The sequence below is a fragment of the Amblyomma mixtum genome, chromosome 3 (assembly GCF_055824585.1).
Source record: "Amblyomma mixtum isolate Tamu chromosome 3, ASM5582458v1, whole genome shotgun sequence".
NCBI classification, from domain to species: domain Eukaryota; kingdom Metazoa; phylum Arthropoda; class Arachnida; order Ixodida; family Ixodidae; genus Amblyomma; species Amblyomma mixtum.
Genome location: NC_143014.1, coordinates 221,126,118 through 221,658,480, shown reverse-complemented (window position 1 = coordinate 221,658,480; position 532,363 = coordinate 221,126,118). Strand labels below are relative to the sequence as shown.

At 47.3% G+C, this 532,363-nt stretch overlaps 4 protein-coding genes and 1 pseudogene across 9 annotated transcripts; 4 read left to right on the top strand and 1 right to left on the bottom strand.

Annotated features, from left to right (window-relative positions):
• Nucleotides 1-45,568: 45,568 nt before the first annotated feature.
• LOC149353759 (uncharacterized) lies at nt 45,569-319,525 on the bottom strand. 2 transcript variants are annotated; one of them, XM_089577404.1, is made up of 4 exons: nt 319,299-319,525; nt 154,950-155,012; nt 154,632-154,784; nt 45,569-45,701 (listed from the first exon to the last, which is right to left on the bottom strand). In XM_089577404.1, the coding sequence occupies exons 1-4, from the start codon at nt 319,342-319,344 to the stop codon at nt 45,580-45,582; spliced, it is 384 nt and encodes a 127-aa protein (XP_089433530.1). In that variant the 5' UTR covers nt 319,345-319,525; the 3' UTR covers nt 45,569-45,579. The 2 variants fall into 2 exon arrangements, with proteins under 2 accessions (XP_089433530.1, XP_089433532.1); XM_089577406.1 differs by lacking the exon at nt 45,569-45,701 and adding an exon at nt 139,244-139,927.
• On the top strand, nt 134,181-134,899 carry LOC149353761 (uncharacterized; annotated as a pseudogene).
• On the top strand, nt 172,489-299,823 carry LOC149353760 (acyl-CoA desaturase-like). 5 transcript variants are annotated; one of them, XM_089582815.1, is made up of 7 exons: nt 172,489-172,535; nt 194,561-194,603; nt 244,395-244,577; nt 278,497-278,695; nt 279,284-279,414; nt 295,538-295,743; nt 297,723-299,823. In XM_089582815.1, exons 1-7 carry the CDS (start codon nt 172,504-172,506, stop codon nt 298,180-298,182), a joined length of 1,254 nt encoding a protein of 417 aa, XP_089438941.1. In that variant the 5' UTR covers nt 172,489-172,503; the 3' UTR covers nt 298,183-299,823. The 5 variants fall into 5 exon arrangements, with proteins under 5 accessions (XP_089438941.1, XP_089438945.1, XP_089438944.1 ...); XM_089582819.1 differs by lacking the exons at nt 172,489-172,535; nt 194,561-194,603 and adding an exon at nt 209,483-209,497; XM_089582818.1 differs by lacking the exons at nt 172,489-172,535; nt 194,561-194,603 and adding an exon at nt 216,437-216,545.
• A 30,152-nt stretch (nt 319,526-349,677) lies between the features above and the next one.
• On the top strand, nt 349,678-370,983 carry LOC149353758 (acyl-CoA Delta-9 desaturase-like). Its single transcript, XM_089582814.1, has 6 exons — nt 349,678-349,848; nt 359,672-359,906; nt 362,888-363,018; nt 364,667-364,872; nt 366,580-366,850; nt 369,125-370,983. The coding sequence occupies exons 1-6, from the start codon at nt 349,840-349,842 to the stop codon at nt 369,302-369,304; spliced, it is 1,032 nt and encodes a 343-aa protein (XP_089438940.1). The 5' UTR covers nt 349,678-349,839; the 3' UTR covers nt 369,305-370,983.
• Nucleotides 370,984-443,659: 72,676 nt separating this feature from the next.
• LOC149353757 (stearoyl-CoA desaturase 5-like) lies at nt 443,660-465,167 on the top strand. The gene is made up of 4 exons (XM_089577401.1): nt 443,660-443,873; nt 447,404-447,534; nt 461,905-462,110; nt 464,601-465,167. Exons 1-4 carry the CDS (start codon nt 443,660-443,662, stop codon nt 465,112-465,114), a joined length of 1,065 nt encoding a protein of 354 aa, XP_089433527.1. The 3' UTR covers nt 465,115-465,167.
• The last annotated feature ends 67,196 nt before the right edge of the window (nt 465,168-532,363 follow it).

Here is a 532,363-nt window from a genome sequence, read left to right as displayed (position 1 = left end):
CATGCCTTTATTTTTACAGAGCGCTGAATAAATCACACGCAAAAAACCATGTCACGCATGCCTTATATATATGGAAATTAAAACTGTTATGCCTGTACTTAGGAGCACAAAGTAGGAACACAAAGGCGAGAAGAAAAACTGTTCTGGTTACTTTTTCCCACTTTTTCTCTCCTTTCAGAAACTCATTGCGCGTCTCCGTGCTTCTGTCCCGTGATCTTCATATTTTTCCTTTCATTTGATTAGCGGCCGTGCTTTCATGCGTCAAAGTTATTCGCATCCACTGTTAACTTGTGATTTAATTTATAATTATAATTTTTTTGCCGACTTTCCTGCTTCTGGTGACGCTTTTCTGCAACCTCGGCGCTATTTCGGCGACTTTTCGCACCCCGAGGGCAGGTCAGAAACTTTTTTGGCTACATTTATGTTTTTTGTGGCCGTTTTCTGCGCTTAGGATGTCGCAACCCTACTTAGGCTCCTTCGAGCCGAGCGATAGCTTCGCCCACAATGGCCACGAAGATGCGGTTTCTGACGCATGTGCTGCTCCAGTGGCAGCGCAGCAAGTGGTAGCCGGGGGTGAACTAAAAGTTTCGCCAAAGTTTGTTTAGGTTCGCCTCCCTGTTGTTCCTCCGTCTTGGCACCAAGGTTAGCCCCGGCGCGCCTACAACATGCGCCAAGAGCATTTCGTGCTTAATATTCGTAAACTGGAGCTTAAACGTCATTTGCGAAATAATCAGTCAGCGCAAAATAAGTCTTTACAGGAATTCGCGATTTTTCATAGCCTCACATCTCCCGCCTCAAGTTTTCTTGCTTTCCTTTACTTCCTCATTGCATCTGTATTTACTCTCCAGCCATCGAGTTCTCCTACCGCACGTAATATCGACACTGCACCGATATATGCACATGAATGCTGTTGCCGCCTGGTCTTCTGCGTGAGGAGATGTGCGCGCCGCCTAGTTGCAGCTCGTTGAAGTTCGAGTAAACGTTGCCTTGAAAAAACGCCGGTAGATGGCAAAATGTTCCCGTTTTTACTTTTTTGCGGAATTTTGAGTGTTCAGCCAAGCACAATGGATCCCCCTTAAAAGAGCAAGTATAACTATAGTTCGCTATAAGTATAACAGGGGCTCGTTGGTATATAATAAATATTTTTAAAAAGGTTTGGTTATTAACATTACCACTGGTTATCAACACTTAGCCTAGGCAGTGACATCGTGTCTATTTTCACCTTGGTGTCTACGCTTCTGCTCCAAGTTAACCTAGCAAGGCACAATGTTTTACTTTGCGACAACATAGCAACGAATACTCAGTAAGCATTTAACCGAGTCGATTCATCTAACGCCTGTTTTATGTTGTCTTTACTGCTATGTCCGTACGAGAAAACACATCAGGTACTTCCCTATTCGTACTGTACTGCACGGCTCAGCCGAGAAGATTCTTGATTGCCGTTACCTTTTACCTAAGTTTGATTCTATAACGATAAGGATCACACAATTTAATTTCGTTGTCTGGTCGCAATAATTCTAGCCCGATTTAATTTGGTACACCAGACGTGAATTTCGTAATGGCATATATTTTTTAAAGCTTTAACAGGCGGTAGTGAGTTTTATCCCCCTGTCGACTGATCCTCTGAAGAACCCTTCATGATCTGAAGAACAAATGAAAGCCTTCATGCAGGTTGCAGAGAGTGCCCCATGAATACTGAGGAATACAATTCAAAGCACTTCAGACTCAACTACTTTGAGGAACAAGGATGCTATGCAAAGCATCTGTACGGAATCGCATTTTATAAAACCGGTTGTGAATTTGCATCATATACTGGCTTATAAAATTTGAGGGGACACTTAAGCTCCGTCTTAAGGGTATGACGCGATAGCTTAATGGGTTAATTTCCTTATATGGAGAAGGTCATTCTCAAATTTACATTGATAGATCCCTAAGAGTCCTCACTCCCCTCCTAGGCTGCTCCTAGGCAATGGTGCAGCGGTTAAGTGATGCGGCACTGCTGTGCAATGGCATGTGCTCCCAGGTGGTGGGCCTTGTGCGGCCAAGATTGCTCTTCCCGAGCGACCAATCATTAATTTAGCTGCCACCTGCCACGGTGTGCAGTATCCTCACTATCCGTTGGGCAGGTTGTGATGATGCCGCAAGGTCACGTGACCGAGGTGGCCCACCTGCCTCCTAGGCTACTCTCTGGTGACCCTGGTGACCAACTGTCAGAGTTATGCTCGTGCTTTTTTGGCTCACAACGCCGATGCCGACAACACCGATGCCGGATTTTCTGCACAAAAAGGCCTTTAACGTTACCGCGTTAAAACCTAAGTTCGTTCTTGTAATGTCACTAGCCCAAATAGCGCAAGCCAGCCTGGGGTAAATTATATGTATTCTCTGACCAATAAACATGTTCTCCACTGTCTCTGACAGTCCACGTTAGAATGCATTTCAAAGCTGTTTGTATGATCTTCATGCGACGGGAAATGAAGCGGTGACATCAGAAGATTCGTTTCAAAGCTGTGATTGCAATTTTTTGATTAATTTAATTAAATCAAACTCGAAATGTTTGCAGTATCATCATCAGGAACAATGTCTTATAATCAGGGGTATTTTTAGGCAATCCTCCATGAGTGCTGATAACTGTTCCACTATGTGTTTTTATGTAATTTGCATGAGAGATATCTTTAAGGAATTCCCATGAGCGCTGATGGCTATCAAGCTCGAAAAAGAAAAGACAAAATATCAGGCTCCCTGTCGATTTGAACAGGGGATTACCGGCTCGCCTCCCGTATTTACGAATCAAGTTTGTTCGAAGATGCCAAAAAATGCTGTGATCCTACAGAACTTCGTGCCACTACCAGTGCCCTAAGCTCCGTTAAACTCAAGAATTAATTTGAACTTAACCATAAGCCGCCATCGTGCTCTAGGTAAGCAAACTTTGTAGTTGTCTAATGACTAAATAAATACGCCGAGCCCGCACTTGACGTCCAATAAGCTCCCTCCAGCCTCACGTCTTTCCTAAGACTTGCACACATTGTCGGACCTCAACCTTAAATTTCGTGCGGCATAACCCGAGTCTTACGCTGGGGAAATGGTTTCAGAAAAAATTAAAATAAATCTCACTGTAGTTTCGCATACCCGAATAGCTATAGCATAGCAACAATTCAGAATTGTTAGTGCATGTTTGGAAGTGGACGCATTAAGCTTGTTGACGAAATAGAACCTCACTTGCAGGAACCTTGCAGTGAAAGCGCCCCTGAAGTGTAAAGGCAGAGCACTAATTCGTCGTAAAGGTTGGCGGTCGCTCATACTTTCGCGTGTGGATAATTAATTCACCTGTATCGGTGAACACACCTTTTCATCGTTGGAATCAGATACATGAACGAGCTTGCGTATTAATTGTGTGCTACCGACAGTACATCGCCAGAGGTTTAGTCGGAGTCGCCAGACATCGCCATATTTCTTGAAGGGACGTCAAAGTCTGCCTGGAGAGAGCAACGCATGGCTGCCCAGGGCAGGTGCGTGGGTACACTTTAGAACGCTCCACCAAACAGGTGGACCTGGGGCCACATTTTTGGAATAATTTTTTCTTTGTTCTCTTCTGTTTATTGTAATGTGAGTGAGATGTATTTTACTCTCATTTCCCCTGTCTATTACCTGGTCCGGATGCCAACTTAACAGAGCCCTTCTGAATAGCGCTTCCCGAAGACCATGGCGACTTGTTGCAACGGCACCTGAGAATTAGTGAAATACCACTTAAACGAGCGTCACTTGGACTAGCTGCTTAGATACGCGAGCGTTTGCAATATCTCAGCTACAACATGACTCTGTCCGTTGCAGGAAAGTTTCCGCAGCACAGAGCGCCTTTCACACCGGCGAACATTCTGGAAAAGTCTAAAGTAATAATTGAGGGTCAGAATGCATAACTTCGGCAGGAACACGGGAAGTTCTGTCCTCAAAATTTGCGAATACTACTGTAGCTGCGAAGCTGCACAACTTGAGACAGTTCGCAACACCATGTTTCACTTGCGAAACGGTGGCCTGCCAGGCTTGGGTTTTATCACCATGGCTACGCTTTTGGCTTACTCAAGAGGCGCTAATGGGCTTAAGAAGCTGAAAGCCCTTAGCGCTTACCAGGTATTGTGCCAGAAAAAGTACATAAAAACTGAGCAGCTTGCTAAGTTTATGACGGTGGCAGTACTGAATGGCGAAGTTATGCGCCAAGTACTACATTTTACTAAAAGTGTTAAGTGCAGACTACATGCGTGGAACTTTTAGTTTTGTGAAATACATTCCTTGAGTAACAAAATGAATGATAGTTATTTCCACATAACTGCAGCGTAAAAAATGACGAGCACAAAAGAAGAAGCACCTACGACACAGACAAACGCTGCACGCTGTGCTTCTTCCTTTGTGCTCGTCATTTTTGACGCTCCACTTATGTGGAAGCAAAGTAACCAACTTGCTCAAAAGCTCGTTTTGCTAGTTATTTATTTAGGATCATCAAAATCTACCAATGGTAGCTCCTTGTAGGAGCACGAACTTCCATTCAAATGAAGATTTTTTTTCCCGTAAGGTATTTTGCTGCGGTATTTGGCTAGAATGCTCTCCGTAATGGGATCAGCAGGCACTTATCGGCAGCAGCTTTTCTTCTGCTGCCTGGCTGCATAACCCGCATGTATCAAACTCGCAAAAAAAAATGAACGTCAACGAGTTCAATATAACGTGGAATTCGATCAGTGGTTTGAGAGCCCACCTATGTATGTGCAAGCATCTGCGTGACCGTACAACAGGTACCAAAGACTGGAACGCCGCATATTCGCCGCATATGAATAATAAGTTAATAATGCAGACGCGGCTGCAGCTTTAGGAATTATAGAATCAGACTAAAGAATTGGGGAAAGAGGAGAGGAAGAAATATTGCGGAATCCGATTTTATCGGACCCGGATATTTCTAATTATTGGCTATATCGAACACACACAGTATCCGCTTCAAAACCCTGTGTAAAATAATAGAAGAGTCGCGCCCTATATCGAACTTCAATTCCACCGATCATTCGATATATCGAACTGCCCGCCGCTCCCCTGCAAGTGGTGCTTCTCCTAATAGCGCCCTTCCATCACTTTTTCTCGCGAAGACGGGTCGGCTCCGCAGCCTAGTGCATCTGCTAGCGCCGCTAGTGCTGTGAAACCGTTTGACGAGGTTAACGTGGGTAGTGCGTTCGATCTCTTGCACTCATTTTCCCCGCCTCGTTGCTGTCATGCGGTGGAGTCTGCGTAAGTATACTAGAATCCAGCGGCAGCCCTCGACTGAGATGGTTTGCTCGCTTTGCTACCCAAAATGTTGCAGAAACCAACTGTACCTTAATTTTATACTAAGCGATTGTTCCATTTATACTGTACCGGTAACAGGATTAGGCATCTTATGACGCCAAGCAAATGATGTGCTGCCAGCACGGCATCGGCTGGCATGTCGCCGCCAGTGACGTGTCGGCGCGTCACTGGAATAGCACCTGGAAATTCGGACAACTGGTTCCACAAATTACCAAAGCCCGCGACGGCTTCGTCGTGCTCACCCGACAAAGCAGACCCGCTTGTCGGAAGCAGTTGCGTATAATTCCGTTTTCGACATCATTCCACGACCTGCTCAGCATAGACAGGGTGCCTAAGAGGTCGGTTTTTTAGGTCTCTTGCACTTCTCAGGTTTCGCAGAAGCCGTTTAATAAGACGTTTCCTACAACGAACCTTCACCACACAGATTATCCCCTGGTCCAAGGGTTGAAGCCCACACGTAGCGTTGCTGAAACAAGCACTGCAGCAGTGGGCACAGCCGTTGTCTACGATGAGGCAGACATTGAATAACCATTAATACGCAGCTGCCTCAACATCTTACGCAGCTTCAAGTACACGTCTGGTGCTGCAAGCGCCGGGTCTCTTCTCCGCTTGAGCCCGAACATAAGTCTTGTTCTTCAAAATGCTTCTCAGAGGGCTTCTTGGAATCCTGTACGCCGCGGCGACTTCGGATTTCTTCTGACCTCGTTCAACTCGCTTGATAATTCCACTCACATGTAAAAGTAGAGGTTCTGCCATTTTGCGGCTGCCAACGCGCGCGCCCGGATGCCACGAAAACAATGGGAAATCGTCAAAGGCAGCACGACACAGTGGCGCCTGACGTGTGCACTGCGTGACAACGCGGGCGCAAAACGCATATTCTGGTACGCTAGGAACGTGGCCCCAACCCCACTAGAGAGAAATGGGAGGCGGCCCTGCTTGGCTGTCAAGACCTCAAGACCCAAAAGGCCTTGGTTCAACGGAAGCGGGCGGCGTTGCTTGCCAATAGGGCCCCGGAATAGGGGCTCCACGTAGCATTGTGAGAAGGGGCTAATAGCGCCCTACCCCAATCACTTCTCTATAATTATTTAATGGTTTATAAACGTTTTTCACCACCACCCGCCGCCTACGTACTGAAAATCCGCGTCATCATTGGTCTGCGTGCTATACGTAGCACCATAGCACCCGCAAGTTCATGCGGGAAAGCTAACCTCCGGAGGTGTGTTCAGGAAAAGTCAGCTTCCTGAGTCTACCGTATTTGTCCCAAGTTCGAACTACCTGCGGAGAAGCTAACCTCCAAATGTGTGCTGAGGAAAAGCCAGCTTCTTGAGCCGCCCTGTGTCGCTCGAAGTTCAACCTATCGGATGTGACGGCTAATTTTTGTACGATGCAGCCGTACATTTTCGTATGCATTCACGTCGTAGCTATACAGTGCTCAGAAATTAGTCGACATAAAGAATAATTTGATTTGACCGTTCGTTTACGTTTGAACTGTATATTAACGATATCGCAAGCGCTTTCGAGTTCACTAAATCCGGATTATACTGTATGATGGAGTAGACAGGGCACTGCAGCCTGTCTCTGAAAGCCTAATAACTCTCATGATAAATATGTCTTCTAGTGTGCCTTGTATTCTCGATGGCACGTTTGTGGATAGTTTATAGAGCCGCAATGACCTTATGTCGAGGTTATATTGCCGAAGAGCTTTGCAATGTTTATTTTTTCATGCTCAAAGCCGCCGAAACGCCGCTTATTCACTTTGTTTGTGACGCTAGATGCAACCATATTTATCTGAAATGATTGTAGCCGCCGAACAGCTTTTACACTGTTCGACATGGTCGCAGATGCTTTCCGTGCCTTACGATGAAAGTTCTTGGCTGTCTTTAAATTAAGCGCGAAAGACAGAGGTGCTGATTATGTTCTTCGATGACCTCAGAGCACGCGTGTTTTGATCGCCGCCGCCAGAGTTGGTCTTCTTTGCGGGCGCAAGTCAGCCCAAATTTTAAGTGACATGTCGCTCTGCTCGCCTCCTCTCCACAGTGTTGTCACCACCACGTGACATGTGATGGAGAGACACACGCAGAGACACACGTTGGTATTTTCTCCTAATAGTGTTCGTACTGGTTAAGCAGTAAAACGGCGAAAGGTGTATGAACCGCACCAAAGCTACTTGGACGCATTAAAGATTTTTAAACCTATCTGATGCAGTGACGATTATCACGAACATTATATATATATATATATATATATATATATATATATATATATATATATATATATATATATATATATAATGAAGAATGGTTTATTGGCACGTTGAAGCGCCGGCAACGAAGACCCGGGTGCAAGTCGTCTAGGAACCAGCGAGGCGAGAGCCCGGCACACAAGCGGCAGTTCTCCAGCACGAGCCTTTCACGGGCGGCGCTAGCGCTTCGTCGTCGTTGGTGGCGGTGCTGAATCATCATCTTCATTCCAACTGCCCCGGCGGAAAGAGGGAGCCATCCTGGCGACTCAAGGCGAGGAGACGACGAGAGGGCTGTAATAAGGCTTCAAGCGGCTGACATGAACGACGTCGCGACCACGGCGGCGATGGTCCAAAGAAGGTGTCACCGGTTCGATGATATAGTTCACTGGTGACGTACGCTCTAAGATGCGGTAAGGACCAATGTGCTTGGCCGAAAATTTGGACGCAGCCGGGACAGAGAGCCAGACCAATGATCCAGTGGAGAAGTGTGTAGCGGGCGTGTCTTGGTCCGACTCATGTTTCCGGAGCCCTTGACGTTCGGCGGTAAAGGAGCGAGCCAACTGGCGGCACTGCTCAGCATGGCGGGTAATGTCAGAAATGGAAGTATATTCTGAGCTGTCGGGGTTGTAGGGAAGGATTGTGTCAAGCAGACAGGAAGGCTCGCGCCCAAATAAAAGAAAGAATGGGGAAAAGCCGGTGGTTGCCTGGGATGCGGTGTTATATGCATAGGTGACGAACGGAAGGACTTGATCCCAATTAGAGCTGTCGGAGCTAATGTACATGGCGATCATGTCCCCAAGAGTACGGTTGAATCGTTCGGTGAGGCCGTTGGTTTGGGTGTGGTAAGCGGTAGTGGTACGGTGGACTGAGTGGCACGCATCGAGAAGCTCGCGAACAACTTCAGACAAGAAAACACGGCCGCTGTCACTGAGAAGTTCTCGCGGAGCGCCGTGACGCAGCACGAAGTGATGAAGAAGGAAGAAGGCGACGTCGCGAGCAGTAGCCGCAGGTAGGGCAGCGGTCTCAGCATACCGAGTGAGGTGATCCACGGCGACTATAATCCATCGATTCCCGGCGGTCGTGAAGGGGAGCGGCCCATATAGGTCGATGCCCACACGATCGAAAGGGCGAGCCGGGCACGGTAATGGCGGTAACGGGGCAGTCGAGGGTCGAGGTGACGACTTCCGCTGCTGACAGGCTGTGCAGGAGCGAACGTATCGACGAACAAAGTTGTACATGCCCCGCCAGTAGTACCTCTGGCGTAGCCGCTCGTAGGTTTTTAGCGATCCAGCGTGAGCGCTTTGAGGGTCGGCGTGGTAGTGCGCACAGATCTCAGACCGAAGATGGCGGGGAATCACGAGGAGCCACTTTCGGCCGTCCGGACGATAGTTGCGGCGGTACAGGAGATCGTCGCGGATGGCGAAATGGGAAGCTTGGCGACGAAGGGCCCGAGGGAAGGAGGACGTAGAGTGTGCACGAAGGACATCCAGCAAGGAAGAAATCCATGGATCCTGGCGTTGTTGATTGGGCATGTCGATAGCAGTGAGCGCTGCGAGTGGGGAATCAGACACGAGGGAAGAGGGCGCAGGAGAGGGCAGTGGCGAGCGTGACAAGGCGTCGGCGTCGGAGTGCTTGCGGCCCGACCGGTAGACAACGGTAACATCGAATTCCTGAAGACGGAGTGCCCAGCGGCCAAGGCGTCCGAGGGATCTTTGAGAGAGGCCAACCAACACAAGGCGTGGTGATCAGTAACGACGGTGAACGGGCGGCCATATAAGTAAGGGCGGAATTTTGTGAGAGCCCACACTACGGCCAGACACTCCTTTTCAGTCACGCTGTAGTTCGACTCTGCTTTGGTGAGAGCACGGCTGGCGTACGCAACAACGCAACAACACCTCCACCAAAATATATATATATATATATATATATATATATATATATATATATATATATATATATATATATATATATATATATATATATATATATATATATATATATATATATATATATATATATATATATATATATATATATATATATATATATATACACACACACCTTGGGCCCGCAAATGTTTTATGGCAGTAGATATTTGCCAGCATGCGTCATCAAAGTTTTCCCTTCCGGGTCGCTAAGACCTTTCGCTTGTCCTTCTTTGGTAATTAATTTGGGCGGCTGTTAGGAGCCTGCTCACGCAAGCTATTTCAAGTTGTTTTTTTAAACAGGATTTCTTTGGACATGTTAGCGCAATCTGCCCCTAAGGAGAGGAAAAAGGAGGTAGATAAAGCATGCCTCATGACAAGGCCTACACCCCAGGTTACGCATGACGGCACCGGTGGCTGAACATCAATACACGTAGACAACTATCTAAAAGGAAACAAGATTATTTTCAAAGCATATACACACTCTATACTGAAAATATTTCCAAAGCTAAGCTTACCCGTTTAACGTGCCCACTTCATACTATAAAATATTTGCAGAGCTAAGCTTACCCGTTTAACGTTTTATTCAGCGAAGCTAATCTAGCTCTATTTTTATTTTATTGGGGGTTTAACGTCTCAAAGCAACTCAGGCTATGACGGACGCCGTAGTGAAGGGCTCCGGAAATTACACCCACCTGGGGTTCTTTAACATGCACTGACAACGCACAGTACACGGGCCTCTAGAATTTCCCCTCCATCGATATTCGTCGAAATTCGACCGCCGCGGCCGGGATCGACCCCACGTCTTTTGGGTCAGCAGCCGAGCGCCATAACCACTGAGCCACCGCGGCGGCTACTAATGTAGCTTTATTTTAGCCATTTAGCTCTGCATTTGGCTGTGTAATCCACATTGTTAGCTGTAAGAGAAAGCCTATGCGTATCCTTGCGAATCAGCGAAACCTTATCTGGTCACCGGTCGCCTCTCACTCTTCACTCTTGCCCTCTGCCCCAAACGTGGAGAGGGGATTTCTTCCTTTCTCCACTTTGCCACCCGCCAACCGTGGCGGGTTGCGGCGACCTACCACGGTGACAGGTGGTAAATAAGTTAAATGATATTGTGTTAAATTAAACAATTCACTAGGAAATGAACGTCATACGGTTGTGTGTGCTCTGTGTGTCTTCTTTCTCGTCCGTCGTCTGCCAGCGCTGCGTTTCAAAAGAATGCTCTACCAACTCGTCCAGCATCGTACCTTGCTCATACGGCTGACGCTCCTCCCTCGACGCTGCGTCCTCGCCAAGCGTTTTCGCATGCAGACTATAATAGTACGGGCTCTTTACTTCCATGCCAACACGTGCAAGATAAAGCATTGCTATCTCTATGTGTTGCCACTTTGCTTACACCTCTTAGTAGGCACCTGGTGGCTGTTCATTCAGTTCACGTAACTGCAGCTCGCATCGGTCCTTGGATGCATATGACCCTTTGCATCGCAATGACACAGATTCCCTTGCGGCACCACGTGTGTCCCCTTTTACCCAAACCTGGATCACGTAGCCGTTCATCCAGTTTGTGCTCTTCCGAAAGGGGTGTACGTGCACACGAATCGTGAGATATATTTTGAGACATGGCACTACATTTGTCAAAGGAACGAACTGATACCTGTGCTACACGTAGACGCTCAAACGACATTTGAGTCGAAGGACATTTGATACCCTTCATGACATTCGGACTCGACCGAATTCCGCAGTGTGGTCCACGACGATTTGCGAATCCAGTTTGAAGCTTCAGCTTTCAGTCGCTGAACTGCAACGGCGCTGCTGTCACCGAGTTTAGCTTCTGCTTATTCGCCCGTTTTGAGCGTGCACAACGACACAGCGACAACGTCGGCGATGGGTGGGCTGTCGGCAGATGCAGTTGTTGGCGCGCTGGCCTGACGCAATAAATCGACGACGATGACAACCGCACTTCCAACGACCCGATATCATCGTGTGAAACGTTTTATTGCCAGTTACGCCGACAAATACGGTAAGCAGGCCATCGACCGACCTATCCGCGACATAGGGGCGGCTAAGCGAAAACTTTACACCGATGGAATGACAGCCTCAAGAGCTGCGCTCGTTTCTATCTTACACGTACTAGAAATAGGCGAAACGAGTGGGTACATTTCTGATGTTCGCAATTCAACACTTACTAGGAATAAAGCCTTGCCAATTTTAACGCAATAGCGTTAAAAAGCTCGTGTCGCAGAAACTCGATTGTTGTCTTCGGAGTCGTTGACTGCGAGCGAAAATCCAAGAAAAATCCTCAAACAAGAAACTTAGAAGGCAAGTTGGGCACCTAGGTCACGAAGCCTTGTTTCGTCCTCACAACCGGCCGTCCAGACTTTGAGCAGACTGCGCACCGAGGCAGGCGGCAGTGATATCAATCCTTATTCGCGATAGGTTGCCTCGGTCGCGCAAGCCCAACCAGTGGCAGCATCTACCATCGTAGCACCACTGCACCACTGTGTCACTGCGCCAGGAGTGGTATGAGCACTCCCAGAGTGACCAATTACGCATACAGGGGCATTAACCCATTAACGCTTACGCGTCATACCCTTATGGCGGAGTACTCCTGATTTTTGTGCAGCAAATTAGGCCACTTTATTGTTGCAGTTGGTCTCCCAGCGTAATTCTGGACAAAGGAATTTAAATTCAGCCACTGGTCGCATCGAAGAAACTAGATGCAACGAGCGAGAAACACCGGTCCTCTTCAATGTCAACAACTCGCCTGCGAAGCGTCCCCGCGGCTGGCATTCGCATTCATGGGCGCTTCTTGCAGACATCGCACAGCGTAAATAAGTAAACGTACAAGCTGAGAACGTCCAGAGGAGGTTATTTAACCTAAATAACACGCAGAATACTTTTCATGCCGAATGAAATCGCAATTCCTGCTTGTACACTTGCCGTCAAAAGTAAATGGAAGGCGACTTTGTCAAAAAAGTTTAATTTCTTCAAATCTAAAGCATAATGGTTCATGCTTATTGGTGCACAGTGCAATACGCAAAATCACAATGAAGCTGCACACGTGTATTCAAGGATGCATGAATTGGGGGGCCAATGATTAAATTTTTTCGTGAATATTGCCTTCCATTTACTTTTGACGGTGCACCTGTACACATGCAGCTATGTAAACAAAAGCATAGTGGAGATGGAGTCGTCGCCATCAGCGCATTCCTTTAAGAATTTCGCGCTCGCGCTGAATCGTGTAGTATTATCTCGAAATTTCCATTTAGCGTATGCACAGACTCTTTGATGAGTAAGCAGGAAAAAAAAAAAGCGACCAGAATACATGGTCTGTTCTGAAAGTAGTAGGACTCATTTTTTTTTAACAAAATTTATTCAAGAGAATAGTACAAACGATTACAATTTTTCAAGGTAGCGCCCTTCCGCACCTACACGCTGGTGCCAGTGAGTTTTACAGTTTTCGTACGCCTCCAGGACCGCATGGACCGGAATGCTGTTTAGCTCCCTCGTCACGGCCTGTTGAACCACCTCTACCGGTCCGTGATGTTTCCCCTCGAGCGTCAATTTTATTCTCGGGAACAGAAAAAAGTCTGGCGGGGCCAAGTAGAGGCTGTAGGGGGGCTGAGGCAGCGTTGCCGCCTTGTGCTGGGCAAAAAAACGGGGTCCTCATTCAGATGATGAAGGAGGACCTTTTCCTCCTCTGACAACACTCCCGGCACCAACTTCGCGCACGCTTTCCTCATGGATAAGTTTTCTGTCACGATCCCAAAAACTTGGGTTTGAGGAATGCTCAAGTCATCAGCAATCATTCTGATACTCATTCTACGATCACTGTTAACTAAATGTTTCACTAGTTACACAGTTTCGTTGATCTTGCTGGTAGAAGGGCGTCCGGAGCGGTCGTCTTCCTCCTCTCTTTCCTTACCTTCTCGGAAAAGCTTGTGCCACTCAAAAACACCTGATCTACCTATGGAAGCGTCACCGTAGGCCTCCTTAATCATGTTGAGAGTCTCTTTGCCCGTTTTACTAAGATTTACGCAAAATTTGATCGCGTATCGCTGATCCAGTAAACGCTCGACGATTCTGCGTGACGAGACGTTTCGACAGGGGTTCGCAGTACAAGCGACCTGCTCTCTTCAACGGCTGAGAGCCGACTGCCGATTTTCCCCAGCATTCCCAATATCCCCCTTCAACGATCCTGCACGCGCAGACCACCTCTCGTCCGCCCGTTCGCCCAGGAAAAAACCAGTCCTACTACTTTCAGAACAGACCCTGTATATCTAAACCTACCGCCACGGCACCCGAGGGACTCTATAGCGTTGTGGCTGCTGGCGGTGCAAAATGAAGACGGTGGACGGATATTGGTCGGTACGAACAATGACGCATCGTGACGTTCTAATGTGTGAAGGGGGATCGGCCGACTGCCGCGCATCAGACATCCGCCGAGCATGAGCGTCGGAGTAGTGTAAAAGGCCAACTGAACCGTTTTGGCATGCGCTGTCTGCCGACTGAGATCGGCTTAAGCAAGCCGCTGGGTTTCACAACTCGGTGCCTACCCTAGCTCGCTTGGCTTTTCTCGGCATAGCGCTGTACCGGCCAAGTTTGATGGAATTTCGAAAGGCGTCGGAATGCACAACATGTGTAGTACGAGACCAGACTCCGTAGCAGTGTGTGTTGTGGCCCAAGTGAACCAGGGCTGGTGCTCTTGCATGGTTCTGACGCCATACCTCAGCCTGGTGCACGTAAACCGAAACCGATATCGCTCAGTATAAATAACCGCTTAATAAATTATTTACCCCGCATATATGAATATCTAAGCCGGCATTATGCGTTATAAAAAAGTCCACTCAAAATATACCTTCGGTGTCTTCATCTTTTTAAAATAATGCGTAGTTAACTAAGGCTATCATCGAGGAAAGACGCCGCTCAACGCTATCGGTAGTCGGCACTCTAAATGTTTTCACTTGCAGGCTATGTAGCACGTGCTCTTTCATTCCATGCCAACGCGAGCAAGATTGGACGCTGATATCTCAGTGCCTGCTTGTAAACATCTGCTGTCCGTTTCTTCAGCTTCAAATAATCGTCACTAGCACCGCTTTTGGGTTCATGCGACCCTTTTTGAAATGTTTGCACTTGTAGGCTACGTAGCACGTGCCGTTTCATTCCATGCCAACAGGAACAAGATTGAATGTTGATATCTCAATGCGTCGTGGTACGCATCTGCTGTCCGTTTATTCAGCTTCAAATAATCAGTGCTACCATCGGCTCTTGCGCGCATGCGACCCCTTGAGCCGGAATGGCACAAAGCACTGGTGGCGCCACGTCCATCCCCTTTTACCAAAAATTAGCCGCTGCGGTGGCTCAGTGGTTATGGTGCTCGGCTGATGACCCGAAAGACGCGGGCTCGATCCCGAACGCGGCGGTCGCGCTTCGATGCAGGCGAAATTCTAGAGGCCCGTGTACTGTGCGATGTCAGTGCACGTTAAAGAGCCCCAGGTGGTCGAAATTTCTGGAGCCCTTCACTACGGCGTGCCTCATAGCCCGAGTCGCTTTGGGACGTTAAGCCACCATAAACCATAAACCATTTTTCAAAACATTGAATCAAATCAGGGTTGCCGTTCATCCAAATGCATACGCTTTAGAGATGTTCGCATGCACATGAACGCGCGGCATATAATTTGATAAATGGCACTACATTCTCCAGAGGAGAGAATTGATACTCCTGCTACACGTAAGTTGAAACGACATTTGACGAGAATGATATTTGGTACTCGGAATGTCGCTTGGACTTGACTCCACTGTGCTCCGTGACGATTTCCAACAGGAGTTCGAAACTTCAACATTCTCAGCAGAAGCCGTCGCTGACGCACTGGTCAGTTGTACTAGACCGGCGACGACACCAGCACAGCCAATAACCGCATTTCGTCGTAGTGTGACAAATTTAACAGCTTGAGACGCCGAAAAAATCCGCTTAGCGGGTGGTAGCACGACCCGTTCTCGCAAGATCGGCGGTTGAGCAAAAGTTCACGCGGATGAGGTCACGGCCTGAATAGGTGCGCTTAGCTGTAATTTATTAGTACTAGGAGCGTGCGAATCAAGCACCTGCATTTTGTATGTGAACACTTGAACCATGAAGGGCCGAAAACTGTTTCGGAATTCTACAATTTGTTCGATAATGACCCCCTTCCGCGACAAGTATAAGCCTAGCGAACCCGAAGAATTCACGTGTGCAATTTCTGGGAGTTTGAAGAGTGAAGTCACAAGCTGCAGCCAATGCAAATGTTCATGGAGTGCAGTTACGGGAGCAGTGACCTGAAATCAACGATTGCTTGCATCGCTGCGGGATCATAAAATCATAAAATGGGCATAAGGCAAGCGTAGCAGGAGCCTTTGTCCTGCAGTGGGCGCTGCCAAGTTCCTCATTGGATGCTGATGACGAAGCGCTGCTGCTGCGGTTCATAAGCACGCGCCAGAGGGTGTGTGTGTGTGTGTGTGTGTGTGTGTGTGTGTGTGTGTGTGTGTGTGTGTGTGTGTGTGTGTGTGTGTGTGTGTGCGTGTGCGTGTGCGTGCGCGTGCGCGTGTGTGTGTGCGCGTGCGCGCGTGCGTGTGCGTGTGCGTGTGTGTGTGTGTGTGTGTGTGTGTGTGTGTGTGTGTGTGTGTGTGTGTGTGTGTGTGTGTGTGTGTGTGTGTGTGTGTGTGTGTGTGTGTGTGTGTGTGTGTGTGTGTGTGTGTGTGTGTGTGTGTGTGTGTGTGTGTGTGTGTGTGTGTGTGTGTGTGTGTGTGTGTGTGTGCGTGTGCGTGTGCGTGTGCGTGCGCGAGTGCGTGCGCGTGCGCGTGCGCGCCAAGCTGCAGGGAGCTTGGCGCTCCCGACTTCCATCAAATCGTGACACCCCATAGCGATGCACCACGCGACAATCGCACCGCAGCGCGGGCAGGGCCGTGGTTGAGTACATAAGTACAAGACACCGAAGTACAAGAATTGAGTACAAGAGACTGAAGGCCACCTTCTCACATCATCACGTGGTTTCACGGTGCTGGCGCTGCCAACACGCGCTAAAATTGACTGACGACAGCCATTAGGAGAAACACCACTTGCAGGGCCGCGGCGTTGCGTTCGATATATCGAATGACCGGCGAAATTGGAGTCAGATATATTGTGCCTCTTTCCTATACTTATGCACAGGACTTTCAGTAAATAGTCTGCGCGTTTGATATATTCAGTAATTCGAAAAGTCAGGGTTTGATATATCCTGGCTCGACTGTATGAATGATGAAATAATAAATTATTTACCGCGCATGTATTAATCCAGGAGCCTGCATCATGCATTCTCACTCAACACTTGAAACAAAGAACGCCCAAACTAAATATTCATTGTCTCCAGCGCTTGGAAGTCACGGGAAGTTCACTAAGGCTACCATGGAGGAGAAATGTCGCTCGTAGTTTATGTCGTCGGCGTCAAGTGTTTTCACCTGTAGACTACAGTAGCACGTGGTCTTCCATTCTATGCCAGCACTAGCGAGGTTAAACGCTGATATCTCAATGTTTTGGCGTGGTAGTTCAGCGCTGAGGGCACGTGGCAGTAATTCGCGGCGACTCGCCACGCGATGCCGTCGCATGAGCTTACGGGTGGAGAGACGCTGTGGCTCATCGCGCCGCTCATGTTGTACGTTTGACGAAAATTTCGTTCATTGGACGGAAGTTCCTCGCGTTGCTAGCCAATAACAGAAAGCGTTTCAGGTGCAGTCGCGAAGAGAATAACTTGCAACGGTCTGGCGGCCACCTTCTGCTGGTTTGCGTTCGGTATAAAATGAATACGCCGTTCTGCACAGTACCAGGCACGCGGGCACGCTGCTCGGCAGCTATATAGAGAACTTTGCAGCAGCTCCCGACACGCATTGCTTCGTGACATCCTTGTACCACCTGATGAGTTTTGGAAGTCATGCTGCGTGCTAGTGCATATGCGATCTCCGATCTTTTCTGCTGACCACATTCGTTTCTCTAGCAAACAGCGAGAAATCTGCCAACGCCCGCTTCGTAGCTTAGATTCTCAACGAAACAAACTGATACCCGTGCTGAATGTAGGCGTTCAGACGATGATTGAATGGCATTTGGTACTTTGAATAGAATCCGAATTTGACCGAGTTCCGCGGTGTTGCATGACGGTTTCTAAGGGCAGTTGGAAACTTCAACCCTGGCTCGCAGGTGCCGTTGCTGACTCATTGGTCTGTCGCAGTGCCAGCAAGGCTAATGACAGCGTATCGTCGAGGTGTGACCGGTTCTATTTATTGGCAGTTACTGGCACTGACGCCGAAAAAATCCTCCCAGCGGACAGTATCCCCACCCGTTCTCTCCAAATCGGTGGTTGAGCGAGAACTTCATGCCGATGCGGCGACCTCTTGAATAGCTGCGCCTGGCTCTAACTTTCTCGTATTCAAAATAAGCGAAACGAGCGGCTGCATTTCTTATGTTTACACATCAACACTCATTTGTGATGAAGGCTTGCCAACTATTTTATTTTTATGGTGGTCCTCTTCACCAACGGGTAGGCCTATAGTGAGTCCGCAAGGCTCACGAGTGCAATTTCTCCGATTGTAGAGAGTAAATTCACACGTTTTAGCCAATTCAAATGGCCATCGAGTGTAGGTAGGGTGCAATGACTCGAAATAAACATTTGCTTACATCGCCGGACGCGCATGCAATGCAGAAGTCGTTGGTGTGATCCTGTCTGCCGAGCAATGCTGGAGGCATCCGGCAGCAGTCATGGGCGTCGCTCTTGGACAAAAGATCAGGCCATTTTAATTATTACAAATGGCGCCCACACACTTCTGGATAAAGCAATTTAAAATCATATATTGGTCACACAGGCTAAAGCAGATGCAATGGGAAAGAAAGCTAACTCCCCCCCCCCTTCGAGAACTGCCCACTCCACGAGGGTGACCCAGAAATCTGCTCCTGCATGAAGCGTTTCCTAGGCTGGCACTCACATTCATCGGAGCTCCTACAGAGTCATCGCCCTGTGTAAACAAGTAAACGTACAACCTGAGCAGAAATTACGGAGACCACTTAAGGCCACTTACTTGCTGTGAATGCGAAAGCATTTGTGTATCATCGTGGACTAGTAGTTAGCTATATATTTGTTCGCTGGTTAGTAACTAGTACTAATGTCTGAAAGACATTTAGGATAAAGACCTTTAGGATTAAGACCTTTAGAGCGAATTCCTTTATGTCAAACGTATTTACCCCAAAGGCCGCCGAAGTAAAGGCCTTTATCATGAAGACCTTCACCGTAGAGGCATTTGACCTAAGGCTATAAGGTGTCTGTGTATACATTTTATCCTTAGTTGACCATATGAACTTGCAAACTTACGTCATCGCCCTGCTTTTGAAACGCCAGTCTGGGAGCATGGTGACGTCATTGGAGCTCTCGGACCATTTCGTCTGGACAACAATGCCGGGTTCCGTTGCCGATGAGCCGCATAATGTTTTCGCATTAAAAGAGAGAAGATTATTCGGCCTAAGTAAAACGCAGCTTGAGTTTCATGGCCAACGAACTCACAGTTGCTGCCTGTACATATGCAGCTATGTAATTGTAACCAAAAGCCTCCCCAAGGTGCAGGCGTAGTCATTGGCGCATTCATAGGAGCATTTCGCGCGCGCGTAATAAAAGCTGAATAATGTGGTAGTATCTTAAATCATTGATTTAGCCAATACACGGGCTCTTCGGTAAACAAGAATCAGAAAAAAAGCAAACAGCAGATAAAATAATCAAGCTCCACGGCATCCGGGGGAGTCTCGCAGCGCGGCTGCTTGCTGTGCTAATTGAAGACGGCGGCGGATATCTCTCACTACGGACATAGTGTTCCTGTGTATGCTCCCGCGGGGACAATATACGTTAACGCTATACGGACAGTGAGGCATCATGCCGTTGTAGTGCGACGAGGTGATCAGACGACTGCCGCGCCCCGGCTTCGGGCCACCGACTCCGACGTTAGCCATGCATGCGCTCGGCATAGCGTGAAAAAAAAACGAAATAAACCCTATTGGCATACGCGATCTGCCGACTGAATTCAGATAAATCGATTCGCTGGATTTAGGACCTCGGGGCCGTCCCTCACTGGAATGGCTTTTGTCAGCATATCACTGTAGCGACCAGACTTGCGGCATTGCGAAAGGGGCTGGGATCTGCATTATGTATAGTACGATAGCAGACGACGCAGCAGTCTGTGAGTCGCAGCTTTCGTGGACCAGGGTTGCTTCTCTTCCATGGTTCTGACGTCATAGCACAGCCCGTCGTTCAGAAACCGGAATCAGAATCGCTCAGTATAAATAGCGCAATAATAAATTAATTACTGTGCATATATGAGTCCTGGTGCCGCATTCTATACGCTTTCCATTTTCCGTTGTTCATTCCGCGTCCGTTAGGTCGTATGTTAGTGGCCACTCAGATATGTTCGCGGCTTTCAAGCGTCTCGGGCAAGCGTGATTCGGACATTGGGTGGTTGGCGACCGAAACTTACCATTGGCTGAAATTGGATGTAAAATGCAGCCATTGGTGAGGCGCATCGCAGCGCTCTGTCAACAGCAGCGACCGGACCTCACCAGTGGCTGATTTTGGCTGCCATACACAGCAACACGCTACGTTTTGGAGCAAAGAACGCGCAGAAGAAAAATTTGGCGTGGGCTCCTCTTTTAAAGTAACGCGTAGCTAAAGAATGTTGTTTTGAGATCATTGAGGAAAGACGTCGCTCGGGTTTATCTGACATCACCCTTAAGTATGTGCACGTGGAGGGAAAAATATAACACGGGGTGTTTTATTCCATGCCAACACGAGGAAGTTTAAATACTGATATCTCAATGTTTTTGCAGGTGGCTTATGCCTCGTTGTACGCATCTGCTGTCCGCTGGTTCAGCTTAAAATTATCGGCACTCGCATCGGGCCTTCGAATGATGGGCCCTTGCACCAATATAAGCTAATATAAGATAAGCTAAGTATTTCTAACTACAGACCGATTTCAATTACTTCTTCTTGTTGTAAGTTAATAGAACACATAGTCTCTGGGTACCTTAATTCGTTTCTAGCTGAAAATAACATTTTATCCCCTTTCCAACACGGCTTCAGAAAGGGTATGTCCACCGTGACGCAGTTGGTTTCAACAGTTAATGAATTCCAAGTTGTTCTTGACAAATCCGGGCAGGTTGATGTTCTTTTTTTAGACTTCCGCAAAGCTTTTGACACTGTTTCTCATGGCAACCTCATTTCTAAATTAGATGGTATTGGAGTCCCTACTTATCTTGTCAACTGGATTCATGCTTATCTTAAACATAGGAAACAATACGTAGACGTTAATGGCTGCAGGTCTAACGATCTTCCAATTACTTCAGGTGTACCTCAAGGCAGCGTCTTAGGGCCACTACTTTTCCTAATCTATATAAATGATCTGTCTGCTTCCATCCCAGGAAATGTCTCTTTAAAGCTTTTTGCAGATGATTGCATACTTTTTAAGACCATAAATAACCAGAACGATCACTACAGCTTGCAAAATGCGCTTCTAGCTGTTCATCAGTGGTGCGTAAAATGGGATATGCAACTAAACCTTGATAAAACTATTCTCTTACGCATTTCGCGCAAAAAACATTTTAGTTCTTTCTCTTACACCCTGCAGAATCATGTAATCCACGATGTTACACAATATAAATATTTAGGGGTAACGTTAACTCATGACTTAACATGGACTTCACACATTGCAGACATTTGCTCCTCGTCTTTTTCTAAGCTTTGCTACTTAAGGCGGAAGCTTAAAGATGCCCCAAGTAAAGTTAAACTCCTTGCATACTCAACATTCATTAGGTCCAAATTAGAGTACGCTTCGGTAATAAGGGATCCATTCATAAAGAAAGACATATACAAGATAGAGATAGTGCAAAGGAAAGCGGTTAGGTTTGCTTATAACAAATACAGGAGGTTAGACTCACCTACAACACTAATGAAAACCAACCATATTCCATTACTTGAAGTACGCAGAAAAATTTCCCGTCTGTTGTTTCTGCATAACCTTTTAACACATAAACTAAGCATACCCCGTCCTATAATTCTCAAACAATTGTCGCGCCGAACACACCATTCAAGAATTCATTTGCTTGAACTCATTTTTGCAAACACTGACTCATTCAAGCACAGTTTTTTTCCACGGACTGTTTCCGACTGGAACTCTCTTCCCGAGGCCATTCTCCAGTCCTCAAATTTTAGTAAAGCTCTTGAGAAGCATTTTCTCGAGTGAATGAGCGTTGTATTTTGTTATTCTGCTCATTGTTTGTAGCCCCATGTATTTTCTTAGTATTTGTCATTTTCAATGCCTTGTATAGCCCCTCCTGCATGGGCCCTCCTGCATGGGCCTGCAGTATTTTGAAATAAATAAATAAATAAATAGACTGGCGTGTAATCGAAGCAGCGTACTTTTTCATCAAACTGCCTACTCTTTTGAGAGGCGCGTACGTGCACTGGACTGGGAGACATACTTTTTTAAACATGGCACTAGACATGTCAAAGGAACGGAGTGACACCCGTGCTGCACGTATACGTTCAAACAACATTTTATTCGAATGGCATTTCATATTCCGAATAGCATTTGGACCCGACAGAGTTCCGCTGAGCTCCCCGAGGCTTTCTAAAGGCAGTTGTAAACTTCTACATTCACAGTTTGAGATTCCGCCCTTGACGCACTGGTCGGACTGACAAGACCAACGCGACACCAGCACAGCCATGACCTCACACCATCGTAGATTGACAGGTTTTACTGACAACGACGCCAAAAAATCCAGTCGGTCGACTGCCGCCGTACCTGTATTCGGCAAATCGGCGACTGAGCGAAAAGTTCACGCCGATGAGGCGCCCGCCTGAATGCCTGCGATTGTCTCTAACATTTTACGTGTTCACACTTCAACACTCACCAGCGATAAACACTTGCCAAAGTTTTTCCATTTAATCGATGACCGCATCTTCGCCAACCTGTAGGCCCAGCGTGCCCGCAGGGTTCCCATGTATACGTTTTCTGCGAGTGGGGTGAGTGAAATAACAAGTTTTAACCAATGAAAAGGACTATTGAGTGTAGTTATGGCAAGAGTTAACTGAAATCGACGATTGCTTCTATCGCAGGACGCCCATACGGACAGTCTGCCCAAAGTTTCTGCAGTGCGTTCTCAGTGTGCTCATTAGCGCACAATCGTAAGGCGACGCATATACTGTGTAAACTTTTGTTCATCAAGTAGCAACGCTGTTTTGTGGCCTACGGGTTGCGCGACGGCCCGCAGTCTGGAAGTCCCGGATTCAATTCCCGGCACCTTCGGAAGAAATTTGGCTTTTCTTTGCCGGATCAGATGAGTTTTGGGGCGCCACTTTTTCTGAAAATCGGGTTTCCATGCCGATGAGCCATATAATGTTTTCGTATTAAAAGCAGCCAAAAGAAGCTTCCTGAATAGGGAATTAGGGCTGTATAGCTCGTCCAAAATAATGAAATAAATATGAAGAGTGATTAGCATTACTCTAACGCATAAACATTTTGTTTTTCATCTTTCAGGTTAAACTGGTAACCTGATAGCTTGCATGCATGCAGTATTATTGGCGACGACAGTGGCGCCACAATGCCTTAGTGTGAGATCATAGAATCTCTCGACCGCGATCGAGTTTGCCGTGTAGCAGCGGCCAAGCCATTTCTGGTTCGGTATAGTAGTGAGCATCTCGAAGGCTCTCAATTCAATAGCCTGTGAAAGCGGCCGTGTGACAGAAGAATGTGAGTGCTGCTCGCGTTCTTGACTAGACCCAGCGGTGGCGTGACAGTTGCCGCTCAATGTGGCCAAAGGGAGGCTGTTGTAAGTTTGCACTGCACGGCTCCTCAGCCTTGAGTTGACTAATCGCCACCAGGAAAGGAATAGATGGAAATGTGAAAGGAAAACTCGTCCTGATTGTGGAAAAAGCGCGCGAAGGAGCTAAGGGCCATATTCTATAAGTTGTTCATTTTTCGCTGTCCATTTCGCGTCCATTCAGTTCTCTGTATGTGGTCACTCAGATATACCCGCTGCTTTCAAGCGTCTGGGGCAAGAGACACGGCCATTGGTTGGTTGCCAACAGTACCTTACCATTGACTGAAAATTGAGCCAATATGCAACCAAAAGTGGGTTGCATCACAGCGCTCTGTCAACAACAGGCGACCGGAGCTATCCACCGGCTTCTACTGGCTGCGAGATGCAGGAGAACTTTTTCGGGGTCTCCCCCTTCTATTCGTTCAGCGAAGTTTAAATATTGCGTCTATCGCTCTCAAAGTTAAGGAGTTGTAAATATACTTCCTCTGTTTTCCTCTGCTCAACCGCCATATGGCATCTTCGTCCTCATTCCTGCAGGGGAAACCTGCCTTGCTTCTCAAGCCACTGCTACGTGCTAAGGCGGGACAGGTCGCAGTTGGGCCACCAGGAAGCTACAAGGCTCATTCCTGGAAGTAAGAAGCTTCTTTTTTAAGGCTTCAAATATAAGGCCTGTCATTTTAGGTGCACTGCTATTGGCCTGGTGACGAAGCTTTCAATCGGTGGTAGTCAAACGCGGAGGTATGAGGGTGTTTTCAGATAAGATCACACAAAGGGTGGGCGGTCGACACCTCCAGTTGGCCTAACATTTTTATGTCATTGCATGGTGGTTAGGAATAGATATTATTTAAACTTTCGAGCGCCACTTAGCATACCAGAGGCGTTTGTAATTTGTTGCACCAAAAGACACAAGTAAAGAAAACTATACACCCGGATTCATCTGTATAAGGTTCTCAGTTCGGAGGAGAGTTGCATGTAATGATTATGGTGTACTGTAGAGCTGAAGTGTCGCTCTCGATGTTGGTTCTTGCAACGCGCTGATTAAATTTTGTACCTTCACAATTGGCTAGCCTACACGCTCTTGCAACGTTACTTGACCATTTAAGAGAAAGTTGCCTTTATGTTGCACAAATCATTAATTGAGCTTCGGGCGCGGTTACTTTAACGCTTGTTTGTAGCGTTTCAGAACCGTTAGCCAAAAAAGAGATTACATGGCAACTGCCCCACTTTTTGAGAGTTCCGCGATATTCAGATATTCGAATTTATATTGGCTGCAGGTAAAGCAAGCGAATATTTTAGCACTACCATTTAAAATGACGACGTAACCAATGATTAAATTTCAGGTTTCTGCTTAGAGCACCGGAGAAGTGCGGAGGAGCTGAGTGTGAAGGCACGGACGCTGATTTCAAATTTCCTCTGCCGTCAACCACACCCTGCCGTGCGTCGTTGGATGCAGCCAAACAGCGCCGGGTGTCCGTTGCCTTCGTTTGCTTTGTTTTTTTTTTTCTTTAAAGCAAACGTTTATGCGTTGTAATTGTACCAGTACCGTAGATGACGGTATCATGCGATCCCTCCTCCCCATTGCCGCTCTCCTCTGCGGAGAAGCCTGCAGGTCATTGTGATTTTAATCGGCGATTACGCCACCATTTAAAACGCTAGCCCAAAATGACTTCGCATTCTTTACTTGCAAGTTTTGCACAACTCATCCTTTTAAGCTCGACGGTTTCTGAAGCCTCTGTAGTTGCCCGTTGCGAAAATGTATAAACGTTTCGCCGAAACAAAAAAGTAACGTGCTAATATTTCGATGGTAAGTGGTAATGGCATCGCGAAGGGCCCGCATTGCATTGGTACTAGTTTGGCGGTGAAAAGGCAGAACTTAAAGGAAACGCTGGCTTTCACGTTTCGACTTTTGTCCCTGTGGAAAGCCAACTCGCTAGCTCCAAAGGGAAACGAGCGTAACGTTCCTGTTTGCTCCTGATAGCGAAATAGGAGAAAAAAAAAGAAGGGTTGAACTAAAAAAGAAATAGTACTCAGAGTGGGAGCATTGTTACGAAAGCTCTGTTCATGTGGCCTACGGACACATTCGCGCTCAAACTCTCACCCATTGTTCTGCAAGGTGTTGCACGATCATTTCGCTTCTTTCATTGGGAAACCACAATTCCGATGGGTGAACCCCGAGCAACATTTTGCGATGTTTGTATGCTCGCAGTGTTTGTGGGTTTGTGAGAATTTAAATAAATAAATAGAGCTACACCAAAATATCTATGACTAGGTACCAGCTGACCACGCCTCGTGTTAAACTGCAACGAACTCTCGCGCTGTGCATTGCCAATCGTCTTCTTCGTCAACTAATACTGCTATGAAACTAATATTCGCGCTTTGAGCTACGTGGCGTTAGTGACAGAGGTCTGCGCTGCGTGTGTTGGCGTGCGCAACGTTGTGCAAGAAACGCGACACTGGAGCAATACGCGTTGGCGTTGATAACATTGCTAGAGGAACGCGATACTGGAGCATAGTCCGCCGGCGTAAAATGGGTAATCTGCCATTTCCGATAAAAAGTTGAAGACGCTCATAACCGGCTTTCTGATCCAGTGGATAGCTAAATCGCGCTTTCGGGTATGTGGCAGTGGTGCCCGCCTGCAAAGCACTGTGCTTTCGCACAATATTTCGGGCTTAGCAATGCCAAACCGCCGGACATTTTTTTCGCGATTACTCATTGGCGATTTGCGCATGCCCGCGCTCACACACGTATTTTCGCATGCAGGATAAAACTTGCAACTTCATCTTTCTCAGGCCCGCTTAGGCCATTTCGCTGCCAACGTATGCGTGAGAGATGTGTGCTAAGCTGTGAAGCTCCAATCCAAACCTATTTATTTCAACATCTTCAGACAGTGATGTCGCGGACAGTGGACAAAAAAACTTAAAGTAGGGCTCGACCTGCAGCGTCCACTGACCGCCTACTTGACAACGACACAGCAGTGCAAATAAATATTTCTTACAAACAAAGCAGCAAAATGAGGAACAAAAGAGATACAAACGATAGATGAGCAACGCTTTGCACACGAGAAATCTGAACAGAAACTCAACGGCATTAACACACCGGACGACAAATCTATACACATTGCCAATAAATATGTGCAAAGTAGCATACGTACAAAGGCCAAAATGTCGTAAAAGGCAAAAAAAAAAATATCTGTTTATAATCAATGATTAAGTTTGGAAGCTGGAAGCCCAGGATCTGATCCCCATAATTTGTGCGTATGCATGGAACCTCCCAAAGCTCATAAAAGCAAGTGTCCCGAATGTTTATACTTGGCTTTAGAAGAATATGCTCTGAAGACATGTTTATCTTTCTAATCCCGTTTCATAACGCTTTCTTAGACAATGCTGATAAAGTTCAGGGAGCGGCACAAATTCTAATTCCCTGAAAAGTCGTTCGGAATGAGTCAAATATGGAAAACTCATGATTTTTAGAACTGCCTTTCTTAATATATGTAATTGATTTATGTTGGCTAAAATGGTCGTCCTCCAGACTAAATAACACTAACTGATTATCGACATGAAGAGCGACTTACAATGAGTTTTACGCTTCTACAGGGAGGCAATGCCTCATGCTGGAGAGTACTTCGAATGCTGAAGATATTTTTCACCCCATCTTGTCTACTCGCGGATCCCGCGACAGGATGCTGTTAAAAAAGTACTCCCAAAAATTTAGCAGCAGGCACAAAATTTCAATGATCAAGTTGTCAAATTGCAGCTCCTATTGCAAATGTATTTAGCGGTTTTTAAGTTCGTAAACGACAGCAGTTGTTGCGGTTGCATTCACGACAGGAGCATTTGCGGTCGACCAAGTCGATAGCTTCATTGGTAGAATGTTTGCTTTCTTAACATCATCACTGCCACCTCGCGCTGTAATTAGTAGAGACATGTCATCAGCACAGACATGTCATCAGCATCTTAGCTGAGCTGTCAATATTAACGAGGTCATTCATGTAGATACAAAAAAATAACGGCTCAAAAATGCTTCCTTGTGGCAATCCTTGCATTATAGATCTTAAACTTGAGGCATAACTGTTAATAACTGCTTTCTGTTTGCAGTACTGATGGTAAGATATGATTAGATTAAGTAATAAGCCGCTTCTCCCCCAACTCTCTTCCGTAGCCGCAAATCGGGAACGCCTTGTGTTCTGTGCGCTCACGTTCTTTGCCACCCTTCCGTTTCTGCTTATAGTGTTGGAAATAAATGCTCAATTGATAGTCAGCGCTCCTCCGTGTCTGTTACTGTGTCCCGTCTCTCCCTCGTTGTATCACTTCGCTATGCGGCATAATGTCCCCTTTCTTCATAGAATCCACGAGTGAGACCAATGAAAACGCTCTTTATAGCCGCAAGGCCCTCACATTTTTCGCTTTTGGAGAGAAAGCGCTGTGAGGCTAAACGAAAACGACCAGCTAATGCAGCAGAAAAAGCCACGAGAGGGGGGTCTTTCTCAGTTGCCCAGAAAAGGAAAAAAAAAAACAGGCAGCCAAAGTGAAGGAGTGGAAACCTGCAAGAGAAAATGGGCAGAGCGCGCATTAATATCGCCTAAACCAAACCTTGGAAGGAGGACCTTCGACGGGATTTTAGACGTTTCAAACGCTGCAACTTTTACACACAGATCGGACAAACTATTGAAGCAAAAGTTCTTATAGTTAAAAAGTTATGCGTAGACTACGCCTTCGCAGCTGTCAAACCCCCGCCCAAAGTGATGGTGCACGTTCCGTACTTCAGTTAGAAAGTTGCGTGCTTCAGTAAGAAAAAAATAAAGCTGTGGCAGTGCCTGGATGGTCTAAGGCATCAGAAAACAAAGCTGTCGCGATGCGCCGGCTCTGGCTCGAACCTGCTTGGGGCTATAAGTAGGGGAACTTTTTACATCTTCCTCACATTCTGACGAAAAGCTTCTTGTTTAGGTTTGGGCGATAGTCGCTTGAGTTTGCCGAGAACGGGAGCTAAGAGCATTTTATGCTTAAACATCGCTCCCCCTCTCCTACCCCGCCACCTTTCAACGTTATTGCATCTAGTCTCCGGACCACATGAATTCTATGTCTCAGTCCTACATGGCCCATATCTGCAGTGAAATGTTTCCCAATAGCGATTCATTTGATTCCTTGCGTTTTCTAGGTAGATGATATACAATTTCGCAAGGGTAGGTTTCCGGTTGTTTTCCGTCTTCCTCAAGCGAAACACGCCATACGGAAAACGTACATGGAATGGTCGGAATGCGTGCGGAGTCCGTATGACGTCCGACACAGCATGCGGAAACCATGGTGAAATTGCATGGGAACCCTAAGGGGCTAGATACGAAAATCTTTCAAATTTCCGCATATTTTGCATATCAAGCGCACTCCGTTTTCCTATAATTCTACATGCGCCGTTCGTAGAGAGTGTTTTGAAATATTTTTCTCTACAAGATAATATGACGTCGACGACGACGTCCTAGAAACCTTCAAAAACGAAAGGAAAAAATATTAAAAGTTAAAGAATGGGCTTCCTTTCCTATTTTATCCTATCTATATTATTCCGCTCTCTCAATCGGCGAGAATGCAGCTAATTGGCCATTTTTCATTAATAGTTCTTTCAGTTTAATATAAGGATGTTTGTAGTATTATCTGGCCACGCGCAAGGAGCATTTCTTGGCATTTCGCCCATTTCAAATTCTTGGTTGTTCCCTACCACACAAAGTACTACGCTCCGACGAGCAAAATACGATAGCAATCAATGCTCGATTCAGTTCCCTTGAGCTTACGCGCTGCATTTGCCTTCAACTACTTGTGTCAGTAATATGGACAGCTGTTTACATCAAAGCAGTCATAAAGAAATTCGGCTCAAGTTTGATTTCTTTTCAGCCCCTCTTTTCATCCAGATTTTACACAAACAGGACGCAATTTTTACCATCTGTAGCGTGAAACTGCCTCTTTCTCTCGGAACTGATAGATCAGTGTCCTTATTTTTACCCCTTGCGGCGGCGAGAGTCATTTTGGCGCGCATACATACCACACAGAAAAAGATAGAAAGAAGCGAAAAAATAAACTAGAGGGCACAATTAAGCTCCGCCTGGAGGGTATATGTCGCGATAGAGTTAATGGGTTAATGCCCATAAATGCGGAATTGGTGATCTCCACTTTACTTTGATAGATCGCCGGGAATACTCATGCCACTCCTGGCACGGCGGTGCAGCGGTTAAGCGTTGCGCCATTGCCCCGGCAGGTGGCTTTTTCAAACACAGCCACCGGTGGGACTTCCCGTGCTCTTCCCCTACCCCAGGGGCTACCTGCCACGTTCGGTAGATGGAGACTCCACACAGAAGTAGTTGATCTGATGACATCACTGCCAGCGTGGTGACGTCCCTTCCCTTCAGCCAACTGGCAATTTCGAGTATGCTGACCTCACATCTCCCCAGCCAATGGGATTTCGCCATTCTGGTGACATCACGACGACGTCACTGCCCCCCTGCCAATCAGGATTTTTCTGGTCTACGCCGGACGATTGCTGCCGGCTTTTTGCTCCGGTGAGGCTTTTATTGCATAAAAGCAGCTTCAACCTTGTAGCTCTAATAATCAGTCACATTTTTTTTTTCATAACTCAAGCATATAAGGTGGTCTGCATGAGCTGCTCTGCCCCGTGGAACCCATGAACAACTGGTCGCGGAAATCCAAGAGCTTCATTACTGTGCCGTGAATAACGTACACGATATTGTCTGCCACTGGCTAACAGGACACAGCGGCGTCACAGGCAATCGTCACGCGGGCGAGGCTTCTCGAACTGCCCATCACGACGGCGATTGAGTGTCGATCCCAATTTCGAGAGTAAACGCAGCGAGTGGGCTTCGAACACTTGCGCGGGAGATCACGCTTGCCTCGTGGAATTACGGCCAGTTTCCGAACCCAAGGCAACAATCCTTGGACAGTGACCTGAAGCTTCGGCTTCCGCCCAGCCTTCCACGACGTCAAGCAACTTTTCTGTGTCGCCTGTGGCTTGATATCTATCGGATTCGCAAACCGTTACTTCTTTGTTATCGGTATGGCTGACAACCCTGCATGCGCCGTCGGCGGGTGTGACGAGACAATAGCACACATTCTCTGTGCATGCCCTGCTTACATTGCCGAAAGACAGTCTCTGCGCCGTGCACTGGAGCGCTTTGATCATCGCCCACTGATGGAGATGAAGATTCTCGAAGAGTGGCTGTGGCGATCGTCAGCGATGAAGCCCTGCCATGTACTTTCTGCCTGTCCGCCTTCTCTAGGTCCTCCTCCTCCCCAAGAATACAAGGAGTTTTAGGCTGAGTATCGAGCACTAGTTTGAGAAATTCGCATAAAACCTCACAGAGCAATGCAAAAAATAAAGAGGGTGAAAAATATCTGCTTATAAACCTCGCTTTCAGATTAAAATCGCTCGTAAGACAGTACAAAACGACAGAAAGATCAAAATGCGATTTCTTCTGTACAAACAATGCACCACCTGACCTCGTATGGCTGTGGAAGGAGGTAGTATATATTCATAAAACAACGCTCCAGTAGTAGCCCAGGTCTTAAAGGGTATCTGACGGCCTTGATAACGCACATAGCGTAGCGAATTGAGCTACGTGCTTCCTAGCTCATTTCACTCGAGAAATGCCAGCTTTGGAGGCAGATGCGACGTCTGACCCCTTTAGCGTGACGGTCTACGAGGCGGAAAATCATTCGCCACCTTACGCTCTGATGGCAAGCAGCAGCATCCAACTCCGGTTGGAGCAGAGCGGTAGTCATCAAAAACAGATCTACTTCAACACAACGATCATTCGCCACGGGCGGCCAACCTCCCGTGACGTCGCGGTGAGCGCGAGAGAGAAGTCGTGCATCGGGTCTGCTCCCCATGTCGGGTTAAACTTGGACTTATTGATGCGCCTATTAACGAAAGCCATAAAGGAAAAAGGCATATCGTCCAACGACCATGAAACGCACTAAAATACAATAAAGGAAGTTGTGATTTTCAGACAACCATGGTGGAGGCTCTGGAACAATGTTGCCGTCACAAAAAGCACAGGGATGTGTGCTTGAGACCTACCTCGCCAAGTTCACGCCTCATCTGTAAGTAACTCCGCAGCGGGTGGCTCCGACTCCAATTCCCACTAACCACCGGCACCGAAATCTCACTGAAGGTTTCGCTTTAATCGAAACGCAATTTTTCCGTCGTAGAATAGCATCACTGATCGCGTTGTCAGTCAGTCAGCAGCGCAACGCACAACCATATGGCAACCCCGCTTGAGACTACAGAGGTTGGAAAATACTACCTGCATTTTAGAATAACCGAACCAAAGAATGTCACTTGCACTAAGTAAAATTGTAGAGATGTTTTCTTGCTCTGGTTCGCCACCTGTCTCATCGTTCATATATTCGCGAGAAATCCTCTTTCTCGCTCGTTTGTTCCAAACTTGGATTGTTACGTGCATTTTTCAGGACGCAGGGCTATCGTCACTCCACAACCAGCCGTTGTGGCTCCATGGTTAGGGCGCTCGGCTACTGAGCCGGGGTACCCGGGTTCGAACCTGACCGGGTTCGAACCTTCCAAACGAGGCGATACGTAAAAGGCGCCCGTGTGCTGCGCGATGTCAGTGCACGTTAAAGATCCCCAGTTGGTCGAAATTATTCGGGCGCCCTACACTACGGCACATCTTCCTTCCTTTCTTCTTTCACTACCACCTCCCTCGTTTCCTTAACTGCGAAGTTCAGGTGTCCACCGAGGAGTGAGACCGTTACTGCGCCTGTCATTTTCTCAAAACTATACATGTATATACCAAATGTCCCAGCTAAACGCAACCAAGCTTTTAAAAAACACCGAGTGTCCTAGCGCGTGAAACCAACTGAGGGTTGTTTAGAGTCGGGTGACCTAATCCGCAGTATTTTTCGTTCTTCAAAGTTAATTACTTTTCGGTGTGTCGCGCTACCACTCGGTGAAATGCCTAGCGGTGCCACAGTAGAACCGTACCTGTGGCGCCCTTTTTATTTATTTTTTTTTCAGCGATCAAGATACCACGGACGGCCGGCGCTTGCTCTGGAGTGAGACTGATATCGCGCCAGAGCGTTTAGGCGAGAAGGAGCGCGACGCATCAAGCCGAGCCATCTGACATGCTTGACGATAAAATGGGGCACCGCCACGTTTGTCTCGATCCCAGAAGGCTGTCGCTAGATGGCGTTCCAATGCAGTTTTCCTGTGCTCCTCCGCCGGCTGCGTGTTGTATACCACTTTTGCTCACGACTGTACCTCATATGGATCAATATTAAAAGGTTAAATTAAATAAAGAAACTAATAAATTTCTTTATTTTTTATTTTACTCGGCAAGCTTATATTACAGAAATTGATGGCCTCCAACATCGAAGGTGAGCTGTGTTTTTAAATTTTCTTGATCGGCATTATGGTTCGAAATATCGAACGTCAAAAATGCGCATTTGGAAGCTTGTTGAGCTGGCTTTCACGCATTGCATATTCATAAAAAGGTGTCTCTCGCGCTTCTTATGCGCCACATACAGGCGAAGTTGGTATATTTGATGATAAAAAAGAAGTTAACTTCATTTCGGCGGCAACAACACGTGCGGCAAAGCCATTTTATAATTAGGTAATGCGGGAAAGCAAACTCAAATAAGATTTCAAATACGTATTTTTGTCGTTCGATGTTTTGGACCACATTGACGATTAAGAAAATATAAAAACAAAGCTCAGCTTTGAAGTGTCGACGTCCATCAACTGTGCAATATAACCTTGCTTCGTGAAATCAATAATAAGGAAATCTATTGGCTAATTTACATCAATTATCGCCTAAGTAGTAATCCATATGAGGTAAGTACATAATGTCCGCCTTGTTGTACACAGCAGAACGTGCTGTTGGGCGAGTTGGTTTGAGATGAGTGTAGCAACCGGCCCCGAGGCAAGGACGAAAAAATTTTTGCACGACACACGTAAGGCGCACTACCAACTGGAAGTTTATTTCTTGTAACACAGATTATATATCTGCGGTCAGGCGATGCACACGAAGAACAACTCGTATCACGTGAGAACACGCGCCGTTCATGTACTGTACCCCAGAAACGCTAGCTCCTTCGCCGATGAAGACGCTGAGGGGCTACTAATGCAGCACTCGCCACGCTTCCCGACTTGCAAAGCTTTAAGAATTTCCCTGGTTGCTTGGTTCTTAGCTCTTTTTAGTACGTATGTGTTCTTGAAATGCGCAATCCAGCTCAACAGACCACACCGATGTATCTCTCGCAGTTTTTTTAATAATGATAATCTGTAACGATTTTAAAAAATCACCCTGTATAATAGTCATACCTTGCCGGTACTCACCTCTGGGGCATAACCGTGGACGCTAACGAAAGCAATATAAATTATATTCTTGAGGGTGCAACGCAAAGGACAGGGACGTCCGTGTATTTCACGCTGCTACCCTCAATATTGCATTGCCAAATTGCCCGTTGAGCAATTGTATTAAATTATATGTAAACAGCGGGGAGAGCCATGAAATAAATATTATAGGAGTGGCGTTAGAACACGAAGACAGGGTTGAGATGCAACGCGAGTTAACGATATCCTAGCTGAAATCAAGAAGCGGAAAGGGCATGAACGGGGCATGTGATGCAAAGGCAAGATAACCGATCGTCGGTTAGAGCGGCAGAGTGCATTCTAACGAAAGACATGTATAGCAGGGGTGCAACAGAGAGTCGCCTGCTGGAATGAGATTAGGAAGTTTACGGGAACAGCTGGCGCAGGACAGAGTTCACTGGAGATCAGCAGGACATGTATTCCGCGTACAGTAGATGCAGCTGGGCTGCTGCTGCTGATGCTGTTATCCGAAAGCTTATCCTTCTTTGATTTAATACAATATATGAGCCTCATTTTGTGGTGAAAATAGGACTGCTGTGATACTGTGACCGGCTAAGTGAGCGTTGCAATCCGGACTTCTAAGAGAATGGTTTGTGTACCTATGTTTGAAAAAAAAATAGCCTCCACACGTGTTCATGACCTCCTGTCACTTCTTTATAGACACACACTGCCAAAAAATAAATAAATTCCCGAAACACCAGCGTCAGGAACTCTATTAACTTTATACTAGTTTCTTGTCCATACAACTTCTAGAAAATATATACTAGCATTCTTGTGTCAGATGTCGAGGACCTGTCAAACTCTGCGTAGCTATTTCCCTCCGCTGCTTTTCACACCTGTGGGGAGGAATTGCTTAACTTACTTATTTCTTTTCTCTGATTACCTTTTACCCATGCGTACCAGACTATACGTTATCTCGAGACATGCAAACCGCAGCTTTCAATTTTTAGGGGGGGGGGGGGGAAATAATGTTAATAAGGCAATAAATGACGACATTTTATTATGATACCGCCGGAAATTTTCGCCGCCTGATAATTTTATTTATTTTATTATTTATTATTTCAAAATACTGCAGGCCTATGTGGCCCAGGCAGGAGGGGCAAACAACCTAACAACACACAAAAGAAACGAAAAAACAACACAGCATCATTCGGCGATAACAAAGGGAAGATAAAAACAACGGTATTAAAAAATATAAAATGAGACAACTTAACCAAGGAAATGTTCTTCCAATGCGTTGCTAAAATTGCTGTTTTGAGAAAGGGATTCTGGGAGTATGTTCCAATCGGAGATGGTTCGGGGGAAGAAGCTATACTTAAATGAATTTGTTCGTGCGAAGATAGGCTGATAATAACGATTCTCAGACTGTAAGGGACGCGGTTCTTTGCGGAAAGGTAATATTTTTGTTCAAAATTATACCGCAAATGCATATCCACCAATTATAGTGTTCTTTACTCAGTCGGTTTTCTGCTGTTTCCCGCTATGCTGTCATCCAGGGTCGAACCTATTGATCCCCCGCAACCACTAACGACACGAGAGACAACTACGACCACAAACGCACCACCACCTGAACAGAGATGAACCCGGCCGGTGGCGACACCTGCCAACTCTTTTCCCCGCCTCTTCCACAAAATATCTACAACACTATCCTATACCCTTCCTGCTGCCCCTCCTAATAGGCTAAACCAAAACTGTGCCACTCTACTTGGGAGTGCCCCAAACCCCCAAACCAACCTCCCAACCTCAACCCCAACCACACACCTTCAGATTGGGAAACTGCTCTGACCAGCACCAACTCGCAAGGACAGCGACGGGTTATCAAGTGGGCTTGCATGATCACGGTGTGAAATGGGAGGAATTCACCAACACTTCGTTTTGAATACAAGCTTTTCATTCCTCGCCCGTAATCGAATGAAACAGAACAATCGTTGTTCTGGGCACATTTTTTGTCTGCATGGCCGAGCAACACATTTTTAGCTCTCTTATCTCTAGTCAGGCATAATTTTTCAAGCGTGCCAAAAGCTCGTGAGAAAATAATAAAAAGTAACTCGTATTTCTGCTCCCCTGAAGCTGATTTCGCGCTATGTGGGACAGCTTGATGAAGGGTTTCGAATTAGATCCGACCGCCTCGACTTCTAACACTCCCAGAAATCTCGGTACACGAGTGTTTGTGCATTTCGCCTTCATCGCAATGCGGCCGCAGCGACCGGGAATCAAAAGCGCTCTAGCCTGTTTAGCAACAGGTCGCGCTACGGACGTACAGCCACCACCGCAGGGGGTGCGCGAGAGAGAGCGAAACCAACTGCCACGAAAAGCGCCCACACTCCCTCTGCTTGTTTACTTGCTGACACAATGCTCAAGGCGCGTTCTCCTGCCTCGCTATTCTAGCACTGTAATGCGCCGTCATCGCAGCCGTCATGGCCGTCTCTACGGCAGCCGCCGTTGAAGACCTGGACGCAAAGGGTGGCACGGCGACGACCCCACCCACAGGGAGGATGGTTCCTGAGGACGATGCAAACTAGTTTCGTGGCTCCAGAGGACGGGGCTAGACAAATTCCAGAACGATTGGTCTCATGCCCCCGTTACGCAACCCTTCTCGGTTATCTTGGACACGTGCTTCATTAAAACAAAAAAAACAAAAATGTGAGCAGTAATTAGCGAGAACGCTCCCGCGTCTTCATAAGTGGGTTGCGCAAACGGGGCCTAATCTCTATAAAATCTCGTTGATGGTAATCTCGGGGGGAGGGGGGATACGAGAACAGAAATGTAGGAAAAGAAAAGAGCTCCGGATTGCTTTTCGGGTCGCTTGGCTGTTTCGTGCGCTCGGTAACGAGTAGGTTGCTACTCCATTCGCACAATCATTACGCAACTGAGCCGAGAACTGGATCAAAACTATTTTTCGCTATGATTAGTGCTGCGCCTGTTTGCTTAACTGAAGTCACGACTGCGAATGCAACAGCGTGGCCGTAATTATATGCCGGTACCTCTTGAATCTCTCCAAAAAAGAGCGTCACGGTGTTCTTTGTAATCGCAGCTATATCGCCAGTGTAACGTTGTCTAAGTCTATCTTGTACTTGCAGTTGTTGTTGCTGAAAATTTTTTCTGTTTCCCTCTTTCCCAGAGTTTTGGATTTTCGTGTCCCAGAAACGCACTTATAGCAGTGCATCATCGCTGTACGTTAGCTGTGTTGTTTGTCACGCAGTTAGCTTTGTTCTGTTTCGTACATGTCATTGAGAGGGACTGCCGCCATGGTAGAATTTCATGAATAACCGACTTCCTTCGTTTGGTCAGTACGACTTCGCCTTGTCCATCCCTTAGCGAAAACTGATACGTTTGTAATATGCGGTGGGATATTTATATTGTATTTTAAACATATTTTGTATTCATGAATGCACTAAAAATAGGTAGGAAATAGGCTCCTGAAATTTCGTGCTTCGTATTCGAAATATGTTCTTAAAATTTCCCAAAAATACCTCATTTAAAGCGTACTTTGAGCATGTTTCAAATAAGTGAAAAATTATGTATGCGGTTTTAGCGTCTTGTGAATGCATTAAGAGTGCACTTTCGTAAATACGACATTAATTCGTCCGAAGTATTTTTCAACTCTAACACACGGGCAGTCCTTTCGAATGTTTTTCAGCACACTTCTAGATGTCGTAGAACAGTGTAGCGCTCAAAATTGCGTTTTGGGAAATGGCATTTGTGTGTTGGCAATGTATTTTAAGTGTACCTTTGTAAATACTCAATTAATTCGTACAAAGTATAGTTTAATTCTAACAAATGGCCAGTCCGCGTAAGCATATTTGCAACATACTTGAAGATGCCATTGAACAATTTAATGCTCGAAATCGAGTTTCCGGAAATCGCAATTCGATGTTGGCAATGTATTTTAAGTGTACTTAGTTAAATACGAAATTAATCCGTCCAAAGTAAAGGCAAATTCTAACAAATGAACAGTCCGCGTAAACATATTTGTATAACACTTCAATCTACCCTGGAACAACCTGGGGCTTGAAATGACTTTTCAGGGAACAGTGAAAACTCTCCAATTCCTGTAGTCCTTTCGTTTATGGTAACTTCTAACAAAAGGCAATCACCAGTTATTTACAATACGTGTGGAGAACGTGATAGCATTATACCGGCAAAGGTGTCTTGGGTACTTCCGGCCCCTAATATGCCAGCGAAAAGGACCCCGACTGGCAAGGCCGACCGGCTCCCTTACACGCCCCTGTATTTCTTGGTTGACAGTTCGACTCCTGACCTATGCCTGACGCAAGTTTCGACTAGCAGTTCGGTTCTAGAACGCCCCCAGATTTGAACGCGACCTGTAGGACACTTGTGCGACAATTTTGGGGCCCACACTCTTTGCGGAAAAAATGCCTACCGGGCAATATAATGCGTCGTCTCTCGATGTGCCGGTATATACCGGGTGCCCCAGCTAAATGTAACCAAACTTTTAAAAAAGGCGAAGTGGTCTAGTCCAGTGAAACCAACTGAGGGTTGTTCATAGTCGCGTGGCCTAGTCTTGAGTATTTTTCCCTCTTCAAAGTTAATTAATTACTTGAGTTTAATTATCTAACTTTTTAATTATTCACTTCAGGAAGAAAGTGTCAATACAAAAGTTTTAGATCGCCTCGAAAAACCGCTAGTAGTGCTGTTTCCGTCAAGCTACGATTTAAGTAGCTTCATTTATTGGCCTTAAAAGAAAGTTTTCACGTGACCACCTACTCGCTCACTTCTCTGTACCAATGTGCATGCAAAGTCTCATCGAGGAGAGGACTTGCGAAACAACGAATTTTATTCTTTAAGGCGCGTTTTGGGACGTTGAAGTGGCACAGTTGTCATGTGGAAGCTTTTTCTTATTATGCGGGCTATGGTTAAAGGCCGGTAAACTACTTTACGTAAATATTACGTTGCTGCAAATGTCTCAGTAAGCTGCTTCTCAAAGCGATCTACAACTTTTCCATTGACACTTTGTTCCTCAAGTCCATAATTAAAAAGGTAGTTAATTAGGCTTGACTAATTAGTCAACCTTGAGGAACGAAAAAAATACTGCAGACTAGGTGACGCGACTCTAAACAACCCTCATTTGGTTTCAGACGGCTAGGACACCCCGTGTTTTTTAAAAGCTTGGTTACATTTAGCTGGGACACCTGGTATAAGGCGTGCCAACTATGGCACTTGTCAGAGCACTTCTTGTCTGCAGTGTCTCTTTCTGTCGGCATTTGCTGTGTGGAGACATCTTTCCCGTTCCAATTCCGTCACGTGACCATTCAATGTCGTAGACCTCTTGATTGATGGTTACCACGCGTCTTCTCAGGGATGGGTTCTTTATGCTTATCGCATATAGTCGGGTCAGTCATTAGTTCTGCTAATGACAAAATTAACCCGTCTCATCCCGTGGAGCCGACTAATAGATGTATTTTAAGCTCAAGTGAATATATTTTTGATGTATTAAATACATATTTTAGTCTACATTTAATGCAATATAATGTATTTAATGTCTATTTTTAGTGTATTTTAATACATTGTTAACATAGCAACCGGGAAAAAGTGTATTGTTGACGTATTTGTAAGAAAGTTCAAAATAATATTCCTAGTAAACTTAGAAAGCATTCGTATTGCAGTTTAAGCACAGGGACAAAAAAAACGAAATAAATACGAAATTAATACAATATGTTCGAAATGCGTTTTTAGCACATCCTTTTCGCTAAGAGCATCTTTAATTCTTTCAAGTCACTGCATGAAATGCTGGTATGCGTCTTTTATTTTCGTCACAGCTGCTCACTTTTTTGGAGCGGTCATTGCAGAAGCTGCATCATTTGTGCCTTTGTCCTTTTCTTGAGGAAAACTGTCTTTGAGACACTAAGTACGGTAGCTTATTTCATGGCCCTTTGTTCTTGACAGTAGCGGTGAGTTACATTTCGCTCTTCTACACAGTCAGTCTCTGGGTTTCTAAAGGTTTGGTTTAGGGGGGTTTAGCGTCCCAAAGCGACTCAGGCTTCGAGGTACGCGATTGCGAAGGGCTCCGGAAATTTCGACCACTTGGGGTTCTTTAACGAGCACGAACATCGCACAGTATATTTTGACGTGCATTTTAACGCAGCACTTGCGGTGTAGAACACGGCAAGTGCTTTATTGAAATCAGACAGGATTTTACCTTATATCTGAACTCCTTGAGCGAATGTAATGACAGTATTTCTGTACGCAGCTGGTTAAAATTAAAGGAGAGATAAATCATTCGCCACCTTTTTCCGTAATTGTTATCTATCCTGAGAAAGTTCAATAAATCTATCTTTCTTAGTACTTTTGACCTATTTTCGGGATGTTTAAATTGATTTGAGAAGCAATTTCTACTAATTACGACATGTATAAATAAGTCGTGAAGAATGTATACATCAGCTGCAAGCATCTCTGTGGCGGTACCAAGGCCTTCAGTAGATGCGCCAGGCAAAGTATTAGCTGAGGTTCCGTGCAGTCATCTATCGATATTACTTTTCATTTACAACGCGCCCGCGCCATAACCAGTGACGCCACTCTTTAAACAGACTCGACTGTAGCCTTAAATACAAGCTGGTGCAACCTCAATGGAGTACCCTTTTTTATAAACAAATGACGAGGGGCTCAACACGGGCGCCCAGAACATGTTGGCGTCAAAATGTATGACCAGAAATTTGGTTGTTTCAGAGAAGGGTTTTGGCATCTAGAGCGCAAAGTACTGTGCATAGTAACAGATTCATTTAAAATCACCATTTTGTAAGGATCTCTAAATGAAACGAGACCCATCTTCTGCTTGTTAATTTAAATCAAAATGTCCATTTATATGCCCTCTGCAGCCTTATTCTACGGCACATGTCAAACAAGCAAAGACATGTCATCAGCGTACCGGTAAAGTATACAGCATTCAGCCTGAGGTCTCCTAAAATCTGAAACGGCAGCGTCAACTATGTATCTGAAAGCATTTCTTATTTCGTTTTTTTCTTTTTGTTTTCTTTGCCCTTTTTTTATAGGTGGATATTCCCCGTTTTTGTATTGTAATTACATGTATCGTTGCGAAATTTCTTCTTGAATGCCTTATTATATATGAATTTTTCCTTCGATTCGTTCTTGTTCCCCCTTGAGTTGAGCTGTTGTTAGCTACCTGTTCGGTTAGCCTTGGAATTATTCATCTGGCCACTGTGTTCCTCTTTGCCATCAGCCGCCGCGGTGGCTCAGTGCTTATAGTGCTCGGCTGCTCACCCGAAGGACGTGGGTTCGATCCCGGCCGTGGAGGTCTCATTTCGATGGAGGCAAAATGCTAGAGGTGCGTGCACTGTGCGTTGTCAGTGCACGTTAAGGAACCCCAGGTGGTCGAAAATTCCGGAGCCCTTTACTACGGCGTCCCTCAAAGCCTGAGTCGCTTTGGAACGATAACCACTATATTTACAATCCCTCTTTGTCGTTGATTGGTTTATTGGTTTATTGGGGTTTACGGTACCAAAGCGACTCAGGCTATGACAGACGCCGTAGTGAAGGGCTCCAGAAATTTCGACCACCTGGGGTTCTTTAACGTCCAATAACATCACACAGTACTCGGGCCTCTCGAATTTCGCCTCCACCGAAATTCGACTGCCGCGGTCTGGATCGAACCCGCGTCTTTCGGGCCAGCAGCCAAGTGCCATAACCACTGAGCCACCGCGGAGGCTCTCTTTGCCATTGACTAGCCCAGACTTCGACAGCAGGGTCAGAAGACAGTGTTGTTTGTTCGCTATGAACACTGACGTCACAGGCGGCGGCTGCCGATTATGCAGGGTAAAAATACAAACCTAAAACCATGGCTGCAAAATATAGCCTATGTATACCAAGAAAAACATCCGCACTTTTATCCCGTATCAAAGCTTCACCAGGCGTAGACTGGTTTGCGGCATAAAGAAGTCGGCCGAATGCTGTATAAGCGATGATACATAGCCAACACGCCAGATTTCCTCTTGCGCAAAGAGGTGAAGTTTCAAATAGATCGAAATCGCACGTGCCACTCTGGCCCACGCACCTTGCTTTAACTATACTGCTTCGAAAGCAGCCTCTCCGGATGCGATGGGCGAAGCCGCAGAAGTAGCGGGCGGGTGACTGAGCGCCTTCGCGCCATCCTCCACTTCATCGACCGACTACGTGTCGCGAGACACCCGTAGGCCGTGAGTGTTTACGTACGAGCGCATGCCTGCGGGCCTTCATGAGTCGAGTGCTTGCGTCAAAACACGCCCGCAGACATATTGTGCGCGCTTCTTTTTGTAGCCCTTCCTTCCTCGTGTTTACAGGAGCTGCACCAAGGTCTGCATCACTGAACGACCTAATCGAATTTCAGTGATCTTCGGCTAATGTTAATTTTGAACGTGAGCAAGGCGCTGGAAAATAAGCGGAAAACAGCGTCGCTCGATGAATAGCTCTTGAGTACGCCTGTAAGCGTAATTCTGGCCTTTGACGGAACTTCCTGCTTCAGCTGCGGTCGAAAAGGAATACGTCCCGCTTTCTTGGAAGTTGGTCCACGTCATATGATAGTGGGTGCCTTTCTTGTGTTGTTAGTGGGAGTTGACAGTGGTAGTGGAGAATGCCAGTGGCATAGTGGGTGCTGTAGAGAGGGTGCCACCTTCCGTCCCCTAGTCCGGGTGTGCCTACGAGTACGTATACTCCTAGAGAAAAGGGAATGGGCGCGAGGGGATACTATGCATCAACCGCTGTTGCATCTTCACACTTGGGGAGGTGAAAGTTCCGAGAGTATTTGCCATTCTCACCCGGTCAGGGGCTGCCGCGGTGGCTCAGTGGTTATGGCGCTCGGCTGCTGACCCGAAAGACGCGGGTTCGATCCCGGTCGCGGCGGTCGAATTTCGATGGAAGCGAAATGCTAGAGACCCGTATACTGTGCAATGTCAGTGCACGTTAAAGAACTTCAGGTGGTCGAAATTTCCGGAGCCCTTCACTACAGTAGTGTGGCTTTTTGGGCTTGTTGGTACATAGTTCCAATACACTGTAGCGCAGCAAAAGACGAGGACACAAGCCTGAGTCGCCTGAGTCATAGCCTGAGTCGCTTTGGGACGTTAAACCCCAATAAACCAATAAACCCATTCCCCTTGTCAGGAGTAGGAAGCATCCTATACCTACCATGTCAAACGAGTCGAGACAGGCAGCGCCAATTCCTCCATTAGCGGCAGGACGAGAGCCCGCTGGAACTTCGTATCGTTGTCATGGCATAGTGCGTTTGAAAAGCGACGGCATCATGCTCCCGCTGCCATGGTTTGAGGGTGATAGGAGGGAGCACAGCGCGGTCGGGGTACGCAGATTGTATCATGGAAAAAATATAGCGCACTCAGGACAACGGACAAGGAAGACCAAACAACGCCAGCTTGGTCTTCCTTGTCCGTTGTCCTGAGTGCGCTATATTTTTTCCATGATGTTATACCAACGAGCTCAAATGTCGATTCTACTTCAGTACGCAGATTGCTTGCTGAAATGATCTTCCCTTGTTTGATTCTCTCCCCCCCCCCCCCGCCTCAAACTGAAGGTGATTTATGACGTTGTATTTCGTTCTGATTCGCATTTGCCGAAGTCCGTCAAAAGGGCTAGTGCTAACTGCCTGTCTCTAAGCAACACATGGGCTGGTTTTTGAATGGCAACGGATGTTCGTTTTTTTTTCTTTCTCAGAATACACAACCATTAAACAGACAGAGAGTGCACTATGAGTTTGCGTTATTACTGCGTCACCGTAGTGAGATACTCAACACGGCGAGGTGCTTCTATGTTGACTGTAGGCACTGTAATAAACTTGGTCGACTTAGTACGTTTTTTGAGAGTCCTGACATCGTCACTTCAACAAATCTGCTAGACCAACTTCTGGCCACTTGGGCTACTTCGCAGGTTTGCCAGAATATGCCAGCTGTTCCATTGGTCCAACCTTGCCCCAGTTGTCAAATGCTATGTCCACAGCTGTCGGCAATGTCAGCGCGGTAAGGCCCGTTCTCCAAGCCTCAGGGCCTCCTCCAACCTATTGCACCATCGCGTCCTCCGTTCGATCAGGCCGGCATGGACCTTCTCTGCCCTTTCTCTTTGTCCTCGGGTGGAAACCGGCGCACCACCATTGCTACTGACCTCACTCGATACGCCGAAGCCAAAGCCTTACCTCGTGGTGCAGCGTCCGAGGTTGCAGATTTCTTCATGAACTGGATTGTACGGTTGCCCATACACCTGTCTATAACACTTTAACAGAGCGCTCTGTATTACATTTCGGACAATCGCCGCAGCTAGCGTACCCGATATATCTTTTAAAAGCACGAGGAGTTAAACGCTACCCACGGGAGTGTGCATGCGCGATAAGGTGTTGCTTCGAGCCCTAGCGACTCGTAAACGACGCAAGTGCACTCCATGGTGCGCCGTTCGAGCATTCTAGACAGGTGTGTGGACGACCGTACTTCGACACGGCGTCCCGACCTACGTCATTACCGACAGAGGGTGGTCTTTAATTTTACTTTCAATTTTTCAACTCAGCGCTACAACCCACTGCAAACTACTGCTTACCACCTGCAGCATATGGGCTGACAGAGTGGCATAATAAAAACATAGCGGACACGCTGGCGATGGATTTCGATGCCCAGCATAGTACTTGGTACGTGATCCTGACGTACGGTACATTCGCCTATAATACGGTAGTCCAAGAGAAGACTGTTTCACCCCGTTTCCGCTCGTCTCCGGCAGGAAGGTTCAGACGACGCCCGCCGCTAAGCTCCCTTGCGCAACCGATGACCAACTTTCGGCCGACGCTGAGCACTTTGCCCAAGATGCCGAGCAGGCCCGTCAACTCCGAAATCCGGCACCGAAATCTCACTGCAGGTTTCGCTTTAATTGAAACGCAATTTTTCCGTCGTGGAATAGCATCACTGATCGTGTTGTCAGTCAGTCAGCAGCGCAACGCACAATTGTATGTCAAGCTCCTCTTTCACGCTCGTTTGTTCTAAACTTGGATTGTTAGCTACATTTTTCAGGACGCAGGGCTATCGTCACTCCGCAACCAGCCGCGATGGCTCCATGGTTAGGGCGCTCGGCTACTGAGCCGTAGTACCCGGGTCCGAACCCGACCGCGGCGGCCGCGTTCCAACGGAGGCAAAACTCAAAAGCCGCCCGCCTGCTATTCGATGTCAGTGCACGTTAGAGATCGCCAGGTGGTCGAAATTATTCGGGCGCCCTACACTACGGCACATCTTCCTTCCTTTCTTCTTTCACTACCACCTCCCTTCTTTCCTAACTGCGAAGTTGGGGTGTCCACCGAGGAATGAGACAGTTACTGCGCCTTTCATTTTCTCAAAACTATGCACGTATATACCAAATGTCCCAGGTAAATGCAACCAAGCTTTTAAAAAACACGCTGTCATGTCATGTCTATTCCTTGTCACCACTGACGTGACAATATATGATGGATATGTGCGTGTTATCTAGCTGCTTAGAAATATTACTCCACAGGTATCATATTGTTATTTACAACGTATGCCCGTTGACACAAATACAAGCCTTGCTACAATCTCTTAATATTTTAGCAACATCTGCTCCGCAACGAACTATACCGGGAGTCACTGGCAATCTAGACAGCCAGTTTCTGAGTGACCTTTGTGTTGGCAACACAAAAACATTCGAAAAGTAGAGGTACGCTTTCGTGCCATAATAATAATCATTCAAAGCAAACTCCTTCAGCCCTGGAGACCACCTTCTAATTGGTTCCTGCGGCCCTGCATCCCCACTTGACCAGCCAAAAATTTGAAAAACTCGGGTCTCACGAGTGTTTTGAACATCTACAATGCTTTCCTCTTTCTAGTCTGTCTGTTTACTTTGGTTCCGTACACCATTCAGTGCTCTGCGGCACCTTTCGGTTTCCCTCCTTAGGCGGCCCCGCGTTCCAATGCTGCTGGTGAGACGAGCTTCTACTTCTCCGTCCTGCCTCGGACCCTGCAACGGAATGTTTGCGCATTAGTCGACAAAGGATTGCGGCGCGTTCGAAAATAGCAAAGCAATAATACCCCGATTTCGGTACGGTTTAGTTTTCCGCTGTTCTTAGTCCACCAACACCCTCTTATAGCCCCTCATTTCCTGCTCGCAGTGAGAGACGACCTCTTTTTTTTTATCGTTCTTCCGCAGATATGAATTTAATCTTTCCGACGCGGGTTGCATTCAAGCACCGGCAGCCTTGCAATGTTCGTCGTTTCGCAACCACTCCCGATGCTTACCTGAGTCACGCAACCGAAATTAGCCGGAGTTTTCTGCCCCTGACCATATTACGTTTGTAGAACTATTCGATCTGTTTTAATATCTCTTGCACTCCGTGACAACCATCCCGTGAAACTGCAGCGTACTACGTGGCGTCTCGTCTTCGCGTTCAAAGAGCGGCGTTGTTTCACCTGTGTATAGCGCCGGAGGTCGTAAACCTACACAAAAAGCGCTGGTGGCTCACAGATGAACACTGCAAGAGGTCAGTGTCGTGGGGGCCATATTCCCTGAAACTGGGCTGTAGTTACAAATGGTCGCCAGGAAATGCCCCGGCCGCCACCAATCCGTCAGCACAAACCGGAACAATGGAAAACAGCAAAACAACGCAAACAACAGTTCGCCATCCCTGAACGCAAGTATAAACGAGCGGCCGTGTTGAAATTACAGAAATGCTCTTCTTCGCGTCGATCTTGCTCAGTCCTGCGTGCGGAGGGCAGGAACCTTTGCAGTGACGTAACGACTCCTGCAGGGGGTGTTTTGCGACAAAGGAGAAAACAAACCGAGTCCGAGAGACTTTTGGAGTGCACAGTGTATACGGGCATAAATTGGCGCCCCAGATCAGTGACCCGCCCGTAATGCAGGCTGCGCAATCGCTACGCTGTGAACTACACGCCTCCGTCACCTTGGACTATAAGGCGGACGCCGGCTGACACACAATGCCGCCGAAGGGGCCGCTGCGCACACGAACCGCGAGCACGGTGCCGGGACAGCGGCTGCCGGTTCGCAGCGAGTTCGTCGGCCCCGGAGCGGAAACGGGGTGCGGAAATGCTGAACTGGTTTCCGATCTGCCTGCGCAAGCGTCTCGGCCACAGTGAGTGTGTCAGGGACGGCGTTTGGGTAACCAGGTTAAAAGGCGCCACCGTCGCCGCCGCGTGTGAGCGAACGAAGACGCGACGCCCGCCGGCCGCACCGTGGAGCGGGTCGATGTACCACGGTGCTTGTTTTTGTCGAGTCAACGACAGGGCGGTATTTACAAGCCCAGATGAAGTCTGCGGGCTGCGCTAGCGTGGCGAGTTTTCCTTCTCGCGCGTGGATACGGGATGAGTGAGTATAGCGCAATATAGCGGAGGTGTTTATCGGACTCGTAAAAACACACTATGCCCTTCCGCGGAGAGGTTATTGCTTGAAAATGAAAGGCCGATGTTGTAAAAGCAGTGCGCAAGCAGCAAGCAGGAAAATAAAAAAGTCAGCAGGAAACGCGAAATAAGGAAAGAGTGTTTGCTTCCAATGCGAAAAATATCATGACGCAACAGGAACAACAAACACTAAACGTTCGTTGCGTTGGCTAAGCACGTCCGAAGCATTCGACCGACATTTGTTCGCGGCAACTTTAGAGGTGTCGCCAGCAAGCAAAATGATTGCTTATTAGCTTTTCCTATCGTGTAGGCCTTTGTTGATGTTTTTTTCTGTATTTCCTTGTTTTGTTTCTGCGCTTGTATTCAATAGCACTTAAAATGCTTGCCGGCACATCACCTGCAGGGAAGCAAGGATTTAGCTAGCGTACGCAAGTACTTGTCTCAAATTGCTATCACCTGATTATACACACACTTGCCGCACTGTTCCCGGCATACTTTAAAAAAAAAAACGTGACGTGCCCGGTTTCCTTCTTGTCTATCTTCCTTTAATTTATCATAGTGTCAACAAATAGGGCCGAACACGTCTAGTCTTTGTAAAAAAAACTGCAGAATTGCAAGGCGCACAGCCTACTCAAAGAAATTGCATAACCATTGCAATTCTTCTTGGCCCGTGCATGAATTTTTCTCCAAGTACATTTATTTGGAAACGCTGTCAAGTTTGTTCATTGCAACAAGAAAACAAGAACTTGCGTACTTTCACTTTCATACAATTTCCAGACATAGTTAGTCGGCAGTTTTTTTTTCTCTTCATATCGTAATGAAGAAAAAAAATTTCACTGTGAATTCTTAGCCATATAATCTGTTTGCCAGTAACAAGTAAGCCAGTAAAACGAACATGCTTAAAGAAATATTTTTTGCCCATTTTACATATACTACGCCCGATACATTTAACATCTTTAAATGTTACATTTAGCATACATTTTGACAAATTGAAAATTGGTTTTGAGGAAAGGAAATGACGTGTCCACATACTTCGGTGGACACCCGAACCGCGCCTTGAGGGAATGCATAAAGGAGGGAGTGAAAGAAGAAAGGAGGAAAGATGTGCCGCAGTGGAGGTAATGTTAAAAATGTTAAAATGTAAAACGTAACAGACACTTTACATTTTAACATTTCTAACGTTCTACATTTTGGCATTTTTTACACTGTTGTTCGAATTGCGCTATGCCTCATACCGGACACCAAGTGTTAAGCTGGAAGTAGGCTTTTGGTCACAATTAAAGTTTGTTGCGAGAAAGCCAGAGCTCAGCGAATGTGTCCTATACAGCGTTCCAAGTTACTTCATTCCAAAAACCAAGTGGACTTCTGCGAGTGACCCCGCGCTAGCCACATACCCATAAAACATAGGTTTGTGGACGATTTCTAAGCCCTCCTGTCGCACATAACGTGAACGTCACTGTTGAAACCCCACCAGTTCTTTGTTTATAAATGCGTATTACGGTCTTCAGCATATAGGAAGTGGTACATGTCCCTGGCCCACCCCGTGAGATAGGAACTGTTTTCTAAATATACATGTATGAATGCTGTGCATCAAACTTAGCTTGCACGCTGGTCTAAAACCCGCAGATTACGACAACAGAATGGGCGTAAGGTGAGTAATATTGCCACCACCATTCCTTACGGCCTCGCATCGACGGCTGATGCGTGATTGGAGGGAACGTTCATTTATATTTGGCGTAACAATGGCTTTAAGTTCCGCAACAGATGAGCGATTTTTACTCATGTATTATGAGCAGGGGAAAACGTCTGTGTTTCTAATATTTAGCTCCTGAAGGCGAGCTTCATCACTGCTTCAGCAAGAAGGAGCCGAAACAATAATAAACGCATTCAATTGTTTTAGGGGGGGGGGGGGGGGGGAGTTTGTAGATGGGTAGGGATTTGAGGGTTATGAGAGGGGTCATAACTGTCACTTAAACACTCTGTGGACAACGTGCATCCCAAATGCTGTTTACATATATATATATGAATAATTAGGCTAGATAAATGAATTAACTTTTCAAATATCGCTTGAAACGTTCAGGCGTCAATAGGAAAGTTGTGGAGCTCAACAAATATTGCCCAACCCAGGCACTCTAAATGAGATAAACTTAGCGTGGCCGTTTTTATTCGGGAAAAACTAAAGCCTGCGGAGTTTAAACAATACCAAGTGACAGCGTGCTCCGTGCGCCCGGATGCGCCGCGATTACAGCGCTCTCCTCCATACTTCGTAAAAAATGTCTCTGTCTGCGCGCCTTTCGTGCTGCCCAAGACTGCGCTTCGCGTTGTGCTTGGTTCCAAGATGAGCGCCAGTGGGTACGGGAGGCAGCTGAAAGGAGGCGCGGCTCCCGTTTTTCAGCGTAATTCACGCGACGTTACCAGGCTTGTTATATGCGTCGTTGCTTGTTGGGGTCTTGCTCCCAAATTCGAACTCATTAGGTTGTCATCGTTCCTACGCATGCATTCTGCTAACGTGAGAGGGCAATTATCGCCGCAGAAACGGGATGAGCCGCGCTTTCTTTCAACTGCCGCCCGTACCCACTGGTGCTTATCCTGGAACCAAACGCAACGCGAAGCCCTGTCTTGGGCAGCTCGAAAGGCGCGAATCCAGTGATGTTTTTTACAAAGCACGGATGAGAGCGCTGTAATCGCGGCGCATTCGGACGCACGGAGCGCGTTTCGCGTGGTATTTTTTAAACGCCGCAGGCTTTCTATATTCCCGAATAAAAACGGCCACGCTAAGTCTATCTCGTTGAAAGTGCCTGGACAATATTGTGGAGCTCCACAACTTTCCTATTGACGCTAGAACATTTCAAGCTATATTTGAAAAGTTAATTTATTTACCTCGACTAATTATTCAAATAGGACGAGCGAAAAAAAATGGTACTGTAACTTGAGATAAACCCTAACAACATCCACACGATTTCAGTTCTGAAGAACGCGTGTTTTTTTTTTTTTTTAAATCATGGATCAAATTAGCTGGGGCACCCTGTATACACTGCTGTGTTGCCTAGCATGCTCCGTCATCGAACGCGCTTCTTGTTAGACGTAAGCCGTCTGTCCGCGGACAGTCACCATGTGAACACACTTTAGTGAGAAGTGATGTCAGTGGTCAGCACAAATATTACCTACTGCATTTTGTAGTGATAGCCGTTAATGACTCAGCTCCCGAAATTGTGGCCGCATCGTCGCCAGCGTCAGCTGAGAGGAGGAAAGAGCGAGTGAAGGCGCACACAGTAGGGGCAAGAAAGTTGCGAGAATGGCAGGCGAAGACGCTGCCCATTGGTCGTCGCTAGGCGCCTGCGAGCTCTTCCATATTGTTCTTTTTCTTCGTCAGTGGTTTGCGTGAAGCGCCTCCGTCGGCGCTCGGCGGCCGCCTGTGACAGGTTCTATGGCACGAAAATTTAACCGTATGTCTTAATATTCATATTAGCATCTAAACAAGGAATTGTTGTGCTTTGCTGCTCTTTGGCGGTTTTTAAGCAAATACTTCCTTTTTCAGCAGATCTGTAAACATCTAAATACGGAATTTCAGTACTATAGGTGCAAGTTTTCGCTTCGCGACGTCGGTCTAAGCAGGGTGAGAGGGAGTTGCACCGATGCGCGTGCAAGTATTTTGAAAATTGGAAAATTGTAAGATACTCTTTTTGAAATATTGAAGGCTGTGCTCCATTCTTCTGATATGTAGCAAAAACTTTCTTCTAAAGGGTTTCCATCGATCGCATCGAACCCTTAAGACTGTCATAGAAAACCAATGGGAAACGCTTTTTACAGCTACAAAAACTTCAATAATAAAAAATGCAAGCCTGCAGACGTGAGATCTGTGGATATATTGATTGGCATTGGCATGGATCATTGCCACTTGTTCAAGAAAATTACGACAAAACAACAAGAGTTTTCGGAAACATGTCGGCTAGTTTGAATGGAATGCATCTTCAAGCTACACGTCTCCATGGTGAGGCCCAATAACACTCGACATTGAAAGCTGTAGCTGGTTCACCAAGACTTTTGCAATATGTTATAGTCTACATTAGGTAGCGTAATTGACCTATAGCCTCTTACATGCCGATTTTTTTCTTTATCAGTGCTTTTTGGCATCGGTTCTTTTCTTGTGACTGACTGAAGCTGAACTACAATATGCAGACCGGTCGTAAAACCTGAAGCAGAACAAGGCTTAGGTACGATTCAAAAGCGTTGTGAAATTCTTCTAAGAGGCCTTGAGGCCCAGCCGTCTTTGAAAGTTGCAACTTATCAACGGCATACTCTATTTTCTGCTAGAGTAAAAGGGTCATTTATTGTCGAGCACTCATCGTCTGAAAGGGCCTTCACAAGGTAGACAAAATGCGCCACCTTATCAGCATCAACGGTGGAAGAGGTGGTCAGTAAACATAGACGCGTTGTATTTCTTGAATTCTGACGTGAATTCGTGCTTGCTACCCATGCGCCACCACAGTAATGGGCTGGTATGAGCCTGACAAACCGCATCACGGCGGCGCTCATGAAGCAAGGTCTGAGGCGTCGTATGATCCAAGTGCAAGGCGTAATTGGTGCGGGGCCGAATACGGACAGGCCTATGGCGTTCCACGTCAAACTGCTGAATCTAGCAGTTAACACCAGCGACGATGTCCTCTCATTATGAGCCAGGAGCCTCACATTCAAGATAGTGAAGGCTATAAAGGGTCTCCAGTAACTGCGGCACTTCAGCATTTTGAAACTGGTTACACAACCGATTTCATTTCCTGTGATTCAGATTTCCTGCTTAAACATATCTCAGCCTGCATTTAAATGCGCGCTCCCGGAGAAGCTTCACTCGAAAACTGAATTTACGCGCGCTCTAAAATCCCCATCGCCGATCAGCATAGCACTGAGCTTCTAAAGAACTTATCGTGGTTTGAACATTAGGACGGATGCGTTCACGAACAGACAAAATAACAGTGGCGTGAACAGTGGCTTTACGCAACACGAGACGCGTCAGGTAAGGAGAGCCGAAGATACGTAGAATTGGTCCAGACGGGCATTCGAATTTTCTTTTATACGTCTGTAAGAGCAGGACGTCGACCTATTCAACCCAGTGTCTGGTAGTCTTGCAATTTCGGGGATACAAGATAGCACTGTGCGATTCGATCGCTACTTATGCTTTGTGCAGGACGGTAACGCACGCATTCAAAGTCACCCATCAAAACAACGTGTCGTTCAGATTCAAGAAGACCACTTGAGCTTTCAAATACCACTATTTGCTTTGCCCTATCATTAAAAGCGTAAACGTTGGTCAAATGCCACAACAAGTGATACTTTCGACAGCCGCAACTTATGAATCCCGGTCCGTATCTACTCGACATAAAAGGTCAGATTAGGGGATGCTCTTTTTGAGGAACAGAAGACAACGCTTACAAAAATGGTCTACAGTCTATAGACTTCTAATAGACTCTATTGCCTTCCTGAGATATTTCGTTTTGTCCATTCATAGTCTATAGACTGCCAGTAAAGTTTCACAGGTTCTTTATCTTCTTCCTCGCACCAGGGGTGCCCCGCCAGAGACGGTTGGTTTAACTCGAAGACTGAAGCTTATTTCTTCGCACCATGGGTGCCCCGTCAGAGACGGTCTCAAGATGTGTTGACACGCAGGGATAAGAAAGGGAATAACTGGAGATTTATATACAAATATTTACAGAATATACAAGTTAGATACAACGGCAAAAAGACAAACAACAAAAAGGTGGATCTGGCTAACACTAGGGGAGGCCCCTACTCGGCGTTGCCGAAGATGCGTAGCATCTCACCTTAGCCCAGAACCCCGCTTCCGGCTCCGGGGCCCAGTTTTAAAGCCCTAAAGGCCCGGCCCACATTCCGTAGCACCCAATCATTCTACATTCTTCATATCATTGGCTAATCGAGAGCATGGTCAGCCCTCCAACTACCGTAGGGTAACACCCTTTCCAGAAAAACAAACGCACGGTCGTGCCAGCATGTGCGGAGTAGAACGTTCTCTCCACCACAAAATAAAAATAAAAACAAACACAAATACACATTCGTGCCAGAACGTGCGCGAATCGGTTCCGCGGGGCGGGTGGACACCCGTACTTCCCGGCGCGTTCGCGAGCGGCCGCGTTCCAAGAAAGGAGACGCTCCGCTTTGAGTGCCCCCAGCCGCGTTCCAATAACCCCCGCGAACGCTACCGATCCCTTACACTGCCTATAAAGAAAAGTCTACTAAACGTGTATGACCATCAATCTATATATTGTCTATAGACTGTACATTGCATTTGTATCGCCTGTAGACTGTTCCCTATGATTTCTTTATTGAGAGTCTGTAGAATCTATAGACTGTCTAAAAAATGTTTTGTAAGGAAACCCGCTGAAAGACCCGCAGAGAGTGACGCGCAAACATTCTAATCTGCTTAAAAAGGCCGCATCACTCTCTACTTTGGTCTCCTGCATAGCGACAAAGTTAACCCGACTGCCCGAGAACAGCCAGTGCCGTTGTGCCCATTTTTGCCGAGTACAGAGTCCATAGACGCTCAGTGTAGCGAAATTCAGTGGCTGGGCGCCCGCCATTGTTCATCAGTGGCGATTAAATGACGCATCCATGAGGTCGGGGCAGCACCCCCCCCCCCCCCCCCCCCCCCCCTCTCGTTGATTTCGAGCGTCGTGATGCCTTTTTCATCATACCCAACAATTCTGGACAAAACCGTTTTTGAACATGAAAGAGTTTATGAACGCAATTTTTTTTTCATATTATAAGATTTCACTCTAACAATCAATATATCCGCAGATCTTCCGTCGATAGGCTTGCATTTTTTTTTGTTATTAACGTTCTTGCTATCGTCAGAAGCGCTCCCCATTGTTTTTCTATGGTAGTCTTAACTGCTCGATGGGAGCGGTGGGAAAACTTTAAAAGTAAGATTTTCCTACTCGTCGGAACAATTTACCATTACTTTCAATATTTCCATAACAGTACTTTACAATTTTTTAATACTGAAAATTTTTGCGCGAGAACGTTGGACTGTAATGCTTTGCGCTGAGGCATACGCCTGGCAGGGAGGACATCCTCCGCCTCCTCTTGCGTAATTCTTTGCAATAAAAATACTGAGCAGCTAAACTAGCACTAACATCGAAGATTCACATAACAGTAGCCCTGCGAAACGGAGTATTTAGACTGGTGTTCCGCGCCGAATATGGATGGTCATGGGGAATTTAGTGGAAGTGTTTTCCTTGAAAAGAGGCGTCGCTCGTTTTTGCGAAACGCTTTTCCTGATATGGTCGCTGTTTTAAAAAAGATTTATGAACACCCTCGAAGGGCATAAATATATTCACTTCACTACGTGCTATAACTGTTTTCTGCTATAAATTCTTCCACAACTTTACAGAAACCAACCAATTAATTCCACGTATCCATCGCATTTCCCGCCATAACCACCCGAACGCTGTTTACCCTGAACGTGCCCATACCACCACATTCCAGCAATCATTTTTCTTAAAGACTGCCCGTGACTGGAATAACCTCCCTGCTGAAGTGGCCACCATCATGATTCACCGACTTTTCAAGAACACCATCGAGGAAGCGCATTCATCAATGTAATTTTTGTCCATTTTCTTATTAATGTATAATATTTTTTTTTCGTGTTATCCCCACCCCTCATGTAATGTCCCGAAAGGGACCTTTGAGGAATAATAAATAAATAAATAAATAAATAAGTAAACATTGCGAAAGTTAAAAAATAGTCCCCTCTCGAGCTCTTATGGGCAAGTGCATACCTTCGGTGAACGGTACTTATTAAGAGCCCTTGCTCAGCTAGGTCACTGTTTGCCTGCGGCTCGGAAGGAGATCTGTTTATTTACATCCAACACATTGAGCGATGGACGCGTTTTGGGAGAGATTCAGCTCATAGGGCACCACATAGCTCCATTGCATTATACAAGCGAGGAAAGTAAACATCCTCGAGCTACTTTTAGCCCCAGAGAGGGTGCGCTGGCAGTTCCAATGTGTGTCGAAAGATACGTTTCCCTCCTTACGCAATTTTTGTGGAGTAAACAGCTGCTAGAGAGGGTGCAGCAGCCGGTCTACTCTTTCCGAGAGAACCAGTTCTCTTGGAGTGTGGGTCAACAGCAGAGCAATCGTCATTTGGCGGAAACTTGTGCCAAGCATTTTTGGCGTCGAATGTACCATTTTGTAGACTAACAGCGACCTCCAGAGCTTTTTTGAGAGTTACAATTAGCAGCATGTTCGAGACGAATCAAGGCTCCGCAAGCGGTACGTGAAAGAGCGCTGCGAGAATGCTCTCGCCAAAATCAGACAAGAAATTGGCGACAACTACATTAGGGTGTCAGTAGCTGAAACCACAGGCGCTAGCGGACGCTTCAGCCGCCAGCAAGCTCTCAAAAAATTTCCCTCGAATCTCTGACTAGGGGAAAAGAGGCTGCAAAAAGTAGCATGAGAACGCCTGCGTAAACTGCGCCGCAGGAGTGGTTTACCACAAATCGTTAGCATGTGGCAAGTCCCACATAGGACACACTGGGCGCTGTAGTAATGACGGACTACAAGAGGATGCCAAAAATCTACGAAGGAAAGATAAAAATGCTCATCTCTGGGCGCATTTTACTTCGTATACGTTAGCGCGCGTAGAGAAATATTTCAGGAGACGAAGATTCTAGGCGGGCGCGCGAATGGAAAGGCTAAGCTTCTGCTAGAAGCTTTTCATAAACAAATCTATCTGCTGACTGTATACGCTCTCTTTCGTCAAACCTTTATTCGAGAGTGCGGCTTTTTGAATACTACTTGTTGATAATGCGGTCGAGTGGCATGTATTTAGCGTTTGTTTGTTTTGTCTCTCGCTGCGCTTGGCCCATCTTTGCGTATATGAGCACTTACTGTTGCTGGCCTCAACAAAACAGTTGGTAGTAATACCTGCGAGCGTCTTTGTTTGTCTTCATTTATTGTCTTTTTTTTTGCTTAAGTATTTCTAAAAGTGGACAGTTGGTTTTGTTGCGCCTTGGACGGTATGTGGTAAACTTCATTATCGGAACAATGAGCCCTGATGAAGCTCGACGCAGACGTTATCGAAAAGGTGAGCCATTCAACTATAAAACGTTTCTTTTGATTATTCTCTGCAGCTTTCGTGGCTTGTAAATATTTAGTGCAAGAAGGCACTTATGTTCGCCACGTAGGGAGCGCCCCATGTCTGCAAGGCAGGAAACGAGGAAACGGACTGACGCTTTTGTATAATTAGATGGTTCATCTGACCAGCACTCTTTATACAATGCGTAGTATCCCGAATGAATGGGCTCTTTTTTCTTCAAGCTGATGTTCTAGTGTCCAGCACAAAAGAAAATTGTGCCTTAAATCCCTGTCAAGAAATGCTGCCTTCCCTGCTACGTCACTTTATTTTCTTTTTTGCGTCGACAGCCTGGTTAGGCTTGAGGGCAAACATTGATAAACGCAGCAACATACTATTCGCGGCATCTTATGTGGTAAAACCTGTCTTTCAGAAAATCAAGGATCAAGCCGTGTGTGTGGGAAGAAAACAAAAGACATGTTCAAACAAGGGAACGTGAAAAGCGGCCTGGCGTGCTTCAATGCGAATTTCTCTGCAATAAACGAAAGGCTAACATTGTTGAAAAAGGTTGGAATTTTGATAGAATTATTGAATACAGTCGAACAAGTATAAGCACCACTTAGAGGACTAGAAAGGAAGGACGCTAATGCTTTTACAAAAAACGTAACAATTGGTAGAAAGAAAAGGGGGCCTTGAGACTATCCAAATTAAGGTTGGTTTGGTTCGTTTATGGGGTTCAGCGTTCCAAAGCGACTCAGGCTATGAGAGACGCCGTAGTGAAGAGCTCCGGAAATTTCGACCACCTGGGGTTCTCTAACATGCACTGACATCGCACAGTACACGGGTGTCTGGAATTTCGCCCCCATCGAAATTCTAACCCGTATCTTTCGAGTCAGCAGCCGAGCACCATAACCACTGAGCCACCGCCGGCGACGCCAAACTAAGGGTGTTCGACGCAGAGACGATACGGCCATGGCCCGAACCCCCATAAATTCTCATGTTTTAAGTTTCCGCCACTAACCTCATATTACCTAGAAAAAAAAACTTAAAAATTTGAAACCTACGCTCACTGAAAAAAGAAGGTGCTTCAAGTTGCACATCTTGAGAGTGACTTTCATGTGGCATGCTTCAAGGACGGCGAACGCTCCGTATTGGACTAGCCGATCGTTTATTACTCTGTTTTGCTAACAGCTCGAAGCAATCGAAATGAGCGATTTTTGTTTTCTTATTAGACTTTCAGTTTTCAGTGGCTGAAAGTATTTTTTAATAGAAATGCCTACATCATGTTTTCGGATAATAAACATCGAGTATTACACAAGGCGCCCATATTTGGCTTATAAGCGCCTACATTCAGATATCTTGCGGCCTAAATGCGTGCCTATTTTGGTTTCATTATTGCCCAGATTTCCGGCCCCTCGTGACAATATACCCTGCTGATGAACAAGCGTTACGGAGCCCTAAAGACCAGGAAAGAAGAGGCGAGCCTGCGCGGCGCATAATGCCAGCCCAGTAGCCGTCGGCCTTGAGACACTGCAGTATGTGCCACCGAAGATGGGGCAAGGCGGCTCCAGTGTCAAAGCCCTGCAGTGCGCGCCACAAAAGCTGAAGCAGGGTGTCGTAGGAGCCAAGCTGAATTCGAAGAAGCCATGTAGGTGCTTCACAAGCAGTTCAGGAACAATTCGTTTAGTTATATACAGTGGCTCTCGTCGTGATCGTCCATGGTTCCGCACCTCACACCGTTGCCGCCCTGCCGCGGTGGCTCAGTGGTTACGGCGCTCAGCTGCTGACCCGAAATACGCGGGTTCGATCCCGGCCGCGGCGGCTGAATTTCGATAGAGGCGAAATTCTAGAGGCCTGTGTACTGTGCAATGTCAGTGCACGTTAAAGAACCCCAGGTGGTCGATATTTCCGGAGCCCTCCACTAAGGCGCCCCTCATAGCCTTAGTCGCTTTGGCACGTTAAAACCCAATAAACCAAACCAAACCAAATCACACCGTTGCCATCAACTTGGCACTCTACGCTCCCAGAGGCGCTCTCGACTGTCAACATCGCCATGTCCAAATTGTCCACAAGCTCTAGCTGAATTTCTCGTTTCATTACCGTAACCGCGGCGTTAATTCTTCAGCACCTGTCTTCAACGAGCACTATGCCACCAAACAGCCAATTTGAGTTGTATAACTCGAAAGTGTCATGGTACAAACATCTCACGTAATCAAAAAGGAGGAGATGTGCGCCTTTTTATTCATGACCCGCACCTTTAAATGAAACCGCAGCAGCTACGGCGCGTCGCCACTTGCCGTTCGCAGTGCCGCAACAGCTGATACCACGGAAATGCCTTAAAAAAAAAATGTGCCGTGCATGGCACTGGATATGTGCCGAAGCTGTCGCTGCTATCGTCTTCTACTCCATCTGCATCCACTGCTGCTTCAAAATACCGCGCTCTCACGTCTAGCACTCGGGCGGACAGCAGAAATTATGAGCGCCTTAATTGGACGCTGCAGCACAGCAGCCGTTTTCGTCAGCGTCTTAATCGGAAGGAAACATTTTGCACGCATTGTTGAGCAATAAACTGCCAGTGTGTTTGGTGACCTCCTTCCCGTGTTGCCGGTTTGCACAGGGAGGCACGGCACAAACCGGGAGAGGTTCACTCACACCGCCTGTGCACACAGGCGCGGATGTGTAAACAGATATGGCGACCTCCTCCGCTATCTAGAAGCCGAATTTCAGCTTCGGGGCCGGCTGCGAGCGGCTGCGTCGGAGGGTTGGGCCACGGTGACCGGGGCAGACGGTACCCCCTTGATGCCGGCCACGGCGTAGCCGACGGCGGTGACTTTTGGGTCATGCGGCCCGCCGCGCGGCCGCCGAGCTGATTCCGGAAAGGGTTATTCGCGGCCACTGTCTCCACTGCAGTGATTGCAGGCAGTAGCTAATCGAGGTAGCCCTGCTTTTTCCTTTCTTTTTTTTTGCAAAGTGCTATAGACACAAAATTTTTGCTTGCGTGTTTTCTTCTTTCAAACGACGCGCTAACATTGGTATACACGGAGCACTCCGCGGTCTTGCTTAAGACCCTTAAGACCCCTAAATAACTTGTTATTCAATTGCTTCTCGATGCTGTTTCGGTTTCGGTTTCATCAACCGAACGAAGGGTGTGGCGTGAAGTTAATGTTTAAGTCGCGCGAGGCGCAAAAAAAAATGACAACATATTTCGGATACGTCGTTTGTTGTAATTCTAGCTATTCAAGCAGCCTGAGTTAAGTGTCGTAGTTAGTTAAAACAACGTATCAGCATTTATATTGCCGTTTCTGTCCTGTGTCACATGACTTAAACATCAACTACACGTCACAGTCATCGTTCGGTTGATCGAACCGAAACAGCATGAAAGAAGAAATTCAATTGTATACTATTTAGCGGTCGTAGCGAAAATGACGCGGTGACCCATGCATTCTAATATCTAAAACATCATTTGAAAGAAAACACACAATAAAATTAGGTGTCTATAGTCCTTTAAAGGACGCCACGAATGACTTCATCCAATTATTTTTTTTTTCAGTAAAACTTGATTATTTTGCTCTGTAGTTCAGTTGCCGTTTGTCCACCCGCAAACGCATTTAACGGCGATGAAACCGCATTTTAAAATCTTCCCGCCAGTCGATTCAAACTCGTGACTTTCTTGCCGAAAAGGACAGGTTGCCATCGGTTTGAAAGGGATTGACGTTGTAGCGCATAGCCTCTGGATCCGATGCTAAATTTCCGCGTCGACGTACGCATTTTAGCTGCGAAAACGGCCGGTGGTGTAAACACCTGCTTTTTGTTCCGTTTTTTTTTTTTTTCTAGCTTATGCAAGCTCCGCTTTCGGCGAGTGTGGTCTATCTGTGATCGAAACACGCACCCTCTTTATATAGGTCAACTTCTATTTGTCCTCATTGTCCGTTTAAGCCAGTTTTCAAGAAGAGGCGGATCAAGGTGAACAAAACACATCTGCATACGGGAAGTACTTTGGCTCTCTGATGCAGCCATCGATAACTGGTCGCTCTCGTGTCGTGAGATTAGAGTTCCAACTTCACAACCTACATTTACTGAGCGGGAAGGGGGCCAGCGTGAGGTGTCCATGGAAACAACATCGTGATTATCCTTTCCTACTGCTCATCTCCGCAATAAAGAAAATCACCATCTTTAAACACCTTGTTTTACCCGGTATGCGTACCACCTAAAAAAAGACGCTTTCCCGAAAGTGTCACCGTAAGACATAATTACGCCTAGGAAGACTGCCAGGAAAGCCACATGTAGCTTTGAGCGCTTCCTCAGCGCACAAACAAATCCTAAATCAAGCTGTTTTCTTTCTTTTCTTCGCAGCGCGTTTTATAAGAGGCTTTCTAGGGTGCTGAATAGTAAACTCCAGGCTTGTTGCGTGCACTTTAAAGTATACAAAGTATCGCCCACCCACTTCAAGTAAGGATAGGATTCAAAGACTGATGTGCAACTACCCCCTGCCTACCATCCTTTGCTCAACTTATATTTATTTTAATACGTTGGCATTGGGAGCCCCGGTGTGAAGAAAAAGTCTCCTCCGGCGTCCAATGACGTAGCGCAATCTTCCTTTCCACATGCAACGGTTGAAGGATGCCAAAGTGGAAAGAGGGAAATCTCCCTCACCAATTGTAGGGGAGAGCATCGAGAAGCCGGATGGTGGCTGCCACGGGAAGAACTGGCAATGACTCAGCGAAGAGTACAAAAAAATTCAGGGGGGCACTTTGTTGACCTGAAGTGCGGTGAGGCGAAAGCCTTCAGCGCGGTGTTGCTGCTTGTGTCACTGACGTGTGGTTAAGATGTTAGGTATACAATTGTTTGTGAATCTCAAATGCTGGAGACACTGGAGGGCGTTTGGGAGGCATCCGGCTGGTTCGACGCCTTTCTGCAAACACTCTCTAGCGTCCTAGACAAGGCGAACTACATATCCGTTGGCAGGAAGTAGAGTAGCCATTAGCACGTCCGGCTGAAGAACTGAAGGATGGTGGCTCGAATCCCATCGTCCACAAAGGCTTCTTTTCTGGTCTGACTAGAAAAAGCGTGACACCTCTGCTGACAACCTTCTGTCGACAGCCTTCTGTAGACAACGATGAGGCATTAAAGGCTTTTCCCTTAAAAAAGTAACTGAGCAAGGAACCTTTAATGAGTAAAGAAATACATAGCAAAATATAAAAGAAAATTTCAAGAGAAGATAACAGGTTAACGAGAAGCAATGCAGAGCAAAAAGAAATCCGATTGCTAACGCACCGTCACGTATTATGATAATTAAGTGCTCCCATAATTTTTATTTTTATTTAGATCACAGCGTTAGCCTGTCACAGGATCTAAGCTTGGCTACGCCTTCCGGCTGGAACGTAACTTAGGTACGTCGAGATTAAAGGCGTTTTTTTTTTTTGTCCAAGAAATTTACTCTCTAGAAGTGCGTGTTTTAATTTACTTTCGACAGACTGCCGCGACTTTATCTGCTTAAAATTTCAGCATTCTAATTTCACACACCTGTCTATGGAACTCAGCAAAGCCGCATATAACTTTCCAGCCCACAACCATCGAAGAATGGATAGCATCAAAGAACCGCAAAGTGTCAGCGATACAATGGTAATGCGATACTCGGTACGTCTGACAAGCAGCAAAGTCTGCAGGGCCCTCGGGAGCCGCTATTCATGCAGGTTTCATCGTGCTGAAAATGGCGAAGGAAGAGGGTGAAGGAGAGGCATCAATCGCTTTCTTCTTTTTTCAGCCGACCCTGGCATCGCGCAAGTACTACGGGGTTGGTGTTCGTCGCCATGTCTCCCATGCTATGGACCGAGATCGGCAAAAAGTGGAGTGGATGGAAAGACTGGGGGAGGGGTGCGCGGCTTTGCTTTCCTTGCAAAATAAAGCTTCATAGCACAAGAAGTTACGAGAGTGTTGTGTCTGCAAATGCACTTTGTGTTTTCGGTTTTCTGTTGTGTGCATGCGAGTACTGTACATATCCAACTGCTGCGACTGCACCTCAAGTTCGAACTAATACAATGCGGTTTGCGGCAACTTTGAATCAAGAAACTACGCTTAGTTGCACAATGGCACCTGCAGGGAGAGTGGTAGGAAATTATACTGCACTGAAAGCATCGGTCGTATTTCGGCTTGATCGACGCATTCAGTTAATCTCAAGGGAACGCGGTCTGTACCAAAGCAGCTTTCTGGTGTGTCCTCCCCCTCCGCTAGTGTTTGTTTCCACATCGTTTCCTTCCGCCTTTTCCATCATTCCCTGTCCTTCCCGTGGGGGTCTCTAACGAATACTAACTACCAGATGCCTTCTTAGTTCTCCCTCGTTTTTCGCCCCGCTTTTGTTCCCCTTCTTTGCTCCCCGACCTTAATGGCGTTCTGCTTGGCCTTGGCCCGCGTTCGTTCGCCGCCTCACACCGCTGTGCCTCTATAGATAGGTGCCGAATTTCCAGTGCAAAAAGACAAGGCCACAAGATACGAAGTGGGCAAAACGCAGCACTACAGGGCTCCGGAAATTTCGACCACCTGGGGTTCTTTAACGTGCACTGACATCGCACAGCACACGGGCCTCTAGAATTTCTCCTCCATCGAAATTCGGCCGCCGCGGCCGGGATATATATATATATATATATATATATATATATATACACGCGGGTTCAATCCCGGCCGCGGTGGCTGAATTTCGATGGAAGCGAAATTCTAGAGGCCCGTGTACTGGGCGATGTCAGTGCACGTTAAAGAACCCCAGGTAATTTAACAAAACTTCTGTTTGGGCTAGATGGTGCATAGCTTATATTGAAATGAATTCAAGCGCACAGGAACACGCACACAAGAGGAGGAACACACAGGACAGCGCCTGTCCTGTGTGTTCCTCCTCTTGTGTGCGTGTTCCTGTGCGCTTGAATTCATTTCAATATAGAACCCCAGGTGGTCGAAATTTCCGGAGCCCTTCACTACGGCGTATCTCATATATATATATATATATATATATATATATATATATATATATATATATATATATATATATATATATAGGTGGCGAAAGCATGAAGTACTTGACTGCTTACAAGAGTATATAGCGAAGTATACGCTTCGTTAAAGGAGACATATTTAGTCGAAGTAATTTTACTTTGTTAATATATATATATATATATATATATATATATATATATATATATATATATATACTGATTGTCCCCTTGAAAATCCTGTGTAAAAGTATATGAAAGTCGCGCGTTATATCGAACTACAGTTTTTCGGTCGTACGATATATACCGAACTGTGCGCCGAGCCCCTGCAAGTGGCGCTTCTCTTAACGATACTCTTCGATCAATTTTCGCGAGCAAAAGCTGGTTGGCTGCGCGGCCTTGGGCACATGCTGGCGGCCCTAGCGCTGTCAGGTGGTGGGACGAGCTGAAAGCAGGGTGTGCTTGAGGGCTGCCGTCGACCTGTTGTACTCATATTCCACGTCATATCGGTCTCATGCGGTGAAGCCAACATAACTTTAGAAAGGCTAGCGGCTCCCGCCTGCCGTGCCTCGCTCGCTTTTCTACCGAAGGCTTCGCGGAAATCAGCTGCAAGTTAATTTTAATGAGCGAATGTTCCATTCATAGCGCACTCTTACCAGAATTATACTTCGCATGACACGCAGTCGCTAGATCCAAAGCACCATCCGCACCACGCCTATTTGCTGCCTTGTTTTATGTATAGAATTATCGGTATATCAAACTATTTTTTACGTTCCCCTTCGTGCTCGATATATCAGTGTTGGACTGTATATCAAGCAGTATATCCAGGAAGATGTAAGCCTCTAATACACTCATGTACAGTCTTTGCCAAAAGTAATCAGGCTGCATGTTTTGTTTCTGATTTGTGTAGTACAGCTCTCACGGCTTCCCTAAAGATCAAAAAGTTTTTTGAAGGTGAGGACAGGGGTTCTCCTTTGCATACAGAGATTTAGAGCTCGAGGGCTGTCATAATAGCTCTAATATACGAGAATCAAACCGTGCAGCCTGGTTACTTTTGGCAAAAGCTGTACACCTTGATTGCTTTGAAGATTGATATGGGTATGCATGTGCAGTGACCATCATCATTGGCAGAGAGAAAATGGTCCTCATCTGCGCCTATGTGTAACTAAGGAAGGGGAATGAGGGGCTCGTTATAAATATGAGAGAAGCCAACAGCCACAGAAACCAAGGAGCACAGGGGATTTTTTTAATTAATTTATTTTTTTTTGGTGTTGATCAAGTAAGAATATTACTGAATATGTTGTCGCTTAAAGCTAATTGATTAGAAAAGCAGAAGAAAAAACAACCACATGCCGATGAACACTCTGAAGGTTAGATTATTTGTAAACATACATACCCCCGAAAGCAGAAGGTTTAACAGCCGTCGCCGTAGCTCAGAGGTAGAGCACCGGAAGCGTAATTCGGAGGTCGTGGGTTCGGATCCCACCGGCGGCATGTGGTTGTTTTTTCTTCTGCTTTTCTAATCAATTAGCTTTAAGCGACAAAATATTCAGTAATATTCTTACTTGATCAACACCACAAAAAAAAATAAATAAATTAAAAAAATCCCCTGTGCTCCTTGGTTTCTGTGGCTGTTGGCTTCTCTCATATTTATAACGAGCCCCTCATCCCCTTCCCTTGTTTGCTTAATTGCTTATCGAGGGCCTCGGTTCTGGCAGCCTTGACGCCATAGGAAGCATAAGAGGGTTCTCACACAGCTTCCACCCTCGCCGTTCGATGGCGTTCTACGTCACACCAGCGGTAACTCAGGACGTTCCACGTCCGCCGCTTACGAACGTGGGTGGCGCTGATGAACACTCTGAAGGTTAGGTTATTTGTAAACATACATACCCCCGAAAGCAGAAGGTTTGACAGCCGTCGCCGTAGCTCAGAGGTAGAGCACCGGACGCGTAATTCGGAGGTCGTGGGTTCGGATCCCACCGGCGGCATGTGGTTGTTTTTTCTTCTGCTTTTCTAATCAATTAGCTTTAAGCGACAACATATTCAGTAATATTCTTACTTGATCAACACCACAAAAAAATAAATTAATTAAGAAAATCCCCTCTGCTCCTTGGTTTCTGTGGCTGTTGGCTTCTCTCATATGTGTAACTAGGGTCGTCAAGAAGTGCCGTTGTGAATTTCTTATCTTCATTAAGGTAATCTCTTGGAGAGGTAACTTTCTTTGCGTGTGTAGATTTTAACATCGAAGCTGTCGCCGAACGGCCGAAGGCATGGTGGGGTAGCGGTTGGCTCATCGACTATGTTTCAAAGACTTTCAGCGTCGCTATGATTAATCAAACCTCAGGTCTACGACGAGTTCGGGAAGATGTATAGACTGCGCCTTCGCAGGAGCCAAACTGATTCCCGAAGTGAGGCTGAACATTTCATAGTCCAGTTACCATATGTAGTTTTCCTTTGCGTGAAACAGTTCGAATTTCAATGAAAAAAAAAAATAAAAGAGGGAAAGGTGTAAACTGAAATGCGTGAGTAAACAACATGCAACAAACCCAATGGCCCTCCATAAAACTTTTCAAATGTTTCTGCTGCGCAAGTGGATTCAGTCGAAAACTTCGACATTAGCATGTTGAACATTACAAAATATTTCAAGGTGTCAGGCGCAGTCAGCCAAAGTAGCGCAACTTCGTCCTAGGTTCACGCTAAGCGCACGGTTTTGCAACACGTCGAACAAAATCGCACAAAATATCGCCGCACTGCATTTCTGCGTTAGTAGCATTCAGTGGGGCGAAGGCCTGCTGCATTTTTTTTCTCCTGCACATGTTTACACGACTGAGCAAAGCTTCTAAAAATTAACAAGCAAGCGTTTGCACTCAGACGAAGAAGCAAATCCTGTTTCTTTATTAATCGCATGGCGGAACACTGACGGAGAGATTCGGGATGCATAGCGCCATAAAGAGCATGAGTTAGATCGAGGAAATTCAACAGGGCACATGAATCGCTATACTCATGCGACAGTTGTTCGATTAGTGTGACTACATAACGCAACTGTGTAAAGCTTTAGAGATTAAAACTTACAACTTTTACAGCACATCGCGGCTGAATTTCCTGGGAGTCGCGAGGAAACGTCACGTTTTCATAGGGAAATTCTTATTCCGATGCTTACATGCGTCTGATGCAGTACCTTCATTTGGGCTGAGCATGACAGGCGTTTTAGGACGTGAAATCTGAAGCCATCAAGCGTGTAATATAGGCATATAATATCCTCAGTTGCATCCCAAGATACGGGGAAGCTGTGCAGCTATAACGCATTCATTTAAAGAAGTTCACTGCCTTCTAATAAGAGATCGAATGTAGGAGAGTAGGGAGATAAATGTGCGACAATTATTTTGAAGCTACGCTTCAAACTTTCGACCTGCGTTGGACGGGCATTGGTCTTAGTCTTGAAGACAGTGCGTTGTTTTAGTGGGAAAGCACCACTTTACCAGGTTAAACCAGCTCACCGAGTTTTTGTGAAACTTGACCTTGAGAACAGCGAATAAGTAGAAGAAACATTGTCGCGACAGGAATTGGAACCCGCGGCAGCGCGAAGAGATCAGCTTTGCAGGTCACTGCGCGAGGGAACTACGCTATCGCCGCAGACGATGACGCCTCGGGTTAAACTGCAACAAAGCCTCGCGCTGTGCATTGCACATCGTCGTCTTCAACAACTAATACTGCTATCGAACTAGTAACGTCGTCAGACGTGCCTACAACCCTGCATAGCAAAACCATGAGCCAACCAGGCTAAACATATGCTTTCGCATGTCTAGTCGATTAAACTACATTGAAACCCGACAACTATCACTTCAACGGTAGCTTGTCGATAAGGGGAGTGTTCCCAGTTTTACGGTCATAATTCTTTTTTTCACGCACAGAGTGTCTTCTTGTGGCTAACTAAATTGTTCTGGCCAGTACCGAGTTTTTTTTTTTTTTTACATCAATCCATAAGGCTTCGGAAAGTGCTCTGAGCTGTCGCAAATCATGCAATACGTAATAATTCCGGGACGTTGTAATATTCCTGGTATTACCCTTTCCTGTCTGGCGGGAGACTAGGCCTGATGCTCTTACGCACGTTATCTGACGTTGTCGGCATGTATGCGCGTATTCAGAGCTATCTGACGTCGCCAGCGTGTATGCCCGCATTGAGTGTCGTAACATCTTCACGCAAGGGATATCCTCAAGAGCAAACTAGTTCCCATTTTAATGCCGGATAGCCAGGAAGAGAGGGGGGAAATGGGCCGAATATTCAGATCAACGCAGCCTTGATCACGTATGCATGAGGAAGTGGCTGGCAGAGTCCGCTCCCAGGGCCACCCTCGGGCCACGTGGCAATGCCGAGCGCTCCTCTTTCCTCGACACGAACAGGTCTGGGCCTTGCTCGAAGGGTTGAGCGCGTTGTTGCGCTCTACAACAGGCGTCGGCCGCAGCTCGGACGTCAGTGCGCTTTAAGAACACCGCCGTTGAATACTGCTTGCTGACTGCGTGGAAGCACGCGGTAAGCATTAAAGAAAGGAAGCGCCCTCGATAAAACGGGCGCAGGCGAAGTTGCCAATGTTTTACAGATTCACTGCTCCGATAGGAGCTGGACTACAGTGAAGAGAGAAACACTAAAAGAAGTAGTTTGCGATAAACAAAAGGTTAAACGCTCAAGCTAAACACGTTATCGCGAACTGTGTAACTATTCTGTAATGAAAGCAAGGAGACCGTCATTAATACAAATGCGTTGATACGCTGAGAACGGCTTTTTCACTTGTCTGCTACTATACATGGATACAACTCGAGAACGCAGCGGTGACCCTCGAAGAAGGCCCTTCAGCCAGTGGCATCGGCTGGTTCTCCTGAAGTCGTAGTTAATCCCCTAGCGTTAATCCCAAGGGAATGGCAAGTGCTTCCATGAAATGGGATTAACAGTGACGTCATGAGAATCGGTGGACAACAATGGCTGAATGGCGTCCTTTGAGGGGTATTTGCCACTGCCTTCTTGACTCGTGTCCCAGTATAGGAATCGAAAGTAAATATCCCAAAAATGCCGCAGAAAGATTACTATTTTCGGTGATGTCACAATGCGGAAGAATATTGCAGTACTATTTGCTGCGACATCGAAAAATTATAGCATTATCATTGCCTACAATATGACATTTGTGTCGTAATTCAAGAACGTACGGTCGCGATGAAAACTTAACAGGACGAGCGTTCTCGGGCAAGAAAATTTTATTATACCTCCTCCTCCTCGCGACCCACTAACGTGGTATTTTTACCAGAGGATAAAGCATGGCCGTTTCCTTCTCACTCATCACATTTCAGGCGACTGGATTACGTGGCTGCAACGAAATAATTTCTTTTTGCACGTATTGGAGTCCAGTGAAGTTTTGATGGCGATATTACATTGGTGAGCACTTCGCGCGGACTGTTACTGAAAAAATGAAATACCATGCTTCAACGGAGGAGGCCAAGCGCATATGCATTCCGCTTCAGCTGCCTCCGGTGCTAGAAGGGCACGCTCCCAATGAAGGAGACAGGCTACGTTTTCCTCACGCTCTTCGTGAAAGCCTGAAAAACTGCTTTCTGTACCTACAGTCAATAACAAAGGTTTGCTTCAAGCAGGGTCATGTGATATTCCATTTCATTTGTTTCATTTTATTTTGTTTTATTTTATTTTATTTGAGCTCTCTTACCCCAAACGGTGGAGGTCTAGCTTAAAGCTGCCGTAACGCAATTTGAGAGGCTCCTGACGACCTTTCCCTTATTGGTGACTTGGCGCCACACGTTGCAGAAAATAAATTAGTATGAAAGAGATTGTATCAAGATGAGCACAATAACGTTCATCATATCACCTCTCAGCTGCAAGGAAAGTAATTAAAACGTCGCTTAGAGGTAGTGTTACATGATGGATCGTACAACATCACTGACTTCCGATAGTGTCATTGTTTACGCGTCCGTGCTATCTTCTAGAACACCGTGAACAATGGACGAGAAGACTGAAGCGACGGTGAAATGAATTTTCATTGAGGCTGACTCGCGCCCACAAAAAAAAGCAACACCTTGGCGGTGGGGTTAGCAACAAAGCCGCTGTGGGGTTGTCGGCCATGCTCAATTTAAACCTGCCAAAGAACCTTCGAGATAAGACGTCAACAGTAAAAACGACATTTTCAAATGACATAGAAGCAATCACGTATGGCTGCGATCATTCAAGATAAACCTCACAGCATCTAGCGTCACAAACAAATTAATGAAGCACGATCAAACAGTACAAATTTTCGCGGCAATATGGTAGCTTAGGAAACCTGCTTATAGTCATTTGATCTTTTGACCAAACATGGCACTAGCAATGTGCCATGGCATATTTTAGGTGCATTTCAAAACACATTTTTATGTAGGCTTATCAAAAGTTATCTGTGAGTTTCAGAAAGAGCAGTAGGTGCGGAGTGACGTTGGCTTGCAGAGATAATACATTTCAGACACGCCGCACTCCCCAAAGATGTCTTCTTCTTTCGAATTTTACGGTACATTGGCAATGATGAGCGTTATCTTTTTCTGATATTTTGTTAGCACTGGGATCTGTTCCTGTTTCTCATGTGAGATTATGATCGCTACCATCAGCGGCGGCCAGCGTATTATACATTGAGTGCTCGACTGAAGTGTGCAAAAAGCAAGCAGTTGCGGCTTAGTGCGCCAGTGATATGATTCCGGAGGATAAAATCCACACGTGTCCCATTCTCATAAAAAATGTTTGTGAATTGTGTTCCATTTGTCTCCACAATATGTGCAACCTTCATAGTCTAAATTGAACACGGTGTCATGATTGAATGGAGTATAAGTACCTCTCGTTTTACGAATTGATGCTTTAATGCTCGAATTTAGATTTCTCGCATGTCGGTTGTCAGTTTATCTTTATGCTTCGTTCTTGCTCGACGATCGTCATTCACAACTACCATAGAAATGGTAGCAATATTCAGCACCCTTTATTCAGGTGGCCAGGAAAAATCGCAGGGTCTTGGTACTACAATTTTCGCACAATGTTTTTGTCTTTGATGTGCCAGTACCGAGACTCTCAGGTTGTTTATGGCACATCAAAGACAAAAACAATGTGCGAAAATTGAGCAAAAAGATACACAGACAACGCGGAGAACAGGAGATTCAACTTTCAAGACGGTAATGAACATCAGCCGTCGCCGAAGCCCGTAGATGAATACAAGATTGGTTTGGTTTATTGGGGTTTAACGTCCCAAAGCGACTAAGGCTATGAGAGACGCCGTAGTGGAGGGCTCCAGAAATTTTGACTACCTGGGGTTCTTTAACGTGCACTGACATCGCACAGTACACGGACCTCGAATTTCTCCTCCAAAGAAATTCAGCCGCCGCGGCCGGGATCGAACCCGCGTCTTTCGGGCCAGCAGCCGAGCACCATAGCCACTGAGCCACCGCGGCGGCAGATGAATAAGAGACTGAGAAGCAAGCAGAGGCGCACGAAGTACAGTGCAGCAGAAACCGGCATCCGACCAGAGCTTAGCGCAAGGCGTAATAAAAAGATAAAAAGGAAAAAAGAAGCACGGATCGTGTTTAGTTGGCAAAGCCGGCTAAAGTATCGCACTTTAAATTTTATGAGAGAACATATCCAAACTGTAGGTGTAAATACTGTATCAGACCGGTTCTATCAGGGAATACCACCACTAATTCTTTAGGAATAGGCTTTTCGAGTTAATACGATGGCCTCCGCGGAATATTAGTACCAGTATTGGCGGGCGTCATAAAATAGGTGAATCACGTTAACTAGCGAGAGGTTAGCTAACTTTAATAGTTAGTTTTCTAACTGTTCCTAAGTAGCGCATGGTTGCAATCGGAGACTTGTCGCGCTCCATAATTATTAGCCATATAAGTCATTAAAATTTCGAAAAAGTGATTACCCTCGTCGCTATGCCTCAACAAATGTTGGCAATTTCTCGCGGAATTCGAAAATCGCCAGCCGGCGATGCCCACATAGCGACGCTCATGAAATCATGCCACTCCATGGCGCACATTCCACGTGACATTCTCTGTGCCTCCCGCACTGCGGTATACTCACCACTGGTCGCTGCCCCAGCCAAGGCGGGGGCAGGAAATGTCACGTGGTTCTTGCCCCATGGAGTGACGTTCAATGCTGGCCGTCACTATGCGCGCAACTTTGATGCGCGATTTTCGAAATGAGTCAGATATCGTCAAAATTTATCACGGTAGCGAGTGTAACCACGTTTTCGAAATTCTAAAAACGGATATCGCTATTCCAAAAGACCGGCTACAAATCTCCAACTGACACCCGACGCCAACTTGTAATAGTAAACAAATCGATATTAGAATTTAATTGATCAGCTTAATACTTAACGTTATTCACTTGCTTTCTGAATTTCGACAACACAGGTATTACAAGCCATCTGCTTACCTCAAAAATGCTATTCTGGAAGTTTAATGGCGGGCCTACCTGAAATACGTATTGGTATACATATATGAAGGTTCAGTGAAAGAGTCGAGGGTGAAAACCGTAATTTACGAAGGGTTCATTTGATCGAATGTTTCCGCGTGCCACGCGAATGTCAGCGAGCCTATGCAGGCAATCGCGCAATACGTCACCATGAAAGAGTTTGTGAAGGAAAATGAACATCGGCTGGGATTCGCTCTCAGAGCTGAGTCCGGATACACGTCAAGGAAGACAAACCGTGTCATATGTGTCCATTAAGGTGACGGAAGCCGTCCTTTGATAATAATAATAATAATAGTCTGGTAACATGTAACAGGTAACTAATAATGGTAGTTACCTGTCTGCCTCACGCACATGCATTGCGGGCCACTTCGGGTGACCCGGTCAGGACCTGGCTAAACGGCTACAGAAGAGGTTTTCGAATTCTGCGAGCTCAAAGGGATCTAATGCGTGAAATTTGCAGGTACAGCATCCGAAACCTTTTTGTGCTAGCATTTCAGATGGCGGCGGAATTTGCGAATAAAGTCTGGACGGCTTTCCGGATTCTCCGTATCACACTGCGCCAAGGGGGGTGGGGGGGTGGGGGGAAAGAGGGGGCATGATGACGCCATCTACGGCGGCGGTACATTTCCAGCGCAGACGCACCCCGCAGCGCGTTGTTACATGGTATCCGATGACGCACGGCAGGGCATAGGTGAAGGCAGCGGAAATTTGAAATCATGCCATCCATGACGTCATAACCGCGCTTTGTGAGGAGGAATCTAATTTTGGAGTCACCGATTACGTCACCATTTTAAATGCTAGAACAAAAAAAAACTTGGAATACTTTACCTACACCCTACATATATTTCAATTCTTGTATCTAACGGAATTCTCAGAAACCGGTACACCTTCCCTATAAGGCAGGGGCCTGAAATAAAAAATGTTATGTGGGCCGCATTGAGAAGATTTCGTCTCCTGCGGGCCAGAAGCTGAAAAATGACAAATGTATGGGGAGGGGGTCAATTACAACGGCGTTTTTTTTTTTTTTTTTTTGGGGGGGGGGGGGGGGGGGGCTAGGAAGGGGAGGGGTTGCGAAGAGCGTCAATCTTGCAGTGTGTTACAAGAAACTACGAAGGCAATTGGCCTTGTCAAAAAGAAGTTTTATTTTTTAATGGCAGCAATTACGCTTTAATTCTAAGCATGCTGCTGGCTTGAAGTTTGAAAAAGCTTAGCAGCAACAGGGAAGGCAATGTCCGGCGTTAGGTCTTCCGCGGAGACGATTCGCATGGTGGCTCTGAGGTGGTCGTCGGTCATCCATGAACACAGAACAGATTTCTTCACTTTCTGTGAAAGAAAGGGCGCTCGCACAAGTGTGCGCTCCCGAACATCACAGTGATCTTTCTCGCTTGGTGTCGCAAAGTTGGAAAAATTCTTATATGGAAAGCGTAAAACTCCGGGACACCTGTCTTCAAACTTCTGCCGTAATGTGGTGTTGCCTGAGTTTCAATCAGCTACATGTGCAACTCAGGCTCAGCATCGTAGAATCGCACAGCGAAGGGTACAGAGAATATCTCTAACTGTTTGGAGGTGCTGCCGATGTCTTGAAACAGAATTTTGAATTCTTCCTCGTGACTGCGGAGCAAATCTGCGAAAACACCGCAAGATACTTGGGCAACGTGTCCTAGACACTTGAGAGTTTGAAAATTGTCCAACTTGTTCGCTTTTATCTGGCGCTGCCAGAGTTATAATTTGGCCAGAAATGCGCGAAAGTCCTCGCCCATTTTCGTTATGATTTTCTGTTTTCCCTGAAGGCTTACGTTTAAGACGTTCAGGTGATCGCATATGCCTGCGAGAAATGCTACAAGGCCCATCTCAATTGACTGCTCAGCAATTGACTTACTTTTCTTCTTCATGAAGCTGTCCATATCCTCTATAAGGTCAAAAAATCTTCTTATCACTTTTCCGAAGCTCAACCTGCGCGCGTCCGTGTGGTACAGGATCTCATTATGATTGCGTTCGTCCTCTTGTAAAAGAAAGGTGAACTTATCGTGGTTGCGCGCTCTTGAATGAATGAAGTTCACTGCGCCGAATATACAATGTCCACGACAGATTTCATGTTCAGTGTCTTGCTGCGTTGTGCTTGTGTTCAGTCACTCCAACCCGTTCAAGGCTCACTCGCAAACTTCCTACAAGACCGCTCCTGCTTCCGACCACGAAATGATGTCCGGCAACCGTAGTGGCGCCTTTCATGAGAACAATGTCCAGTAGTTTCCTTTTTTATTAATACCGTAAGCCTTCACAGGCTCATACAAGTGTGGGAACAAAATCCTAATTATACAGATAATTTGCAATACCTCCTAGAGAAAACAAAAACAGAACAGCAAGGAACACTGATAATTATACAGCTATTTAGGAAATGACCTGCGAGTACACGCGCATGAAACGCACTCTGTGAATTGAACCTTTGCAGCCACTAATCATAAATGCGGCTGCTCACAGTGTTGCAGTTTGCTGGCCAAAAAATTATTTCCATCTTGGCAGCAAATTCATCTGAAGATATTGAGGTTACAATATCAGGTGGTAGCTTGTTCCACAATTCTATGATGATAAATGACCTGTCTACGCCCCTACGCCCCTGATGAAGATGGCACACTGGGCGTTATTTTTAATGTCAGCCCTTTCGTCAATGGCGAGAGAAAATCCTTCAAAATCCCGACGTCGGTTCATTCAACCGTTTTCGATATCATGGTTTATCTCAGGAATTCTTTCAGCAACCGTACGAGGTGAAAGGCTGATCTTTTCGAATTCCTTCTTAATGCTGGGACAGAGAACGCCGGTGGCTTCAAGCGAGCAGTTTTTCATTTGTTTAACGGTTGCTCTCCGGTTCAAGCGCGGCGTCTCGAGTTTTATTGATGAGCGATTCCTAAAGAAGACAGCTCGGCACTTCACCGCAAGGCACTTTAAAACATCCCTGCTTCCGAGCGCATGTTTTTACGACCATGGAAAAGTGGCGCCCGGAGCAAAGTCGGGGCAGACAAAGACGGGGCCGGGTGGCGGCGGTGATCACGCTTTTAATCGTGTACCTTGCTTTACATCAGACTGTGGGCACGAGGGGCAAGCTCAGCGCTTGAACCGCGTCTGTCATTTGAACGCAACGGGTGGCTGCCCAGAGGAAACCTGGAAACAGTCGGACGGAAGAAAGCGCGGAGGCAAGGGAAGCCGCAGGAGGCGAAGCGAGAGCCCGCGGAGAAAGTAAGCGAGCTCGCGGCGCGTGCCGCGTTCAGGGCCACGCTCGGGCCACGTGCCGGTGCGCGACCATCCTCTTTCCTCGACGCGACAAAGGCTAGTCAGGCGCAGCTCAGCGCACGCGCGTGCGTGCGTAGGTCCGTGTTCAGTCTGTGCGTGCGGACGTCGGAGGGAATCAATAACGCTGTCCCACGGCCGTTATGAGGCGGCGCGCCGCTTAACGGCGCGTCGCATGTGCGTCATCGGCTGTTCGATTATTGCCAGGCACTATGCGGAGTTGTGCGTAAATCGGGAGGTGATGACATGTGTGACAAGCCAAGGAAGGAGGGCTGACCAGCGCTTCTGCACACGCCGCTGGTCACGCTGGCGCGCTCCCCTGTTCCAGAAACTGGAAGACTCCGGGGAATTTCGCGTTTTCCTCGCTCTGCAGCTCCGTCTACTCCGCACAGGGTGGTCGGAGCGTTTCCCTTGGAGCCCAAGGCATACTTCGGAAAGTGGTGATAGCGTAGCTTGCGAGGAAATGTGGAAATTGGAGGGAAAATAGTTCGGAACCACTATTCGCTTAAACCCACGAAGCGGACGCTCACGTGCAAGCGAGGCTAATGCTTATGAAGCAGTCGTTTTTCAGCATCTGCGTTGTTAGAGAGAAAGTCGCATGTGCTTTTGTAGAGCATACAAAAGTGTGGGCAGAACAAACGAAGAACATTGGCTGATGCCTGACATACAGGAATAGAGGCGTTGCATGTTTTCTGCCGTTCTTTTGCCAACAAGGTGCGTTGGGCTTTTCTGTTACAAACAAGAAGATAATGCATCATTTTCCTCTGGAGCTGTGCCAAAGTTCCTTCAGGCTATCTTTCTGAGAAGCGCCGTTTATAGTAACATCTTGCATCCATCCAATTGTAGACATAATTGCTCGCGGCGCTGGGAATCAACACTTATTCATTTTAACTCAGGTGGAGTCATGGTGCGCGTGATGGTTCACTGCTGATGCTTCTGTACTGCGGCTTGAACGGTATTGCTTAATAGGATAGACGGGTATAAAATTACTTTGGAGAATACTTTAGGTAGCAATGCGTTATATCTTTTTCGAGTTTAAATAGTACAGCCGGTAAATTCATTATGCTCGAAGTCCCGTTTGCTGCGCCATATATATACCAGAAATAGTAAAAGGGAAGGCATGTACTCTAACTGCACTAGACAAAGTGGTATCAAGTATAATTAGGAGCTCACAAGTGCCTTAATAATTTCAGTCAGCAGCATAGGCGAGAAAGACAAGTGTTCCTTGAAGCATTGTATCTCACCGGCGCTTGAATTTTATATCAACACATATCACAAGCGAACATGACAAGGCCTGAGGAAACTACAAAGTTATCAAAACATCCTGATGTTACCTAAATATAACTGCTAAGTGATGCCATGGCTCTTATCAACTGTTATCGAAACTCACCTGCTTGAAACAGAAATTAATAAAGGTGGCACTTGACTACTACAACAACCGCTAAATTTGAAATCTTTAGGTTCATCTCAGGGGAACATAGATTTGTAAGTCAGTTGCGTAGCTTCAGACGCTTTCCCTCTAGACCAGAAGAGAACAGATTTTATTTTGCGGGGTCCATTACGCAACCTACAGACTGACGCACTCATCTGCATGGGCTCTCAGCCGACGAGGTTTTTTAGGAGTTAATTACAGAAATGCAACATCAGCAAATTCAATAAAGCCAAAAGGCAGTAACTTTTATAACAAGAATGAGTAATGGTTCTGCGTTAATGTGCGTCCATTTACTGCGCAAGTAATGTTGACAAGGCTCGCAACGCTGTATGGATTGGTACTTCACAATAGCGCTCGCAGAAAATACTGACCGAAGAGCATACGTGTCATATGGTTCCACATTTTTACTTTAAGGTTATTTCTTCTTTTTACGTCCAGTTCTCATCAGTTAACATATCACTGACAGTGCAAAGCTCTTGGCCCTCATTAAGAGGAAGCAGTGAATTATTAATCATGCTATAGGTATACCAGTTGTTCCTTGTTCGATTCGCGCTGTTTTCGAAGGAATGCAACCGACTATCCAAGTTTGCAAAAACACGTGATTGCAAGAAATGTTACAATTTTAGACTTTTATCTTGCCAATAATATTTAGATCTTCTACGTTGTCTTGTGTATAGAAAAAGCGCTTTCATAAAGATTCTTATTGCACGCAAAGTCGGCATGGAGAGCGTTCTGCCCGCCATATTTCTGAGCTTACATTTTCGGCCGTACACTGTAGGAGCGTAAAGAGCAAAACCGTTAAATTCGCTACTCTTGCCGCTTCCGCTAAACCAGATGTGACTGTAGGCACAGAATCATGGCTCGATGATTCTGTTTTCAGTTCCGAAGTTTTCCCGCCTGGTTTTCATGAGTACCGTTTCGACCGCCGTTTACTTGGCGGTGGTGTCTTCTGGTCGATTAGTGCCTTCAGTTGTCTTCTCCGGTTATTCCTACTCAATGCGCTGAATCTGTTTGGTGCAACATCCGTCTTGACAATGGGCAGTCACTAACATTTAGTCATTTTTACCGTCCTCCCGCTTTCACCTCCTGTGAGTTATATAGATTACTGTCTGACTTCTCATCTACAATAAATAATGACTATATTATCCGCGGCGACTTCAACAAGCCTGACGTCCAGTAATGGACAATAAGCCTGTCCTTAGTAATTTACCAGCGCTTCTTCAGCCTTTCCCGAGTTAATAGGGCCAAATAATCTGAACAAGTTTTCACTGAGCTTACTAGGCCCGGTCGTAACCACTCTTGTGTTCTAAACCTGTTTTTTTTTTTTTCAAACCGGGCGTCGCTTGTGTCTGACATCTCTGTCATTCCGGATATTAGTGACTACGACTGTGTTGTTGCCCATGTTCGAATCACGTCATTCACGTTCCACAACATCGGCCGAGGAAGGGTTACTGTAATAAGGCATTTGGAAGACAATAGTTTTTTTGCTGAATCCCACGTTCGGCACAATCCTTCTAATTCAGTTACGATCAATTTCGTTCACTGGGCCTCGATGTACAAATTGGCTGCATATTTCTAGACTTAAAAAAGTTTTTGATTCTTTTCTCCATGTTTTGTTGTTGCATAAATTATCTTTCTTTGGTCTTCCCCATTTGCTAAATAATAGAATTCCGTGTTATCTACAGGATCGCATGCAACGCGTTGTAACTAATGGCTCACAACCTGATTATCTTGCGGTTATTTCGGGAGTTCCGCAAGGGTCTGTTTTAGGACCCTTGCTGTTCCTGATGCACATTAATGATATTTTTCATGATATCTCATAAAAAATACGTCTGTATGGAGATAACTGCGTAATTTATGACTGCATTAAGTGTTCCTCGGACCATGATTATCTGCAACAAAATTTGGACTGTATGCAGCGCTGGTGTGTTAAGTAGTAAATGTCTCTGAATCTCTCTTAGTGTCAACTTTTCTCCTTTACACATAAACGTAATCAATGCCTGTTTAAGTATACATTAAATACTGCACAGCTGTTACTAGTGAGTGAGAACGAATACCTTGTGGTTTATTTTTTATCTAAAGTAACTTGGACTAAGCATGTTGAATATATATTAGCAAGAGCTTGCAAAATACTAAGTTTCGTTAAACCTAATTTCAGAAAGCGCCTCCCAAAATTAGAGAGCTCCTTTACTAACGTGAGATTTATATTGCAGTACGCCTGTGTGGTTTGAGACCCACAAATTAAAATTCGTCTCGACATGCTTGAAAGAGTACAAACCCGTGCAATTCGATCTCTTTGTAGTAATTATAGCTTTACGTCTAATGTTATATTACTCAAGGATGGGTTATGAAGGGAACTATTAAGGAGGTGCAGAACGAACTTGCGGTTAGGAATGCTCTTCATTTGACATAGTTAGAGTAGATAGGAAAAATTACATTTTGCCACCTCATTTTACGTCCAAGAGGCGCGTGATCACCATTCGAAAATAACGGAATTCAATTGTTGTACCAATGTTTTTAATTAACCATTTTTTGCACACACCATCAGTGAATTGAATAAACTACCACAGATAATCACCTAACGCTAGAGTGAAATACTTTCTAGGACTCTATTGGAAGGCTTATAACAGCTTGCAAGGGGACATTTTTTTTGTTGCTATTTGTTAATTTTCTTGTTTGTTCACTATAAAAAACACTATTCATATGTATGTATGACCGCTGACCACTCTTGTGTCCCCCCTCCCTCCCTCATGTAATGTCCCTACGGGACCCTGAATGGTTAATAAATGATGATGACGATATTTTCGTTTTTTTTTTTCATTGCTATGCCATTATATTTTTCCTGGTCTTGCTTTCATTACATCAGCCTCATTCGAAATCATATGTATTTCTTCCACCCCTGCAATAATGCCTGCGGGCGCCGGAGGTATTGTAAATAAATAAATAAGTAAATAAACAAATAAATCTATTGATTGATTGATTGATTGATTGATTGATTGATTGATTGATTGATTGATTGATTGATTGATTGATTGATTGATTGATTGATTGATTGATTGATTGATTGATTGTAGCTGCTTATGAAGTAAAAGTATAAATAAAACTGGCACTTAGTGGACAGGCTGTAGCACAAGGTTAAATAACGGTACAGAATGGCACCGAATTTGGCAGAACATTTATGCAAAAAATGAAGGCAGTGAAGAGATGTTTCTCAAAAGTAAGCCGTTTCATTTTAACGGACGAACTGAACGCTTCATTCTGCTTCTACACAATTGCGTAATTAGCTTAAATCAGGCAAAAAAAGAAAAAAAGATGAGTTAGCGTTCATAGAATGACACAGTCGAGCTTGCCGCATACAGGAGGACGCAGTTTAATTGCTTTTTTTTTTGCCGACGACACATGTGCGAACAGCACCCGGTTTGGAAACAAATACTCTGTTCATGTTGTGACTGTGAGAGATTGGAAAAAAATTAAAGAAGAATTGGCTGTCACTAATTAAAAATTTGTCTTTCTCGCGAGCGAGCCAAAAGCAAACTCTTTTTGTTTCTCTTGAAGCTATTACCCAAAGCAAACGGAACCCTCGTGTAACTAGGAAGCGCCAGTGCTCTCTGTTCATTTACGGGACTTCTAGAAATAATTTCCTGAATGAAACTCTGACCGAGCAAGCCATTCTGCGAGACACACCTACTGCTTAATTTTCTGGACGGAAGCACCGCAATGTTCGTCGGAAATGAGTAGCGCTTATTAAGATGCCTACCCGAGCCGGCAGGTGCCTTCTAAGCCGCAGCGCTCGTTAATAAAACGCAGAACAGCACTGAGCTAGCGCCGGCGTGCGGCTTACTTTATGACCTGCTGCACCTGGCACAAGCTTCTTAATGTGCTGCTTGCATAAAAAGAAAGTGTGTAACGTTGCTCGCTCCCATTAATCGTAAGCAGCCAGAATGACTGCAGTGCGCTTGGCCGTTTTGTTTCGGCGATTTGATGGCGGAGTTCGGCAACATTCGGGCTTTGAACAATGTTCTTAAAATAAAAAGGACAGAAAGTGAAGCTTGCTAACTTGCTAATTTCATGCTAACTTAACGACTGAACTCTCGGCGCCTTAACTACATTGTAGCACCTCGTCACGGCCACGATAGTGGTTTAAGTAGCCACAGAGGGGCTGTTTTTATATAGATAGATATGCTACTTTTGTCGTATTAAGCAGTCATTTTCATGCTTATAGAAAACATCAAAAACTTGGCACTGCGATGTAGTTTAGTTGACGTGGTATGACCTGCGTGGTTCACGTGGCATGCACGATTCTTTCTCCCGACAGTACATAAAGTTGTGATTACAATCAATCAGCGTTGTATCCTTGAATATTCAATGGACTGTTTAGATCGCTTGAAGGTAATGCATGAGCGCATCGGCGGGTGACTTTCTTCAGGATGAAATTTCCCCGTGCAGCCTCAGTCGTTCTTTTTACAATGCTGAGTTGCTTCAAAATGCCTACACAAAAAGAATGGTTTGCTACACATACCGTTCAATGAATGACCGAATTTTGAATATTATTACATCTGGCCAACCGCCTCGGTAGTAAACGTCTAGTTTATGTGTCTATAAGGTCGCGATGTGGCTGGAACACCACAGTTTTCATGCTCCCCAATTTCTTCGAAAGTTTGTTCATGGGTATGCTTTGACTCGTTTTTTTATTCAAGCGAAGAGAAACACGTTATCCGAATTTACGGCAGTATTTCAAGAAAGGCACGCTTCTCAGGAAGACAGTTACAAATATGAAACGCAGATGGGGAAAAATGCCGAATTGAGAAGCAACCGCGATGAACAATGTAAAAGTGCAAGGGTGACAACTAGCCGAAAAGTACAATACGTGCTTGCCTTCCGTCTGAGCTCCTTGCATTAGCGGAGACACCTTACAAAAAAATTGGCAGTGGTTTAGCTCTTCTATGCCAGGATATGCGCACGTGAGGTGAGGGCGATGTGTCCACATCTCGCTGGACACTTGAACCAGAGGGAAGGCGCATAACTGCCCTCTTGGAACAGTGGACACTCCAACCGTGCTTTAAGCTAAGTGGCGGTAGTGACAGGTGTGCGCGGCATGCGTTAGCATTGACGACGTTGTTCCAGAAACGCGGCGCTGAAGCCACAGGTCGTCGGCGTTCGTTGTGTTCATTGGCGTTGGCTTTGCCAACGTTTTGCACTCCGATAATTTTAAAGAAAGGAAGGTGAGCGCGCGCAGTGAGGCACGCCAGCTGTGCGTAGTGACGTCACTTGCTCCTCGCGCATGCGCAGCATGGCTCTCCAAGAACCATGCGAAACTGCTATACCTCGGCCAGTGTAGCTAACGCTAGAAAATTTTCTGTCCTTCTGATGTCGTACTGTTGATGTCCTGATGATGCCGTGCTGAGATGGCTGGTGCCAACTCGGCCGGCTGGATAGCTCCGTCTTACGGTCGCATTACCTGTCTTTAGAAGAGGCGCGTCTGATTGGTCGGAGAGCTCCATTGCAAATGCGTCATATAAATGACGTAACTGTTGGTCATTTTTCGCGGCCGGTTCGTATGCGGAAAGGTATCGGGGTTTCATTTGCGATTTTCTCAGCAACGCAGCCACCTGTCCGAGCAGAAAAACATGCCGGGGGTGGTCCCGAGAAATAATCTTAATTATGATAATTATGATACTGTCCTTTAATGTCCCTTTAGAATGGATGCTTACGTGTTTCATGCTAGCTCATGTATGGCTCCGCTGAGTGTGTGTTTTCGTTTCCTTGTTTTGCGAGTATGAGGGCTTTAAAAGGACCATGAAATGGTACAGTTCGGTGTCTGCATTGTGCTGATCTTTTTACTTCGCGACTGTGCGTATTGTGATTAAGAAAAGCGCATGCGCAATCGGTATTCTATCACTCGTCATCGCACCGCACAAATTTTCAAGCTAGCTTCATTAAAGGGAGACTGAAGCACTTTTTTTGAAAATCGGGCTGGCAGCGGCATCCTATAGTTTTTCATGCTGTATACTAGAATATCGCATCCAAATAAGGCAAAAGCAAGCGCGAATTGCCTTTTTTAGCCGAAATATGCGGCCTGTGCCGCGGGGCACGCCGCGCGGCGCGCCGCCGCCCGTGATTGGTCAAGAGAGGTCGTGACGTCACTTTGAGGACTGGAGAAGCTGCCGATGCGGATCCGGCGCTGCGTTGAGTGCAGATCGCAGCTTTCCGTGTCGTTGTAAAAGCGAATATGGCGACTATTTTTTTTTTACTGACGTCCGAAGAAAAGGATACCACAGTTTGCTCATTCCACGTATCGCCTGAAACCAAAAAAGACACAAGCAAAAAATTCTACGCCTAGCACATGCATACGCCAGCGTCAAAGACGCGATGCAGACCATGCGTAAAAGGTGCCAGAACAACCTCGGCTCGTATTCTCGGAAAGGAAGGGGTGCGAACAATACTTAAGTCAATTACCACCACTGGACGCCTCCTGGCTCGCCCGGAAGAGCGTCATCCTAAAGAAAAGGCCCAAAGCACTGTGTACAAAAAATCCTGTTCTCAGTACCCGGCGTTGCAGGTTGGGGCAAGAAAGTATTTCAAGGAAACGATGAAGGAGCACAAAGTTGGTGTCAAAATTAGCGAAGCGCAGTGGCCAAGCACTGCGAGGCATGTGACCACAAGATAGTGACGCAATCACTGTGCGCTAGAAACCAAGCCAAATACGCGCACAAGGCTGCTGCTTCACTCGTGGCGCGTTCAGCAGATGCCAGAAAATATTAATCGCTGCCTCGGAAACGTTCGCCCTTCCTAGATTTGCAGTTTAGGTTCAGTGAAGTAGTTGCCAACTATATGTGTGTTTAAAAGCCAAGCTAGCTGCAACTTGATGAAGAAACCGAGTAAGGTTGCGGTGTTTTTTTGCAAAAACTCGGTTGGCATTCATTTCTCTCATAAGTTTGCATCCGAAATCAACGTCGAACGCTTTCATTTTAATTGCTTAGCTGCGATTAAACGAGATGCCGCATATGAAGAGCTTCAATGCTTGCTTGCTTTGCTTTATTGTGCTTTGCTCTGCTTGCTTGCTTGCTTGCTTGCTTGCTTGCTTGCTTGCTTGCTTGCTTGCTTGCTTGCTTGCTTGCTTGCTTGCTTGCTTGCTTGCTTGCTTGCTTGCTTGCTTGCTTGCTTGCTTGCTTGCTTGCTTGCTTGCTTGCTTGCTTGCTTGCTTGCTTGCTTGCTTGCTTGCTTGCTTGCTTGCTTGCTTGCTTGCTTGCTTGCTTGCTTGCTTGCTTGCTTGCTTGCTTGCTTGCTTGCTTGCTTGCTTGCTTGCTTGCTTGCTTGCTTGCTTGCTTGCTTGCTTGCTTGCTTGCTTGCTTGCTTGCTTGCTTGCTTGCTTGCTTGCTTGCTTGCTTGCTTGCTTGCTTGCTTGCTTGCTTGCTTGCTTGCTTGCTTGCTTGCTTGCTTGCTTGCTTGCTTGCTTGCTTGCTTGCTTGCTTGCTTGCTTGCTTGCTTGCTTGCTTGCTTGCTTGCTTGCTTGCTTGCTTGCTTGCTTGCTTGCTTGCTTGCTTGCTTGCTTGCTTGCTTGCTTGCTTGCTTGCTTGCTTGCTTGCTTGCTTGCTTGCTTGCTTGCTTGCTTGCTTGCTTGCTTGCTTGCTTGCTTGCTTGCTTGCTTGCTTGCTTGCTTGCTTGCTTGCTTGCTTGCTTGCTTGCTTGCTTGCTTGCTTGCTTGCTTGCTTGCTTGCTTGCTTGCTTGCTTGCTTGCTTGCTTGCTTGCTTGCTTGCTTGCTTGCTTGCTTGCTTGCTTGCTTGCTTGCTTGCTTGCTTGCTTGCTTGCTTGCTTGCTTGCTTGCTTGCTTGCTTGCTTGCTTGCTTGCTTGCTTGCTTGCTTGCTTGCTTGCTTGCTTGCTTGCTTGCTTGCTTGCTTGCTTGCTTGCTTGCTTGCTTGCTTGCTTGCTTGCTTGCTTGCTTGCTTGCTTGCTTGCTTGCTTGCTTGCTTGCTTGCTTGCTTGCTTGCTTGCTTGCTTGCTTGCTTGCTTGCTTGCTTGCTTGCTTGCTTGCTTGCTTGCTTGCTTGCTTGCTTGCTTGCTTGCTTGCTTGCTTGCTTGCTTGCTTGCTTGCTTGCTTGCTTGCTTGCTTGCTTGCTTGCTTGCTTGCTTGCTTGCTTGCTTGCTTGCTTGCTTGCTTGCTTGCTTGCTTGCTTGCTTGCTTGCTTGCTTGCTTGCTTGCTTGCTTGCTTGCTTGCTTGCTTGCTTGCTTGCTTGCTTGCTTGCTTGCTTGCTTGCTTGCTTGCTTGCTTGCTTGCTTGCTTGCTTGCTTGCTTGCTTGCTTGCTTGCTTGCTTGCTTGCTTGCTTGCTTGCTTGCTTGCTTGCTTGCTTGCTTGCTTGCTTGCTTGCTTGCTTGCTTGCTTGCTTGCTTGCTTGCTTGCTTGCTTGCTTGCTTGCTTGCTTGCTTGCTTGCTTGCTTGCTTGCTTGCTTGCTTGCTTGCTTGCTTGCTTGCTTGCTTGCTTGCTTGCTTGCTTGCTTGCTTGCTTGCTTGCTTGCTTGCTTGCTTGCTTGCTTGCTTGCTTGCTTGCTTGCTTGCTTGCTTGCTTGCTTGCTTGCTTGCTTGCTTGCTTGCTTGCTTGCTTGCTTGCTTGCTTGCTTGCTTGCTTGCTTGCTTGCTTGCTTGCTTGCTTGCTTGCTTGCTTGCTTGCTTGCTTGCTTGCTTGCTTGCTTGCTTGCTTGCTTGCTTGCTTGCTTGCTTGCTTGCTTGCTTGCTTGCTTGCTTGCTTGCTTGCTTGCTTGCTTGCTTGCTTGCTTGCTTGCTTGCTTGCTTGCTTGCTTGCTTGCTTGCTTGCTTGCTTGCTTGCTTGCTTGCTTGCTTGCTTGCTTGCTTGCTTGCTTGCTTGCTTGCTTGCTTGCTTGCTTGCTTGCTTGCTTGCTTGCTTGCTTGCTTGCTTGCTTGCTTGCTTGCTTGCTTGCTTGCTTGCTTGCTTGCTTGCTTGCTTGCTTGCTTGCTTGCTTGCTTGCTTGCTTGCTTGCTTGCTTGCTTGCTTGCTTGCTTGCTTGCTTGCTTGCTTGCTTGCTTGCTTGCTTGCTTGCTTGCTTGCTTGCTTGCTTGCTTGCTTGCTTGCTTGCTTGCTTGCTTGCTTGCTTGCTTGCTTGCTTGCTTGCTTGCTTGCTTGCTTGCTTGCTTGCTTGCTTGCTTGCTTGCTTGCTTGCTTGCTTGCTTGCTTGCTTGCTTGCTTGCTTGCTTGCTTGCTTGCTTGCTTGCTTGCTTGCTTGCTTGCTTGCTTGCTTGCTTGCTTGCTTGCTTGCTTGCTTGCTTGCTTGCTTGCTTGCTTGCTTGCTTGCTTGCTTGCTTGCTTGCTTGAACACGTCGAACCGAGTATAAAATCACTAACCGAGCCTTGCTGAGCACGTCTCAGGTGGTCTAGCCGCACCTAAGCTGAGGAGAGCGACACATGCTTAAGCCTCTATAAGGTTTCTTCAGGGGCTAAGTGAGCATGTTTCTACTTTTAAAAGAGGCGCTTCTTCGGAATGGTGACACGCCTCTCATGCGCGAGAAAATCGAAGGAACTGTGTCATGGTTCAGCCGCGCCTTTTCGACAGAAATCTCCGGAGGTCACATTAGGGACAAATGTAGCCGCTCTTACGAAAGTGCTTCGAGCAGAGTAGGCTTGCTTTGGTCAGCTTGAATTCTTTGTCACAGCAGCGAGCGCTTGCGCTGCGAGCTTTTGATCTTGCTAAAAACAGTGGAAGACGACACAGTCTCGGCCGTATTTGTTCATGGACACGAATGCAGAGTAGTACCTCATGTTGAATCTGATTCTCAAGGTCGGCTGACACGCTTTGTACGTCACAACGCACGCAGCACGAGAAACAACGCGCGCTGAAAGCTCGCTCGGGTGCGCCGAAGTATCCCCGGCTCCTCAACGTGACGTCACGTTGGCCGACATGGACGACGTTTCCCCCTCCGCTGTTCTCCTCTCCTACGCTCGCGCGGGGCGCGGGAGATTTGAACATCGCGCTTTTAATTGGTGATTGCGCCACTGTTTTAGCCAAAATCGAAAAAATAATTTCACAGATGTGATCGGCAATGACACTACTTCAAAACCCTAAAAAATTAGCTGATTCGAAAACCGCCTCGGTATCCCTTTAACACCGAAGATATCGGCGAATAAAACTGATGTTCTTCCTCGTCTTCCTCAACTCATACAAGCCGACGCGAAAGAAAACAAAAAGAAAACGGCCAGGACTTCACCCGACCGAGCCCCATCCCGCTACGCCCTTTGGGCGCACCCGATGTCGTCAGTGGGCTCCCCGAGACTGCTCACTGACGTCATCGGGGTAGGGGACGCGCGGTGAGATTTCGCCCTAATCGGCTGCCAGCTACTGTGAGCAGCGATTTTCAAAAATGATTTGTAAATTATAGGATCCACGCAGAGCTTTTAAGTTTGACTTGGATACCCACAAAGACCAAGTCTACAGATCTGTTGCACTTGAATATATGATCATAGAAAACATTTTAAGGTCCCTTTAAAAACAATAAAATGTACGGGATAGATAACATTCGACTTCCTCTCACTGGACTGAGGCAAAAGCAGTACACCTGAAATCTGTATGCAGATGAGAACTCGACCGAAAGTGTATAACTAATCACTATGGAAGATGGAAATTTTTTTCTGCAGACTTCTCATATGCGCTTAATAAAAACTAAATCTTAAAATTTCACCTCTCCTCCTCACATAATAATTGGCGCCTGAAGGGATTAAACTACAGCTGGGAATTCACTTACAACTCATCTACTCTCCACTTTCATGTCCAACTTGTCAAAGCTTGATTTGTGGCGAAAATTGAAGGCTGTCACAGATGATTCCTCTTCAAACGGTACAAGACGGGCAGAGTCAGTTTTGATGTTTTGTTTATTAGGCCCCGCCTTGCTGCTTCAGCGTCTCACTAGAACATGTAGGCGAGAGAAGTGGTGCATGGTTTAAAGAGCAGAAAAACACACTGACACGACAAACACAGAGGCGAAAGAAGCATACACGAAGATCAATGTCGCTTTATTCCCGGACCAGGCCAGCAAATACACCTACAAGGTAAAAGAGCACTTGCTGGTGGGCTTGTTACTTTTGGTTCATAATTAAATAGTTTTTAGGCGCAAAAAACAGACAAGACACATAGGTAGGTGACAGGACGAAGCGCCAACTTCCAACTGATTTTATTGCATGCATGAAATGTACTTATATAGCTTGTCGTCACATGCGCAGGAGGGTCACCTAAAGCTCAGGAACGACATGATAAGGCGCGCTCCAGGAATTCCTTTTCACAGTTATACAATACAACTGAAGAAATTCCTGGAGCGCGCCTTATCATGTCGTTCCTGAGCTTTAGGTGACCCTCCTGCGCATGTGACGACATGCTATATAAGTACGTTTCATGCATGCAATAAAATCAGTTGGAAGTTGGCGCTTCGTCCTGTCGCCTACCTATGTGTCATGTCTGTTTTTTGCGCCTAAAAACTATTTGATTAGGTACAAGCCATACGAAGAAAGAACTGCCACAGCCAAAGCACCGTCACACGAACTACTCCAGCAACAAAATCTCCTATCTAAAGAGCACCGCAAACGTATCGCTGACTCATTCGGTACCTCATTGGCTTTGTCATTAAGCTGCTGAAGCCAAGGTGTAGGTGCTGTATCCTTGCCGTGGCGGCCGCGTTTCGATGGCGACTAAACCCAAAAGACGCTCTTGTGCGATGCGACGTCAGTGGACATTAAATAGCACTAGATGGTCGGAATTAATCCGGAGCCCGCTACCACACCGAGCCCGCATATCCCCCGTGCAGCTTCGGGACATTAAAGGCAACATGCCACATTCTTCTCATGAGGCTCCCTTGCCAAGATTAGGGAACGAGAACGTTAATAGAAACCCGAATGCGGCAGCAGGGCTGGCCTGGCCGCAAAGCCTCGTTGATAGACTCAGGACACTTTCTCCATGCGTCGACTTTTCAAAAAACGCGCGCCACTGGGAGCCAAACGACCATTGTTTGCGTGCTCGCGTTCTCGCAAGGCTCCCGTCATAAATCTCGCCCCCGTGGACCGACGCCAGCGGGATGCGCCGATAATGTCCGGATAGTCCTCGTTATTAACGGCGTGGGGGCTGCCTGCTTTTCTCCGAATGAGAGTGGGGCGCCCCGCGCGCTTGAGGAAGTCGTGTGGAAAGATCACGCGACACGATGAGCAGCAAATCCGGCGCACCAGCTGAACGCGCGAAGGCACGTCATGGAAACATAAGGGGCACCATCCAATTTCCTCTTGGAATGTGACAGCCCGCAAGGAAAGGAATTAGCGGACGCTGCGTGACTCGCAGCGCCGTTTGTCATCAGCGTAAATGACGGCCACCGTGAGGGAATTTATGTGCCTTGCCCTCAAGGAAAGTACGGACTGATTTATAAAACGGGTGTTTTCACATTCATGTGGCCACCAAGAATTTTAAGCGTACCACCACTTTCCGGCGTCTTCTACCCTGCATTTCGTATTCTTTTTTTATCATGTGTAAGCTGTTACTTTCAGCTCAAATAGTCAGCAACCGATATCCTGCCAGAGGTGTTTATAAACAACACTGGACGTCAACAGGGATTTCAGCGTTCTCAGAACAATAAATTCCTGCGGGCAATTTCACGGTTCCAATTTTCTTTAAATTCAATTAGATTAGCAGAAAAAACGTAATAAAAATGAATGTGTAACTGCCTGAGAATGTAGTAATCACAAAGTGAACAAAGGAGGGAAAACCCTTTTCTTCGTCTTGAAAAACTCGACAAGTTTGGGTCATTTCTCGGCCATTCAAAAAAAAAATCGTATGGTTCAACTACTGCTGAACCTGGTCAGAGAGCGAAAGGTATGGCGTATCGGGCAGCTATAGTCGTCTTGGCGTCTGTAACGTTGAGTGCGTTCCGGACACTGGGTAGGCAGCGCACCCACCCTGCTACCCTGGCAGGTGGCAGTTAATGGTTGATCGCGAGACTTTGCTCACCCAATGAACGCTGCGGCCTATTCCAGCAGTGGAGCGTGTCTGCCACAACGTTGTCAGCGCTAAGACATGCAGCCCACATCTCTCTCTCTCTCATCACCCTATGTACAGGGCTAGTCAAAAGTTTCCAGGCCACATGGTCCGCTTTTCATTGGTATATCCTGGCACCTAAGATTCCGATAAAGCTATCAAGGTTCTCGTATGGTAGAACGATCCTTCTTCTATTCTCTACAGAAATTTTGAGCTTCGAGGGTACCTAAACTGCCCGACTATGCTGGTCAAAAGCAAACCCTGTGGCCTTGGAACTTTTGACTGACCCTGTACATACCTATAAGCGCGATTCAGGCGTCCACTGACCCAGGGAGCCAGTTATGCGCACTTCCTTTCCTTAAAATCATCACAGTGTAAAACGTTTTCAACGCCAACGCCAATGAACACAATGAACGCCGATGGTATATGGCTTAAGTGCCGCTTTCTGCCACAACGTTGTCAATGCCAACGCATGCAGCGCACATCTGTCGCTACCGCCACGTAGCTTAAAGCACGACTGAGGTGTACACTGTTCCAAGAGGGAAGTTACGCGCCTTTCCTTTTCTTTCCAAGCTCCCGCTCCATTGGTTTCGTAGCTTAAAGCGCGACTAAGGGGTCCACTGTCCCAGGGGGCCAGTTATGCGCCTTTACTTTGCTTTCGAAGCTCGAGGTCATTTGAAGGTCAAATTTGCACGGTCCACGGTTGAAGCCCGAGGTCCCGTAGGGAAGCTTTCGCTTCAAAGACGCGTGCTTGCAGAGAGCGGAAACCGAAATACTTACAACAAATCACGCCACACCGTGACGCACATCCCACGTGGCAATCCCTGTCCCCCCCCCCCCCCCCCCCCCCATGTCCTGCGGCGCTCCTTTCTTTAGCCACAGCGACGAGGGTAATCGCGTTTTCGAAGTTCTGAAGACTGATATGGCTATTTAACGACCGGCTACAAATCTCAAATTGCAATGATGTGCCGATCGGTAATAGTTAAAAAGTTTAGTATTAGAATACAGTCTATCCTTCTGCTAGTTAATGTGACTCGCCTGTTTTGTGACGTCCGCCTCCACTTGTGCACCTATGCTGCAAAAAGCGCCTCTTGGCCTGAAAAAAAAACTATTTTTAGAAACCAGTGGTTGCCTGCCTGAAACGCCTGGTATACTGTATATTCTTTTCGCTTTATATATCAAGAGCCAAGAATTTGATTTAAAAATATGTAGCCTGCCTCGTCGTCCACAGCACGTGTAAGCATGAAATGTATTTCGAAAAATATGTGGCACTTCTAGGACAGCTCATACAAAATGGTAGCCATGCACCGGTACAGTCCGGGACCTATCGCTGCTGAGCATGCCCTCCCTCCGCCCACTTCAGTTCTTCGAGCGGGACAGCGTGCATGGTCTCCCTGGCTGCTTTCGCGGCTTAAGGAGCTTCAGTCATCAGCCGCTTTTCTGAGCTGGACTTTGTGCTCGGTTTCCTTCGCCGGTCAGGGTTCTCCACTATCAGCCGTACTCAGCCGCTTTGGCTTTTCGGGAGGGCCAGCTCGCTCGGCGTTCTTCGATATGCCATTGCGCTCTCCTGCTTGTTATCCTCCTTAGTGACGAGTATGGCCGCCTTGGTCGTTCTTTCACCTTCCTGTGCGGCTACATCAGACTACCATAGGCGACACAATCAATCCTTTCTAGATGTTTCAGCACAGCTGGCTCCAAGCATTTGGAAGCGCAGAAGGAATGGCTGAAAGATGAGGAAGACGACGGTTTGCAATACACAGCGCGAGAGGCTGCCAGTTGGAACAGACCGCGTGAGAAGCGAGCTGCGGCCGAGTGGTCGGAAAACGAAGCTGATCTCCTTGCTATGGCGTTGTTTCCAATCCCACTCGGGCTCTAGGCCGTTTACAGCGTGCATTTTGCTTTGTGCGACATAGGTGGCGCCACAAGGGTCTCCGCCTTCTCTGGACTAGTTTTTCTGTAATGTTCCAAGAGAGAAAAAAAAAATAGCAGCGCCTAGTTAGACGTGCGGCTGTGCGTGGTACAAAAACAAAAGAGAAAGAAAAACCAAAAGTAACGCAGCGCTCGGCACGTAGAAGGGGCTCGTGCTCTTATCGCGTCTTTTACGTTAAACTCATAAAAATGTTATCTGACCTTGTAGAGTATTAACGAGTTCAAGATATGCTCAACAAAACCATGCCAGCGCTATAGAAACCGTAAGCGCCGACTTCGTCCAAGTCCCGAAGTGCGCGCCCGCAAAGCTCACCGAAACACGGCGAAAACAAGGCCCTGGCCTTGCCTTGGGCGCAACAGAATGAATCGCCAACAACGACGCGGCCCCGAGTATCGTGCTCGAGAAGCAGAGGGCGCCCGGTGAAGACGGCACGCGACTCATAATTGCGCCTACACGCGTGCGTTAATGTCCGTCCAACAAGCCATTTGGCTTTGCATGTACTTTTTATGGCAGACTTTGGTTCATGATGGACTTCAGTCATGAAAGTCTGGTCGGTTCTTTGTCTCTGGTAATTAAGATGACATGTATTCTATGTATGTTCACCATTTCCTTTCCGGAAAATGTGCCCTGCACAGCGCGCCGAAATCCGCTGAAACCATGAAAGCCCGCAACGGCGGAAGGATCACATGACCATATATGGAAGCGTCCATACCTTCGCGCTGTAAAGCGTGTAGGATGTAGTAATTATTGTGCTGCTGGCTACCATTTTGACGAAAAAGTTTGGAAGTTTTCGGATGGGTTGGGCTTGATGTTCGGCCTCAGGTTCGCTGTGGTTCAGGGGAGATGTTCGCCTGAATTTGCCTCTAGAATTGGAGCTGAAAGCACTTGATGCTTAAAAACTAGTGGCTAAATTTAGAGTTTGAAACTGAAGCGCTCTTACTGGAGGCTACCAGGAGCAGGCAGCGATAAGTATGATAGATCACATGCCTGACATTAATCAAGTTTTCCCGCCAAACACGAACACAGGTCTTGCCCATCTTTACTCCTCCAAATTTTCATATCTGTAGCAGAACTTTGATGTTTGTTTTCCGCAACTTTGAAATTTGCTTGCTCGTAAGGAGTCCAATATGTGTAGTCGTCCCTCTAACGCGAAGAGGCGTGAAGACGTTACGCTGTTTAACAAATGCTGCGCGTACTGTACGGTACCTTCGGACACCTTTCCTCAAGGGGCCGTCACAAAGCACGAGGCGGCCTCAAGAACTCTTCACACACTGAACAGAGCACATAGCTAGCCATGTGAAAGTTGACCCGCCATAGCCAGACGTGATTTGATGTGCGTGATGCCGGTGTAAAGATGGACAGCGTGGAACCTGCGGGAGGAAAGAACCTTAAGAGGACTGGAACCCAGAATTAGCGCATGGAGGAAAAATTAACGACCACGAATCGCTTCCACGCGTACCGTTCCAATCACGCCGCAAGGCCTTCGGCTTTCGAGAGAAGGAAGTCGAGAGGTACACTCTGCCTCCTATCAGAGTCCGGTGACGCTAGTCTGCATCGTGCAATTAGGCACAGTGTCCTTCATTTTGCCGTCACAGAGGGGAAAAGGAAAAGAAATGAGGATTCTTAATGAAAAAAAACGGGTGCTGTTCTCTTCCTCGTTGAACAACGAAGGCGATCTTGAACGCCCGGCGCTTAGCGATTTTAGCTCTTGCGCGGTATAACAGAAAATTCTATTTTCGCTTGCCGCTTCGTTTAGTTCGTGCCTATTTGCCACCCTTCGTGCAGGGTTCCATCTTCGTCTCGAGTGGGTCGTTTTATAACTACTTCTAGTCTCTACTCCTTTTTTTTTTTGTCGTGACATGAAAATAAAGCCTTTTGCAGACATTGGGACGTCATAAATGACTTTCGCGAATCAGGCGAGCTAACGCCAACGATGAAATAAGGGAGTAATTACTCGTTAGTATCCATATGAGCCAAGGCATGCGGCTACAAAGGAAAGCTATTCAGTTTTCGCAGAAACTGCGTTGTTGAATGAAAATTCGCAGTGGTCCAGGAAGGAACCCGAGACGTATGGGTAACTACTCCCTTATTTTAATTCGATAGCGTTAAGGCTCCCGTTCTCAGGCGTCTTCGGTGTCGTCGTCTGCGGGGTTGTGAGCGAAAACTACAGATTTGGCAACCTTGCTATCGGATTGTGGGCACACTGCCCACTGCGGCATGTGGCAGTTAAATTACAACAATGATAGGTCGCGAAGGGATGAAGTGGCATAAGGACTTCCTGCGACGTATATGAATGTGAAGTATCATACATTTTATGATATCTGTATTACAATTGTATGATTTTGCAAAAATGAACTACATAGGTAATGACATTTGTATGATAACCTACATGAGGTTATTGCATCACACAACTTTTTTCAGTAGGGGGAGAATGAAAAACTCCGCATGTATGGGCATGTAGGCAGAACCTAGGCGACTAAGAAGGAATACTTGCACGGGAGGGATCGCGAATGCCATCGCATTGCTCTATTAAGTGTATACGTTAAGCGTTATGTCATGGTAAAAGAGAGAACAATGTCCCTGTCTTCGAAGCGATACGCAGAGATGACCCCAGGCCGACGAAGGGACCCATTAACACTATCACGCCATGCGGAGCTCTAGTCTGAATGTAGAATGACATTTATTTTTTCTTTGGTTATATGTATGTCATACGATAGTGTTTCAGTCTGTATTTTGTATTGCATTTTGTATTGTATTTTGTATTGCAATTGTTTCATTTTACACCGACAAATATGTATACTTTTTTTTCTCCTGAATAGTCAGTAGACATATTTGTATTCATTTTGGGATCCACGACTAGCCTCTGGCTAAGGACCTTTGGGTGTCATTATGTAATTACATGTGTACTTTCATTCTACACCGACAAATATGTATATTTTTTTTCTCCTGAATCGTCAGTAGACTTATTTGTATTCATTTTGGGATCCACGACTAGCCTCTGGCTCAGGATCCTTGAGTGTCTTTATGTAATTACATGTGTACTTTGAAATAAAGAAAGAAAAAGAAAGAGAAACTGTCCCCTCAAGTTTTGAAATCTACTCCACCTAAGGGATTCCCCTAAACACATCAGACGAACGACATTGATACGTGGCAGGCACGTTGGTTTCAATTTTATCATAACGTCCCCGTTTGTTGGCGCCTAAAGAGAACCCAATGACGGCACAATAAGTGAATGAATGATGGTATCTTTATTTAGAGGGGGTGGCTCTTAACCCACCTTTTCCCAATCTTCCCTACAATTAGAAAAAAAATTCAGGGGCACTTTGACTGTCTAAAGTGCGTAGAGGCGAAAGCGTTTTCCGCACCACTTTGGCTGCTTCTGTGGCACTGGTGGCGTCACATGTAATTGAGTACTAATTACTAAGTGATGACAAATTACTAATTAATGGCTAATTACTGATCAATGCTTGAATACTAATTAACTGCTAATTAATGACACTTAAGCTTCGCCTTTAGGAGTGGAACGCGACAGCGTGTTGTAGCGCTGCCACTGAACGCTACCACCCGTTTGGGGCGATGCCTTGCCGTTTGAACGCAACGGTTTTTGAGGAAAGGAAATGGCGCAGTAATTCTCTGTCATCTCGGTGGACACCTGAACCACACCGTAGAGGAAGGGAGGAAGTGGGAGTGAAAGAAGAAAGACAAAGATGGCCCCTAATGAAGAAAATGAAAATTGTATTTGAGGAAAGGAAATTACGCAGTAACTGTCTCACATATCTCGGTGGACACCCGTCAAAATTCAGGGGGGGGGGGGGGGGGTCCACTTTTTTGGCCTAAAGTGCGGTCACTGATGTGTGGTTAAGATGTTAAGCTTCGCCTCTTAGTGGAACGCGGCAGCGTCTTGCAACGCTGCCAGGGAGCCCATAGAACGCCATCGCCCATTCGATTCTACGCCTCGCTCGTCGGTAAATTGGTTTTTGAGGAAAGGAAATCTGTCTCTCATATCTCGGTAGACACCTAAACCTCGCCGGAAGAGAAGGGAGGAGGATGGCAGTGAGCGAGGGCACCGTATTCACTAGACGCGCCTTTGTTCATTCCAAACCATCGAGCTGGCATGGCAGGCATTCGATTGTGTTTCGCACGATATCCTGTTCTGCATACTCGACCATGTGAATTTAGGGTCCATTATTTGTGAGGGAGTGGCCTTGGCGTACCGGAGCTGCACGACAAGATTAATTGTCAATAAGAGTTTGGGGGCCCCCATTAGCCTGCAGCGTTCGGTGCGCCAGGGTTGTCCCCTCAGCCCTCTTCTATTCTGCATTTACATTGAAGCGTTGTGTTTGAATATCATGGAAAGTGAAAAAATTCGAGGATTCCAGCTACAGGCAGCAGAAGTTAAGCTGCTGGCTTATGCGGATGATGTCGCGGTGTTCACAGTGAACCGGGAAGGTATAACCGAGGCCGTGGCATGCGTAAAAGAATTCACCAAGATCACCGGTAGTAAAGTGAATTGGTCAAAGTCCCTGGGGCTTTGGCACGGAGAATGGCCAACGAAGCCCGGCAATTTTGCAAACGTGTCCTGGGTGACGACCCCTGTAAAGTACTTAGGCGTTCCACTGGACGGTTATCGCGATAGCGATTCGTACTGGAAAGCACAGACGCAAGCCACGCGTGAAAAGGTGGAAAGGTGGAAAGGGCGACACCTTTCAATTTTCGCAAGGGCCACAGTGTGCAATCTGTTTTTTATGTCTAGGCTGTGGTACGTGATGCAAGTGTTGCATTGAGCAAGGATGAACGTACAGAGACTGCACCGGATCTTTGCCGTTTTTGTGTGGGCTGCGGACTGGGAACGCTGTAGCCGGACCAATTTGTTTAGGCGGGTGAAGGATGGCGGCCTGAGTCTGGGACACTTATTTCTGCGGCAGATTGTAAGCAGATTTTGTTTTGTGCGCGATGTAAGCGATCCGTTTTTGCGCACTGTGTGCCAATTAAGGCTCGGAAATGCACTGCCGGACTTTGTTGTCAAAACCGAAAGTTTCTCGGGACGTATTTTTGGTTACTTTAGAGAGGTTGTCGCGAGTGTTCGATTCCTGTCTGTTCGATTTTCGTATGAATATTTATCTTCTGTTAGCAGGAAGAAGTTGTATAAAGATTTGTGCGATGTAGTTCTTCCACAACCTATGTACAGGGCCTTATACAATGGAGGCCAGGGACGCGACGTACTTAAGCGTGTGAAGGCGATGCAGGTGCCGCCAAGTGCAAAAACTTTTTTCTTTAAATTACATACCGGAACACTACCAGTAAAGGAATTCTTGGAAAGGAAGCAGTTATTTCTACCTTGGGGATCACATTGTTTAATTTGTAAACAACCAGAAACAATAGACCACGTTTTTTTGCACTGTTGGGAGGGGGTATACTTTTGGGACATCTTGCAACGGACTTTAAAAAAGGAATTTCCGCTCGACGCTCATGGTATTCGGTACTTGCCTGTAGAGAGTGAGGATGGGACACCATCCGACCTCATTATGCTAATGGGCCTCCATTGTATTTGGCGCTCCAGAATGGCAGGATATCATTGCGATCCTGATGCACGGCCAGCACGGATCTATTTTCGGGAGTGCATGCATAAGTATATTGAAGTTCAGAAACTTGCTCCTGAGTCCTGAAGCTCCCGAGTGGCTCGAAAGAGTCGAGCCTTTGGTGACGCTTAAGGAGTTTTAATATGATGAAGCCACGCACCCCCGGGCGGATAGTGTTGTTAATTATTGCTCATTGAGCTCTGTAAGTGTATTTGTGTACTGTGGTTCTTGCCGAAGTCAGGCAATAAATAATAAAAAAAAAGCTGGCATGGCGGAGTGGATAGCATGCTCGTCTCGCACTCCGAAGACCGGGGTTCGATTCCCGAGCTCGACCAATTTCCTTCTCGGTTTTATTTATTTATATGGCCTGACTAGAAAAGTTAATTAGGCTAACTGGGTAATTAAGAAATTAACTAAGTTCCGTCCCACTTACTTGGAGCATCGCTCTATGATCCCTTCAATTGGTTGCATGGTTACTAGCCAAAGCACAATTGGCTTCGTTTGAAATTGGCGCACTGTGACGTCAACACCGTTTCGACCAACTGAAAAGCGTGACATTTCTGTCGACAACTGCTGCTTACAACGATGAGACTTAAAGGCTTTCGCCTTCAAAAATCAAATTTTGCTCTCGGCTGTTCAACAGCTTAGCTGATTGATTTTTTTTTTTTCGCCTTTCTCAGTACTCTACAATACGGGATTATTGGAAAAGAATCCGCGAAGTAGGGTGATGAGCGCACGTTGTACGACAATTTCCAAGAGTTTTGCCCTTGAGATATAGAGTAACCATACGTTTCTTTTAGGATAATCGCAAGGGTACCCACTTGATTAAAACGGCACACATTTCGTGAAGATATTTGTGGTGTTTATCTCAGCAATATCGCAGTTTCGCGGCATTCGTGGTTACTGAAGTCAGTTTTGATTTACGAGCCTTTTATTTAGCGAAGCACCGGTCGCATCGCATGCGATTTGTTCGCCGTTGCGCCCGTTTCGGCAAGCGCAACCGGCAGGCTGCAAGATTCAGCGTCTGAAGATTCCTTCAATGTTTTCCGCTTGCAATTTAATCCCAAGCGCCGCTATGGTCTATAAGGATGTTTAGAAAGAAACTACGAGCTGTACGGAAATTAACTGCTTTAAAAAGGTGCTGAATTAAATTTTAAGCGGGAAGAAATCCCATTTGTGGCTGGCTACTATTCGTCTTCAGAAGCGCTGTGCTAATGTAGAATCTATTCCCAAATCTAGAAATCTTGTCTACATATATCTTCAGTAATTGCGAACGTGCACGAGACGGCTTATGGTAAATATTTGGTTACGTATGCAGCGAGAATTTGTGTGGAAGTAATATGCAGTGGAAATTCTATTTAACGAAGTGAAAAGCTGCGGCGAAATATTTAGTTCAGTCGAGAAATTAGTAAAATTGAAAAAGGCATTTTTCGACCCTTCGAAATCTAAAATTGCAACATATATAGCGGCACCCAAACGCTACCACGGCATCGGATTTGCCGTTAACCCTCGCCGGTGCGCATCGAACGTCCTCAAAGGCGTCCCCAATCGCATGTGGGTGAAAGTGCCACCTGGTATAGCGGATCCTTCTGAGGCCGTGGTTCCGTGCAGCATCGCAGCGTGCAGCCCCGTCAAAACAAAGCTATGTCCGTATCTATGGCGCCTAGATGTTACCGCTGGCTCGCTACCGACAAGGTTTGAGACACTGTGGGCACAATAAGTCAGAAATAAGCACTTTTTATTTTTACTCATTGCTTCCCGGAAAAAACTTCGGGTTGGGTGGTCGAGAGTGTTTCGTTATTTCGGGTTGATGAAAACCTCAAATCCTATAGGCTCATGCAGGGGTATCAAAATTTGTTCGTTAGATCGAGAAGTTCGTAAAATCGGGTTTTGTTAGATCAGGTTTTAACTGGCGTTTTCACGTTGTGGTCGTCAACGGTACAGCGCGGCCGACTTCCCTACCAGTCAGCGAAGCGTCCGTGAAAGGGCAGGCCAGCCGAAGAAAGTCGACGTTAGAGTGAACGAAAAGAGCTTTATGCACCCTTCGAATCGTTTCCTGGCAGTGCAAGCATATGTGGTCAAAGAGCCGCTCACTGTAATTCTAACTAAGATACATACCATGAAGTACTGCTGCAATGGCAAGCTATTCTTGGTCTCAGAAAATCAGTATAGGAACCAGCACGGGCAGGGCAAGCAAACTATTTCTTTTAAAATAATGCTTACAAAATAATCGCGCAGCCAACGCATCATCGAGCGAGTGACTTTACTTAAGAAGTTTCGAATAGGAAAATTCGCGACTACTCTCGTATCACACAAGCTTTCACCATCCTCTGCTCGGAGATATATGCTTAGGTAAAACCAAGAAAATGAAAAAAAAAATTAGGTTTCATCAGGCAGACTTCCGTAAATCCACTTGACCGCATAGCAAGTCGGAGCTATAAGGATGCATTGCACGAACGCATGCATGCAGTCCTGGTCCCCAGAAGACGTCTGGCGCGGCATGGCAATGAGAAGCTTCCTTTTTGCCTTTTTTCGCGAACGCCTGTCGGCTTGTGCTTTGCACCACCGAGTGCTTCTCTCCGAGGTTCATTCGTGTTGCATTGCCGTTGCGAGTTCTTAGGTTGAAAGTATACGCGCTGCGTGTTCGTTCGTGCAATGTGGCACTGGAAAAGAAGCATTACATTCGATACTTATGTCTTTTAACAGCATGTTTTTCAACACCCAATGCATCTTAATCGCAGTAGATTGTGTTTTGAGAAAACACAAAAAAAGTTCAGTGGTGGCTACCATTAAGCCGGAAGTGTGCCTGAAGTCACGCGCTTTCGCAAGGACTACTGGGAGACTTTGGCCGACGGTGCAGCAAATAGCAGCGCTAGGCGCAGCGGCGTCGTCTCCTGCATTGTCTGCTGCGCATGCGAAAGCACGCTGAGACGGCGGCCAAGTAGTGGGGGCGCAGGGGGGAGCCAACTCCAAAAAATATGATGCAACCGCCTCTCCTAAGTTGTTTCCTTCGTCCATGCGCGAGGCCATGGAGCACTGCGAGCAGTGTGACGCAAGCGTCACGTGTTCTAATCTCTGCCGGCAGTACTATTTCAATAATATAGAGTCGGTGCTCGCAACGCGCAAGGCTAACAGGCCTGTATCTTGGTCGGCAACGAATGCCGCGCAGTGTCCATGCTCCTGGTGCTATTTGCCAATCGATCTCGAACCCGGTGAGTGCCGCCAGACGTCACAGGCGCAGTTCTGAGCTCTCGTAGGACCAATCTAGACAAGTGTGATCCACTCTGGTCATTACTTACATGGCAGCACAAAGGTGCGGCACTGGTCCCGACAGCGTAACGAGTTATCGAGATGGGCTCGCTCGAACGACGGAGGCCCGAACGCTGCGCCTCTGTATCTCCTCTCTCGGACCTCCGGGTTTGCCTTTTTACCGTCGGCGGCTGACGACGGTTGCGTCGCCCGCTCCGCCAGATAGGCGGTTCATGCTGGCTCGGGCATGTCCGAGTGTGTTGGGTCGTGTTGCCGCCTGAAGTTGGGCAGTGAAGCGAGCTTGCGCTGGAACGATGAGCTCGGCGCCTGGCTTCAACATGATGCTAGCGAGAAGACCTTTTCGTGAAAAAGCTCCTGCACAAAGGCACCCCCGCCATCAGGCAATGCGCCAGGAAAACGGGCTGCTTCCATGTAGTTCAGATGCCGGTAGCGCTGGTTCGCCAGGCCTATCCAGGTTCTCCTATGGTGTTCGGCGGAGAGGTAGCTCCGCGTTCTTTGTCGTCTACAGACCCACTCGTCAGGCCAGGATCACTGCTCGCCACTTGATCAGGTGTCTCGGCCCGCTTCGGTTGGTTCCGGCGCCTTTGCTTCTCGGCATCGGTCATTGTTGATCGTCCAGCGCCTTGCGAGGAAACGACCGACAACAGGCAACCCCAACACAAACAAGCGTCCTCTGTAACCCGCCAGAACACCACACTTCATCATAAAAATTCCCCTAGCTATATCTCTGTCCCCTTTTTGCTCCCTCTGCGACAAGAGACACATGTGGGATACCAGAACTAGTTAAGTGCGGGCACAAACGACGTGTCGTGACATAAGACACAGAGAATACTGAATAAAAATGGGTTTTCTTCAAATCACTTCGACAAGAGGACGCTCAGGTCAGGCCGCAAATGAGGTCCGTGAATTTTGCCCAAGTTGTCTACGAACATAACTATCTGTTCGCGAAGTAACGCAATGCAACTGCGCGAAACTCGCGAACTGCTTGTCGAAGGCATCAATGCCTCGAATGCATGACAGCGAGTCGGCGTCCGCGTTAACTTGCCTCTAACGAACGTTGAACGACCTCTGCTACGGCGGCAGCTAAGGTCTCTGCCTATTACACACTTGCTGCGCATGTCTGGTTCTCTCTACTTGTCCTTCCAGTTTCTACGCGAGGAACAAAACGAGAACAAGTTGCTTTCTCTTACTGACGACTTGTTCATTTCCTTACGCTTCGCGCGCCAGTCGCAACTTCTCATTGTAAGTGCGAAACTCTTCCGATGGGGTCGTTGTTTCTTTTTGTTTGTTAGTGGTGGCAGGTGAGACCTTCCATGAGTGTTTGATTCCTTGTGCACCCATTTTCCTTTTCGCACTTTGTGAGATTCGCACCTATCATGCCTTTTGATTTTACGACTCCTGAATAGCACTCTTTCAGCTCTCGGCTTTCCGCCGCGATACCTATGGTTGGCCGAGTGCTTAGACTGTTTCTTCTTGCCAATAATCGCGCTGCCCTTGTCACTACGACCCAGTAGAATGTTATGATTTACCTCTAGGCACGATGCCATCGCCACGCACATATGATCACCTCTGATCCTAACCTGAGCTGTCAGGCTGGCTTCATGACTGGTGACGTTGTGCCTACGCTTTCTGAGCTTGGTTTTCTTTCGGGGGTAGCACCTTTCCTCCTGTCTGTCATCTTGCGCTGACAGCTCTCTTTCTTGTGCTTGTCTATCACCTTCCGGTGATAGTTTACTTTGCTGAGCTTGCTTTTCCTTTCCTTTCGAAGGCAGCTCTATTTCTTGTACTTTCCTTTTATCGTCCGGTGGCAGCACTATTGTGCTTGCTTCTTTCTCTTTGGGAGCGGATGTTACTTTTGTAGTGAGACCGCAACAGTTCCTGTTGTGTGGCAATATCATTTTTTGTCAGCCAATTCACTGGTGCTACCTGGCTCAGACACGTCTTTGATGCCTTTCCTATCATCCTCCAACCTACATTCTTCCTCCTGAGCGTATCTGAGCGCAGTTTCGTCCTGGTATTCGTGAACAGAATGAGTTGCCGGAAAGTTCTGTACTCCACTGGCGTCCAGTACCTGAGTTTTCTCAGGCGCCGGCGAAGCAGTGCTTTCGGCTGGTATGAACGCAGCTAGGATGCTGACTTCCTCCACTTGACGTGTTTCAACCAAATGCGAGTGAATGTTGCCTTTCCTTTCAATTTGAGCTATTCTGTTAGTACTACTACTTCCCGCAATGTTAATGTGCGCGCAGTGTTACGAAAGGTCCCGACTTGCCTCGCATCGTTCGTCGCGAGTATTTACGCTTTGTTAGTACGGAAATTCGCTGTCTGGACAAGGCGCAGAAGATAAATGCACGGAGCCTACAGGGGCTCATTATTTTGTAGCGTTATGAACATTGCTGAAAAGAAAATCTCAACTGCCCCAACCAGATCTTTCTTTTCTATACTTTGAGTGCAGTGCCCCAGTGAACGGCAGTGTGAGAGTGCAAATGCTTAAGTGATGGCTTTATAAAACGAAAGCTTTACTGGCCTAGACAAGCCAAGGCCATCGGTGCCGCAGTTTTACCTTCAAGTGGTGGAGCGGTGGAGTTGTGGCAGCCACGTGACATATCTTCTCTCACTCCCTCCTTTACCCCTTTACTTCAGGCGCAGTTCAGGTGTCCATCGAGATGTGAGACAGACACTGCGTCATTTCCTTTTCACAAAAACCAATTTTCAATTTCATCTAATTCTTACTCTCTTCTTTCACTCCCTCCGTTATCCCTACCCTTTAGGCGCGGCTCGAGCATCCACCAGTATGGGACAGTTACTGCGCCATTTCCTTTCCTCGAAAGCCAAACCAAACAAAACAAGTGGGCCGCCGGCGTTCATTGGGTTCATTGGCATTGGCGCTGACAACGCTGTAGAGTCCGATGATTTTGACGAAAGGAAAGGCGTGCAACTGGCTTCCTGGGCCTGTGGACACCTCAATCTCGCTTTGATATGCGTGGCGTTGGTGTCCGCCTGCAAAAACCTGCTTTCGCTCAATAATCCGTGCTTATCAATGCTAATCCGCCAGCTATATTTTTTTTTTGTCATTACATCTTTCGAAAGGGCCAAGGTGCCCAGTCGATGTACCTTACCATTTGCCGTATTGCATAAGTAGTTTGAAAAAACTCTCTTTGAGACTTGTTCAAGCCGCAATCAACAGCTTTCAGCCATCTGAGTACCGGTACGTGCAGTTGCCTACAGACCTATCTATAGCGCTCGAACTCCGTGCCGTATGCGCTCCGCAGCGCGCAGAGCGACGTCCAGGTGCAGCGCCTGGTTCGAGACAGCGCATGACGGATTCTCAGACCATATACTCAGAGATGCGCTATCTCGAACCAGGCGTTGCCGCCAGACGTCGCTCTGCGCGCTGCGGAGCGCAGACAGCACAGAGTTGTAGCGCTCTAGACAGGTCTGCGGGCGGCTGTACTAACGGTTTATAGGATGTGAAGTCTTCGTAAGACACAAGTCACCACACCATGATAAACCATCACACGTCTCAAGAGCCCCATTATTTTAAAGATAATGGCGACCAGAATAATGTACTGGAAGCTCCCAAGATTTCTAATAAACTCCACTTTCCTGTGCACCACTATGTACAGAAAAGGACAATAAAATTTTTTTTTTGTTTTTTTCTCGGTTTTGTGCACAATTCTTACGGACGACCCGTTTTATGGACGCCTGATATGGGGTACCAAAGTAATGAATAAATTGTAATTTGTGGGGTTCAACGTCCCGAAGCGGCACATGGGCTATGAGGGACGCCGTAATGGGGGCTCCGGCCGCCGCGGCGGGTATTGAACCCGCAACCCTGGGTAAGCATGCTGGGGCCGAATCCACAAGACGGTTCGCTTTGGAACCAGCTCAATTCTCCGCGATTCACTTCGCGCGATTGGCCGCGTCGTTACGTGACGTTAGCCGGCGTGACGACACGTGGCGACGCGTCCAATCGCGTGCGGCGAACCGCGAAGAAGCGAGCTTATTTTAGATCGAACCGCCTCGTAGATTCAGGCGCTGATCTCACGCTTTAGCCACCGCGGCTGACCGAACCAAAGTGTCCATATTCAATTGAATTCAATTTTATTTCCTAGAAGGTTCTGGTCAGGTGTCTGGGCCAAAAGCTGTGAGTGAACAGTTGACGAGTCCCAGGCAGCCATTACAAGGCATAACAGCACACATTAAAAGAATATTCATACACAACGAGAAGCAAATATTTCGACACATATCTCAAACGCAACGAAACAGGATCATTATTGCAAGTAAATGCAAAGCACATCTAGGTGCACTAAAACATTAAAATATCAACTCAGTAAGCACAACTAACTAGCAGGAAATATGAACACAATAAACTTATCAAGGACAACAAAACATGCACACTCAATTAACGCTTTAAAGGAGAAACTCTAAAACAAACTGTGTAGAATATTAGGAAAGAACTGCTCAACCGAGAGAAAGAACATCGGGTTATATCATTGCAGAACACCGACGCAGTGCATCTTTAGTGGATCTATTTATATCTTTGTATTTATTTAAAATTGGGGAAAGATTACATTCTAGTGTTAGTCCGTGCGTAAAATGGTACTAGCCATTTATCCACGTTGGGCGTGTTCACCAGATGGACATTTTCTTTCAGTGGCATAGTACCTTCTACCATTGATCTGAAGCTGGAAAGTAAATAATATGGCAACAGAATTCGAAATTCATACATGTTTTGAATCCTTACTACATTATACGTCTATAGAGCTTGTCGAGTATGTCCTAAGTAATCAAGATTCGCAATATGACGAATGGGTTCATTTTGAAGCAGAAAAGTTTTCTCTGTGTTCGTTTTAGTAGTTGTTAGCCAAACTAAGGAACAGTGATTGATGCATGAAATAAATAGCACATTATGTATTTGAAGTTTTATTTTAGTAGCGAGAAATGTACAACAGCAAAAAATTGCCCCTGTAACTGATGCGAGATTATTAGGTAACTTCTGAGCATGCAAATCCCAAGTAAGTTTAGAGGAAAATATTACCCCAAATAGGGTGTGTTCGAGTACGATTTCAATTTCTTCACCGGCACATGTAGTAGCACCGTCCGGCCGGATGGCCTTGTTTTTTGTTCGAAATACCACCACCTTTGGCTTTGTACGATTCATTTTAACCCACACCACCTTTTTTAAGCCACACTGGCGCCACACCATTGAAGAAGGGGATTGAGGTAATTGGTTGCATTTGATCATAAGTTTATTTACATCTACGCCAGAAAATAGTGCTGCGCAGTAATCTGCACATATAATGAATTTTATGGTGTTGCAATGTTTACTATGCTGTTTATGTGCACATTGAATAGTAAGGGGCCTAGCATACTTCTCTGCGGCACACCTCTGATAACTGGTAATGAAGACGGTTGATCGTTGGCAAAATATACGCGTGCTGCCTAACAGTTAAATATGATTCTATTAAGGATGGTATCTACCTCTACTGCCGTACACTGAAAGCTTATGAGTTGGAATATAACGGTCCAGAGAATCGAAAGCTTTACTCTATGAAAAGGCTAGGAGTTATTAGTCTTCTTTCCAAATTTTGCAGTCCGTTTTTAGTTCCAATAATGATAATTCAGTGAAGCGCCCTTTTGTGAAGCCGGACTGTGCATTAGAAATCAGGCGGAACTTTTCGAAGGATTTGTTAAAGCGGTCATATATTATCTTTTTAAACCATTTCGTAAACGTAGGTATTTGGATATTGGGCGGTAATTTTTTGGTCAGTTTTTATCCCCACTTTTCCATACCACCAATTCCCGACACTTTTTCATCGAATTTGGGAATTCCCTAGGTTCAAGAGAAAGAGCCAATATATACGCAAGTACCATGGTGTTAGGTACTCTGTAACATATTCGGAAAGTTTGATTTGAAAGTTATCAATATCAAGAGCTTTGCTTTTGTTAAGTGACATAAAGGTTCTGCAAACTTTTGCGTCATGTGTGAGTGAAAGAAATATGCTTCCAGCGCATGAGCACCATAAATCTTCTATTATTTGGGAATTTTTATGTTGCAGTGCGGCTCCAATGAAGTGCTTTTTGAAAAAATCCGAGAGCTCGACCGGTAGTTATCTGGTCGTAGTGAGTTATTTGTTCAGGAAATACATCCTTCCTGTCCCCAGCGAGAATATTACTGATTAATTTCCAGGCAGCAGCCTGCTGTTGTTTACTAATATTTGCAAATAGATTTTCAAAGTAAGCGACCTTCGTAAACCGAAGCTCAGAGTTTAGCTTGTTTCTGACCACTTTGAAATTTTTAAAAAAAATCGGGACATCGCGTTCTTAGAAAAGTATGAAAAAGTGTATTTTCTCGCTTTATACTCTTTAAATGGTCGGTTGGTTGTTACCCACAAATTTGTTATCTTCTTACATAGATTAAAATTCATGATATTAAAGTGTCAGGAATATATTTGGGAAAATATCGCGAGAAATCATAAGTATGCATCGTTTACATTTGACTTATGCACAGAAGACCAGTATTGGAAGCTAATGTCTACTTCAAAAGCCTCTAAAGCCCACTGGGGCATATATCGGGTGGGTATTTATTCAGAACGTTTTTTTTATTTTCGGTAATTAATCATAGAACATAAAAATTGGGCAGTGATCACTAACGTCTGATGTTATAGTACCGGCACTAAAAACAGAAGTTTCGGAGTTCGTTATAAACAAATTTAAAGCAGATTAAGTATACACAGTAACACGAGTCGGCGTATTAATTAAATTACACTTGTGAATCCTAACGACTGAAGTTGAGTAGTAAAGTCAATGACTTATGCAAAGCATTTATATTGAAATCACCTCCACATGTTAGCTGAAAATTATTACTTCGAACATATCCTAGGAGGAGGTCAAGAACTTTCATAAAAGACTCCATGTTTCCATTTCGTGGGTGATGCGCAACCGTGATAACTTCTGGCCATGTTTTACTGCCAGAAATTCATAGTTGTTGGTAATTTCAGAAAATTCAGGCTGCATTTCACAAAATTTACATGTTTGCACATCGAGCACTATACCACCTCCTATTCGAGCGTTAAGATTATTTGCCAGAACTCTTATACCCATTAAGATGAAGCATATCATAGTCATCATAGTACCAAGTCTCTGAGATCATTACAACAGTATATTTAAAAGGAAATTGGCTTAACAAGTATATGATGTCACCTTGTTTGATATGTACAAAACGAGTACTGATGTCCAAAACTGTTTGAAGAGAGGGTGGTTAAAGAGGAATACACTCAGGCAGGACCAAGCTATGAAAGTCCATTCTGAAGCAAGAAAAAAAAAAGAAAAAAGAAGCTGTCCTGGCACTCATTCGATCTTCACAAGTGATTTTAACAGCTTCAGTTTTTTTTCCCCCCTCAGCAAAAATTTTTCTATTCATGGTTCGCACTGACTTCCATTTGTACTCATATGGAAGTCAGGCGAGGCACGGCTGTATTTCTGGGGTTTCTTCGAAAATAGCCCGCAAGGTGAACTATTGCGCCCACTATGCTTCTAAGCACACCCTAGTTTCTGTCTTCAACATTAACGCCTGGTTGGTGGTGTATAAAAATGCTTGTTTCACTTGCGAACTCCTCCCAGCACGCTGAATCAATCCTTGCTAATAATCGATGCGACATCGCATCCTTCTTCCTCCTACCAACAAGATCGCGCAAAACGATCACCGTTAAAACTTCACGGTCATTCGGTCACCCTCACACCGTTTATGCAAGCGCATGGTGGCACAGAGCCCGTATCGTGGGCTGTATAAAAATGAGGAAGAAGAGAGAAATTGAGGTGCACCTGGCTTGTGATGCAGGAAGCGCTGCCTGGCACGCGAGCGCCTGCAACATATCAACGCAAGTTACAACCGCCCAACGATGAGGAGACTCCAGTATACGCCGCGATTGACGTCAATGAGGTGGTGCTTCGGGCACGTATTCTGTTTTGATTACAATCACACCACAGCCTATCCTGCCCCATTTCCGGCTCGTTATCTACTGCCTGTGAAGAAACTAAGAGGCTCCTTGGCCACGCAAATTTTTACTTCACATCCTAAAAACACGTAGATCTCCTTTTAAGAGTGTGCGATGAGGGACTAGTTGGTATGACATGATTACAAACCATAAAACTGAGCAGGGGACAAGACACTGTCCTGTTTGCCCAAAAATATCCGGATCCGTCAGGTGTAGCTCCTTTCCAATGTACTACCAGGCAATAATAAAACGCGAACACCGCCAGAGAACAAAACGCATTATTTTTCACCCTTCTAGGTTCAGCTCTAGAGAGGCGTTACTTAAATGGTGTTTTTAAGTGAATAGTTCTATGAAGAGTATATCAAACAACCTATTTCACATTCATGTCGCGTGGATCGCGTGTATGGTATGCATTGGGGAGTTCGCATATCAAATTCTGCCTGGTGGTAACTGGCCTCGGACATCTAAGCTGAAAGGAGGTACTCTCTCACGCCTAACTTTGACTAGAAGCACACCAAAAAAAAACTGAAAAATCGTGGCAGGCAGCCACTGCGACAATACGGCCGTGATTTGCCTGTTCGTTTCAACGGGAAGCTGGCAAACTCTGCTGAATAAGTTATGCGCAGCCTGATTTATGCCCTCAGTGTTGTTGAAAGAGGGCTGAAGTGGGTGGATCCTTGATGGAAGGGTGTTTGCGCCATCTTTAACTCGGAGTAATTTGGAGCGCGATGGAAATAACGAGCAGTTTTAGTGGGTTCCAGTCGCAATTTTCTTGCGTGCTTTTTTGCAGTGACACGCAGTGACAGTTCGTTTTGGTTTTTGGTTGCCTCAACAAATTGTCTGCTCTTAATTAATCATTCCTCTCATTAATTTCATTTCCAAGGTTCTTAGTTGTGCTCCATAGTAAAGACTATTGTAATTGCATTATTATTGCTTGACTCTCTTGTAACATATGTAAGCACCTGATTTCAATGCTTCAGTGGCATTCGTACTTGAAAGAATTAGTGCTTTTTAGTGCGCTAGCACTTTTAGTGGCCCTTTCCAGCCTTTAGCCGTTGTCTCTCTGTCCGTCCGTCCATCTCTCTGTCCATCTGTCTGTCTGTCTCTCGGTCCGTCTGTCTGGCTTTCGGTCCGTCCGTCCGTCCGTCTGTCTGTCTGTCTCTCGGTCCGTCTGTCTGTCTGGCTCTCTGTCCGTCCGTCCGTCTGTCTCTCTGTCCGTCCGTCTGTTCGTCTGCCCGTCTGTCGGTCCGTCCGTCCGTCCGCCCGCCCGCCTGCCCGTCCGTCCGTCCGTCCGTCCATCCGTCCGCCTGCCCGTCCGCCCGCCCGCCCGCCCGCCCGTCCGTCTGTCGGTCCGTCCGTCCGTCCGCCCGCCCGCCCGCCCGCCCGCCCGCCCGCCCGCCCGCCCGCTCGCCCGCCCGCCCGTCCGCCCGCCCGCTTGCCTGCTCGTCCGTCCGTCCGTCCGTCCATCCGTCCGCCTGCCCGTCCGCCCGCCCGCCCGCCCGCTTGCCTGCTTGTCCGTCCGTCCGTCCGTCCGCCCGCCCGCCCGTCCGCCCGCCCGCCCGCTTGCCTGCTCGTCCGTCCGTCCATCCGTCCATCCGTCCATCCGTCCGCCTGCCCGTCCGTCCGTCCGTCCGTCCGTCCGTCCGTCCGTCCGCCCGTCCGTCCGTCCGTCCGTCCGTCCGTCCGCCCGGCCGGCCGCCCGCCCGCCCGCCCGCCCGCCCGCCCGTCCGTCCGTCCGTCCGTCCGTCCGTCCGTCCGTCCGTCCGTCCGTCCGTCCGTCCGTCCGTCCGTCCGTCCGTCCGTCCGTCCGTCCGTCCGTCCGTCCGTCCGTCCGTCCGTCCGTCCGTCTGTCTGTCTGTCTGTCTGTCTGTCTGTCTGTCTGTCTGTCTGTCTGTCTGTCTGTCTGTCTGTCTGTCTGTCTGTCTGTCTGTCTGTCTGTCTGTCTGTCTGTCTGTCTGTCTGTCTGTCTGTCTGTCTGTCTGTCTGTCTGTCTGTCTGTCTGTCTGTCTGTCTGTCTGTCTGTCTGTCTGTCTGTCTGTCTGTCTGTCTGTCTGTCTGTCTGTCTGTCTGTCTGTCTGTCTGTCTGTCTGTCTGTCTGTCTGTCTGTCTGTCTGTCTGTCTGTCTGTCTGTCTGTCTGTCTGTCTGTCTGTCTGTCTGTCTGTCTGTCTGTCTGTCTGTCTGTCTGTCTGTCTGTCTGTCTGTCTGTCTGTCTGTCTGTCTGTCTGTCTGTCTGTCTGTCTGTCTGTCTGTCTGTCTGTCTGTCTGTCTGTCTGTCTGTCTGTCTGTCTGTCTGTCTGTCTGTCTGTCTGTCTGTCTGTCTGTCTGTCTGTCTGTCTGTCTGTCTGTCTGTCTGTCTGTCTGTCTGTCTGTCTGTCTGTCTGTCTGTCTGTCTGTCTGTCTGTCTGTCTGTCTGTCTGTCTGTCTGTCTGTCTGTCTGTCTGTCTGTCTGTCTGTCTGTCTGTCTGTCTGTCTGTCTGTCTGTCTGTCTGTCTGTCTGTCTGTCTGTCTGTCTGTCTGTCTGTCTGTCTGTCTGTCTGTCTGTCTGTCTGTCTGTCTGTCTGTCTGTCTGTCTGTCTGTCTGTCTGTCTGTCTGTCTGTCTGTCTGTCTGTCTGTCTGTCTGTCTGTCTGTCTGTCTGTCTGTCTGTCTGTCTGTCTGTCTGTCTGTCTGTCTGTCTGTCTGTCTGTCTGTCTGTCTGTCTGTCTGTCTGTCTGTCTGTCTGTCTGTCTGTCTGTCTGTCTGTCTGTCTGTCTGTCTGTCTGTCTGTCTGTCTGTCTGTCTGTCTGTCTGTCTGTCTGTCTGTCTGTCTGTCTGTCTGTCTGTCTGTCTGTCTGTCTGTCTGTCTGTCTGTCTGTCTGTCTGTCTGTCTGTCTGTCTGTCTGTCTGTCTGTCTGTCTGTCTGTCTGTCTGTCTGTCTGTCTGTCTTCTGTCTGTCTGTCTGTCTGTCTGTCTGATGGCAGCGCCTGCCATAAAAGGGCAGTGGCGCGTCGCTTAAGCGCTGCGCCAGGATTGGTAGGAAGACTCTCAGGGATCTATGAATGGAGAGGTTTACCAATTCCGCATAATTGGGCATTAACCCAATATCGCTATCCGGACAACTGCCATCCGTGAACACGGGATCCGATCACCGGATCGGAAGTGTAAACCGAACTGCTGGCGCACGTAATTCGCACTTGGCCTAACTACGCAAATCGGCCATCATTTGTTTATTCCTTTTATTGGTCTCACGGCTACTGTCTTGCACTTATTCGTTCTCGTGTTTTTTCTGTCGCTTTTCTCGTTTTTTTTTTCTTTTTTCATGTGAATAGCGCTTTCTTTGTGTAGTTTATTTTCATCGTTTATGATTATACGTCTGCTGATGTAAAGATGGCTTTTTATCCCATTATTTGATAAAGAGATCAAAGACCTTAAAATTGGATCCGGAATGTGCAAGTTGCTCGCGGAAGAACGTTATTGACTTCAAGGCGTTTTGAAATCAAAGAACCATGGGACCATTTTCTTGTTTCTCATGCATTTCAACTTAATGACGCACTGAAATATAGCCTTCTTTTAGTGCTAAGTGTCAAATTTCGAGGTCAGGCTTTAGTTTTACACTTTTAAGTAAATTCCAGTGCATATATAATAATGTTCATTGTGTTTAATGCTTTGCTCTGCCGCTCGAATTCCCTTTCCCTTCATAAATGTAAAGATTTCCGGTCAGCGGCTGCATTTGGATGGAACTTAATCTCGCAGTCAATTACGAAGGTGAAATCTTTTGCGGCCTCAACCGAGCTATGCCACATCGCTAACATATAAAATATTTTGTGGATAACTCATGGCAACAGTGCTTCCATGAGCACATTATGTTATCACGCAGCAGATAGCTCCTTCAATCGAATGCATTCTTTGGTCTTCAGCTGACAATCTGTGCAGAAGAGCAAAAGCAAAAGAATCGCGAAGGTCTGCCCCTGATATCAGGCGCCTTATGCTTAATTAATCCTTTGCTATGCATCTGCATGATTCTGAACGCTGTGAGCATGTTATCTTGATTAGTGAAAAACAAGCGCTACGTCATTTGTGGCTGCAACACACAGCAGGCTAAATTGTATCTTTTCCATGAATACCTTTCTGCCGATTATTACCATATTAGAATGTTCTAAACTATAGTGCAGCGCGTGCCAGGTGTTTTTGTTTTTTGCACGGGGCTAATGCATATTACGCTGTAAGTGTGCCTTATGCTTGTTCAACAGTTATACGAGTGCATTCACAGGCTTATTTTATACTGCTTTGGAAATGTTTTTTTTTTCTCGTATGGGTTACATCCTCTGATTTGAACATCCTGAAAGCCGCGGGAGTCAAAGCGGACGAAAGAAAGCGTATGGCCAAATGGTGTCCTAAAAGCATCGGTCAGTCGATGCGGGAGTGGTCTGTACAGTGAGATGGGCTCTTGCAATTCTTTAATTAAGTTGTTTCTTATTAAGTTTATTTTTTGTTTCCTGTGGTACCGGCGCGATGATCATGGTGGTACAGCGGCTGTGCCACAGCGCTCTGCGAATGAAGGAGGGGGGGGGAAGCCGGGAAATGCCTGAAGATGAACCGTCACATAACGAGCAGCGCCACGTGCATCCAGACCCACGCGCGACGCTCGTCCGCTGCGCTAAGTGCTTCTAGCGCGCAACGGCAAATAATTACATTAAGCAGGCGGGCGACTCTCTCGTTGTGTAAAATAACTGAACAGGCCAGTTAATTAGCCGCGGCAGCCGCGTCTCTACACTGCGCAGTACTTTGGACCTGGTGGACTTCGACAATGACTTTCTTAACACTGCTGCCTTACGACGCAAACTTGATCGCGAATCAACGTCGCGGTTTTTGTTTTCTTTTGAATTTGGTTTGGTTTGGTTTATTGGGGTTTAACGTCCCAAAGCGACTCAGGCTATGAGGGACGCCGTAGTGAAGGGCTCCGGAAATTCCGACCACCTGGGGTTCTTCAACGTGCGCTGATATCGCACAGTACACGGGCCTGTAGAATTCCGCCTCCATCGAAATTCGACCGCCGCGGCCGGGATCGAACCCGCGTCTTTCGGGGCAGCAGCCGAGCCCCACAACCACTGAGCCATATCGGCGGCTATTTTGAATTTCACCTCGAAAACAGCATTAGCGCTCTCCTGAAGGAAAACATTGCTGGTAGTTTAGCATTGCTAACCATGATATATTGTGCGAAAGCAGGTTTTTGCAGGCGGGCATCAGCGTCATGCGACTGAAAGTGGAATTTTCTATGTACATGAATTACGCCACCATGTGCATAGAACATAGATTCTTTGTAATAAATACCATGTTTAAAAAAAAGCGGTGATAGCATAGTGCTCTCGTGCAGTTTCCAGCGAAGCTGATCCTTCGCGCCGCCGCGGGTTCGAAACCTAATCGCGGCAATATTTATTTCTCCAGGTTGGCCAAGGTCACCCTCATTGAAAATCTCGCTTATTTCCGCCATTTCCTGCATCACGTGAATAACTTCAGAGGGTTCACCACACACCGGTACTTTCCAGGTTATAAGGCCAACAGTGTTTTCACACCAAATAAGAAAGAGATATCTCATCTGATATATGTACACGAAAATAGTCTCACCGGAGGCGTTCAGTTTTAGTGCGAAAGTACTACTTCACGAGGCCTAACGGACTCACCGAATGGAACCTTGACCTTGAGGGGGACATTGACCCTTACAGGAATAAAATAAATAATGCCATGACTGGGTGTAGAACCTGCGGCGGCGAGTACTATGCGATCGCTGCAGCCAACAACGCCTCGTGTAAAACTGCAGCATACTCTCACGTTGGGCATTGCACATCATCATCTTCATCAACTTACATCTGCGGCGCAAACACATACCATCAGCTTAACCTCGATCACAACTTGAGTCTGATGTTGTCGCCAGACGTACCGATGATCCAACCAAGCGCGCCATGATGGAAAGCTAGCCAGGCCCGTCAAACGTATCGGAGGAGGAGTTGCGCCGAGTACGCCGCATTGATGTACAGAGGGAAAGAAGACGGCGTCAACGTGTGCTTGCAGATGTCCATGACGTGGCTGAACGCAATGAAGAATTTGCGAATAAGCGACTAAAGCGTCATGCCGCGCTAGCGTCCGAAACACCAGAACAGGCAGCCATTCGCCTTGAGAAACAACGAAAGTAAACGATCAAGACAACAGTTACTGCGCGAACCGAACCACTGAGGAACTGAACGAACGCCAGGTACCCTAAAGCGCATCCAAAGCCAAACTTAGAGTAAACCAAAAACAAACCAAGCCAAACCGTGCTTTCGCGCGTCTAGCACCATTTAACCTTGGTTGAAAGTTTGCTAATTTTTTTTTAATCCAACCGATCTACCGCAGGATTGCAGAAATCTTTGCAGGCAGACAGGGAATCCGAGAACCAACCGGCCCGTTCTAAGTCAATTTATTTCAAAGGCTGGCGCGTAATATTACGGTAGCGCACACGCGTAACCTCGGCATTCAATATTATCCGCGTTCAGCCCTGCGAGACAGCAAATATGCCGTCACCGAAACCAAGCCTGAAGTCGCACCCCACTCGCACGGTCATACCATTCCATATGGAAGGTCGCTAAAGGGGTGTCTAACCAACCGAGATACGCAGGGGCGAGGAGAGAATCGCAAGGCAAAGAGCTGAGTCGAGTAGGCTGGCCCTGACCTCGGTGCCGACAGGTCAAGAGCGACCTCAAACAACGGCGTCGTGTCAGTGGCGGTCGCGCCAGGAACGGGGTCACCCTCGGGCGGAGAGAGCGCGGCGAAGACTACGCGACGGGCGGCACGTGCGGATCGCGCGAACGCGCCGCCGAAGACGCCCACCGTTAGGAGAAGGCCTGGCCCACATCGCGCCCAGACTTCAGTTTCTTGCGTTGCCGGATGCGATGCAGGCGCAGGGACAGCGCGTACGCTTCCTCGCCTCTCGCGTCGCCTCCGTGCTGTCAGTCACGAGTGCTCCTAGGGAGAAGAAAAAAACGACTACTCCCGGCGGGGGCGACCGCAGGGGTCGACGAACGAGTACCGTCACCAGAATCGTGGCCCGTTCTTTGACCCGACTGGATGAAATCCGGTTCCTCAGTCATTGCGAGGTCAGCCCTGCAACCCGGCGCTCGATTTGCAAAAACCAAACGAAATACTAATAAAAGGCACAAAGCCCTCATTGCTGGAAGGAGACTGATAAGTGCGTGAATTTTTTTCTGTTCAGCGAATGTAGTGCAGCTTAAATTTTGTTTTGCCGGGTGTAAATATTGCATACATGCATAATACGTGAACTTGGCGCAACGCCATTCCTAACGTGTGGTAAATTTGCGGAGAGATTGATTAAGAAGTGAAACTTTTTGCTTCCTAGTTGGTTCATGGCTCTAAATGGGCTTTGTGTTTCAGTAAGAGACGGCGACGGGGAGAACAAGGTACACAAGAAGCCAAAGGTGAAACTTTCAACTTTCGTGAAAATTTTGAAAATTCAAAAGTTTTTCAAGTACATTCACCTAGCCTGTTCCAGTATTTTTTCTCTTTGTTTTCCCAGTCACCCTAGGAAGGAATCATCTCCGACGACTGAAAAATGGGGTAAGTCGTACCTGTCCACAAAAAAGTGCTACAGATTGACGTCTTTATTATACTCGCATTTAATTGACAAGAGTGCCCTGCAAGTACATGAAACACGCCATTTACTTTCAAATCATGCAATTCTTAGATTTCGTTAACTTCTTCTACCCCTCGTAGCATGATCGCGAACAGAAACACTGACGATGAAAGAATGCGGTTCAGGAGCTGTGCATGCGACCGACTCGAACAGCTTCAATGCAGAAGACAGCTTTGCCGTGTTTAAAAGTTGATTTTCAAATCCTTTTTTTTTTATTCGCCACTCAAATAGCCATTTATTCCGCTCTTTGAGGACGGATATTTGCACTGAAGGGCTCTTCTGCTGCATTTAGGACATTTTTCATGTGTGTGAACACCAAATAAGCAGCGCTGTGTGGTTCCTTGTTGACACCGTTGAAAATCTCCTTACTGAGCGCTTGACATTTAACTTCCTACCCTCGAGATGAAACTCTCTTGACGGCCTCGCATTTTTTTTTTTTAGCTTAAGGTAGTTCGAGGTTGCCGTGCGACACAGGTATAGCATCTTAAAGGCGGCCAGCGGAAAATTAAGATCAGCCTCGGAGTGGTCGCCCTCGGACTGCCGCGCCAGGAGCCAACAAGGAGACCCTTGATACACTCATCAAAGAATACAGGAGAGTAAGAATAAATTGAACAGCAGTAATACATAAACTAGGGCACAATGCACTTCAGGAGCTGATTAACGTAGGTTACCGGAGAATTTGTGCCAGCTGTGTTCTACGTCTATTCTACGTCTACCGTCACTTTGAGAACTTTTGCAGTGATTTAGAGAAGAAGTCGACTTCCTACTGAGCATTTTGAGCGGTGTTAAAAGCTAGCTTCTTCGAGCCTCAGACCAAACGGTGAAGCGTGGAATGACAGGACTCAAGCTCTTGGATTGCAGAAGCATAGAATGTCACCACTCAAGCCTTCAGATGGCGCAGTCGTCGCGCGTGGCGCGATTAGCGACTTGCAATGAAAGTCATGAGTCACCGTGATGATGTGTGCCCGCATGCTGCTCGCTTGATAGTGAAAAAACTTGACCTAATCGGGCTGGAAGTTTTTCGACACGGGCCTTACAGCCCTGCTTTGTCTCCTTCTGGCTTGCACATGTTCGGATATTTGAAGGATAAAATGCGAGGGCACCGATCTGAGACATCCAAGGCGATCCTTGTACCACTGCGTCGGTGGCTTTACAAGGCTTGAACTGAGAACTACTATATACTGGAAGCGTATTTTAAAGTTTTCCGATCGGTAAGAGAAATGTCTGCAGTGAAGTAGGGAGTATGTGGGAAAATGAAAGCCTGGAAAATAAAGTAGCGCAGTTTCGTTTCCAGTAACACAGTGTGATGATTTGTAAAGAAGTGTTGTTCAATATGTTATGTTATGCTGCCAGTCAGACACGAATTTCAAGCATAATTGTTCCCGTCAACTAAAATATAACAATTATCTTCGTAATCACTGCAGTAGTAAGCGTGCATATTGCTATAGAAAACTTGAACCAGCTGATTCCTAGTCTACTCTTTTTGGTAGAATTTCGCAGCACATCCATGTTCCGAGATGCCTTTTATCAAAGTTTCCCGATCAACATGCATAATTACTCATGCAAGACGGTAACTCCTTCCCGCTTTGACGGAGCTCCTGCGTAGTTCTCTTTTAATAGGAGGAAGTGAAAGAGGAACCGTTCGCAGTTTTACCTCTTGCTCTACAGCGTTGGCTGACACAATGTCATTTGCAACAGGTGCGTCACACCGGACCGGAGTTTGGCTGCGGTCGTCCCTGTCTTGCGTGCGTAATTAAGCATATTGACTCGGAAATCTTGAGGCGGAAATCTCAGCGCAACAGCACGCTACGAGAATTCTACCGAAAGGTACTTGCAAGGTTTAGTGCCGCCTATAATTTCTAACGACAAGTATCCATGCGAACTTACGTGCATGGTTTTTCAAACTGAACGCAAATAAAAACGCAGCTGAAATGGTAACGAGACCCATTATAGAAAAGATTTCAAGGGAAGATAAATGGTGATCTATTCAACGTACTATAGATATGGCCACTAGTATAGAAAGGGAGTAGAACCTCAACTTCGGCAATAAATCGCAAGGTGTCCAGCAGGATTCTCCCTCAAGAACGAACCTGGCTCTCGAATGCGTCTATTGCAACATTTTTTTGTTAGCTTTCGTGCCCACTCTCCATTTGAGCATTGCGCTCGAACCTCGAACCTGAGCAAACCTCGAACGCATACATAGTATGCGTTCGAGGTTTGCTCATCGAAGTTGAAAGCTGCGCCCCTCTGCCATTGTATCCACTCTCTCCTCTACCGTCGCAAAAATCTTTTAGAATTCATCGGAGTACTCTTCTTCGATAAGGACTTACTTAATGGCTTCCCTGATGCAAGAAGGGCACGGTAGCTTAGATACTCTCCCCTGTCGTTTTCTGCATATGCTTACACGACAGTGCGCCCTTGAAAGACTTTCTTTTTTGCACGTGATGTTGTTTTTTTTCGCCGCTCTGCGCAATTTTCTCTTGATAAAGCTTTCCGTTTTTTCTTTTACCGCATGAATTTGTTACCTTGGGAACTATAGCGAACCTTCAAAGTAGCTGCCGAGACTTCTTTAGTTTTCATTGCCATTTCCTTCTCTTAACTTCGACGCGCTCACTAAGAAGCGACTTTATAGGGTCCACGCATTTCGCCGGCATTAGGAGTCGTGCATGACCTTGCCTCCGAACATATACATTCAGGTGTCCCCGTTACAGTCGTGCGCATTGCAGCATTCACAAAGGTGGCTTTAAGGGAGCAGGGAAGAATAAGGAATTGGGGACATGGAAAGGAACTATAAGGGCCCCCCTCAGGGGCTTCAGCGCAGCCCTTGGCATCTGCACAATATAGAACATTCCATTCGTGCAATACATTCTGCTGTGCTTTTTCTGTCAGCATAATGCAGTCTTGGGCTATGTTCATCGAATTTCTTCTGACCAGTGGTAAAGTGAAAATTTCCGGTAAAAGAAAAGAACCAGTCAACTCATGAAGGTGAAGTGACACTGCACGTTTACTCATGACTCCTCTCCTCCCGACTGCTTTTCACAGCTGTGTAATCTATAATGGTTTACCGCTTCTGTAAACTTTGACCAAACAGCTGTAGCTCAGCTCAGCTTCGATGGCATATGCGTGCCTCTCCTCCCTTCGCTCTCCCATTTCATTTTCGCAGGAGTTTTCGGTTGCGACAGACTACTATACGACACCGACTACGACTCCGTGTATCCGGGAGTTTTCCTGCATAGCTGCCGCTCTAAGTAAAAGAAAGCAAAGGGCCGTATTTATTGTGCCGCTCCTTTAGACACGCTTGGTTTCTTTCTATTCTTTTAGCATCTTCGTGCCTCCCTGATACCATGGAGAAGCACGAACTGGGCAAAACGCACCGGCTGCATATCTCTGCGGACTGCGCCTTGCTCGCTCTCCAACCAAGTGTAATGGATTGTGAAAGCCGCGGCGAGCTGTGCGCTCGCCTGTGGAGCAGGCACGCTCCAGTGAAACAAAATCGACCCGCGATGGGCGTGTGACGGCGCCGCCTTCTCTCGGCACGCGTTCGCGACATCCATCCGGACGGCTGGATGGCGAAAAGCGCACCTCAGAGCTCTGTCACCAGCTCCCCGCATCCGGCACTAGCCCGATGCAAGCGCTTAGTACAGTTCACCAGCCGTGGACACTGAACGATAACGCGCAAACAAGAAGGAAAGGAAAGCGCGAAGAGAACAAGCAACGGCCTACACTTATGCAAACGGCGACCCTGGGCGAGCCTCGCGGCGCCCCGACAGTCGCAGAAAAGCGAACGAGCGTGCAGGCCTACTCTACTGCGCCTGTTGTACACCAGCACTGATCCTACACACGTGCCTCGAGATGCGGCAGCATTTATATTTCTCCTTACTGCGAAAAAGGTTTTCCTCGTTCCTCCCTTAGCTGGAAGCCATCGCTGCCTCCAGTGAGCGAGTGCCGTGTACGTAATGTTTGTTTTTTTTTCTCCCCTCTCAGGGCTTAATACACTTTCCAGATGCGTGAAAGACTTAGTCCTGGAAGTGAACGCAGCTGTCTGAAGTATATGGCGCAAAGCGTGAGAGTTGACGATTAAGGTAACATACAACGCCGCCGCCCTGTCGCGTTGGATTATATTCCTCTTCTTTTTCACATCCGTCCAATAAGGTCGCACCATCCAGCCCAGACTTGTACTAATTTACAGCGCAACTGGGTGGCAAGCTGGTGGGTCCACAAGCACCGACCAATACGTAATGCCTTCGATATTCATTCGATAATTACACAAAAGATTACGCGAAACAATTTATGACATGAGATGGGGGAAAAACGTAAAGAATACCAACTGTGAGAACGTGTCCGAGGTCACTTCGCGCGGCACTAACAGCAAAGGGTGGACATATGAGCACTACCGAAGTCATGTTTACTGGATAATCCAGAGGTGGGTCGTAGAGCGTATTTATAGGGAATGCGGTAGAACTTACAATAAATAATCGCGAGCGCTCTCACGAGTGTGCTCGTGAGAGCACTCACTTCAATGTCTGTATATCCCTTATGGATTCAAGGCCACCTAGCCAGTGTTGTTTTTGTACAGTAAGTGAACGCTCGAGCTTTCGCTTCTTACATGCTGCGATGCTGATGTCGCTTATGTCGGCGAAAGTTTCGACACATAGGTATCATTGTGAAAAATTCTTCGGGAAATGATGCGGCCCTGTTCAGAAGTATTTTTTTTTGCTAACGTATTACTGATCCGGTAAACTCCAATAGAAGAACTGAATATTTTTAGTTTAACTATGATTGATTCAAAACGTGCTAATTCGAAGACGATAGGGTTAATTTCCGAATTGCAAGCCTATGGGAGTTCAGGCAGGTGATCGCTTGGAGGCGATAGCGAATATGAATCCCTAAATCCGTTATTAAGTTGACTGTATATAGCAATGAATCACAATAGGCTCCTGAAGTTTCGCAGCATGACGCATTGCACGGACCCCTCTCTATGCTTCTTCTCTGTGATCCTGCCGCAATGTCTCGCTGACTATGGTGTTCTGTTAGAGCCCAGAGTAGCGGGATCGAATCCCAGCCGCGGCGGCCGCATTTCGACGGAGACGACTTGCAAAAACTCCCCGTGTGCTGTGCGATGTTAGCGTGCCTTAACTAACCTAAGGAATTAAAATTAATGACGATCCCCCCCCCCCCTACATGGCGTCCCTCTTATAGCTCATAACGGCGTAGTTTGACAGATTGATAGAAGGTACGTTTGAAGCGCAGTCTATCCTCAGTCAGATCTCCAAGTTCTATAGATTGTTAATGATGGCACTTAAGAACGAGTTCGAAAATCCTTAGGGCTAACCCGATGGACACATCCTAGGCGTGCGGGCGGAGCCCCTACGCGCAGGGGCGTACGCTGGAGCCTGTCTGCGCATGAGCGACGCGCGAGCAGTCGCGAGTGAGGACCAGATATCTGTGCCTGCGCACAAGCGCTGGCGCATGCGTCGGAAGCGGGGCCCGGCTTAAAACAATCGGAAGACCGCAGGGCTCTCGGGAACTCTTCTTCATGGCTTGAAGCTCTTTCATATTCCCCCAAGTTTTCTTGGATTCCTGGCAGCTCCCCAACTATCTTTTGTTCACGACTAGACATTCTTTCAGTCGGCTCGAGAGGGGAGAGAGCCAGCACCAGGAGCATGGATATGCATGCCCCTTTTCGACGACCATCGCGGCGCGGTACTGGGCGCACAGGCGCTCCGCACGTACTCCGAAGAAGTGTTCATCGAGTTGCCGCTTTAGCTTCGCGCACTGGACGCTTTTATCAGTCATTGTCTACACGCCCTTCAGCCATATTTTGTGTCCACGGCTTTTACGATTCGCCAACCCTGGAAGGCATACACGAGGAAAAAAGTTGCACAAGGCTGCGATTTCAGACCTTGTTACCTGATGTACAGTCGGCATTATAGGCTGATATTGAAACGCATGAGGAAAATACACCAGTATTTGCTAATGTAGGAGATTTCAGGGGGTGCATAAACAATCTGTAACACAAGTTGCCTTTCCTTTATCTGCAATACAGGCTTTCGCTGTCCTCGAATGATCGATGACGCAGGGTCAGTCCTGGTGCAGCACAGCCAATCGTCCCAGGAAAATCGTGCGGCGTTCTCAATTGTTCTTTTTTTTCTACAGTGCGCTAGTGGACAAGTGGGCACGCTCTCCCTTCCTGTGCTCAAGTGTTTAAGGTTGAGCATTTTCATGTGCTATGGACTTTTATGGTCGTATTAGGTCATTCAAATCCCATTGCAATAAGCCACCTCTTGTGCCCCGAAGCTTTAGGCTTGCGGGTTCAAGCTGATTCCAGGCTTTCATGGCCCAGGTAAATACGCTTTAAAGACACAGTGCTTATCGAATTTTAGCTTTACAATTTACGTCGCGCTCTTGGGGAAAGCTTCCACTTCCTCTGTATGTACTGTAAAAGTACCACTTTTAGTAATCTCATCAAGCTTTTCAAGCGCGTGCAAACAAAAACATTTCAAGTCCATTTCTTTTAGAGTGCATCAGCCAGGTCCCGTGGCGTGTGCTTAGCAAACACTACATGCATGGTGGCTTTGCCTAACACTGGCCCTGAGAAATAGGCACTCAGTCAACAGTTCTGCGCTCAACGTGGCACCAAGCGCGAAGACAGGTTTGCGTAACCTGGTCGAACAAACTGTTTAAGCAGTCTCATGGCTCGATAAGTGCGTGGCTGTCCCTAACACGTTTCCGTAGTCAGCATCTCACCGGACTACACGGCAGCTTTACGGCATCTGAAATAAAATAACAAGCGGGTGAATGCTCCTCCTGCGGTTCAGAAGTGCCCATGCGCTGAAGGCCCCAGTGTAAACATACGCCAGGACCGGTTGTTCGTGGAGGAGTTAACCGGTTTCTGCTTGAGCACGCCAGCAAACTTTTTCGCCTTCGCAGCTTGTGTGGTGAAGCTGACACGTGCTCTATTCTTAAGCAATGTTTTTCTACGATGCGGGTCACAAAGTCTGCGCTTATCAGCAAAGAACGCTTACCTAAAACAACAATGAGTGGAAAAGCCCGACGTAAATATTATCGCCTCGCCTGCGTCTTCTACGTAACCCCGGGAGTTAATTTATGCGCAAACGCGCACTAAGAACACGCTCTCTCGTTGGCCGGCGCTCGCATCTTCCAATGTTGCAGATCTGCGACAAGAATTTTAAACAAAGTTGCAAAGCTCCTGTGGCCTCCTGTAACATTGCGAGCCTGCGAAGTCAGTCATTGCACTCTTAATCTTGGTTCCGCGTGGACTTCCTTTCTTCCACATAAGCTCCCTTTAAAGCCCCTGCTTCACAAATTTTATGTGGAACGAAAATTATTTTAGCATTTTTAAGCACCAGCGTCCGTCCTCCTTAGGTAAGTGAAGCTTAAGTTGAAACCGTTGATTTAAGTGGAACAACCAACTTGCCGTTTTTACACGATACAGATATGCAGAATCGGATTCCAGTTCTTCACGAAGCGTTCCGGATAAAAGTAGGCCACTGCTTACGTCCCTAACATCCGGGAGTCAATGGGCTGAAGGTGTGTTCAATTTCCAAAGTCTCTTCAGCGGGCCAGTGCAAGAAGGCGCGCTCGCGCGGTGACGTTTCTCACTCGTACGCTCCGAGTAATAAATGTTGTCTGCCGGTCGATAGGGTCTTACGGGAAAGCGACAGCTTTTTCTGAAGAAATAGTACTCCGTGCGTATTCACAAGTGCTGTGTTTTTTTCTTTTAAGCGAGAAGCCTCTTAGCAACTCCCGGCCGATCAACAGCGACTTTAAGTCTAATACCTGCTCCCAACCGAACGCAAGATTCGACAGCGTAGAAACGAGTGAATTGGCAGCGACTAAGGGGTGCCGAATGTGACTTTCTTATTCTTTTGATAGCAAGCGCTTTGTTTTCTAAGCCCTCGATGAACTACAGGAACGTATGCTGTTTCGTTTCGTATGTTAAGTTCTGTGTTTTGCTATGTAGGTTTTCATGAAGCTTACCGCACATCTGTCTCTTTCTGCAGGATGGATGGTCCGGAGAAATACGCATCGCTTGTGCGACTTTCAGGAAACAGATTGCACCTTTTTTTTAGTTTAAGCTGGATGCTACTCTTAACTGTCATGAAAACCAAAGAAGGTGTTCTCCTGCGTTCTGGATGAGCATTGACCACTCCTAGAATGTACTTCGCAGAAAAGTCACCGATATTCCTTTTCAATAACGCGGTTCTGCGAGTTCGATTATTCACATCTGCAACGCTACTCGGCTTGCACCACGCAGTGCAATTATGAAAACTTTAAATGTGCCGACGGATTTCAGAAAAGAGAGTCGTGATTTTTGCGCTAAAATTTCCTTATACGGCCGAGTTCAATAAAAACATCTAGGGCAAATAGGCAACCCTCTGCATCCCGTAGAATGTTCCAAGAGCGCCGTTTTAGGAAGAAAGCCTTGTTCCTAACTGACAATAAATAAAAAAAACCTCACTGCCGCTCTTTGTCAAAGTTCTTGCGAAACTTAGCATACAAGGTACTCCTCATAGTGATCATAATGATGATTTCATGGCGTAATAGCTGCTTTCTCAAAGAGCGCCATGACACAAGGTGTTTTCGTTTACACAATTCGGGGTTCACGACCCATTTTTCAAAAATATCGCCCCCCCCCCCCCCCCCCACAAACCCCTCACCCCCTTTCCTCCGCGACGAATGACATGCTGACAAAAAAAATGCATTCGGTGCAGCTTTATTATTGCATATAAATTCTGAGGTGCGCATATGCGCTGTAAATTTCCTCATCTGTCATCTAAACAATGCAATGAAAGATTTCAATCGAAATGTACTTTATCTTTGTACTTCCGTTCCTACTTTTCGCGTTCAACTAAGACTGGTGTGTAATACGCGTAATATCTTGGAGTGTAAATAAAAATCCATTCCTTAAGCCCTTAAATGTAATGAGCGGTAGTCAGTGTTCCTTTTCGTGAGGAATTTCTGATATACAGGCATGCATATAAGATGCATATACGCAAGCACAGCTCTTAGGCGCCCGTTCCTGGTTTCCGCGTCGTAGTCGTCGGCGTCAGTGTTGTCCGCGTACCCAGTTGTCCAAGCAGCAGAGCGAACGCCGCCTGTAAGGCGGCAGCCACGCGTAGATCCCGTAGGGTGGCTAGCAGAGTAACATGCCACCCCACCTGCCATCAATGAAGAGCTGCGCTCAAATTTCGCATCACCGGCTATCGTAACTGTTTGTCAGTTTTTTTGCCTTCTCTCTCAGTCGTCTAGGGCACGTAACCATACACCCTCCCGTTACAAAGGGAACGGCGACAAGCCATCATCATTATCGACAATAAGAAAATCTTGGCATGCCAAATGGAAGCGTCGGCTCAGTATGACGACCTTTATTTACTCCTAAAAAGGTCCGTAAATTGCACAGGTTAACACGCTAACTTCACGAACAGGAAAAGAAAATAAATTTGAGCTCGGACTGTCTTACAGGTCGCCCAACGACAGGCATGAGCCACCAACATGCGATTAAAGTTACAGGCACAGCGCATCGCATATTGCTGATGCGGTGGCACCGTCAGAAACACGCCACTGGAGACAGAGGCTGTTTTTGCGCCCATCGCAAGGACGAGCGCAAGAACGCAATATATGGGGTAAATATAAGAGAATATTTGCTCATTAGGATCCACAGAAGCAAAGCCGTAAGAAACTTCATAGCTGAAGAAAAATTCACGCTGGCCCAGAGATAGGATCCAGCACCACACCTTGTCTGAGGAAATCGCGCTATGAACTTAGCTAACCAGGACTGTTAGCGTACTTCAGGGCGAAACTGAATTGATCAACAGCGCGAAGTGGAGCGGGGTTAGTCATTCTGCTTACGGGCATTTAATTAATTAATTTATTTATTTATTTATTTATTTATTTATTTATTTATTTATTTAATAAATAATACTATTAATCCTCATTTGAGGCTCGTGACAGGGAGGGAAAAGAAACAATTCGATCAAAACACTAATACATCCTAAAGCCTCAAACATAAAACATTGGAAACACGACATTCAAATGCTGTTACACTGGAGTTAATGGAACAGAAAGCAAACAATAGACACGAATACTTCAATGCGACACATATGAAACAACCGGACTGATTAAAACATTGGTCAAGACTTGCTTCGAAGGCTGTCCTACTAGTACTACGTACAGCATGATCAGGCAGTTCATTCTACATCTGTGTCGCACCGGGAAAAAACCCACGGACGTCAGGGCGCGCGAAGCAAGGATAAATGATTCAGTCGCCGGAAGATGCAGATACACGTTCTTATTCATTTTTTATTCCCCATGCAGTCTTTGATATAAAATATTGAATCGTTGTTTTTTCTCCTCGTTTCTAGCAGCTCAGGGTTACATAACTTCAACATTTCGGTGTCCAAATCGGTCCTCCTATACCGTCCACAAATAAATCGAGCGGCAAATGTATGCATCTTCTCTGGGTAAGCTTGTAGCGTCTTTTGGTGAGAATTCCAAGTGACTGAAGCATACTGCAGAATTGGTCGAATGAATGTTTGAAGCCAATAAATTGACGTCCTTGGGTGCCCTTGGCTGCGTAGGCCTTATTAAACACAGCTTCTTAAACGCTGCTGATGACACAGGTTCAACATGCGTACGGCAGTTTAACTTATGGGCAATAGTTATGCCTAAATATATAAAGCTTCTAACAGTTTCCATGGAATAGTGCCACGAAAGTGAATTCTTTTTCGCGGTAATATGTATGAAAGCGGTTTTACCATAATTTATTTGCATTCCCGATTTCTGACACCACTCATTTAAAGCATAAAGATACTGGTTAATTCTAATCTGGTCGTCCATAGAAATTACTGATCCATAAATTGAACAATCACGAGCAAAAAGCTTGATTTTTACAGCTAGTTCCACAGGAGTCACCACGTCATTGATGTAGAGCAGAAAAAGAAACGACCCAAGTACAGACCCCTCAGGCACGCTAGAATACTCACCTAATAAACCAGATTCACAGCCATCAATATGTGCAACTTGCTTACGGCTAGTCAGATAACCTTAGTTATACGTGGTATTGGTTGTAGGTAATTGTTATACAGGTGAGCGCGAAAAAATAAGCGAGATGTGCTCGCTTTCTTTTTCATTCTATTAACATTTTCCAGACAGCCTAATTGTCCGGGCTCTGTAATTTATGGAACAACGAACCAGTGATATGCGAACGCGCGCTACACAAAAGGTGGCGGCACAGTGGGGCTCAGTGCTGATCGCCGTATCGACTTTCTCTCGGAATCTTTTTTCAATCTATCTTTGAAAGGGGGGGGGGGGGGGCGCAGGAAACCTTTGTGCAGTAGCAGTGATAGCAACCGTCGTACTTTGAGAAGGCTCGAAGGCGCCAAGGAAAATTCCCTCAAAACTCTTCCAGGTTCTCTTTTCCCGTTTAACCAAAACTTGCACTGCGAATTTTCCGAAGGAAACATCAGCGGGCCACGGACCCCACCTGAAATTTTACTCAGCTGTGTGCAGGTTTGCTGTGAGTCAGAAATGGCAGTTATGCAAGAAATTGGCAACGCATGGCGGGCCTTGGTCATTTGCTGCATATATTTGGGCGGATTTATCAGACGGATGCGACTTTCCTCGCCCAAGGGACTCATTGTCGTGCGTCGCTGAAGAGCGACCCAACAGCAGGCGCGCGAAACTCCGCAAGTGGTTCACTATCAAGCCACGGTAATGAAATGATGCGGTCGCTAATGCCGCGGCATCTTAAACTTGTCTACAGACACACGCACGCACACGAAGGCACACAAAATGACACGCCATGCTGCGCCGTTTTTTCACGGTTGATAGGGCCTAAACACGTTAGTTGGGCGAGAAAATGAATGAATTGCAAATTTAAACAACGTTTTAGACCTTTACAACTGCATTGGTCTCTTCACGGTGGGGTGTTTGTGTACATAGGGGGAGGCAGCTTAAGACCAGAGCTATTTTGTAGTCTTTCTTTTTTTTTTCTGGTTAACATCCCTGCCTTTCCCTCTCTCTCTCTCTCTCTCTCTCTTTTTAATTTTTGTCGCAGGACAAAGGTTGCCATTTTGAACACGATGACTGCCCGCGCGTGTTTCTGACTACATGAATCTATACCAATGGTTCAGGAAGCCCTTTTTGCAAGACTAGTTGCGGTGTTAGTAAACCAAAAGGGCATTTAAACGCCTCCGTTGGCGCTTTTTTCTGCAATGTTTTTCTAAGGCACTGCATTTATTGTCATATGGTGTATTGAGGCATGAGATAACATCAGCAGATCGCTTGGAGCGCTGCCAAGTGAGTCCAATAAATGCTCCTTTTGCACTAACGTTAAAAACGAGAAAAGGTTGTCGTTTAAAGGCCGACTTCCGAGGGGCGAACTTTCGCCGCGAAATACTCGCTGCGAAAAATTTAGCACGACGCGCAGTCGCGAATTCGTGGCCCGGTCCGCCATGCCAATGAAGACGGGGCGAAAGCTGCCGCCGCGGTGGGACTGGTCCACTATTACGGGACGCTACAAGCTGCCAGCGCTGCTGCCAGACAAACAAGGCAATGTTATCAATGTTATCAACAACCAACTAATGTACAAATTAGAGTTTAAAGAAGTATTATTCATATAAAAATTAATAAAAGACGCAGTAAATGGATCTTTTGGTCAAAAGTGCACGCACATTTTAGAGTGCACGTGACGGGAAACATATTTGTTCTGCACCCGCCGAAGTGGCTCAGTGGCTACGGCGCTCGGCTGCTGGCCAGAAAGACGCCGGTGCGATCCCGGCCGCGGCAGCCGAATTTCGGTGGAGGCGAAATTCTAGAGGCTCATGTACTGTGCGATGTCAGTGCACGTTAAAGAACCCCAGGTGGTCGAAATTTCCGCAGCCCTTCACTACGGCGTCCCTCATAGCGTGAGCCGCTTTGGGGCGTGAAACCCCTGTACACCAATAGACATTTGGCATGCAACCCTCCAATCCCGCCAAAACGCAAGGTGTCTGTCGGTTCGACCCCTACGTCTAGTTTCAGTCAATTTGGTCTGTCAGCAGACCAAACATAACGATGCTATCACGATATAAGCTTCTCCTTTTGAAGAAAAAGCTCCCTCTTCTGAAAAAGAAGTAGGCTGAAGAACAACAGTGAAGGAACAGATTGTGGGTGGGCCAAGCGTGTGAGAAAAGGAAATTCGAGGGGGAATACAATACTGCGGTTAGTCGACGAGGTGACGCTGAGTAAACATACGTCACTGTAAGGATCACGCTCGTCACAGGTAAACACTGCGTTCCGCCATGCGCTAATCGGCAGCATATAGTGTTTGTATGCTAATACCGTCCGTTTCCCGTAGGCGGCACATTCCTTACGCGGAAACTTCAGTGCTTGTGGCTGCTTGTTTAATGCTTTAATGTGTACCCTTTACACCTAGGGCCATAAGTCTGATAGTCAAGGGCGCCTCGAAATGCTTGATTATCATTGCGGAAGAGGCTGGTTGCCTCAGGAGAAAACTAAAAAAAAGTCCCCCCCCCCCCTCCCCCCTTTCTCAACAGCTACGAATTCAGGTTGCGTATTTAAATTGGCGATCTGTAGTACGTTTTCTTGTTCCGCGAACCATGTTCAGGTTCGAGTGGGCGATTCAAATTCAGATCACTCCCCCGGTGGGACCCTCCGCCTTAGCCCGCGCAGCAAGGAACATTTTCTTTTTTTCCGATCGTTGATTTGAATTTCCTTACACCGCGGCGAAATTTTCGCCTCTTTGCGCATTCAGTGCGCTGCGCGACAACGCCGATGGGAATATGCCATTAAGTCGCGGCCCTTGGAGCGGCCTCTCTCCCAATCCCCGCTTCTCACTTTTCCCATCAACTCAAAACTGCACAATGGGGTGTCCATTGTGCTGAAGAAGAAACTGATCAGGTTCCGAAGCTTCGTGTTTTTTCGTTAAAAATTTTGGTTCGAGATAACTGCTTCCCCCTCCCTCCCAACCGCTTTTCCTATAACGTGCTCACACTGGCAGGCACCGGATGCTCCACTTAATTTCAGGCCACTAGACCTATGTGCATGCAGCGCCAGTCAGCGGCCGGAGCACAGCAAAGTGCCGCACATTATGGTTGCAGATCTGGATTGTATTGTTTTACACATTTAAGTTTTCTCTTTACAATGTATTTCTGGTATTAAACGGCCTCTTCAGTGGGAGTCCAACTTAGAATGCCCATATTGGTCCTCCATCATTTGTCTAATTAGATAATATTAATGAAACCAAATGGAATTTCTCAGATAAGGGCGCATGACTGGCTGCTCTCATAAATATTTAAGCGTGGATTTTGGCCGTTTATGCTGCCCAAGTACTTCAGCCTGAAATCTGCCACTAATAACATGAAGTGCTTATTTTTCCCCAGTAAGTATTAAAATAAATGATTAATAACTCATCTGCATCACCAAAGCACAGGCATACCGCTACAAAGGAAAGCTATGCAGGTTTCATTAGCACATGCTTATCACCTCTTCGCCAACTCATTAGCTTGAGTGTATGCTAAAGAATCATTGCATTTCGCCACCTCCATTATACTTATATTACAAAGTGTATCATTATTAACAAGGACACGCTGCTCACAGTCCTGCTTGCAATTAGATAACTCACAGCAAGCACAGCTGAATATGCAAGACAGCCGTCTAGTCAGGCATGAGCTACTAAAAAAATTTCAAACTTTTTTTACGATTTATTATAGCGCAATTTTGGGAAGTTAGCTATTACGGCCAATATGAAAGCAAGTGATTACGTGCAATTTCATTGGATGCGGGGGTAGAAGGGCACTGGGCATGTCCTTTGGCAACATTATGAGACTGGCTGTATGACAAGATCATAGTAGTACTATATCACGTCTCCATGCTAGTGAATGTATTGAGTGGTTGATTAGGCATTCATTCAGATATCATGATTCTCTTCCACATGAAGGAAATGAAAGCGGACACGCATCTATTCTTCAATACTTCGGAATGGTGCTGACCAAGTTTGACGAATTGCAGAAATTTGTTCGAGCAGATCAAACGAGGCAGCACTTGTGCCGTCAGTCGATATAATCTGAGGAGCGGCCAGCCGTTACTTTTAAGTGTGACCGCAAACCAGTGTATTTGTCTTGGGCACTCATGCCGACATTACACATTCCAAACTAATTTCTTGCTCTTTCATGCAGGTGCTTGGCACCTGGCAGTGCACTCAAAGACGGCGCAATGTTATTTAGAATGTCGTCTGAGAAAGGCCGAACAGTAGTACGCAGCACATGCAGGGTGATTTGGAAGCGTCTGAAGTCAGAACATCTTTCTGTAAGTACAGCACTGTTCATGTACTAGAGACTAGAGAAAAGGGCATGCACAGAGCTGCCTACACCTGTTTCCAATACAATGTTTGATTCACTTGTTCATCTGCGTCTCCTTCAGTATGTATCTAGTAGTTCACAACGTGAAGGCGACCTAGGTGTGGATTTACACTTAGAAGCAAGCGTTTATACATTTAAAGTCCATAGTCCAAAGTCTATAGACTGTCCATAGTCGTCTGTCAACAGAGTCTATAGACTTTCTATAGGCATATCCTATGACTAGTCTATAGGCAACACAAATCCTATCGACAGTCTGCAGACATTGTATGGATTTATTGCCATAAACTTTTAGCAGGCTTTTTTCTCTGGATAGGTTATAGACTGTGAGTAGACAAAATGAAATATCTACAGTAAGGAGTCTATGAGAAGTCTATAGACCATCTATAGACCGGTTTTATAAGCGTGGAGAGCACTGTGCTATCATTTGCTAGACCATCCGGGTCCTCAGTGGAGTTGGTCATGTGGGCATCCGAAAAAGAAGCACCAACATGAAAATGCAAACCATAAGAAATAGGAAAAGTATAATAACGTCTAGGTAGTGCCCTTAATTGAGCGGCAATTATGAAATCTTTAGTTTATCTCCTTACCTTCCTTTTCACAGTACATCTCCAACAGGACTGACGACGCAGTGGATTGCTCGTTTTGGCTGCTGCTGTCCTCAGCTTTTCTCCTCGTGCTAACCCGAAACAAAGCAGAAGTGCAATCTTGTAAGAAAAAAAACTATTTCATTTATTACATTATATAATTCTAATTCATTGCATCTCAAAATATTATTTTTAATGCAAAATGATGAGTTTTGGCATTGCTTTCAAAAGAAACATACAAAATATGCATTTACTCTTCAATATGTGCATGGTCCTTCAGAATCAGTAATATTTTAAAGTAACGCCAGCGTTTCTCTTTGAGGTCCCTTCTGGACCGGAACCACTACCAGCACCAGCCTTCCAGGTTTTATGTTTTTCCACGAAAGGATCCTTTCGCCCTTTTCAGAGGGAACGATCGAGTCTACAAAGAGAATGGAAACCATGGAGTAGCTATAAAGAAGCCCAGAAGAGTGCAGTAGGTAATGTAAAACTAGAATTCTCATGCGAGAAAATATCACGCAGACGAGGACACGGCAGGTTCAGTAGTCTGATGGAAAATAGCCTCACCAGCTAGTCACCACAGCACACTCTTCCTTTAATTGATTATTGAGGAAGTATTTTAAATTAACGTGGAAAGCTATTGTATGAGCTGCACCTCTTGGGACTACCTGCTATTGTTATCTGATGCCTTCGGTTGTATCTCACCAACTGACAATAGCTTGTCGAGATCCATAATTCAGTATCTAATGACTGACACATTGCATCTGAAGTCCCACAGGGAAGTGCGCTCGGACGGTTAGTGTTTGTCGCTTATGTGGATGATATAATCTGTGATTGATGCGTATGTACTTATTAGGCTGTTAGCATATGCCTGTGTAAGTTCTAAATAAACTTCCTAACGATACTAATGTACAGGAACACATACATTTAGGAATAAGTGATCAATGTTCATATGGTGGCATGGAACGCGACCAAATTGTATTGCATATCACGAAAACAAAATCATCAATCAAATGTACTCATTTCCTTCAATATCAAGCTGTATTGCAGCAGACAGCCATATTTACATGGGTGCTTAACATGGGCATCAAATATTTACACTGTTTGCGCTACCGCTCTCTGAAAGTATATGGCTCCTAAAAGCAAAGCACAAGGCCACCACATCCAATCAAATGTCAGATTGCAATGCCAGCATCAGCGACCAAAAAATAGAGCTGTATTATGAAACTCGCACACAAATCTCTCCAAGTTGAGCAAGTAGCGAGGAAAGTAGTGAGGTCAGTTTTTCGAAAGCAGAGGAGTAAGGCTTCAATTAAATTACTGATGTGGCATCACTGATGTAGTGATGAGTGACACTAAGGCAAAACCCATCATACACATCAAATCTCATAACCTCTATACACAACAAGAGCTTGTGAAGTAGTTTACTTCGTAAGACAATTGAGGAGTGGGGAAAAAGTTTGCTATCTGTATGAGTGTTCTAAACAAATTTTCAGAGCCAAATAGAAAAGTCCTTCAATTACTCTTTGTCATCTGTAGCTTTCTTGACTGCAGCTTTTTACTGGTGCACATTTTTTGTTTGTAATGCCTGTCCTACTTAGACAAAGTCTGACATACACGCGCAATTAAATAAACGCTTCGGATGACTGCCCTTATTTAGTGAGACCTACAGTTATGGCGCACACTGCTGCTGTACACACTTGCGATCAACAATCCGTAGCCGCGCAGTACAAATCTACCGCAAGTCTTCGACACCTTTGTCGCTGCCTTGTGAACTCGTAAAAACGGTGCATTCGCGGAAGCCATCACATCGCTCTGCTTTCTCATTTTACACTGCCGCAAAAGTCTGTCAGCAAAGAAAACCGGACAGGTATACAAGAGAATCGTCTTTTCGTCTTTCATCACAGGGAGCACTGAGTAACCTACGGTCAAACATTCAGAGAACAATTCGAGAGATGGTCGCACTCTGTGACGGAAACGTGTGACGTGACATTTACAATAATCTACACGCGATGGCTACACGAGTCGGTAGCTTCCGTGGGAATCGTAAACGGCCGGGCTGGTCATAAAATTTAAAGGACACTGGGAAAGAACACACATAAACATCTCGAAAGCGTTCGCTTCCAGCATTTTCCTCGTTTTGCGAGTTATACTAACAATGGTGTGTCGTATCGTATCACGATGTCTGCTCGTGGCTTGTCGCGTTCGACATGCCTTGCTGCGCATGTGCCGGCAGCTCACCAAATGTAATTAACACCGTGCAGACGCCATGCACGGTTGTTGGTTCGAGGATGCCAGTGAGCACCTCGTAACAAAGCTTCCCGTTCCCTGGCCGGCGTATGGTTACAAGCGGCGATGAGGATGGGATGGATGAGGACAACCAGAATGACCGCAAGCGTCGGGAAGCTACCGGAGTTCCAGCCGGAAAGTGGCAACTTCGAAGTGTACCTGGAACGTTTCGAATTTTTTGGTGCTGCCAACGACATCAAGAATGACAAGAAACTGCAAGTTTTCTTAACTGCTATTGGCGAAAAAGCATACGTCACGCTACGAAGCTTGCTGTTTCCGGCGATACCTTCTAAGTCTTCATTCAGGGAAGTGGTAAGTGCTCTAAAGAAGCACTACGCACCCAAACGCTCACTTGTCATTGAACGCTATCGGTTCATCCAGCGCTAGCAAGAAACCCATGAGACCATCGCGGACTTCATTGTCGAATTGAAGAGACTAGCTTCAGCCTGCGAATTCGGCACGTTTCCGAGCGAAGCTCTGCGGGTCAGCTCGTCGCGGGATGGCGTTCCGAAGCCATACGGTGCCGACTGCTAGCCCTTCCTGACGATGAGATAACATGGGACCGAGCGTGTAGTGTGGCCATAGCATTGGAAGCAGCAAGCCAGAACACCAAAGACATGCTGAAATCGCCGAACAACAGAACAGCTTCGTCGGACAGCACCGAAGTCTACCGGACACGAGGGGCAGGGAAGCAGCTAAAGCTGATAACAGAGAAACGCCTGTCAAGGAAAGAGGCAGACAGAGTCCAGTTCGGAAGACGTCACATGGGACGAAAGCTCCATGTCACCGATGTGGAGGTGAACACTAACCTGTGAGTTGCCCTTTTTTAAACAGCCAGAGCAAGAAGTGTAAAAAGAAGGGACACGTTGCAAAAAAGTGCAGAACTAAAGTAGTGCACTCTGTAGAGCCGGATGATAGCAGTACTGAGCTACTGACTTTGTGTAACACTACCCAAAAAGCTGGTGCACCTGCTATTGCCATTATGGTTACGATAAACGGCAAAGATATTCCCATGGAAATTGATACAGGAGCAGCTGTCTCAATCATGTCGGAAGTCGAGTGGAGGAAAAACTTTCCTAATGCCGGTTCAGGACAAGCCAATGTGAAATTGGTGACATACAACGGCATGGCTGTGCCTGTTGCTGGAGTTATGGACGTCAAACTGCATTATAAATGTCAGGGTTTCGAGCTGCCTCTAGTTATTGCAAAGGAAACGGAGGGCGCGAGATTGCCCACGTTATTCGGCCGAGGCTGGTTTTCCCAGATTAGGATCAATTGGCACGGGATCACGTCTGCGCAGACAGTGGAAAGTGACACGCCCCTCACAAAAAAATATAGCCATGTGTTCGACTCAGGTTTTGGCGCTATCACGTGTTTCAAAGCTAGCATTGTCTTGAAAGAAAATGCGGGCCCAGTTTTTGGTAAAGCAAGGCCAGTTCCTTACGCTTTACGCGAGCAAGTCGAACAGGAATTGGCACATCTAGAGTGCGTGCGTGTATCGGGGCAGGCACAGCACTTGGGCAATGCCCTTAGTCATAGTTCCTAAAAAGAACAGCAAGGAGCTTCGCCTTTGCGGCGATTACCGGGTACCCGTAAACCCAGTAATTAAGGTGGACCATTATCCCTTGCCGCTGCCTAAGGATATTACAGTGTTTCTGTTCTTGACCTGTCTAAGGCATATCTCCAGCTCGAGCTAGACGAGCAAGCTCAAGAACTGCTTACTGTAATGATCGGAGGCCCAGCCAGCGGAGAACGGCGAGACAGTCAGGCGTCATCAGGTATGCGGCCAAAAGCGCTGCTGTTTCTCGGAGAAGACGCAAGGAAAAGCTGGCCTGGGGGCGGCTTCTGGCGGCGGCGTTGGCGTGGACAAAAGCGTCTAATACCTTCGCCGGGAGGGCTGAGTGCGGCGCTTCTCCTGGACTGCCCGTGGACTGACCGACGAGACCCAGTGGCGACGACGGAGGGGCGGCGGCGCCGCTAACTCATTACCCGCGTGCGCCCTGGGCAGCAGACAAAGCAGAGGGGCGACACGGCTAATTTGTCCCTGAAGAGGTCACCGTTGTGAGCGGTCAGCGCTCGCGTCCCCATCGATCAAGCTCATCACTCAGCAGCAAACGACCTTTGGGCCTGGGAAAACAGTTCGCGACTCAGAGACGCCAAGTTCCTCCTTGCCCGTGTATGTGTGTGTCTGTGCGGTGTGCGCCGTCACGTGGGGAGGGCGGAGCCAAAGAAGACGCTAGCAGCCCATTGGACGCTCAACCCGAGATCAGATTCCCTACCTGGGTACCTGGGGAATCTGAACTGCATTTAAGCAGCAATCTGTGGGGTGCCAGATCATCCTCCCCCATTTTCTGACTTTGGTCTCCTTGCTACTGTCCAAAATGTAAAATAAACCTTCAAGCTTGAATATTCCTCCCGAAGGCTTCCCTCCGTAGTCTGCCTGCTTCGCCCCAATGCGGTGAAGACCCTGGTCCCGATCCCCGAGCACATCAACTGGTTGGCAGCTGTGGGATGGTCTGCGCGGCGTCCTGGCTCCGGTATGGGTAAGTGCACGGTCTTGTCTCTTTTTGAGTTTTGCCAGGTTGTACATCTTTGGGATTTGTAAACCTAGGTAATGGAATGTGGCTCCAGAGATTGCCTGGGAATCTTCTCTGACCACTAGTAGAGACTAGCCGTCGCTTGGGGAGCAGACATGGACTGGAAAAAGCTGCGCAAACCGGACCTGGTTTTGATATGCGGGAAATTGGGCATCGATTGTGGGTCTATCCGTAGGAAACCGCTCTTAATTGAGGCAATTGAGGCAAGCGGTGCAGACGCGGAGGAGATAGTCGGATGTTGGGAGTACATTCGGGAGGAATTAGAGAAGGCACGGGAACAAAAAAAGCGAGACGATGAAGAAAAGAGGAAGCTTGAAGAGCAAATGGAGATCGAGAAAAAACGGCTCGATGAAAAGCGGGAAAGGGAGCTGCGGGAAATCACACGTCAACTTGACCTCGTAAGAATGAAAATAATTCGATCTAGGTTAAGTGTTTTCCGAACAGGCGGTAATATCGGGACTTTCCTTGAAAAGTTTGAAAGAATTTGTACGGAGGAGCAGCTGGACCAGGGTTATTGGTCAATAATGCTGCTGGGTGTCCTCCCGTGTGAAGTCGCGAACATATTAGCGCGCCTGTCGGAAGAGGATGCGAAAAACTACGCGAAAGCGAAAAGTGCGCTCCTCCGACGCTTTGGAATTCCCGCAGAGGTCGATCTCAAAGGAGAAATTGACGGGGGTCAGGTGTACCACGAGAGTGTCGGAGACCGACTTAGGAGCACCGCTCAGTCGCTGGAAGACACGACTGCTGCTCAGAGGTGCCGGGATAGGGCAGGCTTTGTCCTAGAAAGAAAGGCTACTTCAGCAGCAGGGACCGATGATTTCGGTCACGAAACTAGCAAACAGTGCAGATCCGCAAGCCGCGAGGGCTCGGGGGATAGAGTAAGCACTAAGGCTAGGAGTGAGAAAAAGTGCCGATCCGGAAGCCGTGAGGGCTCGGGGGATAATCAGGACACTAAGGCTGGCGAAAAGTGCATATCCGCAGGCCGAGAGGGCTCGGGGGATAATGTAGGCACTGCTAGCAGTAAGGAAAGGTGCAGCGCGGCGGTTTTGAGCCCAGAGGAGCGTGCACTTTCCGGGAAGAAGGCGGCCGTCTCTAACCCTGAGGCAGATGCTCTGTTGATAAGTGAGGTAGATTGCTGCGATCGAGAGGGTAGCACACACGACAAAAACGCTACGTTAGGTAAACAGCGTGGTTCAGGTCAAGTTGCAGGCCAGAGCGTTAGTGTCGTAGGCTCGAACAGCAAGCCTCGAGAGAGCACATTATGCTCAGGAGAGAGTAAAGTGCCGATGAGACAGTCAGATACTGCAACATGCAGTGACGCGCCGAAAGCACGAGCCCATTGTTCAAAATCAGGTGGGAAATGCGGCTCGGTGCTGCGTCAGAGAGAAGACGCGGAGGGTGAGGACACCGCTAGAAAAGGAGGCGCGCAGGGCCGATCTGCTAAGGCAGTTTTCAGAAGGCGGCTGCGCGCAGGGAGAACCAAGCGAGAGCGTGCTCTCCTGAGAACAGACACAGTACGGGCCAAAGACACTGGAAGGCTAAAGGCCAGCCAACAGTGTAATCGGCCGAGACGGTCACCGCGGCACGCCAGATGCGACAGGCACCGCACGAGGGCCAGAATGACTCCGGGAGTTCAGAAACAGCGAAAGCCACCTGACCCATTGTGGCGACGCTGCCGTAGTTCTTGCGGGACGAGCGAAGCTTGTAGCAGGCCACTGAGAAGCAAGCATAGCTACCACCCGAAAGAGCGCAGCAGAACGCGTTTCAGTGTAAGGCCATTCTTGAATCGAGGGGGGAATGCTCGTAGGCATTGCTTTCTTAGATCGTCCCCCTCCCGCATTCTGTTCAAGTCCTGCTCAGGTGGTGGAGACGCGCGACCGGGGCGCGGAACAAATCAATGTCGCGTGGCGTCTGGAGCCCGAAGAGGTGAACGCGCACTTAAGCCCTTCGGCTTTTGTCGGGTTTTGGCGGCCAAAACTACTGTTAGTCTGCGACCGCGCCGAGCGCGGCTGAAGAATAGGACCGTTCGCGTCGCGACGTTGGTAGTTAGCAGATTCCGAGAATGAGTCTCTGCTGTTTGCTTTTTCTTTCTTTGCTGCTGCCGAAAAATTTTTGAGCACATGTAGTTTTTGGATGCTCGTTTTTAAATTTTTGCAGCAGTGGTCTTGCATTACTTTTAATGCTAATTGTTTGAGAATGCACAGGTAGTGCTTATGTACAGCAGCGTCCGCTGTCACGCGGAAATGCTGGAAAGACGGGCCACTGTAGGACACTGGCATAAGCGCCGGGAGCAACTTTGTTTTAAGGCATTAAAGAGATTAATGACTTGGGCTCCGATATTGAGGAAAGCTTTGCCAGGCTGAGCAAAAGTGACGGCACTATGCAGGTTCGTAATTCTAGTGGTAATTACGAATTGAACTCCATTACAAAGAGGGCGAGAAAACTGAAACGCGAGGGCCTCAGCACGTGTTTTCTCCGTGGCCCTATTGGAAGTGCTTACAGTTCCCGAGAAAAACAGTTTGATTTGTTTTCTCCGCATTTGCATCTCTGAAGCGTCACCGTCTTGTTCTCTTTGTCGTCTAGTTGGAGCGGTTTTCTTTGTTCAAAATTCGGAAGCGAGTGTCTTCCAGTACAAAAGAAAACACAAAATTGGCTCAACTAGGTCCGATAGGCCAGCTTTCCAGGCATGCGCTTTCGAGCGAGGGCTGGGGGTGTATCAAAATTTACAGCCTTTGTCTAACCTTATCCGAAAACCTGGCAGTTCTCTGAGGCTGGCCGTGTGCTGCCCTGCTGGAGGTATGGGCTTAGCGTAGGCCTGATCACTAATGCTCCGTTTCGAGGACCACTGCAAGATGTGCAGGGCTTCCTGGCCGACCTGTCGAGCAGAAGGACTCGGACACTGACGTACATTCGTGGTGCACCGATCAGCTGCAACCACTTCGTGACGTCTTCTTGGCGGCGGACGGACTGTAATGATCGGAGGCCCAGCCAGCGGAGAACGGCGAGACAGTCAGGCGTCATCAGGTATGCGGCCAAAAGCGCTGCTGTTTCTCGGAGAAGACGCAAGGAAAAGCTGGCCTGGGGGCGGCTTCTGGCGGCGGCGTTGGCGTGGACAAAAGCGTCTAATACCTTCGCCGGGAGGGCTGAGTGCGGCGCTTCTCCTGGACTGCCCGTGGACTGACCGACGAGACCCAGTGGCGACGACGGAGGGGCGGCGGCGCCGCTAACTCATTACCCGCGTGCGCCCTGGGCAGCAGACAAAGCAGAGGGGCGACACGGCTAATTTGTCCCTGAAGAGGTCACCGTTGTGAGCGGTCAGCGCTCGCGTCCCCATCGATCAAGCTCATCACTCAGCAGCAAACGACCTTTGGGCCTGGGAAAACAGTTCGCGACTCAGAGACGCCAAGTTCCTCCTTGCCCGTGTATGTGTGTGTCTGTGCGGTGTGCGCCGTCACGTGGGGAGGGCGGAGCCAAAGAAGACGCTAGCAGCCCATTGGACGCTCAACCCGAGATCAGATTCCCTACCTGGGTACCTGGGGAATCTGAACTGCATTTAAGCAGCAATCTGTGGGGTGCCAGATCATCCTCCCCCATTTTCTGACTTTGGTCTCCTTGCTACTGTCCAAAATGTAAAATAAACCTTCAAGCTTGAATATTCCTCCCGAAGGCTTCCCTCCGTAGTCTGCCTGCTTCGCCCCAATGCGGTGAAGACCCTGGTCCCGATCCCCGAGCACATCATTACTATAAACACGCACTTGGGCCTTTTCAGGTTTCGTCGCTTGCCGTATGGCGTAGCTTCTGCACCTACAGTGTTCCAAGCAGTCATGGACCAAATACTCCATGGTATGCCGGGTACGGCTTGCTACTTGGATGACTTAGTCATCACAGGCGAGAACTACAAGCAGTGCTACGAAAGAGTAGGGCAGGTTCTCCGGCGCCTGAGCGAACACGGTGTGCGAGTGAATAAAAAGAGTGTGCGTTGTTTCACCAGCGCACAACGTACATGGGACATGACAATGGTAAGGATAGGTTGCATCCCATGCATGAAAAGGTGGTGGCCGTTAAAAATGCGCCCAAGCCGACCAATGTGACCCAGCTGAAGGCCTTTTTGGGCATGGTCAATTTTTACGCCACATTTTTGCCAAGGTTGGCAACGGTCCTTGAACCACTGCATTACTTGCTCCGTAAAGAAAGCAAATGACAGTGGTCGTGTCAGTGTGACGAGGTTTTCACATTATGTAAAGAAATGTTGCCTGATGAAATGTGTTGCAGCTTTCCGGTGTTAAAAAATAAATTCAGATTACATGTGATGCTTCTGAGTACGGGCTGGGCGCAGTACTGTCGCACGTCGTAAATGGCAGTGAAAAACCAGTAGCTTTTGACTCGCTGTCGTTGTCTGCATCCTAGCGGAACTACAGCCAAATAGAAAAAGCCCTAAGCATTGTGTTTGCAGCGACCTTTATGTACCTTTATGGACGAGTGTTTACGTCTTGACTGACTATCAGGCGCTCACTACTCCTTTTGATCCGAAAAGACAGGACAATGCTGTAGCTACTGCAAGAGTCCATCGTTGGCTCGCATTTTTGGCCAACTATCGCTACCAGATAAAACATAAACAGGGATCTGCTATCAGTCATGCGGACGCATTGTCTGGCTTACCACTACCAGACACAGGGGACCGGTGTGATGAAATCTTTTATTTTTCGTCTCTGAATGAGTTACCACTGACGGCAAAGGATGCGGAACGAGGATGTGAAACAAGGAGACAAGGAGAGATGAACTACTCAGCACTGTTCGGGAAAGGATATGGCATGGATGACCAAAAACTGTCTGATGAGCTGAAATCATTCTGGACGCGCCGACTGGAGCTGAGTATAGACGAAGGATGCCTTGTATGGACAAACAGAGTGGTCATTCCCGAGTCGTTGCAGAGTCTTGTGCTGGGTTTGTTGCATGAGCAACATCTGGGCATTTCTAGAATGAAATCAGTAGCGAGATCCACAGTATGGTGGCCTGGCATTGATGACGCTCTCGAGAGAATTGTGCGGAATTGTCAAATATGTCAGTCAGTTCTCTCCTCCACACAGCCCATACCTTTGACACCCTGGCAACTGTGTGAAAACCCATGGGAACAAGTACACTTCGACTTCGCAGAAGAAAAAGGGAAATTGTTCCTTGTCACGACTGATGCTTATTCCAAATGGTTGGAGGTCAAGGTATAATGACAGTGACAACTGCCACTAAAACGGTAGACTGTGTTCGTTCGTGGTTTGTGTCACATGGATTGCCTGTGGAAGTAGTAACCGATAACGGTTCGCACTTTCGAGCCGCTGAATTCCAAGATTTTCTTAAATCAAATGGAGTTAAGCACACACTCACGTTACCCTACCACCCACAGTCGAATGGAGCGGCAGAGCGTGCGGTGCAAACAGTGAATAAAGCATTGCTTAATAAGCAGCTGCTTGAAAACGAAGAAAGAGGCACTTTTAGGTCGCTGCAGCCCAGAATTGATAACTTCGTCTTCTCTTACCGAACTACAACTCATACCTTCACGGGAAGAACACCAGCAGAATTATTTCTGCGAAAGAAACTGCGGACTCGCCTATCGTTATGGAGGCCAAACACGGCGGAGGCATTCAGTGCGAAGGCTGACAAAATTAAAACATCTGCTGATAAACGCAGAGGTGCGTAGCGAGTGTTTGCTGTTGGTGATCGTGTGTGGGTTCGCTCTGGGCGTGATAATGTGGTGAAATGGTGGCCTGGAAAAGTTACACGAGTGAAGTCGCCGTCAACGTACTTGGGCCCCGCCGCGGTGGCTCAGTGGTTACGGCGCTCGGCTGCTGACCCGAAAGACGCGGGTTCGACCCCGGCCGCGGCGGCTGAATTTCGATGAAGGCGAAATTCTAGAGGCCCGTGTGCTGTGCGATGTCAGTGCACGTTAAAGAACCCCAGGTGGTCGAAATTTCTGGAGTCCTTCACTACGGCGTGCTTCATAGCCTGAGTTGCTTTGGGACGTTAAACCTCAACAAACCAAACCATCAAGTGCACGATCGAAAGTTAAATCAGACGTGGAACTTCCGCATGCATCAGACGTGGTGCCTCATTCACCCGGCACAGGACAATCGGCTGAGCCATCCCAGTCTACCCGACCAGCACAGCGAGCAAGCGGCGAGCAACCGGTGCCACTAAGAAAGAGAACCAGGGAGCGGCGTCCACCCCACCGTTTGACTTATACTTGTTTATAGAACTGTAAAGGGGAGGAAGTGTCGTATAGTATCGCGACGTCTGCTCGTGGCTTGTCGCATTCGGCATGCGTTGCTGCGCTTGCGCCGGCAGCTCACCAAATGTATTTAACCCGTGCGGATGCCATGCACGGTTGTTGGTTCGAGGCTGCCAGTGAGCACCTCGTAATAAAACTTCCCGTTCCCTGGCTGGCGTCTGGTTACAACAGATGAAATGCGCTTCATTCCCAGCCGACTAAGAATTCGCTAAAAATACCCGCCGCGGTGGCTCAGTGGTTACGGCGCTCGGCTGCTGACCCGAAAGACACGGGTGTGATCCCGGCCGCGGCGGCCGAATTTCAATGGAGGCGAAATTCTTCAGGCCCGTGTACTGTACGATGTCAGTGCACGTTAAAAGGCAACTGCAGCACTTTTTTGAGAATTTCGAGATATTCAAGGATTTAAATCTATATAGTCTGTAGGTAAAGCATGCCAATTGTTTTTGCACTAGCATTTAAAATAGTGACGCAATCGACGACTGAATTTTCCGTTTCTCCTCAATGGACCGGAGGAGTGCAGAGAAACTCAGCGTGACGTCACGGAAGGTATGATTTCAAATTACCGCTGTCGTCAGCCACAACCTGCCCTGGCTCGTTAGAGGCTGCCAAACAACTCTCAGCTGGGTTCGCCTTCGGTAGCGTTGGTTTTTTTCCTTCACTGTGCGTTGGAAATGTATCGATACCTTCGATGACGTCATCATGCACCCCCCACTTGGCGTTGTGCGCTGCGGAGAAGCTTGAAGGGCGTCCGGATTTTAATCGGCGATTACTTAACTATTTCAAGTGCTAGCCCAAAAAGACTTCGCATGCTTTACCTGCAAGTTTCACACAAAAATTATGCAGTTTCCCTTTAAAGAACCCCAGGTGATCGAAATTTCAGGAGCCCTTCACTACGGCGTCCCTCATAGCCTGAGTCGCTTTGGGACGTTAAACCTTAATAAACCAATAAGGATTGGCTAAGAAGGAACAACTCTTCGCAATAAGTTGTGTTCAGTCAGCTCTACACGTTTAAACTGCCAGAGCGCTCGATGTTCTTTAAGAACGACGGCATCACAGAATAAAAAAAAAATCGTGAACTTTTGGATTCCGCCCAATCTCGTTGAGGACTCCGATCTAAGCAATCTGCTTATTGGTATAGTCTTCATAATCGGACCTCCCACAGTCCCACAGAATCCATCGTCTCTTCAATGCGGATATGAGCAGACCGTTATATTCGGCTGCCTGCGCTTTCTTTATTTTCATGGCCATGGCACTCGATGCCCAAGTCTTCCTTGTTTGACATTATCACTGACAGATCAGACAGTGAAGTCAAGGCAAGTAAGGTTGCCGCGCCAACTGCGGAGCCGGTCAACCGGCACACCGTCCTGGAAGCCATACGGTCTACGACTCTTGATTGGTTCGTTCGCAGAACAGCTTCCAACCAGCGGCGGACGCAGAGCCAAAATGTCTGACCAGGCTCGATCGATCGAATGCGAACAAGACTTGTTCGTGCACCGCGCGTAAACCGCCGGGTGAACTTGGTATTTAGATGCAGCTTTTCGTTCCATGGAGGTCGGCCTTAGTATTTCGGCCTTCAACGCACATCAGTAGTCATTCGTGGAGAAGAGATTGGATCTCTCTCGAGACGTTAACACTTCTTATTTAGGTCTTTACAGGAGCCCTTTTCCCTCCCCTCAGAAATGTGTATACAGCCATGTAAACACTACAGGGTTATAGTCGAGTATGATACCTCTAGTTTAATCAGGTATGGCCCACTTTATAAGCACTTTCAAGTCTTCGAAAGCAGGCTTCTATTTCGAGGTTATGGCCATTTCATTTGTAATCTGCATTTCTTCTAGAAACACAGAAAAACAATTCCTCTCACGCCTCTGGTCATTTGATTTATTACGATTCATTTAGCCTATGTTGTGTTTCTCCGTTGTGTAGTTCTTAGCAGTGGCTTAATGCACTACAAATATAATTTCAGGCTTCCCTGTGTTATTCAGATGTATAATCAGTTTGTCGCATATGATGACAGCAATATACTGTACATGGTCATGTAGGCATTGCTATTAATTGTCAAAAGATTCCATGGCGTTTGAACACTGGGTTCGCAATACTAATTTGACAAAATTTCTATAAACCAAGAGAAACCATCGCTTTATGGACAAGGTCGATGTAAATGAGTTGAACACCACTCAGCAGTGTTGAAGCACTAAGCACTAATGCCCGAAACGTCGCAAACCCGATATGAGGAAGGTTAACTACTATACGCGCTGGCCGTGCCCTCAGAGCAGTGGAGTAAGGCCGTTAGAGCAGAAGCTCTACTTCGATACCAAAGCTACAAAAGTCCGCTCATCGCTGAAGCCTTGGCCATGACCTTGAATAAATAAAATAAATAGTACCGCGACTGTGATTCTGAACCTGCTGCGACGCGAACAGATCAGCTTCGCTGGCCACTGCACGAGAGCACTATGCTGTCACTGCAGCCGATCACGCCTCGTGTTAAACTGTAACACGCTCTAGCGCTGTGCATTGCAGTTCGTCGTCCTTATCAGTTTCCATCTGCGGCGCAACCAGATAAGATAAGATCAGATCAGCTTAACCTCGATCAGAGCTTAACCTAAGTCTAATATCGCCGCCAGACGTGCTGACAACCCTGCAAAGCAAAACTATCGGCCAATCAGTAAACGCATGCTTTCGCACGTCTGGCTTCACATCGTTAGATAGCTCTTCTACTGCCTAGTTTTAAATTTTGATTGACATCTGGCTACGGTCCTGTGCAATTATTTTCAGCGCTTGAGAAAAATGTTTCGCTCAGAAATCATCCTATACCTAGGTTTCTTCTCACTCAACCCTTCCTTTGCTATGAGGTTATCGCATTTCTTAATTTATTATCAATATGAAGGATTCTAAAAAAGGTGCGATTGAAGAACCGGAGCGAAGGGATAGAAAAATAACATAGATCACAAATGTGAAGCACGCACTAGGTGGAAGTTTTTTTCTTTTTTCTAAACATGACCACAGTCACAGCGCTGGGCTCGGAATCGATTAATTACGCTGGTTGGAAAGTTCCTTGTACCTCACAATACATATTCCTGCTATAACACACACACACACGCACGCAGAGACCTTCTTAATTTCCTTAGTATTGCAACTCGTCAATTCTGCCATGTTTTTGCAAGATCCGTTGGGGGGTAAAAAATAAGGGGGAATGGGAAGCACCGAGAGAACGGAAAATGAACGAAGAAGGATGTCTCAAGGAAGGTCATCTCCGCATGCAAAGTGTGTGCTTTTGAGGAAGCGAATTCTTAGATCCCCGCTACTTGCCAAATGCACCGCAAGGACATATTGAGAGACGCAGTTCTGCAGCAGTTTTTAAATCCGATTAGGACATAGCTAATGGGCCGATCACTTTTTCCGCGCTCCGCAATGACGTCCGATGCCGATCGGAGTACGTACATATAGCAGCGAGGCGTTCGCCTCCTCTGCTGCTTCCGAAAGTTGAATTCAGACCCGAAAATGCTTGCAGAGGACTCCCCTTAACATCTCGTTGCCGGTGCAACACCCTGTACAGTTATGCAGCTATCGCACTCAGGCTGGCCTGTTGAAAAGATTCAACCTTCCCGGAAGCACTGCTAACGTTGTTATTGTGGTAGATTTTTCGTGTCCTGCCCATAAGCAAATAAATTTGGTTTAGTGTTGTTACACGTCGTCCTGGGACCGCGTTTCTAAAAGGAAGAAAGTTGGCAAAAAAATAATCAAAAAGGGAGGACGTGCGAAAGGAGATAACAGAATCTTAATTCGAAAGAAAAGTGGAGTAGTTGGCATGCCAAGAACGACCCGCCGGCTACGGCGAGTGAAGCAAAAATGGAAGGCTTTAATGAAAGAAAAAAAATGTTGCCGGACAGGGAAGAGAAGCAGCAGGTGCACGGCCGTCGACTGTCTTAACACCTCCATTTATGCTCTCCGTTCTTTAGAGTCTCTGCAACCTAAGCACGCTGACAGAGTCCAGTTAATGAAATGCATGTTGTGTAGGAACTTACCGTTGCTAAACATCAGATAGAAAACGATCCTCGCATGTATATGAGGCCGCGTAAGATGTGTTGGGCGTAATCTTGGTAAGGATAATGTCTGGTTTTTATTCGAGCAAAGGCAACTCGGTCAATCAGCGCCTTGCTTGGCGTGTTTGGCCTGCTCGAGGTGTGATGGAAGAACCATTTTTATAATGGCATCTTCGTCAAACTTGCATCGGAGTTTCCCTGAAACCAATGCGGTGCGCAGTGACTCGCCGTACAGTGGAGTCCTATGCGCGCCGGTTAAATTATCGATGATATAATGGAGCACCAGTGCGCACAGGCATATTTTGTCGAAGATGCTATAAGCATTCCAGAGCAGAGAATCCGGTCCGCAGGGCAAGGGAAAGCTTATTTGTACTCACTGTAAAGCCATGTGGTACTTTGTGGCACTGGGGATCGAACCCTACACCTCCCGCATATTAGGTGGATGACTGAGCCACTATAGAGCTCCGCTGCGCACTGGAAATCTGTAGAAAAAATAACTCCCCTTTGTAATAAGCCGAATAACAAAACTTCTCTACCACGAGAAGCGTGCGATGCACCGATTACGATCATGCATATCAAGCGAGGCACATTTGGCACGATTTACGAAAGGGGTACCGGATTGAGAAAAGTTATTGGTTTTCTTTATTTTTTTTTTCTTTGCGCTCTCAGCGAGGCGTGCGAGGACCGTTGCTCAAGAAGAATATGGCGGTCGCTTCACGCCGCCCCGCGTGACTGCATGCAGATGCGCGGTGATGGCACAGGCCAGCCTTTTGAGCCGTCAAGCGCTGGGCGTCTTTCCCCTTGCAATGCACTCCCTGCCTTGAGCTGTGCAGCTTGAGTCACACGAGCATGGGTGCGTCACTTTCGATTCGTATAAGCGGGGCAACAGAACACGCTCGTGTCGTGGTCGCTCGCCGACGTGGGCACTTTAGTCTACCTCCAGCAAAAAAAGAGAGAGAGAGAGAAAGAGCAGCAGCTGCAGCTTTTTTCGGCTAATTAATTCCCTACCCACTGCCCGCTTTTGGACCACCGATGTCCACTGCCAGATTTTCTGCATGCTACTCCGGCTCACTTCCCAATGATTTGTTCTCATGTTGTATTCTTCCCTTTCTAGCCGTGATTTAAAGTGGCTCGTGTTTATTTCGATCATCGGAAGCCTGTCCTGTAACGTCAACCAAGTTTTAAAATGCACTGGGTCATTGCGAGACAATTAAGCCTCGTTAGTATTCTCGGAGGTAACTATGGGCCTCAAAGAGTATTCTTACACATTAAATAGGCAAATATTGAGCTCAGAATAATGAATTAGATATCAACTGCTAGAATTATGTCAAGAGAGTCGCAAACCGTCAAAAGGAAAATTACGCAGCGCCGTATTAAAACCGCAATTTTGTTCATGATTTTGTTTGTTTTTTCGGCGCCTTCTGGTCCCCCCGCAGTACCCCGCAGATTGCGACAACTCGAGCGTGCTAATTGTACAGGCGCGGCCATAAGTAAACGGAGCACGCTATTGCGTTCAAAGTGCAATCACGCTTTCTCCATTGGTAAAGAAGAAGCGTTGTTTGTCTACAAGAAAGCCCACAAACCTCATCTGCAAGGATGCGCGTACCACTGCTGAAAATTTCAATTAGGTGACGCGTGAAAAATATTCCAAGACAGTTGCGTGCTCCGCTTACTTTTGTCCGCGCCTGTACCTGCGGCTGCGCCCTATTGGGGACGCAGATGTACATACGTCGCCAGGCATGATGTTTTTTTTTTTCTCTCTGCATCTACTCGTTTACGTGAGTTACAGACTATGCATGTGCATTCAACAAAATTAATTTGATTTGGTCTGAACGTCCCAACTGTGAAGCAGTGTTATGAGAGCGGACGTTATGTTGGGCTCCGGTATAATTTACGCCACCTGGCGTTCTTTAATGAGCACTGACCTCGCACAGCACACAGGCGTTATTGTAATGCCCCCGCAAAAATGCGGCTGTAGCGAATGGGGTACGATACCTCTCCCTCAGCAGCACATTGCCTTAGCCACTGCGCCACAGCAGTTGTTTTTACTATTTGCAACCGATCAGATTGTGTAACGAGCTCAGTAAGCCAACACAAGCAGTTGAAGATTGCGTCAGGAAGCTGGCATGAAGATATATGCCGGTTGCCGCTTTGAAGGGGGCGGTATTACGTTAGCCAGACGGGCGTGAGCGTTCGATGGATTTCTGTGTGAGTCAGGCGCGAAGATGTACCGCTCTATCTCAGGATTCCTCAATATCAACAGAATTATTCTAGATGCATTGAAGGATCATGGTGTCAGCGAGTGCATGGCAGTGAAAGAGACATGCCTCTACTCCTGGATGCCCTTCGGCACCGGCGAGCTCTGCCGCTGGGCAACGCTGTCGCTCCGGCTGCTGCGGTGGTGGCGGGCTCAAAACTTTTAGCAAAGACCGCACTTAAAATTGAACAGGTGCTACCCACGGCGCCTAATAGCACACGCCTCGGTCGGTTCTCCAAAGGCTTCCTTATTACTCTATTGTGTTCTCGTTTTTCTTGGGGCACATTGATTGGAACACCCTTGCATATTCTCTCCCACGATTTGTTTTCCCTGCTCTGGTAGTTGCAGCTGGCGCCGCAAATCGCACGCCGAATTCTCAAAAGCTGCACGTGTGTTAGAAAAGAGCGTGATTGGCAGCCACTTGCGCAGTCGTACGAAGGTAAACCCCGATTCCTGAAAGGATGCAGTCCCGCTAAGGTAACGAACCATTCTTCCGTAAGGCATACTTTGACCACTGGGCCCCTGGTTTGCTGTCACGAAATGCAGCCCCAGCTTCCCTGCCAACAAATAAGTGAGACAAACGAAAACTAAATCTGAATGGACAGCCTCTATAGGGATCACGTTAGTAAAACAATCACCACTGCGCATTCTCAGATAGCATTTTTACAGATGAACTTTTTTATGACTTTTTTTTTACGTTACAGTGCACTCGCTGGCTTACGCATGATCTTGAAAAACCAACTAAATCAGCCCTTTTACTGCGTTGGTAAGGTATGTTGTGTACGCAGATTTTAGCGGCCCGACACTCCACGTTGGGTAAGAGAGACGGCTACTGGTTAATTTTGGCCCCTTACGCTGTCATGGCACAGCACACGGGCATTTTTGCATTACGCCGCCCGCGAAATGTGGGCGTCAGGCCCAGATTCGATCCCGTGACCCTTTGCTTAGCAACAGAGTACTATCACCATTGAGCCATCACGATGCGTGTTTTTTTTTTTTTTTTACAAAATGCGAAACCTTACGAATGTAATGCAATTATATTCCTCTCCTAGGCCGTGACCTACAGGGGCAACGGAGGTTGAGCATTAGGCATATCTTCTTGCCACGTTCAGTCAGTAGGTGTGGTCCTTTGGAGCCTGCCTTGCATGGAATGTATCAGCGCTCACGGACGAATGGTGAGTTCAATGCCATAAGAAAGAAACAAACGAAACATAAGCTTTCGCTCATCTAAACAAAAAAAGGAAACCGAAAAATTACTCTTTACTGTACGTAGCAGGATTGATGTGCCCGTTAACCTTCTTATCTCCCAAGCTCTCGGTCCTTACGCTATCTGAAGCACGAAAAATGCGAGGTTAAATAAAATCCATTCCCAACTAAGTTGGCAGTCGCTCAATACACTGCTGTCATCAGTTACATACACTTACAACGTCCCATGAGCGTTTTTGCTGAAATTGGCAGCGGTATTGCCATTCGTGGAATGTCAACTCCTGCCGTAAGTTCTTCAGTAGGGAGCGGCGACTACCTGTTAACGTGGCTTCAATTTGTCTTCGCTCCAAATTTTTCTAGGACAGTGGGACGGCAAAAATTATTGCGGAAAACAAACAACTGCGGCGAGAGAGAAAAAAATGGGGGGAGTTGCGACGGTTGCCGTATGCAACGTCAAGCGTCGCAAATAATTCTACACCATTCGCCCCATGCGTCAACCGCCGTCGCTCCTTGGGAAAAACGGGCCGACGCATCTCTCACAGTCAGTGCTAACGAGAGAGAGAAGTTCCCCGGCCGAAGACACATGTGTACGAGGGCACCACCAATCGTAGATAAGTCGAGAAACTCGTCATCGAATCGTTTGTTTGCGCATTCACGTGTTAGGTGATTTTTTTCTCACAGGCAGCGCAGCCTGTGGAACGCGGGAGACTATCGCCTCCGCCGGGAACATTATTTGCCGGATCGCTCGCGCATGGAATACTTATTTCCCCTCTCTGAGAAAGGAATCAAACGGTGCAGTCAACTCTTTCTTTTCTTTCCCTTCTTGTCTGCTTGCCGAAGCATGTTTAGAAACGTGTGAGGAAAGAGTGAACACTAATTACGGGTATGCACGCTCAACTTAAATTTCTATACAAGTATCCGTTTTGCCTGCTATCTCTGTTCCTATTTTCTTTTTCATGCTTCAACGTCAATGCCGCTGTTTGCCCCCCCCCCCCTCCCCCCCCCCTCCCCAGGAGTCCAACGCCCCCCCACCCTAGGAGTCCCACAATGACTCGAGTAACGGAACAGAAACATTTCACGTGCACGCAACGGAAAATATGGGACGTGCCTGTTCAGCATCCTTGCTCAAATACAGTGAGCATCCATTGGGTTTTGCCCAGGAACCGGCAGCGCATTGGCGTGATAAGCACGCACCAAAAGCGGGGCGCCGAGCGAGGATGATCCTACAAGAGTTAGAACAATGCACAGCGAGGCCGCCATCAAATTTCCAATTCAGTAAGCATAAGCACGAAGGACAAACAAAAAAAAATTGCCAAAGGAGGATGGGGGGCAATTCTTTCTCCTATCTTTTCGTCGTAAACTACAGCTTGTTCGTATTCCTTGTAGATATAGGGGTCCCATCTGGAGCCTGCTCTGGTGCGTTTGATCCTTGAGGGCTGCGGTGTGAATTTAGCACGTGTTGGTGCTCCAAGCTACGCCCTTGGATAAACTGGTGCACTCCGCTGATCACCAGCTGTCCCCAAATTACCGAGTACCTCGCTTTAATTTCTTTCTTACATGGGGCTTATCCAGGGACTCCGGAACGATTTTGGGAGTGGAAGAGAGGGGGGGTGGGGGGGGGTGGGGTGGCAAGTATCGTCTTTGCTTCAGCATCATCATCATCAGCCAGACTAGACCCACTGCAGGGCAAAGGCCGCTCCTATATTCCTCCGTTTAACCCGGTCCTGTGCTAGCCGCATCCACTTGACTCCTGCAAACTCTTATTCTTATTAATTATTAATGTTTTAATTCATTGTAGCCGTTTCAATTTTACATAATTGCATCCTCGCTTCATTAGTATTAAAAATGGTTTGAAATTTCATAATTACTCAAAACCTGCGCAGACCACGCAAGTGAGTAAACGGATTCGAAATCTGCGAAAAAAACATTTTTAATATTTCTGACTTCGCGCTCGCACTGAAGCAAATTTGAACTGATATATTCATGCAATTAGACATGAAAGTATGCACTAGGTACAAATCTATAGTATCGCAGACTGACGAGCTTCAAGGCTAGCATGACAAGAGGACGTTGGGCAGGAGAGGTTTTCAAAGGAGGCCGAAGGTTGCTGTTCGTTCTGCAGTTCTAGATGCGCACTCTTTCATAACGGCACCCAACTGCAGGTCTGCAACTCTCTTCCTGTACACGTGGAGGAGGAGGAGGTGTGTCAGCCTCCTCTGCGTCATTCGTTTGCGCAGATATGTTTTTACTCTCCTCAGAGCACTGAAAGATCACTCTCCTCAAGCAGCTGACGCAGGCACAGGAAACACGAGTTGCAGATACCGGACAACCTGTTCCATCGTATTACGCATGTCTGCAGACTTCCCCTGCAGAATTTGTAAAATGCGTTCACTTGCGACCGGACTCTCGTCACGCAGGAGCGTTGGGAGAAGCACGTGTTGCGCTGAAGGCCGGCTGATGTCAAACCCTCTAGCGTGTGCACCTAAAAGCTCATTTAGGTCGTTTGACGCGAAGTTTCGACCTTCAGCAGCGTCAGTCAAAATGCGCTCGAGGCTAATCAGCTGCTCCATGTGAGGCTGTTCAAATCGCCATCGGACCTCAGTGGTAATACGATCGATAGTGGCAAGAAACTCTTTTCTCTGTAATGACTTGCCGTCAAGCGCTGCAGGCTCCTCAGGCTTGTCTGTGAATTGAAGCTTTCTGTGGGGCTGCGAAACTCTGGGCCCTGGGCCCTCGATGTTCCTTTAGACCTAACTCTGTTGCTCTTGAGTTCGTCCGCTGCCACAGGACGTCAAATGAGGCGTCAGACCGCAGCCCTAACAAGCAGTCACAAAGAGCTTCTGCTGCTTCTTTTGCTCCTGCAGCGCGGTAAACTGGGTGTTGAAGCATCCTCGCTAATTCCTCGTACGAGCCAAACAGGGCTATAGAAAGGTTGATGCCCCAATAAAGTTTCGAACTTCTTTAATACTTTCTCATATCCTTTTAAGGCTGTCTTGCCGGTGCCACTGAGAGAGCTTTGAGCTTGCCCCAGTTCCTGCTAAATTGCCTGCACCCTTTCATAGTTCTCAACGAACCTTTCCATTGATTTCACTTTCACTGTCCACCTCGTTGGACACAGTGGTAGCAGTAGGGTAACAATCTTGCTCACCGGCATCATTACCCGGGGGAAGTACAACGCTCGAATACACAGTCTACCTGTTCTTCGATTCGAGTATTGCATTGCAAACATCCTTTACAATGCTGAGAGCATCGCCCATGACATCGCAGTTCCTTGCGACCTCCTGGAGTGCAAAGTCTAGGCAGTAGTTACTGCAGTGCACAAATATTGACCGTGGTTCAGATTCCGTAATCCTTTTCTGCACGCCAGGAAATCTGCCTGTCATGTTCGCGGCCCCGTCAAAACAGTGCCCTCTTAGGTTCTGAAAGTCCAGGCCCAGACGCACAACCATGTCCCTCAAGGCTTTATACAGCGTCTCGGCTCTGCTGTCTGGTGCATTGTATATGCCAAGAAATTCCTCACGAACTCACAGTGTTATCCCGTCTACCCAACGCACACAAAATGTGAACTGCTCATTGCCTGTTACGTCGGTCGTACCGTCAGCAATCCATAAAACGGACTGCATCTCATGTCTTTGATGAGCCTCCCTGAACGCTGTGCGCCATAATTTCTATGAGCTCGTTCTGTATGTCGCTTCTCAGCCACCTATCTCGCTTCTCCAGCCATTTCTTCAAAGCAGGCACGTCTTGCGATCGTTCATCTAGCAGATCAAGGAGGTTGCCTTCGTCCTTCGTTTGGCCTTGTAAAGCTTGGCCTGAGCGGCATAGGTAACGCACCGAACTCACTATTGCACGCAGTGCCTTCCTGGCTTCCTCCTCCTGCTGTATGCTGCTGTGTTGCGATAATAGCTGTACTACACGCATTCCTTTTTCTTTCGACAGTTGGCGGCTTGTTGAAACGCAGTGAAAAAGGGCTCTACTCACGACACTGAAATTTTTCAACAGCCTTTTTCCAATTACTGAACCCGTTGTGAATGAAGCACAGTTCCATTGCTGTAACGTTTTCTCCTCTTTCCTTGAAAGCCATTTAACACAAATTGCAAAACACGACCTCGCGTTCGTAGTCGTACGACAGCCACGTGAATTTCTCAAACCATGCATATTTACGGGACTTTCCGGTCTGGTTCGTTGGAAATTTGTAGCTCTTTGGCGGCAGTGATCTAACATCCGGGGGCGTGTCGTCGTGGCTTGAGATTTCCATCGGAGCACAGTCTGTTGCCAAGAGGGGCTCTCCACCTTGTGCTACGGTTGCTGGGATCTCTGTAATAAGTGAGATAAAATGTATTATTAGCCGATCAACAATGTATGAATCCTTCTTTCAAAACAATAACTATAGCAATATATGCAAAACATACATTACACGCAAAAAAGTTCATGTAAGGCACATGAAGAGCAAGCCGGAAATAAAACATTACAAAAACGTACTGTCAATATTTGCTGCTCCTATCGCACGCTCATCTGGTTGACTTTCATGAGAGGTGCTTCCCGCTGCCAACCAAAATACAGATACGAAGGGCATTAGAAACACATCAATAATCAAAGTGGTGACAAAAAATGTGACGCAATATATCTGGTGCCACCTCGCTTCCATGGCCTAAACGTTTCTTCTCAGGCACGAAGAAGTTGTTGATCTTCTTTTGAAACCCAGATACCTTCCGAGGCAACGACATTGTAAATCTGCTGCTATTAAAAAATACACTCAAGGGATGAGAGACGTGCAAGTAGACCGCTTTACATTTCGCCACCGCCGTGCGGGATCAACGCGGCTGCAGTGGACGCAGGAGTATCATTCCGAGCAACGGACAATTCGCTTGGCCGACTGCCGCCGAGAGCCGTCTTGGGAATCGTGTCCAGACAGATCCACTTGCTACGTGTCGTCGTGTGCGTGCGTGCGTGTGTGCGAACGCTTGTGGGAGCACGGCGCTTGGGGAGAGAGTGTTCGCCCCGGGCCGGATGGATCCGAATCACGGCGCCGCCAGGTCTGAGTCAGCGACGCTTGCCATGAACATGACCGCTGGTTCGACACGTGCGCGTCTTCGGAACCTTCGGCCTTTACCTTTGAAGGATGCTGCCGGCGCAGGTTGCCGTCGAGACACCTGCTGTGTGGGCGTGTCAGATTTCTCTCTGGGCCAGCTTCTCTTGCCGCTCTTACGAGATGCAGTATTAAATCTTGTTCTTGTTAGACGATGCCATCATCCTTTGCCGGAACCTGCGGATGCTCTCCGCGGGACACCGGACCGCCAGGTCAACGCTACCCTTGGGGCTAGCGTGCGACAGCGGTGGGATGTCGCAGGCGAACCCCATGTAACAACCGGTATAAGTCTACGTTTGGTACGTCTATTTCCTTAGATCGAAGCGGCGAGTACCGCCGATCGGGCGAACCGCATCAGCTACCGAGAAAGATCCAGGAGGGCGGGGGGGGGGCTGCCCTTTCTGGAAAAAAGTTGAGGGGGCGGCCGCCCCCCCGGTTCCGGAGTCCCTGGGCTTAACCTCCCAAAAACGACTCATTTATGATGGACGCCGTAGTGGAGGGCTCCCGAAAATTTCGACCACCTGGGGTTCTTTAAACGTGTGCCGTGAGATCGAGCAGAGTCGCCACCTCACGGCGCAGGGGCGAACCCTCCACAGTGTGGACACCCCCTCGCGTCCTCTGCTATCTAGCAGTGTTCACGTGCGCGCGTACGGCAGACATTCCTCGTGACTGTTGTTTGTTGCGCGGCTTCACAGCACTCTTATTTACATGTCTACCTCTTGCGCCGCAATAAAGACAATAATTATTTATATCCAGTACGTAATGCTGGAACATGATATCCTCCGTCGGTCTTTGGCACTGCAGGTTGTCTGCCGCGGGGCTTCTTAAACACAGCCACGATGGCGTGAAGTTGCGTGTCATACCACAATGAGCTGGTGGCTTCCTTCCGCGCAACTGAATGCAGCCGCCCAGCGATTGTACATTGCCGCCAGCAGTTTGACCTGGCCGTTTTGTGCCCTCAATCAAGTTTTTTTTCGTCTCGCTATCTTAATCGGTTTCGCAAGGCATTTATATAATTTTATTACTGGTAAACTTTAAGCTAATTGCGCATGCGCGATGATACCACAGTGAGAAAATTTTTTCCCAAGAAAACTGCGAAAACGTTTGAGGATCCACATCATGCCCAGCAGTTAAATGAAACAGTAAATATTACCTGGTCAAACTTGACGAAGGCACGCCTTTGTCGGTCAAGTAACGTTGGTACTCGGCTAAGTGCGAGAGTTCTCCCGTCTAAGCTCGTTGCTCCTGACAAATAAAAATTATGATAAGAATAGGAGCCACAGATGTACTACATCACTCTGTGGAGCGGAATATAATAGCACTGAATATCATACGCGCTTCACTATCTTTCCTTTCATACGTGGCGGTGTTTACATCGCGAGGGGCAATACATTGAATCGTCGCACGAACACGAAGACAATCAATTTTTTGGAGCAGCGAATTAATATGTGGAAGGTTGTATTTTCTTCACTTGTTTCCCAAATATCTCCCAAATTACGCCCTGTATAAAACTGGCACTACCGATAATTACAGTGCTAAAAAAATCTTCATTCTCTCAAAACTCCTTTCATACGCCACACTCGCATGCAGTGATCTGCAGTGTCTTCGCAGCGACTAATTCGTAACTTGCACATCAACATGTAAAAATTTAATCGCTGAAGCTCCTGTCGCACGGCCAAACAGTCGTTTTAAACAAGCGACACTCACGTTCAGAGTCATTCGCACAGCGTCACACGATTAACTTTATTGAAATTGGGTGCAAAAATCATAGCCTCGCATATAAATGACTTGCCACATAACATTTCTTCTAACATTCGTCTTTACGCTGATGACTGTGTTTTATACGAAGTAATTAATGGCCCCAATTATCACCGTCATCTGCAAGAGTCATTTAATAGGTTTTGTAGTTGGTGTAGCGCCTGGCAAATGAGAATTAATTTTGATAAAACCGTCCTCATGTCTTTTTGTAACAAGTCTTCCGTTTCCCTTTTTAGTTACTCTTTCAATGGCCGTATGGTAGATAGGGTTTCTCAGTATAAATAACTTGGTATCATATTCACGCATAACGTGTCATGCTCTAATCACATTGATTACGTGTGTAATAAAGCACTAAAAAAACTAGGTTATCTACGACGCACGTTACCCAATTCACCAAAAGACACAAAGTTACTGCTGTATAAAACTTTAATCCGCCCTTTTCTTGATTACGCAGCTGTAGTGTGGAACCCGTACAAGCAGTTTGAAATTAACATGTTAGAAGCAGTCCAGAAAAAAGCTGTGCTTTTTATATGTCATCGTTATGATCGCGATTTCTCACCCTCTTCTACACTTCTTTCATCGAATTTAACTACGCTCTCCGCCCGTCGCCACACTGAATCCCTAAAATTCTTACATTGTATCTTCAATTCCTCGGTAAGGCTCTCAGATAACCACTACATTAACTTTGCACCATTATCATCTACAAGAAGTCATCACGAGCTAAATTTGACTACCGTATTTTGCAGGTACTAATTTGTTCAAATTCACTTTTTTTTCCCCGTTCATTAGAAGCCTGGAATTCTCTACCTGGGTCCATTCGTTCATATCCAGTTCAGAGTTTTATAACTGCCATCGGAGACGCATAATAGCTGACTATTCCTACCGTGTCATTAAGAGTTCCTTTCTTATTTGATACTTTTTTTGTGTGTTTTGAACTTTATTGTGCTCACTTTGTACATTGTTGTATTAACAGCAAATCTTTTCGAAACATTTCATGTTCGCAATTTCTTTCATTCATACAATTATAGTTTGGCTCTTCACATTTTTTATAAAGTCAAGCATGACTTTAGCTCTTTTTCTAATACTTATAATTCAAGAAACGTTCCGTATGGTCTACGTTCCGTTGTCCTATCTACTGCAAGACCCAGAACAAATTATGGTAAACAAACAACCGATTATCAAAATATAACATTGTGTATGCCTACCAGTCTCTTATTCAGATTGCTTTAGAAAGTTATAGTGTGTCTGTATTCAAGAAAAAACTGACGATTATTTCCCCCCCCCCCCCCGGTTAAATTTAGGTAATTCTGTATACATATTTTTTTTTTTTGAGTGTGTGTTTGTGTTCTGCTTTTTTTGAATGTGCATATTATGAAATGTTTTGTTTATTGTAAATTGATATTTATTATTGTCTATCATTAACTATTTTCTAATGTGATCATGTTTGCTCATTGTTGTTTATCTTTTGTCCATTCGGCCCCCGTTTCCATGATGTGCGATCGGGGTGTAGGCCTTGTCAGGAGGCATGCTTGGTCTACCTCCTTTAGCCTCACCTCGAGGGCATATTGTGTATAATATGGCCAAATAAACATACTACTACTAATACGTAAAAAAACTACAAGGGACACTTCAGCTCCGCATTATGGTTATGGCATTAAAACATTATTGGGCTGGTGCCCGTATGTACAAAATTGGTCATTCTCTACCTCACATTCACGGGTCCCTGGGAATCACATACCACTCCTTGCACAGTGGTTCAGCGGTCGAGCGATGCGCAACTGGCTTGCGATGGCAGGTGCTGGCACCAGAGGGACTTGTGTGACCCAGGTTGCTCTTCTCGAGCAACCTCTCGCGACCAGCTATTAATTCAACTGCCACCTGCAACGGTAAGCACTTCGCTCACAATCTGGTGGGCCGGTTGTGATGGCGCCACAAGGTCACGTGACCTAGGTGACCCACCTGGTTTACTTCTCTGCGGATTCTTTTTTGTGTATTTTTCGCTAACGGTCAACGACGTCGACAGCGGACGCTAGCGACGACGCCAGCTTTTCTGAGACACAGGTTCCTTAGCGCTGTCGCGTATACAATGTCCAAAACCGGCCAGGTCCACTTCTGTACCCATGACCGGAGAGCGGCCACGTAGGTCATTATGGACAAATCAGACTTAGCAGCCCAGTGTCCCTGACCACCCATATCGGTCATTCAAATTAGCAAAGTGCGCTGCCGGACTAGTTAGTAGGCTGTTTGAAAAAACATGGGAAGGAAACCAGCTGTTGCGTACTTGTTTAGCATGCACTCGTCTTCACTGATGACTAGAAGCGACAAGCATGGAACCATGTCGTCAAAAAGAGTAGCGTTGTCTGGGCTGCGCTTGCATGTCCACTAGGACGGTGCTAATTCGGACAAATGAAGTGTCTGTAAAGTGTCTCAACCTGATGCGTTGTCAACTTCACGTCAAGTTGTTACCTGCGGCTTTCGTCTCCGGTACTGCGTCGACTGGATGTCAAAATAAATGTTATCTCTTTTCCAATTCCACTTCACTGTGATGATTGCAAGGTTGGCTTGAGTAGAACATTTTGCTTTCTACCCTTGCGCATCGCCTCACTTAAGGAGTCGACCTATATTCGTGGTCGACCTACATTCAAGGACATGAGGTACTAAGGCAGCGTCACTCGAAAGAAGCATTTCAAAGCAAACAGAATGTTTCACCTAAATGAGATCTGTTGTCTCACTACTCAAGCTCACAGGACTTTACCTACCACAGTTAACGTACGATCTTGTTGACGTGTCCGTCCAGCCTGGAGTTAGGTAAAATAGTGCATCGTAAACATCATCCACGGAACTCCGATCACTTACAACTCTACAAAACAGCGGCAATTTTAAAATATTAAGGCGGAAGCCTTTAATGCCTCATCGTTGTAAGCAGGAGCTGTCGACAGAAATGTCACGCTTTTCAGTTGGTCGAAACGGTCGTGACGTCACAGTGCGCGAATTTCAAACGGGGCCAATTGTACTTTGGCTACTAACCATGCAACCAATTAAAGGGATCGTATAGTGATGTTCCAAGTAAGTTTGAGTTTAGTTAATTGCTTACTTAACCAATTAGTCTAATTAACCTTTCTAGTCAGACCAGATAAATAAAGAAAACCGAGTAGGAAATATGCCGAGCTTGGGAATCGAACCCCGGTCACCGGAGTGCGAGTCGAGCACGCTACCACTCCGCTATGCCAGCTCGATGGTTTGGAATGAACAAAGGTGCGTCTAGTGAATATGGTGTCTTCGTTCAGTCCCATCTTCCTCCCTTCCCGTTACGGCGAGGTTTAGGTGTCCACCGAGATATCAGAGACAGATACATTTCCTTTCCTCAAAAACCAATTTACCGACGAGCAAGGCGTATTTGTCCGCGTTTCAGATTGGTCCAAATTGTCGTGACGTCACAGCTCGCATTTTGACGGGTGTCCACTGAAATATGTGAGGCAGTTACTGCTCAACTTCCTTTCCTCAAATACAATTTTCGACTAGTGTCTACTGAGATATGTGAGACAGTTACTGCGTAATTTACTTTCGTCAAATACAATTTCATTTTCTGCATTACGGCCCCTCTTTCTTCTTTCACTCACACTTCCTCCCTTCCTGTACGGTGCGGCTCAGGTGTCCACCGAGATGACGGAGATTTACAGCCACATTTCCTTTCCTCAAAAAGCGTTGCGTTCAAAGGGCAACGCATCGCGCCGAACGGGTGGTGGCGTTCCTTGGACTCCGTGGCAGCGCTACAACACGCTGTCGCGTTCCACTCCTAAAGGCGAAGCTTAAGCGTCATTAATTGACATTAATGCACCAACAAAATGTACAGTGAACAATCGCGTAGCAGAATGCAGCACTCAGGCTTTCGCCTTTCACCACTTTAGCCGCTAAAGTTCCTCGTAGTTTTTACGTCCATACCAGGGTCGCCGCTTCTTCGCGGTCCAGAACGGCGAGGAAGTATCGTTCACTGGGTGGAGAATGAGTAATGTACAGTAACGAGACCTCTGTCGCGTAAAAGGTACTAGTGACCTAACGAAACTATCGCTAAAATAAGAGTTGTGATATCCACCCCAGATACCCGAAATCACATTCTGTCTGTGTTCTCTACACGTAGCGCCGTTGCCTACGAGAGCGCCACTGTGAACTGCTACGTACCACTGTTAATAGAGGGTTTTATCATAGCGTAGACGTATACCGGATTACCGGACGCCTCCTGCGCACGAGCAGTGGCAAGGACGGGGCCAGGTGGGGCCACTGCGCGTTCGCAGCCAACGTCCGGTAATAGGTCTACTCTAATACCCCGGTATACGTGCACGCTAATACCCGTCTCCGGTATGCTGAAACCCTCTACCGACAGCGTCGATGACCTTGAAGGTGTGAAGGTGAAGGTGAAGGTGTGACCTTCCTTCTGAAAACAGTTCAAAAAATGAACAGGCACAACAACAATGGCAGCACTAAACAGCACACACCCCGCCGCGGTGGTTACGGCGCTCGGCTGCTGACCCGAAAGACGCGTGTTCGATCCCGGCCGCGGCGGCCGAATTTCGATGGAGGCTAAATTCTGGAAGCCTGAGTCGCTTTGGGACGTTAAACCCAACGAAACAGCGCAAGACGTATCTAATTTCAAGAGCAAGAAGTAAGGCGCCTAAAGCTTTTTTGATGAAAGTAAATATGCGTATTTCGCTGAGTCCACTTGATAAGATGCAGTTCAGGGTGGTCAGAATTAGACTTTACAATTTGTTTTTTTTTTTTGTCAATAAACGATGACGGAGGCAATCGCCGATCCCGGAAGCGGAAGGAGCACCGCCTGGTACGACGTCACTGGTCCCGCCCGGTTCGCGGACGGCGCAGGCTTCGCAAACGAAATATCGGCGAGCGCCTATTCCCTGCAGGTGCAAGTCAAGGGTGCGGTACCTATCTCGCTTCTCGCTCACTTTGTGTTTTCCTAATCGTATAACCATGTGTGAAAACAGCTTTCGTGTATTGTTGATTGTTCGCTTTTTGTTTTAATCCAGAAAGTCTCACTTTCAGCCCCTTGCATATGCCCCATTGGACTGAACCATCTTACTGCATAACGGAGCGACAAAGCTTAGACACACTATCTCACCATCTTCGCTTGTGGCCTCAATTTTACTCCAAACAAAAACATAAATTTCTCAAAAACTCCAGTTATGCACCCGTTCACGCCGGCAGGGGGAAGGCCTACCACAACATGCCAACATTTTTTTTTAAACCAGTCTTTAATAGTAGACCGGCCGTTTTAGCTGGGCAATGCTCAATGACGTCAAACACAACTTCTGTTTAGCGAAACAGTGCACTCATTTTGTAGGTTCAGTAGTCAGCACCAAGCGCGCCCTGTTTGCGGACCTTCAACGGGGCTCTGCGTTTGCGGCAGACAATGTCAATCAGCTCCACAGTGAGCATCCCGTTGATCCTCTTCACTCGCTACCGTTCTACTCAAGTGCTTTGAATGCGAAAGCTTTGTTTTTGTTTATTTTGATATGCTTTTATCTTTATTTTCAATTTCCTTTTTCTTTCTTTTCCTTTTCAACGGCGCACCTACTAATTAGCATACAGTCGTATGGGAACGCATATACACTATGTTCACCTTTGTTCGCCAACAAGCAAAGCGGTTTTGTAGCCTACGACTTGTGTGCTCGCCTCGCAGTCTAAAAATCCTGGGTTCAATTCCCCGCACCTTCGGAAGAAAGTATTTTTCTTTGATACCCCGATGACGTCATTTGGGATTTTCGGGACCACTGCTGCTGGTCAACGCCAAAAACGCCGGGTTTCGATGCCTAGGGGCCATATAATGCGTTTCGCGTTTAAAAGGTAGCCTCCAAGGAGTTGCATGCGTGCTCGCTGGCCGTCGTCATCGTGCTTCCAGGTGAACCGTGCGCGCTCGCGGGCCGGCGACGTTCGCAGCCTTCGGGCCTCGTCCGAAACGGGCCCATCATGGCCGGACTCGCCGCTCGAGCCAGGCCGTGATAGGACATCACAATGCACTATGACATTACAGCGGCGCCGCAGCGCCACCTCGCTTCGTCAGCAGCCACGAGGCGCATCCGTTCGCGTTGTACGGGCCGGGATACGAGAGGAGCAGTTCACCGCAGCCGGGAGTGTTTCAGTCGCGGTCACGCACCGTGAAATAACATCCGTTTCGTGGGCCCGGCAAACTTCGGGAGTGGAGTGACATGCCAGGCCATCTTGCGCTCGTGTGCGGCATTGCGCTATGCCTGCGAGGAAAAGGTGCACCGCCGCTGAGTCCTCCGCGAGCCCCATACTTGTTTCGGTAACCGTCCTCGGGAGGAAGTGCTCGAGTGCCTTCTGCTGGCCGCAGTCTGAAACGCACGCTAAACGCCGCGAATCCATGTTTGCGTTCTGCAGGCAGCCGTTATCCACATGCAGCCGGTGCGGAGCCGTACCGACGCCTTCGGGCTGCGCACGCGCTGATAGGCGAAGCCAAGTTGCAGGTCGATCAGATGCGCGCATCGCTTGCTGGCACAGTGCGGCCGCTTAGCGCGTGGCTGAGGAGACGCTGCGCTTGAGCTGCTCATTGATGTTCCGGTCACTGGAACCGTAAGCTGACCGCGTTCCCCGCAAACGCCGCTATCTTTTTTGCGAACCACGCACACGAAGATGCAATCCTCAACGTTGCTTGAATTCCGAGCGCTGGCAGCGAGACTGCGAGCAGCGCGCATCTCGGCGGTGAACCCTCGAGTTGATACACAGTCCCAGGTGACGCTGCGGCCTCGGCAGTTTTGGACGAGACTGGCCGCATGAACCAAAGTGGCTGGTGCGCTGTAACACGGCTGCCGTCGCCAAATATCGTTCCCGAGATACCGAGGTGCACCGGCCTCCACATATTTGCGCAGGCCGCTTCTCTATAGCGCTCCGCTCAATGACACGCTGTGTTTTTTGCTTATCCGAGGTTGCCCTATGTCTACGTAACTTCTGGATTCACCGCACCAATGGCGAACAGAAACTCTCCAGCGACCAGTAGCAAGTCGGTGACAATGAACGCGGCCCATTAATTGATTGCTGCCTGAGAGCGAGCAGTCACGAAGCTGGCCGTCCATCGGGCGATAAAGCTCGCCGATACAGGCGAGCCCTCCCTGTTGGGCAATCTGAGCCACCACGCACTTGCCTGTGCAAGTATTTCTTTGCAAGACGCCTGTTTCTTTGCGCCGAATTCTGCCGCTGCGATAAGCGCGCAGGTGTGAAGAGCTTTCTACGAATGGAACGCGATATCACAAGGGCAAGGCTTTGCGTGTATTTGGCACCGCATGATTCCTCTTCGAAGGTTGTTAATACAACGAATGCATTCAAATAAGGTATTCCACGGTACCTTCATTAAAAGAAAAAATTCGGCCGAGACACTTAAGACTGCTTAGGTGGGGCAATGCGAAAGCATTACTCTCCCTGCACACACACACACGCGCGCGCGCGTATGACAACGGTTGCGTCGCAATTTTGGTGCGAATGTTGTCGCGAAAACTGGCGCCACATTGAGGTCTTCCAGCGGGGAGCATATATCAACGAACGACATGCATACGATTGTCTGAAACGGCAGTGCTCAACTTGCTTTGTGCGTTACGGCTGCTTGATGACGTCACCTATTTTTCTTGCCATCGCTGAAATTTTATCTACCATCTGCGAGTACACACACTAACACACACACGCCACCGGCTTCTCACGTAATGGTACTATGTTTTCGCATTGAAACTTGCACTGAACTGCCGAAGCATGCGCGCAATTTCTCGAAGGCCCTACGCTGGTGTTATTGCGTCTAAATGGTTGACGATGGTACAGGCCTTCCGGATATTGCCAGGAGCACGGAATCGTACGGCCAGCAGCGCTTGCAGCACCGTGTTGTGATAGCCACATGCGTTATCGGCCAGATTATGGATGCGCAAAGCGTGAGCCGGACCGGACAGCGGTGATGAGCTGAAAGAGGGTCCTCCTTTTCAGAGAAAATGTTCAGAAAGGGAGAGTGGCAAGCTTGTACTTTCGGTGTAAACATTTCAGGACTGGCCCTCGTGACATTAAGAAAAATTCATATTATACTAATGTTAGTTCCACCTTAGAGTGATGCTGCCCCCGTCTGAGATCCAAATTCTATTACTCTAGTAAAAAGAAAAAAAGAATTTGTTCAAAATAGGGCCGATCGCTTCGGGACTTACTCTTACAGATCGGATGCCAGCTCTACCGCACTGAAGAAGGCACTTTCATGGCAGGCTCTTGAAACACGCCGTTCCTTATCCGGGCTCACACTGCTGAAGCAAATGCAGCGAGGAAAGGTTTCCGTTGATCGCAGTCTACCTAAAGCCGCCCAGGTTAACCTCGACCAGAAAAGACTATAGCTGTAAAATACTTGAAATAGCTTGCCGCACATCTGAATACAAGCCGTCGTTTTTCCCGAGTACAATAAAACAGTGGAACCGCCTGCCACCAGAATGTATCGTTTCAGCCGCTCACGACACTTTTTCCAGATCTGCTGAGCAGCAGCTGCGAGCTCTAGTGTGAAAAGTGTATTCCTGTTTTTTTTTTCTTCTTTATTTCTTCTTTAGTAGGCACGTACGATACTGCTGGCACGTCATCAATGTTCTTACATTCCGATGGCATATTCTTTTGTTACAGCTTATCGTAATTCATATCTTTTCCTCTTTTGCCTTGAGAATTGTACCATTGTTTCGTATGATCAATCTCACCTATTTGTAAAAAAAAAACCTTTGTAATGCACTCAGGGCACTGTATGTCCATGAATAAATGAATAAATAAATGCCGATTATAGAGTGTGCCAAATTTTTTTGGTCGATTTTTAGAGTTCCTTAATTTTTTTTCTAAAATTTCGCATTAGTGGCGTGCAGAATATTTTCATGCTCAACTTGCAGCTCTTTATATAAAAATTGCATAAGCTGTAACACCAAGCATCTAATGATGCACTCTGCAAAAGCTTCACTGAATAATATAAAATTCATAGACATATATATATAGCGGATACGCACATTTTATTGCTTAAATTTCAAGAAATCACATAAACATGATAACTTTGGGCGGTTTTTTTTTTATTCAGTCCAGATGCTGCATATTATACGGATAGTTATAAGAACTGAAAACATGTTATTTATGGTTTATTGCTGATGCATTAGTTACAGTACTTCTAAAGACACCGATTTGTGCGCACGCTGCAGTTCTTGACAATTTTTTGTTATGAATAACTGAAAAAAAATGTTGTAAGGAATTGCTTCAATATTTTTACAAGACATTTCTTAATTCAAGAAATCTGGTGCATTCTAATAGAAATCTCATAACAAAAAATAAATTATATCCATAGCCAGTTCACATTGCGTTGGATGTGCCGTTATCTACTATACGATTTAAGTTCATTGATGTATCCTTTATAGATAAGAAAATATTATTGTTCAGACTTGAAGAAACAACAAAACAACACAGTTTTAATGAAGAATAAAAAACATTTTAATACTATAATTTTCCTTCCAGGTATTCTGCGTTATAAGATTATTCAAAAACATTTCAAAATGCGGCATAATATGGCTGGCAGATAAACTACATCTGATGAGGTCCTTCTGCACCGTTCGACACACCTTGTGGCTGTAAAAGACCAGTTTTCTGCAACGCGCAGAAAACACCGGCGGTTTCTATGTCACATTGGCAGTCTAGAGTTGAATAAATGTAATATGCGAAATCCTCATAACTGGCGCAATATCTTAAAGTACTCCGTAGCATACAGTCACTGCTTCAGTTACCCTATGCTTATGAGGGCATTCAGATTTCTGCCACTCAAAACGCGCAGGACAACACAGATTCAATGAGAAGCTACCGCCTTGTATGAGTAATGCGGATTGCCCACCTCTTAGTGCGATGCTCGTGGCGGTAGTATGCCTCTCGCACCGAATTCCCGGTTACCTATAGAGGGTGTACACGTGACGTCACAGGCTCCATTTTGTTGTCCATAGCGTAGGTTCAGTGGTGCAGGCTGGAGAAAGTGGCGTTACGCCTCCGAGACACGCGCCCAGCCTTTCTCTGCGCTCCATGGGCAGCAAAATGGCAGACAATGTGACTTCGCTGAGCAGCCCCACGCGGCCTCTCTGTGCTAGAAACAAGGGCGGACGCACCGCACTGCGGCGACAGGAAAAAAATAAATGGAGCAATAAACATACTTTTAATGTTTATGCACATTCGTATAATGCAGAATTCCTGCACGTGTTAAGAAAATAGTATTAAAAAATTGGCTCTGATTTAGCTCTGGTTAAACCTGGAGGATTGCGAAAGCAACATTTGCGCGTAGCCATATATTGTTGCGTAAGCTACATTGCCCTCAGTCTCGCCGTTTCGCGTGCTCTTACACGACCATGCTGCGCATGCGCGATGAGCAAGTGACGTCACTACGCACAGCTGGCGTGCCGGCGGCCCCGGCACACTAGCTGTGCGCCGTTACTGCGCATCGGAGAGGAGAGAGAGAAAGGCGATGGAGAACGCGCGGCAGCGGCGGCGGCCCCGGGACGCTAGCTATGCGCCGCTACTGCGCATGCGCAACTGGCGAGCGTGGCGGCGGCACCTCTGAGTCACTCGCGCACCGACGGTGGCGGTGCGCCAGCTGTGCGCCGTGTGACGTCACTGCTCCTCGCGCATGCGCAGTATGGCCTTTCCTCGCCTCCGCGAAATGGCTGGGCGACTAGCGTAGTGTTGCTTTCGCGACAAAATGCTTTTTCTAATCGTCATCCAAAATCTTTGCTGCTCTGTCGTTTCTTGAGGTTCGCGCAGTAACATTTCGTTATCCTTAAAGAGTATTGAATTTTATATCGCTTAGCAGATACCTACGCATACACCGCAGTGCCGACTAGTTCATTTATTTCTTTAGATAAATGGTAGCAATGTCAACAGAACAAACTTCCTGTGTGCCAAGTTTCCGAAAAGTTGGAAAAAATAATAAAATTTAGAAAGCAACAAGAATAAGTGGATGCACTAGACGGTACATAAAAATGCTCTCTCCAATTTTTCGAGCATTTATTAGCAAGATATATTAAGTTCTTCACACCAAAAGTTTTTAGAAAATGCAACCTGCGCGCAAAAGGGTATATTTAGAATGCTGCATCTACTCAGCCAGAAATATTGAACAACATGTCATTAATGGTACAGACATTCAGATAGTATGCAATATATGCACTGCATATAAAATTATTTTCAAAAATTTACTCGCAGTCTAAAAGCATTGCGGTTATATGCTTTTCTTCAAGTCAGCGTTATCATATGCCTGTGTATAAATATATGGCTATTAATTTTGCATTATTCAGTAACTAACTTTGCGTAGAATGCATAGTTAAATGTTTGCCGTTTTAGTTCATTTATTCATTTATTATAGATAAAGAGCTCCGATTTTGAACAAAAACGTTCCGTGTGCCATTTTTATCAAATTATGGAAAAAAGAAGAATCTTTAAACATCGTATGAATTAAGTTCTTGAGCTCTACAGCAGTCAGAAATATTCTGCAGAAAGGTTTAGGGAGATACTCGTAATATTTTACGAAGATTCGTAACCAAAGTTGGCAAAAACAGCGGTGCCTTTATGCACGAGAGTCCACCTCGTGACGATCAGGAATTTTCTATGTTTTGAAGTATATTCTTTAACACAGAGATAGCTGCAGGTCCCTGCTTTCCTATAACTAGGCAGTGACACTCAAAATAATCACGTAAATGTAACATTTGACCAGCCACCTACTGCAGGATCTTATCTGAAATCACCCGACCACGAGTAGACATTTCGAGACAGCGCTCTCTATGTCGTCTGCATTCGTCCTCTTCTCGTGCGTCGCGCCGAATTCGGAGAAGTTAACGGGCCAAGATGCCCAGCTATTTTTTCTAATGCCGTGTAGTGCAGTCCTCAGAGATCCCTGCTTGGGAGCTGTTTTTGAGCACCGCAGTTTGCAATCAATTCACCGTTACGCAGTTGCGTTGGTCAAATTTTCCTCATATAAAAGAAGCATTGATGAGAATTTTTTATTTACGTATAATGAATTACTTGAAAATCGCGTAGCATAAAATTCAAAACCAGAAAAATGATGCAAAAAGTACCTCCTGAAGTCGCACACGACAGAAGGTTCGATATAACTGACGCGGTTGCTCAGTGGTTACACTGCTCGGCTGCTGACCCGAAACACATGGGTTCGATGCCGGCCGCGGCGGTCACATTTCGGTGGATGAGAAATGCTAGATGCCCGTGTAGTGTGCGATGTCAGCGCACGTTGAAGAACCCCAGGTGGTCAAAATTAGCCGGAGCCCTTCACTACGGCGTTCCTCATAGCCTGAGTCCCTTTGGGACCTTAAACCCCATAAATCATGGACCAAAGAAAGATTGAACGATTGCCCAGCGCAAAGTACGATAATCTAGTTGCCACCCTCTTATCAATGGCAAAGTTGTTCGTCCACATGGACGATGAACCTCGTTCTGAACATGCTAGAAAGGTAATGAGCAAATAAAATGGACTGCATAGCGAAGAACTGATAATATGAGTAAGCAAAAAGTGAACACTAAAATGAGCAAATACGCATAGCGTCCATGTAGTAATAAACAGCGAACTCAGAACAGTTCACAAAAGGCTTGCAAATAAATAGCTTACCTCAGTGAAGCTGCTCGGTGCATAATGCACTAAAAGAGATTGTGCTGTGTGTATTTGAGATCCGACGTTCATGCCAAAAAGACACATCATGTAACATGACCAACAAAAATACCTTCAGTGGTTCAGGGTAACAAAAAAGAATTTGGAAATTTGGAATCACCACTTCGACGGAACGTCCATAAAACAACTCATGATGTACAAAATTTTCTCACTCAAAATCTGGAGATGTCACATGCAAGCGCGGCAAAAGCTAATGGCATCTTTCACGTCCAGCTTCATGAAGATTGGCATCGATATGTCTACACGCATTCACCACATATACACAGTTATAATGCATATTCGCACTTCGCATCCCCGAACTCCAGACCACGCCAGACAATGCAAGTACTGTGCCGATCCTGGAATTTTCTTCGTCCTGAACACAAATAATTTTCATATATCATTTCCCCTGGCATCACCAACGCAATGTAGGGTCATTCATTGTTGTTGCAGGTATACTCGTAGATAAGCCGGCATCACAAGGTCTGACGGCCAGTCTACCAAACAGTCGTTCCGAACTCATATCCCGCATCAACTGCACAGACGTCCCGAGAAAGCTTTCTGACTGCGCTGTAATGAGGCCCGCTCAGCGCCACCTCTGAGGAGAGCGACATTAAAGCAGCAATTGCTATCATTTCCAGAAACCAGACTTTAATGTCAGACCGTAATATCGGTGAGACTTAAGCTTGTTGGCTCATACTTTGTGAGGTTGCAGCGCATCAGAAAATTAGGTCCATCGGCCTCCGTTCCTTGTTTTCTGATCTGCCACAGCCTCGCAATGTAAAGTCGTACTGGCGCAGTGAGATGCCAGTAAAACACAGATCACTCTAAGTTTCTTCGTGTGCAGTGCACTCTTCGGACCGAAAGATGTCGATGTGCTCGCAAAGAAATAGCGTCAATAGCCGCGACGAGAACTGTACCGGTAGTATGGCAAAAACCAAAACACACGCGCAGGCAACGAGAACGCAGCACGCAGACAAAAATTCACATGGCATTTGAAACTATCTCTACTACAAGGCAAGTAGCCGCAACGTCGAAGTCACAAGGTTTACAGAGGCAGGCCAAAGCCAGCATAACTGCCGTTGTTATAAAAGGCGCGAACAAACAGACAAATTGTTTTTGCAGTAAAACAAGCAGTGCAATTTTTCAAGCACGTGAACGTAACTAAAATGCATTGAGAAAACAGTAACTTATTTAATATTTTACAGGTTGTTACCAGCAAATATCTGCTAAAAATAGCTTTTCTCACTCATATTTATGACCTGAATTCATAGCTAAGCTTCAATCATGCCGGTAAGGCGGCTGTCGTTGGCGATTGGTTTAGGACCACATTCGGGCTTCCAGTTCTTGACCATTTAAAATCGCCTTACCTAATATCCGGCCAGACCTAGATTGAAGAGCGAAGGCTGCTAGCAGATGACGTCATCACGTGAATTACAGCGCCATCTGACAGAGATTTACCAATCCTGTCAAATGTGCCTCGCATGCGGACGTAAAATAGCCAACGGTATAGACGCGGCAGTCAGCACTGTATTGGTTGGAAATAAGTTAAGGGCGAAGTACGCGAGGGTTGGTCCAGGAGTGAAGGCGTTCTTGGTACATGACACTGTCTGCAATAATGGATCCATTAGGGAACTTCAAGGGGGACAGGAAAAGATCCTTGATGCATTGGGAGGTACAGCTCGCAGCCTTGCACGATATTCCGCGAGAGGACGTCGCAGTGATGTAGCGTCATACCTTGCACGAGTGTAGAGCAGCTCTTGGGCGTGCAAACACAAAAAGCCAGAGACGCTCCTGGGAAGGATCAGGAAAGTTAGCAAGGCTTTAGTGTGCGTTTCATTCAGGAGCTGGATATTGGTTTGTGAGAGTGCCTGATCGTTTTGGTTGAGAAACCTGTTGTGAGATGGTCAAGTGGAGAGAACCGGCTGTGTCCTCATCCGCTAGCGGGGATATTGCGGCGATTGTGTACGCTGTAGTATGGGCTGAACAGGCGGCCATTCGCGGGGCGGCTATTTGTGTCGTAGATAACTACCCCGTTCTTTTTTGTGTTCATTCTTTTTTTTTAAAGATCGCTCTTTTTGTCGCCGCTGTCTCATTTCCTTGTCATATCTTCACCGCCGTGCGGCGGCGAGTTATCTTGCGGATGCTCTTAGAAGGCCACTAGATCTTGCGCTAACGAATCGCACGCAGGCAAATCTCCGACGTCCGAGGCTGTTCGCGACGCTGCATGCGCGTTATCGGCAAAGCCTATAGTCATATATGCACAAACCGTGGTCTATGTCCATGGCCATGCTGATTTCCGCGACTGCAAAGTTTTTGTGCTGCTATCGCCGCAGTAAAGATGTTTTCTTCCGTTCGAGGGCACGAGTTCGTCCAATAAACAGTTTCCTGCCCGAGTCTTTTTCCCTCCTCCCTGCATTTCTTCTTGCCGCCACCACTGCTTGACCATATTCACCTCATCGGCCGGTTGCTTTTGGGGGTATGCGATGCAGACGGCTCGTGGTGTATGTGGGGCTCGGTGAGTACTGCGTCGGTTTTTGTACTATCCTCCAAGTACTGGCGTGAACAGGGCCTCATGTTCATGAGCAGTACTATGGACTTCTTTCTGAATTAGAGGACCGGGCGATCCTTCCTTGGTCCAGCTCGTACCGTACGCCCGACTGCCAAAGTCCGATTAGTGCAAATGTTGCGAAGGAAGTTGATTTCCTCGTGTTGTTGGTATTTAGGAGGGACGGAATGCTTGGTATCGTAGCCTACTATTTAAGGGTGGCAGTGACACAGCGCAGGCACAGTCTTCGCTTTGTCACTGCCACAAATGCAGAATGCACCTTTCTGTTGCTGGATGCCTGTATTGGTTGCAAACAAATTCTCGTTTTTTTTTTTTTATACGACCCCTTTTTCGCTAGAACTTCCCGCTGGCTGCACATCATAAGCTTTGGACATTCAACACGCAGCGTTTACACGTGCTCTGCGGAAATATTGTGGTGGAATAGCATGATTCCACGCATGTCGCACTGATTCTATGCACAGTGCTTGACGAAACTTCTGAAAGTTGTTCCGGAAAGTGTGCCACTACTCCTAGAGGCGCACTCCTACTCCTGGTAACCTACTCAAAGGAGTAGGTTACGTGCCTTTTTTTACTGCAACACGTCAGTTTCCCAAAACAAAGCAGAAAATTCACTTGAAAATTGGCATGCATGTCGCCATAATTTTTTTCGAGCAATAACGTAAATTGTAAATTGGGCTGTTTAATCTCTCAAAGCAGCAGATGAGCTTCGAAGGACGCAGTGATTGAGAGCTCGGAATAATTTAGAGGAGCTGGAGTACTTTAACGTGCGCTCACACCTCGCAGCACGCTGCTGCTTTTGTATTTCGTATCCATCAAAATACGACCGCAACAGCCGGGATTGAACCCGTGACCTTGGGATCAGCAGCCAAAGCCCGCAACCGCTTAGTCACCGGGACAATTAATCGATAACGCGTGTAAGTAACTGTCAAGGCTCTTAATTGGGCTTGTTATTCACTGATTTCAGGCATAGTAACTAGCGCGAAAAGACAGAGACATATGAGAAATGACCGACACGCGCTAGTGCCCATAAACTAGCGTGTGTCCTAGGACTTGCTTGGGCTACCGGGTGTCCTGTCATTTCGCCCCTGCCTGTGTCTTATTGCGCTAGCTACTATGCGTGGACGTGACAGTAGAGAGCGAGTGAGAAAGTAGAACTTCTGTTACAGGGCACTCGCTCTTACAAAACGAGCTTTGAGTTTGCGTTTATATTTTTCTGAGGCTTTGTTGACTCAAAGCTTTTTTTAACTCCAATCAAACTGCGCTTGTGAACATTACAACGAAGTATGTATTGAGTATCTGTTGAGATCCAGTTGTGATGGTGGTGTTCTAGCTAAGACTGACGTAAAAAAATGAGCAGTAATCTAGATGCACTTGATGTAACCCCAGTCTTACGATGTACTTTATGCTTAGTGAGAACGCACCATCAGTTAAGATTCTAGTAAACCACTAAAAGACTCCCTTTCACAGGAGAAAAAAGTGTCGATGCTTGCACCCGCAGGCCTACGTTCCGTGGAGGATTCGTATGTGCGCTCTTTACTGTTGGCTTTATTTTGGGTGTTGTTGAAGGAATCAAGGTATTCAACTTACAGAACGTCGTATGATAACCTGATTAACTGTATGGGACGCAGAATAAACAAATAGCCACAATAATAATTTAGATAACTTTGCTGACTGGCAGTTTATTCCCTGCACCCATCAAGACTTCCTTGTAGTGGAGAATATAAGGATAGAACTGTGGTATACCTTCATCAATGAATTTTATGTGCAGTGACAGTTCTCAAGAAAGTCCAACAAATGTCTATGATGAAACAACAAAGTTTCAACGCAACAGCACTAAAAAAATTTTCAAAGGTATTTCAGTGCCCATTATTCAAGTGATCTCAGTGCGCCCTCAGTGTGCCATCAGCACAATGTAGTTAAGGACATTTTAAACGAATAAGAAAAAGGAGTCTTGTCCCTTCAGTGACCCGATCTTTACCTTATTATAATGCTTCAGCCTGACCGGACGGTACTCCGTCGAACGTTAGACTAAAGAATATGCTACTGCAGCGGCCCACCGCCGAGGACACGGACCCGGTGAGACTCCCCTGATCTCCCCTGAGACGTAGTTGGTAGGGGCGGACTACGCGCAATGGGAAATTGGTGGCAAGAACAAGGGTATAGGTTACTGGACTTGGGCTGGAGTGGGAGTGTGGACTGCGCGGTATTTTCTAAACGATTTTGATATAGCCGAGCTCCTTTGAAAACCTCTGTAGGGTATGAGCATGTTCTATGACAAGGAAAACATTATTTCAACATGATCTCTCAACGCTGACAATTACATCGCAATTATTTCTCAACAAAATTTTTTTTAGGGTGCGTTGTCCAAGCACTGAGTAATATTTGTTCAGAGTAAAACGGAGCTGAAGAACAAAGCAGCACGTGTGGAACGCCAACAGCTATCTCGTTAGGTCTCTACAGATTGCTTATTGGAGACATCTGTTGTTATCTCTACGGTCATGTTCCTTGTCGCGCGGCTAACACAGATATTGCCCTTGTTTATTCCACCGCTGATGTCAATCGTTATAATTTGGTTTAACGCTCCTTCTCGATCCTTTTCATCTCTTCGCGCCGCGTTCTGGCCAGGTTTCTTGTTTGAAGCAACCCGGCTCCGGTATCATGAGTAACTTGGCGTACGAGACTAGCCAGTGCGCTAGTTTTTGTGGCTGCTCTCGTCGTCGGCAACCTTGCGAACCTGATTTTGACGCACTGCGAATGTATGCCGCACAAGCGCCCCCAGGAGGACGCAAAAGAAAAACCGGAATAAGTTCGCGGCTTTTTGCCAAGCGGTTATCTCCCGATCCAAATGCACAGGTAAAAGCGTCCCTGTGGTACTTGAAGGCAGGCACACAGGTGATGGGGAGGGGGGATCACAAGACATAAAGTGACCTTGGCCACCCACGAAATGTTCAATCTCGGTGATCTGCTCGCTATCTCGCTGCGTAATCTAAATAAATTGGCCGCCATTCACCTCCACGCGCAAACGCAAACGAACAACTCTCCCAAAGCGCAAAACTGCGTCAGTGTTTCGACGTGTGCGCGAAATTTCTGGCAACAGATCTTCGTTCGCAACGAGGCTTGCACGTGATGAGCTAAGCCATGTGGAATCCTTCGCTTCATTTCAACGGATTGTGGGCGCTTGAATTTACAGCCTACCACTCAGTTGGAAGATCTAAGCATTCGTTTGATTATGGCCGCGTATGAGCAGTAATTCACAAACACCCAGGTTGCATTCTGTAATTGAATACATGCTGCCTGGAATTCACTTTTGATTGCTTGCTGCAGCCCTACCTAGATTCTATAGTATACGTTTGTGCCTAAGCGTTTCGTTTTGCCGAACGAGTATAGAGTATCACGCCAATTGCTTTAATAGTCCTTGTACAACGTCATGTCACGTTTATAAATGCCATGATGCAAAAAAAAAGCATATGGAGCTACGGCTGCTAGAGCAGAGCTCCGGTCTTTGAATAGGGAGGTTGACGCTTTCATCTCCGACTCGACCAGCAGTGCGTGGTGTTCTTTGCGTGATCACCACGTGATCACCGTGGGCGGCATTTTCGAGCGCCGCAGCCAAAGCTTGGATGAAACCATCGGAGCCCCGCCCGCAGACATTTCGTGCTTCAAGAGGCTCTAAACGGACCTCTCTGGCGAATGCCCAAATGCACAAACATATTTCCTCACGTTGAATGAGAGGAGTCTTGCAAAGAGATCGCTTCTTTTACACGAAGTCTACTCTTTTGGCTTGACTTCATTCGCTCGCCTAGAGTGGCTACTGGATCGTAATCTGTAATTAACCGTCCGCCATGTCCGAGCACAGTTCAACAGCTCAGTGAAAGCCAGCGGGGCGGTCTCTGTGTAGGCTATGGCTCGTTTCCTCGGCACGCTTCGGCGGCTGGGTCGTTTGAAAACTGTCATTTAAGTATTTCTATAACGCATAGCATGTTGAAATATTTGTGGTTATGTCATCATTTTAGTCCAAAAAGCCCGTTAATTGTGTTTATCAGTATCATTATAGAAAATGAAGTAACAGCCCTTCTACGCAGCGCGGTTCCTCTGCAGAGCCTCGGCAGAAATTGAAGTGTCGTTGAAGTGGAAACTTTTGGTTTCATAACTGCCGTTTAATGTATTATAGTGTCCAATGCAATGAAACTTTTCATGCATCTGTAGTGGACTTAGCGGCCAAACCTGGCTAATTAATGTTTAATGTATGTCTTGGAACCCAGGCGACAGCCACTGATCAAGCGCATCGTCCCCTGGAGCCGTCAGAGCCGGTATTTAGAAAGCTGCATAGTGATACCGCGAAAAGCCTGCTTTTTGCTGGTTGCGAAGACAGAAGACGAGACAGATCCTACAGCAATGCACGTTTCCGTTTGGATTGTGGTCTGCAGTGCAGCATAGTTTTATTGGGGTTAGCTTTTACCGATTTTTGCAGGTAATATTCTTGTCACCCATTTTTGAGCAGTCCCCCTATAGTAAGTGAAAAACAAGTAGTATTGCCGAAATAATTCCACCTGCGAGAACATTAGACAAGCGTAGGTGTATGCAGAATCGCAAAGCGTATTGATATGCAAATTAAAACTTATTCTTGGGTGAATTGATCCCAGTCTTGTAAAAAGTTTTGATGCCGGGTTGATGCCGGGTTGAAATAGTTGCTGCCGGTCTTGTAAAGCGGACACATACCACGAGAAAAGACGGCACACACAGACACACGCACGCACGCACGCACGCAAACACACACACACGTGAACTGTTATCCCTTTTTGCCGTCTTTCTCACGCAACACTTCGGCCTATATAAGGTGTGACTTTACGCCTATAAAACCAGTTGTAAGTTCGCGCTTGTGCGTGTGTGTAGTCTTTCGCGTGGTCTGCGTTTGTGCTAAAACGTTATGCGTGATTGTTGCGTACATTCCATCTGTGTTCATAATTTTTACGCTAATGCACTGCTGTTTGTCATATCTACGCAAACTAGCCAGCTAGTAGAGCGGATAGTCAGACAAGTAGTTAATAAGTGATGATGAACCAACAGCGCGAAAGATAATTGAGAGGAAGAGGGCAGGGACACGAGGCTAGCGCTGACGCCAACAACCGTACTGTCCACAAGCAATGGGCAGGCAGTCAAATCTTTAAAATAGCGAGCTCGTCACCATCTTTCATATGCAGGCATTCGGCAAAAGCTTCATGGAATGTCCAGCTGACGGCTGCAATGAGTCACGCAGGAGTTCAGTTTTGACAGGACACAAGCTTCTCTTAAAAGCCACCACCACATGCACATAACGCCCAAGCACGCACGCACACACGCAGACGCACACACACACAAACACACACCAGGTAAAGCAATGCCACTCAGGCCGGATTAGTTAGGTGGAAGTTAGCACACCACAAATATCCCGATGCAATAAAAGTACACTGGAGCCCCGTAAAAGTTGGCACAACTCATAATGAACCAACAGCGCGAAAAACGACTGAGACAGAGAGAAGGGGGACAGAAGACTAGTGCCGACAGCCGTTGAACTTGACTCAGCATGATTCACTGACTGACTGGCGGACTTTTACTATCCTTGACACGCTGATCCTGGACTAGCCATGAACTAGCCAGTTTGGGAAGCCAGCTCAAGTTCCGTGGGTGTCCTCTACAAGTATCTGTCTTTTTCGCGTTGTTAGTGTATCGTGATAAAAAGAAGGACCAGGCATACTGCGTCATGTCCGTGTCGCACGAACGAATAGCCCTTCGAGTAAAAGGCACCCTCATACGCAGAGCCCGTGTTTCAAGACCGCATCAGAACTACAGGTAAAGTTGCGCTTGGCCCTAACTGGAGGCATTCGTTTTGATGACCACAAAAAAAGAATAGGAGGAATTCTTCATGCACAGTGCGCATCGAATGTCGCGATCTTTCATGAGCGTCATGAAGTGATACGAGGTTGGTGCTCTTTTGCACAGGATGGGTGAAGCGAAGTTTGAAAGAAAGAGTGCGAAAAGGGGTAGAACGCCTAATAACATTTTGCTCTACAACAAAACACGAGGGCGTATGAGACAGCGTTGCATAGAATGCAAGTGTGAACCCATTTGCAAGAATGCTTCAGTTGCTTTGAAGCTCTTTAGTCAGGTATGTCTGTAGTAAATGGGGGTGTTTTACGTCGACAAAAAAAAACGCGAATTAGTGAATTCGACGAACATCTATCCCTTTTTCAGAGCTATAGTACATACTTCCAGAGCGTTATATAACACTGAAGAAAAAAAAGAAAAAAATTGCTACATTGTGCAGCATTTTACTGTCATTCATCTATTGCCTAACATATGCTGAATTGTTTCATTTTTGTTTTACTTACATCGACGCTGCCGTGTGTGCAGCTGAGCTGTACATATTGCCCGGACATTTCTTTCAACAAAAAAAAAAATAGCTTTGAGCACTAGCGCGGTCTCTGTGCCTTCTCCTCTTTCTTCTCCGGCTAATGAACTCTCGTGCGCCACACTAGTTACTCTCTCCGCTAGTGCGTTGGCTTCTCCCACAATCACCAGTCAGCGAAATCCAGGTCATCTAGGTCTTACTGAAACGATGCGTGCCATCACGTATTGAGCTCAACTTTACGCTCGTTACTGTACTCTTCGCATTTTTTTTTTCTTTTCTGCGATGAATTTTAGAACATGGTTCTCACGTTGGTTGACACTCACCTTCTGCCGGTCATTCACTTCACGCGAACGTGTTGTCGCCGGAGTCTTTCGCGGCGCCTCATTGGTAGCCTTCACGCTCAAAATGGTGTACCCTCGGGCGCCACGATCGCTGACACAAGCTCATAAATTTTGTCCCTGTAACGCCGGCTTCTTGGGTGCGGGGTTTGGCTGACCCGCATATCAGCCTTCGGTCGCACGCGCTGTTCGACGCGCCAAGCCACGTCCAACAATGTTTCACACGCTTTTCATCTGGAGTCAGTGAGTGAGCGATTCACATCGCGCCTCGAAGGGCCGCCTCTCAAACTTGCTGACGCGAAGCTGGCAAGCGGGAAAGTGGCGCGACACGTGCGAAACAACAATGTCCGTCAAAAAATTTGGTGCACACCTATCCAAAGGCCTGAGGGACCCACTGTGTTTCCACATGCTTACTGCTTGGTTGCTACAAGCACTTGCAGAAAAGTGCAAAGCACCGTTAGGGTACGAGCTTTCTCAGTGATGGTCGTCTGTTTCCATGTTTCGACACTAAACGAGTCCTAAACGATTAGGTGCGCACTGAGCAGGAAAGTTACAGGCGGCGCATAGTCGGCATTATCGACTTCCGTGGTTTCTGCGTGCGCAATGAAAAACTACCCTGAACCTCAGGACAGCATGCAGGGTAACCACGCCGGTGTGACATTGGGTGGCAAGTACGACGGGTTGACTTTTAGAGGCAAACCGGATTGAAAGAATCAGTGCGGAATTCCCCGCAGGAGACAAGGTCACGAGGCGCAGAAGGCAAGGTTACGAGGCGCCTCCTTACGCTCGGTTGTCAGAGTATGCAGGCAGTAATGGTCAAGGCTCGGCTACAGTGTACGGGAACTTCGCAGTGATTGCACCGCAGGCGACTTTCCCTGCGGTGCACAGTAACGGCGCTATCGTTATCGTGTGTCGCAACCGAAAGCTCTGCGCGTTTACCTGCTGGTGTCAGACACAGTAGCGCGGGTGGACCCAGCAGCGAGCGCTCGTTAACTTCGAAGAAAGCCGGTCATAAAGCTGTTACGGTAAAAATAAGAAGGCTCCAAAAACGCATCTTCTGCGCGATCGCTGAGCGCTGCATGCTCTCAGAATATGGGACAATGATTTCCGGTTGTTTCTTTCTATAGTAGAAGCATCTTACCGGACTAGAAAGGTTAAAGCTGCGCAAAAGACGAGGACTAGGCAACGAGGGACACACAAAACACCACACGTGCAGTTTTTTTTCTTTGTTCCTGGTTGGCTGTGTCCTCTTTTGCGCAGTCTTAACCTCTCTGGAGCTATAAGTCAACTAGCCCGCAAGAACGACCTACTTACCTGACTACCTTGGCAAAACACCATAGATGCGCACTCGTAAAGAACTTGACTCACGTCTCGGTTGTCCACTCAGTCTGTAATACTTGCACAGAATTATGGGTCGATTTTATATGCAACACAGCTGTACATTATTTTTTTGTACAGTTATTTTCTAGACAAGCTCATTTTATTAAATAGAGTCGTTACTGGCTACCCCATTGTGTCTTCTGCAGTAGTTCGCTTTGGCGAGGGCAGAATGGCTACACATCTCACTCTAGGAAGGATACATTTAAAGTGCGCTTACGCAATAATAATAAATTATTTCCTCACTTTCTACAACATATCAACTTTGCAGAGCTCACGGCAGCCATTGTTGAGCTATAGGATAGAACAAATTCAAGATCAGTGACAGAGATTGTTGACCTATGGTGCGGTTAACCTGGCCTACGATGATGACGATGATGATTGTGGTGGTATTGGTGGGGGTGGCGGTGATTGTCGACCAGAGGGCATTTGTTTTCCTCACCCTTGTAAGAAGCTTAAACCGTTAATCATCGAAGGCACGGTTGAAGTGATGGTAGTTGCGTCTAGTTCCTCATTTCAGCTACTGTTTAATATATATGCGACCCGATGGACATCGGCGATTGTGGCGATTGTTCTTCTTAGTTTTTTTCCTCCTTCGAATGGTTATTACTCACTGTGAGAAGGTCACATCCTGCAAGACTAGCGCTTAATGTGTTTCCATTTAATGCTGTAATTACGTTGGTCGTCCTTGATTGCGGCCCAAATACACTATACGTTTGCATTTTTTCATCCTCTCGAATACGCCAGCCTTCGAATCTCAGTTCTTTGTCCCAGTATGGAAAAATGCCAAGCATTGCAAAGAAGATGCTTTGAGGGGAAAACAATTGAATTATATTTTTATTACCGAGAAAAACGGGTGCCGCAAACGTTCTCAATCAAGTGCGCATCGGCTAATAAATAAATAGAGGAGAAAGCTGCGCCAGCCGACAAAGACAAACATTAAATGCGGCTTTCGATCGTCGATCCCAGTGAGTAGCGTGAGAAACGGCGTGTCGCAGACGCCAAACTAATTCAACACCACGCCGGGTTTTTTCGCAGTCGCGTCGTCGGGTTACTTAGCGCAGTGGGTCACATACTTCGGCGCGCAACGTAATAGCGGCGCTTCTGAGAAATTTCAAGGGTCGGGCGCAAACAACGGAAAGCGGGGAAAATAAAGAACTGAGGGACAACGACCGCGAGCTTTCGCAAGTGCATGAGTTGTTTCCTGCACGCTGGGAACTCATGGCGCAATCCGCGCTTCGACTTTTTCTTTTTTTTTCTAGCCACTGTAATGGGTTATCCTACTCGTGACTTTTCTGGTTCTTTCGTGTACCTCTCGGCCACGTTAACACATTATTCGTAAAGCATTAAATGCACATCGGTCGCTTTTTTGACGCATTTGTCTCAATTTCTTTCGTACTCCAGTAATTACAACGCTGCCGAGATGCACTCTACGAGCGCTTTTGCCCCAGTACAAATCATCCCACTTTCTTTCTCCCAGCACCGTTTCAAAGCGTCAATAAAACGATTTCTTTCATTGTGGGGTCACATTCATTATGCAAGATTTTTTTTCTTTCTGCTGATGCGCCCTGCCACTGTTCGCGCCGCCAACCCTTCGGGCGTTGTCCTCTGTATGCAGCGGAAGTGTTAATATGGGCTTATTAGTCCACCATAGTGCTCCTCCCAGCTCAACTCCATTGTGTACGGTATACCTGTAGAGCAACGTAGTTTAACGAAACTGGCCTTTAGCTTTCCTAGGCGTATACTGAACATCGCTCCCTGTTGCTCTGGCATGCAGCTAGCGCATTTTCAGTGGGCTCAGCTGTTTTTACAAACAGGAAAGAGAAAAAAAGTTAAATAATATTTTCCCTCTACGCAGAAACGAAGCAGTTAGTCGCAGTTATAGTCGAAGTTATAGTGCTTGTTATGAAAAAAAATTTCATGTAACAGCTCCGGGATCGTGCGATCAATCACCGTGCGACTGATAAAGATGGAGCATCGCAGTATACACCAACTGGACAAGGGGAATTGACCATTTGCAACAACGGGGTTCATATGCCCCCCCCCCCCCCGTCGCCCCCCCCCCCCCCCCCCCCATAGCAGAAAACAGCGAAGGGGTATGATCACCTTTTTGAAGCGAAAGCTTCGCTACGCGACCTTGTGCTTCGATCGCCGGGTGCCTAGTTTTCACCTCCAAATCACCTTGAGCTTCGAAAGCAATGGTAAGGTGCATAAGTGCCCCCCCTGAGATAGTGGACACCTTAGTCGCGCTTTAAGCTACAAAACCAATGTAGCGGGAGCTTGGAAAGCAAAGGAAAGGTGCATAACTGCCCTCTTGGAACAATGTACACCTCAGTCGTGCTTTAGATACGTGGCGGTAAAGACAGATGTGCGCTGCATGCGTTGGCATCGACAACGTTTTACATTCCCATGATTTTAAGGAGAGGAAGTGCGCATAACTGGCTCCCTGGGTAAGTGGACGCCTGATTCGCGCTAATAGGTACGTGGGGTGATGAGCGAGAGAGAGAGAGATATGGGCTTCATGCGTTAGCGCTGACAACGTTGTGGCAGACACGCGGCACTGCTGCAATAGGCCGCAGCGTTTATTGGGTGAACAAACTCTCGCGATCAACTATTAACTGCCACTTATCAGGGAGGTAGGGTGGGTGCGCTGCCTATCCAGTGTCCAGAACGCACTCAACGTCACAGACTCCAAGCCGCTTATAGTTGCCCGGTACGCCATAGCTTTCGCTCTCTAACCAGGTTGAGCAGTAGTTGAACCGCAGCTAATTTTTTTTTTAGTCCCGACATACGAGGGGGTACCCAAAAGAAACCGGACTAATTTTTTGAATCGGCACAGCTTCTGTGGTACCGCGTTTTGGCACTAGGAGTGCATAGAACGAACATTTCAGAGTCAGTAAGCCGAGTGCCGTCGCTGAAGGAGGTCAGACTAGTTTAGGCAGAGTTTTAGAGGGACGACTGTTTTGTGTGAGTGTCGTTTTTGCAATGGCTGATTTTCGTGAACAGCGTGCGCCGGTGAAATTCTGATTTTTGCTCGGAAAAAGTTGACTGGAAACTCTTGAAATATTCAGAAAGACGTTCAAGGACGATGCTATGGGGACAACTCAAGTGTTCCCGAATTAAATCCTGAATCAAAGCAACAGTCATGCCAATGGAAAACTTCAAATTCACCTCGCCTCAAGAAAGCTCGTCAGGTGAAACCAAACCTCAAAACAATGTTGATTTGTTTTTTCGACGTGAGAGGAGTCGTCCATTCAGAATTTGTTCCGCAGGATCAGAAAGTTAACCAGGCTTTCTGCTTGGCTGTTTTGAAAAGATTAGGCAACAGTGTTCGGTGGAAGCGGCCTGATTTGTGGCAGACGTGGTTTTTCCACCATGGCAATGCCCCTGCTCACACAGCCCTGTCTGTACGACAAATTCGGACCAAACATGGCATGACCTCTGTTCCTCAACCATCATACTTACCCGACCTTGCCACGTGCTACTTTCTTTGTTTCGTAGAATGAAAACACAGGTGAATGGAAAGCGTTTCGCTGATTTTGCTGAGGTGAAGAAAATAACGACGGAGGGACTGTCAAGCATCACAAAAGATGAATTTAAACAATGTTTTGAAAAATGGAATGAAAGATTCGACAAACGTATCATTGTAAGTGGAGAGTACTTTGAAGGATATTGAAAGTCTGTGCTGAAAATGTGAACAAATAAGTTCGAACAAAAATAAGTCCGGTTTCTTTTGGGTACCCCCTCGTACTGCGCCGAAAACGGGTAACAACGCCATTAACTGCGCCAAACTCGGCTTGACGTACTTACCACGTAGAAGACAATCAAGAGAACTCTGGGGCGCTGCTCTAGCGATTCAGCTTAGTAATTTTGACGTAATAATAATAATAATAATAATAATAATAATAATAATAATAATAATAATAATAATAATAATAATAATAATAATAATAATAATAATAATAATAAAAATAAAAACTTTATTCACACCAAAGAAACAATACAAGACGCGGACGCGCCAAAGCCTCAATTGGGCTTGTAGGGCGCCGTCCGGCAGCAGCAACAACCTCTGTTACCAAATCAATTCTTTGTTTTGTGTACATTAAAACATATGCACTAGAGCTGTTCAAGCTCGGCAATAGCATCACGTAACTGTCTGCGAGTGTTCAAGTTGAAAGCATTATCAGGCATCTCATTGAATATACATGGGATATAATATGACCTCATAGACATACCAAAATGAGTTCGCACTGCAGGGACAATATATCGAGAAACTTTTCTTAATGGGATTGGTTTAACGTTGTGGAACCGAAATTCAGAGTTCCAGAAATATCTGAGTACAGTGATTTGTTTGAACACAATGTCAAAGGAAGGCAGACCTGAAGAAAGGAATACACTTTGCTGTTTATGGGGTATTGAATAGATGACACTCTTAGCCATATTCTTGAGAATACGGTTTATCCTATTTTTCCATGTTGCAGAACATTTGAAGAAACAGCACATGCCATATCTCAGCAGAGAATACCCCAAAGACTGTGCAATTAAACGTCTTATGGCAAATGGCAGGTAGGCCCTTAGAGCATAGAGCAAGCATGCGACGCCTCTAAGCTTCTTACTGAGGTCTGCCATGTGCGTGTTCCAGGATAAATCACTGTCCTGAGCGGTTATACCACCGGCCATGGCTCGTAAGGTGTGACACGTTTGGGCATATCAAGACATGCCTCCAACACCCCGGGGCGCTTCAGAAAATGCGGGTCTGGAACATGTTCTCTTTCGCGCGGATGTTCGGTACAGGAAAACTGGGCTGTCCTGCCCGGTTACACGAGGCCCTATTGTCTGCCCCTACTCTAAGTTGTTCTCTTCCTCCTCTCCCACTTGCGCTGCCCAGGGGGCACTGCGATCGTTTCGCTGCGCAGCCATCGGACGGCCGCCAGCAGGGTCGCCACAAAAGCGCGACCACATTCTCAAGCTGAGGGAAGCGCTCCTGACTGGTTGCATTCCTCGATTTGGTCACGAGACGCACGCGCTACGCGTGGCTTCGGCAGAGTGCGCACGCTCGTACCCCGATATACCGGGTGCTTCACCTAAGATGATCTGTCATTTTTAAGAATAGGCTTTTTCAGTTAGGAGAGCGCTTTTTCCGTCAAGCATTCCCAGCAGTGTAGCGCATTAGAATACGACTAGGATGTGCTAACTAGCAGACAGGTTAACTAAACTTTAGCAGCTAACTTTTTTGCTTTTACTCTTAGTCTCCTTATTTATTGAGAGGCGTGCAGCCCATCGTAAGTAATATCCGTATAAGTTTTTAGAATTTCGAAAACACAGTTGCCCTTGGCGCTGTGGCCCAACAAATTTTGCCTTCATCGCGCCGAAATACATGCACTTTCTACAAGCTTGCAGGCAAAGCAGCCCCTCCGGCGCACTTAACTCGTCGAAATAGCCAAAATTTTGTGAGCGACAGCACCGAAAATAATCGCGTTTTCGAAATTCTACAGAGCGATGTGGCTGTTACCAACGGCCAGCTACAAATATACTGTATAATCGCAGCCATGCATTTAACTGTAACAATTGAAAAGTTTAATATTAGATATTACATAACCAGCTTAACAGTTAACCGGATTCACCTGTTTTCTGATATCCCCTAACACTGCTATTACAATGCCGCAGACGCCTTTTCTATACCAAAGAGAAATATTTTTAAATACTCTGGCTCACCTGCGGTGAATCAGCCAGTGCATACAATGAATCTATTTTTTTTTTAACAGCTTTCTCAGGAATAGTAGGAATTATAAAGGTTTGACTCTGTACAACGTGAAGTTGTTTTGCCACTTCATTTTACTTTAATACGTTAAACACCCTCGTTAGAGGGTATTGCATAAGGGATGGAGTACGCAGAAATGAAAAACAGAATACCACAGATAGTTCTCAAGAAACTTATACAAATAGAAGATTTTCATCGCGCAAGTACATGTGAACAGCTTATCGCTTACGGCAACATTCCAGAGCATAGCGCTAAAAAAAGAAAAAACACTCCATGCAGTATAAAAGCTCTATCCCCCTACAATCCTTCCGATATTCCACCTGTTCGTACCGTAGTCCCTCGTGGATCTGGCGCCCAACATTTACAGCATTGCTCTCGCGTGATAATAACCTCTTGTGTCAGGCCCTGAAGTAATTAGGAGGGCAGGGAAAAGGGTAAATTTTCATGCCACGCCTCAATGCTCCTATTCCGTCCCTTTGCAGTGAGATGGGAATGGATAGCAGAGTGAGCACGGCCTCTCAAGACTTTGCTTCCTCTATGCTCCCAGAAACGATGCAGCCGTACTCTCCATATCAGTCCTCAGTGCAAGAGCATCGTAGTCGCAACCTCCACAGGCTCAACTCTCTTATAGAGAGTATTCACCGTTGTCGCAGTGGCCGCCATTTTTTTGTACGTGGCACACGGTGAAAGGCCGCACGCGCGTGCTTATTATATATTTATCGCTACCTGCTCCGACTTGTACTGCCGAAGCTGTGCGCTGGACAACAAAATGGCCTCCGTGATGTCAGCGTGTGTACCTCCTATACAGGGCATCAAAGCAAAAAAACAAATAAGAAAGAAAATGTGAAATAAATATGGTCGTATGGTGTTTTGTTCTACAAAACACTAAATACATTACCATGGTCAGCCGACGGCCATTTTCGCGCCAACACCGGAAAGACTGAACTCCGCCTTTCGAGTACAGATTCTTTGGAAGGGTTCTTTAGTTTGCATGGGGATAGACGCAGGACATGAACAGCTGATGCCGAACAAACGCTATTTATTTGTCCTTTCTTTTCCTTTCCGGAAACTGAACCTCGTGAGTTCACTCGGCAATAAACCAGTGGCGTAGCTTCTTGTTTTGAATCTGCGCTCCGTAAATTCTAGGCATGAGACTCATAAAAACGCAACTCGCGCTAGTAGCCCGCAGTATATGAGACCAGCGCACTCTGACTCAATCCAGGTAGCACATGGCCTTGGCATTCGGCCTAGATGCCATGCACAGCTAATGAATTCTTCGTATAAAGGTATTCAAAAAACGAATTCCTGAGCGCCGGAATGGCAGTAACAGATGTGGGAACACCTTGTAACGATGTAACCGAAAGTCGCTGGCTGCTCGAAAGCAGTGGTTACATTCTGTAGTTTGAGGATGTCCTAAAATATTGCATAATTAAAGACCCCAGCCTACATTGCATAAACACAACAGGCTTAGTCCAATCGGAGCATAGAAGAGTCCGTCCATGGAAGGGAAATTGACCGTTTGACAGCCAGAGGCGAAAAATAAAAGAATATGTGTAAATGCTACAAGTAGCGGCAAACCATCACTCCGGGGTGCGGGCCCGGGCAGACACCCCTGATCTGCCCCGGGAAACGATGGATGGGGTGGGATGTGGGAACGGGATGTGGGCTATCAGGGTGCTGTTATGAGTCTTAGGGTTGGAATGGGGATAGCGCGGTTTTATTTTTGTTTGTTCAAATGATTCCTACATAGTCCAGTTCCTTCGAAGGTCTCCGTAGAGGGCGAGCACTCGCTATCAACCAGACGTGCGGCCCTCGGCCTCCAAGCGAACTTTCATACCACAATAAAGGTTTGTCGGGGTCTCCTACCTCCGAGACAGGTAAACTTAGGGGGGGGGGGGGGGGGGGGGCGACGACCAATATCCCTTCCCCCAAGCCAGGTTCCGCCACCCCGACCTTCCGCTTGTACTAAAAGAGCAGAGTTTTCGCGCCACCTGCTTGGTGCTTCCGCTCTTACTCCGAGGTACTCGCTCGCAGCGGTAACCATTTCATGGTGTTCGCGTCGTCTCACCAGCAGCGTTTGCCGCTGACTTAGTATGTAAGACACCTACCTCCAGTATCCAATAGGCTGACGTCTCAGTTTATGTCCGCAGTTCACACTTCAAGTTACTACAAGGTCGTTTTGCGTGATCCCCCTTTCTCCACCTTTTATTTAGACCTGGATGTTCTTCTGCGATTCCGTCAGGTCTGCTAACCATTACTTGGCGTACAGGAAGATCATGCAACTTTGTTCTTTTTGACGTTTCGAACTTGTGCTGCCCTTTTGAACCGGATTCCACGAGACCAGTCCGGACCCCTCCGGAGTTTGCCCGCGCACGGGCAACGGGGTACTACAGTGTTCTAGAACACTGTAGGGGTACGTCGGCTACTGCACGCTCGTAATGCCGCGGAAAGGACACTGCAACTTCCCCTGCGGATTCGCAACTCGTACAGAGTGGGGCCCGGCACACCCACTCACCCACTCCGTCCCCTAGCATTGTTACAGGACAAAGCCTCGCATCCGAAACCGCGTTGGCCCAAACATGCTGACGGGTGTGGCCTTGAGCAAGCCGCATAGTTGGATTCACCCCCCTCCGGTTACAGAAAACTTAGATCAACCTTGACCTCCGACGATTTTGCATAATGAAATCACCTTCACAGTACTAATCCCCGGCGCAGTGGCCTAGTGCCAGTACGAGATCGAGGTTTCGTTTCACGGCCACAGCGGCCTCGTTTCGATGGCTACAAAATGCAAAAAGACGCGTGTACCGAGGCTTTTATGGGAGCTGTATGAAAACGAAATAAGAACGAATCAGGCGCCTGTCAAGACAGGTGAACCGTTATAGGATGAAAATCCATTAGCGCATTAATTTATTTTTCTTAGTCCTGCCAATGTTATCCTTGAGGGTGGAAGCGGTGGCTAAAAGGTGGTGTATACTGCCCCTGGTTTTAGTGTGTGTGTGTGTCTTCTTTCGAGCCATTTCTTCTCTCTGTGAAAGATGAGTCGCGCAAGATCAGGCAACGCACTATCTACCCTATATGAAGCGGACCTGAATAGTTACTTCCCTTTCGAAGCAGACAAATAGGCAGCTTTCCCGAGAAAGGAAGCTTTAATAAGCAACGCGCCATACAATTAACCGCACAAGAAATTGTGACGAACATCAGACGGTAAACACGTTTTGCCTATTTCGAAATAACGAATGAATTGAATAAATGAAATAGGAAAAAGTAGAAAAATGACAAAACGCGAGGTCTCCGGTGATGTGCCACACGCGGTCGACCCAATTAGAGTGCACGAATTCGTTACGCTGCGCTTGACGCCATAAATTTAACTCTGCGGCTCGTGATACAAAGTTATTTATTCAAATCCGATAATACTTTATGCCAGCAGGCACACTGTCGCAATAAAAAAAAATGACAATTTTGGGGGGATAAAAAAAAAAGAAACTTTCTGTGCCCAACAAAATGGTCAAATGCTAGTGGCGCAGCATTTCCACCGGAATTACATAACATAAGAAACATGTCAGACCGAGAAGTTCAGTTTATAGGCCCTTTTAGTGCCTCTAGCTATCAAGACCGTGCTTCAAAGCGTCGTGACGTATTGCCCCGGACTATGCTGTTAAATTTATCGGAATGTATATAGCCTTCGCTTCTTCCTTTTGACTTAACCAAGGAATTTTTGCCTGTGCTGCTCAGCAAGGAGAAAAAAAATAAGGAGAAAGATAAATGTTTGCGATCACATTCCGGGCCCGCGCAAGGGCAGCTGCTTACGTTCAATGACGCGAAAAAAACGCACCCGTCTCGTTACACTACGGAAGGACTTCGGGCAGCATGAATGAGCTCACGGAGGAAACGCTGCGAAGCGTTCGCAGGAATTTCAATGGCGGGGCATGCGTCTCTCTCGAATATCAGTGTCCTCGCGACCCTGTTTCATTAAAGATCGGATGCCGAGGCTGCTTCCCCCAATGCCACCACCAATAAAACGAGCTAGCTTGGTCGCTTCTGTTGGTCGCGATCGCGGCCACGCTCGATGACACTCAGATGTCGACCTTCCCCAAGAGTGAGGCCTCCGTGCATAAGCGGTGATAAACCTCTGCTGACGGTAGGTTATGAAAGCCCTCCCGCATCGTTTCATTCTCTTGCACTGAGTGTGTGCATACTTGCACATACAAAACTTGGGGCCGCACCTCTGTGGCTGTCTCGCCTCAGCAATACTCTCTATGCTTGCTGCGCTGGCGCCGATGACAAGATTCCATATGGCCGCGTTGGCTAGGAAAGTAGTTTGACGGCCTTCACGTAAACTGTGCCAGTGTGAGCTGGTTGCACTCCCTAGTTGAAAGCGATCCCAATGGAAACTCCTCCACCGCGACCTTTTTTTAGCTATTGTTGAGTGCGCCCGAGGGTCTCGGCAGCTGGCTGGATTCCATACTATGTGTCTCTTTTGGCGTCAGTCAAGGCCTCATTTTACGCTATGGCTCTACATCTATACACTTTAGGGGGTTTTACCCAATGGTCCCCGACTGGGGGGGCACTGTGGCCTTTGAGGGCCGCCGTGCGCAAAACTCGACTCTTATTTCGATTGCCTTGAGCATTTCAGCGTGCCCGTAAGTGTTGGTGCGCCGTCTTTGTTTCATTTTCCGGCGTGCCGAAACGCGGTCTCCGCTATCGCAGATCGAAACCGCGATTTTTCCGATCTCCTAGAATGATGCCACGTCCGCTTTTCCTCCGCCATGAGTGAGCCCTACAAACAAAACACGCTTGTCTCGGTAGTTGGAGGGGAGGAACCACTAGTTCAGCTACTATTTGACTTGGAGCCCACCGCCCTACTTCTTTGCTCAGTCGAAGGACCTGCAGCAGAGTGTTCAAGCAAGCTTAAGTGCGAGCTGCGATTGGGGCTGAGATAATCGGTCATCGGTTCTTATCTTGTCGACGACAGCTGTGTCGTCGTTGATGCAAAAAATAAGAAGGCAACTATGCCCAGTTTTTTTTTACTAAATACTTTAGCTAGATTCATCTAGCTAGCAGTGTTGCTATAGTGGTTAACGAGATTGCTACTACCGCAGTATGTAAAATCCTTGACGTACATAAATACTCGCCCCAAGTGACCCGGTAATCGACTGTGTGATCGTTATCAGACTTGTCAAGGTTTCTTTCTGAATGTCACCGCTCTCGCACTGCCAGCCCGCTAATCAAAACAGCTAGGTATGAGACATACTGGGAATCCCTCAGCAGTCTCAGATTTGCTGATGGCCCAGTCCTGCCAGGTAACTTATCAGGTAAACCAGAGTACGTGATTGAGGTTTTAAACAAGACTCAATGGTACGCTTAAATAATCACATGAATAAAGATACGGCTTAACAAAGGTACAGCAGCTCACGCTACGTATAGTGAGGTACTCAAAGAAGTGAATCTATCACGACCCCTGTAGAAGGGCAGCTTGGACAGGTTTGTAATGCATGTGGTGTCTCGTCAGTGTAGTGTCGGCAATGCTGAGGACACGTGGCATTCGTTGCTCGCTCCACCAGTTTCCGTGTTCCCAGCCTGCTTCCTCTTGGATGCCGCTCGTAACAAAAGCCAGAGACTGGATGAAATAATTATTATTTTAGTGATATATAGATTTTGGAAGCAAGCAACTTACAGGAGCATGCAATTCAAAGAAGAAGCCTGGCCCCAGTGATCTCCACTTATTTTTTGGAGGAAATTATTGCTGCCGAGGTTTTGTACCGTACTGGAGACACTGCCAGGTATTGCTTCACGGAGTTGTCATGTGCGTGTGAACCTCGTGTCAGTCGTAAGGAGGAAACACTTCGCGCAGAAGCTGGGGCGAAGGACTCGGCGGGTAAAGGAGCGGCCAGGACGGGAAGAGGTGCAAGCGGAGCAAGAGCCATTTCGCCCACATAAATGTTTCCTGCAGGAGCAATGGTCCGAGGACAAACTCCAAATCCCGAGGTGCGGGCGCCCGAGAAGGCAAGATCCTCAAGTGCGCGCTCGCCGAGTGTGGAAACCACCCTTGAAAGGCGCCAGGATCCTCAAGTTCATCAAATGCCTGCGGTAGTGGTGCATCCGTCATAACCACGTCAGATGGACTAGCTCAATCAGAGATCCCAGAGCTATCAATCGTAAAAAAATTCATCCCAAAAGCACACTCGCAAAACTTACTGGCGTACTAACCGTAGTACCCCGAATGTATAACTGCTATTTAAATTTTTTGTCTGATATATCTACCTAATTTCCTAAATTTCTAAGCTGCATTAAATTTTATACCACTTAGGTCCACCTCAATGCGATGAAGCTTCCCAGCGATGTAGTCGACAACGTTCTGTTAGGATGACAGTAGGAAGGCGTAGCATTTTTTCCTGCACGCCACACGACTACCTTCGAAAAAACTGGTGAAAGCTTATCAGATGATATGAACACTTGTGAACAAAGAAATATTTATGTATTTCAGTGTCACCCGCTGCATCTTTGCCTGTTCGCTCCGCTAAGCAGCAACAGAGTTTTTTTATGTCATTTACATTTAAATTACCAAGTCATGCGCCTCGCATCATCTATTGGAGTCGTTCAGAAACTGATGCAACCCTTTTGTAAATATGTTTTAGTATCCTTGCGTTAAGAGACTGAAATCGAAAGAATAGCGTCGTATTGGCTCACAATGATATTCTAGACAGTCGTCTTCTTCAGCACGTTCATCGTTGCCAGATAGTTAATCCTAACCGCACTAGATTGGCACATCTTCATAATCTACCATTACATATAATTTCAACTAATTAAGGCACTCTATCAGTCAGCTTCGTAATGATTATAATATGGAACTCCTTACCGAAAGACATCGTTACCGCTGTTTAAAAAATGTTTTGTATTTTTTGATGGTTTTTATACAATTCGTGCGATCTGGATAAATAACTTTTGTCTTGTTTCTTTTCGTACTTCACAAGATTACAGTCTGCTGCCATTTGTAGCTTTCGAATAGGGTTCTTCATCTGTTCGTGCTATAGTCGGATACAAATCAAGAACGAAACGGCCGATGCCCCTCAAAGGAGATCATGCAGCCGATGACGCCGATCGATTCTCCTCGCCTCCTTCTCAACAGATCTCTTTGGATCTGCTAGCGTGTAATCGCAGGGGGTGGCAGATGAATTGGGGATAACCACGGCTTAATCGGACAAACCGCAGTGCCAAGAAATTCGGTCGACGCCATTAGCTGGAGGGGCCTCCTTTGAGGGACCTCTGCCCCTTCGTTCTTGAGTTGCGTCCAATTACAGTACACATCGAAATTCATCTTGGTTGATAGCTGTTTTACAGTTTTTCTCTTATTTATCAGTTTTATACTGTTTATATGATTTCAGTTTGCTACCTAGCCCTTTAACCTGCGCTTATGCGTTTTTCTGTTTTCACTTGTCATAAAAGGTCCCACTGCAGCCATATACACGGCACCTCTTGCTCTAATGCTTTTTAGCATCCTATATATATATATATATATATAAATATATATATATAAATATATATATATGAAACAAGTGGAGCCAACAGCTGCGTGCGAAGTAATATGCTTAGCACAACCGTCTGTTCGTTTTTATGGGAGCAAAAAACACAAAGTCTAAAAGATGATCTCTGTGTACAGAATGTTGGTGCACAACTCGGATTTCGTCATGAATCGTTTCAACACCTTTAAGCGACTCTCTCCGAAACAAACTTCGAAAACAAACTCAAGAACACCACCACCACAAAAAAAAAGCCGCTGATGCGCAGCTGTAGCGCAGTGCCTATGAGGTTCAACTGCTGAGCCAATGGTTGCAGGTTTGATTCCCCGCCACAGCGCCTGCATTTTGATGGAGGCGAAACGCAAAGGCGCCCTTGAAATGACATTTCGGTTCCCGTCGAGGAAATTAATCCACAGCTTTGCACTGGGGCGTGCCGAAAATTTCTTTGGCACATAAAAATCAATAGCTACTTTTCGAATTGGACGTCGACTAAGAATTGGGTTTTACTTGTAAGCATGAATACTCTTTTTGTTCCCGAGCATGCAGTTATCAAACTAAGAGTGATAATAATTATGTATCCGTACTACTTGCAGGTGCGAGGCAAGGAATATCAGCGACTTTTATTCTCCGTGTGAGGTAAGGTTTTGTTGTTTTTCTTATTTCTTTTGTCATGCCAACCAATGTACCAGAACAGTTGGACGTCACCGGGCGTCACATGATCGTATTACCGAAGATGTCTATCAGAAAAGGGTTATTTCTTCGGCGGGGTGGAGGCCCCTGTTTGAAAACTAACGGCCCTATAAAAACATGTCCGAGTAAAGACAGAGCGTGTTAAGCTAGTGCCTTGTGCTGGGAGAGTTGCGGAAACAGTACAAAATACTTGCGAATTCAATAGGTACGTGCTCTGTTTGTCACTCCTGTTGTGACGATTCCTTCTTGAAAGTGCAGCACCTGTCTTTAGCAAAAATGCTATTACGCAGCTCTGATCCAGAGTGTACTCTTCCTTAGATTAACAGCAGCCTCTAGCTCTTATTTGTGTAACCAGATACTTTGTGTTCGCACCAGAGAATTTACTTGAGCGCACATTGTATATTCAGTGCGTGTCTGTCGATGACCACGCTTGAAACTTTCCAGAAATGAAACATGAATGAAGCCATTGCTTTCTCAAATAAATTTATGCCTTGCTATCTTAGTGAAAAAAAAAGAAGATAAGAATTGTAAGAACTGCAACAGGAGGTTGCGCTATTGATTGAACAGAAAGTGCTAGTGGCTCTTCTCGGAGCGGAGAAATCTGATTCCTAGTCACTCTGTCGTCACGTCTTTGGCACGTTAAGCCTCCGAGAAGGGCTGCATATCGAGCAACAACTCTACGAGCCCCTCTGCGTTTGCCATCAAGCGTCGACGGTTGTGCCAAAACATGCCCGAGATGGAGGTCTCCCGGTCTCCATAGGAACTGTCCCGCTGTAGACGTTTCAGAGTAATCCTGTACGCGGCGCCTTACATACTTGCTCACTCTAGTCACGCGGAGATAAGGAAAGTATCGTCTTATGCTCGTAACAACTGCAACTGTTTTTATTTGTGCATCTGCGACAGCGTAACCAAGGACACGGCCTTCCTTCTCGTCTCCTTTACGTAAGATGAGATGCGGGGGCATTCTTGAATTCCCGTTATTAGTGACATCGAAACACAGTCGGCCGATGGTCACAGAAACCTTGGTCAAAATGCTAATGTCATGCGCGGACTTTATTAAGCCTGCTCGAATTGCGAAGCGAGACAGGCATCGCGTGATTGATGACAAACGTTCCAAATTTAAGAAGCACCCTCCGAGGTGACTCGGTGGCTAAGGCGCTCAGCTACTCAACGCCGATTCGAGGTTTCGATCCCGGCCTTGGCTCAGGAATTTTAATGGAGGCGTAATGTAGAGAAGGCCGTTTATTGAAATCTCGCCGCACGTCACGGAACCCCGGATGGACGAAATTAACATGGCGCCTTCCGCTCTAAGACGGCTATTCTAACCGTCACTTTAGCGTTATGGTGTGAAAGCCATTGAACCATTGAAGCGGCTGTTATCTAGAAGCAGAATCAGAGGCGAGAAGGAATAAATGTTACTCTCCCCCCTTCTTAGCGTAACATGAAGCAAAAGCACAATAGTTTTCCGCCATAGAAGCTAAGGCCTCGCAGGCATTTCGGAGTTTTCGCGAAGATGTACGAGAAATTATCCAATAATCACACCACCGTTTCTAATACCCATTGTCTTGCCTTCCACATCACTGCAGATTCTACTTTTGCCTCCAAGCAGGAAACTCACAAACACTAAAAGCCATTTTTCCTCATCCCCTCGGCGGCGTGACTCATCAGGGTTGCAGTGAGCACGTATACAACGTCGCTGCAAAGGACCGTAGTATCATGACACCGTGGAACAGCAGCGGTTATCCATAGGCAAGAACGCTGCATTCGATTTGTGGTGCGTTCATAGAGGCAGAGCGGCAGGTCATCACTAAGCGGAAAAAGGCGTTCACACGCACCGACGTCGCGGGTTTCGTTATTAGTATTTCTTTTTCTCAGTCTCTGCGGCCGCTATTCTTTTTTTTTTTCTTTTTTTTTCTCATCATGCGAAGCAGTATCGATCAATAAATTTGATGCAGGCGTGGGCAACCTCGGCCATTTTTTGTCCTTCTGTACCATCGCGCATCGAATGCGCTCGAGCGCTTATGCGACCGCCTTCCCGATCTGCCTTCAGTCTTCCGAAAGCTCGAGAAAATACGTGGGCTCACTGTGCACTATGCAGCGTCTCTAGAGAGATACTCACTTGCAGATATGTGTAGTTGGCAGCAACATGCAAGTCAACGGTGAATAATAATAATAAGCAGCGTGAGGCGCAGAACAACTCGCTCACATGACTTTTTTGCCTTGTCTTTCGCAGTTAAATCGCGTGGAGGTACAGAGTATTAATGGCAGGTTAAGTAGCTTTCGCTATTTTATGATCATCTCACGTGACCTCGAGTTTAATCTGTTTAATGGCAAACATTCAGCCTCGATCAAAATGTGCCTAATTGTATCTAATCTCAGTTCATAATTTGATAATTGTGGTGCAGAATTATTCGATTAGTGTACGAAACTTGTAGCTTTCATTGAACTCTGAAGTTGCTAAACCAGCTTAAGTTCTTTGCGTTTACTTTTTTTTCTGCGCCAAATCACTAGAAATATACGGGATGTAAATATGCATACCGCTTCTAATAGAGGAGGGGATGCTAGAGAGTGCAACGGTGTTGAATTGGGACGTCTTCTAATGAGATTAATCAATCTAAACAGATTGATGAATAAAACGTAAAAACGGTGAAAGTAACAATGCCAAGTTATAGTAACATAATTAGTCAGAAACCACATATTGAACCGTAAATAGAGTATAATTGATACATCGAAAACAGCATAAGCAAGCAAAATAGAAATTTAGTGGTAACACACCAGGGTTTGAGGAAAATGTATCAATTAGGTGCTATTCTAACAAACCGTAATTAAATACTAACTTTGGCAATGAAAACGCAACAGTTGAATGGCAAAGTTAATAGGAACTTTTGAGAACAGCTAAAAAAATTCATGAAGTGAGAAGCACGTAACGTTTAAATGAGTAATGTTGTTTGTTTGTTTTTTTCTCACAATGAATTGTTGCAGGCAATGGTCATTAGATGCTGGCTAGCCAAGCGCTACATTTAACGAGCTTACCCGCTATAAAGAGGGTGCATGGGGACTACCGATTGTTCCATGTAATGATTGTGAAGGCTTGGTTCTGAATATGCTGAAGAGAAGATAGATGTCAGTTATAGGTCAATTTAAAAAACGTCAACAGTAATCTAGGTAAACGATTCTGCTCAATTTCACGTTCTGCACGGCATTTAATAAAGGGTATAGAATTCCTGAATGAAAAATGGCCAACAATGATGAATATTGAGTTGTGCGCCGTCCTAGAGATCACACTTAGAATTTGTTTGCACGAGAAGTGAGCGCCGGCGACACGGCACGTGGTATATCCCCGAGCAGTTCGTCCCGCTAAACATCTGGAAGACCAAAACAAGACATTCGAACAACTACGGCGTGCCACACTATCAAAGCAGTTTTCTTCACCACTTTAATCCGTCCTTAGCGAAGGTTACCGTATAGTTCCGCTTGAATATCACTTACATGACGGTCACAACGTACGCGTTTGCGACTCTGCCGCGTGGTCGTGTCATGTCTTATGCAACAGGAGGACGATCCGGGGCTGCGGCGCTTGAGTAAGAGCGACGCTGCCTGAGACGCTGATTTATTAAAAGAAGGCCCGTCTGCAGCATCTCATTTCCGTGAATCATCTGTGGCGCTAAGAAGTCGACATGTTGTGTGGACTTACGCCGAACTTCCGAGGCGTACAAACTTTGCCCCCCATACGTTACGCAAACAGCTCGGATGGCTGAGCGTCAAGGCTGCAGCAGTGTTCGCTGTCGTCGCGAAGGAAGTGAAACTCTGACCGCGTCCTCTCGCTAAGCCACGTTGCCGCAGGTTACTCCACCGACCTGCAAAGCTGGAGCGGTTCAAGAGACAGGCCGAATAATGAGCATACCGCGAGGCCTGTTTCGTTTGACAGCTGGTAGATGAAATGCAAGCCCCGTAGTTCATAGACCGCATCCGTGCTGAGTCACCGATGTTTGCCAACTTTTGCTCTAGAAACTGAGTTGCGCAACCAAAGATTATGGCGCACAGTTCATCATCAACATCACCACCACCACCGTCATTAACAACATCGCCATCTTTCGTTACGTCCAATGCAGGACAAAGGACTCTCCCGGTATTCTCTAATCATATTGCTACAGCGCCTAAAATTTTGGGGACTAAAAAGTTCGAGCATTCTGATTACATCACCTTAATTCTACTTCTGTTTATCGAGCCAACTGTGGAGAAAACGAGCTGCGTAAAACCCGTCATCAAGTGCTTTTACATGAAAAGAGCTAGGACTGGGGCTAGTTAGTGTTTCTTCTTAATAAGGGAGTAGTTACTCCTTGGCATCCACTCAAGCGCAGCCATACGGCTACAAAAGAAAGCTATACAGCTTTCCCAGAAACTTCGCAGTTAAGGAAAAATTTGTCCTGGTCCAGGGTTCGAACCCGGGTCCACCGCTTCATCGGAGCAGTCGCTCTACCAACTAAGCTAACCGGCACTTTTTTTCTTTATTGTCTGGGTTTGGCTCATGACATTGCACAACAAAAATACACATAACGCTATATACATACGACACTGTCGTGGTCAGCCAGCATGAGACTGGCTTCGTCAGCTTAAAATTCCCGCAACATACACAACGGCTCTAGTCTTGAGAGCCACTCGGGAGGCTCCGCAGCTGCTTTTTGGATTGCAAGAAACCAGTCCATGCTTTCCCGAAAATAAATTCGGGCCGGTCGTGCGTCTTTATCACAATGGTAGCCTGCCATTCTGGAGCGCCATATACAGTGGAGGCCCAAGAGCATTATGAGCTCTCTGGTGGAACTTTTGGTTACTACAAAGAGATTGTAGCAAGCGTTCGGTTTCTTTCGGCACGTTTTTCCACCGATTATTTGTGGAAAAGTAAAAGGAAAAAGTTGTACAATGATCTTTGTGATATTGTTTTCCCAGAGCCCATGTACAGGGCCTTGTACAGTGGAGGCCCGGGAGGGGATGTTTTATTAAAGGGTGAAGAAAATGCAGGTGCCACCAGGAGTAAAGACTTTCTTTTTTAAGTTACACACCGGGACGTTACCAGTTAAAAAGTTTCTAGAGGGAAAGGATTTCTTTTTACCGTGGGGATCGAACTGCTTAATTTGTAAACAGCCTGAAACAATAGACCATGTTTTTTTGCATTGCTGGGAAGGGGTTTATTTTTGGGACGTGTTACAAAGGACCATAAAGAAAGAGCTACCACTTGACGCGCACGGAATTCGCTATTTAAGCACTGATAATGAGGATGGGGCACCTTTTGATCTAAGCTAACCGGCACGGCAAGCTTGCGGTAGGGCGAGAGCCAATGGATTAATAACTCGAAGTGGGAACAATGTTGGTCAAATATTTTAGGGAAAGCCCCTAAGGCTGAACAGATTTGTAATAAGGAAGAAATTACTCATTGGCATTTACTCAAGCGCAGCCATACGGTTACAAAGAAAAGTTATCTTATGGTCCTCGTCCAGAGTATTTGTGGGTTCCTGCCACCTAGCCATGTCCACGTTTTGAAAAAATTAGCTGATTTTTGTGCGGGAAATATATATTACCGTCTATGATGTACGCTACACACTGGTTGGTGAGCTCCGGATCGATTTCTATAACACAGGGTTCTGTAAAGGTGCGCCGAAATCTCCCTCTGGACGCAGACGCTTTTGCACAAGAACACGTTGGGTGGTTCATCGCAGGACTAGTGCCACCCCCAGCACTTTAGAACTCTGAAAGGGTGAGGGGGCAAAGCTCTCGCCCAAATTGCAGGGCACAGAATTGAAACCGGTAGTTTTGGAACCCTAAAGCAGGAGAATAAGATACATGTCCAGAAGCATGACCGGCGCGCTGCACAGGTGGCCGCTTGCGAACTGCCTCCCCGCTGCAAGCAGAGACACACGGAGCGACAAGCACTTAAGCTCCGCCAACAGGCGGTATCCGGCGGTATCCGGCGGTATCCGGCGGCACCGCCAACAGGCGCTGCTCCCTGGCTGCCCTGGCCTTAGCTAAGCCTAACCTGTTTCGGATCGATGCCGCAGCTGACGGCGCTTCGGGACTGGCCAGCGGTGCATAATAAATATATTAGTATTGTCATCGCTTTAATATGAACCCCGTCTCAAAATTAAATAAATATATGGTCGATTTCTGCGACGCCTTCAGCAGAGGAGCTAGCAGACGCCAAGCGAAGCCGCACCAGGCAGCAGCAGCAAAGCGGTTATGGGAAGGCATTTTCTTGCGTTGCAGTTATCACTTCTACCAGCAACCGAGCACTGGCCAACGATGCTCAAAAATGACTCATTTTTTGCATACCTCTATCCCAGGGCTTGTAATGAACACGAACAAACAATACTATAGTCGGATACAACCCAAGAAGAGAAGCGGCTTTTGCCCGTCAAAGGACCCCATTCCAACCAAAGGCGGCGGCCGATTCGCATTTGCCTGCTAGCCCGAATTGTGCAAAAAACGGCGTGACAATGTAGGGAGAGGACAATCCGACCATGAAAGGAGTGGACTAATCCCTATTCATCGGCCACTTCCTGTATTGCCGCGCTAGCAGGGCCATGAGAATCAGCCGACGCCATTGGCTGGAAGGGGGTCCTTTGACGGGGAAAAGCCGCTTCGCTCTTGGGTTGTATTCGAATATGATGCATTTTGTCAACCGCCGGAGCGGCGCGCCGGATGCGGTGGGCCAACCATATCTAATCGGTTCGACGCGTGCGGTAATCGCCGGTTTGCCGGTGCGGAGTCGCAGCGTTTGCCAGACATGTCACCACCTTAAAAGGGCGGTACCTAAGTTCCGATGTTTATGGCGGCATAGTACTTTTCGAAAATGTATTGTGAGGTGAGTCTTTGTGGCGCCCAGAAATCGGGAAAAATCTGATTTCACTCGAACAAAAGGGGCCTACGTATACGTATAAGCGATTCCTTAATTTTGAATTGCGCATTCTTCGGTCATAGCGTATTCGGGTTTTGATACTCCCGAGGCAGAGATGCAACAATGCATTCAGTTCAGCTGTGCGTCATATTAGTAGGTTGGGTGTTGTTTTTGCGCACTCCTTCTGTGCGTGGACTGATTTCAAAACTGCTGAAAAAGCTGGCGCCAATCCTAGATGACCTGACGAAACGGCTAGTTTTAGGCCACATATTGAGCCCTTCATGCTTTAAAAGATTGAGGGTTTTTAATTATTATTGGACCTCGGGATGTCCTTACATCCATATCTGTAGTTTCTCTGAACCGTTAAACGTACACGTATTTTAGGTGAATTGGCTCGTTTCGCCAAGGAGCTACACAGCTACAAAAATAACCCGAGGGAAAATAATGTGAAGGGGGAAAAAAGAGAGAAACAGGTGGAGAGAGAGAAAACTTGACATGAGAACGTAGTGGAAAGATGAGGGTGCTTTATGTTACGGTGCTTTCAGATTGCGCTAATTTTGTGACGATCTGTAACACACATCGTATGCATAGCACTGCCGATCTACAGCGTCGGGAACAGTGAACTGCCTGGGGCGAAAATTTCGAGGTCTGGCTGCCCCATCTGCTCATATAAAAAGCTATGCTCCTCCGTCACATTCAGCAGGCACCTTTAGTGAATAAGACGTCCCCAGCGGAAAAGCTAGGCAAAAAAGAAAAGTTTTAAAATCGCCATGTCAAGGCCGGATCGTAGATGGTAAGAGCCTTGCTTTCAACTTTATGAGGCAAGCCACAATGAAATGAATTCTCGAGACTCTTGGTGGAAGGAGGGGGGGGGGGGGGGGGGGTGGTTAGGCAGCCATTTTTTTTTATGTCCGCATTAGTGATGTCATTTTATGTCCGCATCAGACCTAAAGTAGTAGCAGTAGTGCTGTAGTAGTGGTAGCTGCTCACTGCAAAAAAAAAATGCAAAAAAAAGGGAACAGTTGATTCCGGTCATGGCCCTTGCTATCAATTAGCTTAAGCCCCCGAGCTGCGTCTGGCCTAAATAAAGGGACAGGGCGAAGATAGCAAGAAATGCAGAAAGGAGCGATAGCGTGAAAGGACTGCATAGAGATTTGTGCACTAGTTAAAAAGTACAAAAAAGTAAACAAGTTCAAAAGCGTACTTGCATTCCAGGGAAAATCATTAACGGAGACGTTTAAGGACCCTTGAGTAAGGAGATAAGGGGGCTATCGCTGTGACTGAGCGAACAATGTAGTGTTAACCGGACGATGAGGCTGAATGGTTGGAAGCAGCCACAATGGCGGTTGGGCCTCTAGCAATGTCGTATGTGCACTAGGCCATTTTCGGATGACGAGTAGGATTTGGCAACTTATCTACGCAGTTATACCAGGCGTATCAGCGAAGTTGAACCAAAATTTCTGAAAATATATGCTTTTTCAGGTATGAAGGTGGCTTCTGCGGCACAATAATACCTGCGTTGGTGGACAGCAGAAAACATGTAAATAATGTTAACTAGTTAACCGCTCAACTAATTTCTGATAATTAACTTTTTGACTGTAACAGTTATGTTATCGGTTCTAATTAGAGACCAGTAGCCGGTCATTAGTAATACTCATATCAGCTTTTAGAATTCCTAAAGCGCGACTACCCACGGTACTGTGGCTCGACAAAAATAGGCTTTTTTTTTTCTTTTAACTAGTTGCCTGCACCGGAATGGTTGCTTTGCCTGCATGCTTGTCTAAAGCGCATGTATTTTGGCACGATGTAGTCAAATTTTGTTTATCCATAGCGCCGAGGATAACCGCATTTTCGAAATTACAAAACCTGATATGGCTATTACTAACTACCGGCTACAAGTCTCTAATTGCAATGAATAGCCTAACTGTTATAGTTTATTTATTTATTTATTTATTTATTTATTTCATTACCCTCAGGGCCAGAGGGCATTACAGAGGGGAGTGGATTACACACGAAAGTGAAACAAAAAATACAGCTGTAAATACACTTAATAATTAGACATAAATGAAGCTCACAGAAAAAAAAAACGAACAAACAGGTTACGTCAAAACAAGTAAAAAATTAGCAGCGCATATTGCAGAATGAAAACAACAACAAAAAGCAACAGCATACAATAAAAACAAACGACAAGAGAAATCACGTTCAAAAGGCAGTAACATGCGCGCATATAAAACAAGTTAAAAAGTTAAATATCATAAATTCGTAAAGGAGCTAGCTAGTTGACATTATTTAGACGTTTTGTGAGGTCCGCCACCGCAGGTATTGTTGGGCCGCAGAAGCCGCCTTCATACCACAAAAAGCCTATTTATAAAAATTTTTTGTTCTCCTTCGGTGAAAGACCTGCTATATTTGCGAGTGGTGAAATTATCACGAAGCACCGACACAAAGCCTATGCATGGTTCGCTACGAAAGATATAAAAAAAACATCATTAATATATAAAATGGTAGTTTGGCTTTGCTAATTTACAGTCCCTCAATTTTTTTTATATATAATAGGATTTGGCTTTAAATACGTCCCATTTACGGAGCAGCTCGGGGTGGCAGCGCTCAAGTCTTCTTCCTTCGCATCTTACTAAAACCCCAATCACATGAGAAATATATTTTCCAACCTTATTTAACGCATTCTAAGGGTTCATACCCAACAATTATTGACACTGCATTTTTGAATGGGAACCAGTTTATGAACGCATTTTTTTTAGATATTGTAAGATTCCCTTAAAAAAAAATTGTGATGAGTTTCTGATAAAAAGTGAATGATTTCAGACATCACACTCATCACGTATTCCTGATGACTTCTGGGTTGTGTTTCTGACGCAAGGGTGATGAAAATTGACCACCGATTTTCTGATTAAAAAGTGATGTGAAATTCTCATGAATTTCTTTTGCATAAATGCTGAATTCATGATGCATTGAAACCAGTGTTATGGCCCCCCCCAAAAAAAAAGAAACGTCGTGAATTCCATTTTCTTTACCGGCTTTTTAACATCACACAGAAACCTCGGCGATGAAGTTCTCTTCCACTCCATTAGACTATTATATGTGCTACTTTCGCTGAAACGTGGAACAGCCCAGGACCGTAATCGGCCAGTCATTGCTGAAAACAGCTTCCATCGACCATTTCAAAAGGAGCGAGTAGCAAGATCAAGAGGATAAGGCATTACAAACTCTGGAACTACATGCCACACTTCCTCACAGCGCGGACTTACTCTTATATAGTCCCAATAAGAAGCCCCCTGTCAAGTGTGAGTTACGAGCTGTTATTAAGCTGAGTTTTCTAAGATAATCTTGGCGTCATAACCGCAATATCCGGCAGTTACAAATGAAGAGATTAAACTACACAGTTTTTTTTAATTGATATGAACCATTACTGCACCAGAAATTTAAAAAAGCATCTCGGGTTGTGCGGGAAAGAGATACTGCTCTGATGTCTTCACGCATCCGAAAAACTACCTTTTTTTTCCATCAAGAAAGTTCATACCAAAACACATCAAGAATTTATGTTGCCAGTCCGGTCCCTAAAAGTGAATGCGAAAATTCATCAAGCATTTATGATGTAAATCTGGTACAAAAATTTAATGCAAAAACTCAAGAATTTATGATGTTGGGCTAATTGTGTTGACTCACCACGATTATATCATAATGATCGCAGAAATTCAATACCCATTTGCACTATAACAATCAATATATCAGTAGATCTCCCGTCTGCAGCCTTTCATTTTTTGCTATTAACGTCCTTACTATCGCCAAAACTTTTTCGGAAACATTGCAAAAGAAAGATTTCGCTACACTTCGGAAGAATGGACCATTCCTTCGAATATTTCCATAAAAGTACCTTACAGTTTTCTAACTCTCAAAATTTTTGTCCGATAATGTTGGACATGCGACACATGGCGGAGAAAGTTGACACCAAAGTGGCTCGCAATGAAAAACGCAAATGCTCCACGAAATCGTCGAGGAAAAAATTACCATTTCCCCTCAAACAAAAACGGCAACTCCTTCTTCACCAATTTATGTTTAACACGATAACGTTCTAACGAATACTTTATGAAAATTGCTGAGATTTATTTCAGCAATTTCAGCAATGTTGAAGGCTATTTATAAGCCTTGAACGCGTTCGGATGGAACGGGCAGACTTTTGCTTTGTCATTGTTGAGCTTTTTGGGCACCGACAAGGTACCCGCATCTGACCGGCCAGCAAGAAACTTCAAATGACGGAGCAGACCACCGATGACGCGGAATTCTGGAATTCCTGCCGCGGCTTAGCCTCTCAGGTGAACCTTTCATGCTCAGATGGGTCCACTGATAGGTGATTTGGCACACCCCGCACGCTCTTGTCTCTCACCGATCTTCGATAGCGTTCACTCCAGAGCATCTAACCTTTTTCGAGCTACCGGACGATCTTCATTTTCCCTGCAAAGCCACACGCGCTGCACGTTGCCGTGTCCTTTGCGGCTTCCGTCTCGTCGATCAGGCAAGTAGGCCTAATGCGATACCGTCGAGATGAACGTGACACCGCTGAGGACGCGGAATCGTGGGGCGCATTCGCAAGAGCGAGGCCGCTGGCGTCCACTCAGACATGCTTTCGTGACGCCTATCGGTGCTGGTCGTATACACACGCGGAAGCACACTCTTGTGGCGCGCCTATAAGCGCGCTGTTAGTGCGAATCAGCAGGCAAGACCCGGTGGAGGCACAGTTTATTTTTTGTTGTTGTTGTTGCGCTCATTCTGCCCTGCCGACTCCGCGCGAAGCCACCACAGCGCGCGAATGAGCGGAGACAAGCGGTGGAAGCCGGGTGCTTTTATTCGCGCAGATAAGGCGGGAAGAGTGGTTACCAAAAGAGCCTGCTACTGTCAATCCACGTTTACAGAAATGAACGCTGCACCAAAAAAAGAAAGTGGAGACAGTAGATAGGACAGAGAAAGTAAAAAAAAAAGCAAATAAACCAATAATTGTGACGAGTGCATTAGCACGCAAGTGGGTCGTACTCGAGACGCGTGTGCGTGGACTTCTTCTTTTTGCCTATTTTGCGGATACCTGTCTTGTGCTTCCGATACCTCATTCAAACATATCAAGAAATAGAGAAGTATTGCCTCTTCGTCAGAGAAAAGTGTGTAAGGTAACACTTCATTCCGAAAGCTGCTCTTATCTGTTGCCCTTCTCTATGCCAGTGGTATTGTATTCTTTCGTACGCAAAAATATGTTGCATAGAATGCAAAAACGAACCTAGATATCTAGCAGTGTGATCCAATAGCGGTATTCGACGAGACAAAAATGACTCCGTTGAATTAAGTTGTCCTTCCATCAATATAGCCTAGCAGAAATGTGACTTAACATTTTAAATGTTAACTCAAAGGAAGTCGGGTTTACCTCTTCGGTTCCAGCAGAGCAGAACAAAACGAAGACCAAGGTATGTCGGCAATTTTGCCTTGCTTGGTATAGCGGCGACATCCGCGCTGATTTCATCTGTCATACCTGCGACACTGCCATCTATGCACGGAAGACTGTTCGCTTCAACTACATATTCGCAACAAAGGCCCTGAAAAATCCCACACTTCTCTCTCAAGCTCTCCCTCCAAACCGGTGCCTGAACTGTCGCGTTTGCCTGTGGAATCGTCAAAGCTCTACAGCAGAACCGCATGCAGTCAGTCGGTCGAAGCAGACTTTATGGATAGCTCGGTGGTATCCAGCCTTGTGCGACTCTTGTCGGATGCCTGCGATCTCTTTACGCGCACCTCGCCTTTTAACTCTTCTTTCAGAAGCAGTAATTGTGTAATTTAGCAACTGTTGATACACAAGGGAAATAAACTATATATGCTGAACATTTCCATTCTCCGTGTATAGTACTCTGTCAGTTTTATTTTTTGCGTTTTGTGTTTCGGTACGAGTTATCACTCCTTTTTGTTATTTTTTTATTGATATGTTTATTCTAATTAAGCAACGGTTCCTCAGGAGTTTTATTCGTTTCTTTTTTTTTTTTGCGTGCATGTGAAGCCACTTATTCGCTCTATTTTTCTGCTGAGTCCACAATAGTATTTGGTCGGCTGCGGTGCGGTTATGTTGCATGCATTTCAGGTACTGAGGCCTGGTGAGGCGTCATAGCGTGCATTTCGCTGCTGTTATTTGTGTATGTTTCGAACAATTGTGTGATCTGATTCTATTTAATAAAGCTGTAAGGGGCCTGTAAAGTTCAATGAATAAATTAACAAATAATTAAATTCATGGCAAAGCTCCAACCGAACACTGACGGATCGCGTGGGGGGTGGGGGATGCCAAGAAACTGTTACAGAAAAAAAAAATCTTTAAACGGAGCGACAGTGTGCAGTGAGACGCTCTCCGGTGTATGGGCAGAATTTAAGCTTAATTTAAGAACTTATTGGTGTACGAGCAGAATTTAGACCTTATTCGTTCTTTTCGTTCTTGTGTCGCGTTTAACGGTACCGTTACAGAGCAATTAGTCTGCCATATGAAAATAAAAAATGAATTATTAAATCCTGGAAAATTCCAAAGCATCACTATACGTTTAGAATGGACACGCGGTACGCGAAAAAAAAATGGGAAGAAATCAGAAGCAGGTAACTGCGAACTATTGCGGCGTTTCACAGAACTCGTTAGGCGACTAAACAAAGCGATAAGGCGCCCAGGCACGAACGCCCTCACTTCGTCCTCCTTTCTCGGGCGGTGAACGTATCAGAACGACAGGGTCGGCGACAAGAGCGGATGCAAGAGCGCAAGATCCAGGAGGCCCTAGACGTCTTTTCCAAGGTCACGTGGTCCACCGTGCCCGAAATTCGACGTCAGGCCCCGCGGGGAGCGACCAACGCATGCGGCGTCAGCATAAGGAGACGCCTGCTATGAGACGGGGGAAGAGCGCGGTGAGAGGGGGGGGGGGGGGGGGTCGCATCTTACTGGGTCACGGCGGCCTGCGGCGGTAACAGCACCACGGCAGCGAAGATGGGAGGCAGAGCGCATTCTTCCCAGTCACTGCGGGAGGGGCAGCGCACTGAAGTTCCCCCCTCTCCCTCCCCGCTCTCGGTTAAGGCATATCAGACGCCAGGTGAACAACTCGGCAGCACCGCCGCGTGCTCACCGACAGAATTCGGGCAGCGCCCAAGGCTGGCCCGCGGAGCTCCCCAGCCTGAGGCAACGGCGAGGCAACTTGTTCGCCGTCATACTCGCCGAAATGAGGCAACGAACTATCGCGCGAGTGCGGAAAACGGGCGGCGGAGACGGCGGCACGCGGCGAGGGGGCGAAGCGGACCGTTGAGCGACCCAGACCCAGTTATTTTGTGTTTGCATCCGCACTGCGGCCCCCCTCTCTCTCTCGTCTCTCCTCTCGCTCTTCCTGCATTCACTTCCCCTTCTCTCCGCTCCGGCCGGCATCTTCCGCACGGGGCTACGAGGCCACGCATCGCCGCCTCCCGCATCCTCTCTCCTCTCCCTCCTCTTCTGCTCTCTCTCCCCCACTCTCACGTAATCTGGGCCCCTCGCCCCTGTCCAGTGCAACGCCGTAGCCCTCCCTCCAAAGAGGCTAAGGGGGAGAAGAAGCCACCCGTTGTTAGGTCATAACGTCAGCCGGTCCTGGCCAAAAACGCAGTCGAGGCCCCACAAAGAAGAGCGTGGCTCCTTCGCGCAGAGACCAGCGCAGGCATTGCGCCGCCAATCTGTCCATGTGCCATCATCCCGGCCGCACCTGAGTTCCGCGACGACCCGCCCACTTCCGTCTTCTCATCCGAGGAGTTCTCTCGCGGGCCGAATTGTTTCGTATTGCCCAGTGGTGACTCGCCGGTGACGAGCGCGAGCCGAGCGCCGTACCCCTTCTCCAGCACGGAACTGAAAGCAGCGCCGCTAGGCCAAGATTTGCTCGAGGACTAACCACCCGCATCCGCCCAGGTGAGGGAGGCCTCGGCGGCGTTCACGAATCTCCTTCAATGGGAGCTCACTAGTGCCTTCTCGCGATACCAACGCGCGTAGCCCGTCATGCTGGTGAGACGCTCTGGGGGAGCCTGAAAGGGGCGGCCGACTTCGCATTCCTGTTTCGTTCCGGCATGCGTCTTACGAGGGATGTGTGGGCGCATGCAACTGGAGCAACCTACAGCCTCGGTTTCCTGCGCATAGTTACTTGTGTCCACGTGTGTTTTTATGTAGCCGACTTTGTTCATCCGTGCCCTGTTTATTCGCAGCATCCGATGCGACCTCGGATGAGGCTCCTTCTCTTCCTAGTGGCATGTCTACTGAGCGCTCTGAATCCGCTACCCAGTGCACAAAATGCTGCATCCTTTTACCGTTTGTGCTGTTCACCTGTGTTCGACAGTAACAACTTTGGCTAATGCAATCTGTTCAGACAGCACGTCTCGTTGGAGATAAAAAAGGAAAATTTTTTTATCTCCAATGACATCGTCATTAAGCGATGAAGCAGTTGTGAGCCAGGTATATCTCCGAGTAGATTCTCTGGAAAGTTGTTTCATAAATTCTGCCCCCTTGATTTTGTATGCATGCACAGATGTAAAGTTACTTTCTGCTGCCCGTTCGAAAGTGTGGCGCTAGGGTCGTTGGGAGCGGCACAGTGGGCTTTCCAAGTGGTTTTAGAATGACCGCGAGATGTGCACCGGCTCATCATAACTCTTTCCCGGAAAGTGACTTTCCCTTTCTGTCATTTCAGTTGCCTGATATTTTTTTTTTTAAGTCGTTGATGAAGCCTTATTATTTATTACTTGAGCGTTTTGGTAGGTCGGGCATTACGGTGTACGGGATAGCAGTGAGTGACGCTCGCGGAGAAGAAACGCTCTGAGTTACGCGTCTATTCACGCGTGAAGAATGAAATACTGCGTGAGACTCATTGTTTCGCTGTAGGTCCAGTGGCTCCAATTCCCCCATTTTCTTCCTCGCGATAACAGAAATACGGCGCGCAAACTACGGCTTCATTAATCTATTGCTCCTTAAGAGATGATGATGAAAGCAATGAATGTGACATCCCAGAGCTTGTAGGTTTTTGAAAGGTGGTATGCAGGAAGGATTTTCCCTTGCGGTTAATCCTTCGTATTCATGAACGCGAAGCTCAGAAATAGGTATGCCAGCGCTGAAAGTGGTTGAAGCAGCACGTGACGCAGCTGTCGAGCAGAAGTAGATGGCTACAATTTCAAAAACTTAAAGCCACTGCGAACCTATGGAAAAACAACCCTGTTTCGTTAGCGAACTATAAGTACTATGTGTTCGGCGAGGCGTCACCAAAAGTACGCATTTATATTGGTTCGTGAATTCGACGCTGCCATATGGTGTGCTAAGGTTTCCCTTTGGTTTTCATGTTTACCTGAGCTTCAATGTCTTGTGCGTTGTAGATCACACTGTTAACCAATTCGCCACTTTACAGCGAAATCTGCATGAATTCCCCCCCTCCCCCCAAAGTGTTTATGGAGTTTGTTTTCAGCTTTCGTGTGGCACTACGAACCCCCCTACAGGTTTCGACGCGGGCCATAGATAAGGGTCACGTGAGCCGAAGATCAAGCCGGCGTATTCGCGCATCCGCAATATGTGGTCACATGTTTCGGAGGAGAGGAAAAGCGGAAGGGGACAATGCAGTAATCATAGACATGACTGAAAGGCTCAGAGTTTAACATCTATTGGCACGTCGGCACGCAACTATGCCTTCGTGACTGCCGCGTGACTTTCCCGTCTCCCAAGTATCCAGTAGGATATCAGCTCAGTTACCCAATTATGAATCGATCGCAATTACGAGACCGCTTGGAAAGGCGTTGAGCCCTTGGAGCACTACCAGTGCGGCTTGATAAATGGTCAATTGGCATTTTTTCTTGTTTTATGTGTGAAAGTAAAAGTGTGCGCTATGAGGCAACACCGTAGCTCCTGGATACTTCCCGCCACCGGGGCTTCTCCGATGTGCGCCACGATCTCGGTGCAGGGGCGTTTTCGCATTCCGCCTCTATCGAAATGCGTCCGCCGCCGCCGCCGAGATTCGATCCTGCCAACTCGTGATCCGCAGCCAAGCGCTTTCCAGGCGCCTAGCCACCGCGGAGGTTCTCGAGTCTGGCTGTAAATCGCGACCGTAAGTAGTGCAAGGCCGCAGCGGAACGCGTTTGGAGCTGTGTGCAATCAACAACCTTAACCTACCGCAAACTCCGCAGTATGAGTGTCGTATTCACGCGTAGGGCTCGTCTAGCTGCTCTCGATGTCCCAGTGCATTTACCTTGGCATTGTCAACAGGCCCAGAGGCGGCTTCGTGGCCTTGATATCATTAGCGCACCGCGTGCCTATTGTTCTTGTCCTTCGAGCTAAAAAAAAAAACTGATAACGGAGCGGACGCTGCAGTTCAAAGCAGAAAAACAAATTTGAAAGGTTTTGCATCACGGGAAAATTCCACTTTGCAAAAGTCGCCAGCAGGAGACATTTGCAGCGGCAACATTGTATGCACGGTCCACTGAAGCGGACGACGCGTCCAAGTACACAAACACACAGCGCGCGGTAGCTGGCGCTCACGCAACGGGCCTCCTCCGCGCGTCCCCGCAAGCACGCAAGTTACACAACAACACGCGGGCTAATGAGCGCACAAAGACACGCGGGTGGGGGAGGCCACGACGTCTGCGAACAGTTGCGGCCATCCCCCCACCCCCCAGCCGCCGCCATGAGCAGCTGACCTCGAACTCTGCGCCGCGGAAACAAAGGGTCGATTGTGGCGTCGCGTTCACACGTTGACCTCCTCCTGCGGCGGGTTACATAACGGGGAGGAAGAGCCCGGACAGACGCGGAGGCGCCGACCTATGAAAAGCAACGAAGCGCCGCTCCACGTATGCGAAACGGGTTGTAGTGACACGCACGGAAGCCGCCGGCTGGCCGACCGGTCAGATCAGCGATGCTCGTGGGGTCCGCAGGGGGTGGCGATGCTTTCACGGAGAAAATCGAGCGCTCACCTGTCCGCACGCTGGGAAGTGACGGTCACATTATCGCAGCGAAGCGTCGCTTAGAGGTTAGAAAGGCGCGTTTCAGCTATCTCCATTGCAATAATAGTCTCCTCCTCCGCAATACTCCCGCCGTTGTGCATCTCTCGGAAGCCAGTACGAAAGCCTCCCGCATGGTGGTGGTGGTGTTCGTCTTGTTAGTAAGGTTGGCGGACTGTGCCCACGATAATTATGTCGGCCATCGTTCACCTTGCGCTCTATATCCTAAAGAGGATTACAACTTCTGCCGCACCCTGAGAGGTGTACACTAGCTCAGCAGATGTAGCTTTCGGTAAAAGGTCGATTAGTGGCGGAGCCAGCGTGGGCATTGTCAGTTCGTGATCCTTCAGGAAACACAGCCCGGGCGACGATGTCCAAAGAGGCGCCCCACTCTCTCAGGTTGCGCACCAGCGTTTCAAGCTCGTCGCAGTATAGCATGGGCGCGATAAACGCAAATGCTGTACGTCTCCCACAGCTGTAATCCTTCTGATTGGAAGTGTGATCCACTAGTTTGATCTTTAGCTCGAGGGCAGTAGAAATCCCTGGTGTTCTAGCGTACGGAGATCATTTCAAAAGCCCTGCACATCGACGGCGTATGGCCCATAGTTTCCTTGACGGCATTGCTGAGCGTTTAGAGGGTTGTCAGCAGGCTCCACGCGGTTCCCATTTAACTTGCATAATCAGAAAGACTGCTCCTATAGGATGGAAATTGGCAGCAGTACACATATAGCAGGATATTTTGCGGCAGTTGAGGCGTAACGAGTTACGGCGGACCCCACTTTTACTACGCGAAACGTGTGGCGTGTTCCAAAGGCGGCTCGAGAGAATCATCAGCTTTTGAGATAAGCGTGCCTCAGTTAACAAGCAGGGAGCCGTTCGGAAAGCCACGAGGGAAGCCTTGCCGTGCTTATGGCATGAATGGCTACGTGTGTCTTCACCATAAATGCATAATCGAAGTGGGTCTTTAGTCTCTTTAGCAGGTGGTATGTTATGCGGGGATCACCGTCCCTGAAGTTGCGCGTCATATGAGGGACCCCGTAGTGGAGAGCTACACGGCTTGATTTCGACCACCCGGGGTTCTCTGACGTGCACTGACATCACACAAAAAATTACGAGGACACTTTGGCAACTGAAGTGTTGAGAGGCGAAAGCCGAGAACACTATGCCATGACGACTTCCGGTGGATGTTGCGTCACACCGTTCCCGTGGCTATATCGATAACCGAATTATACATCTTTCGGGGATCTTATGTGTTAATTACGCTTAATTACACGTTTTTCCGTCTAACCTGACACAAATCTGACGTTTTTCCGACCATTGTGTGGCGATCTTTTGACTATGCCGCGACGACTTCCGGTGGATGTGACGTCACACTGTTCCCGTGGCTATATCGACGTCCTCGCTATTTCGACGCAATGTTGACATTTTTGACTAATTAATTAGCTAATTACTCTACAGTCATCAAACGTGGCTTCTAGGTTCATTTTTTCCTCCTCTATCTGCAGCAACCATTCGTTTTCTATCTTTCTTAGTTTCCGAGTTAACACGAGTTAAACGCTGCCAAAGGTGTGACGCCCTTTGCTAACGGACGACAGTATGAGCAAGTAAAGGCTTTCGCCTTAAAACACGGGCGTTTTTTTATATCTCCTCCATCCACATGAGGCCTCCGTATCCGTGGTTCGACTGATTCCGCAACCTTGGGTCTCTTTCGCAGTAGTCATGATACAGAAGCAGCACGTATTTCCAGGTGCCGGCGCTTTTTCAGTGCATCTCGCGTCAGTTAACGCCTGTACAAATATCGGCATTCGGGATCAGTATATCTGCGCGCAAGCATTTTTATCTTTTTTCGCCCTTTGGGGCAATTTCTATATATAGCCCGTACGTAAGCGTGTGTCACGAATAGCACTAGCGGCATTTGATCATGCTAATCTCGCAAAGAGTTCTATTTGAACATTTCCCTCGCAGTGTGAGTTGCTCTCTCTCCCTCTTTGGAATCTTCGCTCCAATCGACGACCGCTGAGCGCCAAATTGTTATCAGACGACAGTTGCCTGCGCAACTGCATAATCGCATTTTTTTTATTCTCTTCGGGAATCCCGTTGCTTGAGGAAAGGACAACGACACCCTGGGAAGATTGGGGTCGCAGAACTTGAACGGATGCCAAATGAGTATACAACGCTTCGTACCTACAAGTCGTTGTCCCTCTTTTTTGTGTCACAGTAGAATGTGCATTGTCTACGACACAGAAACGGGGTATTTCTTTAAGTCACGGGAAAGATATGTGCACGGCGTTGCTGGTAGAGTTATTTGGTAAGTTAGAAAAAAAAAAAAGGAACTATGGACGCTTAAGAGTGGGATGCAAAGCTTCTATTGCAACTTCTGTCTGTGTTTGCGGCAGTTTCTCTACAATTTTCGGCCCACCAACCGCCATGTTCAGACTACTACAGTCGGATACGTCGGCATGGGCGTCCGGAAGGGGGGGCAAGGGGGGGCGGTTGCACCCCCCTGGAATTGCAGATATTATTTATGCACTAGTAGAAAACAATACACAGCTTGATTAGCACTCTAAGGTGATATTAAGTTATCGGATTTTGCTTATTGAGTTCAATTCTTTGTTCATTAATAAATTCTAATGTTTGTTCTTCAAGCCTAGCACTAATTTTCAGCTTCTAATTTTTGTTTCATGTGCCCAGTTTAGACAACAAATAGTTCCTTTTTGGAGGTAACCTACCGCCTGCCCTATACCCGGCCATCGGGTGCACCCCCCTGGAAAAAGTTCTACGGACGCCCTTGTACGTCGGATACAACTTAAGAACGCAGAGGATTTTCCCCGTCAATTGACTCCCTTCCAGCCAATAGCGTCGACCGAATCTCACGACCCTTCTAGTGTGACAAAGCAGGGAGTGGTAGATGAAAGGAGATAATACCTTCCCTCTATATATGGTCGGGTATAGACCCTTCTCTGCATTTCGGCGTCGCTCCCCGCAGTGTCACCCTAGCAGGGTCGTGAGAATCGGCCGACGACATTGTATGGAAGGGGGATCGTTTGACGGGGAAAAGCCGCTGCGTTCTTGAGTTGTATCCGACTATAGATGTAATAGCAGGTATTTTGCTCTGTTGTGACGAGGCCAACATTTGCATAATTACTTTATTTTCGATTTTTGATTTCGATTATCTCGGCTGCTGTCTATAAACAAGACTGCTTACAACCCAGTGTGCAGGTTGTGATGACGTCACAAGACCACGTGACCTCTCGTGTCCGATAAGCGAATTTCGTCTCGGTCATCGGCGGTGTTTTAGTGTGACGGTAACTTTAATGCTTTCGCATTAAAAACATTAGACTAGTAATGCAAGAGCCAGGTTAGTGCAGTGCGTAGGCACTGCGCCGTTGCATGTTGGTACTGCTCCTCTGACTGAGGTCCTCTCACGGTCACAGGAGTCACAGAGCGCATGTGTTCACCTAATGTGCCGCCACGACCAGGTATCGGATCCATCACCTCGTGCTCATAATTTGGATGCCACCGTCGCTCAGCTGTCGAGTTCGTGGAAAATAAATGAATCTGCTACCGTTAGGCGCCTCGTCGTGATGTGTAGCGGACCGTTAGCAACAACCACTTTAGTGTTTGGCCATTCAGTTATGCACTTCTCCTCGGTGCTGAGCTGGCATAGAATGCTGGGTTTCCTGGGGCCGAAGTGCGCACTCAACCACAGCCGTGAGCATGCGTCACTCAGCGGCCCGACGGCGTGAACTGGCATCGTTTTTGTGTCGTTGCTTATCACCTTGCTCGTTTCGTGGTGGGGTGGCGACGACGTCGAGACTCCTCGCCACAAAAGAGGGCGCGTGTGCTCGTGGGTGTGGCTGTGCGCGCCCTCCGGCCCCGCGGTTCCGGTTTAACGCCAGCTGAGAATTCCTCGCACCACAGCATCGATCACAACCCTCTTTCCCGGAAATATAAGAACCGATGTGGCCGTTACTTGCGGCCAGCTGCGAATCGTAAGTGTAATATTTAACAAGGTAACTATTAGCTTTTGGTTTGGTTTATTGGGGTTTAACGTCCCAAAGCAACTCAGGCTATGAGGGACGCCGTAGTGAAGGGCTCCGGAAATTTCGACCACCTGGGATTTTTTTAACGTGCACTGACATCGCACAGTACACGGGCCTCTAGAATTTCGCCTCCGTCGAAATTCGACCGCCGGCGGCCGGGATCGAACCCTCGTCTTTCGGGTCAGCAGCTGAGCGCCATAGCCACTGAACCACCGCGGCGGCACTATTAGCTTTTAGTTAACCAGCTTACTCACGAACAGTTCTAGGTTGTTTTCTGACGCAAGTCGGTGCTCATATTACTGAGAAACAATGTTTTCAATTACGAACTGTATTTTTAAACACTACTGAAAGTCTTTACTGAAACATCCGGCATATTTCATATCGACCACCGATCAGTGCGGGTCGAAGAGATTAACAGGATTTCCTAAATTTCATGAGTCTCAGACAGAAGTACATCTTGCTAACTGCCCCAGAAAGAAAAAAAAACAATAATTCGTCCCTGCACATTGTGTCGACGTGAGATTTCTTATAATAAAAAAAAAATGGAGGAGCGGGGGGGACTGGAAATCCGAGCAGGTTATACTTGCGGTTTGGGACCGGGCTACTCACGGGCGGCTCCGACGACCGTGCGAATGCTTTTGTGCCCGCATGCGACAGATGAGTTCTGCCGCATGTTTTGTCTCCTCGCTAAATCGCAGCTTTCCCACCGTGCTCGCTTTCGTTTAATGCACCGAACGTCCTAGCGGAGATTCGCGGCCGTTCGTGGAGAGCAGTTTCTCTCGCCGATGCTTATCAGTGGGCCCGCAGGCCGTAGCGCATGCGAAGAGCGCTAAAGCCGGCTGCGGTTGGTAATTGCACGCCTGCGTATGCGCGTTACGCGTCTCGCTAAAGCCTCGCTAATAAACTCTCGCCGCGCGCGCTGAATGCATGCAAGTAGTGAAATCAACGAGGAAGGGCGTTGCAGTTTCGCAAGCGTACTCTTCTTGGTCAGCGTTTCTTAACGTTGTCGAGCGCAGTAGGAAACAGGCGTGGTTATTTAACTGAAATATACGCTTCCGAGCGCGTGCGAGCGCGTGCAGGCGCGTGCGAGCGCGTGCGGGCGCGTGCGTGTGAATGTTTGCACTTCTAAAGAAGCGCACTGCCACCGCGCACAATCTATTATTTGCATAGATCTATGCTACTTTCGCCATGCGCGCATATGTGAACAGTTAAAATGGTCACCAAGCTGTCTTTAATTACAATCGTGTGATGCATGAAGAATCCCTTCTGGGCGTTTATACGTTAGTTGAGAGTTAAAGACGCACAAAACATGACCTCTGAGTGTAATTCTCGAAATGAAAACACTGTTGGAAATGTTAAGGAACGTGGCCCAGCCTGCGCGTTCCGGTACGTCATCCGCAAATTGCCGCCGTATCTTTGTGTGCGTTTACGCAGAGGATGCCATGAGCCTTACTGCAGAGTTTGGTGGGTAGAGTGTGATATTAAAAATGAAAATGTATCTTGATACGACGACCAACATTTCACGGAGCCAAGGAGAAATCACGCGAGTCTTTTGTAGGATACGTTCTGGCACGAAGAAGCTGCCTTGTCAGACAATACAAATTGTTGAGAAACCGGAAATTCTCCCTTAGTCAATACCTGCTGCAGTTGCTCGTTTTTATGGCGTTCGGCTGTTCAGCCTGAACAGTCTCGGCTGTTAAGCAGCCGAGACTGTTTATGGACAGTAGTATCCCCTCGTCTCGGTGCCCATTGCTTCCTGATCGCGGAGGCCGTCTTTGATGTGACGTTCATGGAATAGGTTCATTTTTGGTTTCTTGGCAACCCACCGACCAGATCGTTAATCCTGCGATCTTGCAAGAGGCCCTAACTTTGTTGCCGCGACGGACCGCAAGGCTTTCATCTGAACAGATTGAACAGCGGCCTTCCCACGTCCCGCAAAGGTCTCAGCATCGAAATACTAAAGGAGCAATCGCCTTTTACTGGGGAACAGACTATACGAGAACCAACCTCCCATTGGCCACTGACCTCGCCTTCACACCGAGCTTTCGCTGAGCCTTCGTGTTCACGTGTGCGTTTGTATACGTTTTGGCTGCTACCTGTATGAGGCAGAGTCGGGGAAGAGCTAGCTGCAGAGCTCACGGGGCTTCATTGCAGCCGCCGACCTCATCGCTGAGTGGACCGATCTTCTTCGTTTTCGCCAAAATGTCGGGTTGACCGTAATGACGGGCTATCGCCGCTCACTATGCTCCGTGTATGTTGTACGAGTCGCTTCCATAGTAAACTGGCCACAGTTCCGCGATTTTACGGCGCTTGTGAGAAATTCGGAGGCATGGTTTGCTGACGTACAAATCTTGCGCCGAGACTCACGCGGAGAAGCGCTGTATATCTGCCCAGTTTTACAAGGTAACGCAAAGTGAAGCTGCGAGACCTTTCTCGCGAGGACATATCTGGTATGTCGTGGTGTGTAAGCATCAGGTTAATTCAACAGATTACGTAAACAAAATGTTTTTGCGGAACATGAATTCTCGTGTGCGTTATCTTCACTATATTAAAAACTAGTCCTAAGGGCGCCAGGTGTTGATGACTGATTTCGTGGTAGGCAATCCTCGAAACACCAGCCTCCTAAAATTATCGGCTGGTTAGCGCAGAGGTTAAAGGTCAGCGCGAGCTAGCCAACCACGCCGGGGTCTATAAAACGGCCCATACTAGCGACCTTGCCGTTTTTGATTAGAAGCACTTCATTCATTTGTCAGAAGGTAAAAAAAATACAGCGTTTACGCTTGTTGCGTAAACCACGAAATTAAGCGAGGGTTATATCTTAATGATTGCCAGACTCTCAGGCTTCGACGGAGCGAGGAGACTCGTGCCTCGAGCTGCGCTGTGGATCGAGTGTAACACGTCACCAACGCGGGCAGGCGATACTACTGTCACAAAGTTTTTCACATTACACAACATAGCGTAAACATTTTAAATTTTTCTCCCCGAAGTGAGTGCAGGCAGACTTGCGGATGTTTCCGGGCAGCGTCCCTAGCACCAGCTCCCTGTATTCTACCGCACGCATGTTTGCGGGTTCTCGTCAGAGAGGCGTTTCGAAGCGCTTGTGGGGTCTCACGACCACGCGTCCCACCCAATGACGACAAAGGTTGCATGAAGCGCGAAGCTCGGGTGATCACTGGCGAGGCAGGTGCAGGGAGTGGCCACACGTGATCGCCGGCTGACCGAAGCCACGCTGCAGCGAGCGGGGCCCCATAAGGCATCTGGCTGCAAGAGAACACAGCGGCACCACTGTTCGCTCAAGCCTTCCGCGCATCTTGCTCCGGTTACTCGAAAAGCACTGCCGGCTGGGAAAATTTCCGCCCGAATCGATGACGCGGCATACAGCCCTGCGATGTTGTAAACGAACCCAGTGGGTTATTGTGCCGCATTTCATAAGAGACCCTCTTTTTCAGCGCTGCGTTGTCAAAGGCGTTCAGGTTTTGCAAGAGAGGAGAAAAACCGCAGCTGGTGGCAGGCGCGCCGATGAAGGAGAAAGCAGTCCACGCGCGAGATTAGGCAATCGCAGATACGGGAACTGGGCCGCGCGCCTCGCGTGTCTCGGTCAGTTCCGTCCCTCGAGCCTTCCTTACTCAGCAGGGGCGCACTGTATTCGTACGGGCTCCGATGCAACGGGCAAAGAACGATGCAATGTGAACTTATGCTAAGAGCTCCACAACATCCTTGCGGCTACCCACGCAACATGCTCAGCTGTATAGTATGTTGATTTCTTTGACGCTTTCGTTGTCTCGGGTACCTCTTTTTTGCGCAAGGTATTTCAGCGACTTGTTTTGCTGTGAGCACATAGCTTTATAACCAAGCGTGCAACTATTTGTCTCCGTTCGAATACGGGGGAATTTCGCGACGCAGCGCATAATTAAACGCATTACATTAGCCGGGTGCATTGTAAAGGGGCCGTGAAATGTTTTCCCAAAATTTTGAACGGCGTGTGTATTTGGAACTCTGACCCTTCATTCTATAGTATAGCTTGGTTCGTTTCATCGTCCGGGTTGACTGAATAGCGAAAAAAACTAAATTTTGGTTTCCCAGCGCGCGTCCCCCTCAACTCACAGCAAACAAGCCAATCAGGGGCTTCTGTCGTGAACACAACATGGCGGCTTAGCGAGGCCTGTTCAGCCATAGTTGACCGAGGTTACAGCACCATACGGACTCGAATGTGGCGCCAAAATGACGTCACGCCAGTCAATTAAAAAATGGCCGATCTTCGCGAGCTGCACCGTCGCCGCGGTGGAAGAATATGCCGCACCGGTCGCCGCTTGCGAACTGCCGCCCACTGCACGCAGGGACACAGGGAGCGGCAAGCATCTTTGCGCCGCTAAACTCAAGCCCGGCCCAAAGCCGGTGTAACGCTTTGCCACCGCACACCAGCGCCTGAGCGCTGCTTGGCTACTGAAGTTCGCACCAGAAAAGACAAAATAGCGATGTTATCAGCAAGACTGCCTGCTTTACTAGAGCGGCGACAAAGCATGTCTGCACATGCACAAAGCATGTCGGCAACGCCGCTGGACGCTGGCGACAAACTACACTGCTGTCTGGCTGTGCTGGTCGTCGCTAGCCTATAGCCTGTTTCGCATCGAAGCCGCGGTGAGCAGCGCTTTGGAAGTCGCCTGCGTTATAATAAAATGCCTACTCTTGGCATCGCTGTACTGTCAACAGCACCATCTCACAACAAAAAATATGGTCATTTTTGCGATGCGCTCGGCAGCGAAGCTAGCGGACGCAAGGCACGCGAGCCGGACCACAACGGCGCGGCAGCGGCAGCTGTGAAGCGGTTGCGGCAAGAAATTCGCTCGTATTACAGTTGCTACATCTACCAGCAACTCGACATTGTTCAACTATCCTCAAAAATGATCTAGTTCTCACGTTCTCACTACCAGGGTTTATTATTTATGTGAAGAACAATCTTTAGCTCATTGTCATGACGTCAGTGGACGGGATCCAGGCTGGCCGGCCGGCCGGCCTGCAGGCTCCGTGCATTTCACATTCGCACCAGAAAAGACAAAACAGCCATGCTATCAGAAAGGCTGCCTGTTATATTCGAGCAATGACAGCATGCTGAGCTTTCGGCAACGACGCCGCCTGCGGGCGCGCCGGGCGATGAACTACGACCGGTAAAATAGACTTTCGAGAAATTGAAGAAAACTTTGCACAGAATAACACAAGACGGAGGGAGAGACACGCACACACCCACGAGCTCAAACCTGCAACTGTATTTTCAGAAACGATACACCGCCTTAATTACGAAGCAGGAAGGGCGCAAGCGTACAATATCAAGTGCAACACGTGTAGGAAAAAAACAGCGAGCACATGGGTACAGCAAATATAGCATCACTGATAGGTACAAGACAATCCATACCGGAACTCAGTGGAAATGCCCAGAAACCAGGCACAAGAAAAGCCGGTTATCGATCGCGAAGAAAATCAAGTTCTTTTTTGAGAAAGGGCATCGATGACTTACTCACGCAGCCTTCCGTAGTAGATATCTCGAGGGCCTCTACAATTTCCCGGGCCAGCCTATCGGAAGCTCTCCCGATAACAACCGTAGAATGGAACCTTGTAGTGGAACCTTATGCACAACACCAACAGTGCAGGGCACAAACTGAATTTGGTGTTCGGTGACACATCGCACAATGTCGAAAGGGTCGCTAATAAGTTCGGAGTTGATGTTGTTTTTACAGCCCCTTTGAAAGTCTCCCGCCTGTGCGCCATGACCAGCAGGTGCCAGGCTAAAAGAGCAAAGAAGAACAAATGTGTCACCAAACTCAAGTTGTGCCCTGCACTGTTGGTGTGGTGTATAAGGTTCCACTCAGCTGTGGGTTTGTGCACATATGCGAGACAGGGCGTTGTTTAAATGGCTGGCTCGGAGAGCATGCCAATTCCCTGGGCTCAAATGGCGGCTCGAACCGGTCATTGCATTGCCTTAAATGCAGCACTACATTGACAGGAATAATATGAAGAGACAGCAGTGCCGTCCTCTCCTCCGCTCTACATTTGATATCGGGAGAGCTTCCGATTCGGTCGTTCCAGCGACGCTGGCGACGCCACGCAGCCTCTTCCTGAAGCAGAGAGGCGGTGATCGCTCTGAGCGGCGCGTGCGATCGCAGTGGTTTGGAGCATCGAGATACGCGTCAAAAATGAGATTTTTCTGCGATGTGCGAATATTCGAAAAAGCGAAGATGTCGTTTCTGCCAGCACGAAAAGAGTGCAAAAAGCAGTGATTAAGAGCGTTCGGCAGGTTGATAAAGCGTTTCAGCCGCATGACCAGTGTGTTCCTCAGCGACGTATTTTGTTGACGTCACGACACCGCATCGCCACTGCATTCCTGTTTAGAGCTGCATGAAAGCAGTGTAGTGCCTAAGCGCTGAGCTGATGGTAAGTGTTCAGGCGGACGTTTGCAGCAAACGAAGATTTTCATCCAGCTTCAGTCCATTCAGGTCTAGATTAAACACGGCGTTCTGGCCACAACGTGATTGCGAAATGGCGATATGAATGACAAGAATTTCACAATGATTCGCTGGTTTTTCGGATGTAATGCGCATAGTGGCTGAACAATCGCAAACGTTTCTTGACAACTGTCGTCTGCTCACTCGATCACAGAGCTTTTTATTGCTCTTGTCTAAAACACATTTGAGCGCCAGAATCAGCTGTTCCATTAAGCTGAAATGGCCGTCTGGCTGCTTCTTCGAACAGCAGTATACATTGCGTTTTCTATTGCCGTATATGTGAAGAAAGCACGCTGCAGATAAACGATACAACTCAATCTGCAGAGAAGCTCCGCCCACATTCAGGACCGCTGAACAGACGAAATTGCAGGATCAAGGATGTTGAGGTATCTGGCTTGCTTGATACAGCCAAAAACTAAAACCTAATTTTGTTTACAGCTGTATTGATAAGTGAAGTAGTACAGCACGTCGCGGACCGTGGCCAGTGTTACTAACTGCTGTTTTTTTTTTAATTGTGTCCTTGAAGAACAGCGCGAAATAAATTCGCCTACCGCATTTATGCGTGTAAGGACCGCAATCGTGTAGGCACCAAATATAGCGTCACACTGTCTGGGTCACTAAAGTAGCTCCTTCAGACACTACCTTAAAAACTGCCGCCGCAGTGGCTGAGCGGTTATGGTGCTCGGCTGCTGGCCCAAAAGACGTGGGTTCGATCCCGGCCGCGGCGGCTAGAATTTCTTTGGAGGAGAAATTCTAGAGGCCCGTGTACTGTGCGATGTCAGTGCACGTTAAAGAACCCCAGGTGGTCGAAATTTCCGGAGCCCTCCACTACGGCGTCTCTCATAGCCTTAGTCGCTTTGGGACGTTAAACCCCATAAATCAAATCAAATCAAACCTTAAAAACTGAACTGTAGAATTCCGCTTTCTAAGTAGCACCGAAAACAACCAAAATTGCGAATAGAAGTCAGGCCTCTACCCGCGTATAGAGGGTAACCGCCGCACAGAAACGTGCCGAAAGGAAAAAAAAGTGAAAGCAGGAAAAGTTTAGTTCAAAGTGCCTGTCGCACTTTACTGTGCAGAGTTCGGTTCATGTGTCAACGCCGAAAAAGTTTTTGCGGCACTTGCGAACTAGTAATTCTATGCTCATATAGAAATTTATTTCCTGCCTCTCTGAAATTTACTTCCTGCTGGCTCATGTTGCAGCACGGCCTCGTCATAGAATTTGTGGAACGATCAAACAGAAGAATAATAACTGCATTGCCACTGACAGTGCCATAGTGTATTAGAAAACGCTACGCACTGTCTAGACAAGTTAAATGTGCATTTTTTAAAATAAAAGAATTTATTCGTATGTCTTAAAAATCTTGGCGGGCATAACTGATACCAATGATTCTATGTTTCTGCGTATTTAATAAGTAAAGGAAATAACACACGAAGTCTATCTATATCAGTCCGAAACCAGCAAAGCAGTGCATGCCGCTGATATGAAAAACGTAAAGGCCATGAAATGAGCAAGTAGAGGACAAATATTTTAATGAACCTTTGTCGTTCAAGAACCTTGTACATATGCAATGGCCAGGGCAAAATCTCAATGACGCTGTCCTTCGTTTCAGTGTACTGCGCAGCAGCAGCTGTCACCGGTCATGTATTGCCGAGTAATTGCACCGAAATTTTAGTCGCAACAGCGGCACATGTATAAACGAGGAGTTCTGCAAAATATACATTAGATCGAAGTGCGAAGATAAAATGGAGTTTTAGAAATGCGAAGGTACAACTTGATAAAAGACAAAAAAAGTGTCACTGGAAACAAAGTCACTGTATGTATGCACAAAACCTCGCAACAAGATATTTAAATACACGGATGTCTCCATTAAACTTACGTATCTAAGCAAAAGTCACTCTATATAATGCGTCAAACAAGGCAAATAAACGTCTTGCGCAATCACAGATAGTAAATTCTACACACGGAAAGACAGAGGATCCAGGCCATAACAAAACTATGATAGCAGAAGTCGCGATATGTACTTGGGCCACGCTGCGGTCGGTGACAGATCGAATTTTTTTTTTTTTTTTTTTGGGGGGGGGGGGGGGCTGAAGCTCATAAGCCCCCCCTCCCCCCCCCCCCTCCTCTCCCGGCTACACCTCTGCTTAGAGTCATCAAATGACATTGTGGGGACTGATATATATTTATTTTACAAATTAATCATCTACTTGCCAAAATTCATACATCACAAACCTACTTGGTAGCGGCGCCTCCGAAGGACGTAGTAATGCCTCACTAGTTATGCCGGATAGGAGTGAGGTACTCAACTCACAGACAACATTACGTTATTGCCGCTCATAGTTCACATGGTTTGCCGTCAAGTTGTGCGCGCAAAAAATTGGATCACAAGAGCAGTCGCAGTACTCTGCCTTGAACCGAAGGGAAAATAAAAGAGGTGCAATTTCGTACCCGATCGCCACCGGTATTATTTCGATAAGTTTGCTGAGCAGGCGATAAACAGCGGCCGTAGGTTCCAAGAACGGCATTTACGATGTCCGAGCGCTAATCTAAAACGTTTACCCGACTGGCTTTCGCAAGTGCGTACACTTTATGTTTGGACCGTCGTCACTTTTCCCACGGGAGAGAGAGTTGTGAGCGCGGAAAAGTGCACGTGCTCGAAGCCGAAACACAACTCCTTTGACAGCCTCGGGTGCGTGATATGGTTGAACATTAAGCACTCCTCTTCGGGCAGTCGCCGGCAAACTTTTCCCCCTCTCTTCTACCCGGAGTGACAACTTTGGTATGAACTCGGAGTCGTTACCGACGCATTCTTCCACTTCGCACAAGGCGGCCGCGTAAAAAAAAAATGCCAGAAAGCGTCGTTTTCGCAAGCCGTTTAAGGAAGGCGCGTGCTGACGCACGCGTGATTGAAAGAACGGACGCGCCCTCGGTGCGCCCAGCCGCGCATTCATCGGGGAGAATTCTCAGGTGGCCACAGGGTTATTCGGGAAATTTCACTCCTTCGGTGAAGCTTCGGTCGTCGAACTTCGTGACCTGTATTGGTGGCCGAAATGAGAGAGAGAGAAAAAAGCAAAAACAAAAAGGTACACTGAAACATGTTATACAAGAGCCGCTTCACACGAACACACTACATGTACCAATGATCAGCCCTTTACGAGGTGTCACTGCTAAGTAGCCCGTCGCGTACAGGCGTGACGGAATTCTGTATGTAGAGAGGGGGGCGTAAGGAGGAGTGTTCATAGGCCCAAGTAAGGAGGAGGAGGAGGGAAAGAGTGCGATGGCGCGCACCGGCAAGGAGGAAAGAGGCGCCTCCTCTCCGTGAGGAACGCGACGCCGCTCGTTCCCAGAGGCGCGAAGGAGGCGACGAGCTCGGCGCGCAACACTGCAACTTTCGGGATCGAAGGAGAAAAAAAAAAAGAAGGAAAAGAAAAAGGTGAGGGTGTGAAATGCGAACTCTTTGGGCGAGCGAGAACCGCGCATTTGGTCGTCCACGAGCGACAGCGCGAGCGCCATCGCGTTTCCTCTTAAAAGTGGTATATATTTAAACGGCCGCCCTTTGGCAAGCATCAGAAGGAGAGAATTCGCCGCCCCTTCGTCATCGACTCGCCTCTAGTGTGCACACTGAGTGACAACACCGAGCGCTGATTTTGTTCACCGAAGGGCAGATAAAGAGAAAGGACAGCTAGCAGATCACTGTGGACAAACGTGGTCGCAAATCGTCGCCGCTCGTAGCTCCGTGCCCAGATCTTCTTCCAGCAAAACTCGGATACCAAAACAGGTGAGCCGCTCGTGTCTGCTAATTGGTGGCACGCGCTCATAATATTTGCTCGGCGCGAGCGTGCTGTATCGGATGCCCTCTGGCATTGGGTGCATTTTTAGCGATCGATAGTTAAACATCCGAGCGTGGATTGGTCTTCGAAACGTGGATTTGTTTCAAAAGTTTTCGAGCTTCGTGGGGAGGATTTCAGCCCGCGTCAACAGCGGAGATCGCTCCTGCATCATAGAGAGGACGGTGAAAGACGTCATTTAATCGATGAGAATGCGTTAGCGCTTTTTCGTGCGCATTATGCCCTCCGAATTCATTGGGAGAGTGCACATGCGTTCATAACATGATACTTCCATTCCTAGAGTGGGAGCATGATTCTTACGTTTCACTGCGGGGTACTGCGACAGGTGGAATTAATTTCTTCCCAGCGTGATTCGCCGAATTCCCTCCGTTCGCTATTTTCTTTGAGCAAGGCTGCTTCTGAAGAAGAGCAAGAATAACATCTCTTTTCGGGCAGATTCGTCATGAGATTTAGAGAGCTCTAGAATGCATGTTTAAAGAATGTAGATTGCAAACACCTTCCTCGTGGGGTGCAACACGATATTCATGTATTTCTGGAAATGAACGTATTAAAAATGAAACTGGAGCAGGATACGGCATACAATTCAGCGAGAATTTGGCGTTACCATTAGGACCTTTAAAAAGGAGTGCAAGATTTTGTTTTTGTTTTTTTTTTTCTGTCATGTGGCGTTGTGTGACTGCAGTCCTGAATGTTTCAATTCATTTTTATAGGGAATGACAAATGATTAGTTGCTTCAACTAACCTCGCCGACAGTATGAGCTGAAAGCCTTGTATGTTTGTTAGGATAGTTGAAGCAACTCATAAAAAAAAAAGTTGGTGTCGCAATGCAAGTGCTGTTAGCGTATCAAATGAAATTAATTGTATTCGCTGTCTCGAAGTTTGGAGGGCGTTGATTATGTACTGTGGTAAGCTTTACTTTATGCTGTCTAAATAGCACACATATGATTGTATTTAATGAGATGCGTGCATCGTTTTTCTTACTGGTGTCCATTTTGCAAAACTGTACTTTGTGAATTAAGGTAGTTTCATGCGAACCCACTGCCCAAGCACTTATAAACGCATCATATAGGCCCTGTTGTAAAGTTCACTCGCATTTCTTTGCGGGTAAGGTGCTTGCTCACTGCAGCTGGTCACACTTTGTGCTCACGCGAGTCCGTCCCTTATGCATTAGGAACCAAAAATTGAAGGCATTCTTGAGGGAAAAAAAAACTTGTTTTTTGTCTGAATGGTGCAGCGTATGCGTGCACAGGCGTAGCTTTAACAAGCGTGGTAATGATATCGTAAATTGAGGTGTGGGCATTTGCATTCAGGGTGAGTAAACAGTATCCGACCAGGTATGTACAGTCGGGGACAAAAGACTCCGGACCACTTGTTCCTCTAAAGAAGCCGGTAGCTCTGCTATTAGTCGGCGGCTGGAGACCACACTTGTGGAGGTAACAGTTAAATTTTTGTTCTTTCATCTCCACAAGTGCGGTCTCCAGCCACTGTCTGATAGTAGAGCTATAAGCCTCGTTTGAGGAACACGTGGTCCGGAGACTTTTGTCCCTGACTGTACTGATCGAGTGTATTGGAAGAGCGCAAATTATTAGGTCCCTTTCATTACTCTGGAGAAAGCTTTCCTGGTGAACGCCAGTCATTATGGGGCACGCCGCACTTGAAGGAAAACCAAACATAATTCCACTCGAAATGTCCGGGCTATCCCGGCATTGCTAACTACCGATGACTTTCGCGCAAACGCATCTGTCGCGAACTGACAACACCAGCGCAACGACGAAGCAGGCACAGATAGCCAACACTATTAAAGGGCGATTACGAGACGGACATTGCTGCGCTTAATGGTGCCCAGAGTACATTTTCTTTTTCTGCCCTACGCAAGGACACAAAGGACGGCCGCAGTAACGCAAAATGAAAGTGCGGGTGTTTTTCCACCTTCACCAACTGTCCACTCCAGTCTGCCTCATGGAACACCTCCACGCTAATACCGCATTAAAACGTTGCAAGGCGACAGTTAATGCGCCAGCCATTCGGTGACCGCTTTCAAGTTCGTAGCTGTTAGCGCGAGCAATGTCAACTATTAGTCGCACGACTTGGTCAGCCCCTCCCAGTCATTGTTAATGCCGCACTTCTCAGGCTCGTATATTACAGTGATGAGCATGGATACATCGAAACAAGCCGTCATTCCCGTATTCCAGCCCCAAATGGCACAAATATTTGCGCCATGTGGGAGAACTACTCGTTTGCTTATTCGTCCCTTGGCCACTGCGCTTCCCTGCTGGTTCGTTTTCGTGTTGTGTCACGCATTCTAGGGACTTCGTACCTAGGTTGTACAAAGTCCCGAGCTTTGCATGTCTCTTTCAGAGAGGGTGCGAGGGCTAGTGCACGTGCAGCGAATACATTGTTTGGCGGAGGCAGTACATCGGCGGGCCGCTGATGCCGCAAGCGCAGCCTTTCGACCACCTGTCCGGAGACAGAAAGTATCTTCGGAAAAGCGCGAATGGGTGGCCACGTGTACGCGTTTTGGCAGGCGTGAACAGCGGCGTCGGGCTACTATTCAGCCAGAGTCCTTCAGCGCGTTGGCTCAACAAATGGAACCTCCGCGATCCGCTCGTACGACGACCGCGAATACCGCGAAGAGTTCACACTCTCCGAAAGCTAGAAATGCGGAACTTGACAGGACGCGCACAATAGTCTGGCCTCCGGAGGAATGTCCGCGAGCGGCACCTGCCGAGGCGTTCATGAGAGCTTCTTCACCCGGCCGGGTTACAAAAGCAGCATTCTCGGCTAGCAAGACGCACAGGTGTCAAGAGCGTGGTGCCACCGTGGTCCTTCTGGAAGCCGGTGCGCCGTGTTCTTGGTACGAAGCTAGGGAAACGTCCTCATGGCCCCCTACTCCCCCCCCCCCCCCTTCCCGCCAACACACTTCACGAACCTGTCCTCCTTTTGTTATCATTTTGAGCTGAAGCCGTTGACGCGCGCATGCTTTTGTTTCGCCCTCTCCAGGATACACGCTGTCACATTATTTGCATTTTGCTGTCGGGGATCCGGGGAATGCTGGGGACGAGGCATAGGGAGAGGGGAATTTAGTGTCGACCCAGCCACTGCGTGGTGCGAAACTTTCGACCGAAGTGTTTGACACGAAGTTCCTGAAACGCTGGCCTCGGGTCGTAGTTCGTTATTCGGTTCTTTGGTTGGCTACACGGCTCCTTCGTTCCTACCAAAAAGCGGGAAGCCTGCCCAGCCAGCCACTTCCGAAGCTCGTCTTTTTCCTCTTTTGTATCATGCGACATGAATGAGTTGTGTAAGGACTTCGTGTCTTTTTTCTTCGTCTCACTCTGCACCTGCAAGCCTGTTCGGCAGCTTAATGCGTCATCCGACGGCTAAAATAGACTTCCTGTTTGGTTGCAGCCAAACCAGGCTGTTTGAAGAGCAAATGGCAGTAATTCTCCGAATGCGCGATGTACATATTGTATCACACCGAGTTCCTGCGCTTAAAGTTACGCATGCTTCTTCCCTCCCCTGCTTTGCGTAGCTCCTGTAGGAACGCTTCTGTTCGTCCACAGACTCCAGTGGAGTCACAGTTAAAACGCTTTACGGCGCGCTGAAGATTGACTTCGCAGAATCGGACCATCCGACGAGCACGGATGAAGGACGCGCTGCAGTCTCTGTCGCCGTCCGATTAGAGAACAAACCACTGCGATGTCTTCGTCGAGCACGCACGTCAAACCGCACCGGTTCCCATGCAGCCCTCCTGCAGCACCCGAGAGCGACAGGTCAAATGGAAGAGGCGGTATCTCGCCCGGCACTGCGCTGTCGCGACCACGTCAGACGGGCGAAGCGCTGCACTCGGGAGCAGGAAAACGAAGCGGGGATACCCCTGAACTCGACCTCGATACGGGCTGCCCGCCGCGGCGCTCCCTCGCCCGCTTACCGCGTTTACTCGATCGTAAGGCGACGACCGCGCCGTGTTTGCAGAGTGCGCGCTCCCAGCCGTAGCCCTCGGGGCAGCGTCGGCGCAACACGGTCCTATTAGAAAGAGACCGCTGTTCGCCACGCTGCCGTCGCGCTTTCGAGACACACCTTGTGTGCGGTGATGCGCCTGTGCGTCTGAGCACCGTTCATGCGGGCAGCTGCCGGGACGCCGTCCCTTCGAAGGGGCACTTCTTTGTTTTTTTCTGATTCCCCCGTTGCGGGCGGAGCGTTACGAAATGCCACTGTGCTTATCGCGCTCTGCTCTCGCTGCTCCGACCGGCTTCGTTCGGGCCTGGTAGCGCGCCACTCGCAAGCTCTCGTCGGCAGCAAGCTGCGCAGAAGAGGTCCTTTTCGCGAGGCGCATCACCGCTTTAAGTGACGGCATTCTTTGCACATATGCGCGTGATTCGGCCACGAACTAAGACGGCGCTAGATGTGTTTTATTCCCTGGGGGACTCGCGCTTACCACTGGCGCGGCTGGTAGGGTTGTGGTGTCTCAACAGACCTCTCCCGGCCTACGTCATCAGTGCACGTGTTTCTGGTGCGATGGGAAAAACATGCGCGGTACCGAGAAGGCTCACACCGGGAGAAGGAAGGCTGCGAGGCGTTTCGAATCGGGGAACAAAGGTGGTGGAGGAGAGTTCGGCACCAGAAAAACCGGTTCAGAACCGAAAGTCGACGATTTTGCCCATCGGGGCACACCTTTTTGACGTCACAATGTTTACGTCAGGGAGAGGTTTGTTTAATCGCAACCGTAGCGTGATTAGCCTGCGCAGAAGCTAGGTTCGCACTCGATAATAACGACAAAGGTACCTGGAGCCATTTGCACACCGCCTTTTGCACAAAACATTGAGTTGGTCTACAGACGCGAGATTCACAAATGTGTTTCGCGTGGGCCGTTATTGGTATGCAGGATGGCACAAAGGCTTTCGCCTTGCTGCACGTAAGGTGACTTCAAAGTGCACTAAAGAGGAATGCGAACTCGTCTTTCTTCCACGGGAACTCGATCTACACATTCCGAGCATTCTTAGAAACTAACGGACGTTTGAAGTTTCAAGAAGTCACGGTTTGGGGAACCTAAGGTGGTCGTTACGGATCCCTGTGATGCGCTACGCTTTGATTCGACAAGTAATCTTATGCTCCGTAACGCGCTGAATTGTTTAATACCACTACGAACATTCTACGCCAATTAGGTGGCTCACAATCTGTGTACCAATGATACCACCCACTGGTCACAGTTGCACTGCTCACACACGGGGGTATATATAGGGGACCGAAGGTATACTGCCACGTGAGGAGTTCCGCGCTTTTTTGACTAGGCTTGATTGACAGCTCGCTTGCTTTCGCAGGACGTCGATTTGTGACGTCACAATTTCGCGCGGACGGACACGCTGGCGAGTCATGAGCCTATAAAGGCTCTTTCGCTCGCCAACTTTCGCGCGTGATTGTGGGTACTGCTGCGTGTAGATTACTTGGCACAGGTGTTCATTACAACACAATTCAGAGATTGAGCGAGTTGGGATGTGCTCTCCTCGGAAGGTGCTTTAGAGCCCCTTTAAGAACGCAGCGGATTTTTCCCGTCAAAAACCCCCTTCCAGTCAATGGCGTCGGCCGATTCTAATGGTCCTGCTAGTGTGACACGGCGGGGAGCAGCCCCATAATGGAGAGCGAGGTCTATCAATGACCTTATAGTGGGAGGGGATTATCCCCTTTCACATCCACTCCCGGCTTTGTCACAGTATCAGGTTCATGAAAATAGGCCGACGCCTTTGACTGGAGTGGGGTTCTTTGACAGGGAAAGGCCGCTGCGTTCTTAAGTTATATTGGACTACAGTAGCTTTTTTTTTTCACTTTTCTTTCGCTTTGTAGCTTGTTACAACAGTCCGAAAGTTTCGCCACCATCACGAAAATATTCAAGGGGAACTTCTATACCTATCCGCCTTCAAACCGCTCCGGTTCGGACACGAGTTGAACATGAACACAAACACGATGAAAAAAAAATTGTCGCAACAGAAGAGGTTCGGCTTATTTTTTACTCTCGAACTGTATTCGACAAACGCCTGGTTGTCGGCGACAGCCTAAAACAATTGGGTGACGCAAGCGCGTCGATGTCCAAAGCCGCGGTCATTGCTCTGCGTTTAATAGAGAGTTTTATCACTGCGCGTACGTATTAGCGTATAAGTGTATGGGGTTGACGAGTGCCTGCTGTGCACGCGGGCATTTACATGGATGTGGAGCGACGCGGCGCGCGCGCCTATCGCTGCGCGTATACGAAGCACGCATTAGTTTACACGTAATGCACCTTACGCTAATGCGCATATACCGCAGAGGAGACAAACGAGGAAACTTTGAGCCTTGCACGCGCCTTCCCTTTGACGCCAGCTACCGGTTGATAAGGCTCCCACGCTATCATTGTTTTCAGGGTTCAGCACCGACTAACCAGTCGATATGTTAGTCGGCGCCTAAGGAAAAGGCATTTGAGAGAGCAGCGGGTTAGTCTTGTTATGTTTTGACACACTGCGAGCAAACGCGCCTGGCGCAAACAGCCTCGGAGGGGATATCGGCGCGGTTTTAGATATCTTGGCAAGATCACCTCGGCACGCGGATGACCGAGAACTTGGCTTCTTCCGCGCATCTCTTAAGGCACTTTGCGTCTGTCGATATGCGCTTGGAACCGGAATGTCGAGTCGTAGTTTCTGCTTTTATTTTTTCGCCTGCTAATTTAGGCCTCTTGCCGAGATGCTGGGGGTAAAGAGAGAAAGAAGAAGGGAGGGGTTAACCTTGCAGGTTATCTGCGCAATGCGCCGAGATGAGCGAGAAACAAAAAAAGCAAACTAACAAGACAATGAGAAGTCAAGGAATTCTAGCCTGTCACACGTTCGCTATACTTAAACAGACGCCGAAACGGTAGTAGCAAAACCGGCGGCGCCACCGTCGCATGAGCGTGTGGTAAGGCGTCTAATGAGGGTCTTTTCTTTAACGCGCGCGCACAAAACCGGATGCCGACCGTTAGCGCTCGCGCACGCCAGCGCTTGTCACGCGGCGCTACGCAGCTAAGAATGGGTCATCCACTGAAGAGGGCCCGTTGCGAGAAGGACCCCTTAATTGCGGCCAACGTGCTGCAATGCTGCTGCTCGCGTTCCTGTTCAATCGTGCCCGCCATCTTTCTAAAGCAGCGCTTGCCCGGGGGTGGTTGCCGGCAGGCCATTTACCAACGGCAGCGAGTGCTGAACCGGTTGAGGCCGCCGCCGAAAAGGAAGCGGGCCCGGGTCGCTCGCCGGAAGGGTGAAGCGCTATGTGGCGTGGCACTACGCTCAGTACAGTGCATCGAGGACCAGTTTAGGTCCCGGCGGGAAACATCCGCACGCAAAAAGAAAACACACACACACGCACGCACGTCTGGGCTGTGGTCACGAAAACCGCCCTCTTATCGTCAAACCCGTTGCTGCCCCGATCGCGAGAGGCGCGCCACCGCCGGCCCCGTTCTTTCGCGCCGCGATGAATGGGGCGTGCACCACCGTAGGACGCGCTGCTCTCGTGCATTCGTTCGTTCTCGTCCCGCTCTTCTCGTTTAAATCTTTCTCGTTTTATTTCGCACTCGAGAATCCTCCGCGTAGAGGACGCAGTGACCTCGCAGGCTTCTTTGCCGAGCACTGTTGTTGTTGTTGTCGGCGGTTGAAAACAGTGCCGAACTCTTGAGGGCTTCCATCGATAGGCACTGCCGGCGTGGCCCAGTGTTCCGCGAGGCGTAAGGACTGGCCTCGTACCCTCGCTCTTGGTTCCCAGAGCTCGCGAGAGGATCCGGGGAATGAAGTATTGCGAAGGGGCTCGAGGGGAGTGGAAAGAATAGAAGCGGTCTCCGCTGCCTGCACCAACTGGGAGATTGACAGGCAGCTCCGCTTGTGTGGCTTCTGATAATAAACATTGGCTGCACTGAGCGCCTGGGATGGATTAAGCGCCAAGACCGATTTTGCTTTCTTTTTTGTTCCCTCTGCCCGAAACACGTTGTGGAGTGTTGAGGTGCGCGATGAAAGGCGTCCCATAATGTTAGGCCCGTCAGCGCCGTCGTGTTAGTGATGATGGCCTTTCAGACGGAAGCTTTTTTATGCGGCTTATTGCCTTTGTGCGTCTTTTTCTAGAGCTCATTATACATGATACTGCCGACTTGCGAAGAATATGCTCGCAAGAAAGCGGCCAAGTTTGTATGTATATATTTTTGCAGCGGTCATCGTTCGCTGTACCCTGATGCTTTGCGTCCAGGCATTGACGGTCAGTGATAGCTGTTCGCGAATTGTAGTTGAACGTGATGCTTTAACGGCCGTATTGTGCTTAAGACTAGTCATGGGCCGTTGATGAAGCTGCTTCGGCTTATGATGTTTCGAAGCACACAGCTTCCAGGGTTTAGATATAAAGAGATGACGAAGTTACCACACAAGCCCGTGCGTCCGAAGCATAGCCCCATGTTGAGGGTGGGGCGATGCGATTAATTAAAAAGTTAATATCGTTTTTATCAAGAAACCTCCCTTTTGTCAATATTGAACAATGTATCTTGGGACGTAGGAAGTGGCATAAAATGATAGAATCATCTAACCGCTACAAAACATCCCGCCTTCCTCGTGGCCAACGAACAGGAAGAAACCACACCCGTTTTTAGCCAACTGCGTTGTCAGAGGCACGTCAATTCGCGTGGCAAAGCAAAGGCGTCCGAGAGTTTTTAGCCGCATGCATTATTCTCGGTAAGCAGCGCCGCATTTCGTCTTTCGAGCACGCCATCCCGGGCACTTCAAACGCGTCGAATCGTGAAAACGGGCGAATCAGTGCCGTAACGTCCGAAGCCGAGCCAAGTTTGCGCCGCCTTCCTCTAGCCGCGGCACCCCCCGCGGTGCTCCAGATGAGCAGCCAGAGTTCCGACGCACGGAAGCCACGCCTGCGGCACACCGCAGCACGACGTCTTGTCCACGAAGTATTCGCCGAGGCGCGAAAAAAACGGGGCGACTCAATAAACGGCGGGCACCGCGGCATGAACGGAAATCAAAAACAAAATGGGGCGTCCCCTTGCGCTTTGACAAGGCGGCGGTAGCGGAGCGCGCGGGTGCGACGTCCCCGCGGACCCGTTACGGCGTTCGTGCGAGCGTTCTGCCGGTCACGGCTGTCGCAGAGGGGAGCCGCCGCGTCGCAATGGAAAAGCGCGCGAGCACGCTCGGAACCGGCACGGAAACCGCGCATGCCGTGATGTGGCCCCAGTGGGTGGGCGACTCCCGTTTCGGCTCCGCAGTGACGAATAGGTCACGCACCGAGCGTCCACCGATGGGCGACCGTTTTGCGAGCGATGACAGCGACCGGCGGCTGCTTACTTTAGACCCGGCGAGCCGTGAAAAAGGGTGCGGATGCGGGAATTATAGTATTCGGGGTGAGGGTAAGCTTAAACTTCGCGTTGACGTGACGAGCCGCCCGGCACGCTCGGTAGAGAGTGGCGAGTGACGAAATCGCGCGCGCGCGTCGACCGATGCTTCGCTTCGTCAGCTTCTTTTCCTCCGGACCGCGAGTGTTCTGCTGCGCGCCTGTTGCGTGTAGCGGAGGCGCGGGGACATCAAGGCACCCCTAGTTGCGTGGAGCGATATGGAGCGACGCGCAATCCCGCCGTCCTCCGACCACACGCGAAAGGAAAAACTAGCGCTGCAGGCTCGCCAGTAGCCAGGGGAAACGGGGCGACTCTCGGCAGGACGGTCCTCCCTCTAATTATTCGCGTGACGGACAGCAGGATGAACCCATAGAGTTTCCATAGGGAAAGCTGGCGGCGGTTCACTTCATCCACCGCGGAGAGACGCTGGAATGCCGGGAAGACGAGGTGTATCTTACTTGGCTTGACTATTAAGGCGGAAGCCTTTAATGCCTCATCGTTGAAGGCAGGCGTTGTCGACAGAAATGTCACGCTTTTCAATTGGTCCAAACGGTCGTGACGTCAGAGAGCGCGAATTTCAAACGGGGCCAATTGTACTTTGGCTAGTAACCATGCAACCAATTAAAGGGATCGTATAGTGATGCTCCAAGTAAGTGGGACTGAGTTTACTTAGTTGCTTACTTAACCAATTAGCCTAATTAACCTTTCTAGTCAGACCAGATAAATACATAAAACCGAATAGGAAATTGGCCGAGTTGGGGAATCGAACCAGGGCCTCCGGAGTGCGAGACGAGCACGCTACCACTCCGCCATGCCAGCTCGATGGTTTGGAATGAACCAAGGCGCGTCTAGTGAATACGGTGTCTTCGTTCACTCCCATCTTCCTTCCCTTAAGGCGAGGTTCAGGTGTCCACCGAGATATGCGAGACAGATACATTTCCTTTCCTCAAAAACTAATTTACCGACAAGCAAGACGTAGAGCCGAACGGGCGATGGCGTTCTGTTGACTCCCTGACAGCGTTGCAAGACGGTATCGCGTTCCACACTCAGAGGCGAAGCTTAAAATCGTATCCACACATCACTGACACAAGAAGCAACACCGCGCTTAAGAATTTCGCCTCACCGCACTTTAGGTCAACAAAGCGCCCCCCTGAATTTTTTGTTGGCTGTAAAATATGGATCCGCCGCCCGTAAAATACGGCTCTTATCGAGGCGTACCTCGCAGAAATGCTGTGAAAGTTTTCGAAATTTAATTGCGCTAAATATATGGAAGAGGTGACAGAGGCACTATTGAAATAATTTAATCTGCGCACAGAGGAGAGCAATCCACGTTTCCGGCCCAACACTACCCAAGCCAAACGCGAAACCTTGTCTTCCCGGAATTCCCGCGTTGGATGAAGTGCTTGTTTTAAAAAAGAAAATCGCATAGACGATAGCGCCACCTTTCCCTCTGGGTAATATTTATAAACTCAATGGTTGAACCCTCAGCCAATTTCTCCTCAAAATTAAAGGAGGCGCTGCCTCAGCATGTTTGGGACAGTTTTACTTCGTTGCCAGCTCTTCTGTGACAGCTGCGTCAGGTGCTTGGTGATAATGAAGCCGCTACTCGTGCGAAAGTTGCCTTGTTAACACACAACGTCGCTTTCATTGTCAGACAAGGCACTTTTACCCTGCAGTGCGGCGATAAGGCAGTGTCAGCACTACTTTTGCGGTGTTTCTGTGGCAGTTGCGTGCGGCCTCCAGGCAGCCTTGGAATCGCAAACCTAAACCGCCATAACGGCAATGTGACGCTCTCGTCAGGGCACCGCCAACAGCCTTATTGATGGCACACCGACCCGAGCATAATATGCGTGCCGCACGAACGAATTCAGTGCCATTCCATGTGATAGAATCCACAGCGAGTCCGCCGCAAATCCTTAACCTTGCCGCATCGGTTACGAGCGACAGCATAATAAGCCGCTCAAGGCTTCGGCTCCTGCCTATGGTGGTGTCAAAAGGCAAACCAAGTTCTAGAAAGGCTGACGTCTCGAGAACCTGGTCTGAAACAAGGAGAATTCGCGCAAATTCGAACACTGCTCCTGCTATACGTGTTCCTGGTCCTGTTACCGGCCCTCTTGTTCAGAAATTGGTCCTTAATTCATTACCGCTTCGTAGAAACTTGCGTGACGACACTGGGTTTGCTAAAGACACATAATAGCACAGTGCACGCAAAGCGGTCATGGCTGCTTGATGTCGCGATCGAGAAATAAACACGCGCTCACGTCCGAGGCATGGCTTCATATTCGGTCACGGTGACTGACATGTGTGTCACGTCGTCATGCGAGTACCGCGTCGCCGAAAGGTTTTCCCGGCTGGCAGCTCGTACATGCACGCCCGACCCTAGCGGGCATGTGTGTGTCTGCATGTGTGAGCGGGCGCGCGCGCACACAGTTTGTGCCCTCATGGGTGCATCGAGAAAGACGAAGCGTGACCGCGAAGGTCGACGTGCATAAAACGGCAGAGGATGCCACGCTCGCCCCTTCCTTCGAGGAGTTCGTTTCCTCTCTCTGTTTCCTTTTATGCCCATTTTTCGCTCGTTTTTCTGGTATTGAAACCGGCAGCGTTGCGAGAAGGCAGCAGAAAAATGGGCGAAATCTTGTATCTCTAATGAAGCCCCCAGCTGTCTCCTGCATGGATGGCAACCGCTCAATAATATCCGAAGCAGTCTCGACTGCTTCTAGCGGTGGAGAGCTTCAGGAAGCTTTGTTCTGCTGCCAATTATCGGTGTACGTCTTTTCTCGTCGCGACTAGTAGAGGACAGCGCGGGATTTGGTAAACTGTGCTGATTCCAGCCGCTGACCAAACTGATATATTGCGTCTTGTGAGCCAAGCGATTACGCCACGCGCACAGCTCCTACACTAAAATGCAGTACGTCCCTCACTTGGCTTCCCAACCGAAATGAAAATTTAGGGCTTTGCAGGATTCTCTGTGCGTTATTTATTGTTATTTCTATCGTTTAAGCGTAGCCAGCCAGGATAGGCTACCGGAGGCTTCGTGCAACCGGAAGTACTATTCGGATCTTCGAGACGGGCTTCGCGTGTGGCCTCCAAATTCGCTGCTCGTAAAGATCCTCTAGTACGGTTCTCAATGCCGCCTGCAGGAAAAGCGAAAGGCAATTCAGGTGCACCACGACCACCGGCGGCCGCGTTCTGAAAGGAAGTTACCATGCTAATCTCGTTCGGATACAGCACAGCAAGGGTGCGCAGCGGTGAAAAGGCTCTGCTCCCTGGAGGTCTTGCAGTCTGTGTTAACAACCGCACGTGATACAGTCTTGCATCAGGCACACAAGAAAGGATTTCCTTTTCACTTTGGTTCGAGTGATTGAAAGAGCGCTGATGAAAAGGGGCGGGGGGGGGGGGGGGGGGTATCTTGACCCGGTAAAACGCCTGCGGCTGTCACTTTGGGCTAACAATAGTTGTTGTTTCAATGTGAGTGTGCTAATATGTCGTCTAATGGCGACGTGTTCCATGCACATCGCTTTCATCTGTGTCCATTGCAGTAACGGCTGTTCTTTGTTAGGTGGCAGACTAACTCCCGAATGTTTTATGGTACGCTTTGTTGTTTGATTAGGGAACTTAAGTTCAGACTGACGCATTAGGTCGGTCGCTGTGCAATTCTGGCTCATAGATGTCTTGACGTTCGAGACGTTGAGACGGGAGCGCACTGTGAACCTACGCCTCAACCGTCCGCCATTCCACGTCTCGAGACATTCATCGTGACAATGAAGAGTTCGTTTTCACCGTACGCGAGCGGCGATCGGGTTTCGTCTTCAGTCGGCCGCAAAACGCCGACGCAGGGTAGTGTCCACGACGTCGCTCCTGGTGGCTGCTTCCGACGCGTGCAGAGCAGGAACTCGCACCACTGCAAAATTGGGTTACTGAGCTGCGCCCAAAACTCTGAGGTGGCCGGAGGCGGAGAAAAAGGAAGGGGGCAACAGGGCTGTTCGCCGCCTAATCTCGGTTGGCAACAACCCACATTGATTACGGAGCCGTCTGGGTCGAACACGCGCGCACTCCACTCGCATGCAGCGCTGGGATGCCTTCGTAGGGCGACGATTGTGGCGGCCCCTCCGACACTCTATTTCTCTTCTTTCGCTTCCCGTTTTCCTTCTCATTCCTACGTGCGAATAGTCACGAGCGAATCGGGCACGTAGGCTGTGAAGGGAGGGCCGGATCCCCGTACGACGCGGTCCGACGACGACAAAGCGAAGATGGAATGAGCCGCTCAGGAAGTGCTCTCATTTGATGAAAGACACGCGGCTAGGTCTTAGTGATGAGCCAGGCTTGAAAGGTATCGAGTAAACAGCTAAGTAAGATATTCGTCCCGGCTGGCAGCAGCACCGAAGTACAACAGATCTGAGCCGATGTGTTGCTCAATGAATGAAACGGTTGGTTTAGGTTTGGTTTGGTTTATGGGGTTTAACGTCCCAAAGCGACTAAGGCCATGAGAGACGCCGTAGTGGAGGGCTCCGGAAATTTCGACCACCTGGGGTTCTTTAACGTGCACTGACATCGCACAGCACACGGGCCTCTAGAATTTCTCCTCCAAAGAAATTCAACCGCCGCGGCCGGGATCGAACCCGCGTCTTTCGGGTCAGCAGCCGAGCACCATAACCACTCAGTGAAGCGCGCGCACGGAAGGCTTGTATCAAAGTCGGGAATGAAGTCATCTCTTTTTGCATGCTGCGTGGCTTAGAAAAGGTGAGACGTGCTGTCTATGGTGATCGGCAGGTTTCTTGAATAAATCCGCCACCGTGCACTAAAGCATGGCTTTTGGCGCGCTTTGCGCGTGGGGCTGGTCACGAACGCTTTGGAAGTTTCATGGTCGTGGGTCTCGGCCTTCACCGCACGCCATTATCACAGGGGATCTTCAATGAAAATATTTAATGACAGAGCGTAAAACCTAACCAATACAAGGAGACTGGCAGGTGGAAGCTATCGACAGAGCAAATGGAGAAAATAAAAAAAACATTTGCTGTATGTAATAGGCAGTCCATGCTGTTACTGCTTGTGGAGCGAGATTATTCACATGTCGGGTTTTTCTTCCTTGTAAGGTGCACTTACAAGTTGTCCTGTACAGTTACTACTCTGCGCTGGTGGACGTCATTCAGAGCTTACTATCAATGCGGTTTCTTAATAACTGCCAGCAGTTTACATTCGTTACTGAAGTCAAACTGCAAAATACACAGTCATTTGGAGCTTCAGGATATCGATCACATATACAATAGGAAATATTAGATGCTTTGTCCTTTTCTTACGTTTTGATTGGTCGAAAACTAGAGGTAAGACTCAATTAGCCCGGCTTTGTTATATAGGCTCTAGAAAATTGCGGGCACACCGCGAGAGAGTGTTGCCGCAGCGTAAATAGCAACGCCTGCATTCATTGTACTTGTAGCACTTTCAAGAAATGGAATGGAATTATGGCTGGGAGGAAGCTCGTTTGTTCTGGCCACACACTGCAATTTCTTTTCACTGCATTCCCCCTTTTTTTCTGCGTCGGATGTGTACGTTACATATATCCAACGTGTTCGTTTCGTTGCTGCACAGTGGTTCCGGAAACCGGCAACTCGTAGAAGTAGCGACATCCACATAAAGAGAAGCTGCCTTACAAGAGTTCATTCTTTCAGCCTAAAGAGAGACAACTGTCCTGCGCCCATAATTTGTCTTTGTGAGCGGGCTCTTCTATGCTGATTTCACTCTCTCAGGGCACGCGAATGCGGAGACAATGAGGCCCATCAGGCGCACAATCATGCAAGGAGTACAAGCATGTACAGGAAGCACGTGCACGCGGATGCACTGTAAGAAAAAGCTAGTTATTCAAGCGTGCGCCATCACCGTCACCCACGATTGCTGCCCAGCGATTTGCGCAAAAGCAAGACCAAATAAGGCAGGGAACAGGACAGTGCCGCAGTCCGTGCTCGCGTCGCATAACGTTCACTGCATGCGCTTTCCCTTCAGACCCACGACTGCCTACCTTGGCCTCCGTTGCTCTGATTCCGCGTTTCACACCGAACCCGCCGCATCTGCATGTAGTTCTGCATTCTCAAACCTTTCAATACGTTCGCTGTGTAAGGTTTGGATCTCGCGTTGTCAGTGTATAAACTTGTAAGAAGACATCCGCTTTAAACGGAGAGAAGCAAATGACATTGGAATACCGAAGAGGAGAGAGAGATAAAGAGGCTGGGTTTAATGGGAAGTGAATAATTTAATCCGGCCGTAGCATTAGTTTGATTTTCGGACGGAAAAGGCAGCTGTATGGCGGCAGCGGATTGTCTCCTGAAAACCGAAGGGCTGCCAGATATTCATGCGGAGGAGCTGCGCACGTTGCGAGCGCTGTCATCCGCCTTCGCGTTCCTTCTGCACTCGCCCGAGGTGGCGACCTTCGCCAGCGCAGGACGCGCCGCGCACGGAGGGCAGTAACGTCGCCTCTTCTTTCGGCGGCAGTGGGGCTGCTCCCAGTGCGACAATGGAGAGCGGCCGGGAGCCGGCGATGGACGACCACCAGCGCCGCTTTCGATTAATCTCGGGTTCTCCTGTCCGTTCGATCGCTTATGCAATAGCGTCTCCAAAACACGGGCGCTCCCGCGCGGACGCCATGTCCGGCTCGGGCCGCCTTCGGCAGCGCCCGCGAGCAAACGGACAAGAATGCGTGCGGAGCGGTGCGATTTCGAGTGCGCTTCCTCCGTGGCGGCAGAAAAGAATGAAAGAGAAGAAAAAGAAAGACAACTACGAGGTACCGCCGCGGGCGTCGCGCTTGAGTGACTCCAATTACTCGCCGGAGGCCCCGCATGGGAAGCGGTCCGCGGCGCGCCAAGGGCGATCCGAATTTTCGCTCGCTTTGCTCACCGAGGTCTAGGCCGCGCCGCCGCCGTGAACGCTGGAAGAAGCCGCCCCTCCCCCTCTTCCGCGTGCGTGGCGGTTGCCACGGCGCTGCTGCACTGTCTCTAAAAGAGAAGCCCCCCCGCTGCGGTGCGGCGTCCAGTGGCTGGCGGGGCTCGCTCGGGTGGCGCGCCCTCGGCCGGACATGCGCGGGAGGAGCACCGGCCTCTGACTGCGCGGTCGAGCCACACGAGCCTTGGGTCGCCGATCGAGGTGCAGGACGCGTCCATTCCTTTGTGCGGTGATCCAACCTCAAACTACTGTGCAGCCTGTGGACAGGTCTGGGCGCGAATCGCTGCTGGCAGTGTTTAGTGAACTGTTACGCGCCTTTACTTTAATTCAATAGACAAGACAGGCTAATGGCAAGCGTATGTATAACAGTGGCCGACCTGCATCGGTATCAGCGCCTGTGAAGCCAAACGTAGGCCGAGTAGCCACTTCATCGACTTGGTGCTTGTGTCAATACTACCTCAAACTTGCACTGCAATTTTGTCGTGTGGATGAAGACGTCCTCATTTTTGTTAACTTCGGTTAGCTATCTGTGTGATCCCGACCGATTGGTTAGCTTTGTTGCTACTGATTTCCTTCCGCCCTTTACTGGGTATTTCCTACCTCCGTTATTATTTATGCATGCCCGTTGTAAGTAGTTTTGTGTCTGTGTGGAGTTGACACGCTGGATCGAAGCGAGAGACATTCGGCACGCGTGCACCAGCTGCGAGCACCGTGACTCGATGGACGCGCTAGCCAGGACATGTATCGCGGATTGTGTCTGTCGAGCGTGATCGCAGTCTTCCCGATGGAAGCTTACAAAACCACGAAACTTGAACTAGTACCTGAATGTCTTCTTACTACAAAATACCCGATTTTTTCTTCTTTTTCTGCAACCAGAGAACCATTTTGTGAAACCTGAAGCCCTGATATGTCGTTACCATAACTGCGGCTTCAGCACTCAGACACTGTGCGTAGCCGCGTAAAATTACTAAAAAAAAAAAAAAGATAAAAGCTGTCTAAGTGGTCAGTGGAGAAAGTCGGAGGGCAGTTCGTAGCGGATCTTGAGGTTGCCCGTAAGCTGTTTGCGTGCATGCTTGTGCGATGTGCGCGTTGCTCCTCGCCTCGTTTACTCTTTGCTCATTTCCGCTCGTTCCCTTGTGTTGTGCGCAGAGGTTCGCCATGAGCAGCAACGACATGAAGACGGAGAAGACCGCCGCGACCACGCCGGCCGACCTGCTGCCCCGCAACGGCACGGGTCTGCGGAAGCGTGACTTGGACATCATCGACGCCATGGACCTGATCAAGCAGACCGAGTACGTCTCCCTGAGCAAGACAGATCTGCTCGACCACGAGGTGAGTGCTTGTCCCGCGATAAGCGCGCACCCGCCGAATACTAAGCGCCCGAAAGAAAAGAAGAAAAAAGAGGGCGAAAAAGAGAGAAAGAAGGAATAAGGTGTCGCGCTGGCTCCGTGCTTTTTTAAATTCAGTGAGTCTTGCTCGACCCCGTTCAGGCGGCGACACACTCAAAACAGAGTTCCATTTTGAGCGCCCGAGGGGCGGTGGTTTAAGGGCGAAAAATACACATGTACCCGTTTTTTTTTTTGTTGTTGTTTTGCACGACGCCTACACGAAACGCTCCTCGGCTTGAGGTTAAAGGGTTGAATGTATACAGCCCGATCTGCGCAAGCACAACGGGCGTGCTACCGCCGCACGTGTTTCTTTTGAGATGAAATGAAAAAAAAAATAAAGGTGTTTAAACGGGGTCAAAAGCCGCTCTAAACATGCTTGTTTTGCGGAGGCCAGGCTTTTAAACAACTTGCCATGCAAGAAGGCAGGGTAAACACAAAAAAACAAAAAGTTTCTGCAAGGCAAAGGATGAGAAAGAGAGCTAAAAAAGAAAGAAAAACGCTGCATTGCTCTTCACACACAAAACAAGAGAACAAAAAGAATGATGGTTGTAATCCGGGTAAAGTTGACCCCAATTTATAGCCAGGATGCTCACTGAAAGCAGCGCCCGTGCGCGCCGGACGTCCCTTGCTGGCAGACGGCGAGGAAGCGTACGTTACTTCGAGGGCGGAAAAAAAATTGGCAAGGTTTTAACAGAGTTAACCGAGTAGGACGTGCGAAGGCACTTGAGGCAACAGTGCCTCGAAAGCAACCGCATGCAAGATCTTATCTTAATCCGCTATCAGCAGCCGCACGTGGGCAGGGGGAATGATAGGGAGTGGAAGGGGGAGGGGGGGGGGGGGCTGGTTATGCGTGTTAACGGAGCACGAGTGGCTGAGGCCTGCGCAGCTGCTCCGTCAAAGGCCAAAGGTTGAAGCTTCACCATACCTCGGGCATGCATGGTCGGATACAACTCAAGAACGGAGCGGCTTTTCCCCGACCAAGGACCTGCTTCCAACCAATGGGGTCGGGCGATTGTCATGAACCTGATATAGTGACAATGCAGGGAGCGGCCTTGCTAAGCAGGGAGCGGAGTTACAAAGCATGGAGGGGACGATCCCCATCGATGAAGGGAGGGGACTGTACGCTTTCATCTGCCACTCCCTGCATTGGGACGCTAGCAGGCTCGTGGGAATCGGCCGACGCCGTTGGTTGGAAGAGGATCCTTGGGGAAAAGCCGTTTCGCGCTTGTGTTGTATCCGACTACAGTAAAGTAGCGCTTTAGTGAAGTAGCGGTCGGAGGAGCATGCCCGCGAGCGCAGAGCAACGTACGTAGTACTTCACTTGTTCGGCCGCATCTTATCGCAGGCTGCGCTCGCGAGCATGCATGGGGAGCCGCTGTGGGCAATTAAGTCCGCGCATGGCCAATCCGTCGGTTTTTTTCCTGGGTTCACACGCGCGAAGATTCCTTCTCCTATTACCCGCATATAAATGTGCCGTTTCGCGAGCGTCGTTGAAAACGAAATCAGTCGCGGCAATTACGATACAGCTTGCCTTTCTTTTACTGTTGCTCCGCGGGACCAACAGTAATCGAGTTTGACCGTGGGAAATAAGACAGTTCCACGCGACGGCTAGCCTATTTTCTTATTCAAGATGCATCTCTCAAGTTCTTACCCGGTATCTCGTGCGCGATGGAAGGTTTTATTCCATGAGCGCTGCCGTGCTCATTACAGGTTTGTTCAGCCATGGCGACAATCTTACTTAGCACGCCCCCTTGTGGCCCGGTAGCTTTCATGCCTCTGTACAGCAGGTTGCGATCCGCTAAATAGCTCAGCATATCGATTTCCTTGAAAGCAGTGATAGAGAAGCCGTATCGACAGGCCATTTAATTTCATTGTATTAATTACATGCCGGAGGCAAGCACAAGTGTTAAAACACTTCTGCTTCATCTAGGCGGCCGGCCACAATATTGCTGCATCTTCGTGCTTGCAATTTGTTTGTGGTTTCTTTTTGATTGGTTATCGTAGCATGTACCGCGAACGCTGTAAACAAATATCGCTATATTTCGCCCATTTTGCATCTCATCGGTTCTTTCTGCCTTGCACGATCCTTCTTTCAGTTAGCTGGCATAAGGCTACACGTAAACTGCGTTTCTAAAACCACCGGGCAAGATTATTTTTTTGTTTCACATATCGTTCATTTACACGGTGGTTGCGAAACAGCGCAATGGCGTTCTTCTTTGGCACTCGTTTACGGCAACAGCATAAACGCTCAACAAAAATTATGAGGAAAAAACAGCAAAAAAAAAGAGAAGCAAGAGAAGATCAACGTTCGCATCCTGGCCCCATGCCAGAGCGAAGCTCTTTGCAACAACAAAACAATAAAATAGCAAGCCCAAGCTAATAATCTCTGTTTACAATGCAAATTACGGTATGTTCGATGCTTCTACTGCAGTTTGCATGCCTCTGACGAGGCATAAGAAATGAACTAAAGTAAAAATAAAAGGGCAGGCCTCTGTCGAGTGTGTATAACACCTTTTGCCTGTCTTACCCTGGTTTGTTCAGTTGTGAAGAAACCGAAATAAACTTCGCACCATTGTCTGACATTAGGCACCAAAAGAGGGACCTGCAAGCTGTCTTTCCTACATTGTAGCCCTCTTCTGTCGACGCCGTCATCGTACCCTAACGTACGGCACTGTGCCGTCTCCATATCCTGAACAGAAGGAATGGCCGTTAGGGCGGAACGCGCACAGTGTGCATAACTTACTGCCTTAACCAAACCTGCCGCAATAGAGAAACCAACAACGCCAGACCAAGTCCGGTGAAGGCTAAGCAAATATATCCAACCCAAAAAATATATATATCATGCCTTCAGGCTAAATAAATAACCTGCGGTGTAGGTTATTTATTTCCTCGATGTTGACCGAGAAGCCGCTGACAACCCTCGTTTTTCCTCCTCCTGCCCCTAACCCTAAAGCTCATCCCTTCGAACGCCCGTAGGGCCAGCCCGGGGGCCGCGCCGACACTGCGGTCAGGTGTTTGCGGAGCCGCTCCAGCACTCGCGTTGCGTGCAGCGCCGAGCCAGGGGTCCCGTCCTTGGTCCCCGACATGTCGTTGTTCCCCGCCACGATAGCGCCCACGTTCCTTCCTCATTCGCGTGATTAGTTCTCCCCGACTTCGGCGTAACCATACAGATGCGCGCGGCCTTGGGTGCTGGCGGAAGAGAAAACAAAAACAGAACCGCAGAGTCAACGCCGATGCGGCGTGATCCGGCAGCACGCACGCCGCCGACGCTGGCCCCGACGCTGGGGGCATGGCGGCCGATGATGGCGCTTTGTCTTCAGGAAGATGTCGCCCAAGAAAATACGGCGAATTTATGGCACGAGGAAGGAGGAAACGGCTGGCCGCCTGGGGGCCGGAATTTTCGACGTCGCCGTCACGTTGTAGTGCACGTACTGGCCATCCCGGGACTTGTCGCGGCGGCAGGACGGTTCGTAGGTGCAGTTTTGCCTGCAGTGGAAAAGTTGTTTGCTGCGTCCGTTTTCTCTTTTGTTTCTCTGCGAGAATTAGTGGTCACTCGGTTTGTTTCGTTTTCTTGGATGCCGGAAGCTCCCAAGACTTGAAATCGGGATAGTTCCGGGGCGGAGATGGAAACGAAGGCGCGGAATGCAGTCGAGAAGATTAAGAAGAGAAAAGAAAAATGGCAGATGCAGATCAATAATGGCATGTCATTGCACGTTAAAAGCGATGCACAACAAGAAAACCTACTCAAAGCCGAATTTATAAACGCTGGTCATGTCTGGTTGCGAATCGCTTAGTATCCTGGAATTTTACATGCCAAACGTGCAAGTTTCTTTAGCGTACACGTTTATTGCCAGATTACATTTTTTTTGTTTTATTTTTCCAAGACTATCTCGAGTCATGTCCAGAGCATCGTGTGTAATCAATGCTATCTCCTTTATTTGTGTTTTTTTTTCTTTGTTACATTTTTGTCATCCTCGTGCGGATTTATGTAATTTCTCATTACGAAGCCTAAGACCCGCTATTTAATTTTTTGCAGGGAGCTCGCTCTCTTGATCGAGTTTTTCTCCATCTTGTGTACTTCACATATGCTCTCCCTTTGTTAAACCCCCCTAAACTAAGCTAACTTTATGCTTCTATTTTTAGGAGAAACATGGGGTGCTGTGATAAAGCTGAGAGCGCATGCAACCACTTAGCGGCTGGGTACGCTCTCACATTTGGTTAGCGGTTGTACCGTGTTACAACCCTCATAGACGTTACAACCACTTTTGGCGCATGTCAAAACTGCGACAGTCTGTTTTGAAACCTTTTATCACGTATGAAAACATTGGGTAGTTATCAAAACGGCGCACGCATTTTCCTTTTCCTTTTTTTATCCTTCTCACCACACTGAACCTGTGTTTTAACAGCTCTCGTTTCATCTTCTTTGTAAACTACATGCAGCTGCGAATGCGACTATGGAAGAGATACGTAGTCATTAACGACAAGTGTAAGCTAGCTGTAATGGTAGCATATGTAGCCCACTTTGAGTTCCAGTGCTGAGGTGCTGCTATTTCAACGGTGTCTTCCTTCTTCAATCAGATGCATACATCTGTACAGAGCAGGAGTTCGATTCCTCTTTCACTTTTATCTTGCCTGGATTCTGAAACAGGCGCACGAACACTCTACTTTGCGATCGGCATCATCCATGAGCACTCAGACCTATATAGGTTAAGCAGGGATAATAACTCGTGGTTGCCTAATTTGTACGTCGTCGAGGAAAGAGCAGATATAATTGGTTCTTGAACCATTCCATTCAGGAAGTGTTAGATGAATACGCAAATATAACCAGGCAACGTACAGATAGAAAACAGCAAGAAAACACTCCCCTGAACAGCCTTGACTTCTAGTATGTTCAGTTTCCGCAAGAAGAGCTATAAGGAAGGTGCCTATGCGCTCTGAACCAATGCCGACCTTTCGGAGGAAGCAGTGTTAGCATGGGAAGGGAAGCAATCACATCCATCCACTGATTTCCTGATTAGACTGCGATGCCATCGTTATACGGTCGGCATGCTAATGTCTTGCGTTGCAAAATGGGGCGACAGACGAGTTCTGTCGCCTTGTTTTTTGTTTTTTTTTAGTGCTTAGTGTCCTTCCCTCTTTTATCGCTGTCACGCTAATTTTCCTCTTTGGGCCAGTTAGGCGCGCCGTCTCCGTAACGCGTGCTGGCGAGATGGAGGGGCATGAGCAAGGAACAAACGACAGATTCTCCGCATATCAGCCTTTATTCGCACATACGCAGTTTTTATTTCGACACCATGAGCCGAAGTTCACAACATGCTGTTTTTTTTTCTCCCATGAGCATAAACCTCCGTCGATTAGTAAAAGTTACTTAAGCTCCATCTTACCCGGCCCATTCTTCATTGTGAACAAGGAACCCGTAGGGGTCCCGAAACGTCAACTAACGTTTTTGACTTGCTTAGTGACCCAAGATTCATTCTACTTAGCATAAAGCTCGAGGGGTGTTCTTTGCGGTCACCTATATTAGCACTCCGAAATGTTTTAGACCTCCATTAACCGACGGTTTAGTTAAGACGACTAATAAACTCGTCTACCGATTATCACGCACGACATTTTTCGATGAGAAAAGAGCAGACCGTAATGAAGAACAACACTGACAAAAAGTGCGGGAAAGTCGCTCAATTCTGACCATCTTTCCGCGCGGTGCGTGTACACTCGGCTCGCACAAATCTGCGGCCGATTGTGTTCGCTGATCGCGACTGCGGCAGTTCCGTCTTCCAAACACCATTGCCACGACCAGTGAATTTATACTTCCAGGCGCTGGACAGGAGCTAGCAGTTCGCGGCCGCTAGCAGTTCGCTGCGAAAAAAGTGGTGGCTCTTTGGCCAATAAGCCTCCCGTTCGCGTAGGCCGAGATTTTAGGGCACGTTGAACGGGCCACGATCAACTGATAGTGACTGTGCAGTTCAGCGATCGGAGCGCCACCTGGACAACGCGGTATTGCTTTTGACACGTAGAAGCCCATTCGCTTAGTCTTTGCACGTGTCCCTCGAGAAATCGGCTGGTAATAGCGAAAACAAGGCAGGGACCACGTCTAGCCCGTAATCCCTCAATAACGACTTTGCCCATCAAGGCGCCTTTGGCCGACAATCAAAGCACCTGTGTGTGCCACGCGGGAAATGGCCCTTCGCGCCGCACTGCCCGCCAGAAGGCCGTACGCAGCAGACCGGTCTGGCGTCGTATTACTGAAGCAAATAGAAAAACAGACACGCATAGTGAATCGCACGTGTAACGACCTAACTTGCGTACGCTGTACACATACAGCGCAGCGGCGTTATGCAACTGTAAGCAATTCCTCCCCTATGTGAGCCAGTCTCTTCGGTTGTCAGTGCAGAACCCGGCGTGTGCTCTGACGCGAGTATAGCGTCTTGACCAGCAAAACAACTTGCGTCAGTAGAGACACGCTGAGCTCTGTGCCGCAACCGCCGTAATCTCCGGCACACTGAATTTACGTAGCACCATGAAGACCCTTAGTTTTGAGTAAACTTACCATCGGCCTTAAAAGAGAAAGTGGCTACAGATTTTGGAATATAGCTGATCTAATAACGTAACGCTCCGGTCACCGCGAGAAAGTCGCTCACGGTATGCGCATTGAAGAAGTGGTCATCTATATCTCCTACAATGCAGAAGTAGATTTCTGATTTGTTGATCGACCTTTTAAGTCTAAAAGCCACACATATATCAATGAGGCCCGCTGTAGCGGAGGTCTCTAGATTGGTTCCGGCAATATGGGTTTCTTTAACATTCACCGAATTCCATTTTGTCTCCATCGAAATGCGGCTGGCGAGGCTTGTGTACAATGCACAGAGATGTCCTACAGTTCATGCGGAAATCCACTTGTGTGGCATTTGCATGCTTGTTCCAGCCGCGGTGGTCCGATTCGTCGAAATCGGGGGATCGTAGATTTTCGCGCTGGCGAAGCAGACTGAAACAAGGAATAATCAACCCTCAAAAAGACAACGCCACAAATACGTTCAAGAGCGGCGCGAGCGGCGCATTTGTGTGCAGATTAGCTTCGGCGCACGCGACAAAGGCTTCGATAGAAAAAGACGAAAATACAAGGAGGCAAAACAAGAATGTAGAAAGGGTATAGTCGAGGAACAGAGCGAAGATCTCGGAGACAATGATTTAGGCGTTTCCTTTTATTTGCCGCCACGTTTGAATACGCCACTCCATTGTTCGGAGTTGCCTCCTCGTGCCTGTGTTTGTCCTTGCGCAGACTTCTCGCTGAGTGCAGATCCGAATCAGCCTCGGCGCACGCGAACAACACGGGTGCGCGAGCGCTGTCTCGATAAGCTTGCAGCGAGACATACAAGTCGTAACAAATTACCTGACGTCCTGTGTGCGTGCAGCGTACACGTGCGCTCGTGTTCGATTTCTCTCCCGTTTTTTTTCTTTGTTTTCTTTTTCTTCATTATGCGCGCGAGCTGCTTGAGTCTATGCCAGTCACTCGCGCAGCAAACGTTGGCTAGGTGAGAAAATCAACTCGGGTGTATAATAATTAGAGCGGATGAGCTGTACTCTTTCGTTTGTTCCTTTTTTGCTTGTTTGTGGGGGCTTGACGCCCCAAAGCGATTCAAGCTATGAGGGACGGCGTAGTGAAGGGCTCCGGAATTTTTCGACCACCTCGCACAGTACACGGGCCTCTATAGAGCTTCGCCTCCATCGAAATGCGACCGCCGCGGCCGGGATCGAACCCGCGTCTTTCGGGTCAGCAGCCGAGCGCCGTAACCACTGAGCCACCACGGCGGTATGTACTCTTTTAGAGTGAGGGAATGAATACCGAAAGGGAAAAGAGAGCGGTCGCCGCGGGTGGCAAAGAGCAGCCGCGATGTGCGGAAATTTATCTGGATAACAAGTGGCCTAAGCTTACGCCGCCGGATGATGATCAAAACGGCTGCTGCCAAAATTAATGAAAGTTGCACAAAACCAACTCGCGTGACGGAGATGTGACGAAGATGTGACGGAGATGCGACGGAGACGTGGCGGAGATGTAGTGCTAGGGAAAGCTCAGTCAATTTAGAGTTTATATTATTTGTGCTCATCGTTCGATTGGCGTTAGTGATATGCTTGTTGGGCTCAACGCAGCATGAACGCTCGTTGTCAAGTCAGTGGTGTGCATATCGCTACGTGCCACGTTGTTCGTCCTTTGAACTATTATCTTTATGCTATGCCTGCATTAGCCCACCAGCTAACCCTGTTCGAAGCACGGAATGACCGTCGCAGGTACCTAACCATCGCGCGCAGGCGCGAGAATGCCGCGGTCAGGCCGTCGCCCTGCTGGTTACGCAGCCTGCGACACGCTTCTCACGCGCTAATTAAGGAGACCCCGCGCGCGTGCACGTCCGTGATGCGTCGGCGTTGCACGCGCCTCTTCGAAGATCGTGCGACCGGCCTACTATACATCCCCCCTTCCCCTTTCCGCTAGGTCATCGCGTCGCCGTTGCATCCGCGCCAACGTAACGAAACGAGCGATCCCTCGCCCGCGTTTCTCACGTGGTGCGTTTTGTCTTCCTCCTCGCCCTGGCCGCTCGTGCGGTCGGAACGCGCTGCCCCGGCGGCCAGAAGCAAGGCCGCATCTCATTGATTGGGATGAAGAGGAGCCAAGCGCAGCCACGCGTCATTCGCGTGTCCCTGGCGCGATGCGAGGTGATACACCTCGGAAAAGGAAAAAGAGTGTTTCCTCGCCGCCGCCACTTGTCGGCGCGGGTGGGCGAGACGAGGAAAACCAAGCAGCATCAACGAGAAAATAAATGAAGGAAGGGATGGCCACCGCTCTGCCACCCGTCCCCGTAGCTTACGCGGGCATGGGCGCCGCGAAAGTTCACTTCCTCCTCCATCGATATTCGGTTAATTTTCCTCGAAGGAACTGGCATACCGAAGAAACACAACAACGGTGTCGACGCGACAGTACTCAGGGACCAACGCGGGAGCCGGACATGCGTGCGTATTTGGACGACGGGTGCGCTAGCTGACACAGGCGGCATTGATCTGGCGACGACGGACGCGCCGTCACCGGCGCGCTTCCCCGTGCGTCAACGCGCGCACACTCACGCGCCACGTAACAAGAGCGTAACCTTCGGCGCCGCCGCGGAGGAGGACGCGTTATCCAAAAATAATTACCTCATAGCCGTCAGCCTCGACAGGCCCCTCGACCGCTATTCCGAGCGTAAAGGCTGGTTCACATGCAAGCGAATCGGCGAGTTGAGCGGACAGCGGTGCTGCCGCCGCGAAGAATTTCCAACTTGCCCAGGCCTCACTGGTCCAGCCGCTCGAGGGAGGGTGTATGCGCCGCGGCGGTTTCGCTTGCATGTGAGCGTGGAGCGTGTGTACGCACGACGAGGCCTGCGGTGGTTTCTTAAGCGAAGGAAGAAAAAAAAAATGACGGGCGATTTAGCGTGGTTAGGCCAAATGCGAATTAGGTGCCCTAGCAACCCTTCGGTTTTACTGGAGGACCCCACCCTCCTTTACGGGTATTGCGCGATAGTGACGGTCGGTTGATGCCCGTATATGCGTACTTGGTCATTCTCTACATTCATAGGTGATCCCAGGGAGTCCTCATGCCACCCCTGGCGCAGTGGTGCAGCGTTTAAGCGAAGCGCCACTGCTCTGCGGCGGCAGGTGCTACCGCCGGTGGGTGCTGTGAGACCCAGGTTGCTCTTCCCTAGCGACCTCTCGTGATCAGTCATTAATTTAACTGCCACCTGCCAAAGTGTGCAGTTTCCTCACAGCCCGGTGAACAGGTTGTGATGATTCCTATTTCATTCGCTGCTAGACCGAGCTGTGCAGTTGGTTTGGCGTCGTCAGTGTTCTAGATTTTTTGAAGGAGAGCGCAACTCTCGTTCTCGCCGCTCCGGTGTACCACAAGAGCCCCGCAACATGACTATAGACCTGTTTCACATGCAAGCAAAAACGTTAGCAAATCCGACCGCCGCGGCGCAAAAACCTAATCGCCGCGGCGGTGAACGATGAGGTTCGAAGTAAGGCTCCTCTATTTAGTTCGAACAAGTTGGAAATTTGTCGCTTCCACGCGCCGCTCAATCGATTGCATGTGAACCAGCCTTTAGAAGCAAGTCCCTTGGGCTGTATATGTTTGACAGAAGTTATGCCCAGAAGCATGAACCACGCGCGAGTGGTGTCGTACTGTCACGAGGCCGCTGAAGCGTCCGGTGCACCGTGTCGTGCTCGAGGACGGAGTGCGTCACCTTTGCGGCCATTGCGAGACTCGCGCGGGCCGTGCAGCCGTCTCGGCAACACCGTCACGTGTACTACTGATCTTTCCTTCTCAGGCTTACACGATGCATGCGTCGTATCGAAATCGATAGCAGGAAAGAAACCCAGAAAGAAAGAAAGGACGGAGCTGGAGAAGAAATTACGAGAAAGGAAAAGATTATCCGCGCTTGGAGACACGAGCGCCCGGCTGGGCTTTCGCTTGACCAGCTTCGGTCGCCGCACGCACGATGTGGTTCGCGATTTGGCTGCGCACGTCGAAGAGAGGAAAGGAAATCAACGCAACGTATTAGTAACGAAGCCGGCGGACGGTGTCCTTGCAGCAGCAAATCGCCAGGAACACGGGAACAATGGCCGCAATCCACGCCGCGGGCAAGGTAAAGCGAGCGAGCGAGCAGCAGGGAGTGAAACGCGGTGAGCACGTGTCAGTCATTTGGAGTCTGGCCCCCTCCGCCGTTTCATCAATGCCTTCAGTGGCCGTTGACAAATCGCGCAGAACCACGGCACAAAAGAAAACATTCGACAGAAGTCTGTCAGGTTGGGAAATTTAATGTTGTGCTCGTTCGGCCGCCGTCGCTGCCCGCTGCGAGGGTGAATAAATTTGCGCCCACTGAAACGCACGTGGCAGCTCTGTCTCTTCCTCTCCTGTGCTCCTCTTCCGTCTTCCTCCCCCAACCTCTCCTCCCCCCTCGTTAATCCTTCCACGCGAGAAGTCTCCCTTCGCCCGCCCACCGAGCTCTCCCCCTCGCCACATTGACAAGGAATCTGCCGATGTATTTCGGAATGCTCCTGTCCGATACCTATCCCGTATCCGTCGCTGTGTGGGAGGGGTGGAGAAGGGGAGAGGTGAGAGAACATGGGGAGGGCAGTTGAGCGAGGCGTTTGCGCGTTGGCGCCTGTTTGCGCGCGCGCGCGCGTGCTTGACGCGTTCGTATTTTTTCCTCAATTAAATGTACTTCTGCCAAATATGTTAACGCGTATCGACGGCGAGCGTGGCGCACAGTGCTTCCATCCCGTCGCCGGGTGAACACCGCTGAGAGAGACCGCGGTCGTACCGTCAGCCACCACCACTGCGCTCTTGGACTATACCTCCCTTCGCTCGGATCCGTCGCCGCAGTCAGCCTCCCCGAGTTAGGCCCTACACCTCCTCACGAGTCCCGGATAGGCGTAACGCTCGTCGCGAAGATGTCGGTAAGAGATCCTTGGACTGCGACTAGGGCTCGCTTTATACTTCACTGCTACGGCTGCGTGGTTCTGTACGGCCCCGCATGCTATGGCTCTCGGCTGCGAGTGTGATAGCTCGTGCATGCGGCGATGGTGCCAGACCACGCTGAGACACTTTCTCAGAGGACCATCGCGGGGCTTTCGCACATCGCTGTCGGTGGAAGTCCGACCATGCGCTTTTGTCCTTGTAACTGTAGAGCTCCCGCGCTTCTTGCTGATTTTAGACTTTCTTTTTTTGGATGACTGTCGTGGAGCTCAAAGGCAATTAAGCCTGCAAAGCAAAAAAAAAAAAAGCGGTCTTATTATTGCCCCAATAGAGCTCGTATTTTGGCTATAAGGGACTGTTCCTGTTCACGTGGCGAACGAAGCCATTGCGTCCGCCTTGTGTGAGTCACAACTCTTGTATTTTTTGTGAAAGGTAACGTGTACAGTTGGCGATTCCCGAAATTTGGAAATGAGCTTCTCTGGAAGTGTATATTGTGCCAAAAACTCGTTTTCGAGCTGCGTTCTTACCGGTTTCTCAGAACGTAGAAGGGAGCATGCGGGAGCACGGTGTTGGTCATACCAGGGTTCGTTCAATAGCTTTGAAGTTTGCCTAAAAACTTGTTCATTTTTTGGGCGCCTCTCTTTACTGAACGCGAGCTAGGGATAGACGCTGGTGAGGTACACATTCCCTGCTTTTCACGGCTGGACTCCATGCGCGATCTGAAGGCAGCTACTGAATTAACACGGGTCAAGCGAAGTATCCGCTTACGGTCTCGTCGGACCTGAATGCATTCCTTCTTTCTGTTCCTTTTTATTTTCCACAATAACTTGAGGGCTAACGCATGTATGAGTACGAGACCTTTTCCTTTTTAATATAGCCTTGCAGTGAAACGCTCGTAAAAGAATTTCTCTAGTTTTCGTATCCAAGGCACTTACCTTTGTGTTATTGTAGTTTTATTGCAAGGTGTCTTCAAAGGTGCCTTCAACAAGTCGTGACCTAGCAACGTGATAACTGACCAAACCACGTTGAGAGGTCTGACTCACTTTTTCCGTTTCCTTATGTTTGTGTCTTTCACTTGATCACCGTTCTATGTTCCGTTTGCTATTTAAGCCTATGTAATGGCGTACAAGCGTTTGCCACATGACGCGAAGCGCCTGCACCGTTGCGCAAGGTCTGAGCACATAGCCTGAGTGCGTTGGTTTCTACTTTGAAAGTGTTCACGCCTAGTTAAGGATGTGTGAGCTCAGATAAGCTAACAAGTTTCTGGAAGCGATCTCGATAGCGTAAGCAAGAACATTGCACTATTAAATGTAGCATCCGTATTCAAGGGGACAGGCTTACTGTTGTCAAGAACTCCGGTCCCTGAAACGCTTGAAGTTTGCCAAATGAACCACATTCTCCAACCTCCGAAAATAAAAGTGAGAAAAAAAGCGTAGTACTCCATTCACTGACAAGAACAGACTTTGAGAGGCGCGAAAAAAAAAAAAAGCAACAAAGGCCAGTTACACTCGATGCCTTCCCCGTAAGAGCGAAAGTTACAAAGGAAAGCAGTGAGAGGAGGCCTGCGGCGAAAGAGCACACGCCCGAATCTGCGAGCTCATTTAGTCGGTTCTAATGGGCTGTTTCATTCAACCAAAGTTTGATTATCTTCCCGGGAGAACAATTCAGCATTTCCACGTATCTATAATCTCTTTGAAATGCAACATAGAATGTCTCGGCTCTGAATGCAATAATATTTGCGCTGATCGCTCCAAGTGAGCGCATACACCTTATTACAGCAGCGTAAGTTTTTGAACGATGATCAATGAGTCTTCTCATCTATAAATTTCTGAGCAGTGATCGACGCAGCCAAATTTTGTTTTTTTTTTGTTTAATTTTCGCGTCATGATTTCGAATAGAAAGAGGAAAGGTACTGCGAAGTAAAGGTGCATTATCGTTTCTCCTTCTGTTGTCAACGCGCAAACCCTAATGAGCAGGTCGAAGAAGCCCCGCGAGGCACTATACTTATCAGGGGTAGCACACAGCAGTCGCGACCAATTTACTACCGCTGACTGGTTCTGGCATTATATTATTTCATCGCAGCGTTGATTTTTAGCAACTTCTGCTTCGCCCTTACAATGCCAGACGAACTCGCTGAAAGTAAAAAAAAACTGTCTCCTCGTTTCCACTGTGTCAGCGCGGCATACTGCCTTCTGGTCTCGATGCTTATCAGAGGTCGGCGGCGTTCTGCTGCCGATGGGAGGGTTGGAACGCTGACGCGGCAGCCATGTTTTCAATTTGTGATAGATGCAGAAACTCCTTCACACGAACCATGAGGTCAGAGTTATCGCGGTGCTTCCCCCTTTTAAGTCACGCATACCGCTCGGTTTAAGTTTCTGGCGTAAAAGCTAGACTGTTTCATTTTTCACCAGAGAGGGTGCACGTTTAGGTCATTCCGTGGCATTTAGCTTAACATAGCGCCGCTCAGCTAAAGCATGACAGAACTCGAAGAGGCGTCCATCTTTTGTTGGGACCCTTCAGCGCAAATGGGTTAAGAATCTCTTCACAACCTTGACAAGAATCGACGGACAATCCAAAGCTGGCAGTTTCATTCAATAGTGATTTGCGCGAACATCTTAAATAGCGCTTGTCATCGGATTATAAGCACGCACTTGGAAGCCCATTGATTTATCCTACGTGTGATACGAAGCATTGTGTTGGTCAAATGTTTTAGGGGAATCCCCCAAGGTGGAATAGGTTTGTAATAAGGGAGCAATTACTCATTGACATCCACCAAAGCGCAGCCAAACAGCTACAAAGGAAAGCTATACAGCGTTCTCAGAAACTTCGCAGCTAAAGGAAAATTCGTCCTGGTCCGGGGTTCGGACCCGGGACCACCGCTTCACCGGAGCAGTCGCTCTACCAATTGAGCTCACCGGGACGGCAAGCTTATGGTAGGGCGAGAGCGAATTGATCAGTAACTTGAAGTGGGAACAGTGCTGGTCAAATCTTTTAGCGAAAGGCCCTAAGGTGGAACAGATTTGTAATAAGGGAGTAATTGCTCATTGACATCCACCCAAGCGCAGCCAAACGGCTACAAAGGAAAGCTGTGGATGTCAATGAGTAATCACTACCTTATTACGAAGCCTTGTGTTGCATTAAAAAAAAAATCCGCCTTTGGTGGCCTAATACGGTTCCACCTGCACTAGAACTCCACACGGCCAGGCTTACCGTGCCTCGAATGGCTGGTAACGGTCTTCTTGCACCTTTTCATTCAGCTGAAGATTTATCTGTCATCTCTCCTCGTTCGTCACCTCACGCGGCCTACCTCGGTCTAAAGCGCACTGCGTACGCTGGCCCCAAATGTGATACAGAAGTTGGAAGGAAATTAAGCAGGCGAGGCTGATACCCGTGCCGCACTGTGTCCTCAACTCGGCGAAACAGCTAAAGGAATGAGAACTCGCAGCGCGAAGGAGACGGCGGGCGCTGAAAGATGCACAGCGGAGGTGGTGGCGTTGGCCACGCATCGCCGACAGAATGAGGAAGGATAGCCTCTATGACGTGCGGAACGTGCCTCGGCCAGCACACCACCTTCGAGCTGCTGTTTACCAGGAAAAAGAAAGTTCGAGATTAGTTCGATGGCGCAAGCGTACTAAACGGCATCGCATGTTGCGGATGGAAATGTCTGAGCGACGACGAAAAAAGAAGCGGAAAAAAGCAGTGAGGTTAGGCAGAGGAAGGGCGAGAGTGGTTCGAGGAAAAATGTTGGCGCGTGCGCGGAAATTCGTGATTTACTAAATCAGCAGGCGCGTGACAGCGCCGCGATTGCTGTTTCAAGGCAGGGATTATGCCTCTGGTTTCGGAGAAACGAAAATGAGGAAGTAGAAGTGGTGTGACGATCGAGGGTGGTCAGGAAACTGCGTTGGACTAGTGCTCCATTACTTGGATCGATTGGGCGTCCTTCGACAACGCTTTAAGTGGGTGAGGATGTACGCTTGGATCAATACTTTCAGTTGAAAGGTTTTGGGACTCTTGCTTGCGAAAAATGAGCGCAAGAAATTCAAGCTCATATCTTGGCGGTGTTTGCTCAGTTCTAGTATACGCGACATGCTTTGCACCAACCACATGGGCAACTCGTCCACTGCGGTTACAAACGTTAGGCAGACGCCGTGCAGGGCTCGGCATTGTAATGGTTGCGATTCTGTCGCGCAAGCAAATCTTGTCCCTGTGCGCCTTTTGCAGAAGGCATTCGCAGAATATTTAGGTTTAGGTTTATTGGGGTTTAACGTCCCAAAGCGACTGAGGCTATGGGAGACGCCGTAGTGAAGAGCTCCGGAAATTTCGACCACCTGGGGTTCTTTAACGTGCACTGACATCGCACAGCACACAGGCCTCTAGAATTTCGCCTTCAAGAAATTCAGCCGCCGCGGCCGGGATCGAACCCGCGTCTTTCAGGCCAGCAGCCGAGCGCCGTAACCACTGAGCCACCGCGGCGGGGCGCATTCGCAGAAGAGTATCAGAACAAAACATCCTTGCTATCTCTGACGGGAGCTGGTTATTTAGACATTTACTGTACCATACACCGCATGTACGCGTTCTATTCTTTGGACATATGACCTGTACAACAAAGAGGATACAGGGCGTAGTTCATGAGCCAATGGCCACATGTGCCTTTTATAGGGTCATTGCTTTTTTTCGAGGCGCGTACTTTAATTACGATGCTCATATCAAAGGTGCGCCAGAGGTAAATTCATTTCGAAATTTGACGCTTGAAGCTCGGGTTTGTGGCTGGAACGTTGCAAAGTGCATATATTTTTCATGCTACTACCGTTCACTTCGCAGATAGTTAGTTGAGGCTGATAGGAGAAAGCTTCACCCGCACCAGTGACGTATCGCAGGTGCGTGAAAGCATGTGTTATAAAGCTGTTTAATTAAATATTCAAGGCAACAGGAGAGGTAGCCGGGCGGGTTTGTGGGGTTTCATGGCTCCATGATTTCATGGAACTACGCGAGACAAAGGAAACCAGCTCGACGTAGACTCTCACGAGGTTAAAAGTCTAGGCTCTGCTTGCATTAGTCAGCCGCCCTTACCGACAAAGTGTATGCGCATCTCCTCAGCAGATGTCTAGGTTACTTGTGACGTGCGCTTTCATGCAGCGTTGCGAAGCGTTTTTTCGCCCGCTTGGTTCCGGGTGTTGTTTACGTTTCACCTTGTGTATTTTTTCTTTTGGCTTTTGGACAACGGTTTAGTTGTTTTTGCCCGCCCTTTATAACTGCAGGAGCTCGCGACACGAAGTCACTTATAAATGTGTTCCGGCAAATAAAAGAAAATCGTGATGGTCTGCGCAGTGTTCACGGCCCTTTTTTTTTTTCCTGCCGCCTTTTTGCGCATTATGATAATATCCCCGTATGCAGTCTCGGCCGTTCTATTCTTCCTTCCTTTGGAGGTGGCCCGGACCACGGTTACCTAATCGTAATGCGAAAACAAAGCACGTGCCTTAGTATACTGAAACTGGTTGCACATCAGAAAGTAGTATCTTCCGCGTATTCCTCAAACGTGTAAAATAATTGTGCAGATATCCTTGTGGATTTTGGATAGTCCTTTCTTTATCGATGCGTCTGCCAACTCGCTCGTAAATCTCAGCACGTGTTTGCCGATAGCCTGGGACAAGCATTATTTGTCACCTCGTATGTGGAACGCATCTAAGCGCTTGTCGCGGCTGGACGAGCAAAACAATCCTCTTGTCCGGCAAATCCGGTTATGACCCCCACTTCAAGGTGTGGTAGAGAGGTCTTTTGTCAGCTCCATTCGACACGCATATAAGAGAACGGGGTGCGCCGCTCCTTCCCCGCCTCGCTTTGTTTAGCGTCTTTTAACCCTCGAACACCCCTCAGCTGGGGCTTTTAGTTTCGAATCTCGCAACAGGGTGGAAGGGGGGTGGGATGGAGGGAGTGTAAAGGGTTGCCACTCAGGAGCCTCCTGCCGCCCACCAAGGGGGCATTCGCGTGACGTCACGGGCGCCATTTTGTTGTCCAGCGCAGCAGCAGTACAGACCGGAGCAAGAGGCCGTAGTCATTACACTAAAAGCGCCATTGGTAACATTGTGCTTTCCCGAAAAGCAGGTAACGTGGTACATCCAATCATGTATACATGACCACATTTTTTTTTTATTTCAGTTTATTCGGGTTGACACTGCTTCGTGGAAGCGAATGATCGCCGTTGAATTACTTGTACATTCAATCACTGGGTGCCCCAGCAATATTCCGGTGTTCTACAAAGGCGCAAAGCCTATGCTACCACGGAAATTTGAGCTGGTTCATGTTCGAAACCTTTGCGCTTGTCCTTCCGTCTCTTCTTGTTTCCTGTCCCTGTTGCAGCGCTGGTAAAGTTTCGAGCCTGTGCTGCATCTCTAGATGTACAGGCTACGCTGGGTGAGTAGTGGCGTTCGACAGCTGAGCCCTAGATTGCGGAATCGAATGCCGGCCATGGCTCTCACATTCCGGGGAGGCGAACTGTATCAGCGCTTACGTTCTCTGCAAGGTCAGTTGAAGTTAACGAACCCCAGGTGGCCGAAATTAACACGCAGCCCTGCGCGACGGCGTCCCTCATTGCTCTCGCATCCAGCTACACGAACGTTGAACTCCACATACCACCACAGCTTTCCTTCGCTACCGAATTCTACTTTTGCGAAGGGTTATCAGCTACTGGAAGTGTTTCTCACCAAACATACTGCCTAAACTATAGCCTGCCCTTTCCATGTAAAGAGATGAAGTAGCTAAAATTAAGAGGAAACAGCTTTTGTCGAATAAGGGATGCCTTACAGCTGCGAAAGGGGTGCGTTTTAATTGCACACTTCCCGAACGCCACCAAAGCACACTTGCTCATAAATGATTGCGAATCTCATTATGCAAGATGCGGGGTTTCCCCGTTTGCCTCACATCATCAGTTTCAAATCAGTTTGAAGCACGGTCTTGAGTTGGCGCTGAGAACCGAGGTTAGGCTGAGCGAGGTCAGGAAAATGGTTTCGAGGTTAGGGAGAGGCGAGGTCAGTAGCGCACCACTGAAGATTGCGAATTCTCACCGGCCGGCAGGGGATCGCGAGTTTTCATGTACGGCACGCCAAGCGGACAGCTGTACACCGTGAGCGCCGCAACAGCTCCCTAACACAGCTGTCGGCGCATAAAAAGAGACAAAGATCTGCGCGAGGGGCACACTTCAGCACACTGTGAAAGTTGTGCAAGTCTGTGACTGTCGTACTGTGAATGTCAACATCGTGTGAGTTACCCCGCGTCGCCCTTTGATGTTTATGGTTCAAGGCGTGGGGTACGTCGTCGGCCTATTAACCTAATAACAACAAAAAAACAGCATTGAAAGGCTTGCCAAGCTATGAATCAAACCTTTCTGAAACTTAACTTCTCTTCGTTCACTTGTTCGTGAGGTGCGAATAATAACCAAAACGGCCATTGTTGCTGAGGAACAACGATCTTGTTGCGTTGTTGTGAGTCTATACAATCGCACCCCGCAGCTATGGGCCGGAAGCGGAGACCGCGGCGCAGTCTTGGATTAGCACGACGTGCTAACGATAACCAGGCTTATTCGCACGTTTCAAGCAGGGCTTCATTCGCAACCGGCTCCACCCTGTGGATGCGCACAATGGAACCGGTTGGGATCAACCTCTCCGGTAGGAGGCGACGACACCTTTTGCGCGGTACCCCGTCGTTGCTGGAAGCAAGCAAGCCCTCACAAAACCTCTTTTCCATTTTTTCTGCAGAAAAGTCGGGTAGGGGGGCAGGTTCTGGGTAAAATTCGATAGTTTCCTGAAAGCAGACGCGCCTGGCACTCCTTTGATAGGACGGAGAAGTAACGCGTGAAAACTGAAAGTGCAGTGCACAGCTAGTGGTAACCGTGGTAACAAGCGCCAAGAAGCGTAGAAAAACAAAGACAATAAATTATCTTTCCGAGCATTAGACCCGGAAAGTAGGACCACATAGATTAGCTAGCAAAATACTCGGTTTAAGCAGTGCGCCCCGTTTTTAAACCCCCTTCGAGGCGGTTGTGCGAAGAACCCGTCCCTTCAGGACAATATTCAGGCGTCTCTATACGTTATGCGCCTACCAGCGTCGCAAGCATCCTGCTACTTCTTTTCTCCCTTTACATTTATTTCCGCCTGTTTTTATACCTTGGCCGCTTGTTGTGCTGCGCGGAGTCGTCGGTACAACAGCGCTGGCCGGGCTCCTTCCAGAACCTTTCCGCCGCTTATCGCAATCGCCGCCTGAAATCTCCCGCATCTGCGTATTGCGTAATAGCCGCGGCGGCCAACGACGCGGAGTATGTCTGGCACGTTTTTGCGTTCCATCTTATCGTTCGCTCCAGGAAGCTTAACGACTCCGTTGGTGCAGCTGTCTTGGCCGTAGCTGCCTGCAGACGTTTTTCTTTTTGCATCTGTCCCTGTTATTCCATCCTTTGGCCGATTTTTTGGACGCCGTCCCCGCGGCCTGTGCTCCGATTAAATGGGGGCCAAGCTAAAAAAACTCAGTATCGACAAAACAGCATTGGGCACGCCACTTGCGACGGCTTGTCACGCACTGGCCCAACAGAGCAGGCTAGCTGACTGCAAGTAGCTCGTGTTCTAGTGAGCATCCCAGGAGTGCCTTAAAAATATCAGCGCATCTGTCTCTTGTGCGCCGAACTGCTGACGAAATATGGGGCAAGGACGCAGAAAGAGAGGCAAGAATCGGATCCAGGAATGAAGTGAGCTGGGCTCAGTTGAGAAATAGATGTTAAAGTCAGTTAGTTCCTGATTTTGGCTTTCGAACAATTTGGACATTGCTCTGTGATCTTTTCGTTCTCAAGATTCTATTGTGCATTGTACGTAAAGATTTTTTGATAGTCTAGTTCGTACTAATTTCTATTTCATGCTTTCGGTGCTTCAAGCGCGAGTTTAACCTGTGTGTAATGTTCAGGTCCCTCCAATACAAAAAAGGGGGGATGGGGGGGGGGGGGGGGGGGATTAAGCGTTCAGCGTGCTCCAAGCATGGTTTTTCCTGCTTTCTGACTAGTTTCCGTGTTGGCGTATAATGCCAGAAAGCCTTTTTTCGAGCTTTAGCCCAGAAATAATAATAAAAAAAAATATTTTTTTGCAAATTGGTTGTTCCCTTAGAGGGGGTTTCTAGGGGTATTTCTGTTCTAAATCATGGCTGCAAACAACGACCGTCTTCTTGCAACATGAACAGTATCAAATTCTATTAAGAAAATTATGCATGCACAGTAGAATATATAATGAACATAAAATAACTGCTTTATCGTTTTATATGCGGTATATACTTCTTCGTGTGTGTACTTAAATTGCTGCTGTTCGCAACTGCGCCATAGATAGCAAAGCGAAGGCGCGTTTGTAGGCGTGCCGGGGCGACGAGAATATGCAAAGACGAGAAGATTATTAGACAAGAAAATACGAAGCTAGCGAAGCGTTCAATAGATCTGCATAACTATCCATTTTAAGGAGCTCATGCGCTTTGCTTCAGTACTGGGGCGTTTCCTTGGTCACTTATACAGGCAAAGATTAACTCCATACTCAGTAACTATGCACAATTAGTACAAACTACCTAATTACGAAAAAGACGTTTAGGCAGTTTGTTGTGCCATGTTTGATGGATCATTGTCAGCACCGTTACGCAAATAATTCATTCTTTTGTAATCTTGTTGTAATCGTGTCTACGATCGTGCAATGCAAATGAGTCGACGGACGGCTCATGTTAGCATGCTATATATGCCTTGCATGCATTTATGCGCGAATGAAAGTGGCGACAGTTTCTTTCCCCATGCGTTTTGTTTCGCGATAGCATGTAATTTCCTCGTGTAATGAGGCATTATTATTGCAACACGACTGGAAGGCATAGCAAAGATCGTGCGTTCGGATGAATGAAAGCAAGGTAGGAGCGTCCCCTTTTAAACTAGGTGGTGGCAGTTATCATCATGCTCGACTTTTTTAATATATATTTAATCAAGCAAGCCGTCAAACATAGCCGTATTATCCACAAATTCACCATTTTTTCTTTTAAAAGAAATTTTAATCTTGAACTTGTAGCCTTAGGTCAACGCCCTGCATTTCAGCCACCAATCTTCCAATCGCCTTTTGCTAACTGCTACCGCAGGTTCATTCACATAATCTTAGTTCTACACCCTAGGTCTCTACATCCTAGGGTTTAGAGTGACTGTAGCAACGTACGTACCAGCGAGCGCGCGCTCTGTCGGTCACTACCTGGACCATTTGTAGATCCTGTAATTTTCTTTTCTCTCCGTGAGAACTTTTGTTTCCCGCTCTCCGAGTCAAACCGTTAGTTGAGCGGGTAATCGCTAGATGGCACACATTTTCCGCCTGCAGACGGCCACTGCTCGGCCGCTTGTTCCTCTTGGCTCCCTGCCTGGAGTGACGCTGAAGGACAGGGTTTAACGGAAATGGAAAAGCCACCGAACAAACTCCGCTGGCTCGTCACGAGAGCTTCGACATTCGTACGAGCGATGGCGCCACCGTTGCCATTCGTTATCTTCGATCTAACATTAATGATTCTTAAAACTTCCTGAGAGCTCAGGGCGGTGAGGATCCCGACAAATTTCTGCACAGGGGTTAGGAAGTGCAATTTCCTCCCGGCGTAGCTTCAGTTTCGTGCGTGCACTGAGGGCGGGCGGGGTCGCGAGCACAGCCTGAAATCTCGAAGAGTTCTTGACAGATGAACGTTATGGACATGTTAAAAATCATGGGATGTTTTCTAATTTTCTTCCTTGAGCCCATTACTGTGGAACTGCTCTTTTTTCTAATTTACTTGTCAGGCACATTTGTTTTATTCCTGCAAGAATAACCGAAATCTAAGAGTTCACAGAATTCCGCCTAGCCCCAATGAACTGGTCTTGAATGAAGAATGACACTTCGGAAACCCTGCAGGTTGCTTGTTTCTGTAAACAAGCCTCACAGACGGGCTCCGAGATGTCATCTTCACTCGAGACTTGGCCAGTGTGAGCAGTCATAGCTGCTTCCTGAGATTCGTCAAAACACTATGTGCAGTTTCGAAGCACAACATTGCAGAACGCAATTGCAACTGTCGGCAGGTCTTTAAGACAGTCGTTAAACATTGTCGGCGGTCTTTGCGCACGTTGACAATCTCGTGCTCCATATCTGCACTAGCACTTCAGAACCATGAGGTAGACACACTTCGCAAGGGTCCGCTCACTGCAGTCCGCTCAGTGCAGTGTTTCGGACTGCGTGCAGTGGTACGTGTCTAGCCCCATTAGTGACAGCGGCACGATCACCTTGGGATATGAGCATTTGGCACTTATCCAGGGCCTCGGGAGCAGCGTCGTGCAGGATCGTCCAAGTTTATGAACAAGAGTCGCTAAATAGGGTGCTTCAGAGCTGCGGCTTCCCGGCAGAAAGGCGTCAGCGTTGGCCTGTGAGGCTGAGTTGGCACGCTTCGGAAGGTTCTGATATGGGGGACCGAACGCTGCATGCACGAGTTCGCAGGCATCGGGGTTTGGACGACAGCATGGCTCGCGCCCATTAGATCTACCACGCGTCATCCTCGATGTCGCTCGGTGCTTTCATAACATGCGAACGTGCGAGCAATAGATACACAGGCTTGTATTCCTTGGTTTGAACGTGGGCGAATTTGGCTCGAGTTCAATGCAAAGCGGAGCTTAAAGGCATGGCTGCGGCCAAAGAACCTGGGAGAGATGAATATGTATGAAAGAAATTAAGGTGCATTCACCGCACCGCATTCAGCAGCGGAGCAAGAAGTGGCGGTTTAGCAAGTCGGCCAAAGAGTATATATACCGCTTGAATGCGGGAAGCGTGCACGGCGCACGTCTTCTGCCGACGCATAACCATAGCCCGGTGAAGCTCTAAAGCATGCATAGCAGTCAGCATCAGGACTGCGTTAGCCGTATGAGGTGTAGACGGCAGGCTTGTAGTTCTTTTTCGGTTGTTCGTTTTCTGTTGCACGCATATGCAACAGCCTACAGCTCATGTACGAACAGTTGATTTATTATTTACGGCGGCAAGACTGTCAAAAAGAGCTTTGCTTACCATCGCAGCGCCTATGGTACAACGAGTGGAATACTGTATACTGTAGGACTCCGCACGCAGTAGTGCATGGGGCTTTAGCTACTTTGGAACGGTGCATGTTTTGTCGATTTAATGGAACACCGGGCTCCTGGAATGGGCGCACATGTCCAACATTTTAGGACAAAAATTCGAATATTGGAAAATTCTAAGCTACTGTTATGTAAATATTGAAGGTAATAGTTCATTCTTTCGACATGTAGCGAAATCTTTCTTTTAATATTATTGTACTGCTCGCATGGGGCAGTTAAGACTGCCATAAAAAAACGACGGGAAATGCTTTTGACGATCGCAAAAGCGTCAGCAGTAAAAAGATGTAAGCCCGTGAGCGGGAGATCTGAGGATATATTGGTTGTTATAGGGAAATCTTACAATATATGAAAAAAAAAAGATGCGTTTATAAACTCATTCCCGCTCAAAAATGCTCTTGTCCAGAGTTGTTGGGTATGACGCCGCTAGGGGCGCTTGGTTAATTTACTCCATCCTGCGGGTAGTCGGCGAAGCCAGCTTGTCACGCACCTTCCTCTGCGCGTTTCAAGCAACTTAGCACTTGAAAGACCAGCTCGCAGAGTACCGGCAAGGATTCGCAGAAGGGTGACTGCGGGAACCGCTGACCTCAGCAGCTTGTTCGCGGCAGGCAGCGGACAACGGATGAGATTTGTTTCAAGAATAATAAGCTCGCGAGGCTTCACATCGCGAGCCGTATATCCGCGTCCTGCGCACGGAATAAGCAGCGTCAGCAACAGGAGGGCGCCCTGCGCGCCTCTGACTCACGTTTTCAATTGCGAGCAAATTAGCGTTTGAGACTGTTTCCCCGAGCACTTTCCGGTTTTGCTTTCTCCCGAAGAACCTCCTTATCGGAGCTCGGAACAATGCCGCCCAGAGACAATGGGAGAAATACAACAGATGATGAAATAGTCGCGCAGACCGAATGAGAGGGAATGTTTCCATATTCTCGCGAGACAGAGATGGATGGCGAGGCGGAAGAAATGTCTCCGAACACGAGGGGGCGCATTTCGTTGCACAAGCTCAGGACGAAATAATGGAGGCTGATTGCTAAGTGCGCCCTACTGCGGCCTTGAGAAAAAACAAGGCTCTCCCTCTACTTCTTCCCTTCTTTTCTAAAGAATACACGGTCCGCATAACTGCGAGTTTGGCAGGCTATGCTGCTTCTGAATACATTTTTATTCGCAGCCTTCGAACACTTTATCTTTAGACGCCGTGATTGTTGCAGTAATAATATATGAAGAACCGTAAGAGCGGCGAAAGCTTATTATTTGCTTCAAGCCCCAGCTGTTACGGCGAGCATTCTCGTTTCAAATGTGTTGATGGTCATTGTCTAACGCCCCTAACCTCCCCTATGTCTAACGCCCCCCCCCCCCAAAAAAAAAAAAAAAATGAAATAAAACTGGGAGCTGGGGATTGTCATTCTACGGTCGTGATCTTGAGAACTGAACTGTATTTGAGCAGAGCTTTTTTGCATTAACATAAAAGGATAGGCATTGAAAAGACGGCGCCTGATTTAGATTCGGTATTTTGTTTTATTCGTTGCCGTCACATTTCACGTTCAGCGCCATACTGCTTTCTGAAATTCGTCCTACGGTACGCAACGACAAACTGACACTCCCTATCAGACACTGAGCAAATGCAAAGGCGGTATGGTGCACGAGATCGAACTTTAATGCGCTACTCTCTGTGTCTTCATGCATAAACGCGTAGGCGCTCCCGTAGTAGCGAGTGTTCTGTAATCGCACGTGATTGCCCGCTAGGAGAACGGATGTTCCGTCGGTCGCACACTGGCAACGGAAGTGTTTCAAGTCACGATCATTTTTTTTCTCCCCCCCCCCCCCCCCCTCTTCCTCTCTCTCTGTACACTGAGATCGAGACGTGTTCTACGGTCGGGTGCTTCTTTTCCGGGAATCCACGCGCGATGCGCAGCGGCGGTACAGACGAGCCAGAGACTGCTAGAAGTTTCAATAAAACCTTGCGAAATTGTTGCAGTGAATTCACACGGTGTACAGGGCAGATTCACACGCCGCCCGCGCGGAGTGCGGACGTGCTGGAACTTATCTCGCTCGACCATTGCCTTCAGATGAGTCTGCTTTTTTTTTTCCCCTTTGCTAACATTTTAAGCTTTGTATTTTTTTGTGTCACCCGTTATACGAAAACTTCACACGACTCATTAGAGTGACCAAAGAGAAAAGAAAAATGGAGTTGAAGACAGCAACGCGGTCACGTCTGATCGACATCCATTATTACCTGGTATATTGCACGGCCACAGGCTTGCTGTGCAGCGAGTTAAACGAGATTTCATCCACCGGCAATGATTATCCGGAATCACCGCTGATTCGGAAAAAAAGAAAAAGAGAAAACGGAACAGCTTAGACTTCCGTGACTTTGCTCACTCTATAACGGTGAACTTTCTTGTCATGACATGCACGGCAGTATGACGATGATTGTTTTGATAACCGTTGTTAGGACGCAGTTTGCCGAAAAAAAAAAGATATTCTATTAGACATTTTTCGTCCCGTGCACTTTAATTAAAAACTGAAAGCACTATCTGACCCACCTGCAGGTTATTAACTATAATAATTGATTAAGAGAAGCCTTAGCAGCAGTGCGTATGTGGCTAGTTGGTGCAGATTCGATAACATAATTTGAAAACAGCGACGTATGCCTTGTCGCATGCGAGCGCGTTGTTTTCCCATCACGTTCACGATGCATTACCAGCTCTTACGTTATTACCTCGTGACGTTTCATCATTTCAGCCCTCGCATACTGTCGGTGTGAAATATATATATATATTCCCCATTGAAACTAACTATTAATCATAACTGAGCTTGCAAATTAGGTTCGGTAAAGTCTGTGCTGTATATTTTTTTCTTCTCGCTCCACGGTTCAAGGGCAGTCACCGCAACAACATAATAAGAACGCGCGCTTTAACAATACGGGACATACCGGTGGTATTCTGCAGGGTCGGTCAATACGTGTGACCATCGTGGAATCGTCAACCAGCGAACTTTATTCCCGACCGTCAAGAAGCAAACCGCTACTTCCGACGACCTTCCAAATAAAGCGCGGCGGAAGCAAATTCAATTCAAACGAGCAATTACCGCGCCAATGGGCGCGCGTGCCAGGGTGCACGTAGACACTGAGCGCTCATTAGCGCGCGTGACAAGGTACGAGATCCCGTCGACCATCGAACGAGTGAACCCTCGGTCGCTCGCCGCAGCGTGTCCTTGACTCGCCAAGTATTGGCGCGGCCAGTTCCTCTTGCTGGCCGCCGGCCAACAGCTGTTTCGATGCGAACGTAGCGGCGGCGTTGAGTCAGTCCACGGGGCTGCTTCGGGCGATGAATCGCTGGCCGCGCTGTACTAATACCACGCGGTGGCGAGGTCCCGCGCAGCGGCTTCGGGAGACACCGCCGCCGCCAGTACTTCCTCAGTCGCGCCAAATTCACGATGACCGAGCGAAAGAACGAAGAGCTCGCTACCCCTCCGAGCTCTCTCGCAATCCTCTTCAAGGCAGCGCGCGCTTCCTCGACGAACGGCGACGACGGTTATTCGAGGAAAAAAAAAAAAGCCCCGTCCGTGAGGGAGCGCCGCGGCGGTCGGCGTGTGTACGCACGGGCTCTTGGAGGAGTCATGCTTACCAGTGGAGCCCCGCTAGTATTACCGCCCGAGGTTTTCGTTTCTGGGTTGTTCGTGTAAGGTCGCCGAGGAGGAGCTGGGAGATTGGTGCCTGGTTATTTCACAGGGGAAGGAAGGAGGATAAAACAAAAAATAAAACGCCAGGGAGCCTCGGGCGCTCATCACATCCAGCGGCGGCGCGAAGGGCGCATTCGAAATCAATTACTGACAGCGGCTGTCGGCGACGCTGACCAGGAAAGAAGCAACGAAGCATACACGCATACGTCGCGAAGGGAGTCGGGGGAGGAAATTAAAAGCGCGCAAATATCGGGTGATCGCAAGGTTTCGCAACTCCTGCCTGGCTCTTCGCGCGTTCCTGCTGCAGGGTTCTGCACTCAAAGGTTCCCGCTTCCTTCAACGGGACTGGCACTTGCGGTGGACTCCCGGCGCGTTTTGTAGGTTAGCTCGTGCCTCGCGTTAATTGTTTTAACACGTGGACAATTACGCTCTGACAGGCGGATGCGATGCACCCCGATGCCTTAATTACTCCCCCTCCTCAAATCCTACTCCGCGGGACTGCGAGTGTCTCGGCTGTTACGAGAAGGCACCCGCGCGTGGCCAAGCGAGTGCTGCTGAGAAGTCCCGGCTGGAAAGACGCAGACTGCTTTACAAGCAAACACGCAAGCATCGTTCCAGATAAGTGCGCTTTGTCGTCATATCTGAATTGTGAGTAGAATTCAGATATCGCGGCAACGCGCATTTCGAATAGGCCCTGTCTCGTGCACAACCTAGCGCACGACCGGACGCAGGTCGCCTTTGAGGGTCGGTACATCGAAGCATCAGAACGTACGCAGAAGGCCCTGCTTCACGCGTTGCTTATATCCGTTGTAGTAACAAACATCTTTTTAAATAGGCACAACCTCTCTATGTTTTCAGTAACTTCATGTACGTAGCCAGAAATTTTTTTTCGGGAGGGGCCCAGGACATTGGTGGTGCATGCTAAATGAGAAACTACTAGGAGGGCTAGAGGGGCGAGGAAGGACATATACAAATTCAAATTCAAATTTATTTAGCATCAACAATGATGTTACAGAACTCGTGATGCAACGGGGTGCTAGCAAAAAGCCTGTAACGGCTTGACAAAGGCTAGCACCCCGTTCACAAAGCAATACAGCAGTGGACAAAAAGTGATAGCGATATAAAGAAAAGCAATATATATATGGCGACGGCTTTACATAATCATAAAAACATGTTAAGTGATAGGGCTAACATTGCGGGTTCATAATTGTAAGTGTTAATGTCTTGGAGGTGACTTGGAGGTGTTATCAGAAGAGTTAAGAGCATGTGGTAGTGTGTACATCAGCATTTGGCGGCCATAGTTAGTACGGGTGTGAGGAATCTTCCATGTCTGACTGCTTCGTGTGCTATATGCTTTCGCAAACGGAGACAGGGTCGCAAGGTTTTCAAGGAAAGGGTCATTATTTAGATGAAAGGCATGATGACGTTTTAACAGAAGTGCATTGAACAGGTTTGGTAATGGTTGTAATCTAAGGTCATCAAAAAGAGGTTTTGTGTGGGTACAAGGGGTACACCCCCCTCACCCTCCATGGATATGTGCCTGGTATAGTGCCCACCATACATCAAGGTTCTAGTTAAAAAGCAAAAATAAAGTTTGGTGTGGAGAAAATTACTTCCTCCCCCACTTTTTTTTTTTTGTAGCCTAAGGCAGCCCTTGGACGGAATGTATATAACGGCTTTTTAGTTTGGTTGCAATGTCCAGTATCCCCATCGATCACTCTGAGAAGGTTGAGTGGATGTATCGGCGTTGACGGAATTACAGAGAGGTTTGCAGTCGTGCATTATTGATGATACGGTTTATTATCGTCTTAATAGTTGTAAATTGACGGCTTGCAATCCGAAGCCCAAGTTGTGCAGCGAGCGGGACGAAACACACCGCTGAAGCGGCTTCTCTCATTAATATATTAATTTGAATTCCAATTCATACCGATGTGTCACCGTGACCAATAGAAATAATAGAAAACAGTGGCATCATGTTCATGCGAATGCGGAAGCCCTTTATATTCTGTAACCGAATTATTCCAAAGCTAAAGGGGTGTATATGGCCTCGAAAATTCTATAGCATGGCTATACTTTCTAGTTTCTTCCGCAGTGAAGAAGCATTTGGGCTGAACGCGGCCGGCATCCGCGTGTTTAAGACCCCCGAGACCCTAAAGTCCGCTTTAGACCGCCCAGTGTCTTCAACGTGCGCGCTTTCAAACTACGCGAACCTCCATACGCCCGCTTCCTGTGGACTTTAATCGGTCTGCGCTCACGCGGTCACTACGGGAATGTTCTTTTCGTGGCCGCTGAAGAGTTGCGCGTAGGTCGGTAAGAAGACACGTAATCATGCACAGCAGTCGCTTATGGATGGGGAAGCCCTGGCTTCAACATCTAAGAAGCAAGGGAAGAAAGACAAAGGATCCGCGCCCATCAAGAGGCTGCACGCACGCGTTGTAGCGGAACAGGGAAGGAACGGCCGGTGTGTGGCATGGGGATGTTTAGCTGGGGAACACTGCCCCCCGTCTCTAACCGCCGACGGCGCAGGTATGTTTCCTCTGCACGCATTCTCTTGGCCGCTCATCTGTGAGAAATGAGTGTGCTCGCGCTTTGAGGCGCCGCCCCAGAAGAATAAGCGCACACTACCAGCTCTGTGTCCTTGCGACCGTAAACGCGCACTCTCCTGCCCCCTTTTGGTATTCTCACTACCGCCACCTGTGCCGCAGCGGAAGAACTACGCGAATCGCATCCCTGTCGTCGTGGCGCGTGCGTGCCTATGGCCCCTGGAGCTCGCCAAGAAAAGTAGAGGTCGCTCTGGCGTGGCTGTTGAAAGGGACCTTGACTGTCCTATTTATATTCCTTGTTACAGCGCACGGGCATACGAAGCGAGACGATAAGAAATGCTGCTGCTTGCAGATGCAAAATTAATAGTTACGATGCGGTTAACGAATGTTGCGAAGTAATCCAATGCAGCTTTAAATGTATGGCATCGCTTTCGTTTCGTCCAAAATGGATTAATAAATTTGTCCTCGCCTGTCGACGGGCTTCAATAAAAATAACTGTGCAGGATGGAGCAATCCTTGGGCTGGCTAAACTCATGTACTGCTTTCAGCTTTTTAGGCTGAAAACGAACCGCGCAACAGGTTTCAATCGCAGAAGGTTGCGGCTGAAGTGATCGCGTTCGAATCGCGTCAGACTGTACGCGACCAGGACTAACGCTTCTATATTGTGCGTTCTTTCTGAAGATGCTGGCTCTTCCGAATGCAAGGAAATAGAAGACGCACACAAGGCACAAAGGCCGCATATTTATACAGTATTCATTCAATACTGTATCGTTGTTGCGGCTTCTGCAGCGTCTTCTCGGTTGTCAAGCAGAAGGAGGGCTCTCAATTGTCATGAACCAAACGCAAAACATTTTCAATGCGGCCTACGTCAATTTTGAGCCTTAATTCGCTGTTGCCATTTTGCTTAGCTGGTCCTCGCGGCTACGTCTACGACCTGCTGAGCAATACCAATTGCTTTTCCTAAACCTTAAAATTAATATTAAATTAAAAAAATGACGAAGTAGGTTTGTGTCCAGGCGAATGAAAAAAAAAAGTGTTGCGTCGCATTTCCAATATCCGGAATAAAGAGAAGTGCCCACTCCTCGGCCCGGTTGCTCCATCGTCTTTAGTCCGCCCTCGTCTCGTTTTATTGAGATGCCTACAATTACCTCAGACGTATGCTTTAACCCGCACACTTCAACCATCGTTTGGCGTCGTTTCCAAACAGCTTGCGAGCATTATACCGTCATCACGATTTGCAATGGGACTGAATGTGGGCGCCCGGTACCGGCTCCGAAAATAATAGCAATATCCAAGTAGAACTATTAGGAAGAGGATCCCAGGTTGTCTGCGCGTACGGCACAGGCATCGGAACTCAGTTCTTTTCTCGCCACTCGTCTCCAAATCTATTCGGTCAAGCTTCTGCGCGCAAGGAATCCTAATGTATGGTGGCGATGTCCAGAAATCTAGTGACGCAATATTAAAGGATTACGGCATTACCAAGGATCCTTATGCAGTTAACATTTACAAGCTGGGTGAGGTGTCTCTTCTCTACATTGAATTGACACAAGAAGTGGCCTCAGCTTCACTTTGTAACCGTCTCGCTGCATGAAGATCTTGAGTTCCTACATGTTATTCTAGCTGATGCTTACACGATCAGCCTAATGTGACAACATGTCGCAGATGCGTTCACGTCTACATCCGAAAGCAACTGTCATTCCCCGTTTTCTCTACTGCAGGTCGCCACAAATGAACCCAGAAAAATAGTTTGCTCATTGACAGCATCGCAGAGGGTGGTATTAACTTCACCTTTTGAAAACCACTCGTTGGTGACAGCGAGGGCAAAAAAAAAAAAAAAATGGCTCTTTCTATTTCCTGCTGATAGAATGATGGGCACCGTCGACGTTTACACAGTGTAACATGTTCTGACCACTGGGCGCCGTGAAGGCAATCACGCGATGCGCTTCCTGGTCTCAAAGATCCTCATCATTTTTTTTTCTCTCCCGATGGACCGGCAAATCCTGGAAGGAACGGCGCTCGACGAGCCGGAAGAAGCGGGAGCAGGCGTGGTGTACGTGACCTATTAAGTGTAGGCCGACGGGGGAGGCTGACCTTGGGCAGCCACCGGCAAAGGTTGCTCGCTCGACCTTGCTCGCGGGGTGAAAGCGACCGTTCGAACGGGCTGCCCGCGGGGTGCCGCGCTGCCATTCCACACAGCCGGAGGGAAGGGGTGACGCGGAAGCCATTTTCTCCCTGCGGGAAAGCCCGCCTCCCCGCCACTCCCTCGCCCTTGACGCAGTGTACGGTTACAGTGAAAACTATCGGCTCCCGTTAATGGAAACAGCTCACGATGCTGGCGCAACCAGCTGTAAAACACCGTCGTCCCTCGCTGCATCCGACAGCATCCGAGGGAGTTGGCGCCGGCCAAAATTAGGATGCCAGGGTGCTCTGGGAGTATCGGTAGCTCTTTCTTTTTTTCTTCTGCACTTCGGCGAAAAACAAGCGCGTTTATGCAGTAAAGGTCCGCTGTCAAACCTACGAGGCGTCTGACGATTCAAGTGACATAACCTTACAAAAAAAAACAAAACAAAAAACGAACAGACTGGGACAGCAAAAAAAAAAACAGGCGGACTTCCCCGTGGAGGGTATTATTTAATACTAACTGATTCGATCATGACCACTTAAGAGCTTATAGAGTACAAGGGATAAGAATGGTTTTAATAACGCATTCGGGAGTGCACGTAATGGATGTAGAGAAGGCCATAGCTTTCTGGCGTCCCGTGTGCTACGCAAACCGAACAGGCCGTTCTCCTAACGGAAAACGCTCCGCTTAGTGCAGCCAGGAAGGGGCTCGCGTGGTGTACGTGCCGAAAGTGAGAGGCGATGACCCCGCCGGTCAGCCGGAACAGGAGCTCACGTACGCCCTTCGCGGGAAGAAAGGAGCGAACGCTTCCACACAATGGCTGCGGACAGAGAGGGGCACTTCAGTGCGTTTTGCTCGGGGATGCCGCTTTCTTGGTCTTTTCTTCAAACACTCTGGGTAAACGTTTCAAAGCCCGCCACACAAGCAGAATACCCTTACGTTGCCGACCCCTTCGCCCGCTTTCCCTCATTGTTCGCCAGCCGGCAAGCGTGACCTTCTCCCTCCCGTCTTTCCCTAGTTTGGATGGGTCACAGGGGGGCGTCCACGCAGGTAGGAAAGGGCGTAATGAGGCTAGAACGCCGCGGCCGGTCCTCACTGGTCCTTTGGGCGGCCGTCCCCTCAGTAGTGGAGCAGGCGTCGCGCGGCGTACTTCAGTTTCGTTAGAGCGGTGTCTTCTCCCGGAAGGTTGCAACTGTGGAGGTCATGGAGGCGCGTTGGTGTCTTACGCTACCTTCACTGGACAGCATCAAGTGCGGCGCGGTTTGTGCTCGAGTGAGAGACTTTTTCGGAAATTTTGCATGAACTCTCTCTCCAATTGGGCGAAAGCTGTGCGCGTGCAGATAGCGGGCACAGACGGGCCTCCTTCGATTCTGACTGTTGTGTCGCTCCTTTGAACTCATTCTTTATTGCACGCGTCGTGAAAGCCAGGATGAAAATGAGCGAAAGACTGCTCCGTTCTCGCACTATGACAACAGGGAACCACCGCTGCCGTTCTCCTAGGACGAAAATCGTGCGAAAGCAATTTTACTGCAACGAAGTCAGGCTGGCCTGTAAGTTGTCCTGCAGTGTCGTGGTCACTTCGGGACCCGAATAAATAACTCCGTGGACCGCGCAAAAAAAAAAGTAAGAAAGAAAGTGTTATCTTGTCCCTTCGTTGAGGCCTCTTTCAAATAAAGTATTGCTTGTACAATCTCTTGCGATATAAACGGGCCGCGCAGCCACCTGCCATCATTGATGTTTCACGAATGACATCACATACGGTCTGCTTCTAGAAGCACATGCGTACTATAACTGTAATTTGTTTCGAGCAACTGGTTTGGGCCGTTGACCCTCTCAGCTGATGACAGGCCGGGTGCTTCTTGGAGAATGCGTCATGTCTTGTCGTCTCCGTGGTCGCAGATCATCACGTCGCACAGCACGACCGTGCAGCAGCAGCAGCAGACGGTGCCGCAGGAGCCCGAGAAAGCCAAGCAGCCCGCCTTCAAGACCGAGGTCGTCTGGCGGAATGCGGCTGTCTTCGCCGTACTGCACTCGATGGCCCTCTACGGCCTCTACCTGGCCGTGACGCGCAGGGCCTTGTGGCAGACGGCAGTTTTTGGTGAGCCATTCGCCTCTCTTTCCCCAGGGAAATTCCCGGACACAACGTCTGCCGTGACAAGCGCAAATTTTGCGCCGCATAGCTGTGAACTTGGCGATGGCTTAAATAAGCGATTGGTGGAGTCGGGCCTCAAAAAGTGACAGAGTTTTCGCTCTAAAACGTCTCGTGATAAATGACATGACAAATCATAGCGACAGGAAGTCGGATTTTACCTGCAACAGACCTTCTTCCGCAAAGCTTTCTCCCCGAATTCACCGATAAATTTTTTCCGCAGGGCTACCATTTCTACGCCGTCAAGTGGCACTGTAGAGCCCTCTCTCCGGCTTTTTCCCCTGCATGCAGGCGTACCTTTTTACGGGGGCAGTAGGGCTGAAATTTCCATTATTAAGCTGATGAGAGTAGTGTGCTTATGTCTAATCGCGAAATGAACTGAGGCGGTAATGTGCACGCGACACACGCTATGCTTTCTCATTTGTTGCGCTTGTCGCCGCCCTTAATTAACTGCCTTCTTTTGCACGTGCGGAGGCGGTACACTTTGCCTCGAGGTTTAGCACCACGCGCTTACAGTGTGGTTGTGATCCATCGCAGCCGTCGTCTGGGGAATCTGCGCTGGCCTGGGAGTCACGGCTGGGGCGCACAGGCTCTGGTCCCACCGTGCGTACAAGGCACGCTTCCCACTCAGGGTGGTGCTCATGATCTTCAACTGCATGGCCTGCCAGGTGAGCCACACCCGGCAGCGTTTCGTGTACAAAACACACACACGGCATCCACGTCACACGCGTGTCGGATGCACGGTTTCTTGTACACGTACCCATCGTTCTCGTTCTTCATCACCGTCATTACGTCCGCTACAAGAGCAACGCCTCTCCCATTCCCCTCCACTTAGCCTCGTCCGGTGCCATCCTCGGTCGCTTTGTTTCCAGTGTCCGTAACGTAAATTCAAACTTTTTAGTTAGCCATGAAGTTTCAACCTTGCTTCTGAGCACTGTGAAGACACATCTTCCTCGATACAGATCAAATCCGAACGCTCCAGTCTCCAGGCCTCATTTTTTTTTATTCCCATCGGCACAGCATAGGTCTCAGAAGCATGCTTACTATCAGCACGTCTGCGGAGGCTGGGGCGTTGCGTTCGTGATCCGACGGCCCCGGATCAACGAGCGCTACTCCTGCCGTCGCCGCGTGTTCCAGGGAGCCCTTTTCGCGCGCTACTCGACACCAGGATCTCGGGGATAGAAATTTCCTGCCGCAGAAATACAGGACCACCGTTTTACTGACATTCGCACTACCCGCAGAAGAGCAGAGCGTTTACACAAGACTTAAACAGTGCGGCAAGTTTGGGTTCTGGCTGCTTTATTTCCTGTAGCCGCATTTTCCGATCACTAGCGCCGCCTTCTCTTGCGCTTTTTTTTTTTTCGTCAGGTAATGCTACACACGCCTCTACAGTAAGAGTAAAGCTTCGTCTCGATCAGACACTTTCCTACAAGTTGAGTCACCGTTGTAGGTCGAACAAACTGTCATTAGCAGGATTCTAACAAGCGCCATCACTAAATCACTGCAGGTGTGTTAACAGCGGAGGGCAGGCGACTGTTGGTGTTGAAGACTGAGCAGCCGAACTTCAGTACACTGTTACGTAATTTCCTCTACTACGCGATAACCTCTTCCAGCAACTACCGCTCTTTTTTTTTCTTTCTTTGTTCACTTCTGTTGCTCCTAAAACGTGAATTGTAAAGCAAGCTATCCCGTTGAACAGATTCGGCTGAGCTGCACCCGCGATCACAGAAATTGAAGGCGTAAAATGAAATCCGCCGCGTGCGAGCGTGCACGGACACGTCCAGCTGCCCTATTACGTCGGCGACGCGAACACGTTGTGGCGTAACGCTGACGCGACCGCCATTTAGGTCGAAGACCCACGCTGGCGCACTGCGCGAGCGCGGGAACCGCCCGAATTGTTATACACTGCGCGCCGGCCGGTCTGCAGCAAGTTCGATCAAAGCAGCCGAGCTCGGCGTATTGAGGCAAGTGGGCGATCCGGTGCGCCCGTTGTAAATAGCCGCCGACTCCCGAAGGAGCGCCTCCGTTTCGCCATACTTCGTTAGAGAGAGGACGAATGAGCGGAGTAGCGGCACTTCACGGTTGATGCATCCTCGGTTATCGCGTTTGGTCCCGACACACGCAGCACGAAAAATGAAGCCAGGTGATGGGCGCGCCACGCACAATTTAGGCGACAAAGATGTGGCTCGAAATCAATGCAGCAGGCACATTGCACAAGTTGTTTACCAGAACCGTTCCCCCGATAGAGAGGCTCTTGAGGCTCGTCCACTGCCCAGACGCAGTTGCATCAGAGGCTGCATATAGACCGCTTTCGCGACGAGGAACCGAAACCGGCGCCGCGCGTAGACGCTAATAATAGGATGCAGTACGCCGCAGATACGGGACGGCGTTTTTTTTTACTGTCTGGCTGTAAGTAAAAGTACAGCCCCGCACATCCTCTAGTATTTAATTTCCGTTATTGGGGAACAGTTTACTCGCGGCCGCAACGTCTTCAATTATTGGCACAGTGATGGCAAGAGTGAAACATCGCTTGTCGCATATCCAGGTAGGCTTTCGCGAAACTAACTCGATGTCGTAGCTGCTCGAACAACTGGGTGTAGTTGTGCACACTAGGCCTACTCGACAAATGAAGTGCTACTAACGTCGAGTTTAAAACAGTCGTCAAAAAATGACCAACTTCGCTAGCTTTCAATAGCCCTAACTCGTTACAAAAGTCTATCCCAAATTCAAGCATCACGGCAACTATAATTTGACAGTTTCTCCGCGTCGTTCTCTCGACCGCCGTTAGGGCCAGCTTTACGATAGCGTCGCTTTGCCCCACATCGGTTATACACAGTTCGTAGCCAAATTTGCTTACCTGTGTCAATCATCGGCACGACGGTGGAAGGGCCTAGCCTTACAAAAATTTTTCAGACAGTCTATAGACTGTCCAACACTTCTGTCTATGTCTATTGACTCTCTATAGGCAAATCCTAGAGAATAGTCTGTAGGCAATACAAATGCTATAGACAGTCTATAGACGATCGATATATTTATGGCCATACACTTTTGGTAGACTTTTATCTATAGACAGTCTATAGACTATGAATAGACAAAAAGAAGCATCTATAGGAAGGCAATAGAGTCTATAAGAAGTCTATAGGCGTTCTATAGACCATGGTCCGCGCCATCGTCAGCCAAAGTTCCGGCTATTTTTCGACCGAACGGCTTCACTGCTGTTTGAAGAGCTTTTTCTGTCCGTCAGGAGCTTTGTATCGCACAAAAAAAAAAAAAAATCAATGCGGAACCACCTAAATACCGATCTGTGCTGCTTCCGTCATAGTCGGTGTGTGTGTCGCAAATACGACCCCACATGAAAGAATGGCGATCGCGATCTGCGAAGACGCTAGATGGCGTTACCTTTCCAAAATGACGGCGCTCTAGAGAAAACGGTCTATAAATAGGGTACGTATTTGAAGTTATCAAGCATATGGAGCGGAATTCCGAGTGTCTGTAGGTCCTGCACTAAGCGAAGGCGCTGCGGTTCTTGTTGCTATTATTACATTTTGCAACCTATTATCGGGGCTCGGATTTCAGTCGGTGTTTTCCGAGCTTCGCTCTGCCTTCATTTTCCAAGCTGCCTGACATGTGAAGAGCTCTGATGCAATCGATAAGGCTAAAGCTAGGAATTGATGACTTCCTACTTAAAAGGTGATTACGTCGAACAAGGAAATTCATGAAGAAATAAACAAACAAACAAACAAACAAACAAACAAAACAAGAGGCCGTATTCATTGGCAGTTACTTTACTAATCAATCGCTTTGCCTCTTTATCGCTGTTTAGCCGCATCTCCAATACTTGAGCGAGCGAGTGACATTGCTTGTTACATATGAGCAGTGACATCGCTGTCACCAGCTAGGAATGGTAAAGTCGCCAGGAATATGAAACAAGGACAGAACTATTGAAAAGTGCAGTCCGTAATTTTTGGCATTTACATGTGAATCCCCCCGCCCCCCCTTCCCCAGCCACATACACGCAGATACACGCAATTGTTTTAATTTGTGGGACTACGGCTGTATGTCCAGCTGTAGCCTTGACTGATCACCTGTTCGGTATCAGTTTAGACACAGTATGGTGGGTAGAGACACGAAATTCTGTTACGCCGTAACACGCAGCTTGGCTAGCTGCATTCCTATGCGTGCTTCTAAATTGATAGTTCCGGGTGTCCACTAGAGATTATTTTGATTTGTTTTTCATCCCAATCGATAACTATGGCTGACCGCTGGAGGAGGGGGGCAGAGCGTTTTCGAAGCGATAGGTGTCTATCACCGAAGCATGCTAACTCGCATAAAAAAAAAAAAATGGCGAGACGATCGCTATCACTGCATCCGTGCGCCTCATTTGGCGGTTCAACCAGTCATGGTACATGGTTGACATTTTCTTGTTTACCCTTCTTCTCTTCGTCTCTCTCAGTGTCTCTTTTTGTTGCGTTATTTCCATTATGCCGCGTAGGAGACAGGGAGTACGCATGCAAGCACCGGAGAGGCCGCTCTCCATTCGAGCAATGTCTGCGCGAAGTTTAGAAAAAAATGTGAAATAAAAAGAGGTGCGGCCGCGCGAATACGATGTGTGTGTGCTGGGGGGATGGGGGTTGAACGTGTCGCAATAGACAGCCACCACCCAGAGGCGCATCTCGCGACGCGGCGCGATTGCTGCCGAGGCCGGCGGCCGAGTCCGTCCCGTGTCTGCTGCGCGTAGCCCAGCCCATTGCGTGGAATGTAGGTCACCGGTGGCGATCCCCTCTCCACCGGCCCGCTCTCCCGGCGCCCGGAGCGAGTGAATGACCCGCGTTGGCACTGACCTTGCAGCGGGATTCTCCGCGCCCAGTCTCGCTTCTCGCCCCTCTTCTCTCTCGCGCCCGATTCCAAGCAGTGTTGCCGCTTGCGCCGCCTGGTCGCCAGGTCTAGGTACTCGTAAGGGAAACTGGGCGCAACAATTCTGCTTCACGAGGTGCGGGTAACCGAGCCGGAACTTTTCTTTGTTACGCGAAGGCCCTAATCGGGCTTCTCTGGCAATTTTTGGCGCGCCTGCAGGCGGAATTACTGATGCTCTCTTCCTTTTTTCTTTCGCTTGTTAAGGGACGTCACATTCTGGCATTTCCAATTAAAACGTTGAAAGCAACGGCGCCTCCTGACCGACCATGCTGGAGTTGCTGTAGGAATTTGCTTGAGTCCAACACAAGCATCCTTTGTTCCTCCGCGAGTACCAGTTGGAGGGAAATATTTGGAAACTATAGCTTGGCGCGTTTTCGGATTGCTCGCGAATGCTTTCTCCTCAGGGGTTCTTTCTCTACAATTCCAAGCGGGATAGAACTGGTGTCAATTGTTTTAATCAGTCGTTCTCATTAGCTAGACGAAGAGTGACTGTCTCACTATTCACACCTGCCTCAAGTCGCTCACTGCGGCTAGCTGCGTGGCTAAGGTGCAGCACAAATCCTCGGAACACGCGCGTGCATTCTGATGCTGACAACTCAGACGCTGGTTCTGCTGTACCACAGTCTTGCGCTGCAATATTCCCCTTTCCCTCAAGCTCGAGCCTAAATACTCAAGCAACAGATTGAGGCCGGCTTCTATTTTCTTCTGCCTTTGGTTTGCACTCAAGTCTATATTCGCTCTTGACAATCACAAAACGCTTGCTCCAAATGGTCGTCGCTTCGGCCTTTACTAATATCTTTTTTTTTGGCCACCCACTGCTCGATATCAAGGATTCCCACTATCATATCAATGAAGACCTCGTTCCTGCCTTTCCCTGTCTCTATCTCCAGCAGCCTTTGGAAAAATTATCGCCTGCGATCTTATCACCGCGAACTCTTGAGATATATATTTCGTTCGCCAAAACAGACCAGTGACCTCGAATTCTATCCAAGCTTGTATTTTTCTCATCTGTACTGCATAGAACACTGCGATATTTCCCTTCTTCGTTCTTTCACAGAATCGCTGCTTTTCCTGCATGGCGTAGCAGTTGCGAGATAATAGGCTTCGTGTTGGAACGCTACAATGCAAGAATTCGTTTTGCACATCTGCCTTTCTCTATATAATACGCTGCATTCTGTGCGTCAGCGTTAGAGGATGTTTTTTTTTTTTTAATTATAATGGCAGCAACAGCTTCGAAGCATTCACCTCGCTGCATTCGTTTAATTTTTTTTTCTGCTTCGCATTTCATGGCACGTTCAAACGCGACTTCTTCGTGCTTGGTGCTCCAAAGCTTTTTTTTCCTAGACAAACCTTTCGCGGCAGGAAACACGTCCGTATGAACCGACCAGCAGCGCAACTTCGTGGAAACGGAAATGAAGCTGGTAGCTTCAACCACATTTGTAGCTGTTACCTGGATGACGCTAGTCCGGCTATAAAATCCTCCAAGCCCTGCCCGGTGCGGCCGTGGCTAACCTCACGTGGATCGCCCTCACTCTTTCCATTTCACCAAAGACAACACAGAAATTGACGTTGGCGTTCACAGTACCCCTATCAATCTCAGTGTCCTTGTATATCTTGGAGGAAAGTCCCGCTAACGCAGACAGACCCATTGTGTGCGAATGACACCGCCAGCACCGCGTCGCGCACCCTTTGCGTGGGCGTTATGGAGGCCCATACGTAAAGGTCACTGGGCCGAAACCGGAAATTTCGCGGTACCACTGCGCAAGTTCTTAATCCTTTGCCTGCGCGTGTTCGTGACCTAGCGATAAGAGGGAAGACTATTACGCCGGCATCTGCGCGTCTTGCCAACGTCCACATACGAACATTTTGAGATTGCCGCAGCTGCTGACGTCACAAGGTCGACAGGTAACTGCCAAGTTGACGACGTAGATTGTGCAGGGCGTTCCGCCTTTAGCGCGAATTAGTGTTTGCAACTGTTCCATGACGAGTGGCGCTCGTGGGTCAGGGATTTATTTTCGGTCACCGCTCTTGACAGTACTCCGTGAAAAGCGGCATCACCGTTGCTGCAAGCACGCTACATGCGCGCCTTCACTTGCGTTCAATGCGACTTACTTGGTGGAGCGGGGAGGACTTACACCCTGGCTGTCAGGGCCATGTCTCGACGCTCTCTGCAGTTAAATTTGAAGGCGAAAACAAGAAGGGAAAAATATCGTTGACTGTCCTTACGATAATATTCGCTCCACCGCGAGGTCACACTGAAACACGAAGAGACTTCTCTGCCTGCCTTGCAGCAGCCGAGCAGGAACAGTGGCACTTTTAACAACCAGCTTGTGTTCTGTCGGTCAGTTGACCTTATTATCTCCTTGTTGTGTTTGTCAGTCGGATAATGCGGCTTACTGTGGTAAATACACAGCAGCCAGACATTGTTTTATCATGATGTATACCATGTGATATATCATACAGTGGTGGTCCAGCTGCTCCATTTGCTCCATTTTGATACATTTGCATTTTGCTGCACCAGTCTGCTCCAAAAGTGGCAAATTGATCAATATTGCGCCTTAGCTGCTCCAAAAAGAAGACACGGTCGCAGGAAAGCAACTATATTTAGAGCCATTCAGGATTTCGGTCGACAACCTACTAAAACGTTTTCGCAGTTGGCAACCAAGGGCGTTGGTGGGCTGCCTTGTGGTAGAATTTAGCAGCCAGTTATTATGGAGGAAGGAAAGAACTCGGGAGAGGCTGTTACTTCACATTTTTTGAAGCCGGCTCCTGTAGGGAAAAAAGCTGAGCAGGGAGCGTCCGGTGAAGCCTAGTCATAAAGACCATCGCCGGCCCCATTGAAGCGCGTGCATTTCAGACCTTCATGCAGTAAAGGTGTTGCGGGAGTTGACCTTGATGTAACGAACTGGCTACGCCCTCTATCTGTTAGTGCTGAGCCACTCAAAATTTGTTAGAACCACGCTAAAGTTCCGTGACGATAAAGCACGAACTGACATGAGAGGAACGCCGATCGCATCGAGCCGCTGCAGTTGGCGCATCTCCGGCTCTTTCTCTTTTGGAACGTCATACCACGTGGCGTTACAACTGTTCATGCTCAAAAGCAGCGAAAGATGATAGGGCATAGCAAAGACCCGAGCGGTGCGCGACCATCACTGCCGCGTAGTTGCTCGCATGATTCCGGTGCCGATAACTTTGGCGTGTCAGGAGCGGGGACGGCAGAGATAGCCGGCGACGCAAGATGAGGAGTCTGTTTCCTGGGGCTACAGCGAGGGAGCAGCGGGGAAGAACCTCCGCGGTTGGTCTACGGCAGCGGCACGGCCGCATGCGTTCCTCTCCAGCTCGGTCGCGGTGCCCCCGCCTTGCGCGGGTCGCAGCGGAGGTGGCGGCAGCTGCTGCTGCAGTCACACTATCAGCATGATCGCAAAAAGTTTCTCCACGTTTATGACTTTCGAGTAACACTGCTTTGTGTAAATGTTTTCAAGGTGATTGCACCTACTTTTATTTCTTATTTCGGTTCCCGTTCTGCAGTGTCCTTTTGACTCACTTCGCGAAACCTACATGTAACGGAAACCCGGATGTAAAGAAAAATCTCACTTTTTAAAAATTTCGTTACAACCTGTGGGAATCTGGCTTTCCGCCGTCGCCTTTGCGCGGCTGTGCCGGCCGCCCGCGTTGTTTCTCCTCTTTCCCTTGCTCCCGCCTCAGGCGGTGGAGAGGCGGCTGGGTGACTAATCACTGTCATTTAGCCACAGCTCCGCCCCGGCTCCCCAAGGGCCTTTGCCATTGGCGCCTTTTGGCGGGAATCCGGGATCCGCTTTGGGCGGCCGCGCGCCGCGCGACCGTCCGAGCGGGGCCCGGAGAGAGAGATCCCTCCGAGACAGCGTAAGGTGCGTACGTTACTGTTTGTCCGTGCCGGCCTTTGCCGTTCGGACCAGTGCTTACTCGAGCTCGCCCGCACGTGTCCTCTGACCTGCAGCGGCTCGAGCCTGTCACTCGGGGTCCAGCGACCTCAGACAGGCGTACCTTGCGTTGAATGCCCACTCTCTCTCGCAACCGGCCCAACGGTCGACACGAGAGAGAGATCACAGCACTGCCGCGGGGACATTCTCCTGCAGCGGCGTGCTAGCGGTGCGCATTACTCGAGTCGCTTCGTGCGCGCAGCGGAGCCTTGCTCCTCGCGCGCCCCCGGGACGGGGTGACTGTTGAGTGTGTGTGTATCAGCTGGAGGACGATGTGAATAAACGTCTCCTTTGTGAACTTGGAGGCCTATTTCTTTGCGGCGAATCGCTCTCCTCCCAGCGGAGGTTGAGTGCGCTGCAACGGTGTCCCAGTGTGTGTGTGGTGAAGGCTGATCGGGGCCCTTGGCTCGCGCGAAGCTCGAACCCGCGGTGGGTGGTGGCCTGTGTCCACGTAGGAACCCACAACTGGCGCCCAACGTGCTAAGTCATTGGCGCTTACGCCTTTGATGGCACATTAGCCGAGCAGGTCGCCTTGACGATCACGCTTGCGCACCATGTCTAACACCCCCAGCGGGGCACTCGGCAGCTACATGTCGGCTCCCTACGGAGTTGTAGCGTCGTTTTATCCGCTGGCTGCTGTTCCTTCGAATAGCTAGACACCGTGGTTGGCCGCGGCCCCCATTGGGGTTTACGGCGACACAACCCAAAATGTCGACCACGCGGCTCCCATTGGAGCTGTACCGGGAGCACCCTGCGGTGCATCCGCTGGTCACATGCCTCAGCTGTGCAAGCTTTCCGTCCAGTGCGAAAGCAGTTCGTGTCACGCTGCCGCAACCGGCAGTTTCGAACAGCAGCAGCCGTGCCCCGCGAGCAGTCAATTCTGCTCTGGGAACGGCGAGGCGCTGGCCCGGTTCCCTGTGGAAACCACGCCGCTCATCGAACTAGGAGCCTTGCCTCCCTCGTTCGTGCAGCCCGCCCAAGCCTCCACTGAGGCAGGGGTGCAGTGCGCTCAGTTGGCTGATGCGGCTCCGCGAGCCTGCGGGTCGGCTGGCGCGCTGGGCTCTCCTGATACAGCATTACGACTTTTCGGTGCAGTATCGAAAGGGGAGCACAAACGTGGTAGCTGACGCGCTATCCCGTGCCCCACTCGCCAACGGCGCCTTGACGCTTGTATGCGGAGGGGGCGAAACAGCGGACGAGCCGCCGGGCGGCAAGGAGGGGGAGCCCGCAAACGGGTTAACCCATTCCGCTAACCAGGCAAGCAGCGCTTCGCAAAGCGGACGAGAGGCAAAGCTCTGCGTGAGCGCCTTGGAGGTGCCGACGCGAACGGAAATTTTGGCTGCAAACCTGAGTGGGGACGAGACCAAGCTCCCCTCTGGGATGACTGGAATCGTTTTCAGCCGTAAGAGCTACTGAAAGCCCAGCAAAATGACCCCTTTTGTCGCGAGGTGAGCGACGGTCTCAGGGAGACGGAGCGCCGTGACGCTACTTGTATTGTAGCGGGCGCAGGGGGGCAGAAGCCAGCGTGTGTCGCGGCGAACCCCGGGGAGTCATATTTGCTGGACCATGACGGGCTCGTGCTGAAATACATAGCCACCGATGACGAGTCCATCGACCCGTTCTAGGTGGTTATCCCCAAAAGTTTGAGAGGCGCACTTTTGCGATTCTCTCATGACGAACCACTGGCCGGTCATCTGAGTGGCTCCAAAGTTTTTGCAAAACTGAGTCAATCGATGACGTGGCCCGGCATGAAGCGTGACATTTTCCGCTATTGCCGTTCCTGCCATGTCTGTCAAGCGGTGAAGTCACGGGGCGGCAAGCCGCCTGGAATGATGAAACCAATTGACAGTGTGCGTCCGTGGCAGATGGCCACCTGCGATTTGATGGGGCCTTTCCCCAGGAGCAAGCAGGGGTTCATAGACCTGAAGGCCTACGCGTCACGGTCTGACGAGCTTGCGCCGGTACCCATTGGTATCAAAGGCAAGCGCAAAGGCACAACTGGTGCTGCGGAACGCAAGCGTACGGAGCACCGGTACAATCTGAGGCGACGGTCACCGGCGTGATTGATGCCGGACGGCGGACTTTTCCGCAACCGAAGGCACGCAGCCTCAGCTAGCTGGCGAGCTTTCTCGTCAGGCCCTACCCAGGTGAAGCACGGTGTGTTATTTTTTGTTGTTTCTGCAGCATGCTCAGTTCCAGCCTTGTGTGTTTATCAGTTTATTTATTTGTTGCTTGCGTCAGTTTCTAGCCACTTTCGTTTCCTGCTTGTACGTCTGTTTTCGTTCTAACGTACCAGACTTGTACATAGGCAAACTTCAGCCAGTTCGTGCTTGCTCTTATCTTCAAGAAGAAAAAGATGGGTGTCGTTTGTACAGCGCACCTTTTCTCATTTCCGGCCCGACTGTGGGTGGTTGGCTCGTTAAGGAGCCGTGTGTCGCGTTGCGAGTTTTGTGCGGCCCGTATGGAGGGGAAGTTGGCGGGGCGTTTGGGGCGATGGGGGGCGGAAAGTGCACCCTTTGACCCTCGCCGCGGCGCCTCTGGACGCTTCTGATGAGGGGATCGTTGTCGCCGACGTCCGCGCACGTGCTTGTGTACATGTGTTTGTGTTTGTGGCTGTGTGTGCGCGTAACCATGAGCCGAGGCGACGCCTGTGAGTTGTGCCGCTGTGCTTCTGCGTGAGCGCGAGGATGAGAAGGACCCCTCGCAGTGGCCAAGGTTACACACCAGGACGCCGCCGAACATCTGCGCCCGTTTAAGCCGGCGTGAAGGGGGTGCACTAACTCTCTTGTGCCCGAACGTGATGTGTCCAAGGGCGCGAGGTCAGTGCTCTGCCGCGGCCCCGTCGTCATCAACGCACCCTACATCAACGGAAAGAAGACCGCCATCAGTCGTCGGCCCTCCCAACCCGTTCAACTTGAAGTCTGCGAGCGGTGAGTCGCCGACAGGCCCACTGGGCCGCGCCACCGAGCTTTGAGGCTGGCATCCACCTGTAACATAGTTGTACAGTTGTATTCACATCTTCTTGTGTACCGTGTATATAATCTGCAAGCTGTTTTGATTTACTGAAGCGTATGCAAGTGTTGTTTGCCTTGTTTTTCCTTTGTTTTTTTACATTGTTCTGGCTGGAACTGAAGGGTAGCTAGTTTTGTTTTGTGTATTCATTTCTTTATTTTGGAACTGAAGTGTAGCTTATTTTTTTTTTGTGTATTGATTTCTTTATTTTGGCCGCGTGCTTTGCCGATGGGTAGGAGGGCATTTAAGGAGAGGGGGATGTGGGAATCTGGCTTTCCGCCGTCGCCTTTGCGCGGCTGTGCCGGCCGCCCGCGTTGTTTCTCCTCTTTCCCTTGCTCCCGCCTCAGGCGGTGGAGAGGCGGCTGGGTGACTAATCACTGTCATTTAGCCACAGCTCCGCCCCGGCTCCCCAAGGGCCTTTGCCATTGGCGCCTTTTGGCGGGAATCCGGGATCCGCTTTGGGCGGCCGCGCGCCGCGCGACCGTCCGAGCGGGGCCCGGAGAGAGAGATCCCTCCGAGACAGCGTAAGGTGCGTACGTTACTGTTTGTCCGTGCCGGCCTTTGCCGTTCGGACCAGTGCTTACTCGAGCTCGCCCGCACGTGTCCTCTGACCTGCAGCGGCTCGAGCCTGTCACTCGGGGTCCAGCGACCTCAGACAGGCGTACCTTGCGTTGAATGCCCACTCTCTCTCGCAACCGGCCCAACGGTCGACACGAGAGAGAGATCACAGCACTGCCGCGGGGACATTCTCCTGCAGCGGCGTGCTAGCGGTGCGCATTACTCGAGTCGCTTCGTGCGCGCAGCGGAGCCTTGCTCCTCGCGCGCCCCCGGGACGGGGTGACTGTTGAGTGTGTGTGTATCAGCTGGAGGACGATGTGAATAAACGTCTCCTTTGTGAACTTGGAGGCCTATTTCTTTGCGGCGAATCGCTCTCCTCCCAGCGGAGGTTGAGTGCGCTGCAACGGTGTCCCAGTGTGTGTGTGGTGAAGGCTGATCGGGGCCCTTGGCTCGCGCGAAGCTCGAACCCGCGGTGGGTGGTGGCCTGTGTCCACGTAGGAACCCACAAACCACGTTTAACTGTAGAGCCAACATGAAAAAAGAATGATTCTAGTAAACGTGTTCTCTGGACTTTTAGTCAAGCACACTTGGTTGAACTTGCGTGCGAGGTAGTGTGAGCATTAATAAAATATTTTCTCTGTTTTTGTGATTGTTCTTTTCCTAGCTACGCGTGGCTGAACCTTATCTCGTTAGGAACAAACTCTTTGTGACTCCTTTATTCCATTCATGCTGTTCCCATGTTGCTCCAGGGTTATCGTTCTGATACAAATGTGCTCCAGAATGGATATTTTTCTGCTCCAAAAATTGCTCCAGAACTTGAAATGGCTGGAGCACCACTGATCATATCATATAATATAATACCATATCAAGCTTTTGGGTTGTCGAACCAATGTATCTGGAAATATCGTGTCTGTCATGCAGTTACTCAGACGCTCGCGGTGGAATGTCTCTGAAACATAACCAATATTATGTGTACTCGAAAGGGCGTTTTTCATCGCTTAAGAAATATGCTCACAAAAGTGCTATCCTTCAATTAAAGTGAGAAGCTTGAATTGGAACTTGTTGTGTAGAACATTTTGTATCCAGATGGGCATAAAACAGAGATATTGAGGTATAGATATGAAATGGGCTCGCGGAATCATTTAACTTATCCATCTCTTGCCCTCACTTCAGTGCAGTTCCTGCCTGTCGCATGTTCTGCGTTTATAGGTCGTGTTCTGAGTGGTTCCGATGTCAAAGTATATATATATTTTTTTCGCTTTCAAGGCCGCTGATGACGCCTTGCGCGCAAAAGCGGCCCTGCACACCCTCACTAAAATCGTCCAACTCGGAACTCGTTCGATACTCACGGATGACGTGGAACAGAAACTGTCCATCCACATTTTTTTTTATTCGCTGCTTTTGCAACGCTCGTACGCTTCCCAAATTCTCTCGACAATGGCCAAAACACCTAATTTCGCGCTATTCCGGGGAAAAAGCGGAAAGGTCCCATCCCGCCCAAATCTCGTATCAACAGATGGGGCTACAATTTGGCTAATATAGAATCGTAATAGCAGCTTACTTTGCCAGGGACGAACAGGGCCTCACGCGGGTTTGTACCTCACTCTTTTGGCACCAACTTACACACAGTTCGGGAGGGAGCGTTGTGTGAATCTCGGCGATAAAAGCTCCATCCATTGCGCGGGGTATTCGCAGGACTGTCCGTTCGCATTCCCCGCCTCTCCCAGCTCACCTGTCCCTTTTGTCTACTTTTTCCTCGTCGGCCCCGATCGCCTCCGGGTACACGTTACCCAGCGCGCCCGGCCGTTGTTCCGCCGACACGTCCTTCATTGTGTTCTCACGGCTCCATGTTCGCAGTTGACCTTGGCAGGCCTCGCAGGAGTAGCTCGCTGGCCTATAGCCTGGCGGTATGCTATAGGTCGCCACTATTCGCACAAATCGGGTGGAATCGCCCTGCGTGGCGTGTTTTTTATTAACTGCACGCCAAATTTCACACCCATGCCACCTGCCTCGGGCAAGGACGAGTTAGTCATCAGGGGCTCAGGAACGAACCGGCACGCGCTTTCGCCGCGTCCCCCTACATCTTTTCTTTATTCTTTTTAATTCTCAACAGGTCCTAGAGCTCTGCCGTTGACGAAATGAGAATAGGAACTGCACTTCTGCTTAGCAGGACCGTGCTTGCTTTTTGTTACTAGGGGAAAAAAAGAAAAGGCGAAGGAAGAGGACACCGTCATTCGCGCGCTGTCGCACCAGTAACAGCATTATGCGTTCTAACGGCGCAGTTGCGGCTAAGGCTTTCATGAACAGTTTCACGCACTGTCGAACCGGACGCTCTTGCCTCCCTGACATGTACAGGAGCACTCACTTCGTTTGTCCCTACCGTATATGCGCGCTGTGGCAACTTTCCCGGCCGTTTTTCCCGGCTGAACTGAAGGCACGTACAAATGGCTTAGTTGGCGCCGAATGACGGTGGCTGTCGTCAACGTCTTCCCCTTTTGAGGGGTGGTTCGATCAAGAAACGGAGAAGGTTCGCCTTCTGCGGCGTTCTCAAGGCACTGTTCAATGCGCTAACGACAAAAGTGGCGCCAGACACCGGTAGATTATGGTATGCATCCGCTATTTTACCGTAATCCACATCTTTAACAAGGAAGCGCAGACTTATCAGACGCTTAAACAGGAGCCCCCCCCCCCCAAAAAAAAAAAAAAAAGAAGTAAATCATTAACGATTCTCGGCTGTGTCCCTGCAACGAATAGTTAGGAAAACGTACCGTCGAGATAGCATCTTGTTACGCGCTTCCTATCGACCCCAGCAACCCGCTCTGGCAGAGTTCCGGGCGAGCTGCCTCTCGACGCGCGTGCCTCGCGAGAACGCTGCCAGCTTATTCGTAATGTTTTGCCTTTGTGCTCATAATACGCGGAAGACTTCCTTCGTCTCTCGGCGCTCCTTCACCAACAGGCGGCGGCGATGCCGTCGTGCTGAGTGAGCCGCTCTCGCGCGGCGTGTTTGCAGGCCCCGACGAGGCCAGCGTCAATATTCCGACACACGAATCCAGCCGGGTTTTCCTAAGCGCGTGTAGTCTGTTTTCACAGAAGTTTCCGCGAAACGCCCCGACGACTCCAGACGAGCGCGAGGTCGAGAAAAGGTGGCGAGAAAAATAGGAAAGCACGAGCCACACGTTCAGTTGAGAAACCCTACGCGTGCACCGCGGTGCTAATGGAACCTTTTCTGAAGAGGGGCACTCGGATCTCGAGAGTGCGCTCGCGCAGCACGGTCAAGAAGTTCCTCTTGCGCTAAAGGAAAAAAAAAAAAAAAACACGCTTAGGATGATGTATGCAAATTATGAAACGTTGCATAGCACCCTGGCGAACTCCGCTGAAAGATGGCGCGTGATGTCTCGACGCCCTTAAAAGAAACGATGCAGTACATCTACGAAACTCCTTTTTTTTTTTTTACGTTTCGGACTAAGCAGTGACTTTTGTGTCGTGTTCGAGACACTTGAGCTTCGCAGCATGGCATAACGCCGTCCTACTTCGAGAAGCGCAGTGCTTTGCAAGCTGCGCACGTCAAAACTAAACGGATTGCTGAACAGGCCAAAACTGAATTTATAGCGCCCTGTAGAAAAATGAATCGAAAGTAAAGCTCGTAACCCGATGTTCGGTGTACCACAGCCTTAGTTGCTTTTGCGTCATTAAGCGCATTGTAACTAATTGAAGCCCGGCGAGCCATATACGAATCACAGCCGCATTACCTGCACAGTGTGCTGTGTGGAGTGTAGACGATTGCTCATATTTAAGCTGACGAGGCCTATATACATACGTTAGGTGCCGCGACCAAACTTTTACACGTATTTTCGAAGAAAGACTTACAAGTGCCTATAAGTACGGCGACCATACATTGTCTCCTCAAATTCTCGCCGCTGCGACCCAACAATGCTTCCTTGTAAAATTTTGAATAGTCAATTGACTCTCCATAAAATGTCATAGTTCCTCTAAGAATTTCTTCAGAGGTTGAAGTCCTCGATAGCAACAAAAAGTTTTCCAGCGCATTGTGAGTCCTGAAATTCCAATTTCTGGATAAGGAGGAAACGGCGTTTTTTAACGCGAAAAAAGGCAGCGCAGTAGGGTCAGCGACAAAAAAAAAAAAAAGAGTGCCTCTTGTTTGTAAGCATATACTAGCTATTAGTATCATTCCTTTCATGTGTTGTTTGTTTTTCTGATGTGGTTTTGTGATCGTGACTGCCTAACGCTTTGTTCTTATATCCTCCCACTCACGCCGGCGCGACCGGCAGTCTTTTTCGTGAACCGCGCCACTCACGCGTGTTGTGCTGTCATGTGCTCCGTTGCGCAGAACGACCTGTACGAGTGGACGCGCGACCACAGGGTGCACCACAAGTTCTCGGAGAGCGATGCCGACCCGCACAACGTGAACAGGGGTTTCTTCTTCGCTCACGTCGGCTGGCTCATGTGCAAGAAGCACCCGGACGTGATGCGCAAGGGCAAGGCCGTGGACTGCTCGGACCTCCTCAAGGATCCGGTCATTAGGTTCCAGAAGAAGTAAGTGCAGAGCATTCGAAACGCGCGTACGTAAACACGCTGGCGGAACTGCCGCTGGTCTCGAATAAGTGCGCCATACTGTCTCACTGGGCGCACAAGGAAAGCGAGCGACAGCCTGCGCACACACAAAAAACAACAACAAAAAGACACATGCGAGAAAAGCGCATTATAGTGCGATGTGGCCTGGCCGCGCGATGGAATGGACGGCACGCGTGCAAGGCTCATGACGTCTCTGCGGCTCGGATACCTGTCGGGCGCTGTTTGGCGAACACTGTTTCTGGAGTCATATCGTGAAGCCATTACTGCGGCACAGGCACATGCTGCGGCAATCTTACATCATAGCTATATGACAGGAGCTTGTGATCAGAGGTGAAATGTTGTTGGGTAGTTCCAGCTCGTTTAAGAATGTCATTAGCGATGGTCGATTTGCGTAATATCTAGTCAGTGATACCTGTTAGCGGTAACTAGTGGCATTGCAGGCAGCAAGTCATAGATAATTAGCAACAAGTGTTCAATGACATAGTTGGCTGGCAGTTTTGGGTTCGTGTCTTAGCTCGAATGAGGAGTGGCAATTGCCGCTCAACTTGACTACGCGTGCTTAGGAATAGTGTGGTCTTTCTTATGTACGGTCATTTACTGCCACCGGCCGTTATCGTTATTTGCAAAGTTGAACCATTGTTACCTTCCAGGCGAGTGTTTTGGATGAATGAATGAATGAATGAATGAATGAATGAATGAATGAATGAATGAATGAATGAATGAATGAATTCTAGCACAGTAGCAGCTACATTTGTCGTGTGTCGCAGGTTGTGACACATTTGTGGCACACCTTTGCCTCAAAGCAAGATGTCGGTATAAAGACGCTGGAGGACTGCTGTTTTTTTAGCAAACAAATGAAAAATAAACATCAATCTCGAACCTCAAACGTTTTATACATTTCTCTTGAAAAATTTAGCGCGACACACAAGGACAGAAAGAGTAGACGACACGAGCGCTGATTTAACAATACTGCAGATTGGGCGAGTTGGTTAACATAATCGCTAAATTTTTCAAGATGTATGTTAACCAACTCGCCCAATCTGCAGTATTGTTTTATACATTTCGCTGCAGTTGAAATCAGACCATTAATGCCAAGATTGCATGCCCAAACGTCTGCTTCCTCCGTGCCTTTAAGCGCTGTACAGCAGTTATGCAATCGCTTATCAGTTATGCAATTGCTTATCAATTATGCAATCGCTTATCAGTTATGCAATCGCTTATCAAGCAACAGAGGGCACTAAAATTCTATGCTTGGAAAGTTCCTGCCGAGCTCTTCGTCAGCGGCGAGCTTGGTAACTTGTGTTTCTTGGACAGTTCCGACCTGCGACTAATGTCTGTTGGCCTTACATACTGTGAACATCCGCCTAGGCGTTGTGTATGTGATATTGTTTTATGCAAAGCGCACACGTTGCGCACATTGTTAACTGCATTGTTGAGAATGCTGCTACTGAAACACACCTTACAATAGGCTTAAAAATGGGCTCTTCATTCTTGCGGCTCTGCTTTAAAGCGAATCCAAATAATACAGTCGAGGGGTGGTGTCCGCAGCTCAGAAGAATGAGTAGCCTGATGCCGTAGAGAGTAAAAGGAGGACCCAGAGACAAAACTTGCCTACCACTGCCGTAAGCTGGAAACTGCTTGAAGACAATGCGATTTCGTCAGCGTTTCACGGTATATGAGAGGAAGTAATGGCACTTTGTCGATATATTGCACCGCGGGTCGGTGTAATATGCACCTCATTACTACACACCCGGCAGTCTGTTTTTAAGGAAGCGGTTCTTGCTGCCTGTTTTACGGGGGAGTGTCATCTATTGAGGCCGACGAACATGTTGCTGCTATGCCGCTTCGTAAAGTAGTAGTGGGGAGTGGAAAAATCGCCTCCCTTAGGTTGGTCGCTCGGGCTCTTTCTCTCATACGTGACTCTTCTCTGGAACTCGCAGCTACTACGTGCCGCTGACCACCTTCTTCTGCTTCTACCTGCCGACCGTGCTGCCGCACCACCTGTTCGGCGAGAGCTACTGGGTGGCCTTCTTCGTGGCCACCATGCTGCGCTACGTGACATCGCTCAACTTCACCTGGCTGGTGAACAGCGCCGCCCACCTGTGGGGCAACCGGCCGTACGACAAGAACATCTCGCCAGCCGAGAACCGCTTCGTCGCGTGGACCGCCATCGGCGAGGGCTTCCACAACTACCACCACACCTTCCCGTGGGACTACTCGACCAGCGAGCTTGGCTGGACGATCAACTTGACCACTATTTTCATCGATGCCATGGCCAAGCTGGGGCTCGCGTACGACCTCAAGACGGTCCCCAAGGACGTGATCGAGAAGCGGAAATCCCGAACGGGCGACCACAGCTACGACTACATGAACGGCCACAAGCACAACCACCACCACTGACGAACACCGACCGTCGCTCGGTCGACCCGAACCCGCCGAGCCCTCTTGAAGCCGTTCGCCGCGTTGATATGTGGGTTGCCATGATATACTCTTCTCCTCGCAAGGCGTTCGTTTTTTTTTTCTTTTTGCTGGTACTGCGACTTTGTTTCGTCGACACACTGCGTCGGCAGCGACAAGACTTAAGTCTGCTGGAGTGCCTATACATACTCGTGGAGCGGAACGTGCTATCCGTTCTGAATATTTTTTTACACGTGCTTTGTTGCTTTTTTGTGCTCTGAAATTTTAGCAACAAGAAGTGATGATGCCCTAGCTGCATGCTGTCTTCTATGCGCGAATCAGGTCTGTCACGATTATGCTGGCGTCAAGAATTAATTCGGGAGCCTGCAGGGGCCCTGTACGGCTTTGGCAGGGCCAGGAGTCGCAGATATATTTCTTGTACGGCATCAAGAAGACAGTAGCAATAAAATGTTTGTTGGAAGAAGGAGAGATATTTATACACAAGCAAAGGAAGCGATGGTAAGAGTTCAGGAAAGCCGAAGGGCAAATTAATTAACGCTGCTGCCTTCTGAACTGATACAAGTAAAAACATTGATGCGCGAATCACCAGCATTAATATCCATTTTTATGTTAGAGCTGTTGCTTTGAAACGGCATGATGCATTAAATAGCCTTCAAGCGGCTCGACCAATACTACTCCGTGATATCTCGGCATAGAAGAGAGCATGCCTAAGTCACATAATTTTTTACTCGTCTGTGCGTATGTGTGAGTGCTTTTTGCGTCAACTTCGTGCTTGTGCTAATCGTGAAGGGTAGGCCATTGTCCCCTCTTGCTCAAAACTTCACCGACAAGTGAAGTGGTGTCATAAGTGTCCACAGCTCAGCCTTATAAAGGAAATGCAATGGCACCCTAATCCCGCATTGCGCACGTCTGATCAAGATTTTGTGCTAAACCTGCGCTAAACGCATGCGCGTCAAGCGTCGCTTTCAGACACCACGCAACGTCCTTCTAGCTCTCAATGACGCGGGCTACGCTTTATTACGCTTTATGGCTTTCTCTGAATTGCACTGCTTGGCTCATTGCGATGGACGCGTTGCGCAGCCTTTTTTTTTTCTCTTTTTCGTCTTGTGTACGGAGGAATCCAAGCCAGGACATCGTTTGGGAAATAGGCGGCCGACTGCAACCTTGCAGCCGCCTTGACTCTCGGGTCGCGGAAGTATAACTACGTCGCCTCCAAGAGAGCTTCTAGCATATGTCGTTGTTTTTTTTTTCCTGTTGTTGTTTGCGCTTCATTGTTTGCAGCGTCACTGGTTTCTTCCTGTGGCGTACGTTATGCCTTTGTCTTTTCTTTTTCCTTTGCTCGTTTGCTCGCCCTGCTTGGCATTTTTTTTTCGGCATTTTCCTTATGTTGGTAACTGGCAATGTTCTCTCAAAACGTGCCCAGCAGTTTTGCACGTTGTAAATATAGTTGATGCGAGGTTTATCGAACAATGTCAAATTATATGTTGTACATATAGAGAGTGTATAAGTGCGACGAAGAAGTAGGCTTCTGACTGTGCCTAGACGAGCCTGAGTTTGTCAAGCTCGATAGGCACTGCGCTGCTTGAGCAAAGTCAAGGTCTGAATAAAACAATAATAACATCAGCGTGTCTGTCGTCTCTGGCCGAGAGAAGGGATGCACCTCGAGCAACCACGTCGAAAAAAAGTTGCTCGAGGTTCGTCGCTTTGGCCATCCCGCTGTCACACGCATGCACCACTTTGCGCCACTTGCTTGTATCCAAGGTTAGTACTAAACATAGAGCTGGCCTAGTTGCTGTCTTTAGTACACCGCGGCGCTGTCTGAACGGAGAGAACATGTCACGTGGCGGACGCCATATGAAAACTAATGATGGTGGCAGCCGTACTAGTAGTTTGCTGAAAGAAAAATACAAAAAGTAAGGAAAGGACGTTGCCGGCTGTCCAATATCATAAGTACCATAGCTGCGGCCGACGGAAATGACAAAGAGGGGATACAATGGAAGAAGAATGAAGTGCAGCCAAATCGAAGAGTAACATAAGGTCTCTTCGAGTTGGATGCACTCGCTGGACTACTAATTCCGTGGCCGCCAGAGTGCAGCTTCAGTTAAGAGCAGCTTGGCACTGGCTGCTTCCAAAACGAATGGTTGAGTGCAGGCCTGGTTGTTGCTAGCCTTGGCGTCGCCACCAAATTACAGCGAACTGCGTGCTACGTGAAGCATTTTCAAGTTGCAAATCGCAATGAAGTGTTGCCGTTAACCAGCCCCAGGAAATCGTTTGACCCCCCCAAAAAATTCGCTGGGGTTTCAACCACGCTGAACCTAGTTTACAGAGCAGAAGCTCGATTAAGCATGGTCAGTTGCTGTGGTTAACTTCATTAAAGGGAAGGCTTGATCATAAGAATAATCAGATTCAATCAGCCGGCTACGTTAAACAGCCAAAGCACTGGTTTCAGCGCGCCACTCCTCCATGGCTATCTGCGAACGTCAAACAACGCTTTGCGCTTTTTATTATCTTATTAGAAGAACAGCGAGTCACGTGGTTCGACACAACTACGAGGAGAGCGTTGAATCGCGTTGTTCAACGCAGTTGCGAAGGCTAGCGAAAGCCGCCGAGGCGCGGCGAGTCACATGATGTAACGTCACAAACATCCTCCCCCTCCGCCGTTTGAAGGTCATTCTTGGGAGCGAATGACCTTGAGGTTTTGCATGGGAGGAGTAGGGCTTCCGCTCTAATAAGATCTTTTCACGACCCCAGGGAAAACCGGTTTTCCGGGCTGTGGGGAGAACGTGGGCAGCTTAATCTTCAACTCTTTTCTGTACTACGAGCACAGCCTATGGCGACACCCATGGCGACACCCATGGACTTCTTTTTGGAAAGGCCTATACAAGGAGACGATTTACGAATATGCCCTGAAATGCTGTTCATGCCGCCTGACGACAGTTACGACAACTGTGACGCCACAAACAGTTACCTCGTCCTTTCTGGAAAGAACTGTGATCATTTCATTAAGAGACTACAGTCATACCTTCGCTTCACCGACTTACACATGGGCGCCGCCATCCTGCCGCACTACAACTGCACTTCCACTTTGGAGAGTGCAAGCTAGCCAAGAACTCGAGGTGGAACTTATATGGATGTGCAGCGGAGGTGCGCGCTACACTGGCAAAACGAATACGATGTTGCTGCATTCCTTGAACTGGTGTAGAAAGTACACCCGAACCGAAGAGACCTATAATGCGTGCCATTTCGTCAGTCATTTCTCGCTGACCCAAGGAATAAAGCGCTGGGTTTACACATGTACATGGATAGCGAGAGGAGAATTGAATGGCAGGGAAGTTAACCAGGCATAATGGCTTGGTTGTGTATCCTGCGCATAGGGAGAGGGATAAACGCAGCGAAAGAGAAAGGAGGAGAATGAAAGTGAGCCACGTTTGTCGCAACAGACACAGACTATTTGCTGTAGCTCGTTTTCGCCGCTTGCGTTTCTACAGACGCGTAGCATGAAGGTAATTTGCACTGTTTACTGAATAACCATGGTGGACAGAAAGCGGCCTCATTAACGTTGTCTGGGCCGTAGTCATTCAGCCATCATCAATGGCAAAATTGACCTTCAGGCCTTTCGAAGAACACTCTGTCCTTGGCATGTTGACGCCGGTTGCATCTTGCAGATCGCTGCCACATTTTGCATCGAATACGGGTGAAGTGGAGCAAGAACTTCACCATGGAATTCTTCACCTCTTCTGTTTTATCAGTAGCTCTTGTAGCAAGCAACAATTACCCCAGTTAAACACCGCAGAAGTTGAAGTTTGGTTTGGTTATTGAGGTTTAACGTCCCAAAGCAACTCAGGCTATGAGGGACGCCGTAGTGAAGGGCTCCGAAAATTTAAACCACCTCGGGTTCTTTAACGTGCACTGACATCGCACCGCACACGGGCCTCTAGAATTTCGCCTCCATTGAAATTCAACCGCCGCGGCCGGGATCCAACCCGCGTCTTTCGGGTCAGCAGCCGAGCGCCATAACCACTGAGCCACCGCGGCGGGGCCACAAGTAGAAGTGCACAGTCACACAGAGAGAGTTGTTGGCACGGCCAGTCAATCTGCATTAACCGTGGTTGCGCAGCTAATCAGGTTATCGCGAACCGAGCTTGGCGACCTCGGTTGACGTCGTTAACCGAGAAAAAGGCGGTGTCCGTGGACGGAAAGTGCCCGTCGGCGTCAGAGTCCGAAAGGGGCACGAGCTGGCCTGCTTCAACAACGTGCATTTTCCTCACAAAATTATACTTCAAGAGCAACACATTTATAAGTCGAGTGCCGTCCGACGGCGCTTTCATGCAACTTTCGTGCCACCCGCGAGCGCGGCGGACAACGTCGGTCTGGCAGTGCGCTTACCCGCTAGGCCTAATTTGTTTCGCATGGAAGCCACAGCGGACTGCGCTTAGGAATTGACTAGTGCTATAGTAAATGGCACACACATGTCATTGCCTTGCTGACAACCGAACTGTCTCATATTAAAAGAAATATGTGATGGATTTCACCGATGCCTTAGCAGCGGAGCTGGCGTGTAGCCAGACCGCGTCAGCCGCGCTGCACCGGCGGCATCCCCTATGCTCCTTGGTTTCAGTGGCTGTTGGCTTCCGTCGTGTATCGCAGTTATCATTCCTACACAACTCGGTACAGGTCACCGATCCTCAAGGAGGATTCGTTTTTGACATTAATTTATCCCAGGCCATATTATTTACAAGAATAAGAAAGTTAAGCACGGTTTTCTGACGCTGGCGCCAGTCAGCCACCGCAGTGATGTTGCCTCGGCGGGAACGGCTTGCGGGCGGCGCGGGGATGTATATGGCGGTAGAGGCAGTGCTGCCACCGGACGGAGCCATCGGACGGCGCTCTAGACACTGCGTCGCAAGATGTATTTGTAAATGCAGCTTCGCTCTACTGGTAACCGCGTCACTTCGTTTGTTGTATCCAAGGGGCCGTTGGTTGCCGCAATCGAGGTGGCGAGCCGTGTGACAACGGCGAACTGTGATTCGCGATAACAGCTGCTAAGTTCGGTAACCGTGGTGAAGCATAACAGTAGACTGCCCATGTGACTAGGGTATTAGGGTTGTTAACGGTGGAGAGGACAGTATACAACGGAGTAGACGACACCGAAGCCCCAGTACTCGGGCGTGCTTGCGTGTCACCTACACCAAGTTAAGCCGCAGCGGTGGTAATCGCACCCGTCAACCGACACGGCGGTGTCCTATTTATGACCGCATTACAAGGGGCGCGCCACTATAGCGTCGGCGCGCGCGTCCCCGAAGGAACGCGGCGGCAGTCCAACGGCTCCGGCAGCGTTAAATGCGCTATCGGCAAGTGGCTGTACACTTGGTTCTCGGGGTTCTAAAGCTCTTAAAAGCAGCCAGAAAGACTTCTATAGTGGGATTAAACCGCATTTCCAGTTCCACATCTCCAGGAACCAAATTCCACAGTTTCTACGCATAAGACACTGGGAGAAGAAAGACGCGAATATTCCATTAAATCCGTTCGTCGTAAAAACGAGCGGCGAGCAATTTTTCCTCACATATCTTGCTCAAAATATAGACGTTTGTTCAAGTTGTAAAATTTTCAGAAGGCAGCTTTCCTTTAATGTGTCCTACGCTCGGGGAACTTTTCGGGCACTGCTGTAAAACGCGGGCCGCATGCTCCGGGCAGATGGTTCGAGCACATGCCAGAGAGCTCGGACGCGCGCTCTCAAAGTGGATAAAAATGTGCGGCCGACACTTGGACATGCGCACCTTGAGCACTGTATTTCGTAGAAGCACTGAAAGCTCCCAGAAAAATATCACGGCCTGATAAGAATCTGCTGGCCAAATTTGCCGGACAGTTTAAGATAGGAAGACTAATTATGTAATTACCTTGAAGTTTATTCCACAGGGGGACATTCAGCACGTCGAAAAACCTTTCTAATATGCTCGATCTTACTAATTCTTGCAGTGCGAGGTAGCGGCTTCCACAAGTGCGCTGATCTCAAGGCCGTCTGCTCGCGATGGCTCTCAGAAGCTTCTGCTCCACTGCAAGAACTTTTCAGATGAATGCAGACCTAGCCACGCTGCAGGTATAGCGGATGCCCGATTTTGGAAAGCCTGCGGCCAGTCTAGAGTGGCTGGGCTCCAAAAACGCAAAAGCAGTGGCGTGATTGCCTTTGCTCGCGATACCTGCATTACAGCCGAAGTTCAAGCCAGTAAACTACGTGCAGCCAGATAGCCGCGTAATAAAATATAAACGCAAGGTGCGAGTGGCATATACTACTGACCTTCACAATTTGTCATCACCGCTAATTGAAGCCTTCCCAGGCGGATTGCTGAGTGTCTGCGAGACACAACCGGCGGACGCTTCGCACCTACCGCTTCACGTCGTAAATTTGGTTCGTTTCACATATATTCAAAAACTTCCGTGCCTTTCGTACTGTTTCATCGATGAAAGGAATCTTCGACACCATTTATCGGTTGAAATCGCGTATATCTCAGCAGCGGAAAGTCGTCGACAGATGCCTTTCGTTCGCGTTCTACACGGCGGCGAGGGGGACCCATCCTGTCGCGCGGCGGCGCTGACAGCAGTCCGATGGTGGAGGCGCCTGGTGGATGCATGGCGCAGAACACGCGCACCGACACGTCAATGCCGCTATCACATAGGTAGGGTTGGTGACTGGCAAGCAACGCCGACCACAAAATATTCAAGAACGAAGCGGCAGATGCCCCTCAAAGGATGATCTCCAGCCAATTGGCGTCGACCGATTCCCAGGTCACGATTAATCAAGTCGGTCCTGCTGATTAACCAGAGGATTAACAATGGCTTAATTGGATCAGCGGCGGCGTCATGAAGTTCGGTCGAAGCCATTGGCTGGAGGGCCTGCTCTGAGGGGCACCTGCCGCTTCTAGAGTTGTATCCGACGAAAGTGCCCTGGCTCCTGTCAGTCACAAAGTGATCTTATACGTACGAAAGCTGTGCGACTTTGTCCGCGGATCTTCGAAGCTACAGTGTAAAACAGTGAACAACTGTTTAATCCTGCATTTTACTGAGAAAGAAAGCGGAGCGGAACACGCGGCCTGAATTTGAGCCACGCCTGAAAGGCTCAGAAAACGCAGACATGTATTTGGGTATGCTAGAAGAACTTGTTGTTGGGCTAGTTGTAGTCATTCATAATTAAATTCAAAGGCGCCAAACCATACGCACACACACACACAGGAGAAGAAAGAAAGACGAGACAGAGCGCCTCGATAAAACACGGAGACGACACACAAATAGAAGGGCCCACTGTACTAGAAATATATCTTAGAAGAACTTGTTGTTGGGCTAGTTGGTAGTTATTCATAATTAAATTCAAAGGCGCCAAACCACTCTGTCTCGTCTTTCTTTCTTCTCCTGTGTGTGTGTGTGCGTATGGTTTGGCGCCTTTTAATTTAATTATGATTTGGGTATGCAATAAGATATGTACAGATGCGGAAATAAAAAAAAGAAACGAACACGCTAGAGCCTTCTAACCCTCTTTCCACGTTCCCAGATGGAACAGGCAGGTATGGCATAAGCAGACTGTTAGTGTCGCTGGTACGATTTCTCGTCGACGCTAATGGTGAATTCTAGATGGAGATCCGGAACTGTCCTCCCGCTCCAAGACTGACTACCTGAATCCACCGGAGAGCAGCCGCCCCAAAGCGGGGTTTGGAGCTCCGGCCAGAGCAAGTGGCGCCGCTCGCGCGCGGCTGATGAAGAAAATACCCAGCGTTCCTTGCGCTCTCCCGCGTGCGTCGTCTGCTATGGAACACGCGCCGGAAGAAGGTCACGCAGGCTTCCGGACGAATCCAGTGATCACGGCGGCCATCTTTGCTCGGCGACTGCTCCCAATCTCGAATCGGAACATGCGATCCGTGATCAGCGATCCGCGTTCCAGATCTGCCTTTGGTATAAACTTGCTCCGAAAAGAGAAGAAAATTTGATCCGGAAGTGCTCCGAATCTGCGTTTGCAATGCACCATGAACGTAAAACTTGTCCCTTGGCGAAAGCATGTTGCTTTGAAGTGAATAAATAGCATGCTGAGCACTTCCAGAGGCGAGCAGCAAAGTGCCCTGCTCAAGGCAGTCGGCCTCTCCAGTAGAAGAAAAATTCAGCTTTTTCGTTGCTTCCTTGCTTTGAAAACATCCATGTGAAGCCATACATTTAGCGCGGCTTCTATGCTGGTCAATTATTTCACCCGACACAATAGCGCTAGTCGGGAGGACCAACCGCAATACAAAGGACATCAAAACGCGTTTGGTTGAGCCAATGTCGGCGGCGTTAGAGAGCAGATTTTGATCGGACGATTAAATGCTAGTAGCATGTAGTAGCAAAACAAAATGATTACTAGAGCTAATTCCACATCCCCAGCAGGTACAGGCGTCGCCAAGGGTGAGGTTAATAGCGCCGCACAAGTTCGCATTAGTTTTATTATGTAGACTCTTATAAAATAGGCGCGATGTCACCTGTTCAGTTGGAAACAGCAGAACTTCAAAGTAACAGTGTTGCGAAGAAACAACCCTCTTTTTTATGACTCATCGGGCTTTTAACATTCAGGGCCGCACCTCGCAGCAAAACGATCCGCATTTTGTCTGAGCAGGCGAAACAAACGCGTTCTGATTAGCCGTGGTATTCCAGAAAAATCACCGGCGCTAAAATGTGCACTACAGACATCCACTAGCGGCGACGCGCAAGCCAATGCACACAACATAAACACCCACTCTTTTTTCTGCTGGCGAACACGTCAGTGCCAGCAAGGGAAGCATCACGTGGGCCGCGACCGGCCGTCCCCAAGCAATTTGCGTAACCATGCACGGGATATGCACGGGCGCCGCACCCTACGTGTATTTTTTTTATATATTTGTATGTCGTGTATATTGCCGTCCTACTCCTATCCTTTCTGTCTGTAGCTCGCCATTTTCTTTCCCCCTTCCTGCCCTCTCCCTGCCCTTTTACTGCTCCCGTTAGCCGCAGCTCGGGGGCTTCAGGTTTCGATGGCAGATGCCACGGCTAGCAACACCTTTTCCTTCCATTGTTATTTTATTAATAAAGAACCGCTAGTAATTCTTCTGCTGGGTATCCCTCGGACAAAAATAGAGAAATTTCTGGTTAGACGGCTTATGCCTGCATACCGAGACACCAACGCATCAGCTTGATTTTGCTTTCCGTCTCCATGTCTTTAGACAGCATAAAAGAAAAAAAGAAAGAGTGATCGTACGCCGCTGACCAAGCAAGAAACGCGCTTATGTTGCTGTCCAGTGGCCCGCTGTACCCTCCTCCTGGCGTTTCTCTCCCTCACCGCCAGGTGGCGCCACCGTCTACGGACATTGAGATGCTAGCGTACACCTCATGAATAAAACGTCTTCTAAAGATGAAGACTAGGGTTCTCTCCATCCTGCTGAAGAAATGCCATAAGCTCCCCACTGTGACACGGCCGAAAAGCGAAGACCCTGTACGAGGCCTGCGCCATCTCTTGTCATGCGATGCACCTAGGCTTGGGAGTGGGGATCCTCCCTGCGGATGCGGTACAACTGTACCTGCTACATCTTCTCCAGGAAAAAAGTTTGGGTGTTCTTTTGAAAGGCGGCACGCTGTGCGAGTGCGAAGCTGTAGGCGCGTTGTGGCAGCGTTTTCTAGCACAGGCGAAAGAGCAGTTCGATAGAAATTGAGGAATCAGTGCATGAATTAGGGCCAGTAAATAATTTTGCTTCAGGTGAAGTACTGAGCAATTTTACTGAGTAAATTGTAAACCTTTAGAGGGTACGCTTCTGTAAAAACTAAGTGATTCTGTAAAAACTAGCTCTCTGTAAAAACTAAGTTATTCAGTTCTGCCATTTTCGATGTTCGACAAGGAAGCAAAGAATCTTGTTTTCTGGATCCCAAAAACACGTGGAGAAAAGGAGGACGGCGGACGCGGCGATCGCTAGGCCATGTCAGTCTTCAAGGCGCACATCAAAAATCAAGTCAAAGGCATGTAGTTGCAGCCATGCGCTTAACATGCAGCTTAACATGCGGATGGGAGCACAAAAGAGAAGGAAAAGTAGGGTACGAGCATATGAAGGAACTGCCTGCGCAATAAAAACGTTGCTTACATAGACCCCATCCTTAAAAACGGCCCCAATGCCGAGGTTTAAAATTACCGAGCAATTTTTCTGAGAAGCATAACCTGGAATATAATACAGAACGCATCATTTATGGCGCTGTTATGAAACATTAAAAAATAAAAACTTCTATGCGAAAGTACAGCATGGCTCCAGGTCTGTTCCTTCACAGCACCCCACAGCAGCCGGAATTCAGTTTTTACATATGCTTGTGTTATGATCACGGAAATTAAAAGGACTGCACATTTTTGGATTTTATAAAGGTGTTTACTGCGTATCCCATACTGTTTTATTACATAAGCTAGCTTCCTTTGGGATACACCCCGCGGTGATTAGATGGGTTCGTGCCTACCGTTCTGGTAGATCACAATGCGTCTTAATCAATGGCGCTGCGTTCCACTGTGAAGATGTTACATCTAATGTACCGAGGGGTCTGTTTTAAGACCTTTATTGTTTTTAATTTATACAAAGATATTTTTAAGAAAATTTAAAGCAAAATCCACTTGTAAGCAGACGACCACAGTGTTTTAGCAATAAATGAATCCTTGGGGTAGGAACTAGTCAGCAGTAAGCGCCTGCACAGTAAAGCAGAAATGTTCTACAGTATCTATTTCAACAAAACTGGGATAGATAAAGTCCTGTGTGTTCAGATGCCAGACCCTGTATCTGCACCTTGGGATCATCTTTTTAACGTGAGACAAATCAGACGCCGAACAAATGTTTATCAGAGCTCCTTCTTTCCACATGTTATATATGACTTGACCAAACTGAAAAAAAAAAAAAAAATATGCAGGAAGTGTTTCGTGCATTTCTTCTTAAATTGATGGTATGTTACCATTTTCTTATGCTATGTGCGCGAGTGTGTGCGTGAGTTTTTGTTGTGTACTGTGCCTATTCCAACTGTTGTTCGAATATCATGTCAGCCTAATATGACACTTCCAATATTTGATTTCGTTGTGCCTTCCGCTGCAACAATGCATTCGTTTCGCTGCAGGTATCTCTGAATAAATAAATCGAAATGCATCGCAAGGGTCGACTGAAGCGTGCGTGGCGAGGGAGAATCATAACGATTGGGGAAAGATCGTACAGTCGCCAAACGAAGCAGAGATAAAACCATTGATGTTTAGGCATCATTTGCACGCGCATTGTTTACAATGGAAGGAGTTGGTGCTTTACACGGGGACAATGCTTCTTAAGGAAGGCATATAGATATCAAGAAGATAATTGCCTCGTGTCCAATCTATCGTATGTGGCATCAACCGAATGTGCCCTGCCTCCATGAGTAAGAGCTTTGGTAGGGAGTTTTCCGCGTGCCAGTCGTTGCCTTGGCCAGTGCCTTCGAACATAGTGTTCTCCTAAAGCGTGTGAGGAATATTTTCTCTGACGACGTTATATTGATGTTGCTTGAAACGCCTCATGCAAGTTTCCTCTTTCATGCATGCAGACAGCGGCACAAGATACCCGGCAGGGTATCTTGCACACAACTCCTGAGTAACGAGCCCACCTAATCAGGTCCTTGACATGCACTCACGCTGTTGTAGTTTGCATGAAGGGACGTAGGCCACTCCAATGTCTTATAGATAATATTCGAGCAAAGGCTTCATTTAGAACTGCCATCGACTGGGACGTGGCTCGTGTAATTGCCAGAGAAAAATCTTTACCACAGTGCTTACTGATGGAGTCCGACTCTCTGCCCATTCAAACGACACCGCATAGGGTAAACTGGACACGAGGGAATCTTCCAGGAATATACATACGTTTTTTAGGAAACATCTTGTCCATACAAAGCACAGACCTGCCTCTCATTTCATTTCGAACAAGGGGGCCGAAATGTCGATGACTTTTCTTTATGTCGTTTTTGGCGCACGTACTTTTTTGTCAATCACAGAACGACTGAAAGCGTGAGAGCTTTTTTCGAGGGTCGGGCTCGTCGTCCTCTTGGCCAAAGCCATAAAGTACAAATCAGAGGACCAATATGGGTGCTTTGTTATCAAGGGGCCCTTACAGCTGTGAGCCTCCCTCCACACCAACCCCCATAAAATCCAGAACAATTCTCCCTGCAGCCCTTTAGCGATGAGCGTGAACATTGAAGGAAACTCGAGACCCATTTTGTTGCAGCTATATAAAAATTGTGCGGCCCCGGCGCGGTCACCGTTCTGACATGTTCCACCGGCCTAGTCCTGAAAATAGAAAGAAACAATTGTAAATCGTGAGATTTCCCTTCCCGACACGACGCATGGGGTAGGAAGGACGCCGTAGAGTAGAGCTCAAGATTAGGAAGTTTTAGAATAGGGGGCCCCAATGAAACAGCGGGCCCCAGCAATACGAACGCTTGCAGCATGGAAATTTAGAATAGGGTATTTCTCTACCTAGCGATGCTAGGCTTGGGTTCGTTGACTGCAGCACTGTTGCAGCAACGAGAAATGCTAAAAAAATAGAATTAAACAAATGAAAATGAAAATTGAATCCGCGAATTAGGGATCAGCAGCCGAACGCCGAAGGCACCGTGGCACCGCAGCGGGTCAGTTCTGAAAAAGAGACCGAACGGAATTTGATGATAGCTTCGCCCTAAAAAAGGGCCGCAGTTACTCCGGAGCGGAGTAACGCGCCGGTAAGGGCTCGTATTTACTTCTATCATTCTATACTCAATGAAGAGCAGCCGCCATGCTGCACTAAAAGAGAGAAAAAATCGAAAAAAAAAACGGCGTTGTGTGAGTAGTCCGCAGACGGCGGTCCAAAAACGCCAATGATCGAACGCGTTCAAGGCTTAAGGCGAGCTGTCGCAGAAACGGATTGGCCTGTCACAGGTCGCAAAGTGTTCAGCAGAGAATGGGAGTAAAAAGAGAGAGAGAGAGAGAGAGAAAATAGCAGTTCACACTTTTTCCTGCGCTAAGTCCGAATGAAGCCAATATTTTTCTTTTTGTTTTTTGAAGACACGGCAGCTGACAAGAACGAAAGGGGCCTAGGAGAACTGCTGAGATGCGATTGCTCTTTGCCGCAGATACAGCGTTTAACACTAAAGCCTGAGCAACTAAAAAAGAACACACTTCTCTGTGTTCATAAAAGCAGGAAAAATATTAAGAGGCGAGAGCGTCAGAGAGTACGAACCGTTGCTTTTCAAAGACCAACTGAAATTTAGTCCGGGGCAGTATACTCACTCAGTAACGGTTAATTGCGGATCGGCGCATTCAGACGGCTGTCGGCGCTGTCCGCTTGGATAAAACATGAGGACTCTTAGTTGTGTTACACAACGCGTCGCATGTCTCAGAAGGAAAACAAGCGAGCGTCCCTTTATTTGGCTTGTATTGCAAGCACGTATCGCAAGAAATATCCATGAATAGCACGTTCAACCTGCGGAGGTGCTTAGCAAAGCCGTGTAGCCTCCGGTGATGCCCACTTCGACAATCGCATCCACCAGTGTCGCAAGTTCTCCCCTCGTTACATAAGCAGCGACCCGAGGGCAGTTGTTGGCCCATTCAAGCAATAGCCTTGCCCTTGGAAAACGGCCAGAGTGTATAAAGAGCTCGCAACCGTATACGCTTTTTGTAACTCATGTAACCCAGCAGCCGCACATTCAGTGCCATTGACTTGAATAGACTGCAGACTTGAGGAGTTTCTATCAACTTGTACATGTAAAAACTGGCGTGCTCCCAACGCACAGCACGTAAACTGCAAAACTTTTAACGTAAACTCCGCAAAACACAAGTTATAGTAAAGACGGAGGAAATTTACGTGCCTCTGTTAGCGTCACAAGGAGCTTTAAGCTCAGGGGAACATGCGGTACGATGTGGACTAGGAAAAATAGAAAGTAAAAGTAAGGGGGCTCTGCCTGCAGGCAGTAAGCCTGGAGGCAACTAGCACGTTCTTGTGCAATGCGTCATGCGCAGAAACTGCAAACAAATCAGTAGCGCGTGCTGAACCAAGCGTACCGATCAACTTCAGATATTTTGATTGGAAGATAAGCTAATAAATCTACTGCTGAATTACGCAAAAAGCTCACAAACCGAAAGGAAAATTTCCCTATACGTTCCAGCCAAATGCGTTCATACTGGTGAGGGTAAGGGTTTTGTTTAGCAACGACGGCTCTGAGGCCTATATGGTGGGTCACGAGCATACGAGACTATTGAAGGGCCCAGCTATCGAAGAGTGCCCTCGCAATGTGGCTACAAACGTAGCGTGCGCAGCTCTGCGGCGATGCGTCATCACGCCACGCGACGGACCCAGTCCTGTGCCACAGTCGAAGGACCGCCAATTTAGAGCACTCTAAAAATGTCTGATGCTTTGGGTACCACAACGTTGCACGCAGGGCAGTTGGCGGCCGCTTCAGTTGGCAGCGCAGGGCAATTGGCAGCCCGTTATCTGATCAGCTTGTTCGGCGCGTGTGCCGTGCTTGAATAGGCCTTGTGCGCTAGCACGTGGCATTAAATGATATGGCTATGCAGGCTAAACACTATGCTTGCTTGAAAGAGGTCATTGTAGCTATTGAGGATTGGCGACTGTTGGGGTATGATGGTGGCATAGAAAACACACAAAAAAGAAGGGTAGTTATGCGTATCCCACAGAAAAAAAAAAGAATCGAAGTACCCACTCTTAAGTGTTAAAGAAATTGTCACTTCAGAAGATTAAAGGCAAAACCACCTTGGTTTCACTGCAGAATTGCAAGCCCACCGGCAATGATTATAATTCAGATATTTTTACGTCGCTCCTAAAAAGCCCTTGGTTGACATTAAAAAAAAAAGCAGGTTGGGTTCCTGTAAGCAACAAATTTCTGGGAATGAAACAAAACTTGCAATTGGCCGGTACTAGCATGTGATCTAAACCATTAGCAACCATACATGCAGAGAAAAACACGTTACTCAGATCAAGTGTGTTCAGGGTAATGAATGGAAAATAAAGACAGGAAGACTCTCCTTTAATAATCCAACAAAGTCATATCACAGCGTTGCAAGCACGCAAGCAATTCAATTGACTCAGATGTCTGCGGATCTACTTTGCGGGAAAACCTTTTTACCGCGCCCCCTTTTATCCAGCCTGTTTCCACTGCAAAAACACGTTACGCAATTGCTTTTTTACACACGCCAGTTTTCGCGAGAACAAATGTCGGAGAGCGCAGTTGTTTTTTTTCCGCCCAGGCCGCAGCAGGATAGAACTGTCTTCTCCGTATAATTTTTTGTTCTAGGATATTGCTAACAAACTGGATCGCCTTCTTTTCTGATAGTAGTCTTCTTCCACAGTGATGCATTTTAATCCAGTGATGCAAACTTAATCCTACAGTCATGTTTCTATGCCGAAAGCGCATGCATTGCATATCCCGTGAGTCAACAGAGTAATCGGCCTAACTTGAAACAATGTAAGCTATAAGTTTTTTTTCGTTGACCTCCGCTTTTGTGACAAAGGGGCTGAACAGTGCAGAAGACACCCTGCTGCGCCGCATTCGCACAGGTTCTACAGATTCTAGTGCGGACACGTAATATGGCTGACATCGTCTCGTCTGTATTCTTCGTGCGGCATTCACGGTGGTTTACACCACTATAACGAGGGGTACCAGAACACGTAGCAGGGAGGCGGGTCCTGCTCACTCCTCTGAGGAGGGCAGGTGTGCCTCATGGCTCTTTAAAAGGCATCGCGGTTCATCCCCACACAATTCAAAGTGAGGCTACTCGGCTTCTTCTGTCCGCAACTTTCGTGGGCTTTAGGGGGCGCTACTGCTAATCCAATATGACTTCCGTTGAAACAATCTGGCAGCCGTCATAGTGTCGGTCTCTATTTTGCCTGAGCTTCGTAACCAGCCTACGCTTGGCTAGCAGCGAGAGGGAGCGAGTCGCAAATTAGTCGGCATTTGTAGAACACAAAGAGGTGATACAAACTGGTTCCATAATAAGCGTTGTGATGACAGCGTCGTCATGCACAGTGGGAGAGCTGTGCATTTAGGCGTCAGAAAAGCGGCAAAAACGTCCCAGAACAGGAAAGCCCCTTCACCTTGGCTGCCAGACCGGCTTTGGGGGCAGAAGTTAGATGCAGCGCTGGAGACTAGCAGTTCGGTTCTCCCTTCAGATGTTCGCCCGAAACAAACTTGTGCAGGTTTAAGTTGTGGTTTGGTTTGGTTTATGGGGTTTAACGTCCCAAAGCGACTAAGGCTATGAGAGACGCCAGGTTTAAGTTGTGCCGTTCTACAGAGCACGATCTGAAATGTGCGGTACGCAGAATTGTGGCCGCTGCTAGGCTACCCGCTAATTCCAAGCTTGTTAGTGCACCATATAAATATCGATTTCGTTTTGCAAGTTTGTCGCGCACAAAACGAACACCTTGATAACGAAAGGCACAGCCAACGCCAGAGAGGGAGAGAGAAGAACGTTTAATGCATAGAGGAAATCGCAGTTAGTTGGGTGGGCCCTCATTCCAGGAGCCCATTGGCTTTTGCCGCCACTCTTGCCCGGTTCCCCAGCGAAAGCTGGTCTTTCGAACGCGAGCTGGACAGCGCCGCCTCCCAGTCCTCACTTGTCCGGTTATTGATTCTAGGAATGCGTGGATTGTTCTGGCATGCCCATTTTATGTGGTATAAGTTAGCCATTTCCCGCACAAGGCGCAATGCAGATGGAAACGTATAGCTGAATTTGACTTGGTTTATATAAGCATTTCAATGCAATTCCCTTAAGATGACCCCTTGCTCCGTGTTTAGATTTTGGTGAGGTTCGGCGAGTACTTTTCTCGTAAATCTCAAATGTTGAAGTAATTCCCTATAATTTAATAACGGTTGCGAATAATTATGTTCCTGCGAATGTAGGGGGGCGTGGGGTAATAGCGCGCGGCCAGTGGCGTGAGCGCAGTCGTTGCCAACATCCGCAGAGAGTTCTGAAGTCCGTATGAGTACAGACTTAAAGTCTGTGTCTTCTTTAGTTTTCATTATCCTGTTTGCGTGTTTACCAATCCTACCTCTGGTATAGTTGCGACATGCAGTCTGCGAGCCCGCAATAACACACGAGACGTCCCGGGATACCACTGCCAAAGCAATCGCCACCTCTTCCACCTGGGCGATTCCGCGGCATCGAATTGATGCTACATTAACTGATTTACCTTGCGCATCCGTGCATGCTGTAGTTTATATATCTCATTGATCGGTCCTCGTGTACTGTGCGATGTCAGTGCGCGTTAAAGAACCCCAGGTGGTCGAAATTTCCGGAGCCCTTCACTACGGCGTCTCTCATAGTGTGAGTCGCGTTGGGACGTTAAACCCCATAAACCAACCAACCATCATTGATCAGTCCTGCCAAGTCCACGCAAATTGCCTCTTCCATCCCGTCCCATGTTCTCCTTATGGAATTAGCCCTATAGCCTTTCTTCTTTCCTTATGAAATTCAGGGCACACATTTCTTCATCTTGCTTCCATGCTGGACTTCCACGTCCTCTTTATCCTCCGTAGGCCAAATGCATGGGAGCCCTAGTCTATCCAGTACGTCCCTTCCTGCCCTGCTTCCTGATAGCCGTATCCTCTGCGAAGTCGAATGGCCTTCAATAATTTCGTCTACAGTATTGTATTGCGACTGCCCATGTGTAGTAGTAGTCTTTCTGTTCCTGCGTTTACCGGGATTCCAAGTGCTCTTATATATTTTGACTACGAGAACGTCGAACTTGTCCTTTCACTTTTCTTTAATTTCAGATATTGTGCTGTCTAAACGATCCTGCTCACAATAAAGGCCTGTATTAACTTTATGGTAACAACTTGTTCAGTTGTTGCCTGCACTCGCCAAATTTCTGCCGCGTTGTTGCCCTTGCTGTCTAATAACAGACCTAAGATTTTCGCAAGTGGTAGCTTTTGAATTTGCGCTCTCCCCACAAATACTAAAGCAGGGTCAGAGCGATGTCGGCCTCAAATTCTCGGTACTGATCTCTTTACCGAACAAAATAATCCTCGACTGCTCTTCATGGTCGCCGCGCTATCGCCTCATCACGGGTTGTGGTGGACGCCGCGGGGCGGCGCCACCGTTCATGAAAGTTGCGATAATTGGTGATGATGGCGCTTTAAGAGAGGTGAGAGTGGCCTGCTCGGACACAGAGCAGTGCCAGGGAGGATTAGTCTTGACTGATCATTCATCCATAGTGTCTCTAAAGTAGACAAGTTTCGGGGGATATAATATGAAGCTCTAGAAGGGGTCCCGCCTGAAGTGAGCAACAACCTCAACTGGTTTTTTGGATTCCCGTGTGATTCACCCTTACGAAGCCGAACAAATTTCCAGGGTTCAACAGATTGTTCCGTCGTCTATGTTACTGCTCTACAGAGCTGCCGCATGCGGCCTTGTTAAGTGTATTCTGATAGGTGGAACCGGTTTCTTTTGTGGGCCTCATTTATTTATTTATTTAATTTATTTAATAGTTTAGGTGGGCACAATGAGCAGCTCTTCCTGAACCATGGTGCACCATCATACGTAAAAAAAACGTGAATCGAGGGTTAAAGTGCATATACTCGCTGCATACATGTCTGAGTAAAATACATACATGCGCACATGCGTAGTTGGGCATGTGTCACCGTCCAAGGGGAAAAAAAGGCAAAAAAACGAACAGTAGGGAGACATCAGCTTGAGTAGTGTAAACATATTCGGCACAAAAATCTAACCAGCAGTCTCTCTGGGCATGACTGACATGTTAAACATTTGCTGAATGCGCATCATTGGACATATACACTGGCAGTATGGAATGCCCGACAGCTTCGGGCGTTTTGTGTATGTTGCGTTGCGTTGGGTTTTATGGCACATAGGCAGCTAGGCAGTCATGCGCCAAGCCAAAGGTAGAGAATAAGGTTTCTGCAGAATTTTTAGAAATTTGAAAAATCATTTTTGGTCAGATAGCCTAAATGTTTTTACTACCTAGTAATAACAGAGAAAAAGAAATGTAGAAATGGCTAATAGTAAAAGCCTTAAAGAAGGTCAGGTAGCCTCAGCGGCCATTCTTGGCTGGGCAAGGATCTCGAGGCTCCCAACCATTCAAATAAAAACCTCAGCCTTCTCAGGAATGAGAAAGTGGCTGAGGTGTACATATAATAACGCGAACCAGAGGATCAACATTTACAGTTTTTCAAGAACGTCTGCTTCTTTTAAAAAGCTAAAAACGGAAGCAACAACTGCATTATCATCTAAGAGCAGCGTTGGGTGAAAAGGAAAGAATTCATCATAAAATTGAGTAAAGTACTTTTTTCTTAGTTTTCGCTGTTTCGCACCAAAGAATAAAATCTGGATAGCCGTAAGTTCATCTCTGCATTCTTCGCATCGCGTGGTACCATTGCTGAAATCAAATGATCTTCTTGTATATTCATCAAATACACCAAGTGCGCTTCTATTTAATGCATTGGAAGTGCTGCTCTTTCACCCGCTGCACAAGTGCCCGCCAACATGACTGCTCCTGTAAAGTAGCGGAACACCTCTAACAAACTGCGCTACTTAATCCGCACTTTTCTACTTTATCTGAGTGCAACTCCCGTCGGTAGCCAGCTAGTTGTGGCGTGTGTTTTAAAGAATACTGACCTGTTTCGGTTAACACCGAATTTCGCAAACTGAATGCGGCGTACGTTTATAGGTTTTTGTTTCGGTTTTATTGTGCGTTGTGTAATTTAGTGCACAGAAGGAGCCTTCCTGTGGCTACATGGATGTATCGCCAGGCACACACACGCACAAAAAATAAATAAAGTACTGAAACCAAAATGTCGTAAACACTGTTGAAGGGTTGAAAGCGTAGATAAACAACGCAACAATACATTTACGCTCCCGTGGTCATGCTAATGTGGTTGAGAAAACGTGGAGACTACCCCGAATGCAGTTAGCCAGATCGTTGTCTCAAAAGACGAAAATCCAAGCCATGTAGGTTGTTGATTAAAAATCTTGCAGCACGGAAATGAGTAAACATCATCTTTGTGTATGAGAAATAAGGTGGACAACTATGCAAATCCAACTTTTTTCGTAACACTTTCTATATATGAGGCAAATGTGGAATGCTGTAAGATCCTGTTGCGAGCACATTCAAGAGAAAAGGTGTAACGTTCCGATGCGTACCAAAATGTTTCTTTAAAGTTTGTCCTGCGATGGCACCGAGCGCCACAAGAAAAAAAAAATTATGAGGTGTGTTTTTGGCAATAAGCAGTAAGGAGTACAAACTTCCCGAGGAGGGATCTGCGTATATATTAAATGTTATGGTGCAATTTTACGATATGCGAAAACATTGCGTTCATAAATAACTTCCCGCTGAAAAAATAATGTGCATGTCCGGAATTTTTCGGTATGGGAAGACACGCGTTCAGCTTACTCGGCACATCTGCGGACTGGAGGCGCTTCGCTTGGCGACTGTTTCTGTCTCACGCCTGAAAAGCGCGTATTAAAGACTCTTGGGCGGTGTAATAAGGACGCATTCACGAAACCTTTAAGGTGCTTTAAGCAAGAAACATTGAAACCTTCGACCTTTCCTTCGACAAGGTATAGAACGGCTTTGTGGGCGGTCACGCTTTCAAATAACGTAGTTGCAATCAGAAAAACTGAGGCGTCGTAGTCTACGCTCTTGCGGCAAGAGTCGGTGTGCTAATCGGGTCCTTATCTAAAGGTGGCTTGGACGGGACGTCACGGGCGCCAGGACTGTGGACGAAATAGCAACACGCATGGGATATGGCTACAAGCAGATTAGAAAAGAGCGCGGACTTTCACCAGCATGCTGTGCTCTCGATGCACCACCGTGGCAGCCACAATGACGGTGCTGAAATCCATCCATAATTCCGTATATATATTAAGGGCGTTAACATGGCTAGAAAGCAACAGCCTCGAAAGCGTCACCGGAGAGCGAACAAACAATTTGCGACCCGTTCAGTACATAGTTTGAGGACAATGCGCATGCCCAGCTCCGCTCGCTGGCATTGTTCACGTCGGCCACGGTGCCACGTACGCAGTGCGAGGTGTCGTGCATCATTCAAGGACGCGGCGGTGCTCTCACCTTGTTTTCCTGCGGCTATACGGGTCTCGGGAATGACGTTGGGCATGACATCATTCACGAAGTCGTCCGACGATCATCATCCGAGGCACCTTGGAGGCGGAAGCCGTGGAAGCTTTCGACACGAGCCGCTCTCGAGGCCTTGTGTACCTGTTACAAAGCCAATGATAAGAACGGCGAGAAAGATTAGGCCGCTTGCGTGCTGTAACCTTTTTTTTTAACAACACTATATGTACTCCGTACAAGGTAAGGGCAAAGGGACAACGCAGATGCGTATTGCAAAGACAGATTAAGAATAGAACCGCAGAAAAAACTTAAAAAAGATGTTTTCGTACCATAGAAAAGCAGGAAGTTCTCGCACAAGAGAACAAAGGGAAGCCGAATGGGGCTTACATTGGGAAATACTTGAAAAATGTTCCAATGTCTTCCTCTTTTTGCCTCGGCAAGAAGGTCAAGCGCAACAAGGCAGGATTCCTTGCCGACGTGCAGTTTACTTTTGCACTGCCTTCTATTTCTTGCCAGATAGTTAGCATTCAGCACGACGCGGTGGTGGTTGAGACAGGAGCGGTGCTTTGCGGCGGCGCAATGGTAGCTGTCGCTAGTTACCTTCGCGATTAAAGGTAGCTACGAACAATTAAGCCATCGCGCTCGAGTTCGCCCGGAGAAACAAACGCCGCGGTTTTGCTAAAGAAGCTTATCTACTTTGGCCATGGACGCGCTAGCAGGTGGATTTTTGAGGAGTGTGGTTCTACCTGTTCCGTGTGTTTGTTCTTAGTCGGCAAGCTCTGGCAAAAAAACTCGAGTGACATTTGAGCTCCGCCTTATGGGTATGACGCGATAGCGTTTCTTCAGCGGCCTGCGATCCTCTTTGCATATCACTTTGCAGACGCGGACGCAATTCTTTATTTTATAAGTTGATTTCATTGTGAATTTTATTTTTCTACAAGACACACAAGGCCTTCCTTTAAGTAAGTCGAACGAAACCCAGGCTTGGATGGATAGGGAGCTGTCAGTGTTTGCTCGGGCTCAAGTCTGCAACTTTTTCTTATTCGCAAAACTTGCTTATGTCCTGCAGGTTCTACACTGTTCGAGGAAGAAAGCGCAGGTGATGCACAGAATATTCGCTTCTTTCCCATGGCACTCCCAATGGGAGCTCATGAGTCGTGACAACCTGTTTCTTTCTCGAGAGTCTGCTGGAATAGGCCTGGTTCACTTATTCGTTCATCAGATTGTTTCGCGTTTTTTTTTCTTCTTTTTTTTTTTCAAATCGGCAAACCACTCCTGTTTAGTAGCTCTGCTGATTAGGCATCTTAGTGCTCATTTGACATTCTTATTCTCACCGAATGAGCACATTTGTGAAGGGCATTTATGGGAACTCCTTAAAGAAGTTCCTGACACCTTCAACTTCCTCACTGTGCGCTTATTTTTTAATTACCTATATAGCCTCTCTAGAAGGGCTATGACACAGGTGCTCACTCAGCATTTCTTTCCTATACCATTGCATAGGCAACCTCTTCTGGAGTTCCTCGACACCAGTGTTTTAAAGCGTGTTAAACGAATGTGCATTTCATCTGCTGCAAAAACGTTATTCTTTAAACTGCACAAATCGACGCTGCTTGTGAAAACATGGCTTCACGCTAAGGAGTTGTTTGTGCCATGGATGGTGAATCCTCGCCTGTGCAATATGCCAGGGACTACTGACCATTGTTTTATTAAGTGCAGTGATGATATGTTATGCTCGCAACCAACTCTTAAGAAGAACATTGATATCACATCCTAGAGTATACATTTTTGGCCTGTTAAGAAGAACTGCGTTGTGTCTTGTGATCTATTGATGTTGATGGCACTATTTAGCATCTGGAAGAGCCGCATGATGGACTGCCAAGCGGAATCACCACGGTCATCGAAGTCTTTGTTCCGTCAGCAGTGCGCTCTGATGCGGGGAGTATATGCTGCCCTGGAAGAGCCGCCTAGCTGGCTTCCCAGTTTAGATGCATGTATGTGCCTCCCAGAATTTTGATGTTTGGGAAGGTGGAGACATGCGAAGGTACGGCGGGCTCGTATTATGCACCAATGTTTCGAGGCATCAGCATATGGAGGTTTTTCGTTTTTCGGCAATTTTTCTATCCAATAAAGGGGAAAAAAAGCGTTCCTCAGTTGTCTGGGGTTAGCACACCCGGCTGCTGACCCAAGGGGTGACGCTTCGAGTTTGGGCTCGACCATTTTTTTAAATCTTTGTATGATGGTTAAATTACCCGCGCGAAGGGATGTGGTTGTGACGTCACAACATTCCCGATCATACCCAAATTTCTCGACATGCAACGCCAACCACGACGCCGAATTCTCCGCTGAACGCGATCCTGAGCGCTATCGCGTTAAAATAGGGATGTCTTCCACATTATTATCGAGTTGAGATTGACACAAGAAAAAGAAAAACATATATTTTAGGCAACAGTAGAATTCAGAAAGAACACATTTTGTTCTCAAAACACAGGGAAGTAAAGCCGATGACAGAATGGGATCGCTGTGTCTTTTATCACCCAAGATGTCACTCGCAGAGATTATTCACAATTTCCAATGGCCCTCTACATCAAAAATAAGTTACAAAATTTTGGCCTATAACGCTGGAAAGTCTTCTCAGAGCCGAGGCCGCCGCACAGCTGCTAGGTGAACAGACTCTTCGCGAGGAGTTTTGCGTTCGTCGTCTTCCACAACTTGTTTACCTTGGGCGGCAGTCCATTCGGCGCAAGCAAAGACGGACGTCTGAGCCCACTAGCCGTCGATGTACCCTTCTTCGTAGCGTTGTAATCAACGCGGCATGAACGGTAAGCACAAAAGCAAAGCTAGCAGGAAATTCAGCTGGGCGAATGTCTTAATATGTTGTGCGCCCTGGCGATATACAATGGTAGCAGTGTATATATATATGGTTTGGTTTCCCAAAGCGGCTAAGGCTATGAGAGACGCCGTAGTGGAGGGCTCAGGAAATTTCGACCACCTGGGGTTCTTTAACGTGCACTAACATCGCACAGTACACGGGCCTCTAGAATTTCTCCTCCAAAGAAATTCAACCGCCGCGGCCGGGATCAAACCCGCGTCTTTCGGGTCAGCAAGGACAGGCTCTGTCCGAAACGTCGACTCCCAATGAATGTTTACTTAAAAGAAGCGTTTCTCAATTTCGCATCTTATTTCTAGCAACCAAGTACGTTTATATATATATATATATATATATATATATATATATATATATATATATATATATATATATATATATATATATATATATATATATATATATATATATATATATATATATATATATATACAGCGAAGTATACGCTTCGTTAAAGGAAACATATTTATTCAACTCGACGTTTCGATCGGAAGACCGATCTTCTTCAGGAGTGATTTTACATTGATAATGCATCACCATTTTCACGAAAATGCTAATCGCATGCGGGACACTCTTAAAAAACAACATTACCCGTCTTCTATAATCAACGATGCCATTAAAAAGGCAGAAGCAACTAATATTAATCATGTCATTAAGGAATCTCAGCCATCATCACAGCGCTGTAATCTCATACTAACCTTCACAAATAATCTCCCGAATATTAACAACATCCTAAAAAAACACTTTAATATCATAGAACACAGTGACCGTCTTTCAAATATTTTCACAACGGTCCCCCAAGTAACATATAGGAGACCAAAAAATCTGCAAAACCATGTTGTCCATTCGACAGTCAATAAACCGAGAGCTGTAGGTTGCACACCATGCAAAAAAAGCCGATGTCAAGTCTGCAAACACATGGAAACCACGGCACTGGCTAAAAGCACCCATTCAAATTTCAAGCATTCTATCTGGGAAGACCTGAATTGTGATTCCAGCAACGTGGTTTACATGCTCGAGTGTGGCAACTGTCGAATGCAATACATAGGCCAAACAGACAATTCCTTCCGTTTCAGATTTAATAACCACCGCTCACATACCCAATCCCTCCCCAACCTCCCTCTTTCGAAACACCTCCGCGAGAAAGGTCACGAGTTTGACAAACTTAAAGTAACAATACTACAGAGTGGCTTCAAAAACACTCGTGAGCGCGAGCAACGAGAATCATATTTTATTTTTAAATTTAACACAGTGCAAAATGGCATTAATGAAACTTACGACACTCTCACCTCTCTTCCGAGGTCAGGGGCCTACGAAAGTAAACAAAGCACCACTGACTAAGTCGTCTGAGGTCATACCCCTTTCTGCATGCCACACCTGTGCCACACCTGTGCCGTCCCCCCCCCCCCCCCCCCCGGGTGTGCTCACCTTGTGGTCACGCGAATGCCACACAATTTCTTTTTTTTCCTTTTTAATTTTACTATGTAAGCTCACATTTTTTTATATTTCTTTTTTTTACATTCCCTCCAATACTTCCCCTCAACCAGGGGTGGGTGCACTATTGCTGGGCGCGAAGAAAAAGCACTACTTTAAAGGTTTTCTTTTACCTATTTCACTTTTTTTTCGAGGTTTCTTCCTTGCTCTTCTCATTTTCTCTTTTTTTTCTTTTCTTTTCTTTTTTTCTGTTGTCTGCTCTCTCTGTTGGAGGGTCATATTTTATATATTTTTTTTGCTCTCGCGGCCAGGAGAAGGAACAAGTTTTCGCATTTTTCTACGAAAGTTGTTGCACGGCCACGCACCTGTCGAGCACCTCCCAGCTGGACACGCCTGTCAATAAGCAAGCCTGTGGTGCTTAACAAAGCAGAGGCCGCATCTGGACGTTGTATTTTCTTACTGAGTACCTGTTCCTCGCACTCTCTCCTTTTTTTGCTTTTTTTTGGTGTGTGTGTGTGTGGGTCGCACTGCCTCTAATAATTTTTTATGCGTATTTTTCTGCTATGTGCTTTGTGTTTCCCACTTGCCTGTTCTGTGCCCACCCCTATAAAAGGGGATGCATTAACAGTGTAAAATCACTCCTGAAGAAGATCGGTCTTCCGATCGAAACGTCGAGTTGAATAAATATGTTTCCTTTAACGAAGCGTATACTTCGCTATATATTCTTATAAGCAGTCTAGTACTTCACGCTTTCGCAACCTATATATATATATATATATATATATATATATATATATATATATATATATATATATATATATATATATATATATATATATATATATATATATATATATATATATATATATATATATATATATATATATATATATATCCTCGAAGCAAGCAAAGAACATTTCGCATTGCTATTGTCTGCCAGGCGCTGCCACTCAAGCCCTTTGAGGCTTTGGTAGGCCTGATTTATGTTGTATGACAATTGACATGAATAAAAGTTCTATCTATCTATCTACCAGATTCTCCTTAGCATGGCGAACAAAGGCATGCACTGTATTGTGTGCTTTTGGGCAGATGCCGCAGTTTCACTCGGGGGTGCATTTTCGCCATTGCGAGGCTACGAAATCACCCCATTTGCTTTGTAGATTTGCTTGGACGGCAGCCTTGATGGTAAATGCTCTATAAAAACGTTCATTATATTGATCACTGGTCGTAGAGCCAGAGCGTTATTTCTATATTTAAGGTTGTGTTTGTTGAAATTTTCGCTCTACTACCATAACCTCGGACCCGTAGACTCCGCCTCTGCGAGCTTCACCTGTAGATGTGAGCATTTTGCGAACTAACGACGCCATGACCATTCGTTTGTAACCTCTGTGCAGGCTTACTGCAAGAAAGCGAAAGGCGAGCTTAACTGATCAGTAGCGCTTTCAATGAGCGAAGGCTATTTTATTGCTTTAATCTGACTTGAACAGATATCTGAACACTTTGCTTTGATACAAGGAAGATTAAACATTAATTAGCATTGATCAGTAAGATAGAACGCACGTATATGTGTAAACAAGTGGTTAGGTACGCGGCTTTCCAAATTCTTTGCCTATGAAACCAAAATATTTCGTCACGCGTCATGCTCCTTTGAAGTTGCGCAAATAAGCGCAAGCTGTTCTCTCTCGGTGCATTGCAATTATTCAGGTGAAGGCCGTAGAGGTGTCTTCGACAGAACGTTGTTTTAACTGTTCCATTAAAAATCTGCTCAAGCTTGTACAAGCAATGAAAGGGACTTTTTGGTGAAGAACCCCGTACCCATCTTGGTAACATGGTTTTGCGATTTTTGTCTCTAAATTTTTTCTCCTTACCACCTCAAGTATAAGCCCAAACACCGGCATTTTGTAGTTCACATTATTATTCTCAGTGAGTGCGGTAAACTGGTAGCTCGTTTTATTTTCGGCAGTATGCCGCTGTAGTGGTTCTCAATGATACTTTCACTGTGTGTCTCACTGCTGTCTGAGTATCCCTAATTAAAGTTAAACCATACATGCGCGTCTTGACAGCTTCAAGACATACAGTGGTATTGCGCCCAGTGTTGCACGTGCAAAGAAACAAACCCCATGCAGACGTTTTGTGGCCCACAGATTGTTGCAGTATTCCTTGCTACTGCTATCCTGTAGACAAGACTGCTCCCTTGTGGCCGTTCATGGAAAATTTGTGGTAGGATCAGTTAACGTCCACTTCTTTTGCCCGCGTCGAAGCATGACCTGTTGCCACTAATTCGATACCCATGCAGTGTGACATGGGCTTCAGCTGTGGAAAGATAAATTAACGTTTTACGTTCAATAGGTTTGCATCTGTCTATGAGGCTGGTCGTTATGGGATCCTCTGTTGAAGGTAAAGCATTCGAAGTGCTTTTGGGCTAGCATTTGAAATGGTGACGTAATCGACGATTGAAATCGTGATGGCCTTCAAGCTTCTCCGCAGCGCACAGCGCCAAGTAGGGGGCGCATGATGACGTCATCGAATTATCGGTGCATTTCCAACGCCTAAACGCTTACTTTGAAGGAAAAAACCATCGTCGCCGAAGGTAAAGCCCGCCGAGAGTTGTTTGGCAGCATCAAACGAAGAACGGCGGGTGTGGTTGACGGCAGTGGTAGCTTGAAATCTTTCTGCTTTTTCTTATCTCTCCCTTTTCTGCCCCACCTTTATATCCCTTCATCTCTTTCCGCCAGTGCGGGGTAGCAAACTGGTTTCACCTACCGGTTAAACTCCCCACCTTTCCTCCTCATCTTCCTCCTCCTCCTTGAAACCGCACCTTCCGCACTGTAAAACCTTTTTCTTGAAGAATACAGAAAATTTCTGGCAGCTGCGTTGCCAGAAAATGTCTGTACTGTTGTGTTTTCTGTTTTGAGTTTTTCTGTTTTTGAACATACGTTTTTTTTAGCTTTTCTGTTTTTTAACATATGTTTTTTGTTTTGACTACAAAAAATGTGAAAGTCTGTTCTTTGTTTTTTCCAGATATTGATTTTGTCTTACTTATATTTTCTGTTTTGAATGTTTTTTGTCGCATTTGGTTGTTCTTGTCCGTTAAACATCCATTATGACACCAGGCGGTTTGTGCAAAATCATGTTTATTTCAACAAACCAGCCAGGGAACTTTTAAAGCATGAAGCTTTGAAGTGGGATTACTGGCACAGGAACTCCTGGTGCCAGGCCGTGCTTGTCCTTGCGGGTTTCTCCTTTGTTCCGCTGCCCAAAATCCATAACCTTCATGGCTCTGCTGGAAGGAAAAAACCGTCTTAAGAGTAGCATACTAAAACTATCTTGACCATTGAGGTCAGATAATAAATCCATAACCAATATAATTCTGCAAGAATGAAGGAAAGTGGCCCAAAGGCGAAAAGTCAGAGTTATACCAAAGGCGGGTCTTTTAATAATGAATGAATCCAACACTTTAGTCGTTTGTAACTGCTAGCTGAGGTACCAGGATTAGGTATCGAACGGCGACGTATATAAATTTAAATGTAAAAACCAGTTATTCAGGCCCATATCACTAACTAGAACATTACAGATTCAATGTTAGTGCTATTGTCGTGCACGCGTCAGCAGTTGGGTGCCGTACAATATAAGAACAAGAGAAGTATGGTTGGTGCCGTTTTCCCGCACGAATCATGGTCACCACAGACTACAATACATTATGCCTACTTTACTTAACAACTATCATAATTCAAACACGGACATCCACACACTATCGAAACAACACCTTAAGTGTTTGTTCACTCACAATTTAGGGAGGTAACGTCAATGTTTTGAAATCTTGTTTTATTATTGCAGCCTTTTGTGCACGTATTTTTAATGGTGGCTGCGTTACACTGTCTGTGGTAAAACTGTGGTCTGTGCTTCTATGCCTGCAAATGTAGCAGGAAATGTTTTTAGTCCTGTATAGCCATATATCAATTTCGCCGTTAGATGTTCTTCAGTGTGCAAAATATTGGTGATTAAGTATTAGTATTCGTCTTATTGAATCCATGTCTATCAGTTACATTGAACCGGTATTATTACTTTCTACTAATATGCAGCATTTTTGTTTGGAATTACTATGTATATTATGTATTTTGTGTTTACTATATATTTTGTGTTTACAGTTTTTATGTATACTGCATGCTCTTATCTTCGTACAATTTTAATCGCAGCTTTGTATTATTTCTGCTGTTATCCGTTGCCAAGAGAAAACAAGGGGTAAGAACCGTTGTCAAGCTGCTAGAGAAGCAGCTTTTTGTTCTTATCCTTGCATTTATTTCTGTATTGAAAGAAATGCTAAATAAATTGATTTGATTTGAAATTGATTTGATTTGAAACTCTACTCTCAAAATCGTGACACTGCGGACCGGCTGCACGCTGGTCACAAGCACGACGGGGTTCCCTGAAAATTCAAGAAGTTGTTCCCATTACAAAACTCTTCGATCGAGGCCTTACGCGTGTACTGCCGGCCTGCATTGTTGAGTAGACAACGCACGGCTGAGGCGGCACTAGCCCCCGTTTTCAGAGTGGCCAAAGGCACGCGGACCGCTAGCAGCGCCACGCACTTTTATGTTACCTTTCCTACTGCACGCATCTCTACTCCCATTACAACAGAGGGTACATAGTTTGATCCGCTCTAGTGCAGCCGCAGCCTTTCTAAATAGCGTCGTCATCGAGTACATGTATGCGAGCAGTAAGAAATATCTGATAAAGGTAATGACCACAATGACTAGCGTGCACGCATGCACTATATTATCATTCAGTGTACGGAGACGACAGATTCAGACGAGCAGTATCGTGCGCTGTTTATACAATAACAGTACCACCTGGCTACAAATCCTTCATAAAAGGAAGCATAGCAGATTATCCATACCAAATAGGAGGAATTAGCACCGCTTACCTTCTTTCGCAAACAGTCCGGCCGGTAAAACAATGCAGAAAACGCACGTGCTGTGCGTCTATACGACGGCAACCATCTTGGAGAGATTAGGAATGCAGAAAAACAAAGGACCGCACAAAACACAATGCACATTAATCCATGCGGAAAATTTTCTAGGCTCGCGGTTTTAGTGTACTAATATACAAACCGAATTATAACGAGTTGCTTGCATTTTTAAAGCAAGTTTTTCTAAAGCGGAAGGCCACCTGACTGGTACTTCGGGTACAGCCGCTGTGAGAACAGAAAATGTCTGTTTTATTTATGAACAGGTTTCCGTCTAGGGTCACTAACAGACATTTTCTTAGTGGCAACCGAAATTTTCTGTAAAATGTCTGTAATTTTGCACACATTTTTTACAATGATACATGACGTCACAACGAACTTACCCGCACTCCGCCGGCGCCGTGAGAAAAAGCCTAAAATTCAATCCTCGATTACGTCACTACTTTAAATACTTGGCATGCGAAAGCACTTGGCATGCCTTACCTACTGCCTATATAGATTTGAATCTTTGAATTTCGCAGAATTCTCAAAAAGTGATACTGTTGCTCTTTAAGCACTCGGCCACGGGACGGATGCTCTACAGCGACATGCTGCAGTAAGTCCGCGCAGCGATATATGCTGCGCGAAGAAATACTGTTCCACTATATACGGAATAAAACTTTTACCAGTTGCGACAAAAGTAGCGTGCAATCAGACTGTCATGCCTGGCTCTGAGCTCAAAACTCCTGTCGTTTAGGACATGTCATTGCTAAATAACGAATCATTCTCATTTCCTTAATAAATAATAAACCGACGTAGCAGAAGACAGATCCACTCCACGGCCGTGAACAAACTAGTGCCTCGTGTCGACAAGAGGTTTTCGTATGATGGTGGATCTTATTCAGACACTCAGACGCATGAATTATGCGTATAACGTGAAGTATGGTAGGAAACATTGGTTGGTAGTTGCGACATAATTTAAATAAGAACCTAGATGGAGCTCAGGATAGTGCATTGGAGTACTTTGCGAGAGAGAACAATCGAATAACTGCTTTTAACTGCGAATAAAAAATACTGGTAGTGACACAAGAGGCTCTCAAATAACCGAAATGACCTTTTGCTTTCACCGAGCTGGGCAAGGAAACGTAGAACATGAGAATGTCTGACAACACTCGCCTTATGTCGAGAAACACCACAGTCTAAATGTTGACCAGAATTTGTTTTCTATACTTGTTGCTGTGCGTGTGCTGCTGCGCTCAGTCCGAAATCAAGCAAGCATTAGCAAGTACCAAAGGAGACCCCGGGTCGTCTCAGTTCTAACGTTCGCAAGTGTACTGGTAGCGTGCTGTACTGCCTGGCCCACGCTATATCTCCTGTTTACTAAACGCAACATCTGGAACTAGTGAAGACTGAGGCGACTGTCAGGTAACACGTGAGCCCGTTATATGACGTGCACCTCAAGAAGACTCGCATAAGTCGAAAACGTTATCTCCATTGCTGGTCTCTTGCTCCTCGGTCCAATGTTCATAGACCAAAATTAAGATCCCACGTCTCTGAAGACCACCACACTACAAAAAAGCAGGAAAGCCCCCCCCCCCCCCCCCCCCCCCCACTTCCCGCCACCCCTTTTGCTTTAAGCGGTCGTCAAGGCATCTAACATTCTTTCAGGCATAGGAATTCTCAAATATGCGCTTGCCGTTCCAGACTAACTCATTTAATTTTTGCGTCTGGAGACGCGGAAGAAAACGTCCCCGAGGAATGTTTGTTTCTTTTTCCGCGAACTCCAGAGTAGTTTTCCTGCTGGGTATGCAAAGTGGAACTTGGTGTCGCAACTTTAACCGCTTATCTTCGTCCTTACTACTTTGGAAGACGTAGGAAGGGCCCCATTAGGAAATGGGTTGCGATAGCTACGGTTCTGAGCCTCATATGCCTACTATGCTCTCGTCATAACGCCCCTTGTCACTGGTTACTTGGAAGTCTGCGGACGTCTAAGGGCGAGAAACTTCCTCGAGAAAACATGTACATTGTTTCCGAGCTGACTGCCTGAATTATGGCTTATTACTGTCAAGTAAGAACCTACAGCTAGACAAGTCGAGGTGATTATAAAACAATCATAGCATATGAGAAGCACGTAGGCCACAAACATAACCTTTTATTTTATCGCGGTGTTTTTTTTGCATGCGTGTCGGCCTCGTTAAGTTTAAAAAGTGATTTTGTCTTCAACTACCAGAATCGAAGTGCACTCGAAAGCATCGACGGTTAGGCGATCATGCCTGGCAAGTGATATTTAACACATTTAATACAATACTTTCAATACATTTCATACGTCACGGATCCTAAATACTCAACCGATCATGGCACTTCGCGCTGGTGATTTGAACACCAAAGAAACATTGGTCCTCAGTTTCACGCTGCATCTCAACCCATCCCCTCGTGCGCAGAAACCTTTGAAGCCACCATGTGTACCTTCAAAAAACTTTTCAGCGATATTTATACTCTGTTTAACGTCCTCAGTGATTTGTATTGTCTTTTTTTCCTGCAGTGCGCCAACGCTCACAACAGGAATGCTTATTTGACAGCCTTCCGTTTAAGCGTGCCTCAATAATAAAATAATTCCTGTCACGAATATGTTCCAGCAACTCTGACATCCGACAGACTCGTCCTTGTACATTCGATCAGTTACCACACAATCCTTTTGTGCACACCAGAATGCGCATTCTACGTGAAACTACGATCTTTCCACTAACATAACCATCTTTGAACAACTGGAATAGGAGGAGCATGCATGCTTTGAATTTTTAAAACAGCATGCGCCAATTGCATTTTTACTTTACATCGTAAGGTGAGCTACCATTTTTCACAAGATGTCCAGGGAACGCATAAAAGAAGTTGGAAAATACACCAGTCGTCTTTCATCTTTGACCATTCCAAACGCAGCGATATTTCCAAACGCCGCAGAACGATGCCCAGCCGAGTGCAGCACATACGGACACAAGCGTGTATTTTACGGCGAAAAGTCGCAGAGCTCAGGACAGCCTAATGCATGAGAGAGATATTCAAGCTCCACTTAGCGTCAATTGTACCCCAACAGTACATTACCTTTCTCACGAAATACCCTTCATAAGAGCCCTCCTATTCCTCATATTCACACTTAATACACCGTCTCTCATTTCTTCTTTCATTTTTACTAGGAAAATGAAGTAAAAGAGGCACCTGCGACGTTACCGCTGCGCACTTCCTGCCATTTTCAACACGGTTCTGCAGCTGCTCACGCAGGCACCTTCAAATGTACGTAATATGTCCGCCCATCAGTGAGGACGGCTCTAAGCTTAGACGCAAAAAACGGCCGCCGTCATGAAGGGGTCTCGAGGCGGCCCTACAATTACAAGTGTCATTGTTTTTGACCATTCGTCCCAGTGCGGCTAGGTGAGGCGCCACCTCATATCGCGCGGCTAAGGCGGGCTCATCTGATCCTTTGTGAACACTTTCCTCTCCGCACGGCGCCTGCCTACCGGAGGATGTTATTACTTTGCTGCTGCTGTGGAAAACATGACGTCCGCGCGCGACACACGACCACTAACAGTTCGTGAGCAGATTCAGAATTTATTGTCTTAGACGTCGGCAATAAGCCCGCCATTTGTCGGCTGGCGCATTCTGCTTTGCCGTGTCAATGAGATCGACAATTCCCTGTTGTGCATTCTTGACTGCTACACATTTCCTAAACATTATGTCGTACGCGGCGGCGTCTCTCAGAATAACATTTCTTTTTCATGAATTCCAGTACTATGCAGCATTATCTTTTTTTTTTTAAGGTGTTCAGCTGTCACGTTTCTTTTTAATCAGTGCGAGTGCACTCTAGGACAGCCTAAGCACAAATTTGTGACGCACTTGCTTCCCGTGCTTTTTCCTTGCTTGAAAGCCAACCTTAATAAATAAAAAACAAACTTCTCGGCCGAATTACTTAGCAGCGTGTTGACAGCCCAGCTTTCGTCTTCTAGGTGTTTATGAACGAATGGCAGGAAGGCTTGAGCTCTTTTCTGGGTACAATTTTTTTTACAAAGTGAGGCAGGGCCAAATAGTGAGGAAGTAATAACGCAAGCTGTTTGTTTCAAGCAGGTGGAGGCAGCCTCCGAGGCAGCCTAATATATGACATGCCAAAGCCGACAGTGCACCGATGCTGAACTTTCGCTACACCCCCTCTCCCTGCCTCCTGCTGAGGCAGACGTATGCCGAAGGCGTGAGGCATGTCTGCGCTCATGTTTCTCGTTTTTAATGCGGCAGCATTAGAACCCTCATGTCGGGAAACACTGTCCAGCGTCCGGTGTTCTCTGAAGCCCCAGAGAATCACCTGCCCGGTTTGGCAGGTGGCAAAGCGGAGAGAAAGGCATTCATCTGTCCAGTTGTAGGGGAGAGGAGGGAGAGGCCGGAAGGCCCCGCGGGAAGAACCCAGTGGGTGGCTACAGCGGACAGAGGAGGTTCTGAGGAGGAATTCGCAACCTGAGGTTGGTCGCCACGGGGAAAACCCGGGCGGGTGGCTACCGTGGAAGGTGGACGGGGAGCAAGAAAGGGAGCTGAGATCGAAGAGCGGCGCGTGCCGTTCTGCGATATCTTGGGGTAACTCTACTGCTATCTCTAGTGGACATGGTAAACGAACTAGTGTTTCGCTTAACATGTACTCACTCCGAATAAAATGTAAGAGATTCGACATAATTTCGAGCGCAGCTTACATCACAGCCTGCTGCTGAGCGTTGGCCACGCAAAAGTAGATTGCCTCTGGTGAGAGTACGACAATGTGGATGAGAAAGTGGACTGATTTTATCCTTTTACCAGCTGGGAGTGATCCCGTTTATACCCACTTCAGTGCTGGTTGGCTGATGTTGTTTGGTGCTCTTCAAGAGCGGTGCTGCGCATAGGGCTCATGAGCATTGCCATGAGTTAATTCAGGTTGTGTAGACTGTTCACTTACACTTTCGTCTTTTAAGGCGGAAGCATTTAATGCCTCATCGTTGTAAGCAGGAGTTGTCGACAGAAATGTCACGCTTTTCAGTTGGTCGAAACGGTCGTGACGTCACGGTGCGCGAATTTCAAACGGGGCCAATTGTGCTTTGGCTAGCACCCATGCAACCAATTAAAGGGTTCGTATAGTGATGCTCCCAGTAAGTGGGACTGAGTTTAGTTAATTGCTTCATTGCCCAATTAGCCTAATTAACCTTTCTAGTCAGGCCATATACATAAATAAAACCGAGTAGGAAATTGGTCGAGTTCGGAAATCGAACCCCGGTCTCCGGAGTGCGAGACAAGCATGCTAACCACTCCGCCATGCCAGCTTGATGGTTTGGAATGAACAAAGGCGCGTCTAGTGAATACGGTGTCTTCGTTCAGTCCCATATTCCTACCTTCCCGTTACGTCGAGGTTCAGGTGTCCACCGAGATATGTGAAACAGATACATTTGCTTTCCTCAAACCCCAGTTTGTCGACGAGCAAGGCGTAGAACCGAATGGGCGATGGCATTCTATGGACTCCCTGGCAGCGTTGCAAGACGCTGTCACGTTTCACTCTTAGAGGCGAAGCCTAACATCTTAACAACGCTTCAGTGACACAAGCAGCAACACCGTGCTTAAGGCTTTCGCCTCAACGCACTTTAGGTCAACAAAGTGCCCCGCTGAATTTTAAATCTCCTGCGATATAAAATTCGCACGGGGACCTTCCCGAAAACGTGGTGGCCATAGCGAAGGCAACTTTCGTTTTCTTAATCGGTCCGCTTCTCACACAGCTGTTTGCCATCCCTGCTCGTTTTCTCAGGGAGGACACCGTGTTTCTGAAGCGTTGGCAAAGAAAGCCGATTAAGAAAGTAAAGTAGAGCTGCTTGTAACACTGCGCACGAGGTGACATTGCCAGACTGACAGCAAGGTGCGGCAGCCTTCTCCTAAGAGCGCGGCAGTGATATAAAGGCCGTAGATTTTTCGGGGCTCACCTGTAGAGCTTCAGCATATCGTTACCGTATACCGCCAGCCGCCAACATCGCAAGCTCAAATGGCCCCCGAGGGGCCGTGTGCACCCAGATCTGACTAATGGGGGATCTGCGCATGCGCTGCTGGGCGGTTGACGACAACACTATACGGTGACGTTGTGCTAAAACGCTCCAGATCCCGAACCATAAAGCAGCGGTTGCCCGGCGTCGCGCCAGCGTCTCGCCTACCTGAGTCGTCGTTCAGTGCTCGCCGGAGAGGGCGACTATGCACATGAGGGTGTACGAACTGACATCTCCAGACGGAGGTGTAGAGAGATGGTGGCTGTTCGGAGAATCATCCTCTGTCCAAAGCTAATCGCCCTATTCAGGGGCAGGAAAAACCTACTGAGGAGGCAAGGGGTACAATGGCGCGGAGGCAGAAGCGGCACTTCTGTCTTCGAAGAAACGGGCCGATGAGCGGCTTGCCATTGGCCCCCACCAATCCCAACCTGCGAGGCGTTCTGGGATCTAAAATCGCCAGGTTCTCTGCGCCTGCTTACGTCTCACCCCCCCCCCCCCCCCCCCCCCCCCCCTCAGGCGCTGGAAGTCCGGCTCCGGCGACGCAGGTGGCCGAGACGCTTAGGCGACGCCGAAGAAACGCTGCTTGGTTCGGCCTCTATGCCGCCCTGGTGGCAGAACGCGAAGGCGGCTTGTTTTGCCTGCTCCTCATGTGCGTTTCTTATGCAGAATATATGTGGCTCCTGCCGGCTGCAATATGACAAAATCGTCGTTTATCTCCGCCCCTGGGAGGAAATTGCCCTACGTGAGCAAATGAGCCATGGTAATTAACGAGAGTAATTCACGCCGCTCGCGTTCTCACCACTGTCGACAAGACACGCAGAAAGGGGAAGACGTAGGTGTTGGTGTGGCCTCTGCACGAGTCGGACTTGCACGGAAGGACGTCGAAGGTACGTGTGTCCGCTGCACGGAAGGTTCCCTTCCCCGGTACGACGGGCTTCTCATGGCCTTTCCGAAAAGCCAGAAACAATGAAACGACAAGCAATTTTGGCTAGGGGTCTGTTTCGGAGAACCTAGTCATTTTGTTTTATCTTGCGTCAGACGGATATTGTTAAGCTAGCGGAGTGATGTCCGTTAGCCACGAAATAGGCGGGGAGGGGGAGGGCGTACAGTGGACGGGGCTAATTGTTGGATGCACGGGCCTCACTATTCAAGGGCGGTAAAATTACAATGGGACGGATTCTATAGCCATTGTTTTTATTCAAAGTTGCCTGTAGTGAACCCTGCCAAGTCTCGTGTAAAGTTTTCTTAAAGAGCAAGTATTAAAGGAAAGAAGCGCTTTAAGACACATTCACATTTGCGAGTCGCGAAGGGCATGCGACCGACTGTCGCTTGCAACCAGGAAGCGGCTTGACTGTACCGACGTTCCCACTTGCAAGGGCGACGCACGGGTCGCTTTCCCTGAGTGGTGCCGTTAAAAACGATATTTGCCGATCTTGACTGGCTACCGGGAAGGGGAAGTCGGGCATGCTTCCGTTCACTTCCACGGCGCCGCTGATTGGTTGGCGATTTGCGACTCGCATACGCAACTCTAGAAAATCGAGCAGCGTGCAGTCGCACAGCCTCTGCGACTCACAGGTGTGAATGGGCTTTAAGCGGCCACCATGTGGTCACAATTCTTCCGTGTGCCTCTTAGGTTCAGCTTGGTTTAGCTTAGGTTAAGAGTGCCTCTTAGGTTCAGTTTGAGTCACTCCGTGTTTTCGTGTCATTCAAAATTTGAATATAGGTAAAAAAAAAAATCTATCAGCGCCGTTCATAATGATGGAGGTACATGTTTCAGCCCATCGTCATTGTTCACTGAAAAAGTTTCGAGGCCTAGGTAGCGTTAGATGCTCGGGACAACCGCGTGCTCCTATCAGGAAAAAAAAGTGAAAATTTGATCAGACACTGCTTTCATGATGTAAGAGATCTTCGCCAGAGCCAGGGAGTATCACCTGCATTATATCTGCAAATAATTAACTATTCTGACATTGGCTCCATCGTAAGATCCTTTCATTCGATTAACTGAACGGGTGCATTTCTCCAATTACTTCTTCATTTTCATCATCAATAGATTTCGGAAACATACCACTTGTGCCCAGAATCTCTTATCGGACATTGAGCGTAACGTTGACGTATGGCTGGTGTATTGGAAATCGTCGCGGGTGTTGAGCAGAAGAGATGCATACGTATAACTTTACAGAGTACGCCTTTCTTGGTGTCAGGCGCGCCTCTGACTTACGTCGACTGCTCGATTTAGTACATCTTGGTATTTGTGATAGGACGCTGATATGGACAGCAGACTGCCTGCGCGATTACCGCAAAGCGACAGGTCTTAAGATCAGTATCGTATAATGTCAAGCCAGAAACTTCGCTTACTACTATACCGTAGCGCATACCCAAATATGACGATAACATTTCAACCTCGCTAGTATATCGTATCCAAGTACTGAACACGATGAACTTCAGTCGGGGTTAGACGTATTGCGGGGGATTTGTGAGCTCGGAGCCGATATTTTCGTCGGGCAAAGTAGGCTGTCCAGCCCTTCACTGCCAAGCGTTTACGTCTCATGAATGTTTGCGGTTTCTTTGAATGGAGAAAACACTCTGCCTGTGAAGCACCGTATACGTTTCTTGCAGTGGCGTTCAGAGCATATATATATATGCCGAGTGTTTATATATACGAGGTCTGTTAGAAAAGTATCCGACCTTATTTTTTTTTGCGAACACCTGATGGATATGAAACAAGCGCGCTTGCACCAGCAGACCTTGAAGTGTCGTGCGCATGCACGAATTTTTTCCCGCCTGCCGATAGCGTCAGTCGCTGGGAGGCAGCGTTTGAGTGAGGTAGTGCGCAGTGCTCTCGTCGGTTTTTTAGTGCAAGCAAAATGGCGGTGCGACAGGAGCAGCGCTAATGCATCAAATTTTGGCCAGAAACGGGGCGGCAGCCAAGTGGAAACCATTCGAAATATTCAGACGGGTTTCGGTGACGATGCTTAGAGCAGCACACAAATTAAGCAGTAGTACAACTGGTTTAAAGATGGCCGCACATCGGTGGAGAGCGAGCCACGCTCCGGTCGGCCATCAACATGCCGAAATGGCCAAATCATTGCCGAAGTGAACGCTCTGGTGAAACGGGACCGTCGTGTGACTATCCGAGAAATTGCGGAAGAGGTGGACATCAGTAGTTTTTCTGCACATTCCATTATCACCGAAGATTTGGCCATGGAGAGTGTTGCGGCGATATTCGCGCCGAAGCTGCTCACGGTGGAGCAAAAGCAGTTTGGTGTTGAAGTCTCACAGGACACGCTGGATTACACAAACAGTGACCCCGACTTCATCAACACCATAATCACTGGTGCTGAGTCTTGGGTGTACGGGTACGACCCGGAAACCAAATCCCAGTCGTCACAGTAGAAGCATTCCACGTCCCCACGACCAATGAAGGCCTGCCAAATGGTCAGCAACGTCAAAGTGATGCTGACTGCTTTCTTGGACTCTCGCTGAGTGTCACACCACGAGTACGCACGCCCCAGGGTCAAACAATGATTAAAGAGTACAAGAGGGATGTCCTCCGTCGCCTACGTGATGCTGTGCGGTGCAAGAGACCGGAGTTGCGGTCAACAGAAAATTGGCGCATCCATCACGACAATGCTCCTGAACATTCTTCGCACTCGATTCAGACTTTTTTGGCAAAAAACCAGACTCTTGTAGTTCAACACACTCCTTACTCTCCTGGTAAGGCCCCCTGCGACTTCTGGCTGTTTCCCAAAATCAAAAGGCCATGGAAAGGAGCGCGATTTCAGACAAGAGAGGGCATTATGGCTGCAACGACAGCTGAACTAAACTTCATTCCGAAAAAGGCCTTTTCGGAATACTTCCAACAGTGGCAGCACATCTGGGAGAAGTGTGTGAAGTCCCAAGGAGACTACTTTGAAGGTAATTAGGTTTACAACGCTGCAGTTTTGCCATTTTTTTTTCTACGGCCAAAGGTCGAATACTTTTCTAACAGACCTCGTATAGTGTTATATAGTATAGGGGCCGAGTGTTTATATATATATATATATATATATATATATATATATATATATATATATATATATATATATATATATATATATATATATAGCCTTAGTCGCTTTGGGACGTTAAACCCCATAAACCAACCAACCAACCAACCAACCAACCAACCATATATATATATATATATATATACATCAGGTAATCAGGTGTTTTAGGGAAGGTGGTCAGTAATTTTTAAAGATAACGTTTTTGAGATAAAGAGAAGCTTTTTGCAACATAGTAATACCAATGGTGGCGTGCGTCAAAAGACAGGATAATCATGTCAATTAGTAAAGCGATTAACTAAATTATAACGGATAACTTTTAAACTATTACCGCTAGACACCTTATTGCAATTAGAGATTTGTAGCTGACCGTATTAGCCATATCAGTTTTTGGAATTTCGAAAACGCACTTCGCTGAAGTGCATGTATTTTGGCACGATGCAGGCAAAATTATTTGAGCTGCAGCAGAAGGGTAATCGTGTTTTCGAAATTCTAAAAACTAATACGGCTAATACTAACGGCCAGCTGCAAATCAATATTCGCAATCAGGTGCCTCTCAGTTATGGTTAAAAAGTTGACTATTAGAATTTGGTCGACCACTTTTCTAGTTAACATGATTTGCTTGTTTTTTTATGTCCACCAACGCTGGTATAACTGTAACTGGTAAGCTTCTCTTTACTTCAAGAATCCTATTTTAAAATACTACTGATCACCTTCCGTGAAACACCACGTGTATATACTATTTCAGGTATTAAAGTCAATCATCATCAAAACGAAATCATGCAAATCATAAACGAATGTTTTTGACTTTGTCTTTTTATTTTTAATTTCCGGTGTTGATTAATGGGGAATTAGCAGTGTTATTAGTTCACGGTTGAAAGTAATTTGAGAAGAAAGTAGAAGAAAACAGCCATACATCTTCTGTGGGATCCGAACCCACGACCTCCGTATGTCGCATACGCTTCTCTAAAAACTGTACAATGGCGGTGGCTGTCTAATCTACTTTCGTGCGTGTTTACGTTCCGAGTAACCTAACCTTAAAGTTCACGAGCGCTACCTTGGTCCATAGAATGTCCTTACAAGGCAAGAATGGGGGCATGCTGGTTGCTCATGGCGCGGTGAATCGCGCTAAGCTAGTTACAGGACGAAAGACGAAAAATGGACGAAAGGACGAAATTACAAACGAAGTGTGGGTGTCTACCCTCGAGTGTCCCGTAGAGCGTGAACACAGAGAGAGGGCCGAAGCTGTGCGGGAACCCTCTTATGCTACTTATGGCATCAAGGCAGCCAGAGCCGAGGGTCCTCGCTAAGCTATTTAGCGGACAAGGGCAGGGAAACGAGGGACGGACTTGTTATTACATACGACCCCCTCATTTTCTTACCCTTGTCTGCTCTCTAACTCTCTCGCGATATATACCCCCACCCTCGCAACAAACGGTTCCTTGCCCTCACTCTCAAGTTCGGCGCGAGGGCGGGAACTGTACCTCCTCGCTTGTCTTGCGTCTTTATATTTACTGAATTGACTCATTGTAAACCTGCCCTGGCGAAGGGAATACCCTTCCCGAAACTGTTGGCGAAATAAACCTTGAAAACGAACAGTCGCGTTGGTCGAAACGTTCTACTTATCCTAATGTAAATGGGCCCATTGGAACTTATACTTAATACCACGCAAGCATCTAACATACATATGGGGCAGACGAGGGTAAAGAAATGAGAGGCTCATTATGGCAGGCAAATATATACGTATATATGAGAGCCTGTTACTTACGATTTCCAGGTGGAGGCTGGAGGCGGTACTCTCAACGCCCCTGACAAAGGCGCGTATATTAAGAAGCACTCTTGCTCAGCGCTTCGCAGCAGTGTCATACACTGCACCTTTTATTTACCTACCTCCACGACATTGACCCTTTGTAAGACCTTTAAACTCATTTTTATCTCCACTAGATTCCAAGATAAAATTGATTTTGTTCGCGTTCTCCTCTTATTTTATAACTTTCTGCATTCTGCTAATTTTTACGCTCCTATCGTAGCGCAAAAATGCACGTAGGCGTGCCAGACATGTTTGGTAAAATGTCTGCTTTTCATTGAAGAGCTGTCTGCCTCCTTAAATATCGGGACTTTTTCCAAATGGCGTTGATAAAATTTTGCAGTTTCCAATCCCATTTGCTCCCAGCTTCCATGACGTAACGGTTTTTGCAGGCACCTAAAGAAAACATTGGAATTAAAAAAAAATGCCCATAGCTAGGTTACTGCCCAGTGTAATAAACAGCAGCAGGAAACCAGGCAAATTGAGACTCCGGGGAAATCGTCACACGAGAAGCTTGGAATTTCTTCGGGATCAGACAGGTCAGCCTCCTTCACAATTCCAGGTATGGAGAGGCACACGTGGAGTTGTCGCAGACACCACCATTAAAACAATAGCCTTGCAGCTGGCACGCATCTAGTGAAAAAAACTTATTCGTTGATTATGATACCCTGTAATACGAATTTTCAGTGCAGCTGTTGAGGTGATTTGGTCTGCGATAAGCTGAGGCTAACTATTAGGAAAGAAGAGGTAATGAAGACGTGCGTATAAGTTCAGTGATAGACCACTCTTTTTATTATTCAGACATACTCGGTCTTCAAATCGAATAACTCTCCTAGTATTTGATAGTCACGAAGGAATCCTTGTGATATGAGAAGTGGCAGGATATGTGTTGGAGCTATTGGACCAGGGTCTGATTTTGAAAGACGTGGCCTACACATATGCTTGCGGGGTTCGTTTCAGCTGTGGGAGGAGATACGAAGGGGAGCAGCGGAACCAGTGAATCTTGGCTTCGGCGGCGCGTTCAGCAGCTGCAGCGAACGAATCATTTGTACTGACTTCATCTCTCATTGTGGAGAAAGAACTGCTGGAGACTATTTTTGTTGAAGTTAGAGCCCCCACGCGGAGCATTATAGGAGAGAACGCGGACAATTATAGCCGGAAACTTGGCATTTTACAGAAGGCACACGTAATCTTAAATGGAAAGAGCTAAAGAACGAACGAAAAAAAAAAATGCTAAATTAAAATTTCTTCACAATATTTATTATTTTAGAATAGGCATAAAGAGCGTATAAAAGTATGTGTAGGCACCAAACTATATATCGAAGCGACTGGACCACAGCTTGAAGGTCAGCGAATTATCATTTTCTCTTTGTTATTTCCTGCTATAGAACTGTCCCAGACTAGAGCAGTTTGCCATCCGGCGCTGTATACATCCCATCAAATTATATACATTTTCCCGTGCTTTGAATTAATTTGCACATTTCATATTTAACGTCTGCAGTCCTCCTGGTGCAATGCCCTACGAGGCGATGCTGGTAACAAATAAACAATAAACACTGCTTTTTCGTCATTGCTGGTCGAGTGGCAGGCAATGCGCGTCAAGCACGCCGACTGGCGGGCGCCATACCCTGCTTCTTTGGATTTTACCCCTTGCAACCCTCTGGAAGGTGCTAACCCCCCTCGGGTGACAACGGCAGTCTTCACTGATGTTCAACCCAAGGAACGGGCGCATAGCAGCTTCGCCGTAAAACTGTAGTGCTTTCCAGTTTATGCAATGCAGAAAGAGATGGTTTCAGTCAAGGCTTGTCAGCTTTTTATGAAATCAGTCAGAGGATTGAGTGAAGCAAGGCTGAGTGCGCCCGGGGTTCTCAGTGCGCCTCGACCAATCGAAGCTGGCGGGTCATGGTGCCACATGCCATTCGCAATTACCAGCGAGTTCTGCATCAGCGCGACCGGTCGGTCTCGCTCCGGAGTTTTGCGTAAGGCAGCGACAGAAGTCAATTATGCCACACTTTTCGCACCTCCGCAGTAGCTCTGGTAGCGCTGGGCTTGCTTCAGCAATGAAGCTTGTAGAACTTCCCTTTTCAGTAGTTTGCGAGCGCATTCCGTCAAGGCGATGTGGGAGAAAGTCATAAACAGCAGTAATGGGTCTGGCGTATGCACAGTGGAATTTCAACAGGTCCGCCTGCGGCATCAGCGTTATCTTTAAATGTCGCAGATGATTCAGGATGCGGTATATCACCTTTGACTCTTTGTTTCGACATTTGCTGACGCTGCCGCGCTAAGCAACACAGTAGATGAGTAGCAGCTGACGACTTTGTTATGTAAGAGATGAGCTTTGTTGCATAAGATATCAATGCGTTTCGACCATGACATGTCATGAGAAAAATGAAGACCGAGGTATTTAAATTCAGTTACGCTTCCTAAATCTTGACCTTGAAAAGCATATGTCGAAGGTGAAGGAGATAGGCGTCCAGAAAAGGACCTGTAAATTGTTTTGGAGAATTTAATGTTCATTTGCTATTCCTTGCACCACTTAAAAAATTTAGCAGACGAGTCGTGAAGCAATTCATGACCGGGTGTTGTATTAATGTTATGATCAGGATGCAGTCAGCAGCGTAAAGAATTATTTTAGCGGATACGTAACGCGGCAGGTCATTAATGTATAACAAAAAAAAAGAAAGCGGGCCTAAAACAGAACCTTGTGGAACGCCAGATGAAACATTAACCTAGGGGAAATAGATGAATTGAAGTGTACCGACTGAGAACGGTGATTTCTGATAGGCCGTGACGTATTGAAAATCATGCAAGAGTATACATCTATTCTGACCAAGTATTGAGCGCAGGCCCCTACCATGTAGAACACATAACCAAGAAAACAAGAATGAGTTGGTATACGTTGCGTTGAAACTCTCAGGTTTTGAATACAAACTAGCCGATATCCTGCAAAAGCTAGATATACTGCTGCTGTATCCGGCCAGCACTTGCCTGTTGGGATTAAAAAGAGAGTCTAAAGATAAGACTCGAAATTAGATCGAGGGCAGCGCATCAACCGATGAAAAAAACTCAAGGTGATGTTGGGAGAGAGAAGAAGAATGATGCGGATTAGAAACAAGCTCGAGGTAGTGATACCTCAATGGAGATCAAGACAAGGAAATGGTTTCGGCAAGACTTGCATTGCGAAACAATTATCGATAGTTTGTTATTGGGCCGCAGAGTCCATTCTTAGGAAAGGAATACGCAGTCAGCTGCGGAATACGAACCTAGAAGTAATCAAGAAATTATAATATGAGAGTCAGGAGGCAGATGAATATAAGGAGTTCGCTGGTATAGTTGATTAGGGTACGGTTAATGGGATCAGTGGTGGTGTAGGTATGATGTGACATGCCGGGACACGATGTAGCCGGTGAGGACGATAGTTAGTTATTATATGCAGGCACTCCTAAGACGGGACGCGACGAGGCCTGTGGCAAGTGCAACATTTAAACCGTCTCGGCAAATGTCATCACTGCGGTGCTCATTATAGATGGAGCGCACCGTCGAGATATCAAATCAAAAATACGCCTCTCTGTGGATGACGGTATATTATATTAAGTAATTAACACACAAGGTCATCACTTGCAACTGAATGCCTCATTTACTACTTTTTGCACCTAGTGTAATACGTGACAAATGAAAATGTATTCTACTAAAACAGCAGTGATGCCTTTCACTAACAGCACGTCTCATTTGCTGTTTAATTATGCCAATAATGATTTATCATTGCACAGGATTTTCGAATGTAAGCATCTCGGTGTTACATTTACCAACAACATTTCCTGGGAGAAGCATATCAATTGCAATTGTACTAAAGCACTAATAACACTTGGGTATTCGAGGATAACGTTAACTAATATTAGCATCAAAAGAAACTAAGCTATTAATGTACAAATCCTATATTCGTCCCATAATTTAATACGCGCCTCCCTGTCTGGAACCCTCATAAACAATATGAAATTGACCTAATCGAGAGCATCCAAAGAAAAGCACTCAGGTTTATATATCGTCATTATGATCGCCATTTTTCACCTTCTTGTTTCTTATCCTCTTTGAATATAACCGCCCTGTCCGTGCGCCGTCACGTGGATCCACTGAAGTTCCTGGACTGAATCGTTAATTCACTTTATCATGCCACACCTAACGTCTACCATGCCCCAGATCTTCCTCGATCAATCAGGTGTCATCATAGCCCTAATGTTAAGCCATACTTCGCTCGTGATAGTAATTTCAAACACACTTTTTTTCCTCGGACATTTGAACATTGGAACTAAATTCCTGGCATAACGAGGTCTCTCCCATTAAACTTGTTTTGAACAGCTATCGATGGCGCAGGCTTTTTTGTTTGTTGTGCTCATTGGGTATTGCTTCAGTTTATTAGTAGGGCCTCTCTATTACACTGGTCGCAATACACAGGCTGTTTCACCTAAGAATGCACGAAATTTTTAAAAATAGGTTTTTTGAGTTAAAAGAGCGCTTTTTTCGGCATAGCATTGTCAGCGGTGTAGTACATAAGGAACAAGAAAAGAAGTGCTAACTAGCAGGATGGTTAACTAATGTATAATAGTTAAATTTTTAGCTATTACCGCTAGTATCCTTAATAATACTGAGCTGTGTAATCCATCGTAACTAGTATTCATATCAGTTTTTAGAATCTAGAAAACGCGGTTGCCATCGGCGCTGAGGCCCAACGAATTCGGGCAACATCGCTCCAAGTTGCACGTGCTGTGGAGAAGCTTGCAGGCAAACCAACTTGCCAGCACGTCAGTGGTCAGAATTGCCACAATTCGTTGGACCACAGCGCCGAGGATAACCGAATTTTGGAAATTCTATAAACTGACATGGATATTACTTAGGGTGGGCAACGTGGCTTTCAGTAATTAAGGTGCCTAACATTAAAAGTTAGTAAGTTAACTATTCAATATTAGTTAACCACACCGCTAGTTAGCACGTGTTAGCTGTATTCTTATGTACTCTACCACTGATAATGCGATGCCGAAAAGAGCACTCTTCTAACCCAATAAGCCTATTTTTAAAAAAATTATGTGAAACCTTAGATGAAACATCCTATATATGCAAACATGATAGAAGTTCTTTTTGTGCGTGTTGTACCCAGCCGTTTTTGTATGAACTTTTCACCCCACCCCTGCAAGCAATGTCCTTAACAGGGGCTGCACTCTGTGTAAATAAATAAATAAATAAATAAATAAATAAATAAATAAATAAATAAATAAATAAATAAATAAATAAATAAATAAATAAATAAATAAATAAATAAATAAATAAATAAATAAATAAATAAATAAATAAATAAATAAATAAATAAATAAATAGTTTTCACTTGCCCGCGTTCACGCACTTGAGATTGAGAAGCGATTTAGACTGCAGGGTCAATCAACATGGGCCACTTTCACTTTAAACGAGAGGAAGTTGCCTTTGACGGCTTTAAACCCACGTGAATCGTTAGGGCGGAGAAGTTGATCTGCGACGACGCCTTAATTCGCTTGCTAGGCCCCCCAGAATAGGCCAGTCGTCTTCCTTGCTGGCTGCGTCGGTGAAAGTGACGTCCGCTGCTGCTTCCTTGCCGAATGTAATGAAAGCGCGACTTTCATGCCGATGAGCTTAGTACTGCTGCGCGGAGTTCAATACAGATGTATAGAAAACGTAAGCTTCAATGACCCCAAACCGCTAGGTTACAGGGTTACGCGCGCGCGCACGCACGTAGGCACGCACGCACGCACGCACGCACGCGCACGCGCACGCACACGCACACGCACGCACACGCGCGCACGCACGCACACGCACACATGCACACACGCACGCAAACACGCACACGCGCGCACACGCACGCACACACGCACGCACACACAAATTTATGTTCAATTAATTATTTTTTATCGTACAAGGCAGTTTTCGCAACTAAAAATCAGCTACGGTGCCCCTAAGTAAAACATTCCGCCCCGTAATCGAAGAAAAAAGCTGCAGCTCCAAATAGCACTTCCTAGGCGCACCTTGGAACCTAGCGATGTTCATTATTATTTATTGTTTCTCAAACGCGGTGTCATTTTTCCTAGGCGCGAAATGGCCCTATCACTGTGCCCCGCAAGACTGAAATGTTGCCAGCACCACTGACATCGTGAAAGCAGCTCTAGACGATTCGACAAAAACCTTGCAAAGTTGCGTGCACAATCGGAGACGCAAGTGCCGCAAGGGGTCAAACTCGTTAACCCTTTCAGGCACTCTCATTATTGCTCAGTTCAAAACAAACATTTTTGTACCTAATTATTATATGCAAAAAAGCCTAATCGGTTATTTTGCAAAACAAATTACCACAGGTTCATTTTTTTGCAGTCATGTACAAAATTTTGCGCAAAGTGCCAAAATGATTGAAGTTTAAATGCGACTAACTGTCAGGCAAACACTCGAGGGACTGTAGAATCATCTTTTGTTACGAAGGTGCACATGGCGGTTAACATTCGATGAAAAAAATAGTATTATTACTAGTGGCAAAATCAGTCTGCATGAAAATGGCGGACGTCATCAAAGTCGCTGTTTTTTTTCTTCAAATACCTGGTGCGAATATCCGAAGTTTTCGAAGAGCGAATCAAACATCCTTTTATTCGGTTCGTCAAACCAATCAAATAATATAGGCTTTAAATTATTCGAAACGAATCTTCAGAACGTATTCGAAACGAATCGAAGACATTCTGAAGTTTTCGAATACTTTTCGAATAATTGGCAGGAAGAATGAATAAGGCCCGCCATAGTTTTCTTCTTCGACTGTTTCAAAAATAGGGTCCACTCCGACGCAGCACATCCTGCATGCTGAGGTCTGTTCGGGAAGGAGGGTCAGCACAGCGACGCAGTTCATCCGTGTGACGGCTCTGATAACGCCCATAAATATGGCCTTCAAGATTCGGCGACGAGACATGGCCAAGGCAAGTTTAGCAAGACCTGTCTTGATGTGCAGTCCTGGAGGCCATGGTTCATACCTACGTACCCTTTGTTCCCCTCATCTGTACTGAGATGTGGAGCTGGTTTTTTTGCTGGGTCATCGGGTGCAAAAAGCAACTTTGCCTATACGTAAACACGGCGACCATGAATTTAATACATTGATTTTGCATTGCGCGCACCCAAATGGAGATCAGTGTTACGTTTTTTACAGCTGCAGCTAAAACATGCATAACTTACAGCGCCGTACCGCAGCGCCACCGCTAGCCCTTCTCCGTTTTGCACGATTAATCGCCTTGAACGAATACTCACTGCTTTTGCGAATATTGACAAAAGTATTCGAGTCGTACTGGATTCGGTTCAATCAATATTCAATTCTTATTCGAACCGGTTTGTAACCAGGCTATTCGTACTCGATTCAGCTTGAAAAAGTACTATTCCTGCACCTCTGTCAAATACTGTTCACGGCGTTTGCTAGTTCACATAAAGAATCACCCAATTTGAGACCTAAAGGGCGCTAAATTCACCTGATACAAGGAAATCACTGCTAGGTGCAGTACACTCTCAGTAAAAGCATCAAGATCGCTCGGTACACAACTGTGTACATAGTACCGGTAACGGAGTAACGGAGTAGTAACGGAGTACCGGTACTGTCCATAGTGCCATAGGAAGAAATATTCTAATAGGGAAAAGGGGCAGATAATTCTTTCTGTTTTTGAGGGGGGGGGGTTGATGGTGGTGTGAAAAGCAGACCCAGATATTTGTTAGGAATGGACCGTACTTCGGGCCGCTAGCTTATTTCGGACTTCCATGCCTTGTGGCGCGAAAATTTAAAGACAGGCTCGCCAAAGTAGTTGGGTACGGCCCGTTTATGCGCGAGGAGGTACCAGTCGTTAAGACACGCGTTCTGCGAAAAAGCCCGGCCAGTCCGTGAGCAAGGCGTTACCTTGTAGTTGGGAGGGTGGCAGCGCTCATGGCCAGAGCAAAATTTTTGAGAACTCCGCCAGCAGACTTCCCCGCCATAGCCCAACAACAGCGCTTAACCCAGTCCTTGCCTCGGCAGCTCATGCAATGTTGTTTTACCCGAGCACAAAAATGGCGGTGTTCCAGGACGCCGAGATGACGGTGTGCGAACGTATAATAAACGCAGTTTCATTCTGCGCCGTTTATGATGCGCAGGTACTTTATGCTGCCAGCTCAGGCAACGATAAGTGCCTCTGTTGAAGACGGGCGCGCGGCTCATGTGCTCATGAGGAAAGGAGAAGTTGCAGCTTTTCGTCTTCCTCTCTTTGTCAACCGCTCCATCCATTTGCGCTTTGTCGTGCGACTTGATGATGAGACCCCAAGTACTATTTATCAGAGAAGCCAGGCCGTTCATTTGCGGCTCGCTTCCAGCGATAAGACACAGCGTTTCCACCTTTTTCGGCAGCCCCCAGGCGGTTACGATGGAGCTCGAGAGGACGAAAGTCGCTCAGAAGCGTCTCGTCGAGCTCATAAGCTCCCTCTTCAGGGCAATTGGATCGCGCCGAGTGCGAGGGGGAGAGAAAGAGAAGGCAGTGTGGCGAGCACAGGGGTGTTCAACCTCAGTTTTTATGCGTGACTTCATTCTGGAAGGTGTTTTTTTGTGTGGTAAAGGGTACAAGACAAAAGCTCCCAGAAGGAAACGAAGATGCGACGGACCCCTGCAAAAAACAAAACAAAAAATAGAAGGCAGAGACAGAATGAGAAAGAGGGAAACACAAGGAAGGTCAGGGAGCACCGAGCTTTCATCAAGGTTGATAGCAACTCTTGCTACTGTATCATGCACGGAGAGGACGCGCTCGCTCGTGTGCAAATTTGAACCAGGAAAACCCTCGCGGCGTGAGCTCATTTACCCGTGACAACGGATGGTGTCGTGTTTTTTCGTATTCTAATTACGTTACTCGCACTTCGCCTGTGCTCTGCCCGCGTCAGTGAGCAGGAAAACGGGGGGGGGGGGGGGGGGGGGGGAGAAAGGAAAATGAGAGAAAGTGCATGCCACCCTTTTGGTCGACTTCAATCGAGTTAAACGAGAGAGAGAGAGAAAAAAAGGACAAGAAAAGAATACGGCGATGCTGGTGCGGTTGCAGGTACGCCACACTGGGAAACAATGGCCGATTTTACGCGCCTACGTCACACGGGGCACAGACAATGAAGTGTCAGCAGCCCCCGGCGTGTTTGACTCAAAAACAGAGGAGGGGGACTGAAAAGTGGCGGAAAGGGTGCGAGAGGTGACTAACGAGAGGAACGTTATAACGTACCGTGCCCGCGCCTCCGGTTGCCACATTTCGTGATCGGCGCACGAGGAGCCACGAAAGGACTTCGCTCCGCACGCGAACAGCAAGCCCCTCCCTGCTCTCGGACTTTAACATCTGTCTACTGCTCGTCATGACAACGGTGAGAGTTGGGACAAGTTGGAGTTGGCCCAACAACTTGACAGACTCTAGGAGTACGAAAGCTTAAAAATTCAATATCTACTAGAAGAATTCACTTAGCAGGCCCGGGCGTGGTATTAAATGTATTCGGCAAGTGTGAAGGAAGACCGCATGCTGTGTCCTTGCACATTGGCTCGAAACGGTTTCAGTTTTAAGTGGCAGCCACCATGGCTTCGTGTTGTGAGAAAAATGTGAACCAACTGCGTTATAATCATTCGTATTGCCCACTGAGGTTCTTAAAACCAACATATAAAGCCCCCATCTCCACTGATAGTTTATAGAGACGTATTTTTACTCCGCCTTAATCAAGAGCCGGTTTCGGAGTCGTCTCCGGGATGCCATTGATAACTTTTCGAGGGGAGCTTGAAGAGCAAGTTTCTTTAGTGTAAATAAGAACTAAGGCAAACTTTTGTCTTACAGCCTGTAGGTTATTTTGGTTCGCCTCCATCAGCTTCGCATGAGCTAACCGAATAGTTAGTTCATGGTAAGTTGAATTTGGGCGGGGGGACACACACCTCAGTATATGTTTCGTATCAACCAGAAAGTAAAAATCCCTGACTGCAAAACATTTCCATGCACTATAATACGAAATCAGCGCAAACGCAGGGAGAGAGTGAGCGTGCACAAGAGGTGCGGAACGCCTGAACATCCTTACGCACTCATGGAAGCTGTTAAAATGATGAATTTTTTGTATGCGGGCTGTAGCAGCCAGTAAAATGGTGTCCGAACTCGCGCAGCTTTCCGTATTAAGTAATGTTTTACGTTGACGGAAGTATTTGTAACAACGATCTCGACCGACGTGCGCAGGCGGTTGCTTATCAATAGTCATGGCCGCGAAAGAGTTTTAGCATAGAGGATAGTATAGACGTATGCCGGATTACAGGATGTCTTATGAGCAAGCGCAGTGGAAGGTGTGCGGCGAAACGGGGCCACTGCTTATGCGCAGCGGGCATCCGGTAATCTAGTATATGTCCACTCTAGTACGTCATCACTATGCTAAAACTTTCAAACTAAGGCGACTTCTGTGTACGCTGTTAACAATATGAATAGTTGGAAAGAGAAAGGAGTGTACATGGTGGACTCTTTTTAAACTGGCTGCGAACTAACCTGATGAAACAGGCCTGCTTTGGGACGTCAATGATAGCTTTAAATATCGGAAATCTCATCACCTGTGGTGACGCTGTTGAAGTTATATAAATACAGGGCATCGACTGTACATGCGTGCACTAGTGCTTCAGTGCTTGATCTAATGAATGGGCACTTAGTTTTAACTCAGTTCTTGAAGAGTGCCAAGGGAAAAACAGCTGCGGCAAGTTCAGTTCAATGGCATTAGATAAATAGCTGTTTCACTGTTTTGAAAAGCAATGCGCGTTAATGACGCATTCATGAAAGCGCGCTGGCTTCTCCATTCGGCAGTCTGTAAAATGTACAGAGAGTGCGACAGGTTTGTCAGCAGTGTCCGGCCTGTGCGCTGGGCATCAAAGAACGCCCCATCCACTCGTAGCCTATGTGTTTGATGTGCTATTCCGGTGCGTAATTGGAGCCACATAGATGTGCAAGAGGCACAACCACGAGTGCGTTATTGGAAGCCTGAAGTTGCTAGTGGGTGTCATTTTTCTTTGACCTGTGGGGCGCTGATCGAGCTCTCTGGCTCTATATGAGATTTGTAGACGACCTCTATAGATGCAGGCGCCTTTTTTTTTTTTGGCTTTGTTTTCCGCGTTTCAATACGATATGCTTGCCGGGGCGTTCAACTTCGATTCTAGCGGACAGACTTATCTGAAGCCAACAGCATGATATTACTGCAGGTAACAGAAGTACTTTACACTGATTGTATCCCAACAGAAGCATCCAGTTCGTTGAAATTGCTGCATTCAATCGGCCGATGTCTTCTAACTGCTGGAATTCGCAGTGCGATCACACTGAGAAAGTTGCACGAGAAAAGTCAGTGCGAAGCGCTGCAGGGGACCCTGATGTGAAAGCCGCCTTTACAAGCAGGCTGCAATAATAACATTGGGGAGCAGTGTTCTCTACAGATCTCAAGTGACAATGTAGCGCTGTTGCATGAGTATGGACGTAAGCACGCGTAGTTAAAACTGGCGAGAATGGTTTAAGGAACTGTGAACTTCCTAGCCAACGACGGGGTTCCTATCGCTCTTAAAATATGCTGAAAGGCAAACAGCGCAAAGACGAAGATCGCAGCAGAAGAAACACACGACGAGCGCTGACTCACAACTGAAAGTTTATTCGAAGACAGCAACACAATATATGGAAAAAGCGGCCAACCTATCAACAAACATACAAACACTCTCCATATATTGTGCTGCTGTCTCCGAATAGACTTCCAGTTGTGAATAAGCGCTCTGTGTTTCTTCTGTTGCGGTCTTCGTTTTTGCGCTGTTTACCTTTCAATATGTACCACAAACTCGCCCGTTTAGCTGTTTTGTTAAAATATGCGTCTGAAACTCACTGTAGTGACAAAGGTTAATATATGGAGTGCAAAGGATGTGAACTACGCGCTTCCCTGCACCAAGGAGTCGCGAAACGCGGCAGCCGCGTTTCGATAGAGGCGAAACGCAAATGTCGGCCCTGTGCTGAGATGTCAGTGCCCGGGGAAGGTACCAAGGTGGTCTAAATTATTCCGCAGCCCTCGACTACGCCACTTATTTCTCTATTCCTTCTTTCAGTTCCCGCTTCATCCATTTCCCTACGGCGCGGTTTAGGTGTCCACCGAGATGTGAGACGGTTACTATGCCCTTTCCTTTCCTTAAAACCAACTTTCATGAGTCAGGCAATCACCTTTAGCTGTAGGTGCCACTGAACGAGTACAGAAAGTGGCCTCTGAGCCTAAGACGAGACGGCACCCATGGTTTGCAGGTTTGCATTCAGTTTACAGTTCTTGGAAATGCTACGACATCGAAGAGGATGGCCTCCAATTGCATAGCACGCAGGCTTGTCTCAAATTATGTGTTTGAGATCTTTCGTGCAGAGGTTTAGGGTTCACAGAAAATTAAGAGTGACGTTGTGACAGGTGCCACGTCATAGCCTTTTGCATTGGTTACTCGCCCCTGAGCATTGTATGGTCAACTACTACCCATGGTGTTATTTAGATAACTGATATAAGCTGCACTTTTCATTCTGTTGGACGAACATTTCAGAAAGCTGCACACGTGAAGCACTCACTTGATTCTCGCAATAGTTAGAACCGGTTGCAATATGTCAGTAGAAGTCGAAGATCAAACTCAAATAAACGACCTTGTAGAATAGAAGAAAAGTCCGCTTCTTGCGGTGCCTGTCTATAAAGGCTCTGATGAATCAGAGGTAAGGCCGGGAATCCCCCAGGATCTCGCCTCTACAACACGTGCATAGGGGCGAAATGCGCCCAGCAATACAAAAGGGAACCGCTAGAATAATGACTGACTCTTGCCGGGGCAGCTGCACGCGGCCGGCCTCTGCGTCCGCTCACGTATAATACTCGGTTTCCTCTTGCGCCACGTTGCGCCTGCTGCGGAAACGTGGAGAGCTCACGCTGGGGTAAACAATGCTTGCCCGAACGTTCAAGAATGCTAGCTTATCTAGAAGAATACCGCATCCAGACACCCAGTCGTACCGGCCAGACGGCGTTTTATGTTAACAGCCTTGGGATGTGAGCCAAGCGAGAAGTGGCGACCCCCCCCCCCCCCCAGCTGTACTGTACTTTTCCTTCGAGCACCTTTGCAGCAATGGCCGTTGGTGGGAAGGTTGGTTTCCATGAGCCCTACCAGCGGTATACCTTTTCCCTCACAAAGAACAGTGTGCCGAGCGTACTAAGTAAAAAAAATTCAGCATAAAAAACGAACAAAAATTGTCTGAGGCTGCGAACGAAACGCCTTTCATGTTCTTCATTTCTACTTGAATGCGAAGAATCAAGTTTGGCTAGTTGTGCAGCCACAAACAAGGACGGTGGCACGATATGATGGTTGAGGGGGGGGGGGGGGGGGGGGGGGGTGGGAGCTGCGGGCAGAAACGGGCTGCAGTGTCGAGGTTACCTGCAACCTCTCTGGCCTGTGAGGGGAAGTCTGATCAAAACATGTCAAAACCTCAAATGTTGACGGAATCAACGCAAGGCTCTCGAGGCGCCCTTTCCCACAAAGAGTTTTTTGAACACTTTAGATGGCAATCTACAGACCGCCTGTGGACTATTCTTTTAAATTTTTGTGAGGAACTACGGGTAGAGTGAAGTTTCTGTTAAGCTGGGTTAAATTAGTTTATTAGTTCCATCATTCGCGGCTCTGCTTTCTGGAAACTTTGCGGACTGTAAGGCGCGAAGAGGATAGAAGCACTCAAAGATATGACATAACTATGTATTGAGGCACCTGCTGAGCTCCGTAATTTCGATACGCGTCGAGACTGCCACTTGTAAACCTCAACTCCACAAAGTTTCCGGCCACTAGCGTGACTTTACTTATACATCATTCTTTTTCTAGTTTTGCAGATTTCAGACATACAGCTTCATTATTTGTAGATGAGTCAAATTACAGAACTGCCGTAAATTTCCACAGATAAGGAGTATGAACTAGTTCTTTTGAACCTGTCCGCTCATTGTGTCGCTTCTCATTGTAGCATCTTGAGAAAAGAAGTCACATGCTTCTCTATTCTATCAGGACCTCGGAAAAGCTGGCACATTTAAATTTCATAAATAGACTTGATTCTTCTGGGCACGTAAATCCACTGTTATCTCAGCTTCGTTGTTTCCGCGCCGTATGAGAGGACTATGGAGGCCGTATCGTCCGCGTATCTCGATAAAAACTGTTACAAGGCACAATTACCTAAGTTCATACCCTAAAGAGAGAGGTACATACATCATATTCTTAGCGATTGTCGCCGTGAATAGCGGCGCGCTTTTCTCAAAGGTTTTATGAACGCAAATTAACAAAGCTGCACCACTCCCTGTTCCAAGCGACAAAAAATTGGCAATGGCTTAGCTCGGCTATGCCAGGATATACGTAGCGAAAGTTAAGGCATAGCTTGGTTTTCAATCCTCCGACATGTTATCAGCCATGCGACACAGCTGGCGAAGCGAGCGGATGTGAGCGCAATGACAAGGCAAGCTGTGTGGCGACATACCAAACGGCGGCGGCGGCTCCGCAGTGAGGCGCGCGATGTGACGTCATGCCAGATGGCGCGGCGAGCGCGTGGCGCCCGCCAGCTGCGGCGGTTGCTATGCAACGCCTCAAGGTCGGTCTATGTGCCTCCTCGGAGCACCGCCACAGCGAAATCGCAAGTTCGTGGCCAATGTAGCTTTCGCTACAAAAATGAAAAACTTTGATGATAAGCAATTGCTCACCATTCCTTTCGGGAGCAAGAAGAAAGCATGTAGCAGTTGATGCTAAGCCTGAGCTAGCGCGCATCCTCCTCTTCGCTGCACCACAGCAATGTTACAAAAGAATACTTATCACCGCATGCACATCACGTAGTGCAGAAGGTTAGGTACAACGCTGCGTCCCACACATAGTCTGGCCTTCAAGATTCTGGGCTGGCCTGCCAGCACGCTAAATGTCGAGACAATGGATTTTAGGACGGCTACACCCGTGTCACATTGCTCACAGAACTGGCAATTAGAGCAAGGTCAGATACTGCTGAGCAGGGAAACTGAGAGCATTTCTCCACCACAACCAGGAGCCACAGCCTCCTTCTCCGTCTGACAAAAAACCGCTATGAGAACTTCTGGAAGCTGCGGACTCCAAAGGTTGTGCGCCATGTGTGGGAAAAGGGTTGTTGGCAACTATCAGAGTAACTATCAGAGTAATGAATGCACGGCGCAACCTCCGCGCAGTTTTCTTCCCCGTATGCATATTTTTCTGCATTGAAATGCTGATCACGGGGTGGTCGGTGCTGGTGGCAAGTTACTTGGTGCAATTTGAGCGGAAAGCTGGCTTTCTGCACAAAAGCACTTAAAATGGAACTCAAGGTTTTGTGAGCCCTTTGGTTTTTATTGCGTCCCGACGATCGCAGCAGATAGAATGTCACTGAGGTTTGGTCAATCTGTCAAGAACCTTTTTTAGCGCTTTGTATGCCAACCGCCGCATGTGTGGCCAGCAAGTATGACCAGATTACTGACCATGTATTAGAAGGGAAGCTGTGAAATAACGTTGCTTGCGCGTTAGCGGCCACGTTGTCGCAATGCTTGAATGTTATTTTACAGCTTCATTTCTCATATCTGGTCAGTAATCCTGTTATACTTTGCGCGACCACATATGTGGCTGCCGGGATACAGGGCGTTAAATTTTCAGCCACAGTATTATGATGAGCTATTTGAAAATATCAATCGCTCATGCGCATCGAATCCTGACTGCGCAGTCGCAAAACCGGAACCTTAACATACAGATAGATGAACCCTGCATTTTGCTTGCACTTCCTTCAGGGCAGTATTTTCGTGAAACAACATCAAACAAAAGCAACTGTCTGGCGAAAAGCAAGTGTCTTGAGATTTTCCTTAGAGCGCTGGTTTCCCGCCGAAGCCAAATAAGTACCGACCTTGCGCTTTGAATGATCAGTGGTCAGAAAAGCGCATTCAGAGTGCGGTTGAAATCTAACATCGCGTGCGAGCTCTTCAGAACATCCGCGGCGACATATATCTTTCGCGTGATCTTTATCGCTGAAGAGAATAGCTCGGGGCGGGGGGTGTTTGGCCAAACATACCGAGGACCGCACTCAGCCTCTTCATGCTTTCGTACTAAAATGGTTTATTTCTGATTTCGTCGCTTTTTCGGTGAACGCTTTGGACGTTTTCGCTTAAATACAGCAAACTTATAAAAAAAAATTACGTCCTGACTCCTAAGAGGCCATGGATGCAGCCCATGCGGGTGTATCATGGGTGAGGGCCTATGATGGATGAAAGCCGCACAACTTTCTTTTGTCTTCGCACTTAAAATAATGCCCGCCTTGCTCTTGAAATCTTGGGTGCAAAATATGCCCATATCGAAGCAATTATTTTCTCATTTGAAATTTAGAGGCGGTTAACAGGGGACACGTATGTTTGCAGATGGGAATTGCAGCCATATTAGACAAATGCGCTTCAATGGCAACACTCGGCCCAACTATAGTCTGCAGCAACAAATTCATTCTTGCTGTGGAAAAATGAGTGCTACCAAAAAAGGAACCGCAGACTGGCGATCCGGCGCCCCTGCAGGTGCCTTGTTTATCTTGAAGAAGGTTCTCTTTCCTATTATTAAACTTATTTTCCGTCGCCGGACAGGCTTTCGTCGAACACTGAAGCAGCAAGGAATTAACTGTGCATTTCACACAGCGAAGTGCAGAAAAGCTGTTTCATTTTGTACTCGAATGGAAAGTGTTTTTCTATTCCTTGATCTCGATATTGTTTTTTTAAGAGAAACAAAAATAAGAGAAAACATTCAATAACAATAATTAGGACACAGTGAATTGTCAATGCATGCATGCTCTATCCACGTAAATAAATTAGTTCAATTGTGTAGACCTGAACCAGAAAACAAACTGTTGAAGAAAGAACCCACAATATGAAGGGGCAAGAGAGAGAAGCTCTTCAATCGAAAAACAAAGAATTAAGCCGGTGTTTAAATTCGCTGACTTGCTACTCTGCGTGAGGGAAGGATTCGGGGAGGGAAAGATGAAACGAAAGCGATTTAGGAAATGGCATGACAGAGTTCAGTACTTCGGCAATGCGCATCGAGAGTGCCGAATGGAGGTATTGCAGTTTGCCAAGGCGACCAATGTCATTTAAATAATCAAATAAAAAGTTCATAATGCGTCTCCGCTGCCTGCGGCAAGCTAAAGGTCCTAATGCACAGTCGAGTGTTAGAGGCACTTGAGTGAGCGATTCCATTAGATGTTTATAATGCGCACGCTCCTCGCCATACACTGAGCATTGTTTGAAGTTTGAAAAGTTTATTCGGCCATATTTACAATACGCCCCCAGGGAGAGGCAAAAAGAGGAAGACAAAGCATGCCTCTTGACGGGGCCAACACCCTGGCTAAGGAAATATGCTCCACTGTTTCTACTAATGCGCAATTGTCGCAACATGGACTGTTCGCATGACCTAAACGGAACTGCAAGGCGGTCGTAAATGCAACATTTAGCCGAAGTCGATGACAAAAAGCTTCCAGATGGCAAGGATGTCTGAGTGATAGTCTTGATCTGAGTTGAGGGTCGATGGAGGGTATTATTATTATTATTATTATTATTATTATTATTATTATTATTATTATTATTATTATTATTATTATTATTATTATTATTATTATCAATACCTCAAATGCCCCAGGAATGGGGTATTACATGAGGGATGGGCTGAATGTGTCACTAATGAGAGATTCGACGGCAGCCTTGAAGTGCAGTGGATCGGAGTGGTGCACGGTGTCGATTGGCAGGCTGTTCCAGTCTCGAGCAGTTTGCACGAAGAATGAGCGAAGATGATCTGTAGTCTGTGCTGGGGGAGGGTAGACTGCTTTGGGATGGTTGGTACGGCTTGATAAGCGATGAGCTGGCAAAATAGCTGAAACATCAAGTTGGCTGTGATAAAATTTATGAAAGAGGCAGAGCCTAAAGATGCAACGTCTGGACTCGAGATTAGTAAGATTAGCCTCAGATTTAAGTGCAGTGACGCTGGTGTGATACGAGTAGTCCGAAAAAATAAATCTAGCTGCGCGATTCTGAACTGATTCGAGGGTGATCGAAAGGTTAGATTGATGAGGGTCCCAGACAAAGCATGCGGTAATGACGTGTCGGCAACCTCCACAACCGTTTTTTTTCTCCATGAACGCCTTTCTTAGCTGGCGTGAAGTAAATCAAGTTTTAATTCCGGTGTTGATGACCCCTGCTTCATTCGATTTTTCGTTAGCTGCGATTCCCCAGTGAACTGGAATCAAAATGTAATGGAGTGACCTGTGCAGTTGCCTAGTGGTGTAGGAGAAAGAAACGGGCTGGTGATTATTTTTTTCAATAGGTTGGACAGATACTGTAGCGCTGTTTTAAAATCCGTGAAGAAAACCCAGTGAACAGGGCTTGGGTGCGAGAGGTAGGAGACAGCTGAAAGGATGAAGGGAGAAAGCAGCAACGTAAACCAAGGATACGCCTCGGATATCGGATATGGGTCGAAGAATCGACTGATGGGCGAGTTGGTTCATGACAATTTCCTGATATTTATATCAGGCCTTGACAAACTCAAAATTTTTTGGGAAAAAAAAACAAAACAATTTGAAAGTATTATTCGTGCTTTCTTTTTTTTTTGTCCGAAAGGCGTTCACATTTGCGAGTTGCGTCGCCTTTCCATTCGATACCTACGCCGTTGTTTCTTGCTTGATACTGTTTTCTTTTGTTTTTGTTGTTACGCTTGACACGCGTATTACTTTTGGAAAGACAAATCCTCCCACTTCCTTGTGGCGTGCTGGTGTGTGTCTTAGTAGGTAAGCACCGCCACTTCGTTGTCCTTATTTTAAATGCCTACCGGACTCCTCGCGTGGGGCTAATTCCACTCGCGCTCTATTCACTCTCTCATTTCTTCCGAGAATTAGTGTAATTACCGCCTGAGGTCGCGCACTTCAAGAGTTGACCTGTTTGTTTCTCTTTTGTTCTTCATTCCACTTTTTGCTGTCACTCACCGCACTTGTTCCTCCCAAACTCGCTGCTCACGTTATACATACCGAGTATCCGCCGCTTGGCTCACCTTGTAAATAAGCGTGCCCAATTTGGTCACCTTGGCGAGACGTCCCTCGCTGCCTGGAGGGCTTTTATGAGTATAATATGTTTGCGCAATTGTGTCTTGCAGAGCGCCGTAACTACCGCCTCAGTGACGGAGAGGAAAAAGCACGACGGCGATGTCCAAGACCGACAGCCTCAGCGGGACAACAGCAGCGACCCCGAGAGCGAGGCGGTCTCCCAGGAGCCCTACAAGACGGAAATCGTTTGGCGCAACGTGTTTCTCTTCTTATTCCTGCACATCGGAGCCGCTTGCGGCCTTTACTGCGCCCTCTTCACGGCCAAGTGGCAAACTAATCTCATGGGTGAGGGAACGGCTCGCTTTGGGTTGGTCGAGCTTGCTGTTGGGAACTCGAAACAGGCGCTCCCAAAGTGCATATTACGCGCGCTAGAAATTGAGCTGCAGTTTTCTTCTGGCGGAAGTTTCGTCACGCTGGCGCCTCTTCTATACGTAGGTTGTACCAACGTCATAGCGGCCGCCATGTCTGGAACCAGAAGCGCGGCGGAAACCTGCGCGTTTTTCTAATCCACTTATTCTCACTTGCTCCGGCCTGCATTGTGGAAGCTATGCCTTGGTCTCCATCATGGAACTTGTGACGTCACATGAAACCCATGTATAGAGCAGCTGAGATGGAAGACACTGAGAGCCGCTGTGCGTGAAAACACTCTCCTTGTTTATGCAAATTTTATGACGGATCCACGGTGGAATTATTTATTACAGCAGCCAAGCAGGTGAAATTATATAAAATGGTGAAGACGATACTGCCAGATGAGCCAAACTGGATTTGCATGCGAAGCTTGTTGTTTCGTACCGTTTAGTTATTTTGTGTCTTTATGCGTTTGCATAACAACATTACATTAAGCCGTTTTAGATTGCAGCCAGCAAGGGTCTGAGGCCCTCCTCATAAAACGAGCTTGCAACTGTAGTTTTCATAATCCTTCCCTCTCAATTAGAGAGAAGAAAGGGAAGGCAGGCAGATTAGCAAAACAAAGCTCGGTTGGCTGCCATACAAGTGGGGAGGGGATAATGGGATAGGAAGTAAAGGGGTCCTAACTGCGCCAAAACATCCAGCTGCTCGTCGCAAACGCGCTCAGAGAAGTTTCATGCTTACAGCTTGGAGTAGCTTTCATACAAAGACACGCCAGCAATTTGCTAGCGAACAAAGGACGACCCTCTGTCCTCCAACTCTGCAACACGGAAAGCGAAGCGAGCAACTTACAAGGAGCACGAGCGACCGTGTCAGCAGTGTTGATAAGGGGATACGGATATTGTGAACCGTAAGTTTAAAGAGAAGGGACACGTGACCGGTTTGGAAATGAAGTAGTACATATTGCGGCGCATGAATAGACCTTGCCGAAGTAGATATCTCATTTTAATCCAAAGTTAAGTAAGTAGTATTCGACTCACTAGAGATTTGCGCATGATTTTCATCACAGAGCCGTTTAATATGAAAATAATTCCCCAAACGAATTTTTTATAACGCTTACATAACTGTGAAAGCGTTTTCTGTGCTCCTTGGCTTGCGCACTCTGAACGTATCTCACCAGCCCCAATCATTTAAGTGACGAGCTTGTGTCCATGCAGCCTAAATTTCTACGACTGCATCGCAAGAGGTGCACAATCTTATGTTCTCCCAAGGCTTCAAATGAAAAAAAAATATGCTGAATAACTCTACCTTTTCCTATATCATGATTTTAATGTTTTTATTAAGCTCTTATCGACGATTTTTATCGACGCTTTTCGCCTACCTGGTGACGTTCAAAAGTTGGTTACTTAATGACTATATTATATAGATTTACATTAAGAAAAACATTCTTGCACTTGTTCTATGTGGCCTTCAATAATACTGGACAAATTCCATTACAACCTCAGTATCCGTTCGATATCATTCGCTATTTTCTTTGTTTCTTGAGAGCCCTCAAGCAGTCACCGTTTATGTTTTTAAAGCGCCTTCCAGAATCTCTAGGATTCTTCGCCCGCGAGGCGGGGCCGTTCGCGTGCTGCTGGATTCCACGTGTTCTTGATGACAGTACTTAACACTACATAAGGCGTCTGTAACTTCAAGATGCTAGCAAGATCCCCCCAACTATGCTCAACTACATTTATGGTGGCATGCTAAGTGGTCGTAATAGGTTCTGAAAAGCACGTTATGTTTCTTCTTCTTACTCTCACCGTGTAAAAACTATCGACCGCAACTCAAGCATCGCCCATTTGCTGCGGGCCGCTGACCATAGACCTCGTGGTATTTGCGGTCTGCAGCTGGGCAGCTCTCTTGAGTTTCAGACTATCTGTGAATCCAGAAAAAAAAAAGGATTAAAATTTAAGTCCCGCATTCCTTTGTGGCCAACCTGAATTGGCCCCGTACGGCTTTCTCGAAACGCCGGAGTAAACTACTGAGGCTGGGTGGAAACGGTCACCCATGCCTGAGAAGCGAACGAGTGGTACGAAAACTGCTCTGCCGTCCCTAGCTTTAATACAGAGCCTTTCCCACAGAGGCCCCGACAAAGGAATGTGCCGTCGCTGCCGATGCTCGGTGACAACTGTCTACATAGTCTGGAAATGCCGGGCCTATTCGGAGCTACGCACAAGAAAGTCCATAGAACTTCCCTTTGCGATCGGCCCGGCCACGTAGGGCGGCTGGGTGCTTCCCATAAAACAGGGCAGCATGGCCGTCGCTCTGCTTTGGGCAAAGTTCGCATGTTTCAGGACATCGAGCAGTATGCTTATCGCAGCCGGACACGACCAGAGCAGCATCCGTCTAGGCTGCCGCGACGATGAGGTTGGGGGGGGGGGGGGGGGGGGGCACACACTCGCACAAATGCACTGATGCAAAGTGCACTTAAAGGGTGCATAGGCCACATTTACTATTTTATTTCAGTGCGTCTAGAAATGCGGATCCCGTCATACGTAGTTACTGAAATGAACTGTGACTCGATATCTGTTCACTGGTTGTTTATTATTTCTGATACTCACCGCAACGCACAGCTTGGTGAATGACTGTGCCGATGGACATGAGCAAGATACGATGGTCAGTAGTTCCATTACGGTACAACTTGCGTAGAATCACGTCGCCCAAATATTTGTGTTGCCGTTTCACTCAGTATGTCTAACACGTCGTCTTATGCAAACCGGCGCCATCAATCAGTGAACACAAAGAGGAAAGCAGTGCACCGGATCACATGCATGTAACAAAGCAACCCTGCATGCTTTGCACCTGCTTGAAGTTCCAGGCAAAGCAGTGGCCCCTGAACACCTGCTTAATGTCCGTTATCTCGTCTCTCGCAGCCTTCATTGGCCTGGGCATTTCCGGCGTAGGCTCGTCCGTGGCAGCTCATCGTCTCTGGTGCCACCGTACATTCAAGGCGAAGCTGCCACTCAGGATAGTGCTCATGATGGCCAACTGCTTCGCGCTGCAGGTGAGCACCCCAAATGTGGTACGCGTTGCGTAAAGCAGGCGCATGCCTCTCAAGCCACCGCAAAAGTTCTGTGCGCGGAGAAATCTTGCTTTTGGGGGGCCTGTAACAAAATACAGACCTAGCAACGCTTTGAACAGGCAGAACTATTCGTCCCCTGCGTTCACGTCGGCTCTAGAACGAGGCAGCCAGATATAGCACCGAAAATAGGCGACATGCAATCACGCAAGGGAACAAATAAAAGCCAAGCGGAACGCAATAAAAAATTAACGGAAAAAATTACATTCGGGTAGTCTTGTGTAGCTTTCGTTTCTGGCGCGCTCACCTGCTCGCTGTGCCTTAACTTTCGTTACGGCAGGCTACTGTAAGTATTGGTAATTGCGATGCATCGCTGTGGATATTCAGAAAGTTGGATGAGATCTACTCAGAACATGCCAGGAAGGGATTGTCTTGTGTCACAGAGTGCCTCGTCTGTGGCGCAAGAATGAAAATAAAAACGAATTAAGGAATAAGATTAGGAACGCAGTGCAGAAAAGAACAACGTGAAATGACAGTGGAAAGTGTAATAAATGAAGAAAAGCAATGAAAAATGGCGCTCGCCGCGGTTAACTGATTCCTATATCATCATTAAGAGGTCTCCGGAAGTGAGGCCATCTTTTTTATAGTATTAAGCTTTACAGCTTCGAATAAACAAAAAAACGAAGGGTGGAGACTTTCCAGCATATTAAGAGCGCTGTACAGGAATGAAGCACTGTTAAATATTTCGGCACAGTCGGTGAAGAGAGAAAAAAGGCTTTATTTTCAGGGAGTGATGTTGACTGGAGGTTTCAATGGCAGCACTTGTGGCTCCATTTTGCAATCATTGATGAATGGCTAGCTTGCCGTAAAAATCTCGCTTGAAACGTGCCGGTGTAAAAATGTATGTCGGAAGACAATAATTTTTCTCTTGTAGCCTATTTAATTGCTAGTTAAAGAACCCATATACACTCTTTTCTGGCAGGCCTCCCTTGCCTTCCTCAATCTCTCGCCATTCGACACAGCATCTGCTGCACGAGCGCCCCTTTTGTTGGATCACTGGAATGCCAACTATTTCCTAGCTTCATTGTATGAGAGGATAGAAAAGCGCGTTCGGAATTATCCTGCTAAACAAAAAAAAAAGATTAAAGAAAGCGCAGCCTGAGGATTTGCAATTGCGTCCCAACAAACTGCGGTACATAGGCGCGTGCCCAAATAAGTTTTCAGAAAACGGAAATTACAAAAATGCTTAAATGATTGGCAGTCTAACTATGCAGCCACAAACTTGTGGGCGTGCTGTGCACTTCCCCGTGCGACCAGTAAAGTGTACCACTCAGTACCAGACCGCGTCCTCAGGCAGCGAGAAAATTTAGTTTAATCGTGGTTTCCGTGTTACGCAAACTTTTGTGCGCCTCTGCGCCTTCCGCAACCATTCAATACCGAAAGAAGCGGGAATGTCCCTGAAACAAAGAAAAAAAACAGCCTCCTTTCAAAAGCTTTAGTAGTGTTGGTTACGTCAGCTCTGACCCACTCCACAAAGGTTTTTCCCCCTTTGGTTATCGCAGCAAACTAGTACAGCTCATACATCCTCACTAAAATATGATGTTGCTACGTTTGGCTGTAATGCCGAGTGCAGAACGACATCTACGAGTGGACGCGTGACCACCGGGTTCACCACAAGTATTCGGACACGGACGCTGACCCGCACAACATCAATCGCGGCTTCTTCTTCGCTCACATGGGCTGGCTCATGTGCAAGAAGCACCCGGAGGTGTTCCGCAAAGGAGCCACCGTCGACTGCTCCGACGTCCTCGCTGATCCCGTGGTCGCTTTCCAAAGAAAGTGAGTTGTACGGCCGGCAAGACAGTGGGCTGTTTTGCTATGCGCTTCAGAGAGAAGAAAACGCGTCTCTGGGACTACCGAGTGCACCACTGCTCGCGAAGCTAAATAACAAACGATCCCAACCACAGCAACTAGACAGAGCAACGAAACAAATTCCCAACAACAAATGGAGTGACAGAACCTAGCGCTAAGGGAGCAGTCTCTAATTTAAGCATTGACAATATGTAGAGGTTGGACTCCAGGTTTAAACAGAAAAAGAAAACGATAAAAGTACGTTGAATATAATTTTCAAAATTCTAAATTAACCAAAAAAGTTGGGTATCCTTGACATGCACAGCACAGTTAGCTGACTACTGAGAAGGCGTTGTACTCAGTCAAAGGAGAAAATTAACAATGCACGGAAGCCAATAGCGGGACGAGGCAGTGGTACCATAAAGTTAAGAGCATGGAGTTGTGCGTTTTGTGGTATTGCTCTACTAGCTTACACCTGAAAACCTCGAAGCTCCACTTCCTCGCTATCTGCTAACCAAGAGCAGTTTGTTCATGGTGATCACCCTACAAGGCCAGTTACTTTAGGTAGGTTTCTCTAGAGCATGTAAGGGCAGCGACGCGAAACCATGCATAAGCGTCACGAAAAAGTGATACGCACTGCCTACAGCGACTGTTCAGCGGTGGTTCCATCGCTGGCGTCAAAACTCAGACCACTTGACGCCCCACACTCTAGCTTAACTCAGCGCAACAACCGAACGATAAGACAACATAGTGTTTAGATGCACGTTCCTTTTAACTTTTTTAAAGGGTATAGAACTTCATTCTACAAACTCTCGATTTATACAAGCGGCAGATTTAGGAGGGGAGGCGGATCCCCAGCGAGAATTTTTTTTTGTGCGGAAAGCATACAAAACCCCGCAATTTTCTTTATGAAGTTCGATAAATTCATTACGCTAATAGGACCCCCCCCCCCCCTTTCTCTAACTTCCCTTGAAAGGGTTGCTTGACCCCTCCAGTATTAATACCTCCCAACAGTATTAACAGTAATAGTCCCTCCTTGCTAGTGCGTTAATCATTGGCAAATCGACTGTTCGTGCTGACAAAAAGCCAAGATAAAGTATAAGTTACTTATGGCAACAAAGGGACAGCACTGTGTATGACTCCCCTAATACATGTTCGTATATAACGGTAATTCACCCATCGGAAGAAACATTCGCTAAAAAAGAAACAAACGAACACTGCGTTCTGAACAAAATGCCAAAAGAAGTCCACCGAAGATAAAAAAAATAAAAACCGAAAGTTCCAACCCCTACCTATATGACATTATCAATAAATGCCACACCCAAGTAATAACACCTTAGCTACAACTGCCTCCACTTGATCAGCTCATGGTGTAATGTTCGCACGTAATGATTAATCCGCGGCAGTACACTTCCACACCTCGTGTTCTTTTTTTTATCACCCACCAAAGAACACAGTCATACCCTTTCTCTCTGCCCAGTTCAGAAACATTAGCCCACAAAGTGTCCAAAAGCGGTACTCATGACTGAGTACTCTGGTTTCCTGGTGTATATGTTGTCGTGTTCATAACTTTCAGTGTCATTAAAAGCGTGTAACCTGGATATTTCTGTGGCCCATGTAACGCAACATCTGTCTGGAACCTTGAAGAATCTCTAGCCTTGATTACTTACGGTTATTCTCCGATCACCTGCGCAGGTACTACGTTCCTCTGGTGACGTTCTTCTGTTTCATTCTGCCAACGTGGGTGCCGATGTGGCTGGTTGGCGAAACTTTCTGGAACGCGCATCTGGTCAACGCCATGCTGCGCTACACCCTCAGCCTGCACATGACGTGGCTGGTGAACAGCGCGGCGCACACCTGGGGCTATCGCCCCTACGACAAAGACATCCACCCCACTGAGAACCCGGCCATCTCTTTCGGCCTCTTCGGCGAGGGCTTCCACAACTTCCACCACACCTTCCCTCAGGTTTGCGCCCTTTCTCTTGCTCATCGGTAAATTTGTAAACGCCCACGTGCAGCAGGAAAGCCTCGAGGTTGAGCTGACATTAATAGCCGCTGCTTTTAATCGCCCTTGTCTAAAAAATGATTGCATTCCAGTAATACGTTGCTTGAATAATTTCTAATCTTTTTTTATTTATTTTTGTCTCCAACGCCTGGCATGTGTATGAGCATTCCCGGCTGTGTCAAGCCACATGTAGGTTAGTCACTCGTCCCTGGTTTTTGAACATCAGGAATTTAGGCTCTTGGCATCTTTATTAGACTTGTGGCATGACATGCGGGGTCGTTTATTCCCTGTACTTGAACGTCTTTTCAGATATATAGTCATAACAATGTTCCCTGATATTTTTTATTTGTGTTTCTGCCACCAGCTTTCATGCCATGACGAATACCTCACAAACGCTTGCATTTTATGAATGATATGCTCAGCTGAACGACATGATGACAATCGAAACAGTGCTCTTTAGGGAAATTATGTGCTAGGGGATCATGCCACTCCTGCGCCACATGTGCGAAAACAGCAATAAAGGTTTGAAGCCGACACGCATACCGAAAGGCCAAATGATGTCAAAGGACACGTACCATAGCAGGAATGAGGTTCAAAGTTTTTCCTACGGATGCATGATGAGCGCAAGACCACAGCATGACAAAACTGTGGTATCTGCGAGAGCCCCACGCCTACTACGATAACAGCGAGACGACCACGAAATTGCCAGTGAACTCGAAACTCCACATGCTAACATCCAGCACACGCACACGTTCTTCAAAACAGCCCAACAAGAGTTTGGCAGTGAGTTCCCTCTTGCCAAAACGAAAAAGTTCATTTCCATCTCAGCATGAATCACTTATAATCATTCTTGTACGCCTGTGCAAGGCACTTGCGAAGCACAACGCGAACGGAGTAGACGTGTGCAGAAGTCGCTGTTGAAAGCCAGCGTGCGCCGAGGTCAGTGGGGCAGCGAAAGAGCAACGCACGCTGCGGATTCTTGTTCCTCTCCCGTAATCTAGGTGGAGCCACCAGCATCGCACAGGCTGACAGGCGCCTCATCTGAAGCGTGCTTTTTCCGTTAACGGATTCGAGCGCGTTCTGTGGCCTCAGAAGTGTTTTCCTGGGTCTCTGTGTGTGATGATGGCTAGTTAAGGCATAGCAAGAACTGTTGCTTAGTACGCCTGAAAGCTTCTAAGCTTACGTGTTCGCGTCCAACAAAATCAAGCCGAATGAAACCCAAACACAGCGCATTGTGAAATCTGCATGGTATCCGTACAAAGGCCTCCTTCAGATTCGGCAAAACTATCTGGGATATTTGATCCTTAAAACTGGGGTGCGTTGCGAATCGAAAAACCTACTTGTTCAGTTAGGCGGCGGAGTGAGTGTATTGAGCTCCGGAGGCGCGAAATATCTGCCTAGTCTGTGTTGCAATTTAAAGCTTCTCGTCACCTAGACTGGCACCAAACTTATCAGGGGTGGGTTTATGGGCAATTCTTGGAGGGGATGGTTGGGGAGACGGTAGGGTTTGTATATAGCGCAATAATGCGGAAATAGCAAGTGTGCAAATGAACAACCGTCACTGGAAACCTGTGTTGTATGAGCAGCATGTTTCACAAACTTACAAATTCTTCCATGTATATAGGAAGCTAAACCTTAGCGTGCATTAAAGGGACGAGGGAAAAAAAAGTAGTCAATTTTACTTTGAAACTGCGTTTCTTCTGGAAGCAAAAATTAAACATGGACCACAGGAAAATCTTTTGGCGAATCCCTTGAGCAGCCTATTAGACACGATCTTGGCCGGCCTTTTTACTCTTTTCATCAACGTAAATTTTTTTCTTTATTGATCAAATATTTAGGGGAATGTTTAGGGGTTTCTTCTTTATTGTGAACAATCCGAGCTAGACGTATGGCCTGCAACATGCCCTCTAGTTTTTTTTTTGTTTTTTTTTTGTTCACGTGCACTCAACGGTTACTGCGGCAAGCAGGAAGAGCAACCAACAATGTTCGGTTCAGCCTCTTACTTGCCATTGTTGGGGCTGGGCTTTCATTTGGACGCTGTTCACATTACACAGGCATATTTTCGTGCATTTCTGGGATGAAACGCCTTTGCCTTTCGCAATGTACCCCACTCCACACCTCTTTCACCTCTGTCTCTCGCTCCGTGACGGTAGCGTGTCGAACGCAGAGCAAGTGGTTAGTGCCGGATCCCACTGCTAGGCAGCAAAACGTAATTCATTCACGTTCTCCCTGCAGGATTACAAGAGCAGCGAGTTTGGGCCCCTGCTTAACCCAGCCACCATCTTCATCGACCTGATGGCTAAGATCGGCCAGGCGTACGACCTCAAGACGACTCCCAAGCACCTCATAGAGAAGCGCATTGAGAGGACTGGGGACAAGAAGCAGCACATTATGAGGGCTTTTGTTTCCACATGAAACCGCCTCGCAGCGTATGTTCGCGGCGGAATGCTCTTGTAAGGACTGCGAAAGGGGAGGGCGTCATTACGCGAATCGTTGTTTCGACTGCTGACTGCGACAAGTCTGCGCACATGCTTGCCTGACTCTGTTAGCACTTTCGTAATCTTTTGCTTGAATTGAAGCCTTGAAGTTTTGTCTCCGCCTCGCAAAAACAAATGAAATATAATTGAGGCTTCTCGGAGAGAAGGGCCGTGGAATGAAAACGAAATGTTAATACAAATCTTTATAGCTGTGTACTTGTGTGTCTCCAGAATGTGTTGGAGCAGGAAATGACTGAGTAGGGAATGCATACTGTACAGCATACGTACGGAATGCAGCAGTAGGTGCTCTTGTCCGACTGCCAAGAGCTGGGAATGCGTTAAGTGCCTCGATGAGTACATAGCGTTCGCAAAAGCGTTCCTTATCCCCGTCTTCTATCCCCACCCTTCTATCTTTTTCAGCACTTGCGGGACAATTAAATTATGGTAAATATGGTTTTTATACAGGTCCACCCTATCTACGATGCTGGACACTTCATTGAAAATTGTTCTCGATCTCGCTTCTGCTATCCTTTCGCGCATAGGATAGTTCGTGGTCCAGCTTTCAATGTCGTAAGGCTTTGCTATACGACTGCTCAGCTGAGCTGAAGGTAGAATGTTTCCTTCAAAATTCTTCTAGTCTTACAACTCAAGTTGTTGTTTATGTGTCTGATGTATGTACAGCGTTTCAAATTCCAATTCGATTATTCCTACAGACAGAGGAGCTGCAGAAAAATCTGCGATACGCAGCTTGACAAAGCCGCAGCACCCTTCCACTTGGCAGCGACTAGCCAGTACAGTTCTTTATACACACATATTACACGCATGAAAGGCAGACTAAACTATGTAATAACAGGCTAGCATTTATCCGCTAAAACAATGAGAAATACAAAAAGTAACATAAAATGATTGCACACATTCAGTAATACAGATACATTTCAAGGGTTGTTTTTTCTATCAGTGGCACATATAGCACGCAAATGACTGTTTGACGATCTGAACAGGTCAAAGTTATTATAATGGTATGTGTTTAGTAGTGAAGGAAGAATATAGCTCAAACTTTTTTTGCCTAAGTTCAAACAAGGTGTGGTATACTGTCCAAACCTCCATGTGTATAGTGTCGCCCGATTCTCGGGTGTGTAACTGAGCAAGATTACTCAGGTAATTAATATTTCTGCGAGATTAAAGTTCATTTGTACCTCCCGATCAATTTGCGCAACTGACACTTACCTCGATCAGCCGTCTCGTCATTCACATTTCAAATAGCTGTAAGCATGTAATTAATTCGTCGTGCAAACTCATTGTAAGGTCACGGCTCCCTTTAATGTAGGCGTGTCTTCGGGGCCCTGTTGCTGTACGTTTAGAAGCCTGCCTTATCTTAGCTTGGCTGCCAACGCAAGTATATCGTGATAACAGAGCCAAATAGTGAGATTATCAGCGTACGTCACGAAAGACTAAGCTTCAAGAGCGTGAGGTGCGTGGACGTCGTGTGTTTTGCTTTGCGCAATCTTCACGGCAATCACGGAATGTCTGTTGTCCATTTTGCCTCTTTATACTGATTCCGAATGTATCTGCAGTGTCAATAAATAAAAGGAACTTACTTATCATACGTATATGCAATACCTGCTTATCTTTTTAGAAACCTCTGGGAAAGGAAGCGCTTCTCTGACTTGTTATAAGCATAACTGATTATCCTCAGATCTAAGTAAGACAAGCTTTTGTGAGAGTTGTTCGGACTCTTCTTACATAGCTGCACGGCAAAGAAACCACGCTCATGTATAGGAGAAACATGCGAGGACGAAGCAACGTCCTTCCCTGTATGCACTTTATGTCTTGTGAACATGATTTCTTCGCTCTGCAGTTGTGTCAGAATAACCTTCACCTTGTACAACATATTTTTGTGGTATTTCGCTTATCCTGCTTAAAGCTTGGCTTGTGAAACCGGAAATTAAATGCTGGATACTCGCTTTCTATGCGGTGTGTTCGCGAAAAAGGTGACTGGTGAGAAAAGTTGGGGCGTCTACTCTCACTCCATCTATGAAGCCATATTATCAAGCTTTGTTAGCACAAAACGCGGTTATAATTGCTATCTGATTTTAATAATTGCACTAATTTGTATAAATAAAAGTCTAAATTAACGCTCAATAAATGCCAAGAAATCACGTTTAAACGGGAAACCTGAAATCGATTACTGTACATTGATACTTAAATTTTTCAAAATGAGCCCGTAGTTTTGAATTACGCGCCAAAAAATTTACCTCAGATAAATCCGCTTTCAAGGATTGAGCGCCAGGCACGGTGCCGTCTTTGCTTTAAGTCTATGGGTGACATGCGAATGACTACGCTTCGTCTCGATTTGGCGTGCTACTCAACCGGGCTTCTCGGCCATCGCGTCACCGCAACAGTGGCGCCGGTTTTACGCGCACCCGCAAAGAAAAAGAAAGCCGTTAACTTAATTGCAGTATGCGCTGAACACGCATGCAACTCTGACAGACGTAATTTTATTCTGCCAAGCACACACGGAAGAAGAAGCAGGTATAAGCTTGTACGCATTATTACACCACACCATGAAGAAGCGATCATTTTCGCAGTATACTGCTAACGTCAAAGCGAGGCTGGGCTGTGAGGTGCGCTTCAGGTTTTGTGGCATGCAATCAAACCAAACCTGGGGATGGTTTACCGGCAGGCATCGCAAACAACGTAGCTATTTAGAGAACTTGAAGAAAAATTTACCGTTACGCAATGCCGTTGTACAAAACAGAAGCCTAACGTATACCTCGGCAGGTAAGTCAAGGAGGTAGTCACGTAGAGCTGCAGGGAGCACCCTTGGTTTTAAATAATGTCTGGGATTAGCAAGTATTTGAGAGCAGAACACGGTTCACACGCCCAGGAAGGCGAGGTACTGAGCAACAACAACAACAAAGGCGCGCAGTGAAAATGCTCTAGCCCCGTTGGGCGCCACAAGAGTGAACGTGCGCAGCTTGCCTGCTCAGGTGAGAGATAGCTTAGTGGCCTGAAAAGCGGCTTCTGTTCCACCAAATATTAAAAAATTTCATGCTTCCAAGAGGCACTACCACTTGCAATGAACGAGATGTTTCATCAAATTGTAGACAGTACTTAAGAAACAGGGATAAAAATTCAAGGTGATGGATGTTGAGATTTTTGTTTTTCTGAACATGGGAAATTACTGCGCGCTTCTTCATCCGGCCCAAAGTTTACCATTCATGCCTATAGGTGGTGTCCTGGCGCGCGTTACTTTGCAATATTTACTGTGTAAACACAACGGGGCATTTTAATCTCTCGAAGTAAAACATTCGCAAGATGCCATTCGCAACATTCTCAAGAGGGTCATACAAAAGAAAATCTCTTGTTTCCACATTCACAAAAGCCAGACTCTTTGGGGTTAAGTACATTTCTTATTACAACTCCCAACAAGGATTCTAGTATGAAGCGACTCAGTAGCGTAGTTTTTATCTATTGAAGTACTTGTGCGGTCTAGTTTGGTTGATATGAGAAAACTAGTTCGTCGGTTTGATGGCAGCAAACTGATAAAAGGATTAAAAGAACCATAACTTAAACTTTAATCGCTTAATGCCATGACAGGCCGAACATTGAAAGGTAAACGTTAGAGAGAATTATAGAGTGCGCTCAGTAAATGCATAGTGCCTTTTACGAAGGCAATGAGAAAGAAAAGAACGCCAAGATGACGTCACATGAGCTTGAGAAGGAAGAGAAAACACATATGAAGAGGCTGCAAAACACCGCTCGCAGCACAGGTTTCAACGGGAATGGAACGCAGCATCTGTCACTGCGGCATGGTCATCATCATCATAGAAACTTTATTGCATGCAGAGGAGTTTGGGGCTCACAGACCCCATGGGCCCCCGCACGACCCCGCTGCACTCAAACGTTCATGTTCCTGTGGACCATGACGTCGGAAGCCCGGCTGGTTGCGATATATTCAATGGCACATGAAAATTGTATATCACTTGATTATTTCGTTATCCTCTCCATAGGCGCAGGGTGTCGGCTCCCAATAAAACACGAGTGAAACAGCTAGTATACGCAGTATTGGAAAGCTCTGTAAAGCCATTCCTTGTATGATATCTCCGAAGTCGGTAAATGTGAATCACGTGGGCTACTGTCAATAATTTCCAGCACATCTTCACAGTGCTTGTTGACACTTAGGTTATCGCAGTGTGTGATGCCTATTAAGCGTGCATGCGCGTGTTCCGGAGACGGCCAGTACGGCCTCTTAAAACTCAACTCGTTTATTCTTGTTGAGCTAGCTGCAGTTTACTACCATATCCGTCATCCTCTTCTTTTGCCAGTGGGCGTGCAGAACCTTTGAAATATTTCTTTTGGTTTGACAGTGGCATTCTCAAAACTTCCTCCTAATTCGCAACAGCTCTTTCCATTATGGGACCAGTTTGCTCGTTATACCAGTGGCTCAGAGAGGGATGGGATCAAGCAGTTATGAGGAGGAGGGGGCTGGGGGAGGCGCTTCAAGGTACGTCTTGCGACATCCTCAAGGAGTTCCAAGAAGAACAGAAAAAAAAAACAGGTGGAATAAAGTCCCTGTTATCAGTTTAAAACTATGCCTCTGTATAAAATACCTGCCAACAGACTAGCACTGATCGATAACATCTAGTCTAATGAGCTCCCTGCTTCATTGCTCATTTTGTGCCTACTGAAAAAGGTTTGAGAGCGCAATTCTTTTGAAAAAAAGTGTTATTAGCCACTTAAACGTGGGCTGCACAGCAGATAATATTTAGTTATTTTATTTTACGAGCTCATTAAACTAAATCTCGTTTGCCGCATTATCTTCTCGGTGATTTTTAATCCGCGCCTCCAGTTTTTCCTCGGCAGTCTAGAGAGGACTTCCATTTGACCGCGAGGAAAGCTGCGTAACCGAAACACAAGACAAAAAGAAAGACAGCGGCGTGTGAGGCTCCCGTCATGGTTGCTTTCTTTTTGGCCGGAGCGATGTACCAAAGGGTCTTGAGTTAAGACTCCCCTCCTCCAGGAAAGTGGCCTTCAGCACAATTCTTAGGTTATGCAATGCGTTTGGCACCTTTTTGCACCTGGGACGCTGTGCTTAAGGCTCTTTCACCTCGTAGTTTCGAAACACAAAAGAGCCTGTGCTCTTGACGTTGGCAAACACGGGAACGCAAGACAAATGCCCGAGGTGCAAACACGCGTGCAGAGGCTGGCGCAAGCGATAACCGGACGCCGACAACTAGGCGAGAAAAGTCGAGTTGGGTTCTTTCCTCGAGAGGCGGAAAGCAGCCAGGAGAAAATGTTTGAAATTGGGCGGAAATAAATTAAATATAATGCCGAAACCTCAAAAGTAAAGCCATTTTTTGTGCGGAGCAGCAGTAACAGTAGAAAGGTTAGCTTGGTCCCACCGTGCACATCTAGCGCAAGCCGCCACCCATGGCGGCCAGCGCGCATGCGCAGTGACTACGGGGAGCCTGCATGTGGCCTGCACTTGGCAAGTGGGGCCTTCTCCTTATGCGCTGTTGGCGACTGACAGTGCATGGGAACGTTGCGCTAAAACGTCGTGAGCACTTGCAGCAAGTCCAGTGATACTGGCTAGAGGAGTCCCTGAGTCAACGATGTGTGTGCACATCATGCATTTGAAACCACAAACTGAGAGAAACCACCCTGATAAATAACCAAAAAGGAGCTGCTTAGAAACCGGTGCAATTACGGCGCATGATGCCTTCTATAAGACGTACGGAATTTGGAGAGCTGGAGCTGGCGTTCGCTAACCAGAAGGCAGACAAAAACCTTTCTGTTCGTCAGGAATAGCCGATGCCTTGGTTATCACAATCGTTATCAATTAATTAGCTATCGTCATTAACTATAGCCGGATACAACTTAAGAGCGCAGCAGCTTTCCCCGTCAAAGGACCCCTTTCCAGCCAATGGCTTCGGCCGATTCTCGTAGCCCTGCTACTGTGACAACGCAGGGAGCGATAGGTGAATAGGGATAGCCCCTTTCCTCTATGGCCGGAGATGGACCCCTCTCTATTGTGGCAAGAGGGGCCCTTGAGAATCGGCCGTCGCTATTGGCTAGAAGAGGGTCCTTTGACGGGGAAAAGCCACTGCGTTCTTAAGTTGCAACCGATTATAACGCACCAGAACTGGCCAATCACAAGATGTCCTTACGCGCGAGAGGGTCAGTGGTTCTGCCCCTGATAAGCAAGCTTTCTGTGGCGATGCGCAGATGTAGTGGGACAGCATGCATGCAAAGATCACTCATGGCTCTTGAATTTTAGCCTCCAACTATGCGAAGACGCGCCTGTATTATGCGTCCTCCCGTAGGGAAAGAAGGCACAGCTCTAGCTGCGTTGCTTGCTAGCGCAAGAGCTGTCTTCTCTGTGGGTGCCTGGACTGACCAACGCATGGGCGCTGCTCTGTAAAGATGCCCTTTAACGGACGGGAACGAAAGGGGAGCTCTTGGTATGTGCGTACACCAGTTAGAGGGACGCCTATGTTATTTTTTGTTATATTTTTATTCGCTCTCATATTTCTTGATTTTGTGATGCGGAGGTAATGAAAATGTGGTATAGCAGCTCTGAATTTCAACTATTACGTCGCTACTGGGGCCTACTTTACGAAATGAAAAATAAAATGCAGGCTCACAGAAGAAAATATTTACCATATTTACTGTATAACAGGGAAAGGCAGGCTAGTTGGTTCATACTTGAATGCATCTTTACTGCGCGATAGGCAAGGGGCGAAAAAGGAAACAGACAGGACGGAGCGCGAAACTTCAACTAAGTTTTACTTCAAAGACACGTTAAATATATACAGTCGTTATAACCACAGCTGAGAACTATCAAACAACCATCACACAACACTTCCATCCTAGTATGTGTAGCATATATTTTCATCGAGATATGTGACCACTTTCTTCGTTAGCGAGACAGATGTGCTGCTGACAGTGCAGGATTTCCCTGTGAGATGATCACCTCGGTGATAGATGCCCTGGCCAAGGGGTATACGCCGGAGCACCGCCGCAGTGAATAATCGCAACGCCTGAGACCCGTTGCCATTCCGTACTACTACCAAATTTCCCATCGACTCAAAAACTTTGAGATCACTGCGGCGACCCGCATTGGAGCAATGCGAAAGCAAAACGTCTACATACTATATCGACGTCTTTGGCTGTTCTGACGTCCATGCACTATATCAACGCCCATGGATATTTCGACGTCTATGTGCATTTTTTCGCGCTCTTTCGCGTTTAAATAATTACCTATTTACACCTAATAAACCAAATTTTTCCCACGGCAAAATTTTATCACACACTATCTGTTACAATCACACTTTCGCACATTTATCTTAAGAGAACGACGTAATCTTGCGGACCAACTTTGCGGACACTTTTTGCTGACGCGACGGAGCCATATAATGCTCTCGCATTAAAAACGTGGGTCAGAAAGGTGACACCCCGGTGGTCTTTACAGGGCCGTAAAAACTTGCTGGCTTGCGCGATATAGTGCAGCGAAGACAAAAGATGGAATGCAGCATCAAGCCCGTTGGCAGGTTCGTCCCGTGCAAAAGTGGGGTTATCTACCGAATACCCCTTTCCTGTGGTAAATGCTACAGAGGACCAACCAGATATTGCATAAACGTTAGACCTCAAAAGCACCAAGCACGAGCATTTTGACAAAGTTCCCGTCCCAAATCACCAAAGTTATCTACGATGCTTAGTGTAAAAGAAATAATCTGGCTCGTGCGTCAGCAACATATCTGTCTCGCTAACCGAAAAAAAAAGAGTTCACATACCATGATGAAAATCAGTGCCCCACATGCTAGCATGGCAGTGTTTTTCTGATGGTTGTTTGTTAGTTTCCAGATGAGATTACGACGAACGTATATACGTGACGTGTCTCTGAAGTAAAACTCAGTCGATGCTCCACGTTCAGTCCTGTCTGTTTCCTTTTTCATATTTTTTATTTATTTATTTAGGAATACTGCAGACTCCCTCTGGAGTCCAAGCAGGAGTGGGAAACACATTAATAATACCAAAAATACAAAACAAAGTCAAATAAAACAGTCATACATTCAAACTTTTCAAAGCAGCAATGAATTCCACTTCGTCAGGAGAATCAACAACATTCTGAGGCAGCCTATTCCAGTCGGACACAGTCGTAGGAAAATAGGAATATTTAAATGAATCGATACAAGCCCGGTATTCTTTTAAGATTTTCCCGTGGTTAAAGCGTGTGTTAGCTCGAGGTGCAGGGGTAAGGTAGAGAGTCTTGTTTATCTGCGTCTTATTATTGTACAGGAGGTACAAGAACTTAAGCCTGTATTCTGTGCGTCTGGATTGGAGGGTCTGAAGATGCAAGAGATTAACCATCTGTGTTACGCTATCTGTTCGTCTGCAACGGTTGCAAATAAAACGGACGGCCATTCTCTGTACCTTTTCCAACTTATCTATATATGTTTTGGTGTAGGGGTCCCATATGCATGACGCATACTCCAAAGTCGGTCTAACCAGGGATTTGTATGCATTGAGCTTCACCTGTGTTGGGGCTGTCGCCAATTTTCTTCGAATCCCCCATAAAGCCTTACGTGCGGTACAACATATGTTATCAATATGTTTGTTCCAGGTTAAAGTTGATGTTATTGTGACTCCTAGATATTTTACAGCTGATACTTCGTTAATTACATCCCCGCCAATATTGTATGTGTGAGCTAATGTTTGCTTCTTGTTTGAGACACGAAGAACAGAGCATTTTTTTTATGTTCAGAGCCATTTCCCACTTTTCGCACCAGGTGTGAATATTGCCAAGATTCGCGTTAAGGAGTTCTTGATCGTGTGGTGACCTGACCGTTGTGTACACAACACAATCGTCCGCAAAAAGTTTAACTACTATTCAAGGGTCTATCTCGGTAACAATATCATTAATATAAATAAGGAACAAGGCGGACCCAGGACAGATCCCTGGGGTACACCTGATGTCACTGGAAGGCTATCTGAGGAACTATTATTTACGTTAACATACTGTGTACGGTTGTCAAGATAGGCTTTTATAGAGTCAATAAGTATTCTGTTTGTTCCAAAGTTATCAAGCTTTTGTATCAGTTTATTGTGTAACACCTTATCAAAAGCCTTGGCGAAGTCCAAGAACACTGCATCGATTTGGCCTCTGTCATTAATTGCAAGAAAAAAGTCATGGCAGGTAGTAATTAACTGTGTGATGGTGGAGAGCCCGCGCCGAAACCCATGCTGGGCATCTGACAATAAGCGATTTTCTTCCAAATATTGAACTAGTTCTCTACAAATTATGTGTTCCAATAGTTTCGAACTAACTGAAGTTAAGGAAATGGGGCGGTAATTGGATACCGTTGTACGATCACTGGATTTCAAAATAGGGACAACACGCGCGTTTTTCCAGTCGGCAGGCAGTGCTGAGCTCGACAACGAAGCAGTAAAGATTGCGTGCAAGTAGTGCGATATCCACTCTGCGTAACGGTGCAGAAATGCTGTAGGAATATTGTCTGGCCCCACTGCTTTTTTCACGTCCAAGTTTAAGAGTAAATTAAAAATACCTTCTCGAGTCACAACTACGTCGCGCATTGTCGACTGGAACTCCTCGGGTGCAAAACCAATGATCTGGTCTTTAGGCGCGAACACTGGGTGGAAATACTTGTTAAATTCATTGGCTACGTATGTAGAATCTGTAACTTGTATGCCATTAACACATAAAGAAATTTCATTTGACCTGTTCTCATTTATAAATCTCCAAAATATTGCCGGTGCCTGTTGGAGAAAGTTTCCGAGGGTAACAGAAAAGAAGTTGTCTTTAGCTTACTTTATCCTATTCCTGGGCTCATTTCGTAAGCTTCTAATGACAGCTAGTGGCCGAGAAGGCATTCGCCGGAGTCGTTTTAGCTTCCGCTTCATATGTATAATATCTCTTGTAATCCATGGATTGTCTTTTCTTTCTGAGCTTGTTCGGAACAAACCGTTCCAGACATTCGAAGCATATTGTTTTAAACCTGGACCATAACATATTTACGTCCTCGTGGGTCTCAAAGCCCTGGTAATGTGTCTCTAGGTAGTCAAGAATACTCACATCATCTGCTCTATTAAAGGCTTTAACAATAACAGGTGAATTATTGCTTTCAGACCTACTTTGGAGATGAAAAGTTGCTGATACTAGTTCATGGTCAGACACACCACTCATAACATCAACATGAGTACAGGAAATAGCAGGACTAACGAACAACAAATCTAAAGTGTACCACGATGAAGGTGTGATTCGTGTAGGCACGTGAACAACCTGGGTGAGGTCACAAGAAAAAGCAACGCTTAGAAGCAAGTTGGAATGTTTTAAATCGCCACCCGATACTGTCATATTTGGCCAGTCAATATGAGGCAAGCTAAAATCACCGCCTATAATCAACTTTCTATGAACTCCCCTGAAACGCTGCACATAGTCACAAAACCGCTCAAGTAAAAGAATGTCCGCGTTAGGTGGGCGATACACAACACCGATAACAACAGTATTACCAAAAACTTCTACCTTGGAGAACAAGCTTTCATGTCCAGGGATGCCATCGAGTGGTGTCAGATTTATGGAGTTCTTTACAATAATAGCCACTCCTCCCCCACGAGACGGCCGGTCACGCCGTACTATTTTGTACGAAGGTGGTACAACATCACTGTCCGGTACATCGTTATGTAACCATGTTTCAGTTAACAACATAACATGGGGATCAAGATCGTAAAGTAAACCTTCCATATCGGTTGTTTTGCTAATGACACTGCGCGCGTTCAAAGACACCAATCGCATAGACTGTTTCCCTGGGCTGTCACTTCGGTGCCATGTCGGCGATTTTTTTCTGCTTACGGCCTCTATGTTTATTCGCTTTTGGAACATCGGCATCGTTGTCACTTGACGCATCTGCGATTTGGTCCTCAAAGTTGGCGAGTTTTTGACGCTCATTCTTTTCTTCGTCCCACACGTAAACATCGTTCCCGATAACGAGCCTACCGCGCCTGAGATGAGCTGTTTCCGTAGTACTATCAACTGTCGACCATAGCAACTTCCTTATTTTTCGGATTCGAGGCGTGTAGTCATCGGACAAGGACACCTTTTTGCCTTTTAACTTCTTCGCATTACTAAACAGCAGTATTTTTTCAGAGAAGTCATATAGCCTCAAAATCACTGGCCTTGTTTTGTCCGCTGTTTTCTGCCCAATTCGGTGAATTCGCTCGAGACTGGTCACATTGTCTCCCAGCGTTTTTTGGAAGATTCCCGTTAATACTGCCTCCATAAGAGACTCCGTTGTCTCTGTTTCTTGCTCCTTAACACCGTATACAATCAAATTATTCCGACTGCAGTAACTGTGAAGGTAATCTATTCTACGTGTCATCGCAGCAATTTCCCCACGAAGCAAACCAACTGACCGTTCACACTCTTCCACTTTTTGGGCTGTTTGCACTAGCGATTCAATACTGGCTTCAACTGAGCTCAATCTTTTGTTGGTGTCCAAAATGTGGGCATCAAGTTTTTTTCCAATTGCTTTGATCTCTGTCGCTGAAGCTATCTGGTTCTCAAGAATAGCGGCCAGTTGATCTTGCGTCGAGGGGCCAGGATTCAATTCTACATCTCCACTCAAGAGGAGACGAATTACGCACAAAGACTCAAAGTACCCTGCAACGCATTCACACAACACTTGTGGGCAAGGCAGCACAATAAGGCACAATGAATCACCCTTGAATTCACACACTGCACGTTTAGCACTAACCTGCACAGAGATGACCAGTAAGTTTAGATGCGGCTGCATCGCCCGGCTGCTGCCTTGCCCACTGGCACAGAAATTTTAGTGGGTGGTGCTCGAAGGTTCAGTGACTGTCAGTGTTGTTGAGCGGAGAACACGTAAGGGCGGGAAAAGTTCAAAAGCAGTTCCGCTGCTGCCGTTGTAACTTTCACTGCCAATGTCGTTGGGGTTCCCTGTAGGCGTTTGTGTTGTCACAAACGCTGTGTTGTCGCAGCGTGAGTATCCGCCAACATCTTCATAGGCAACCGGGAAAATTTGCACTGCAAGGACCTGCACAGAGATGACCAGGAAGTTTAGATGCGGCTGCAAGGCCGCATCTAAACTATGTTGGCGGTCGGGCGGTTAGAAGAGGCATTCATATTTATTGTAGCCATTCAGAACAAAATATCAGCGTCCAAGAAGAATAAAAGTGCGCGAACGTACTCAGAAATATATAAATAAATATCAACAGCAAAATTTAAAATTTTTCCAACCAATGCATATGTAAAAGTACGGCCGTTAAAATTTCACGTCGCTTTGGTGGAAGGGTTAGCTTTCGCAGCTAATGATCGTTCATGATTTGGTTTGTTTTTAAGAGGGTTTAACGTCCAAAAACGACCCAGTGTATGAGCGGCGCTGTAGTGGAGGGCTCCGGATTATTTCGACCCCCTGGGGTCGATAATTTCGATCTCGACAGCCGCGGCCGGGATAGAACCCGTGTCTTTTGGACCAGCAGCCGGACACCTTAACCACTCTGCCACCGCTTCAGCCGATCTTTCGGGACGCCTGTGCACATCACACAGCTGACGCTTGGGCTTTGCTTTAGGAAATGTGCTGAAGAAAACTCTTTGTAATATTGCGAGGATTCGATATTCTTTTGTGCTTTTTTCCCACTTTGATGGCATCGCTCGAAGTGACTCTAACACAATAATGACTAAATGGACGCGATCACCAATTCATCGGCAGCTGTTTGCAACAGCGGCAGCGCTTCTAGAGGGCGTTCATGCGGGAACATACGAGTGGCGCAGCGAGGCACACTGCTGAGGAACAAAAAAAAAACAGTTTTTCAGTTCCGCTTTAGCCAAGCAGGGCTGTAATTTGTGCCGCCGAACGTCGAAGGGAATGGGTCCATTCGACGGATACGGGTGCCGCTTTACTGTCTTAGCGTACACCCTACTTTTCAGTGAGGCTAACACCTGTTGGGCCCCTTTCACTTGCAGGCAGAAAAGCTCCGAACAACAAAGACAATGTGTCGCAGCCAACCATGACCCAATCGCACTTCGAAAGGTTTTGAGGATTTGGTCGCACTATTTTTGTCTTTTTTTCACTGTAGAGTGTAACCGGTTGATCACGAAATACAGGACACGTGATTTAATTTTTTGTTCGATTTATCAAATGACTCAACACAAACAAATGCGGTTATAACCAGCCATTATTGCAAGTTCGTAATACCCGGGCCCATTGCATTACACACAGTTAGGTACACACATTGCACGCGAATACAACGGGCACACAGGCGAGATTATAATCTCGTGTCATACGAACTAGTGTCAAAACACGATCTAAGGCTTAACTTTTGATATTCTATATCTAATAACAAAAAAACGGACAAAATGTACACGTGATTACGAATACCTGAAAATGTTTCAGAAAGTACCTTTGCGCACGTCAACCAACAAAATAAGTGTTCAATCATTTCAGTAGAAAAATAAGCCTTACATCACGTTCTGCGATAAGCTTACCTGTGCGCACTTTTATTGGAGCATATAGGTAGCATATTATGTAACTCTTAACCTCAATATACCACACGGATGGTTCTATAGAACGAGTATGCGGTGTGCAAAGAACATGGCTAGCTTTTCAAACCACGCATTGGCACTTACAGCCAAGCACAGTTTACTGACTTGTGCTTTACTGACTACCTGTCTATGTGATTTCGACCGCTGTATAGGCGTTACCGAAGCAGCTCCCGGTAAACTATGCATGGATATAAGAGGAAATGCCTAGATTGCTAGACTGGCTGTCTTCTTTGGGATACCGCAAAACCGTTTCATATGCTCATCATGTATAACGTCTCCAACAGCTGCACCTATGAGTGAAACTGCAGGATGGGCACCAACGAACACAAGACAACTATTTTGAACACATATCAGGTAATACATATTCATCTCAGCGCTGTCTTCGGCTAGTACTGCCTGCGCCGTCGTCTTGTGTCTCCTAATACTACTACTCCGCGCAGCGAATGATCGTCCCTATCCGTTCTTTTCCTTCAACGTTTCTTTCATTCGCTTCAACGCTTCCCCATTAGGAGGCCTCTTTGATGGCGGCGGCATGTTGGTAGCAGTCCTCACGCACGCACGCAAAGGCATTTTTATGTTGCATGTTCCTATGCACGATTGATGGCAACGATATGGCTTCATGACCGGTGGACAGCATTCTGTCCCGCGCCACTGCCAGAGCCATCTTTCCGTCTTGTAATATTACTCCGGGGCACATCGCAACGATCCTAACGATATATTATTCTTCTTCTCCTTCGAGGTCAACGCGGTCGCCAGGAAATATCTAAACGCTGGCCCTTCAAATGTTTCTGCAAGGAAAACAGAACGTTTAATCGTTGTGATAAGATTCCTATGGAGATTAATATGGACAAAATCAGAGGTCATGTCAGGAGAGAAACAAATGCAGAATTGCGAGTAATTACGAACAGACGAAAGGTGTAACTGCGCGAAATGGTTAGGACAACATGAAGGAACACACACGACAATTAGAAGCCCAGACTGTCAGCTTTATTGTTTAAAGACGCACAAGGTTTACTCATAGCATTTAGCATATTTGGAGCATTCTTTTAACCTCTGGTAACGTATAAATAGGTAAAACAGGAAGATATTTCCATCAAAGGGCGCAAGAGCACTTTCGCAGCGTAATCAAGAAAACAGGTGGATTCCTGGCTGAACACTGCCAGAATTGCAAGAAGAAAAACACTGCGCTCCATGCCTAGAGAATACACGGTTTTTGGCAAAGGCAAATGACAGGTGGCAAGGATTAGTTATTGAAGCTTTCCTAATAGGAACCACTGAAAACTGCATCAGCAGGACGTCCGTATCCCTGACGACGAAATAATCTCGTTTTTTGGAAGATTTTTTTGTAGGCTAACACAGTGGCACGGCTTTCTTGAGGGTTATAGCTGTTTGAGTTAATTTCTGTGCTCAGGTAGAAAAGCTCGACTGATATTTTCAAGCCAGGCTAGGCCTCCTCGATAGCTCTTTTTACTTTTCCGGAAAGGTTCTTTGTTTTAGCTTTTCACCTGGTACTTTCACGGTTTGCTTCCACGTAAGCTTCGCATGTTGTTTTGAGCTTTTATGGAGCAAGATTTTGTTTTGAAGTGTTTCTTGACCCGGTACCTTTTAACAGTGGTTAAACTTGATATGCCATTTTAAAATGATAGCTAGTTTGTGCGTTGTGTTTCCAGCGTCATGATCTGGTGACTTTTTTCATTGTTTTCAGGGTTGTTTAACTTAAAATTGCCATTTGAGCTGAAGCAGTTTGTGCGTTGTTTTTGCATTTTTGGTATTAACTTGGTGCCTTTTCAAGGTGTTTCCAAATGAAGCGCCCATCAAGTGCTTCACAGTTCGTGTGTTAAGAAATGTGTTGTATGTGTTGGTATAGCCAAGTAGCTATCAGGCTTGCATTGCAAGGTATTTATTGACCTTTTTGATTGTGAGGGCCAGCCCAGTGATAGCTTCACTTGAGACTTTTCATGATTTGTGTTCTCGAAGATTGAAAACATACAAAGGTTATCCTGTGGATAACATGTGTGCCAACTTACCAGAGCGTCACAATAAAGTTAACAGTCTGCGTTTCTAAGCGTCATGTACGTTCCTTCGTGCTGTCCTAACCCATTCGCGCAGTCGCGCCTTTCAGCAGTATGAACCAAATAGCAGGGCAGACCTTATTACGAATAGAGGCAACAGCAAAGGTGCATGAAAAAAAAAGTCAACACGTCAGTCCTTGTCTAACACGCAGTGATGTGGACACACATCGACGCTTTTTGGTGGTCAAAAGGGTATACAGACTTGGTGGATGGAAGAATCGTTTGGTTGCCAATCTGGACATGACACCCTACCCCTTCTGACCCTCTTTCCCTCCTTCCTGCTCGAAAACAATTTACTCTTATGCTTTTAGTTTCAAATATGCTTGAATTTCTTCCCGTCCATGTTCACTGTGTTGCGCATTTTTGTTTTGGCGAAAAAAAAAGCCGAATAAATTCCCTAAAACAACAGCAATAAAACGACGGCACAGAACCTTAACGCATGGTTTGGTTCATGGGGGTTTACCGTCCCAAAGCGACTCAGGCTATGAGGGACACTGTTGTGAAATGCTCCGGAAATATCGGCCACCTGGGGCTCTTTAACGCGCACTGAAATCGCACAGCCCACGGGCCACGGCCCTCTAGAATTTCGCCTACACCGAAATTCGGCCGCCGCGGCCGGGATCGAACCCGCGTCTTTCAGGTCAGCAGCCACCGCGGCGGCTGACACGCTTAACAGACTTTCACGTGGACCGACATGAAAAAAACTACTCTTTGAACCATCGCCAACAAGTGTCGTCATGCCAATATCAGGCGGGTCCCGCTTTTCAAACGCTGCATTCCGGTCGAACGAGGCGAGATTTCATTTTAAAGGAACACTGCAGCGAAGAACCTGTCCGCTCGCTCTGTCGTTTGCTCTTCTTTCGGTTCGCCGCGAGCGTGCGGCCATCTGGCGAACCCCGCGACGACTTTTCATCACGTTACCAGTCGGCCTGCAGCCTTACATACTTAGTGGGTGCACTTTAGGTGAACGCCTGCTTCTCCACTGCATTGCATCTTCGGGCTTTCGAAAGGTCAAACTTCTCTCATAACGCCCATGACCGCTCGCAACCGCCCTGAAATAAACGCGTTTTGACATTTCCAACAAAAAAAAACGAAGAAAGAGAGAGGAACAAGGAAGGGACATCCGAATCCTCCCGGTGAGAAACAGAAGCCCAACAAACAACCCTGTCCTCCGAGTGCGCTGCGACGCTTCGGGCCGGTAAAGGAGGCCATTAGCCCCGGCGTCCGACCGGTAATCAGCGGTCGAAGACGAACGGCACTTTCGTAACACGTCTCAGCCGGCGCCGTCGAAACCCGCGACACGTAAGCGCCGGCGCGCGAATACGTGCACCCGCCTATCACGAATTCCCGATCTCGGGCCGCGCCTTATCCGCTTTTCCATCGACCCGAACGCTGTCCACTTTATCGCTATTACGTACGGTGCAAGATTAAATGGTGTCTCCGCGCGGCCGCAGAATCAGATGGACGCAAAATGAAAATGCCTGAGAAACTTGAATGTAAGACGAAGAAAAAAGGAAAGGCGTCGGGGTTGGGTGGAGGCATAGGGAAGCAAACGAGCACATCTTGAAGAAGTCAATTCTGCGTCTGGAGAGAACGCTTGCTCAATAAGGGAGACGCAATCAAATGGGCCGCTCGGCCGCCGCGCTCGGAAGCACTCAGCCGGGGAAAGCGGTTAGTTAACCGGAACGCTGCCCTTCTCGCCAGCCTCCTCGCTCGCCTCCCCTCGCCTGTGCGGCGTCTCATTCTTCTCGCCCACGGCAAATGCGCGCACCCGTTGTCGAAAGGCGGCGTAAATGACATTCGGGTCGAGTGCTTTGGTAACGTAATCGTGCTCGCTTGTCGAGGTAAAAGCGGAACGTAGTGCGTTATCTATCCCTGCTAGATGACCGACTATTAACTACGAAGACATCGTAGCCTGGACGACGCAGCGGAGACGCGGACTAAAATCAAGAGAAGCAAGCTCGTTGTCTACCAGGGTGCGCTTCGTTGGTTAAAACCAGATCAGTAGAACACCGATCACGAAGGCATTCATGCGATTCCCGGAGCATTGCGCTGGATGTTAGGCAGAGTACGTTTGGCTGATGATTTATTAATTATCGACAAAGTGAAAACTTACCAAGAAAACTTATCTGGCTTTTGGGAATTGTGTTAACCTTATTACCATGTCTTCTTTTTATCGTTTGCCAAAGTTTACGAATATTTTCCCAGTTATGAACACCGTACCGACTCCTCAGCTCTGCGTTGAGATGAATACTTTGAAGCGATGCCATTAATATTAATTTTACTAATTTAGTGTGCCTAGTCAGGATAAAACGGATGCGGCACTGTGCTTTCTTGTTCGTTCCTATGACTGTCATTAAGACTTTAGCTATGACACAAAGCTGCAATTGCTCGACAGCCAGACTCTCGGCTACAACACCGTCACTCGGGTAAAGGACATTGAACGTACAGACTATAGATGGTCGACCTGGCTGATTAAAATACGTTCTTTATTTATGCCCTTAAAGAGCACTTTGCCCGAAGCACTAATGCGGGCGTGGGGCTCCATCTTTGTCGCGGTGACGTAGGCGACTGTGGATTCGGTCGCAGGCGACTGCCATAAATCATGCTGCTCGGGCTATTCGTAAAAAAATTATCCGAGCTTTGTCCAGAACAGAACGACGGCTGTGCCCTCGGGTGCTGCTGGAAGAATCCAGTCGCCGTACTTGGCCGGGTGGATCACAAAAGGGAGCTCAGTGAGAATAGGCATGCCCAGGCCTTTCCATAATGAGGGGGGGGGGGGGGGGGGGAGGTGTCCTCGCAAAGCAGATTTTGAGACTCGGAATCCGCGCTTTTGGTGTCGTTTGCTGCGAAAAAAAAGTAAGTAAAGGGTTAGCTTTAATGTATATCAGTGCAAGGAGGCTTATTACTTTTACGACCTTGGATAATGCATAACACTCTTGGTCTGATTGACACACATATACGTATTTAAGTGTCGTCAGCAGTTGCAGGCCGCAACACTCTATAAAAATGTTCACCGTGATTTTACTTTCTAAATGCGACCACACTATAATTTACAGAAATGAGGAAAAAACACTCTGACCCGCGTATAAGCAGTGCATGCGAGTATTTTTTCCAGTCACTGGCTTCCCTTTTTTATGAATGTACAGAGTTAGCACCCACCAGCATTCTGTTCTATTGGAAAAATTTGAGATTATGGACGTCCGTACTTTCATCTTTGCCTCGCTATATCTAAGTTCTGTATACTCCCCATGTTCAGTAATAAACTAGACCATCTCAAACGTCTTAAATCAAGGAAATGAGTGGCAGGTAACTAGGCAAAGGCAAAACGAAGAATTTCTGGCAATATCGTAAACGCGCCACAAAAACTCCCTGCTGCTTAGCCCTTTCAGTCTTGAATTTTTTTGTACTACTCTGACATTCCTTCATTCCCTTGTTTAACTTCTTTACCAGCCATGCAACATAAAAAAAAGCATGACGATATCGCGAGCATGCGCGACTGCTGAATAATGGGACCATGTTCTAGTATGAGGACGCCAGGGTTCAGTGTTTACAACAGACACCAACTCGCTGTACACACAAACATTTTCAAGCGACAAAAATGGCGTCTTGATTAACCGGAGCGTAATTAAAGCTTTCGGCCTCAATGTGTATGAAAAGCCTTGCAGCAGTTATTTTTTTTTTTTTCAGTTGCTCAAGCATGGATCTGTATTTCTTTTCTTCTAGTTGACCTGTTTCTCCCCAGTGCAACATTCTAGACTGCGCGGTTTCTGCTTCTTAACTGCGGTCGTGCAAAATATTGTTACGTGGCAGGAGACGTTCACACCCCGCAGAACACTGGTGCAGTCACACTGAACACAACACAAGCACAGGGCGCACCGGACGCCAAGACACAAGCCACCGCGCAGGATTCAGAGCCCGAGCACGCGCCAAGCGCCCTCTCACTTCGTCTGCCTCATCGTCTCTGCGTCGACCCGTAGCATGACCCCCGGGCGTGAAAGCACCGTCGCGGTGCGGCTCAGCGAGTGTCAGAAGAGGGTAGATGGTAGGGCTTAAGGCGCGACACGTGCACAATATCGGAGGATGGAGTACGGGAATTGCACTCGGTGAAGGCAGGCTCAATCTCGTACGTGACGGCTGTGACTTGGCGCAGCACGCGATACGGGCCCACATATCGAGAAAGAAGCTTTTCCGAGAGCCCTACACGGCGAGAAGGCACCCAGAGCAATACAAGGGACCCAGGCAAGAAGGCACTGTCCAGGTGGCGGCGGTTATAGTGCTCTTGCTGAGAAGCTTGGGAGGCTTGCAAGCGGGAACGGGCGACTTGGCGAGCATGGTCAGCATGGGCAATGGCTTCACGGGCGTATTCAGAATGTGCGGGAGGAGACGGTCGATACAATGTATCAAGCGGCAGTTGAGGCTCACGGCCGTACAAGAGGTAAAACGGAGAGTATCCGGCAGTGTCGTGGCGGGAGGAGTTATATGCAAATGTAACGTATGGGAGTGCGACGTCCCAGTCTCGGTGATCAGAGGAGACGTACATAGCGAGCATGTCGGTGAGCGTCCGATTGAGGCGCTCAGTGAGGCCATTAGTTTGGGGGTGGTAAGCGGTCGTCAACTTGTGCTTAGTTGAGCACGCGCGAAGAATGTCGTTTACCACTGCGGAAAGGAAGGTGCGGCCACGGTCAGTGAGCAGTTGGTGGGGTGCTCCATGATGAAGAATGACGTCCTGAAGAAGAAAGTCGGCGACATCAGCGGCAGTACTCGTGGGGAGCGCACGCGTTATCGCGTACCGGGTGGCATAATCTGTGGCGACTGCAACCCATCTGTTCCCAGAAGTGGACTCAGGAAATGGGCCGAGAAGGTCCAAGCCGATACGGTAGAACGGCTCCGGAGGGATGTCAATGGGCTGAAGAAAGCCAGCGGGAGCAGAGGCAGGGCGCTTGCGACGCTGACACTCATCGCAAGCACCAACGTAACGGCGCACGGAGCGGTAGAGGCCAGGCCAGAAGAACCGACGGCGGATGCGGTCGTACGTGCGAGTAACGCCTAGATGGCCAGCAGTCGGGAGGTCATGAAGTTCGTGGAGAACGACTGTGCGTAAGTGCTTCGGGACGACGAGGAGAAGGTCAGGACCAGTTGGTTGAAGATTCCGGCGGTATAAAATACCATCAACGAGAGCAAAGCGGTTCAGTGAAGGGTCGGTTGGGGCGGACGTTAGGCGATCGATGATGGAGAGAAGCTCCGCATCCCGACGCTGTTCTTCGCCGATAGTTGTAAACGGAGTTACAGAGAACAGGTCAATGGTGCTTGCGCTCGTCACAGTATTAGAGTGGGCAACAGGGTAACGAGAGAGACAGTCGGCATCTTTGTGCAACCGGCCAGACTTGTAGATCACAGCGTAGTCATATTCTTGGAGTCGTAGCGCCCAACGACCGAGGCGACCGATAGGATCCTTCAGAGAAGAAAGCCAGCACAGTGCGTGATGATCTGTCACAACTGTGAATGGCCTGCCATATAAGTAGGGACGAAATTTGCCAACAGCCCAGACGAGGGCCAAGCACTCTCTTTCGGTAATGGAGTAGTTCTTCTCGGAAGGGGATAGGAGACGGCTAGCATAGGCAATTACACGATGTGTGCCGCATTGACGCTGGGAAAGGATTGCACCGATGCCATGGCCACTAGCATCAGTACGGACTTCCGTAGGAGCGGACACATCGAAATGTGCCAAGACCGGTGCAGTGGTAAGCTTTCTTATAAGGTGGGCAAAGGCTTGGTCTTGGGAGGACCCCCAGGAAAAACTAACATCCTTTTTAAGAAGATCGGTGAGCGGCTGAGCAATGTCGGAAAAATCTTGAATGAATCTACGAAAGTAAGAACAAAGGCCCAAAAAACTTCGGACGTCATTGCTCGAACGGGGTACTGGGAAGTCTTTTACTGCTCGGATCTTGTCTGGATCGGGACGAACCCCCGTAGCATCGACGACATGGCCTAATATATTGAGCTGGCGACGCGCGAAACGGCATTTTGAAGAGTTGAGCTGCAGCCCGGCATGGCGAAAGAGGGAAAGAACTTGTGAAAGGTGGCCCATGTGGGACGAAAACGAGGGCGAAAACACAATTACATCGTCTAAATAGCACAGGCAAGTGGACCACTTAAATCCTTGCAGCAAGGAGTCCATCATGCGCTCGAAAGTGGCTGGGGCGTTACATAAGCCGAAAGGCATAACCTTAAACTGATATAAGCCGTCAGGAGTAACAAACGCAGTCTTCTCCCGGTCCTGGTCATCCACAGCAATTTGTCAATAGCCAGATCGGAGGTCTATGGAGGAGAAGAATTTGGCTCCGTAGAGGCAGTCTAAGGCATCGTCAATTCGAGGAAGCGGATAGACATCTTTTTTAGTGATCTTATTCAAGTGACGGTAATCCACACAAAAGCGCCACGAGCCATCTTTCTTCTTGACCAAGACGACGGGTGAAGCCCAAGGACTGTGAGAGGGCTCAATGATGTTCTTCTCCAGCATTTTTGCCACTTCCGCCTGGATGACCTGTCGTTCTGCATGGGAGACCCGGTATGGTCGGCGGCGGATAGGAGGAGCATCGCCGGTGTCGATGCGGTGCGTAACGGTAAGAGCTTGGCCGAGGGCGCTGTTATGGAGGTCGAAGATGTCGGAATAGGACTCGAGAAGCGCACGCAGCTGACAAGATTGGGCAGGGAGCAAATCGGTGGGCATCATTGCCGTGATCGCGTCAGTCGAAGTAGGATCGTGAGCAGGGGCTGCAGGAGCTGATGCATGGGTAGTGTCCAATGGGGCAACTTGGCAGGAGCCAATAGGTGAGAACGTTGCCACGCATATGCCAGGTGGAAGGACTTGGGCTGAATAGCTGAAATTGATTAACGGAAGTGACACACTGTTTCCCCTGATTGTAGCGACAGTATGGGGCAGTGCAACGTTGCGGTGCAGCAAGACATCTGAAATAGGGGCGACTAAGTAGTCACCATCGGCGACTGATGAGGTAGGACGTAGGGTAACGAATAAGGCGGCTAGGGAGGGCAGAGAAACTTGGTCGGGCGAATACAGTCTGGGAGAAGGCAAGGGTTCAGGATCGATGGCTGGGAGATCGAGGTGGAGGATGCCGTGCGAGCAGTCTATCAGGGCGGAGTGTTCTGATAGGAAATCGAGGCCGAGGATGAGGTCATGAGAACAAGGGGTCAAAACATTGAACTGCACCGGAAGGTCATGGCCAGCAACACTAACGCGTGCAGTGCAGAATCCGTCAACACTAACTGTTCCGCCGTCCGCGACACGCACTCGAGACCGAGCTGGCGTGAGAACTTTACGTAAACGACGACGAAGTTGTGCACTCATGACAGAGATATGCGCTCCAGTGTCGACAAGCGCACGCACGGGAACACCATCAACACAAACGTCTAGTTGGTTCAAGTGGGAGGTCTGTAGAGGATTTGTGGGCCTGGTCGTGGATGCAGCGTCACCTCCGGGAGCTGCATCAGCTAGTTTTCCAAGTCAGAGCGGTCGTATGAGGCTGCAGCCGATGATCGAAGGGACTGCGGGGATCGGAAGCGACGGCCTCGTGGAGATGGAGAGCGGGAAGAACGACGGGGTCGGGAGCTGTTGAGATCGTTGGCCGAATCTGATTGGTCATGAGGTGGTCGGGGCGGAAAACGGCGGGGAATATCTGAACGGTTGTCGTAGGAGAGCTCGGTGCGAGGAGTCGGAAACCATCTATTGCGGCAGTGCCGGGAAATGTGACCGACACAGGAACAGTTGAAACATATGGGGCGATCATCAGGCGTGCGCCACTCTGCTGGATTTCGGTAGCGACGAAAGTTCGGAGCCCTGGGACGGTAAGCATTCCTGGTTGGTGGCCGGACGCTAGAGTTCCCGATGGAACAGATGGCAGGTGAGAGATTCAAATTTGCGAGTTCCTCTCGTACGACGGCTTGAATAAGGGACACATCGGGCAAGGGGTGACTGGGGATGGTAGGTTGGAGGGCCGCAGGTGCACAGGCCTCCATTTCGCGGGGAACGATCCGGGTGACTGTGTCGTTGATGTTGAGAGGCGAAGTGGGAGGTGGGCTAGTTGGCGGCTGCTGCAAAACACACGAAGATGTGGCGGCCGTATGGGGAAGTCTTTGAAATTGTGGAAAAATGCGCCGGCTCTTTACTTGCTCGAAGAGACGGCACTCCTTAATAAGGGCATCCACGGTATCACTGCCTTTGCAGAGAAGCAAATGAAAAGCGTCGTCCGCGATCCCTTTTAGGATGTGGCCCACCTTTTTCGATTCCGACATGGAGTTGTCAACCTGGTGACATAAGGCAAGGACGTCTTGAATATACGTGATGTAACTTTCAGAGGTGGACTGAGCACGCGAGTCGAGATGTTTTTGGGCTGCGAGCTTCGAAGCATCCGGAGGTCCGAAGAGAGCGCGAAGCTTTTCTTTAAAGGTGTCCCAACTCGTTAATTCGTCTTCATGGGTTTCGTACCATTGCCTCGCTGTGCCAGACAAATAGAAAATGACGTTGGCCAGCATGACGGTGGGGTCCCACCTGTTATGGGCGCTGACGCGTTCATACATCAAGATCCATCTGTCGACGTTTTCAGTTGAGGCACCGGAGAAGATGTCGGGGTCACGGGGATGAGCCATGACCATGAATGTAGTGGCAGTGGGACTTGGCGAGTCACCGGGCTGCGTCATTGTAGCGGTCCCGGTGTAGCGACCGCTGCGAAGCTCCGTGATGGAATAGGCCAGAACGAGAGGAAGGGGAAAGTCCTCACCTCCACCAAGATGTTACGTGGCAGGAGACGTTCACACCCCGCAGAACACTGGTGCAGTCACACTGAACACAACACAAGCACAGGGCGCACCGGACGCCAAGACACAAGCCACCGCGCAGGATTCAGAGCCCGAGCACGCGCCAAGCGCCCTCTCACTTCGTCTGCCTCATCGTCTCTGCGTCGACCCGTAGCAATATTATACGGTCCTATCGGAACTATGTAAAGGCATGGTGCTGCAGTGCGGAGAGTGCGCAGGTGCCGGGATAGGGTGCGGACCAGGGGTGTTAGTACAAGTGGCAGCGTGTGGTACAAGGGCAGTGTGCATCGTCGTCTTACGTGCACAAAACGAAGGCACTCCGAAGTGGCTGTAGAAGACATTCTACAGGACGTTCGTCCGGTGGCGGCAGGTCGAGCTGATCTAGAGCCAACTAAGCAGGCTCCACTTCAGCAGCAGGAAGCGCCGCAGGCCTGGAAACTGATGCCGCTGACATAAAGCAGAGACTCGGCCTGCGAGAACCAGGTGGCTCGGGCGGTACAGCGGCAGACGTAACATGGCAGGACTGCAGGTAATAGGCGGGCGCCATTCATCCGGAGGTGTAGAGCCATGGCCTGCAGGCGGTGCCGGGACGGCGGACGTCGATGTTGGAACTCGGTGGCGGGCTACGAAAGCTCCGAATTGCCGGTTGCAAGTGCTCAGGGGCTGTCGGTGGTCAGCAGTACTGTGACAATAGGCGCCATATTTATTTGAAGGTTGCGAGGCAGGCGCCTCCCAGGACGCGTTCGCTGAAACCAGAAGCCACGATGCGTTCTACCTATAGATGTAAAATTTCATGAAATTTTGAATGGCATGAAAAAAACCGTTTTTTTCAGGGTTTTTTTTTCATGAAAAATTGGAAATTTGGGAAAACATGACAAAAACAGATTTATTTGCAACAGCACGACGATCAATAATAATGCTCCGCAGTTCAGTCGAATATGTAGTTATAGATGTCATATTGCGAAACAAACTTCTTTTTCTATTGCACCGAGAAGATAAATAATTGGTTGGTTTGGTTTATGGGGTTTAACGTCCCAAAGCGACTAAGGCTATAAGAGACGCCGTAGTGAAGGGCTCCGGAAATTTCGACCACCTGGGGTTCTTTAACGGGCACTGACATCGCACAGCACACGGGCCTCTAGAATTTCTCCTCGATAGAAATTCAACCGCCGCGGCCGGGTTCGAACCCGCGTCTTTCGGGTCAGCAGCCGAGCACCATAACCACTGAGCCACCGCGGCGGCAGAAGATAAATAATGATTTGCACTTCAGGCGAATATGCAGATATAAATATCATATTTGTGGAACGAACTTCTTGTTCTATTGCACCGAGAAAGGGAACATGAAAACTGATCTATAAGTCACTCCACATCGGACTCAGAGTCACTGTCGCTGGATGCGGCACTACGCGCAGCAGCATGGATTGAAGCTGTGTCCACAGCTAGGTTCGACTGCACATACACAAGCTTTCGAACGCGTTCCCCTGAAAGCCTGTTGCGAATCCTTGTATGGACGTTTCCGAACGGGACTAGTTTAGTTCGCAGCTGGCGGATGATGGAGGTATCTGCAGCGGCCGGCAAGCCAGACGAGTTAGCGGCTGGTTGGTACAAAGGTCTTGCCACCAGGTAGATGGGGCCACGTGCTTCGCTGAAGACCCCTGTCCTGGACCAAATTCCTGCGGATGTCCTGTACTCTGCTACGTTGGAAATCAAGAAGCTAGGCTTGTATTTGGCTAAATCCGCTTAGGTGCACAGCAGCCTATGTTATTTATGCCGTGTGTGTAGCGCTGTAGAATTTGCAGCCATTTTGTTCAAACTATTAGTGTGTTTTTAAGTCAGGCCTGGAGCTAATATGTGACCTGGCCTTCAACCCACGTACTCGCAGCACGAACGGTTTAAAAGCACTACTTGGCACCGGCGATGACGACTGCTCTCTAATCTTTTAACGATGCATGCTGTAATGGTTTTAAAAGCAAAAACAAAAACCTAAACTGAAAGCAAGCAACCATAAAACCTTCAAATTGTATTTTGAGATTGAAAATTGAAATTTTCGATGTTTCTTTCCATTTTCCCTCGTGTGAAAAAAAACGAAAAAAACCGTTTTTTTTCCAAAATTGCAGTGCTTTTTTCAGGCCTTCACATCTCTAGTTCTACCGTGCGCGTGCTTGTCATCGCCTCTTAGTCGTCTCCGGGAGCCTCAGCGGTGGCGCTACGTCATTAGTGACCGTTAAAGGGGCCACGACAGCCTATTTTCGCGCATACCCGGCTTATTGCATATAATTCCCAACACGTTAAACTACAATCCCCCGAATTTTGAGTTGATTCTGTGTGGTAGATATTTTTAAAACGAATTTTTTTTTTTCGTTTCTCTTGCTAGCTGCTTTCTCGTCTGGCAACCTCTGATGGCTGACGTCACAAGGGCATACTCGCCCTGCGTCGTCTGCTGCGCGCTGTTCGCTTCGTTGGGGTGCTTGCTCACACATCGTGGACGGCGGTTGCTCGAAAAGTTTTTCTTCTTTTAGCTTAGCGAAATAAAATGCATTCTCCGTGTTTTCTTTTCGGAAGCCTTCAGCTTAGTACGCGAGCTTAGTGATCCTTGGGAAAGCGGACTTGCTCCTGGCGCCTGTTTTCTGATTATTGAGGAAACAGAAATCGGTGTACCCCTGCTTTATCACTTACACTTAGAAGCAGGCAGTGCTCCCGTATGTGAAAAACGGCGCGTGCCGTGCATGCCTTCGCCCATGTGCGCCGTGAACGGCGTGGCGATCTGTCGCTGGCTGTTCTTGCACGCTATTCGTCGGCTCGATGAATACATTCAAATTATCACTAGGTGGCATAGAGTTGCGGTGCAAAAGGAGCAGGAAAAGTGCCAAATGTAACTGCCTCCCCGCTGCATGTGCGTGCGTGTGTAAGTCGAACATACATTTCTTTCGGCTCGTAGAACCCTTTTGCAGAACCAAGCCGCTAGCAGAAGCCAACATGACTCGAATATGTTCCACTGCACGCACCGACGAACAGTCGCCGCCACCTAAATGAATGCTTCAAGGTAATAGTGAATCATTTAGCATTTACTCTGCGTGCGCTAAGTCTGCCAGGAATGCGATGATTACGATTACTGCCGCCCCGCGCTGAGGTTGTTTCACAGGTGCTCAAACAGTACTGATCATTTGCTTGGCATGACGCAAGGTGGGTTCTCCATATCTTAAATATTATCTGCTCTTGCTTAGAAAATGTAGTTTGACTCGTTTACACACTAGGATAACACTGCAATAACAGCCGGTGCTGCTATCGATCGCCTGCTTGGGAAATGCTTCGCGTACGTACGGCGCTTCTTGCTAATTGTGTCTGCTTCCTCCGATGTCACCAATACTTTATTTTAAATCCCTTTACCTCAAAATACGTTTGGACACCACTTGCATTGGTGAAAACAGCCAAATTTGTTGTCCACATTCGACGCCGACGACTGCTGCCGGCTGCCGACCTTCAACACACATGCTCTGCAGACCGGGTCACATCGGCGCTTCTCCCTTACTGTACGGGCGTCCTGCGATGTGGGCAATCGTCGCTTTGAAGTCACTGCAGCAAAAACTACGCTTGAAGGCTATTTGCATGTGCTAAGAGCTGTGAATTGACTCTCCGCCATTGCCAAAATCTCACACATGAATCCTGCGGACTGGCTAGGCCTCGTCACAAAAGGGGCAAGGGGCCGGCCCTCTGCCGTCCACCGAAATTTAAGAATCTGGGAAAAGTTAACCGAAGCTCATTGTTTACACTACTACGATACGCGGTCGTTGGTCGTGCTCGCGTCGTCGTCGGTTCCAGCGTGACATACCGGTGCGTCAACGACGGCATCTGCGTACCGACCAGCCCACCGACCGTCGATCGACGTCGCATCGGCCTAGTGTGACCGGACCTTACCGGAAAACTACGTTACTGTTTCTCGCTTTTGCGGCACTAATCACTCATATAGTATAAGGGACGGCTGCTACTGCGATCGTCCGCGAAAGCACAAGGGACAAGAGACCTCGCTGCGCGCAATGCAGCAACGATAGCAGACGACGTTGCTCCGTGTATGCCCTAGTGACGTCACGAGAGCATTCAATATGGCAGTCGCTGCCGGTGGGAGGAGTTTCGTGGTCTCAATTTCGATCGCATTTTTTCGAATATACAGTGCGCCCTGGGCACCTAAATTTTGGAAATTGAATCAGAGGCTCTTGTATTAATGGCTGAAGTACAAAATTGCAATATGAAGATCGACCCTGTCGTGGCCCCTTTAACCACCCAGAAAGCAAGGCCTTTTCCGCGTGTGCCGTAGGGAATTTGCCAACTAGTTACATGTTGGCAAATGCTGATAACTGGCGTCAGTGCATCCACTACGATCGCGTTGAATGCCCCCAGCAAGCCCAGCCTCTCACTTTTGCTCCTTACGCTTATTCTTCTTCTTATGCTTATGTTCGTCGCTAGATCTTTACTCCGGCTCCTTTTTTTTTTCCTTCTACGCGTTCTGCTTCTACTTCCGCAAACCTGCACTAAGACGTTTTCAAGTACGAATAAAGATCTGAGGCGCAATTTTGTTCCTTTAAATAAAAAGCTAAACCACCCTTTTTCGACAAGTACTTTCTAGCTTCACTTGCGTGACGCGATAACCACTAAGCCCTGACTTTTTCGTATGAGGACATCTTAATAATTATGCACAACATTAATTAATACTGTCAGGACATAAGTATTCTAGTTGAGTTATCTCCAGAAAAGTTGAAATTGTGCAAAATTGCCAGCTCACCCAATCAAGTAGTTAAGGAATAAAAAAAAGCATCAGAACATGTACAATCGGGCACAAAAGTCTCTGGACCGCGTGATCCGAGAACGAAGCCGATAGTTCTATTATTAGCCGTTGGTTGGAGACCACGCTTGTGGAGGTGAAAGTCAAAATTATTTTCTTGCACCTCCACAAGAGTGGACTTCAGCAGGCGACTAATAGTATAGCTATTGGCTTCGTTTGCGCATCACGCGGTGTACCCTACGGCGTCCTTGATTTCTGCCGTGCGCCATCTTCCTCGTACCTTCCAACATCAGCGAAAAGCACGGTAATAAGAAAAGTGGCTCCGATATAATTGAGGGAGCTTTTCGCGCTAATTTCATTTAGATCTGAGGGAGCTTCATAAATATAAGGTTTCAAATTTATTATTTGTTACTCCTAATATGGGGACACCGTAGCCGAAAGGGTCAATGGCAGTCTTGCAGCCAGGGCGTCAAACCTGAATTTTTTCTGGTTCGGTTCGGGTTCACGCCTTTCGGGTTCAGTTCAAGGTTCTTCTCCGGAGCGACATTCCGTTCCGGTTAGAACCTGTTCAGAACGGATCGAACTGGTTCGAACGGGTTCAAGCAGCTTCACGGTCGAAAAAAGAATGGAACGTACGTGGGTTTTAATCAACCTTGTTATGCTGTTTGAATTCCTGTGCGACTTAAGTAAATGAAATAAAAAATGCAAAATTTGTTTAAATGTGACATGTTGACTTTACCCACTTCAGTTTACTCTCCGCGGCAAAATGATAAGATTTTGTGGTTAGAGCTGCAAAATGAAATGAACCCTAAATTACTATAAATAGGGTATGCATACGCTAGGATCCATCTGATGGGGTACTCTTGAAGTCTACTTGAGGGTCCATAGCGCACGATATTCAAGGGACACAACACGAGCGCTAAACTCCTTGAATATTCCTTTGAATATTATGCGCTATAGATCCTCATGTTGACAACCCACTAGCCCGAACCCTGACCCTTCTTGGAGTCTGCATCTACGAAACTCTCCAGCTTCAGCAGTTTCGGAGGCCCCGTAGCGCGAACAATAGGTATCGCCTGAAGCTGGTGTCAGTCGGGAAATTCTCCTACGCAGAGTACTTACGCGGGCGCCGTCAGAAAAGCCACATGCGCCCTCTACGTTACCGCACAGTACTGAGAGAGGCAGCTGTTTTGTATCGGCAGCTATACATAGACAGACATCTTTCCCTCGTCCCAAAACTGACTTGTCAGTCAACCTCACGGCTGACCTGCAGCCTTCATCTTTTGAGCAACCTAACCCCCCAGCCCTTTGCCGCATGGTACGAGAGTATGGAAAGCCCCCCCCCCCCCCCCCCCCCCCCCCTCGAAAGCCTTGAGGGAACGCTGGCTTTCCCCAGCAACTAAGAGCTTACCAAACATTTTATTTAAATCAGCTGTTCGCAATTGTCTTCGAAAACACAACTAATAGTGGCTTCTCCCTATTAAAGTGTAAAATTAATACGTAGGACTATGCTGATCACTTCGCCCTAGTTTGTTTTTATAAAGATAGTGTGATAAAAAAAAAGCAGACTTGAATGTGTTCGGAGCACTTAGTTTCTGCACGGACAGAAATTTGCAACACTTTCAGTGCGAGGTGGCGCCGCGATCTTGTTGCAAATTATGCACTGAGCGAGAAAGAAGGTGCAAGGGCTACACTGAAATTTTGTTGCTTTTCTGAAGCGCTATCTAAGGGAGCCTACGCGTCGACAGAATTTTTTGCCCTCTTGGTAGAGTCTGGTGAATATGTCGTTTATTTTCGGTCCACGAACTTCTTTCGGAGTTTTCATTTTGCAAAACCACTAATTATTCCTTCCTGGCAGCTCTGCTTAAAGGCGAATAAGTGCTGATCTGTATTTTGTGGACATGGACGTGCGACAATTTTGTGCTGATACATTCCGTTTTCTCACTCTTCGGTTTTCCTTAGAACACCTGTACGGCCTTTCCAGAATACAGATGAGAAAGGCTCTGATCGGTCCTTACTTCCTCTACCCATGTACCTTCACCCCTCACACCGACCTCAGAGCTGATGTAGCCGAGACAGATGGCTGTGAACACTCCACGTATGCCGTCGCCAAAGCGTCCTAAGAAAGAACGGCAACAAGCGTAAGACTCTTGTCTCAGACACCAAGAAGTTCAACTGCGACAGCGAGAGGCAAATATAAGCCGCCCGACAGAGAATATCCAGCAGTCCCAGAACAGCGTGGCGAAGTCACCTGCTGGCGACTCGCATCTATTTTTGGAGCGAAAGCTCTACTTCGCGACCAAAGCTGCAAAAGCCGCTTCACCGCTGAAGCCTGACCTTGAATTGACCTTGTGGGTCTAAAGAAAGGAGGAAAAAAATAAAGTAATTTCCGCTGCGACCGGGTTTCGACCAGATCTGCTTCGCTTGCCTGTTCAGGACAGCACTATGCTATCGCCGCAGCCGATCACGCCTCGAGTTAATGATGATGATGATGATGTCCTCAGGCTTAATGGCCAGGGTGCATAGCGGATACAAACGCGCTCATTTGCAAGGAGTGGAGACTACAACACACTCTCGCGCATTGCATTGCACGCCGTCGTCTTCATCAAATAATACTACTATCGAACTAATAACGTCGCCAGACGTGCCGACGACCCAGAAAAGCAAAACCATCGGCCAACCAGGCTATACACATGCTTTTGCACGTCTACTCGGTTTACAACTAAGTTAAAAACCTGCCGTTCTTTTTTTATCAGCAGAACTATTTCAGAGCATCGGCATAGCACAAGATCAATACATCGCAGTTACATTTCATTGCAGGAGCCTCTTTCTGAGCGTAATAATGATCGCACGCCAGCGAGGGCGTGCATTTCCGCATTGCCAATTCATGTGATCGTTTTTTTATTTCTTTTCTTTGAATTACCTTTACTGTTGCAACCACCCCACCTTTCCTTGCTTATTTCCGTCGCGTGCTACAAAGAATATTCTGATTCTGAAAAAAAAAAACTGCAGCAATTTATGCCTCCTTTATTTTGTAATATTAGTAGTAACATCGCGGTTTAACGTGTCGCAGAGACACGGGAGCTATCAGGGACGCTGTAGCGGGGGACTCCAGGTTAAAGCAGACCAGGTGGGGTATTTCAACGTGCGCTAACATCGCAAAGCACACGCGCGTCTTTTCACTTCGGCCGGGATTGAACCAGAGACCTTCGGGTCAGCAGCCGAGCGCCACAGCCACTGATGTATCATGAGAGGTCTTGTCTGGTATCTGCTGTCTGAGCCAACGAATGCCTCCGAAATAAAATGTTGCACAGCGTAGTCGGGTCGTTGCACCCATGTTTCATATATTTATGGTACACGACACAAAGAAAGGAAGATTCTCACTCAGTGCTTTATGAGCTACAGCAGAGCTCAAAAGTGGATTAAAACCATACGCAAACGTGCGAAAGCGGAAAACTCTAATGAACGCAAGATTTCACATCAACCTGGCGTACAATGCTTTAGAGCCGAAATCACAGTGCAGAAGCGCCATTTAGGGTTGTTTTTTTTTTCCAGACACAAGGATTCCTTCACTTTTGTTTTTGCGTAGAAAGCGTGCCATTTTCGCACTGTCTATAGCGCAGACAGCTTTCGATGGGTAAATCTACACGCTAGCATGTCTTATTCTGTGCGGATAAAAAAAAGAATTAACGGTATATGCCTGGTTGCAAAATAAGTGGGGCTGAACCAAGTCCCGAACCAGTTCAGAACAGTTCCTTTGCATCGTTCCTGTCGGGATTCAGTTCTAAGATGGCGAAAAAATATGGGTTCGGTTCGGTTCTGGCTCGACACCCCCTTGCTTGCAGTGTCTGAATACACGAACACTTACGAGTATGATGTAGCCAAACAGTGGGCCAGGCGACGACGCTGTCACCTATCCCTGCTTTCACTGCCGTGTAATGAGCGTGGAGACTGAAATGGAGTATTTTCTACGCATGTGAAGGGCGGGAAATGCACTCGCAAGTTTCATTAAAGCCAATGGATAACCTTTAACCGTCACTAGAAGTCATCAATGTAGGCTGTCCACATGACGTCACGTGTTAAAGCCCACTTGGACTCTGGATGCAAAAATAAGCTCATTAATAAAGCCACAACATAAGCTACAGGCCACCCTGAAACGCCTCCTCAAACATGCGCCTATGGCTGGGGTACAACGCATCCAAGCCAGTACCAATGGTGGGCTGACACTAAACCATGTGTGCTGGTTCTTAAACCACTACGTATGGACTCACTATCCTATGGTGTTTACTTTCCCAAAACTTCATGCCCTGTATATAATTTAAGCTGAAAACTTGAATGCATAGCACTCACAGGCTTTTCTCCTTTCCTCGGTACGGAGAAAGGACAAAAAAAGACTAAAGACGCGGGTTCAATCCCGGCCGTGGCGATCTCATTTCGATGAAGGCGAAATGCTAGAGGCCCGTGTACTGTGCAATGTCAGGGCACGGTAAAGAATCCCAGGTGGTCTAAATTATCCGCAAAAACCGAACAGAAAGGTCTTCCCCTTGCCCCTTTACAAAGCCGACTTTCTGAACCATCTGGTCCGCACGACCCGCATCCAGAGGAACCACACGACTGCATATGTATACATTCTCTATGGACAGGGCCTTGTGTGACGTTCTTTGGTCAGGAGCATGGTATGAGATGTACGGGTGGGGGACCCAGTGGCTTACGCTCTTGACAGGTAGGGTCCCCTATTTCCTCTAAGTGCCACGAGATGACTCTCCGTTAGGCGGTGCATTTGCACGCATTATTTGAACCTTTTACACGGCTAGAACCGGCGTCTTGAATGACATTGCAATAACTCTCTCTTGACGCTCTCTCGTTGTTTCGTTTGTTAACTTCCTTGTTGTCTCGTTCGTTCGTCGCAGCAACTTACATCCGTATTATAAAAAAAAAAGGCCTGCTTGCCGCACGTGTGTGGCACGTTGGCGCTGAAGGGTGGCCAGCTTGCTAAACGCCGATTAAAAAGCACGTGATAGCAACCGGTTTTTATAGCAACGAGATTGTTCTGTATGTTTTTGTTTTTGCTGGCGAAGTTTCATTCCTCGGTAGACAGAAGACGTCATTCCTCGGTAGAAGACGCTGTTTGTAGGTATACTTGAGTGGTACTTCATCTGGCCACCGGCATCGAGGGCGTTTCGGGTGTTGTGTCCCTACCTATGTATCTGACACCGTGGTCAGGAGTGATGTCATTGCTCTTTCAGTCTCTGCATACAAGCCGCCAACAGCTGATTGCGTCCTAAACTGTGAGAGCCCTCCCTGACAAATTTTTGTTGCAAAAGAACATTTGTGATGCGTTCAGCGTTGTGTAATGTAGCCCGTTATCGTACGGTAACGGTGGAACTTGCCCTGCCGGAAAAATGAGGAAACGAAGAAAACGAATAGACCCACTAAAATTTACTATCCCTCCGGTGCAAAGAGAATGAGGTAACGGCGTTAGCCGCACCTCCCACCAAATTCCCAGCGACGACATCCCCCTGCGAGGCCCCGCATGGGCGAAACCCACTTGCATTATTTCACCGCAGATGATTCTCAAGAGCCGTGGGTCTCATTGGCTAACGTGCGAACTCGGCAGCTTTCGTATTACGAGATACTACGACAATGTACAACGTCTAAAGCTGACGAAAACGCTCCCGAGAAAGTCCCTGTTACGGCTCACGCTACTGAAAAAGCAAAATAGCTCTCCGGTTCTTTTCGTCCTTTCCAGGCGCGAAGAAGTGACCACGGCGTTTGCATTGCACATAGAGACATTACAGGCTTGTGAAAGACATCAGCACGTAAGCGTGCTCGAAAGGGGCTGTTAGCAACAGGAGCACCGCTCTTGTGCTGAAGACATGCGCTGCCGCAATTCTTCACTGAGGCGCGTGAAGGACACCACGGCACTGTTACCTCAGCCACACTTTTGCTTCCTCGCTGACACTGAGCTTACGAGCCCACCGGTGAGACATTAGTGTGAGACAGATAAATGCGATTCCAGTTTTTATTTATTTATTTATTTGTTTATCCAATACTGCAAACCTTGCACAGGTACAAGCAGTGTGGGTAAAACGATAAAAAAGCAAATATAAACAAAGTTAATAAAGTATCGAAGCATTCAACTGTGTCCAGAGGCAATAAAGAATCATTCCAATCGGTTACAATGCGATGGAAAAGTGAAAATTTTAATAAATCTGTTCGTCGAAAATGCGGCGTCAGCGAAATAGGATGATGGTGGCGACTGTGCTCATAGAGTTTACGCAATGCGGAACAGCAGATGTTATATATATGTAAATTTCAAGATCGCGCATTAGAAAGGGTGACATTTAGACCCTTCCTTCAGTGGAGACGAACCTAACCTGTATGTATAGGAAAGCGGAGATTTTTTTTTTTTTTTGGAGCGAAGAAAGGCAGTATTAGCGGTATTAAGCTTCCTGTCCCACGTTTCGCACAATTGAACAATTTTCGCAATAGCAGAGTTAGTTGAAGTAATTTCGTGAAACAGCACACAGTCATCCACAAACACTGATGCAATTACAGCGGACGATATCGTTGACACAGAGTAAAAACAATAATGGCCTTAGCACACTCCCATGAGGAACCCCGGAGCCGACCGGAAGACAGCCTGACTGACGCTCATTAACTGCTACTAATTGATAGCGATTGGTTAGATAGTTGGTTATCTATCTGATGAAAATTTCCGGAGGGTCAATGCGTCGGAGTTTTAATAATAGTTTGTCATGCGGAACTCTATCGAAGGCTTTGATGAAATCTAGGAATATTGCATCAATCTGACCTTTCTTGTCAAGGCATCGAGCCAGTGAATGTATTGCTGTCACTAATTGCGCAATTGTGGAGTATATAGCCATTTCTGTGTATCCGTCCCAGCTACGTTACCGCCCCAGCTGCGTCCCCGGCGCCCTCCTTCTGAGAGACGAGCACACCTGCTCGCTCAGCACCGGATATAAGGTGTGCTCCTCCCAGTCCCGTTCCCTTCACACGCGAACCATCCCAGCGCCGGCAGCTGACCAGCGTTGTTCCGCCGGCGCCCTTCCAGCGAAAGTGCGGTCGCCGGCGGGCCGACCCCGCGAACGCTGTGTGGGTCACTGCCTCCGCCGCGCGGGTCTGTCGGTCAGCCGACGGCGGCCACGTCAACCCAGTTGTCCCTCTTTTCCCTTGCTTATTTCTTCGGCGGGCCGATCGGGAATGCACGGACGCGTGCGTGCGCGCTCGCCTGCCCCAGCGGCGCCGGCACACAAACCGACCTACGCGCGCGCGTCTTACGCAAGGTTACGCCGGCGCGCCGCGCGATCACACCGACTACCGCTCTCACCCTACGCGGCCAATGCGCCTTCGCCGCCCCTACAATGCGCCGGCGCGCAGCCCCATATCGTGGTCGTCGTCCCAGATACATGGCCAGTTCAAGGCCTTCCTCCCCGGTTTCTCGCTTCCTTCCTTCCTTCCTGCCGCCTCCAAGAGTGAAAGCGCCGTACGCGAGAGCCGAGAAGAAGGTGGTTTCATCTGGGTCGACGGACTCTCGTCGAGCCGGCTGGCGATTGCGACGACGCTGTTCAAGCTGCGCCGTGGCGCACTTTCGCTTTCTCCCCAGCTTCGTGTTTTGTTTCGCTAACACTTTCTTCTTCTTTTGCGAAGGGCCCGCCTCCTTCCACGTGCTTCGCCGCCTGTTTGCGTGTCCTACCTGGCGCCCGGGCGGCGTGTTGCGCACGCTTGGGCCAAGGCCGAAAATTATTTTAACGGAACGCTCGTAAATAGGACTTAGGCGGCGGATTTTTTTTTTTTCGTCTCGTACTGATTGCGTCGCTACAAAGGCGGGAGTAAGGCGAATGAACCCGGAGTATTTACAAACAGGAAGTTTTTTTTTTTCTTCAGAATGGCCCCGATGTACGGAGATAATAGGTCACTTCCATTTCGTGTAAGTTCTCGCATCTTTGGTGAGTCTGTCGATACAGTGCACTCCCCTCCCTCGATTTTCTTTAGAAACAGAAAAAAAAGCGCTTTTAATATTTTCCGCGGAAATTCATCAGAACTATCGTTTCGCGGTTTAACTTTCGTGACATCAGTTTACGATCTCCGATGGCACCGCCCTGCAATTCCTGCTCTCTTGCAAGAAAGTGAAGGACTTAGGATGATGATTTCTATTTTCAGAATAATTCACATCATATGCCCCTAGTGGTCCACCAAGATTATTTCGTGAGAAATACACTACAGGATTCTTTTTTTCTTCAAGGTAAATCCATCCCACAGCACACCCCAGTTCAGGCTTTTCAAGGGACAATGCCTTCGCGAATTCTGTATTCAGTCTTAATGTAATGTCAAATGCGAAGCATTAGGCCCTTTGCTCTTTCCTTTTTTTTTTAACTAATACGATTTTCAAACAGACGCGGAGAAGGCTTTAGCAAGTGCCCAAATTGTGGCCCATTTTCTTCAGTCTCCACATTTCCTATAAACACTATGTACGTTTGGAATGCATGTTTTCATTGTTTATGAAACACGAGGCAAGCATTTACTTGCTTGCAACATTTCTCGTCACCACGTACCTTTTCGCTTCTATCATGCAGTGCGGACGTAAGGTGCTGACAAAGCGCAATAACCTCCCCACCTCTCTCCCTTTGTTTCATCAGGATCGATATTTATTTCGTTCAAATCCTATCACTACTGACCAAGGTCTCATGGCTACAGTGAGCACCTACATGCTAGAAAGCGAAGTCTCGTAGTCTTTTACGTAATACGGTTAGAGGGAAGACCTTGAAGGTCGCTTATCGTGGTTGCTGCCGTGTGTCTCACCCGGAATCGACGAGGTTAAAGGGATACAACAAGAGCTGCTCTCAAAGAGAGCTGCACATGCTACCACGGTCTGACTCTCTGGCGAACCTCATGCATTCCGCTGCAGATCAGCGATACGTAGCGCCTAAACGGCGCCCTCTCCGGAGAAGACTTCAAGCAAGGCGGGTGTCACCAAGAGCTAGACGGCAGTCCATTAGCCTCTTTTCAGTCTGTCTCCCGGTAGGCAGAGCCATTTCTTCTGTTCTTCATCTAGCCCCTCCCAAAAATTAACCTGCATAACCCCGGAAGTTGGAAAATTCAGTTATCACAGACAAAGAATGCGAGGGAGCAAAAGTGATACGTACAACAGAAACTGTCACCGCAGTCAGGCAACATCGCGAGGAGAAAAAAAAAATGGGGCCTGCTGCCTGAGGATCATTACGAGCCAAGTGGAGGAATAACGCCCTCATCTCTCGCTCCAAGGAGCTCTCGGCGATGTGCTCAGAAAACAAGCAAACACGGTGCCATCGCGTGTGGCTAAGGCGGCGACGCTACAGCTGCCTTCATTTCAATGGTCTCACCAGCGGTGTACGTCCGGACGACACAAGCAACAGCGCACTGTGGCCCTTCGGCGGCACGGCCTGCGGAAGCGCACGCCAACACGTTCGCTCGCGAAACTTAGGGCGCACGACACTTTCTCCGGGAGGCCCACCTGCGCCCGAATGGTAGCGTAGGCGTGTTCGCCATCGACGCGCACACCACAGTGACTGCATAAACATACATTCAGCTCATTTAATGCTGCTCGGGGCACCCGTCTGAATCCGCCGGCAGCGAGTCTCTTCGTTAGGGCGTCTTGTTGATCGGTGCCCCGGTGGACGACAGTGGCACTGAGGGAAGCCTGGTCCCAGGAGATGACGGTGGAATGCAAACTGAGCCCGAGGAGGGGTGAGGCGGCGGCCGGGCCCGTGTGCGGCGGCGGGGGCAGGCGCGAGCTCGAGCGAGCGCTTTGTAGGGCAGCGGGTCGCCGGCGCCCGCGAGCACGCGTTCGCTCTCGCCGCTCCTTTCGCGAGGCTGCGGCTTCCGATCCGCCGGTGCATAGTCACATCCCGCCTGACGAATTCACGGAGAGCGCGCGCACTCGCTCGAGCAACTCCCCGGACGTCCAGCGGAAGCCGCCGCTCTTCGCCGTCCCTCTGCAGCAGTGAGCCCTGTCCATTTGTGATGCTTCCTTCGCTGCTCACTTCTTGCTGTCTGCTTTTTTTTTTTTTCTCGCAGTATTCTTTTCTTCGCTGCAAATGTAAACGCGAAAATGGGGATCCGAGACTTTCGCTTTGATGCCATTAGGCAAAGGTCTTAGTTCTTGCCTTTCCCGTCATTTCACGCAGCGTTTGTAAGTTGCTGAACGCGCGATGACCTGACCATTGCGGTCTCTCTAGACATACGCTTCTAGTGGTTTCATCGTCGGTCTTGCATTCAGCTAGCACTTTTGAGTATGTGCGGTCCAGACAGTTTCTCTTTTTCCTTTTTATTTCTTTGAGATTGTGGATCCGGAAGCACGGGTTCGCCAGCATCGTGTCCCTTACGTCAAAAAGGATCTAAAGCACCCCCCCCCCCCCCCCAAATTCTGAGCTTGCTTTCATTCTTTCTCCCCCCTACCCCACAAATTTTTTTTTTTTTCAGCTTCAGTTCTGCCGTCTGTACCGGTTCAGTGTTGACCTAGTTCTCCTTGCACGAATGTTGACACATAGTCCCCCGAGGGGGAGGAGTGCAAGGAGAAAGGGGTGTCGGGAAAGTGTGACTGTGGGGGTGAGAGGTAGTCATCACTGGCTTGAAGCCGACCAAATTGATGACGTCACTATACTCTAGCCACTGTACGCTGCTAGAGTTACGTAATTTCTTGGTCTGCTCTCTCAATTTCTGTGAGAACGCCGACAGGGGAGAAGGGTTGGGTCACCTGATTTGACTTGCACCTGCCGAGACGCCGCAGCCTTTAACAGTGTGGTCGCAGGCGTAGCCGGGGCTTCCAGCAGCCGTGCCTTGATCCGAAGGCTCAGTCTCAAGGCTTTTCCGGACTCCCCCGCTAGCGCCCCATCCGCAGGAAGGCTGAGCGCGCACAGCCTTGGTTTGTGCGGAAGCCCGAGTCGACGACCTGCGCCAAGGTAGGGGGACTCCCGCTCCGCTTCCTGAACGCAACGCTCCACGTAACGCGTGAATGCCTATTCGCTACGTTTGATCTGCTGCGCGTATCTGTTCGAGTCCTGCAGTTCCTTCAGCTAAGCTTGAGTTCTTGAGTTCAAGCTCAGCTGCAAAACATGGTACTCGAGCAGCGTGCTCGGCCCACTTCTTTGTCTGGTGTCTGTGCTCAGTGCGCCTATTTTCGCGCCCGAACCGTTCGTATACCTTTTCAGTGTTGTGAGCTGTTTCTTTATTAAAAGGACATCAACTTTTAGGTTTGGAATGGAAGAACAAACGCAGCTAAGGTGCAAAAGCACCTCCGCATTGCGACAGCGCAGCACTTCGCTGGACCGCGGCTGAAATTTTTTTACAGCCCTGCATAGCTTCGATCGGGTAGGTAAGATGCCCCTCTGGCGCATAAAAAGTCAATCATTGCCATTAGAATCTGCCACGCACTTTTTTTATGCACGCCAGTTAAAACTTGTACCTATCAATATTGCAATATTGGCTGTAACAGATGCATTTCCGAATGTTCGCTCTTGAGTAGCTGCGCGAGTCAGACGGGGCTGGGCCTTTTTTTTTTATCCGGAAGATTCCGCGTGATGAATTTCTGCGCAGTTTTTGTTTGGGATAAGGGGTAAGGGGCGGAGCGTTTGCATTTCAAGTGATCAAAGTGGCCGGTATGGCTGATCGGTGCATTACTGCGCAAAGCGTATCCCAGGGTCGCATAGAGAAAGAGCTAAAGAGGCCAAAGATAGGCAGGCACCTTTTATTGCCACTCCTAGCTCTTTTCATCTCCATTCTCGTCTTGTGCTAATACGCTAGTTTTATTGCTTTCGCACAGTTGAAACGAAAATGCTCAGACCGTTTTTTTTTATTAGGCCCATGCCTGTAGCTCCTGGAATTAGCCTATTCGCAGCGCCGTGGAGCTATCCTGACGCACTATAGAACCAGAACGAACGGCTCTGAGCTGAACAAGCTGTGCAGTAATACCTCGCAGGTCTCTAATTCTTTTAGGTGATGCCATCGGGAATGCTGAGAAATCTAAAAGAGCCCTAAAGTGTATTCTGAGCTCGTCTTTTTACCGTGGGAATTCAATCTACATGCTACGAGCATTCTTAGAAACTTCAAATTATTGTCCTGTGCGGCCGCTTTGCCTGCTAAATCGAATTGAGCCTCCCGGCTCCCGTCCTTTTTTTTTTTTTAACTCACCTTTGAAAGTAGGAGCAGTCAATCAACGCGTGGAGTGCCTTTCAGCCAGCCGCATGGCGGCTTTCCGTTCTGCCATCGCCGGAGTGATACATAAAGCAAAGAGTCCACGTGTATTTTTATTTCCGTGGGCCTAATTTGCGGATATGTTGTCTGCGACTGAAACCATTTATTCAAGGCAACCTAAAAAACAAAATAAAAGCAAAAGTGAAGCCGGCACGCGACTAACTAAAAGGCACTCCACGCGTTGGCTGACTCCTACTTTCGGAGGTGAGTTAAACAACATAGGCGGGAGCCGGGACGTTTAATTCGATTTAATAGGGAAATTGGCCGCTCAGAAGAATAATTCGAAGCTTCTAAGAATGCACGGAACATGTAGATCGATTTCTCGCAGTAAAAAGACGAGGTAAGATTTCTCTTTAGTGTACCTTTAATGCGGGTGTCCCATCAGCTGCCTAAAACATGCGTAACGAAGTGTAAAAACACTTCGCTTACAGCCGCCAACGGAGCAGAAATGTGCCAAAACAGAACGACATTGGTCGGTTTTCAGTCGCTGTAACTTGCCATGTCGTAATTTCTGGAAGAGCTGCTGATTCTTCTTGATCGCACAAAGGTTACAAAACATTGGAGAAAGCTTGTAGTATATAAATCATCTTACAGAACCGAAAGAAAACTTACGAAAGCTCTTTGGAACTTGTTTGCGTTTCTTAGCATCTCAGCTTTTATTCTTTCTTAATTTTGGTTTGTTTCTTTCTGTGCGAATTTGATGCAAATTGCTTCATGTTCTTTTTAATGACGTTTGCCCTCGCGTGTAACCTTTGCTTGAATGTGGTTTAAATACGATCCCTCATCGTTCATTAGCGTCTTTTGTTTGTATTTTGCTTGATGAACGTGTTTATAATGTGCATTGTAGTGTGTTCTACCACTGCTGTAGAGAATGGGTGCACGGGCACAGCCAAGCATTTTTGGATTTTTGCTTGTGGTCCTAATATCGACTGATGCTGAATAAAGGTGAAATAAAATTAAATCGAATCTGAGGAGTCAGGTTGCAAATTATTGGACTCTGCACCTAATGAGTGCAGTATGTGCTTACTATTGTGATTAGATAAGGGGGTGATCCCGTCCAATATTAGATTCCATTACCCCTGTGGTTTATTGTGGTTGTACTTAGCATCATATGGGAATATGCGAGTGTTACTGAACTAAATTGTTCTAGTTTTGCTGTGTGCGCAAAAATTCCCTCAATGTGCTTCTGGATGAAAACTTTACGTAGACACCCCGAAATTACCGTTGCTAAGGGCAATTCCTCTTTTATGCGCAAGTGAATATTTACATACTCTCACGCCGCTCGATCGCAAAGATCAAAGGAGGCAGTTTTTCAGATAAGGAGACTCCAAGCCAGGTTTCTTTGGTCGTACCGGTCTGGTGAAATTTCATACCGAGCACTGAAAACATACTCTCAGCTCCAGTGATGCGTTTCAGAACTCTCGCTTAAGTCTCGCCAACTAGTGAAGGGGCACTTTTTTATTTTTGTCTGCTATGAGTTGGAGCGAACCGACTCGCGCGTGAGCAACGATTTCACCAGCTCTTTCACGTAGACAGTGGTTGGATAAATGCCATTGCGCTTGAATCGAGTTAAAATAATTTGTTGCCTCTTTAGCGATCATTCCTATCCGGATGAAACTTTGGCGAAGTTAGAGAGGGTACAAACGCGTAGATTCCGAGATAACGAAGATGTCAGCATGCAACATAATATCGTGACAAACGTAATCGTGACAAACAATAGACTTATGTCACAGTCCTGATAATAACAGGAACCTGTGAGGGGAACCCGAAGTCAGTCCTTGAAAAACAAGGATATGCGAGCTGAAAGTCACCAAAAAACTTATTTTTCACCAATTAACATGAAAAATATCAAAGTGTGAAATACACTGACGTGCCACGATACGTACAACAGTTCAACTGTGGTTTCAACCGTGTGCCAGGTAGACAACTAAAAAATTGGTCATTTCATCACTGTCAGTTTTCAAATTTGCGTACGCCTTATGCGATACTGTCGGCACTGAAAGCTGGACTTTAATAGTAGATTTCTGTGCGTCTGCGAAATGACTACAGGTGTAGGCCCGGGCAAGAAGTTCAGAGCATCTAGGCTGTACAGGGAATCGTTTCTTTTTGTTTATTGCAATTGACCGCACGAAGCTTACAATATCCAAGCCGGAGCTAGTGCATTCAAATATCTACATATACGTGCTGCATATAGCTTTGGCACTCCCGTCAAGGCTGAATGCCTTTTCGCCTGCCCGCGATAATCCGAAAGAGACTTTTATTTATTTTTTTGCACGCATTTTTTCATTGAGAAAGTGCGCAGGCTGATCTGGCAAATATGCCAAAAGAAAAATCCATCGCCAAGGAAACGCCTTTTCAAAGCAGTTACAATTTTCCGCCAACCTGTCACGACCGTGTTGTTGGAGAGCAATATGTTATAAAAGGAGTGCAGTAAAATGGCAGTTGTGGATGATGTTTCAGCACCCGAACACCGAAAGTTCACAATTTCATTGCGATTACAGCGTTCGGACGAAAGACGCAGAATGGAAATAGCACGGTGGGGCTGATGTTAAGAAAGTAAACGTGATTCCTTTTGCGAAGCGATGTGATTCTCGAGATACTTTATGTGTACATTATAAATGGCTGCCCCGTTTCAACAATGCCACCTGCTATGAGGCCTCATTCCCTCGCTAAGATGATAAAAAGCAGCTAGCTCGCAGTTGTATTAATCGCTTGTTTCTTTATGACTCAGTTGTTAAAACCCATTACCCTCAACGCTGCCTTGGCCCTGAGGGTATGTGAAAACCAACAAGCAAACATAAACATGTAATCTGCCCAGCCGTACTTCAGAGTGGGCTGCCCTTGACTCATATAAATGCGGGAAGGGCATAATGAGAGAGACAGAAAGGGAGACAGCGACCTACGGACTTTTCAAACTGAAACTACACGGAAGGAACTCTGCGGAGTTTATATCCTGTTTCGGTAAAAAGCGTTCGGTTTCTCCCATGAGCATTAGTGACACGCACAAGAGCGTGAATGAGAATTCTTTCCAACTGAGCACAACAGCCTTTCCGGACTCCGCGGCACTGTCCAAACGGAGAGATCAGGGATTTCCTTCAGGGTGATCCTCCGAACTTGGTTTCAATGGCAGCTGTTTAAGCCGTAAGCGTTGCGGCCGATCATCTAAAGCGTGATTCAACAACGGGGTGACGAAGCGGCAATCGCGTCGCAGCTGGACATTCCCATTAGCCTTCGCTTCGTTTCTGTTTGCGAGGGCACGTCTGGTGAGCAATTTTCGTTCCAAAATAATCAAACCTCTTTCCTGGTCATCGCCTCCACAATCATGCCATTAGCATCCTGCGCATTTCTTTCTTTCTTTCTTTCTTTCTTTCTTTCTTTCTTTCTTTCTTTCTTTCTTTCTTTCTTTCTTTCTTTCTTTCTTTCTTTCTTTCTTTCTTTCTTTCTTTCTTCCTTTCTTTCTCTTTCTCTCTCTCTCTCTCTCTCTTTCTTTATTTCTTTCTTTTTTCTTTATTTCTTTCTTTCTTTCTCTCTTTCTTTCTTTCTTCCTTCCTTTCTTCCTTTCTTTCTTTCTTTCTTTCTTCCTTTCCTTTTTTCTTCCTTCCTTTGTTTCTTTCCTTCTTTCTTTCCTTCTTTCTTCCTTTCTTTCTTCACTTCTTTCTTTCTTTCCTTCTTTCTTCCTCTCTTCCTTTCTTCCTTTTCTTTCTTTCCATCTTCCTCTCTTTCTTTCCTTCTTTCCTTCTTCTCTTTCTTTCTTTCTTTCTTTCTTTCTTCCTTTCTTTCCTTCTTTCTTCCTTTCTTTCTTTCTTCCTTTTCTTTCTTTCCATCTTCCTCTCTTTCTTTCCTTCTTTCCTTCTTCTCTTTCTTTCTTTCTTTCTTTCTTTCTTTCTTTCTTCCTTTCTATCCCTCTTTCTTTCTTTCTTTCTTTCTTTCTTTCTTTCTTTCTTTCTTTCTTCCTTTCTTTCTCTTTCTCTCTCTCTCTCTCTCTCTTTCTTTATTTCTTTCTTTTTTCTTTCTTTCTTTCTTTCTTTCTCTCTTTCTTTCCTTCTTTCTTTCTTTCTTCCTTCCTTTCTTCCTTTCTTTCTTTCTTTCTTTCTTCCTTTCCTTTTTTCTTCCTTCCTTTGTTTCTTTCCTTCTTTCTTTCCTTCTTTCTTCCTTTCTTTCTTCACTTCTTTCTTTCTTTCCTTCTTTCTTCCTCTCTTCCTTTCTTCCTTTTCTTTCTTTCCATCTTCCTCTCTTTCTTTCCTTCTTTCCTTCTTCTCTTTCTTTCTTTCTTCCTTTCTATCCCTCTTTCTTTCTCTCTCTCTTTCTTTCTTTCTTTCCTTCTTTCTTTCTTTCTTTCTTTCTTTCTCTCTTTCTTTCTCTCTTTCTTTCTTTCCTTCTTTCTTTCTTTCTTCCTTTCTTCTTTTTCTTCTTTCTTTCTTCCTTTCTTTCTTCCTTTCTTTCTTTCTTTCTTTGTTTCTTCCTTTCTTTCCTTCTTCTCTTTCTTTCTTCCTTTCTTTCTTCCTTTCCATCTTTCTTTCTTTCTGTCTTTCTTCCTTTCTTACTTCCTTTCTCTCTTTCTTTCATCCTTCTCTCTTTCTTCCTCTCTTTCTTCCTTTCTTTCTCTCTTTCTTTCTTTTACTGCGAGCTCGCTTCCGTTTTCACAGCGATATGTGCACTAGTTGCATTTTTTTGAAAACAGCTTTGTCGGCAGTACTCTGTCGATCGGAAGAAATATACTGAAATAAAAATTTGTTTCAGTCGTTTGGGTTCAAGGTACACGACCGGCAAGAGCGGCGGACGTGTTTGAGTAGTTGGAGCCTAACGCACTAATTCGGGCTATTGGCGGTGCGGCGGAAAAGCAGAGATTTGGAGGAGGTTATGACAATGCGGAGAGTACAATTCGGAACGACTTGCACAGCAATGAAACTCAACAGATGAGGTCAGTGAATGGCTAAAGAAAGGGGGAATGAAAAGGAAACGATAAGGTGCAGCCGTCAATGAAGATGTTGAAGGAGCTTAAGAAGGACGCTACAGCATAGACATAGCGAGGACAGAGAAAGCGTAGCGACGGCGGCGGATCAGATAAGGCAAATGTTTTTTGAGGTCAGATCTCGTATGCAAGAACGAAAGTCGGTAAAAGGGGGTAGCTACCGCAGTCCCTGCCCATGTCGCCATCGTTTAGTTCGGTGACTACCGATCCAAGAATGTAGATGATCTTGAACCACGGTGTGAGCGATTGTACTCGACCGCTGGTACAATGCTATGATATTAAACTTCAAGCTGGACAAGGAATGCATGTAGCGTGAAGGTTTTTCTAAGGTTAAGCTTCCGGTAAAACTACAGTGCCAAACTTTTTTTTTTCTCACGCAAACGTCTGCATATATGTCACTCCATAGGTCATGTCAAGAACAGTTGCTAACGAAAAGGTAATTTCAAGGTACAAAAGCTTGCATACATTTTCGAAATCCATTCGGTTCGGTGCATCACAGATTAATTACAGCGTTCTTTTTTTTACTTTTTAGATTTCCCAATGACGAGGCTCTTGTTTTGGTGCCGGCCGGCTTTTCCTTCTCAGGCATTTTTATCAAAACATTGCTGCTGTCCTGGAAAAAATGGCGTTGATGGGAACAAACGACTTGCTCAAGACTATATCAAGACACGCGTTTTCCGGGAAATCACGCAGTACATTTATAACAAGCAGGAACGTTCTCAGGCAAGGAGATGGCATTTCACATTTCCCTCGGTGTCACCTTTTCGGCGACGCCGCGCCACCCGCGGGTGAAAACCAGTCATTACGCGCACCGATGTTTCGGCGACGGTGTAACGACCACCATCGCTTGTACGAAGAAATTAACGCAAGGGGCAATCGCCCAGCGCTCGGGTGTCTTCCCACGGGTTGCCTCTGCAGCCTGTTACATCGTGTCTCCGTCACTGATCGTACGCTCGCACCCTCTTGGACGAGGCTCGCGCGAAAACAGTTTTGCGAACGTGAAGTTCGCAACCGGGTTTTTTTTTTGTTTCTTCCGGCGAAGAGCGGACGCCGTGCCAAGAAATACTCTGTTGTAGCGGCGGGCCACGCACGCTCCATGTACACCGCTTCGTTTATCGGCCTCGGGCGATTGTGCATGCGTGCAAGCGGCCGCGACGCGCGCTTGTTTGGAGCGTGCACTTGACCAACCATCTTGTTCACGAGAGCCGTGGCCGGAGTGGTGAGGGCTTCGCGGGCAGCGTTGCGCTCTTACTCGAGTCACGTAACTAGCGGCTGTGTGCGGCCCCCATGCTCCGCAGCCTCTCCGCCCCTTCTCCGACTCGAGTTGTATTTTCGTGTCTTTGATAATCGTTCACTGCCGTTGTTCCTCTTCTCACGTTTTGTTTTTACGCCGGGGAAATTCTTTGCGGCAGGCGTTTATGTTTTTTCTTTTCCTTTCACGGGAGGCTTCGTTGAGGCATGCCAAGACCGCGGTCATTTCAAGGGGAAACCCGGAAGGTGGTCAGGACGCTCTCTGCTTGTTTTTTTTAGCTGGCCATCGTGGTGGCTCGCTTTTGTTCTCAGTCTCGGCTTTGTTTCTTGGCGATTTCACGACGGCGAACAGCTGCTAACGCTTTCCAATTTCCCCCGGGGCTGCCCTCGTAGGTTACACCTTGGTGGGCATAAACTAACCGTGTTCTTAAAGCAATGGCGCGATTACTTGCGCCGGTTGCCGTAGGGAAGGTTCGAAAAAAGCAGTATCTCAAGCTCATTGCGCCCATAATGTCTTCGATATCGGGTATATTCAATGTAGCATGTTCTCAACAGCAAGTGCCCAAAACGCAATCAGCGAATTTGTAACAGCAGTCGTTACGTAGGAGCACGAAATAATGTGTCGCAGTCTGTTTTCAATAAAGGAGACACAAAAGGACGAGTAAGCTGCCTTCTTGCAGAGCATGTATTTTTAAAAGAATATCATTTTATGTTACCGAAATCCCCTGCACACACACTTCTTTACTTTTTCCTGGGCGCACTTCTCTTTACTCAGGCCGTTACAGGGTATGTAACCTTAGGATTTCCGTCCAAGCGGCGATAAAAATGGCTTCCGTACTTCGTGTCAAGACACATTTAACTTTCACATAAGAAAAAATGGATATATCAAAGAAATGTGCAAGCTGTGTTGTAAAAGGACACACACCTCATTTTTCGAAACCGCACGAAAGTTTTAAATAAAATTAGTTCAGTAGCCGAAGTATCTGCTGAAGCTTTGTGCCTTTGTGTTCGAATTATGCCTGTGTGGTCTTTTGCTTCTATTTTAATTTGTGCGGTAAAATGTTACCCTGCCTTATTTCACATTGTGCTGCCCCTCCTGCCTGGGCCTACCAAGGATGGCAGTATTGAATAAATAAAACAAATAAAAAAATTGCTTATTATTCTCAACTGTAGCAGTATCGTTATATCTGAAGTCGCCTTCCTGGTGTGCGGCCCGCTGTTTCACTTATTGGAACCAAGAGCTGTTATGGCGCTTGCCGACATTGAGCGCCGCAATTTGGCACTCAAGAAAGATTTGGCATATTGTTCTGGCGACCTGCGCTGCAAATGATGTACGAGTATAGGGGAAGCGCATGGAGAGGAAAATTCAGCGAAAGAGTATCTTTTCGCAATGGCTGTGTGTCGTTTCTCAGGCCTGGGTTGTCTGCGCATCGCATCAAGCAACGGAGTCCGGTCGAATATCAAGCGAGGTGGTCGTAATTTATTCCCACAGCGCAACGCAACGAAGTGAAAGTCTGCGTGAAACCGTTTGGTTATTGCCCCAGGGCTCTGTTGTCGGCAGCCTTTCCGCATGTGTTTATTAACTTGATGAACTCGTTCTCGTCAGCAGCGCACTTGAGCGCACAGCCGCGTGTAGGGTCGTCTTCAGCGCTGGAGTGTTGGGCTGCAGAACAATTATTTTGTAGCTACCTAGGCTCATTCGAAGAAAATGTCGTGTGCCCATGTTACGCCAGAGCTACCCCACCATCCCAGACGACGTCGACAGTAGACCGTCAGACTTGCGTTGTATTATGACAAATTATAAATTATAATTATAATTTATACATGTATAAATTAAAAAAAATTGTGCGGGACCAGGCAGGGGTTCTGACTTGCCAAATGTGACTTTATTTCAATACCACTTCATGCATCGGAAATGGTTGCGTAAAACGCTGCGCCTTCACGGTACTAATCACCCCAGAAATCACGTGCCAGAATCAATGGCGAAAATGTTGCTCTGGATTTGTGCAGGTACACTGCAATGACCCTCAAAACTCAGCACGATAGTGTTTCTACAAGCAGTAGTTGTTTGGGGAGGGGGGTCTAAACGTAAAAGATTTCTGCTACGGTGACTGATGAAAATGTTTTCTCCCCTCGATACCGGAGGACCCCATCTGGCCTGTCGCTCTGCGCTGAAAAAGACTAGCAGGGCAGTCCTGCGGCGAAATCACTTCTAGGACGGATATAAACATCTGCGCTTGTTCTCGCTGAGTGTATCCTAATCTTCCTAGTCTTACGTTCAAAACATACCGAGCGGAAAATGATATCGCATTTGAAAATTTGATCTCCTAAACGGCAGGAGTTGAAAAAGGCCGCATAAAAAGCTTAGAAATTAATAGAAAGGCCATGGCTGTTATCACCTGCAAGTAATCTTCCTACCATTTGAGAGTAATTTTCAAAGGTGAGGGAACCAAGGTGAGGGAACAGGTGAGGGAACAAGGTGAGGGAACAGCGCTGTATCGTCTTGTCTTCCTTCGTCCTTGTCTTAGGAGTGCGCGGTGTTTTTCCCCAAGATGAAATACCAACTAGCCCGCTCTTCCACCCTTGCGAGGGAACCAAGCTCCGGTATCGACGCAGTCGTCTCCACGAAAGGCTTCTGTGAGCCTTAGATCAAGCTGGTTGGCTTTTTATTTTTATTTTCAGAACGGATAAGCAATAATTTATTCAACGTACAATTCCCAAGGGAACCTCTGACAAGCTGTCTGCTATAGCCGGGAAGTTCATTATACAAATTGCAAGAAATCATACCCCACTCCTGCGTGATTTTCCCGCCAAAGCATGCACGGCAACGGCACGGTGTTGTTGTTTTTCCTCACTAAAAGCAGACAGCAAAACAAGGAAGCGTCGTCTACCTAACGAGGGACGGTTATCGTAGCTGTACAATGTAATACCCATGCACGGACGACTAACCCGCAGATCGGGCTTCCCACGCTAAAGCGTCATGGCAATTCCTAGAAAAACCCGCTCACTCGTCTAGCAGCACGCGATGAAATGTTTGACACCGTGCCATTAATCTGGCTGTAGTGTAATTCTTTGAAACAACCACACAGCCCGTAACTAGAGAGATGAAACGATTTTTCAAGCGAGTTTGGAAGCTCGTTATCCGTCATGGGTCATTCCTGCTGTTTTGAAGTGTAACCTAATCTGCTAGCGTTCCTTGTTTTTTCCTTGCCTTGCAACCGACACGTGCATTTGTGCAGTTTAAACAGATAAGTTAAACGGAAAAGCAGTGCCGAAGGATTACTTCCATTGGATCGGTGACTAAACAATCAATAGAACCTCTTACAAACAACACCAGCTGGCCTAATTTTACAACACGTCACAATATACGCAACGCTGCTCACGGCGAAGAAAACAAACCAAATACGAGTTTGTTTTTCAGTGAGCTGATATCTCATGCCTTTCCATGACCTAATATTATGTAAGACACCCACCGGTTACCTGTTGTGAAGTGCAGCATTTTAAAACAGTGACAGGAGAAATGCGGAAGCGCCTCGCGCAGCAGAAAATTGCAGGCTGAGAGGTAGCTACGTTTAGAAGATAGCATGTTACAGTGGCCGTTTAAAGATATGCACCCAGAAGAAAAGGTGCTTGTTTTATGGGCAGGTTTCAGGAGCAAGCCCTTTCAAGTATAAGGGGGGGGGGGGGGGGGAGGCGAGGAGGCGGGGTTTAGAAAGCTCCCCATAATAACTCGGGCATCCTAGAGTGTCGCCTTTGTGCCCTTCTTGACTGCCCGACCTTATCCAAGCGCCCTTGGAAACCACAGCACGCACCGGAAGGAGAGCGTCATGCTTCTGTAATTTTTCGTTTCGCATTAAGATGTGTACCGCTGTATTTTTCGCTTCACTTTCCTGCCGTATATGCGGGGGAGTGGACTCAGTCGCAACATATGTCTGCGTACCAAATCCGAAGGACATCATTACTGAGCTGCTAGAATCAAAAACGACTAAAAATGCTCGTCCGCTTAGACGACCAAAAACAAAATAACAACAAGCACATCGAGGATGCTGGTTACAAAGCTTATTTTGCCTCCGGGTTTCGTCTTCTATGCTGATGCCCTGTACATAATGAAAACATGTCAACTACACTCTAAACACGAATACACCTGTATGGCAGTAAAAAGCTGTCCTCTCGCGCATCTCCTTTTCATGAAAGGGTGCGCGCTAGAGGACAATTTTACTTCCTTTTTACTCCTTTCAGTTTAGAGCATGGGGCAACTAAACTTTCGATATTTCTGATTAGGAACTCTCCTGCTGGCTGCGGCACAGCCCGACCGCATGATGGACTTTTTTTTGTGCCTGGTCGTCTCCATCCTCATAAACCTATTGACGAGGGAAATGCGAAAAAATGAGCTCTAGCGTTTTTTTTCCCAGCTCTGCGTGACCACGCGCCCCTGTGGAGAAGTGTTAAGCTTGAAAATAACTTGGATAGGCTCAGCACACGTCTTGCGCGCCAAGCAGAAAAGGCGACCGGAACGTGACGCATTGTCTCAGCTTTTATATCGCTTCCTCATTGTCCCGTTGTGGACGAGTTAGAGGCTAACAATAAAAAAAGAAAAGACAGTGGCGCTTCATTTCGAAACCCATGAACAAGCCTTCTGTTTTTAGAAAAGACAGGGCTACCGTACGTACGAATCTCCGAACCGGTGCAGCCCATTACGCGCCGTAGTGCGTAGCCTTAGCTACGCACTTCATTTCAAAACCCATGAACACGCCTTCTGTCTTAGAAAAGACAGGGCTACCGTACGTACGAATCTCCGAACCGGTGCAGCCCATTACGCGCCGTAGTGCGTAGCTAAGGCTACGAACTTCATTTCCAAACCCATGAACAAGCCTTCTGTCTTAGAAAAGACAGGGCTGCCGTACGTACGAATCTCCGAACCGGTGCAGCCCACGACGGGCGCCGTAGTGCGTAGCTGAGGCTACGGCCATCGGCTTTGTGAGCATTGATTTTGCTTCACGGCCCTTCGAAGAAGAAAAAAATTTGCCCTTAGTCTTTAACTGGGCGATCAGGAAGAGGCGGTCATGCTGCTTAACTATGAATGCCAACTAATGGCCCCTCTGGACTGCGTGATTCCCTGCAAAGGGTTTGCGTCACGCGGGCGGGAGTTTCCGGAATCGAAGATGGGCGATGCAGCGGCATGTAATAGGCGTGCACGGCTGTCTAGTGGCAAGTAGATGGATAACAGGGAACGTGGCTCAAGAAGGAGGACGACGCCAAACAGAGAGAGAGAGAGAAAGAAAGACAAACACTTCGAATGTGACGCATACGTGCTTGGCGTAAACATAAGGGCAGGAAAAAAACAAAGATCAAAAAGAAAGAAAACAGCAGGTGCACCAGGAAACGACGACATGTATTCCCAACTACTGTGCTACAAGGACTAGTCGTCCAGCTGAATAACATGGACACATGACGTAATCGCATGTAGAAGGATGATATGGTGCGTCCTAAGAAATGATACCCTAGTTCTTTTTGGAGAGGATAGAGTGATCGTGGTGGTGGTACTTGAGATAAGTGGCAGGAGTTTAAAGAAGGTAATAAGGCTGACATGACTTATTTAATAAGCAGCCGCGCAGCCCTTCCGTGCCTGGTTTAAATGTAGCCTTTATCCACTGGAATCGTTGGACCCAAACGTTTCAGCGCAATTCGCCTCACATACGTAATAGCGCTCTCGAAATCAGACTCTCGATTTCTTATTCACAGCTTACCGAAGCGCCTGCCAAAAACAGGCACCCATCGCCCTTTCCTTGAAAATTCTTACGGCTACTTTTTTAAACAAAAAACCAACAATTCCGAGTGACGGGTACAAAAGCATCCTTTTTGTAACAAAGCAGCGCGAGCGAAGGTTTTCCAGTCTTAAAACTGTTCTAGTCGGTGAAGTATGCAATAGCTGCAAAATAAATGAGACTAGTGAGCTCTGTATTACCATCATTTTCGACCAGCATGCATACGGCAGCCTCAGTCATTGAAAACCTAGGCTTCTCTTTCTATTAGGGCTTCAAGGTTTACTCGTTGGGTGATATGAAGGAGACAATGAGCGAAGATTTCATTAAAATGGTGCTTCACCAGGTAGCACGGGTAATAGAATCAAGTATCGTGACAGTTTGCCACAAAGACAATGGGGCTCCATACACGACACCATTTTGTTTTTCTTCCTTAAGGTTAGCAAGAGCTTTCTAATGTCCAATCGCTTAGATACCCCCATAAAATGGTACACCACTTAGATGTTGCTGCGTTGAACCAGCATTCAATCTCTTCAGTCGTATATTTTTGTTCCTTGTCGCGTGCTTACAAAGGCACACTGATTATTACTGCAAATAGTTGAGAGAAAATGGGAGCAGAAGAAGTTCAGTTTAATCAAGCAGGAAGAAAAAGTTAAAAAGGAAGTTACTGGAGGTCCAAAATAATTAAACGAGACGATATGTGTTTAAAGGTGATAAATTTACCTCGAACCATGCCACTAATTAAGTTACGAGCGAGGAGCGCACCCTCTTTTGCAAACATAGCGTCTAAGGTACCAGAGTTCATGGGAAACGCACTGAATTTCTGTACTGAATAATAAGCAACAGATTCACCGAAACAGGGCAACTAGAGTCGATTACACCGTCAGTGCACTTGAAAAGAATGTCATGGCTCTCTTTTCGCGTGACTTGTGCATGGAGTCAAATACATAGCGAAAATGAGGTGTATACCTATCGCGAAATAAGCACAAGCGAGTCATCCCGCTTAGCTGAACATCTAGGTGTATTTAAAACACATAGGTTCAAAATTATCTTGGAAAACAAGGCATTGAGGAAAGCGCCAACTAAGCGATTCAATTTTGGCGCTATATCTCGGCATCTATGCCAACTCGACCAAATTTAAGAATAAATAAAGTGACGGTTTCCAATAAATTATTTTTTTTCCACCTGTAAAGCAGCTCCTTGAGCTCAAGCGATCGCAAGAAGTGATCTCTAGCAAAAAAATCTGGAGAAAACACAGTTATGGTTAGTTAATGGCTTTTCACGCGCCGAAGCGACACCAATTGATATGCAGCACGCTGTATAGTGGAGCGCTTCAGATTAACTTCGACCACTCGAGGTCCTTAACGCGCACTGCAATCACAGTGCACCTACGTTTTTGCATTTTGTCTCCATATAAATTAGGGTGTCGCAGCGGGGAATCAAACCCTCAGTTGTTCAAATTCGCGGCCATTGAGCCATGAATGCACGGAATTTGTGCGGAATCACGTACTTAGATAATCTATAACAGGAATGCCTAGTGAGCGCGAATAATTTTTAGTCCCTACATTATCTTGCTTACTTTATTTGTGCGTTGAATTTCCAAAATATTGTAAGCGTAGCAATGTCATAGCGCGGCTGCGAGAAGTAATTTTAGCGCAGTAACTGGAGCTTCCGAGCAGTTGCTGTGTTAGCTCACGTGGTTGCAGTGTAATTTTGAATTCAGATGCTTCATTGACACTTTACCCGGACATTAATATTGCGCTAGGATAGAATACTCAAACTTCAAAAGATTCCCCTTCCGAAGACTGAATGCGAAGCTATTTCTGGAGACTTTAAAGTCAGGAAGGTTGATCGGAACAGCGTCTATACTTTAAGCTTATGATGGGGAAGAGAACACGCATATCGCCTACTCAGGGACACAATGCGCCTGGAAAATTGCAGCATCAATAATAGCGAGAATAAGTACCCCATGCAAGATGCATACGTTCACAGATTAACAAGGGGGTACGCGGATTATGAGGGTAAGGAATAAATTGAATGCTTATGTAGCTCGTTTGTGGAGTTTTTTATTTCGGGGCTCTTCTTCAGTAGTTGTGTTGTGAGTGCTGTCCTCTCGTGGCGTCTCCTTTCTCCCTTTCAACACTATTTGTACATAATTTCTCTTTTATCCGCTTTCTGGTGCAGGCCTGGTGCAGGTCAGCGGGCGTTGTCAGCCTGTTTTTATTCATATTTGCTGCGTATATCTTCATAATACCACTGCAAGTAATATTATGGAAGCCAACAGTTAAGGACTCCAAAAAAAGCATAGGAGGATATAGCTAATGGAATACAACGGCGCAAGAAAACAACGACGAAAACACACAACACACAGGATGGGCGCCAACTATCAAGTGATTTAATATCTAAAAAAAAAACGCTTATAACCACTGCGGTTTGGCTGCGGCCATGAATACATAGGGAAGATTGCCGAGTGCTTTAGTTTAGTTCGGACAGATAAAACGCGGGTGAAAAACGGTAACAGTTGCCACATGGCAACACCCTGTAAAAGTTGTCATTGCTATCCTGCTTTTGAAAAAAGCTAGGTTCATTGGCCGGTCGACTGATAGGCTGAACAGAGAAATTATGGAGGCATATTTGATCAAGCAACAGTGCCCCATGTGCGTGAGCAAACCGTCAGTAACACTAACAGATGAGGAGATTGCCTTCTTTAACGGTTCAATGCCACGTTTTATCTATTCTTTTTCTACGCTTCTTGTGTTCATTGTTCTTTATGTGCACTCTCATGTGTTTATAAGAGGTTCTTTTTTATGTGATAAATCAGTTGGTAGCTGGCCCCCGTTCTGTCAGTTATGTGTTCTCGTCCTTGTTTTCTTGTGTCACTGTATTCCATTATCTGTATCTCTTGAGCAACAATCTCAAACCAAAGTCTTCTTGGAGCATAGGGGGATGTTTTATTTCTAATTTTCGGTGCTGATCAAAGAGAAATTAATAGTGTAATCATTTTATGGCTGAAAGGTAACTGATTAGAGAGCAGATCTACGAACTGAGCTATGGCGGCGGCAGTCCAGTCTTCAACATTCTGAGGGTATTTGTGGTGAGCGTAACCTAACCTTGACAATGTTCACCAACGCCACCCTCGTTCGTAGTGGCAGACATAGAAAGCCGTGTATTACAGCGAGTGCCACGCGGAATGCGATCAAACTGTGAGGGTGGCAAGGTGTGCGAGAACCCTGTTATGCTCCCTATGGCATCAAGAATGTCAGAACAGAGGCCCTCAGTAAGCTCGTCAACAGACAAAAGTATGGAAATGTGGGGCTTGTTATAGCATGCATATTAAGGAAAGCAAAAGCCAAGGAAAAAAAATATAATGATATTTTTTAATTTCTGGTGTTCATGAACAAAAAATTAGTAGAGTAATTACATGTAAGCACCAAATAATAGTAATACTATTCCTAGAGGACTCAGCCGATTTGATTTCGGCAACATCAAACCTAGCGAGAGAATATAACGCAGAGTAGGACAGGCTATATTCTCTCGCTATGATCATGCACCAACAAGCCCAAAAAGCTACGCTTTTGAACATCAAACAGTCGGTTAGTGCTTGAAGAACTAGTTAGACAAACACGACACCCCATCTATGTAAAGAAGGCTGCCGCAGTTTTTTTTTTTTGTAATTTTCAGTCTACATTCCAAAATGATAAAAAGTAAGTGTCACAAAAATGCCAAGCACCCGGAACACGCAAGCGCCCACTTTAGTTTTCAGAACACAGAAGCCACGAAGCGAGAATTTCTTCGCTCCCGCGAAGAGCGGCTTTACATCGAAGGGCTCGCTGTGCGGTTGACGCGGAAAAGTGAAGAGAGCACACCCTTCACTTGATGGTTAAGTGCTTGGACTGAGAGCAAATTAATTAACCCGTCTTCGTAGCTTCCCTCTTCCGATATCTATGGGCACCTGCACAGGTGCAGGATATTTCAAGTGGCGCATTTTATGTCGATCGCAATAATTTGGGAACCAATACAATCCACTGCGCTCAATTGAACCATTAATTTCAGCCCGCAACCAACGAGCATCATAAAACAATACTCATGCATACGCTTACTCAGAGCACTCCGTTATACCTTCCTGCATCATGCCTTTAAGTTAGAATATTCTGAATCTTAGTATTTTTAGTGACAACGTTTAGCCCTTTTAAAATGGATGTCCGGCGTCCGGTGTGGCATCGTATGCCTTAGACACCAATATTAGCTATCGAACATGCCGCATCTTTCATGTGTGCCCTCCTCGTTTTGTTTACAATGCTTTCAGCGCAAAATATACTAGATGATTTGTCTGGCGCACGAATATGCATGCAAGCATCTCAAGTCTCCAGTGAATGCACTGACGAGTGCTGCACGATTTCTGGCGAGACCTTTTCCGTAAACTGTGCTCAGTTGCACACAGTCACCGCAGCTGGAAGCGATACCTGGTCACATGACCTGAAATACATGGCGGTGATTTGCAGCGTTCGCCCAATCACAGGGGAAGACGATGCTATCGAGGCCTGCGACACACTTGCGTTGCGGTCTGTTGGGAGTGTACACCATTCCTCTCTTCTTTCCCTTAATGCACGCTCTTTAGTTTCCCTAATGATAGCAGGCCCTGCAAATGAAAAGCGTTCAGAACGACTTTGGAATGCAGCAAAGATGCAGCCAATTTCTTGAGATTCGTTCTCACTTTGCCCGAGGCCGGTGTCCTGAGGAGAGGACACACATGCCACGAAAAGAGCACAGCGCGTTTCATAAGGTGTCGCAACGTGGTAGGACGTCGGGCTAGCGCCATCATTCGTTTCCCCCAAATTTGAAGGGAACGGGACGACGCAATGATCACGCCACGCGAGTCAAAAGAGGAAGAGTACAGAGCGAGGAGCTGTTGCCAATCTCGATACCTCAGTACTGGCTCAAGAGGAAATGCGGCAGGAGCCGCGGTCAGTAGGCATTGTTACTCTGAGTACGCAATGACGGCGATTGGAAAAGACAAGCGGGGGAAATTGAAGCGTTTATGTAGGCGTTAAAGCTTATGTGCGTTGACAGCACTAACCACTGCTCTCCACTAGGGGGCTGGATGGCGCAAGGAGCGCCCGAAAGTGAAACCGCCGGAAGTAAGCGGCCTTGTCCCGGAAGTCAGCCTTTGGCAGTGCACGAAATCGAACCTCAGCGGGGTTTTTCAGTTTCAGTTTTGGTTTTCCACTTAGCATTTCGTCTTTTCACCGTTCTCGTATTTTTCCACGACAGTACGCGCCGTCAACTGCACGAGGAGATCAGCAAAGTCTTCGGGAAAGACGTTTCAAAAATAAGGGTCCATTGCATCGCAATGGGACGACACTAGCAGACGACAGGACGTCGCTACACACAGCAAGTATGGAGCCTCGTCTGCTCAGCTCTGTGTCGTCCCGTTGTGCTAGCGTCGCTAACTCTGCTCTTTACTGTGATGCTTGTTCTCACGCTAAAGCCGAAATTATGCTGTAAACGGGGGATAAATTTAAGAAAGAATAGGTCGAAACATTCACCAGGCAGCCGACTTTGCAGTGACCATTTTGTCGAGTTATGTTTAGACCGAACCGGAGCGAGGGTTAGGCTACTATCTGATGAAGTGTCGGCGGTGTTCGTTTGGTTCACATTAGCGTCTACAAAAGGTGTGTTACTGCTTTTTCGACGGAGCGTGTCATGTACTGTAGCAAGTTAAGCCTGAATGGGATTTTATTCGTGATGCTTGGTGCAGTTGACTTCTAACAGCGCTTCTCGCGCGCGCTGCAACATTCGTCTTTCTTGTCAGTCGTTTCTCTCGCGCTGTGCAGCTGAAACGTGGCTGTGCTTTGAAGTAGGTCAAAAGCATGTCTGGAAGGTAAATGACTCGTCGAAGCGATAAACATCACCTGCCATCGATGAGAAGAGTCATCGTCCGCCACAAACTCTAAACTCAAACTGCGGCAGCTGTAGAACGAGTAGCTCTTCGAGAGTACAGATTTCCGCCCCATCGTTCGCCTTCTCTTTGCTGCACGAAAATTCGGTTTTAAGATTACCTAGCCTCATCGTTATTCCAGTACTTCTCCTTTACGCTCGGAAGACAATAGCCAGAAAAGAACACAGTTTTAAATGGACGTACTCCTTTGCCGCGGCAGGGTGAGACCTGCACGCCTGTTTTCTTCGGTTTCTCAGAAATTACAGGGTTCTGCACACAATGCTCACATTTCTCGCGTTCAGCTTGCTTGTTACTTTCACACAGCAGGAGACATTACAAGAGAGCAACGCAAAAAAACTGAGAACGAAAAGGCGAAAGACGCGACTTTTTGCATTGAAATACACAGCAGACACCCGACTTCCGGGACAAGCCGTCCAACTTCCGGTGGCTTCACTCACGCTCGTCTTAGAAAGCGGGAATGCGGCATCCATCCACCTAGTAGAGATCAGTGGCACTAACAGACTGCCAGCAAACCCTCTCGATTAGCTTACATCTAAAAAGGAAGAGCTGCTTTGTGCACCTTTATTTCGTGCCGCTTGTTCTATTATACGCGGTCCTTCGTTGGGAGCGGTCAAGAGGTTTATAAAATTCTAAAAAATCACACTCCCGAAAATCTTAGGGGTTCTCAAAGTCGCATGAATGGCCGGTACTCTAGCGTCAGATTGAGTCGCTGAATTTGTTTTAGTTCCGCTCTCCCATATTTACTTACCATACGCATTCGTGAGTGAGTGCGTGTTCGATGGCCCCGACTGCAAAGGCTTGAAGATTAGACTAATGGGAGCGAACCAAGAACAAATTAAGCCTGGTGGTTCCTTGGTGGTTTCGAGTATTTGACCGAAAGAAAATGGCGACACTTCATACCAGATTTCCCGCAGGGTCAAGTGACGCTCCGCCTAGACAAACGGTACCAGTTGCAAATAACAGACAATTACGGCCGATGTGCGTCAAAGGTGTTCTGCCGCGGACACGCAACTACCCACTACCCGCGAGGTGAGTTGAGACCGGAGATGTAGGTGATTTCTCCGAGGCTCCCCGTCACGTGGCAGTCGAGTAAAGGGCATACGGTGATCAGGAAGAAGCCAGGAGGAAATCACATGCGGCAAGATAATACAACGAAAACGTAATCATCATCAAGACAAAAATTTGGGGGAACGAAGCTCGCATAGGGTGACTGCCGGAGACTTCGTTCGCAGCAACAGTGTTATGGGTAGAAAACTCTGATCATCTAGCAACTTAGCAACAAGGGAAGGCAAGGTCCTCAGGTGTGTGCCAGCGTTCCGAACGGGTAACGCGTTTCTTCTATTAAGCCTGATGAAGGCCAATCGATAGCAGTGTACTCAATCAAGGTCTTTCTCCTTCCTGCTGCTGCTTGCTGTTTTCCTCAGAAGATTTCCATTATCTGAGTTTATGATGCTTATGTGCATTTATGTCCACAAACCTCGGACGATACAACTGTACGCATACACAACATCGGCTCCTAAAGGAAAATAAACTGCCGATTGCGTCGCTAACAATAGGTGTAATCCTTGAGACATTATGCCCCCAGCCTTTACTCGGACACTCTGTAGGAAGCGAAGGCCACTGCGGTAGCACTTCACTCACGTCTTACCGAGAGTGCGATCAGTTGAAGACGTTGCACATGCGGCCGAACGGGCCGGCAAGAAGTCCCTCTAGATTTGATGACTGGTGTTATGTCCCAAGCGGTACCGGTCGCTTTTCGTAAATGCGCAACTGAGACGAAGTTGACGGCAATGAGTTTAGAGATACGAGGAATTCGGTCTGTAAACTTTGAGCTTTGGTGCAGGTCAGTTAAATGTAGAAAACCATGATTATGAGGAGGTACAACTGCACAGCCGACCACTGTCCACTTCGAAGGGTACATCTTTGCCATTGACGACTGTGGTGAAAACTGTGGTCCAGCCGAAACAGTGTAACACGTATTTGTTCGTATGCAAAGCCTGTATAAGCGAGAGAACATGTTACCAGTTTTAAGGGAAGGCACTCATGCGAGTGCCGCTGACAATGGAATGTACATTAGGACCCCTATCTTGCCATCCGCTTCAGAGTCATGCAGTGAGCGCCTTGTTTGGGAACCTGCAAGACCTTGCCCAACTCTAGAATTTTTTTGAAGTGTACACATTCCAAATCAGAGACCAAAATTTATTTCTATACATGTTTTAGTTAATGAAGCATCGCATATAAGTGACCAAAGTTTACTTTTTTTTAACAATATACCGAAGAGCTTTCCCTCACCTCCCTAGTTGCCCCTCCCAGCCACTGTACGCGCATCGTGCTTCGCATGTTCAACACTGTCGCTGCTGCTCGCTAGCTTCCCCGACGACACTGGTGACCTCACGTTATGTTTTTACGCATACACCTGGCCATGTGTTTACAGGAACTGCGTCACCTCAGCGGACCCGCCTACAGGACTGTTTGTTCACAGAGTTTCCGAAAACATCTTTCCTCGCGCTTTGATAACCCTCTTCTCGAGCTGCTTAGTTGACACCGATTCTTGGGTCGTCACTGAGTGCCTCTGACGAAAACGCTGTCCATTTGCGTAAGAGAGGGAATGTGTTTACTCGCTGCCAGCGGGAGCAGGGCGTAATTTCCTTGCGGCATCCTTCGGGTTTCAAGGGAATCCTCCGCGTTCTATCGCATTTGCTTCGCTCCCTTGGGAGAACCTTGGAGGCTGCCTAGCTTTCTTGGGATTTATTTGGATTCCACCGGCTGTCTGTGGTACCAGCTTCATATTTTTGCGTGAAGTAGTACGGAATATTCGAACATCGTGCTTTTTCATTAGGATGGCGGAGTGACGATAAAACGAGCACTTTCAGTGCAGTACCACGCAGACCACCTCACCATCGTTCGTAGCAACATTTCACGGACTTAATGGTCCCGAACACTTACAAAATACAGTGCACCGTGACCGGGCTTACGAAATAGGCTTTCTTTGCATCTGGCTCTTACCTGCGTCCTACTTGATCGAACACAATTCCACTGCCCATATATTTAACTATGCGGCTACTTACACTTACGCCTTCGATAGAACCTTTCAGAGGCAAATATTATGACCCCTGATGATCATAATTTTTTCGGAAGGAGGTGTCAGGGTGAGAAAGAGGCGGTCGGACGCGATATTCAGACCACGTTGCAGATGTGTAAAACGCATGTCTTTTCTAGTAGGTGTAAATGATTGAAAGTTGTAGGCAAAGACAGTGTCTTCAACAAAGCGAGTTACCTCACAAGAGCATCATAACAGAACGGAATCTACATCCAGGGTCCTGTATGGCATAGGAAGCTGCATCTGCAAGGCAGCAAGATGGCCGCATCAAGTTATATAACGCGCCCAGAAGGGTGCAACGCAATCGACTCGATGACAAGCCCCACTGATCTTTATAGACAGCCGACGCGGAAGGTGAATGAGAGGGGGAGGGGTGGTGCGTGCGCTCCTTAGCCGGGCAGGTGAAAGTGGGTTACCGAGTCAGTTGCAAAACGGACAGTCCCGAGCCCGGCGTCCTTGAGCCTCGCGAATCGGCCCCACCTCCTCTCTCGGTCTGCCAGTTGTTGATGGTCGGCCCCTTCCTTGACCCCGTTCTCTGACCGCGCGCCTTGTGTGTGTGCGCGTGTGTCGTTGAGCTCGCGTGCGCTCGTTCACGCGGCCGCCCTCCTTGCAAGTAACGCAGGGAAGGCAAGTCGAAGTGCCGGCTGCCACGGCGGGCCCTTCCGCGGGCGGATGGGCATGTGATGTCACGGTTTCTGCTGGTGCAGGTAGCTTCTCCCCTTATCGGTGGTAGAGGTGGTCCGTGTAGAGGTTGTCCCCTTGTTGCGCTCGTGGCACAGCACCTGGTTTAGAGAGTGCGGAGAACATATTTACTTTATTGTATAAGCCTCTACAGTAGAACGAGTACAGCAGAAGGGCAACTTGACTGCTGGGCGGAATTTTTTTGTCAGGCAAGTTTCAAGACTAATGTAGTGCGTGCCTCTCAAGCTGCGTCACTGCCAGTGTTACGGATCCCCGGCATTCAATTACAGCTCACAGCAGTCAGAGGATGACTGTTTGTTCATAAGTTGCGTACAGTTTCTGGGCACTAAACTGTTCGAATGTAGTCAGTTCACGTGTACGCTTGTGCAGTTCCCGCCTGATGCGGCTCAAATGCCGCTCAAAAGAACCCGAACGCATCAGGCGTCTGAGAGGCGCTGGCATTGATATGCACACATGGAAGGACGGAGACTCGTTCAGTAATAAGCAGTTACTCTATGACAAGTCTCCGCCATTAAACCAGGTCGAGCGAGGCCTTACTTCCATGCAAATGCTGGGCTGCTGGCAACCTGTCCAAGAGAAAAAAAATCTAGAATAAAAACATGAGCGCTGTCGACCTGGTTTCGCTTCACAGAGATCGGCAGCATATGCAGGCAACCGGCCACCTTTTGACGCCATCTGAATTGCACATTGTTTGCTCGAGTGAAGAGCGGAGATGATCTACTAAGCGCTCAAAAGGTGAGGAAAATATAAAAAAAGACGCCGGGAACATATTGTTATAGAAGTGTTTAATTAGTGTTAAACATGAATTTAAATTTTAATTTCTTTTCTGTTTGCGTTGTATTAACTAACACTGCTATGGTCTTTAAATAAGACTGGAAGTACTTTAATTGAAATAATAAAATACGAAGTAAGTAATATCGCAAGTGCGTCAGCAAAAGAAAATCGAACAGTCTTCAATACGTGACCAACGTGTGCAACTTAAAATTACTAAAAACGTCAACGCTTGCACTACACAAAAAATATAAAAAACAAGTCATCAAAGGCATACAATTATCAGCAAAGTGACTGTAGCGATTGGAGTGACTATGGTAGTTGTGTAGCATTGCTCCCGGGTGTGCTCTTTCCCAAGCGCATATGACGACGTGACCACAGATGACACATACGCACTGAATAGCGCCCAAATACTTACTTGTTGGCTCACGCGGCACTTATGTCTGATGCCTACTGGGATAAAATTATTACTGGCTAGCGAGTGAACCTGAAAATCTTCGTTGACGATATACGACGGCCGCGCCGACGGCCGCGCCGATAGTGACGCCGCTTGCACCCCAGAAAGCCTCGTGCACAGCTACCGCCGTTCAAACGGCCCTGTGTAAAAATAGGGGGCAATAGGCATACCACTAGGTTTCTGGGATCAAATGTCCGCAGATTGAAAAGGTTTCTGCAGCGCTTCGATCCCGCCAAGCAATTTTGAGTGCGAGGGAGCATCTGCAGGTCAAGTTGGAACCACCGTGAAAAGCTTTACTGCAAAAACAAGAAACACACGTTCTCACAAAACACAATTTGACCGTTCTAACCTGATTTTTGGCCTCACCCTCCCAAATCAATACGTGAAATGACCCATGGTCCCAAGTGCACAACAGCTTACTATCTGCTGAGAATGCATTTGCCGATTTAATTGATTTCAGCATTAATGAAAAAAGGAACACATAAGGTCTTTAGAACGGGTTTTATGCACTATATCATCACATTCTTGTTAATGACCGAGTTGCGATGATATACACAGAATAGACAGAGCTCATGTAAATCGCTTTAGTAAACAACTAAAAAGGGTGGAATTCAGTGAAAACAACAGCGTTAATGGAAGTTTTCTGCAACCAATTAATCGAGGAACCATACCTAAGTATACGGTAGTAAATGGCAAGCTCAATGACTGCAAATATCAAGGGCTGCTCTGCGACCTTTGTTCTCCATGAGACGGGTAAGAAACCCCAAACAAAAATGATATCAGGCAGGGCAGCACAGCCTTTCCTTTGTTATTAACTGTCTGTCTGCCAGAAGTACTCAGAGCGTTGAATGCAGAACAGTCAGGTGTAAAAGTTCACAGGAATCGCTTCAGCAGCCCCCGTTCACTCACTTGTTACCGTGTGAAAAACTCAGAGAATGAATTACAGCGAATGATTGAGGGCTGAAAGAGCAAACTTATATGACAAGCTTAAAAGTACTACGAAAAAAAAGTGAAGTCAGGAGTATGACTAACAGTCTTGCAAAGAAGAACTGCTCATCGGTAGGCAATAATGCACTGAAAGCAGATAGAGGGTAGATCAAGTAGCCATAACGGATTCATATCATGGGAAAGAGATCAGCAAAGGAATAAGTGTGGGTGAGAATGCATTTCGCTGTAACTTCTCAATTATGTGCAGTAACAGACAGATGTCCCTCAGAGAAAAAGTGCACTGCTGACGTATCCTTTAACTTTTCGGGGAGGGCTTTCGCCGTGGTGACTACAGCTCTGGTAGAGTGTCCAGGCGTCATCGAGCAAATGAGTCCTCAGGAAAACGCATTAGAATCAGGCGATAAGAGGAAACAAGTGACGAAGTAAGCAAAGCTGACAATGAACAGACCACACTATTCACCCCAGCACGGTGGCGAGATGATATTTCCCCACACGATCGTACAGCACGCCCTTTTTTATCAAAAACAAATTTGCACAGAAAAAGCGTCCAAACGTAAGACGCGAAGACAAGCGGTACTTCCGACGACTTCCAGAAAAATCTAACTCTTAATATCTGTTGACAGTATGTTTATTTAAGTAATGGCTCTGAAAATCAGCAACAGCGGAATGGCGAACGGCACAGCTTCGTTTCCTTCATGACTGTGGACACGCCTGCCTAGCGTATACGCGAACAAGGCTGCAGGCATAACGTTCCGCACGTGGCAGCCCGTCTTCTTCATCCGGCCACCCCCCCCCCCCCTTTACTTTTCCTCTTTCACAGACATCTGGCTACATGTCGGGCACACCTCTCGCACAATCTCAAGGCAAGAGTCCTGGTGCGTGGCTGCCGTACGACGCACAGTGCGGCAGGTTCCGAGCCGCGCGACGCCCGAAAGCAGCGCTGCGGAACGCATCCCCTCGACTGTGCCGATCATTAGGCGAAGGACGCACGAACCCAAAATACTGCTGCGAAGCACCAAAGACGCACGAGAGAGCACCTCGTACCCCTTCCCGTGCACAAGACAAGTTTTAGCCATACGCCTTAATCTTTTGTCTATTCAGCGCTCATGGAGTCATTTCGACGGCACAAGCGAGGCCTCATGCGGCTCGTGGGGCAGAGACGGCCACGGCCGCTCAGCGATAGGACGGTGATGTATGCTTTGAGCGAGCAAGCTGCGGTGTCCTGCGTCAGCCGGCCTGTGCAGCGGAACGTCGGGTACTTGCGCTAATTAAACATGGTCCGCCTGCACCGTTTTTCCTCTCCGAGAGGTAGCACAAACTTGAGTCTGCCTGCTCGTATTAGGCAGCTCGGCGGTGGATGCACCGGTGCGTGCCACCGCGACTTGCGGGCAGCTCATGATCGGCACGCGACCAGCCCGATGCGCGCCTCAAGTCATGCGCGGAGCATTTAGGCGGCCCGGGACGCAGTACCAGCGGAGGAGTAGTGCTGAGAAATTTCCAGAGCGTCCCTCACGCGCGCGTAGGTCGCCCGGGGCAGTTAGAAATTAATGTTTGCTTGGCCGGTTTGCTATTCATGGTGGAACAACAGCGCAAACTTAGAGCACACAGAACACACACAGTTTGCTATCCGCAAATCTTATGCATAAAGTATGCCCACTTGCTGTTCGAGATTGGCATTAATTGAAGAGAAACACATACTTCGGCTGCTAATGACACGAAAGATGCACTACTCCCTCACGAGAAGCTTCATCAGAATAATATTTGCTTTCTCTAACACCACCTACAGTAATATACGAGTTCATTGAAACAATTCCTTCCCGCAAAACAAATGTGTTTTATTAGTTTTTTTTTAATACCATTCTGGTCTATCACAAAAAATGCCATTCCACTTGTCAAGCCTCGCAATTGTCAGGGGTCATGCATGAGAGTGCACTTTGAGTCCACATATTGTTCATGCCGCCGAGAAAAACCACGGTTCAAGCAATAAGCTTTTAGCGTTTATCGCGCCCCTATCCGTTAGGCAGAAGCGGGGAGTGTGTCACTTCTTCACCGTGTGTACATTCGTTTCATGTTTAGGGGTGGTTCGTTTGTCTGGGGCTTATGCTTATTAACTTCAGCCCTTCTTTTTTTATATAGCGCATGATTGTTACGTGCCTGACCTGGGCGACTTTACTTTGACACAAAAGCTCTGTTTAACGTGGAAGCACCACTTTTTTCTTGTTTCTATGTTTTGTGTCCTCTGAATCAAAAATCTGTGAAGCTATATAAATCTCCTTTCGGTAGGTTGAAGACAGTGTTTACTTCTCACCGTGCTTTATCTAATACCGTTAACTTTGTTTTTGTGGAGGTGGCACTTGATTAGACAACAGAAAATATCCGCGCTCTGCTTCCGGCACGCTGCGATACGGCATCCGCTAAATTCGTCTTTTATGGTAGCTTCTTCAACGAAGGAAAGGCGCAGCCTTACCCTATTCTCAACAGCCTGTTGTATTATTGAACCTGCCGGCGCGGTGACTCGGTGGTTATGGCGCTCGTCTGTTGACCTGAAAGATGCGGGTTCGATCCCGGCCACGGCGGTCGCATTTCGGTAGAGTTGAAATTCTAGAGGCCCGTGTACTGTGCGATGTCAGTGCAAGTTAAAGCGCCGCAGGTGGTCGAAATTATACGGAGCCCTTCACTACGGCGTCCGTCATTGTTTGAGTCGCTTTCGGACGTTAAGCCCTATGAACCAACGAAACAACTTCACGAAACTTTAAGGAATGCTGTAGCTGTGACAGCCGCCTCACAGTGTTAAAAAAGGACAGCGATAAGAATAGTTTTTCCATGTCTTGAATGTTGCATTCCTTTTACTCCTATGCATATGGCAAAACTTTTGGCGCTGTTGTCATAGTCCATCGTGAAAGAGACTACTCTCTTCCTTCAGAAATAATTGTCGCCGATTTTTTATCTATTATTAGCCAGCATGATCCTTGCAGCCTGAAACGAGCACAGCAGCAGCAAAAACAACAAATAGCTGCTGGGCAGCATGAGGCCCGAAAAAATGGCGTCCATTTTATCCTTTGTTTTTTCGAAAGGTCATGTATGGCAATGCGAAAACTACATTGTCGTAAAAATGCGCAGTATTTCCTGATGAAAAAAATCTTAAAGCTTTTTCGCATATCGCAGTTGCTGCTGAGCTAATTGGTTTTCTCTGGTTTTGAAAGAACAAGTGCAGCCTCACAAAGTCAACACGGAAAAGATGACGGAATATATGTGCCATTTCCTGGTAGCATTTCAAACGATGAAGTTAACAGCAGTTACTAACTCACAGAACTAGTGCCTTGAACTGACCTTGTCATACACGGAAATGTGTCTGGCCGCTCGAAAATCAAGGTTGCAATGCTCTCCGAAAGACAACAATGATTCTGAGTGCTGCCGTGGAAAGAATATCCTTTGGACGTAGCAGACAATACTGCGTTATCCTGGACCTGTGATTACTTAAAGTGTCTACTTACAGATGTTTGAGTAATTGAGCCAGACTTTCCGTGTAAGCAAGATGCCTGTAGTATGCCCTCCTTTATTCAATCGAGATATAAAAGGCCCAAAAAACCTGATTTAGCCCCCAGATAAGGCACAACACCTACCAGCATGCACAGGATAAAGCTATAGCATCAAGAATATAGAGAACGAAAAGTATGAACAAAAGTTCACGTAGAAAATTTTTGGAGGGATCACATAGAGCAAAAAACTTAAGCCAAACACAAACACAGAGCCACAACAAACACGAAATAGACGAATCAATGGAAGTCGCACAATCGAAGTGCGCTGAGTTTGAATCCACAAAAGACATCCTTTCTCCCCGGTGGAATAATTGACTCTCTATTAGAGCTAGTGGCGCCTAGCCTCTGAACAAAGCTAACTCACCAATTTATAAACGTCTGACCGCATCAATGGTTACTTCAATTGTACTTACGAAGTTGCTAACCCCATTTGACAAATAAGAACTGATAGTTCGCTGCTCAATGTCGTGAGCATTTTAGAAAACACCTCTTTACAGACAGACTGAAGGGAAACGCTATGCCAAGCTAGTATGGTAGATTATCGCTCCAGGGTTGAAAATACATCTTTAATAAGGGAGTAGTTACTCATTGACGCCCACCCGAGAGCAGCCATACGGCTACAAAGGAAAGCTGTACAGCTATCTCAGAAACTTCGTAGTTAAAGAAAAAATTCGTCCTGGTCTGGGGACCTGGTCCGGGTGCTGGTCCGAATTTTTCTTTAACTACGAAGTTTGTGAGAAAGCTGTATAGCTTTCCATTGTAGCCCTGTGGCTGCGCTCGGGTGGACGTCAATGAGTAATTACTCCTTTATTACAGATCTACTCCACCTTGGAGGATGCCCCTAAACATTTGGTCAAAATACATCTTTTTTTTTTTAATGCGGAAAGCATTCATGAACTAAATGTTTACGTAAAACCGTATCAGCATGCCGCGAGAATCCCGGTAACTGCGCCCCGCACGCGCATTTTTCGCCGACCATGATTGGTCAATCGCTTTCTTGTCGCATTACATCGGAGATCTAATGCCACTAAACTATAGATAAAACTAGCACGGAGACTGCTACAGGAAGTACAGGAATACGAAACGACTTATGCTATCGTAGAGCATCATACCTTTATTTTTGCAGGCTTAGCACAATGAGAAAGTAAAAATAAACGAAAGTAAAGACAATTGGTTCAAGATAGATCTCTACTTCCAACTGCCTTGGTTTTGAACGCTTCAACTTCAGAGAGGATTTCTACACATAGGTAAAGGTTCGTGACACACGCTGTGAGAGGTCACCAAATTTAAGCCAAATGAAATCCTGCAACATGTTCTAAGTTTATGTTCTCGTTGCTGTCATTTCCGTGTAGTCACAGCGCGCTGCATTTAGACCTTAGACAACAGCATCCGAATAATCAATACCGACAGCGGGAGGGAGTACATACTATTGCTCCTATTTCCTTCCCATTTACGTGTAGAAATAATAGTAAATCTAAGCATGTTCCTCTTTTCATCAAGCAACTCCAGAGCACACAAGCTTCTCACGCACTGCTCCTATAGTACAGCGCTTCTCCTTTGTGCACATGCGCTTGTCCCACCACAGCCCAGTGCATTAGTTCCGCACCCTGACACGGTTGGTGACGAGTCCGGTCTGACAAACTGTCCACGTGCCGAGCTGCTGTTCCTCATATGACTGACGCACATTTCCCCCGGGCATACAAAAGGCTTCTCGAGCTCAGCGAAGCGACTCCGACCTAAGGCACAAAATATAATTGAAAGCCATGCGACCACACTCGCCAACTTTTACGTGTTCTGTGGTAGAAAGCCGGAGAGATGAAGGCTTTTTCTTCCTGTTGTTAAAATTATCAAAAGTAACCTGGCTCCGCGAGGACGATAATCACCTGACAATGAAATGGGGACGACTTTTGCCTCTTGAATGTGAGAAGTGGACCTCGTTCTATTCGAGGTTTCAAAAGCTTTACTTTCTGGTTGGCCATTTTTTCAAAAGTATGAGCTCGAGTAGGGTATGTACGCCAGGGAGTAAAATCATGTGTCGTCGCGCCGGAGCCATTTGTAATAAAACCTGTGAAGGGGACAGAAGAGAATTCCACCAAATCACTCTACTCCAATCTACACAGTTCACCAGAATCCTTAACTATGAAAAACACGCCAGCACTAACCCGGTCAGCATAACTGCGTGTGTGGTACGTGAAATGAAAGCATAGAATTGTTTTTCCCGCCCCTTGTAGTCAGCCTCTTATCACTGGCATGCATTTGTCGTTTCCGTGAAAAGTTTGTTTCCGTTTGTGTCAAAGTGGACATTTCACCTCTTGTGTTCTTTCCAGGAAATATAACCTGGAAGGGCTGTAATTTACACTAAATCGTTCACATAAAACAGAGCTTCCCGTTCTTTGCAATTGTGCCTGTCAAGCCGGCAACAGTGGACAGCCATCGAAAAGCCATTTGCCGGCATTGTGAACGCTCTCACATTCGCCACAACCGAACTGTAGTTTTTTTTCAGTTTGGCCCTTTTCGCAATTGCAATGCAGTCATTGCCATATATAACTACGTTTTTTCTTTAAGGAAAACTTAAGATACATTTTCTGAGAACTTTAATTTCTCAGCATGAAAGCTGCACTGGACGTCCAAGCGTTCGTGAGAGACTCGACTACAGTTCTGGGCGGCTTAATGACTCTCTCGCCAAACGATTTCTGCCTTTGGGTCTTCCTCTAATTACTGAAGTGGGCTCACGTTCACAAACATCACGTCATGGTAGTTTTTTTTTTTTTGCAGCCCGCTAGCGCTGTGTTCGCCCAAGCGAAACACTGCCGTCACATCATGCCATTTTCGTCATTTCGCGAGCTTCCCATTCTATTAGGCCAATAACTCGAATGGTTGCTGTTGTAGGCTTGAGCGCTAAGAACTGATGCAAGTTTTCCTGCAGCGATGACTTCTATGCACTGCGCATGCTGTCGCAGAGAACGTTTACTTTGACAATGGCATACCATCTTCATACAGCTCGGTGGACCTGTTTATGCAAGGATGAACGGCCATTGAATACACGAGCGCTCAACTGTCCCGTACGAACAACCGCAGGAGTTCTGTCTGGGCAAACAAGAAAAAAAAAATGGTTGGTAATTTGAAGGCCAGCTATCGAAGAAGCAGGAACATGCAATATGTCACGCTTTTAAGACCCCTGCCAATCCCGCTTTGCGCACGGCCCGCAAACTGTGGTATACTGTCGCATTAAGGGAACACGGGCGAAGTACTGGGACCAAGGCTGAAGAGCAGCGAAGCGTGGTCTTTGACGTATTTCTGTGTTTCTTCGAAGAAGCTCGCTGTCAGTCGGTCAAGGTCGTTCGAACGTCGTTCAACCGCTTCTCAAGGAGGTTTGCGCACATGCAGTTTGTTGAGTTCGTCGCTGTCCTTGCACGTGTGATGATCTGCTGGGTGTACAACAGTCCATCCAGCGCCCAACGCTTGGGTTGTGGCGCTTTTAGCACATAGAGCTCGACGCACCTTGACGTAAGGAATGCTTTATAGCCTGCTGAGAACGAATGCAAAAGGCTGCATTAAGCAATAGTGTCGGTTGACTGCCAAGTTGCAGAAATAGCAAGGGCGGATAGGCTGCACGTTCAATGCGCTGCAGATTTCCTTTCGCTATATATTCTGATGACATCTAGGAGGGCGTCTTCAATGAATTGAGTAATATGAAAATCTTAATGATGCGTGGTGCCACGTTTGCATAAATTTACCGCGATACACAACCGTGTCACGTAGTCTATTCCCCCCCACCCCCCTCAACCAAGATCTGTTTCGTTCTAAGATTTCCTCATTCAAAGGGAACAGCTACCACTTGAGTATTGTAGTAATTATTTCACATATGTTATGTATCCTTTTGTCAGAATCCATCCCGTATTCTTTAATTTCGTCATCCCCGTCATCCAGACAGGTTCTTTGAAGTTACTACATGATACGCATGTTTATCAAAGGCGTCATATGACTCGCTGTAAAATTTGGGTACACGTAATCGTGACAATGTTACGGCTACGTCTTTTCCTCGCTATACTTTGGACGCTGAGTGGCAATTAGGGAACCTTACCCAGCGACGAAAATTCGCTCACACATTCACAAAGGCCGCTTGCTCTGCGTTATCATCCACGGTTGCATTCCCCTAAATAGAACTTGTTGCTTTCGGATGTTTACTTTCAATGTTTTGATACAATTCCTATCTGGAATTATCGCTGCTGAAGCGCTTTTAAATAAGGCCATTGCTCATTTTCGCGGCATTAAAACTAACATTTCTTTCTCCATGCTGGTCAAGAGCAATGAGCTCAGTAGACATTTTCTTGTAATGGCTGCTGTGCCCAACCTAGCGGCTTCGAACCCGTCCGCGGTCATATTTTGACGGAGGTGTGCGTGCGTCTGGGTACTCCGGGGCAGGTTGCAGAAATTCATGCCGTCAAATACGTTCCCAGCCCTTTACTGCGGCGTGCCAAGTAATTCACGCTGCAGCTTCGGCACGCGAAAATCAAACACTTTATAGTGGCGAAGAGTGCGTGTCAGCACGCTTTACACCTGCACACGCGTCTCAGCTTTAGCATCTTCCTGAAATCCTGGAAAGCGCTCGTCATAATACGCAGAAAAGAAGGCCGTATTGCTTGCTATCTTTTTGGAGGGGAAGTTGTGGAACAGCTTTAGAGGTTGAGAATATATTCTTTCGTTTCCAGCGAAGCCTCAGTTCTTGTGAATAACGACAAACTATGAATTCTACCTGCCGCCTGGTGACTATAATCACGCCAGTAGCCTCTGCTGCGTAAAGTTGTGAAATCTGCTTAGCGTTACTAAGTACCCGTATAATGGGAGACTTAATTTTCGAGGCGATTAGACGTTTAAAAGCGCAACGTCGCGAGGCAGCTGGCCGCAACCGCTTTTTGTTTAGTCGTTGCAAATGGTACGAAGAACGTCTGTCCGAGGTACTGACGCTGCAGTTGTGCGCCAAGCGTTCATGCTCCAAGCGCTAGGTTTCAGATGATACGTTATATATAAAAAAGGCTGTTGGTGTGAGCGCTCTCTATAAAGCATTTTCCAAGGTTGAAGCCTGTGAACCTGCTCGTTTTCTTGCCTTTTAGGCCGAAGCCATTAAACGTTACTCCAAAGGCTCTCGTTTTTTACAACTGCGGGGCCCCCCACATATAATTGTCGTTACTTCGCCATTCAGCCCTTAGAAGAACCCGTAACCACGTAGTGCTGCAAAAACGCCGCAAGTTTTGCGGTTCTGCATTGCACATTGCATTTTCTTTTCTTTTCAGTTCTTTGTGACCACAACATGGCTCCCCAGACGGAAACGTTGGTCGAGCGGCATACCACTGCGCCTGCAGAAACGACAGCGGTGGTAGCCGAAACGAACCATGCGGAAGCCCCCAAGAAGTACAAGATGGAGATCGTCTGGTGGAACGTGTTCAAGATCTCTCTGATCCATGTCCTCGGCATTTACGGCATCTACGAGATGTACTACAGCAAGTGGCAGACGCACGTCTTCGGTATGCAATTTGTCCTTGCTCAAGAGAATCCGCAGGCGAACACGGGTGCTATAGTTCATGCTGAAGTGTGGAAGTTGATGCGGAATTTTCTTCACTCCAGCTGAATTTTGTAAACATACACCCCAAAATGTGTTATTCCATGCCATGTTGTAGAGTTCCTTTAGCAACCGGGGAAGTCGCAAACTCCGGAGGGGTGAGGACGAAACCTCCTCTTACCATTGAGAGGAGAAGGAGGCGGCATGGCTCAGAAGGCAACCTAATGGCCCCTATATTTTTGGCAACGGCTGTACGTGTAAAATCTGCAAACATTCTATGTACTTATGAGTATCTGAGTCGAATAAGGTCTGATACAAGAGTTTAAAACCGCCATTTGAGATTGCTCGCGTGGTGCTTTCAAACTGTTTGTTAGAACGGTGCGCTGTGGTGGGCGACCTGTTTGCTATCTCTGCTATCTCTCCTCTGCGTAGGCGGTTAGTTATAGATAGCACAGTACACGCATGTGTTACGGTAATGTTCAGCAAGGTAGGATAAATCTGTGCTATTAGTGCTTGGACATGGTTTTCCAAGCTCTTATCTTACGTTAGTATACTAGTATACTGTACGCTAGTATAGTATACGCTAGTATTATTTAGCGTATACTGTCCACTTCTGAACAAAACTATATGCATCGTAACATTCTTTCACGGAACGAAGCTGCACAAGCGTCTAGTTTTGTTATCTGCGGCACTTGTTGCTGAATAAAAATCATTTAACTTCCGTTACCTCTGAGGTGAACTATGACAACTCCGTGCGCGTCTGAAAATTAAGATTTAATTTGGTTTCAAGCCGGTAATGACATATCGGCATGCAGCTAGCTTGGATCACCACGTTCACGTAATTTTACGCTTTGCATGCAAGAACTCTGGCTTGAGTGAGCAGAATTCAACTCGAACAGATTTTTTTTTTTAATGGTGGGCATTTTTATTTCCCCTTTCACTCTAGCCACTGCTCCTTAGCAGGTCCCTTACAAAAATGCTTCTTGAGACAGTGTTGAAGTTCTCATGAGCAGACTCAACACGCCATGTTGAATTTTTGTTGTGACCAGGATTGGCTAGTGTTGGTGAATTGTTGTGGCCGAGTTGAAACTCATTGGAAAAGTGGCCACTGTGCTAGAGTTGAGCATTCTCAATGAAATTTCTGCTTTGCGTTCATGTTGAATTCATGTTGGAATTACGGGAGTGAATCAACACGCCATTCTGAATCTTGGCTGGGGTAAAACAGCAAAAAATCCTGGGAATGCATTCGTATTGCGCCAGATGGACCGACTATCAATGCAATTTTCGGCGGTATATTCATATTGCTGCGATTTCTCGTTAACGTGAAGCCATCACCCCCTGTGACGAGCGCTCCACACATACGCACAAACACTTATGTATATAAATATATATATACATACACATCCTACACATCCATCAGATAAAGAGCATGGCACAGTACTGCACACGAGGCTATATGAAGAACTGACAGCTGGAGTTCATCTTGATATTTAGTGCAACCTCGGCTTCGCCCTTATATAGTCCTACTCAGGGGTGTCCGGACCTGCGCAGGTTATGGCCTGCCGATCAGCAAAGTTATCTCAGTTATTACTCTTAATATTTATTTATTTTATGTGTAGTAGAAGTAATGAAGTTCATATGCAACGGTCTATTATTTGACGACCTTGATTTATTCGTAAACAACTTAATTAAAGCATTAATTAAGCGCCCTTTTTTATGAGAGCACATACGAATCCTCCAAAGTAGGTATGCCTGAATGAGCATAGTGCACTTTTTTCTATGCAAGAAAATGACTTTGAGCGGTTTATGAGAGTTTTAACGGGTGCTGCATGCGTTCTTAATGTGTGTAATGTGATCAGGTTCTGTTTACACGATGGATGTCGAAATGATTTCATTTAGTTAGGCTTAGAAACGGCTGCCTTGAGATGATTCAACTTAAATCCAACAGAAATTGCTCAACAGTAAATCTCTTGACTACGCTCAACAAAAATTCCGTGTAGCAGATGTTGAGTAGGCTCAACATACATTGAGTTCATGTTGGTTTCCAGTTGATTCAACAGGAGCTCAACAAGGCGTCAACTGAAGCTCAAAAGTCATTTTTGTAAGGGGTAACGGGAAAGGAAAAGCTTAATTTGCAAGTTAGTATAATTTTTATCATCATAATTAACAAGGTTAAGGCCACCACAGGCTAGCTCTCTCCAATTTATCTCCCATTAGCCCTGTCTTGCACTACCTGCGGACACCTTGTGCTACAGCTAATCAAACTGTGCGCTAATCGAGCGCAAAAATGAAAAAATTTATAAGCCGCTACCAAGACTCTCTTTTGCCGCTCTTTTGCTACTGGCCCGCCTAAATGTTATATTCGGGCCCCTACTAAAAGTCCTTTTTCGGTATTTTAGATGAACGTCAGCATAATAGACCTTTCCGAACAAAAATAAAACAGCTCAAAATACACATGCAGTAAGCCGTCTTTCAAAGTCAAAGACACCTTGCTAAATTAAACTGTAACTTTGTTTGTTATAGACCTTTGGAAGATATTTATATGAGATACATTAATCTCACCAGGAGTTTGTTGCACTCGGTATCTCTTCGAGACATTAACGAACGAATAGCGCTGCAGCGAGAATAAAAGAGAGACCATAACTCAGAAATTTCAGCTGCCATGAACTCACCTGCGGTTATTTTTCCTCGACCGAAATAATTACCAATACCGTTCAGCAGCTCCTGCCACTTTAGTTTCAAAAATGATCAACGTGCTCTTGTTGTCAGATGTCTTCCGTCATATTAAATAAATCTGAGATGTGGCATGATGCTGTATGGTCGAGAAAAAACAGAGAACCAGGACCTCTTCAACCTTTCTCTTACAGGGGTTTCAACTAACAACAAAACCAGATGAAATGTATTCAGCACTTGTATTCAAATACTAATATATCACCTTCCCGGCCAACAGACACTGATCTTGATTGTCGCCCCTTGACCTTCACCAGCAATTTAGAGAAACTGTGCACACCGATTTCCGAAAAACTTAACTCTTTCTAAGCTTGGCATTTGCGCGAATTTCCTTTCGGTGAAGAAACGAGAATCAAAGTGAACTCATTAGTCAAGGAAAGTCACATACTCATTAAAGGGCACTATCTAATGCGCAGAGATGGTAGGAATGACTACTTCCGCTAAGAAGCCTTAAAGGACGTTTGACGTTTCATTTGTAGGGCATTTCCTGGACAGTATAGGTCTATATTTATTGCTTTCAATGCCAGGAATTCATTTCACTTCTGACAGTGGAACATCGCCCAAACTCCACGGGATCGCTCTGCACGATTCGGACGCGGAAAATTCTCGCCAGAATGTACACAGCGTGAATCATTATACAGGACCTAAAATCATTCATATTAATGCCAAAAGTCTTCTTGAATATTCCGCGACACTCAGGTAAACAGCGATAATCGCTCATCTCATATCTTGGTCCGCTGTTTTTCTTCTTTCCTTTTTTTTCAGGCAACATCATCCTCATCTTTTCTGGCATCAGTGTCACGGCCGGGGCTCACCGACTGTGGTGCCATAGAGCGTACAAGGCGAAGATGCCGCTCAGAATTTTTCTCATGCTTTTCAACTGCGTGGCGGCACAGGTAAGGAGCCAGCCTGCGACCTTTTTTTTTCTAATTCATTCGAGTGAAATTCCAATCGGCTATGCGTGCCGTGTTTGTCAGTGACAATACTTCCGATTTCATAACCTTCAACTCGGCATATTTCTCCCTCGTATATTCCTGCGAGCACCGCAATCACTTCCTGCGCTCCTCTTTTTATCTTGCGTATTATACGCTTCCGAATAATGTCTGCTAAGGAGGCGGCTGTATATACTATATTCACGTATCTTAAGAGGGCTTACCTTTATTTCGAAACGGCGTTGGCGGAGGCCGAATGGAAACATTAATGGTTTGAGGACCGCTCTTTTCCTAGTGTTCAATTACGAAGCTGGCATGGCGACAAACACCTGCATAAGCCAACGTGGGAAAACTTCGCCGGACATCCTTCAAGTGTGGCACATCCGGTCAGAACACTGCCACTTGGTTCTTGCTGCGCAACAATAACTTAGAACCAGCAGAAAAAAAAAACATAAGGATGAGAATGGGATCACTGTGGGTCCAAATTAGAAAAAGAACATCGCAAGCGCTGCGAACAAACAAAAAGTAACGAAAATGTCCTTCAAAAAGAAGGAAAACAGCCAGCAAAGAGAGTACTATGCAGTAGACTTCGAGGTCTGCATTGTCAAAGATGCCTAAGATAGTTGCGACATTTAAGGTGAAGGTCAGGTGGGCTGCACAGCGAATGAAATGATTAATGGCAATGAGACACCAGTGATAAGAAGAAAAAAAGACAAATCACACCGAAATAAGACTGTTCAGTCGTAGGGGTGCCGAAGTCAATTACTGGCAGCTAAAAAGGTTTATACAAGCCGAATAACACAATGCATAGATTACAAGGAAAGAAGCGTCACTGATCTGGCTATGTACGACACACTTGCTGCACCTTATGGAACCAAAAGAAGGAAGAACATCTCTACCTGGTTTATTAAGCGTCCATGCGGCCTTATCAAACAAATGGGAGTTTTTTCAATGTCGATACATGATATTGAAGAGTCTAGAGGCAAGCAACAGTTTACCATGTAAAAGGAGCCCGAACATGTATTTTCAAAGGGTGCGCACGTGGCATCGTGCACTATTTTGGGGGTTGGTTTTTAGGCACCAGCAGATAAGCAATGCACTAGCCACGACAAGCAGGTCATTAAGCACAGCTGTTTTCGTCCATCGGAAAGGCCAGTTCTTTTGTTCCCACAGACAACCATAAACAAATTACGTCCATCAACAACGATCGAAGCAAATTCAGTCGGCGCTGCCGACTTCCTTCCTTTAGCATCTGCGAAATGGGACTGCTTGCATAGTCACGCAAGCGCTGGCACTCCTTCCTCCAGCGAATCGAGGTTATACATAACGCAACCTGGATTAATGGAATACCCGTAAGGAAGGTTAGTGAAAATTTTAGCGTGGTGGAGGCGTACTAGCGTAAACGTATACCGAACCAGCCGACTAACTGCCCACGCAGTGGCAGGTGCGCGTCCACAGGTGGAGACGCATACCTGTCACGCGCAGCATACTGCTCAGCTTCAAGCCCACCGCAGTTACCTATCATAATGGAGTCATGTTGCCTGCAACACCTTGCGCGCGCACTAAGGTAGAAATATATTGAAACTCGCACCTTTCTGCACAGAGACGCGACAATGAAGTGTGAGGTGGGGTGTGTGAAAGGAAACCAGCGCATCACTTCTAGTCAATCGCAGGACAAAAAGCATCTGAGTGTCTCAACCTTTGACTACTGCAGGCGACGGGCAAGAACACAAACGATGCATCACAGTACTGTTCTGGGATGGTCGCTGGCGCCGCAGACCTTATTTCAAAAATTTGCACTGTCGCGCCGTAGTGGCTTGGATAGAAGTACTGTCACTCTTTCGACTTTTATTATGATACTTTGGCCAAACCAAGTGGGCAATTTGATTTTTAATCAAGAGAGTACGAGAGGAGCTGAACGAATTACAACGAAACGCCTTCAAACTCAAAAAAGTTAATTATCATTATGTCGTGAGAATGAATTAGCATTAGGTATTATCTTTGTTATTAACTTCTCCTCTTGTACTTCTTAACTGCACACTTTCTTTAATACACATTGCCATGTATTGCTGGCTTATTAAATGTTCTTTGCTCCACTTTTGCTGAGAAAACTGCTGAACACCTTTGCTCTGCTCTTTGCCCAGTCATTTTTGTTGAGTCATGCTTACTGCTTATAATTTTTGCTGAGTCATTCGTAGTCATTATTAGACATTACAAATTTTACACAGTAATTTTTTTGGGGTTCTCGTTTCCGTGGCAGTTACCTGCCGGTCTCTCCCTAAGTGCAGAGGGGGATTTTCCTCTCTCCACTTTGCCGCCTGCACACTGTCGCACTTGTCTTTTCCATGCACCAACCGTGGCAGGTGGCAGGGCGCCGAACACTACGCCGCCGAACGACGCAGGACACTTTTCCTTCACGGCGGGTCTTCTAATGCTAATGCACTGAATCTCGAATTTGCCGTGCCGTAAAACGACAGCCATCAAAAAACCTGGTTGCTAAACTGATTGATCCGAATCCATTTGGGACCCAACCGTCTGTGCAATAGAATAAACGCAAAGTGAATTATAGAGGCAATCGTCCAGCAAGATAACTGGCCGGCTCACGCATTTTAGACCACCTCAAATTAACCATTGTATCCTGTGCAATATGCAACTGTCCCCCTTTTCCTGCAAATTGTGTAAGCAAATTGATTTTGTTTGATTTTTAAGCATCGACTTTCAAACACAGATATAAACTGCGTTAGAAAGAGTAAAACTCAAAGGGGCTCGAAGAAACCCAGTTCCAACCCCCGCCTCCCTCACACCCACCAATATTTCCGGGCGTAGTCCGTCCCCACTTCTTCCCATCAGTAGGAAATGCGCTCTAACCGGGACACAATTTTATTGGAATAGTTTCCATAGATTATACATTAATTAAATCACAAAATGGGAAAACTCCGGACAAGCAACTAGATCGCATTCTATATGCAGCGGGCTTGCTTCATCTGCTGAGCTTTCCATACTCGTTTGCGAGGAATCTTTTAGCTCTGCCCTTAACAGTGTTATTGCCCTACTTATTAATGTCACAAAGCCTGTGCACAGTCTCTTTATCTCCAACTGGTCTCAGCATTCTCTTAGTCTCTGCTAGCCCCCCGAGGAGACGCTCTAGTGAACTGCTGGCGGTCGAGCATCCAAGAAACATGCAGAATTTCTCTATAGTACAGTTACGCGGCTTCTCCATCAAGTCAGTGTGCTTTTCTATTAGAAGCGCACCGGAATGTGCCAAGCGGCAGCCCAGCGATGCGGCCTTTACACAGCCGAATTTTCGCTCACAAAGCTACCCTTTTCTGCAGTGTAGGCCTGAGATGCAGAGAAGCGAGCATCGGGTCCCCACGAACATGGGATGACCACTTTAATTTTCAGGGTTTAAGGGAGACTGAGGAAGGTTGTTGTAGGCACAAAATGTGCAATGTCTGTGTCATTTCGAAGAATGCCTAGCACAGTGTCCTTTTTTTAATGCCAAATCGTGACGTAAACCCATGACCTCGATTGAGCTAAAGGTGCTCAATACAAAACCCAGCGTCTTCTTCTGCTGCGCGCTTCGCGATAGTTAGGCCATATATAAAATACCGGTGCAGGTATTAATGGCCTTCGTGGAATCCTTTCCCGGCCAGTTTATTCGGAGTTTATTTTATTGCACCCATTTTCAATGGACATGTCCAAGTTGATATGGTCGCAAACCTGTTCATAGTAACAAGATTTTTCCTTCAAGTCTTCTTTGTCTCAGCACACCAGATTCAAAAACATGCCAATGCGCATTTTTCTGAAGCACTTGCTTGCTACCTAAACTGGCGCAGATGTAGAGCACCTAGCATGCACACATCTTAGCTTATTGAAACGCGTAACTTCCTCACGAGCCCCTCCTTTGCCTTCCCTTGACCACCACCAGTGCATCACCAGTGCGTTCGTATGGTCTATATTATGCGAAGAAAAGTGCCTGAGAAAAAGAGGAAGTGTCACCATCGACAACGCCACTCATAAATCCGGGTCTCGGTTGTGTAGAGCATGCAAAGCAGGAGCCCGAATCAAGGCCGCTCTATCGGCCAACCTAGCCGAGCGGCGGAACGCTGTCAGGGAGTCGAACCTCGCGCAGAAGCGACGACACTGCTGGGAGGTGGGATTAACGATTACCTTATCAGCGGGAATGAAAAATGAAATGAGGTGACGAGACCAGAGATGCGGAAAGGGCCCGCGTGATCCCCCATATGCGCCCACTGCCTCGACTCGTTGTATTGAAGGTGGCGCGACACTTCCCCATAGGTTACCGCGAAGAAAGTGACGCGTTTGAAGGAGAGATGGGCGAGACGGGGCACGCCCTGAGCCTTTTGACAGAGACTGCCTCGCGTCTATGCTCACCTGACGCTTTTTTTTTTCACTTGCAACGCCCGACCTTCCTGCACGCTCTGCAAGAAAAGAAATAATCCACGGCGATGACGTTTGTCAGTGCCAGGTTTGAAAAGGACAGCCCAATGTGGTTTGAATGAGTTTCTGGAACTTATCCTAAGTAAACAGATGCCAGTACCTTCCTTCTTTCGCTGCTTCCTTTTTTTATGCACGCTGACGCTTCCTTCCTTTGGTTGCGGAGACGACCGTAAAATGATTTATTGCGTATATATATATATATATATATATATATATATATATATATATATATATATATATATATATATATATATATATATATATATATATATATATATATATATATAAACAGTGTTTAGAGGAGACGGACGTGCGAACGAAAACAACCCCGCCATCGACGTTTCGGCCGGTGCCAAGCGAGGGACTCGACTTTCAAGTTAAAAACGGAAAACGGCCCTTTATTTCCAAATGTTCCGAAAGTTAAATGAAATAACTTATTATTCCAGTCAGTATAAAAATGATATTTTTACTTTTTATTCGTTTCTTTATTTATTACTATAAAGTTTGCCCGCATCCAGACATTGCGGAAAGGAGCGAGGAATTGCTGCAAAGATGCGCAGAAAAAGGAACACATTACCATAAGGAGAACATTGCAGTCTTGAAGCAACCAGCGTCGGTGATTGCAGCGACGGAGACAGGCAGGCGGTTCCAGTCGGTGCTGGTTCTTGAGACGAAAGAACCATTACGCAAGTTCCACAAAATTGCAGGCCATCATGGAAGCCGTGGTCTCGACGAGATGAAATATATGAGGTTTTGGCGAGAGTCTTGTCTTTCAGGGAAGGATTAATTAGGGGTGTAGATTATATGAAAAGTCACAAATGAGAGCATTTACGGCGGGATTTTTTTAATTTTCTTTTGACGTTTTTTAAAAGTGATTTTGTTTTCCAGAACATCGTCTTGTTGAAAACATGTGAGATGCTCAGAACCCAACGTGCAATACTATTCAATAAAATTATCCGTTAATATAAGTCACCTGGTTTGTGAACTGGAACCACCTTTACCTAGTTCCAATCGTCGCGCCGAGTAAAGGTTTCTAATTACTGGTGAAAAAGTTTGAAAGCTATTGCACGCCCATATATTTAAATTATTTTAATACTTTACAAATATTGGAACGTGCTACAGCTGACGCAGACGTTTTTGAGCTGTTGATTAATTTGTGGATTCATACGAATTAATTAAGAATGGGACCTACTAGCGGAATATCTGCGTTAACTGTACAAGGTACGCTTACCAAAATATTTTTTTTTTTCAAGAATAATGTACTAAAGGCGGCGTAGAGGATTTCAACACCACTTGGGGGGAATATTTATGTTGTGGAGGTCTGTAAACTGATGAGTGGTCTCGATACGCACATGAAACATTTTAAAATTTACGAGGATTAGTGTGAAGAAGCCATTATAAACTGAGGTCAAAGAACTCCTTTTCTGATTACGCAAACGCATTTGGTATTCAACATGAAAGGTAGGATAAAGGTACATCCGCTCAGCACGATTCGTCGATTAGTTGAAGCCTATCACTTTTCTTACGTAAGCGTTCTAGCAGGTATTGGAGTTGCATATTATGCTTTTTTAGGCATGTATTTATTAAACTAAGCAAGAAGCTTTTTGTAGAGAGTATGCGTAGTTTTCGTTAGCAGTACTAAAAGAATAGATGGCTACAAAATAATCAACAAAGCGTTCCATTGTTGTTGCTATACGAACTAAATCAGCGTTACTATCACCACGCATAATTTGGGTGTTTTTCTTGAAGGAAACTGCAGCTTGAAAGATGGAATGAAGTAAAGAATGATTGTTCCGGTTAGGAGTGATGAGAAAAACTAGGTTCACAACACTTGTCAGGATCAGGCCCAACATTTCAGCACATGCGACCGAACTTCGTGTTGGTTCGAAGACCGGCTTGGTGAGCGTAAGATCCGAAGAGATGTTTTAGAGCTTCACACGTTGCGAAGAAGACTGCTTTAAATTCAAAGAAACGAATCATTGAGACATGCAATGTAAGGAAAGTAGAAATTCGCAAAAATAAAGGCGATTTCGAATAAGGGGTAACCATTTTTTTTTTCAGAACACCATGCAGCTGAGTGCAAAATGTGAGTGCGCAAGGACGAAGGCCTACAACTTAAACAAAATGAGAAATCATGATTCGCAACGGCAGTACGAAAACCCGGTAATCACCCCAAACTGTATCAAGCTGTCACTGAGGGCGATTAGGACAGTGCCCCTGCGCAAATATCACCAGCGTAACAGTAGAGATTATGCTTTATTGTTTCAGTCAAACATTGCTTTGTTTTTTCTCTTGCTAAGCCACGTGTCGGTCAGTAAAACAGCGTCAGCAGAACCCGAATCAATGCACGAGGACAATGCTGCGCCTTTGTGGGGAGATCGAATTGTTCTTTTTTGAAGCGAAAGCTTCGCTACGGGACCTCGTGCTTCAATCGCCGGGTGCCTAGTTTTGACCTTCAGCTGAGATAGAGGTCAAACCATGAAAGAGAGAAAAAGAAATTGAATCAATATCCATGACTGGGAGTCGAACCTGCGGCTGCGCGAACAGGCTATCGCCATAACCAACACGCCTCGTGTTAAACTGCACCACACTCTAGCGCTGTGCATTGGAGAGCGTCGTCTTAATTAACTGCCATCTGCTCCGTCCCGCGGCACTGCCTGCTCACCGTCGTCTTCTACGCAGCCCAAATCCGTGCTTCCGCTCCGATTTGAATGTAGTAAACATTCTCTGTGGTTTTAATGAAAGGAAGTGCGCATAACTGGCTCCCTGGGTCAGTGGATGCCTCAATCGCGCTTTGAGGTACGTGGGGTGGTGAGAGAGAGAGAGAGATGTCGGTTACATGCGTTAGCGCTGGCAACGTTGCGGCAGAGACGCGGCACTGCTGCAATATGCCGCAGCGTTCAGTGGGTGAGCAAACTCTCGCGATCAACCATGAACTGCCAACTGCCAGGGTGGCCGTGCTGCCTATCCAGTTTCTGGAGCGCACTCAACGTTGCAGACGCCATGCCGCGTATAGTTGCCCGATACGCCATAGATTTCGCTCTATAGCCAGGTTAAAGAGTAGTTTAACAGCACCTAATTTTTGTTTGTTTGTTTACGCAAAGATGACAGCTATACAGAAGTATAAGGCACTGCGCTTACTGCAGCATTATCTTCTGAAAAAAATAAAAAAAATCGCAAATAGCGTCCATAGCTTCTTTTCTCTAATTGATATCCCTTCGTTTATATTTACTCTTCTATTTACCCCTTGAATCACTTTACTGCGGATACCCTGTATATATCCAAGTTTCCTCTGTCTTTCAACCTTTCCAAACCATTATTGGAATGATATAGCAGACAATTTGTACTTCTGAAATTTAGACACATTTGAGTGGCACGTTTTAGGTAAATAATTCAACAGCAGTGCAGATTTGAGTTGCTCCGTTACTCATGATTTGAACTATAGACAAATATAGTGCCTGCGCAGAAAAATCTACCTAGAACGGAAGCGACCGCAGTGACTGTTTCGAAAGAGGTGAGGGTGTTGCAAGTCGTACAAATACTGCGACACTTAATTGAGTTTACGCAAGTAATGTTAATAACCAAGAAAATAAAAACAGAATCCCGGCACGAAAACAGAAATTAAAAATTCAGGGGGGCACTTTGTTGACATAAAGTACGGTGAGGCGAAAACATTTGCGTTTGGGAGGCATCCGTCTGATTTGACGCCTTTCTGCAAACACTCTATAGCGTCCTAGACAAGGAGAACTACATATGCATTGGCAGGCGGTAGCGTATCTATTAGCACGCTCGGCTGCGGAACGGAAGGATGGTGGTTCGAATCCCATCGTGCACAAAGATTTTTTTCCTGGTCTGACTAGAAATGCGTGACACCTCTGCTGACAACCTTCTGCAGAAAACCTTCTGTCGACAACCATGGGGCATTAAAGGCTTTCGCCTTAAAAAGTTGTTCACAGACCCACTCTTTTTTTCTTGCAAAGCGAGTACAGTTAACCGTGCTCAATGTCAGAGGCTCGCATGCGTCTCTCTAGCGTCGTATCCTCACTGAGGTAGCCTGCTGCGTGCCTTCTTCACCGTTTCCGGCATGCGGCGAAACTTCTGCTTTCCGAGACAGCTCGGTCGCAACTTGCCGTGCGTTATTGCTTTCGCGTCACCTGCAATCCCCGAGCTTTCGTACAGCAGAATCGGCCCCAAGCTTTCTGGACGCCAATTACAGGCCGCCGCGCTCGTCGGCGGTTCTTGCTCGCCATAGTCCGCTTAGCCCCTACCTCAGCGTCCAAGGACGTCTGACAGGTTTGACTTTCAAATTACCTGAGTGGGTCACTACCGCGTCACGGACAGCGCTCTGCGTGATTGCTGCGCGCACACAAAGACAACATTAGACAATGCGGACTGATATTGCGACAGATCACGCATGAACCACGCTTCGGGGCCTGGCGCACACACGTCCCAACTGTCACCATGTGCTCAGGAAGAGGACATTCTTCTAGAAGCGTGTCCTCCTCTGGTTTCCTTTTTTGTTGTGTTTCGTGAGTGCATGTCAGACTTGTGAAGCTGTCTGCGTTGTTGCGGCTGATTTGTCCAGAAGGAAAAGCTGTGGTTTGACGTCCCGACTTTGGTAAGTTCCTTCTGCTTAGGGGCCGTGCACCTTGGAGCGTGTGGCCCGTCTGTCGCTCTGTGCTCCTCCATGACGTCAGGAATGAGAGAATCGTCTGGAAGCGCACTAATATTTTCTGTTGTTTTGTGTCCGTACGTTCAGCGTTTGTTTTCAACCTTCTCAAGCTGGCTGCTTTGTGGAGAAGAAGGAAACACTGACGTTTATTGTTTCTGCTTTGGTGCTGAAGCGTATTCTCCTGTTGCATGCGCGCGCACGTGAGAGTGCATGTGCAATAGCTGTTACCACGAGTTCAAAGTGACCTCGTGGAAAGCATCGCATCTAACTCTCCATGGCCAGAGTTTTGCGCTTGAAGCTGTAGTGATCGCGAAAACTTTCAAAGAATTATGAGTTAAAAGAGCCGACTTGGTTTTAGCGTCTGCCATTAAGTTTAATTAATTATCAGTGATCCTTTTCAAAAATGAAAAAAAAAACTACCTGTAGAACTCTGCTGACCTGCTTGAAGTATACCAGTAAGCTCGAAATCCGTGCCCAGTCTTCTAAAAACTGTTGGCCATGAAACCGTTTGTTGTAATAGAAAACTGCAGTTGAAGTTCTGCTCATGCTGCCTGTCGCGAGTTCTCTTCGTTCTATTTTCATTTCCTTGTCCATGTCTGCGATCGTTTCCGCGCACTGTGACCAGTCGTGAAGACGAGGTTAAGCCCAAGACTGAAGGTTCGAGTCATAACGAGAATGGTAGCCAATGTGAAACATTCCTTTCGCTTAGCGGATAAGGGGTTCTGCCATTGAGCACGAGACAGTTGGATGGATTTGTGGCTGTTGATAGCACGTTTCAGCGCTAGAAAAATGTAAAAATGTGAAAAATACCCGTTTGGCGAAAAAAATTCGGTCAGTAGCAGACAACCGCACGTGGCCAAAGTGAATTAACAGACCCTCATATCACGTCTGGTTTTGAGACGTGCAGAGCACAAATTCCGTATATTTTAAAATTCCGGACAACCAACCATAGATTACGAAGGTCTCCAGAAAAGAGGAGCTTCAGGTCTATCTTTAGCTTGACTGCAAGTGAACACGGCAGAGATTGCTGCGTCAGACCATGGCATATGCGCTGTTCCCGCTGCGCTCCACACACTCATGGCATTTGGCCCCCCTGCTCATACTGGCATTGTACGAGGGAAGATATTTCTTGCTACTTCCAAGAATCAGGCAGAGCTACCAACAGAGTAATCAATATTAATCCAATTGTAACCTTAAGCCTACGTTGAAGGTATGCAGTGCTACGTCATTTCCACTTTTTAAAAGTGTGTCATAGCCATGCAATTAACAAGCAGTAGTGTAGCCCGCGCACGTGCTCGTCGAGTCTAACTAATCTTTTTTTTACATTCGAACGAGCTGCGGCGGATATTATAGTCGAAGCAGTCGCAGTTGAGCGTTCCCAACTTTTGCGATGCCGTCAAGATGTGACAACAATAGTGTGCCTGAATTTGGTCACCATCGCAGTGCGATCACCCGAGGTGAACTATTAGCATCGCACTTAGCAGGGGAACACTGCAGTCACTGGACAACAGCACTGATCGGAAAACACATTATTCCATACCAAGCCTCTTCACATGTGGCCTGAGCTTAATGTTTTAAAGTATTTCACTCGAGCCTGCTCCTCCATCCTTGGACTAACGTTGCAGCTTTACTGAAGAGAGCGTCCAGGAGTAAACCTTGCTGACGAAAGAGATTACTCTATAACACATCGCTCCATGAAGTCCCTTCCAGTACTAACAGTTGTGGCGTTTAAGGACCCTAAGCGACACATGGACAAGTGTAATGCTGAAGGGAGGGGGGAGGGCTTTGGATTAATTTTGACCAGCTGGGTTTCTTTCAGCGTGCGTTATCATGGCACAGTACACGGGAATTTTTTCATTATTATCTAACGCGGCCGCCCTGGTCAGGATTCTCCCACGCGATCTTGGAATCAGCAACCGAACGTCGAATCCATTGAGCCACGGCGGCGTTTAGTTGTCATTTAAAAGTAAAGCACAAGCATAGGACATGGAACGCTCGATGCGTTATGCTTGTGTTTCCCTACAAACCCAGTGGTGTATAAGTTCTTATGTATAATGCACAGTGCAACTTTTTTGTCATGTCGCACCAGCTAGTTCAAATTCAACCTGTGCGCCCATTCCACATGAGGTGATGTTCCTTCTTAGGCAGAGCATTGAAGTTTGCGTTCCTAACTGCCAACAAAACCTCATACGTGCAACAGGTCCATCAATATGATTTATTCTTTGAAGATACGAACCAGGTAAAGGCATCATACCAAACAGTTACAAAGACCACGATAGGCCTCCCCTTTGGTGCCGTGCTTGCTGGTTCTGCTTCTGGGGAGAGTTTTCTGGAAACAGGTAGTTTCTCAAGGACGGCCATTCCGGGTCTCTAACTGATCTTAGCTTCGCTGTTGCGGCCGTTTGTAACATGGTAGTAGCGGATTCCGTGGCGTTTTAACGCTCGCAGGTCCGATTCAGATATTGCGTCAAACAGTAGCAAGCGCAGCGTTCTTGCTAATGGTCTCAGAATCGCGCGTCGCTCTTCCACGGTAAGCCACCTCGGAACGACATGTGCCGGCGTACACCTCCCACTGTGCTTCACGCGCACGCATCTTATGGCCGCGCATCGCGCTGTGCTGAAAACGGTCGCGCGTTTGGTGCCTGCGCAGTGTTCTGCTTCCACATTTGCTCGCGAGATGCTCGGAGCGGCGCTAGTGTCGTGCGGCAAGCTTCCTACCTCTGTTGCACACTCAGTGCCAGCTTACATGCGCTTTCGTCAAGTTTAATGGTCGTGAGATAACTCGCATCAGAAAAAGATTTTGAACGAGATATCAAGCACTTAGACGCCACTCGGATAAAGAAGGAATAATCGTGGTTTAATAAAAATGAAAGGAAAGAAGCCAGTCGCTTGGGGCCAAAAAGCATTGGTCTAAGATACATGCCTGATAAGCCAGCCAAAGTAACCGTGCACGCCAAGGACAATCCTTAATTTGAACGGGAACACTTGTAGATGACCCACTGATAGCAGGAAAAAGAGAAGACACGTGTGGCTCGAACATGCGGGAACGAGTGTTGACAGCGCGAGCCAGCTTCCTCCTCTCACTGTTCGTTAGTTCCGCGTTTTTCGCAGCGCTTTTCTACCGATCAACGGGCCGACTTGGGCTACCCTGTGGCTGTTCTCGGAGGAAAGATGTTCACGGTGCCAGCTAGTTACACAGAACGTAGAACGCAGAGGCATACGCTGTCAGAATGATTAGCACACAAAGGTCTCCTGTCAGCTGAAGAACGACCTTGTGCGGGCAAGCAAGCAAGAACTGCCCGCTCGGCTTTTTGTTACATATAGCGCATAAATCAGTAGAGCGCATTCAAGAGCGCAGACGCGTTCTTGCGTGCAGCTTACAGAAAGAGGCAAAAAAAAAATGCATTTTTTCGCGCTCAAACCATACTCGTACAACGAAGCATAACGTTATGGCGGGCTCCGGATTAATTTCGGTCTCATGACTTCATCTGCATTGCACCGAGCACATGGCACACATACGCTCATTTGCTAAGCCCCCATCGAAATCCGGCCGCCGGGTACACGCTCGAACCCGTGAACTCAGGTACAGAAGGCGAACGTGACAGCAGCAGAGCACCCGCTACCAGTAGCAAAGAGATTGGTTTGGTTTATGGGGTTTAACGTCCCAAAGCGACTACGGCTGTGAGAGACGCCGTAGTGGAGGGCTCCGGAAATTTCGCCCACCTGGGGTTCTTTAGCGTGCACTGACATCGTACAGTACACGGGCCTCTAGAATTTCTCCTCCAAAGAAATTCAACCGCCGCGGCCGGGATCGAACCCGCGTATTTGGGGTCAACAGCCGAGCACCATAACCACTGAGCCACCGCGGCGGCAGTAGCAAAGAGAATAAGTTGCTGAAATGCAGAGAAAAGGAGATCGAACAGGATAAAAAGCCTCCGCAGCTCTTCCCATTTAGCGAATGCAAAAATATGTGGCAGCCAGCAACACGACCTTATATGTATGCACGTCTTGCAGCGCAGTGGCTTTAAGGTTGGCTTGCTAGAAATCCTGTCGCATGTAGCAAGCATGAACGCTTCATTATGGCGTATCGAAATATAAAGGAAGGCTGCGCCTCCAGCTTACGTACACCCTATCCTTGCAAATTTTGCGAGAAGATGGACTTGTAAAAACAGCACTAATCAGCACCTAAGCGCCGACGCAGGTAGTGGCACCCGGCTGTACGATTCCGTAGTTACACGTGTGCATCTTCCATGTGGCTGCACCACATTACTAGCACACTGCCGAACCCTAAATCCTTTATTCCAATCTGTCTGAAAGATGCGAAGCGCGTATTCTGCGCAATTGAACATATCGGCTGACATGTGTCTCCAACCATCCAAGAAACATTACCACTTATCCGTGCTGGACACCTATGCCTATAATGGGTGAGTACAGTGATGGGCTAACCCTAGCACAATGGTTTAGGAGAATCCGCCACAGCAAAGTAAGATTTCAAAAAAAAAAGATATGATTACTATTAGCAACAAAATTATATTTACAGCTGCATAGGAAAGCTACACAGCTGTCTCGAATATCAGTTGCACGGTAGCTCGGTACCGCCGTCGCCCTCTCGAGTTGCTCTATTAACAAAGCTAACCGGACGCCTATCACTTGGCAAGGAGAGGCCTAAGTGATCGACGACTCTAATCCAAGTGGGAATGACGCTAGTTTAACGGTTTAGTAGAATCCCCCAAAGTGTTGTGAAATGCAAAGAACAGAGTTATGCTACCTATGACGTAAAGACAGCCAGATCTCGGACCTGAGTTAATTAATCAGCTGTCAAATATAGTGGAAGGAGGCATTAGGGTTAAGTACTAAATTACCCAACAGCCTTCGAAACAAAGCAAAGCTTAGGAAAATATTTTATTCGTTTATTTAAGGAGAGAAAGCAATTAAATTGTCATTTTAAGTTCATAGATAGTTAGCCATGTTGCTTTCGGTTCTCGTTCAACTAGACTACGAAGAAGGCTGTTGGTTCGTTTGATTTCAGGGTTAATTATGCGCCCGATTGCAAAACCTAACCCTGAAAGTGTTTGCTAGTGACGTGCCTCACTACAGCGGCAAATGTGGTAGGCTCTCTGCTATACGGTCAAGCGTGGCCACCGCTATGGTACCTATGGTACTCATTTCAAAAATGGCTGCCCGCTCCCGCTTTTTTGCAGAATGACCTTTACGAGTGGGTGCGCGACCACCGCGTCCACCACAAGTATTCCGAGACCGACGCTGACCCGCACAACGTGAACCGCGGCTTCTTCTTCGCGCACGTCGGATGGCTCATGTGCCGCAAGCACCCGGATGTGACCGAAAAGGGCAAGCACATTGACTGCAGTGATATCCTGGCTGACCCGGTGGTCAGATTCCAGAAGCAGTAAGCATCTGACTCTCAGTGAATGACTCTTGCGGCTTCGCTGTTACTTCCTTACAAAGGTTTACCATTTGGATGCGTGTATTGCAACGGCGCTTAGAAATGTACGCTGATTTCAGAAAAAACTTTTCTTTTTTTTTGTTATGCGGCGTTGAGCATGCAGCTATCCAGTTCGTGAGGAATCAAATAGCACAGGAGTATAGGAATCACAGACAGGGCGATTATACTTTTAAAAAATGCAGAACTTCTACAAGACGCCTTGGGATTCAGCAGCCGACACTTGAAGAGGGTTAAGAAAAATGTCGCTTTATGAACTACTGAAAAATAAAATGGAAGCGAAATTGCATCCTGAATGCAGGGACATGTGCCTGCATGCAGTTGCATTACACTGTGCGTGCAGATCCGCACACACAGTGTGATGCAATGCACAGAGTCCACACAATCTGTGCGGACTCTCTGCCAGTGTCTTGTTATTTTAAAAACATCGTCAACATGGCACTTCCTGGGAAGCCAGTCAGTGGTTGCTTCTGCTGGCCCAACCGCACCTCCTCTTGCCGGTGAAGGATTACGTCCCAGTCAAGGTTATTTCCCTCCAGTACTCCTTCTGCTCTGAATTTCTACCGAGTGATGAAACTTTCAGTAAGGCGTCGGTCTGCCTCGCTTACACGGTCGAGTAGAAGAGAAGGGAGGATTTGGAGAGCGCACCAGTGGATTAAGTTGGATTGACGTGGATTAACCAGTGGATTAGCGTAGCAAGTGCCAAAGGCTGAATTTTAAAGGCTGACACTTAAGTTTGGGCGCTTGCGACGGCTTTTCAAGACGAGACGATAAGAGCCCGCGATCAAAAGAGAAGTAAAAGTGCAAGCGTAGGCGAGCGAGTGATACGATGTCTTCCTCTGGGCCAAGGTTGTTTGGGCTGCCATGGCGAAAATGTGCCCCCGAGAAAGCGGTCGCCGAGAGAGGCGCGGTTCTTTGTGCACATAAGAAAGCACATATATAAAAGCCAGCTTTGTAGAAACAAAATCCACGCTTGCACTTCGGCTGACTTTCTTTCTGTTGTTCTTTTTTAATTGTTGTGCCACTCACTGATGTCAGTTTTTGCTTTCACGTAACTTCTCAGAGCTTGATTGTAATCACTCATGCACTGTCATGAAATATCTGCACAAAAACGAGCTCTTAAGGGTGCGTGTCAATTACAGTAAAAATATAAAACGAAGTGAGAAGTAGTAGACAGCACACACAACCAGTGCGTACATTCCGCGCGTAATAGCAATGCCCGCTACGAAATAATTAGTAAATGTAATTTTAGAGTTGTGAAACCAAAGGCAAATTTTAAAAGTTGGAGGCTTATCAAGGTTAAGCCCCGTGGATGCGAATCAGCCTTCGTTTTGCATTCTTATTATTAACGTCCTTAGTGTTTGGGGGCATCTTGACCGCATACACGCCCGGCGCAAAGACGCTGGCGCGGTTGCGGGCACAGAGACTGACACGACGGCGGGCGCGCGCCGCTTCATCCCTGGCGTGACGTCACATATCACGTGATGCAGCGATGGTGGCGCCGCCGCCGCGTCGCGCGCGACGGCGCGAACCGAAGCGTGGAGGCCTCCGCCGGGCGACGTCCGACGGCGCGATATGAGGCCCCATCTGCAGCCGGTGTGACGTCATCACGTGACGTCACATCATGTGATCTCACTTCAAGGTCAATGGTGGCCACCGCCGGGCGTCGCGCGAAGGCCCGAAACCTACGTTAATATGCTTCGCATAAAACTTCAACCAGTATATTAAACATAAAGGCGACATATATCATGCATTCACCCAAGGAAACGAAGCGAAGTATTTAAGAAAGGGTTCGCAAAAAAAAGCTACCTCTGATTTCTAACGTCGGGATAACTATTCTGATTGGCGACGTGCCTTCGAAGTTACCGATCTTTTTGTATATAACTGGAATTAATCTCTTTGATAAATATCTGCTTTTTCCCACAAAAAATGTGCAACGTTCAGAGGGGGAAGCATTTATTTATTTGCTTTTCGCATTACGCTTCTGTCATATAAGCATTATGCTGCGATATACATGTATAACTCTGGTATGTTAACGGCAACTGTTCATTGTTGATCTTTTCGGCCTTACTCATGGAATAAAGTTCTCTCCGCATTCCATTCCTAAGGATACAAAAAAGAAGAATAAAATGAGCTCAAAGCACGAAAATCTCTTACTGATAGCATCAAGTAACGTGAATTGAAGTCATTAACGGACCATCGCTCACTTTTGAAGAACCCATTAAGCAGCTGAAAATAAACGCGCCCCACTGAGGCGCACATAGACCTAAACCAGCGCTGGTCATACGCTTTCTGTTTCTTTGCGGTCCGCGTCAGTTTTGCGCAACTTCCCGTTTTCTTGAGGAGAAACAAAGAGGCCCCCACCAAAACGCGGCACTCACATTTATCCGCACATTCCCATCGCGGCTCGTTCGCCTCTCTTTTTTCACTATGCAGGTACTACATGCGCCTGGTGCTGCTCTTCTCCTTCTATCTTCCCACCGTCCTTCCGGCCTGGCTGTGGGGTGAGTCATACTGGAACGCCTTCTGCACGGTCACCATGCTGCGCCTCATCCTGTCGCTCAACTTCACCTGGTCAGTGAACAGCTTCGCCCACCTGTGGGGCATCAAGCCGTACGACAAGAACATCTCCCCCACGGAGACACCCTGGGTGTCCCTCGTCGCTGTCGGCGAGGGATTCCACAACTTCCACCACACCTTCCCCTGGGACTACTCAACCAGCGAGCTGGGCTGGCGGCTAAACATGAGCACAATGTTCATCGACATCATGGCCAAGCTGGGTCAGGCGTACGACCTGAAGACCGTCTCTAGGGAGGCCATCTTAGCGCGGAAGCTAAGGACCGGAGACGGAACACGCCTGCCCAGGAGGTTCCGCAAGATGGCTGCGGCAGCGACGGAAAACAGTGTCTCGACAACCACACCCGCAGTGACCAGCACGAGCCAGGGATGAAGCCACAAATGCGCCAAGAAAAGAAAGTCTGGTTGGTCAGCTGTACAAGTATGCGGCCTATGGAACTGCTGTATTGCCAAGACCCGATGGACAAGTGTGTCTTGTGGGAGCGCTTCTCGGCATTCGTGCGCGTCTAAGGTTGCTCTACGTGAATGACTCGTTGCGTCCTCGCAGTGTTTGTAATAGCAGCGCTGTGTAACAAGAGTGCGCCTCTGGAGTGTAGGCGCACAACTTAAGAGAAAAACAACTAACGATGCCGGGACAGTGCGCGAAAATACTTTGTATGTTTCTTTTTCTTTATGCTGCCTTGTACTTTCGCTGCAGCAAGAGTTCAGTATGGCTTGATTGTGATTTGTTCTTTTGTGTTGCGTTTAAAAGTACCCTCGTTGCTTCGTCGCAACCGTAATCTGTTTTGAATATCTCGCGAACCATTCATCACTTCGTAATATACCGTTCGCACACCTACCTGCGGCATAAAACGCACAGGAGACAGGTGGTACAATATAGCTCGTAGTTGTTTCGAACTCAGGACCAAAACTTCAGTGAAACAAGGTTAAGAGCACAGGAGCAGGCAAATTTATTCGCCGAATAAGGTCATAGGAAGACGGAGTCTCCAAAATGTTGTACAGTTTGGAGGAACCGCACCAAAAAGTACGGCAAAAGGACGCACTCGCAGCGTCTGCCATCAGGCAGCTTTTTCTTTCTATTTCAACCGCGAAGCGCATGTTGGCGATCTTTGCACGTCAAAAAGATGTCGCGTTACAACTTGCGCGGGTAAATAATAAACGTATTTTTATACTATCCCATCCTCACATCTAATGACAAACTGTATAATTTCTTTCTTTCTTTTGTAACAAAACTGTTTATTTTTTGGACGGAGTGTTTTCAAATGAAGTACTTGAGAGCCGCAGTTTTAACTGCGGATATTGTGCGCGCCGGTCGTGACCATGCTAAAACTTTTGCTCGGAGACCTTGTTCTGTATCTACAGAAGGATTTCCCAAACGTGCTTGCTTTGGAAACAGCGATCGCTGCGAGCAGTACTGGCTCCAGTTTATTTCCATTTTCTTTCCTTCATTCATCGTTCTGTACATACTCATGCTTTGTACAATCAACAAAATAAAGAAAAACATACTACATAAAAACTTACTTTTCGTTGAGCGTGTTATTTTGCAATTTTAGAAAAGCTCTTGAAATTTTGTGAACACCTAACAAACTACATGGTGGCATTGCGGAGCGCAATAACGGGTTAATGCGCAAGAGTGTATGCACAGAAGCTGTTTGTATGTACAGCTGAGACGTTTAAAATGGCGTCTCGCTCATTAAAATGCTTCCGAGTTCTTCCGAAAGAGGAGAAGTTCGCGCGTTCGTGCCCTTCGTCTACCAGGAATGTCTGAACCACTAACGAAAGGGTCTACCGCAACGTACAACAACAAGGGCTTACGAGCGCTCACTGTTCAGTCTCCCTCTTCAAAGTTTGTTACAGCCGGGATTGCTAACAGAAGGTGCAGTGCGCACTACTTGTGGCTTCATCACTCTCTCCTGAACGGTAAGTTTTACTATACTAATAAGATACAACTTTATGAACCGGCTTAGAAAAAAGGGTGGTGCACATTTCTTTCTGCTCGGTGCCCAATTAACGATCGATTGCACCAGGAGTGTGATGCGCCATATGGTTAAAGCAAGAGTTCGACACCATTCCGCCTTATCGGGAAAGGGCATACTACAAAATGAGACTTTGTGCAACAACCAAAATATTGATGCTCATTACGTTTCGCTGTAGTGATACTTTTACTCTATCATTTTTAGTGTGAACAAGGCTTCGGCACTGCAGCCCAATGTCGTTAAAGATAATGTTATTTGTCTATACACACGGCCTTATCTTGAGGTATGCCGTGAGATGTTTTAAGAACGTGGGAGACGGCACATTGTACCATGCAACCAAATATCTGAGCAGGCTTTGCCATAGAGACATTTTCGCTAAGGGCATTCGGTAGATTAAATAATTTAATAGACCGGTTTACATTCACAAACAAGGCAGAAAAACAAAGGAAATGTCTAGTACCGGGCAGCTGTGGCCAGTAAACTGATTAATAACAATGTGAGAAATACTCTTGCTTTATTCATCATATTTCCTATGGCAACAGCTTGCATCGCAGATGGTGGCCCTAAGCCCATATTGGGTGCCCCTTTTGGTTGCACAAGTCCTTTCAATAATGTCAACTCTCTCTCTCTCTCTCTCTCTCTCTCTATATATATATATATATATATATATATATATAAATACACACACATACACAGCACAAAACGATGAACGTACTTGGTTGCTAGAGGTCAAATGCTCAACTGAGAAACGCTTCATTTAGGTAAAGATTTATTGAGAGTCAACGTTTCGGACACACACTGTCCTTGTCCGAAACGTCGACTCGCAATAAATGTTTACGTAAATGAAGCGTTTCTCAGTTGCGCATATATATACTTTTGCAAAATCACGAGTGCTTATTTGGGCTCACAGTTCATTTGGGCTCAATCAACTCGCTCGGGACTCATTTCGGCTCACTCACTCGTTACGACTTAGGACACACACGGGCTCAGTGAAGCGCCCAAGTGGCACATCCTCGAGGCGACCGAGACGCGCGACAATGGAACCCCCTCCCCCACCGCGCTACGACATGGTGAATTTCGGAAAAGCTTCCGATGCATAACCATGCACCCATGTAAACTTAAACTAGGAAAAGGTGAGGGATAAAACGCCGCCTGCCTCGCTTCTGCGGAATCCTCTTCTTCGGTCGCTTCCCAGACGTTGTCAAGCCACCTCGCACTCAAGCGCCCTTGGTCGCGCGGCAGTAAATCTTTCCTCCCCTCGGCTGTCAGCAAAGGAGGAGGAAAAAAAACTAAGCGCACACCGTCGTCCCGTGCACTTAGATCATCATCTGAATACTATATCTATATATAAGCGCTCACCGTCGTCCCGAACACTTAGATCAACAGAATACTATATATATATATATATATATATATATATATATATATAACGGGTTAATACGCATATATACGGTTAATATATCGTTCATCGTTCTTCCGCATGCATTCTGCTAACGTGAGTGTGCAGTTATTGCCCTCAGAAACGGAAGCCGCGCTTTCTTTCAACTCCCGCCCGAACCCACTGGCGCTTATCTTAGAACCAAGCACATCGCGAAGCCCTGTCTTGGGCAGCACGAAAGGACCGAAGCGGGTGATGTTTCTTACAAAGCACGGATGAGACCGCTGTAATCGCGGCGCATCCGGGCGCACGGAGCGCTCTGTCACGTGGTATTTTTTAAACTCCGCGGGCTTTCGTTTTTCCCGAATAAAAACGGCCACGCTAAGTCTATCTTGTTGGAAGTGCCTGGGTTGGACGTTATTTGTGGAGCTCCACAACTTTCCTATTGACGCCTGAACGTTTCAAGCTATATTTAAAAAGTTAATTTATTTATCTCGACTAATTATTCAAATAGGAGAACCGAAAAAATGGTACCGTAACTTTAGATAAACCTCAACAATATCCACGCGATTTCAGCCTGAAGAACGCTTAGTTTTTTTATAAACCTTGGTCCAAGATAGCTGGGACACCCTGTATATATATATATATAGAAAAAAAAAAGCAGAGATAGCCTAGTGGTCTCGCTGAGCGGCCCTTACAGGAGATGTGTTGGCGTAGCCGCGGTTTCGACTCCCAATCATGGATATTGATTCAATTTCTTTTTCTCTCTTTCATGGTTTGACCTCTAACACAGCTGAAGGTGAAAACTAGGCACCCGGCGATCGGAGCACGAGGTCCCGTAGTGAAGCTTTCGCTTAACAAAGACGGCAGATACATCCACGCAAAGGTGGGGAAGCAAAGGTGCCGCGGCACGTACACATGAACTGACTACACACACCCATGAGGTGAAAAAGGGAGGGCGGGCGAGCTAGCGATTAGGCCGAAAAAAAATAAGGCATGGTGGGGGATTAACAAAAGAAGGGAGGAGCCCGCCAATTGTGAGCGCCTCTGGCCGCGTCTGTGAGGACGTAAAGGTTCGCAGCACAGCGTCTTCTTTCGTATTCAAAATTCGAGAATACTTCGACTGCTACACCAGCGACGTAGTCTACCTTCTCGAGTGCGGCGTGTGGGGCGCAGTGTATTGAGCAAACTGAGAATAAATAGTAACAGAGCACTCATACGATCACTGCCAGGTCTGTCTCTATCAAGACACGCGACCCAAAAGGCCATCCGTTTGAAGCCTTCAAGGCCACCATACTGCAATCTGGCTTCCAGACACATTTCGATAGGGTAGCCTATGAATCATGCCTAATATTTATATTTAACACTTTGTGTGCTGGCATTATGTGAGCGTTGGCAAACTCTCCTGCCTTTCCGGCTAGAGTTGCCTTGAATGTTCTTTTTTTTCCTTTTGGTTAACTATTTTGTGCTCCACGGCTCTTTCTTAAATCTACTATGATGACTGTTTGATAACATCTTCCATGCTTGAGACATTCATCTCCAGTCAAGCTATTGAAATTCTTCTAGTTGTGGTTAAACAGTCTCATTCTGTGACACTCGTTTCACATTCGTATTTATCTATCCGATTACGGTTGTGTTGTTGCTGAACACTGTTCGCTGGGGAAAAGTTTAGTTTTTTAGGACACTTTTTAACATTCCTGTAGTGTCTTTGAATTTATTTTCGGGCTTCTATGCTTTCTCGCATATATTAACTACAAAAGTGGCATAATCGTGTATGTTGTTTTTCTCTCTGCCACAACACTATAATTCTCTCTACTTTTTCTTACATTCTTGTAATTGAGCCTTTCCATGTGGTCTTCATAAGTCAATTCATCTGGTTTGCGCGTCTCACTTATCACCGTCTGGAGCCACTTTGAGTTGTCTGAACATGTGCATTCATTTTTGGCTATCTTTTGGCGCCGCACGGAGCCCCACAGGCGGGGGCCAGGGGCGCTACAGACGCTCACCGTTGGCGGGCACTTCCCTCAGTTTGTTGATCTCCCACCTTGCTTTTTTTCGACCTATAGTCGAGTGCCTGCCCTCCTTTCTTCACCTCATGTATGTGTGCAGTCAGTTCGTGTGTACCCGCCGCGGTACCTTTGCTCCTTTGCGTCACTTTCTCTGCCGTTTTTTTTTTCTTAGTTCGAGAGCACCACTTCACGATGTCAAACCGGCTCACCGGTTTATGTGATGCTTGACCTTGAGGATGACTTTGGGCAGACCATAAATAAACAAATAAACAATATAAATACTGACGAGCCTCGAATTCGAACCCGTCGCGGCGCGAACAGATCAGCGCCGCTATTCACTGCAAGAGAGCACTGGGCTACCGCCGCAGCCAATCACACCTCGTGTTAAACGGCAACACACTCTCGCGCTGTGCAGTGCACATCATCTTCTCCATCAACTAATACTACTATCAAGCTAATCGCGCTTTCAGCTAAAGCTTTGTGGCGGTAGTGACAGACAGGTGTGTGCTGCATGTATTGGCGTGGAAAACGCTGTGGCAGAAACACGGCACTAGAGCAATACGTGTCGTCGTACACTGCTGCAGAAATGCGGCAGTGGAGCATAGGCCTCCGGCGTACATTGGGTAAATTAGCATTGACGATGAAACATTTGAAGACGCGCATAACTGGCTCCCTGGGCCAGTGGACACCTCAATCGCGTTTTCAGGTACGTGGCCGTGGTGTCCACGTGCAAAAAACTGCTTTCGCGCAATATTTTGTGCTTAAAAATGCTAAACCACCGGTCATTTTCTCTCTCTTCCTCCTTTTTTTACTTTTTCAAGCTCTCTTTAAGCCCAGTTCAGTGCTATAAGACACGTCTATACAATGCAATGTCCGATCATTCTGACAAAGAACGGTCCCCGGTCGAAACGTCAACTCCAATAAATGTTTCATGTAACAAAGCTTGTACTTCGCTATATATATATATATATATATATATATATATATATATATATATATATATATATATATATATATATATATATATATATATATATATAAGATGAAGATTGACACACGGTAGGAAAACAACTTTATTCTAACGTTTTGACCAGGGTCTGGCCTTCGACAGAGTGATCACTCTAACGAAGGCGAGACCCTGGTCGAAACGTTAGAATAAAGTTGTTGTTTTTCTACCGTGTGTCAACCGAATTACGTTTATATATATATATATATATATATATATATATATATATATATATATATATATATATATATATATATATATATATATATATATATATATATATATATATATATATATATATATATATATATATATATATATATATATATATATATATATATATATACAAGTGTATGTGCGCACGCGCATGTTCCATTCTTTCTTGCACACGAAGTCAATTGTAGTATATTTTGATATGGGGGCTTTTAGTCCGTTAGTACTCAGCTTAGTTATACAGGTGAGCTTAGAAGAAGTAGTAGACGAAGTAGACAGCGGCGAGGTATCCAGCGACTCTGCGGCGTAGAATACATGGGCGGCTTGTATGCGAGCTCCCGTAAGAGAAGCGCAGGGAAATCAGAGTAAAAATATATACCTTACTGCATGAATGAACCTCCACTGACATTTCTTGCAGTAGGATAAGCACAGGTGTAGTTCGGATTAGCGTGCAAGCTTTTACTCCAGGGATGAGTCACTCCCCGAATCGCAAAACGGAACTTTTATATGTAAAAAAAGGTGGGTGGGAAGGTTCACCTAATGGATCTGAACTGAGATTAACTCTTCCCTCGTCTCTTATTGTGGTGATTAGTCTACAGTCACGAACGATGCATTACTGCTACCCATAATACACCATCCCCCCAAACGACACTAGCAACACGAACAAATAACACTTAAGCGAACCACGCAGAAACAGAAGGAAGCAGGGAAACCGAATATTTTTGTCATCTTCCTTAGCTCTGTATGAAACAAACACTGCGTTTATGCAGGAATGCGACAGGTCGTCTTGTCCGTCGCCAGTGTCAGAGAATGAGGCTCGGCGACTAAAAATAAAAGAGACAAAAACGACGCATGAGGGAAGAATTCACGTCTGCGCCAGTGAGCTCGGTACACAACAACACACAAACTGATGAGCGTAGAGGGTAACCGCGTTTTCGGAATTTTGAAAACTGATATGGCTATTAATTACAGTGTGCTACACGCATCTCAGTAATTAAGGCGCCTAACAGTAATAGTTGAAAAGTTAAATAATCAATATTCAATATTAGTTAACCTGGCTGCTAGTTAGGATATCTCAGCTGTGTTCTGATGCATTGCACCGCTTATGATGCTATGCCGGAAAAAGCGCTGTTCTTACTAAAAATTCATATTTTTAAAAATTGTGTAAAGCATAAGGTGAATATATATGCATAAAGTATTAGGAATTGGTTTGGTTTTGGTTTGGTTTATGGGGTTTAACGTCCCAAAGCGACTAAGGCTATGAGAGACGCCGTAGTGGAGGGCTCCGGAAATTTCGACCACCTGGGCTTTTTCTTTGACGTGCACTGACATCGCACAGCGCACGGGCCTCTAGAATTTCTCCTCCAAAGAAATTCTAGCCGCCGTGGCCGGGATCGAACCCGCGTCTTTTGGGTCAGCAGCCGAGCACCATAACCGCTGAGCCACCGCGTGCGCAAATAGGTTGGCACACGCCATTTGGTACGCCATGCCGCTGTCGATACTCACCTACAGGGCGGAAACGATTGAAGGTGAGCGAAAAGTTTTGAAATTTGAATAAAAACCCTAAGGGAGACACATATATATATATATATATATATATATATATATATATATATATATATATATATATATATATATATATATATATATATATATATATATATATATATATATATATATTGCTTGCACAGACTGCGGTCAAATTATTTTTTCCGCTTATACTGCGTTCTTTGAATACAAGCACGCACGTGTACAACAAACTTATGCGTGTGCCAATTGGTGCATAGGTAGACAGGATATAAAACTTGCGAGGAAAACGGAAACACAAGGACTAGAAAAGAGCGAAACTAATGGCGGTCACGTTGGGCTAATATTTAAACACTAACGTTTACCGAACTTCTCGTGGGGTAGTGCTGCACCTTTCTCATTCTTCATAAATGTCCGACTGCAGCTCTTCCCTTTTGTTGTAGAAGCGGCTGCTTTCTGGTCGCAATATGTTACTGGAAGGCATATTGGAAAATGGCTTTGTAGCTTTCGGGACTCTGCAGAGCTTCAGGCAACGAAGACTCGGCCAATGGAAACAGTAATTGGACGATTATCAGGTGTTTTCCTGTTTGAGTCGTAAAATAGTAAACTTTTCTGATTTCCTATCATAAAGTAGGGTAAGGCGGTGTGCTCGGCTGTTTGGCACGTCAGATAGCTGCTAAACCCTTTCAGGGTTCGCTTTCCGGAGTGGGGATACGGCAGCAAAGCCTTTACTGAACATTTTTTTAATGTTTTTCGCGTAGAAAACTTACGACAGCAGGTTCCTGTCAGTTTGTAGCGTAGCTGTACTAAGCATAAGTTGGCAGAGGACAAGCATAACAGGCTCAATAACATCGTGTATTCTCATATTCCAAGATATTCAGGTTACAGCACTACTATTACCTCCACCGCACAGGACTTCTCGCCACGACTCTATCACAAGCTGTTCCTGTAGACTGATTACGGTTAGATGACACTTTTTCTCTCGACTAAGGCATGACATGGTGTGCTTGTCGTATAAAATTCTGTCTATCGGCGTATTCCCAGCTTGCAATTCGACAACTGCTTTCAATTCGTTTGGGACCGCGAACGCTGACGGCGACAGTGGCCGTATTAAGGCGGGAGCCTTTAATGCCTCATTATTATAAGCAGGAGCTGTCGACAGAAATGTCACGCTTTTCAATTGGTCGAAACGGTCGTGACGTCGCAGTGCGCGAATTTCAAACGGGGCCAATTGTACTTTTGCTGCTAACCATGCAACCAATTAAAGGGATCGTGTACTGATGCTCCAGTAAATTTGACTGAGTTTAATTAATTGCTTACTTAACCAATTAGTCTAATTAACCTGTCTAGTCAGACCAGGTAAATAAATAAAACCGAGTAAGAAATTGGCCGAGCCAGGGAATCGAACCCCGGTCTCCGGAGTGCGAGTCGAGCACGCTACCACTCCGCCATGCCGCTCGATGGTTTGGAATGAACAAAGGTGCGTCTAGTGAATACGATGTCTTCGTTCACTCCCATCTTCTTCCCTTCCCGTTACGGCGAGGTTTAGGTGTCCATCGAGATATGAGAGACAGATACATTTCCTTTCCTCAAAAACCAATTTACCGACGAGCAAGGCATATTTGTCCGCGTTTCAGATTGGTCCAAATTGTCGTGACGTCACCGCGCTCGAATTTTGACGGGTGTACACCGAAATATGTGAGACAGTTACTGCGCAACTTTCTTTCCTCAAATACAATTTTCGACTAATGTCTACTGAGATATGTGAGATAGTTAACGCGTAATTTCCTTTCCTCAAATACAATTTTAATTTTCTTCATTACGGCCCCTCTTTCTTCTTTCACTCACACTTCCTCCCTTCCTGTACGGTGCGGCTCAGGTGTCCACCGAGATGACAGAGAATTACAGGTCCATTTCCTTTCCTCAAAAAACGTTGCGTTCAAAGGGCAACGCATCGCGCCGAACGGGTGGTGGGCTTTCCTTGGACTCCCTGGCAGCGCTATTCTTCTAAAGCAACTGCTTTCGAAGGATATGTTTTCAGAAAAACGCAAATTCTGATCTACTTCAACGTTAGACGAGCGCTATTGCCACTCAGTTAGCATTTAAATTTTTAAATTACCTCTAAGTCACGTGCGTTTTCACGGTTTTCTTCTCACTTCAGGCGCGCCCTTGACAAAACAGGAAACTTTGCTGCCCATTTTTGGTTCTCCCCACACTGCCACAAACAATTTCAAGCTAGAAGGGCGCGTACAAGCGGACGCCGAGAGCCGCTTGCACCCTATCTGTTCGGCACCAGGGTGAAGCCACCCTGCCCTGAGCCACTGCTTTTCTTCCGCCAACCAAGGCAGACATCTCTCTGCTCCGCTGACCTCAAACTTTCACGTTCGGCGCCCGCGCCGGGGAAAGCGGCGACGTTCTCCCTGCATCTAATATGCACTGCGGATTGTGGGCGCCAGAAGCCCACACAGAGTACGCTAAGCTTCGAAGGATGTCGGAGGTGGCATTCTCAGCATGGTAGCCGCAAAATAATCGTTCGTTTGCTGTTTGCAGCGCAGAACATAACACTTCGTAACTGCGCAGGCGCGCGCGTGCACGCACGCTAGCGCATGCCACTGAAAGCGTCGCTGAAAGTCATAGCTATAATTTGCAGCGTCGCAGACCATGATAAACTCATGACATACAAAAAGCGTAACAGCACACAGGCACAAGACAGGCGCACGCAAAAAAAAATTAAAGAGCACTCTTAAACAGACAAGACAGTGCAAAACGTTCCACTGAGTTCCCCCTCCTCTGCGGCGCGATTTTTTTATGCACGGGCATTCATTGGTCGTTTACGATGCCGCAGCCACTATTGTAAACTGTAAATGCATGGCCGTGTATATTACAACGTCGCAAAAATGAAATGAAATTAAATTGTGGGGATGAACATCCTGAAGTGACATATAGCTTTGACAGACGCTATAAGCGTCTTACAATTGGCTATAAGCGCTCGTTTTTCTGCGGGATATAAAATGTTCTCTTTTTTTTTTTTCACACAGTTTTGTACACGATATAGAAATAGCAGGTTTCACTGAACTTCTGTAAAACCAAATATTTCTTTTTTCCTCTCATTTATTATATTCATTTCGCGGCGCACATTATAATCCAATGTGCGGCACATCTGCGTCTGTGAAACACCTGTCGGCCTCTGCTTGTACACTGCTACAACATTAGAAATGGGATCATTTTAAACACAGACAGGCGCTGGATCAGGACGCGATTAGAGTGGGTAGCGTTGGATACAGTGATACCAATGAGACGTATGGTCAGCACCCATGCTTTTGTGCCTCGCTTACATAACGTATTGAACCCGCGTGTTTCTGTTCAGCAGCCGAGCGCCATAGCCACTGAGTCACCGCGGCGGCTTACAAAAAAGGGAAAAGATAAAAAAAAAGAAAGCTTACGAAACAGGGCCCTAGGTCCGGCCTGTAATGCTACTACGGTCCATCCAAATGTGCGCACATGGGAAAGAGCACAGAGGATAGCGAGAACGTAGTTGTATGGTGGATTTCACGCATTAAAAAAAAAAAAAAACACCGAAGTATAGAACGTTAGGCTGAATTTCTGCAGGCGTCGACGTTGAAGCCATGCTAGCGGTTATGTCAGTTGCACGCCGCTAACACTGATCCCTGCCGCCATCGCCAAAGAAAGCTCGAGAACACTAATCTCGCGCGCCCCCATGCGCATGCAAGTACTCGTCTGGAGGGGCGCCATGTAGTTCGCTGGTCCGTGGCAAAACGTCATGCAGCAGACAGCTCTGAGGGCTCTACGTTACCAGGGCGCGACGAGCGCTCTCATAATGCTTGCGAGAAGGCGTCCAACCTCACTACCTTTTGTCTGACAACGCAGACCTCTAGAATTACGGCGGCAGTCTCAGATTCTTTGTTTCTTAACTCTTTCGCTACCGCGCCATAGGCGATCGTTCGCATATGATCGATTCAAATCGCCTGCGCAAAAAAGCTAATTTTGGAGCGTTGTGGACGTGCTCCGTCATCTAGTTAGCAAGCTCAACAACTGCTCTTTCGATTGCAGCCTTGGTTTCAGTGTTTTGACATCAGGGGGCGCCGTGAAAAATAAAACTTTGAACGGCCGCAGCACCGTCAGCCGGAGAAAATGGCGTCCGCGTCGCCGCGCGCTCCTCGGAAGCGAAAGCTGACACCGAGCACGTCGGCCGGTTTCGGTTTCGTTTTTGCTACGAAAGCAGCGGTTATTAGTCGGGCAACAATGTACAAACGTTGGATTTCGGTTTCGGCAGCGAGACTTCGCCTCGGGAGCCTGGAACGTCAGCGCGTACTTGCATGTAAGTTCTGTTTTCGTTCGCTGTGTGTTTTCTGCGGTGCATACGGTTTGTAATTGATGACAGTGGTTTATTTTTGTGCTTCAGGGTCTTGACAACGTAAGGCGAAGACAGTTCGCCAAATGCTCAAGGTCGCGTCGCGTTTTTCAACCAAGACGACAGCTAGGTGTCCATATTGGCACATCGCTGCGGGCGGCGCTCGGAGATTCGCTCGAGTTCTCGACTTTTTTTTTATGCTCTTCACGGCGGAAATGATGAAGATCGTGTGCGGAAACACTAATAAGTATGCATGGATGAAGATTTTCAGCAAATTCGGCGTGACTGCTCGAGAGAAGACGTGAATCTGTTGGAGATTCTGATGTTCATTGGAATCATCATATACATTGGAATTGTTGACCTGCCACGACTGTATCTCTACTGAAATACCAGAATAATCTATTCTGGCCCTCTGCCATCAAAAATCATTTCTCAAAATTGGTTTTTCGCTTTTTTTGTTTTTGTTTTTTTTTTTGCACGTAACGGACCCGGATGATTCAGTGGCGGCAGCTTCTATTGGCAACACTTGAAAAGTGTCCTGGCTTTTGAACCACATCGATAAAACTTATTTCATCAATCCTGATGTTTTAGAGCTTGCCTAAAATGCCAAATTTTATCAGCTGGCTTTCAGGGAGCAGCTCATTCAAGAAATCTTTGGGTATGATGAGGGAAAAGAAGTCCACGCCCCCAATCCTCTCATAGAATCCATTCAACACCAACCGAAAAGAATGAAAAAAAGAAGAAACTACAAGCTCGGCTATCAGAGAACAAGGGAGGAACAAAGATAAAACCTTATGTGAAGCACTTGTCAGTCTACCTCTACTTCACATCTTCACCTCTGACTGCTCTTCACAGTGGCACCACAGTCATGACCCCTGACTTGACAAGCCATGGAAAGTGCAGTAAATTTTTCTCATAGCTGAAACTGTGAATAATGACAGCTATAAACATGTGCAACAGTTTGTATATTCCAGTTTTCCTCTAATCAAGTTCGGGCTTAGTGCAGCCGGTAATTTTTGTTTTTGCTATTTACTTTTTTTCTGTTTTTAGCAAATTTCACAAATAAATGTTCATTTACTTTTGCACACACAACTCTGGTGTTTGTTTCATTCAGAAGTGTAACTAATAAGCTACAATTTCATGCATTGCAATATGTGCTGGGTGTATTAGTTCTTGAGAAAAAAAAAATTCTTTCAGTACGCTCCAAATCGTGCATTTTTCCGCGGTAGCGAAAGAGTTAAACGATTCCATTCAGCAGCAGATCCAGCGCACACCGCCCGAAAAGAAGCGGCCGACCTCAACCCGCAGGTTGCAACACGCTCACCTGGATTGTAAGCCGTTGGCGCTCGTGACATTGAGAGACGGTAGATAGCGATCGCACATTTGGCACGGCGGACCGGGCTGGCTCTATCTAGGCCGCTCTTCATGTATGCAAGCAACCTTCCCCGGTCGGTGAAGTTACAGCGACCGAATCGTGGCCAAATTTACCGATCCAGATAAGAAAATCGCGCTTTCCCGATTACAAACGCGCCTGCATGACCGCTTGCTGCAGCCCTCATTAGGCGCGATGCTTCCGTGCGATGCCGAGTGAGCGCGACAACGCGTTGTGCGTCTACTGGACTCGCTCTCAGGCCAGATCAACGTTTCGCCAGGAAACGTGCACCGAACGCGCGCCCATAGCTGTGATTGCTTCTGAGACGACTGTGAGTACGCAGCCCCATGGGGGACGCACTGAAACGTAAAGGCACTTTCGTTCTATCTGCCGTTTTGTTTTTCTATTTTTGTTATTAAAGGCCGCAGTTCCCTTTCCTCGTCTCTTACAGTACAAGTGGTTTTTCCGTAAACAACCTTTGCCACGGGAGCTGTTGCCAGGTGAGATCGCCGCTCTACCTATCGTTGGGGCTATATGACACGACGCGTCTGGCACTGAAGTAACCCTCTCCGCAAAGGTAGAAAATAGGACAAGGATTTCGGAAGAACAGTAATAAGAAATGGGGCAATTCCTAGAAGGTTTCAGAAGGTTGCGTTTTTCGCTTCTTTTTACGGCACAGCCTTGAAGAACAGACAGAATGGGACGCTTTCCAAGCCGGCATCCTAGAGCTCACGAGTGTCCGGATATAAAGTAAATGCTCAAACGCCTGGCTTCTTGATACCGATCTTGTGATAGTGTACTCAAAATGGGAGCAAAAGGAAATGTTTTTCCTCCGCGGTGAAGGCAAATTCAATAAACGACCTCAAGGCTTCGTCCTGCGTGGTGATTAGAAATGTATTTTTGCCAGGGCACTGAACTGACCCCATCAAGTATTCCTGCCTCTTTTAGACGCCGTAGATTGCCTGATTCGTATCGTGCGCGACTGATTGTGCTTGCTAAGCAAGTAATGGCAATCACGGGTGGAAACAATGACACAGACCATAAGTGGAACCCTGTGGTAAAATATAGTTTATTTGTTTTGGTGTCTTTGTTGAGCTAAATTACAAACTAAAGTGTGGCGATTAGTTGCTGATAAGCGTAGAAAGCACGGTACATGTTGCTGACATTTAGAGACTAAAATGCATTTCATTCTGGACCTGACAGAATTAGTTTAACCATCTTCTTACTGCTTCGGACCAACATATACCCACAAAAGGGAGGCCTAACTCTTCGCATAAGAAGCAAAGTCGACAAACGGTGTAGAGCTCACATTGTGCTGGCAACCGTAGAGACGCGTATTACTGAAGAGCATAACGAGAGGCGAGCATGACGGTGATCAGTTTCAATGCGCAGGGGCAGCTGCGGCAAAAGAGAGCCACGGCACAAGCTTTTTTGGCCTACTGAAGCTGGGGTCAAAAACCTATTTTTCAGGCATTTCATCTCAGGCCAGGGGAAAAAAACCACCATCCATGAGATAACCCATAGGTTCTCGGTAGCACTACGGATCGAACCACACACCTTTCGAATGGAGGCAGATGTTCTAACGTCTAAACCCCTGCTATGGTAGAACGAGAGGTGTATAGGACGATAAATGTTATACAATAAGACACCATTCAATGAGGTGATGTCGGCGCCGCTTTGAGATTGCCGGAGTGGCTTCGTTAGTGCGTTTACTGCACGCTATCTGCCGCAGACTGAGTGTAATTATAAGCTTTTCAGGATCTCCTTGACCGACATGCCCTAGACAAAGTCATGACACCACACAAACTGAACAGCATTTTAAGTCAGGGATACATTTAACGGCTACATTTTCACCCCTATTTGTCCGCAAAATTTTGTCCTTCCGTCCGTCTACAACACTGGCGGTTGAATTTCTTTGGAGGAGAAATGCGAGGCCCGTGTACTGGGCGATGTCAGTGCACGTTAAAGAACCCCAGGTGGTCGAAATTTCCGGAGCCCTCCACTACGGCGTCTCTCATAGCCTTAGTCGCTTTGGGACGTTAAACCCCATAAACCAACCAACCAACCATAAACCAAACCAAACCAAACCAAACCAAACCAAACCAAAATGACTCAATCCAACTGCGTCATTAACTACACTCACCCAAGCAATTTCTGCAGCATCAGATATCCTCAGTACATCCAGGTCATCTGGCATGCAGGAAGTACAAGCTTACACAGAGGGGCACTTGCTCATGTATACTAATTAGCTTGCAAAAGTGCGACTATATCAAAAACAGCGCTGCTGAAAACTGGCTCAAAGTTCGTACGCAGCAAAGAACAAGGAGGAAAGCGAATATTTATTCAAAAGACGCCGTCCAAGAGATAAATTTTATCCCCTTATGAATGCACAATGTCTTCATGAGATGACCAAACAGAGGCTCCTTGAATTAATCTTTCTGGAATGCGCATGGTGTCTTTCTTCGTGATGCGCTCTCTGTTGGTTCCAACATGCGTTCGCAGCCTCCCTGATTCGCGCTCTTGTCCGCACGCACTCGGACGTGCTTGTGGTGCCAGCGTTACCATCTTCGAGAGTGACAGTTTCTATGTGTCTGGTTGGCTCGTTGCACGCATTGAACATCTATAAATATGCTTGTGCCAAAGCTACCGTAAGCGTTTCTTGCATCTGCCAGACTGACCTCGCCAGGAACGCGTAACTCAATTTGGAAGTGAATGACATGAAAAACAAATGCTTGCTCCGAGATGCCGATAACAGGCCATGGTTCTAGGAAGACATGTCGTGCTCGCCACGTCATCGCTGGGTGCTTACAGGTTGCGTAAAGAAACCAGTGCATAAAGTTTTCTTTAGTGATAACCTTCCTTGTGTGGTTCCTTGTGTACGCATGAGATGAACACATTGAACAGCACGCATGCATTCCTGCAATGGGGCAGTCTAGGCGTAACACGGATTAGATCCCTAAATTTTTATTGTCTGGCTTCTTTACGCTAAGAGGGAACTGTTAAACAAGCGGCTTTGCATAGCATCACAACAAACTACATCCGAGGCGCCATTGTTTCCCCTCCAAACTCAGTCTCCATCTTGATGCAGTATCGATACTATGGCGGCCTTGAAATCTAATGTAGTGTCCAACATTTCTACACTGGACGAAATTACAACGCTTAAGTAATATTACTCAAGGGAAGCTAGCCTTATGCAACCAGGCCGTATCGAGTTGTTGCTTACTGCGACATTTGCAAACGCCGCCCGTAATTTCTCGATGTCTGTTCACTCAATATTCAGAAGTCTTAGATGTTTGCGTCTCTCCTTAAGCTTGACATCAAAATCTACTTCGGTGTGTAAACTAACATGCTGAAAAAGAATTAGTACCGATTGTCGACACAGCATTAAAAAAAATCAAAAGTTTGTATCATTATCGAGCCCAGTCTCGAAGGCTGATCATTGCAAGAGATGAACCCAACGTGAGCTGAGCAGTAAGCCCGACCCATTCCTTTCTAAGTGCTTGCAATTTCCCTTAACGAACGTGTACCGAAAGGAATATTTTGAGATGCTTTGAAATTATTCGTGCCCACTGGTAATTTTTCAGCCAACAAAAGTAACAACCCGTGGTTGCTACTAGCGCTTTTATTTCATCATAATCAACATATTTATTTCAATATGCGGTATATTTAATGCATAGAGTTATTAATTTTACAGAAACAGGTCCCAGCCGCCGAGGTGGCAAAGTGGTTGTGGCACTCGGCTGCTGATCCGAAAGACGCGGGTTCGATCCCGGCCGCGGCGGTCAAATTTTGATGAAGGCGAAATTCTAGAGGCCCGTGTACTGTGCGATATCAGTGCACGTTAAAGAACCCCAGGTGGTCGAAATTTCCGAAGCCCTTCACTACGGCGGCCCCATAACCTGAGTCACATTGGGACTTTAGCTCGCATAAATCAGAAACAAGTCCCGAAGCAAAACTATCCGGGCCGGTGGACCTCCTGATCGAAAGTGAAAGATTTCCATGGTTTAGCTACAAGGCAATTAGAGCATATAAAATATAGAAATGAAAAACAAGGAAACTTCATAGTACAATGCTAATCAGCAAACAAGAAGGAGGTGCAAAATTTTAAAATAAAAGAGCAAGGCTACATAGAAAATTAACGTATTACAGGCAAGGTATGCATACACTGAGTCAACAAATACGTTAACACCAGCCCATAGGAAGTGGAAAAAATGCATTAGTGAGCAGATCAAACCAAGTTACCAAAGGTGTAAATCCTCAATGAATGGTGAAAAGAATATAAGTTATGGTGGGACATGATTTCGGGTGTTAATGAATTCTATAGAGAGATTTTTTAAAACTATAGTTTGGTATAATTAGCGTGGGCTTTCAGTAGCAGTAGTTGAAGTTGCGCAGCAAAATTCTAGTGCTATTTGTCACTGAACAGTTTCGATGACTCAAAACTATTAAGATCAATGTTATCATTACCTGTACGAAGGATAAGTTTTTGCAACCTGAGACGAGGCTGTGATGACAATGGAAGAATGCTACCAGTGCAATAAATATCCAGAACGGGTGGTCTGAAAGTAATTAGATAAATAGCTTGATTTGGAACGCAGTGGGCTATCATATACGAATTCTTTATTTGAGATCGCGATAAGTTCAGTGTAAATATCGACCACATGACATTGCTGAAGTAGCCATAAGTTTAATGCAAATATCGACCACATGACATTGCTGAGGTGCTTCGCATTGATACGAACTATTGACAACCTGCAATGTTTCAAAACTAATTGAATAAATGAATTGACTTCAAGCGAAAGTCTTGAAGCTTGCAGGCTCAACTATTGAAACCATTCTCAAACACCAAGCTTACCAAACGTCGGTTTAGGGGGGCCTCATGCGACTTCAAGCTCTTCGGGAACAGTCGAGTCTGCAACCTCCTTTACGAACATTGACGGTTGTGGAGACGTAAATTCACGGGGTTAAATTAGCAACATGACATACCTTCCACGCCCTCCATCAAGCCCTGATCGATTGAAATGTGGCCAGAATTGACGAGAATGTTGACGAGAAACGGTACACGGTCTAAACTTCCGTTAAATGAATATTAGATAGCAGGACCTGCTTCATGTCGAAAGAAACAGCCTCCAGCAGTTGCGGCCCCAAAGCAGTTTGCACTATTTCATATCTACTAAGTATTCCGCGATAACATTTGCATATACACAGATGGTTCGAGTGAGAATGAGAGCTCAACAGACGCCTTTTAGTACCACATATGAGGAAAGATGCCATTTCTTTTTTTTTTCTTGCTTTAATTCCAACAAAGGCGATCCAAGCTATCGTACTTAACATTATCAGCGGCGGCAGAACTGTTCGCCATAATTGCCGCTTTCCGCTTTGAGTGCGTAGTTCCAGGTCCCTGCAATTGGTGCTTTTCATCCATTCATAAGTGTCTCTTTTTGAGACTGAAGATCTCCAGCAAGAACAAAGGCAGTCTTTCGCTGATAGACGAGGGACAAAGCGCATGCAAAAAAAGAAAACCATCCTCATGAAACTTTACTGCAATGGATTCCGAGTCATTGCGACTTTCCAGGAAATTCATCAGTCCATGAAACGCAGGGTACATTCCAGGAAACACAGCAGCTGAAACTCACAGCGCGTAAGGAAACTGTGCTGCACCTGATACCATCTTCAAAGGGTGTGCAGGTGGAATGTGCTACGCAACACATTAGCGCAGGACGCCTGCCGCGATCACCCCGAGCAACTTTTTAGATCACTTAGACCGAAATATACAATTTCACGTTTCGGCCAGTGATAGACGGCCTGCTAAAAAGGGTGCTCACAGACTGCGCCTCGGCACCACTTTAACGCAGATTTTGTTTGCGCAGCATAGCCTGAGAGGAAGAGGTTGAGCAGCTGCTTTTCGACTGCTATAACATACCCGCATGCCGTCAGAAACTGAATGATTTTATGAAAACTTAAACCTAGGACCACTATTCATGACGAAAATTCTGTCCCCATGACGAACAAGTCACGTACAGTTGGGGACAACAGTCTCCGGACCCCGTGTTCCTCAAACGAAGCTTATAGCTCTACAGCTCTACGAAGCTTATAGCTCAGACAGCAGCTGGAGACCGCACTTGTGGAGGTGAAAGAACAAAAAATTAACTTTTAGCTCCACAAGTGTGGACTCCAGCCGCCGACTAATAGCAAAGTTATCGGCTTCGGTAGAGGAACACGTGGTCCGGAGACGTTTGTCCCCGACTATACAAAGACATGTAATACAGAAAAAGAAAAAGCTTGCAGGCAAATATGTGTTACGTCTGTATTACGACACTGCATCTGAAGAACTGGGGCATTCCTCTGAAAAGTAGGGTACCTGCGCGTTACGCTTCTCTTTACCGCACCTCCCATATAGTCCCATGAATAATTCGAGGCTATTATCGTCTGCGCTTGTAAATATGTGGGTGCTCCTCTGTTAGCCAGGTGAGCCAATACCTCCATTGCGAGATGAGGTTTCACTGTAGTTCATTTATAACCGCGCTAGCTGTATAAAGGGACTTCGTTTGTTTCACGACGTACGGTGTCCGCACAGGATAAGCGCACTTGCAGTGCTGGTGTATACTGATCCTTACAGAGGCGCACAACTGCGGCTGTGCGCACGGCCAAAAATTAGTGGACACGAGGAAAAGGGACACCAAGAGAGCGGACACCCGTGTCCGAACTCAGCGGAAGTCAAAAGGCAACGGTACAATGCATTTCATGCAATAAATACGCCTACACTCGTTGCCCTCCTCTGATCGCATGAGGTGGCGGCGATAGCGGTACTCCGGAGCTGTACCGATATCGCCCCCTCCCCTTTTTTTCTCGTCTTCATGAGAGCTCTCGCTACCGCTAGCTACCATGTGGACAAGGCCTACCTGCGTCGCATAATCATACGAAGGCATACTGCACGGAGCATCCGCTTCCATGTCCCCCTGGTTGTAACGCTGTCAGCGCCAGCACATGAACGTAGGACTTTCAACGGCGGGACGACATGCGAGAGCGACGCCGACGGCGACGTCGGTACAGCTTACCTCGGAGAAAGTCTCGCCGCACAACTATCGTCGTAGGCGAGAGTGGTGCTATAGAGGGCGATGTCGGACGAAATATCCACTAGTCCACCAATACCATGGTTCTATACCTGCCTACAACTGCTTTTCTGTTTAGGCACTTCCGCTAAAAGCTAAAGAGACTTCGATACTACGCCGAGGCCAGTGGGTGTAATGAGGAAATAAACGATAGTCACATATTCCGTCACTGCTCAAGTCAACCTCCAGTCAACGGTGAACGCACCGGCAAAGAAACGAGAATCCCCGTCTGATCGTCCCAGTGAGAGATAAGTGAGCCATATTATGGCATAGCTATGAGTCAAAGCAAGTAAGCAACACTCTTAGCAAACTTACCTGCATTCTCCTTGCACCCGGTGGCTCGAAGCTCTGTTCCTTCCATTCGCATTCTACCTTGCTCCAACACGAGTGTGATCGTGCTCGCGAAGTTTCAGAAACGAGAAAAGAAGGAGGGAGTAACGAGGGGATTGCAAGAGAGGTACGGGTCCATTCCGGCATAGTCAGTTTAAAAGACACAAACACTTTTTAAGCCTTTAGAGCGTGAACTGAGTGACAAAGCAGGGCGTGGTAAAAGCACGGGTGCAGCGAATCCTATCGGCGTCCTAAGAACTCCACTGCCACTGCAGTGCGAGACAGTGGCAACTGATTCATACAGCGTGACCAGCGAATCTGTGTACCCCACCAGCATGCTGCAACCAGCAGAATGAAATGGCACCTGTTCTCACATAATTCATAAAAAGTCACGAATAAATTGTAAAAGTTTTCCGCGAAACTGCGACCACCGTGAGAGCATTAGTGGCACGTTGCGTAACTCCGCCAAATTAGCGTAGTCCGAGCTAATTATAGGTCCGGCACCTCAAAGGCTCCGTTGCCAGACGCGCTGAGACGTCTCAAGTGGCTTGTATACAACAACCCATTGAGTGGACGTAATATCTGAACAAGTCCCTTCGAAGTCATATCAGGCAGTTAATCTTGCATCGTGGACGAAGGAAGTTTCAGTCATCGGAGAGTAGACGTTGAGCTGTGCTCAAAGTGAAGTACTGTCCTGATATGTGGATGTGGTTGGCTGCTGTCGCACTATGCCACTAAACAACAGCCGCCACCACTATTGCCTGAAACATGATAAGTATCTATGCCTACGGACACATGCGAGCGTAGACTATAAAGGCGACCAGAGGAAAGCAGTATGATTGTGCTGTTTACTTTAGACGGGCCAACGTAAACATTCAAAGTCGACCTTTATGAAAGGCGCATTAGTGCTGTACGCCCCACTCGTCCCCATGAGAACTAAGTGTGTTTATCACAACAGAAACTAAACAGAAATCCTCAGGGTCTTTGTATTCTTTTCTCCCTTTATCCCCAGAGCCCATAAGGTTTCAGTCTGGCAGAAAAGGGGACGCGAACTGTGCGACGATAATGTCTATTGAATACCCAAGGAAGATTTCGGAAGAACGCGTTACGCAACCCGCACGGGAAGATTGTTCTCGAAGCCGGCTTCTTTCTAGAATTTTTTCTTCATCCGCTCTTCCCTCTGGAAATACTGAAAATGACGCGCTCTAGTGACGCTCAGTAGCGGAGTTTCGTCAGCTTTCCAGGGGCCTTTTGTTTTCTAACTGATATCCTTTTGTTGTGTCTTATCATTTCCAGGCTTTTAATATTTGCGCTTGTGTGCCATGCAACACACTGTCTTCAAAGAATCGAACAAGACCCCTAGACGAGTGAATAGGACTTCAACCACACGCATTATGCCTTATTCGGTGGCACACTTTTCGAAATTTCAGCCGCACTATACGTCGGTGCTGAGATGGAGTACAAGGTTTATAATACCGTGCAGATTTATGCAAACAAAACGACGAATTACGAGAGAGAGAGAAAAATACGAAGATAATTTTTCCGTTGCTTGCCTCTCGGGATTCCTTTCGTTGGTGCCTTCGTATGAGCGGTGCACGGGCAAGCACATAGGGCTTGCCATTGCGCCTGACGACTTGCTAAAAGGCGTAATTGAGTCATTCCTATTGTAAGGATGCGTCATTTTTGCGTCTTGTCTCAGCATTACCAGTGAACTGAGAGTTTTACTGGCAGCAACCCGAGAGGTGTTCAAGATACACTGAGGGGAAAAACCAGAAGCTGTTGTTGCTAGCATTAAGCTGCATTTGTAGCAATGCGCAGAGTAACCCGATCGTCTGTGACTAGGCACGTAGCGAAGGAACAGTTGGAAGCTTGTGCAGCTTACTACCAGCACCTTTATAGAATGGCCTCACGCCTGCATTTGAATGGACATGAGGTAATCTTCCAGTGGCTGCCAGGCCACTGCGATATTCATGGCAATAACCAGGCCGACGAAGCTGCCCGTTCAGCCCACAGTGACAGAATCCCTGTCACTATCCCTGTAACGAGAGCTGACGCAGTGTGTAGGCTTCGTTCCTTGAGGCTGGAGCTCACACTTTCAGCATGGAACACGGAAGAGTTCTGCAACCATCGCCTCAAGGCATTGGAACCTGGACTGCGCCTCCTTCTTCCTTGTGATGTAGCGCGTCGTGAAGCAACATTACTGTGCCGTCTATGGCTCGGCGTTGCCTTCACGTATCAGTATGCTTTCCAGATCGCGATAGCCGACAGCCCTTCTTGTGTAAACTGTGTCTGTGAAGAGACAATCAATCATCTCCTGTGTGAGTGCCCTGTCTTCGTTAACGAAAGACGTAAGCTGGGTTGTGCTCTGGACCATCTTGACACTCGCCTTTTCACAGAGGCCAAGATCCGCGGTCCGTGGCCACAACAGTCGACTACCATCAAGGCTTACAAGGCACTGTTTTGTTTTTAATGGTACCTTCGGCTGGTCGCTCCGGTTCTCTCGTTCAGAGCGACTGGAGCGGGAGCAGCTCCCAATCAGAGGCGTCTCGAGCTGCTCTGAGCGAGAGGAGAGCACTGCGCAAGAACCAGGCGAATGGGATCAGAGCGCCAGCTCTCGACCAGCCGAATGCGTGTTCGCCTCTCAGAGCGCTACAGAGCGATCTCAATGCACCAGTCGAAGATACCATTACAAGATACTGCCTTGATTGACAGATTTTGACTGTGTTTCTCGTTCCTTCTCTCTTCCCTTTTTAATCCCCTCATTCCCTTCCCCAATGAAGGGGAGCCAACCAGAAACCTTTCTGGTTAACACCCCTGCCTTTTCCCCTCTCTGTATCTCTCTCTCACGCCTGCATTAATTTAATGAGTGCTGCCGTGTAGCATGCAGCGCACTGGCCTATACGCTATAGCGTTTAGTCCCGGAGTACAATGGTGATAGTTAAGAGTGACTCTGGGCTCGAAACAACACCCGACTATAGGCATGCACTGTAGAAAGGGCGTAAGGTAGATCCCCTTCGCCACAAAAAAAGCCGTATCGAGTCTGGAATGCATGAACAGATGTCACCAGTGCACTCCGGAGCACGACAAGCTTACCGTGGGCCGAATATCTACCAAATTATACAACAAAACTCCTGCACTTGTCCATCCCCGGAAGGACGAAGCGACAACGATAATAACACCATCCAAAGCCTCTGTAATGAATCACGAGGTCGTGACAGATATTCTCTCTGAATGATGGATCACATGCTAAACGAATTTGGAAGCAGGGTTCCTCGCATGTGAAAAGCACTATCATAAAACTGAACGTGCCCGCGCAGGTGTGAAGATGGAGCTTGATGTCTCGCGTGAGAAACGAGGCAGGAACGTGAATATAGCATGCTGTACTGCTTTTTATAATGTATTCAAATAAATAATTCACCCCAGCATTTATATTGAGGTGGTGCGTTAACGCTGCGCACTATGATGTGAAGAAGTGAAGGAAGAGACGCGCAGCGGCTGGAATAAGCCAATTTGCCTGCGGGTCTTGTGGAACAAACATCTTCTACAATAGTTTCTGCTCTGCACAAGCGAAGAAAGGAGAGAGATCGAGAATTTCGTCGCAGGTAACAATGAGTACCTCAAAAGTTTATCGCTATACCACGGCGATATGTTTCGTTTATCCGCGGTAATACACGTGACGTGGAAGCCAGGAAATAACTGCTCATTAAACTTATCTTCACTTCGTTTGTACACGTTACTTACAATTGAATTTGCGAAGTCGCAAGAATTTGAGCTGTACAGTCGAGCCCACTTATAACGAACTTGATCGTCAAGCGGTATTTGTTCGTTGTATCCAAAGTTCGTAGTAAGTGGACCACCTATAATACGGGCGAAAAGAGCAAGCGAGACGAAAGTTAACTTTATTTTTGAAAAAAGTCCGTGATGCATGTCTGCTTCTTCAAAGCTGATCGCATCACTGCCGTTTCTAATTTTTCCAGCGCGGTAATATGTTCATCGTCAAGGCCTGTGCTGCACACGAGTTCCTTAAGCGACTCGATGTAACCGATCGCGGTTGAAGCGTTCACAGCAACCGGCGGTAGAGCAGCATCCTCGTCATTGTTGAGGCAGCCTTCAACTCCCCGATCTGGGAAAGGCACGGATGCGGCAACGATGTCAACGCAGTGCCATCGCACAGAAAGAATCGACGGCGCAATGCCCTCAGCGCGGGGTGGCGACGGAGCAACAAATCACGTGGATGCATCACCGCGCGCGCGCGCTTTTTCGTTTTCATTTTTCAACGCGCGCTTTTTCTTTTTTTACTTTATTTTACCCGCAAAGGAGCGCCGGGGGACGCTTTGTGCGCTCTGTGTTCGCGTTGGGTCAGGGGAACACAAAGTGCGCGAAATTCGCCTGCCGCGGGTTCGCATTCGAGCGAAACCGCGCCAAACACCGCCGGCTCGGTCAACTACGGGGGCCCGACAGCTTCGCGTTCGCTCTAACCGAGTGTTGAGGCCACAACAGTTCGTTCTATGTGAGACACTGTGCCATTGCCCCAATATATATTTTGACGGTAACACCGCCCTCGTTCGTACTAAGCGAGCGCTCGTTATATCTGCGGCTGTTATAAGTGGGCTCGACTATTTGGGTAGCATTTATAGTATGCATTAGCACTTCACTTCAAATAATTGTATGATATTCAGAATAAGGCCAGTCTCTTAATTCATCGCTGCCTTGTGGCTTATTAAAGTAATCACCGATAATAAACAAGTGAATAGGCGCTATATCTTGCGCACGCGTAAAGAACATGCTGCTTCTTTTTTTAGGAAGTTGTCCCCGTCACCATGGTGTATTCACTACCTTGCCGATTCACGTGTGGCTAAAGAACATGTTAATTTTTTAGCTAATTTAAACAAAGCGTGCAAACCACCAAACATTCTTTTTGACAGTCCTGTCTCCATTATACCCTGCACTACATACCACTAAGTGATTCAAATACATCTAGAACTTTGAAGAATTTCCCTTATGGCGGGCTCATTCCGTAGAAACACATCGTTCTCAGCCTATAATTAATGCCCGAGTAACGTCATACATGAAGAGCGAAATTCCTTACTAAAGCTGACGCAGCTTTCTGCATCTTTCCAGGATTCTTCCTTAAAGAAGAGTCCTTAAATGTTCATTTTGATCCTTCTATTCCTCTTCCACTTTCCTGTTCATTATCACTTTTCTGAAGCAAACTATGTATAAAAATTAATTTGCTTACAACCGTTCCATATCGTATCACGCGATCATGTACAGATATTAAATACTAGTCGTATCATGGACGTCTTTACTACAACAGTTTCAGTTTAACGCATTTCCTCATTAGTACCTAAAGCTCCACGGTCCTTCACATGCATTACAATGAGCAAAAATTCCGCCAATTTATTTTTGCGCACCTGCCTGATAATGCTATCGACATTCTGCTTTAAATAAGATACCTTTACTACCCTCTATATCGATGCTAAATATGAAGAAAAAGCCAGTCAAAAACTTGGACTGTAATTGACCTGCCCTTAAGAGTACAATGCGATATCATTAGAGATCCCTCCCGCGCAAGTTCTCCTTTGTTTTCATAGATTCACTGATCGCGAAGAGTCCTCATACTACTCCTAGTGGAGTGTTGCAGCGGTTAATTGACGCGCTACTGCCTCGGTAGGTGGCTGTTTCAAACAAAGCCACAGGTTGGCCTTGTGAGACCCATGTTGCTCCGTCCGGGCTCCCGTAAAGCTCATTTTCGCTCAGATAGCTATTTAGAAGGTTGTCGATCTGCTATGCTGGGCAGGTGGCATTTGCATTATATTTATCTGAATTAATTTCATTGCCACCTGCAACGGGGGCAGGTGGCTCACAAACCGATGGGCAGATTGCCACCTGCTGCGGTGGGAAGGTTGTGATGACGTCACTAGGGAACGGGACCTCTTGCCACTAATCATTATTTTAATTGCCACCTTTCGCGGTTGGGAAGTTGCCCCAACAAGATGGGCCCCCTGTTTTTCGGTGGCATGGACGCACACAAGTCTTTCTCGAAAACGGGACCTCTAATGTCAATGCATTATATTTAGGACAGAAGGCAGTATTCAAGAATGGCCACTTTCTTACGTTTTTTTTTTCTTTCACTTGGCTTGTCGATCGTCGATAAACGAAATGAATACACGAGTGCTATACTGAAGCCATAAAGGGCATAACATGCCCGTGTCCCTTGGGCAAAAGGGACTACAGAAATTAATCACAATTTTGGGTACAAGCACGTGCGACCACTACGATTCAGCCCCAAGTCCTTTCCGCTCATAACACGGCCACCTTGCCGAAGGCGCCACCTTGCCTGGTGAACACACGCGTCTTCAGCCGCGCTGGTCTGCGCGAATGCGCGCCAGGAAGCTTGGACCGTACGTGTAAAGCGAAGCACCGAAGTTTCTGGTTTCCTCTTCCCACAGGCGGCTTGAGCGCGAGCATGTTCTGTTTTCAAGCTTACGCGCACTACGTCGTCCGCATTTCTATTTCTTTCCTCCTTGGGCCGCCCGGTTGTAACGTAGAAAGACCCTGCTTCAGCTCAAGTGAAATCAAGAAGAAAAAAAGAACACAACGGGGTGCGTCTCCGCTTCCTTTGCATGCGCTACCGCAAGCTGGGAGCGCGCACAGTCAAAGCCGCGCCACTGCGTTCACACCCTTTGCCGTCATGCGTGCACGCCTTTCGGCCTACGTTCGGGCACGTCACAAGACAGGGGAGCCTCACCGTTCATGCTCTTAACGTTCCGTCTCGGCAAACCGTTAGGATCATCACCGATCCCCTGGGAATGTCCTCGCTGGGAGCCTATACACGTGTCAAGCACAGTCGCCGAACAAGAAAGCTATCGCAAACGCCAAGAAATCACGGCACCACGGGGTCGCGTTAGTTACACAGGAAGCTGCTGTCGTTCTTGTAGGCTTCTGCACACACCTCGCAGTGTCACGTCGAGTAAAGAACCAGTGCATGGCATCAGCGCAACGCAAAGAGCTCGATGTCTGTTCCCACATAAGGAGATGCGCAAGACTCTTCGGCGGGGCAGGGAAATGCCGGATGTCCATACACTAATCGCAGACCGTTACAAAGAACTGAAGCAAATGTGGCCCAGTGCCTCCTTGGCTGACCACCAGGCGGCGCTTTGCGCGAGGTTTCTTTTGGGCAAAAGGCCATGTTTCACAAAACGACCTAGAGGAAAGCAAAAACAGCAATGGATAGTTTTGCACGTGCCATGCGTTGGAAAGCGCCAGGCACTCCGGTTACCACTAGCGGAGATCGTAATCAAGTTCTGTCACTACGAAGGGCTTCTGAGCCAAGCTGCACGACATGTAGCGGGTGATGCCTATCGGCTGTGTTTCTTGCCGACGTCGGTACCTCGAGGCTCTTGAGCTTTCGACGCTGTTTCTGCTTGAATATCGAAAGCAAAACCGATCATACAGGAACACTGTAAGCACAGCTCGTTAGAGTCCTTTCAATTTCTTCAGACGTGCTATTGCATTCCAGCCTGCAAGCTAAGAATATGGTCTGATGGGTTAACTATGCCAGGGAAGAGTCCGCAGGCGCGTTATGCATAATTCTAGAAAGTAAATTTTAATTCACACCACTTGTTTCGAAACAAATGGGGCCGGCCTGCGGTACACGATTTAAAACGAAGGCAAGAATGCGATGGCTGAGTGCGCGAAATAAAACGTCCTCATCATCATCACAAGCCTGACTACGCCCACTGCAGGGCAAAAGCCTTCTCTCCAATTAACCCTGTCCTTTGCCAGCTGCAGCCACTGCGACCCCACAAACTTCTTTATCTCATTCGCCCATCTTACTTTTTGCCGCCCCCTGACACGCTTGCGTTCTCTTGGAATCCACTCTGTTACAATTACACACCAGCGGTTATCTTGCGTTCGCATTACATGCCCGGCCCAAGCCCATTTCTTCCTCTTGATTATGACTAGGATGTCATTAACTCGCGTTTGATCCCTCACCCCCTCTCCCTGTTTCTTGTCTCTTGACGTTAAATCTATCATTTTACTTTGCATAGCTCGCTGTGTTGTCCCTAACCCTATTCGTTAGCCTCCACGTTTATGCCCTATAGCTGAGTACCGGTAACATATAGCCGTTGTAGACTTTTCTCTTGAGGGATATAGGTAAACTGCCAATCATAATCTCAGAGAACCTGCCAAATGCGCTCCACCGCACTCTTATTCTTCTAGTTATTTCCATCTCATAATCCGGATCAGCTGTCACTACCTGCCCTAAATAGACATATTCTCTTACTACTTCCAGCACCTGGCTACCAATTGCGAACTGCTGTTCCCTTGCTAGGCTGTTGAACATTACTTTGGTTTTCTTAATGTTAATTTTTAGCCCCACCGTTCTGCTCTTTCTGTCTAATTCATTGATCATGCTTTGCAGTTCATGTCCTGAGTGACTTAGCAAGGCAATGTCATCAGCGAATCGCAAATTACTTAGGTATTCTCCATTAGCTCTTATCGCCAACTGTTCCCAATCCAGGCCTCGGAACACCTCCTGCAAACAGGCGGTGAATAGCGTTGGCGAGATCGTAACTCCCTGCCTGACACCCTTCCTTACTGGAAGTTTATTTCTGTCTTTATAAATGACTATGGTAGCTGTGCAGCCGTTGTAGATATCTTCTAGTATTTTCACATAAGACTCTTCTCTACCCTAAGTCCACAATGCCTGCATGACTGCTGAGGCTTCGACTGAGTCAAACGGTTTCTAGGTAATCAATGAACGCTATGGGATTGGTTATACTCTGCGCATTTCTTTACCACGTGATTGATAGTGTGAATATGGTCTATTGTCGAGCATCCTTTACGAAAGCTTGCCTGATCATTTGGTTGATTGAAGTCTTAACGACACCCACACCGCGGATGCTGGGGCGCGGCTCATAAGCTTGAACTTCAACTCCAGCTATGCTTGTTATTTTCAAGAGGCGTTCAGTAGCGTGCGCTGTACGGGTGTCAGCTGCCAGAAGGTTTAGGCGCTCGTTGGGACGAACTTGAAGAAGTGTCGCACACAGCTTGGAGTCTTCGCTCAGGCATCGAGCAAGTTTTGCCCGAGACACCCATTATTTTGTGATCGCATGAAAAAAAAAAGGAAACACGAGAAGCGACTGCCTCTGATATACCACGTGCTGCACAGAACCAAGCGCAGTTGCTGCACCTCTCGAGAATCATGCCGGACTTTTGTTTTTCGTGCGCAGAGCAAGATCAAAGTTAGCTTTACCGCAAAGCAAACGCGCCTTGCCGGAGCCGCCGCGCTCGAGCAGACGACGCAGCCGAGGCCCCACCTACAGCTGCCACTGCGCTTGCGCGCTAGTTCCCCAGGCGCCCGCGAGAGGCACTCCGAGGAGCGCTGGCCACGAAGAGCGGTGTTCAAGGTAGAAGTGGACGTCCGTTTACCTCTAAACACGATTGAGGTGTCCACTCACCCAGGGAGCCAGTTGTGCGCCTTTGCTCAAAATCAACGGAGTCTAGACGTTCCGCTTGTTTTGAGAAAAGGAAACGTGCATAGATGCCTCAATTTGTAGGCGGACGCCGCCGCCTACTCACAGCGTAACTGAGGTGTCCACTGACACAGTGAGCCAGTTGCACTTGTCATACGGACACACACCACTGAAACCCGTGGACTGCGGCTAGAAGTGTTTTTCCACTAAAAACTCACTGGAATATTACATTCCCCAGTAATTTCAATTTTCCGCGCAGCTGTGGAGGTGTATTAATTTCATGATATACTGAGCACTCCTCTCGCGGCACCGCCTTCGTCTAGCACTCCTCAACAGTCCATCGCTCCAAGCACGTGGCACCGCCGCTGATGAGACTCACCTTCCTGGGGCGGCGCAGTTTGTACCAGTCGCCGGAGGCAGAGCATGCCACATTCCTCTGCTCTCGCCATGCCCTCCTTCCACGGTAGCGTCCTTCCACGGAGCTTACCACGCTGCACTAGTACCAACTTCCAGGAGGTTACCACCCTCCTTCCAAGGTGACCACTTTCCAGGCGGTAACCAAACCACTCTCCGATGGTTACACAGGTAATCAACGGGGATCATATACCGGGTGCTTACCTTGGTAACCCCACTCCGGGTGGTACTACGATAACACGGACGCTCAATGCAAGGAACGGGTGCTCAGTAGTTGCACTGTAATAAAGCTCCCCCACTTGCCTCTCTTCTTCAAGTCGTAGCACTCGCAGCAACGGCTGTGCTGATCCTTACCCCCCTCCCCACACACACGCACATTCACAACGTTCGCACTTCCGCAGAAGCAACTAATCCCAGGCGCAGGTAAATCACTCCACTTATAGATGGCAACACAGCAGAATGTAGATGCTTTGTTCAAAAGTCTCCAAGCCATGGCGTCAGCTAATCAACCGTATATATAGTGGTGCACTCATGACCGTCCTGAGGCGTTTCATATGCGGGACAACTGTCGCCGGAGCTTGAGGAATGTCATATACGGGCACCCCACAACACAGCTCAACAGCGAAATGTGTGGCCGGAAGGTTTTTACCAAGACTACGCTCTCCGAAGCGCCCATATCTAAGACTAAGTGAGTCTCACTGTTCCGGCTTCACTAGATCCGTGAAAGCAGGTGCATGCCTTATACTTGCCAAGATAACTCTATCCTTGACCGGGCCGTCATGGACCTCAAGTCATCAAAGTGTTCGACGCGCTTGCCTCAAAAACGCGCTTAAAAAGGCGCGCGCGTGTGTCACGGTAAGCGCAACACTCGATGCTACCCATAAAAGCCGGCGTCAGGCACCTTTTATAATATAACCTTTTATGTCAGTGTCGAGAAAAAAAAAGAAGATGCTGTCCTCATGCAATCTGGATACGGTGTGCTCATGCAACCAAATTAATTATTTGTCGCTCGAGGTTGCTCGGGACAACCTGGATCGCACAAGTCGCACCGGTGCAACCACCTGCCATCCCAGGGCAGTGGCGCACCGCTTAACCACTGCGCCACTATGCCTGGAGAGGTATGAGGACTCCCAGGGATATGAATGTTAGTACAGAAAGACCAATTCTTCATATATGGGCACTGACCCACGGCGGAGCGCGGGCCACGGTACGGCGGTGACTGAATTCACGAAGTTGGAGCGCAGTTCAGACGGGATACGGCTGCGTCGCGGCGGCGGCTACGTACAGCCAGGTAGAGGTAGAATTGCCAGGTGCGTGGCATCGGGTTACATCACGCTGCAGCGAGCGGTGACTGCATTCATTAAGTGAGCGGGCGGGCTTACACCTTCTCACACGTAAGCAGTATTGAGTGCATCTGCCGCCTCTTTTTCCTGTTCGAAGATAAGTGCCCTCAAGGAAAAAAGCCGTAGAGTAAGGTTAGGTTACGAATCTCAAGGCTTCGCGCCCCTCCCTAGCTGTCGTTTTGTAACCTGCACATTGTGCAAGACATGCTGAAAAACATGGACCCAAAAGGCGGACGATGGTGTCCGGTTTTCCTTTCTGTGTCTATGTTTACTGAAATATCAGTCTTTAATATGACATGCCGCTAGGGCTTCCATGTGTTTCATTTTCTTACTGCGTAGTTTTCACATATATGGCTGTGTTTTTCAAATGCGTTTGCATAAATTTTTTTTATTATAAATACGAGTTGTGTCGACTTTTATTGTTGTTTTATATCCGATCTCAGGGCGAAGGGCTGAAATGAAAGTCAACTTTAAAAATACCATCGTTTCCATTTTAGAGAGGCTCTTCCTCATGACCGTTAAATTACAGTTCATCTTTAAACTGCGTGTCTGAATGCATCTTGGCCTCGTTTACACATAGAGTGTGTATTGGATTAAGCACATTCAGCTTACCTTTAGTAATGCCCCAGCTACACTTCTCGTTCTCAGGTGTACCTCTCGTGCAGCACCGCAGCACATATATGCCTCTTATATGCCCAACACTAACCTAACCTGTCAGTTGAGCCGGACAGTACGGTACCTTCATGAGACGTCTGTTTATGAGCATAGAATCATTAAAAAAGAAAGCTGTTTATTTCATACGCCAAAAATACTGACATTAGAAAACAGCGGGTCAGTATTGTTGGCAGAGGCAAGGGAAAAGTCGAGCGCGAAATCCTCGAGGCGTTCCTCGTTAGTATGCCAGACGATGATTGCATCAGCAACCCTTCTATCTCCCTTATGCAGAGGGAACTAAGCTTCATTTCGCAACGGCCCTAAAGCAAGGTCATCTTTATAATGCAGATTTTTGATGACTGAGCTACGCATGCTCTGCCTGTGAAACTGTTCCCTTCAATAAAGCACAGTTGTTAGACCAGTCGTCGTGTCTGTGCCTCGTCTCTTCATGTGTTTCGTCTTTTGACTGTTTTTTTTTTCATGGATATGTCCCAACTGACGCAGTTTTCAACTCTACTGAGATCATACATGTCCTTCTAGAATGTCATCAACAAGAAGCAACCAAAGATTAAATTGTTCGCCCTTTCACTTGCGCGCTTTCACTGATATCTTTCAGTAAAAGCTTTCTTTCTAAAACACTGAATGCTGGAATGGTCGTCCTGGTTAAATTCATCCTCATACGAATTCCTTCAAGCCAGTAATTGGGGTCGCCCGTACTTAACGTGAGCGGTTACTGCTTCTCTTGTTTATTGTATCACTTTTGCAAGCCGTATTCGTATTCTGTATTCCTAAAATTACCATTTCAGCCTTTTCCCTCTCCCATTTATAAAAAATCTGCTGGAGAGATACACTATACGTAAAATAAACAATAACTAAGTTCTGTATACACTTGTGTAAGGACCACTCCCCCGAATTTGGAAGTCGATAACTTAAAAAAAAAAGAGAGAACGTCGGAAGACGTGAAAGAAAAATTCTGGTTCACGTAAGTTTAACTTTCACGCGCTGCGCATTCTACGGGCAGCTCCGCATTACGAAAGGTGCCTGCGACAAGCTCTAGGACCACGCTGAAGGCACGTCGTTACGTTTGAATAATCCGCCAACCGCTATTATATGGCGGCTTATGAAGGAATGCGTCCGTGCTGCAAACTCGTCTTAAGCAGAAATGTTCCATTCGGGGAATTTTCCGTTTAAACGGAGGAAACTTTTGATTACGGCATGGAACATCACCGGTCTCAGTGCTAGGCTTCCGCACAATAACGGATAAAAACGCTGTTGCAACGTTCGCCTGCTGCCCATAAACCAGGCTGAGGTGCACTCCCGCTTTCGGCATGCTTCCATGCAGCCACGTGCCTCCGGGCGATGGCGGACCATAGCGCGCCGCTCGCACTGCAGTGTCTCTCTTGTCTAGCGTGCTTCGCGCCGTAGCCGCAGCAGAGGGCGCTTTGGAGCCAGCCGCCGCTTACCATATAAGGCCTAATCTTGTTATCAGCCTGCCAAAGACCGAATAACCTTCGATAAAAAGGAGAGCTTGGTTGGTTTGCACAAAGCCTTCAGCAGCAGAGCTATCAGGCTGCGAAAAACAAGACGAGAGCTGCCTCCCTCTCATCGACTGCCGCGCGATGCCTCACTTCAAAAAATTCAGGGGGGCACTTTGTTCACCTAAAGTGCGGTGAGGCGAAAGGCGGTGTCGCTGCTTGTGTCACTGATGTGTGGTTAAGATGTTAATTAGGTGCACAATCGCTTGTGAATCTTAAATGCTGGAGACAATGGTGGGCGTTTGGGAGGTATCCGTCTGATTCGACGCCTTTCTGCAAACACTCTCCAGCGTCCTAGACAAGGAGAACTATATGTGCGTTGGCAGGAAGTAGCTTATTAGCCATTAGCACGCTCGGCTGCGGAACGGAAGGATGGTGGTTCGAATCCCTTCGTGCACAATATTATTCTTCTGGTCTGACTAGAAAAAGTGTGACACCTCAGCTGACAACCTTCTGTCGACAACGATGAGGCATTAAAGGTTTTCGCCTTAAAACGCGCCTAGCCTCGTTTCAAACCATCTGTACTGTTGAGCACAAATCGCATTGCTATACATTTTTTCATGACGTATAGTGATAGGCCTCCTGGATAGCCACAGAATCAGCGGGTTGTGGCAGCAACATTTACATTGGCGTATTCCACAAGTGCCTTATACACGTGTCCTCTATCAAGATGCATACGCACATGTCTCCGCCTTAAATGAACGCTGAGAACAACAGCATTTTAATTTTCAACTTAGTGAAAATTGATCTTGCGGCTCTTTCTAGCTATGTATTGATATTTGCCTTTCAACGAAAGACGCGTTCAATGACAAGAATATTCTGTTCAAAATTTTTCCTGACACTCAATTCAAACTCGAGATGTGTACAGCGAAAAGGACTCTGTGATCACCGTTTTCGAGTGAATGGCGCTGTTGCCTAGCCTCGGAGATCCGCGTGAGGACTACTCTGCCGACGCACCGCCCTTTCCTTCTGAAATCAGCCAATGGCGGCGACACCTGTATCTAGTTTTTCTCACCTTTCCTAGTTTCTAAATGTTTTATTTTCAATGAAAGTAACCTCGTCGTCATTAGAACTCGGTAATCTTTCGACACGGGGCAACTTCAATTTGCCGCCACGTTTTCTTTAATCATCAGACTAACTTCAGGCTTTCAGTGCTTTATCTTATTAAAGAGACCACCAGGGTCCAATCTGTTTTTAAAATCTGGTAATCACGCAGACAGTAGAAACAATCTTCGTTTCACCCTAGTAAAAAAACTAAGTTCAAAGATGACACTTTCGTGTAAGGGTCCTACCCCCGTCCTAATCACGAAAAAAAAAAAAGTGCGGCCCTTACATAAGGGCATCCGGTAAATGAGCTCTCAAACTTCTAGAGTGGCCGAGGACTTTAACAGTAGCCTTCAGGTAAAAATTAGTTCCCAAGCCAGGTGGCTTGACCTGCAGGAAAGCATCGCAACAATTTAGAAGGCAGTCGAGCGCGGAAAAAGCGCGCGATGTCGCAAATATTATTAATATTTAATATCTGCATATTAAATATCTCATAGTTCCCAGCTCTTTTCTCCTTATTCTCCGATCACAATGCACTTACTGAGCTTGGGTTCTCACGCCCATGATAAATCGTGTACTGCTTGCCCTTCGTTAGTGATTGCCACACTGACATTTTCCCTGAGCAGTCAAAACGGCCATATTACGAAAAAAAAAAAGTTGTGCTGTTTCAGCGCACAGCACAACTGCTCTGAACACCTGCTTTTTCGTGCCATTTCGGGGCTATAATTCAAGATGATTGATATGATGGACTGCACGGAATGACAGAAATACAGAGCACACGCCACTGCCAGTGTTGCAACATTAGGCACCTGTATGACGTCACAAGCACCGAACCCTGCTCGCAGTCAGTAAAAAACGCGAAACACCATCGTTATTGCGGGGTGAAAAAAAAAGGACGGAGAGCCTTCGCTGTCAGTGCCCACCGAGAATTTTCGCAGACTGGAACGGCCTCTAAATACAAGACCTTTCCTCTATATGTATAACATCATCGGACAATTCATCTGGCCATTGGACAGCGAAAGCTCAGATTGGTGAATGAAAAAGCTGTTCAGATTTTCCATTTCAACTCATTTGATCACAGTATTGTCGCAAGCATGACTCCGGCAGGTGGCGCCCAGATAGCAACCTGGGAAGCAGGTGGGCTACCTAGGTCACGTGACCTTGTGGCGTCATCACAACCTGTCCACCGCATAGTCAGCAAACTGCCCACCGTGGCAGGTGGCAGTTAAATTAATGGTTGGTCGCTCGAGAAGAGCAACCTGGATTGCACAAGGCCCACCGCTGGGAGCACCTGCCATCCTAAGGTAGTGGCGCATTGCTTAACCGCTGCACCACTGCGTCACGAGGGGTATGAGGAATAACAGCGATCTATGAATGTAAACTAGAGAATCACCTTCTGCATATATGAAAATTAACCCAATACGCCATCGCGTATTACCCTTGAGGCACAACTTAAGTATCCCCTTCATTTTTTTTTGTGTCCCTTACATATCATTTAAACATGCATCACATGATAACAAACCAATCAAAACAGCTCACAAATTAACCCACTGCTTTACCCATCGCAGAGGTGTTTTCTCCCGTCTTGTACGGTCTTGTGTGCGCTAAAGTACGTTCTTCGGTCACAGTGCAGAAATATGGAATGGCACTCATTCCTCCAGGCTGTTATTCCTCCCACTTCAATTTATATCTGAAAGTCAGTCGAAGACATATCATTCTTTAATTACCAACCTACCAGTGGCAAATCAGGATACGGCAATTAGAAGGATCACATTTTATAAAAAAAAAAACTCAGTGAAATGCGATGTGAAATGGGATGTAGTAGTCTGGCATGCCACCATACGAATAAATTTTCCTTTGGCAATCAATGCTCTGCTTAGGACTAAATTTGCGTCTTCAGACACGTGAAAGTGCTATTTTATGTCTATGCGCTGCAGTGTGGCGCTAAATGAAACAAAAAAATCGATGTTTCTCGTTATCATCCGGAACGAAGGAGAAACAGCGATAGCTGTGCCTCCTTCCGCCCCCCTTGACCTTTTCAGAACCCTCCCCCAAGGACTGTCCAGATATTATGACCATGGACGACAAATAACCGAGCACACCTGCTGCCCAGCAAATCCATAGGCAAGATATTCACTTGTCAGCAACTGAACGAGGGAGTTTTAGCGACGACATATGACGGCACCGTGACGGCGGCGCCCCACCGTTCACTCTAGCGAAATTTGATTGAACAGATCCATTTTGAAAGAACATACAGTAACATGCCGAATACGTTGTGTAGCTTTTGAAAAAGTACAGAAAAGCACCATCGAACTTATCAAGAGGTTTGAAAAGTGAAGCACGCTTTTTTTTTTTTTACACTCGCTAGTCTCGTTTGTTAAACTAAGCCGCTCTGCTATTGGAATGCATGCGCCGCGCACAGAAGCATAGCGATCAATTATTTCAGTTATCTGGTGTTTGAAGAGAAACGCTCATGATGCTTATTTAAGTTGCTGCTGAAAAAATACTGACATTTAAGAGAAAGGGGAGTTTCTTTTAAAGTCTTGGATTATTTCAAAACGGTTCCGTGAGGGTGAATGCGATACGGTAAGTGTTAAATGCAATGTGCCGTGGTCTCAGAAGCTGTACATAGATGGAGGATAATAAGCAGCTGCGCGCACTTTCACCATTTACCTTCTGCTTGTAAATAAGAATTACGTTCTCTTGTAGATTCCGGGACACACACACCTTGTGTGTTTCCTTGAATTTTGGACATCCGGCAAGAGTGTCTGTAATGTTAAAGCGGACAGTCCTAGCTCACGTCCCCGTACAAGTACAAAGAGTGGGCCTCAAATACAAATGCAAAGAGTGGCACACTCATCATAAAAATGGGGTTTACGACAGAATTATGCGCATGTGATTTAGGTGAGGCCTTTTTCCTGCAGTGGTCGTAGTCAGACTGACGATGGTAATAATGACTGTCATGATGATGCGTATGTGTAAAGCCCCTACTGTTTTCTTCTACACTATCATAATTTCTGAAACGCCTTCTTTTAAGCGATGCGTTGAAAGTGAGTTCCGTTGAGGACAAATTTATTTCCCGTTTAGCTCTAATAGCCAAGTACACTTCCCAGGTCCTTATTCCCAACATTCGGCTGAATCGCCAAGCGCATATTTCGAAGCCGAAGGAAACCACATATCAGAAACATTATATTGAGGGTAAACTTAGTCACTGCGTTCCCCAAGTTCTTGTGCTGCAACCGCTTAACGCCGCAAGACGAGAGCGACGAATTAAGGCAACGACCAGTTAAGACAGCGGTAAATGCCAGCTAAACGTTTAAAATAACGTGGATGAAGCATTTCGAGCAAAAATACAGCGGAGAGAAAACTGAAGGTCAAGATTCGAGTGAAATTTTCAGCTAACGAGCGGAGTCGTTGCGGCAATTAAAAAATGTAACTCATGAAGTTGCCGCTTCATGAAAACACTTTTTCGCACAAAGAGCACCTACAGTTCCACCAAACACTTGACTTAGTGCTTCTTCAAATTTCAGATATGTTTTTCATGAAATAACTAAGTGGACAGAAAGCAGTTTCGAACAACTTTTTTTTGTTCCTTAATGGCGCAGATTCAAGTACTCTGAGGTCGTTTAAGCATGATACTCTAATTTTGCTTTGTTTATTCAATAACGTATCGTTGGCGAGCTGCCGCCTGCAGTCCGAGATAACGCTTCGTTTCGTTGTGACTGCACACCTTCGACGATTCGCTGCGAATCCTTGGCCGAACGCTCAAGGAAACATCATACCGATATGATACAAACTCTATTTTTAAATTTTGAACTTCCCCACAATCGTAACGCCTCATCATAAAGCAACCCAGGTGTTTTAAATTAATCCGGAGCGCTACAATACAACCTCCGTTTCTCACACGCGCCTTCCAGACGTAAAGCCAAACGTGCCAATAACTGTTAGGATTTAAAATCAAACCTGTGCCAGAAAAAAAAGACTCAGTAACAGTGGTTGCCTGAATATGCTTTGGGCCTAACGAACAAATATACATACCACACAGCACCAAAAAATGAAAAAAAAAAAGATTCCAGGCGAAAGATTATTTATTTATTTTTTACTCCATAAATACAAACTCAACTGAGAAACGTTCTTTATACGTAATTACGGCGAGTCACATGCAATTCAAGTTTCCGCAAACCGACAAGCCAGGCGCCAAAAATTACTCTCGCTTCATAGACATCGCTTCGTTTGTTTCAAGAACGGTGAATGCGATGGATTATATGCCAAACCTTTTGTCAGCGTGCTGTGTTATCTACATGCTGATAACAATCCCGTACATTGCGCTTCTACTTCGCTTCTATACTTCCGTCTCTTTTTTTTTTCTGGCGTTGGCCTGATTACCAGTATTATTGTGACTAAACAACTCAAAACAACTCTGTTAATCTGTCTGATTAGGGGCAGATGAACATAAGGATGCACATCGGCTAGCCTTATGCACAAAACACAGAATAGACAGAATGGCCTTGGCTTTCCTTTCTCACTCCACCCACCGCTTCTCGTCCGGAGCGACCATAACCGTGCCAATTTGCGTCAAAGGCTACGCCTCACGGAGCCTGCAGCTTACGTCAATGGTCTCAACAACCTGGACCATTATTGTGCATAATCTAGCTGCGGGGGCTCAGTCGCTGTGGCGGCTCAGTTCCTACGACATTCGGCTGCAAAGCCGAAGGTCGCGGGTTCGAATCGCGGCCGCGAGGGCTGCATTTATGTGGAGGCTAGAGGCAAAAACACCCGTGTTCTGTTTAATATCACAGCACGTTAAAGGGGCCCAGAAACACAATCTTAGTTGACTGTTTTGCCTGTTGATCGCATACAGTGAGTTGCAATGGTGCTATTAGCGTCGCTAATACCGCATATATTCCGTTTTTTAATATTTTAATGTCCTCCCAAAAACAAATTCATAGCTCTGATGGTGTCCCCACACAGTGGCGGATTTTAGCAGCGGATATGACATCACCTGGCGCGAGCCTGATGATTGGACAAACAGTAAATATACTGCAAATTGTGTGAATAAATAGAGACACATTTTGTCACTTGTCGGTGTTTTATATTAGATCAACAAAAACAACTTGTTTGTCTTAGATAAAAGCCCTGCAAAGCAAGTAAAAGAAAAATACACCACCAAGGGCTCTGGCATGGAAACGACGCTGCCAGTCTCAGCAAGAACGAGTTAGAGAGAGCAGGCAACCGTGGAGTGCAAACTTCCGTGACGTGCTCTGGCAGGCTGTTTTGATTGGTTGCGCCTTCATTGGGGGAGTGAAATAGGAGTGGGAAGCCCCGCGAAAATCGAGTTGAGGGCATCGTTTTGTTTGCTTGTATTTTGAAACTTCTTCATTGAATAACTCCCGTTCCTGTGCATCGATTCCTGTCATTCTTTTTAAGTCAGCATCTGTGTGACATAAAGAATCCACCTGAAGTATAGCCAGTATCCCCACAAGCAGTGTTTCGCAGCCTCTTTAAGGAGCCTGAGATGGCGGCCGGAATTAATTGCGGAGCTTTTCAACGTGGCGTCTCTCAAGTTCACGTGGAGCTTCGTGACCTTGAGCCCCCTACAACACACCCTAATATAGAATAGAAAAAAAAGGATAACCCGGTCTAAAGTCCGCCTAGATCGGACCCGGAGCGTGGAACGTTTTCGCGTCGTTGCATACTTGCCCACATATCAGGCAGTCATGGCACGGCCGCTCCCTGACGTACATAAGGGACTAAAGGGGGTCCCACAAGAAGCGCCTCGTCCGCAAACGCCGACAAGTGGGCGACGAAAGCGGGAGCGCAGCTTAGTTGTGCTTCAGTTGTTAGCGGAACCATCTCTAGCTATACGCATCGTTTTTACGGGACATGTTTTTTTCGAATAGAATACGACATATATGTGTGCATTCTTAGGCACTTAGCTCCGACCGCGGTGTCCCCTACTTTAATTCCCAACATAATTTGAACAGGCTGGAGGGGATGCAGTAAGTGGACGGAAAAGCAACCACAGCGCAAAATTTGAAAAACCAAAATGGTTGATTGAGATAAAAGAATGTATAATTAGAGTAAATAAAGCGATCTTTAGTAAAAGCATAAGATAGTTACGCTAATTCAGTAGTCAAATTAATTATCAAACAAAAGAATGATAAAGAGAGGCGTAAAGAGTGCTTTCGCATTCTCCCAATGCGGGTCGCCGCCTCTAATTTTTCGGCAGCTCTCTGCCAATTTTGGACTGTGTTACCAAGGTCCGCACATTACCGACGCTCTTCTCGTATACGTTGACAGGATTTATTTTTGTGTAAGTGGATTGGCTCATCAATTTCTTCGGGGCATTTAGGTTTTCCTTGACTTTCTTCCGATTACATTTTGCTAAATGGATAGGTAAGTCACTAAAAAGTACACAATGCTACAAAACGACACTCGAACTTGGCCTTCATGTCTTACAAAAGATATGAATAAATATGGTAGGCATGGAAAGGGGTGAAAACCTCAGGTAATTGGACAATACGCATTGCGATCAGCTGTCAAGACATCAGGGACAGAAGGAAACACGTCACTAAGACTGAAATTTGTTTTTGTGTCAGGCGAGTTGCGCGGTACAAAACGCGTCAGGTGCTGAGTGCTCGTCGTGGAATGAGCTGCATAATATGAGAGTATAATTTAAGAATATTAATAACAATGACAGTGTCAAAACAACAAGCGCTCCTCCGGCGGACAGGCTATAGAAACAGTATCAGGAACTCGGGATAGGCCGTGAAGCTGAATAAAGCAAGGAATTTTCCGGTAACTTCCATCGCCGGCCTCTAAGAAATTGTTTAAAAAGACGAGAGTGATGGATGCATGCTCGAGCAGTATTATATGTCTGTGTGCCAATTAAATCTTCGCTTCCATCGAATAGTAAAAATGTCTCCGGGCAGATTACACTCACTTAATATGATTGATGTCGTTACCAGCACGATGGCTTACGTATGAGTTTCCTGTCGTTTTCATTTTGTTTATGTACAGGAAAAAAGTCTACAGATTGTGTTGGCTCCTTTTTTCACCAATAAAATTATTTTTTCCTATTTCTTAAACCCGGAAGTTTTACGAAAACTTTCTTATGCCCTGTTTACATAGCGCTCTAGATTCTGAGTATTTCACCTAACCCTCCACGTAAACTTCTCCGAAATGCATTTCACCACCGCAAGAGGACGAGCCGAAGTATTTCATTTCATACCTACGAACTCATCCGAATATTCCGTAGTCTCCTCCGTCTCGTGTAGGTGCTGTTTTTCGCCGCAAGGCTGTGAAACCTTGTGACGAGGAAAACGTTGAGTGTGCTTGAGGGTAGCCATCGTTCTCGTGTACTAATTTTCTACTCTGCAAAGCTGTCATTCGATGAAGCCAGCCAAACCAAAGCCTTGGTGTGGACTTTGACTAGCGTGCTTCGCTCGTTTCGCTGCTGAAGATGCTGCGGAGCAACTCTGCCATAATTTCAATAAAAGATTATTCTATGTATAGCGCAGTGGTGTACTGGTAACAGGATTAGACATCTTGTGACAAGCATTGGCTAGTTCCAAAGGACCGTTCGCTGCGGCTTTGATGCCAAGCAGGTTAGGCTTACCGACTCCTGACGAGCGGTGCGCTGCCAGCACATGTGCGGGTGGCAGGTCGCTGCATGAAAAACGCCACCACTAGCGTGGGTGCATGTTTTCTTGATTGTAGGTTACAGATAAGCTTATCTACTGCCATTTTTTATACAGGGTGTCTCACCTAAGTCTTTACACAATTTTTAAAAATATAGGATTTTTTGGTTAGAAGGGCGCTTGTTTCGGCACAACTATGCCAGTGGTTTGTACAACAATGTACAGCTAAGATGTGCTAACTAGCAGGCTAATTAACCAGTATTGAATAGGTAACTTTTAAATATTGCTGTTAGCCTCTTTAGTTATTTGGAGGCGTGTAGCCCACCGAAGACACTGAGACACAGTGATGAACGTATAAGAATGCACGGCTGAATATATGGCTGTATTAATATACAGTGCGTCATGCAGCGAGCGCAAGCGCGCGGAATCTTCGCGCACCTTCTGACCCCTAATAAGAGCGCAGAGAGGAGCAAAACAGGTAAGGTGAAGTGACGAGTAAGTCAGGAACCAGCGCTCTGGAACAAATAGAAGGTGGCGGACAGCCTGCGTTCTGTAATCAGCAATATTCCAGGATGCTTTAACGTAGATTTGCGGAGCCTCTGCTTTGATGAAATAGGTAATATTCTTCTCAGTAAAATAATTCCAACTTTGCAGGTTTAATTAAGCGTCTGTATTATATGGCCAAACTTCCGATGTGCGGATGGACATGTGATAGCAATTTTAATGGACCAATTTAAAAGGTTACTAATTGTTGCTTCAATTTATTTAAAGCTGCCTGTTTGATATTTCGGGTTGGGCTTTATGGCGTATTGATAAGAAGGTTTTCTTTTGTTGTTGTTGTGGCGCACAAAGAGGCGGCTTTTAGGTGATTATGCAGAATATCAAGGGCAGGTCCCGAGCGGTCAGCCGGATCACATGTGGAGCGCGTCGCTCTGGCAGAGATCATGTCCTTCCAAATGATGCGAGTGCATACGCGCGCGCCAGCGGAGGCACCTAGTAGAGGAAAAGCCCTTGAGAGGGCGCTAGACCAGAACAGATCGGGATGGTCCCAGCATTCGCTGCATGTTTGTTTATTCTTTTTCTTCGACGTTTCAATGTCTACCGCACGTGTTTGAAAAGGCCGTTTTGCATTGATGCCTGCTCAGCGGTGGCTGCGTTATGGCGTTGCGTGGTTTCGACGGGCCTGCAAACGCCAAGAATGTATTTGTTTTGCGGTATCTCTGAGGTGCCGGTCACGGGAGATTCTTTACAGTATCTTCCAGCAGAAACCTCTGCGCATGCACGCGGCCTTCGCCAAGCGATTGAGACGCGGAGAGTATCTTTATTATTAATTTTTACTGCGCCCCTTTTTACCGCTCCGCCGGCTCAGCCGCTCGGCGAAGAGACAGCGCGGGAAAGACTGGATACACTGAGAGACACGATTGCGTGGCGCTTTAACGCAAATGAAAAAAAGCACGTAACCGAGGTCTCGTAATATATACGTGTACAATAGAATAGAAGGTGAGAAGTGGAGAAAGCCGACTCCGCAAGACCTTGCCCCTCTCTTTCTAACTCTGGAAGCTGCCAGGCCTGTGAAAAGAAGCGACCGAACATACTAAATAGCTGCGTAGTAAATCTTCTTCAGCACCAGTGTCGAGCAGACGATATGGCACCATTTATGAATATCTACTCTGCCTGTTGTGAGTTTTAAGCACCAGGTGTCCAGCTGTCTTTACTGCGCTTAATCGCCATGGAATACGAGCGCTTTCAGAAGACTGCGCCGCAGCAGTATTTCCCGCCGCCTACAAGAGAGCGCTTAATTCGTTTGTATAGTTACCGGCTCCATCTGCCCACTGGAAGCCGGTGGTACGGATTGCGATTGCGCGTAGCAGAGAGAACACTCGAAATAGATGGTGACGAGGCCAAGCGTCCAGGTGTTACCCTATTTACTTAAGGCACGAAGGTGTTTTCCAACGTGCTCATGAAGACTGCATTCTGGTAAGCATAAACAGCACTTATTGGAACCCGTTCTTAAAAAATCGCAGAGCATCCCTTAAGGGCCCAGCTGTGACCTGTAAAGAGAGAGCGTTTCATATCATGTGGTAATCCTGTTGTGAAATTTGACAGCACGTGTTCAGCCATTATGTTGATGCATTTCCAATAGTTATATATCTCAGGACTCACTGCTCCTTGTTCCATGAATAATGCGACCTGTCAGAATGTAACGGCGCTTAGTCAAGGTGAAAATATGCTCTTGGAGCGATAGGCGCTGTAACCACAAGCAATGAAGGTGGATGAGTTGTAAGCTGTGGTAAATGAAGTGCAATGCATTTGTGAAGACCTCAAGCGAGAGCAAACGACATAGTTCTAAGAATTTTTTATCAACGTGAATTAAACATGCCTGCACAGGATTTATGCCTATTTAATGCTTCGAAATTTTCATTCGCACTTACGCTGCGTGCTTAATAGTGGCTTTTTTTTAAATAAGTTTTGGAAGGTGCGAAAGGTGGTAATTGCGGTAAGTTGACACCTTGACACTTCTTTAACAGCACACTGGCATCTAGCAACTGCTGTACGCAAGAACTGGAATATACTAATGCTATACTAGGAAATATATTCTATGCTAAAAATTGCCTACAGCGATTTGAGTTTTCCATATTTGCTGGCCAAGGTTGCGAGTGAAGATCAAGGGTCAAAGCTGCTGTTGGATCATTGTGAGCAGCCCATCCCAAGGGTTGGGCAGTGAAGAAATTAAGAAACAAGAATATATTTATGCAAGTTCCAATCGACTTGCTGCAAACGATTTGCGTGATAAGAACTGCCGAGTGGTACAGCACACGCTATGACTATGTAATGAAGCGAGCAAAAAAAAATTCGGAGCTTACGTGCTGTGATTGCTTCATCTTAAGTTTATACGTCTTCGGTTGGAGTTCCTGTCGCGAGCTAGCCTTCCTTCGTTACCAGCAGCTGCAACGAGATATCGCACGACAAACCCGCAACGCTGTACGACGAATGGATGCATCACAATTTTGATTACAAAAGCCGGAAAAACTGGCGCCACGTGGAGGTCCGGCGGTTATGCCGTGCAAGGAAATGGCGCCTCGGAGGGGATGATGAGGCGGGTGGATGGGGGGAGTGACTGTTCCCGATATCTGTTGCGCATGCCGCCGTTGCACTCACCGTGGTTCACGTTGCCGCGCGCATTCCCGTTTACACCGTTCTTCGCGTCTTTTAAGCGCGAGAATAATGGCGGCACAGAATTAATCAACTGGATCGCTGATGCACTCAATATTCATCCCAATCGTCTGCCCAGGAACCCTGATACTGCTTTACTCACTGGGCATGATAGATTCCTTTTCTGTTAAAAAAATATGGTCTATATCATGCATCTTCAACTTGTTCATGCGTAATGCTATGTGAAGACCTCCGTCACTACTTCCGGGTTTGTTCCGTTGCTACTCCATTCGTTTTCCGTTTAAGACCCCTTTGCTCATCAGACATTGCACCATCTGCTTACCACTTCCCTGTGAGAGACCCTGCTGCTTGCGCTTTTCTACTTCAAATGGTTCATCTCATAAGCAGCACAATTCTTAATTATAGACGCTGATTTTGTTTTTTGCTCTCATTTATCCTGCACAAGCTCCCAACAGAAGAGGCCTCCGGGCTACTTTGTTAGGCATGGGTGCCCCTCATCGTGGCCTGCGCTTTGCTTTGACTGTCAGACTCTGATTGTGACTGTGACCTTGACTGTGTGTGAGTGTGACATTGGTTTTCTCGTGTTTTTTTTTTCTTTTTACTTCCGTGCTTTTCGTCCTGGCCTGCCCGCTGTGCTTTGTCTGACTGTGGATTAGACTGTGATGTGGCTTCGGTTTAGTCATGTTTTTTTGGCGTTTTTAGATCCCTACTTTTCCCTTTAAATTGCGCTTTTTTTAACGTTTAGCTCCTTTTCATTTATCTTGAATTGGCTTTAAGCCCGGGAAGGCATTAGTGGTCCGGGCTCCCTGTTGCTTTCTTTTATGTCATTTTTTATATTTTTCCGAGAGGGCTAATGAAGTGTAAAGGATGGCTAGACGACGACTGTTACAAAACCATCTTTTTAGGACCATCTCTTGGCCTGAACAACAACGACAGTCGCCGACGGAATTTCGTCTTCAGGGGCTAGTGAGACTTTCGCCGCAAAAGCAGCTACGACACACAACAACAAATCGGGCAACTCCCTGACACCAGTACCTTATGGGGACGAGTCAGCGAAAATGAAAATACGCTGGTTAACGACAGCCTGGAAAAGGCTAAGCTACGCAACAACTATGACCCCCTCTGCTAATGCGTCGATCAGGCCCCAAGGAGACGACGCTAACAGGGAGAGGACTCGCGATGAAGCACATCACTAGAGCTCGCCAGATTCGGCCCAAACGCAGCCAAAAACCTAGACCATGCGGGCGTCAAGCACGAGAGCGCAAGAAATAAAGCTGCGTTTTGAAGACATGGAGCGTCTACAACAGTAAAAGGAGCAGAATAAAGCATCTGGAAAAGAGCAAAGGATGCTGCGCCAGGAAGAAAAAAAAACGCACAGAGATGAGCTCAGGAAAGAAAGAATTGCACGTCATCAGCAGAAAACACATCTGCTGAAGCGTGTCTTTGGTATACCCGAACTTGACGTATAAAACTCGAGCGTCGGAAGCGGTTCGGATTGATGCGCCATGTGTGCTAATAAAACAATTGTCTTCTACGTACGTACGAGGCTGCGTTAAGTAGCATGCTGTTATGTTTATTGAATCATTTGTATTCAATCGAGTATCCTTGTTCGAGGTGAGAAATAGTTGATTATAGAGCGACAACCAGCAGCTAAACAAAGAGAGTTTCAATTACTTCTTCATTTATATACACACCTGCTGTTTTCAATAACTTGTCGGTTTTTCAACTACTGTTTTCGCAGCGTTGCTTCCAGCACCTTGTTCCTCTTCATTTCTCTTAGCCTGCGCAATAAATCTTCCTCGGCTGTCTCATCGCTGTCGCCAGACCTTGTTTCTGGATACCACTCCACGATCGATGCACAGGTTACGAAAAACGCAGCACGCTACAACAAACTTATTCATTATTCTACTGTGCGGAGTTCTTGGTAGATGAGCTGTTTGAACCCTTTGTTAGGTAGCTAAAGGCAACCCCTACGAGCACTCTTGTTTCTAAGAGCGTTCGATTAAACCCATCTATGCTTTTGGCAATGCACCATAACCTCTGTAAAATGTCAAGAGGTATGATCAGAGCGGATAGGCCGCATCTCCAAATAGGTGTTATGTGTTTTTCTTCCACACTTCAGGAAGTTTTTTTGACAGTGATGACAACCTGTAAAATTGGAAATCATTAATCTTGTTACAACTCCCATTCGCTTGGAGAGTTGCTGACAGGTACTGGTGCCTGTTGCAATATGTTGACTCAGCCTTGTTGTGCGGGCAATGCATCAATACAGAAGTCGTCTATGCAGCCATCAAGTGCAGGAAATCCAGACCCTTGGTCGGAAGTGAATTGGTATGGCAGTCATTGATGCATGTATAGATGCCATGCACTATGAAACTTTAAATAATGATTTTTAATACATAGCTAAAACAGAAATAAATGTGTGAAGACCATTTTTCTGAATTTCACTCGAAAGCTTTTCCATGTCTGAAGGAAATGTCGGAACAGATGGACCCATCGTCAGGAGGAAGTCGGCCACCTTCGGCAATATTCTGTGCACGGAGCTCTCCGATAGGTCGAAGCGTCTTGCCACCACCCTCATGCTGGTTTTATTGGCCGCGTACGTGCAAGTAATATAGGAGGACAGATTAATTCACAAAGAAAGAAGAGGCGCCAGCCTGAGCTGCAGTGTTTTTACTGTGCTTCTTTTTGAAACTGAGTGTGCCAGGCACTTTTTTAACTCTTTTTTGTGCCTTTTGCCGACAACATGGGAGGCATGACAGGAAGAATACACGTCCTGGTTCAGGCACTGCTTCAACGCACAAACGTTTTTCTTCAAACTCTGAGAACTGTTAGTACTTCGCTTGTAGCACAAGCAATTGGCAAACAGGAATTAAGTTTCCCAGAACTGAGGCAGGAATGGGCAATTTGCGTTAGAATAAAGTTCGAAAGATGAAACGCGGAAAAAAAGCAACAGCTCGCGAAGCAAACGCAAGCGGGACGCCAGGCAGGGGAAGAAGACTGTCGAAACCTAAGAAACTTTGAGGATATAACGCGCGTGGGACGCTGCCTAATCGGCATGTTCGCATAGTGACAAACTCGTGCAGGGGATCATAGTCCCTCTCAGCGCCGCCCCGCCATTGTAAGCGCGTTCACGACGAGCCGTAGCGCGCTGAGAGCCCAGGTCTCGGATTCGCCATTGTGACCCCCGTGATGAGGCAATAAAGGCCGTTTTATTTAAACAAGAGCCGGCACGAGAAAAGCGCGTGACGAGAAAAGAACGTTAACGTGAACCAATTTACCAAATTAAAGTCAACACGTAAGTTTCCGCAGATTTCGCAGGCACTCCGCCGCGGCTTTTTTACAGGGACGTAGGGGATGCTGCAAATCTTGCAAGGATTGCTCTGTTACCGGTGACGACAGCCGTGCTTGCCTGCGGAACTTAAAGGGAACGTAGATGTCAAAAACAAGGCATTTAATGCGCACCACTATCAAGGTGCCACGTAGTACCCATGGCGTCAATGCCGTCTGCTGCTACCCAGTTTCTCACGTAGCTACGACACAAAGCAATCGGACGTGACAGGAAGCAGGCGCAGGAGACGAGAAAACGTCTCGTGGGGTTGCGATCATTTCTCATCGTTTCGGCAGAACAAATACCGCTCCTCAACACGCGGGGTCGACGTCTGATCGCAATCTGCAGTTGGAACAGACAGCTCACGCTCCCCTTCTGCCACTGATTAGCTCCAAGCAGAGCAGAAACGCTTCGTCCAGATCTGCCACCAGAATTCAACATAAGTTTCATTCCCCAGTGATCGCAGTTTTTATAAACACCGGCTGGGTTTCTGTTAAGCCCAACCTAATCATTGGTGAAGTTAATGACTTGAAACGGCATTCAGTCATACGAACCTATATTAACATTTCCATCAATTCATGGGGTTAGACCATCATCATTAATTAAAGAAAAATCTAAAGGTACTAAGGCACCTTCTTGACGAACAATCTGCGGTATGGAAATCAGAATGGCGGCTGTCTTACTCGACGAACTGTTGACGATTAGGCAGACATGAGGATGCAACAATCGACCAATCACTGTTCATATATAGTGTTCAGGGACAGCGGAAGCCTTTGTGCTTGCGCAGTTTGGGAGGAAATAAAAAAAAAGAAAGACTGAAAACAGGAAAGAAAATGCAAATTCAATACATAAAATGCAGTACAAAAAACTACAGCAAAAATATAAGATGAGATTTATACAAGACAACCAGGAACATAGTAATAATAATGTATTATCCGGAAAGAAAGGCGCAGTAACCCGGGGGGTAGACACCCGAGCAGCGTCATGAGGAAAGGAAAAGAGGGAACGAAATTAGCCAGGAAGAGTCCCGGTAGTGGAGGGCTGCGGATTCATTTTGTCCCCCTGGAGTTCCTTAGCTTGCATCGATACTGCACAGCACACGGCCGTATTTTTGCATTTCACCACCCTCGAAATGGGAACGCCGTGCTTGGGATTAACTTCTGCGACCTTATGCTCACCAGCCAAACGGCGAAAGCACTGAGCCACGGTGGAAGGTAGATGTGGAGATATCAAGCTGACCGCTGCAGACGAAAGCAAAGGTTGTGTAATTTGGAGAACACGGGACTCGAATGGGAGACCCTCTGAAATGTCTTTGCTGAAATCAAGAAATGTACCATTTCCTTGACGAGGCTTACCAGTAACTGAAGAAAAGGAATAAATTGAGGAATTATGTGGCGGTTGTCAGGCCTTCGCTGAAACCTGGATGACAGCGAAAAATAATATTACGAAGACATATTCAGATGTTTTGGTAGCAGCCATGTTCTTACGTAGTCTGCATGACGTGCTCTGTAATATAAGACAATAATTTGTTAATTGCGACGATAGCTTTTTCTACACACCTGCAGAAACAATACGTGCAAGCTCCCAGTAACGCGACATAACCTACTTGATAAAAGAAATAAAAAAAGACGAAAGTGACTTGGCGTGGCAGAAAAAAGCGCTTGGAATGTTCTCTGAGGCGCATAACTCTGCCTTGGGAAATTTCATAAGACCAAAGAAAAAGTGTCTTTGCATGTATAAATTCCGGTGTACCATATGCTCCAGTAGCCCTGCCGTAGGAAGCTGGACGGAACTGTTGAATTCTTTTGATATTTGCTGCTCAATGAGAGCGATTTTTTTTTTCCTAATTTTCAAGTGACCAGCTAGTTTCATTTATTAGGGTATGGTGTTCGAGAAAAATTTGCGAGATAACTCCTGAGGAACTGCATTCAAATTATAGAAAAGTAGTACTGCTCGTTAGCGCGAATTGTTCGTCAAGTGCATGTGTCATGTGTTTTTTTTTCCGGGGGGGGGGGGGGGAATGTGCTTCTGCCATTACTATTTCACTTCCTTTGTGTTTTAGGTACCGGGTGAATTATATCAAAGCGCATCAATGTTTTTTTACGGTACAGGTTCTTTTGTTTTACCTGGTACAAAGCACTCAAATATATATATATATATATATATATATATATATATATATATATATATATATATATATATATATATTAGCGTCACCACTTACTGACGTCATAACGATAACAAATCTCATATCAACCAAAGGTAATCATGAAAAGAGGTATATATTGCACTGATAAAACTGTTTGATCGCTAATGATTTAAGGTTGGCTTAAATTGTGTGAATACATATTTATTCATTTCGCAGCTCACGATCCATCACGTGCCCTCACGCACGACATTCGTATCCGTAAACGAGCGGGAGCACGCTCGAGGCGACTTCCTTTCGAAGGACGCCGTGATGAAAGAAAACGCCCTCCTTATGTTCCCAGGATGGCCACACTGCGCGCAGATCTAGAAGGTGTCGGAGTTCCACCCAAGGCATCACCCGCGGACCGACCTCTCTCATATTCGAGGTCGTCCGATGCAGCGAGACTGCAGGCACGTAGGCACTATGAGCCGCCTTTTCCCGCGCTCCCTCCTCGTCACGGGCCAGCGTCGGTCGGCGTGCAGCCTTCATCGGCATTCGAGTGCCGCTCCTCCGCGCCACACGCCATGGGAACAGCGGCGTAGCCGCCATTTATGCCCCACAATCGGCCGCGCGTGTGATTCCCTAAAGCAGAGAGAGGCTGCTATTTCGTCAACCACCACCACTCGTGCCCCAGAGTCTTTTTCCCCGAATTTTCCAGCTCTAATCATTACGCGCCCACTCCTGAACACGTTCCAGGAACCGTCGGGCTCTCCTTAGCTCTGTCTAGCTTTTTTGTCAAGGAAGGCATCGTCGGCCATCTGTATACCCTGTGGCTTCTCTCCTGTGGATCAATACGTGATGTAACGGGTGTCTTGCTTGCGGTACAACGTGGACCCGCTGCGGCGTAAAAAAAAAAAAAAAACACGCATATTGTCGCCACTCCTTCGGAAAAGTTATCACGCTGGTGCACGTGCGCAGATCATTTTCATACCTCCAGTATCCAAACAGCGGCGCACGATGAGTGACTCGTGTGAATCAAGTCAGGAGAAAAGTCCGTAGAGCTTGTCACGCTCGCTCTGGAAAGCTCCCCCCGCATCGCTGGCAGATTCACAAGAATCGAACACACTGTACTTTCCGGTGTTTACGTTTGTCAACGAAAGGCAGCCTTCGCCAAGCGTTACGGCACAGTTGCTTCTTGGTTATGAAAGGCAAACACCGGAAAAGTGCGAGATTCACAGTGCGCCATAACTCTATAATCACCGCCTGACTATAGAAGCTGAGTCGTATACTTGGAATTAAGCCCCCGATTTGCCTAAACTAGATACAGTCATCGTCTGGCTAAAGACCAACTTACCCACGCGTACTAAACTTAGTCTCTGACTCAACCGTTAACAGTTCACTATGCAATGAGCAATTTTCTCGTGTATTTATTTTTACATACAGTTACTCTCTTACGTCGCGAGATGAGCCCATAGGAGTGGGGCACAGCTTTATAACGCCATGGACATGCGTATAAAGGTACCAAACACACAATAAATGCCATGTCGTTTTTTTATTATTTTATGAAGAGGCTGCAATGTTTTCTGTTAAAGGAGCGTGAAGTTCAGCGCGAAAAATGCCTGTGAATCAAAGCATCAAGGTTTAAATTGAGGAATACATTTTTATTGGCGGAAGTCATGGGCTAGTTTATCGGTAATTCCTTGCGCACTTTTCGCCCCGGTCTACGGTGTTCCTGTGCTTAAATTTTCTTCAGTCAAGTGTTTCTATTTCGTGCGCAGCATAGCTTACGGCGCACTCGCAAGCGGTTCCCCGCTTTTTTCTTTATATAGTCGCGCAGTGATACTTGTGGCGCAAAACACGTTTCTATACGTTGTCTTTAGTCGACCACCCCACTCTGCGATCTTCACCTCATATATTATAGTGGCATGCCTCTCAAACTTACTACCCGTCACGCAATGTTATGCTAAGTGGTTGACTCAAATGAAACCTTATGTTAGAGAATGTCGTAGTGTATTTTCGGTAAATGGTTTAGTTTGGTTATCGGGGTTTAACGTCCCAAAGCAACTCAGGCTATGAGGGACGCCGTAGTGAAGGGCTCCGGAAATTTCGACCACCTGGGATTCTTTAACGTGCACTGACATCGCACAGCACACGGGCCTCTAGAATTTCGCCTTCACCGAAATTCAGCCGCCGCGGCCGGGATTGAACCCGCGTCTTTCGGGTCAGCAGCCGAGCGTCGTAACCACTGAGCCACCGCGACGGGGCTTTCGGTAAATGAAATGCAGTTACTTTGGCTCGATGCCAAGACTTTAAAGCGGCAGTATATTTATGATTAATCAGGTGCGTTTGTTTTAAAGCATCATGGGGAACAAAATCCATAACGTGGTAAACATGCAGTTTTTTACCGATGAATTTTCAAGGAAGATATTCAATAAAAATCTGCACAGTTGTGGGAGCTAAGCCAAACGCTCAGTTAGAAGAGTTGCTCAGCAGGACATCGATTGCTTGCTGGGATTAGCCTTATTCAGAAAACTATAAAGCCATTTGAACATGCTCATTTTTGCTCCAGGCATTACTATATAGCGTTTATCGCCAGGTGTAAGAAACAATTTATGAGCGCAGTTAGTTAAACAAGCAACTGCAAGAACTCTATCTCTGCGATGTCAGTGCACGTTAAAGAACCCCAGGTGGTCGAAATTTCCGGAGCCCTCCACAACGGCCTTCCTCAAAACCTGAGTCGCTCTGGGACGTTAACACCCATAAACCAATAAACCGAATCAATCTCTGCGCCGGAGTAACCCGAATCGGAGCTGGGTTAGACGCTGCTGGCTGTCGCGGGCTGCAGTTAGCTCCGCTGCGCGAAATTAACATCGCGTGTGTGAAGATGGCGCAATACCATAAAAAAAAAACTTGAGCAATGAGGCGCTATTTCCGCTAACATGTGTGCCCTCGCTTTGTCGACCAGCACCAGCGTTCCATCCAAGAGGTTCTAACGCCTGCTTCTCACGATTTGAAGGCAATAAGCTTATCGATAAAGCGTATGGGGTCACCCGCGAGCAGCCGGCCTGGAAGGCGCGCTTCCGTGCCAGCTATGCGCGGGCGTTCTCGTGTCCCCAACCCGTGGCGCAGAGTCACAGCCACGGCGGGTTCGGACGAAGTAGGCAACGAACAGAGTACGCTAGGAAACCGTTTATTAACCTAGCGCAAGGCAAAGCACACTGCGGAAGAATGTTCTATCCGATAATAGATGGTTCAGCAGCTTACCAAGTCGTCGTCGACTGGCGTTGGATAATCCGGGAGGGCGCGGGCAGGAGACGGGGTCGGCGGGGCAATCGGGCCGTCACCACGGCGAGAGGAGAGACTAGACAGCCTTTGTTCCCGCGTGAGCTCTCCTTAAACCCCTATGACATTGCACCCCCCTTGAGCAACCGGTTGCAACCAAGAGGGGTCGTTCACCCCGTTCCTAAGACGCCAGAGCGTAGGCGTGACGTCACGTCCAAGCTGGGGGGTGAGGAGAGTGGCCGCGTGGCCCCCCTCTCCCCACGCCCGGCGGCGGCGCTTCGTCGCGTGACTCAGCGCGGGGCGGCGAGGGATATTTGTATATCCCACAAGCGTTACTGCGCCCCTTCAGTCGCACTGCTTCCCATCCTGTTCAGCGGCCTTTGAACCGACTCTCCCCACGAGCAACGTGCCAAGCGAGCCAACTCGGTCATGGTCGCTGCCTTTGCGCAACAGCGACCGACCGAATGCGAGGAGTTCACTGCCAAGGCTCGAATGCGAAGCGGCAATTATGCGCTTAAATTGCAGTAACGAGCGCCAGTGACATCTCCCCGCTCCACTACACGTGCGGGATGCATTCTGCAGTTAAGCCGCGCGACCGGTTACGCAACGTTAGCGCCGACGCCGGCGCCTCGCAGGCGTGGGAACGAGACAGGAACATTGTTTCTTCGTGGGCGCCTCCGTTGTTAGCGATTTTCCTTAACAGGTGTCAACTCGGTAGCCACATAGGCGGTGCATGATCTGCATAGTTAGGCAGGCGCTGCTGGAACAATGATTTGCGAACGGTCCTGACGAGCGCAGTTTCTATCTGCCTCGCCATGATTGAACAGCGTGTATGGCTTACGTACTCACCACCGCTTGATATGTGGCGTCGTAAAGATGCACAAGCAAGAGCCGCAAACATTGCAACGTTCACGCCGCACTCACAGCGCAAATATTACTTCCACGCAAGTTATTGTCTCCATGTATATCAAGTTAGCTCGAGTGGTGCACGGGTACTTTCAAGCGTGCGAGCTGTTTACTCTTAAAACCTGAAAAAAGTGCAGCAGAAAATTGCGGGAAAGTAGGTAAGAACATATGAAGAGACGCCGTATCTGCGTGCGTCCTGATATGCTATCACAAGAAGCACCATCTTTCGGGATGCTGTTCTGAAGAGTCGTGGCGACGGCCTACCAGCTACACGCTAACCGTGTTTGCTTTCAGTTGCACAAACATGAGTTATGATCTACCATAACCTGCGAAAGACAGAGCGAGGCTCGACAAGGCCTAGCTAGCGCCGCTGGTTTATATGATTCATGAAGGGAGTGGGTGGCAGCGTTTACGTCTGGTTCTTTTTTTTTCCGCTGACGAGGTGGCAACTGTCAGCAGAGCAAAGTCCTTCGGGGAAACTGTGACGTGTGTCTTAGGCAACGTGTCAATACCGTTTTCTGTGTGCCTCCAGTCCTGGAGAAAACTTCGTTAGGTTGCTAAACAAGCTTTGAACTGCAATGTCTTCGAATGTGTGACCAGTTTTTATAAAGTACCATCATACCAACAGTGGTATTGACCTAACTGTTTCATTTTATTCGATCCCTGCTCTCGTAGTTATGGTGCGCCACATCACTGAAATAATTTAACTCATGCACATTGATTGCTTGCAAAAATAATACAGTGCAAGCAAATCAATAAACTTCTCTGTGACATTCTGGTACCTCACTGCTTTTTAGAAAATACTCTCATCAGATTTGTTTCAAACAATAAGTAAACTTTACCTAAAGTTCGTACGAATTATGATAAACAGTGTTCATTTTCTACATGTTACATTTGGAATACACTCCCACTGTGTATTCAATCATCGAAGACTCACGAATTTAGAAGGAATTTTAAAATTTATATTTTATTCTCTGGTATAACTTACTTCAAATTTCTCTTTGTATTCAGAGGTGGTCCTTGCTCCTTTTGTTTTGTGTTGTTTTTGTTTTCTACTGCAATTTTCAAAATGCTCATCTTATAATGTGATATTAAGTATATTTCGCACAATTAATTTCTACTCATGGTGACGTTTCCTAACAAATTTAGGGTCTTTTCGTTCGTAAAGAAGTCCCCGTTACAGTTTCTTACTTCGGGAACTCCTGCTGTAATTAATAAGGTTATTATTTTGACATACTAATAAATATGGTTCTGATTCTGAAGACCACTTGAACATTTCTTTATATGTTTGCTGTAATTGATTTCCTCAAAGTTGCTTGTTCGCTATGTAAGCATTTTGAGTGTGTACAATATAAAAAGAGGAAACTTCCGGCTTCACAAATATAAATGTGCTTGGAACTTGTTTTTAGTCAAAGATTTTTTCTCTGGAGGTATTTTACATTTAAATATGACACTTTCGCGACTGCGCTTTTTGTATTTCGCCTACCTCAAATCCCCAACTGAACGGAATAAAAAAGCACATCAGCAATACACCCCGAGGAAGAAAGAGAAGCAGAAATATATATATATATATATATATATATATATATATATATACTTTCCGAATGAAAATTTAAGAACGGCAAGGTGACTAATTTCTACCTACTGATATTGTTCAGGCAGCACACATACGACAGCAACACCTCAAGAGATATTAGATACGAATCAGAAGCTAATTACATGACATATGTAGATGTTGTAAACACGACCACTCTCAATATAATACTAATGATTAATCAAAACTAATTATGAATGCTTATAAATTAAACTACAGAAAGTAAAATAGCATATTATAGCAACAACTTCGTAGCTGTAGTTCTGGTCTTTGGAAAGACTCGTTTTACTTGAGAAATATGTTGATGGTACAAGTGTCTAGCATCATACTTCCAACAGCCCCAACCAATCCGCCGAGGTTGCTCAGTGGTTGTGGCGCTCGGCTGCTGACTCGAAAAACGCGGGTTCGATCCCGGCCGCGGCGGTCAAGTTTCGATGCGGGCGATATTCTAGAGGCACGTGCCCTGTGCGATGTCAGTGGACTTTAAAGAACCCCAGGTGGTCGAAATTTCCGGAGCCCTTCACTACGGCGTCTCTCATAGCCTGAGTCGCTTTGGGACGTTAAAACCCAATACACCATAAACCATAAATCAAACCGCCCCAACCACTATGTAGACCCCAACCAATGCCACTAAGTTGAGCAGTATGTACAAAAACTGGAACTGACTGCTCACGGCCGCTATCTCCTCGCTGAGTAAAACTTATTTAAATGTCCTGACTTATTACACTGAATATTCTCATTGCCCGTCAGCTAATATTTTATTGGGCTCATTCACCTGCAACACCTAGCTGGTGAAGGTTGAACAAACTCAGCGGCACTTACGCCCAGGTTTGGTTTCTTCTATACTTGATGTAACTATACCGAGATTATTTTACGACAATCCTCAGTACTTCAAATTCAGTAGTGGGGGTCCGATCAATCAGGAGTGGTCGTCCCGGATAACTTATACGACTAGGAAAGTGGTGGTGACTTAATACACCTGTCACGCGCCAAATATGTTGCCATTTCCAGGCAATGGCATTCGATAGTAATGTCATTCATTTGCTGCCTCACGGGGATATTTAATGACATTCGCCATCTAATGAGCTTGGGGAACTCATTCAAATTCGTTCCTCGATCGGATGTGTACCCTCAACACTGGCAACCTGGCGGAAGGCAGCCCAAATAAATAAAACAATGCAATTACAAATGCGCTGAAGTAACATATCTTATTTACATTAAATTATTCTTATGTAATTTAAAAGACAACAACATGTAAATGCAGAGAACTGGCCTAATTTCAGGCTAACCCAGCGGGCAGGCCTCCATTTGGCCATGTTTTTTGCGGCAGTCTTTCTTTGTGCACCACGGGTGCCACTGCCACCGCTGTACTGAGTTACGCTACAATGGACAGCGATGAGGACCCTCAGCCACCTCCGAAAACGAACCGAAAAAGCGTGCGCAGTGGACGGAGGAATGAACGATTTATAAGTCTCGGAAGAACATACGGATGACTTGCGGTGCATAACACCAAACGCGGAAGTACACGCCACGATCGCCGACGCGCCCCGCGCCCATGGCATCTACAAACCACCAAAGGCTGCGAAAAGCAGAGTTGATAATTTGGGCAGCAAATACAGATGAGTACCATTTTTTCTCGAATGTCATATGATCATGCAGGCATTGTTCTGGTCATTCTGGCAATCGGTTGTCTCTGAAGGCTGTACTGAAAAGGCCCTGTCTCGATGGCGTTTAAAAAGGTTTATGTTTATGCAATCATAGTCGATCAGTTCCTGCAGTGGATGCTTCGGCATGTAAGCTGTTTTGCTTTCATTGACTTGCGCATACATTTTTCCACCCATGGCCTGCTATGCATGCGCATCGCATGCGCGGTGTGCTGGCGCGAAAACACTCCATAACGTCCGTGTGCCGTGTAGCAGTTCTAGACGTTGAGTCATTTCAGCGACAGGTTTCCCAGACGTTGGTGAAACGGGATGTGTTGTCTCTTTTATTTCTTTCGATCTTACGAGGAGCACGTTCAGCGCAAGGTATGAAAACATGTAGCGTATTTCGTAGTCAGTATGTTGTCAGCAATGTTGTGGAGCCGCGACTTTTTGCGGCTTCACGTCTTGTTAATTCCAAAAACTAAAATTTGCCTACATCTTCGTGCTCTAGCATCCCTCTTCCCTTTCGTTTTTCGTTGCGACAGAGGCTGAAAAGCTCGCATAACGTCCGGCAGCTACTTAGCCATCGTCCAGTCAGTGTTGCAGGAACGAGAACGACGATTTTTGAGATATGCAGCGCTGGCAGACGGCGGAAGACAGGGGATGGACACAGCTGCAAGGGCAGTATCCTGGGATTCTACGTCCGGCACAAGATCTTACCTCTGGAAGTTCTGAGCTTGTTCGACGGTGTTCGACCCTCAGCCGGCCATGGGAACTGGATTTGCAAGATTCTGCGTTCCGAATGGAGCACCTTGTCCGACTTCTCCGGCAATATCTTCAACTTCTGTTTGCTTCCCCGTCAACTGGCAGCTCCTGGACTAAGTGGCGCGAGTTTTCGTGCATAACCTACAGAACCACCAAATTTCTGTGGTAGCGGGCGTTCCCAAGTCTTCGGGTGCTTGTACCTAAGAAGCAAGCGCCAAACAGCCATCAAGTTCATCTCCATAAATCCAACAATTGCTTCAGAAAGTGCCCAAGTTCGCCACTAGTGAACCAAAGCCATTCGCTCCGGAATTGCTCACCATGGTCAGGCAAGTGTCAAAGTCAGCCCCTGCAGCTGATGTGGATCGTTGCGTCTCTGAAGGTCTCGGCTTGATTAACCGTCGTAAGAGCCCAGGCCAACGCCCCTCCAACCTTTACAAAGAAAGACAGCCGCCTACATGAGGAATAATAACCTGTCCCTGCTAACCGCAGATAAGTAATTGTTCCGAAGGAACCCTACATCGCAAAAACGTCAGCAGCAATTAAATCCTGTTTTGATAAGTGCAGTGAGGTAGCGTTGAAAAAAGTGAAGAGTGCCGCTAATAAGTAGTATTCAGCGCAGTTGTGTCCATTCTCTGTCGTCACTCGTCTGCCAGCGCTGCATGTCTCAAAAATGTCTGAAAACCAACTCGCCCAGCAACATACTTTGCGACAACAATGAGGACTTTCCAAAGAACGAAACGTCAAATGCCGAGCAGCACTTGCCGGTTGTACTCAAAACTTGCGCTTGCGCTTTGAATCTGATTTACAAGTTTTATTTATTTATTTTAATAGAGAGGTCATGCTTTTTTTTGTTTTTGCTGCAGGGATCTGTGGAAGACGAAAACCACAGACGGAGTTTGGAGTTCTTTTTTTTTCAAGATTTCTTGGTATCTCTGCCGGCTAATGATTAAAGCCTGGCAGTTTAAGCAGGCAGTCAGGATGCCTCCACCGTGAAAGAAGTGAGTTCCCTGCTTTTCATGACAGTCTCGGAATGAATATAGTTCATCAAGCACAGAGCACGAGGACACAGAGCCACAAAAGACATTGTTCCTTTTTGCACAACGCAGCCACAAGGCACAGACAAATTATTTGCGCATCTCATTGCTCTCTACACTCAGCTTGTTTAATGGAATGTTTATTCGTCAATAGGAGAAGATAAAACTACAGTGGCGTTCCGCTGCCTTCTCCGGTGATGTTTCTTCTTCAGCGATCCAAGGCCTGTTCCAACACTAAAGTTAGCTGCAATGTTATTCGCACTGTGTCCGTTAGTGAAGTGCACAATATGTTGTACTATGATACAGTGCATATCCCTTGACGATTTGCTGGTTTGACACGAGAGTACACAAGTGTGCCTTGGAACCAGCAACAGTAAGGTAAAAGTCAAGGACGAGGCGGCAGATGTCCCTCAGAGGAGCCCTTCCAGCCAATGGCGTCGATCGATTCACACCCTTAAGGGCGACCCACATGGAGCGAACTTGCGCTGCGGATTTTGAGCGGCGCGGCGGAACGCGGACGCACCGCCGCTGTGCCGCACCACAAGAGGCGGAAAACGGGCGGCTGCCGCCAAACCGCTGCCGACAAAAAAAAAAATTGTAAGCTTACTCTAAAGCCATTGTTTATTGGAGGGCGCATTCTCACTTTTTAGTTCAGCGTATGCTATCTCCCCTCTCCACTCCACCCCCACTCGGTTTCACCCTGCGCGCCGAGCCACCGGCAGCTGCTGCTAGCAGAGGCGCAAAAATAGACTCAGCCTATAGTAGCGCCATCTGGTTCTCGGGACAGGAACCATTATTGTAAACTAACCGGCTCTCCTCTTAAGCCTAGAAGTGGGAGAATCGTCACTCTAAATAAAAAAAATAAGGCAAATTTATCACTTATAAGTTTTATTATAGGCAAGGCGAGACGAAGCGAAAGACCGGTGCTCCATTTATGGCCAGTGAACGCAGTGAAAAAGGCAGAAACAACGAGAATTCAGTCCAAAGCGAGGGGTCCGGCTTCGAAAGGCGCCGCCATGTTTGTCGCCGCGCGCGGGCGGAAGCTAGATGCGGGAAGAGAGCGCCCTCATTGGTCCGCGCTGACAGCCCGCATTCGCCGCTTCCGGTGAGCGGCTGACCGCCGGGTGAACGTATCTAGCACTGCTTGGTCGGCGGCGAACGGCCGCCGGCGGCCAAGCGGCCGCCGCCGGGCGGCCGTACGCAGGTTTTCCGCGAGAAAACCGCTCCATGTGGGTCGGGCTTTACCCGATTCCCTCCTCTTCCCCTTGACCGATCTCCTCGGACCTACTAGCGCGAAATCGCAGGGAGTGGGAGATGAATGGATAATAACCATGTCACAATCGGGTCAACCACGGAGTCATAGAAATCGGTCGACTTCAATGGCTTGAGGACCCTCTTTGAGAGTCATTTGGCTTCGTTCTTGAATTGCTCAGTAGTTGCTTGCAGCCTTACCAAACATACAATGAGTGCATAGGTGACGTGCTGACGCTGAACATCGCAGTTTCGGTGTAAAACTGGCATATGGAATAGTGTTCGCTAAAAAAAATAGTGTCCTTAGTAGCGTACTGTCATGATCAATATGAGCAGGTACACAGGAGCGCGTGCCGAATAGCCTCGAAGCGTACTTGCGGCAAAGCGTGGTGACTGCTTTCAGAAACAAAGTGGAAATGAAAGTGTGTTCTATTCCTCAGAAGTAGGCAACGCAGCAGAACCCCTTCCCCAATGTTGCGAAAAGCGGCGGCCGTGCATCCCCGCAGGGATTGATCTGCCACGCGCTCCCGTGTTCCTGCTCATTATGCTCATGATAGTACGTACAAGCGCCAGACGCCATTCCAGATCGATCCTTCTTGCGTTATATAGGTTATTTCCCGAGTTTAGCGTGCGTGGTTCTTGCGTATAGGCTAAAATATCGTTTCCAAAATGGCGGCGGCGCCCTTCGGAGCAGGTCTCCACGCTTCGGGTTGGATTGGTCGTTGTTATTGCCATTTTAAGTCCGTTCACTGGGAATAAATGGGGCACCGGGCTTTCGCTTGGTTACATCTCGCCTATAGCAAAATTTATGAGCGGTAAATTTGCTTTATTTTTTATTTATGAGGACGATTGTGCCGCTTCTAGGTTTAACTAGAAGCGTCACAAAAGTTTGGATATTTTGCTCCAAGAAGCTCAACGCAGGTTCCCCATTGGCACGCGTGACATTAGACTCATGTTTGTAATTGCTATAAGCTGCATCCTAATTAGTGTATCTCCAGAGTTTCCTCTAAAACAATAGTGTATCTGTTTCTTTCAATTCAAACTTTAACTCTTCGCCAATAAGTTTTATCGCACTAGAATGGAAAAAAAAGCAAAAAAACCATGCTTTACCACACCTTGTAGTTGTAGCAATCAGCGCATGTCATGTAAGTGGTGACACTAGAATGTGGCAGCCATCTATGGCATCTATTGCCTTATTGCCTGCGAGCACCCGCTCAACGCGTGGAATTCGCAAAAATGTTCGGCCATTTATTCTCCGCACCATACTAAGCTAGCGTGCTTTGAAAATCTTGACCGCTGCTGAGAATAATTCTCGGTACACAATGGCTGCATTTGTTTTTCAGTTCCGGACTATTTGCGGACTCGAGTCCGGTATTTGTTTTTCTCTGGCAGCCCAAAGCTCCGCCCACCTTCCGGCGTCGCCATGGCAACGCGTTCGTTTTTCGCCTATGGCAGTTCGCGGGCTACTTGGGGCTGCGGGGAGGCAGCAGACGACAGCTGCACGCCGCGCTGCCAGCCATATTGAGTTGGACTCTGTGTGCATTTTGCGTACTTTTCGTGTTCCTGGAGGACGATAGTGGGCGTTAAACCTTCACATGAGCTCCGTAGCTGCTCTCTGAGCCATCGTACGACTTTGTTCTTGCATCTTCGTTCTATTTTCTTGAAATCCACCCCACACGGATGCGCATTCGGAGCTGCGAGCGCGTATTGTTTACTCGTGTCGTCAAGAGCTTATTGTTCGCCTTTTTTTTTTTGCGACATGCTGTCTGCGCGCTTATCTGAAAGCACCGCAGGTGTACCGCTCGTTTACTGGAGCAGCTATAGCGCTTGTTGTCAACATTTTTGCGAAGTCTTTCGTCTATCTGCCTATCCGCAACGAGTTGGGCTACGTTGTGCGAACTTCGGCGCGAGCAGTAGCGCCGAGCATACCTCCGAAGCTGAGTTCTGTAATGCACCCACGCTAAGCTGACAGTACGGTCTTCAGATCGACTCAGTATCATGATCTAGCGCAGGGCGTTGATTCGGCGTCGTGGTGGCCATGGCTTGCGTCGTCTGCTTTAGATGACAGCGTCCAGGTACGGTAACCGAGGGGGAGCCCGGCTTTGGCGGCGAGTACGCAAGCAGCCTATGGCAAGTAGGTCATGTGACCATGACGCTTTTCCTGTTCGAGCGGAAGCCGAGACCTGTCAGCAAGTAGTCCGGGACTGGAAAAACAAATGCGGCCAATGTTGACTGGTGATCGCCCAACGCCAAACTGATGAGTTATGGTTGCGTCTTCTGCGCTTGAACGCAACCGATAGAGGCCGAAAGCTACAAGCTTCTCGGTGGAGATGGCCTGACGTATGTCGGTATCTTGGCGTTTCAACGCGGATTTCACGGCGTCGACGAGGTAGCGAAGCGTCGCAAGCGTGACTCGTAAACGACTGCTTGAAGTGAAACTCGCCCATTTTCCACTTCTCGCTTCGTTGAAATGCCCACCGCTGTCGTTGAATCACCTGAGAAGGGGCAGCTGTCAGTGGGCCTAAGGCGAAGGCGTTCGCCTGCAGCAGTTCTTCAAGCGTGGTTGACGCAGTGGCATGCGTTTACAATTCGATGTTCCACTGTCTCTCTGCGCTGATACGCTCGGCCCGTAGGCACAAGATAGCGGCGATAAGACGCGGAAGCCGTTGCCACTGATCAGACAGGTGATGCGCCGAACAGTTGTCCATGTTTCTCGCCCCATTTATATTTTGAATGTGGCTTATTTTGGCTTTCTATGCTTCCTTTGGTCAGTACGTCGGTCGCAGCTTGTCTAAAATAAAGCGAGATGTGCTTGAAACTTTGTTTTTCCCTTTTGCACTGCAGAATGCTTAAGAAATGTCGACACAGATAAAGTGATTTTTTCTGTGTTGCTATTGCCGACAATCGTCGTGGCCATCGCTTGCAAAGTCTTTTTTTTTTTGCCGTATGACAGCGCGCAGAAAGAAATGACATTAAGCAGGGTTATTGTAATTAGAAGAAAATTACATGAAATCTTCTCTCTGAAGTTGTATAAGACGTGCGTTTCCACTTCGCATTTAAATGGGCCGGCATTTCGCCGTGCAGTCACAGTGCTAGAGAAGGACACGCGCTGGACCAAATGAACCACTCTCCACTTTTAGAGCTGCGGACCTCATCATGTCAGCAGTTCGTCCTTGGCGCCCGTCGATTTCGAGGGCTCTCTAGGGACAAAAGCCTTGGTTTACCGAAGTTATTCTCAAAAAGCTGTACGTATTCATCTGCACGCGAAGTTATCTTTTCTATGTTTTGCCTTTTCTAGCGAGCTGAAGTGTCTCATGTGTAGACCATTCTAGCGAGCGTATACAGTCTGCGAGCAATGACTATGTTTACTGCTGAATTCTGCGGTCAACATTTCTATTTACGCATGCTTTTTTTTGTAACGTGCTGAATGAAACTATTCTTATTCTCCTGCTGAGTTCATTTTTGTGAAAACGATATCAACTCACAACAGGTTTCATAGAGAAGAGCTCCTTGGCACTGAGTAAACTGAAGAACTTTACTGAGTGCCAAGTACCGCTCTCTTTTGTACCGCTCGGCGCAGGTCTTCCATCTGCAAGGGACGGCTCCTTCATCTAAGGTATAATGCTCATGTCAGAATAACACGTACCGTCTTTGTCAAAAGTAACCAGGCTGCATGGTTTGCTTCAAGCTTGTATAGTGGAGCCCTTGTAACTTTCCTAAAGAACAAAATTTATTGGAAGATAAGAAGGCCCTCAGTCCTTACCTTTAACGACCATTTCAACTTCAGGAAAGCTGTGAGGGCTCCACTGTACAAGCTAGAAGCAAACCATGCAGCCTGGTTACTTTTGACAAAGGCTGTACATAAGCTTACAACCTGTAGACGACACCGATGGACTTTCAACGCCGTTGTCCACATGTGCTTCGTGGTGAAATTATGGCGGCTTCAGTGGGGATGTACTTCTGCAATAAAATTTCTACTCTCTCTGTCATCTGCAGAATAAAGGATGCAAAAGGGGAGACGATGATCAGACAAGCATGTACTCTAACTTCAGTCCAGGTTTTATTTTTTATTTTTTTGCGGAGTGCCCTGCAAGAATCAGAACAGGCCAAAAATTTTGACAGCTTCGTTTTTCGCTAGAATAGAGTGGCAGAGTAGACTAGCGGCACAGTGCCGATGGTGCTGATGGTGAGAATTTAAATTGAAACCTGAAACATCAAATTCAAAAACACCTCTCGATCTGTTAAGTCCTCCGTGGCTGTAGCCATGAGTGAATTCCTTGCCGGATTCGGCACGCATGTATTCCGCCTTCCCGGAGGAACACGGTTTTCTTTATAGAAGGGGGGCAGAATGAGGGGCCTTATTCTGCTCCATTAGAAACGATGCACCATTTGATAAAGGATGGTACGCCAGTTCATCATTTCTCTTGAACAGAGAAACTCGCCACAAGTACCACATTTTGGTGTTGCTTGCCTCTTTGCGTACAAGTTAACACAGAATTTTACTAACTTCGAGATTCTCCCTGTTGCCATTTGATTACTTGAAACGGCTACGTATGAAAGAATTCAAATGAAATTTGATGTCGATTACTCAGGCTTAATACAAAATTGCCTATAAGCCCAAAGTTACTGCTGCACACCGATGGTGACGACCGTTCACTTAAAGGCATGCTCATCAGCAGTCACATTCAATACCACGAAGTACCCTTTGGGATCTGAAAGCGATGCTAATTGTTTCTTAGCGCTAGTCTTGTCAGATATTCTTACTTCCCGATTGCCACGTAAACGTGTAAAACGAGTCTATAAAATACTAGAATGCTCTTTTTTTTTTGTCGTGAGCAGGAAATAAAGAAAAAAACTTTCGTTGCTATGGGTCGCGTGCTCACCTCGCAGGCTGAAAATCCTGGGTTCAATTCCCTCTACCTTCGGAATAAATGTTATTTCTTTTTGGTACCCGGTGACGTCATCTGGGATTTTTAGGACCAATGCTGCTGGTCAACGCCGAAGCCGGGTTTCATTGCCGATGAGCCGTATAACGCTTTCGCATTAAAAATTGAAATTAAATCAAAAATACGTGCTCAACGTGCGGGATGTGCACGCTAATGACTAT

Excerpts from the sequence above, each read along its gene's own strand:
- LOC149353757 (XM_089577401.1), top strand. The coding sequence starts at position 443,660 with ATGGCTCCCCAGACGGAAACGTTGGTCGAGCGGCATACCACTGCGCCT. Across the intron at positions 447,535-461,904 it reads TCAACTGCGTGGCGGCACAG|AATGACCTTTACGAGTGGGT; the intron begins GTAAGGAGCCAG and ends GCTTTTTTGCAG. Across the intron at positions 462,111-464,600 it reads GTGGTCAGATTCCAGAAGCA|GTACTACATGCGCCTGGTGC; the intron begins GTAAGCATCTGA and ends TTCACTATGCAG.
- LOC149353760 (XM_089582815.1), top strand. The coding sequence starts at position 172,504 with ATGCAGACGGCTCGTGGTGTATGTGGGGCTCG. Across the intron at positions 279,415-295,537 it reads TCAACTGCATGGCCTGCCAG|AACGACCTGTACGAGTGGAC; the intron begins GTGAGCCACACC and ends TCCGTTGCGCAG. Across the intron at positions 295,744-297,722 it reads GTCATTAGGTTCCAGAAGAA|CTACTACGTGCCGCTGACCA; the intron begins GTAAGTGCAGAG and ends TGGAACTCGCAG.
- LOC149353758 (XM_089582814.1), top strand. Across the intron at positions 359,907-362,887 it reads GTGGCAAACTAATCTCATGG|CCTTCATTGGCCTGGGCATT; the intron begins GTGAGGGAACGG and ends CGTCTCTCGCAG. Across the intron at positions 366,851-369,124 it reads TCCACCACACCTTCCCTCAG|GATTACAAGAGCAGCGAGTT; the intron begins GTTTGCGCCCTT and ends TTCTCCCTGCAG.
- LOC149353759 (XM_089577404.1), bottom strand. The coding sequence starts at position 319,344 with ATGCCCAACGTCATTCCCGAGACCCGTATAGCCGCAGGAAAACAAG. Across the intron at positions 155,013-319,298 it reads TATAGCCGCAGGAAAACAAG|CGGGAAGCACCTCTCATGAA; the intron begins GTGAGAGCACCG and ends TTTGGTTGGCAG. Across the intron at positions 154,785-154,949 it reads AGGAGCAGCAAATATTGACA|AGATCCCAGCAACCGTAGCA; the intron begins GTACGTTTTTGT and ends CACTTATTACAG.